Source organism: Homo sapiens, chromosome 19 (assembly GCF_000001405.40).
Source record: "Homo sapiens chromosome 19, GRCh38.p14 Primary Assembly".
Taxonomy (NCBI): domain Eukaryota; kingdom Metazoa; phylum Chordata; class Mammalia; order Primates; family Hominidae; genus Homo; species Homo sapiens.
This window is the reverse complement of record NC_000019.10, coordinates 8,793,635-9,276,043: the sequence shown is the minus strand read 5'-3', so window position 1 is coordinate 9,276,043 and position 482,409 is coordinate 8,793,635. Positions and strand designations below refer to the sequence as shown.

At 45.3% G+C, this 482,409-nt stretch overlaps 11 protein-coding genes and 11 pseudogenes across 45 annotated transcripts, besides 14 other annotated features; 12 read left to right on the top strand and 10 right to left on the bottom strand.

Annotated features, from left to right (window-relative positions):
• OR7E19P (olfactory receptor family 7 subfamily E member 19 pseudogene) lies at positions 9,675-10,651 on the top strand (annotated as a pseudogene).
• Positions 14,247-15,067, top strand: OR7E18P (olfactory receptor family 7 subfamily E member 18 pseudogene; annotated as a pseudogene).
• Positions 23,419-69,556, bottom strand: OR7E24 (olfactory receptor family 7 subfamily E member 24). 7 transcript variants are annotated; one of them, XM_047438597.1, is made up of 4 exons: positions 69,022-69,556; positions 62,851-62,874; positions 45,440-45,509; positions 23,567-24,959 (listed from the first exon to the last, which is right to left on the bottom strand). In XM_047438597.1, exon 4 carries the CDS (start codon positions 24,845-24,847, stop codon positions 23,981-23,983), a length of 867 nt encoding a protein of 288 aa, XP_047294553.1. In that variant the 5' UTR covers positions 24,848-24,959; positions 45,440-45,509; positions 62,851-62,874; positions 69,022-69,556; the 3' UTR covers positions 23,567-23,980. The 7 variants fall into 7 exon arrangements, with proteins under 7 accessions (NP_001373037.1, NP_001073404.1, XP_047294553.1 ...); XM_047438594.1 differs by lacking the exon at positions 45,440-45,509; XM_047438596.1 differs by lacking the exon at positions 69,022-69,556 and having other exon boundaries at positions 62,748-62,869.
• OR7D1P (olfactory receptor family 7 subfamily D member 1 pseudogene) lies at positions 40,052-40,700 on the bottom strand (annotated as a pseudogene).
• On the top strand, positions 56,455-65,768 carry OR7D4 (olfactory receptor family 7 subfamily D member 4). The gene is made up of 2 exons (NM_001005191.3): positions 56,455-56,844; positions 61,194-65,768. Exon 2 carries the CDS (start codon positions 61,207-61,209, stop codon positions 62,143-62,145), a length of 939 nt encoding a protein of 312 aa, NP_001005191.1. The 5' UTR covers positions 56,455-56,844; positions 61,194-61,206; the 3' UTR covers positions 62,146-65,768.
• OR7D11P (olfactory receptor family 7 subfamily D member 11 pseudogene) lies at positions 59,655-59,856 on the bottom strand (annotated as a pseudogene).
• OR7E25P (olfactory receptor family 7 subfamily E member 25 pseudogene) lies at positions 70,812-71,792 on the bottom strand (annotated as a pseudogene).
• On the bottom strand, positions 83,967-84,615 carry OR7E16P (olfactory receptor family 7 subfamily E member 16 pseudogene; annotated as a pseudogene).
• Positions 86,077-86,599: an enhancer, noted in NCBI's record as "OCT4-NANOG hESC enhancer chr19:9300121-9300643 (GRCh37/hg19 assembly coordinates)". NCBI's record gives its function as "activates a minimal SCP1, AML or CMV promoter by ChIP-STARR-seq in primed H9 embryonic stem cells {active_cell/tissue: H9 hESC(primed)}" and the evidence as "EXISTENCE:reporter gene assay evidence [ECO:0000049][PMID:30033119]".
• Positions 87,226-97,065, bottom strand: OR7D2 (olfactory receptor family 7 subfamily D member 2). 3 transcript variants are annotated; one of them, NM_175883.4, is made up of 3 exons: positions 96,921-97,065; positions 95,256-95,346; positions 87,226-90,275 (listed from the first exon to the last, which is right to left on the bottom strand). In NM_175883.4, the coding sequence occupies exon 3, from the start codon at positions 90,260-90,262 to the stop codon at positions 89,324-89,326; it is 939 nt and encodes a 312-aa protein (NP_787079.1). In that variant the 5' UTR covers positions 90,263-90,275; positions 95,256-95,346; positions 96,921-97,065; the 3' UTR covers positions 87,226-89,323. The 3 variants fall into 3 exon arrangements, with proteins under 3 accessions (NP_787079.1, NP_001373041.1, XP_047294273.1); NM_001386112.1 differs by lacking the exon at positions 95,256-95,346; XM_047438317.1 differs by lacking the exons at positions 95,256-95,346; positions 96,921-97,065 and adding an exon at positions 92,918-93,260.
• ELOCP29 (elongin C pseudogene 29) lies at positions 92,818-93,916 on the top strand (annotated as a pseudogene).
• A 15,565-nt stretch (positions 97,066-112,630) lies between the features above and the next one.
• On the bottom strand, positions 112,631-135,647 carry ZNF317 (zinc finger protein 317). Of its 6 annotated transcripts, XR_430146.5 has the most exons (8): positions 135,452-135,647; positions 120,003-120,119; positions 119,296-119,432; positions 118,650-118,776; positions 117,969-118,064; positions 117,136-117,218; positions 113,084-115,930; positions 112,631-112,989 (listed from the first exon to the last, which is right to left on the bottom strand). XR_430146.5 is itself a non-coding variant. In NM_020933.5 (7 exons), the coding sequence occupies exons 2-7, from the start codon at positions 120,025-120,027 to the stop codon at positions 114,611-114,613; spliced, it is 1,788 nt and encodes a 595-aa protein (NP_065984.3). In that variant the 5' UTR covers positions 120,028-120,119; positions 135,452-135,647; the 3' UTR covers positions 112,631-114,610. The 6 variants fall into 6 exon arrangements, 3 of the variants coding, with proteins under 3 accessions (NP_065984.3, NP_001177720.1, XP_047295095.1); NR_102435.2 differs by having other exon boundaries at positions 112,631-115,930; positions 117,969-118,210; XR_007066921.1 differs by lacking the exon at positions 117,969-118,064.
• Positions 115,708-116,208: an enhancer, noted in NCBI's record as "H3K4me1 hESC enhancer chr19:9270512-9271012 (GRCh37/hg19 assembly coordinates)". NCBI's record gives its function as "activates a minimal SCP1, AML or CMV promoter by ChIP-STARR-seq in naive H9 embryonic stem cells {active_cell/tissue: H9 hESC(naive)}" and the evidence as "EXISTENCE:reporter gene assay evidence [ECO:0000049][PMID:30033119]".
• Positions 135,625-135,834: an enhancer, noted in NCBI's record as "active region_13926". NCBI's record gives its function as "activates an Ori minimal core promoter by ATAC-STARR-seq in GM12878 lymphoblastoid cells {active_cell/tissue: GM12878}" and the evidence as "EXISTENCE:reporter gene assay evidence [ECO:0000049][PMID:35858748]".
• Positions 135,885-135,984: an enhancer, noted in NCBI's record as "active region_13925". NCBI's record gives its function as "activates an Ori minimal core promoter by ATAC-STARR-seq in GM12878 lymphoblastoid cells {active_cell/tissue: GM12878}" and the evidence as "EXISTENCE:reporter gene assay evidence [ECO:0000049][PMID:35858748]".
• Positions 149,094-150,032, top strand: OR7G3 (olfactory receptor family 7 subfamily G member 3). The gene has a single exon (NM_001001958.1). The coding sequence runs from the start codon at positions 149,094-149,096 to the stop codon at positions 150,030-150,032; it is 939 nt and encodes a 312-aa protein (NP_001001958.1).
• On the top strand, positions 153,558-153,961 carry OR7G15P (olfactory receptor family 7 subfamily G member 15 pseudogene; annotated as a pseudogene).
• OR7G1 (olfactory receptor family 7 subfamily G member 1) lies at positions 160,281-161,216 on the top strand. The gene has a single exon (NM_001005192.2). The coding sequence runs from the start codon at positions 160,281-160,283 to the stop codon at positions 161,214-161,216; it is 936 nt and encodes a 311-aa protein (NP_001005192.2).
• OR7G2 (olfactory receptor family 7 subfamily G member 2) lies at positions 168,569-175,637 on the top strand. Its single transcript, NM_001005193.2, has 2 exons — positions 168,569-168,730; positions 172,785-175,637. The coding sequence occupies exon 2, from the start codon at positions 172,801-172,803 to the stop codon at positions 173,773-173,775; it is 975 nt and encodes a 324-aa protein (NP_001005193.2). The 5' UTR covers positions 168,569-168,730; positions 172,785-172,800; the 3' UTR covers positions 173,776-175,637.
• A 4,737-nt stretch (positions 175,638-180,374) lies between these two features.
• On the bottom strand, positions 180,375-188,983 carry OR1M1 (olfactory receptor family 1 subfamily M member 1). Its single transcript, NM_001004456.2, has 2 exons — positions 188,887-188,983; positions 180,375-182,812 (listed from the first exon to the last, which is right to left on the bottom strand). The coding sequence occupies exon 2, from the start codon at positions 182,797-182,799 to the stop codon at positions 181,858-181,860; it is 942 nt and encodes a 313-aa protein (NP_001004456.1). The 5' UTR covers positions 182,800-182,812; positions 188,887-188,983; the 3' UTR covers positions 180,375-181,857.
• OR1M4P (olfactory receptor family 1 subfamily M member 4 pseudogene) lies at positions 192,646-193,108 on the top strand (annotated as a pseudogene).
• Positions 201,056-201,943: an enhancer, noted in NCBI's record as "H3K27ac-H3K4me1 hESC enhancer chr19:9184777-9185664 (GRCh37/hg19 assembly coordinates)". NCBI's record gives its function as "activates a minimal SCP1, AML or CMV promoter by ChIP-STARR-seq in primed H9 embryonic stem cells {active_cell/tissue: H9 hESC(primed)}" and the evidence as "EXISTENCE:reporter gene assay evidence [ECO:0000049][PMID:30033119]".
• Positions 204,802-205,735: an enhancer, noted in NCBI's record as "OCT4-NANOG-H3K27ac hESC enhancer chr19:9180985-9181918 (GRCh37/hg19 assembly coordinates)". NCBI's record gives its function as "activates a minimal SCP1, AML or CMV promoter by ChIP-STARR-seq in naive H9 embryonic stem cells {active_cell/tissue: H9 hESC(naive)}" and the evidence as "EXISTENCE:reporter gene assay evidence [ECO:0000049][PMID:30033119]".
• Positions 205,736-206,670: an enhancer, noted in NCBI's record as "OCT4-NANOG-H3K27ac hESC enhancer chr19:9180050-9180984 (GRCh37/hg19 assembly coordinates)". NCBI's record gives its function as "activates a minimal SCP1, AML or CMV promoter by ChIP-STARR-seq in naive H9 embryonic stem cells {active_cell/tissue: H9 hESC(naive)}" and the evidence as "EXISTENCE:reporter gene assay evidence [ECO:0000049][PMID:30033119]".
• MUC16 (mucin 16, cell surface associated) lies at positions 210,293-427,200 on the top strand (the record flags this gene model as incomplete). 4 transcript variants are annotated; one of them, NM_001414686.1, is given in 94 exon segments in its annotated part: positions 210,293-210,484; positions 239,976-240,407; positions 281,936-282,049; positions 290,395-290,493; positions 295,087-304,380; positions 306,165-306,269; positions 308,855-330,547; positions 332,372-332,485; positions 336,477-341,156; positions 343,259-343,294; positions 343,530-343,595; positions 348,305-348,340; positions 348,584-348,643; positions 352,983-353,110; positions 353,422-353,489; positions 358,324-358,496; positions 359,145-359,180; positions 359,439-359,504; positions 360,405-360,529; positions 361,062-361,129; positions 361,722-361,894; positions 362,224-362,259; positions 362,521-362,586; positions 365,536-365,666; positions 365,888-365,955; positions 366,563-366,735; positions 367,085-367,120; positions 367,380-367,445; positions 368,159-368,283; positions 368,520-368,587; positions 369,202-369,374; positions 369,704-369,739; positions 369,998-370,060; positions 370,975-371,099; positions 371,335-371,402; positions 372,016-372,188; positions 372,516-372,551; positions 372,810-372,875; positions 373,822-373,946; positions 374,185-374,252; positions 375,226-375,398; positions 375,714-375,749; positions 376,007-376,072; positions 377,008-377,132; positions 377,386-377,453; positions 378,375-378,547; positions 378,876-378,911; positions 379,168-379,235; positions 379,767-379,772; positions 379,774-379,776; positions 379,778-379,780; positions 379,800-379,808; positions 379,939-379,944; positions 379,947-380,078; positions 380,309-380,376; positions 380,989-381,161; positions 381,491-381,526; positions 381,786-381,851; positions 383,030-383,154; positions 383,360-383,427; positions 384,047-384,219; positions 384,532-384,567; positions 384,824-384,889; positions 386,154-386,278; positions 386,506-386,573; positions 387,156-387,328; positions 387,660-387,695; positions 387,957-388,022; positions 389,184-389,308; positions 389,535-389,602; positions 390,227-390,399; positions 390,731-390,766; positions 391,020-391,085; positions 392,182-392,303; positions 392,511-392,578; positions 393,175-393,347; positions 393,678-393,713; positions 399,386-399,510; positions 399,608-399,675; positions 404,391-404,563; positions 407,468-407,503; positions 409,030-409,080; positions 409,860-409,981; positions 410,072-410,139; positions 410,288-410,460; positions 412,618-412,748; positions 413,104-413,171; positions 414,896-415,044; positions 417,293-417,444; positions 417,773-417,840; positions 419,904-420,070; positions 424,325-424,366; positions 424,689-424,768; positions 427,014-427,200. In NM_001414686.1, coding segments are annotated over 94 exon segments (44,172 nt in total), but the record flags the coding sequence as incomplete, so codon positions are not given.
• Positions 220,800-221,479: an enhancer, noted in NCBI's record as "NANOG-H3K27ac hESC enhancer chr19:9165241-9165920 (GRCh37/hg19 assembly coordinates)". NCBI's record gives its function as "activates a minimal SCP1, AML or CMV promoter by ChIP-STARR-seq in primed H9 embryonic stem cells {active_cell/tissue: H9 hESC(primed)}" and the evidence as "EXISTENCE:reporter gene assay evidence [ECO:0000049][PMID:30033119]".
• Positions 225,582-226,081: an enhancer, noted in NCBI's record as "H3K4me1 hESC enhancer chr19:9160639-9161138 (GRCh37/hg19 assembly coordinates)". NCBI's record gives its function as "activates a minimal SCP1, AML or CMV promoter by ChIP-STARR-seq in naive H9 embryonic stem cells {active_cell/tissue: H9 hESC(naive)}" and the evidence as "EXISTENCE:reporter gene assay evidence [ECO:0000049][PMID:30033119]".
• Positions 235,415-236,614: an enhancer, noted in NCBI's record as "MED14-independent group 3 enhancer chr19:9150106-9151305 (GRCh37/hg19 assembly coordinates)". NCBI's record gives its function as "activates an origin of replication core promoter dependent on BRD2, BRD4, P300/CBP and CDK7 cofactors, and independent of MED14, by STARR-seq in HCT116 cells {active_cell/tissue: HCT116}" and the evidence as "EXISTENCE:reporter gene assay evidence [ECO:0000049][PMID:35650434]".
• Positions 236,292-236,364, top strand: TRQ-TTG8-1 (tRNA-Gln (anticodon TTG) 8-1; annotated as a pseudogene).
• Positions 255,888-256,714, bottom strand: BOLA3P2 (bolA family member 3 pseudogene 2; annotated as a pseudogene).
• Positions 302,264-302,464: a silencer, noted in NCBI's record as "peak3341 fragment used in MPRA reporter construct". NCBI's record gives its function as "represses an SCP1 promoter by STARR-seq MPRAs in K562 erythroleukemia cells {active_cell/tissue: K562}" and the evidence as "EXISTENCE:reporter gene assay evidence [ECO:0000049][PMID:32103011]".
• Positions 315,036-316,235: an enhancer, noted in NCBI's record as "P300/CBP strongly-dependent group 1 enhancer chr19:9070485-9071684 (GRCh37/hg19 assembly coordinates)". NCBI's record gives its function as "activates an origin of replication core promoter dependent on BRD2, BRD4, P300/CBP, MED14 and CDK7 cofactors, with strong dependence on P300/CBP, by STARR-seq in HCT116 cells {active_cell/tissue: HCT116}" and the evidence as "EXISTENCE:reporter gene assay evidence [ECO:0000049][PMID:35650434]".
• On the bottom strand, positions 432,725-443,667 carry MBD3L1 (methyl-CpG binding domain protein 3 like 1). 4 transcript variants are annotated; one of them, NM_001393532.1, is made up of 3 exons: positions 443,522-443,667; positions 435,045-435,129; positions 432,725-433,386 (listed from the first exon to the last, which is right to left on the bottom strand). In NM_001393532.1, the coding sequence occupies exon 3, from the start codon at positions 433,363-433,365 to the stop codon at positions 432,781-432,783; it is 585 nt and encodes a 194-aa protein (NP_001380461.1). In that variant the 5' UTR covers positions 433,366-433,386; positions 435,045-435,129; positions 443,522-443,667; the 3' UTR covers positions 432,725-432,780. The 4 variants fall into 4 exon arrangements, with proteins under 4 accessions (NP_001380461.1, NP_001380462.1, NP_001380463.1 ...); NM_001393533.1 differs by lacking the exon at positions 443,522-443,667 and adding an exon at positions 436,323-436,352 and having other exon boundaries at positions 435,045-435,132; NM_001393534.1 differs by lacking the exons at positions 435,045-435,129; positions 443,522-443,667 and adding an exon at positions 436,323-436,352.
• Positions 437,900-469,874, top strand: ZNF558 (zinc finger protein 558). Of its 16 annotated transcripts, none has more exons than XM_024451387.2 (11): positions 443,740-443,835; positions 444,643-444,726; positions 445,153-445,274; positions 450,936-451,042; positions 451,627-451,962; positions 453,320-453,415; positions 453,953-454,041; positions 454,738-454,864; positions 462,822-462,917; positions 463,401-463,483; positions 463,981-467,881. In XM_024451387.2, exons 6-11 carry the CDS (start codon positions 453,385-453,387, stop codon positions 464,761-464,763), a joined length of 1,209 nt encoding a protein of 402 aa, XP_024307155.1. In that variant the 5' UTR covers positions 443,740-443,835; positions 444,643-444,726; positions 445,153-445,274; positions 450,936-451,042; positions 451,627-451,962; positions 453,320-453,384; the 3' UTR covers positions 464,764-467,881. The 16 variants fall into 16 exon arrangements, with proteins under 16 accessions (XP_024307161.1, XP_024307155.1, XP_024307163.1 ...); XM_024451395.2 differs by having other exon boundaries at positions 453,185-453,415; XM_024451394.2 differs by having other exon boundaries at positions 453,158-453,415.
• Positions 442,931-443,190: a silencer, noted in NCBI's record as "silent region_10036". NCBI's record gives its function as "represses an Ori minimal core promoter by ATAC-STARR-seq in GM12878 lymphoblastoid cells {active_cell/tissue: GM12878}" and the evidence as "EXISTENCE:reporter gene assay evidence [ECO:0000049][PMID:35858748]".
• Positions 443,691-443,960: a silencer, noted in NCBI's record as "silent region_10035". NCBI's record gives its function as "represses an Ori minimal core promoter by ATAC-STARR-seq in GM12878 lymphoblastoid cells {active_cell/tissue: GM12878}" and the evidence as "EXISTENCE:reporter gene assay evidence [ECO:0000049][PMID:35858748]".
• Positions 469,875-482,409: the final 12,535 nt, after the last annotated feature.

The window sequence follows — 482,409 nt, the reverse complement described above, 5'->3', positions numbered from 1 at the left end:
AAACAAGGCACAAAAATGAAGTTTTTAAATAAAACCCAAATATGATGTTTAATGTCCTTTTTTTTTTTTTTTTTTTTTTGACGGAGTCTTACTCTGTTGCCAGGCTGGAGTGCAGTGGCGCGATCTTGGCTCACTGCAACTTCTGCCTCCTGGGTTCAAGCTATTTCCCTGCCTCAGCCTCCTGAGTAGCTGGGACTACAGGCGCCCACCACCACGCCCAGCTAATTTTTGTATTTTTAGTACAGACGAGGTTTCACCATGTTGGCCAGGATGGTCTCCATCTTTTGCCATCATGATCTGCCCGCCTCGGCCTCCCAAAGTGCTGGGATTACAGGCATAAACCACCGCGTCTGGCCTAATGTACATATTTAAAGATTAAATGTGCAGTGATCATTAAAAAACAAGAAAACTAGTAGAAGAATCATGATTTTCAATGGTGGTGGCTGACATCTGACTTCTGCTGACTTGATCATGATATTTTTGGATATGTAGGTCAAACAATACACTCGATGTCTGCTCACCTACAATCTGTTGCCATCACCACAAATCTCTGTGGGTCATGGACCCTGTTTACCATTTTAGACTTGCTGCCTGATAGCCTACCTTGCCTCTCACTTTTAGTGTTGTCATTTGAGCTTGGAACTCAAGATACTAGTAAAAAAAAATATACAACCTCTGTTTTAGGCTGGGCGCGGTGGCTTACGCCTATAATCCCAGCACTTTGGGAGGCTGAGGTAGGCAGATCACTGGAAGTCAGGAGTTCAAAACTAGGCTGGTCAATATGGTGAAACCCCATCTCTACTAAAAATACAAAAGTTAGCTAGGTGTGGTAGCGTGCACCTGTAGTTCCAGCTACTCAGGAGGCTGAGGCAGGAGAATCACTTGAACCTGGGAGGCGGTGGTTGCAGTGAATACCTTGGTGTAAGGAGAGATTATGCAGGGATGTCCCAAGAAGCAATCGGATATGTGTCTTTGGATGATGCTGCAAATCATCATCCAATGCAGTGAGATTGCGCCACTGCACCCCAGCCTGGACGACAGAGTGAGACTTCATCTCAAAACAACAACAACGACAATGACAACAACAAGAACACCTCTGTTTTACTATGACAGTTAACGGTGCTATGTTTAAATATTCAAGAGTTGGAACAACAGTTTTGAAAATTCTGATTTTCAATGGACTAAGATGGCTTTAACGTTTTCCTCAGCTTTACAAAACGAGCTAGGTTTCTTCCTGACTACAGAGCCCTGACCTTTTTTTAGAGCATTTACTTTAAAAAACTTGTGATTGCAAATTATTTATCTGCTCCCTTGAAAGGGAGATAAATCATTTTTAAGTCTCATGCCTTTTTTTTTTTTATGAGACTGTCTGTCACTCTGTCACCTAGGCTGGAGTGCAGTGGCGTGATCATAGCTCATTGCAGCCTCGAACTCCTAGGCTCAAGTGATCCTCTTGCCTCAGACTCCCAAGCAGCTGGGATTACAGGCATACAGGCCACCATGCCTGGCTAATTTTTTTTTCCTGGTAGAGATGGGGTCTTGCTACGTTGCCCAGGCTGGTCTTGAATTCCTTGGCTCAAATGATCATCCCACTTTGGCCTCCCAAAGTGCTGGGATTACAGGTGTGAGCCATCACGCCCTGCCACATCCCAGTTGTATAACCCAGGAATCTCTTTCTCAAGGACCTGGTTGCCATCCCTTTGAAATGTAATTATTAATAAAAACAACATCCCTATCTTTCAGCTTCTTTGGGAGGGTAGGAGCCTTCTGTAAGTGACAATTAGTGAACACACATGGCCAAATCACACTGGACAACCTCCTCCCTAACGTCTTCCTGGGCTTTTCCATTAGCTCACTCCAGCATTTGAAAATCCTCTCATTTTTGTTTCAGTGGAGTTGAGTTCAATCTCTTTTCCCTAATGCAATAGTCTTTTTTTTTTTTTTTTTTTTTTGAGACGGAGCATCCCTCTGTCGCCGAGCTAGAGTGCAGTGGTGCAATCTTGACTCACTGCAACCTCTGCCTCATGGGTTCAAGTGATTCTCCTGCCTCAGCCTCCTGAGTAGCTGGGACTACAGGCATCCGCCACCATGCCCAGCTAATTTTTGTATTTTTAGTAGAGACAGGGTTTCACCATGTTGGCCAGAATGGTCTCAATCTCTTGACCTTGTGATCCATCTGCCTCGGCCTCCCAAAGTGCTGGCATTACAGGCGTGAGCCACATTGCCTGGCCTCCCTAAGGCAATAGTCTTGACCCTTATTGCAATTGTCTTGAATAAAGTCTTCTTTGCCAGCTTGACCCCATGTGATGTAATTTTTCTTTGACACGATCAATGACTTTCCACACTTCATAGCAAATTTCTACCAACTGATATATGGTTTTGGCGATGGAATTACCCAATGTCTTGCTAGTTTAAATCAATAACATGACACTCTGCAAAGGACTTTGGACTGCAAAGAGATCAAAGCTCACTGTCTTGATGACTTGCATATGTTTAATTTGGAAGAGAATAGCTGAGTCTGATTGCTACAAAGACTTTCCTTTATAGTACTCAAAACGTGTGAGATCACAGAGAAGGTAATGATATTGAAAGAGGAATCAGGCCCGGAGCAGTGGCTCACACCTGTAATCCCAGTACTTTGGGAGGCCGAGGTGGGCAGATCACGAGGTCAAGAAATTGAGATCATGCTGGCCAATATGTTGAAACCCTATCTCTACTAAAAATACAAAAAAAATTACCTGGGTGTGGTGGTGGACGCCTGTAATCCCAGCTACTTGGGGGGCTGAGGCAGGAGAATCACTTGAACTTGGGAGGTGGAGGTTGCAGTGAGCCGAGATGGCGCCGCTGCACTACAAGCCTGGTGACAAAGCAAGACTCTGTCTCAAAAGCAAAACAAAACAAAACAAAACAAAACGCAAAAATACAAATAAAAAAGAAAGAGGAATCAAGACTAACTTGATAGTAGAGCCCACTACACACCTAGTTTCTACGCTATGACCTACTGCTCCTAGGCTACAAACCCACACAGCATGTCACTGTGCTGAATACTGTAGGCAATAGTAGTGCAATGGTATTTGTGTATCTAGACATAGAAAAGGTACAGTTAAAATATAGTTTAAAGGTACAGTCTAAAAGACAAAAGAAGTTCCACCTGTTTAGGGTACTTACCATGAATGGAGCTTGCAGGACTGGAAGTTGATCTGGGTGAGTCGTTGAGTAGGGGGTGAATGTGAAGGCCTAGGACATTACTGTACATCATTATAAGACTTTAGAAACACTGTACACTTAGGCTACACTAAATTTGTAAAAAATATTTTTCTGTTTTCAAGAATCAATTAACCTTGCTTACTGTAACATTTTCACTTTTTAAAAAAGGCTTTTGACTGTTTTGTAATAACACTTAGCTTAAAACACAGATTGTACAGCTGTTACAAAAGTTATTTTCTTTCTATCCTTATTCTATAACTTTTTTCTATTAAGATTTTTTTTTTTTAGTTAAAATTTTTTTCTGTTAAAAACTATGACACATAGCCAGGAGCTGTGATTCACGCCTGTAATCCCAGTACTTTTGGAGAGCCAGGAAGAGATTCACTTGTGGCCAGGAGTTTGAGACCTGCCTGGTCCACATAGCGAGACACAGTCCCTACAAAAAAAAAAGCACCAAAAAATAAAGACACGAACACACATTAGCCCAGGCATACACAGGGTCAGGAGCATGAATATAACATCTCCCACCTCCACATCTTGTCCCACTGGAAGGTCTCAATGCCACTCATGGAGCTGTCATCTATCACAACAATGCCTTCTTCCAAAATACCTCCTGAAGGACCTGCCTGAGGCTGTTTCCAGTTAATTTTTTAAAATATAAAAATAGAAGGACGACATGAATGATAGACTGGATTAAGAAAACGTGGCACATATACACCATGAAATACTATGCAGCCATAAAAAAGGATGAGTTCATGTCCTTTGTAGGAACATGAATGAAGCTGGAAACCATCATTCTGAGCAAACTATTGCAAGGACAGGAAACCAAACACTGCATGTTCTCACTCACAGGTGGAAATTGAACAATGAGAACACTTGGACACAGGATGGGGAACAGCACACACTGGGGCCTGTCATGGGATGGGGGGAGCGGGGAGGAATAGCATTAGGAGATATACCTAATGTAAATGATTAGTTAATGGGTGCAGCACACCAACATGGCACATGTATATATATGTAACAAACTTGCACATTTTGCACATGTACCCTAAAGCTTAAAAGTATAATAAAAAATAAATTAAAAAATAATAAAAAATAGAAGGACAACACTCTAAAATAATGATTAAAAGTATAGTATAGTAAATACATAAATCACTAACATGGTCATTTATGATGACTGTCAAGCATTACATACTACCTAGAATTATATGTGCTACAGTATTATGTAACTGGCAGTGCAGTAGGTTCGTTTACACAAGCATCATCACAAACGTGGGGAATACATTGTGTTATTGTTATGGGATCTTTAGGGTTTCACTTTTCTGTCTGGAAAGCTCTGTGGCCAGTGGTGCCTTTGCCTGAATTCTTGTCTTGCATCCAGGAAGAATGAGGTACGCAGGCAACTGGAGGGTGAACAAGATGAAGAGGAGCTTTATTGAGTGTTACAACAGCTTAGAGGAGACCCACAGTGGGTAACTGCTCTCTGTAGGCAGGTCTTCTGGTGAAGTGTTCAGCTCTCAGCTGAGATGGGGCCCTGGAGAGGGTGGCTCCTCCCTGCTAACAGGTCGTCTGGTCATCTCTCCATCCTCTGCCCTGCTCTGGCTGAGCCCGGGGCTTTTATGGACCTCAGAGGGGAGGAAGCACATGCTGATCGCTCCACGGGCAGCCATGGGTGGGCCAGAGGAGGCACTACAAGTCCCCACTCCATCCGTGAGACTGGCATCATGGTGTCTAGCCTTCAGGCCTTCCATGGCCTGAAGGTAGGGTCTTACTGGGGACCTGCCCCCTTTTATCCAGAACTCTGTATCCCACTGCCATTTATGGCCCCAGAGCTGGTCCCAACCCCTCTCCGAGACTGGAGGAGGCACCAGAAGGGAAAGAGGCCAGGCTGTGGGAGCAGACACTGCCAAGCCTGCAGTGATTGGAGGGTCCTTCCCAGGCCCCCGAGGGTGGAGGCTGCAGATATGCCTGGGTCCTGTGCCTGGGAGGGCAGTGGCAGCTACACCCTGGGAGCTCCTGCCATGCCAACTCGGGAGGGTTGGGGCTCCCACTTGTCCCTGGCTCCTTCCTGCTCCGTGGAGTGGGAGCCCCAGGTCTGCAGCTGTGGGTCAGTCGGCTACAGCTGCACCCGGGAGAGCAGATCCTGTCTGCTCCTGCCCGCCTCCAAGAGCACAGGGAGGCTCGGAACCACAGCCAGATGGGGCAGCTGTAGCCCCACCCAGGAGAGCACAGGCTCCTGCCTGCTCTGTGGAGCCGGAGGCCTGGGTCTGCATCCATGGATTGGGCGGCTGCAACAGCACCTGGGGAGCTCCAGCTCCAGCTCATAAGGGGTGGGCGGGGCTCCCTCTGGCTCCATGGAGTTTGCAGCCCCAGCTGCCCCTTCTCTGCTGCAGCTGGCCTGATGGCAGCAGCCACTGCTATCATTATGATGCCACAATGGCTAAGACATCACTAGGCTATAGGGATTTTTCAGCTCCCTTAAAATCTTACGGAACCACCACTGTGTATGTAGTCTGGTCATTGAAACATCCTTATGCGGTGCATTACTGAAATCTTGAAACTTGAAATACCCATAATATCTTGGGCAATGTCAGGGAAATGCACTAATGGGAAGGGCAGTCCCCAAGCTGTAAACACAAAGAAAAACAATGATGACACATTGTGGACCGGCAAGATGATCCCTTGATAACTGAGTGGAAATCGGAAGCTGCAGGGGAGATTTGTTGTTCTCAGGCATAGAGTGGCTGCTGGTTGGCCTGATGTCAATGGCAGGACTCTACAGGGGTAAGAGAATCCAGGGAGGCTTCTGTGCACTGCTTGGTCAGGTGGGTACTCAATGTAGAAGAAGTTCTGCCCAAGTGCCAGTTTTTCCTTCCAGACATTTTTTTTTTTTTGGAATTTTTTGGTTGTGATCATAGTGGTGTGATGAATTGGGAATTATGCTGGATATCTGCAGAGTGTTGCTGTGCTTAGAGTACAAAACCCTGATAGAAGATGAAGCCTGCGGGTGGCTCCTAAGACCCTTCCAAGGGTCCCTCCCTCCTAGTTTTCATGCCCGAGTGTCATCTCCTCTTCTTGAGTGTGGGCTGGACTCCATGAGTAGCTTCTGATGACAAGAATATGGGGATCTCTGTGTTCCGATTGAAGGTTGAAACAACAGTAGCTTTTTTTTTTTTTAACTGCCACTCTGTGGCCCTGTTGCTTGATGTTTTAAAATAAAAAAAAACCTATTATTTATTTTTGCATAATGAAGTATTGAACAATCCATTGCTTGATATTAATGGGAGTTAACTGCTCCATCAAGAGGACTAGAATAGACATTTCTCTAAAGAAGATAAACAAATAGACAATGAGCATACAGAATGGCCGGGTGCAGTGGCTCACGCCTGTAATGCCAGCACTTCGGGAAGCCAAGCTGGGTGGATTGCTTGCAGTCAGGAGTTTCTGTTCTGAAAGAGAAATATATTGATGCATGACGGTGGTGGTTGCACAACACTGTGGATGTACTTAATGCCAGCAAACTGTACAGTGAAAAGTGGTTAAAATGGTATTGGTTACCATTTTGAAGAGGATAAATGGTAAAATGTTACTTACCATTTTGTATAAACCTATATTTATAATTTTTATATTGAATGTGGTACATTTTGCCAGGATAAAAATATGAAAACTTAAAAAAGATGCATCCTTGAAAAAGAAAAAGAAATGAAAGAAGTGAACGATGAACACAAGCTTTCTCCTCATTAGAGGAAGAGCCCAAAAGTTCCTGGGGACGTTCATTTTTTCTGCTTTATCTTGCATTAATGAGGAAGTCCTTAAAGACTGGGGAACTTGGGCCAGTTTGGCTAATGAGGAGCTCTGTGCCTTGAGCCCCCAAGGCCATAGGACAGTAAATACTCAGCCTGTGCCTCCAGCCCTGCAGTGTGAGCTTCCAGTCCAGTGGGCTCCACACCTGTCGTCTGCATCAGGAGGCTCATGTCTGACCCTGTCTTCCTGCCAGTCCTGAGGACGGAGCCTGAGCCTCCATCGTGCACCACACAGGGAGGACGGCGGACCTGCTCTCCGTGGTCATGGCCCAGCAGAGGGGAAGCGCAGCTCAGTGAGTGCTGAGGGATGGTCGGGAGCCTTGTTTCCTCATCCTCAGGACAAACAGGACAGTGGGGTGGCAGATGGGAGGAAACCCACGTGCAAAATGTCAGCTCAGACGACCGTGGAGTTTATGTTCTGGGTTGTGATTGGTCTCAGAAATCTCATTCAAAGTTTAACTTTTCTTCCACACTGGTTCAACTTCCCAAAGACATCTCACTCGTAATAGCGTGTTCCCTAAGCATGCCAAAAGGATTATGAAGGTGATGATGAGGATGAGGAGGAAGACGATGGTCACCAGGCTATCATGAACTTTTACTGAGGACTTCTTGATGTTCTATGAAGCCTGTTCTCTTTCATCTGCTTAGTCTTCCCTGAATTATACCTGCCGCATTATTCTTAATTATAGAATAGGAAAGGAGCCGTCTAAGTCCAGACACATGGCATTGGGCCAGGCCTCTCTCTGAGTCCAACCTGCCCTCTCAAATCCCTGTCAGTCCTGGCAGATGCCCTTGCTCACTGTGCCCTTCCCTTGGGGGGTTCCTGGTAGACCACAGCTAGACTAGAGGGTGCTACATTCATAGTATCACGTATAGAAAGGGCAGCTGAGATCACATCAAAGATCCCAGAAAGAACTGGCACAGGATCATTCAGGGTGCATCTCTCCCTTTCCCCCGTTCCTGGCTTTCCTTGCAGCTCTCCACCTCCTCAAAGGAGACATAAAATCAGGGTCTTGGCTCCATTTCTATTCAGGAAGCTGGAACTCGTTTCTAAATGCACCCCAGAAGTGCCTGTAGTTAAGACCTCCCACCTCTGCTTAAGACTTTCTGAGAGCTGAACAATAATGAAGAAGGGTAGTGCCTGGGCCTCAGAGACGGACCATTTAGTTTTGAATCTGCCCATTTCCCTGAACTCTGTGACACGGGGTGAGATCTCTGTGTCTCTGAGACTCAGCACTATCATCTGAGCTGATTTCTAGTTGACCCAACTACAGTGAGTGATGATTCAACAGATCATGGGTGTTCTCTGCTGATCTCTATGTGATGGATACATAAAACCAAAGTGAATTTTGATATTCTTATTACTATTTTAAGCTTAATCTTCATACAATTGAACTGAAATGTCCTCTGGCCTGAAGTTACAGTTCCCTACATCCCTGACAGGACATTTGACATTTGCACCTATCTAAGTAAGTGCTGAGTATTATGAGAGGAATGTTTGCATCTCTTTCGTTTCTGATCCCCCAGAGCCTATATCTTGCCAGTCCCAAAGGAGGCATCAAAAATAAAGTTCCCCGTTAAATACTGGATAGGCCCTTCCTTGGATCACAAAAAATTGGCTGTGATTAGTGTGACCTCAACACAGTTGGTGGTTTCTTGTCTGTCCCCTCATCCCTTTAGGAATGTCTAATAAAATGAGATACAAGATAACACCTGTTTATGTCTATGTCACAGACACAGGGACCTTAGAATTCCATTTAATAGCATCTGCAATGTTCAAGTACCTAAATACCATCGCAGAGATTTTTGTAGCTATATCAGAATGAAGAAAGGCACAAAGAGAAGAGGGCAGGTAGACCTGATTCTCGTGCTTAGACACAATTTTGAGTTTCGCATCATTCCAGGCTAAAATAAAATAAAGAGAAAATGTTATTAAACTTCATTATTATTTAGTGATGACACATGCATTACACATTATCGATAGCTGTGTGGTTGCTGAAGGCCTATGATTATGTGCAACAAAGCTTTCTTATCAAAACCCAAAGAAAACATGAGCCAAGGACAAGAGCTATATATTAAATAAATTTGGAAACATAGCTCCTATATTTGAGTGTGCATTTACTTGTGTGAAGAAATGATGTCAGAAAACCTAAGAATGATAAAAAATATGAAAAGTAATTGGCATGTAAAAAGGTCTTCTGATTATGAACTAGCAGGTCTGTTTTAGTTTCTAGATAATGTGCTCCTAGCTCTTGTATAGTGTTTATAAATATTCTACATCCAAGGAGTTTGTAGCACAGTGTCAGAATAAAATGAATTATATTTCACTGCTTCTTAATTTCTTTTAATTAAATTGGGCTTTTTTTTTCTTAGAAAAGTACATTTCTTATTTTTTTTTTCTGAAAAGACTAGGCCATGTTTTATTGCAATCATGGATTTGTTATATATTACGTCCTTGATCTTTTAACATTCTTCAGTGGATTTTCTCTGAAGTAGGTATATACAGAAAGAGTTGAATAGCAAAAAAGTAAATCATGTAATAATTCTGAGATTTTTGGGTTTCTCACAATGGAGAAATATTGCTGAGGGTGTATGGTCTTCAAGTGTGAAAATGTTACTTGTGAATTGCTTGTATCCAAAATATGCACACAGCAGTAAGTGCTGATTTATGTCTTTTATTTTTTCAACCCTCTTTTCTTCTCAAGGTGTCCAAGTTACACAGACTCGCAGAATCTCACAGGTGTCTTAGAATTTCTCTTCCTGGGACTCTCAGAGGATCCAGAACTGCAGCCCGTCCTCGTTGGGCTGTTCCTGTCCATGTACCTGATCACGGTGCTGGGGAACCTGCTCATCATCCTGGCCGTCAGCTGTGACTCCCACCTCCACACCCCCATGTACTTCTTCCTCTCCAACTTGTCCTTGGCTGACATCGGACTCACCTCTGCCACCATCCCTAAGATGATTGTTGATATGCAATCTCACAGCAGAATCATCTCCTATGAGGGCTGCCTGATGCAGATGTCTTTATCTATTTTGTGTGTATGAATGACATGGTCCTGACTGTGATGGCCTATGACCAGTTTGTGGCCATTTGTCACCCCCTACGCTACCCAGTCATCATGAATCCCCATCTCTGTGTCTTCTTAGTTTTGGTGTCTTTTATTCTTAGCCTGTTGAACTCCCAGCTGCACAATCAGATTGTGTTACAATTCACCTGCTTCAAGAATGTGGAAATCTTTAATTTTTTCTGTGAGCCATCTCAACTTCTCAACCTTGCCTGTTCTGACAGTGTCATCAATAACATATTCATGTATTTAGATAGTGTTATATTTGGTTTTCTTCCCATCTCAGGGATCCTTTTGTCTTACTATAAAATTGTCTCCTCCATTCTAAGAATTCCATCATCAGATGGGAAGTATAAAGCCTTCTCCACATGTGGCTCTCACCTGGCAGTTGTTTGCTTATTTTATGGAACAGGACTTGGAGCCTACCTCAGTTCAGCTGCGTCCTCTTTCCCCAGGAAGGGTGCGGTCACCTCAGTGATGTACACTGTGGTCATCCCTATGCTGAACCCCTTCATCTACAGCCTGAGAAACAGGGACATTAAAAGTGCCCTGTGGAGGCTGCACAGCAGAACAGTCTAATCTCATTATCTGTTCCATCCTTTCTGTAGTGGGGGCTGAAATATATTGCAAAATCAAACATGTCTATTTGCAAATTCTGTCTCTTTGGTCACATTATTTTTGTTGCTTGTTTGCTTTCGTTTCTCTCCATGTTTCATGTATGAATATTGCTTCCTTTTTTGGGTCTTTAGTTGGAACGGGTGAGTATTCTGGTATCATTTGTTCATCATAAACATCACAAGCGGATCCCATATACCTCAACAGCGTCCTTGTGTCTAGGAGTGTCTGAGCAATGACACTGGTGTCCTGGTGATATCACAACTCACAGCTCCTTTCTGAGCCTCAGATTTCTCTGCAGCAAAGTAAGTGCAATAGCCTTTTTTTCCCCCAAGGCCATGCAATGATTGCATATCTTTTTATTATTATTATTTTATTTTATTTTTATTTTTTTTGAGATGGAGTCTTCCTCTGTCACCCAGGCTGGAGTGCAGTGGCATGATCTCGACTCACTGCAACCTCTGCCTCCCGGGTTCAAGCAACTCTCTGCCTCAGCCTCCCGAGTAGCTGGGATTACACCACCACTCCTAGTTAATTTTTTTGTATTTTTAATAGAGATGGGGTTTCACCATCCTGGCCAGGCTGGTATTGAACTCCTGACCTCATGATCCACCCGCCTTGGCCTCCCAAAGTGCTGGGATTACAGGCGTGAGGCACTGTGCCCAGCCGATTGTATATCTTGTGTCATGAACCAGTCAGAGTAGTTTCCCATCAAATGGTAGCTTCTAGTATCACATTTAAAGAATTTAATTTTATGTGCATATTTCCAGAATATATTAGTAATGATGTTATAAGCTGCATGGCTCAGGGTATGATATAAACCATATTTCTATCGAATGATTAATATTTTATCTGTAGAGCGATAATTGCTTAACTGAGAGGCTGTTTGAGGGGATATAGTCAAATGTACTGGCAAGAACAGTATTACAAGCTAGGTGCAGTGGCTCACGCCTGTAATCCCAGTACTTTAGAAGGCCAAGGTGGGTGGATCACTTGAGGCCAAGAGTTGGAGACCAGCCTGGCCATGTCGCTACTAAAAACACAAAAATTAGCTGGGCATGGGGGTACACGCCTGTAGTCCCAGCTACTCAGGAGGCTGAGGCAGGAGAATCGCTTGAACCTGGGAGGCGGAGGTTGCAGTGAGCCGGGATCGTGCCACTGCACTCCAGCCTGGGCAACAGAGAGAGACTCTATCTCAATAAAATAAATAAAAATAAATAAAAAATTAGCTGGGTGTGGTGGCACATTCCTGTAGTCCTAGCTATTCTAGAGGGTGAAGTTTGGAGGATTGCTTGAGCCCAGGAGTTCGAGGTGACACTGAGCTGTGATTGTACCATTGCACTCCAGCCTGGGTGACAGAGGAAGATTCTGTCTCAAAAAATAAGTATATTCTTTTTTCCAATGTGCTGTCATTCTATGTGTCTCAAATCATAGACTTCTTTCCCTATTTACCTCTATACACCTGCCATCTGGTCTCCCTCAAAAACACTGTCATTTATTTACACACCACAGGTCAATAACATCCTTTCATCCATATCCAATTTCATCTGGTGTATATGAAAGTGTTCTTTATGTCCACTAAAGACAAATCTCATTTCTTTTTTTTTTTTTTTCGGAGTCTCACTCTGTCGCCCAGGCTGGAGTGCAGTGGTGCGATCTCGACTTACTGCAACCTCCGCCTCCGGGGTTCAAGGGATTCTCCTGCCTCAGCCTCTCAAATAGTTGGGACTTCAGTCGACCACAATCATGCCTGGCTAATTTTTTTTTTTTTGTATATTTAGTAGAGACGGGGTTTTACTACGTTGGCCAGGCTGATCTCGAACTCCTGATCGCAGACGATCCGCCTGCCTTGGCCTCCCAAAGTGCTGGGACTACAGGCATGAGCCATCGCGCCAGGCCATAAATCTCATTTCTTTAGAGTAGATATTTCTCAGCCAGGGAGCTCCATTGATAAAATGCAGAAGATGGCAACAGACCACTCTTCACGTGCATCTCACGTGATCTATTAGAAAAAACCCAGGCAGCCAGAAAACACCTTTTATTAGAGTGCTCAAGAGCTGGGAACACACAATGATACTATAGAAGCTATATTCTGGACCGGGTGCAGTGACTCATGACTGTAATGCCAGCATTTTGGGAGGCCTAGTTGGGTGAATCACCCGAGTTAAGGAGATTGAGACCAGCCTGGCCAAGATGGTGAAACCCCATCTCTACTAAAAATACAAAAATTAGCCGGGCGTTGTGGCACATACCTGTAGTTTCAGCTATGTGGGAGGCTGAGGCAGGAGAATGGCTTGAACCCCATAGGCAGAGGTTACAGTGAGCTGAGATCATGCCTCTGCACTCCAGCCTGGGTGACAGAGTGAGACTTCATCTTAAAAAGTAAATAAATAAAAGAAACTTATATTCTGAAGCTACTTCAGCCTTTCAAGTGAGCAGAAATCAAAACCCCTGGACATTGCCTAAATTCAGCTACAGAAGGGGGCTACATTGCACTGCATGTCCAGGAGCAGTATGGTGGGGTCCACAGAAGGACCCAGCACAGAGGAAGTTCTCCGTCTCCACTGAATCATGTTGAGATATTGTGGTGTGTTGGATCCTATGCTAGAAAACAGAGGAAACTGAGGGCCGGGCGCGGTGGCTCACGCCTGTATTCCCAGCACTTTGGGAGGCCAAGGTGGGCGGATCACGAGGTCAGGAGTTCAAGATCAGCCTGTCCAACATGTGAAACCCCATTTCTACTAAAATACAAAAATTAGCTGGGCGTGGTGGTGCACACCTGTAATTCCAGTTACTGGGGAAGCTGAGGCAGGAGAATGGCTTGAACCCAGGAGGCAGAGGTTGCAGTGAGCCGATTGTGCCACTGCACTTCAGCCTGGGTGACAGAGCAAGACTCCATCTCACAAAAAGAAAAAAAGAAAGAAAAAGAAAACAGAGGAAACAGACCTGGTTCTTGATGTCCTTGGAGCCCAAAGTCCTGGCAGAAAATGGGGCCTGTGTGATGAGCAGCATCTGAGATGTTCCCAAGGACATCCCACCTCCTGGTTTTCATACCCTTGGGCAATCTGCTCCTATTTAGTGTGAGATGCACCTGGTGACTGATTCCCAACTACGAGAGTGTGGAAGAAGTGATGTGATGTCACTCTGAGAATAGAACGAAGGACCTCAGCTTTTATTTTGCTGCCCCATCTTGCTTTGCATTGATGGAAGCCAAATGCCATGTGGTCAGCTGCTTTATGCAGAGACCCTTAATGCAAGAAATTGAGGGAATTTTCTGTCTAATGTTTCAGAGCAACCGAATCCTGGTAACAACCTTGTGAGTGAGGTTGGAAGTTGATCCTCTACCTTCCAGCCTTCAGATGACTGCCACCCTGGTCAACACGTTAATTGCCACCTTCTGAGAATGTCTTGTATTTCAGTGATGTATCAGTTATCAAATAACTAAAGTTCAATAAGTAAGGAATATACCATTGTATATTCATTTGGACAAAATACTTAGACCCGGAGAGTCACTGAAACAAGCATCAAACATAAGTCTCTGGCACATTAAAGGCCAATCCAATGCAAGGGCTAATAGAAGTGAATTAAGACATTCTCTGTAACTCCAATATTAAATGGAAACCGGGAAATAGCCAGATTCCTCTCCAACCTGTCCTTGGCTGGCATCGGTTTCCCCTCCACCATAGTCTCCAAGATGATTGTGGACATCCAGTCTCACAGCAGAGTCATCTCCTATGCGGGCTGCCTGACTCAGGTATCTCTTTTTGCCGTTTTTGGATGCATGGAAGACATGCTTCTGAGTGTGATGGCTTATGACCGGTTTGTGGACATCTGTCACCCTCTGGATTATCCAGTCATCATGAACCCATGTTTCTGTGGCTTCCTAGTTTTGTTGTCTTTTTTTCTCAGTCTTTTAGACTCCCAGCTGCACAATTGGATTGCCTTACAAATTACCTGCTTCAAGGATGTGGAAATTCCCAATTTCTTCTGTGACCCTTCTCAACTCCCCCACCCTTGCCTGTTGTGACACCTTCACCAATGACATAGTCATGTATTTCCTTGCTGCCATATTTGGTTTTCTTCCCATTTCGGGGACCTTTTCTCTTACTATAAAATTGTTTCCTCCATTCTGAGGGTTTCATCATCAGGTGGGAAGTATAAAGCCTTCTCCACCTGTGGCTCTCACCTGTCAGTTGTTTGCTTATTTTATGGAACAGGCTTTGGAGGGGACCTCAGTTCAGACATGTCCTCTTATCCCAGAAAAGGTGCAGTGGCCTCAGTGATGTACACGGTGGTTACTCCCATGCTGAACCCCTTCATCTACAGCCTAACAGGGAAATTAAAAGTGCCCTGCGGCAGCTGCACTGCAGAATAGTCTAATCTCATTTTCTTATTATCTGTTCCATTCCTTCCGTAGTGTGAGTTAGAAAAGGCAGCAAGGGGCCGGGCGCAGTGGCTCACACCTGTAATCCCAGCACTTTGGGAGGCCGAAGTGGGCGGATCACGAGGTCAGGATGATCGAGACCATCCTGGCTAACACGGTGAAACCCTGTCTCTACTAAAAATACAAAAAAATTAGCCGGGTATGTTGGTGGGCGCCTGTAACCCCAGCTACTCGGGAGGCTGAGGCAGGAGAATGGCGTGAATCCGGGAGGCGGAGCTTGCAGTAAGCCAAAATCGCGCCACTGCACTCCAGCCTGTGCGATAGAGCAAGACTCCATCTCAAAAAAAAAAAAAAGAAAAGAAAAGAAAAGGCAGCAAGGTCAAATACGAATAATATAAAAGGATGTACACCTGTGTCCGGAATTGGTGGGTTCTTGGTCTCACTGACTTCAAGAATGAAGCCGCGGACCCTCGCGGTGAGTGTTACAGCTCTTAAGGCAGCGCGTCTGGAGTTGTTCGTTCCTCCCGGTGGGCTCTGGTCTCCCTGGCTTCAGGAGTGAAGCTGCAGACCTTCGCGGTGAGTGTTACAGCTCATAAAAGCAGTGTGTACCCAAAGAGCGAAAGAACAAAACTCCCACAGTTTGGAAGAGGACCGGAAAGGGTTGCTACTGCTGGCTCGGGCAGCCTGCTTTTATTCTCTCATCTGGCCCCACCCACATCTTGCTGATTGGTAGAGCCGAGTGGTCTGTTTTGACAGGGCACTGATTGGTGCCTTTACAATCCCTGAGCTAGACACAAAGTTTCTCCACGTCCCCACCAGATTAGCTAGATACAGAGTGTCAACACAAAGGTTCTCCAAGGCCCCACCAGAGTAGTCAGATATAGAGTGTCCGTTGGTGTATTCGAAAACCCTGAGCTAGACACAGTGTGCTGACTGGTGTATTTACGATCCCTGAGCTAGACATAGAGGTTCTCCACGTCCCCACCAGACTCAGGAGCCCAGCTGGCTTCACCCAGTGGATCCTGCACCGGGGCTGCAGGTGGAGCTGCCTGCCAGTCCTGCGCTGTGCGCCCGCACTCCTCAGCCCTTGGGTGGTCGATGGGACTGGGCGCCGTGGAGCAGGGGACAGCGCTCATTGGGGAGGCTCCGGCCGCACAGGAGCCCATGGAGTGGGTGGGAGGCTCAGGCATGGCGGGCTGCAGGTCCCGAGCCCTGCCCCGCGGGAAGGCAGCTAAGGCCCGGTGAGAAATCGAGCGCAGCGCCGGCGGGCTGGCACTGCTGGGGGACCCAGTACACCCTCCACAGCCGCTGGCCCGGGTGCTAAGCCCCTCATTGCCCAGGGCCGGCAGGCCGGCCTGCTGCTCCGAGTGCGGGGCCCGCCAAGGCCACGCCCACCCGGAACTCCAGCGGGCCCGCAAGCGCCGCGCGCAGCCCCGGTTCCCGCTCGCGCCTTTCCCTCCACACTTCCCACCAAGCTGAGGGAGCCGGCTCCCGCCTTGGCCAGCCCAGAAAGGGGCTCCCACAGTGCAGCGGTGGGCTGAAGGGCTCCTCAAGTGCCGCCAAAGTGGAAGCCCAGGCAGAGGAGTCGCTGAGAGCGAGCGAGGGCTGTGAGGACTGCCAGCACGCTGTAACCTCTCACACCCACTGTGATATTAGGGGTAATATCTCCCTAGGATATAAAAAATAATACCACAGAGTGTACGCACATGGGGTACACCCACTGCGATATTAGAAGCAATATCTCCAAAAATATTATGAAAAATATCACAGGATGTACACCCTCTGTGATATTAGAATGAATATTTACCCTGGATATTATGAGTAATATCAAGGGTGTACACACATGGGGTACACCCGCTATAATATTAGGAGTTATATCTGCCTAGGATATTACGAATGATATCAAAGGGTGTACATGCCCTGTGACTTTAAAAGTAACATCTTCCTAGAATATTATGAATAATATCACAGGGTGTATACCCACTGTGACCTTAGGAGTAACATCCTCCTAGGATATTACGAATAATGTCGCTGGGTGTACACCCTCTGTGATATTAGGAGTAATATCTCCCTAGGATATAAGGAATAATATCACAGAATGAACACATATGGTGTGTACCCACTGTGATATTAGAAGCAGTATCTCCCTACAATATTTTGAGAAATATCACAGGGTCCACACTCTCTGTGATATTAGATGTAATGTTTACTCTTGATATTATGAATAATATCACAGGGTGGACACACATGGGGTACACTCACTGTGATATCAGGAGTAATATCTTTCTAGGACATACGGAATAATATCAGAGAGTGTACACACATGGTGTATCCTCACAGTGATATTAGAAGCAATATCTCCCTAAAATATTATGAAAAATATCACAGGGTGTACACCCTCATTGATATTAGAAAAAATATGTACCCTGGATATTATGAATAATATCAAGGGTGTAGACACATGGTGTATGTACACCCGCTGTGATATTTAAAGTAATATCACCCTAGAATATTATGAATAATTTCAAAGGGTTACACTTCCTGTAACATTAAGAGTAACGTTTTTCTAGGATATTATGAGTAATATCACAAGGTGTACACCCTTTGTGACATTAAAAGTAACATCCCACTAGGATATTGGAAATAATAACACAAGGGGTATACACACATGGTGTACACCCCCTGTGGCATAAAGATTAACATCTTCCTAGGATATTACGAATAATATTACAGAAGGTGTAGACACATGGTGCACATTCCATGTGACATTAGGAACAATATCCCCCTAGGATATTAAAAATAATATCACAGTGGTTGTACACACATGATGTACTCACCCTGTGACAGTAGAAGTAACACCCCCCTAGGATATTACAAATAATATCACAGGAGGTGGATACACATGGTTTACACATTCTGTAAAATTAGGAGTAACATCCCCCTAAGATATTATGAATAATATCACAGGGTGTGTACACACATGGTGTTTACCCCCTGTGACATCAGGTGTAACATCCTTCTAGGATATTATGAATAATATCATAGGGGGTGTACACACATGGTGAACACCCCCTGTAATATTATGAGTAACATCCCTGTAGAATATTACAGAAGGTTTACAGACATGGTGTACACCCCCTGTGACATTAGGATTAACATCTTCCTAGGATATTACAAATAATATCACAGGGTGTACACACTCTGTGACATTCGGAGTAACATCCCCGTAGGATATTATGAATAATATTAAAGAGTGTACACCCACTATGACATTAGGAGTAACATACGCCTAGAATATTACAAATAATATCACAGGGCAAGCACAACCTGTGACATTAGGAGTAACATCCCCCTAGGATATTACAACTAATATCACAGGGTGTACATGCATTGTGACATTAGTAGTAACATTCCAATAGGATATTACAAATAATATCACAGGGCGTACACCCCCTGTGACATTAGGAGTAACATCCCCCTAGTATAAAAAGAATAATATCACAGAGTGTACAACCACTGTGATATTAATAGTAACACACTCCAAGGATATTATGAATAATATCGTGTGCAGCCACTGTGACATTTATATTCCTAAAATATAAGGAATATTATAATAGAGTGTACACACATTGTGTATACCCACTGTGATATTAGAAGCAATATGTTCCTAAAATATTATGAACAGTATCACAGAGTGTACACTCTCTGTTATATTACAAGTAATATTTACCCTGGAGATTATGAATAATATCACAGGGTATACACACATGGGGTACACCCACTGTGATATTAGGAATTATATCTCCCTAAGATATTACAAACAATTCAGAGGGTGTACCATGTACATACTTCTACTGTGATGTTGGAAGTAATATCTTCCTAGGAGATTACAAATAATACCAAGGAATTTACACCACCTGTGACATTAGGAGTAACATCCTTTTAAGATATTACAAATAATATCACAAGATGTACAGCCAGTGACATTTTGTACACCCTTTGTGTACATTAAAATTAATATCCCACTAGAATATTATGAGTAATATCACAGGTGGTTTACACACATGGTGTACACATTTTATGTCATTAGGGGTAACATCCCTATAGGATATTATGAATAATATCACAGAAGGTGTACGCAGATGCTGTACACTCCATGTGATATTAGAAGCAACATCCCCCTAGGATATTAGGAATAATATCACAGGACTTGTACATAAATGGGATACTTCCTTTGTGACATTAGGAGTAACATCCCCCTAGGCTATTATGAATAATATCACAGGGTGTGTACACATGGTGTGCACACCCTGTGAAATTAAAAGAAGCATCCCTCTAAGATATTATGTGTAATATCACAGGGTGTGTACACATATGGTGTACACACCCTGTGATGTTAGAAGTAACATCCTTCTAGAATAGTGATGGTGAATATCACATTTAATATTAGAAGTAACATCCCCATAGAATATTATGAATAATATCACAGGGAGTGTGCACACATGGTATACAGTCCCTGCGACATGGTGTACACATGGTGTACACTCCCTGTGATATTGTGTACACATGGTGTACACACCCTGTGACATTGTGTACACCGCCTGTGACAATGTACACACCCTGTGACAATTTACACCCCCTGTGACATTGTGTACACCCCCTGTGACATTAGGAGTACATTCCCTATGACATTAGGAGTACATTGCCTATGACATTAGGAGTACACCCCCTGTGACATTCTGTACACCCCAAGTGACATTAGAAGTAACATTAGGAGTACACATGGTGTACATCCCCTGTGACATTGCGTACACCCCCTAAGTGATATTAGGAGTAACATTTTCCTGGGATATTATGAGTAATATCACGGGGCGTACACCCACTGTGACAACAGGAGCAATGTCGCCCTAGGATATTATGAATAATATCATAGAGTGTATACCCCCTGTGACATGAGGAGTAACATTTTTCTAGGATATTACAAATAATATTACAAGGTATACACCCCCTGTGACATTAGCAGTAACATCCCCCTAGGATATTACAGATAATATCATAGGGTGAACATGCATTGTGACATTAGTAGTAACATCCCTTTAGGATATTGTGAATAATATTACAGTGTGTACACCCCTGTGACATTAGGAGCTGTTGACCAGGCTGGTCTCGAACTCCTGACCTCAAGTGGTCTGCCTGCCTCAGCCTCCCAAAGTGCTGGGATTACAGGCGTGAGCCACCATGCCCGGCCATTTTATTTTATTTTAGATTCAGAAAGTACATGTGCAGTTTTGTTGTGTTACAAGAAAAGCCTTAGACAAATTAAATTTAATAGAGGGGTTTTTTTGTTTTATTTTTTATTCTTTTTTTGAGACAGAGTCTGGTTTCGTCCCCCAGGCTGGAGTGCAGTGGTGTCTGTCATCTCGGCTCACTGCAAACTCCACCTCCTGAGTTCAAGCGATTCCCCTGCCTCAGCCTCCTGAGTAGCTGGGATTACAGGTGCCCACCACCACATCCGGCTAATTTTTTTTTTTTTGTATTTTTAGTAGAGACGGGGATTCACCATGTTGGCCAGGCTGGTCTTGAACTCCTGACCTCAAGTGATCCACCCGCCTTGGCCTCCCAAAGCGCTGGGATTACAGGCATGAGCCCCCACGCCGGGTCAAATTTAATAGAGTTTAATTGAGCAAATACCGATTCGCAAATCGGGTAACCCCCAACCAGAATAGGTTCAGAGAGGCTCCAGTACAGCCATTTAGGGGAAGAAAATTTATGGACAGAAAAAGAAAAGTGACGTACAAAAGAATGGAAGTGAAGTACACAAACAGCTGGATGGGTTACCTCTCGGCGTTCGACGAATTTGAATACGGTTTGAAAGGCTGGCCAGCTTTGATGGCTCAAAAACAGGTAATTGGCTCAGGCATAGGGTACAATCTGTTTAAACATCCAGGTAGGTTACAGTTCATATGCATGGAGAAACTTTCAGGCTGAACTTAAAATACGTAAGGAGGGCAGGGCGCGGTGGCTCACGCCTGTAATCCCAGCACTTTGGGAGGTCAAGGTGGGCGGATCGCGAGGTTAGGAGATCGAGACCATCCTGGCTAACACGGTGAAACCCCGTCTCTACTAAAAATACAAAAAATTAGCCGGGCGTGGTGGCAGGCGCCTGTAGTCCCAGCTACTCGGGAGGCTGAGGCAGGAGAATGGTGTGAACCGGAGAGGCGGAGCTTGCAGTGGGCGGAGATCGGGCCACTGTCCTCCAGCCTGGGCGACAGAGCGAGACTCCGTCTCAAAAAAAAAAAAAAAAAAAACGTAAGGAGACAACTTTAGGCTGAATTTAAGTTACATGGGTATATTGCGTGACTGCATGAAGTTTTTTTTGTTTTGTTTTGTTTTGTTTGAGACGGAGTCTAGCTCTGTCGCTCAGGCTGGAGTGCAGTGGCACGATCTCGGCTCACTGCAACCTCAGCCTCCCGGGTCTAAGTGATTCTCCTGCCTCAGCCTCCCGAGTAGCTGGGATTACAGGCAAGCACCACCACGTGTAGCTAATTTTTGTATTTTTAGTAGAGATTGGGTTTCACCATGTTGACCAGGATGGTCTCAATCTCTTGACCTCATGATCACCGCGCCCAGCCATGAAGTTCTTTATGCCAAAAAAAAAAACTCTATTTCTATACACTAAAACAGTTATAATTTAATTTTCAAAAGTTCCATTTAAAATAGCCATCAATTTTTTATTGATATGTAATAATTGCATATATTTATAGAGTACACGTGGTATTTTGATATAAGCATGCAATGTGTAATTATGGATATTTAGAATATCCATCACTCCAAACATTTATAATTTCTTTTTCTTGGAAATATTTCAAATCTCTTCTGGCTATTTTGAAATATGTAAGAAATGGGCAAGGTGGCTCACACCTGTAATCTCAGCACTTCGGGAGGCCAAGGCGGATGGGTCACTTGAGGTCAGGAGTTTGAGACCAGCCTGGCCAACAGGGTGAAACGTCCTCTCTACTAAAAATACAAAAATTAGCTGGGCGTGGAGGCTGGCGCCTGTAATCCCAGCTACTCAGGAGGCTGAGGCAGGAGAATCGGTTGAACCCAGGAGGTGGAGGTTGCAGTGAGCTGAGATCATGCCCCTGCATTCCAGCCTGGGTGACTAAGCAAAACTCAAAAAAAAAAGAAATATATAATAAATTATTTTTAACTATACTTACCCTACTGTGCTACCAAATATTAGAACTTATTCCTTCTATCTCATTGTATGTTTGTGTCCATTAACCAAACTCTCTTCATCCCCCACACCCACTCACACACCCTTCTCAGCCTCTGGTAACCACCACTCTTCTCTCTAATGCCATGGGACTCACATGCTAGCTCTTACACATGAGTGAGAATATGCAATACTTATTGTTCTGTGCCTGGCTTATTTCACTTTCCATTTACGCTGCTGCAAATGACAGGATGTGACGCATTTTATGGTTGAATTATATTCCATTGTGTGTATATATATATATCACATTTTGTTTATAAAAACTAAAACTATAGCAAATTTCAAAAATTAGTCTCTGAATGTGAAGCTACAGTGATACTGTTACCATGTTATTCTTTTCTATTTCCCTTTCTATGTATGCACAAGAGTGAAAGAGGAGAAAAAACTGTATGTGTATAAATATATGCTGAATAAATGTACAATAAAAATTATAGTGGTAAAAAAACAACATAATGTTAATTTCTTTCTTTCTTTTTCTTTTCCTTTTTTCCTTTTTTTTTTTTTTTTTTTGAGATGGAGTCTCCCTCTGTAGCCCAGGCTGTGGTGCAATGGCACTATCTCAGCCCACTGCAACCTCTGCCTCCTGGATTCAAGTGATTCTCCTGCCTCAGCCTCCCGAGGAGCTGGGATTATAGGCACGCACCACCATGCCTGGCTAATTTTTGTATTTTTAGTAAAGATGGGGTTTCACTATGTTGTCCAGGCTGGACTCCAACTCCTGACCTCAGGCGATCTGCCCACCTCAGCCTCCCAAAGTATTGGGATTACAGGTGTGAGCCACCGCGCCCGGCCATAATGTAAATTTCTACAGTGCTGAACAATAATGCGTTTTAAGAAGATATTTGAATGAATCACGTTGCCTGGTGCTACATTCTTTTGTAACTTACCCATTGTAGCTCCGTCCCTTTAGAAACATCATCACCTGAACTATTTCTGGTGCTTTTAAAATTCCTCAACCCACACAGGTCCAAGTAAATTTTGGTAATGACACCCAGGCCTCAGTATTTGTGAGGTCCCCAGGTGATTTCAATAAAACCAAATGTGAGGACCATTGATAGACATCATCATACGTAAGCTGCCTAAAGTGATTTCCTAGATGCGATTTGGACAGAAATTACACAGGAACTGTAGAAAGGGAGGTAAATACGAAGTACGATAAGTCCTCACTTAACATCCTCCACAGAAAATTAGAAACCACAATTCAAGCAAAACGATGAACCATGAAACCAATTTATTCATTTCTCACCAAAATTAAAACTAAACAACATTGAACAAAATGAACTTATTTCAGGACCTGCTGCGCTTTTTTTTTAAAGTTGCAGTTTCCAAAAACCTCTTGACAAAGTTAAGTGAGGATTTCAAGTCTATCAGAAAAGATTGTGATTGCACCTGGATATCAAGGTCATTGCACAGATACTAAAGGAGGCTGTCTAGGTATATTGGAATCATTCATGATGTGTATGATGAACAAAGGATACCAGAATACTCACCCATTGCAATTAAAGACAAAACAAAGCAAGCAATATTCACATACGAAACCCAGAGAGGAATGAAAGCCATCAAGCAACCAAAATAATGTGACCAAGGAGGCAGAATTTGCAGGCCTAGGTGTTAAATTTTGCTGCCATTTCTATCCCATATAACAAAAAGGATGGAGATGATGAGATTTGATGATTCTGCCATGCAGCCTGCACAGGGCACTTTGAATGTCCTTGTTCCTCAGGCTGTAGATGAAGGGGTTCAGCATGGGGGTGACCACAGTGTACATCACTGAAGCCACCATACTCTTCCTGGGGGATGGTAACACAGCTGAACTGAGGTACCCTACAAGCCCTGTTCCATAAAATAAGCAAACAACTGCCAGGTGAGAGCCACAGGTGGAGAAGGCTTTATACTTCCCATCTGATGTTGGAACTCTCAGAATGGGGGAAACAATTTTATAGTAAGAGAAAAGGATCCCTGAGATAGGGAGACAGCCAAATATGGCACCCATGAAATATATGACCATTTCATTGATGAAGGTGTCGGAACACCTAAGGTGGAGGAGTTGAGAAGGGTCACAGAAGAAATTAGAAATGTCCACATCCTTGAAGCAGGTGAGCTGTAACATAATCAAATTGTGCAACTGGGAGTCCAAAAGACTAATAAAAAAAGACAACAAGATTAAGAAGCCACAGAGGCGTGGGTTCATGATGATTCGGTAGTGCAGGGGGTGACAGATGGCCACAAACCGGTCATAGGCCATCACACTCAGGAGCATGTCATCCATACATGCAAAAAGGACAAAAAAAGACATCTGAGTCAGGCAGCCTTCATAGGAGATGACTCTGCTGTGAGTTTGCATGTCCACAATCATCTTGGGGACCGTGGTGGAGGTGAAACCGATGTCAGCCAAGGACAGGTTGGAGAGGAAGAAGTACATGGGGGTGTGGAGGTGGGAGTCAGAGCTGACAGCCAGGATGATGAGCAGGTTCCCCAGCACCGTGACCAGGTACATGGACAGGAACAGCCCAGCGAGGACCGGCTGCAGTTCTGGATCCTCTGAGAGTCCCAGGAGGAGGAATTCTGAGACACCTGTGAGATTCTGTGGCTCTGTGTAGCTCGGACACCTTTTGAGGAAAAAAAAAAAGAGAATTGGAAAATAGGACATAAGTAAACCAGCATCTAGCACTGTGTCTATATTTTGGATACAAGCAATTAAGAAATTAAGTTTTCACATAGGATTATACACCCTCAGCAATAGTTCTCAGTTGTGACAAACCCAATTTCCTTAGAGTTACTTCATAATTGATTTTGTGTTATTCACCTCTTTCTGTATACACTTAACTTAGAGACAGTCTATTGAAGAATGTTAGGAGAGCAAAAACATTAGAGATTTTAGAAATCCATGATCACGGTAAAATATAGCCTAATTTATCAGGAAAAAATATACAACAAAAATATTCTTGCCCCTTTAAGAAAAAGATTAAATCCATTGAAAGGATACTAAGAAGGAGTCAGCTATGTCTTGTTTTATTCTAATACAATTCTACAAATTCCATTGATTGAGGATATTTATCAACACTCAATGAGATCTAGGATCATGTTGTCTCAAAACTCAATGAAAGTTCATAGTTCATAGCCAGAAAACATCTTTACATACCAGTTATATTCTACGGTTTCCATCATTCTTACGTTTTCTGACTTTCATTCTTCATGGAAGTAAGTACTCACTCAAATATGTGGGCTTTCTTTTAAAATTCACTTAATTATAATTCCTGTCCTTGCCTTAGGTGGACTTGGAGTTTTGATAAGAAAGTAGCCCAGGGTGGTGGCTCACACCTGGAATCCTAGCACTTTGGGAGGCCAAGGCAGGAGGATTGCTTGAGGATGTGAGTTTAAGACCGGCCTGGAAAACACAGCAAAACCCCATCTTTACAAAAAACTAAAAAATTAGACAGGCATGGTGGCGCCGCCCTGTAGTCCCAGCTACTCAGGAGGCTGAGTCAGGAGAATCGCTTGAGCCCTGGAGTTCGAGGCTGCACTGAACCATGATCATACCACCGCACTCTAGGCAGAGTGGCAGAGTGAGACCTTGACTATTAAATCAATAAGTAATTAAAAGGAAGGTTTAGTTAAATGCACATAATTACCAGGACATCACTGATAGCAAAGATGTTGATAGTGTGCAACGTACCTGTGGATGACAGAACATTAATATAATGTTAAAATGCTTTTAATTTTTTTTTTTAAGACCTGAGTCTCGAAGTTTTGAGCCTGTCACCAGGCTGGAATGCAGTGGCATGATCTCAGCTCACTGCAGCCTCCGCCTCCTGGGTTCAAGCGATTCTTATGCCTCAGCTTCCCGAGTAGCTGGGACTACAGGCGCACGCCCCACCATGCACAGCTGATTTTTGTATTTTTAGTAGAGATGGAGTTTCACCATGTTGGCCAGGCTGGTCTCAAACTTCTGACCTCAAGTAATCTGCCCACCTCTGCCTTTCAAAGTGCTGGGATTACAGGTGTGAGCCACTGTGCCTGGCCAAGGTAATGTTAAAATACTTTGGCATTACTTTCGTTGTGGCTGGAATCATGTGAAACTCTAAAATGTATCTTGATCTAAACAATAAGGTTTACCTGCCCCCACTTCCTTCTGCATCCTTTTCTCTTTTTTTATGCCTGTAAAAATCTCTGCCATGGTCTTTAAGTAATTGAATGTTGTAGATGCTATTATTATGTGTCCATAATATAGACACAAAAAAGTGCTATTTTACCTTCTGCCTAGTTTGTGACACATTCCTGGAAGGAATGAAAGTACAGATAGGAAAGCAGTGAGTGTGTTGAAGTCACACTGATCACAGCCAGTTTTGTGAACTAAGGAAGGGTCTATTCAATATGTAACAGAGATTCTAATTTTTGGTGTCTCCTCTGTACCAAGCAAGATACAGGCTCTGGGAAATCAGAGTTGAAAGAAACTCAAATATTCCTCTCACAATCCTCAGTACTTACTTATATAAGGGCAAAAATTAAATGTCCTGTCAGAGACATTGGGAACCATAGCTAGGTTCCTGGATATTTCAGTTCAATGGTATGGAGATTAACCTTGGAATATTAATAGAAAACATGTAGAATACACTTCACTTTATGCATCCATCACATAGGGATCACACAGGAGCACACACGGTCTGTTTAATCATTGCTCACTGCAGTGGGATCTACCAGAAATCAACTCAGATGATAGTGTTGAGCCTCAGAGACACAGACATCTCACCCCTTGTCACACAGATCAGGGGCATGGGCAGGATTTGGAATTAAATGGTTGGTCTTTGAGTCTCTGGCACTAAACTTCTTCATTGTTTCCCAGCTCTCAGAAAGTTTTAAGCAATGGCCAGAGGTCTTAAGCACAGGTGCATCTGAAGCGCATTTTGAAACTATTTCCGGTTTCCTGAATAGAAATGGATTCCAAGACCCTGATTTTATTTCTCCTTTGAGGAAGTAGAGAGCTGCAAGGAAAGCCAGAAACAGGGGCAAGGGAGAGATGCGCCCTGAGTGATCCTGTGCCAGTTCTTTCTGGGATCTTTGATGTGATCTCAGCTGCCCTTTCTATACTTGACACAGTGAACGTGGCACCCACTGGTCTAGCTGTGGTCTACCAGGAAGCCCCAAAGGGAAGGGTACAGTTAGCAGGGGCACCTGCTGGGTGTGACACGGATTCGAGGGGGGGAAGGTTGGATGCAGAGAGAGGCCTGGCCAAATGCTATGTGTCTGGACTTAGACTGCCTGGTGCAAATGTGGCTTCACCTCTTTCTACCTCATGATCTGGTACGAGCTATATAAAAATGCATTGCTCCTTTCCTCCTCTGTACAATAATAATAATAATGTGTGCAGCTATAACTCAGGAAAAATTATGAAGATGAAATGAAACAAGCTATACAAAACACAGAGCTGAGATCCATGCATTTAGGAAGCCCTCAGTAAGAATTCATGATGTCATGGTGACTGGCATCTTCCTCCTCATCCTCAACATCACCTTTATAAACTTTTTGTTGTGTTTAGGGCACAGTTTAGAGGGACCCACTTTTTGCTATCCTGGGTGAGATGTCTATGGGAAGTTCAATCAGCATGGGAGGAATGTAAAATTTCATCAGAGTCAAAAGTTAACCCAGGGAATAGGAAAATATATTTGCAAATCATCTATATGCTAAGAGGCTAACAAAGAAACTACACCAAGAACTCCTACAACTCAACAACAAAACAAATACCCCATTAAAAGTGGGCAGAGGACTTCAATAATCATTTCTCTAAAGAACATATACAAACAGCCAATGAGCATACAAAGTGATATTCAACATCACTCATTGGCAGGGACATGCAAATAAAAAACACAATGAGATACCACCCAATAGGATGGCTATTAAGAGCAAATGAACAAAACAACCTGTCAAGTTTTGGTGAAACCATAGAGAAGTAGGAATGCTTGTAAGGGAGTATGGAAATGTAAAATAGTGCAGCAATATGAAATGAAAGACCACACACACAACCCTGAACATAAACCCTGAAAATAAACCCCGAACATAAACTCCACAGTCGTCTGAGCTGACATTTTGCACATTGGTGTCCTCCCATCTGCCACCCCACTGTCCTGTTTGTGCTGAGGATGAGGAAACAAGGCTCCCAACCGTCCCTCAGCACTCACTGAGCTGCGCTTCCCCTCTGCTGGGCCATGACCATGGAGAGTAGGTCCGCTGTCCTCCCTGTGTGGTGCACGATGGAGGCTCAGGCTCCGTCCTCAGGACTGGCAGGAAGACAGGGTCAGACATGAGCCTCCTGATGCAGACGACAGGTGTGGAGCCCACTGGACTGGAAGCTCACACTGCAGGGCTGGAGGCATAGGCTGAGTATTTACTATTCTAGGGCCTTGGGGGCTCAAGGCACAGAGCTCCTCATTAGCCAAACTGGTCCATGTTCCCCAGTCTCTAAGGACTGCCCCATATTAACAGAGGAAGAAGAAGAGGAAATGAATGTCCACAGAAGCTTTTGGGCTCTTCCTCCACTCAGGAGGAATCCTGAGTGTACTATTCACTTCTTTCATTTATTTTTTATTAAGATCTGTCTACTTTTTATTTTCCTTTTTATTATATAAAAGATATTGCATATAAATGTTAAAATTATACATATAAATGGTTTTATATAAAATGGTAAATACAACATTTTATCATTTTCATCATTTTAAAGTATATAGCTCAGTGGCATGAAGTAGATTCACAATGTTGTACAACCATCCTCACCATCCATCTCCAGAACTTTTCTATCCTACAAAACAAAAACTCAGCAACCATTAAACAAAATCCTTTCCTTCAACTCGCTAACCACTAGCAACCACCATTCTGATTACTGTTTCTACAAATCTAACTGCACAAAATACTTGACATAAATAGAATCAGTCTGTATTTGCCCTTTGGTGATTGGTTTCTTTCACTGAGCATAATGTTGTCTAGATTCATCCCTGTTGTATCATGTGTCAGAAGTGCCTTCCTGTTTAAAGCTGAAAAATATTCCATTGTATGGATGGATCTCATTGTGTTTCTCCAGTCATCTGTTGGTGGACGCTTGTGTCGCTTCCATATATTTAGCTATTGTGAATAACGCTGCTATAAACATGGTGTTCTGTGCAGGAAACGCACAAGGGGAGAAGAAAACACACACACACACACACACACACACACACACACACACACACACACACAATACCTTTAAGGGTAAATAAGCTTTATCCCACGTAAATGGCAATGTAGATATAATAAGCAAATGATATAATAAGCAAATTACTATAATAAGCAAATTGAGGCCCGGCGCGGTGGCTCATGCCTGTAATCCCAGCACTTTGGGAGGCCAAGGCAGGCAGATCACGAGGTCAGGAGATCGAGACCATCCTGGCTAACACGGTGAAACCCTGTCTCTACTAAAAATACAAAAATTAGAAGGGTGTGGTGGCCCGTGCCTGTAATCCCAGCTACTTGGGAGACTGAAGCGGAAGAATCGCTTGAACCTGGGAGGCGGAGGTTGCAGTGAGCTGAGATCGCGCCACTGCACTCCAGCCTGGGAGACAGAGCAAGACTCCATAAAAAAAAAAAAAAAAAAAAAAAAAAAAAAGCACATTGATATAATAAGCAAATTGCAACGGGAAGTCGCCGAAGCGAAAAAAAAATATATATATACACACTCACCAGACTATGAAGGATTCACCAGCAACAGTCTGGGCTCCAGAGTCAGCCACCAGTCCGTGCACAGACAAGGAGAGGTCTCCTGAAGCTTTGGCGCAGTCTGGGACCCTAACTCTTTTTGTAATGAGTTGTTTGGCATGAGGCCCAGTCACGAGGGCCCTTCACGACTGGGCCCAAGGAACGCAAAAAGGTCAACTCGTTTTCGTGATTGTCTATTGTTTTTCAATAACTAATGTATAGGAATAGATTGAAATAGAGATTTCTCCGAAACAGCGCTGGATGAACGCCTCAAGGGGCTCACACGACCCATTCGAGGACTTGCTGACCATTGTTTGTGTCCATGTTCAATTGAGTTCGAATTTAATATTTAACTTTTCCTCCACACATGGTTATACAAATATCTGTTCAAATCCCTGTTTTCGATCCTTTTAAGTATGCACCCAGAAGTGAACTTGCAGCATCCTATGGTAGTTCTATTTTTCATTTTATGAGGAACCATCATATGGATTTTCATACTGCTGCACCATTTTACATTTCCATAGCCCTGTGTAAGCATTCCTCCTTCCCTACAGTTTCACCAAAACTCGACAGGTTTTTTTGCTTGTTTGTTCTTAATAGCCATCCTATTGGGTGGTATCTCATTGTGATTTTTATTTGCATGCCCCTATTGATGAGTGATGCTGGGTATCATTTTGTATGCTCATTGGCCATTTGCATATGTTCTTTAGAGAAATGTCTATTCAAGTCCTCTGCCCAATTTTTTTTTTTCTTTATTGAGACGGAGTCTTGCTCTGTCACCCAGGCTGGAATGCAGTGGCATGATCTTGGCTCACTGCAAACTTCACCACCCGGGTTCAAGCGATTCTCGTGACTCAGCCTCCTGAGTAGCTGGGACTATAGGTGCAGGCCACCCGCCCGCTAATTTTTTTTGTATTTTTTTGTATTTTTACTAGAAACGGAGTTTCACCATGTTGGCCAGGCTGGTCTTGAACTCCTGACCTCAGGTGATCTGCCCGCCTTGGCCTCCCAGAGTGCTGGGATTATAGGTGTAAGCCACCACACCTGGCCTTCTGCCCATTTTTAATGGGCATTTGTTTGGTTGCTGAGTTGTAGGAGTTCTTAATATTGTTTGGTTGTTAGCCTCTAAGCATATATATATGATTTACAGATATATTTTCCTATTCCCTGGGTTAACTTTTGACTCTGATGATAGTATATCCTTTGAGTTACAAAGGTTTTTTAATTTTGATGTAGTCCAAGTTATCTATATATTGTTGTCTGTGCTTTTGGTGACATATTCAAGAAATCACTAAGAAATCCAGTGTCATGAAGGTATTGATCAAATCATTACCAAATCCAATGTCATGAAGGTATTGATCAATGTTTTCTTTAAGAATTTTATAGGTTTGGAATTTAGGTTTAGGCCTTTGATCCATTTTGTGTTAACTTTTGCATATGGTGTAAGGTAAGAACCCACCTTCATTCTTCTGCATTTTGAAATCAAGTTTTTCCTACACCGTTTGTTGAAAAGGCTGTCTTTTTCCCAATGAATGTTCTTGGCACCCATGTGGAAAATCATGTGACCATATAAGTGAGAGTTTCTTTCTGGGCTCTCTTTACTCTTCCATTTTTCTGTATATGTGTCTTTATGTATTATAGTACCACACTGTTTTAATTCCTGGATCTTTGTAGTTTATTTGGAAACCAGGAAATGTGAGACCTTCAACTTTTCTTTTTAATGGATTTATACATTTTTTCAATTTACCTTAGAATTGTACATTGAGTTGGATAATAGTAACAAAACCTGCTAGGCTTTGGAGAGTGGATTCCCAAGGTTTTTCAAATACACTGTCTCATTGGAGCCTTAGTACTCCTGATCAAATAAAGACAGACAGATTTTTTATTTTGCCAGTGAGAATCACAGTCTGGAGAGGCTGTTGAATCCCAACACAGTGGTCACTGATGGGTCTGATACTGGAATTGGGTCTGTGTCCACCAGGCTGTGGGGCCTTTTCCAGAAACCAGGCTCCTGCACAGGGACTGGGGCTGAAGGAGGGACTCTCCCGGGAGGAGGCAGCCTGGTGAGAAGGATGCCAGCAGAAGTCTCAGGCCTCTAAGGCCTCCCCTCCTTCCCTGGTCTCTGCAGCTGAAGTTGCATCAGGAAGCTGTATCTTCTAACTGCTTGAGGCAACTTCTCAGATAAACCCTCTGAGGTGAATCCATAAACTTTTACAACTTGCACTTTCAAAGGATGATGCAAGGAGCAACAATTGCACCAGCTTGAGCCATTTGAGGGTGGTGTGGAATTGGAAACTGTGTCAAAGGCAATGGAACCCTGCCTCTAGCATCAGAAAGCTAAGCCTGTATTCAAAATAGATGCCTGCCAGGTGCAGTGGTTCACACCTACAATCCCAGTGCTTCAGGAAGCCAAGGTGGCCAATCCTGGTTTGAGGCCAGGATTTCAAGACAAGCCTGAGTCACATAGAGAGACCCCCTAACTGGGTGTGATGATGCATGCCTGTAGTCCCAGCTACTTGGGAGACTGAGGAGGATCACTTGAGCCCAGGAGTTCAAGATTTCAGTGAGCCACTGTACTCCAGCCTGCACAATACTGTGAGACACTGGCTCAAAAAAAAAAAAAAAAATGCCAGAGCAACATAAAATTGTAAGCATTCATTACCTTTCTGCCACCATGCATTGGGGAAAGTGGATCCCTCAGCTGATGCTGACCATTGGCAGACAGGATGGTGTGTGTGGAGATGGCGGGAGGGTCTTAGGGATGTGGGATGAACCCTGACACCATCTACTACCCCATCCTTCACTGCAGACCCAGTTCTACCAGTTCTCATCAAAAGGGTGAACTGCATCCCAAACACAGTCCACATTCTGTGGCTTCCATTCCTGAAGACATCTCCAGAAAGTCTCAGAAGAAAATTAAACTATATGAGAGAACAAATCTTTTCTATCGTATAATTATTACATGTTCTACAATCTGGGGTTAGATCATAAAACTGCAATTATGGGAAATAAAGGTCAAATAAAGAAGGAAAGAAAGAAAGACAAGAAGGAAGGAGGGAATGAGAGAAGAAAGAGGAGGGAATGAGGGAAGAAAGAGGAGGGAATGAGGGAAGAAAGAAGAGGAAAGGAAGAAAGTAAAAAAGGAGGGAGGGAGGGAAGAAAAGGAATAATCACAAAGAAGGAAGCAACGTCTCAGTTATTCTAGGCAGTTCATTACTATGAATCATCAGAACAAACAAGCTTACAAATCTACATTCCTAATTTGATGTGAAAAATCACATCACTGTTCTTATGAAATAAAGGATAGCAAAGTTGGAGTGTGGTCTCAACGTCAAGTTGCCAGGTTATAGTTCACCTCTATCTGCTTCTTCCTTTGTGGAACAAGGTGAATGAGAAAAGACATGTCAAAGAAATGTTTTCAGGGCCAACTGTGGTGGCTCATGCCTATAATCCCAGCACTTTGGGAGGCCGAGGCAGGTGGATCACTTGAGGTCAGGAGTTTGAGATCAGCCTGGCCAACATGGCAAAACCCCATCTCTACTAAAAATACAAAAAAAATTAGCCAGGTGTGGTGGTGCACACTTATAATTCCAGCTACTTGGGAGGCTGAGACACAAGAATTGCTTGAACCCGGGAGGTGGTTGCCGTGGGCTGAGATAGCGCCATGGCACTCCAGCCTGGGTGACAGAGTGAAACTGTGTCTCAAAACAAAACAAAACAAAAACAAAAAGAAAGAAATGTTTTCAGGATTAAATAAAGCCATACATGTAAAGCAACAAGCACAATCCTAAAAGGGAAACACGTTGCCTTGACTATTGTATGATTTTCATCCAATTTCTTCCAGAGGAAACAAGAACACAACCAAGTTTAGGTGAAGGGTGCTAACATGCAAATGGGTAATTTTTGAGGAAAGCATGTCATCATATCAGCACTCGATATGATAAGTGTTTCAAACAACACGTGAGAACTCTCAAGAGTGGCTCTAAGAAAATGGACCAAAGATGGAACTTTAAAGACTGTATATAAAACGGAAAAGTTAGAAGGAAATTACCAAGGGAGTTACTGAGAGAACCTAAAGTAAAAACATGTAGCAAAAGCCAAATCACAAGTGTTTTGGGAAGAGTAAAAATGAAGCATGTGATTTTCAGGAGAAAAAGAGCCAGGATATTTATTTCTTGTTTTCTTTTAGTTTTGTAGTTGTTGTTTTTGAGACAAAGTCTCACTCTGTCGCCCAGGCTGGAATGCAATGGCGCAATCTCAGCTCACTGCAACCTCTACCTCCCAGATTCAAGCAATTCTCCTGCCTCAGTCTCCCAAGTAGCTGAGATTACAGGCACCCACCACCACACCCAGCTAATTTTGCATTTTTAGCAGAGATGGGGTTTCACCACATTGGCCAGGCTGGTCTTGAACTCGTGACCTCAAGTGATCCACCCACCTCAGCCCCCAAAGTGCTGGGATTACAAGCATGAGCCACCAAGCCTGGTCGAGCCGGGATATTTAAATTCACATTTGCCTAATGGACCTACAACATCCACTTAGTTCTGAGACCTTGATCTGTCATGGACAAGAGGCTGGTCTGCTGAGGAACTGAATGTTCATGAGCAGGGCTCTGTCAAACATAATCTTGCCTTTGTGACCTTTTTATAAACCCAATGATCTCTCTGACAACCACCACTTAGACAGATTGAACCCTAGGCTAACACATTCTGCTGCCAAGTGGATGTTATTAATAAGGTGTTTCACAGCACAACAAACTAAACCCTTCCAAGAACAAACTCGATGCAAAGGAAAGTAGATTGAACCCTACTTTCTGCCATGTACAAAAATCAAATCAAATAAAAAACAGATCAACAGGCCTGGCGCAATGGCTCATGCCTGTAATCCCAGCATTTGGGTGGCCGAGGCGGGTGGATCACTTGAGGTCAGGAGTTCAAGACCGGCCTGACTAACATGTGAAACCCCATCTCCATCAAAAATACAAAAATTAGCCAGGCGTGGTGGCGGGCACCTGTAATCCCAGCTACCTGGGAGGCTGAGGCAGGAGAATCACTTGAACCCGGGAGGCAGAGGTTGCAGAGAGCCGAGATCACACCTCTGCACTCCAGCCTGGGTGACAGAGAGAGACTGTGTCTCAAAATAAATAAATAAATAAAAAGTCAATAGCTTAAATATAATGTAGCTAAAATCATAAAACTCTTAGAAAAAAACATACAGGAATATCTTGATTACACTTTATTTGGAAGCAGATTGTTAGATACAACAGTGAAAGCATGAGTAACAAAACAAAAAAATAGATATATTGAACTTCATCAAATTTTAAAACTTTTCTCTATCAAAATGTTCTGTTAAGAAAATGGAGCATGGTACCAATAGAAACACAGATACAAAGGACAATGGAACAGAAGAGGTGGTGCAGAAATGAATCAATGAATTTATGGCAAATCATTTTTTGACAAAGATGCCGAGAACACACAGTGGGGAAAGGACAGTCTCTTCCATAAATGGTGCTGGGAAAACTGGAAAACCACATGCAGAGGAATGAAATTAGCTCCTCATCTCAGGTCTCAGTAAACCTGAAAATGCAAAACCACTAAAAGAAAACATAGGAATAATCCTCCATGAAATTACACTGGGCAATGATTTTTTGGATAAGAACCCAAAACACAAGCAACAAAGGCAAAAACAGAAAAATGAGATTGCATCAGGCTAAAAAGTTCCCACACAGCAAAAGAAACAATCTATAGAGTGAAGAGACATCCTATGGAATGGGAGAATACAATTGCAAAATTAAAGAGGGGGCCTGGTGTGGTGGCTCAGGCCTGTAAACCCAGCACTTTGGAGAGGCCAAGGCAGGAGGATCACTTGAGCCCAGGAGTTTGAGACCAGACTGGGCCACCTAGGGAGACCCCATCTCGACTAAATTTTAAAAAAGAAAAAACGACCTATTCAAGAGGGAATATTCAGGCCAGGCACAGTGGCTCATGCCTGTAATCCCAGCACTTTGGGAGGCCAAGGCGGGTGTATCACTTGAGGTCAGTTCGAGACCAGCCTGACCAATATGGTGAAACCCCATCTCTATTAAAAATACAAAAATTTGCCGGGCACTGTGGCATGTGCCTGTAATCCCAGCTACTCAGGAGGCTGAGACAGGAGAATTGCTTGAAGCTGGGAGGCGGAGGTTGCAGTGAGCCCAGATTGCACCACTGCACTCCAGCCTGGGCAACAGAGCGAGACTCCAACTCAAAAAAAAAAAAAAAAAAAGAAAAAGAAAAAGAAAGAATATTAAGACTGTATGAAATGCAACTCAATTGTGAGAAAACAACCTGATTGGAAAATAGACAAAGGATCTGAATAGACATTACTAGAAAGAAGGCATGCAAATTAACAGGTATATGAAAAAACACTCAGCTTCACAAATCTTCAGGAATGCAAATTCAAACCTCAATGACATATCACCTTGTACGTGTTAGAATGCTGTTATCAAGAAGTTGAACTGTTGGCCATGTGCGGTGGCTCAGCCTGTAATCCCAGCACTTTGGGAGGCCAAGGTGGATGGATCACGGGGTCAGGAGATCAAGACCATCCTGGCTAACACGGTGAAGCCCCGTCTCTACTAAAAAATACAAAAAATATTTGCCAGGCATGGTGGCGGGTGCCTGTAGTCCCAGCTACTCGGGAGGCTGAGGAAGGAGAATGGTGTGAACCAAGGAGGGGGAGCTTGCAGTGAGCCAAGATTGCATCACTGCACTCCAGCCTGGGCAACAGAGCAAGACTCCATCTCAAAAAAAAAAAAAGTTGAATTGTAAAAATGTTGGGTATGTGGAGAAAAGGGACATTGCATACTGTTGGTTGGAATATAAATTAGTGCTGCATTATGGAAAACAGTATGAAGGTTCCTTCTAAAATTGAAAATAGAACTACCTTAGGATCCAGCAATCCCACTACTGAGTTTATATGAAAGCAGTATGTTGAGAGATATCTGCATTTCTGTTTTCATGGCAGCATTCATCACCATAGCCAAGAAATGGAATCAACCTAAGGACTCATCATCAGAAATATAAAGAAATGTATTCTATCTGCACAATGGAATACTATTTAGCCTTTACAAAGAAGGAAAAACCTGTCACTTACTACCACATGGATGAACCTGCAGGACTTTCTGGTAAGTGAAATAAACCACGCACGGCTTGACAAATACTGCATGAACTCACATGCAGGTAGATGAAAACAAGTCAAACTCATAAAAACAGAGTAAATTGAGGTTACCAGAGGCTGTGAAGTGAGGGGATTGGGTAGATCATAGTCAAAAGACACAAAGTTTCAGTGAGACAGGGGAAGTGATTTTAAGAGATCTATTTACACTTTATGATGAATATAGTTAATAACAAATTGTATACTTCAAAAAACGGAAAGATAACATACAAATGGGTGGGGAATATTTGGCAAGCATATATCTGATAAGGGTCGAGTATTCTGAATATATGAGGAATTCTTACAGGTGAGAAACAAAAGTACAAACTGCACAATTACAAAGTGAGCAAAGATGTGAAAAGACATTGATTCATAGCAGATATACAAACTGCCAACAAGCATGTGGAAAGATGCTCAATGAATCATTAGGAAAATGGAAATCAAGAGCACAATGAGACACCACTTCATTGTTTTTTTGTTTATTTTTGTTTTTTTGAGACAGAGTCTTGCTCTGTCACCCAGGCTGTCACTTGCTCTGTCACAGTGATGCAATCTTGGCTCACTGCAACCTCTGCCTCCCAGCTTCAAGCATTCTCGTGCCTCTGCCTCCCAAGTAGCTGGGATTACAGGCGTATGCCACCATGCCTGGTTAATTTTTGTTTTATTAGAGATGGGATTTCGCCATGTTGGCCAGGCTGGTTTCAAACTCCTGGCCTCAAGTGATCCACCCACCTCAGCCTCCCAAAGTGCTGGGATTACAGGCATGAACCACCACACCTGGCTGGCTACAGTTGTTTTTTTAAAAAAGTATTGGCAAGGATGTGGAGATACTAGAACTTTATACATTGCTGGAAATGTTCAATGTGCCAGCTTCTATAAAACTCAGTTTGTCACTTGCTCAAAAAGTTAAACATATAATTACCATAGGACCCAGAAGTCCCACTGCTAGTTATCTTCCCCAACTGATGGAAACTAAGAACCAAACAAACAAATTTACATGCATGTTCATGGCAGCACTATTTACAGTAGCCCAAAGATGGAAATCACCCCTTGTCCATCAATGGATGAGTGAATAAACACTTTGCAGTCTGCACATCTAGTGGAATATTGCTCCACCATAAAAAGGAACGAAGGAAATTAACATTAACAAATAAAACAATCTAGGCCGGGCGCGGTGGCTCATGCCTGTAATCCCAGCACTTTGGGAGGCTGAGGCGGATGGATCACAAGGTCAGGAGATCGAGACCATCCTGGCTAACGTGGTGAAACCCCGTCTCTACTAAAAAAAAAATACAAAAAATTACCCAGGCGTGGTGGGGGGCGCCTGTAGTCCCAGCTACTCAGGAGGCTGAGGCAAGAGAATGGCATGAACCCGGGAGGCGGAGCTTGCAGTGAGCCGAGATCGTGCCACTGCACTCCAGCCTGGGGGACAGAGCGAGACTCCGTCTCAAAAATAAATAAATAAATAAATAAATAAATTTTAAAAAAACCTAGAGGAACAAGGAAAGGAAGGAGGGAGAGACTAAGATAAAGAAGGGAGAAAGGAGGAAGGATAGAAGGGAAAAGAGAAGTAAGAAGGACAAAAGCAAGAATCACAAGGAATGAAGCAACAGCTCAGGGTACTCCGAAGCACTAATCTCTATGAATTTTATGAATGAACCAGCCTGTGAATCTAGATCCCAGCTTTCAACTTGAAAAGCTCCTGAGTATTTTTATGAAATTCGGGTCAGCAAAGTTAGTAGTGGGGCTGCAGTGTCACACTGCCTGATATAGCCGACCTCAACTCAATCTCTTCCTCTGAGAAATAGAGTGAATGAGAGAAAATAACTCAAAGAAAGGTTTTTAGGATGAAATAGTTTATAGATGTAAACTAGTAAGCAGAGTTTTGATATGGTAAGTACTTTGCTTTGAATATTTTATGAATTTCATTTTATTTCTTCCAGGGATAACGAGCAAAATCAAATTAAGATGAAACAGTAACATTCAAATGGATCATTTTCGAGGACGCGTGTCAGCATTTGACATGAAGAGTTTTATAATGTCAAGTTAGAAATCTCAGGAATGGCACTAAAAAAATGGATCAAAGATGGAACTTTAAGGACTATGTGCAGAGAAGAAAACTTTAAAAGGAATTACTGAGAGAGCTCTTCAGCAGAAATATATTAGGTGGGTGCAAAAGTCATTGCAGTTTTGGCCATTACTTTTGATGGCAAAACTGCAATGACTTTTGCACCAACCTAATACAAAAACCTTTTTTTTCTTTTTTTTCAGACAGAGTCTCGCTCTGTCACCCAGACTGGAGTGCAGTGGTGCTACCTCGGCTCACTGAAACCTCCGCCTCCTGGGTTCAAGCGATTCTCCTGCCTCAGCCTCCAAAGCAGCTGGGACTACAGGCGTGTGCCACCACGCCCAGCTAATTTTTGTGTTTTTGGTAGAGACAGGGTTTCACCTGTTGGCCAGGATGGTCTCGATCTCTTGACCTCATGATCTGCCCGCCTCTGCCTCCCAAAGTGCTGCGATTACAGGTGTAAGCCACCGTGCCCGGCCATACAAAAACATTTTAAGCAAAGTCGTAGGTGCTTTGAAAATAGGAAACTGCAACATATATTTTAGGGGAGAGCAAGATCTAGGATATGCGCATTCACATTTGCTTAAGGGACCCATAGCATCCTCTTAGTTCTGAGGTTGTGTACCGTAAGAGACAAGAGGCTGCCCTGCTAAGGAGTCTCCCCAGGGCCCCCTTCACATCCTTGTTCCTCAGGCTGTAGATGAAGGGGTTCAGCATGGGGGTGACCATGGCGTACATCACTGAGGCCATGGAGCTGCTCTGGGAAGAATGGGTCACAGCAGAACTGAGATAGACCCCAAGTCCTGTTCCATAGAACAAGGAGACCACACAGAGGTGAGATCCACAGGTGGAAAAGGCTTTGTACTTGCCCTCGGTGGAGGACATTCTCATTAAGGAGGAGACAATCTGAGAGTAGGAGAAGAGGATCCCAGCTACAGGAAACACACCCAGCAGTGCCATGGCCACATACAAGACAATGTTAATGAGGAGAGCATCAGAGCGGGCCACCTTGAGGACCTGAGCCAGTTCACAGAAGAAATGCGGAATCTCAGTGCCTGTGGAGAAGGTCAGCCTCTTCATCAGTAGAATATGAACCAGGGAGAACCAGAAAATGATGAACCAAGATGCCAGAACCAGGAGGCCACAGAGATGGGGGTTTATGATGACCATGTACTGCAGTGGGTGGCAGATGGCCACAAACCGGTCATAGGCTATCACAGCCAGTAGGAAAGTATCCATTCCAGCAAACATCATTTAAAAATACACCTGAGTGAGGCACCCCATGTAGGAGATGTCTTTGCTCCGTGCCTGGATGTTCACTAGCATCTTGGGGACTGTGGTGCAGATGAAACAGGTGTCCACAAAGGACAAGTTGGAGAGGAAGAATTACATGGGGCTGTGGAGGTGGGAGTCAGAGCTGACGGCCAGGATGATGAGTAGGTTCCCCAGCACCATGACCAGGTACATGGACAGGAACAGCCCAAAGAGGACGGGCTGCAGTTCAGGATCATCTGAGAGTCCTAAGAGGAGGAATTCTGATAATTCTGTAAGGTTTTCTGCTTCCATGTAGCTGTTGTGTCTACTGGGGAAGGAGGAAAAAGCAACATTCAATCACTCTTCAATATCACCCTTGGATGCAACTTCTATGGAGTCCTTCCAAAGATCCTGATTCACTCAGCCATTTGGTAGCCTAATTCCATTTGAAACGTGCGGAGTTTCTCAAACTACCTTTAATTTAGCAGTAATCTTTCTCCTTTACCATATACTCCTGAGTTTTAATTATTTGATTCAAACCTATGGACAGTAATTTCTTCTTTGATAGGATCCTTCCACATAACTGCAGACTCGCCATGTCTTTTGATACATCTCCATAGTTCCTTCATGCTAATAGGTGTATAATCATGATTAAGATACGCATTTTCAACTCAGGCAATCTTTTTTTCTGTGACCTGACACAGGTGATGTGACAGTTAATTCTCAGTTCCTTAGTTTTCATGGATACCTCATGTTTTACTCATTTATGGGGGACATGTGATATTTTCTTACATGCATAGAATACATAATAATCACATCAGGGTATCTGAGGTGTCTACCACCTTCAGTATTTATCCTTTCTATGTGTTGGGAACAATTCACGTCCTCTTTTCTAGTTACTTTGAAATATGCAATACAATGTTGTTAACTATAGTAATGCTACTTTGCTCTTGATCAAAAGAACATATACCTTTTATCTAAGTGTACGTTTATTTTTTTCTTTCTAAAAATATGATTGTCAGTATCACTTTGTGAGGTTTTAAAAGTGGCTTTGTGTACAATAAGAGTCTCAGTAAATGATAGCTGTCGATATTATTAAACTCCTTCTTCTTATAAGATAGTTATTTTGGATATATCACTCTTCCAAGGTACAATACATAGGTGTAATTTAGGAAATGGAATCTTGAGGGAGATTTTCTGGAATAGAATTTTGGTCCACCAACTTACTATTGTGTGACCTTAAGAAAGACATGTGGCCAGGCACAGTGGCTCACGCCTGTAATCCCACCACCTTGGGAGGCCGAGGTGAGCGGATCACGAGGTCAGGAGTTCGAGACCAGCCTGGCCAACATGGTGAAACCCCGTCTCTACTAAATATACAAAAAATTGCCAGGCGTGGTGGTGCGCACCTGTAGTCCCAGCTACTTGGGAGGCTGAGGCAGGAGAATTGCTTGAACCTGGGAGGCGGAGGTTGCAGGGAGCTGATATCGTGCCACTGCACTCCAGCCTGGGTGACAGAGTGAGACTCTATATCAAAAAAAAAAAAAAGAAAGACATGTAAACCCTCTTAGCTGCAGATAATTCACCTCTAAATAAGAGTAGTAAATATTTTCTGCATGGACGGATTGAAGAGTGAAATTAAATGAGATGATCCATGTTGTTTTTCTGCTCTGGTTTCTGTGGCATACAACGGCCATATCATAAATGTGAGCTTCCGTTCTTAACATCACAATAATCTGCCTTGCATGAGTGTCATTTCTTAATATCCATCTCAAACTGTGCTGACCATCAAGGATGGAATTCTGGTGAAGATGAATAGAACTGTTACCTCTTTGACTGCCATACAACACTTCTAATTAATGAAGATTCCTGTGACTCCTTCCTTCAGAATGCCTGCCAGGTGATTCTTCCAAGAAGAGAAAAAAGCATGTGGACTACATATATAAGAGGAGGAAACAAAAGCACACAGCCATTAAAATAAAACACAAGTCACGTGTGAGTCTGTTCTCGTGTGTACGTGCTTTCCAGTGGGGTTGCAGTGTACTAAGGTCAGTAGAGTCGATCATCAACATATATAATTCATGGATTTGGTTCAAAATATTCAAAACTTACATAAATCATGTCATCCTAGAAAAAGAAAAGGCAAATTTAAGATTTGAAAATAAATGATTACATTTACCATGGTAGAAAAACGGCAGTGATACTGATGCCTAGAGATATTTAACTAATCAAAGACCAGAAAAACATCATAGAAGACGAATTTAGTCTAGGAAGTTGGGTTCTGAAATAGGAATCTTGGAGCTAAGAGAAGAAGATTGGGTCATGATTCAAAAGGGGAAGCAAGGAAAGAATAGACAGCGTAGGCTGGGAGGATGAAATGCCTGGTTGCACGTGACTCAGAGAGCTTAGTAATTGGGACTTGAGAGACCAGTGAGATGGAGAGTGGAGAGTGAGGGTTAGGGGGGTCAGAGCGTGAGCCCCACAAGAGACCATCCTGTGCTCTTTCTACATGAGTGCATCTCATGTAGGTAATTTTACGTTTATTTGTGGATCTGAGGTTGTGTTTTCTTTCATCATTTTTCTTTCCAGAGGTGTACATGGTACCCGTCACTTAGTGGAAGCAGTGTCATTCGTTTGGGGTAATACCTGAGGTTCGCTGCCTCACGCCAAGGAAATCAAGGACACAGACAAACAAGGATTGGGTTTAACAGCGGAGGTTTCATAGATGAGAGAAAGAGAAAAGCTCTCTCCGAGGCGCTGCCGAGTGGGTCTTCCAGTTCCATTGTGAAATGCATGGGATTTTATAGATAAGCTTGAGGAGGTGGTGTCTGATTTACACAGGGCACAAAGGACTGGTTGGACCAGGTGTGCCGTTTACAAAGTGCACGAAGAATCTTTTTTTTTTTTTTTTTTTTTTGCGACGGAGTTTCGCTCTTGCTGCCCAGGCTGCAGTGCAGTGGCGCGATCTTGGCTCACTGCAACCTCCGCCTCCCAGGTTCAAGTGATTCTCCTGCCTCAGCCTCCTGAATAGCTGGGACTACAGGCGCACACCACCACGCCTGGCTAATTTTTGTATTTTTAGTAGACACGGGGTTTCACCATGTTGGCCAGGATGGTCTCTATCTCCTGACCTCGTGATCCGTCCACCTCGGCCTCCCAAAGTGCTGGGATTACAGGCGTGAGCCACCGAGCCCGGCCATATAGCCTGCTTTTTAATGCACACAAGGTTGACAAAAGGAAGATGGAGCCTCCATGTTGAACACGCCTGGCCCCCAGGTAGCCTTTTCCCATTGGCACAGCTGCCAGCATTCACCCGTGCAAGCTTGCAGCCCGCTTTTCTATGTCTGCAGCTTGATTTTTTCAGGCTGCTCTTTGTTAAAAAAGAAATGATTTTGGGGGATGCTTTTTGTTAAAATGGAAACCCTTGCCAAGGACTCTCTTACCCTCACTAGCTGCCTAAGTAATTTCTTTTTAGCTCCTGTATCATTAGTAGGTGTTCAAGAAACACGATTTTGGATGTGTAATAAAGATTGAGATCAAAACTGACATCCATAACACAAAACAGAAATTTTTATTCATTTCATGCCTGAATATAGACACTAAATTGAACAGTAAAGTTAAATAAAATACGTTTCTGTTTATTTTAAAAGAATCATACACCGTGAACATGTAAGACTCCTATTAATAGCAAACAGGCTTAATATTAGGATGTTTGTTTACATAGTTCATCACAATAATAGGTCAATAAAAAAAAAACCTTAACCACAAACACAATGCAAAATAATATATTTCAGAAAATCAAACAGCAGCCAGTGCAGAGACTCTCAGGACATGAGGAAACCAAGGACAATTTTTGTTGTTGTTGCTTTTGTTTTTGAGACAGAGTCTTGCTCTATTGCCTAGGCTGGAGCGCAGTGGCGCAATCTCGGCTCACTGCAACCTCCACCTCGCAGGTTCAAGCGATTCTCCTGCCGCAGCCTCCCAAGTAGCTGGGACTACAGGCATGCGCCACCATGCCCAGCTAATTTTTGTATTTTTAGTAGAGATGGGGTTTCACCATGTCGGCCAGGATGGTCTCAATCTCGTGACCTCATGATCCACCCGCCTTGGCCTCCCAAAGTGCTGGGATTACAGGCATGAGCCACCATGCCCGGCCACCAAGGACAATTTAACCTAGTAAAGGAAACCACAGCCAACAGCATAGTCCATATTAAAACACTATAGCATTTCTCAGGCCGGGAGTGGTGGCTGACACCTGTAATAATCCCAGCACTTTGGGAGGCTGAGGTGGGCAGATCACTTGAGGTCAGGAGTTTGAGACAAGCCTGGCCAAGATGGTGAAACCCCATTTCTAATAAAAATACTAAAAATACAAAAATTAGCTGGTCATGGTGGTGCAAGCCTGTAATCCCAGTTACCTGGGAGGCTGAGACAAGAGAATCACTTGAAGGCGGAGGCGGAGGTTGCTGTGAGGCGAGATCATGTCATTGTACTCTAGCCTGGGCCACAGAGCAAGACTCCATCTCAATCAATCAATCAATAAATAAACACTACAGCATTCCTCTTAAATTCATGAATAGGCCAAGGCAGTCTACTCAGCATCAATCGTCTGAGAGTCTCCTGAACATTTAAAGACATTGGTAAAAATGAAATAAAGGAAATTGGCCCGAGTTTCAAATGTCAAAAATAATATTATTTTTTACATGGCACTGTGGACACTGAAGTGAAAAAATAGTAATGACAACAACAATGATATAGAATTCTTTAGTAATATTTGAAGTCAGATCTGCCAGCAACATAGTAAAATTATAAAAGAAAATCCAATCATATTAGAAACAAAATAGACAATACCTTGCGTAGGACAGATCTTCAGTGAGTCATTCAGGAAGAGGTGATTGGATTCAGGAAACCTACCAGGAACCTACAGTTTATGGCAGAGAGTGGAGAGGATTTGGAGATCATCAGAAAATCATACATTCAAGTATGGACATTCCTAACTGTTCCCGGAAAGAGGCTTCAGCTTCCAGAAGGAAAGAAAAGGAACAGAACAAGGGCTACAAAAGACTGGTATTGGTGAAAACTAAAGTACCTTTAAAATACAGGAACTTCAAGGCTGGGCGCGGTGGCTCACACCTGTAATCTCAGCACTTTGGGAGGCCAAAGCAGGGGGATCACCTGAGGTTAGGAGTTCGAGACCAGCCTGAGCAACATGGAGAAACCCCGTCTCTACTAAAAACACAAAAATTAGCCAGGCGTAGTGGCGCCTGCCTGTAATCCCAGCTACTCAGGAGGCTGAGGCAGGAGAATCGCTTGAACCCAAGAGGCGGAGGTTGTGCTGAGCCGAGATCGTGCCATTGCACTCCAGCTTGGGTAATAAGAGCAAAATTCTGTCTCAAAAAAAAAAAAAAATACAGGAACTTCAGCTTCATAGACTAAATAAATATGGGACTGTCTAGGCTTATTACTCTAAAGGTACAGCCCAGTACCCACTCTCTCTCCTCTTACCCCAGCAGCCCTTGTTGGGTCACACTGACTCTGATTGTCACTGATGCTTTCTCTTCTCCATGGTGTGTCCCTGTTAAACCCAATTGTGTTTTTTCCAAGGCTGGGATCAGAGAATTACACTTGAGGGGTGGCAGGGCCCAGTTCGAAGTTTCCATTGCCTCAAGGGTTGAACTCTCAGAGAGCCTCATTAAATAAATTGTTCTATTGTTTTTCCACCCTCCAAATAATTCAGCTCCCTTAGGATACAAAGAAGATAGCAGAATGGAAAATGTTCAGGCAATTTTGCAGCGGTAGTGGGAGATGAATTTATTTTCTCCAAGGAGAAACTCTTTCTTTAGTTGGATTTAAAAGTCACAAGGTATTCCCTAAGGAAAGTTTAATTTCTTTTTTTCTTTTCTTTCTTTCTTTTTTTTTTTGAGACAGAATCTTGCTCTGTCGCCCAGGCTGGAGTGCAGTGGTGTGATCTTGGCTCACTGCAACCTCTGCCTCCCAGGTTCAAGTGATTCTCCTGCCTCAGTCTCCTGAGTAGCTGGGATTACAGGCACCTGCCACCACGCCCGGCTAATTTTTGTAGTTTTTTTTTAGTAGAGATGGGGTTTCACCATATTGGCCAGGCTGGTCTCGAACTCCTGACCTCCGGTGATCCACCCGCCTCAGCCTCCCAAAGTGCTGGAATTACAGGCATGAGCCACCATCCCTGGCAGGAAAGTTTAATTTCTATAAGGAACCAAAACTCAGCAATCTTCTCTCTGGAATGTGCCTCCCTTGAAGAAACTTTGGAGATTTTATGGATCCCTTGGTGTCCACAAGGTTATAGAGGCAAAGGGATCTTTTTTTTAAATTTACTTTCCTTATGTTTTAACCACTTTATTGAAGTATGATTAAAATGTAAAAGCTGTAGACATTTAATGTATACACATGATGAGTTTTGAAACAGGCATACATCCTTGAAACCATCACCACCATTACGGCGAGGGACATACCCATCACCTCTTAAAGTTTCAACTGGCTTTAATATTTTAATGTGTGATAACCACACATAACATAACGTCTGCCTTTAAGCACATTTTTCTAAATAATACATTATTGATATCTACAAGCACTGTATTGTATAGGACATATCCACAACTTATTAATCTTGCATCACTAGAACCCTTTGTGGTTTAACCAGCATCTCCCCATTTTCTCCCCTTTTCAGTCCCTGGCATTCACCATCTACTCCAAAGTAGTCCTTCCTGAAGGAAAGCAAATTGGTGAGTAGGTTTTGTCCTGGTGAAAGAACCAACAAAATGAGGACTGAACAATAGTTTTTGACATTTTCTGGTGACATGGAAGCCTTTGTTGATTTTAGGAAGGGCTTCATTTATTACCTCTAAATAGAAGGGTAGGACAGTAATAGCCCATATGGAGTAGGTGAAGAGTGTGTCTAGAGGAAATATAGGTGGCAAATGTACACCAACTATGAAGTTTTTAGGGAAGCGGAGAGAAGAGAGAAAGTGTAGCCTAACGGGGGCATGGAGTATGGGAGAGTATTTTGAAAAATGTTTTTAACTGGACAATAGGGGAATGTGTTTAATTTCAAAGAGAATGAAAATAATTAATGTAGGTATTTGAATACACAGATACTGACTACAAAATTGGCAGGATGTAATATACACCATAAGACAAAGAAAAATCATAATGTGCTACATCCCCAATATATAAAATCCATGGGTCCAAAACTCAAGGGTGGACAGTGAGAATGGCTATTATTAAAAAGTCAAAAAATAACAGATGCTGGTGAGGTTGTGGAGAAAAAGGAATGCTTATACACTGTCGGTGGAGGTATAAATTAGTTCATTCGTTATGGAAGACAGTGTGATGATTCCTCACAGACCTAAAGACAGAAATACCATTCTGGCCGGGCGCTGTGGCTCACGCCTGTAATCCCAGCACTTTGGGAGGCCGAGGCGGGCGGATCACGAGGTCAGGAGATCGAGACCATCCCGGCTAAAACGGTGAAACCCCGTCTCTACTAAAAATACAAAAAATTAGCCGGGCGTAGTGGCGGGCGCCTGTAGTCCCAGCTACTTGGGAGGCTGAGGCAGGAGAATGGCATGAACCCGGGAGGCGGAGCTTGCAGTGAGCCGAGATCCCGCCACTGCACTCCAGCCTGGGCGACAGAGCGAGACTCCGTCTCAAAAAAAAAAAAAAAAAAAAAAGAAATACCATTCTACCCAGCAATCCCATTACTGGGTATATACCCAGAGGAATATATATCATTAGTATATAAAGACACATGGATGTATATGTTCACTGCAGCAATATTTACAATAGCAAAGGTATAGAACCAACCTAAATGTCCATCAGTGATAGACTGGATAAAGAAAATGTGGTACATATACACCATGGAATACTATGCAGCCATAAAAAAGAATGATATCAGGCAGGCATGGCGGCTCAAGTCTGTAATCCCAGCACTTTGGGAGCCCAAGGCGTGTGGATCACGAGGTCAAGAAATTGAGACCAGCCTGGCCAACGTGGCGAAACCCCGTCTCTACTAAAAATACAAAAATTAGCTGAGCTTGGTGGCTCATGCCTGTAGTCCCAGTTCCTCCGGAGGCTGAGGCAGGAGAATAGCTTGAACCCAGGAGGCAGAGGTTGCAGTGAGCCGAGATCGTGCCACTGCACTCCCACCTGGTGACAGAGCAGGACTCTGGAAAAAAAAAAAAAAGAGAAAGAATGAGATCAATGTCCTTTGTAGGGACATGGATGGAGCTGGAGGCCATTATCCTTAGCAAAGTAATGCAGGAACAGAAAAGCAAATACCGCATGTTCTCACTTATAGGTGAAAGCTAAATGATGGGAACACATGGACACAGAGAGGGGAACTACACACACTGAGGCCTTTCAGAGGATGGAGGGTGGGAGGAGTAAGAGGATCAGGAAAAATAACTAATGGGTACTAGGCTTAATAGCCAGGTGATCAAATAATCTGTACAACAAACCCCTATGACCCAGTTTACCTATGTGACAAACCTGCACTTGTACCCCTGAGCTTAAGATAAAGTTAAAAAAAATCAAGGGTGGAAAGTAGAAGGGTCCCTGCCTGATGTTCCTCTCAGGGAGCCACTTGGGGACTTTGTGCTTCTGTTCTCAAGTCTGACTTCTGCAGATTTAGAGGTCTTGGCTTCTAAAGGCTGTAAAAGTAAGTAGAGGTTCCTCTTCAAAGACTTTCCTCCTTGTCTAATTGGGAATAAATAGTAACTTCCCTTAGAAGCAAAATTTATTCAAAGACCTGTGCTAACATTCTTAAATATCTGCTAGCCGTAATAAAGAAATCAATGTACTTTATGTTTTTAGCTCTCACAATTTAGCCTAAATATTTGCCCTGGCATGCTTATACTGGTCCAAGCAAGCATTAGGTCATAGCCTGTTCCTCTTCCTTATTTGAAGGTGTTTTTACCTTTCTCAACATTCCACAAGTTACTTTCTCCTTCCTTTGTTCTCCTCTGCCTTTGCCTCTTTTAAAAAGTTCTAAGTTGCTAGCCAATCAGGACAAACACGGAATGTGCGGTCCCGTTCCAGCCAGTGGAAACCGGACCCAGCAGTAGGGTGGACACATCAGGTTATAAATGACCTTGTCTCCTTTGTTCAGTATACTCTCGTGGCAAAACTGCTGGCGAGTGTACCCTTTCTGCAGAAAGTATAAAAATGGCCTGGCTGAGGAAATTAAATTTATATTCAAGTGCTATTTCTTTATGGTACCAGGGAACAAGCATTTCAAACAAGGCTTAGCCCTTCTAGAGAAAGGGCAGAAGTCTCTAAGAACTTCAAGCCATGCTGCTGCCTAGCACTTCAGGGCTCTCATGCCAAGGAGAGGAGCTCCCACCTGGCAGGAGTAATTGACCCAGGTCATCAATGTCATTGTGGACACAGGAAGGAGCATGCACAGGTGCCTTGCTGTGTTCTAGCCGTGATGGGAGCAGCCCAGGAGCAAGCTTGGCACAAACATAGTAATGAATACAGATGGCTCTGGGTCAGTTATGCTCCTACAGCAAGAGAGATGAGTGTTTCCACCATGAATAAAGCAGCCTCCTTCAGCTGAGAGCAACTCTCTAAGGGGATTGAGGCTGCAGGCTGCCATATGGCTACACTCCTTATGCCCTGAAGAACAGGACCTTCATTCTGAAATGGATAAGTAAGGAATGCAACGCAGCATCCATGACCATCCACTCCTTCAGCCATTTGGATAAACTTTTTGTGTACATTCAAGGAGTGGCATTCCCCATGGTTTCCTTTGTGTCGTTTTAGGGAAGAGAGGCCAATAGGATGAAATACTTACAAAAGGAGGGTCAGTGGTTCAAACAGCAGCCTCTGCTGCTGCCTGTCATCTCAAGGTCCCACTGATATAGGTAGTGTCCCCCTCCCTTGTCACCATCCTCAATTCCCCTCTCCTTTTTGTTGTTTTTTTATTCCTTCCTTCCTTCTTTCCTTCCTTCCTTCCCTCCCTCCCTCCCTCTCTTTTCTTTCTTCCTTCGCTTCCTTCCCTTCCTTCCCCTCCTTCCCTTCCTTCCCCTCCTTCCTTCCTTCCTTCTTTCCTTCTTGAGTTTCGCTCTTGTTGCCCAGGCTGGAGAACAGTGGTGTGATCTTGGCTCACTGCAACCTCTGCCTCCCAGGTTCAAGCAGTTCTCTTGCCTCAGCCTCCCGAGTAGCTGGGATTACAGGCATGTGCCATCACATCTGGCTAATTTTTTTTAGTAGAGATGGGGTTTCCCCATGTTGGTCAGGCTGGTCTTGAACTCCTGACCTCAGGTGATCTGCCCACCTCAGTCTCCCAATGTGCTGGGATTACAGACATGGGCCACCGCACCCGACCTCCCCTCTCCTTGTATAACACTTCTGTTGTTGGGTGATTCAGGTGGTGGGGTGACCTTGACCTTCATCCCTAAGCATTCCAAGTCCTGGTTGTCATTTCTTTTTCAGGTCATGTCTGTTGCATTTGACCATTGATTGTGAAAATTGAGAGAAAGTCTACTGATAAGTGTTTAAATGGATCACCCACATACCAACATAATCTCCTCTTCTCACATCATACACCCCTATGCTTGGGCCATATTATCTGCTAGATCTATGGTGTTGAAGGTCATTGGTGAACAAAATTCAGAGTGCATCTATGGAATCTCTCTCTCTTTTTTTTTTTTGTTTTGACCAAGTCTCACTCCATTGCCCAGGCTGAAGTGCAGTGGCACGATTCTGGCTCACTGCAACCTCCACCTCCCCAGTTCAAGTGATTCTCCTGCCTCAGCCTCCCAAGTAGCTAGGATTACAGGCTTGCACCACCATGCTCAGTTAATTTTTTGTATTTTTTATTTTTTAGTAGAGACAGGGTTTCACCTTGTTGGCCATGCTGGTCTTGAACTCCTGGGCTCAAGTGATCCACTGGCCTCAGCCTCCCAAAGTGCTGGGATTACAGGTGTGAGCCACCATGCCTGGCCATATGGAATCTCTTAGTGGGAAAATCATGATCAGGTTTTAAGGATTCTAGAATGAGGCTATGCCATCCACTGGAAATATTTATATGTCTTTGAGAAATAGTTCCTGGTTTGTTACCAAGTCCTGTAGATATGGGATGCTTGATGACGGGGTACCAATGACCACATATATGAAATTTCCCACTATAACCTGATTCTATGGGCCCTACTAAGTCGTAACATTAGACAGGCCCAGCCCCAATCCATGGTGGAAATGGCACATCTGAGAATGAACCCAAACAGGACCAGAGGCATGAGAAAGCTGCACGTGTAGAAAGCCGAGACCCCGGCTGGGTGCAGTGGCTCACACCTGTAATCCCAGCACTTTGGGAGGCTGAGGCAGGTGGATCACGAGGTCAGGAGATCGAGACCATCCTGGCTAACATGGTGAAACCCTGTCTCTATTAAAAATACAAAAAATTAGCTGGGTGTGGTGGCACACACCTGTTATCCCAGCTAATCGGGAGGCGGAGGCACGATAATTGCTTGAACCCAGGAGGCAGAGGTTGCAGTGAGCCGAGATTGTGCCACTGCACTCCAGTCTATGCCACAGAGCAAGATTCAGTCTGAAAAAAAAAGCCAAGACTCCAGCAGATCCCAATGGCATTCACCATTATCGCACCAACACCACGCCTTTAGCTTGTACCTAGGGTCCATTGGGGAGCAGGAGATGTCCTGTACTATTAAAAAAAAAAAAAAAAAAGAAGAGAAAAATGCCTGAGTTTGCTTTATAGACAGATTGGCTTGGTATGTGAGTACAATAAAAAATGAGCCATGGCTTCATTATAGCCAAGTTCAGGGACACCCTGAAAAAGGGGTGTATAGAAAAAATCTCTGCAAAGGGTGGAACTGCAAGCGGCACATCTGGTCATCCACGTTGTCTGGAAGAAAAAGTCATTTGAGGTGGTGGGACCACCTGGTCATGGGCTTTGAAAGAAAATGATGAAACAGTGTAGACAGGTATGTAGATGGACATAGAGGACTGGATATGATAAATGAAAATATTTGTGTTGTATGTCACATAGGAGGCAGATAGGCATTCATTTTGCCACATAACATTTTCCAGCCTTTATCATTGGCCACCTGATGGTATGATGGCCTGATAAACAGAGTGGCCACAAGGGCTGATCCTCCCATTTGCAAAGATCCATTGAGCTGGTGCTGCTTCGGAATGTCCGAATGGTCAGCAAGAGACAATAGCAGAACACCCAGAGGGCCTTCTTTCTTGAGGAGACCAGCCAGCCAGGGGAGCAGGTTGACCACATGGGGCTCCTTCTATCTTGAAAAGACCAGCAGTTTATCCTCACAAGGATGGTGCAAATTATGCAAATTAAACAACAAGAAACATCAAACTCACAGAATGAAGAACAAAAGCCATATGACCATTTCTATAGATGCAGAAAAAAACATTTGACAAAAATTAACATCCTTTAATGATAAAGACTCAATGAGTTAGATATAGAAGGAATATACCTCAACATAGTAAAAACCACACACAAGAAACCCACAGCTAACATCACACTCAATGGGGAACAATTGAAAACATTTTATCTAGGGTCCAGAACAAGAAAGGAATGCCTGTTCTCACCACTTCTACTCAATATAGTAGTGGAAGTTCTAGCTAAATCAATTAGGTTAGAGAAAAAAAATAAAAGACATCCAAACTGGAAAGTAAGAAGTTAAGTTTTCCCTGTTTGCAGATGACATGACCTTATGTATAGAAAACTCTGAAGACTGCCAAAAACTGTTAGAACTAACAAAAAAGACTCAGTAAAGTTGGAGGATACATAATCGACATATAAAAATCAATAGTGTTTCTATATACTAACAGCAAACTACTCAAAAAAGAAATCAACAAAATAATCCTATTTATAATTGGTACCCCCAAAAATAGAATGCTTAGGAATAAATTTAACTGAGGAGGTGAAAAATTTGTACACCCAGAACTATAAAACATTGTTGAAAGAAATTAAAGAAGATACAAATAAATGGAAAGATATCCCATGTTCATGAACTGGAAGAATTGCTATATTAAAATGTCCATACTATCCAAAGCAATCTACAGATTTAATGCAAACCCTGTCAAAATTGTAAAAACATTTTTCACAGAAATAATTTTTGTGGAATCACTAAAGACACCAAATAGCTAAAGCAATGTGAGCCAAAATAACAAAGCTGGAGGCATCACACTACCTGATTTAAAACTATTTGACAAAGCTGTAATATCCAAAACAGCATGGTGCTGGCATAAAACTAGATACATAGACCAACTGAACAAAATATCAACCACAGAAATAAATCCATGTATTTATAGCCAACTGATTTTCAACAAAGGTGCCAAAGACTCACAAGGGGGAAAGGACAGTCTCTTTAATAAATGGTGTTGGGAAAACTGGATATCCAGGCAGAGAAGAATGAAATTAGGTATTTACTTCACACTATATACGAAAATCCATTCAAAATGGATTAAAGTCTTAAATGTAAAACCTAAAATAGAAAAGCTAGAAAATAACAAAAGAGGAAAACCTCATGATAGTGGTCTGAGCAGTGATTTTTTTGGATATGACCTCTGAAGCACAGACAACAAAAGCAATAGACAAATGGAATTACATTAAACTAAAAATCTCCACACAGCAAAGGAAACAGTAGAGTGAAGAGACAAACTACAGAATGGAGGAAAATATTTGCAAACTAGACATGTGATATGGGGCTAATATCCAAAATACGTAAGAAGCTCAAACAACTCAGTAGGAAGAAAACGACCCAATTTTAAAATGGGCAAAAGACAGCCTGGCGCGGTGGCTCACGCCTGTAATCCCAGCACTTTGAGAGGCAGAGGAGAGCGGATCACGGGGTCAGGAGATCGAGACCACCCTGGCTAACACGGTGATAACCCCGTCTCTACTAAAAATACAAAAAAGTAGCCGGGCGTCGTGGCAGGCGCCTGTAATCCCAGCTACTCGGGAGGCTGAGGCAGGAGAATGGCGTAAACCCGGGAGGCGGAGCTTGCAGCGAGCGGAGATCGCGCCACTGCATTCCAGCCTGGGTGACAGAGCGAGACTCCGTCTCAAAAAAAAAAAAAAAAAAAAAAAAAAAAGGGCAAAAGACCTGAAAGACATTTGTCAAAAGAAGACACACAGATGGACAACATACATTTTTTTTTTCTTGAGACGAGTCTCGCTCTGTCACCCAGGCTGGAGTGCAGTGGCGCGATCTCGGCTCACTGCAAGCTCCCCCTCCCGGGTTGAAGTCATTCTCCTGCCTCAGCCTCCCAAGTAGCTGGGACTACAGGCGCCCGCCACCACGCCCGGCTAATTTTTTGTATTTTTAGTAGGGACGGGGTTTCACCTTTAGCCAGGATGGTCTCGATCGCCTGACCCTGTGATCCGCCCGTCTAGGCCTCCCAAAGTGCTGGGATTACAGGCGTGAGCCACTGCGCCCGGCCCAACATACATTTTTAAAAGGTTTAACTTCACTAATCATCAGGGAAATGCAAATGAAAACCACAATGAGATATCACCTCACTTCATCTCAAATGGCTATTACTAAAAAGACAAAAGATAGTAAGTGCTGGCCAGGATATGAAGAAATGGAAACCCTTCTACACTGTTGGTAGGAATGTAAATTAGTACAACCATTATGGAAAAGAGTATGGAGGTTCCTCAAAAACTTAAAAATAGAACTACCATATGATCCAGCAGTCCACTACTGGGTATATATCAATAAGAAACGAAGTCAGTGTGTGGAAGGGATATCGCACTCCCATGTTTATTGGAGCATTATTCACAGTAGCCAAGACACAGAATCAACCTAGTTGTCTGCAAATAAATGAATGGATAAAGAAAATGTAGTATATATACACAATGGAATATGATTCATCCATAAAACACAAGGAAATCCTGTCATTTGCAACATGGATGAACTCAGAGAACATTGTGTTAAGTGAAATAAGGGAGGCACAGAAAGACAAATATCACATGATCTCACTCATATGTGGAATCTAACGAAGGTGATCTCAGAGAAATAGAATCCAGATTTCAAAGAAGTAGAATGTTGGTTACCAGACCCAGAGTGGTTTGGGGTTGAGGAGTAGTGTTGGTGTTGTGGAGATGTTAGTAAAAGAATACAAAATTACAGCTATATAAGAGAAGTAAGTTCAAGAGATCTATTGTACAGCAGGATGACTTTAGTTAATGATGATATATATGATATTCTTTGAAAATGCTAAGAGAGTGGATATTAAGTGTTCTCACCAGGATAACGACTCTGTGAGATAATGCGTATGTTAATTAGATACATTGAATGTCCACAATGTATATATATTTCCAAATATCAAGTTGTACATGATACATACATATAATTCTATAATTTAAAAAAATATATAAAAATAATTTGAAAAAATATTTAAAAAGAAAAGACATTTTTGTTTCCATGAATTTTCAACACCGAGGGATCCATAAAATCTCCAAAGACTCTTCAAGGGAGTCACATCGCTTGGAGATGATTCCTGAGTTTAGTTCCTTGCAGAAATTAATCTTTCCTTAGGGCAAAACTTGTGACTTTCAAATTAAACCGAAGAAAGAATTTCTTCTTGGGGGAAATAAATCCATCATGCCCTACCACTGCCTATTTCATCACAAAATTAACTGAAAAATTTCCATTCTATCATCTTCTTACTACTCAAAGGGAGCCAAACTCTTTGGAGAGTGGGAAGAAAATAGAACAATTTATTTAATAAGGTGCTCTGAGAATTCAACTCTTGAGACACTGGAAACTTAAAATGTGCCCCTGTTTAAACAACCTCACCTGTAATTCTCTGCTCCCAGCCTTTGGAAAAAACCCAGTACGGCTTCCTAGGAACAGATCGTGTAGAAGAGAAAACTTCAGTGATAACCATCAGAGTTAGTGTGACCCAGTGAGGGCTGGTGGGGTAAGAAGGAAAAGAGGAGAGAGAATAAGTACTAGCCTTCACAGTAATGAGCCTGGAAAGTCCCATACTTATTGAGTCTATGAAGGTGAAGTCCCTGTACTTTGATGGTACTTTAGTTTTCACAGAAACCAGTGTCTCCCACCTTCTGTTCTCACTCCTTGGAATCCAGGGCCCGTCTTTAATAAGTTATTTTCCGAACAGTCTCTAACTCTCCTGCACTCTTTCCTATAAACTTTAGTCTCCTGTTGAATTTCGTACATCCAGTTACTTATTCATTAACTACTCACGGAAGATCTACTATGCTCAAGGTATTGTCTATGTGTTCCTAATGTGATTGGATTTTTCTATTATATTCTATATTTTTCCTGGCAGATTATTGGTTACCAGACCCAGAGTGGTCTGGGGATTGGGGGTAGGGTTGATGTGGTGGAGATGGTGACTTATTTACAGCACTTACTAGCTGTTATGTTTTTGCTATTTCAACTTAGTATCCATGATATCATATAGAAATAATACAATTATTTCTGACATTCAACATGCAGTCCAATTTTTTTTCTCATATTAAAAATCCCTTGGCTGAACGTAGTGGCTCACATCTATAATCCCAGCACTTTGGGAGGCCGAGGCGGGCAGATCACTTGAGGCCAGGACCCTGAGACCAGCCTGGCTAACATGGCAAAACCCTGTCTCTACTAAACAATAACAAAAAAAGAAAGCCTGACACCTTAGCTTACACCTGCAATCCCAGTTACTCGGGAGACTGAGATGGGATAATTGCTTGAACCCAGGAGGCAGAGGTTGCAGTAAGCTGAGACTGCACCCCGCACTCCAGCCCAGGTGACAAAGTGACACCATGTCCCCCCCAAAAAAAAATCCATTTGCATGTTCACCAAAATATCAAAAGATTGAAATTGTAGTAGACGGCCTTTGGTGTATCCAGGAATTTAAACCCCTTACTGTTTTAACATAGCATATCTTGTTGCCTGTGGTATTAAAACAACCATTGTTTATCGGGTTAAGCAATTGTCCTTGGTTTCTTCCTTTATTGAGAGGATCTGCCCTGGTTGATAATCTTTTTCAAATGCATTTTTTCTATTGTGATTTTGTTTATGATTTCTCTTTACTGACCTGTTTTTGTGATGAATTATGCAGACATTCTTACATTAAACCTGCTTCCATTGTTAGAGCTGGTATTACTACTTCATTTATCATTATTTTAAAAGAGATATGAATATGTTATTTACTGTATTATTAAATTTATGTCTATATTCAAACATGTCTTAAACTTGAAGATTTCTATTTTGTGTTATAGTTGATGCTTTGGTCCCAGTCTTTATAGAACATTTCAATTTGTACTTGCTCAGAATCAGTAATGTGCTGGGCACCACGTAAATCCTTGTTAAATGATGAGACAAAACAATCGCAACCACTGTCTAAAACTAAATATAAGTTGACCAATGTGAAAGGGACAAGGAGGAAGAATATAGGATGTTCTATTTCTAGTCATCAAATACATATCCCGCTTTCATTCCCTGCTCCCCATCTCACTGGCATCTCAAATCCCTTCCTTTACAAGCTCAATGACCCATGGGACAATCTCGAATTCTCTTCTGTCAGCCTAGAAGATTTACCCTTTCCTTTCCTTACTTCCCCTAATTAACAATGATCCGGCCAGGTGCAGTAGCTCATGTCTGTAATCCCAGCATTTTGGGAGGCCGAGGTGGGCAGATCACTTGAGGTCAGTAGTTCGAGACCAGCCTGGCTAACAAGGTGAAACCCTGTCTCTACTAAAAATAAAAAAATTAGCTGAGCGTAGTGGCACACACCTGTAATCCCAGCTACTCAGGAGGCTGAGACAGGAGAATCGCTTGAACCTGGGAGGCAGAGGTTGCAGTGAACAGAGATAGCACCACTATACTCCAGCCTGGGCAACAGATCGAGATTCCATCTCCAAACAAACAAACAAACAAACCAATGATCCATTCTTCCTCTCTCAGCCCAAATTTTCCTATCTCAGAGAAGCCTCTTCTATCCACTTTCCAGGACTAAAGTTGGTCTTCAGTGATTATTTTTCCATCTTTAATTAATCAACATTCTCTAGGCATAAATAGTAACAACCTTTTTTCCATCATGAAAAATGCAAATTTTTTTTCAAACCTCAAAGTTGCCCTTTAGTTTTTTAGGATGATTTGATTTATAGAAATTTTTAAATTTTTATATCAAACTTATCAGTCACATTTCTTGGCAATTCATTGCCCTGATATTAGTCCAACATTCCCACTCAACTGCATGTGTACACAAGCACACATTCTCTCAGGCCTTGTCTTTGATTCTAATGGCGGTGTCCCTTTCTTTTCTCATCTTGTGTATGTAGTCCACAGGCTTTTGTTACTTCTTGGAGGAATACACTGGGCAGACATTCTCTGAAGCAGGGAAGCATAGGGATCTTCATGAGTTGAGAGTCCTGTGTGGTGGTCACAAGACGTAACAGACCTGTTGTATTCACAGTGATCAGAATTCCATCCTTGATGGCTGCCCCATGTAAGGGGGATATTGATATTGATAAATGATAGCCATGAAAGACAGATTTATTGTAATGTTAAAAACAAAAGTTCAGGCTGGGCACAGTGGCTCATGCCTGTAATCTCAGCACATTGGGAGGCCAAGGTGGGTGGATCACTTGAGCCCAGGAGTTCAAAACCAACCTGGCCAACATGGTGAAACCCCATCTCTACTAAAAATAGAAAAATTAGCTGGGCATGGTGGTGCATGCCTGTGGTCCCAGCTACTTGGGAGGCTGAGGCACAAGAATCACTTGAACCCAGGAGGCAGAGGTTGCAGTGAGCCAACATTGCACCACTGCACTCCAGCCTGGTCAACAGAGTGAGACTCTGTCTCAAAAAAAAAAGCAAAAGAACAAAAGTTCATATGTGTGAAATATCCATTGTATGACACAGAAATCATAGTAGACAAATGACATGGATAATCTCATTTAATTTCACTCTTCAATATTCCCACATAGGGAGTATTTACTACTCCTACTATGGAGGTGAGGTAGCTGCAGCTAAGACAGTTCAAATAACTTTCTCTATGGTATACAGTAGTAAGTTGGTGGATTCACATAGTTTGGCTGTGTCCCTACACAGTGAACCAGAGGCAGGTCACAGAAGAAATGTGGAATTTCAGTGCCTATAGAGAAGGTCAACCTCTTCATCAGAAGAACATGAACCAGGGAGACCCAGAAAATGATAAATCAAGATGCCAGAACAAGGAGGCCACAGAGGCAGGAGTTCATGATGACTGTGGGGTGCAGGGGGTGGCAGATCTCATCTTGAATTCCCATGTGTAATGGGAGGGACCCAGTGGGAGGAAATTGAATCATGGAGACAGGTCTTTCCCATGCTGTTCTTGAGATAGTGAGTAAGTCTCATGAGATCTTATGGTTCTATAAGGGGGAGTTTCCTTGCACAAGCTTTCTCTCTTTGCCTGCCACCATCCATGTAAGATGTGACTTGCTCCTCCTTGCCTTCCACCGTGATTATAAGGCTTCCCCAGCCACGTGGAACTGTAAGTCCATTAAACATCTTTCTGTTGTAAATTGCCCAGTCTCAGGTATGTCTTTATCAGCAGAGTGAAAACAGACTAATGCATGGATCAGAATTTTATTCTAAAAAGTCTGATTTCAGAAAATATTTTCCAAATCACAGCTCTATGCTATACCTTGGAAGAGTTATATATCTAAGTAATTATCATAAAAGGAAAAGATTAATAAGATTAATAGTAATAGTAGCAGTAATGATAGCTATCATTTGTTGATATTCCTACCGTGCATATGGCATTTTTAAACCTCAATAAGAAAGTAATATCAATAATTTAATTTTAAGGAAGGAAGAAAGCCCTGAGAGTTAACTGTCACATCACTTCCAAGCACTGGGTCACAGAATAAAGGTTGTTTGGGTTGAAAATCCACAACTTAATAACTATTGTACATCTATTAGAATGAAGGAAGCATGGGGATTATCGAGGAAAAGACATGACATACCTTTAATTATTTTGGAAGATTCACACCAAAGAAGAAATTGATTTAAGTTCATAGATACAAATGGGGGAATTAAAACTGGTGAGTAAATGAAAAAAAGAGGTTTTTTTTTTTTTTTTTTTTTTTTGAGACGGAGTCTCACTTTGTCACCAGGCTGGAGTGCAGTGCCATGATCTTGGCTCACTGCAACCTCCGCCTCCTGGGTTCAAGCGATTCTCCTGCCTCAGCCTCCTTAGTAACTGGGATTACAGGTGCACTCCACAACGCCCAGCTGATTTTTGTATTTTTAGTAGAGACAGGGTTTCACCATATTGGCCAGGATGGTCTCAATCTCTTGACCTCGTGATCTGCCCACCTTGTCCTCCCAAAGTGCTGGGATTACAGGCGTGAGCCACCATGCCCGGCCAAAGAGAGAGATTTCTAAAAATTAAAGAATGGCTGGATAACTCTACACAAATAGAATAAAAATAGATACCACTTCCTGAGAGATTCATTGTCTTTGTAAGGACTCCAGGAAGGGTGACAAATGTCCATCAAAAGGTGATATTGTAAAGTGATGACAAGCTGAGCTGCCACTTGCTGTTCATTAAACGTTGCTTTTTCCTCCTTCCCCAGCAGACACAACAGCTACATGGAAGCAGAAAACCTTACAGAATTATCAAAATTTCTCCTCCTGGGACTCTCAGATGATCCTGAACTGCAGCCCGTCCTCTTTGGGCTGTTCCTGTCCATGTACCTGGTCACGGTGCTGGGGAACCTGCTCATCATTCTGGCCGTCAGCTCTGACTCCCACCTCCACACCCCCATGTACTTCTTCCTCTCCAACCTGTCCTTTGTTGACATCTGTTTCATCTCCACCACAGTCCCCAAGATGCTAGTGAGCATCCAGGCACGGAGCAAAGACATCTCCTACATGGGGTGCCTCACTCAGGTGTATTTTTTAATGATGTTTGCTGGAATGGATACTTTCCTACTGGCCGTGATGGCCTATGACCGGTTTGTGGCCATCTGCCACCCACTGCACTACACGGTCATCATGAACCCCTGCCTCTGTGGCCTCCTGGTTCTGGCATCTTGGTTCATCATTTTCTGGTTCTCCCTGGTTCATATTCTACTGATGAAGAGGTTGACCTTCTCCACAGGCACTGAGATTCCGCATTTCTTCTGTGAACCGGCTCAGGTCCTCAAGGTGGCCTGCTCTAACACCCTCCTCAATAACATTGTCTTGTATGTGGCCACGGCACTGCTGGGTGTGTTTCCTGTAGCTGGGATCCTCTTCTCCTACTCTCAGATTGTCTCCTCCTTAATGGGAATGTCCTCCACCAAGGGCAAGTACAAAGCCTTTTCCACCTGTGGATCTCACCTCTGTGTGGTCTCCTTGTTCTATGGAACAGGACTTGGGGTCTATCTGAGTTCTGCTGTGACCCATTCTTCCCAGAGCAGCTCCACCGCCTCAGTGATGTACGCCATGGTCACCCCCATGCTGAACCCCTTCATCTACAGCCTGAGGAACAAGGATGTGAAGGGGGCCCTGGAAAGACTCCTCAGCAGGGCCGACTCTTGTCCATGACAAATCAGGGCCTCAGAACTAAGAGGACACACTGCGTACCCCTAAGGCAAATGTTGTGGGTTTAAATATCCGGCTCTTTTTCTCTTTTAAAAAATGTGCTTGATGTGGGATTTTTGGTTGTTGTTATTGGGTTGTTTGTTGTTGTTATTGTTATTGTTTTTGAGACAGAGTCTGGCTCTGTCGCCCAGGCTAGAGTGCAGTGGTGCAATCTTGGCTCACTGCAACCTCTACCTCCCAGGTTGAAGCGGTTCTCCTGCCTCAGCCTCTCAAGTAGCTGAGATTACAGGTGTGTGCCACCACAGCCAGCTAATTTTTGTATTTTTAGTAGAGACAGGGTTCCACCATACTGTTCAGGCTGGTCTGGAACTCCTGACCTCATGATCTGCCTGCCTCAGCCTCCCAAAGTGCTAGGATTACAAGCGTGAGCCACCGTGCCTGGCCAATGTGTTTCTTTCTTTTCTTTTTTTTTTTAATCAAAAACAACTATGATTTTGCTTTTGTTTTTGTGTTAGTTTCTCCTAAAAACTCCCTCTGTAAGCCCTTTTTGACTTTTCTTCCCTAGATGTTTCCCATAAAGTTCCATCTTTGATCAGTTTTCTTACCACTCTTTCTGAGACTTCTAATTTGATGTGTATGGCACTCCCAATATCAAGTGCTGACCTGGTTTCCTCAAAAATTATCCTGTTGAATGTTGATGTTCCTCACCTTAGTATAGTTTTTTCTTGTCCTCTGGATAGGAAATAAAATGAAAACCATAGATTAGTCGTATAAAATGTTTACAATATCAGGACAGTGCTTGTTGCTTTACATGTCTGATGTTATTCAATCCTGAAAACATTTCGTGAGAAATTTTGTCTCATTCACTGCATTTCTCAAAGGAGGAGACTGAGATGGAGGTAGAGTATATCCTAACAATCTGACACTTTGCCCACACTTCTAACTTTGCCATCCTACTTTCCATAAAAACAGTGATATAAAATTTTCGGGGCACAGTGGCTCACACCTGTCTTCCCAGCTACTTGGAGGGCTGAGGCAGGAGAATCACTGGAGCCTAGGAGTTTGAGGCTGTAGTGAGCTGTGATCGTGGCACTGCAATCCAGCCTGGGTGACAGAGCAAGACCCTGTCTCAAACCAAAAACAAACACAAAAGCAAAGAATGATAATGTGATTTTCAACTTCAAATTATGACTCTATATTTGAAAGCTGGTTGGGTCAAATGGTTCCTAGTAATATACTGGCCAGAATGAGTCTGACATGCTATCCCTTTGAAATACAAGCCCTATAAGCCCACAGAAATCAGAGCCGTGGAATCTGGGAGCACAAACCCCTTAGGTGTCTCACTACAGGTGATGTTAGGCAGGGCCAATCTTGTTCCAACTCTTGATTTCCGGGCCATTGTATTCTATATCATAAAGATATTATCATTTTGATGGTATCAAAAGATATTATCATTTTTCACTGATTTGGAATGCATACTAATCCTAATTTGCATCCTGCAAATTTGGTAGCCAGTATTTTCTGTTTATTCAAATACCTGCAATAAATATTTGTCTTTGAAATAAAACTCAGGTGGCAGAGGTTGCAGTGAGCTGAGATTGTGCCACTGCACTCCAGCCTGGGCGACAGAGCAAGACTCTGTCTAAAACATAAAACAAAATAAATAAATAAAACAAAATAACTTAGAAAGTATAATTGCATTGTTTGTAACTCTAAAGATAAATAGTTGAGGGATGAATACCTCATTCTCCACGATGTGGTTATTTCACATTGCATTCCTGTATCAAAACGTTTCATCTACCCCATAAATATATACAGCTACTATCTACGCACAAAAATTAAAAATGTTTTAAAACATTTTTAAAGAAAAATAAAAGTAGAAGAGGAGAAAAGTGAATGACCATTGAAGGAACAGGGCTTCCTCTTCTCATTAAAACCTCTTCTGTCCTCTGAGTTCCCACCACCAAGTTTCAGAGACAGTGACAAACCACATCAGATTTTTTTTTAATTTTAAAATGAAATGGGAGTCATATCTGCAAATCCATTGAATGAACCATGTAAATAAAGAAGAAGCAGGCCTTCCATGAGAAGAATATGTTGCACCTTTTTTTTTTTTTTTTTTTTTTTGAGATGGAGTCTTGCTCTGTCGCCCAGGCTAGAGCACAGTGGCGCTGGGATTACAGGCGCACGCCACCATGCCCGGCTAATCTTTTGTATTTTTAGTAGAGATGGGGTTTCACCATGCTGGCCAGGCTGGTCTCAAACTCCTGACCTCGTGATCCACCCGCCTCGGCCTCCCAAAGTGCTGGGATTACAGGCATGACCCACCACACCCAGCCACTACTTTCATTCTTGAAGTTCAGATTTATGTTTCTAAGGAGGACTTTCTATTTTACTTTCTATACTCCTTGCCTGTAATTTGAGATTTTATGCATTGGTAATTTATGTTTTTGCTAAGTTGGATAAGACCCTAATTCTTTCTGTCTGATTGATCTATGTTGGCATGTTAGAAACTGCTGATCTTTGCAGCCTAACTTGGTAACTTTATATATTGCTTAAGCATTTCCCCATATCTAACAAGACTGCAATCAGATGTCAGCCAGGGTTGCAGTCATCTCGTGGACTGACTGGAGAGGATCTGCTGTGAAGCTCACTCACATGGCTGTTTGTAGGGTTTAGGTTCTTGCAGGACAATGGCCTAAGGCCCCTCAGTTTGTTGCCACAAGGGACTCTCATGGGGCAGCTCACATATGCCAGCTGAGTTCTGTCAGTGCAGGGAAGCAAGGGACAGAGCAACAGAGGCCAGGCCTATCCTTCTACCAGGACATGGGTCTCTAAGCACCCAAGACCATGGAGATTTCCCTCTGCCTTCCGGTAGAGTTCCTCACCATTCAAGACATTGTACTGTCAGAAAAATTCCATGCTGTAGAACTGGCACATGGACATGTCGCCCTTTCCTCTGCACTGGATATTTCTACAGACTTAACAATGTTCTCCTGGACCTTCAGACAAAATAAGCCACCCTGGTTCTCCTTCGCCACAAGCTCTCAGCCCAACATCACAATAAGCTGCTGCAATTCTGCACCTAAATTCAGCAAGTGTTCCCAGCAGCTTCTGATTGTTGCTCATCAAGAAAGAGCTCATCTCACTTCAGGCGGAGAACTCCCTAGTGTAGACTCTGTGTTGTGTGTGTTGTGTGTGTGTGTGTGTGTGTGAGATCACCTAGTAAATTCTTTAATGAAATGTACTTTCTTTTGGCCTGTCTTTATTCAAGTAGATAAAATAGGTTGTATGGAAGTTATGGAGTTTTTGTTTTGTTTTGTTTTGAGATGTCTTGCTCTGTTGCCCAAGCTGCAGTGAAGCGGCTCAGTCATAGCTCACTGCAGCCTTGAATTCCTGGCCTCAAGTAATCCTCCTGCGCCACCATGTCCAGGTAATTTATTTTATTTTATTTTTTTGTAGAGATGGAGTCTTGCTATGTTGCCCAGGCTGGTCTTGAACTTCTGGTCTCAAGTGACCCTCCTGCTTCAGCCTCCCAAAGTGGTGAGATTGTAGGTACAGACCACCATGCCCAGCCAGATATTATGGTTCTTTATAAACTTTCACATTCCACCCATGGCTCAGAGGTGAGGTACTCAACAATATTTGTCAATGACTGATATAATAAATGTAAATATATATTCCAACAAGTTGAATGTGGAAGAAAGGATGCTATTTATCAGTGTATCAATAAATACTGAGGTAAATATGAGGGCACAAATGATAAAATGACAGGAATGTAGAGGTAGATTGGATCGGAAGATGCTGGGAGTTGGGAGCTTTTAAAATGTTTGGGTAGTAGCAAAAATAGTGTTCTAATCAGTACATTTGATATGTCTCCTCAAACAGACTCTTAGTTGTTATCACATCTCTACAGATGAACTTGTTCAATAGAAATATGTTTTGTTTTACCTGGGTGTGGTGGCTCACGCCTGTAATCCCAGCACTTTGGGAGACTGAGGCAGGCGGATCACAAGGTCAAGAGTTCGAGATTAGCCTGACCAATATGATGAAACCCTGTCTCTAATAAAAATGCAAAAATTAGCTGGGCATGGTGGCACACACCTGCAGTCCCAGCTACCCAAGAGGCTGAGGCAGGAGAATTGCTTGAACCCGGGAGGCAGAGGTTGCAGTGAGATGAGATTGTGCCACTGCACTCCAGCCTGGGCAACAGAGCGAGACTCTGTCTTTAAAAAAAAAAAAAAAAAGAAATGTTTTGTTTTATACTCAAGGTCACAGTTTGTAATATCCAGTTACTTGTATATTCTGAGAATACCCATTTAAAATTAACTTCTTTTAAATTTTTTAAAAATGTAGTGACAGGGTCTCACTATGTAGCCAAGTCTGGTCTCAAACACCTGCCTTAAACTTTCCTGCCAAATCAGCCTCCCAAAGTGCTGGGATTACAGGTATGAGCCACCATGCCAGGCCCTAAAATTAACTTCCTCAATGTAATAATAGGGGCTATCATTTCAAGGGAAACTAACATTTGACTGGTTAATGGCACCATGATATAAAATCATTGCATGGCCTTGGAAGAAAAGACTACTGCAATTAATTTGCTGCTGAGGAACATGGGGTTCAGAAAGGACCTCTGAGTTATCAAAAGTCCCACGTTTAAGAGCCCAATATATGAGTGATGAAGGGTCCATAAATCCCACATTTTTTCTACCATCTGTATATTCTATCCCGATTGAAGTTTGTCACATCGCTTTTGGTTGGCTACTGTGAACCATCCAAACAATCCAAACATTTCCCATCACAAGGTATTAATCCATCATAGCACTCTTCTAAATATTAAAATAAAAGTGCCAACAACAAAGCATTACCAGTGGGGAGAGTCCACCATGTGACATCAAAAAGCAGCATTAGGCCAGGCACAGTGCCTCACGCCTGTAGTCCTAGCACTTTGGGAGGCCGAGGTGGGTGGCTCACTTGAGGTCAGGAGTTCGAGACCAGCCTGGACAACATGGCAAAACCCCATCTCTACTAAAAATACAAAAATTAGCTGAGCATGGTGGTGTGTGCCTGTAGTCCCAGCTACTTGGGAGGCTGAGGCAGGAGAATCACTTGAGCCCAGGAGGCGGAGGTTGCAGTGAACCAAGATCATGCCATTGCATTCCAGCCTGGGCAACAGAGCAAGACTCTGTCTCAAAAAAAAAAAAAAAAAAAGGCAGCATTAATGTCCCACTTATCAAATTCTTTGACTATCATTTATGTGAAATAAAGGAGAGTTCATGTTTGCTGGTGACATGGACTTTTGGTAGCTCAGTGTAAAGTAAAAGAAGAAAACCCTGAAATTATTTATGATGAAACTGGTGATTTAACAATCCCTAGACATCACTAGAGTCACACAGCAACCGGAAATAGGGCACTGCCACTTAAACTTCAGTTGGACTCTCTTCACAAAGACATATGTTTTAAAAGCAGCTTTATTTCATCAGCACATTTTTAAAATATTCCCCTTGCAGACAACTCCAACATACTTTTGTTCCTCAGTCAAGGTTAGGTCAGGAATAGAAACCAGGGCTGGGCACGCGGCTCATGCCTGTAATCCCAGCACTTTGGGAGGCCGAGGCAGGTGGATCACCTGAGGTCGGAAGTTCCAGACGAGCCTGGCCAACATGGCAAAACCCCGTCTCCACTAAAATTACAAAAATTAGCTAGGCGTGGTGGGCGGTCCTTGTAATCCTAGCTACGCGGGAGGCTGAGTCAGGAGAATTGCTTGAACCTGGGAGGTGGAGGTTGCAGTGAGTCGGGATCATGCCACCGCACTCCAGCCTGGGTGACAGAGGGAGACTCCATCTCAAAAAAAAAAAAAAATAGAAACTAATCTAGTTATTTTGAATAACTAATCTACTTATTATGAAGAGAATTGAACAGAGGGAGTTGGCTTGATTGTTACTGCAGGACAAAGGCTAAAGGACACAATGTGGTAACAGAGACAGTAACTGAAGGCAGCAGCCTCTAAACACTGAGGCAGGCATAGGGGTATACTAGAAGGTGGTCGCAAAGTATACCGAATTTCAGTGTAGTAAAATTCAGTGTTCATGAAAGTCTGTAACAAGAACACCAGATGGAAAACAGAGCAATAACTTCAAGAGCCCCAACCTAGCATGAAAGAGCTGAGTAGAGAAAGGCGGGAAGGGAACAGAAAGACAATGGCTTAGAAACCAGAATAATGAGAACAATACAAATCTTCTCTCCTAGCTACTTTGAAATATGCAATCAATTACCACTAACTAGAATTCCCCTACTGTATTAGGAAACGCTGGAACTTATTTCTTCTATCTAACTGCATTTTTGTACCCTGTAAACATCTTTTCATGCTCCACTCCTTCCTTCCCTTACCAGCCTCTAGTAATTACCATTCTACCTTGTACCTTCACAAGATTCACTGTTTTAGCTCATAGGTATGAGTGGGAACATGCCATATTTGTCTTTTCATGCCTGGCTTATTTCACTTAAATCCATGTTGCTGCAAATGACTCACTTTCATTTCTTAAAGGCTGAATAGTATAACTTTGTGTACCTACCCCACACTTCATAAAAAAAGAAAGAAAACTAAACAAATTTTTAAAAATCAGTTATAGCATGTGAAGTTTTAGGGATGTTGTTACCATGTTATCCTTTTCTATTTTCCCTTTCAGTACGCACAAGAGTGAAATCCGAAGAAAATCTATACGTATATAAATCAACATTTTCAACAAATTCCAAGTGCTTACTAAAAATTCCCAGCATAATGACAATCTGTATATTGCTGAAGGATAATGAATTTGAAGAAGACAGTTGAAGAAAATTACATTGTCTAGTGCTGCAATCAGCTCTTTAGTAGCTTACCCATTTGAGCTTGATCCCTTGAAGAACTTCATCGTCTGAACTATCACTGGTGCTTTTAAAACCTCTCAGACCCACACAGGTTCAAGTAAATCAAAATCTCTGGGTAAGAGAGCCCAGCCATCATCATTTGTAAGCTCCCCAGGTGAGGTCAATAAAAGCCAAGGTTGAGGGCTCGTGAACAAGTTCGTCACACATAGCCTGCTTAAAGTGATTTTACAGATGTAATATGTAAATAATTTCCACACGAACTGTGAAAATTAACTTAAATTTGAAATACAGTAAGTCCTCAATTAACACCCTCAATATGTTTTTGGAAACTGTGATTTAAGTGAAATGATTTATAATGAAACCGTGTGTTTTTCCTTATCAACAATATAACTAATGGACTTTGAACAAAACAATTTTACTTGAGGACCTGCTGTATATCATTTCCTTAAGGTTGCAGTTTCCAAGATGCTATTGACTTTAAGCAAGGACTTCTTATATATAAAAACAGGGTTGTGATTTCACCTAGATACCAGGGTCATTGCTCGGAAACTAAAGGAGGCTGTCCAGGTATACTGGATTCAGCCACGAATTTTTGCAATAAACAAAGAATTCCAGAATACCTTCACATTCCAATTAAAGACAAAACAATGGAAACAATATTCACATGTAGGGACCAGCCCTACAGGGTCTGTGGGTCTTTCTCCCCGTGTGTGGAGACAAGAGATTGTAGAAATAAAGACACAAGACAAAGAGAAGAAAAGACAGCTGGGCCCGGGGGGACCACCACCACCAAGGCGCGGAGACCGGTAGTGGCCCAAATGCCTGGCTGCACTGTTATTTTTCGGATACAAGACAAGGGGGCAGGGTAAGGAGTGTGAGCCATCTCCAATGATAGGTAAGGTCACACAAGTCACGTGTCCACTGGACAGGGGGCCCTTCCCTGTTTGGCAGCCGAGGCGGAGAGAGAGAGGACAGCTTACACCATTATTTCTGCATTTCGGAGACTTTTAGTACTTTCACTAATTCTGCTACTGCTGTCTAGAAGGCAGAGCCAGTTGTACAGGGTGGAACATAAAAGTGAAACAGGAGCGTGACCGCTGAAGCACAGCATCACAGGGAAACAGGCCTCCGCATAACTGCAGGCAGGCCTGACTGATGTCAGACCCTCCACAAGAGGTGGAGGAGTAGAGTCTTCTCTAAACTCCCCCGGGAAAAGAGAGACTCCTTTTCCCGGTCAGCTGAGTAAGGAGTGCTTTTTCTAGGCACTGACCCTACTGCTAGACCAAGATCCGCAAGGTAACGGGGCTCCTTCCCAGGCACTGGCGTTACCGCTAGACCATGGAGCCCTCTAGTGGCCCTGTCCGGGCATAACAGAGGGCTCACACTTGTCTTCTGGTCAGTTCTCACCATGTCCCTTTAGCTCCTATCTCTGTATGGCCTGGTTTTTCCTAGGTTATGATTGTAGAGTGAAGATTAATATTGGACTAAAGAGTAATTGCTACAAACTAATGATTAATGATGTTCATATATAATCATATCTATGATCTATATCTAGTATAACTATTCTTATTTTATATATTTTCTTTATTATGCTGGAACAGCTCGTGCCCTCGGTCTCTTGCCTCGGCCCCTGGTGGCTTGCCGCCCACATTCACATATGAAACATGGAGAGGAATTGAACCTATCAAGCAATAAATATAATGTAACCAAGGGGGAAGGATTTAAAGGTCTTGATATTTTGTATCAAAGCTCTGCCTTTTCCAACCAATACTACAAAAAAGATGCAACAGATAAGGAGATTACATTATTCTGCCGTGCAGCCTCTGCAGGGCACTTTGAATGTCCCTGTTTCTCAGGCTGTAGATGAAGGGGTTCAGCATGGGGGTGACCACCATGTACATTACTGAGGCCACTGCACCCTTCCTGGAGGAAAGGGACACAGCTGAACTGAGGTACCCTCCAAGGGCTGTTCCATAAAGTAAGCAAACAACTGACAGGTGAGAGCTGCAGGTGGAGAAGGCTTTATACTTCCCACCTGAAGAGAGAACTCTCAGAATGGAGGAAACAATTTTATAGTAAGAGAAAAGGATCCCTAAGAGAGGGAGAAAACCAAATATGGCACCAATAAAATATACAACCATGTTATTAATGGAGGTGTCAGAACAGGCCAGCTTGAGAAGTTAAGAAGGGTCACAGAAAAAAATTAGAGATTTCCACATCGTTGAAGCAGGTAAGTTGTAACACAATCAAATTGTGCAGCTGAGAGTCCAAAAGGCTAAGAAAAAAAGACACCAAAACTAAGAAGCCACAGAGTCGTGGGCTCATGATGACTTGGTAGTGCAGGGGGTGACAGATGGCCACGAACCGGTCATAGGCCATCACAATCAGGAGCAGACTTTCCATACATGCGAAAAAGATCAAAAAAGACATCTGAGTCAGGCAGCCCACGTAAGAGATGAGTCTACTATGAGCCTGGATGTCCACAATCATCTTGGGGACAGTAGTAGAGGCAAAACCGATGTCAGCCAAGGACAGGTTGGAGAGGAAGAAGTACATGGGGCTGTGGAGATGGGAGTCAGAGCTGACGGCCAGAATGATGAGCAGGTTCCCCAGCACCATGACCAGGTACATGGACAGGAACAGCCCAAAGAGGACGGGCTGCAGTTCTGGATCATCTGGGAGTCCCAGGAGCAGGAATTCTAAGACACCTGTGAGATTCTCTGGCTCTGTGTATCTTGGACACAATTGAGAAAAAGAGAATTGGAAAAAAGGAAAGGACAAAATCAGCACCCAGCACTGTGTCTATATTTTGGATACAAGCAATTTACAATTAATGTTTTCACATTTGAGGATCATATACCCTCAGCCATATTTCTCAGTTTTGAAAACCCTAATTTTCTTTTTTTTTATTTTAGACTCACAGAATACATATGCAGGCTTGTTACATGAGTAAATAATGTGTCGGTAAAGGTTTGGTGCAGCAATGATCCCAACACCAAGGTAGTGGGCTTAGTACTGGATAGATAGACTTCCACCCCATAAACCCCCACCCTCCCCCATCAAGCAGTCCCCACTGTTTTTCCCATCTTTGTGTCCGTAAAACCCAATTTGCTACAAGTCCTTTTGTAATTGATTGGTGTGTTAGTCACCTGATTCTGTAGACACTTACCTTAGAGACCCTTGACTGAACAAAGTGAGAAGAGCAAGAACATTTGAGAAAATTCATGATCACATTAAAATACAGCGTACTCTTTTCAGTAAAAATATAAAATAAGAAATATTGGCTAGGCGCAGTGGCTCATGCCTGTCATCCCAGCACTTTGGGAAGCCAAGGCGGGAGGATCACTTAAGCTGAGGAGTTTGAGACCAGCCTGGACAACATGGCAAAACCCCGTCTCTACTAAAAATACAAAAATTAGCTGGCGTGGTGGCATGTGCCTATGGTCTCAACTACTTGGGAGGCTGAGGTGGGAGGATCACTTGAGCCCAGAGGTGGAGGTTACAGTGAGCCAAGTTCACACCATTGCACTCCAGTCTGGATGACAGAGTGAGACCTTGTCTTACACACACACACAAAAAGTAAAGAAATATCTTTCCCCATTTAAGAAAAGAAATCTTTGTAATTAAAAGAAACCAAAGACATTCAAATATGCCTTATTTCATTCTAATTCAATGCTACAAATTCCTTTGATTTACAATATTTAGAAATATTCTGTAAGACCTAGGACCACGTTATTTCAAAGATAAATTAAAGTTGACAGTTCATAAGCAGACATTTTCACATTCCAGTTCTGTTCTAGTGTTTTCATTGTCTTCATGGTTTCTGACTTCACTTTCCTGTGGAAGCAAAGTCTCCCTCAAATATGTGGGTTTTCTTTTGAAATTCATTTAATATTCAACTCCTGTCCTTGCTTAGGTGGACTCAGAGTTTTGATAAATAAGGTTTAGTTAAATGCGCATAATCAAAGCCATCAGTGACTACAAGTTGTCTGTAGTGCGCAAGGCACCTGTGGATGTTTGAGCATTAATAAAAGTGTTTTTTTTCTTGAGATAGAGTCTTGCTCTGTCGCCCAGGCTAGAGTGCAGTGGCGTAATCTTGGTTCACTGCAACCTCCGCCTCCTAGACTCAAGAGATTCTCTTGCCTCAGCCTCCTGAGTAGTTGGGATTACAGGCGGGTGCCACCATGCCCGGCTAATTTTTTGTGTTTTTAGTAGAGACGGGGTTTCATGTTGGTCAGGCTGATCTCGAACTCCTGACCTCATGATCTGCCCGCCTCGGCCTCCCAAAATTCTGGGATTACAGGCGTGAGTAATGCAATTTTAAGAACACTTTTGCATTACTTTATGTGAGGCTAGAAAGATGTGAAAGTCTAAAATGTGTTTCTGTCTAAGCAATAATGTTTACCTTCCCCTCTTCTTTCTGTCTCTTTCTCTCTTTTTTTCTCAGTATTTCCAGAGATTTTTGGCTTTAAATATTTATTTTATTCTGTGTATATAATTTTTTTGTGAAATGTTCCAAGAAATCAAGGGAATGTACATAATATGTATGTACTTAAAAAAAAAAAAGAACAATAATGAAATACCCAAGTACCTATCCCACAGTTTAACAAATGCAATAAAACCAATCTTTGGGCCGGGCGTGGTGGCTCATGCCTGTAATCGAAGGACTTTAGGAGGCTGAGGCTCAGGATCACTTGAGGTCAGGAGTTTGAGTCCAGCCTGACAAACACGGTGAAACTTCGTCTCTAATACAAAAACTAGCCAGGCGCAGTAGGGCCTGCCTGTAATGCCAGCTACCCGGGAGGCTGAGGCAAGAGAATCACTTGAACCTGGGAGGCGGAGGCTGCAGTGAGCCAAGATCGTGCCACTCCAGCCTGGGTGACACAGCGAGACTCCATCTCAAAAAACAAAACAAAACAAAAAACAATCTTTGGGCCAGGCTCGATGGCTCATGCCTGTAATCCCAGCATTTTGGGAGGCCGAGGTGGGCTGATCACTTGAGGTCAGGAGTTCGAGACCAGCCTGGCTAACATGGTGAAACCCCGCCTCTACTAAAAATACAAAGATTAGCCGGGCGTGGTGGCACACACCTGTAATCTCACCTACTTGGGAGGGTAAGGTATGAGAATCATTTGAACTCAGGAGGCAGAGGTTGGAGTGAGCCAAGATTGCACCACTGCACTCCAGCCTGGGTGACAGAGCAAGACTCACTTTCAAAAAACAAACAAACAAAAACAAAACAAAACAAACAAACAAGAAAAAAAAAGCACAATCTTCGAAGCCGTGCATCCTTCTATGGTTCCAGGCACCCCAGCCCTACGGCACAGGTAACCTCCAATGTGAAATTTGAGTTAATCTCTTCTTTCTTTATACTCTACTCATATATATATATATCCCTAAGTAATGAATCATTTAATTTTGCTTTCTTAAATTTTATGTCAACGAAAGTATAGAGCAGGTATTACTCTGTAACTTGCTTTTTCATTCAGTATTTCTGTAGAGTTATATCCACATTTACACACATAATTATACATCATTTTCTTTTTAAAAAATATTATGGGTACATAGCAGGTGTATATATTTATGAATGACATGAGATATTTTGACACAGGCATACAAGGTACAATAATCGCATCAGGGTAAATGGGGTATCCATCACCTCATGCATTTATCCTTTCCTTGTGCCAAACAATCCAATTACTCTTAGCTATTTTAAAATGTACAATAAATTATTGTTGATTACAGTCACCTAATACTAGATCTCATTCATTGTCTCTAACTATACTTTTGTGTTGCTTAACCATCCTGCACTTTTCCCCTCACCCCCACTCCCCTTCCCAGCCTCTGGTAATCATCCTTCTACTCTCTATCTCCATGATTTCCATTGTTTTAATTTTTAGATCCCACAAATAAGTGAGAACGCGTGAAGCTTATCTTTCTGTGCCTGGCTTATTTCATTTAAATTGATGGCCCCCAGTTCCATCCAAGTTGTTGCAAATGACAGGATCTCTTCCTTTTTTATGGCTGCATAATGCTCTATTGTGCACATGTACACAATTTCTTTGTCCATTCATATGTTGAATGGATGGTGAATGCTTAGCTGCTTCCAAATCATGGCTATTGTGACTAGTGCTGTAATAAACATGGGAGTGCAGATATCTCTTCAATATATGGATTCCCTTATGGGGGGGTATATACTTAGCAATGGAATTGCTGTATCTTTTGTTTGTTTGTTTGTTTTGAGATGGAATCTCGCTCTGTCGCCTAGGCTAGAGTGCAGTGGCGCGACCTTGGCTCACTGCAACCTCCGCCTCCCAGGTCAAGCGATTCTCCTTCCTCAGCCTTCCGAGTAGCTGGGACTACCGGCGCCCGCCACCACGCTCGGCTAATTTTTTGTATTTTTAGTAGAGACAGGGTTTCACCATGTTAGCCAGGATGGTCTCGATCTCCTGACCTCGTGATCCACCCGCCTTGGCCTCCTAAAGTGCTGAGAATACAGGCATGAGCCACCGCACCTGGCCCGGAATTGCTGCATCTTATGGTAGCTCTATTTGTAGTATTTTGAGGAAACTCCAACTCGTTCTCCATAATGGATGGACTAACTTGCATTCCCACCAACAGTGTGCAATTGTTCCCCTTTCTCCACATCCTTGTGAGCATTTGCTATTGCCTGACTTTTTGATAAAAGCCATTCTAAATGGGGTGAGATGATATCTCCTTGTAGTTTCGATTTGCATTTCTCTCTCTCTCTTTTTTTTTTTTTGAGATGGAGTCTTGCTCTGTCACCCAGGCTGGAGTGCAGAGGCACGATCTCAGTTCACTGCAACCTCTGTCTCCCAGGTTCAAGTGATTCTCCTGCCTCAGCCTCCTGAGTAGCTGGGATTACAGGTGCCCACCACCATGCCCAGCTAATTTTTGTATTTTCAGTAGAGATGGGGTTTCACCATGTTGGCCAGGCTGGTCTCAAACTCCTGACCTCAAGTGATCCACCCGCCTCAGCCTCCCAAAGTGCTGGGATTACAGGCATGAGCCAATGCGCCTGACCTGCATTTCTCTTAAAAGAGATTTTTATTTCTGATGCCTCCTCTGTGTCAAGCAGGTTAGAGACTCTGGAGAATTAGAGATGAAAGAGACTCAGTTGTTTCTGTCACAATAATCAGTACTTAATTATATAAGGACAAAAATAAAATGTCCTGTGGGAAGTACAGAAACAGTAACTTCAGGTCACAGGATATTTCAGTTGAGTGATATAAAGATTAATCTTAAAATATTAATAACAATTTCTAGAATACACGTTGCCTTTACTTTATGCATCCATCACAAATAGATCCCACAGGGAGCCCCCATGATCTGCTTAATCAATACTGAATGTATCTGTGTCAACTAGAAATCAACTCAGGTGGCAATGTTGAGTCTCAGAAACACTAACATCTTGCCCCCTGCCACACAGATAAGTGGAATAACAGGATTTTAAAAAAATTATAGGTTGATGCAAAAGTAATTGAGGTTTTTGCCATTACTGTTGTCACCAACCTAATAAATGATCAGTCTCTGAGTCTCAGGCATGAACCTTTTTTATGTTTCCCAGCTATCAGAAAGTTGTAAGCAGAGGTAAGAGGTCTTAACCACAGGCACATCGGAGGTGCATTTTCAAACTGTTTCCAGATTCCTGAGTAGGAATGAGGCCAAAACTCTGATTTTATTTCTCCTTTCAGGAGGTGGAGAGCTGCAAGGAAAGCCAGGAACAGGGGCAAGGGAGAGATGCACCCTGAAGGATCCTGTGCCAGTTCTTTCTGGGATCTTTGATGTGATCTCAGCTGCCCTTTCTATACTTGATACAGTGAACGTAGCACCCACTGGTCTAGCTGTGGTCTACCAGGAACCCACTGGTAAGCAGTGAGCACACCAGGGGTCCAGAGTGACAGGGATTCGAGAGGGCAGGTTGGATGCAGGAAGAGGCCTAGCCAAATGCCATGTGCAAGGATTTAGATGGCCTGATTCAAACATGGCTTTACTCCTCTCTACTTCATGAAATACTACAAGTTACATAAAAATGCACAGCTCCTTTCCTCGTGCAAAATAATAATAATGTGTGCACTTATGGATTGCAGAAGGCTATGCAGATAAAATGAAACAAACCACATAGAACACAGAACTGGGCGCCTGGCATTCAGGAAGCCCTCAGGAAAAGTTCATGATGTCATAGTGACTGTCCTCTTCCTCCTCATCCTCATCATCAGCTTCATAATCCTTTTACAGTGTTCATGGAATAGCTTAGAGAGACCTATTTTTTCCTAGCTTCAGTGAGATGTCTATAGCAAGTAGAACCAGTGGAGGGAGAAAGTAAAACTTTGAGTGAGATTTCAGAGTCCCCACCACAATCAAGAACATAAACTCCACAGTTGTCTGAGCTGATATTTTGCACATTGATGTCCTCCTATCTGCCACTCCACTGTCCTGTTTGTCCTGAGGATGAGGAAAGAAGGCTCCCGACCATCCCTCAGCACTCACTGAGCTGCGCTTCCCCTCTGCTGGGCCATGATCATGGAGAGCAGGTCCGCTGTCCTCCCTGCGTGGTGCACGATGGAGGCTCAGGCTCCGTCCTCAGGACTGGCAGGAAGACAGGGTCAGACATGAGCCTCCTGATGCAGACGACAGGTGTGGAGCCCACTGGACTGGAAGCTCACACTGCAGGGCTGGAGGCACAGGCTGAGTATTCACTATGCTATGGCCTTGGGGGCTCAAGGCACAGAGCTCCTCATTAGCCAAATTGGCCCAAGTTCCCCAATCTCTAAGGACTTCCTCATAATAATTCAGGAAGAAGAAGAGAAAAATGAGTGTCCATAGAAGCTTTTGGGCTCTTCCTCTAATCAGGAGAAAGCTTGTGTGTATTATTCACTTTTTTCTTTTCTTTGTAAAGATCCAAATGCTTCAATTTTCATCTTTTATTGTGGTAAAATATACCATGTGTAAATATTAAAAAGTATAAATATATATTATTTTATATAGAAGGGTCAATATAAACAATTTCCACTATTTTTAAGTTTACAGTTTAATGACATTAAGTACATTTGTATTGTTTAGCAACCATCACCACCATCATCTCCAGAACATTTTTATCTTTCAAAATGGAAACTGTGCCCATTCAACAAACTCTCCATTCCTCTCTCTCGCCCACTCCTTGGGGCCACCATTCTGTTTTCCAACTCTATGAGTTTAACTACTCTAGATATTTGATATCAGTGGAATCATACTGTGTTTATCTTTTTTTGAGACAGAGTCTCATTCTGTCACTCAGGCTGGAGTGCAGTGGCGTGATCTTGGCTCATTGCAACCTCTGCCTCCCAAGTTCAAGCAATTCTCCTGTCTCATTCTCCCAAGTAGCTGGGATTACAGGCATGTGCCACCATATCTGGCTAATTTTTGTATTTTTAGTAGAGACGAGCTTTCGCCATGTTCGCCGGGCTGGTCTCAAACCCTTGACCTCAAGTGATCCGCCTGCCTCAGCCTCCCAAAGTGCTGGGATTACTGGTGTGAGCCACTGAGCCCAGTTGTGTTTATCCTTCTGTGATTTATTTACTTCAGTGATGATAATGTCTTCAAGGTATGTACTTTTGTATAAAAACCAAAGAGTTGGCTGGGCGCAGTGGCTCAGGCCTGTAATCCCAGCACTTTGGAAGTCTGAGGTGGGCAGATCATGAGGTCAGGAGTTCGACACCAGCCTGGCCAATATGGTGAAACCCTGTCTCTACTAAAAATACACAAATTAGCCAGGCGTGGTGGTGCGCACCTGTAGTCCCAGCTACTCAGGAGGCTGAGGCAGGAGAATCTCTTGAACCTGGGAGGCGGAGGTTGCAGTGAGCCAAGATTGCACCAGTGCACTCCAACATAGGCGACAGAGTGAGACTCTATCTTAAAAAAAAAAAAAAAAAAGAGTTATGTTTGTGCAGTAGAATGAATCATTTTCTTTCATCTTTTCCTAATTTCCCCTCACATGAAGAGTCCACTTAATGGAAACAGGAGGATACTATTTTCTGAGTTTTTTTTTAATGTGCAACTGAAGAATGTCTACCATCACTTTTTAATGTATTAACCTTCATTATTTGCAGAATCTTTCAAAACCTTTCTTTTCTTATGTGATTTTTTTTTTATACTTTAAATTCTAGGGTACATGTACACAACGTTCAGGTTTGTTACATATGTATACACGTGCCATGTTGGTGTGCTGCACCCGTTAACTCATCATTTACATTAGGTACATCTCCTAATGCTATCCCTTCCCCTCCCCCCACCCCACAACAGGCCCCGGTGTGTGATTTTCCCCTTCCTGTGTCCAAGTGTTCTCATTGTTCAATTCCCACCTATGAGTGAGAACATGCGGTGTTTGGTTTTTTGTTCTTGCGATAGTTTGCTGAGAATGATGGTTTCCAGCTTCATCCATGTCCCTACAAAGGACATGAACTCATCCTTTTTTATGGCTGCATAGTACCATGCTGTATATGTGCCACATTTTCTTAATCCAGTCTATCATTGATGGACATTTGGGTTGGTTCCAAGTCTTATGTGATTCTTTATCTGTAAATACTGTTTAAGAAATCTAGATCCCATTCAACGGTTCTGATCAAACACTAACAAACCATACGTTTTGTTTCCAAGGAGTTCTCTGTATAAGAGGAATAGGGCTTCAGTGAGGAAAGAAAATATGGTTTGAACAGATATCAAATTGCCTTCACTCTCATAAGTCAGTGTACAATTACTTCATTGTTATATGAAGGAGAGCTGTCCTCACTGTGCAAGGTTGTGAGTATATAGATAATGATATTCATTCTCTGCCCTTGTGTAAATATAAAAAAGAGACAGTCCGTCAGCCATCCAGGATAATGAACAACAGGAGTTCAAATAATTTACTTGAAATGCATTGATCTAAGTGTAGATGATGACAATGATATCTACATTTACTAATTTCTTATCAGGTAAATACATTATCTGTTTAATCCTAGAGTTCCTCAAGCTGAACATCATTAAAAATGATGAATTAGAGGATGTGGAGCTAATAAATATGTTCTGGTCCAGTCAGCAAATGACTTAGATGAGCTAATGTTGAAAATCAAACTTCAACCCTTAAAACCCATATGTTGGGCCAGGCGCAGTGGCTCACGCCTGTAATCCCAGCACTTTGGGAGGCCGAGGTGGGCAGATCACAAGGTCAGGAGATCGAGACCATCCTGGCTAACATGGTGAAACCCTGTCTCTACTAAAAATGCAAAAAATTAGCCAGGTGCGGTGGTGGGCGCCTGTAGTCCCAGCTACTCGGGAGGCTGAGGCAAGAGAATGGCGTGAACCTGGGAGGCGGAGCTTGCAGTGAGCCAAGATCGTGCCACTGCACTCCAGCCTGGGCGACAAAGCGAGACTCCGTCTCAAAAATAAAACAAAAAATAAAACACATGTTCAACAATACACTAATCAATAATACATTGATTATGACAGTTTGGCCTTATTGTTCCATTACTACCTATTAAATAGTTATCTAATTAGAGATATATTTCATTATATCTCCCCAGCCAGCCTCTCAGATAGACCATTATCACAGTATTAGGTGAACTAGTGTAATAGAAATATGTTTTGTATTGCATACAAGGTTACACAGTTTGCAATAACAGTTTGCTTATGAATTCTGCAATAACAATTTGCTTATGAATTCTGGAAATTTTCATAAAATTGACTTCTTTTATGTAATAATATATACTAATAATATATACTAAAAATATTTGATGGAAAACTACCTTTACTGGTTCATGATACCATTATATATGATCATTGCATGATCTTGGAAGGAAAAAAAATGATTGTACTTAATTTGCTACTGAGGAATCTGAGGTTCAGAAAAGAGCTGTGAGCTGCCAAAGGTCCCAAATTCAAGAGCCAATATATGGCTGATGAAGTAGCTACAAATCTGACATTTTTTTCCATTATCTGTAATTTCCGTCCAAATCAAAGATTGTCATAGTAATCTTAGATGGCTATTCTGAAGCATCCAAACTTCTGCCATGTAAGGTATTAGTTCATCATAGCTCTCTTCTAAATCTTGACATAAAGAGCAAAGGACAGAGCATCACCTATGGGGAGCGTCTACAATGTGATTTCAACAGGCAATATTAATGTACCACTTATCATGTTCGTTGACTATTGGGTGACAAATGAAGAGCTCACTTTTATTGGTGACATATACATTTAATATCTTAGGATAAAGTTATAGAAGAACATGATTAAATTATTTATGATGAAATTGGTGGTTCAATAATCCTCAGACATCAGTAGAGCCACATAGCAACTGGAAGTAGAAAACCAGCATTTAAACCTCAGTTAGATGCCCTTCACAAAGACATGTGTTTTATAACCAGCTTTATTTCTTGAGCACATTTAAAAATATTCCAATTGTAGAGAACTACAACATACCTTTGTTCCCAAATCAAAGTTCAGGAATAGAAGTCAATCTAGTTATTTTAATGAAGAGAATTGAATATAGGGAGTTGGTTCAATTGTTACTGCAGGACAAAGGCAAAAGGAAACAATGTAGTAACAGAAACAGTAACTGAAGGTAGCCTCTAAACTCTGAGGCTTCGGGGAGTGAAGGTGTTAGTGAAGTACACTGAACTTTCAGTGTGATGAGCCTTAGTGACCAGGAGTGGAATTACATAAGAAAACTACATGGGCTGGGTACGGTGGCTCACGCCTGCAATCCCAACACTTTGGGAGGCCATGGTGGGTGGTTGGCTTGAGGTCAGGAGTTTGAGATCAGCCTGGCCAACATGGTTAAACCCCATTTCTACAAAAATACAAAAATTAGCTGGGCATGGTAGCCTGTGCCTGTTATCCCAGCTACTTGGGAGGCCGAGGCAGGAGAATTGCTTAAACTCGGGTGACAGAGGTTGCAGTGAGCTGAGATCATGCCACTGCACTCCAGCCTGGGCAACAGAGTGGGACTCCGTCTCAAAAACAAACAAACAACAACAAAAACAAAAAACCCACATGGGAAATAGAACAGGGTTTCGAGAGTCCCAACCTGGCAAAAGATGAGTACAGAAGAATGACATCAGAACAGAAATACTATAGGTTAAAGACCAACATAATAAGAACCACACAAATCGTATCTCCTTGCTATTTTGAAATATTCCACATTATTGTTAACTAAAATTTCTCTACTGTACTATTAAATACTCGAATTTAATTCTTCTGCATGGACCTTTGGACCCATATACCAACTTCTCTTCAACCCCCTCCCCATTTTTACCATGCTCTGGTAGCCAATATTCTACTGTCTGCCTTCATGAGATTAACTTTTCAGCTCCTACGTATGAATGAGAACATGCATTTTTGTGCCTTCCCTATTTCACTTAACGTAATGACCTACAGTCCCATCAAAGTTGTTGCAAATGACAAGATGCCATTTGTTTTACAGCTGAATCATATCTCATTGTATATGCATACACCACATTTTCTTTATTAGAAAGTAAAAATAACACGTATTTTTAAAGAACCAGTCTCTGAATGGGAAGTCTAGGGATATTGTTACCATGTTATTATTTCCTATTTCTCTTTTTATGTATGCACAAGAAGGAAATATGATAAAAATCTATATACATGTAAAACTACAGTTGCAGTAGATAAAATAAAAATTCTAAGGGGTGAAAATAACCCAGCATAATGACAGTCGGTTCAGTGTTGAAGGCAATGCATTTGAAGAAATCACATTGCCTGGTGGTACAAAAAACTCCTTTGTAACTTACATTGAGTTTAATCCCTTTGGGAACTTTACCATCTGAACTCTCTCTGATGTTTGTAATATCCTCATACCCACACAAGTCTAAGTAAATCAGAATCTCTGGTAATGAGACCCAGGCATCAGCACTTGTAAGCTCTCTGGGCAATTTCAATCTAACTCAAACTTGAGGACCAGTGACATGGATCCTCACATATAATCTGCCTAAATAGATTTTATAGATGCAAAGTGTAAATAAATTACAAATGAACAGTGAAAAGCAATATAAATGTGAAGTACAGTAAATTCTCATTTAAGGTCTTCAATAGATTTTTGGAAACTGCAACAATAAGAAAAATGATGTATAATGAAACCAGATTCTTTTTCTCAACAACTTTATAGCTAAACAATGTTAAAGGAAATGACATTATTTGAGGACCTCCTATAATTCATTTTCTTAAAGTCACAGTTTCCAAGAACCTATCAACATTATGTGAGGACTTAACTGTATACAAGAAGAGAGATGTGGCCAGGTGCGGTGGCTCACGCCTGTAATCCCAGCACTTTGGGAGGCTGAGGCAGGTGGATCACAAGGTCAGGAGTTTGAGACCAGCCTAGCCAACATGGTGAAACCCCGTCTCTACTAAAACTGCAAAAATTAGCCAAGCATGGTGGTGGGTGCCTGTAGTCCCAGCTACTCAGGAGGCTGAGGCAGGAGAATTGCTTGAACCCGGGAGGCAGAGGTTGTAGTGAACTGAGATCACACCACTGCACTCCAGCCTGGGCAAAAGAGCGAGAATCCATCTCAAAAAAGAAGAAGAAAAAGAAGAAGAAGAAGAACAAGGAGAAGGAGAAGGAGAAGAAGAGAAGAAAGAAGAAAGAAGTAGAATGTAATTTCACCTGGATACCAGGGTCATTGCCCAGAAACTAAAAGAGTCCGTCTAGGTATATTGAATTCAATCATGATGTTTATTAAGAACAAAGGATATCAGAATACTCAGCAATTCCAACTAGAGACATAACGAAGGAAGCGATATTCTTTGCAGGTCTAGATATTTGACCTTGCTGCCTTTTCCAACCCATGCTAAAGAATGGAACCGATAATAAGATCATGAGATTAGACTATTCTGCCATGCAGCTGCTGCAGGGCACTTTTAATGTCCCTTTTTCTCAGGCTGTAGATGAACGGGTTCAGCATGGGGGCGACCACTGTGTACATCACTGAAGCCACTGCACCCTTTCTGGGATAAGAGGACATGTCTGAACTGAGGTACCCTCCAAGGGCTGTTCCATAAAATAAGCAAACAACTGACAGGTGAGAGCCACAGGTGGAGAAGGCTTTATACTTCCCACCTGATGATGAAACCTTCAGAATGGAGGAAACAATTTTATAGTAAGAGAAAAGATCCCCGAGATGGGAAGAAAACCAAGTATGGCAGCAAGGAAATACATGACTATGTTGTTGGTGAAGGTGTCACAACAGGCAAGGTGGGGGAGTTGAGAAGGGTCACAGAAGAAACTGGGAATTTCCACATCCTTGAAGCAGGTAATTTGTAAGGCAATCCAATTGTGCAGCTGGAAGTCTAAAAGACTGAGAAAAAAAAGACAACAAAACCAGGAAGCCACAGAAACATGGGTTCATGATGACTGGATAATCCAGAGGGTGACAGATGGCCACAAACCGGTCATAAGCCATCACACTCAGAAGCATGTCTTCCATGCATCCAAAAACAGCAAAAAGAGATATCTGAGTCAGGCAGCCCGCATAGGAGATGACTCTGCTGTGAGACTGGATGTCCACAATCATCTTGGGGACAGTGGTGGAGGGGAAACCGATGTCAGCCAAGGACAGGTTGGAGAGGAAAAAGTACGTGGGGGTGTGGAGGTGGGAGTCAGAGCTGACGGCCAGGATGATGAGAAGGTTCCCCAGCACCATGACCAGGCACATGGACAGGAACAGCCCAAAGAGGATGGGCTGCAGTTCTTAATCTGTACACACCCTGTGTGTACATGCTGGGATATTATTCATAATATCTCTTCAATATTACTGCAAATAATATCTCTTTGATATTACTGCAAATAATATCTCTTTGATATTACTGCAAATATCAGAATGGGTGTACACCCTGTGATATAATTAATAATATCTCTTAGAAATTACTGCTAATATCACAGTGGGTGTACACCTAGGATATGATTCATAATATCTCTTTGATAATACTGCTAATATCACAATGGGTATACACCATGTGATATGATTCAAAATATCTCTTCGATTTTACTGCTAATATCACAGTGGGTGTACACCGTGTGATATGATTCATAACATCTCTTCGATATTACTGCTAATATAACACTGGTTGTACACCCTGTTATATGATTCATAATATCTCTTCAATATTAATGTTAATATCACAGTGGATGTACACCCTGTGACATGACTCATAATATCTCTTCGCTATTACTGCTAACAACACAGTAAGTGTACACATTGTGTGTACACTCTGTGATATGATTAGTAATATTTCTTAGATGCGGTGGCTCACGCCTGTAATCCCAGTGATGTTAGATGGAACATCCTCCTGTTTCCTGGATATTACAACTACCTAAGGCAAATGTGAATTTAAATATTCTGGCTCTTTTTTTCTCTCTCTAAAAGACATGCCTCTGTTTCCCATTCCTAAAGCACCTATAAAATTGCTTTATATGTTTTTGTATATTTCTATTCAACAACTCCTTCAGTGATTAATTACTTTTATAGTTTTCTTCTCTGTACATGGTCATCAAATCTCTGTCTTTGATCAGTTTACTTTCAGCTGTTCTTGAGATTTCTAAAGCATCATTTAAATCATTTTCATGTCATGCACTGACATGGCTTCCTCAAAAATTATCCATTTGAATGTCGTGGTTCTTTACTTTGTTGTGTTCTTGTTATCTCTGTGATAGTGACAGGAGACAGCCAAATACCCAGGCAGATGGGGTGGGTCCCCGGTAAAACCCCACCTTCAAGCCAAAAACAGTCTATAGGCTGAAAGACTGGACTACTCGTCCTGGATGAAACCTGCGACCCAGAGTGAAAACTTCTGTTCTTGTTTACTTGCCCTTTCCCAACAGATTTTTTTTTTTTTGAAAAATGCCTTTTAGCCAATCGAATGTTGCCTTTTTGAATAATACCTATGGTCTGTCCCTCCCCCATTCTGAGCCCATAACAGCCCCAGACTCAGCCATATTGATAAAGGAGATAGAAAGAAATTATTTAGGCAGAGAGTGAGGGTAAAAGAGTCCTTGGAGGAATTTCCCTAACAAAAAGCAACCCCCAAATCATTTCTTTTCTGACAAAGAGAAGCCTGAAAAATCAAGCTGCAGACATAGATAAGCAACTGCAAGCTTGCATGGGTGAATCCTAGCAGCTGCGCCAATAGGAAAGGGCTACTTGAAAGCCAGACACGTTCAGCATAGAGTCTCCATCTTTCCTTTTCTTTGTCAGCCCATGTGCAGTAAAGACACAGGCAACATGGCGCCGGCCAGATAGAGAATCCATCTGCATAATAAAAGATTAGGGTGGGGTGTTAAGTGTTAACAGCTCAGTGGGCCCTTTGCCTTTTTGCATGAAGTGGCTGCCCTCCACCAGCGAGGGCAAAGGGCCAGTATGACAGGCTTTTGTAACCGCACTTGTGGCTCCTGAGCACTTTTCCAGCATCTAGGAAAAATAAGGTTGCATGAACGAATTGAAGGATGTTAAATGCAGGAGGGATCTTATGTCTGATCAAAGTGGCTCTCAGGTAAGGGAAGCTGGAAAAGGGATGGGGCAGGCAGGTAATGAAGTCCAGTCGTCTCCTGCCAAATTCTTCTCTGAAGTTATACCATCGAGCTGTCCTTCTGAGGTCAAAGCTGCTTCTCTCTAATGTCCAGCCATAGTTTCATCTACTGGCTGAGTCTGGGGTTTTTATAGGCATAGCATGGGGTTGGGCAGGGTCAGGGGTGGTTTAGGAAAAGGTGATATCCAAGCGAGAAAACAGGGATATAAGTTCTCACTTTGGGCTGCAGTTTCAGGCTTTTTGGCTTGAGGGTGGGGTTTTGCCTGGGAACTGCCCTTTTCTGCCTAGAATTTCTCCACCCTCTGTCCCTATCACCCTCAAGGCCCCACGCTTCCTGGGGTAATAGGGCCTGGTTATTTCTACACAATGTGAGAATTCTCCAAAGAGCAGCCCTAGCTTTAGAGCTCCCCATAGAGTTGGCAGAAACTTTCTCAGATCTGCATAAACATCTCTTATGGACTAAATTGCACCCCCCAAAATTAATATAGTGAAGTCCTCACCCCCAATATGATGACTGTCTTTAGATACAGGGTCCTCAGGGAGGTAATTAAAGTTTACTGAAATCATAAGGGTCAGGCCCTGATCTAATAGGACTGATATTCTTAGAAGAAGAAGAGACACCAGAGAGATATAACCAGCTATATTTAAATACGTATTTTAATCATACTTCATCCAGTAGGAAAACAAATAAACACTGTTGATCTGTTCATGATCGAACACACAAACAACAAAAACCCACATGCAAACACATAGAAATAAAGTCAGTGAACAATCAATAGCTTAAGAACTCTGTGCCACCACTTGAGATAACAAAGCTATAGCAAATGCTTCAAACCCAAGTTCAGAACTCACTAATGGAGAATTAAGAACGATGATCAAGGACACAATTTTTGAATAGCACATAGGACAGAAGTGCCATCAAGGAAATTACTTGGAGATTAATTGTTAACTTACACCCCCATGTTTATCACGGCACTATTCACATTAGCAAAGATATGGAATCAACCTACGTGTCCATCAATGGAGGACTGGACTTTTTTTAAAGTGGTATCTTAAAGAACTAGAAGGCCAGGCACAGTGGCTCACACCTGTAATCCCAGCACTTTGGGAGGCCGAGGTGGGCGTATCACCTGAGGTCAGGAGTTCAAGACCAGCCTGGCCAACATGGTGAAACCCTGTCTCTACTAAAAATAGAAGAATTAGCTGGGTGGGGTGGCAGGTGCCTGTAGTCCCAGCTACTCAGGAGGTTGAGGCAGGAGAATCGCTTGAACCTGGGAGGTGGAGGTTGCAGTGAGATGAGATCGCGCCACTGCACTCCAGCCTGGGCAACAGAGTGAGACTCTGTCTTAAAAAAAAAACAAAAAAAAGAACTAAAAGTAGAACTACCTTTCAGTCCAGCAGTTCCACTACTGGGTATCTACCCAAAGGAAACAAAGTCATTATGTGAAAAAGACACATACACCTGCATGTTTATAGCAACATAATTAGCAATTACAAAGGCATGGAACCAACCTAAGTGCCCATCAACCAATGAGTGATAAAGATTGTGGTATATGTACAGCATGGAATACTACTTATCCATAAAAAGGAACCAAATAATGTCTTTTGTAGCAACTTGGATGGAACTGGAGGTCATTACTCTAGGTGAAGTAACTCAGGAATGAAAAACCTGGACTTGTTTGTATGTTCAACCAACATACATAAGATCCATATGAACATATCGTATGTTCTCAGTTATAAGTGGGAGCTAAGCTATGAGGACACAAAGGGATATGAACAATATAATGAACTTTGGTGACTTGAAGGGAGAAAGGTTGGGAGGGGGGTGAGGAATAAGAGACTACTACCACTTGGGTGACGGGTACACTAAAAACTCAGAAGTCACCACTAAAGAACTCATCCGTGTAATGAAAAACCACATGTACCCCAAAAACTACTGACATAAAAATAAATTTTTTTAAAAAAAGAAAACATGGTATGTATCTACATATGTCTATATCTATATAGATATCGAGGATATATACAATGGAGTACTACTCAGCCATAAAAAAGGATGAAATCATGTCTTTTGCAGCAACATCGATGGGACTGGAAGCCATTCTCTTAAGTAAGGTAGTAAAGAAACAAAGTCAAATGCTGCATGATCTCACTTATAATTGGGAGCTAAACAATGTATACGCATGGGCATTATAACAGAATAATGGACACTGGAGACTGCAAAAGGTGAGAGGGGAGTGAGAGTTTAAAAACTGCCTTGGCCGGGCGTGGTGGCTCACACCTGTAATCCCAGCACTTTGAGAGGCCAAGGCAGGTGGATCACAAGGTCAGGAGTTCGAGACCAGCCTGGCCAAGATGGTGAAACCCCGTCTCTACTAAAAGGCATGGGTGGCACACACCTGTAATCTCAGCTACTCAGGAGGCTGAGACAGAAGAATCACTTGAACCCGGGAGGCGGAGGTTGCAGTGAGCCGAGATCACTCCACTGCACTCCAGCCTGGGAGACAGAGTGAGACTCCGTCTCAAAAAAGAAAAAAAAGTGCCTTATGTTCACTATTCAGGTAATTGGTACGCCAAAAGCTCAGACTTCACCCTTATGCAAATGCATGTTAAGAAATCTGCATTTGTACTCTCAAAGTATAAAAAAATGTTTTTAATTTTAAAGAGTAAGAATTTCAAAATAAAACATTTTTGCCATTGGTGCTCACAAAACTTCTTAGTCCTGGGGCCAAGGGATCCATCACAAACAAGAGGCTGCCCTGCTGAGGAGACTCCCCAGGGCTCCCTTCACATCCTTGTTCCTCAGGCTGTAGATGAAGGGGTTCAACATGGGGGTGACCACAGTGTACATCACCGAGGCCACGGAGATTTTCTGGGAAGAGTGAGTCACCGCAGAAGTGAAGTGGACCCCAATGCCTGTCCCATAAAATAAAGAAACGACGGAGAGGTGAGACCCACAGGTGGAAAGTGCTTTTTGTTTTCCCCCAGATGAGGACATCTTCCTTATGGATGAAGCAATTCGTGAATAAGAGAAAATGATCCCAAGGAGGGGAAAAACGCCCAGCACACCCGTCATAAAGTATATCAACGTGCTGTTCAGGAAGGTATCAGAGCAGGCCAGCTGGAGGATGTACGTCAGTTCGCAGAAAAAATGTGGAATTTCAAAATCTTTACAGAAGATTAGATGCATCATCAGAGAAATATGGAGGAGGGATGTCATGACACCAATGAGCCAGGTGACAAAAACCAGGAGGCCACAGAGGTGGGGGTTCATGATGATCATATAGTGCAGAGGGTGGCAGACAGCCACAAACCGGTCATAGGCCATCACGGTCAGGAGTAGCGTGTCCAGAATAGGAAAAAACATGGAGAAATAGACCTGTGTGAGGCAGTCCATGTAGGAGATGGCTTTGTTCTCGGTCTGGATGTTCACCAGCATCTTGGGGACGATGCAAGTGCTGAAACAGATGTCAACCCAGGACAGGTTGGAGAGGAAGAAGTACATGGGGGTGTGGAGGTGGGAGTCAGAGCTGATGGCCAGGATGATGAGCAGGTTTCCCAGCACCGTCACCAGGTACATGGACAGGAACAGCCCAAATATGAACGGCTGTAGTTCTGGATCCTCAGAGAGTCCGAGAAGGATAAACTCTAAAAATCCTGTTTGGTTTCCTGCTTCCATGTAGCTGATGTATCTACAAAAGAAGAGGTCATTAGCCAGGCATGGTGGTGGACACCTGTAGTCCCAGCTACTCGGGAGGCTGAGATGGAAGGATCACTTGAGCCCAGGAATTTGCAACTGCAGGGAGCTATGTTTACACCACTGCACTCCAGCCTGGGCAATAGAGGGAGAACTGTCTCAAAAAATAAAAATAAAAAATAAAATAAAAATAAAACTATGTATATATGTATTTATTTTAAAATATACATATTTATTTAAAATTATATTTATTTATTTATTTAAAAGGAAGCGGTAAGAGAAACATCAGTTAACATCCAACGGGCATCCTTCATGTAATAGAAATGTTGTCCATACTATTTACTTGTGATTTATGGACTCATTTTGTCTAATCTTTCATACGTAAATGGAATTCTAAAAAATGAAGTCTCTCATCTCAACCACCCATATATTTAATTATTTAAAAATTAATTATATTCTGTATATTCAACGTATACTATATATGTTATGAGATACATATAGATAGTAAAATGGTTACTGTAGTGAAACAAATGAACATATCCATCGTCTTACATAGTTACCCATTTTCTTTATAGCAAGAACAGCTACAGTCTACTGATGTAGCATAAATCCGGAATACTACATACTGTTATTGACTATAATTTTCATGGGTACACTGGATCTCTAGACTCGTTTATCCTATATATCTGCTACTTTATATCCATTATCCTACATCTTCTTCATTTTCTCCCCCAGCCGCACCCCTCCTCTGGTAACCACTGTTTTATTCTCTATATTTGACTTTAAAAAAAATATTCCACATAGAAGTGAAAAAATGCAATATTTTTCTTTCTGCATCTGACTTATTCTACTTAACATAATGGCCTCCAGATTCATCCATGTTGTGGCAAATGGCAGGATCTATTCCTATTTTATCAATCAGTGGAATAATATTGATTGTAAAAATTGTGTAAAAATATATATACACACACATACACATACATATATATACACACACATACATATATATACACACAATGGAATATATATACACAAATATATACACACACACAAATGTACATATACATATATATCACATTTTCTTTAGCCATTTCTCCATCAGCAGACACTTAGGTTGTTTCCATATCTTGACTTTTGCAAGTAATGCTGCAATGAACATGAGCATGCAGATATCTTTACGAGTGGCAATTTCATTTTCTTTGGATACATATCCAGGGGAGGGATTGCTGGATCATATTTAATTTCTTTTTATTTTAAATTTCTTTTATTTTAAATTTCTTCTTTTTGATTTTATTATTTTTATTTTTTGAGAAAGAGTCTCAAAATTTTAATTTCTTTTTCCTTTTTATTTTTTGAGACAGATTCTCTGTCGCCCAGGCTGGAGTGCAGTGGCGTGATCTCAGCTCACTGCAACCTCCACCTCCCAAGTTTAAGCGATTCTTGTGCCTCAGCCTCTTGAGTAGCTGGGATTACAGGTATGTGCCACCACGCCTAGCTAATTTTTGTATTTTTTGTATTTTTTCTTTTTTTTAGTAGAGACAGGGTTTCACCTTGTTGACCAGGCTGGTCTTGAACTCCTGGCCTCAAGTGATCCACCCGCCTTGGCCTCCCAAAGTGCTGGGGATTACAGGCGTAAGCCACCACACCCGGCCTCTATTTAATTCCTTTAGGAACCCTCACACTATTTCCCATAATGTCTGCTCCAATCTACATTACCACCGACAGGGCACAAGGGGTTCCCTTTTCTTCTCACCCTTGCCAACTCTTGTCTTTTTTTTTTTTTTTTTTTTTTTTTTTTTTTTTTTTTTGAGACGGAGTCTTGCTGTCGCCCAGGCTGGAGTGCAGTGGCGCAATCTCGGCTCACTGCAGGCTCCGCCCCCTGGGGTTCACGCCATTCTCCTGCCTCAGCCTCCCGAGTAGCTGGGACTACAGGCGCCCGCCACCTCGCCCGGCTAATTTTTTGTACTTTTAGTAGAGACGGGGTTTCACCGTGTTAGCCAGGATGGTCTCGATCTCCTGACCTCGTGATCCGCCCGCCTCGGCCTCCCAAAGTGCTGGGATTACAGGCGTGAGCCACCGCGCCCGGCCAACTCTTGTCTTTTTAATAATAGTGAATAGTTAGTTAATAGTTAGCTAATAATAGAGCCAATTGTTAGCTAACCGCTAGTAATGGTTAATAATTCTAAGGTCAGGCATGGTGGCTCACGCCTGTAATACCAGCACTTTGGGAGGCTGAGATGAAAAGATTGCTTGAGGCCAGGAGTTCAAGACCAGCCCGAACAACACAGTAAGACTTGCTCTCTACAAAAAAATAAACCAAATTAGCTGGGCATGGTGGCATGTGCCTGTAGTCCCAGCCACTCAGGAGGCTGAGGCGGGAGGATCGCTTTGAGCCACAGTGTTCGAGGATGCAGTGAGCTGAGATTGTGACACTGAACTTGAGCCTAGGTGACAGGGCGAGACCATGTCTTAAAATAAAAAATTACACGGATCTCCCACCAGTCACAGAAAGCGGCTCTGACCCAGCTGAAGTAATTCTTTCCACTGCCCCGGAACCCACCCACGGGAGCAGGCAGCTGGGTTGGCGGGGCGGGGTGGGGCGGCCTTGGAATAGGGGCTGTGGCAGTACACACGGACCCTGCTGCGCTGGCTGTGGGCCTGACGAGAAACTACTAAAGTTCCTGGGGAAGCAAAGTAGAATTTCGTAAGAACAAAATGGATGGTGAGAAGAAAACCTACGGTGGCTGTGAAGGCCCTGATGCCGTGTATGTCAAATTGATATTATCTGATGGCCATGAATTTATTGTCAAAAAAGAACGTGCATTAACATCGGGCACGATAAAAGCCATGTTGAGTGGCCCAGGTCAATTTGCTGAGAACGAAGCCGATGAGGTCCATTTTAGAGAGATCCCTTCACATGTGCTATCAAAAGTATATGCATGTGGCCGGGCGCGGTGGCTCACGCCTGTAATCCCAGCACTTTGGGAGGCCGAGGAGGGCGGATCACCAGGTCAGGAGATCGAGACCATCCTGGCTAACACAGTGAAGCCCCGTCTCTACTAACAATACAAAAAAAATTAGCCAGGCGTGGTGGCGGGCGCCTATAGTCCCAGCTACTCGTGAGGCTGAGGCAGGAGAATGGCGTGAACCCGGGAGGCGGAGCTGGCAGTGAGCCGAGATCTCGCGACACTGCACTCCAGCCTGGGCGAGAGAGCGAGACTCCGTCTCAAAAATAATAATAATAATGATAATAAATAAATAAATAAATAAATAAAGTATGCATGTATTTTATGTACAAGGTTCGCTACGCTAACAGCTCCACCGAGATTCCCGAATTCCCAGTTGCGCCTGAAATTGCACTAGAACTGCTGATGGCTGCGAACTTCCTAGATTGTTAAATACAATAAATTATAATAAACTGTTAACTCATTTCAGTATTTAATACCTGTAGTTCAGTTAGTATTTTTTTCATATATAGCATGTTGCCTATATGCAGCTGAACTGTATAAAGTTCATTGCAAAGCAGATTATCTTCTGGTTTTGCATAGCAATCAAAGTTGAAATTTGTTTGCTACCTCAACAAATTAAGGACATTTTCACAAACTGATAAATAAACAAAAATGCCAATTCATAGGTAAAAGAATAATAATAATAAACAATTCTAACAGGCGTGAGGAAATATCTCATAGTTAACCACCCATATTAAATATCCATTTTATAACGTCCCAAACAAAATAGAATTCTAGAAAATGGACTCTCTAATCCCAACCATCTATCTTAACACTGATTTTATAGCACCCCTATTACATGGTCAAGGAGATTCTTAATGGGACATAATAAACATGTGCTTTCTGATAGGATTCACTGGAAACAGCGAAACATCATTTCTGTGGGATTCCTGCCAAAGACGCAGAACTTTAAAGAGTAGGGAACATCACACAAACTGAGCTTGAGGGGCACAATATCTCACTTGTGCTCTTCAAAAATGTCAGTGCCATAAAATACAAAGAAATGCCAGGCATGGAGGCTTACACTTGGGATCCCAGCACTTTGTGAGGCTGTGAGAGTATCGTTTGAGTTTAGCAGTTTGAGGCCAGCCTAGGAAACATAGTGAAACCCCTTCTCTACAAAAAATACAAAAATTAGCTGGGCATGGTGGCACATGCCTGTTGTCCCAGCTACTTGGGAGGCTGAGGCAGGAGAATTGCCTGAGCCCAGGAGGTTGAGGCTGTAGTGAGCTATGATTGCACCACTGCAACCCAGCCAGCCTTGGTGACAGAGCAAGACCCCATCTCAAAAAAAAAAAAAAAAAAAAAAAAGTCTAGGAAATGTTCCAGATTAAAGGAGGCAAAAAAGACATATCAATCAAATGTAATGGATGACTTGAGTCTTTCTTTTGCTATAGATGACATTATTGGGATAATTAAAATATAAATGAGAAGAAATAAAAAAATAAAATATAAATGAGCTCTGTAAATTTTATAGTATTATATTAATGCTATATACTAATTACTATATTACTAATATAGTATATAGCAAATAGTGTATTATATATCTATAATACTATATATAATATGGTATTAATGCCAATTTCCTGATTGTGATCATTGCACTGTAGTTATGTGAAACAATTTTTTTTTTGACAGGGTCTGGGTCTGTTGCCCAGGCTGAAGTGCAGTAGCATGATCATAGCTCACTGCAACCTCCACTTCCTGGGCTTAAGCGATCCTCCCACCTCAGCCTCCTGAGTAGCTATGACTACAGATGCTCGCCACCACACCCGGCTAATTTTTGTATTTTTAATAGAGATAGGGTTTCACTATGTTGGCCAGGCTAGTCTCAAACTCATGACCTCAGGTGATCCACCCGCCTCAGCCTCCTAAAGTGCTGGGATTACAGGCGTGAACCACTGTGCCCAGCCAGCATTATTTTTTACTTAAATATTTAGACAAATACACCATGAAGCCCGACGAACCTGAAGTTTCTTTGTGGCAAGTCCAGATCACATTCTAGAAAATTTTACTTTATCCAGATATTCCCCAAGGCTTTGTACTCATCATGGAAAGCTGAATGAAGGTAAAAAAAAAAAAAAATCACATATAAGACAAACAAGAAATCTGCAAATTAATCTCATGTTGACAACAGATGCAAAAGCCTGAAAGGGGAGTGAAATGAAGTTATCTTTTGGATAAAATAACACACTCCATTACTAATGAATATTTATCCTAAGAGTGTAAAAAATTTAATATCGGCAAGTCAGATAACAAAGTATATGCGTGAATAGAGCAAGGCAGAAAAAGAAACCATGGTTTTAACATAAGCTAAAATTCATTTAATAAAATGTAACAGCCTGGCTGGGTGCTGTGACTCCTGCCTGTAATCCCAGCACTTTGAGAGGCTAAGGCAGGAGAAATTCTTGAGGCCAGGAGTTTGAGACCAGCCTAGACAACAAAATGAGACACTTGCCTCTACAAAAATAGATTTTTAAAAAATTAGCTACTTGGGAGGCCAAGGCAGGAGGTTTGCTTGAGCCCAGAAAGACCCTGTCTCAAAAAAAAAAAAAGTCAACTTAAACACAATTAATTACAACTAATCAGTGTCATCAGCTTTCTTATGTATCTGCAAACAGCCATGAGAAAAAATAAGAGGAAAAAAAGTCCATTCACAATTGCAATGATAATATATGTAACATCTGGTGCAGAGTGAACATTTAATACATACTTGTTTTGTTTTGCTTTGCTTTGTTGATTTTTTTTTTTTTAGACGGAGTTTTGTTCTTGTTGCCCAGGCTGAAGTGCAATGGTGCAATCTCAGCTCACTGCAACCTCTGCCTCCCAGGTTCAAGAAATTCCCCTGCCTCAGCCTCCCAAATGGCTGGGACTACAGGCACACACCACCATGCCCGGCTAATTTTGTATTTTTAGTAGAGACAGGGTTTCACCATGTTGGCCAGGATGGTCTCGATCTCTTGACCTTGTGATCCACCCGCCTCGGCCTCCTAAAGTTCTGGGATTATAGGCATGAGCCACTGCACCCGGCCGAGAACTATTATATTATACTAGAGAAGAAAAAGGAAGGTGTTAGCAGGTAGACTGAAAGGAATCCACTCAAGGAAGTGCCAGTTCCTACTGACATTGAGAAAGTCACTAGTTTCCAGAATGAAAGGCCATCAGAGGTGGAGGTGACAGAAACAGTTGCAATAGAATCTTTTTTTTTTTTTGAGACAGCGTCTCACTCACTCTGTCACCCAGGCTGGAGTGCAGTGGCGTGATCTTGGCTCATGGCAACCTCTGTCTCCCGGGTTCAAGCCATTCTCCTGACTCAGGCTCCCGAGTAGCTGGGATTACAGGCATCCGCCACCATGCCCAGCTAATTTTTGTATTTTTAGATGAGATGGGGTTTCACCAAGTTGGCCAGGCTTGTCTTAGACTCCTGGCCTCAAGCGATCCGCCTGCCTCAGCCTCCCAAAAGTTGCAATGCCTTAAGACATCTATAACCAGGTAAGGGAATCCTAGAGACATTTTAAAAATCATGAGACATTATCAACCCTGTTACCTCCATCTCTGTTCCTCCCCACACTACTTTTTAAATCCTTTTCACACACGGTACTAACAAGGATAGTGTGAGTCACTCAACTGACATTGCTTGAAAAAAAAAAATGCTGGTATGACGTCTTCCTCCCCTGACTGTTGAATGCTGAAGACAGAATCTAGCAGGGAAAGGCGGGGAGATGGAACTTGTCATGAAGTCATCCTAACTCTCCTCTCTAAGATGCATGAGTGTGGCGTCAGGAAACTGTCCAGGTGAGGTGTTTTAGGGAAGTATTTATGGTTTCTCAAGCCCCAGGGAGCTGATGTCTCATCCTTCCTCATTAAATCCACTGTTCCAGTGATGTTCTACTCTCCAACCCATTCGGCTCCCTTGGGATCAAGAGCAAATGGCAGAAAGGTATGATGTGTTCTAATTCTGTTTCCAAGAAGGCAGCTCTGAAGCCAGGTGACTCTCTCTGCACCTCCCACCCTCTTGGGGCCTCTTTATTCTTGGAAGAGCTTTCATCACTATTGGTTTGGCTTTGAGATAAAGAGGTTTTCCCCTCTGGAATGTGTCGCAGAAGCTACAAAGACCCATCTCTCTGTAATCCCAGTGCCTAAGGGTCTCAAGGTAACACAGAAGAAAATAGAGATGCAACTATTTCCGTGAATCCCCTGTGATCGCGTTGGCTGCAGGGCGTTAAACAGGCTGTGGACATGTCGTAAGTCCTGTTTCAAGAGAGGGAGAGTCAACCATTGCGAGATACAGCAAGATTTCTCTTCAAACAGCCTGCTCAGCTTCTTATTCTCTAATTCCAAGTACCCCCCCCACACACTTTCTTCTCCTTTTCTTCTTTCTGATTTTGCTGCATGCCCAGATATGCCATAGCCCCAGCTCACATTTCTTTCCTTATTTAAGAATAGACTAGCTGTCTATTCCTCTGTAGAAGACCCCTTCCTCCTCTCCTCTGTCTCCCATCACACACCCACCTTATCTAAGACAGTTTAAATGTGTAACCAATCAAGTCTAGTTTAGATTGTGCTGTCCGACCCCAGCCAATGGGGAAAGGACACACAAAGTCAAGAGTCGCATTAAGAATAAAAGTTGCTACTCTCCTTTGTTCAGGGTGCTCTTGTAGCAGCCAACCCTACGAGAAGCACCCTTCTGCGCAGAAGTAAATTTGCTTTGCTGAGAAATCCTTTGTTTGAGTGCTCATTTTTCTTTATGACTCCAAGATTTATTTCTAACAACCATGTAAAACGATGCTATAAGGCTAAGCAAAATAAAGGCTGAAGAATATCCATCACATTTAATGGCATGGAAAACATTAGAAACAGCGATCTGGGTAGAGTGATGGGGAAAATTTCATTGATGGCAAGTTTGGGAGGAACTGAACAATAAGAAAAAAGTTTTTTTCAATTTTTAAAATGATGGTAAAATATACATAACATACAGTTCACCATCTTAACCATTTTAAGTGTACTATTCAGTGGCATTAAGTATATTCACAGCAGCCATCACTATCCTCCATATTCAGAATCTTCTCATCTCCCCAAGCTGAAACTCTGTCCCGTAACACTCATCCCTCATTCACCCTCCCCAGCCCCTAATGAACCACCATACCACTTTCTGTCTCTATAATTCTGACTGTGGTACCTACTTCATAGACGGAAGTATACACTGTTTGTCTTTTTGTGACTGACTTATTTCATTTAAGTGAAATATTGCCAAGGTTCATGTATGCTGTATATGTGTCCGAATGTTCTTTCTCTCTCTCTCTCCTCTCTCTTTTTTTTTCTTTCTTCTTTTTTGTCAGGGTCTTACTCTGTCACCTAGGCTGGAGTGCAGTGGCACAATCATAGCTCATTACAATCCCAAAGACCTGAGATCAAGCAATCCTCCCACATCAGTCTCCCAATTAGCTAATTTGTTTTTTATTTTTTGTTGTTTTTCTATTTATTATTATTATTATTTTTATATTATTATTTTGAGACAAAGCCTCACTCTTGTCGCCCAGGCTGGAATGCAACTTCCACCTCCGAGGTTCAAGCGATTCTCCTGCCTCAGCCTCCCGAGTAGCTGGGATTACACGTGTGCGCCACCATGTCCGGCTAATTTTTGTATTTTTAGTAGAGATGGGGTTTCACCATGTTGGCCGGGCTGGTCTCATATTCCTGGCCTTGAGTGATCCTCCCGCCTCAGCCTCCCAAAGTGTTGGGATTATAGGCATGAGGCACCATGCTCAGGAGAATGTTCTTTGTTAAAGCCACAAAATATTTCATTATATTATATGTATATACACACATTTTGTTTATCCATTCATCTGTCAATGACTGACAGATCTTTTAAAATTAAAATTAAATGTACAAAAATCTGTGTGGTTTGCAGGAATAAATTTCGAGTACTTCAAATATACAACAAAATGTGCTTGGCCGGGTACGGTGGCTCATGCCTGTAATCCCAGCACTTTGGGAGGCCAAGGTAGGTGGATCACCTGAGGTCAGGAGTTCGAGACCAGCCTGGCCAACATGGTGAAACCCTGTCTCTGCTAAAAATACAAAAAAAAAAAAAAAAAAAAATTAGCTGTGCGTGGTTGTGGGCGCCTGTAATCCCAGCTACTTGGGAAGCTAAGGCGAGAGAATTGCTTGAACCCAAGAGGTGGAGGTTGCAGTGAGCCGAGATTGCACCATTGCACTCCAGCCTGAGTAACAAAAGCGAACCCCGTCTAAAAAAAAAAGGGGTAAATATTTTTTCTGAAATATAATTTTTAATATAAAATTATTAACACATTATTTCATTTTTTTTCATTTGTTTGTTTTGGTGCAGTCTCACTCTGTCACCCAGGCTGGAGTGAGCGGCGCAATCTCAGCTCACTGTAACCTCTGCCTCTCGGGTTCAAGTGATTCTCCCACCTCAGCCTCCTGAGGCGTAGTAGCTGTGATTACAGGCATATGTGCCACCACACCCAGATAATTTTTGTATTTTTAGTAGAGATGGGGTTTCACCGTATTGGCCAGGCTAGTCTCAAACTCCTGGCCTCAAATGATCCACCCACCTTGGCCTCCCAAAGTGCTGGGATTACAGGCATGAGCCATGACGCCTGGCCATTTAGGGGTAATCTTTTTAACTGAACAGAAGCAATTGAAGTAATTTGCAACTCGACTGGACAAAAATCATTTGCAATTGATTAATTCCCTGTGGGTTGGCAATAACTTCACAGAGTCCAGGTCTCAAGCAAACAAACGAACATTGCCTTGAGAAGGAAAGAACTAGCTAGGCCTGTCAGACAATGCTTCAGCATGATACTGAACAGTAATGCGGTCATCCTTTTGCCTTATTTAAAAGGTTTAGGTAATTTGCTTCTTAATACAAAGGATGGATTAGAAGACAGGAGGGTGATGGAACAAGAGATGGAGTTGGAGCAAAAAACAGGAGTCAGATCATGGAGGACACTGGAGTTTAGGTTTCCTTCTGGAGGGAAGTAAGAGCACCGGGTGTTAAAAAAAAAATGTGTACAATGATGTTCCCCTGCAGAATGGGCAGGAAGGGTGCCAGGCTACCTACAGCCCAGATGACAGATCATGTGGACTTGAATCAAAGCAGCATTGGTGGACGTTCTAAAAAAATAAAGTCTATTAAAATGGCATCTAATTCTTGCTATATATATATATATATGTATATATATAATAATAAATATATATAAAAATAAAATATATATAATAAAAATATATAAAAATATATATATTTTTGAGATGGAGTCTCACTCTGTCATCCAGGCTGGTGTGCAGTGGCACAATCTCGGCTCACTGCAACATCTGCCTCCTGGGTTCAAGCGATTCTCCTGCCTCAGCCTCCTAAGTAGCTGGGATTATAGGCGCACGCCAGCATACTGGACTAATTTTTATATTTTTAGTAGAGACAAGTTTTCACCATGTTGGCCAGGCTGGTATTGAACTCCTGACCTCAGGTGATCCTCCCCCCTTGGCCTCCCAAAATGCTGGGATTACAGGTGTGAGCCACTGCACCCAGCCCTCATTCTCTTTTCTATCAGTTATTTATTTAGGAATTTTTAAAAAATTTTTTAATTAAAAAAAAATTTTCTAGTTTTCTAGTTTCCTAAGCACTTTTTTTTTTTACATAATTTGCCTTTTCTGACTTGACTTGTGATATGTCTGTATGATGAACTAAATTCTCATATGGATGTTGGTGAAAAGAATCAAAGTCTGTAAAATATTTGAAGAGATTTATTCTGAGCTAAATATGAGTGACCAATGGCCCATAACATAACCCCAGGAGACCCTGAGAACATGTGCCCCCAAAGTGGTCAGGCTACAGCTTGGTCTTACACATTTTAGGGAAACATCAGTCAATACGTATAAGATGTACATTGGTTCGGCCAGGCGCGGTGGCTCACGCCTGTAATCCCAGCACTTTGGGAGGCTGAGGCGGGTGGATCATGAGGTCAGGAAATCGAGACCATCCTGGCTAACACGGTGAAACCCCGTCTCTACCAGAAAAAAATACAAAAAATTAGCCGGGCATGGTGACGGGCACCTGTAGTCCCAGCTACTCAGGAGGCTGAGGCAGGAGAAGGGCATGAACCCAGAAGGCGGAGCTTGCAGGGAGCCAAGATGTGCCACTGCACTCCAGTCTGGGCAATAGAGCGAGACTCCGTCTCAAAAAAAAAAAAAAAAAGATGTACATTGGTTCAGTCCAGAAAGGTGGGACAACTGGAAGTGGGGCTTCCAGGTCATATGCAGATTCAAAGTTTTTCCAATAGGCAGTTGGTTGAGTTTTTCTATCAGACCTGGAATCAGGCCGGGCACGGTGGCTCATGCATGTAATCCCGGCACTTTGGGAGGCCGAGATGGGAGGATTGCTTGAGCTCAGGAGTTCGATACCAGCCAGGGTAGCATGGCGAAACCCCATCTCTACAAATAATACAAAAACTAGCCAGGCATGGTGGCATGTGTCTTGTAGTCCCAGCTACTCAGGAAGCTGAAGCAGGAGAATCACTTGAGCCTGAGAGGTTGAGGCTGCAGTGAGCCATGATCGTGCCACTGCACTCCAGCCTGGGCAACAGGGTGAGACTCTGTCTCAAGAAAAAAAAAAAAGTTTCCAGGGAAAGTATTATGATAAGACAGAGAGAAGGGAATTGATCAGGTTGTATACTTTAAATATGTGAATTTCGGCCGGGCACGGTGGCTCACGTCTGTAATCCCAGCACTTTGGGAGGCCGAGGCAGGCGGATCATGAGGTCAGGAGATCGAGACCATCCTGGCTAACATGGTGAAACCCCGTCTCTACTAAAAAAAATACAAAAAAAATTAGCCGGGTGTGGTGGTGGGCGCCTGTAGTCCCAGCTACTCGGGAGGCTGAGGCAGGAGAATGGCGTGAACCCAGGAGGTGGAGCTTGCAGTGAGCCGAGATCGCGCTACTGCACTCCAGCCTGGGTGACAGAGCGAGACTCTGTCTCAAAAAAAAAAAAAATAAAAAATAAATAAATAAATAAATATGTGAATTTCCCACATGTTCATCACTTCTCAATAAAGATGTTCCCCTTACTTAGACTCTTGCAATAATATACTGGCCTTGTGGCCAACTGCAGAAAAGAATGGCCACTGTGTCTTTTCTTCCCTATATCCAAGCCCCTTTTGTGTAACTGAGTGCCCTTCCACCTTGGGCTCACCCATGATTGCACTGGCTGATGGGGCATAGGCATTCCCAATACAAGCTCTGCTGGAACACTCCAGCAATGTGTGAACAGGCCTTACCTGGACGACTGGAGGAATGAGACCTTGAACGAAGAACAATAAACCCCACCCCACCTAGACAGTGACTGCAGAAGCCAGTCAAGAGAACTCTCAGGCTAAGCACAGCCCAAATTGTCAACAAACAAACCCTAAATAAAAGGTGGTGGGGTGTTGTTGTTTGAGAGACGGGGGTTCACCATGTTGCCCAGGCTGGTCTTGAACTCCTGGACTCAAGTAATCCTCCTGCCTGGCCCCCAAACTGCTGGGATTATGAGACACTGAGCCCGGCCTGGTGGTTGCTTTAAACCACCATGTTTTGGGTGGCTATGAAACAAAAGCTCATAGAAACAGGACCCTTCATTCCATTCCGCAACTGGGAACCAGTTACCTTGCTCAACTGCAAACTTCATTGAATATCAATTTGTTTCCATCGATTTCCAACTAACATTTACATTGAAACTAGTAGACTAACATATAGATATATGTGTGTGAGCCAGGCACAGTGGCTCATGACTGTAATCCCAGCACTTTGGTAGGCTGAGGCAGGAGGATTGCTTGAGCCCAGGAGTTTGAGACTAGCCTGGGCAACATAACAAGACTGTGTCTCTACAAAAATAAAAAAAATAGAATTAGTCAGGCATGGTAGTGTGTGCCTATAGTCCAGGTACTTAAGAGGCTGAGGTTGGCAGATGGCTTAAACCCAGGAGGTTGAGGCTGCAGAAAGCTATGGTCATGCCACTGCACTCCAATCTGGGTGACAGAATGAGACCGAGTCTTTAAAAAAAGAGAGAGAATAAAGGAAATGTGTGTGTTCTCCAATCTGTCCCATATTACCTTTCAAGTCTGCCTCTTACTCCAAAGATTGTCTTTTATCTACAGAATGTAATATACTGTCATTTTTTCAGTGCCTTTGCACTCAGGATTAGCATGCTTATTTGATTCTGCTCCTGAACTCTTAATGAGCCTTCTACAAGGCAGGCCTCGGTGGCTCATGCCTGTAATCCTAGCACTTTGGGAGGCCGAGGTGGGCAGATTGCCTGAGCTCAGGAGTTTGAGACTGGCCTGAGAACACGGTAAAACCTGTCTCTACTAAAATACAAAAAATTAGCCAGGCATGGCAGCGTGTGCCTGTAGTCCCTGCTACTCGGGAGGCTGAGGCAGGAGAACCGCTTGAACCCGGGAGGCGGAAGTTGCAGTGAGCTGAGATCGCGCCACTGCACTCCAGCCTGGGCAACAGAGCGAGACTCCATCTCCAAATAATCATAATCACAATCATAATCATCCTTCTACACTGAGCTTGCATCATCTCTTCTACTTAGATTTTCTTGATGGCCCCCAGTTCAACATCTTCCTCATCTGGGGCCTCCCAAATGGATTCACCTGCCATACTAGGTGTCTTATTTACTGTTAATATCGCTCTTCTCCTAGACCTTTACTTTCTTAAGGGCAGTACTTTGTCTTATTGATCTTTCTTCCCAAAACCTAATTAAAAGTGTAAGGCACTTAGCTAATATTCATTGGGTATATACAATAGGTTCCCTAGCAGGGAAGAATTCCTGAGTGGATTGGATGTTACCCAAAGGTTACACAAGACAGAGATTTTCCCTGCTGGAGAGGGTCCAAGAACTGAAAACAAGACTCAGACAAGCAGACTGTGTTCCTGTAATTAGAAGTTCCCTCCAGAGACTGTGTGACACTTTCTTTCTGAGAACTGGCAGGGAAGTGCAATGAGAGGCAACTGTCATGGGCCACTGAGGTTATCCATGGAATTCATTATCGGGATGGAGAAATTGGGCACAAAGGGACCAGTTATGCTGGTTCCCAAGGCTCATTTAAAAAATGGCCGATTTTACTCAATGCTGAGAGAAAGTACTCTCTTCCCCTTGGGCCCGGCCTCTAGGGTACACATTCTTTTTCTCAATCCTGGCAATAGCCAGTGAGTAATTGCTATTTCTTCACTAGTGAGCCTAGGAAAACTTTTGACCAAGGCTTGCTGAACGTTCAGCATTTTCACTTGGGGATGTAAACTGCCCCGACTACACACTCAAAGTCCTGCGTGGAAGCACTGCCAGGGGAAAGGAAGGGATTTCAGGAAGCCAAGTGGAACACCACAAGCCCCTTTGTCATGTGCTCTGAGCCCAGCAGATCCACTGGTTGATGCAGGCATGAAAGGGGTCAAGAGGTGAAACAAGAGCTGAATGTCAGAGTAAGCACTTGACACTAGTCCCAGTTTCCAGCTGGTAAGTTGACTCTTTGACATGTCTCTTTCTCTGCAGAAAGTAAATGACTGGCCTCCAGTGTTGTTGGGAAGACTGGTCAATCTATGAAAAAAGTGCTCCAATCCGCCATCTTCTTGGTTGAGGTAGAGAAAAATTATCACCAATGTTAGGTCAAAATAACTGTCAAGGGCCCAGCATGGTGGCTCACGCCTGTAATCCCAGCACTTTGGGAGGCCGAGGCAGGCGGATCACCTGAGGTTGGGAGTTCGAGACCAGCCTGACCAACATGGAGAGACCCCCCGTCTCTACTAAAAATACAAAATTAGCCGGGCATGGTGGCACATGCCTGTAATCCCAGCTACTCAGGAAGGCTGAGGCAGGAGAATCACTTGAACCTGGGAGGCAGAGGTTATGGTGAGCCAAGATCGCGCCAGTGCACTCCAGCCTGGGCAACAAGGGCGAAACTCCATCTTAAAAAAAAAAAAAAAAACTGTCAAGTCCCAAGGCTGGTGTAATCCCAGCACTTTGGGAGGCCGAGGTGGGCAGATCACTTGAGGCCAGGAGTTCAAGACCAACCTGGCCAACATGGCAAAATTCTGTCTAGTAAAAATACAAAAATTTGTCAGGCATGGTGGTGGGTACCTGTAACCTCAGCTACTCCTGAGGCTAAGGCAGAAGAATTGCTTGAGCCTGGGAGGCAGAGGTAACACTGAACCGAGATCGTACCATTGCACTCCAGCCTGGGTGACAGAGCAAGACTCTGTCTCAAAATAATAATAACAATAAATAATAATAATAATCAGCTTTTATTCTGAACTCAAGAAAGTAGCATTGGGCTACAGACAAATCAAGGAACTCATGTTGCTTAAATGTAAGCGTTTTCTTGGGCAAAAGATTAAGACCTTGGAGGCCAAACCAGATAGAAATGAATGGACTGGAAGAAAATGCAGATCAAACAGTCCTTGAAAACAGAAATAACCGTCGAGTTTTGACAAGTGTTCTTCAAATCTTGCAACCTGAAAACCAAATACAGTGAGAGAAGCAGGGTCTCATGGAGCAAGCTGGAATTGCTCTTGTCATGACAGAAAGAAATGCTTTGATGATTCCTCAGTAAGCATTCCCAGCCCTGTTCTGTTTTAGGAGAAACTGAAATGTACAGGAAAGCTGCCTCTTGAGGATTTCTGTGATGATTTTGTTTCCTAAAAAGGTAAAGTGGCCAAAAATGAGTGTACGCCCCTGTCTCTACTAAAATACAAAAAAATTAGCAGGGCGTGGTGGCAGGTGCCTGTAGTCCCAGCTATCTGGGAGGCTGAGACAGGCGAACCGCTTGAACCCGGGAGGCAGAGGTTGCAGTGAGCCGAGATCGCCGCCACTGCAGTCCAGCCTGGCGACAGAGCGAGACTCCATCTCAAAAAAAAAAGAGTATACGCTGTACACTGCACAGGTTGAACGGGTCAATCCCATCTGTCTGTTCCCCTCCTCAACTTTACTCTTCCTCACAGCATTTATTCTTCTCCGCATTTACTTTTCTTCCTAGTGTTTATTTATTCGCTTGTACTCTGGCTCCAAAGTTTAACGTCAAGATTACTATGAATGGGACCAGTTTTGTGTACTGCTGCCTTGCCAAAGCCTATAAATACCTGGACAAGAAAGTCATTAGTTAATTCCCAGTATTTATGAGAATGTAGTATGACATTGCTAGCATTTTAATGTAGCTGATAAAAGTCATTTCGTAAGTGATGGAGGTAAAATGAGTTATCCATTCTGACAAGATCTCTAAGTACAACATACCCTGCCACCAAACTGATGGCAACTCTTAGACCTTCTCAAGAGACACAAATACCCTCATACTCACACCTCCAAAGGGACCAGGGATCTCTGGTCTAAAAAAACCCAAATCCAAGCTGAGACACACACTTAACAGTCCCCCAAGGGCTTTTACAAAGAAGAAACTTAGCACAATACATAATATATATATATATATATATATATATAATTTTTTTTTGTTTTGTTTTTGTTTTTTTTTGAGACACAGTCTCGCTGTGTCACCAAGGCTGGAGTGCAGTGGCAAAATCTCGGCTCACTGCAACCTCCGCCTCCCTGGTTCACGTGATTCTCCTGCCTCAGCCTCCCAGGTAGCTGGGAATACAGATATGCACCACCATGCCCAGCTAATTTTTTTGTACTTTTAGTAGAGACGGGATTTCACCATGTTGTCCAGGCTGGTCTCCAACTCCTGACCTCATGTGATCCCCCAGCCTCAGCCTCCCAAACTGCTGGGATTACAAGCATGAGCCAATGTATCTGACTGATACGTAAATATTTTGCAAGTAACCTGCCTGACTGCAAACCCTTGGCCTCTCTACTCCAAACTCCAAACTCCAAACCCAGGTTTCCCAGGACACACATATTAGGAATGCATGGATGTGTTCACTCAGGTAAGGAACGATGCCCGCAATGGCCAATGTGTGCAGAATAACAATGTAAGGCCAGGCGCAGTGGCTCACGCCTGTAATCCCAGCATTTTGGGAGGCCAAAATGGGAGAGGATCACTTGCGGTCAGGAGTTCGAGATCAGTCTGGCCAACATGGTGAAGCCTTGTCTCTACTAAAAATGCAAAAAATTACCTGGGTGTGGTGGTGTGTGCCTGTAATCCCAGCTACTTTGGAGGGTGAGGCAAGAGAATCCCTTGAACCTGGGAAGTGGAGGTTGCAGTGAGCTGAGATCATGCCATTGCACTTGGCCTGGGCGACAGAGTCAGGCCCTGACTTAGAAAAAGAAAAAAAAAAAAAAAAAAAAAAAAAAAAGAGGGAAATGGAGAAATTGGAGAAAAGAGAGAGACAGAATTTTAAAAATCTAGAGAAAGAAATATAAAGAGAGAGAGAGAGATGGAAAGGGAAGAAAGTAAAACCACTTAGCTAAGGAAGCTCAAAAATGAAAATGTGGAAATGGGAGAGGGTAGAAGGCTGTTGGAGAGGGAGTCTGAGGCCCTCAGATGAACCAAGTATGTAAGGAAGAAAATTAAGGAATAAATCTGTCCCGAATGTCAAAGTCAGAGTCCACCACTCGTAGGCTCCCACCCTGGAAACACACTAGGTCCTTCCGTTGTGCTGAATGGCAGAAAGACGGCTGAGCAGACCATGTGAGAGCACAAACACTATCTCCAGCAACACAGGAGTCCAGGGTCTTCACAGCCATGAGGTCCCCGCCGGGCCTCCAGGCTTAATCTCAATCTTGCCATTTTCCTTCCTGGTAACTAAAAACAATGGCCAAAGCTCCATCATGGAGCTTGGATTCCTGTGCAATTGGGTTCTGCTTGCAACAGAAGGTGGTTTGAAAACAACCTTTTAATGGCATCAGACCCACTTGTCATCACTGCATGGCTGCTGATGGGTACCTGAGACACCTTCTTTGTAGGATTTCCTTGTTCCTTGGCAGGGTTTCTAATGAAATAACAGGAGGTGGAGGGGAGGGCATGTGTGGGGGGTGTCAGTTACTACATGTTTGTTTTTTTTTTTGACCGAGTCTCACTCTTTCGCTCAGGCTGGAGTGCAGTGGTGTGATCTCGGCTCACTGCAACCTCTGCCTCCCGGGTTCGAGCAATTGTCCTGCCTCAGCTTCCCAGTAGCCGGGACTACAGGCACGCGCCACCACGCCCGGCTAACTTTTGTATTTTTAGTAGAAATGAGGTTTCACTATGTTGGTCAGGCTGATCTCGAACTCTTGGCCTCGTGATCCTCCCTCCTTGGCCTCCCAAAGTGCTGGGATTACAGACATGAGCCACTGCACCCGTCCCAGTTACTGCATCTTGAAGAAATCAGGCTTGGGGATGGGAGCAGGAAAACACATCACCCTTTTCAGTTATTACACAAAGCTGTGCACAGCAAGGCTTATTACCACTACACCTACCTCTCCCTTCATTCCTCCCTGGGTGGCCAGGGCAGGCCAGGAGGCATTGTGTTATTGGCTTAGGGGACCACCACATTCAGAGCAAATTCAAGCTACAACAGGGAGAAGCACCTGTTTTCCTAAGGACCTCAGACATCTGGATTTTAAGGAGTCACTAAATGGATTCCACAGATGAAGAGGACAGAAGAGTTAGTGAACTTTAAGATATATCAGTAGAAGTCATACAAACTGGAAAACAAACACATTAGAAAAATGAAACAGGAACTTCAGAGTCCTGTGGCGCAGCTGGAGTCCCAAAAGGAGAAAATGAGGAAGAAAACAACTTCGGAAAATTCCTGAGAATTGAAAGCAGGAACTCACACAGACACTTGCATCCAATGTCCATATTGTAGGGGCAACAAGATTTCACCTTCATCATCTTAGGATCCTTGCTGGGCCTGATAATTACACCGACATACGATTAGGTTAACAAGATTAAAGCATACACATGTATTTGTTTAATGAAAGTTTTATGTGGCATGGGGTTCCTCATAAGGAAACAAGCCAGAAAAGCAGTTAAGAGCCAAACACTTATAAACTGAATTGGACAGACAAGTAAACTGCGCTAATGGGATAAAACCAAGGGTGTGGGCTAGGGTGGTTAATCAGGTAGAGAAGTGGCTCAGAAGCCGTAGTGTAATGAGGTTGGTTTGGATAGATCTCCTTTGCCTCAACTTTGCATCCTTCATGCTAAGAATGCTGTCTTCAGGCTGGGCGCAGTGGCTCACACCTGTAATCCCAACACTTTGGGAGGCTGAGGCGGGCATATCACCTGAGGTCAGGAGTTCAAGACCAGCCTGACCAACATGGTAAAACTCCGTTTCTACTAAAAATACAAAAATTAGCCGGGCATGGTGGCAGGCTACTCGGCGAGTACCCAGCTACTTTGGAGGCTGAGGCAGGATAATTGCTTGAATCCAGGAGGCAGAGGTTGCAGTGAGCCCAGATCGCGCCACTGCACTCCAGCCTGGGCAACAGAGCAAGACTGCATCTCAAGAAAAAAGAAAAAAAAATCATCAATATCAGTATGATTCACAATAGCCAAGAGGTAGAAACAGCCCAAATGTTCATCAATAGATGAATGAATAAAACGTGACACATACATGCAACAGAATTTATTAAGCCATAAAAGGGAATGAAATTCTGATACATGCTACAACATGGATAAGCCTTGAAAACATTACTTTTAATGAAATAAGGCAGACGCACACAAAACAACGTATTTTATTATTCTACTTCTGACAAAATTCATGGACACTACCTACAAGTTACCAGGGGCTGAAGATAGAAGTGTTGAGGAGTGATTGCTTAATGGGTACATAATTTTTTGGAATGAAGAGAAAGATCTGAAAATGGATAGTGGTGGTAGCCAATATTGTCAATGTACTTAATGCCACCGAACAGTACACCTAAAAAATGATTAAAATGGGGCTGTGCGCGGTGGCTCACACATGTAATCCTAGCACTTTGGGAGGCCGAGGCAGGTGGATCATGAGGTCAAGAGATCAAGACCATCCTGGCCAACATGGTGAAACTCCATTTCTACTAAAAATACAAATATTAGCTGGGCATGGTGGTGCGCACCTATAGTCCCAGCTACTCAGGAGGCTGAGGCAGGAGAATTGCTTGAACCCAGGATGTGGAGGTTGCAGTGAGCCAAGATTGCACCACTGGACTCCAGCTTGGGCAACAGAACGAGACTCTGCCTCAAAAAACAAAAACAAACAAACAAAAAAACCCAGTGAATTTCATGTTATGTTTATTTTACCACAATTAAAAAATTATGAAGAAATAATGGCCAAATACTTCCTTGTGAAAGACAGTGACTCACGTATCTAAGAATCTGAAGGATCCCCAAGCAGAGTAAATGCACAGGAAACTGCACCAAGACACAGAGTCAAACTGTTGAAAACCCAAGATAATTATCTGAAGAGGAGCCAGTGACAAGCAACACATTACTTACATTACTTACAGGGGAATAATGTTAAGAATAACGCTAACTTTTAGTCAGCAACAATGGAGGCCAGAAGACAAAGAAATGACCCCTTTAAAGCATATCCAGACCAGGCGCGGTGGCTCACACCTGTAATCCCAGCACCTTGGGAGGCTGAGGCAGGCAGATCACCTGAGGTCAGGAGTTCAAGACCAGCCTGGCTAACGTGATGGAACCTCAACTTTACTAAAAATACAAAAATTTGCCAGGCATGGTGGTGCAAACCTATAATCCCAGCTACTCAGGTGGCTAAGGCACAAGATCGTTTGAACCTGGGAGGTGGAGGTTGTAGTGAGCTGAGATCATGCCACTGCACTCCAGCCTGGGCGACACTCTGTCTCAAAAAATAAATTAAAATAAAATAAAATAACATATTCAGCCAAAGTATCTCCAAAAACTAAGGTGAGGAGACTTCCAGGTAACTAAAAACAATGGCCAGTGAGTGGTAAGCAACCTCCCCAAATCCCCTTTCAAATGCTGTGAAGTAACTCCACACCTATGAATCTTCTACACAAAACTATACCTTCAACACTGCCTTTAAGACATAGAGAATGCCAAAATTGCAACATAACTATGAGTAAAATGAGAAAAAGCATTAAATCTTAGCACCACGGTCCCACACATGCCCACCCCAAGGCTCTGTTAGGTAAACTGCAAGAAAGAGGGATAGCTGGTGGGGGGGCCTGAGACAGAGCTGGAGCAAGACCCTCAGAATCATCTACCCTTAATTTGAAAATGCAAAAAAACAAAACAGAATCAAAACCCTGGCCAATCATAGGAGAACTGCAGGAAACAGACTTAAAACTATGTGTCATTTATAGGCCGGAGCAACTGTGTCTCACACTGCTAATAAAGACATACCTGAGACTGCCTAATTCATAAAGAGGTTTAATGGACTCATAGTTCCACATGGCTGGGGAGGCCTCACAATCATGGTGGAAGGTGAATGAGGAGTGCTGTCTGAATAGCCCACCCCTTAATTTGCATGTAATTAAAACTGGGTATAAATACTGCTAGCCAACAGCCTATATGCTGCTACCCTGGGTATACTGCCTATGAGTCAGCCCTGCTCCACAAGGGGCAGCCACTCTGCTGTGCCCTGCTGCTTCAATAAACCCAATTTCTTTTACTGCTGGCTGCCTCTTGAATTCTTTCCTGAGCAAAGCCAAGAACCCTCCTGGGCTAACCCCCAGTTTGGGGGCTCATCTGCCCTACATCATCAGCAGAAAAATAGAGACTCAAAGAATCAGAAGGAAAGATCAGAAATCAAAGCCACCATAAAGAAACGGAAGAATGCCTTTGATAGGCTAATCAGTCATCTGAACATGGCCGGGCGCGGTGGCTCACGCCTGTAATCCCAGCACTTTGGGAGGCCAAGGTGGGCGGATCATGAGGTCAGGCCATCAAGACCATCCTGTCTCACACGGTGAAACCCCATCTCTACTAAAAATACAAAAAAATATTAGCCGGGTGTGGTGGCGGGCACCTGTAGTCCCAGCTACTCAGGAGGCTGAGGCAGGAGAATGGCATGAACTTGGGAGGCAGAGCTTGCAGTGAGCCGAGATCGCGCCATTGCACTCCAGCCTGGGTGACAGAGCAAGACTCTGTCTCAAAAAACAAACAAACAAAAAAAAAAAAACAAAAAAAAACCACACAACTGACCAATGACCAGGTGTATGGGCTCCAGGCAGCATCCAGCTGGGTGTAGAAACCCCCTCCCACCAATAAACAAATGAAATAGAAAAACAAGCTGGGTGTGGTGGCACATGCCTGTATTCTCAGCTACTTGGGAGACTGAGGCAGGAAGATTGTTTGAGCCCAGGAGTTCGAATCTAGCCTAGGCAACATAGGGAGACCCCCATCTTAAAATAAATAAATTTAAAAGAAAAACAATGAAATATCCATAGCAGCTTAAACCAATAATCAGTTTTATTTTTTCTCATGTGATAGAAGTCTGGAAGTCCAGGGCTGCTGCAGACACTCAAAGAGGCCACAGGGGAGGCCAGGGTCGCTGTGAGCTTTCTGCAGTCACTTCCTTAGACTGTGGTTTTCATATGCACGGTCGTTAAGGTGGATCTTCCAATACTAGGTACTGGATCTCTTTGCAAGGTGAAAAGTAAAGCAAAGAACAAAACATACAGGGAGGAATTCATGTTTAAGAACGATCCCCATTCAAGAGCTTTCTCAGAAGCCCATGTGGTGACATCTGCTGATCTGTCAGTGGCCAGGGCTGTGAGACATGGATGGTACCAGCTGCAAGAAAACCTGTAAGAGATTTTTTAAAATTTAGATTAGCACACCTTACTAATCTGACAGAACCTGGATTCTCTTGATATTGGAAGAAGATGAGAGTGGATACCGGGGAAGTCACTAGAAGTATCTGTCACTCTTGGCTGGACAGCAGGCTGCAAACATATTACCACTTGATGGAGGCATCATGCTCTGGTCGCAATCCGTGTGCATCAGGTACCAGTAACAAAGTGGTACTGAGAAATATCCTCATGTCACATAGATCTCAATATGCCATTGGTCAAGGAGGTTGTCCAGAAGGAAATTAGGACGTTATCAAGGATGAAGCTATAGTAAAAATACTATAAACAAACCTTTCTTGATGAGGCTTAAGGGTTATTTAGAGGAGTATAACCTTAAAAATAAAGATGAAAAATTTATGAACGGGGCTCTGTTTTCATGATGAGAGAGTACGTGCAGTCCCGTATTCACCGGAAAATCTCGTTGGGGCTTCTCTCGGGGGGTCTGTTTCCGTGATGAAAGAGTAAGTGCAATCCCGTATTCACCGGAAAATCTCGCTGGGGCTTCTCTCCGTGAGAATATTCACATGCTCAAGTGAGGGGACCATGGCTGGAATCATTTCCACATAGGAATTATCAGCACTAATTGTATTTTAAAAGTTTTGTAAAAGAAATTTCTCCTAGCGTAAGTGCTCACAAGATTCATAAAAATGGAGGAATTGCTGCAGGCAGTAATTGAGGAATGACTGCATGATTATTTTCAACCTCAGCAACAGTGACGTTTGGGGGCACTAACTCTTCGTTGTGGGGGGCTCCTGTGTGCTGGAGCCGACTTAGCAGCATCTCTGATGTCTTCTTATTACAAGTCAGGAGTATCTTCCCCCCATTCTAACTACCAAAAATGTCTCTAGACATTGCCAAATGACGCCTAGACAGCCAAATCGTCGCCCGACTGAGAACCCGTGCTGTAGACCAAGGGTCGGCCAAGTTTTTCTGGAAAGGGGCAGATGACAGGAAGTATTTCAGACTTCATTGGCCACAAATTTTCTCCATCAAACATTCTTCTTCCTTAAAGATGGAACCACTATTGTTAGCTGGCAAGCCATACAAAGACAAGCAGCTGGCCGTGGTTTGCGGCCCATTCATGACCTTCCACGTTCCTTACTTCACTGATTTCTCTCTTTAGTGTGATTTCCGTCATGAGGAATCAAGTGAGACTAGGAAGGGTTTCCCCAGCCACTGTGTTTACAGAGATGCTCCCTAGTGTGCTCATTATTACTCATGGGCCCAGAAGGCTAGAAGTGGTCTGAAGTCATTTTGACATTAAATGCCACGGCTTGGATTTTGACATTAAATGCCAAGCTGCCATTAAGTCCTCCTGTGTTTGTTAAGAGCTGAATGTACCCTGAAGGCTTCTCCATGCTACAGACGTACATTTTCACCCCCGGCGTGAGTTCTCACAAACCTCCTATGGGATGAGAACGCCTCGTCTTCCCAGTTTTTACAGGAACTGGACTTCTCCCAAGTTCCGTGGATTCTTTTGCACCCAGTAAGGTGCGAGCTCACAGAGGCTTCCTCTTACACCCACGAGGTCTGTTTCCGGTCTGAATCATCCTGTGTCTCTAAAGCAGGCGCGCTCACTGGAGCCTTTTCCACACGGATGACACAAAGAGCTTCTCTCCCCGGTGAGTTTTCACGTGGCTCCTGAGGGATGAGTGGTCGCTGAAGGCTTTCCCGCAGACAAGGCATTCGTAGGGCTTCTCCCCGGTGTGGATCCGCCTGTGCACATTCAGGTTGGAGCCTATGCTGAAGGCCTTCCCACAGTGATCGCATTCGTACGGTTTCTCCCCCGTGTGGCTTCGCATGTGCGTCTTCAGCGTTGACTGGTTCCTGAAGGCCTTGCCACACTGCCTACACTCAACTCGTTTCTTTACAAGGTGAACGCTCATGTGCCTCCGCCGGGATAAATAGTCACCGAAGACTTTCCCGCAGGCGGCGCATTCGTAGCGTCTCTCTTGCGTGTGTATCTTCCTGTGTGCGGTGAGGTTTGAACTCGCGCTGAAAGCTTTCCCGCAGAGATCGCACCCGTATGGTTTCTCTCCAGTGTGAGAGTTCATGTGAGTCTTAAGGATGGACTGGTTTCGGAAGGTCTTCCCGCACTGCCGACATTCCACGGGTTTCTTGACGATGTGAATCCTCATGTGTTTCCTCCGGGACACGAGATCGCCAAAGGATTTCCCGCATTCTTTACATTCGTAGGTCTTCTCCACCATGTGGTTCTTCTTGTGCAAATTAAAGTTGGACTTCCAGCGGAAGGCTTTGCCGCACTGCGTGCACGCGTAGGGCTTCTCCCCCGTGTGATTCCTCACGTGCTCTTTGAGGTGGGAGGGGTGCTGGAAAGCTTTCCCACAGTCGTGACACTCGTAGGGCCTCTCTCCGGTGTGCGTTCTCTTGTGTGCGATGAGGTGGCAGCTCCGGCCGTAAGCCTTCCCGCACTGATCACACTTGTAAGGCCTCTCGCCAGTGTGAACTCGCATGTGGATTTTCAGGGCCGAGAGGGTCCGGAATGCATTTCCACACTGACTGCAGTCAAAGGGCTTCTCTTTGAGGTGAGTTCTTGCGTGGCTCCTAAGGGCTGAAGGGTCGTTGAAGGCTTTCCCGCAGTCGCTGCACTCGTAAGGCTTCTCCCCGGTGTGGATTCTCCTGTGCCGTGTGAGGGACGCGCTCGTGGTGAAGGCTTTTTGGCACTGATGACATTCATGCATTTTTCTCCCGTCGTACATGCTCATGTGCTGAGTGAGGTGCGGCCTGCCCTTGAACGCTACCCCATAGTCGCGGCGGTGATAGGGCCTCTTGCCAGCGTGCCTTCCCATTGGCTGAGTGAGATGAGGGTCCATGCCAAAGACTTCGAACAAGTGAGCGTATTCAGTGGACTTCTCTCCAAGACCGGCTCTTTCCTGTTGGTTAAGACGTAAGTGCTGACAAAGGCAATTCTCATATTCATTGCAACCCTAAGCGTCATCCCCACATACACTGCTATGAACAGATAGAAGCACATTACTATGACTAGAGCTGTAACCATCTGCCGTGCAAACGTGCTGTCCCTGCCCCATTTGAGCTCCATCAAGGACAATAGGTGAATGCCAGGCCACAAGGCTCCACATGTGTTACTTTTTCAAAGCTTTTTGCATATAGCATTTCTTCACTGCTTAAAACTGAATTGAGGCTGGGCAAGGTGGCTCACGCCTGTCATCCCAGCACTCTGGAAGGCCAAGGCGGGTGGACCACCTGAGGTCAGGAGTTCGAGACCAGCCTGGCTAACATGGTGAAACGCTGTCTCTACTAAAAATACAAAAATTAGCTGGGCATGGTGGTGCACACCTGTAATCCCAGCTACTCGGGAGGGTGGGACAGGAGAATCACTTGAGCCTGAAAGGTGGAGGCTGCAGTGAGCTGAGATCGTGCCATTGCACTCCAGCCTGGGTGACAAGAGCAAGACTGTGCCTCAAAAAAAAAAACAAAAAACAAAAACAACAACAAAAACAAACAAACAAAAACCACTGAATTGAGGCTGGGCATGGTGGCTCAAGCCTATAATCCCAGCACTTTGGGAGACCGAGGCTGATGGATCTCCAGGAGTTCAAGACCAGCCTGGGCAACATGGTGAAATCCTGTCTCTGCAAAAAATAGAAAAATCAGCCAAGTGTGGTGGCACACGCCTATAGTCCCAGCTGCTCAGGAGGCTGAGGTGGGAGGATGGCTTGAGCCTGGGAGGCAGAGGTTGCAGTGAGCCAAGATGTTGCCCACTGCACTGGGCAACAAGAGCAAGACTGTCTGCCCCCCAAAAAATAAACACCACCAAAACTAAATTGATAAGTAAGTGTACAGCATAAATATAAAATAAAACAAAAACTGCATTGAGCCCCAACACTCAATATCTGAGACACAGCTATAAAAATCTTCACTCAGAGACACTCTAGGTAAAGTAGCTTGAGGTTAGCTTTAGGGTTGTCTCCATCTTGGTAATACCCAGTGTCTCTGAAACACAGTCTCCTCTGAGGGAAGCTGCTTGCCCTGGTGTTGAACTGCTTTTCTAACCTAGGCTGCCCCAGTCTCCTCAGACGTGGAAGGAAGATCCAGAATTATCCCACGGAAATCTTACCATCGTCACACCACTGGGCGTTTCCTTCCCAAAAATATCTTCCATAAGAAGTGACCACTTGGTTTTAGATGGAGTCTCCCAATCTGAAACAAATTGGAAAAGTATTAATTGTTGGAAAAGGAAAATGGTGGGATGATGGTGACAATGACAGGTGGATTTCTTGGCAGATCCTAAGGCTATGTAAGGAAAAGTGGTGCAAAAGCAATTGTTAAAAAATCTGGTCATGTGAGATATTTGGCAATGCCAGGGGTAGAAATTTAAGTCAATTCAGGCCTGGTGCAGTGGCTCACGCCTGTAATCCCAGCACTCTGGGAGGCCGAGGTGGGTGGATCACCTGAGGTCAGGTGTTCGAGACCAGCCTGGACAACATGGTGAAACCCATGTCTACTAATAATACTAAAATTAGGTAGGCATGGCGGCATCATGCCTGTAGTCCCAGCTACTTGGGAGGCAGAGGTTGCAGTGAGCCGAGATCATGCCACTGCACTCCAGCCTGGCAACAGAGTGAGACTCCGTCAAAAAAAAAAAAAAAAAAAAAAAAAAAAGAAAAAAGAAATTTAAGGCAATTCAGATGATGTTGATAATGACAGAAAGCGGATGATCAGAAACATCAAATATGAAAGAATGGGACAAAGAGCCCAATAATGGGAATGTGAAAGTCAAAGATGAAGGAGTGTGTGGACCAAAAGATTTGTCAGAGAATGGATGGGCAAAAAGAGGGAAGGAGCATCTCTCAATTTCCCTGGGTGACACTCCCTAACCTACCTCCCTCCACCCCAGTCACTGAATAGAGGTAGAGTCACAGCACCGCTCTTTGCCTGGGGCTCGCTCACCTGCACAAGCGCCCTGGTGAGCGCCCCTCTCCTCTGTCCTCGGCTCCTCCTCCTGCTCCAAGTGTGAGATGAGGCTGGGTTTGCCGACCTGATACCCTACACTCACGGGAAAGACACAGGTTGAGGGAGGGCCATGCAGAGGACAACCCCTTCCAGTAGCCTGGGCTCAACACTTGGGTCTTCAGTGTTCTGAGGGTGGACAAGTCTGACTTAGGAGCAGCAAAATGGTGGTGCCAAAATTTCTAAGGAACACAGTAAAAGTTTTTGACTGATAGAAAACAAAACCACAGGCAAAGCATGGTGGCTCGTGCCTGTAGCCAGGAGTTCAAGATCAGTCTGGGCAACATAGTGAGAACCCTTCATCACCAAAAATAAAAAAAAAAAAAAAAAAAAAGAAATAGGAAATAAGATCACAAGTACCCACACACTGACCCTCCAAAAGAATGGGGATTTCGTATTTCAGAAGCCCATGCCAAGCTCAGACACACACCGGAGAACCACCATGGTCCCTGCAATAGATGGGCCTCGATACCCAGGAGAGGCCCCATTAAGCATGGGTGCTGGGGCTGCTTGTTCACAGCTGCGTTCTGAACCGCTGCATAGTTCCTGGGTCACAGAACATACTCAAACAAAAACATCTAATTCATGGATGAATAAGTGGAGAAATGGCACTGGCCTTACCCAGTGAAGTGAGGTTGCTGTAGTTCTCCAGCATTACATCTTTGTACAGTTTTCTCTGAGAAGAATCCAGCAAGGGCCACTCCTTCTCGGTAAAGTCCACAGCGACATCTTGGAAAGTCACCGATTCCTGGAACGCCACACAAACTTGGGGTCAGCGAGGAACCAGCCTAACGATGTTCATGGTAAGATGGCTGAGGTTGAAGACCGGGCATGAGAGACCCAACACAGGATTTCCAGATGGCCTGCTACGGGGCTCAACATTTCCTCCAGGCATCAGTCCTCAGACATCCTCTCTCCCCATTGAGGCCATCTTGTCCTGTGCCGTCACTTCAGATGCAACCCTGACAAGGGACTAATCTCCCTCCAGTTCTAGCCCACTCCGAGAGCTTTGCCCTTTATTTCCCCCCGTCTCTGGGGCTGAGCAAGGGCCTGAGATTTTGCAAGCATGAGGGAAACAGATGCTACATAAATCACTTCCCCTAACTTCCCCAACACCAGGACAGCCCCAATATTCCTTGGCTCTCTCTTGGGCCCTGTTCTGGCATCCACTGGCTGAGATGAAGCTCTGCAAGAATTCCAGCATGCACTGGTGGGGTCTTCCAGGAAGTGCCTCTCCTGCTCTAGGGACCCAGAGATCTTAGTGCACCTGGGAACCAACACTGGGTGTGTGAGGCTCCAGACCACTGCACACGAACAGGTCCAAATTCTGGGGACAGGAATGGTCTTTTGAAGAAACAGGAAATTCTGAGTCCTGGAGACAGGTGGAATCCTGGGTGGACGTGGCTGGAGGAGAAAACAGGGTTCATGAGAATCAGAGCCTGCCCTGTCTCATAATACAACACTTGTAAACCAGGAAACTGCTCCACACTGATTCTGAGTGTTCACATCCTCAATCCTCTCTCTCTCTTCCTCCCCCCACCTCTCTTGCACACATCAGTTTCATAACAAGTCAGAGCAGCCCTGTTCCACCAAAAACATAAAGAGGGTGGTGGGCTACATACTCATAAGAAGTGACATAGTTCCAACCTAGGAGTGAAGAAATGCAAGTTCTGAGAGCTAGAGTTGTGACCTTGCTGAAAGTGATCAAAATAATAAATGAGATAACTCAGGGTTACCCATTACCTGCACCCTCTTCATGCATGAATGATAAGGACACTGGCCTGCTCCCAGACCCACCAAGACCCTCAGCAGACACAGTCACTGGGGTGGCTGCTGGGGCTCTGTTCCCACCCCTTTTCCACTTGCCCATCCTCTCCCAGCAGCCCTCTATGGTGTACGTATCTTTCACCCCATCAAGTGGCAGGGGCCACTTGCACTCACTTTCTCAGGGCACGCACTGACCCAAGAACTTACCAAATGTGGGGGACAGAGCTGCCATCCTCAGAGAATGGCAGTCAGTTTGCCTGAGCAGGGCACCAGGACAACCAGAAAGCTACTCTCTTGCTCTCACGTGACTCTCCAAGCTGGCATCTGTAGCAAATGAAAGAACATCGGGAGTAGTGAAAGGCTATCTGTCTCTCCTGCTCACCAAAGAAAACTCTGAGTTTTGTTTTTTGGCATTTCCTCTTTTGAGCAGCAAGATCTGCCTGATCCTGGACTTTTATCTTACTTAGGTAAACTCTCTCAGCAATGTGGTGATGTGGTGGGGGGACAGCCCCTGATCTGCTATAAGTGGGTTCAGAATTACTCTTCCTAAGTGATTTTCCACCAAGTACAACTCTGTTAAACCCCCTCACTCATTAAACACTCTGGTCCTAGACTTCTGCTCTTCCTTCACCTTCGAGGCCTGCGATCATTTAGGATGGCTCTATCCATGAAGATGGTCCACCCAGGATCAACCATGAGTTCCAAACTCCAATGCCCTTTGCACCCACACTCCACACCAACATATACACCCTTGGGCCATGGCCTGGACTGCATCATCACTAGAATCAGCCTCACCTCACAGGCAATGATTTGGAAATCTGCTCTCTGGGCAAAGTCTCCTGTGCAACCTTCTCACATCAACTCTCACTTTAGAGATTCGCGGCCACCTATGCTTCTGCCACCTCCTCCACTCACTGAATTTGAATTTAAACATCTTTTGAGATGAATCAGAAACTTAAAAATTCATAGAGAACAGCTGCAGTGAGCTACCATCATGCACTCCAGCCTGGGCAATAGAGTAAGATTCTGTCTCTAAAAACAAAAAAAGAAAAAGAAAAAAGGAAAATGAACAGTGAACCACGGATTGGGAAAAAAATATCTGCAATGCATACACCTGAAAAAGAATTCGTATTCAGATTAAAGAACTCCTAGATAGGAGTGCAAAAGGCTTATTGGAAAAAATAAAAAGAACTCCTTCAAAACAGAAAGAAAGAAAGAAAATCAACCCAACAAAAAGGGTAAAAGACTTTAATTAATAAACAGACATTTCACAAAACCAGTAAGAATCACATCGAATGGTGTTGAATATCATAGTCATTAGAGAAATGCAAATTAAAACTAGAACAGCCAAAATAAAAAAGACTACCAATACTAAATGCTGCTGAGTTTGGGGCACACTGGCACCTCTCATATCCTGATGGTAGGAGTGTGAAATAGTTCAACTACTTTGGAAAACACTTTGGCAGTTTTTAACAAGCACACTGACTATCTGATCCAACAATTCTGCTCCTAGATATTTATATAAGAGAAACTGTAAACAATTTATATCCACAAAGACTCGTACAAAAATGTCTGTAGTAGTCTGATTCCTAATAGCCAAATACTGTAAACAATCTAAACATCTATCAACCAGAGAATGGATATACAAATTGCAATGTTTACAGAATGGAATACTACTCAGCAATAAAAAGAAACTATGCAGACACACTACATGGAGAAATCCCTACGATGCTGGCCAAAAGAAACTGGACACACAAGAAACGCTCTGATTCCAACAATATAATGTCCATGAATAGGCAAAACGTAATTAAGTTGATAGAATTGAAAAAAAAAAGGGGGTTTCTTCAATGGAGGATAAGACAGGGATAGACTGAAAGAAGCAAAGGGAACTTTCTAGGATGATAGAAACTTACCTATTTTCAGATGTACAGTGTACACAATTGTCAAAAATTCAAACTGATCACCTAAGTAAGACCTATGCATTTTCTTGAACATATATTAAACCCTGCTTAAAAGAAAGAAAAAAAATGAGGCTTTCTTACCTTCTTGCTTCTAGTTATTTAAACAGTCTTCTCACAACTGATCTATGACCTCCTCCTTTCCTTCTATGACAAAGAGATGTCTGCCCTCCCTTCTCAAGGCAATCCTTTCAAATCTGCTCCAGGCCCATCCCCGTCTCTGGACCCTCGCACTACCTGGCTCTCCTTTACTTTCAGCCTCATTTCTCGCCCTGCTAGACAATTTCCTATGCATGGACACATGCTCAGGTCTATCCCATCTTGAAACCAATGCCTGCCCTGGCTCCCCTTAGTGCCCCCTTCCGAGCAAAAACTTAGGAGCAGTCTACATTCACCATCTCCCAATTCAGTACACCCAGCATCCACTACCATCATCCCCATCCTCACAGAAAATACAATTTACTCCCGTGTCAGTGAATCCAGTAAATGCACTTCAGTCTTAGAGTCTCACGAAAATGTGGTGTCTATTTTCTTTGAGAATCATTCTCTATTCTCGGCTCCTCTACAACTGTCTCCTGGTTCTTTCCCTGCTTCTCTGGATCATCTGGACCATCCAGAGGTCCTCTTTCACCACTAAAGGCTGATTCTGCTCAAGAGCCATTCTTTACCCATTCCTTCGCATGCCTCATGCTTTGCCCAGGTAATCACATCCACTCATTTAACCTGAATCCCCATCTCTAACACTTAGGTTCCAGTAGGAACTCGAGATCTTATTCCCTTTGCCTAGGAAAAGCCACCAGTAAGACATCTCATACAAAAACCAGTTCCAGCCAGGTGCAGTGGCTCCCACCTGTAATCCCAGCACTTTGGGAGACCAAGGTGGGTGGATCACCTGAGGTCGAGAGTTCGAGACCAGCCTGACCAACATGGAGAAACCCCGTCTCTACTAAAAATACAAAGAATTAGCTGGGCATGGTGGTGCATGCCTGTAATCCCAGCTACTCGGGAGGCTGAGGCAGGAGAATCGCTTGAACCCGGGAGGCGGAGGTTGAGGTAAGCTGAGATCGTGCCATCACACTCTAGCCTGGGTGAGAGAGCGAGACTCAGTCTCAAACAAACAAACAAACAAACAAACAAACAAAAACAACTACCTTGACACACTAAACCTAGGGAAAGCAAAAGTGAAGAAATAAAGATTAAAGCAGAGACAAATGAAATAGAGAATAGGAGAATTAATGAAAACAAAAGTTGGTTCTTTCAAAAAGATCAACAAAGGTGACAAAACTACAGCTAGAATTACTAACAAAAAAAGATGCAAGTAACTAAAATCATCAGTGGAAGTGGGACATTACTACCGACCTTACGGAAATTCAAAGGGCTGTAAGAGAATGCCATGAACAATTATGCACCAACACATTAGATCATCTACACTAGCAGTCCCCACCCAATTTGGCATCAGAGACTGGTGTCATGGAAGACAATTTTTCCATGGATGGTGAGGTGAGGGGGGATGGTTTTGGGATGACTTGAGTGCATTACATTTATTGTGCACTTTATTTCTATTATTATTACATTGTAATATATGGTAAAATAATTATACAACTCACCATAATATAGAATTAGTGGAAGCCCTGAGAGTGTTTTCCTGAAACTAGATGGTCCCATCTGGAGGTGATGGGAGACACTGACAGATCATCAGGCATTAGATTTTCATAAGGAGTGTGCAATCTAGATCCCTTGCATGTGCAGTGCACAATAGGGTCTGCGCCCCTATGAGAATCTAATGCTGCTGATGATCTGACAGGAGGTGGAGTTCAGGGGTAATGTGAGTGATGGGGAGCCGCTGTAAATACAGATGAAGCTTCACTCACTTGCCCTCCGCTCACCTCCTGCGGCAGGGCCTTGTTCCTAAAAGGCCAGGGACCGGTACCTGTCTGTGGCCCAGGGCTTGGGGATCAATGCTCTAGATGTATCAAATTCCTTGAAACATACCCAAACAGGCTCTAGAAGAAAAAGAAAATTGAGAGACCTATAACAAGAGACTGAGGCAGTCATCAAAAGCCATTAAATAAAAAGTCCAGGACCAGCTGGGCACGGTGGCTCACGCCTGTAATCCCAGCATTTTGGGAGGCCGAGGCGGGTGGATCAGGAGGTCAGGAGATCGAGACCATCCTGGCTAACACGGTAAAACCCCATCTCTACTAAAAATACAAAAAATTAGCCAGGCGTGGTGATGAGTGCCTGTAGTCCCAGCTACTCGGGAGGCTGAGGCAGGAGAATGGTGTGAACCTGGGAGGCGGAGCTTGCAGTGAGCCGAGATTGCGCCACTGCACTCCAGCCTGGGCGACAGAGCAAGACTCCGTCTCAAAAAAAAAAAAAAAAAGTCCAGGACCAAGGGGCTTCACTGGTGAACCCTACCAAACATTTAGAATTAACATCAAGGACATTATCAAGAAAGTGAATGAGACACAGAATGGTGGAAAATATTTGCAAATCATGTATGTGATAGGGATTTAATATCATTATAAACTCAACAACAAAGACAACCCAGTAAAAAAGTGGGCAGGAGACTTGAACAGAACAGACATTTCTCCAAATTTACAGAAATGAACTGTAAACACATGAAAAGATGATTAACAACATCAGTCATTAAGGAAATAACATCAAAACCACAATACATTGGTGAGGTATGGTGGCCCACACCTCGGGAGGGGATTTAATTTGCTTTGTATGAACATGCCTCCTCTCTCTGGCTTCCACCGCGACTCTCATGACAGCACTGATGTAAGAACCGTGACGCTGCTACTTTAACATCTGACTCAGATCAATAATCAATATTACCACTTTTAAACATTACCAGGGTTATAACAATCTTTTTCAACATCAATTAGTATTTCTGCTATTGGAATTGTTTTAGATATTCAGAAACATTTCAAAACAATAATATAGGAAGTGTGTTTTAACGTATAAACTCTGCCTTGGGGATTCATTATTCAACACCAAATTTGATCTTGGGCCAACTCAAAGATGCATGACGCTTTCATTCTTTTTACAAAGCCCTTTTCTAGTCATTGTGCCTTTGGGTTCTGACATTAAGTCACTGCTGAGGAAGGGGAGAGAGGGTGACAGAGGCTCAGTTCCTGAGGCACAGTATCTCCATCCTCACCTACCATTCATTCATTCATGCTCAACTAACAAGCTTCTGCAGGTCCCATTCCACCTTTCCCCACCAACATTAATGCCAATTCTACAAATAACGACATGTGTAGTGTTTACAAGGTATGAGACATTCTCCTGAGTCTTTCCAGGGCCACTCCTATTTAATCCTCACAACCTCCCGGAATTATTCTCAAGTACCCAGAGAATAAGGCACCAAGGGTCCGAGACACTTGGTCAAGGTCATAGGTGGAAGTTGTGAGCCCAGCTGACGTGACTGCGGAGCCACATCTTGTTGCCTCTCAAAGTGACCTATGTCACCTGTACTGTCCCCTATGTGGGAACTCCTTGACACTACATCTTGACCCTTCCTTTGCCTGACCTCCTGACACATCATCTTGCTCACTATGAATCTATCTCCCTCTTCCTGGGAATGCCACTGCTCTTGCAGCCATAGCCCACTCATCCCAGTCTGTGCTCACATCTCTGGTTGCTCTTTTGAAGACTCTGGCTTGAGATCCCTCCTCTGCCCAGCCCCTAAAGGTCAGGGTTCCCCTGGGCCCCTCTCCCCCATCTCCCACAGGTCCACATTGTGAAACACCCCCACCATTTGGAGGTGCTGACACCCAGGTTCTGATTGCACTTCTGTGAAGGTCTCCCTGTCCCTGAGGCCTCAGTAGACTCCCCTTTAATGCAAGCCCACAGTTCTGCTCATTCCCCTCCCAAGAGTCAGTTCATCAAAACTCAGTTTTCTCATCTGGAAACTGAAGACTTTAACACTGGGTTATGTATGGAACTCTATAGGCTCAGTAAACAAACATTCACTCTAAAATGCCATTATCATTAAAATAAAATGACCACTGACGATTTCACAATTACTTAACAGAATTGTTCATTTATAGTGGGTGCCACTCTCCGCTCCCTGGCACCTGCCCCACCCAGAATGACTCAGAGTGAGTGGCAGCCAGGTGGCTACTTAGTATCCCTACTGCAACAGCCAACAGGATCCCACATTAAACACCTACAACTGTGCTGCCACCAGCCTCCCCACGTTGATGGCAGCTCCAGCCTCCCAGGGGCTCAAGTCAAAAGCCTTGCTCGTCATCACCTTCAACTCTCCTCTTTCTTTTCCATAAACCACACCTGCATCACCAGCAAATCCTGCCAGCCTTAACTTTAAAACTTAATACAAAAATCTGGTTGCTTCTCACCACCTACACTGCTACTGCCTTGGCATAAGGCATCGCTTCTCTTCTAGAACATTCCAACTGCTTCCTAACTGGTCTCCCAGCTGCTGTCCCTGACTTCCCTTAGCTTCCATGACAGCCGTAACTTTATGGGTAAAATGAAGATCACACCGCTCCTCTGTTCAAGATCCTCTGATGGTGTCCCATCTCACTCAGACCAAGGGCCCAGGTCCCTGCCGCCTCACCCACAACTCGCTCTGCCACTGGTCCCTCACCCAAGCCACAGAAGCCTCACTGCTGTGCATCAGGCCCCGCCAGCCATGCTCCCACCTCAGGGTCTGTGCACCTGCTGCTCCTCTGCTTGAAATGTTTCCCCCACATTCTCAGTGTGCCTGGCCCCCTCTCATCCTTCAGATCTTTATTCAACTTTACCTGTCCTGATCTGGCATTCACTGGCCACTCTTTTCTTTTCTTTTGAGATGGAGTCTCGCTCTGTCACCCAGGCTGGAGTGCAGTAGTGTGATCTCAGCTCACTGCAACCTGCGCCTCCCGGGTTCAAGTGATTCTCCCGCCTCAGGCTCCCAAGTAGCTGGGACTATAGGTGTGCCACTGTGTCCGGCTAATTTTTGTACTTTTAGTAGAGACAGGGTTTCACCATGTTGGCCAGGCTGGTCCTGAGCTCCTGACCTCAGCTGATCCACCCGCCTTGGCCACTTTTTAAAATGCAAACCCCTGCTTCTTTCAATCCCAATTCTCCACTCCTTTTCTTTTTCCCTAAAGCACTAATTTCCAAGTAATGTTCTGTGTAAGATTAGGCTCTATTTTTTACTGCAAAAACAGACAAACCCAAATCTCAATGACTCAATAAAATGGAAAGTTTACGCCTTGCTCATGTCACTTGTTCAACCCAGGCTGATGTCAAAAGTTTTCCTGTTGTTCAAGGATGCCACTTGTCTCTGAACCAACTGATACCCTTGGCCATGTTGGTCATAGATGATGAGCAGGAAGCTGGACAACTATGCATTCTGTCGTCTATATTTTGACCCTGAAGCACTTGCAGCCCATTGGCCAGAACTAGTCACATGCCCCTGCCAGCTCCAAGGATCCTGGGAAATGTAGGACAGGACACAGAACACCGGGTAAGCATTATTATCTCTCTGCTGTCTCCTCCATGCACACTATGTAGTTTACTTGTTTTGATTTCCTGTATGCCCAACTAGAAAATACATTCCAGGTGAGTAGAGACTTTTTACTTTGATGATATTTCATTCACCATTCCAGTGCCTGATATAAATAAGACAATAAGTAGGGAATGAAAGAATGAATGGATGATGAGCAAGCTGATCTACATTTGCCTTCATACTGAGACAGCCACCCAGACCTTGGGAGACCATAAAGGAGGGGCCTATGGAATGTAGGGGGTCTGGGATCTCCTCAGAAGGTCCTGTGAAATTAAACAGTAATCCAGGTACTAGGACACAGCCCTATGGCTTAGCCCAACACCCTGGGGCCAACATCCACCACCACCCTCCATGAAGGACAAAGTGTCCAGAGGGCTGGAGCTTAGAGAGCGCACCCACATCAATTCAGTCTGTGGAACCTTGTCGATGTTTTGCAACGATGCAAACCAGAGCTCAGAGTGGAGCTTCTGGCCAAGTTCTCACCTGAGTGATTCTATCACTTTCAGGGGTTGTCAGTGCTGGGTGATGGTGTATTAGTCCATTCTCGCACTGCTATAAAGAAATACCTGAGACTGGGTAATTTATAAGAAAAGAGGTTTAATTGGCTCACAGTTCTGTAGGCTCTACAGGAAGCACAGTGCTATCTGCTTCTGGGGAGGCCTCAGGAAGCTTCCAATCATAGCAGAAGGCAAAAGGGAAGCAGGCAAAGCATATGGTGAAGCAGGAGCAAGACAGCAGGGTTGGGAGGAGGTGCCACACACGTGTAAATGACCGGATCTCAGGAGAACTCACCCGCCATCACGAGGACAGTGCCAAGGGGGATGGTGCTAAGCCATTCATGAGAAATCTGCCCCCCTGATCCAATCGCCCCCCACCAGGCCCCACCTCCAATATTGGGAATTACATTTCCATATGAGATTTGGAGGGGGGGAGGGGGCGGATACACATCCAAACTGTATCAGAGAGTCTCAAAGAACTGGTGGCCATGAATACAAATAAAGCAGGAAGATTTCAGCATCTAAGCGACCCCAGCAGGATGTGGAGCAGGGTGTCTAGAACAGCTGTAGGATCTATGAACTCAGAGACGTTCTGCCCCGTTTCTACATGATACATGAAACAAAACCAGGATCAGCCGGGCGTGGTGGCTCACGCCTGTAATCCCAGCACTTTGGGAGGCTGAGGCAGGCGGATCATGAGGTCAGGAGATTGAGACCATCCTGTGAATGGTGAAACCCCATCTCTACTAAAAATACAAAAAATTAGCCGGGCGCGGTGGCGGGCGCCTGTAGTCCCAGCTACTCAGGAGGCTGAGGCAGGAGAATGGTGTGAAACCCAGGAGGCAGAGCTTGCAGTGAGCTGAGACTGTGCCACTGCACTCCAGCCTGGGCGACAGAGCGAGACTCCATCTCAAAAAAAAAAAAAAAAAAAAAAAAAAACCAGTGTCATTGGAATGCTGTCACCATGGATGAGTTAGAACGGACAGGTTAATTTTTCAGAGCTGTTGGGGTTGCTTAATTTCTCTTTTAATTTTCTTTACAGCATGGTGAAAGCAGTTCTATTTTTCTATTTCTACACATCTTACTCTATTCTCATTGGGATCTGTTTTTCTCCTCACCAGGGCCAGGACTGGGATGAGGCAACCAAGGCTGCTAGACAAGAGTGTGGTATTTAAGGAAGCACTTCTGGTGTCAGACAAGCACAAGGTTGGCTCAGAGCGAGTGGCTCCCTGGCTCTGCACTCACAAACCTCACCCTTGCTCCAGCCCTGCTCCTCAGTTTTAGAAGATCTGCCTCCTCCATCAAGTTTGTGGTCCAAAACAAATGTTGCCCAAAACTGTTCCATTATGAGCTTTCTCAGGACCATAATTCTCCCAATATTTGATTTTATCCCCATATTCAACTTAATCACAGTATCCCAGGATATTCAGAATTTGCAGATGTAAATACTGTAGAGAGAATAATTATTTTGTTACTTTTACTGACTGGTATTTCTGCCCTTGCTAGAACCATTTCTACCACTGTTATTCACGTAAATATAGGCCCAGCATGGTGGCTCATGCCTGTAATCTCAGCACTTTGGGAGGCTGAGGCGGGCAGATCATTTGAAGTCAGGAGTTCAAGACTGGCCTGGCCAACATGGTGAAACCCCGTTTCTACTAAAAATACAAAAAAATTAGCCAGGCATGGTGGCACATGCCTGTAGTCCCAGTTACTTGGGAGGCTGAGGTGGGAAGATTGCTTGAACCTGAGAGGCGGAGGTTGCAGTAAGCCAAGATCATGCCACTGCACTTCCAGCCTGGGTGACAGAAATGAGACACTGCCTCAAAAAAAAAAAAAAGAAAAAAAGTATATAAATAATATATACAATATATATATAGCGAGAGACAGAGAAGGCAACAAAGGTTGTGAGAACATCATATGCCATTTTCTTGGTCCAGAAATGCATTACATTAGTAAATCAATATACCCTCCTTTCAACCAGCTAGATGAGATGTCCCAGGGGGTGGGGAGCAGGGTAGGAATTCTGTTTCCAACAAGCAACCTAGGTGCCCCAATTAAACCTTCCATGCATAACTATTTCAAATGCAACACAAAGTACAGACAGATGATAGGTTTCAAATTCATGTGCTGGCAAGAAATTAACATTCAGAAAATTAAAAATTTATGATTTCTAAAGGGCAATTACAATTGCTAAAAAAAAAGCAAAATGGAAACCCACAACAAAAGCCCTAAGTAAATAGCTTTTAGATTATACACAGCCAATAATAATAATAATAATAATAATTTGTTTCTTAAATATAGTCTGCTGCATAAGCGTCCCCTGGAACACTTTAAGTAACTCTGACACCCAGATCATATCTCAGTTCAATTCTCTTTGGGGTGGGCTGATGAATCAGTATTTTAATAAACTCTACATGAAATTTTTATGAAGGCTGAAGTTTCAAAGCCAGTTGTAGCAATAAATGCAAGGGAAGCACAGAAAAAGAGTTGAGGAACATAAATACAGCTAAGAACCACGTGGGGGCAGAAGATAAGGAATTGAACCATTTCTAACTGGAGTTACTGATGAGAGACAGAGAAGGAGCCTAGGCAATCACTGCAAAATATAGTGGCTGTAGATTTTTCATTTTGAAGGAAAATATAAACAGATTGAAGAGAGATAAAATCTTAAGCACAATGAACCAGATAATACCAACGGTAAAAAGAATATCTGAACAGCAGCCAGAGGAGAAAAAGACAGGTTACCTTTTAAGCAATAGTTCTCAAACTTTAAGTTACATGGGAGTCACCTGGAGGTCTTGTTAAAACACACCGTAAATATCTCTCCATTAAGAAACAAAGTAAGCCTGGGCATGGTGGCCCACACCTGTAATCCCAGCATGCTGGGAGGCCAAGGCAGGTGGATCACTTGCACGCAGGAGTTCGAGACCAGCCTGGGCAACATACCAAGACCCTGTCTCAAAACAAAACAAAACGAAAAACTCACATTTCTAGGCTCCTAAAACCGCTGCCTGGCCAACATGGTGAAACCTTGTCTTTACTAAAAATACAAAAATTAGCTGGGTGTCATGGCCCATGCCTGTAATCCCAGCGACTCAGTAGGCTGAGGCAGGAGAATTGCTGGAACCCAGGAGGCAGAAGTTGCAGTGAGACGAGATTACGCCATTGCACTCCAGCCTGGGCAACAAGAGTGAGACTCTGTCTCAGAAAACAAACAAACAAACATTAGACTGACAGCTGACTTCTCATCATTAACAGTGGAAGCCAGAAGATAATGGAACATCTTCATAGTTCTGAAATATAAAATTCTATTACCACCAAAAATGTCCACTGAGAAAGAGAGAAAGAGGTGTTTTCTGAGCACCAAAAAACAAAGTTCCTGTGGGCTTGCAACCCACAGAAAAGAGACATCATCAAAGACATACCTCAGGGAGAAAGAAGTAATTAAAGAACCAAAGCAAACAGTGGAAGAATTACACCAAAAAGTGTAAGAACCAAGTAAAGTGCTCAAAGTGATAAACATGTGAGTATAATGAAACAAGAAATGATGGTATGCAATAGCAATAATAATTTCTTCTGAGGTTTAAAAAAAGAACTCAATATGTGCAACTATGATATATCAATAAAGAAAGAATGAAAATGCATAAGAAAACCATGTAAATCAGGAGAGTAACATATGCAAATCTAGATTTAGTGAATGAGCATGGGTAAGAATTATTTAGAACAACCACTGAAATAATAGAGTAAATAAATTCAAAATGTACAGAAAATAAAAAAGGAGAATGACAAAAATACACAAAAGAAGCTAGAGAAAAAACAGAAGACAAATGTAACATTCAAATATATTAATACAGAAGATGCTAACAGAATAAATGCTTTAACTAAAATACTAATATTCACAGAATAGATTAATCCAATTATATGCTACGTACAAGAGATATCTAAAATATAAGAATACAATAAGAGCCGGGCGCGGTGGCTCATGCCTGTAATCCCAATGCTTTGGGAGGCCAAGGCAGGTGGATCACCTGAGGTTGGGAGTTCGAGACCAGCCTGACCAATATGATGAAACCCCATCTCTACTGAAAATAAAAAAATTAGCTGGGTGTGGTGCCATGCGCCTGTACTTCCAGCTACTTGGGAGGCTGAGACAGGAGAATCACTTGATTCCAGGAGGTGGAGGTTGCAGTGAGCCAAGATCGCGCCATTGCACTCCAGCCTGGGCAAAAAGAGTGAAACTCCGTCTCAAAAAAAAGAAAGAAAGAAAGAAAGAAAGAAAGAAAAAAGAGTACAATAAGAATGGAAATAAAAGGATATATAAGGCAAGTAAAAAAAAAAAAAAAGAAAGCTGGTTTGAATGTTAGTATCAGACAGAATAGATTAAGGCAAAAAGGCTCATAGAGAAAAATGAAGTATTACATAATAAAAAGTTATAAATCCAAAAAGAGGTGTGTGTGTGTGCCTGTGTGTATAAAACACAGCCTCAAAAAAAAGGAAAACACAAAAATTAAAAAAAAAAAAGGGGGGACAGAATTCTAAGGAGAAATGGATGAAGCCACCACCAGAGCTCTCACAAATCCAGTTTAAGCAGGCAGTTCAATAACTATGTGCAGATTGAACATGATGAGACAGCACTCATGGGGCCATGTTTGTCTCAGAAAATGCTTGACCACAGAGCAATGCAGTTGGCAAACAATGACCAAAAGATAACCAGAAAAAAAGTCACAGAAATGAAAATTAAAAGAAAAAAATTCTAAATCTGCATGCCAAAGAAGCCATGATATTTGATATTTATAATTAAAATACAATAAAGTATGATACTGCAATTCTTTGGGATGTGACAGGCATTCAACATAAGAAACTGGAAAGAAACATCCCAAAAAGGAAGAAAATGATAACAATCAGAAAGTTATAAAATAGAAAACATATATATCATAAAGTGGTTCAATCAAGCCAGAAGTTCTTTAAGAAGAAAACTGACAACATTCTGATGGAATTTATTTTTGTAAAAAGCAACATATAATTATTATAAATAAAAAAGTGGATAACATTACAAATGCAGCAAGCATTAAAAATTTGAGTATGTTATGAACAACCCTGACTATACGATTTAAACCTCAGATGGAATAAATAAATTCCTAAAGAAATTTTACTCATCATAACAACACAGAAAACCTGAATGCCCCACAAACCTTAAAAGAACAGAAACAATAGCTTTAAAACTTTCCACAAAGAAAACTCCAGACCCAAATGGTTTTTCCAGGTACCACTCCCGTTCTAAGGAACAAAATATTCTATTCTTATGCAAAACATTCCAGAGTTTAGAAAACAGAACACTTCTCATCCCATTTTATGAGGCTGGCATAAATCTGAAACAGAAAAGGAACATTTCACTCAAGCATAGATCCAAAAACACCAAACAAAGTATTAGCAAACCGAAGCCAAAAGTAACAAATAGTAACATGTCCTTTCCAAATTATTTACCAATACAAATTCAATGTAACAAGAGAAAATCAATTGGTTTAATTTGCCACACTACAGGATAGAAAAAAAATTATATTATTCACTCATTAATTTGTTACACAGCAGTACTGAGTGCCATAATTTAAGGTACTAGAAATGTATCAATAAACAGATACAAAACTATCAATATAGATTTTGTATCAAACAGATACAAAATGTATCAATAAACAGATACATAATGGCAAAAAAAAAAAAAAAATCACTTGTTAAAAGCCTGCAGCAATTCACAAGAAAAACTCAAGTAGGAAAAGAGGGGAGCTTCCTTGACCTAATAAAAACTATTCGACAGAAAAGCCTTCGGCAGACACAAATGACAATTCCCTTTAAGATCAGAAAACAAACAGGCTTGCCTAGAGTGTGCCATCCAAACTCCAGTCAATGACAAGGGAAGTCCCCACCCAGTCCAGCACAAAAAACAAACAAACAAACAAACAAACAAAAAAGACAATTTATCGTCTGTATAAAATAAATATTTGTATTTTCCTTTTGAATTGTACACATTTTCCTTGTCTACGAAGAACATCCAACAAACTACACAAAAGTTAGACTTTTCTGAGCACCAAAAAACAAAGTTCCCAAGAATAAATATAACAAAAACAACCTAAATCCTTTTTGCAGGTACTTATAAAACTTTACTGAGCCGGACATCGTGGCTCTCTCCTGCAATCCCAGCACTTTGGGAGGCCAAGGCCGGTGGATCACCTGAGGTCAGGAGATCGAGACCAGCCTGGCCAACATGTTGAAACCCCATCTCCACTAAAAATACAAAATTTAGCTGGGTGTGGTGGTGGGTGCCTGTATTCCCAGCTACTCGGGAGGCTGAGGCAGGAGAACCGCTTGAACCAGGGAGACAGAGGTTGCAGTGAGCCGAGATTGTCATTGCACTCCAGTCTGGGCTACAAGGGTGAGACTCCATCTCAAAAAGGAAAAAACAACAACAACAACAAAAAACACTTTATTGAAAGGCATTAAAGAAGATGTAAATAAATGATGTAAATCAATTAACTGCAACTCAATGGCATAAAAACGACAATATTCCCAAAGTTCAAATATAGATTCACCACAACTTGAAAACAAAAGTCCAGTATGTGGAATTTGGTGAACTGACTAGAATTTAAGCCATGACATTCCTGAAAAAGAATGGCTAGGTGTAAGTACTTCATCTACAAGATATTTAGAAATCTCTAAATTACAAAGGTGTGCTTGAATCAATACAGAAAAAGATTGTTTCCAAAAATACTGAAGCGCCTGAGTTCATTCACAAATAATTACCAAAATTTAGGAAATATATTTTCTGGAAAAGATGTATACGCAGTCAAATCCACGGAGACAGTATTGGTGGGAGAGGAGGATGCAGTTTAGAAGAGGCACACAGCTTTCTGAGATTTAATAATCTCTTTCTTGGCCTGGTTTGTAAATTCGCTTTACTGTTGTCCTTTTAAGTGTGTGTAAGTCTGCGTGTGTGTGTAATCATACTTTTTTTGCATGTATGTCCTATTTTCCAGTGTTAAAATATGTGCATAGGAAAGGACACACCACAAAATAAGACGGTAAAATTCAATGGAAAATATTAATAATCACGATAAGTATAACTGGACTAACTCAAGTTAATTAACAAAATGTTGAACTGAATAGTAAATATACATATAGGCTATTTACAAGAGTCCACTAAAATTAAAATAAATAAAAAAGTGCAACCAGAAGGTCTTAAATTAAAAATATAAAAGGTACTCAAGGTAAGTGCTAATAAGAACACCAATGTGCTGACATTCACGAGATAAAATTGACTACAGCGCAGAAAGAAGGTGATTTCTCCTCGCGATGTCCAAATCCTGACGCCCCCCAATCTCCTGAACTGCCCCCAAACTCTTGAATTCACTTCAGCCGGGCTTTTCCGCCCCCACCAGAGACTTAGGGCTTTTCAGGATCAGGTGACCAATGCTTCTCTCATCACTAGCTGCAATGGTCCAATTTTATCCTTCGCGTCCCCAGCTTTTCATATCGCTGATCGCGAGATCTAAACGCACCCCTCGTCTGGATGCCTAGCTCTTTAGCCCCCGACCCTCGTACCCTCTTAGTCCTCACCGCCAGATAGGCCTCCCGTGACCCCTGGAACTGAGGGGGAGAAGGGTTAAGGAAAGCAGGGCTTACACGACTGGGAATAGGATCGGGGGAGCGGAGGTGACGGAAGCCGCCGCCGATGCGAAGAGAAGTTCATACGGGAGGTCCAGTCTGGCGTGGGGACACGAGGGGTCCCCAACAGGCCGAAAGAATTCGCCGCTGACCCCTCCTTGGCCCATGTGTCTCGGGGCAATCGACTCCAGAGAGTAATGGCTTCCGCTTCACTGCCGCCTTCCAATTCTCGCGGGACTTCATTGGCGGCGTCTAATACGGAAGCGGGGCGGAGAGGATGCTGGGAATTGTAGTTTTGAAGTTTGGATTGGCATGGCGGCCGTGCCCCGGTGGAATCTGACGGTCCAGCATATTTCTCCAATTTCTACTCAAGACTCAAATTTTCAACCACAACCCACAGCATTTTGTAGCCATCGTAGTGGTAAAGGTTGAATCAGGCAAGAATTGTCATCTACATGACACAACTGGGGGACATTTGCATGACGAGCAGAATATTTGAATTGCCTTAAATGCCTCTCTATAAACTGCTCGTATGTTGGAATGGAGAAAAAGTAATAGAAATTGTACAGCGAAGAAATTGGACAACATCTGGACCAGGTGATCAAATCAATATCACCAGTGAGGGTCAGATGGAGACCACGTGCCTCTGAATGACACCTTGGGAAGGGCGTAAAATCACCATCACCTGTGTGGTGTTCATCCTGCATATCTGCTATTTTGTATTTTTTGACCCACATCTTCCCATTTTCTTCCCCAACTGCCTCATTCTTTATTTCTGTGTATTTGAGCTGTCTCTCTTGATTAAAAAAAGTTCCTCATGTAAGTGACGTCATGCAATATTTTTCTTTTTGTGTCTGGCTTATTTCACTTAGCGTAATGTCCTCCAGGTCCACCCATCTTGTGATAAATGTCAGGACCTCCTTCTATTTCAAGGTTGAATAATATTCCGTTATATATATTATATGTTTTATACAATGGAATATATATTATATCATATTTATTATAATTATGTATTATGTGTATTATTACCGTATATTATATAATATATGCTAAAATAATATATGTATGTATGTTATATATATTATGGAATATATATTATATATAATATATATTATTTTAGCAGGAGGAGTCTGCATATACAAAATTCCAGAATCAGGCTGGGTACAGTGGCTCACACCTGTAATCTCAACACTTTAGGAAACCAAGGCTTCCCATGTAACCAGTAGGGGCAGAATTATATAGGCAGGAGAGACAGATGGTTAGTATTATCCAGGGCAGGTATTATAAAAGACAGAGAGAAGGAAATTTGAGGTTTTGGAAAATATATTATTGAGGGGATGGACCATGGTGCGTATATATATATATACACACACATATAAAATGTATGTATGGAATATATATGGATATAAGATATTCATATATAATATATAATCTATATTACATAACGTAATATATATTTCATAATACATAATATATACACCATAATATATAGCATATATACATATAATAATACATATAATATATAATATGTATTTCATATAGTATATTATATACATATATTACATATAATATATTACATGATATATAACATAATGGGAATATCTATTATGTAATAGGTATATATTTATATACAACATATTATATTAATATTTAATATAATATGAAATATATATCAATATTATATGATATTAATGTTGACATCATATATAAATACAAAAGAGATAGAATATTATTCAGACTACATAGCTGCTATTTTGTATTTCGTATTCATGTGAGCATCAATGGACATTCAGGTTGTTTCCGTAACTTGGATATTGTAAATAATGCTACAATGAAAATGAAAGTGCAGACATCGTTATGAGGTGATTATTTCATCTCTTTTAGGCATATATTCAAAAGAGGAATTGCTGGGTCATATAGTAGTTCTGTTGTAGATTTCTTTAAGAGCCTGAATACTGTTTTCCACAAAGGTTGTACCAGTCTGCATTCCCACCAACAATGTACTAGGGTTCACTTTGCTTGATGCCCTCGCCAACATTCATCTCTCATCTTTTTTTTCCTTTTTTTTTTTCTTTTTGCAATGGAGTTTCGTTCTTGTTTCCCAGGCTGGGGGGCAATGGTGAGATCTCAGCTACCGCAACCTCCGCCTCCCGGGATCAAGCGATTCTCCTGCCTCGGCCTCCCGAGTAGCTGGGCTTACAGGCATGCACCACCACGCCCAACTAATTTTGTCTTTTTAGTAGAGACGGGCTTTCTCCATGTTGGTCAGGCTGGTCTCGAACTCCCGACCTCAGGTGATCCGCCCGCCACGGCTTCCCAAAGTGCTGGGATTACCGGCTTGAACCACCGCGCCCGGCCTCTCCTATCTTTTTGATGATAGTTCTCCTTAAGGATGTGAGGTGATATCTCACAGTGGTTTTAATTTGCATTTCCCTGATGATTAGTGATGTAGAGCACCTTCTCATATACCTGCTGGCCTTTTTTATGCCTTCTTTGGAAAAACGTCTGTTCAGACCCTTTGCCCATTTTAAAATCAGGTTATTTGTTTTTCTGCTATTGATTTATAAGAGTTCTTTATAAATTTTGGATATTAACCCCTTATCAGATATGTGGTTTGCAAATATTTTTTCCCAGTCCGTGGATCGCCGATTCATTCTGTTGATTGTTTCCTTTGCTATGTAGAAGCTTTTTAATTTGATGTAGTCCCATTTGTCTACTAATTTTTGCTTTTGTAGTCTGATCTTTTGGTGTAATATCAAAAAAATATATATATATATATTTGGTCTTTTATCCATTTTGAGTTGATTTTTGTGTATGGCGTAAGATAAGGGTCAAATTTCCTTCTTTTGCATGTGGAAATCTAGTTTTCCTGGCAGCATTTACGGAAGAGGCTATCCTTTTCCCATTTTGTCCTCTTGGTGCCCTTATTGAAAATTAGTTCATCATATATGTTTGGATTTATTCCCAGGCTCTCTGTTCTGTTCCTTTAGTTTCTATTTTTATGCCAGTATCATGCCTTTTTTTTTTTTTTTTTTCTTGAGACAAGTCTTGCTCTGTCACCCAGGCTGCAGTGCACGGCTCACTGCAGCCTCGATCTCCCGGGCTCAAGTGATCCTCCTGCCTCAGCCCCCCAAGTATCTGGGACTACAGGTGCATGCCACAGCGCCTGTCTAATTTTTGTATTTTTCATAGAGACAGGGTTTCCCTATGTTTGCCCAGGCTGGTCTTGAACTCCTGGGCTCAAACAATCCACCTGCCTCATCCTCCCAAAATGCTGGGATTGCAAGCGTGAGCCACCACGCTGGGTCCCTTTTTTTTTGAGACTTAGTTTCACTTTTGTCGCCCAGGCTGGAGTGCAATGGTGCGATCTCGGCTCACTGCAACCTCCGCCTCCCGGCTTCAAACAATTCTCCTGCCTCAGCCTCCCGAGTAGCTGGGATTACAGGTATGAAGCCTGTAATTAGCCATCATGGCTGGCTAATTTTGTATTTTTAGTAGAGACAGGATTTCACCATGTTGGTCAGGCTGGTCTCGAACTCCTGACCTCAAGTGATCCACCCGCCTTGGCCTCCCAAAGTGTTGGGATTACAGGCGTGAGCCACGGCGCCAGGCACGTTTTTTTTTCTTTTTTTATTATTATACTTTAAGTTTTAGGGTACATGTGCACATTGTGCAGGTTAGTTACATACGTATACATGTGCCATGCTGGTGTGCTGCACCCACTAACTTGTCATCTAGCATTAGATATATCTCCCAATGCTATCCCTCCCCCCTCCCCCCACCCTACAACAGTCCCCAGAGTGTGATGTCCTTCCTGTGTCCATGTGATCTCATTGTTCAATTCCCACCTATGAGTGAGGCACGTTTTGATTCTTAACAAGGACAATTGTGCCACCTGTGGAGACGCCTTTGGTTTTACCACTACCCGGGATACTACTGACATCTAGTGGTTAGAGTATAGAATGCCCTACTCCCTCTAACAGAAATACCAGGTCCTGAATGTCAGTCGTGCCAATGATGAGAAACCCTTGCATAGAAAAGTAGGAGATGGCCGAGCGCGGTGGCTCACGCCTGTAATCCCAGCACTTTGGCCGGGGCGGGTGGACCATGAGGTCAGGAGTTCGAGATCAGCCTGGCCAACATGGTGAAACCCCGTCTCTACTAAAAATACAAAAATTAGCCGGGCGTGGTGGTGCGTGCCTGTAGTCCCAGCTACTCAGGAGGCTGAGGCCGGAGAATCTCTTGGACCCAAGAGGTAGAGGTTGCAGTGAGCGGAGATCGTGCCACTGCACTCCAGCCTGGGTGACAGAGACTCTGTATCAAAGAAAAAAAAAAAAAAAAGCAGGAGATACTGGCTGTAGATAAGAAGGCAGACATCTCATTGCTTGCAGAGTGAAAGAAGAAAGAACTGGTGATGTTGTTACTGGACTACTTTCGCACTAGTGTCAAGAAGGTGAGAAATCTCTCGAATCTAGGATAAGAGAAAAAATAAAGAAGGTGAGAAATCTTTCTCATGGTCGTTACTATTTCTCTCTGCAGTAAGTTGTAAAATCATTTGTTATTAAACAGGGAAGTTGTGGCCGGGCGCAGTGGCTCATGCCTGTAATCCCAGCACTTTGGGAGGCCAAGGCGGGCGGATCACGAGATCAGGAAATCAAGACCATCCTGGCCAACATGGTGAAACCTCGTCTGTACTAAAAAAATACAAAAATTAGCTGAGCGTGGTGGCGCGTGCCTGTAATCCCAGCTACTCGGGAGGCTGAGGCAGGAGAATAGCTTGAACCAGGGAGTTGGAGGTTGCAGTGAGCCGAGATGGTGCCACTGAACGCTAGCCTGGGAACAGAGCAAGACTCTGTCTCAAAAAAAAAAAAAAAAAAAAAAAAAAAAGAGGGAAGTTGAGATGGTGTGAATTCAAAATCCTGCAGAAATCATGAAAAGATCTTTGCCCACTGGAAATTTCCTGAAGTGTCGAAGGCCCCTTTAGAGTAGGTGATCTCAAATTTTTTAGCGCTTCCCATATCACCGCGTGGCGGCAGAATTATGTAGGCAGGAGAGACAGATGGTTAGCGTTTTCCAGGGCAGGTATTATGATAGGACAGAGAGTAGGGAATTTGAGGTTTTGGAAAATATATGATTGAATCTCAGTTACCTAGTTAAAGAAATGAGGTTGGCCAGGCGCGGTGGCTCACGGCTGTAATCCCATAACATTGGGAGGCCAAGGTGGGTGGATCACCTGAGGTTGGGAGTTCAAGACCAGCCTGACCAACAAGGAGAAACCCCGTCTCTACTAAAAATACAAAATACCTGGGCATGGTGGCACATGCCTGTAATCGCAGCTACTCAGGAGGCTGAAGCAGGAGAATGGCTTGAACCTGGAAGCAGAGGTTGCAGTGAGCCGAGATCTTGCCATTGCACTCCAGCCTGGGCAACAAGAGCAAAACTCCATTTCAAAATAAATAAATAGAATACAAAAATTAGCTGGGCATGGTGGCGGGCACCTGTAATACCAGCTACTCAGGGAGGCTGAGGCAGGAGAATTGCTTGAACCCGGGAGGTGAGGGTTGCAGTGAGCTGAGATCACGCCATTGCACTCCAGCCAGGGCTACAGAGCAAGATTCCATCTCAAAATAAATAAAAATAAATAAATAGCAACATGGTTGAAGAATAGATGGCTTGGAGGCCTCTATGCATTAGGAGAGGAGATGCAGTAAGGCCGAAAGGGTGAAGAAGTTGGGGCCGGGTGCAGTGGCTCATGCCTGTAATCCCAGCATTTAGGGAGGCAGACAGATCACTTGAGGTCAGGAGTTCAAGTTCAGCCTGGCTAACATGGTGAAACCCCGTCTCTACTAAAACATAAAAATTAGCCAGGCATGGTGGCACACACCTGTAATCCCAGCTACTCAGGGAGGCTGAGGCAGGAGAACTGCTTGAACCCAGGAGGTAGATGTTGCAGTGAGCTGAGATTGCACTACTGCACTCCAGCCTGGGTGAAGGAGCAAAACTCTGTCTCAAAAATAAAAGAAAATAAATTATCCTGAATCATGGCATAGCTGGGTGTTTAAAGAACAGGAGTCAGGTGCCAATGACTTGAATGCATTAGGTCTCTGTGTTGATGCCAATTCAGATGAGAAGCCAGAGATGTGTCAGGGCAGCATGGGAGTTTTGATAAATGGTGAGCAATGCAGTTCAATAATGTGGATATACATTAGGGATAGAGCAGGTAAAAAAAGTTCACCATATTGCTTTGAGGTTGTACATGCCACACAAAATCAAGACCCAAGATCAAAAACACCTTGAATCCAGAAGGAGAAGATACTGGATGGGTCATGATGGAACTGCCTTTGGTGCAACAGAGAAACAGAAAACTTGTGAATTCTCTTGTTCATATGTCTTGATTTTAGGCTGGGCATGGTGGCGAAACGGTGGCTATCCCAGCTACTTAGGATCCTGAGGTGGAAAGATCAAGTGTTTGAGACCAGCCTGGGCAACATAGTGAGTTCCCATTTTTGCACACACACAAAAATAGCTGGATGTGGTGGTGCATATCTGTAGTCCCAGTCAATTGGGCGGCTGAGGCAGGAGGATTCCTTGAGTCCAGGAATTCAAGGCTGCAGTGAGCTATGATGGCATCGCTGTACTCTTGCCTGGACGACAGAGCAAGACCCTGTCTCTAAAAAAAAAATAGAAAAGAAAAAAGAAAAGCTTAAGGGGAAAGCAGAGAACATTTACTATGAGTTTCCTCATATAGCTTCAGCTTTCCCTATCTTTCACTTTTTACCTATCATTTCCTACTTAGGATCTTAAAGACCTGTCTTCTTTCTGACACCCAGGCTTGAGTGTGGTGGCACGATCTCTGTTCACTGTAACCTCCACCTCCCAGGTTCAAGTGATTCTCCTGCCTCAGCCCCCCAAGTAGCTGGGATTACAGGCACCCACCACCACACCTGGCTAATTTTTGTATTTTTAGTAGAGACGGGGTTTCACCATGTTGGCCAGGCTGGTCTCAAACTCCTGACCTCAAATGATCTGCCTCTTCGGCCTCCCAAAGTGCTGGGATTACAGGCGTGAGCCACCACGCTTGGCCTTTTTTTTGAAAGAACTGTCTTCTTAAAGACCTGTTCTCCTTAATATTTACGTTGGAAGCCATTGTCTAATTCTTTCTCATTTTTCATACATAATAGCTTTTGCCTGTCAATGTAATTTCCAATCGTAATAGAATCATTCCTTAGTAAACTACATAAAATATCAAACGATGGAAGTATCATTCCTTTGATTATGAATGCAGACATTTTTCCCCTTGTCTTCCCAAGTTTAGGGTCAATATTTAAAGAGAAACCCACACAGGCCCCATTTTTTGTCACCATCACTGCACCATTTCATACCCTATCAACTTTAGGTTTTGTTCTTCATTTGTTTCAGACTGGGTTTGGGCTTTATCTGCATTTTGTCAACATTATGTCACCATTTCTTTTCCAAAAACTTACTGTACTAGGCCATTATTGTGTTGGTATAAAGAAATACCTGATGCCAGGTGCGGTGGCTCGTGCCTATAGTTCCAGCACTTTGGGAGGCCGAGGTGTGTGGATCACTTGAAGTCAGGAGTTTGAGACCAGCATGGCCAACATGGTGAAACCTCGTCTCTACTGAAAATATAAAAATTTGCCAGGTGTCGTGTGTGCCTGTAATCCTAGCTACTCTACTCAGGAGGCTGAGGCAGGAGAATCGCTTGAACCTGGGAGGCGGAGGTTGCAGTGAGCTGAGATCACGCCACTGCACTCCAGCCAGGGCGCAGAGTGAGACTTGGTTTGAAAAAAAAAAAAAAAAAAAAAAGCAATTTCTGACTCAGAGAAAGCTGGGATTCTGTCTAAGGAGGATTCCACCAGCTCCCTAGGGGTCCGATCCTAGGATCCAAGAATGAGATACCCTCGGGATAAGAGGAAATGTGGTTGGAAGAGAATGACATACAGCTTGTCCCTTGGGGTCAGAAAGTCAACCATCCAGGAATTCCCCCTTTGTGCTCACGTCTGACCTGTGCTCATTAAGGATTTGAGCTGCCTTAGGGGAAGAAATGACAGTACTGTACACATCTAGCTAATGAGCAGCTTTGAAAATTGAGCTCCTAGGGGCCACAGAGACTGCAAATAATCTACCGGTGACCACTCCACTCAACAGCCCCGCTCATGTTAGGAAACATCACACCTGAGTCTTGCTCCAGAGATGATCCCTCTTGCCCAAGAGTGGGTTGCCTTACTTGGTTCATCTGCCCTTCTTGGGGATAGATCTTCCATTTCATCTTACAATTCTCCAAGAAAAAAAATGGAGAATTCCTTACTGATGCCTTCAAGGTAATCTGAAATGCTCCCAATAAATGCTGTGAGAAACTGAACAAGTTTTTTATTTTATTTTTTCTCCCATCTTATCTGGAGGACAACCATAAAGTAAGAGACAATTCAGCAGAATTGTTATAAGTGAGATTCCAAACTAATCGGTGACCCTTTTCATGATATATTTACTTCCCCTGTTTTCTTACAATTTATAATCAGATTTCATTATTTTCAGCTCTCATTCTGTCTTCTAAATCCTAGGGACTCCTTCCCTACCTAAGTATGAATTAGTCCCTTCAAAAAGGAATCTGGCCAAGTGCGGTGGCTCACGCATGTAGTCCCAGCACTTTGGGAACCAAGGCGGATCAATCACCTGAGGTCAGGAGTTCAAGACCAGCCTGGCCAACATGGTGAAACCCCATCTCTACTAAAAATACAAAAATTTAGCCGGGCATGGTGGCATGCACCTGTAATCCCAGCTACTCAGGAGGCTGAGGCAGGAGAATCGCTTGAACCCGGGAGGCAGAGGTTGCAGTGAGCTGAGATGGCACCACTGCATTCCAGCCTGGTGACAGAGCAAGACTCTGTCTCATAAAACAAACAAATAAACAAAAGGAATCTACAGTTCTCTGGTTTTCCACATTCTTTTTTTTATTTTTTGAGAAGGAGTCTCGCTCTGTCACCAGGCTGGAGTGCAGTGGCTCCATCTCAGTTCACTGCAACCTCCGCCTCCTGGGTTCCAGCGATTCTCCTGCCTCAGCCTTTTGAGTAGCTGGGATTACAGGCGCCCACCACCATGCCTGGCTAACTTTTGTATTTTTAGTAGAGATGGGGTTTCACCAAGTTGGCCAGGATGGTCTTGATCTCTTGACCTCGTGATCCGCCCACTTTGGCCTCCCAAAGTGCTGGAATTACAGACATGAGCCACCATGCCTGGCCCCATGGTTTTCCTCATTCTTTTGACTGCAGATGGGGCTTTGATGAGATGTGTCTGGCTTTTCAATCTTCACCATGTCTGTTGCCAGATTTCACCCTTAAATAACTTGACTCTTGTCCCCATCTCTTGACAGTGAGAAACTCCAGAAGAGGAAGTTGAGACCCACTCACTTACATTTCCAGTCTTTCGGTTTCTCTTTTAAAACCCCAAAACAGGCCAGATGTGGTGGTTCATGCCTGTAATCCTAGCACTTTGGGCTTACAGGCATGGGCAACATAGCAACATAGCCTGGGCAACATAGCAAGAGCTCATCTCTGCAAAAAAAAAAAATTTTTTTTAATTTTAAAAATAGATTTAAAATACTAAATATAATAATAATAACAATAAAGTATAACACTTAAACATGAAGTCCTCTTGATTTGTTTTTATTCCTCTCCTTCCCTTCCTGGGGACCACCACTCTCTGAAATTGGTGGGCATTCACTATGCTTAGTTTAACACTATTATTACATGTAATAATAGTGCCATAATTTGTGTATCTATCCCCATACTGATGTTTGTTTAGCTTCTTTCTTTCTTACTTTATTTTGAGACAGGATCTCACTCTGTCACCCAGACTGGAGTACAGTGGCTCAATCACGGCTCACAACAACCTCGACCTCCTGAGCTCAGGTGATCCTCCTACCTCAGCCTCCTGAGTAGCTAGGACTATAGGTGCATGCCACCATGCCTGACTAGTTTTTGTATTTTTTGTAGAGATGGGGTTTCACCATGTTGCCCAGGCTGGTCTCTAACTCCTGGGCTGAAGTGATCTGCCTGCCTCTACCTCCCAAAATGCTAGGATTACAGGCGCGAGCCACTGCGCCTGGCTTTTTCTTTTTTCTTTTTCTTTTCTCTGAGACAGCATCTTGCTCTGTCACCCAGGCTAGATAGAGTACAGACACACAACCCAGGCTGGTCTCAAACTCCTGGGCTCAAGTGATCCTCCCACCTCGGCCTTCCAAAGTGCTGGGATTACAGGCTTGAGCCACTGTGTCAAGCCCAGTTCTTTCTTTTCTGTACCTTATTACACTAGGAGAACCCTCAGTGGGATTTTGAGCACATGCCTTCTTTGCTCAGCCCTAAGACATTCTTCTTCTTTTTTTTTTTTTTTTTTTTTTTGAGATGGAGTCTCACTCTATCACCCAAGCTGGAGTGAAGTGGCGTGATCTCAGCTCACTGCAACCTGCACCTCCCAGGTTCAAGCAATCCTCTTGCCTTAGTCTCCAAGTAGCTGGGATTACAGGCATGCATCACCACACCTGGCTAATTTTTAAATTTTTTTAGTAGAGACGGGGTTTCACCATGTCAGCCAGGCTGGTCTCAAACTCCTGACCTCAGGTCATCTGCCCGCCTCGGCCTCCCAAAGTGCTGGGATTACAGGTGTGAGCCACCGCACCCGGCCTGACATTATTCTTGGGATATCTTCCCTGCTTCTTCCTTTTGCACCCCATCTCACCCCCATGTCCCTGAGGCATCAAGCATTGTCCACAGCTAGAAACAAAAATGATAGGAAAGGTCATTGCAGGCCAGGCGTGGTGGCTCACGCCTGTAATCCCAGAACTTTGGGAGGCCAAGGTGGGCAGATCACCTGGGGTCAGGAGTTTGAGACCAGCCTGGTCAACATGGTGAAATCACGTCTCTACCAAAAATACAAAAAGTAGCTGGGCATGGTGGTGCACACCTATAATCCCAGCTACTCAGGAGGCTGAGGCAGGAGAATCGCTTGAACCCGGGAGGCAGAGGTTGCAGTGAGCCAAGATCGTGCCACTGCACTCCAGCCTGAGCCACAGAGCGAGACTCCATCTCAAAATAAATAAATAAAAGGTTATTGCAGGACCCCTGAGCACTGTGCTAGGATACACCTATCCTAACATCTATTCATTTTTCATCCCTGCAACACCCCATGCACATTTTTATACCAGTTCCCATCGGAGAAGTGAGAAACTTGAGTCTGCTCAGAGAGGTTCAGGGACCTTCTCATGTCACGGATCCATGTCACAATTGAGGCATACATGACGGAACTGACAACTGTCTGAGTCCAAGTTTTATGCACCAATGGTTGAAGCTTTTATAATCATTTGTCTTTCTCCAGTAAAAGCCAGCTCCCGGTTGGGGGCCTGAATTTTGTTTTTGTTTGTGTATTTGGTTTTTTGTTTGTTTGTTTGAGACAGAGTTTCGCTCTGTCGCCCAGGCTGGAGTGCAGTGGCAGGATCTCGGATCACTGCAAGCTCCACCTCCCGGGTTCACGCCATTCTCCTGCCTCAGCCTCCTGAGTAGCTGGGGCTACAGGCACCCACCACCACGTCCGGCTAATTTTTTGTATTTTTAGTAGAGACGGGGTTTCACCATGTTAGCCAGGATGGTTTTGATCTCCTGACCTCGTGAACCGCCTGCCTCAGCCTTCCAAAGTTCTGGGATTACAGGCTTGAGCCGCCGCGCCCAGCTTGTTTGTGTATTTGTTTTAAGAGGCAGAGTCTTGCTCTGTTGCCCAGGCTGGCATGCAGTGACCCTATGAAAGCTCACTGCAGCTTCCAACTCCTGGGTTCAAGTGATCCTCCCAACTCAGCCTCCCAAGTTGCTGGGACTACAGACACGTACCACCGTGCCTGGCTAATTTTTAATTTAATTTAATTTTTAAAAAATGTTTACTATAGATGGGTCTTGCTACTTTGTTCAGGCTGGTCTCAAACTCCTGGCCTCAAGCGACCCTTCTGCCTCAGCCTCCCAAAGTGCTGGGATTATAGGTGTGAGCCGCTGTGTCTGGCCAGGAACTCAATTTGTGAAGCAAAGGGCTGAGATGGGCTCACTGCACCATTCAACTGTTCACATGCTGTGATTCTATAATATGTTTGCCCCAACTCCTGAGTCATCATTACAGAATTTCCTTAACTTATGGGTTTATGAGAACAGCAGGCTGATGTTTTGACATTGCCGGCATACATCAATTCTTTACTTCCTGCTTTGGGGGCCCCAGAATCAATTTCTCAAGAATCTGGATAAGCCAGAAGGAACAGGAAAGGTTTGGCGCTGACTCACACAGGACTCCTCCAGGAATCAGTGCCAAGGCTCAGGGGTTGCCTGAACCAGGGGCTGCACCAGTAATAATAGGAAGAGTGGGTGCAGTGGCTCAAGCCTGTAATCCCAGCACTTTAGGAGGCTGAGGCGGGTGGATCACTTCAAGTCAGGAGTTCAAGACCAGCCTGGCCAACATGGTGAAACCCTATCTCTGTTAAAAGTATAAAAATCAGCCAGGTGTGTTGGCACACACCTGTAGTTCCAGCTACTTGGGAGGCTGAGGCAGGAGGATCACTCAAACCCTGGAGGAAGAGGTTGCAGTGAGCTGAGATCCCACCACTGCACTCCAGCCTGGGTAGCAGAGCGAGACTCCATCTCAAAAAAAAAAAGAAAAGAAAAAAATAATGGAAAGAGGGTCTGATGCATGGCTTACTGTTAAAATTTTCTTTATTAACATTATCTGTGATACAAATGAAAGACAGATGAAGGCAAATAAAAATAGTGGGAGGGGCTTATGCTGCTAGATAAAGAGGGCTTAATTTTTATTTTCACAAACTGTAATGAGAAAGGGAAATTGGTGGGTGAGAAAGACACTGATAGGGTACCTAGGAAGGAAGTAAAGAACAGGCTGGGCATGGGGGTTCATGCCTGTCATCCCAGCTATTTGGGAGGCTGAGAGAGGAGGATTGCTTGAGCCCAGGGGGATGAGGCTACAGTGAGCTATGATCATGCCACTGCACTCCAGCATGGATGACAGAGAGAGAGAGACCCTGCAAAGAAGAAAGAAGGAAAGAAAGAAGGAGGGAAGGAAGGGAGGAAGGAAGGAAGGAAGGAAAGAAAGAGAGAGAGAGAGAGAAAGGAAGGAAGGAAGGAAAAGAGAGAGAAAGAAAGAGAGGGGGGAAGGAGGGAAGGAAGGAAGGAGAAAAAGAGGAGGGAGAGAGGGAGGGAAGGAGGGAGGGAGAGAGAGAAAGAAAGAGAAAGAAAGGAAAGGAAGAAAGAAAGAAAAAGGAGAAAGAAAGAAAGAAGGAAAGAGAAAAGAAAGAAAGAGAAAGAGAAAAAGAAAGAGGAGGGAGAGAGGGAGGGAGGGAAAGAAAAAGAAAGTAAGAAGAAAGAAAGAAAGAGAAAGAAAGAAAGACGGAGGGAGAGAGAGAAAGAAAGAAAGAGAGAGAAAGAGAAAGAGAGAGAGGGAGAGAGAGAAAGAAAGAAAGAAAGAAAGAAAGAAAAAGAAAGGAAGGAAGGAAGGAAGAAAGAAAGAAAGAAGGAAGGAAGGAAGGAAAAAAGGTCTATAACTTATAACTGGTTTGGTTTTGATAATATTGACAAGATCAAGACTCATCAACAACATGAAAGCAGGAAACTTCTCAGACACTCCAGAATTCTTTCTCTTGGGATTGTCAGGGGATCCGGAGCTGCAGCCCATCCTCTTCATGCTGTTCCTGTCCATGTACCTGGCCACAATGCTGGGGAACCTGCTCATCATCCTGGCCGTCAACTCTGACTCCCACCTCCACACCCCCATGTACTTCCTCCTCTCTATCCTGTCCTTGGTCGACATCTGTTTCACCTCCACCACGATGCCCAAGATGCTGGTGAACATCCAGGCACAGGCTCAATCCATCAATTACACAGGCTGCCTCACCCAAATCTGCTTTGTCCTGGTTTTTGTTGGATTGGAAAATGGAATTCTGGTCATGATGGCCTATGATCGATTTGTGGCCATCTGTCACCCACTGAGGTACAATGTCATCATGAACCCCAAACTCTGTGGGCTGCTGCTTCTGCTGTCCTTCATCGTTAGTGTCCTGGATGCTCTGCTGCACACGTTGATGGTGCTACAGCTGACCTTCTGCATAGACCTGGAAATTCCCCACTTTTTCTGTGAACTAGCTCATATTCTCAAGCTCGCCTGTTCTGATGTCCTCATCAATAACATCCTGGTGTATTTGGTGACCAGCCTGTTAGGTGTTGTTCCTCTCTCTGGGATCATTTTCTCTTACACACGAATTGTCTCCTCTGTCATGAAAATTCCATCAGCTGGTGGAAAGTATAAAGCTTTTTCCATCTGCGGGTCACATTTAATCGTTGTTTCCTTGTTTTATGGAACAGGGTTTGGGGTGTACCTTAGTTCTGGGGCTACCCACTCCTCCAGGAAGGGTGCAATAGCATCAGTGATGTATACCGTGGTCACCCCCATGCTGAACCCACTCATTTACAGCCTGAGAAACAAGGACATGTTGAAGGCTTTGAGGAAACTAATATCTAGGATACCATCTTTCCATTGATGTCTCAGCTTCTTGGGCTTACACTGCTGGGATATGTCAGGGAGAAAGAAGTAATGAGAAGTCTTGAAAGCCTGACTAATGTCTTTGGGGTTTTCTGTTTTTGTTTTTGTTTTTGTTTGTTTGTTTGTTTTTTGAGATGGAGTCTCGCTCTGTTGACCAGACTGGAGTGTAGTGACGCAATCTTGGCTCACTGCAACCTCCGCCTCCTGGGTTCAAGCGATTCTCCTGCTTCAGCCTCCGGAGTAGCTGGGATTACAGGCACGTGCCACCAAGCCCAGCTAATTTTTCTATTTTTAATAGAGACGGGGTTTCACCACATTGGCCAGGATGGTCTCGAACTCCTGACCTCAGGTGATCTGCCCGTCTCAGCCTCCCAAAGTGCTGGGATTACAGGCATGAGCCACTGTGCCCCACCTGACCAATGTCTTTGAATACATGAGACCAGAGATCAGATGGTTCAGGGTGATAGTTTTGGAATCGGACCACGTGGACTTGAGTTCTTTTTGGATTGATTGACTGACTAATTGATTTTTGAGACAGTCTCTCACTTTGTTGCCCAGGCTGGAGTGCAGTGGTGTGATCACAGCTCACTGCTGCCTCGAATTCCTGGGCTAAAGCGATCCTCTGGACTCAGCCTGACGAGTAGCTGAGACTGCAGGTGCATGCCACCACACCTGGCTTTTTTTAAATTTTTGTATCAATGCATAAGAGATGTACATTGTTTCAGGATGCATGTGATAGTGTAATACATTTGTATAATCTGCAAGGATTTGTTACTTTAGATATCCATCACCTTAAATATTTGTCTTATCTTTATGCTCCAACCATTCCAATTGTTCTCTTCTAGGTATTTTGAAATATACAATGGATTATTTTGAACTATAGTCACCCTACTGGTCTATCCAATACTAAGTCTTTTTTTAAAAAAAATTAAATTTAATTAAAAATTTAAAAACTTATTTATTTATTTATTTATTTATTTATTTATTGAGACAGAGTCTTGCTCTGTCGCCCAGTCTAGAGTGCAGTGGCTCAATTTCGGCTTACTGCAACCTCCACCTCTGGGGCTCAAGCGATTCTCCTGCCTCAGCCTCCTGAATAGCTGGGATTACAGGCGCCTGCTACTGTGCCTGGCTCATTTTTGTATTTTTAGTAGAGACAGAGTTTCACCATGTTGGCCAGGCGGGCCTTGAACTCCTGACCTCAGGTAATCTGCCCGCCTCAGCCTCCCAAAGTGCTGGGATTACAGGCATGAGCCACCATGCCCAGCTAGCTAATTTATTTTTAATTTAAAAATTAAGTAATTTATTTACAATTTAAAAATCAAGTAATTAATTTTTAATTTTAATATTAAATGATTAATTTCTTTTTTAGAGAGAGCCTTGCTCTGTTGCCGAGGTTGAACTACAGTGGTGTGATTATAACTCACTGCAGCCTCAAACTCCTGGCCTCAAACAATCCTTCTGCCTCAGCCTTCCAAAGTGCTGGGATTAAGCAGTGTGAGCCACTGTGCCCAGGTCGCCTATACTTTAAATCATTTCTAGATTACTTATATTACCTAGCATAATGTTAATCCTATGTAAATAGTTGTATTACTTAATATTGTATTTTTGTAATATTCTTATTTAATATTTTTAAAATTTTCTTTAATATTTTTAATATTTTTGATCCACAGTTGGTTGAGTCCATGAATGTGGTACTGGCAGATATGGAAGGCTGACTGTACTTGGTATATATATTGTTAAAATTGTCAGAATCAAAATGGAGTCACTTATTAAAAAAAAAAAAGGCTGGGTGTAGCGGCTATCAAAAAAGTCTGCACTTTGATAGGCTGAAGTGGGCGGATCACAAGGTCAGGAGTTCGAGACCAGCCTGGCCAACATGGTGAAACCCCATCTCTATGAAAAATACAAAAATTAGCCAGACGTTGTGGCGCATATCTGTAATCCCAGCTACTCAGGAGGCTGAGGCATGAGAATCGCTTGAACCTGGGAGGCGGAGGTTGCAGTGAGCCAAGATCGCACCACTGCATTCCAGCCTGGGCGACAGAGCAAGACTCCATCTCATGAAAAACAAACAAACAAACAAAAATGAAAAAAACAAAAACATCCTGACAAGTAAAGCTAGGGAAGGCCATGAAGAGATTTATTTCACTTGCATGCCTAATAACAAAAACTATCACAAGACTACAAAAACTATCACGAGACGACAAAAACTATCACGAGACGACAAAAACCACAACCTTGCACAAAAGGCTGTTGCAACCTTACACAAAAAATATTTCTGCAAGTACATCTGCCCAGCAACTGCCTGTCCAGCTTCAGACTGGCATCACCCTTGTTATTAGTTATTACTGTGAAGGATAATTATTTCAAAACAATTATGTAACCTTCCTCATTTTTCCATTAAAAAACTTTGTCTTCCTTTACCTCCTTGAATGCATACATAGTTTATGATGGCACGCGTATCGCTATTGCAATGCTTTCTTTGGCAATAAACATCATTTTCTTTTAGATAGCCTCTTTCTGTTATTTAGGTTGACTATCTATAGTTATATTGATTTATGTTTGTGCTGTTGAATTTCAAAGGAATTGAAATCAATATGCTGAAGAGATATCTGCACTCTCATGTTCATTGCAGTATTAGTCACAATAGCCAGGAAATGTAATCAACCTGAATGTCCATCAACATATAAGTGGATAAAGAAAATGTGGTATGGCAGGCACGGTGGCTCACGCCTGTAATCCCAGCACTTTGGGAGCCTGAGGTAGGTAGATTACTTGAGGTCAGGAGTTCAAGACTAGCCTGGCCAACATGGTGAAACCGTGTCTCCACTAAAAATACAAAAATTAGCCAGGCATGATGACGTATGCCTGTAATCCCAGCTACTCAGGAGGCTGAGGCAGGAGAATCACTTGAACCCAGGAGGCGGAGGTTGCAGTGAGCCGAGATCGCACCACTGCACTCTAGCCTGGGCAACAGAGTGAGACTTTGTCTGGAAAAGAAAAAGAAAATGTGGTATATGATAGAGTACTATGCACCCTTTAAAAAGAAGGAAATTCTGTCATTCGCCACAACATGGAGGAACCTGGAGAACATTATGCTAAGTGAAATAAGCCAGGTACAGAAAGACAAATACTGCATGATCTCAACCATGTGTAGAATCCAAAAGAGCTGATCTCATAAAATCAGAATAAAATAATGGCTACTGCAGTCAGGCACGGTGGCTGATGCCTGTAATCCCAGCACTTTGGGAGGCCGAGGCGGGTGGATCACGAGGTTAGGAGTTCAAGACCAGCCTGCCCAACATGGTGAAACACTGTCTCTACTAAAAATACAAAAATTATCCGGGTGTGGTGACGCTTGCTTGTAGTCCCAGCTACTCAGGAGGCTGAGGCAGGAGAATCACTTGAACCTGGGAGGCGGAGGTTGCAGTGAGCCGAGATCATGCCACTGCACTCCAGCTTGGGTGACAGAGGGAGACTCCGACTCAAAAAAAAAAAAAAAAAAACAATAAAAATAAATAAATAAAAATAACTTTCTGGTCTATTTTGCAACTTGCATATTTGGTGATATTCTTCTCTCTGGGGTCATGTTTTCTTATTCTCAAATAGCCTTGTCTGTTTTGAGAATGCCGTCAGCAAGTAATAAAGCTTTTTTCAGCTGTGAGTCTCACCTCCCATTTGTTTCCCGATTCTACAGGGCGGGTTGGGGGGTGTACATTAGCTCTGCCGTTTCTGACTCTTCAAGGAGGGCTGCGGTGGCTTCAGTGATGTACACAGTGGTCACACCTATTATGAACCCCTTTATCTACAGCCTGAGGAACAGAGATATGAAGAGAGCCTCGGGGAAACTCATTGGTAGGATAACTTCTCTTCCTGATTATGTTGTCCACTTTGGACTTGGGATTCAAAGTGGGTCAAAGACACAGAAATACTGGTGAGCCAGAATGCCTGACTGATCTATCACTGAGTTTTCTAAAATGATTAGATAACATAGTGGGTAAGTACATTTTAACTTGGGGTTGAAACATCACTTGTTCTTTGTGTGTAGCTCTGTGATTGTACGAAAACGAGTTCCACGGCCGGGCGCGGTGGCTCACGTCTGTAATCCCAGCACTTTGGGAGGCCGAGGCGGGAGGATCACGAGGTCAGGAGATCGAGACCATCCTGGCTAACACGGTGAAACCCCGTCTCGAATAAGAATACAAAAAATTAGCCGGGCGTGGTGGCGGGCACCCGTAGTCCCAGCTACTTGGGAGGCTGAAGCGGGTGAATGGCGTGAACCCAGGAGGCGGAGCTTGCAGTGACCTGAGATGCCGCACTGCACTCCAGCCTGGGCGACAGAGCGAGACTCCGTCTCAAAATAAATAAATAAATAAATAAAAATTAAAAATAAATAATAAAAAAAAATTAGTTCCATTCTCCAAGCTCAGTTTTTCTCTTTTTCTTTTTCTTTTTCTTTCTTTCTTTTTTTTTTTTTTTTGAGACAGAGTCTGTTCTGTCACCCAGGCTGGAGTGCAGTGGTGCAGTCTCGGCTCACTGTAGCCTCCGCCTCCTAGGTTCAAGCAATTCTCATGCTTCAGTCTCCGGAGTAACAAGGATTACAGGCAAGCATCACCACGCCCAGCTAATTTTTTTCTATTTTTAGTAGAGACGGGGTTTCGCCATGTTGGCCAGGGTGATCTCGAACTCCTGGGATCAAGAGATTCTCCCGCCTCGGCCTCCCAACGTGCTGGGATTACAGGCCTGAGTCACCAGGCCGACCACCACCACATTTCTTATCAACCCTGGGACAACACATTCTACCCTTAACGCTACTTCATTTCCTGCTCACTTTCCACAGAGTCAGCAAACTTTCCCCAAGGTGGTATCTGAACACTTGCCTCATGACTTTTCCCTTTCTGAGTCTCTGAACATTTCAATTTTTTCTTTATTTTGGTTTTAGAGACACAATCTTGCTGTGTTGCCCAGGCTGGAGAACCAGAAATAGAAATAAAACTAATTTTTGTGACTTTCAATGTGATAAAGCAATAAGATGAGAAAACTTTTATTAATTTCTGGTTCAAAGACATATTTTAGTGTGACATAATCATAAATATTCATGTAATAGTAGTGCCAGTAACAACCAAGAAAAAAACAGAGAAAATTTATCAAAAAATAGCTACAACCAAAGGCTCACATCCAAGAAGCAACTGAAGTAGCTTACACACCTCCAGAAAAAGATTTTACTCTCTTTTAAAATGATTTCTAGAAATAACTGTTTTTTAAAAATCCTGAATAGCCAAGATAACCCTATGCAAAAGGAACAAAGCTGGAGGCATCACACTATCTGACTCCAAACTACACTACAGGGCTACAGTAATCAAAACAGCATGGTTCTTGTACAAGAACAGACAAATAGACCAATGGAACGGAATAGAGAACCCAGAAATAAGACCGCACACCTTCAACTATCTGATCTTTGACAAACCTGACAAAAACAAGCAATGGGAAAAGGATTCCCTACTCAATCAATGGTGCTGGGATAACTGGCTAGCCATATGCAGAAGATTGAAACTGTACCCCTTCCTTAAATTATATACAAAAATTAACTTAAGACAGATTAAAGACTTAAATGTAAAACCCAAAACTATAAATACCCCAGAAGACAACCTAGGTAATACCATTTAGAACATAGGCACGAGCAAAGATTTCATGATGAAGACACCAAAAGCAACTGCAACAAAAGCAAAAATTGGCAAATGGGATCTAATTAAACTAGAGAGCTTCTAAACAGCGAAAGAAACTATCATCACAGTGAACAAACAACCTACAGAATGGGAGAAAATTTTTGCAATCTATCCATCTGATGAAGGTCTAATATCCAGCATCTTTAAGGAACTTAAACCAATTTACAAGAAAAAAAAACCATTTAAAAAGTGAGCAAAGAACATGAACAGACATTTTTCAAAAGAAGACATATAGGCGGCCAACAATCATATAAAAAAAAGCTCAATATCACTGATCATTAGGGAAATGCAAATCAAAACCACAGTGAGATATCATCTCACATCAATCAGAATGGCTATTACTAAAAAGCCAAAAAATAACAGATGCTGGCAAGGCTGTGGAGAAAAAGGAACACTTATACACTGTCAGTGGGAGTGTAAATTAGTTCAACCATTGTGGAAGGCAGTGTGGGAATTCCTCAGAGACCTAAAGACAGAATACCATTAGACCCAGCAATCCCATTACTGGGTATGTACCCAAAGGAATATGAATCATTGTACTATAAAGACACAAGCACACATTATGTTCATTGCAGCACTATTCACAATAGCAAAGACATGGAATCAATCTAAATGCCCATCACTGATAGAATGGATAAAGAAAATGTGGTACATACACACCATAGAATACTATGCAGCCATAAAAAAGAATGAGATCATGTTCTTTGCAGGAAAATGGATGGAGCTGGATGCCATTATCCTTAGCAAACTAGTGTAGGAACAGAAAACCAAAGACCACGTGTTCTCACTTATAAGTGGGAGCTAAATGATGAGAACATATGGACACATAGAGGGGAAAAACATACACTGTGGCCTATTGAAGGGTGAAGGGCTGGAGGAGGCAGGGATCAGGAAAAATAACTAATGGGTACCAGGCTCAATACCTGGGTAATGAAATAATTGGTACAACAAACTCCCATGACACAAGTTTGCCTATGTACAAACTTGCATATGTGCCCCTGAATTAAAATAAAAATTAAAAAAATAAAATAGACTGGGCATGGTGGCTCATGCCTATAATCCCAACACTTTGGGAGGCAGAGGTGGGTGGATCCCCTGAGGTCAGGAGTTCCAGACCAGCCTAACAAACATGGTGAAATCCCATCTCTACTAAAAATACAAAAATTAGCTGGGAGTGGTGGCAGGCGCCTGTAATCCCAGCTACTTGGGAGGCTGAGGCAGGAGAATCGCTTGAACCCAGGAGGCAGAGGTTGCAGTGAGCCGAGATTGCGCCACTGCACTCCAGGCTGGGTGAAAGAGCAAGACTCCATCTCAAAAAAAAAAAAAAAGAAAGAAAAAAAGAAAAGTGGATGATGTACACTTGGCCTCTAGGGTCAGGACAGCAGCCATCCTGAATTTCTCCCTTGTTCTGCAAGGATTTAAGCACCCTGGGATTACAGTGCCAACACAAATTCCTTGGCTAATGAGGAGCTTTGGCAATTGAGCCGCTAGGGAGGCAGAGACTACAATGTACCAGTGACCACCGCATTCATGAGCCACTGTGCCCAGCCAGAAGCTTTTATTTCTTATAAGAGAAAGAAACTCTGACTATAATTTACATGAATAAGAAACAGAGTTATTTTTTATGACAAGAACTTCAGGGGTAAGAAATGCATGGGAGCAGTAGTGTGGGGATTCATGCAAGCCTCGGGAAGATGGCTCCATGTCTGTGCTGATTTTCCTCTTGCAAACAGATGTCTGCAGAAATGTAGGCATCATATTCAGACATGGTGCTCAGAGAAAACCGACGGTCTTTCTGTAGGTCTGCTGTGAAGAGAGTCTATTTGTAATAGAAATTTTCTTTTTAAATTTTATTTTTATTTACTTGTTTATTAGAGACAGGGTCTCACTCTGTCACTCAGGCTGGAGTGCAGTGCCACGATCATGGCTCACTGCAGCCTTGAACTCCTGGGCCTCAGCGACCCTGAGTAGCTGGAACTACAAATGAGTGAGTGCCACCACACCTGGAGATATACATATATATATAATCCTCTATATGTATAATTATATGTATATTACACAAATATATTCTAATTGTATAATTTTAGGATTAGCTGTAGTCTCAGTGCTCCCGTGCAAAACTGTTTACTGTGTCTTCACTAGGAAGATTACTCTGTAGAGAAATACTTTCATTTGAGAAGGAGATGTCGAGTGTAAGACAAGACAGGAGAAAATGGAAGTTGGCAAGATTTTGGGGCATAATTTTTTTCTATAAGCACACACACACACACACACACACACACACGCAGGATCATCAGTCAGAATTATCTCTCTAAGTGTGAGGAGCAAACAATGGAGGTGTCAAAAGAGAATCAAAGGAGTGGGTGGAGAGTCTTCTGTTGCAGCTGTCTTTGGAGCTTGAGGAGCTGGCTTTATTTTCACCAAAATATCTGGGAAGCCAGGCATGGTGGCTCGTGGCTGTAGTCCCAGCTACTTGGGAGGCTGAAGCGTGAGGATTGCTTGAGGCCAGGAGTTTGAGACCAGCCTGGGCAACATGGCAAGATCCTGTCTCTAAAAAACCCCCAAAACAAAACAAAAAGCTCTTACATATCTGGAACGCAGCTCCTATTCTAGCACTCATAGAGTCTCCTAGGACTGAGATTCCTCTGTTGGTGTCCACAGAACAGACACAGAGAGGAACCACCCGAGACCTTTCCTCATAGAGAAGGTTCTTGGCCTTGCCCGAGAACTACTGGTGTTAAATCTCTGAGAAATGTGTGAGGTATGAGAATTTTTAATAAGCACTTGGAGAGATGCTGATAACCTCTGAAGCCTGACACTCCTAACTTTAATATTAGGAGAACATGAGAAAACATATTTAGGGTTAGAATATGAAGGGTCTTTCTTTAATCATACTTGTTACATTATCATATACAAAGTAATGCATAAAATCTATCTATCTGTAGGTAGTGTAGAGCACAGTGGCTCACGCCTGTAATCCCAGCACTTTGGGAGGCGGAGGTGGGCAGATCACAAGGTCAGGATATGGAGACCATCCTGGCTAACGCAGTGATACCCGTCTCTACTAAAAATACAAAAAATTAGCCGGCCGTGGTGGCGGGCGTCTGTAGTCCCAGCTACTCAGGAGGCTGAGGCAGGAGAATGGCGTGAACCTGGGAGGCGGAGCTTGCTGTGAGCCGAGATCGTGCCACTGCACTCCAACCTGGGCGACAGAACGAGACACTGTCTCAGGAAAAAAAAAAAAATCTATCTGTAATTCTGAGAGAATAGTAACATGATAAAACCGCATATACCTATCTGGCATTAAAAATAAGTTAATGTCATCACCATAGAACCTACCTGTAGGATTTTCTACTCAAATCACCTTGTTTTCTTCCAGCAACAAATACACTATCCTGAATTCTGTAGTTACCATTTTCTTTGAAAACAGGATGACTGTTATAAAATTCTCTGTAATTTACTTGCAGTCTTGTGGGGGAGAGGAGGTGAGCAGCTTGCTAAACTTCACCTTATCTTCACTTTCCTGTGGTGTTTTTTTTTTTTTTAATGGAGTTTTGCTCCGTTGCCCAGGCTGGAGTATAATGGCATGATCTCAGCTCACTGCAACCTCCGCCCCCTGGGTTCAAGCGATTCTCCTTTCCTGGTTCTTGACACAGCTTTGTATTATTTCTGTTGGCTGGCGTGAAGTCTCTGGGGGTCCAGACAGAGTCTTCCAGCCGTTTTCCTGGTATGTACTTTGTTTTATTTTATTTATTTTTTGTTTTTTCATTACCAAATATTTTTAATAATCAGAACAGCAGAGTGGTGGCACATGCCTGTAATCCCAGCTACTCAGGAGGCTGAGGAAGGAGAATCGCTTGAACCTGGGAGGCGGAGGTTGCAGTGAACCAAGTTTGTGCCACTGCACTCCAGCCTGGGCAACAAGAGCGAAACTCCATCTCAAAAAAAAAAAGATGAGGCTGGGCGTGGTGGCTCACGCCTGTAAACCCAGCATTTTGGGAAGCCAAGTTGGGCAGATCACTTGAGGCCAGGCATTTGAGAGCAGCCTGGCCAACATGGCAAAACCCCGTCTCTACTAAAAATACAAAAATTAGCCAGGTGTTGTGGCAAGCATCTTTAATCCCAGCTACTTGGGAGGCTCAGGCAGGAGAATTGCTTGAAACCAGGAGGCAGAGGTTGCAGTGAGCCAGGATCAAGCCACTGCACTCCAGCCTGGCCACAGAGCAAGACTCTGTCTCAAAAATAAATAAATAAATTTAAAAAATAAATAAATAAAAATAAAAAATGATGACCCCTTAACCATTTCCAGAATTAACAATTATTGATGCTGTGCTGTATTAGCTTCAAGTTTTGTAAAAGCAGTAAAGTAATATCAATACAAAAGGCAACACTTATTTATTTTCTTCCCTTAGAATCTACCCCTTTTCAAGATGGTGTTTGCCTCTGTTGACGTTGCTCCCGCAGTCTAGAAAACACATTTGATTGTCTAATTATCCCATTTTTTGATCATCAAAAACATGGGACCCAGAAACCAAACAGCTGTTTCAGAATTTCTTCTCATGAAAGTGACAGAGGACCCAGAACTGAAGTTAATCCCTTTCAGCCTGTTCCTGTCCATGTACCTGGTCACCATCCTGGGGAACCTGCTCATTCTCCTGGCTGTCATCTCTGACTCCCACCTCCACACCCCCATGTACTTCCTTCTCTTTAATCTCTCCTTTACTGACATCTGTTTAACCACAACCACAGTCCCAAAGATCCTAGTGAACATCCAAGCTCAGAATCAGAGTATCACTTACACAGGCTGCCTCACCCAGATCTGTCTTGTCTTGGTTTTTGCTGGCTTGGAAAGTTGCTTTCTTGCAGTCATGGCCTACGACCGCTATGTGGCCATTTGCCACCCACTGAGGTACACAGTCCTCATGAATGTCCATTTCTGGGGCTTGCTGATTCTTCTCTCCATGTTCATGAGCACTATGGATGCCCTGGTTCAGAGTCTGATGGTATTGCAGCTGTCCTTCTGCAAAAACGTTGAAATCCCTTTGTTCTTCTGTGAAGTCGTTCAGGTCATCAAGCTCGCCTGTTCTGACACCCTCATCAACAACATCCTCATATATTTTGCAAGTAGTGTATTTGGTGCAATTCCTCTCTCTGGAATAATTTTCTCTTATTCTCAAATAGTCACCTCTGTTCTGAGAATGCCATCAGCAAGAGGAAAGTATAAAGCGTTTTCCACCTGTGGCTGTCACCTCTCTGTTTTTTCCTTGTTCTATGGGACAGCTTTTGGGGTGTACATTAGTTCTGCTGTTGCTGAGTCTTCCCGAATTACTGCTGTGGCTTCAGTGATGTACACTGTGGTCCCTCAAATGATGAACCCCTTCATCTACAGCCTGAGAAATAAGGAGATGAAGAAAGCTTTGAGGAAACTTATTGGTAGGCTGTTTCCTTTTTAGCGATCTTTGTCCTCTGCTTTGAATTGGAGCTTCTAAAATAAATCATCATAACAGGATTCCTTGGTAAGCCAGAGTGCCTGACTCTTGCATCGAGATTTACTTTTTTTTTTTTTTTTCGAGGCAGAATCTCGCTCTGTCGCCCAGGCTGGAGTACAGTGGCACGATCTCGGCTCACTGCAAACTCCGCCTCCCGGGTTCATGCAATTCTCCTGCCTCGGCCTCCCGAGTAGCTGGGATTACAGGCACACACCACCACACCTGGATTTTTTTTGTATTTTTAGTAGAGATGGGGTTTCACCAGGTTGGCCAGGGTGGTCTCGAACTCCTGACTTCAGGTAATCCACCCACCTCGGCCTCCCAAAGTGCTGGGATTACAGGCATGAGCCACTATGCCTGACCTACTTTCTTTTTTGTGATCTTTGTGCTCTGCTTTGAACTGAAGCTTCTAAAAGGAATCAACATGACAGGATTCCTTGGTAAGCCAGAGTGCCTGACTCTTGCATCATGAAGATTTTCTTTTTCTTTCTTTCTTTTTTTTTTTTTTTGTGACAGAGTCTCGCTCTGTCACCCAGGCTGGAGTGCAGTGGCACGATCTCCGCTCACTGCAACCTCCGCCTCCTGGGTTCACGCCATTCCCCTGCCTCAGCCTCCTGAGTAGCTGGGACTACAGGCGCCCGCCACCATGCCAGGCTAATTTTTTGTATTTTTTTAGTAGAGATGGGGTTTCACCGTGTTGGCCAGGATGGTCTCAATCTCCTGACCTAGTGATCTGCCCACCTTGGCCTCCCAAAGTGCTGGGATTACAGGCGTGAGTCACCGCGCCCGACCTTTCAAGATTTTCTTAAAGTGACTAGTCTGCATCATGGATGTGTGTGTGTGTTTTTTGTTGTTGTTGTTGAAATCTTGCCTCTTTTGGAGCTCTGTCATGTGTCAAAAATGAATTCTATTCTCAAAGCTCAGTTTCTTTGCATGCGGTGTTTAAAAAGTTAACCTGTGGCAAGTGTTACAGTGATTTGGTTGGTAAATATTCTCAGAGGAAGAAAAGCAGGAGGCGTCTCACAGGTCAGGGCAAGAATCCAAAGAAGGCTGTGTTCGCAACACAGAATTGATACTGCCTGATTGAATATTTAGGGCCATATGAAATGCATGCCAGAGTGAAACCTATTGTGCAAAATGGGAGCTGATTGTTGATACCAGAATTCTGTAATTTTAGAGCCCGGTCACTGCTAAACTGTCTGTGCAGGTCAACATCAACGTCTACTTACTACCCTCAGTTTTATCATCAATAAAATTGCTATCATTAGATTATTTCAGTGGTGAGATTTTCTTTCTTTCTTTCTTTCTTTTTTTTTTTTTTTTTTTGAGAGACAGAGTCTCGCTCTTGTCACCCAGGCTGGAGTGCAGCGGTGCAATCTTAGCTCACTGCAAACTCCACCTCCCAGATTCAAGCTATTCTCCTGCCTCAGCCTCCTCAGTAGCTGGGACTACAGACAGCTGCCACCACACCTGGCTAATCTTTGTATTTTTAGTAGAGATGGGGTTTTGCCGTATTAGCGAGGCTAGTCTCAAACTCCTGACCTTTGGATCCGCCCACCTCAGCCTCCCAAAAGTGCTAGGATTACAGGTGTGAGCCACTGTGCCCGGCCTAGTGGTGAGATATTCTATCTTGATCAGTGAAGAAGTCGGCTTTAGTGAAAGAAATGTTGATTATAATATACTCAAATAATAAAGAGAGCTACATTTCTTTGCAAATATATCAGAGGTAGGGAATGTAGAGAATAATTCACTTACTCCTTCTTCTTTTGGCTTTCTTTTTTTTTTAGACAGCCTGGCTCTGTCACCCAGGCTGAAGTGCAGTGGCACAATCTCAGCTCACTGCAACCTCTGCCTCCTGGGTTCAAGTGATTCTCCTGCCTCAGCCTCCCAAGTAGCTGGGATTACAGGTGCACACCACCACACCTGGCTAAGTTTTGCATTTTCAGTAGAGATGGGGTTTCACCGTGTTGGCCAGGGTGCTCTTGAACTCCGGACCTCAAGTGATTTGCCCACCTCAGCCTCCTAAAGTGCTGGGATTACAGGCGTGAGCCACCGTGCCCGGCTGTGGCTTTCTTTTAGGGCTGGTTCCCCTCATGGACCCAGATGGCTGTAGCAAATACAGACGTAATACCCAGACATGATGCCCAGAGACAGAAATCTGACTCTTCTTCCCAGATCTATTGATAAATGGGATTGCATAGAGTAATCCAAAAGATATCACCTTTAATCTCACCACAGAGAGATAGATCATATATTTTTTCTTAATCTAATTCCTGGTGAGGGGGAAATGATTAGTATGAGAGCCTTAGACTGACCATATAAAGTATAATTCCTATTGGGAAGTCCACTCTGGTGTTTTTTGGTGGTTTTTTTGGTTGTTTGTTTTTTTGTTTGTTTTTGAGATGGAGCCTGTCACCTGGGCAGGAGTGCAAAGGTGCAATCTAGGCTCACTGCAACTTCCGCCTCCCTGGTTCAAGAGATTCTCCTGCTTCAGCCTCCTGAGTAGCTGGGATTACAGGCATGCGCCACCATGCCCAGCTAATTTTTGTTCTTTTTTTTTTTTTTAGTAGAGATGGGGTTTCCCCAAGTTGGCCAAGCTGGTCTCGAACTCCTGGCCACAGGTGATCTGCCCACCTCTGCTTCCCAAAGTGCTGGGATTACAGGCGTGAGCCACCACACCCGGCTGGGAACTCCACTCTGATAAGCACTACAAACACTTAATTCAATGCCCAGCACCTCCTAAGTATTCAGTATAATAATGTGGAATCATTGTGTTCCATAACCAGTCTATAATCATAAATCCTATAATGCTATTGTTCTCACATATTTTTCCCTCTTGTTTTAGAAATTAGAATTGTTCCCCTTGTTGCATTTATCATCCACTTATTAAACCTGAATTGTAGAATAAAATAAATAATTATTAGGTAGGAAGGACAAAGGTTGATCATCTTTTTTTGACATCTTACTTGGTTTAGAACAGTCCCATTGATTTATTTGTAAGAATGTTATCTAAGTTCTCGCTTTCCCCCTCAGTCATCTTCCCTTGCTATGATTCTAACCCATCTCCTTTGGAGACCAAAAGAAAAATCTTACTTGGCTGGGCACGGTGACTCACGCCTGTAATCCCAGCACTTTGAGAGGCCAAGGCAGGGGGATCACCTGAGGTCAGGAGATCGAGATCAGCCTGGCCAACATGGTGAAACCCCATCTCTACTAAAAATTTAAAAATTAGCTGGGCATGGTAGCGGGCACCTTGTGGTCCCAGCTGCTCGGGAAGCTGAGGTTGTGGTGAGCCAAGATAGTGCCACTGCACTCCAACCTGGCAACAGAGCGAGACTCCGTCTCAAAAAATAAATTAAAAAAAAAAAAAGACAAGAAAGAAAGAAAGAGAGAGAGAAAGAAAGAAAAGGAAAGAAAGAAAGGAAGAAAGAAAGAAGGAAAGAAAGAAGGAAAGAAAGGAAGAAAGAAAGAAAGAAAGAAAGAAAGAAAGAAAGAAAGAAAGAAAAAGAATCATCATTGAATAAAAGTAATTCTATCATTGCCGTGTTAGAGGACTCACTGCTGCCTTGGGGCTGTCATGAAAACCTTTCGAATGTTTCTTTACAAGGACAGTTCTACCATGGAGAAGTACTTTAGTTAGAGAAGAAGATATTGAGTGTGAAATAAGACAGGAGAAAAGAAAAGTTAGCAAGGTAGTGACATCGCTTATTTCATAACCACAAAAAAGCAGGAAGAGTATATGTATATATATGTCCTCCTTTGACTGATTTAATGGTTTTGACTTTATTCTGTCTTCTGATATTAGTGCAGCCTCCGCAGCTGTCATCTGCATACTATTTGCATGAAATACATCTGTCTATCCATACTCTTACTGTTACCCTGTTTTGTCTCGAGTCTAAAACAAGTCTCTTCTAAATATAGTTGAATCAATTTTTAGTATTTATGCTGACAAATACTGCCTTTTGTTTGGATAGTTTAATCCTTTATCTTTTTTTTTTTTTTTTTAGTCTCATTCTATCACCCAGGCTGGAGTGCAGTGGTGTGATCTCAGCTCACTGCAACCTCGGCCTCCAGGGTTCAAGCAATTCTCCTGCCTCAGCTTCCCGAGTAGCTGGGATTACAGGTGCATGCCACCACGCCTGGCTAATTTTTGTATTTTTAGTAGAGACGGGGTTTCATCATGTTAGCCAGATTGGTCTCGATCTCCTGACCTTATGATTCACCCACTTCAATCTCCCAAAGTGCTGGGATTGCAGGTGTGAGCAACCGCACCCGGCCAATCCTTTTATTTTTTAACATGATTGCTGATTAGGAGAGACTTAATTCTGCCATTGCTGTGTTCTATGTGTTTTATACGTTTCAGTTTTCTGTTTCCTCGATTACTGCCTTGTTCTGTGTCCAGTTGATTTTTCTGTCGTGAATCCTAGTTTCAGTCATTTGGAGACATTCTCCATGGTGGGATTAGTGGATCACATCGTAATTCCATTTTTAGTTTTCTGAGGAACCTCTATACTGTTTTCCATAATGGCTCTTCTTTGTGGTTCTTGTTCTATAAAGCACTGGGAGAGACCAGAGACCAGATCTCCCTGCTTCCAGTCACTGACCTTTGTTATAGATTAACTGCCTCCTTTACTGTCCTGTACCTAACTCAGACCAGATGGTACACAGGACCCCACGACTGTTATGTCATCATTGTAAAATGTTAAATACACCTTCCCTAAAAGAAAAAACCACCCAGACTAATCAGTTGCATTAAAATGCAACACAATGCAATTGTTACTGTTTAGAAGAATAATACCAAATATTGTAACTATGCATTAAGCCTTAAAGATGTTGAAATTCTGTTAAACTGGGCTTCATGCAGTAGTTCACACCTGTAATCCCAGGGCTTTAGGAGGCAGAGGCAGGTGGATCACTTGAGGTCAGGAGTTTGAGACCAGCCTGACCAACATGGCAAAACCCCATCTCTACTAAAAATACAAAAATTAGCCGGACGTGGTGGCAGGTGCCTGTAATCCCAGCTACTCAGGAGGCTGAGGCACGAGAATCACTTGAACCTGGAAGGCGGAGGCTGCAGTGAGCTGAGATCACACCACTGCACTCCAGCCCTGGGCAACAGAGCAAGACTGTGTCTCAAAAAAAAAAAAAAAAAAAATAGAAAAAAGAAATTCTGTTAAACTTCCCTGAATTTTGCCTACATAAACAATCTCAAACTTTTGCACCTTGAAACACTCACTTCCCTTCTTTGGAAGCTGTGCTTCCCTGGTGACTTGTCTCAGACATCGTGCTTGAATAAACTGTCTTTAGACTAGATTCTGGCTGGGTGTGGTGGCTCTTGTAATACCAGCACTTTGAGAGGCCGAGGTGGGAAAATCGCTTGAGCCCAGGAGTTCAAAGCCAGCTTGGGCAACATAGAGAGACCCCCATCTCTCTGAAAAAAAAAATAAAAAATTACTCAGACGTGTTGGTGCACATCTGTAGTCCCAGCTACATGGGAGGCTGAAGTGGGAGGATCGCTTGGGCTCAAGAAGTTGAGGCTGCAGTGAGCTATGATTGCACCACTGCACTCCAGCCGGGGCAACAGAGCCAGATCCTGTCTCTAAAAATAATAAAACAAACTAGATTCTGACCCTTTTGATTATTTTAGATTGACAGATCAACTGGGGGAACACAGATTATTATTACTGGCATAATGGACATAACATCTTGAAATCTCAGGTTGAATACTGTTGCTTGCCAGATACTACCTGTGTGGTCAGAGATTGAAGAACCTTAAAAGACAGGTAACGAAGCAAGGAAAATTGGGGCAGCTTACACATTTTTTTTTTTTAAGATGGAGTCTTGCTCTGTCGCCCAGGCTGGAGTGTAGTGGCACAATCTGAGCTCACTGCAACCTCTGCCTTCTGGGTTCAAGCGATTCTCCTGTCTCAGCCTCCTGAATAGCTGGGATTACAGGTGTGCGCCACCTCGGCTGGCTAATTTTTGTATTTTTAGTAGAGACGGAGTTTCACCATGTTGGTCATTGTGGTCTTGAACTCTTGACCTCGTGATCCGCCTGCCTCAGCCTCCCAAAGTGCTGGGATTACAGGCGTGAGCCACTGTGCCCAGCTAGTTTACATGTAAGACCCAAACTTGCAGATGGCTTACAGGTTAAGGGTTTTTTGTTTTTGTTTTTGTTTTTTTTTTTGAGATGGAGTCTTGCTCTGTCACCCAGGCTGGAGTGTAGGGACACGATCTCAGCTCACTGCAACCTCCACCTCCTGGGTTCAAGCGATTCTCCTGCCTCAGCCTCCCGAGTAGCTGGGACTACAGGTGCCTGTCACCACGCCTGGCTAATTTTTGTATTTTTAGTACAGACAAGGTTTCACCATATTGGCCAGGCTGGTCTCAAACTCCTGACCTCAGGTTATCCACCCACCTCAGCCTCCCAAAGTGCTGGGATTACATGCATAAGCCACCACGCCCAGCATCAAATCTCATCTCTACTAAAAATACAAAAATTAGCCAGGTGTGGTGGCACTCGCCTGTAATCCCAGCTACTCTGGAGGCTGAGGCACAAGAATCACTTGAACCCAGAGGCAGAGGTTGCAGTGAGCTGAGATGGCGCCACTGCATTCCGGCCTGGGTGATAGAGTGAGACTGTCTCAAAAAAAAAAAAAAAAAAAAAAAAAAAAGAATAAGAAAGAAAGAAAGAAGAAAAAAGAAAACCTTCATGTTGGTTATACCTGTCTTCTGGCACAGCTGCTGGCATTCACCTACGCAGGCTTTCAGCTTGCTTACCTATGCTTGCAGCTTGATTTTTCAGGCTACTTTTTGCCTGAAAAGAAATGATTTGGGGGCTGCTTTTTATTAAAAAGAAAAACCTTACCCAGGACTTCTGTACCCTCACTAACTGCCTAAATAATTTCTTTTTAATTCATATGCTATTATTAGGTTAATTTATAGCTACTTGTGGCAACAGCAAGCAGTTTTATGAGATGAATGCATAGTTCAAAGGAGGGGAGGAGGGGTGTGGTTTCTGTCTCATTTTAATGTCTTTCCGGGTCTGACAATGAAGAGAACTCACATTCTTCAGATCAAAATCCTTTTTTTTACTAGACGAATGGTATGTGTTCTGGGAGCAAGATTCGTGAAGTGGAGGTGAGCAGAAACAATGGAGAGATATGGATGGTGTACACGTGGCCTCAGGGGACAGGGACTCAGCCATCCCGAATTCCTCACTCCTCTAGTCTTGGTCTTTAAGGATGTGCACTCCTGGGATCAGAACGATGGTAAAATAGCCAGTGTAATGAGGAGCGTTGGATATTGAGGTCCCAGGGATATAGACAGTGCAACAAGTCAGGCTGTAAGCACCTCACTGAACATCTCTTACCCAGCTCGGAAGCTGCATCAGAACCTCCTTCCAGACATGATATTTTTGACCAGGACTCGAGTCTGTCTGCACTTCCTGAGGATAGATCATCCTCTGCAATATCCATGTGAGTTGTTGAGCATCATTTTTGTTGAAGCCAATCAGTTAACCCAAAGTCCTTTAGTTAATTAATGCTTTGGAAATGAGGGCAGGTGGTTTTGTTTTTTGGGGTTTTTTTAGAGACAAGGTCTCACTCTGTTGCCTGGAAGGAGTGTGGTGACTCGATCATAGCTCACTGCAGTCTTGAATTCCTGGATCAACCAATCCTTCAGCCTCAGCCTACTGAGTAACTGGGACTACAGGTGCATGCCATTACACTTTGCAAATTTTTAAATTTTTTTTGTAGACACAGGTTCTCACTACGTTGCCCAGGCTGGTCTTACACTCCTGGCCTCTTGTACTCCCGCCTCAGCCTCCCAAAGGACCCGGATTATAGATGTGAGCCACAGTGCCTGGCTATATAAAGCTTTTAAAATGCAACACAATGCCATTGTTATTATTTGGAAGAATAATATCAAATATAATGAAAGGTATAGAAGAATAATATAGATCAAGTGTGTGTACTGGTTCCCCTAGGGAAGGGAAAAAAAATCAAAAACATGAAGCGGTGGTTTTGAAATATGCACTTTTTTTTTTTTTTTTTTGAGATGGAATCTTGCTCTGTCACCCAGGCTGGAGTGCAGTGGCATGATCTCGGCTCACTGCAACCTCCGCCTCCCAGGTTCAAGCGATTCTCCTGTAGAGACGGAGTTTCACCATATTGGTCAGCTGGTCTTGAACTCCTGACCTCAGATGATCCACCTGCCTCAGCCTCCCAAAATGCTGGGATTACAGGCATGAGCCACCATGCCCAGCCTCAAATACACACTTTATTGCAATAAAAATATTTTTTACTTTTTGCAATAAAAATATCTAATCAAGGATGGTGAATTGTGTGAATTTTTTTTTTTTTTTTTGAGACACAGTCTCCCTCTGTCACCCAGGCTGGAGTGCAGTGGCACGATCTCGGCTTACTGCAACCTCTGCCTCTCAGGTGCAAGCGATTCTCCTGCCTCAGCCTCCCAAGTAGCTGGGGTTACAGGCGTGCACCACACCACCACACCCAGCTAATTTTTTTGTATTTGTAGTAAAGACGGGGTTTCGCCATATTGGCCAGGCTGATCTCAAACTCTTGATCTCAGGTGATCCACCTGCCTCAGCCTCCCAAAGTGCTGGGATTATAGGCTTGAGCCACCACGCCTGGCCTTGTGTGAATCTTATATCGTTGACTGATGGGTAGCCAGCCCTTCATTATTCTCCGTACTTTCTGAATAATTCACACATGAATAATCTATAATAAAAATGAATATATCTGTGCAGGTTCAAAAACGTTTAGAATTTTTCTCACACTGTACACTGTTTATCATACAAAAATTTTCTTCCTTTCTTCCTTTCTTTCTCCTTTTCTTTTTCTCTCTCTTTCTCTTCCCTTCTCTCTTTTTTTTGTGAATCATACATCAGTTGTTAAAAAACAAGCTAAACTTTTTTTTTTTTTAAGACAGAGTGTCACTCTGTCACCCAGGCTGGAGTGCAATGGCACAATCTTGGCACACTGCAACCTCCATTTCCTGGGTTCAAGAGATTCTCCTGCCTCAGCCTCCCAAGTAGCTGGGATTGCAGGTGCATGCCACCATGCCTGGCTAATATTTGTAATTTTAATAGACATGGGGTTTCACCATGTTGGCTAGGCTGGTCTCGAACTCCTGACCTCATGATCCGCCTGCCTTAGCCTCCCAAAGTGCTGGGATTACAGGCGTGAACCACCACGCACAGCCTGTTGAGGGTTTTTAACATAAAGCAATGTTGAATTTTATTAAAAGCCTTTTTTGCATCTATTGAGATAATAATGTGGTTTTTGGGTTTAGTTCTTTTTATGTGATGAATCACATTTATTGATTTCTGTATGTTGAACCAATCTTGCATCAGAGGGATTAAAGTCTATTTGATAGTGGTGGATAAGTTTTTTGATGTGGATAATCATGTTTTATACCTTGTTTTATTCTCAGCACGTAGAAGAAGAAATGAAATTGAGTTAGTGTCTTATAATAATTTGTTTCAATAAAGAAAATGGAGAGGCCAGGCGCAGTGGCTCACACCTGTAATCCCAGCACTTTGGGAGGCCGAGGCAGGTGGATCACAAGGTCAGGAGTTCCAGACCAGTCTGGCTAAGATAGTGAAACCCGTCTCTACTAAAAATACAAAAATTAGCCGGGTGCGGTGGCTGGCGCCTGTAATCCCAGCTACTTTGGAGGACGAGGCAGGAAAATAGCTTGAACCCGGGAGGCGGAGGTTGCAGGGAGCCGAGATCGCGCCACTGTATTCTAACCTGGGTGACAGAGCAAGACTCCATCTCGAAAAAAAGAAAAAGAAAAAGAAAAAAAGAAAAGAAAATGGAGGGAACAGGAGGAGAGAGAAAAGAAATGTAGGAAGAAAGTAAGCAAGGGGAAGGATTTGAATATTCACTTGGGTTCACAGTGCACACTAGAGAATTTAAAAATTTGTTTGTTTGTTTTTTGAGATGGAGTCTCGCTCTGTTGCCCAGGCTGGAGTGCAGTGGCGCGATCTCGGCTCACTGCAAGCTCTGCCTCCTGGGTTCACGCCATTCTCCTGCCTCAGCCTCCCGAGTAGCTGGGACCACAGGCGCCCACCACCACGCCCCGATAATTTTTTGTATTTTTAGTAGACATGGGGTTTCACCGTGTTAGCCAGGATGGTCTCGATTGCCTGACCCCGTGATCTGCCCGCCTCGGCCTCCCAAAGTGCTGGGATTACAAGCATGAGCCACCACGCCCCACCAAGAATTTTAAAATTTTTTAAATGTCAAGTTTTATCATTTTTAAAAGTTTAAGAATGACACAAACTGACAAAATGTTAGCAATGTTGCAGTATGTTTCTATATTCATTTGTTTTGGGTAACATTGAAAATTGGATGATTGTCTTAGAAAATCACATGTGAAAGATGACAAATAGGTAATATTTAGCATGCTAACTCTGACTTTCTGTCTATCTCTAGCGCTGTTTGGAGCTCTATGCTGATAAGAATCCCAAAGGTACATGTGGTCTTAGCAGGAAAGAGCACTAGACTAGACTAGAAGTGTCTGCCATGGGTAAGGGAACAGCAGAAAGAATAAAGATAAAAGATTTCCACATTCTTTGGCCGAGCGTGATGGCTCACACCTGTAATCCCAGGACTTCGGGAGCCTGAGGCAGGCGGATCACTTGAAGTCAGGAGTTCGAGACCAGCCTGACCTACATGGTGAGACCCTGTCTCTACTAAACATACGAAAAAAAAAATTTTTTTTTAATTAGCCAAATATGGTGCTGTGCACCTGTAACCCTAGCTACTTGAGAGGCTGAGGAAGGAGACTCACTTGAACCTGGGAGGTGGAGCTTGCAGTGAGCTAAGATCACACCACTGCACTCCAGCCTGGGCGACAGAGTGAGACCCTATCTCCCGAAAAAAAAAAAAAAAAAACATTTCCACATTTTTTGATTAAGAAAACTCCACTCCTGGGCCAGGCATGGTGGCTCAAGCCTGTAATCCCAGCACTTTGGGAGGCTGAGGCAGGTGGATCACTTGAGGTCAGGAGTTCGAGATCAGCCTGACCAACATGGTGAGACCCCCACCCCCGCCGTCTCTACTAAAAACACACACACACACACACAAAATTAGCCAGGAATGGTGGTGTGCACCTGTAACCACAGCTACTTGGGAGGCTGAGGCCAGAGAATCACTTGAACATGGAGGTGGAGCTTGCAATAAGCTAAGATTACACCACTGCATTCCAGCCTGGTGGACAGAGTGAGACCCTGTCTCAAAAAAAAAAAAAAAAAAAAAAAGATTTCCACATTTTTTGATTAAGAAAACTCCATTCCTAAGTAAATGTTTTGAACTGTTTCTCAAAATTCAGCATCTATCAAAAACATCTACAAGGCTTGTGAAAGAATAAACTGTCGGTTCTCATCCCCAGAGTTTATCAGCAAGAAGTCTGGGGAGGGGAGCAAGATTTTGCGTTTCTGTCATGTTCTCGAGTGATGCCGATGCAGCTGCTGCTTACAGATTTTATTATCTTTTCCATCAGATTCATCATCAACAGCATGGAAGCGAGAAACCAAACAGCTATTTCAAAATTCCTTCTCCTGGGACTGATAGAGGATCCGGAACTGCAGCCCGTCCTTTTCAGCCTGTTCCTGTCCATGTACTTGGTCACCATCCTGGGGAACCTGCTCATCCTCTTGGCTGTCATCTCTGACTCTCACCTCCACACCCCCATGTACTTCTTCCTCTCCAATCTCTCCTTTTTGGACATTTGTTTAAGCACAACCACGATCCCAAAGATGCTGGTGAACATCCAAGCTCAGAATCGGAGCATCACGTACTCAGGCTGCCTCACCCAGATCTGCTTTGTCTTGTTTTTTGCTGGCTTGGAAAATTGTCTCCTTGCAGCAATGGCCTATGACCGCTATGTGGCCATTTGTCACCCCCTTAGATACACAGTCATCATGAACCCCCGCCTCTGTGGCCTGCTGATTCTTCTCTCTCTGTTGACTAGTGTTGTGAATGCCCTTCTTCTCAGCCTGATGGTGTTGAGGCTGTCCTTCTGCACAGACCTGGAAATCCCGCTCTTCTTCTGTGAACTGGCTCAGGTCATCCAACTCACCTGTTCAGACACCCTCATCAATAACATCCTGATATATTTTGCAGCTTGCATATTTGGTGGTGTTCCTCTGTCTGGAATCATTTTGTCTTACACTCAGATCACCTCCTGTGTTTTGAGAATGCCATCAGCAAGTGGAAAGCACAAAGCAGTTTCCACCTGTGGGTCTCACCTCTCCATTGTTCTCTTGTTCTATGGGGCAGGTTTGGGGGTGTACATTAGTTCTGTGGTTACTGACTCACCTAGGAAGACTGCAGTGGCTTCAGTGATGTATTCTGTGTTCCCTCAAATGGTGAACCCCTTTATCTATAGTCTGAGGAATAAGGACATGAAAGGAACCTTGAGGAAGTTCATAGGGAGGATACCTTCTCTTCTGTGGTGTGCCATTTGCTTTGGATTCAGGTTTCTAGAGTAAGTCAAAGTGACAGGATTCCTGGTGAGCTAGAATGCCTGACTCTTTGTTTTGTTTTGTTTTTTTCTCTGAGATGGAGTCTTTCTCTGTCTCCCAGGCTGGAGTGCAATGGCACGACCTCGGCTCACTGCAACTTCCGCCTCCGGGTTCAAGCCATCCTCCTGCCTCAGCCTCCTGAGTAGTGGGGATTACAGGCGCCTGCCACCATGCCTGGCTAATTTTTGTATTTTTAGTAGAGATAGAGTTTCACCATGTTGGCCAGGCTGGTCTCAAACTCCTGACGTCAGGTGATCCACCCGCCTCGGCCTCCCAAAGTGCTGGGATTACAGGCGTGAGACAATGCGCCCAGCCTGCCTGACTCTTTCATCACCAAGTTCTTCTAAAATGTCTAGATGACATAAAAGCCAACTACATTTCCACTCCGGCTTGAAATCTGACTTTGCTTTTTATGTCTGGATCTGTGATGATGGACATGTGATTTTAATTCTCTAGACTCAATTTCTTTGCTCAGGCCATAGACTCAGAGGCTGAGCCCAAGTTATTTATTTATTTATTTAGAGACAGAGTCTCGCTCTGTCGGCCAGGCTGGAGTGCAGTGGTGTGATCTCGGCTCACTGTAATCTCTGCCTCCCAGGTTCAAGCGATTCTCCCGCCTCAGCCTACTGAGTAGCTGGGACTACAGGTGCACGACACCACACCCGGCTAATTTTTGTACTTTTAGTAGAGGTGAGGTTTCATCATGCTGGCCAGGGTGGTCTCGATCTCCTGACCTTGTGATCCATTCGCCTCGGCCTCCCAAAGTTCTGGGATTACTGGGATTAGAGGCGTGAGCCACCGCTCCTGGCTAAGTGATTTTTTTTTAATGGATTAGTCTCAGAAGAAGAAAAGTTGTGGAAGGTAGATAGTTCAGGAGGATAGGTCAGGAAAATGTATTTTTGGTTTTTTGTTTAGTTTAGGTTTTTTGTTTTTTGTTTTGCTGAGACGGAGTCTTGCTCTGTCCACCAGGCTGGAGTGCAATGGCGCAATCTCGGCTAACTGCAACCTCCGCCTTCTGGGTTCAAGCGATTCTCCTACCTCAGGCTCCCAAGTAGCTGGGCAGTTTTGTTTTTTGTTTCTTTTTTTCCATAGACAGGGTCTTGCTTTGTCACCTAGGCTGGAATGCAATGACATGATCATAGCTCCCTGCAGCCCCAAACTCCAGGACTCCAGGGCTCAAACTCCAGGGACCCTCCTACCTCAGCCTCCTAGGAAGCTAGGACTCCAGGCATGCACCACCACGTCCAGTGTGGGGTGTGGTGTAGAGATGGACTCTGGCTATGTTGCCCAGGTTGGTCTCAAAACCTAGGTTCAAGTGATCCTCCTGCCATGGCCTCCCAAAGATCTGAGATTAGTGGTGAAGTCACTGTGCGCTGCCAGGAAAAGGATTTAAGCGAGGTTGTTGTTATATCTGGAGACAAGCTTCCACCTTATTGCGTATTTAGGGTCTTGTCAATTGCACCCCAGTGTAGACCTACAGTGGGTCAAGGGAGCTAAGTTTTCATACCCAATTTAGTAACTACTGGGACCAGTCACTGGTAAACTATATTCTCCCTAGACAACATTAGCATCTATTATACTCAGTTTTATCATCAAAAAATTAGCATGATTAGATTATCTTAGTGATTTGAGATTATTGTGAGATATTTGAACTTCATAAGTGAGGATACCTTAGGTTCCAGTTTAAAGAATAGGAGCCCTGGGCTGGGCACAGTGGCTCACACCTGTAATCCCAGCACTTTGGGAGGCCAAGGTGGGTGGATCACTTGAGGTCAGGAGTTCAAAACTGGCCTGGCCCACGTGGTGAAACCCCATCTCTACTAAAAATACAAAAGTTAGCCATGTGTGGTAGCTGGAGCCTGTAATCCCAGCTACTCGGGAGGCTGAGGCAGGAGAATTGCTTGAGCCCGCGAGGCGGAGGTTGCAGTGAGCCGAGATTGCACCACTGCACTCCAGCCTGGGAGACAGAGCAAGACTCAAAAAATAAATAAATAAATAAATAAATAAATAGCACCCCTAACTCTAATATGCTCAAACAGTAAAGACAGTTCTCTTTCATTACAAGGACCTCAGAATTAAGGAATGTGCACGAATAGGAGAGGGCTTCATTCAGTCCTTCACGAGGTTCCCTCCCCCCAGCACTGGTTTTCCTCTGACTGCAACAGGTAGTTGCAGTCAATGCAAGAGACATATCTAGACCTGATTCCCAGAGACAGAAAATGGAGAACCCTTCCCTGGGTCCATTGATAATAGATAACTTTCATGGAGTCAACCAGAAGACATTTCTGTCATGAGTTGGCTCATGGCCCTCAGAAGACTATATCCACATTTTAATCCTCTCGCTTGTGAATCTGAGCTTTTATTTATTTATTTATTTATTTATTTATTTATTTATTTATCTATCTATCTGAGCTGGAGTCTTGCCCTGTCGCCCAGGCTGGAGTGCAGTGGCGTGATCTCGGCTCACTGCAACCTCCGCTTCCCGGGTTCAAGAGATCCTCCTTCCTCTGCCTCCTGAGTAGCTGGGATTACAGGTGCCTGCCACCACAGCCTGCTAATTTTTATATTTTTAGTAGAGATGGGTTTTTGCCATGTTGGCCAGGCTGGTCTTGAACTTCTGGACTCAAGTGATACAATTGCCTCAGCCTCCCAAAATGCTGGGATTACAGACGTGAGCCACCGCACCTGGCCTTAAATCATATGACAAAAGGGTGAATGTGACTTATTTGGGAAAAGGGTCTTTGCAGAGAAGCAGCTTACCCTGGATTACCTGGGCAGGCTCTAAATGTAACCACATGTTTTCTTATAAGATAGGCAGAGGTGGAGGCCAGGCGCAGTGGTTCATCCTTGTAATTCCAACACGTTGGGAGGCTGAGGCAAGAGAATTGCTTGAGGCCAGGAGTTTGAACCCAGCTGGGCAACAAAATCAGACCCTGTTACAAAAAATTTTAAAAATTAGCTTGGCACAGTGGTGTGTACCTGTAGTCCCAATTACTTGAGAGGCTGAAATGGGAGGATCGCTTGAGCCCAGGAGTTGGAGACTGCAGTGAGCTATGATTGCACCATTGCACTCCAGCCTGGGCAACAGAGTGAGATTCAGTCTCAAACAAAAAAAAAAAAAAAAGAAAAAAAAAGACAGAAGTGGAGGAAACACAAAGAAAAGGAAGAAGTAATGTAACCATGGAGACAGGAATTTTATTGATGCTGTATTTGATTAGTGATTTTTTTATTAATTAGTATTTGATTGACAGTCTTGTACATTTTTGCCCTACAAATCTGTCCTTTTAATATGCATGTTGTTTATAGCCCTAGACAATTTATTAATCAAATTTTATTCTTTTTGACATTGTAAAAGTTGAAACTTCATGAACGAATTTTGTGCCCTGATTGTTGTTTCCTTTTTTATTTTTTTTTGAGAAGGGTCTTACTCTCACCCAGGCTGGGAGGCTGAGGCAGAAGAATCGTTTGAACCCGGGAGACGGAGGTTTGCAATGAGCTAAGATCATACCACTGCACTCCAGCCTGGGCAACACAGCAAGACTCCATCTAAAAAAAAAAAAGTTGTCATGCTTTTCATCATCTGGTGGCATTCTCAGAATGAAAGAGACAATTTGAATGCAAGAGAAAGTAATACCACATATTCTTATGCAGGAATGTAAAATTTTTAAAAATACACACATCCTTATGAATTAATTTTATTTTTAAGCTGAAATGTAGTATTAATCTTTCTGATATTGTTTGCTAAAGTGAGGACACCTTTAAAGGTATGTAGAGAAAGAGGTGTTGAATCCAGTACAGAAGGAAGATGAGGCCGGGCGCTGTGGCTCATGCCTGAAATCCCAGCACTTTGGGAGGCTGAGGCAGGCGGATCACCTGAGGTCAGGAGCTCAAGACCAGCCTGGCCAACATGGTGAAACCCTGTCTCTATTAAAAATACAAAAATTAGCCGGGCATGGTGGCACATACCTGTAGTCCCAGCTACTCCGGAGGCTGAGGCAGGAGAATCGCTTGAACCTGGGAAGCGGAGGTTGCAGTGAGCTGAGATCTTGCCACTGCACTCCAGCCTGGCGACAGAGCAAGACTTTGTCTCAAAATAAATAAATAAATAAATAAATAAAATAAACAAGGATGAGAGTTTCCTACTAGGCAATTTATGTGTGTGTGTGTTTTTTTTTTGTTGTTGTTTTTTTGTTTTGTTTTTTTTTAGCAGGATCTCACTCTGTTGCCCAGGCTAGAGTGCAGTGGTGTGATCATGGCTCACTGCAGCCTCAACCACCCCAGGCTCAGGTGACGCATCCTCTCACCTCAGCCTCTGGAGTAGCTGAGACTACAGGTTCACACCACCACATCTGGCTAATTTTTGTATTTTTTGTAGAGAGGGGGTTTCACTATGTTGCACAGGGTAGTCTCAAACTCCTGAGCTCGTGCAGTCCACTCGCCTCAGCTTCCAAAGTGCCAGGATTACAGGCATGAGCCACTGCACCGGCCTTTTCTCCCTGTGGATCTCACCTCTCAGAAACCCATTTCTAGAGTGTCATCATTCCACTAACATGCCAGCTACTTCGGACTTTAAGCTGTGAAATATACAAAAGAGAAATTCATAATGAATGATCCGGAAAACCTGATTAAGGTCTTCAAATACAAGAGAAGATCATCATGGTTAAGGGTGAGAATTTGGAATCAGACCAACTGGCTTTGAATCCCACCTGTGCTTTGTAAATAACCGTATAATTGTTGACACTTTATTTCACTGTTCCAAGCTCTATTTGCTCCCCTATAAAGTTAGCATTATCGGCCAGGCGCAGTGGCTCACACCTGCAATCCCAGCACTTTGGGAGGCCGAGGCGGGTGGATCACCTGAGGTCAGGAGTGCGAGACCAGCCTGGGCAACATGGTGAAATGCTGTCTGTACTAAAAATACAAAAAAGTAGCTGGGCGTGGTGGCACACACCTGTAATCCCAGCTACTCGGGAGGCTGAGGCAGGAGAATCACTTGAACCGGGGAGGTGGAGGTTGCAATGAGCCAAGATGGCGCCATTGCACTCCAGCCTGGGTGACACAGTGAAACTCCTTCTCAAAAAAAAATTTTTTTAAGTTAGCATTATCATATTTATTTACGTATTTAGGAAGACTTCTATATCAGTGTTTGTGTTGCTACAAGGAATACCTGAGTCTGGGTTATTTATTTATTTATTTATTTTGAGACAGAGTGTCGCTCTTGTCGCCCAGGCAGGAGTGCAGTGGTGCAGTCTCAGCTCACTGCAACCTCTGCCCCCTGGGTTCAAGTGATTCTCCTGCCTCAGCCTCTCCAGAAGCTGGGATTACAGGAGTGCGCCACCACGCCCAGCTAATTTTTGTATTTTTGGTAGAGACAGGGTTTCACCATGTTGGCCAGACTGCTTTTGAGCTCCTGACCTCAGGTGATCTGCCTGCCTCAGCCTCCCAAAGTGCTGGGATTATAGGCGTGAGCCACTGAGCCCAGCCTAGAGTCTGGGTAATTTATAAAGAAAAGAGGTTTATTTGTCTCACAGTTCTGCAGACTGTACAAGAAGGGTGGTGCCATCATCTACTTCTGGTGCAGACCTCAGGAAGCTTCCAATCACGGTGGAAGGGCAAGGGGAGCTGGCAAGTCAAATGGTGAGAGAGGAAGAGAGAGAGGGGAGGAGTGCCAGGGTCTTTGTGAAGTAGTAGAGCAAGAACTTCCTCATTACTATGGGGAGGGCACTAAATTCTTCATGATGAATCTGCCCCCATAATCAAACACCTCTGCCTAGGCCTCACCTCCGACACTGGGGATCACATTTCAACATAAGATCTGGAGGAGAGAAACATCCACATTATATCAACTTGAGACACTTCAACTTATTTATTTATTTATTTATTTATTTTGAGACAGTCTCGCTCCATCCCTTAGGCTGAAGTGCAGGTTGCAGTGGTGCCATCTCGGCCCACTGCAACCTCCGCCTCCCAGGTTCAAGTGATTCTCCTGCCTCAGCCTCCCGAGTAGCTGGGATTACAGGCACGCCCCACCACACCTGACTAATTTTTATATTTTTAGTAGAGATGGGGTTTTGCCATGTTGGCCAGGCTGGTCTTGAACTCCTGACCTCAGGTGATCTGCCTGCCTTGGCCTCCCAAAGTGCTGGGATTACAGGTGTAAGCCACAGCACCCGGGACACTTCTGCTTTATTAGTGACTCATATAAAGACAAGGGGTAAAAACAATGATTGGGCCAGGCGTGGTGGCTGATGTCTGTAATCCCAACATTTTGGGAGGCCAAGGCAGGTGGATCACCTGAGGTCAGGAGTTCAAGACCAGCCTGGCCAACATGGTGAAATCCCGTCTCTACTAAAAATACAAAAAAACTAGCTGGGTGTGGTGGTGCGCTCCTGTAGTCCCAGCTACTGGGGAGGCTGAGGCGGAGAATTGCATGAACCCAGGAGGTGGAGGTTGCAGTGAGCTGAGATAGTGCCACTACACTCCAGCCTGGGCAACAGAGTGAGACTCTGTCTCAAAAAAAAAAAAAAAAAATTTTGGCCAGGTGTGGTGGCTCACACCTGTAATCCCAGCATTTTGAGAGGCTGAGATGGGAGGATGGCTTGAGCTCAGGAGTTTGAGAGCAGCCTGGACAACATAGTGAGACCCCATCTCTACCAAAAAAATATATACAAATAAAAATAAATTAGCCGGGCATGGTGCTGCATGCCTCTGGTCCCAACTACTTGGGAGGCTGAGGTGGGAGGACTGCTTGAGCCCAGGAGGTCAAGACTGCAGTGAGCTATAATCATGCCGCTGCACTCCAGCCTGGGCAACAGAGCCCCAGAATGATTATCTTTCCTAACGGAGTTTGGAGACAGAGTCGGTCCAGCCACAGAACCACATGGCGGCATTTCACTCCTTCACGTGTTGACATCTTCCTAAGACTCCTCCCCTCACAGTCACTGTGTTATTCGGCCAGGGCTGGTTATAACAAAACACCGCAGACTGCGTGGCTAAATAAGTGAAGTGGATTGTCTCATGGTTCTGAGGGTCAGAAGCCCAAGATCGACGTGCCGTTGGGATTGGTTTTTGGTGAAGTCTTTCTTCCGTGGCAGATAGACCCCCTTTCGCTGTGTCCTCAAATGGCCTTTCCAGCCAGGCTTGGTGGCTCACGCCTGTAATCCCAGCACTTTGGGAGGCCAAGGTGGGTGGATCATTTGAGGTCAGGAGGTCGAGAACAGCCTGGCCCACATGGTAAAACCCTGTCTCCACCAAAAATACAAAAATTAGCCGGGTATGGTGATGGGTGCCTGTAGTTCCAGCTAGTCTGGAGGGTGAGGCAGGAGGATCACTTGAACCCAGAGGCGGAGGTTGCAGTGAGCAGAGATCATGCCATTGCACTCCAGCCTGGGTGACAGAATGAGACTCTGTCTCAAAAACAAAAAAGAAAACAAAAAGAAAAACAGTTACCAGACCATCCTGAGACTTCCCGTGAAACTTCTGCGGCTGGGTAGTATGGCAAAACCCTGTCTGTACAAAAGATACAAAAATTAGCTGAGCATGGTGGTATGTGCCTATGGTCCTAGCTACTCGGAAGGCTGAGGTGGGAGGATTGCTTCAGCCAGGGAGGTCAAGGCTGCAATGAGCCGTGATCATGCCACTGCACTCCAGCCTGGGCAACAGAACGAGACTCTGTCTCAAAAAACAAAAACAAACAAAAAATTCAAAGTGAGGCTCGGCGTGGTAGCTCACACCTGTAATCCTAGGATGTTAGGAGGCTGAGGGGGAAGTACTGCTTGAGCCCAGGAGTTCCAGACCAGCCTGGCCAAATTAGTGAGACCCTGTCTCTAGTAAAACAATGCACACAGAGAGAGAAGTTTGAAGCTGCAGTGATCTATGATCACGCCACTGCACTCCAGCACGGGCAACATAGTGAGACCCCATCTCTAAATAATAATAATAATAATAAAATTCAAAGTGCCTACTCTTCAACTCATGCAATTCCAGATGTTAGCCCAAGACTCCCAGATGTATATATTCTACCCCCCAGAAGTTCCTGAGTCCTGGTGGTCAGGAAGATGAGGTGATCTTTCTGTTGACCAGCTTCCTGAGAGCCCCTTTCAGGTCTCTGTTCCTCAAGCTGTAGATGAAGGGATTCAGCATGGGGGTGACTGCTGTGTACATCACCGCAGAAGCTTTCTCCTTCACAGTGGTGAGGACCGAGGAGGGACACAGATAGACGCCAATGGTGGTCCCATAGAAGAGAGCAACCACAGACAGGTGGGAGCTGCAGGTGGAGAAGGCTTTCTTCCTGCCGCCTGCAGAGGGGACCTTCATGATGGCCACAAGGATGCGAGCATAGGAGGCCAGGATGCAGACAAAGGGCGTGGCTATCACCATCCCTGCCACAATGAGGATGAAGATCCTATTCACAGAGGTGTCCGTGCACGAAAGTCGGAGGATGGGAGTGAGGTCGCAGAAGTAGTGAGGCACCTCATGGCTGCCGCAGAAAACGAGACGGGCCATCAGGAGGATGTGAGTGAGTGAGATGAAGCAGGAAAACGCCCAGAGGGCGCCGACCAGCAGGCGACAGAGGCGTAGGCTCATGATCTTGGCGTAGTGCAATGGGTGGCAGATGGCCACGAACCGGTCATAAGCCATCATGGCGATTATGACGCTGTCCACGATGCCAAAGAAATGGAAGAAGTACATCTGGATCAGGCAGCAGGGATAAGAGATGGCCTTGCTCCCGGTTTGAAGGCTCACCAGCATCTTAGGGATGGTGTTGGTGGCCAGACAGAAATCAACCAGGGACAGGTTGGCCAGGAAGAAGTACATGGGGGTGTGGAGGTGGGAGTCTATGCTGATGGCCAGGATGATGAGCAGGTTCCCCACGACCATGACCAGGTACATGCAGAAGAACAGGGAAAAGAGAAGCGTCTCCTGCTCTGGCTTTTCTGAGAGTCCCAGGAGGATGAATTGAGATGCACTGGTTTGGTTTCTTGGTTCCATGGGTGTGATTCCTCTGGAAGTATGGAAAGGGGAGGTTATAGGAATGACAGGGAGATGGTTTTGGAAAGTTAGATGCGATCACATCCCAGTTCTCATTTGGGCTAATTATGAGACCAGATGTGTATATATATATATGTGTGTGTGTGTGTGTGTGTGTGTGTGTGTATATATAGAATATATATGTGTGTGTGTATATATATATATATAGAGAGAGAGAGAGAGAGAATATATGTAAATATATTCCACACATGTACGGTGTTGTAACTTTAGAGACCCTGTCTCTAAAATAGAAATATTATATATATTATTACATATTATGTATATATACATATATATATATTTTTGAGACAGAGTCTTGCTTTGTCACCCAGGTTGGAGTACAGTCGTGCAATCTCTGCTCACTGCAACCTCTGCCTCCTGGGTTCAAGTGATTCTCCTGCCTCAGCCTCATGAGTAGCTGGGACTACAGGTGCCCACCACCACGTCCGGCTAATTTTTTGTACTTTTAGTAGAAATGGGGTTTCACCATATTGGCCAGGCTGGTCTCGAACTCCTGACCTCGTGATCCGCCCACCTCGGCCTCCCAAAGTGCTGGGATTACAGGCGTGAGCCACCACGCCAGGCTAAAGATATTATTTTTTAGAGACAGGGTCTTGCTGTGTCACCCAGGAGGGAGTGCAGTGGTGCAATCATAGTTCATTGCAACCTTGAACTCCTGGGCTCAAGCCAGCCTCCTGCCACAGCCTCTCTAGTAGCGGGGTCTACAGGCACACACCATAAGTAAGCCTGGCTTATTTATCTTTTCTTGTGTGTGGTGGAGACAGGATCTTGCTATGTTGTCCAGGCTGGTCTTGAATTCCTGAGCTTGAGTGATCCTCCCATCTAGGCCTTCCAAAGTGCTACAATTGCAGGTGTGAGCTACCGCACTTGGCCTGACAACAGCTTATATATAGGTTGCACTTTAAACCATGGATGAAGTATTTATAGCAACTCTTCTTCTTTTTTGATTAATTAAAAAATGTTAGGGCCAGGCACGATGGGTCCCATCTGTAATCACAGCACTTTGGGAGGGCGAGGTGGGCAGAGAGCTTGAATGCAGGTGTTCAAGAGCAGCCTGAGCAACATGGCAAAACCCCTTCTCTACCAAAAAAAAAAAAAAAAAAAAAAAAAAAGCCAGGCATGATGGTGGACACCTATAGTTCCAAGTACTCGGGAGGCTGAGGTGGGAAGATTGCTTGACCCTTGGAGCAGAGGTTGCAGTGAGCCAAGATCACACCACGGTACTCCAGCCTGGTGACAGAGCAAGACTACATCTCAATAACAACAACAATAATAATAGGGTTATACAAAGCATTCTTTCCCTCTTTTCTTTCTTCCTGACATGGCAAACTCAACATATAAAAAAATAAAGTCTATTTTCTCCCGGAGCCACTATGTCCATGAATGGAATCACCATCCTTCCAGATACCTGTGTTTGAAATTTTCAGTCTTCCTCCTTTCTACCTCCACCGTCAAAGGCAATCCATCAATGAGTGTTACATCCTCTACAAGTCGAACTTCCTTCCTTTGTTTTTTTTTTTCCTTTTGAGACGGGGTCTTGCTCTGTTGCCTAGGCTGGAGTGCAGTGGCACGATCTTGGCTCACTGTAATCTCTGCTTCCCAGGCTCAAGCAATTCTCCTGCCTCACCCTCCCAAGTAGCTGGGATTACAGGAGCACGCCACCATGCCCAGCTCACTTTTGTATTTTTAGTAGAAATGGGGTTTAACCCAGCTGAGTATCTGGACACTAAAATAAAATAGCAACGTGCTCCTTAGTTCACATCCAACAGCTTTATTCTTAGCATGTGTGGCAATTCTTGATTAATTGGAATTAAAATAAACAATAGCACCTGTGGTGCAAATACTATTTAAAAAAAAAAAAAGAAATGGGGTTTAACCTTGTTGGCCAGGCTGGTCTCGAACGCCTGACATCAGGTGATCCGCCCACACTTGGCCTCCCAAAGTGCCGGGATTATGGGTGTAAACCATTGCTCCCAGCCTGAACTTTCCATTTTTTATTTTATCTATTTGTTTTTTTTGAGACAGAGTCTCGCTCTGTCACTCGGGCTGGAGTGCGGTGGCACGATCTCGGCTCACTGCAAGCTCCGCCTCCCAGGTTCACGCCATTCTCCTGCCTCAGACTCCCGAGTAGCTGGGACTACAGGCGCCCACCACCACGCCTGGCTAATTTTTTGTACTTTTTAGTAGAGACGGGGTTTCACCATGTTAGCCAGGATGGTCTTGATCTCCTGACCTCGTGATCTGCCCGCCTTGGCCTCTCAAAGTGCTGGGATTACAGGCATGAGCCACCGCGCCCGTCCTGAACTTTTTATTTTTATAGTCATTTCCAGTCATCTCCTCTTTCCAGACACCCTAAATGAAAGGCTCTTATTACTTCTGAGTTGCCAAGTTCACTAATCTTAAGCTAGCCTCATGCATCCAATTATCTTCCTTTGAAACAATCCTGAAGTCGGCCGGGCGCGGTGGCTCATGCCTGTCATCCTAGCACTTTGGGAGGCCGAGGCAGGCGGATCACCTGAGGTCGGGAGTTCAAGTCTAGCCTGACCAACATGGAGAAAACCCGTCTCTACTAAAAATACAAAATTAGCCGGGCATGGTGGCGCATGCCTGTAAACCCAGCTACTCAGGAGGCTGAGGCAGAGGTTGCAGTGAGCCCCGATTGCGCCACTGCACTCCTGCCTGGGCAGCAAGAGCGAAACTCCATCTCAAAAAAAAGAAACAATCCTGAAGTCACTAAATTAATCTTCCTGCATTACAGTTCTGATCATGTTACTTTTATATTTTTATTTTTTATTTTTGTGATTTCTAATGAACACCTTGCAGATGTCACTTTTATTCACTCACGCATTCGTTCATTCATTTTGTAAAAAATTATTGGTAATTGCAATATATAGTGACAGGATCTGGCCTGAGTTGTGGGGACAAATATATGAAAATACACAGACCCTGTCCTCAAGACATTTGAAATCAGGAATTGTTTGTCTTTGTTCATTTTTGTGACCAGCATCTTGTCTGGGATACAGAAGACATAAACATAATTGTTCCATATACGCATGAATCAGTGATGGTTATCCTGTATTGCCAGGCACTGATCGAAGGTCTCTGCTAATTTGCTACTCACGACAACAGAATAATGTTAGTGCTATTTCATGCAGGAAGAAATGGAAGCACAGAAGATTAATACAATCAAATGGGGTTTAACTGAGAGCAGGTGGCTGGATTAGCCCAAGCATTCTAAATCTAGAGCATGTACTCTTAATCTCTGTAATTCATGAAGCACGCATGGATTCATGAATTCACAGTTTAGTGAGGGAGATGAACTCCAGGCAGCATTTATCAGATTATGAGGAGCTTGGATTAATAGAGAATCACACCCCACACACAGCACCCCTGAGGATTGTAAGAGCACTCCGAAAACTGTTGAGGCAGCCAGGGATTTTTGGAAAATGTGTTGGCTTTAGGCAGGGCACAGTGGCTCACACCTGTAATCCCAGCACTTTGGGAGGCTGAGACAGGCGGATTGCCTGAGGTCAGGAGTTCGAGACCAGCCTGGCCGACATGGTGAAACCCCGTCTCTACTAAAAATACAAAAAATTATCCGGGCGTAGTGGTGGGCCCCTGTAATCCTGGCTACTTGGGAGGCTGAGGCAGGAGAATCGCTTGAACCCAGGAGGCGGAGGTTGCAGTGAGCTGAGATTGTGCCATTGCACTCCAGCCGGGGTGACAAGAGCGAAACTCTGTCTCAAAAAAAAAAAAAAAAAAATGTGGTAGAAATACACAATGGAAAACTATTCAGCCATAAAAATGAAGGAGATCTTGTCATTTACAGCAACATGGAAAGAATTGGAGCATATTATAAATGAAATAAGCCAGGAACAGAAAGTTAAACACTGCATGTTCTCACTCACATGTGAAAGCTAAAAGAAAAAAAATGATTTCATAGAAGTAAAAAGAACAGAGGATACTAGAGTCTGGGAAGGGTAGAGGGAGGGGGCAGATAGGAAGAGATTTGTTACAGCATACAGAACTACAGGCAAATTGGAAGAATAAGTTCTAGTGTTCTATATCCCTGTAGGATGAATACAGTTAACAATAATATGCTATATAGCTAAACAGCTAGAAGGAGGATATTGAGTGTTCCCAACACAGAGAAATGATAAATGTTTGTGATAATAGATGTGCTAATTACCCAGATCTGATCACTATACATTACATATATGGAAACATTACTATGTACCTCATAAATATATACAATTAAAACATTTTAAAAGGAGTCAGAGTATTTTTTTTTTTTTTGAGACAGAGTTTCGCTCTTGTTGCTCAGGCAGGAGTGCAATGGTGCAATCTCAGCTCACTGCAACCTCTGCCTCCCGGATATAAATGGTTCTCTGGCCTCAGCCTCCCGAGTAGCTGGGATTACAGGCACCCACCACCACACCTGGCTAATTTTTTTGTATGTTTACTAGAGATGGGGTTTCACCATGCTGGCCAGGCTGGTCTTGAACTCCTGACCACAGGTGATCCGCCCGCCTCGGCCTTCCAAAGTGCTGGGATTACAGGTGTGAGCCACCGTGCCTGGCCGAGTCAGAGTATTTTTCCATCTCAAGGAAGCCAGTGAATGCTCTGTGATTAAACTACTAATGGAATCAAGGAACTGATCTCAGACATCCTCCTGCCCTGACACCTAAGCTTTCACTGAATTACTCTGTCACTCCTCATTCTTCCACAGCTCTTGGGAAAAATTTAAGTATCAGGAACCCGAAGATTCATCCCTTAAGCTTCTTGATGAGCCTCTCTCCAAGGAAGCACCAGTCCTATCCTATCTGGACCTCTGCACTCTGTGTCTAAGATCTCTCAGCCTGGAATACTTGGGAATCTCCAAGGGCTTCCAAGACCCAACATGGGGAATAACACAAACTTCTGCCTACAGAAGTACTGAGGAGGAAGCCATCTGTTCCTTCAGGCACTCAAGTGGGCTTGGAAAAGAAAGTCCAGGCTGGGCGCAGTGGCTCATGCTTGTAATACCAGAACTTTGGGAGGCTGAGGCGGGTGGATCACCTGAGGTCAAGAGTTGGAGACCAGCGTGGCCATTATGGTGAAACCCCAGCTCCACTAAAAATACAAAAATTAGCTGGGTGTGGTGGCGGGCATCTGTAATTCCAGCTACTTGGGAGGCTGAGGCAGGAGAATCTCTTGAACCTGAGAGATGGAGGTTGCAGTGAGCCAAGATCATGCCACTGCACTGCAGCCTGGGTGACAGAGTAAGACTCCATTTCAAAAAAAAAGTCTAGTTACGAAGAAAAACAGTGCTACAAATAATCATGGTTTTTAGGTAAAGGACTGGTAGCATCACAACTAAACCAGGCTGAGCTAGTTTGGTAAGAAGAGCCATTGGATTCTGGGCTGACAAGTGGGTGCTGATTGACCAGACAGAATCTTCCAGTGTCGGCCGAGCACAGTGAATTCCAGTACTTTCGGAGGCTGAGGCGGGTGATCACCTGAGGTCAGGTGTTCGAGATCAGCCTGACCAACATGGTGAAACCTTGTCTCTACTAAAAATACAAAATTCACAAGGCATGGTGGTGTATGCCTGTAATCCCAGCTACTCGGGAGGCTGAGGTAGGAGAATTGCTCGAACCTGGGAGTCAGAGGTTGCAGTGAGCCAAGATCGTGCCATTGCACTCCAGCCTGGGCAACAAGAGCAAAACTCCATCTCGGTGGGGGAAAAATGTTCAAAAAATCAGCTGGGTGTGGTGGCACATGCCTGTAGTTCCAGCTACTCTAGAGGCTGAGGCAGGAGGATTGCTTAAGCCCAGGAGGTAGAAGCTGCAGTGAGCTGTGATTGTGCCACTGCACTCCAGCCTGAATAACAGAGCAAGGTTCTGTCTCTAAAATAAATAAATCAGTAAATCAATAAATAATAAAAAAGAATCTTCCAGTGTATCTGAGATCATTGAGCTTGGCTTCATTAATTTTACCAACATTCGTTCAGTCTCTCTCTCTCTCTCTCTCTCTCAGCTCACTCACTGGGCTATCTTTCCTCTTCTTGACACCATCACCCAGGCATGAGTTAAACTGGCTCAGTGTCCTCCCAGCAGGTACTAGATGATGAAGTTAGATGTTTGGGCCAGCAGATGCTACATAGAAATACTGGGAAGTTGTCCTCCTGGTCCAAAGAAGAAAAGCTAGGGTGGGGGATAAGTTGTAGGAACCGAGGGAATATTTACAATTTCTGGGCCAATAAGAAGTCAATTCCCCAAGCTCCTTGTTACACAAATTGTCCAATTTCATCTCTAGTCCCTGAATAGTTCTGTTTCCTATGGGGGCTGGGACGTGGCAGTAAGAAGCATTTTATGTCTTCATGAGGCAACTTAGGGGTAAGTTGCATGATTCCTAACTTTCTCTGCACCCTCTCTTCCAGGAACAAACTCTCCCTGTCTTCTAAACTCAGTCTTTCCAATGCCCAGGGCTTCTTATATCAGAAGGTTCCATTCTTATTGGAAGCCAATGTTCCTCATCACTTAAAGAATTAAGAAATGGCCGGGTGTGATGGCTCACGCCTGTAATCCCAGCACTTTGGGAGGCTGAGGCGGGTGGATCATGAGGTCAAGAGATTGAGACAATCCTGGCCAACATGGTGAAACACTGTCTCTACTAAAAATACAAAAATTAGTTGGCATGGTGGTGCACACCTGTAGTCCCAGCTACTCAGGAGGCTGAGGCAGAAGAATCGCTTGAACCCAGGAGGCAGAGGTTGTGGTGAGCCGAGATTGCACCATTGTACTCCAGCCTGGGCAACAAGAGCGAAACTCCATCTCAAAAAAAAAAAAAAAAAAAAAAAGAAAAGAACTAAGAAACACTCCAAACATTTTCCCACGTCCACCCAGTGATCTGTCACCAAGACCCAGGGCTGCCTGCTTTCATCACTCAACCTCAACAGAACAACTCTCTATAAAGGGATCATGGCTTTCATTCAGTTCTGCAAAAGGAGAAACTAGAGCCTACCCTAATGGATGTACATGGAGAGAGTGGTTGGCTGACTAAGTCTGCAGCCAGATTCTCACTGAGTATTGGGACCATGGTGGCATTACTGGGAATTTTCAGGAATTTGGTTTTATAAGGTCATGCCCAGATTATTGGGTTGTGTCTACTCAGTAAACACTCATGAAACTGATGGATACATGAAGGCTCAGTTTTTCAAAGCCTTTAGCTATGTAAAGAGCAAAATACTAGGTTGAGCCATATGCAATTGTCAATATTCTACCATTTTTGATCAACAAAACTGGCATTTTTTTTTTTGGTATGCCTCAGCTTCATATAATGAAATCCTGTGTGCCCAATCACTCAGCTTCCACACCTACCAAGTCAAGCCTCTGTTGAATCTGTGTCCTACCTACTTTGACCTCTCTCTTCCCAGAGATAATTTCAGAGCAAATTCCATATGTATAATGATTTTGGTATGTCTTCAAAAAACAAAAAGCTCTTTTTGAAAGCATAACCACAATACCATTATTATTATTATTATTTTGAGATGGAGTCTCGCTCTGTGATCCAGGCTGGAGTAGAGTGGTGCAATCTTGGCTCACCGCAACCTCCGCCTCCCGGGTTCAAGCGATTCTCCTGCCTCAGCCTCCTGAGTAGGGAGGCTCCCAAGTTGTATTTTTAGTAGAGACAGGATTTCACCATGTTGGCCAGGCTAGTCTTGGACTCCTGACCTCAAGCGATCCACCCACCTCAGCCTCCCAAAGTGCTGGGATTACCGATGTGAGCCACTGCGCCTAGCAATTATTTTGATTCAAAATATTAATAATAATTATATAACATTTTCAAATACCCAATTATTATTCAAATTACCCAAATTGCCTCATATATTTTTAGTTTTTTACATCAGAATTCATATAATGTCCATAGATTGCAGTTGGTTGATTACTGTTTTAAGTCCTTTTAATCTATAGGTTTTTCTGTTTTCCTTTCTTATTTTTGAACAGGGTGTCATTCTGTCACCCAGGGTAGAGTGCAGTGGTCTGGTCATAACCCACTGCAGCCTCCAATTCCTGGGCTTACATAATCCTCCCTCTTCAGCCTCCTGAGTAACTGGGACTACAGGTGTGTGCCATCAATCCTGGCTAATTTTTAAAAAATTTTTAATGTTTTATAGAGATGGGGTCTCGCTAGGTTTCCTAGGCTGGTCTCAAACTCTTGGCCCCAAGGGATTCTTCTGCCTCAGCCTCCTAAATTTTTAGAAATTTGGTTTTATGAGGCAATGCCCAGATTATGGGGTAATGTGCTCACTCAATAAACACTCATGAAATAAAAACCTTTCATGATAAAAATTCTGAAGTGCTGGAATTACAGGTGTCAGCCACCACACCCAGCCAAAAGCTCTTGTTTCTCTTTTACCTATTACTTCTTTAATGCTTTTCCTTTATTTACGTAGATCTGAGTTTCTGACCTCTATTATATTCTTCTCTATAAATTACTTCTTTTAACATTTTTTTTTCTTTGAGACGGAGTTTCACTCTTGTCGCCCAGGCTGGAGTGCAATGGCACGATCTTGGCTCACTGCAACCTCTGCCTCCTGGGTTCAAGCAATTCACGTGCCTCAGCCTCCTAGGTAGCTAGGATTACCTGTGTATGCCACCACGCGCAGCTAATGTTTTTGTATTTTTAGTAGAGACAGGATTTCACTATGTTGGAGAGTCTGGTCTTGAACTCCTGGCCTCTAGTGATTCGCCCATCTACCATAGTGCTGGGTTTACAGGCATGAGCCACCACACACAGTCCTGAAGCAGCTTTTCAGGTTAACTTTAGAATGCCTTTGGCCAAGAGGAGGGGTCCCTTCAGATGGATGGGGGTGGTTATTTTTGGCTTACAAGCACTTGCTGGGTTTGTTTGGAGAGTCAACAGTTGACAGTAGCATCAATATTAATGGTTATATTACTTTTTTATTTTTTTGAGATGGAGTTTCACTCTTGTTGCCCAGGCTGGAGTGCAATGGCATGATCTCAGCTCAGTGCAACCTCTGCCTCCTGGGTTCAAGTAATCCTCCTGTCTCTGCCTCCCAAGTAGCTGAAATTACAGGCGCCTGCCACCACGCCCAGCTAATTTTTGTATTTTCAGTAGAGACAGGGTTTTGCCATGTTGGCCAGGCTGGTCTCAAACTCCTGACCTCAAATGATCCGCCCGCCTTGGCCTCCCAAAGTGCTGGGATTACAGCCGTGAGCCACCACGTCCAACCTAAAATTTTTTAATTAATAAAAAAAGAAGAAGATGAGTTGCTGTAAACATTTCATCCATGGTTCAAGGTGCAACCTATATATAAGCTGTTGTCAGGCCAAGTGTGGTGGCTCACACCTGCAATCGCAGAGCTTCGGAAGTCCTAGATGGGAGGATCGCTTGAGCCCAGGAGTTCAAGGCCAGCCTGGACAAGATAGCAAAACCCTCTCTCCACCCCCAAAAAAGAAGATAAATAGGCCAGGCATGGTGATGTGTGACTGTAGACCCTGCTACTAGAGAGGCTGTGGCAGGAGGATGGCTTGAGTCCAGGAGTTCAAGGTTGCAATGAGCTATGATTGCACCACTGCACTCCATCCTGGGTGACAGAGCAAGATCTTGTCTCTGAAAAATAATATATATATTATAGCATATATAATATTTATATTTTAGAGACAGGGTCTCTAAAGTTAAAGGTTAAAATTAAAGGTTAGAGTTCATCTAACCTTCCAAAACCATCTCCCTGGCATTCCTATAACCTCCCCTTTCCATACTTCCAGAGGAATCACACCCATGGAACCAGGAAACCAAACCAGTGCATCTCAATTCATCCTCCTGGGACTGTCAGAAAAGCCGGAGCAGGAAACACTTCTCTTTTCTCTGTTCCTCTGCATGTACCTGGTACAGTCCTGGGGAACCTGCTCATCATCCTGGCCATCAGCATAGACTCCCACTTCCACACCCCCATGTACTTCTTCCTGGCCAACCTGTCCCTGATTGATTTCTGTCTGGCCACCAACACCATCCCCAAGATGCTGGTGAGCCTTCAAACCGGAAGCAAGGCCATCTCTTATCCCTGATAATGCAAACATTCCTGGGCTCTCTATGGGGAAGCTGTGGCCCTGTGCCTGACCCCAAGGCACTGGGAGAGAAAGCCTTTCCTGACCCCAAGGTGTTACAGGAAAGGGGTCCAATCCAAATCCCAAGAGAGGGCTCTTGGATCTCAGGCAAGTCCACAAAGTGAAAACAAGTTTTTAGGAAAGCAAAGGAATAAAAGAATGACTACTCCATAGACAGAGAAGCCCCGAGGGCTGCTGGTTGCCCATTTTCATGGTTATTTCTTGATGATATGCTAAACAAGGGGAGGATTATTCATGCCTCACCTTTTTAGAGCATCTGGGGTAACTTCCTGATGTCGCCATGGCATCTGTAAACTGTCATGGTGTTACTGGTAGAAGGTGTTCAGGTTCTTGGATTCCCAAACAAAGAATTGGACAAAACACACCAACAAAGCAAAAGCAAAAGCAGCCATGAGCCACAGTGCCCGGCCTCAAGCTGACATGATATTAAGCAGAATGGCTTTGAATAATCAAACCTCTGATTTATTTGTGTTACTTTTCTTCCAAGAGAATTAAATTTTAATTTCTCAGGTGAACAAACAGACCTCCAGATGTGGCCCTGCTGTAGATTTCTATAAGTAAGTACACAGGTTGGAAAGACGAAGAAAATCTGCTTTCTGGTGACTATTCTGGTGAATGAAACACAGAATTTGACCGGGGATGGTGGCTCATGCCTGCAATCCCAGAACTTTGGGAGGCCAAGGCAGGTGGATCATTTGAGATCGGGAGTTAGAGACCAGACTGGCCAACATGGTAAAACCGCATCTCTACTAAAATACAAAAATTAACTGGGTGTGGTGGTGGGCATCTGTAATCCCAGTTACTTCGGAGGCTGAGGCAAGAGAATCACTTGAACCCGGGAGTCGAAGATTGCAGTGAGCTGAGATGGTGCCACCACACTCCAGCTTGGGTGACAGAGCAGGACTCTGGCAAAAAAAAAAAAAAAAAGAATGGCCAGGTGGCACGGTGGCTCACACCTGTAATCCCAGCACTTTGGGAGGCAGAGGCAGGCGGATCACCTGAGATCAGGAGTTTCAGACCAGCCTGGCCAAGGTGGTGAAACCCGGTCTCTACTAAAAATACAAAAATTTGCCAGGCGAGGTGGTGCGCACCTATAATCCCACTTACTTGGGAGGCTGAGGCAGGAGAATCACTTGAACCCGGGAGGCGGGGGTTGCAGGGAGCCAAGATCCCACCACTGCACTCCAGCCTGGGCTACAGAGAGAGACTCCATTTCAAAAACAAAGACAAAAACAGAATTTAAGATAATTGGAAGTTGGGAGGATTGCTTGAGACCAAGTTCAAGGCTGTAGTGTGCAATGATTGTGCTTGTGAATAAACACTGTGCTCCAGCCTGGGCAACATAGCAAGACCCTTGTCTCAAAAAAAAAAAATTAAACTAAAAAAATAAAGTAAGCCTGGGCGCAATGGCTCATGCCTGTAATCCCAGCACTTTGGGAGGCTGAGGCGGCTGGATCACGAGGTCAGGAGTTCAAGAGCAGCCTGGCCAAGATGGTGAAACCTCGTCTCTACTAAAAATACAAAAAAATCAGCCAGACATGGTGGTGCACACCTGTAGTCCCAGCTACTCGGGAGGCTGAGGCAGGAGAATCGCTTGAACCTAGGAGGCAGAGGTTGCGGTGAGCCAAGATCACGTCACTACACTCCAGCCTGGGCAACAGAGCGAGACTCCATCTCAAAAAATAAAATACATAAAAAATAAAATAGGCCAGGTGCAGTGGCTCACGCCTGTAATCCCAGCAGTTTGGGAGGCCGAGGCAGGTGGATCACCTGAGGTTGGGAGTTCGAGACCAGCCATGACCAACATGGGGAAACCCCGTCTCTACTAAAAATACAAAATTAGCAGGGCATGGTGGTGCATGCTTATAGTCCCAGCTACTCGGGAGGCTGAGGCAGGAAAACTGCTTGAACCCGGGAGGTGGAGGTTGTGATGAGCCAAGATCATGCCATCGCGCTCCAGCCTGGGCAACAAGAACAAAACTCCATCTCAAAAATAAAAAAATAAATAAATAAACAAATAAATATAAAATAAGATGAGAGTTTGCCATGGAGAGTCCATGATTCTGGTCAGGGCCTTTTTGGAGTAACCAGAAACCATGGGAAAGCGAAACTACAGCTCTCTCTTCTTGCAAGTTCCCTAAACTCTCTTGCCATAGGCACGCAGGTGATTACAGTGCTAATTGACAGAAGGCTGGAATTGCCAGAGACTTGGGAAGTTATTACAACCTGGGGGCTGCTAGAAATTTGGGAAAATCCCTCCCTCTGTATCCAGCTTGAGCTGAAGCATTTATTTAGACCCCTCCCTCCCCTGTGAAATGAGAAATGCCTCAGGCACCAATAAATCTCTTAAGATTCTGTCAGCCAAACAAAAACATCTCCAACTTGCTCTGTGTTAAGAAATAAAGGTTTCCTAAAGTGCTGGCTCTACAGGCATGAGCCACCATGCCCAGCAGAGGTGGGTAGATTGCTTGAGCCCAGGAGGTTAAGACCAGCCTGGGCAACATAGTGAGATCCCATCTCTACCAAAAAAGAAAAAAAAAGTAGCCAGGCCTGGTGGTGTACACCTGTAGTCTCAACTACCTGGGAGGCTGAGGAAAGAGGATCAGCAGAGGCCGGGAGGTCCAGGCTACAATGAGCCATAATTGCACCACTGTACTCCAGCCTGGGTGACAGAGCAAGATGCTGTCTAAAATAATAATAATAATAATAAACTTAAGGCCGGGTGTGGTGGCTCACATCTGTAATCCCAGCACTTTGGGAGGCCGAGGCGGGCAGATTACCTGAGGTCAGCAGTTTGGGACCAGCCTGGCCAACATGGCAAAACTCCATCTCTACTAAAAATACAGAAATTCACCAGGCGTGGTGGCGGGCACCTGTAATCCCAGCTACTCGGCAGGTTGAGGCAGGCGAATCGCTTGAACCCAGGAGGTGGAGGTTGCAATGAGCCAAGATCACACCATTGCACTCCAGCCTGGGCGGCAGAGAGAGACTCCATCTCAAAAAACAACAAAAACCTAGACTTGGGTTACTGCAGTTCCCAATGGAGACACACGAGGGCAGAAGAAACACGCAGCGAGGACGTCTCAGGTGCTCCAGTCCCTCGGGCACTTTTCACAGACAGCATCTCCCGCCTAGCACAGACATTTTGCTTAATCCTGGTCCCTTTCCCCACCTGACCTCAGTGCCTTTTGCCACTGGGGAGCCAGAAGCCTATAGCCCAGGGGCTTCCCAAGTTAAGGCACACTGGGAAAGGGTTGAAAGTGGCCTTACGTTTTCCAAATTTCCCACCCCAGCCCCTGGGCTCGGTGAATATCTTCCCACCTAACCCAGGACTGGGGCCATCTGGTTTCTGTTGTCCACAGAGAGATACTGAAGTTATGCAAGAAAAAGAGAGAGAGAAGACCGGACCTGGTGGTTCACGCCTGTAATCCCAGCACTTTGGGAGTCTGAGGCAGGTGGATCACCTGAAGTCAGGCGTTCAAGACCAGCCTGGCCAACATGACGAAACCCCGTCTCTACTAAAAATACAAAAATTAGTCCAGGCGTGGTGGCTCAAACCTGTAATCCCAGCACTTTGGGAGGCCGAGGCGGGCAGTTCAAGAGGTCAGGAGTTCGAGACCAGCCTGACCAACATGGTGAAACCCTGTCCCTACTAAAAATACAAAAATTAGCTGGACATGGTGGTGCACGCCTGTAATCCCAGCTACTCGGCAGGCTGAGGCAGGAGAATCACTTGAACCTGGGAGGTGGAGGTTGCAGTGAGCCGAGATTGCGCCACTACACTCCAGCCTGGGCGACAGAGCGAGACTCCATCTCAAAAAAAAAAAAAAAAAAAAAAAATTAGCCAGGTATGGTGGTGTGTGACTGTAATGCCAGCTATTTGGGAGGCTGAGGCAGGAGAATTGCTTGAACCCGGGAGGTGGAGATTGTAGTGAGCCGAGATCACACCATTGCACTCCAGCCTGGGCAACAAGAGCAAAACTCCGTCTCAAAAAATAAATAAATAAATAAATAAAAAGAAAAGAAAAATGAAAGAGAGAGACAGAGGGAGCGCTACAGAGAGAGACAGAGACAGAGAGATACTGCAGTTATGCAAGAAAAAGAGAGAGGGAGGGAAAGAGAGACAGAGAGATACTGTGACAGGCCAGGTCTCACTAACACAGGCCTCTCTAACAACTGTTTCAGCACTGACTGCGTGGTTAAGTTAAATATTTAAAGATGATAGCGCCAGTGCCCTTAGACAAAGGCTGGAACGTAACAAAAGCACACCAAGAGTTTTGCCCAGGCCTTTCCTGGGCCTTGAAGCATGACAAGATAATGAAGGAATTCTTAATGGACCTGTTTAGGATTAAACAAGTTTTATTGGGAGTCTGAAGAAACTCTCTAGACTCTAAAATTTAGCAGGAGACAAGATAAGGGTAACTATCCCTGGCACCTGGACCCATCTAGATTAAGTAAATTTACTGAGGCTCAGAGGAAGGTCTTCAGGACTCAGACCTTAGTTACAGATTAGGAGAAGTTAATTGGCCTGGTGCAGTGGCTCACGCCTGTAATCCCAGCAGTTTGGGAGGCCAAGGCAGGCAGATCACTTAAGGCCAGGAGTTCAAGACCAGCTTGGCCAACATGGCGAAACCCCATCTCTACTAAAAATACAAAAATTAACCAGGCATGATGGTGCACGCCTGTAATCCCAGCTACTTGGGAGGCTGAGGCAGGGGAATCGCTTGAACCTGAGAGGTGGGGGTTGCAGTGAGCCGAGATTGTGCCACTGCACTCCAGACTGGGTGACAGAGCAAGACTTCATCTCCAAAAATAAATAAATAAATAAATAAATAAATAAATAAAAATTAAACTACAAGCCAGGCACAGTGGCTCGCACCTGTAATCCCAGCACTTTGGTAGGCCGAGGTGGGGGGATCACCTGAGGTCAGGAGTTTGATACCAGCCTGGCCAACATGGTGAAACCCTGTCTCTACTAAAAATACAATAGCTGGGCATGGTGGTGCACGCCTAGATAATCCCAGCTACTCGGGAGGTTGAGGCAGAAGAATCGCTTGAACCTGGGAGGCAGAGGTTGCGGTGAGCCGAGATAGCGCCACTGCACTCCAACCTGGGTGACAGAGTGAGACTCTGTCTCGAAAATAAATAAAACTACAGCAGCCACAAGCACTGACAGAGTCAAGTATCAGGCACCCACAGGACAAGGTGGGACACAGTGTCTACTCATCTGCAGAGTGGGGACCAGGGCAGGATTGGGAGAAGAGAGCCAGGGTAAGGGGGAAGAAACAATATTGACAGAATAATTCTGAAAGATTCTCCCCGCGGCCTGAAAACTTGGGAGGATAAACTTGGGGGGATGAATAACTCCTCCCTTCTCAGGCCCAGTCCCAAGGTGCAAGGCTACTTGCCCCAGCAGCATGCGCCAGCAAGATAGCAGAAGCAGGAAGAGAGATGGCCGGAAGACATGTACCCTGGCCGGAAGACACGTACCCTGGCCGGAAGACATCTACCCTGGCCGGAAGACATCTACCCTGGCCGGAAGACACCTACCCTGGCCGGAAGACATCTACCCTGGCCGGAAGACATCTACCCTGGCCGGAAGACAGCTACCTTGGCCGGAAGACACCTGCCCTGGCCGGAAGACACGTACCCTGGCTGGAAGACATCTACCCTGGCCGGAAGACACATGCCCCTGAAGATCAAGAGACGGGCCATCCGGGTACCATGTAGCAGTTACGTCAGACTGGGACACTTGCTGTTTACGGGAGACTATAAAACCCCTGCCCCGTCCTCACTTGGGGCTGACGCCATTTTAGGCCTCAGCCGTCTGCACCCAGGTGCACATTAAAACAGCGTGTTGCTCCACACCAGCTCATGTTGTTTGTTGGCTTGCTCTCGGGGTTCGAAACGACACAAGAGCCTTACAAATTCCATGCTTGGCTCACTCGGCATTTCCTTAACAGATGTTCATTCAGTGCCTGCATGCTTGACAAGCCCCAGGTCTGAGAATACAACGGATCAGTGAATGAACCAACATGCAAAAATCCCTGACATTCTAGTGTTAAGAGTCTACAGGTAGAATAAATAAGTAAATTTAAAAAGATGTTAGATCCCTTTTCTTTTTGAGACAGGGTCTTGCTGTGTTGACCAGGCTGGAGTGCAGGGGCACAATCATAGTAAGGGAGGACACCACCCCTCATATTATGCCCAATTTCTGCCTCCAAAGAAAGAAGAAGTAAAAACTAAATGGCAGAAATCAAATCCATAGGCAGACAGCCCGGCACCGCACCCTGGGCCTGGTTAAAGATCGACCCCTGACCTAACCGGTTATGTTATCTATATATTCCAGATACCTCAAGGAAAAGGTAATTATTTGATTCAAGACCTTCAAAACGAGGCCAGGTGTGGTGGCTCACGACTGTCATCTCAGCATTTTGGGAGGCCAATGCAGTAGGATCACTTGAGGTCAGGAGTTCGAGACCAGCCTGGGCAACACAGCAAGAACCTGTCTCTTTTGAGTTTTTTTGTTTGTTTGTTTGTTTTGTTTTTGAGATGGAGTTTTGTTCTTGTCGCCCAGGCTGGAGTGCAATGGCATAATTTCGGCTCACTGCAACCTCCACCTCCTGGGTTCAAGTGATTCTCCTGCGTCAGTCTCCTGAGTAGCTGAGACTACAAGCGTGCACCACTACGCCTGGCTAATTTTTTTGTATTTTTAATATAGACGGGGTTTCACCATTTTGGCCAGGCTGGTCTGGAACTCCGGACCTCAGGTGATCCACCCACCTCGGCCTCCTAAAGTACAGAGATTACAGGCATGAGCCACCGCACCCGGCCAAGACCCTGTCTCTGAAAATAATTTTTAAAAATTAGCCGGGTGCCTACAGTCCCAGCTACTCAGGAGGCCAAGGTTGGAGGATCGATTGGGCCCAGGAGTTGGAGGCTACAGTAAACTATGATCGCATCACTGCCCTTCACCTAGGGGCAGAGTGAGACCTTGTCTCAAAGAAGAAAGACCTTCGAAAATGAAACAGGGAACCAGAAGGAGGGCAAGGTGGCAGCCAGGGCAAAATCCCTATGATGAGGGCATGCGGCTATGTGCAAGGAATTGCTCTGAGAATAAAGATGGGGACATTCTAGCCGAGCTAAAGAATGATCCATTTACTTATCATTGTAAGAAAATTGGAGCCGTTCCCAGAGATGACTAAGACCTAGGCCTGCAAAGTGTGAAGCCTGCAGGGAGGTGGGGGAAGGAGGCGAAGAACAAAGAACGCAAGGGGGGCCGAGTGAGTCATGGGCAGTGGGAACGGCGGTGCGGTGCATGGCTGGGTGCAGATAATTACCCTCGGGTAGCAGCCAGGCCCAGGTGGGGTGGGTGTCAGCAGGAGATGGACAGAGACCTCCCTCCGCTTCAGAAAGTAAAACCGGTGTTGCCCCAGCCTGGAACTCCCCCAGGAGAGTTGGAATCCTGCCCATCCCCTCCCCTCTTCCTCCAGTCTTTTCTTCCAGCTCAGGCCTGAGCTTTAAAAATCTTGCTTCCCAGCCACGGCCAAGACACGTCCCTGCCTCCCCCAGCAGAATGCAGATTTCAGGTGTCATTCATGAACTATTTAAGGGTTTCTGGAATGTTAGATTTGCCTGCTAGTCTGGGAGTCTTGGAGGGGGAGACCAGCTGTCACACGTCCTGCCCATGGCCGTGATTGGAGCACCCGGCAAGCTTAGGAGACAATGTTCACATGGACAGACTTTCTCTCTGAATGCCTTTGTCAGAGATGTTTAAACCAGAGTGACTCCATCTTGTGTAGGGGCTGGGTAAAATAAGGCCAAGACCTGCTGGGCTGTGTTCCCAGACAATTAAGGCATTCTAAGTCACAGGATGAGATAGGAGGTCAGCACAAGATGCAGGTCATAAAGACCTTGCTGATAAAACAGGTTGCAAAAAGAAGCCAGTCAAAACCCACCAAAACCAAGATGGCCCCAATAGTGACCTCTGGTTGTCCTCACTGCTACACTCCCATCAGTGTCACTGAGTCAGGAAAACAAGGTCTGGAGGCCAAGAATATAAGGTCGATTCACACTTCACCTATGGCAGGAAGGGCGGAAGCCAAGTCAATGACTGTAACCTTACTTCATCCTCTCCATTTACATAGGGCGTACCCCAAGTAAAGGGTATTTAAACTCCGAAAAATTCTGTAATGGGGACTTTGAGCCCCTATGCTCCAGCCCACTCCCACACTGTGGAGTGTGCTTTCATTCTCAATAAATCCCTGCCTCTGGCTGGGGCGCGGTGGCTCACACCTGTAATCCCAGCACTTTGGGAGGCCGAGGCAGCCGGATCACCTGAGGTCGGGAGTTCACCTGAGGTTGGGAGTTCGAGACCAGCCTAACCAACATGGAGAAACCCCGACTCTACTAAAAAAAAATACAAAATTAGCCGGGCATGGGGGTGCATGCCTATAATCTCAGCTGCTCGGAAGGCTGAGGCACGAGAATCACTTGAACCCGGGAGGCGGAGGTTGCGGTGAGCCAAGATTGCACCATTGCACTCCAGCCTGGATGACAGAGGAAGACTCCGTCTCAAAAAAAAAAAAAAAAAAAAAAAATCCCTGCTTCTGCCTTCCTTGCTTTTGCTTTGTTGGTGTGTTTTGTCCAATTCTTTGTTTGGGATGCCAAGAACCTGGACACCTTCTACCAGTAACACCATGACAGTTTACAGATGCCATGGCGACACCAGGAAGTTACCCCAGATGCTCTAAAAAGGTGAGGCATGAATAATCCTCCCCTTCTTTAGCATATTATCAAGAAATAACCATAAAAATGGGCAACCAGCAGCCCTTGGGGCTGCTCTGTCTATGGAGTAGCCATTCTTTTATTCCTTTACTTTCCTAAAAACTTGCTTTCACTTTACAGACTTGCCTGAGATCCAAGAGCCCTCTCTTGGGGTTTGGATTGGGACCCCTTTCCTATGACACCTTGCGGCCCGGAAAGACTTTCTCTCCCAGTGCCCTGGGGTCAGGCACAGGGCCGCAGCTTTCCCATAGAGAGCCCAGGAATATTTGCATTACCAGGAGAGAGTCAGGTTTCAGCGAGAATCTGAGGAAAATCCTCCAGAGAGTATCTAAAACGAGGTGAGGAAAGGGGAAAAGGCATTTTCCTTTAGGACGAACCTGAATTCCTTAGGATACAGCTGGTGAACAATAACATCTGTAACTCCCTCCTAGGTTTTTCAAAGGGAAGGAAGGAAGGTAGAAGGCCCTCTTGAGAAATGTCTTTTTTTTTTTAAGGGACCAGGTCTCCCTCTGTTGCCCAGGTTGAAGTACAGTGGCGCTATCATAGCTGACTGCAGCCTTGAACTCCTGGGTTCAAGCAAATCCTCCCACCTCAGCCTCCCAAGTAGCTAAGACTACAGGCAAGTGATTCTCCTGCCTCAGCCTCTCAAGGATTGCAAGCACCAGCCAAAAAGCCCAGCTAATTTTTGTATTTTTTGTAGAGATGGGGTTTCACCATATTGGCCAGGCTGGTCTCGAACTCCTGACTTCAGGTGATCCACCCTCCTTGGCCTCCTAAAGTGCTGGGATTTTCCCTTAACAAGCATCTATGGGTCGGGCGCGGTGGCTCACACCTGTAATCCCAGCACTTTGGGAGGCTGAGATGGGAGGATCACTTGAGCCCAGGACTTCAAGTTCATCCTGGGGAACATATATAGTGAGATTCGGTGTCTACAGAAAACTTTTTTTTTTTTTTTTTTTTAGACAGAGTCTCACTTTGTCGTCCAGGCTGGAGTGCAGTGGCACAATCTTGGCTCATTGCAATCTCTGTCTCCCAGGTTCAAGAGATTTTCCTGTCTCAGCCTCCCAAGTAGCTGGGATTACAGGCGCGCGCCACCACCCCCAGCTAATTTTGTATTTTTGGTAGAGACGGAGTTTCACCATGTCGGCCAGGCTGGTCTCAAACTCCTGACCTCAGGTGATCCGCCCGCCTCGGCCTCCCAAAGTGCTGGGATTACAGGCATTTGCCACTGCACCCGGCTTCTACAAAAAAATTTAAAAATTAGTCAAACGTGATGGCACATACCTATATAGTCCCAGCTACTTGGGAGGCTGAGGTGGGAGGATGGCTTGAACCCAGGAGGTAGAGGCTGCAGTGAGCCACTGCACCCCAGCCTGGGCGACAGAATGAGATCCCATCTCAAACATATAACCATAAACTTTGGATGTTAAGCATTTGCTGGAAAAAAAGAAAAAAGATAAATTAAAACAAAAAAATCCCCCATAAACTAAATGCCATGATATTTAAATACAAATCAAGTAATTCTGATGAAAGTTATGGCCAAGACATTTTACATTCTTTTTTTCAAAATCAGTCTTCAAAATCTCATCTCATGTGTATTTTACATGCACCACACATCTCTTCTGGTTTTTGTTTTGTTTTGTTTTGTTTTTGAGACAGAGTCTCTCTCTGTTGCCCAGGCTGGGGTGCAGTGGCACAATCTCAGCTCACTGCAACCTCTGCCTCCCGGGTTCAAGCGATTCTCCTGCCTCAGCCTCCCAAGTAGGTGGGATTACACACATGCGACACCATGCCCAGCTAATTTTTGTATTTATAGTAGAGATGAGGTTTTGCCATGTTGGTCAGGCTGGTCTCCAACTCCTAACCTCAGGTGATCCACCCACCTTGGCCTCCCAAAGTGCTGGGATTACGGGCGTGAGCCACCGTGCCCGGCCATAATAATACTTTTTTTTTCATTAAAAAAAAAAAAACTAAAAACAAGAAGGCTGGGCACGGTGGCTCATGCCTGTAATCCCAGCACTTTGGGAAGCTGAGGTGGGCAAATCACGAGGTCAGGAGTTCGAGACCATCCTGACCAATATGGAGAAACCCCATCTGTATTAAAAATACAAAAATTAGCCAGGCGTGGTGGCACGCGCTTGTAATCCCAGCTACTCGGGAGGCTGAGGCAGGAGAATCACTTGAACCTGGGAGACGGAGCTTGCAGTGAGCTGAGATTGCGCCACTGCACTCTGGCCTGGGCGACAGAGCGAGACTCTGTCTCAAAATAAATAAATAAGAAAAAAGAAAGAAAAATGAGGCTCAGAGAGGTTAGGTGACTTCCCCAAGGTCACACAGCAGGATGGAAACCCACACCTTCCTGTCCCTTGTCCACTCCCCTAGGCTTTGTGCCTCACTGGCTTCAGGGAGAGCAGCCATGTCATAAAACAGGTTCTGCCATGGGCCCTCAGCCTGGTTGTCCATGACACCAGCACTGACTGGAGGCCTGGTTCTCTGAGCCCCAGTTTGCTTTCGTGCAAAATGACTTTGCAATAGGCTGTGCCTTCCCTCGGGTATGGTGAGAAATTAAATTGTTAAATAAATTCCCAGGAATAAGGACAGGAAGTGTAGAGTTTCTTTCTTTTCCTTCTTTTTTTTTTTTTTTTTTTTTTTTTTTTTTTCTGAGATGGGGTTTCACTCTTGTTGCCCAGGCTGGAGTGCAATGGTGCGATCTTGACTGGTCTGGTCTGATGGTCTGGGTGGTGTCAGCTGATCCATCGAGTGCAGGGTCTGCAAACTATCTCAAGCACTGATTTTAGGTTTTACAATAGTGATGCTACCTCTGGGAGCAATCTGGGGACGTTCAGACTCTTGGACCCAGAGGCTGCATGACTCCTAAACTGTAATTTCTAATCTTGTAGCTAATTTGTTAGTCCTGCAAAGGCAGACTGGTTCCCAGGCAAGAAGTGGGTCTTTTAGGGAAAGGGCTGTTATCAGTTTTGTTTCAGAGTCAAACCATCAGCTGAATTCCTTCCCAAAGTTAGTTTGGCCTAAGCCCAGGAATGAACAAGGACAGCTTAAAGGTTAGAAGCATTTTAGAACTTTAAAGAGGGCCGGGTGTGGTGGCTCACGCCTGTAATCCCAGCACTTTGGGAGGCCAAGGAGGGCTGGTCACCTGAGGTCGGGAGTTCAAGACCAGTCTGACCAACATGGTGAAACCCCGTCTCTACTAAAAATACAAAAATTATCTGGGCGTCGTGGTGCACGCCTGTAATCCCAGCTACTCCGGAGGCTGAGGCAGGAGAATCGCTTGAATCTGGGAGGTGGAGTTTGAGGTGAGCCGAGACTGTGCCATTGCAGTCTAACCTGGGTGACAAGAGCGAAACTGTCTCAAAAAAAAAAAAAAAAAAAATTAGGCCGGGCGTGGTGGTTGAAGCCTGTAATCCTAGCACTTTGGGAGGCTGAGGCGGGTGGATCACCTGAGGTCAGAAGTTCAAGACCAGCCTGGCCAACATGGTAAAACCCCGTCTCTACTAAAAATACAAAAATTAGGTGGGCACAGTGGGGGGTGCCTGTAATCCCAGCTACTAGGGAGGCTGAGGCAGGAGAATCGCTTGAACCTGGGAGGTGGAGGTTGCAGTGAGCCGAGATCGTGCCACTGCACTCCAGCCTGGGCGACAGAGTAAGACCTTGTCTCCAAAAAAAAAAAAAAAGGAGGTTTCAAACTCTGGCACCAGGCTCCAGAAACTGTACGCTTAATCACTGGGCTTATTTGGTGGGGGGGCGGCTATGATGTAGGTAGTACATGCATTAGAATTTGTGGCGACCACCCAAACCCGGGGTATCCATTTCCCTTTGGCCTGACCCTGGGGTCCCAGCTTATGGAACACAGAGCAGGTGTTTACTTCAGCAGGAGCTGAGCAGTCCCAACACCCCTCCTCCTCCTCCATTCTGAGCACCTCTCCTCCACCCTCCAGGACCTTTTCCGTGATCACTGGGGGAAGACAATGGAATGGCAGCTTAGGGACAAAGGGAGAGCTCAGTTACTAATGCCACTTCTGGGCAGGGTTCCTGCATTCCTTAGGGGGGAAGGGAGCAACCGCTGCTGGATTCCCCGTGGGTTCAAGGAGCTGGAGGACCCAGGAGCCTAAATCTCTGCTCAGATCCTCTGAGCTCTGAGTCTGGTTTTCCCAAAAAACTAGATGGTTTTCCTTAAAAAAAAAAAAAGTTACCAGACACAAGTCAGCCGTGCCCCCGGGAGCTGCCTTTGAAAAGAGGAACCTGGCCAGGAGCAGTGCCTCACATCTGTAATCCCAGCACTTTGAGAGGCCAAGGTGGGCAGACCACGAGGTCAGGAGTTCAAGACCAGCCTGCCCAACATGGTGAAACCCCGTCTCTACTAACAATACAAAAATTAGCCAGGCTTGGTGGTGTGCGGCTATAGTCCCAGCTACTCAGGTGGCTGAGGCAGGAGAATCGCTTGAACCCAGGAGACAGAGGTTGCGGTGAGCCGAGATCGCACCACTGCACTCTAGCCTGGGTGACACAGCGAGACTCCGTCTCAAAAAAAAAAAAAAAGAAAAAAGAAAAGAGGAGCCTGGTGGCCAAGGTGCTGTCTCAAGCTTTGTAATCCCAGCATTCTGGGAGGCTGAGGCAGAAGGATGGCTTGAGCCCAGGAATTCAAGATCCAGCCTGGAGCCGAACTCACACCTGTAATCCCAATACTCTGGGAGGCTAAGGCAGGCAGATCACCTGAACTCAGGAGTTTGAGACCAGCCTGGCCAACATGGTGAAACCTTGTCTCTATTAGAAATACAAAAAAAAAAATTAGCCAGGTGTGGTGGCGAGCACCTGTAGTCCCAGCTACTTGGGAGGCTAGGCATGAAAATTACTTGAACCCGGGAGGCGGAGGTTGCAGTGAGCCAAGATCACACCACTATACTCAAACCTGGGTGTCAGAGCAAGGCTCGGTCCTCACCCCCCACCCACCCACCCCCACATAAAAAAAAACAAAAACCCTGGGCAACATATCCAGACCCAGTCTCTACAAAACAAAAAAGTATAAATCAGCTGGGCACGGTGGTACATGCCTGTAGTCCCAGTTACTCAGGAGACTGAGGCAGGTGGATTGCTTGGGCCCAAGAGTTTGAGGCTGCAGAGAGCTATGATTGCACCACTGCACTCCAGCCTGAGGAACAGAGTGAGACCCTGTCTCAAAAAAAAAAAAAAAAAAAAAAAATGGAAAAGAAAAGAAAAAGAAAGAGGAACCTGGTGGACAATTGTTTATTTTTAAATTTTCTTTATTTAAAAAGTTTAATGACAAATAATAATTGTATCTATTTATGGGGTACAATCTGATATTTTGATATTTGTATGTATATCTTGTGGAATTATTTAAGAAGCTAATTAACATAGCCATCAACTCACCTACTTATCGTGTGTGTGTGTGTGTGTGTGTGTGTGTGTGTGTGTGTGTGTGGTAAGAGCATTTAAAATAAACTTTTTTTTTTCTTAATAGCGACGTCGCTATGTAAAATAAACTCTTTTTAGCAATTTTCAAATATGTGGGCCGGGCATGGTGGCTCATACCTGTAATCCCAGCACTTTGGGAGGCCGAGGCAGGTGGATCACCTGAGGTCAGGAGTTCAAGACCAGCCTGACCAACATGGTGAAACCCCCGTCTCTACTAAAAATCCAAAAATTAGCTGGGTGTAGTGGCGTGTACCTGTAATCCCAGCTACTCAGCAGGCTGAGGCGGGAGAATCGCTTGAACCTGCGAGGCGGAGGTTTCAGTGAACTGTGATCGGGCCACTGCACTTCAGCCTGGGTGACAGAGCGAGACTCTGTCTCAAAAAAAAAAAAAAGAAATATGTAATACATTATTTTGACCTATAGTTACAATAGATCACTAGAACTTATTCCTGCTAACTAAAACATGTGTCCTTTGACCAACTAACTCTCTTCAGTCTTCCCACTTCCCCAGCCCTGGTAACCATCATTCTACTCTCTAATTCCATGAGTTTAACCTTTTTATTTTACTTATTTATTTTTGAGATGTAGTCTTGCTCTCTCACCAGGCTGGAGTGCAGTGGCGTGATCATGGCTCACTGCAACCTCTGTCTCCCAGTTCAAGCAATTCTCATGCCTCAGCCTCCCAAGTAACTGGGATCACAGGTACGATAACACACCCAGCTAATTTTTTTTTTTTGTAATTTTCATAGAGACGGGGTTTCGCCATGTTGGCCAGGCTGGTCTCAAACTCCCGACCTCAAGTGATCCTCCCGCCTTGGCCTCGCGAAGTGCTGGGATTACAGGCGTGAGCCACCTCGCCCGACCAATTTGATCTTTTCAGATACCACAGTTAAGCGAAATCGCACAGTATTTGTCTCACTGTGCCTGGCTTATTTCACTTCGCACAATGTCCCCCAGGTTCGTCCGTGTGGTCAAAAATGACAGTATTTCCTTCTTCTTTAAGGCTGTATAGTATTCATCGTGTGTGTGTGTGTGTGTGTGTGTGTGTGTGTGTGTGTGTATATATATACACACATTTTCTTTATCCATTTATCCATTGATAGAGACCCCAAATAGCCAAAGCCATCTCAAGCAAAATGAACAAAGCTGGAGACATCACACTCTCTGATTCCACATTATATGGCAAAGCTGGTGGGCAAATTTTAACTGGAAGGTTTTGAATACCTCCTCTGGGTGGTCCTCCTTGATTTCTCTCCACTCAAAGCCAACTCTATTTTCATTTTTTTTTTTTTTTTGAGACGGACTCACTCTGTCTCCCAGGCTGGAATGCAGTGGCACGATCTCGGCTCACTGCAACCTCCACCTCCCTGATGCAGGCAATTCTCTGCCACAGCCTCCCAAGTAGCTGGGATTACAGGTGCCCACTACCACGCCCAGCTAATTTTTTGTATTTTTAGTACAGACAGGGTTTCACCATGTTGGTCAGGCTGGTCTTGAACTCCTGACCTCATGATCCACCTGACCCAGCCTCCCAAAGTGCTGGGATTACAAGTGTGAGCCACCATGCCCAGCCCACTTATTCTTTAATTCACATATTTATTCATTTAGCAAGCATATTCTAAGTTGATAGGTGCTGGAGATAAGCAATAAGACTTAGATGACCAAGTGCAGTGGCTCATGCCTATAATCCCAGCACATTGGGAAGTAGAGTCGGGAGGATTGCTTGAGCTCAGGAGTTCGAGACCAGACTGGGCAACATGGTGAAACCCTGTCTCTACTAAAAATACAAAAATTAGCCAGATGTGGTGGTGCACACCTGTAACCCAGCTACTCGGGAGACTGAGGTGGGAGGATCACTTGAGCCTGGGAGGTGGAGGTTGCAGTGAGCTATCGCACCAGTGCACTCCAGCCTGGCGACAGAGCAAGACTCCATCTAAAAAAAAAAAAAATTACCCAGGTGTAGTGGCGTGCACCTGTAATCCCAGCTACTTGGGAGGCTGAGGCAGAAGAATCGCTTGAATCCTCCTGAGTAGCTGGGATTACAGGTGCCCACCACCACACCCAGCTGATTTTTGTATTTTTAGTAGAGATGGGGTTTCTCCATGTTGGTCAGGTTGGTCTCGAACTCCCGACCTCAGGTGATCCACCCTCCTCGGCCTCCCAAAGTGCTGGGATTACAGGCATGAGCCACTGCGCCCAGCCTGAAAACTGTTGCTGAATGCAGTCACATCGGAAGTAAAGGCTTCAACTTGTGAATTTGAGGGGGATACAATTCAGAGCGTCACAGAGAGAGAACATGAGGCTGCTGTGGAATAGCAGAGACTACCGCTTGCAGCAGGACCAGAGGCGTGATTTGCAGGGTCCAGTGCAAAGTGAAAATGGGAGCCTCTTTGCTCAAAAATTATTACAAATTATAAGATATTTAATGTTTTATTTGCCAATCATCCTTCAATAAAGCTGGGGAGGGAGGAATGTAAGTATAGGCTGGGCGCTGTGGCTCACGCCTGTAATCTCAGCACTTTGTGAGGCCAAGGCTGGCGGATCACTTGAGATAGGGAGTTCGAGACCAGCCTGACCAACATGGTGAAACCCTGTCTCTACTAAAAAATACAAAAATTAGCTGGGCATGGTGGTGTGTGCCTGTAGTCCTAGCTACTCGGGAGGCTGAGGTACAAGAATCGCTTGAACCGGGAGGCGGAGTTTGCTGTGAGACAAGATGGCACCACTGCATTCCAGCCTGGGCAACACAATAGGACTTCCTTTCAAAAAAAAAAAAAAAAGTAATGGGTAAATTGCAAAAGTGATTGTGGCCCATGAAAGTCGCAGTGCAGCTCTGGGTCTGGGGAACATTCTAGGGAGACTTTTCCTGACACCCGCAGCTGAGCCTGGCAGCTGAAACTCCCGCTCCCCTCAATGCCCATGGAGCCCTGTCTTCCTGGGAGCCCAGACAGGCAGAACCAAGGGCCCAGGGAGCCAATCAGGGCCTGGGAATAGGCGAGGGGATCCTTCCCAGCCCCGCCCAGCCTCGCAGGGATTAGGCTGACTGGGCACATTTGATACCCGCCAGATCTTAGGCACCTGGCCGCCTGGAGCTGCTGGACATGTCTCTGGGCTTGGCTGGGGGGCTGGAACGAGGGCAAAGAGCAGCCCCCAAGTCTTCCTGAAGCCGTGAATGGCTGGCCTGTGGCAGGGTGCCCCTGGAGGCCGGCGGTGGGCCCTGGTGTTACTAATGCTGAGATACCTGCTGCCCACAGGTAAGGGGATCTCTTGCTCCTTCTGGTCCTCTGGGGAGGAGGGAAATGAGTCCACAATGTCCCAGCCCATCCTCAAATGGCCTTGCATGTCAACCCCACTCCTTCCTTCCTTTTTTTGACAGGATCTTGCTCTGTTGCCCAGGCTGGAGTATGGTGGCATGATCACGGCTCACAGCAGCCTAGACCTCCAAACTCAAGTGCTTCTCCCAATTCAGCCTCCCAAGTAGCTGGGACCACAGATGTGTGCCACCTAGCTCAGCTAATTGTTTTTAAATATTTTGCAGAGACGAGGTCTCCCTGTGTTGGCCAGGTTGGTCTAGAACTCCCAGGCACAAGTGATCCTCCCGCCTTGGCCTCCCAAAGTGCTGGGATTACAGGCATGAGCCACTGCACCCAGCTTCCACTTTGTCCCCCTTTCCAGCTTGAGTCCCTACCCAATTGTCACCTCTTCTGTGTTCCCAACCACCCTCTTCCTTTCCTTCTCCCCCTTTACTTTCTTTTTCTTTTTTTTTTTGAGACAGAGTTTTGGTCTTGTCGCCCAGGCTGGAGTGCAATGGCGCGATCTCAGCAATTCTCCTGCCTCAGCCTCCGGAGTAGCTGGGATTACGGGCGCTAATGTTTTTGTATTTTCAGTAGAGATGGGGCCTGCGGACTTGGTCTTTCTGAGCCTCACTTTTCCCCATCTGCAAAAAGGGCATCATGATAATGATAATAGCATCTTGCTTGAGGGGCCTGTTGGGGCGATGCAGCTCTTGCCTGGCACAGAGGAAGTTTCAATGAGCAAGTGACCTTTGCTTTTATGAAGTGGGACGGTCACAGATGGCTTGAGGGACACAGAAGGGATCCTCTCTGTGTGGCACCCAAGAGAAACCTTATTTTTCATGCAAGCCTGGGGTGGGGGACATGTAGGATTCACAATCCCACGGGGAGCTTAGAGATATTGGCTGATGGTCTGATGGCCCCGTTTTATGGAGGAGCAAACTGAGGTTCAAAGGGTTCAGGATTTTCCCAAGGTCCTGTAGCAGGAGACGTGGGGCCAGTTCCCAATCTCTTCTCTCTTTCTCTCTCTCTCTTTTTTTTTTTTAATAATTCTTATTTTATTTTATTTATTTTATTTATTTTTTTTCGAGACGGAGTTTTGCTCTTGTTGCCCAGGCGGGAGTGCAATGGTGCCATCTCGGCTCACTGTAACCTCCGCCTTCCTGATTCAAGCAATTCTCCTGCCTCAGCTTCCCTAGTAGCTGGGATTACAGGCGTGTGCCACCACGCCCAGCTAATTTTGTATTTTTAGTAGAGATGGGTTTTCACTATGTTGGTCAGGCTGGTTTCAAACTCCTGATCTCAGGTGATCCGCCTGCCTCAGCCTGCCAAAGTGTTGGGATTACAGGCGTAAGCCACCACACCTGGCCAAGAATTTTTTTTTTTTTTTTTTTTGGTGGTGGTGGTTGTTTTTGAGACAGAGTGGAGTGCAGTGGCTCGAACTCGGCTCACTGCAAGCTCTGCCTCCCGGGTTCACGCCATTCTCCTGCCTCAGCCTCCCAAGTAGCTGGGACTACAGGCGCCCGCCGTCATGCCCGGCTAATTTGTTTTTGTATTTTTTAGTAGAGACGGGGTTTCACCATGTTAGCCAGGATGGTCTTGATCTCCTGATCTCATGATCTGCCCACCTCAGCCTCCCAAAATGCTGGGATTACAGGCATGAGCCACTGCGCCCAGCCCAAGAATTTTTATAAAAATAGAGAAAGGAGGCTGGGCGCGGTGGCTCATGCCTGTAATCCCAGCACTTTGGAAGGCTGAGGTGGGCGGATCACCTGAGGTCAGGAGTTCGAGACCAGCCTGGCCAACATGGTGAAACCCCGTCTCTAAAAATACAAAAATTAGCTGGGTGTGGTGGCAGGCGCCTGTAATCCCAGCTACTCAGGAAGCAGAGGCAAGAGAATCGCTTGAACCCAGGAGGCGGAGGTTGCATTGAGCCGAGATCATGCCATCGCACCCCAGCCTGGGGGACAGGAGCAAGACTTCGTCTCCAAAAAAATAAAAAATAAAAATAAATAAAAGTAGAGAAAAAGGGTCTCCCTATGTTGCCCAAGCTGGTCCTGAACTCCTGGACTCAAGCAATCCTCCTGCTTCATCTTCCCAAAGTGCTGGGATTACAGGCATGAGCCATCGCACCCGACCCCAGTCTCTCTTCTTTAACTGGCTCATGTTTCTCCTACCTCTCCTGGGAGGATCATGTAGTCAGTGAATGGGCATTTGTACATTGAGCCCCTGCTATGTGCCCCTGCAGGCTTTGAGGACTTACAGGACACTGGAGAAAAAGTAGACAAGACACTCAGAGGGAGCGATGAGGGATTTGGAGGTTGCATTAGTTTTCTGAGGCTGATATAACCAAGTACCATAGACTGGAGGCCTCAACAACAGAAATGTATCATCTCTCCGTTCTGCAGGCCGGAAGTTGGAGATGAAGGTGTCTGCAGGTTACCATGGTGGTTACCAGAGGCTGGGAAGGGTGTTGAGGAAGATGGATGAGGAGAGGTGGTAAAAAGATACATAATTACAGTTAGATGGGAGGAAAAAATTCAAGACATCTATTGTATAGCAGGGTGACGATAGTTAATGACAGTTTATTGTAGTCTTGAAAAATGCAGGCCGGGCTAGGTGGCTTATGCCTGTAATCCCGGCACTTTGGGAGGCCGAGATGGGCAGATCACCTGAGGTCAGGAGTTCGAGACCAGCCTGGCCAACATGGTGAAACCTCATCTGTATTAAAAATACAAAAAAAAAAATTAGCCAGGTGTGGTGGCTCACGCCTATAGTCCCAGCTACTTGGGTTGCTGAGGCACAATAATCGCTTGAACCTGGGAGGTGGAGGTTGCAATGAGCCAAGATCACGCCACTGCACTCCAGCCTGGGCAACAGAGTGAGACTTGATCTCAAAAAAGAGAAGGGAGAGAGAGAGAGAGAGAGAGGGAGAGGAAAGAAAGGAAGAAAAGAAAAGAAAAATGCAAAGAGAGGCCAGGCGCAGTGGCTCTTGCCTGTAATCCCAGTACTTTGGGATGCCGAGGTGGGAGAATTGCTTGAGCCCAGGAGTTCAGGACGAGCCTGGGCAACATTGTGAGACCCCCATCTCTGCAAAAAAATTTTTTTTTAATTAGCCAGGCCTGCAGTCCCAACATTTTGGGAGGCCAAGATGGGAGGATCACTTGAGCTCAGTAGTTTGAGAACAGCCTGGGCAATACAGCAAAACCTTCTCTACTAAAAATAAAATAAAAATTAGCCAGGCATGATGTTACGTGCCTGTAGTCCCAGCTACTCAGGAGGCTGAGGTCGGAGGATCATTTGGGTCCAGGAGGTTGAGGCTACAGTGAGGTATGATTGTTCGGCTGCACTCCAGCTTGGGCAACAGATTGAGACTCTGTCTCAAAGCAAAAAAAAAAAAAAAAAAAAAAAGGACAGAAAGAAAGTAAAGGCAGACAGCCAGGCACGGTGACTCACGCCTGTAATTCCACACTTTGGGAGGCCAAGGCAGGCGGATCACTTTAGCTCAAGAGTTCAAGACTAGCCTGGCCAACATGGCGAAACCCTGTCTCTACAAAAAATACAAAAATTAGCCAGGTGTGGTGGTGCACCCTTGTAGTCCCAGCTACTCAGGAGGCTGCGGTGGGAGGGTGACTTGAGCCCAGGAAGCAGAGGTTGCAGTGAGCTGAGATCATGCCACTGCACTCCAGCCTGGGTGACAGAGCCAGATCCTGTCTCTAAAAAATTTAAAAAACTAAAAAGGAATTAGCCCAGTGCCTGCCACATGGCCAACAGGATATGTTAGCTTTTATTGTAAAGGTAGGCCTCATTTCATTGTTACTAAGATAGGAGCTTGGCATGGTGCTGGCCCAGTGAGTCTCAGCTATCCTAAAAGCAAGGTGGTTATTACTATTAACTAAAATTGTTTGATCTGGGCTAGGATCTGTATTAAGCTCTTTGTCACCATTAGTCCTAGCAATGACTCTCCAAAATAGATGCTGTCAGACGTAACCCTAATTTACTAGAGAGGAAACAGGCAGAATTTGAGTGGCCTATCCAGGACCACACAGGATTTGAACCCAGGACTAATGATAGAGCCCACTGTGTTTCTCTAAAATTATAGCAACAGGCCAGGCGCCGTGGCTCACACCTGTAATCCCAGCGCTTTGGGAGGCCGAGGCGGGCAGATCAACTCAGGTTGGGAGTTCGAGACCAGCCTGGCCAACATGGCGAAACCCTATCTCTACTAAAAATACAAAAAAATTAGCTGGGTGTGGTGGTCAGTGCCTGTAATCCGAGCTCCTCGGGAGGCTGAAGCACGAGAATCACTTGAATCCACGAGGCAGAGGTTGGAGTGAGCGGAGATTTCCATCACTGCACTCCAGCTTGGGGCAACAGAGTGAGACTGTGTCTCTAAGTAAATAAATAAGAGCAACCAACTAGGGCCTCTCTGGCTTCCTGAAATTCAGGCTGGCTGGGCAGATTTAAAAAATGTAGGACGTGCTGATGTTGTGGAAATACAACTAAATGCAAGAATCTTCTCTCAACTCAGGAAACCTCTCCACAAAAGTAGAAGGGAAAGGAAAAAAATACCCCTTAATGTTATCACTGAATAAGCATTCATCCAGAGTGTGGTGCACGTCGTAGATAAGGCCTAGGACATTGCAAAGGCAGAAAGAAATCTTGCCCTTTTTCATTTATTTTATTTATTTATTTTTTTGAGACAGAGTCTCGCTCTGTCGCCCAAACTGGAGTGCAGTTCAGTGATCTCAGCTCACTGTAAGGTCCGCCTCCTGGGCTCAAGCGATTCTCCTGCCTCAGCCTCTTGAGTAGCTAGGATTACAGGCAAGAGACACCATACCCAGCTAATGTTTTGTTTTGTTTTTGAGAGAGTCTTGCTCAGTCGCCCAGGCTGGAGTGCAGTGGCACAATCTCGGCTCACTGCAAGTTCTGCCTCCCGGGTTCATGCCATTCTCAGGCCTCAGCCTCCCGAGTAGCTGGGACTACAGGCGCCCACCACCACGCCCGGCTAATTTTTTTGTATTTTTAGTAGAGATGGGGTTTCACCGTGTTAGCCAGGATGGTCTCGATCTCCTGACCTTGTGATCCACCCATCTCAGCCTCCCAAAGTGCTGGGATTACAGGCATGCGCCACTGCACCCGGCCTTGTTTTGTTTTTGAGACGGAGTCTCGCTTTGTCGCCCAGGCTGGATTGTAGTGGTGTGAACTTGGCTCACTGCAACCTTCCCCTCCCCGGTTCAAATGATCCTTCCACCTCAGCCTCCGGAGTAGCTGGGATTACAGGCGCCCGCCACCATGTCTGGCTAATTTTTTTTGGGATTACAGGCGCCCGCCACCATGTCTGGCTAATTTTTTTATTTTTAGTAGAGACGGGGTTTTGCCATGTTGGCCAGGCTGATCTCAAACTCCTGAACTCAAGCGATCCACCCACCTTGGCCTTCCAATATGCTGGGATTACAGGCATTTGAGCCACCATGCCCAGCCCTCATTTTTGTATTTTTAGTAGAAATGGGGTCTTACCATGGCTGGTCTCAGACTCCTAGCCTCAAGTGATCCGCCTGCCTCATCCTCCCTAAGTGCTGGGATTACAGATATGAGCCACCGTGTCCAGCCTGCCTCTCACCCTCTTTCTTTTTCTTTTTTTTTTTTTGAGACAGAGTCTTGCTCTGTCGCCCAGGCTGGAGTGCAGTGACGCAATCTCGGCTCACTGCAACCTCCGCCTCCCAGGTTCACACCATTCTCCTGCCTCAGCCTCCCGAGTAGCTGGGACTACAGGCGCCCACCATCTCACCCGGCTAATTTTTTGTATATTTAGTAGAGACGGGGTTTCAACGTGTTGCCAGGATGGTCTCGAGCTCCTGACCTTGTGATCTGCCCACCTCGGCCTCCCAAAGTGCTGGGATTACAGACATGAGCCATCGTGTCCAGCCTACATCTCACCCTTTTTCTATAGCCAAGCAGATAAACCTGTCACCTTCATGCCTCATGATAAATAATCATTAGTTCTCCAGTAACAGAACTTGACAGCACCGTTTATCAAACGCATAGTTCATCCTGGAGCCACCTAGTCATTGTGACGACGGTGTGAGCTAATTGGCTTTATCCAGGGGAAAAACACATCTTTCATCATGACAGGAGGGAGTTTTGCAATTTGGAGCAAGGCATCCACTGAAGTTATATTTTGACCCTTCCCCGAAACCAGAATACAGGAAGAATTAAGCCTCTTGTTTCTCGTTTTTCTTTGTCTTTACACAGACTAGTCCAGGATATAAAGTCAAAGGGGAGGTGCTTAAATATACAGCAGAGGGGAAAGAGTTGGGGTAATCTGCCTTGTTGTTGTCATTCAGGGGCAGCAAAGACATCATAGAATTAGATCTTGCAGGACAGGGGTGATAAACATCCTAGAGGGAGGACAGCTGGGACGTGACGCTTTTACCAACCCCACCCCTGGAGTGCTTGTAAAATGGCCACCCCATCCCTGCTGTGCTCCTAGAATCCTGTCCTACTGGGGATAAAACCCAAACCAGCCTAGGCAACATAGCAAGACCATGCCCCTACAAACAATACAAATATTAACGGCTGGGCACGGTGGCTCATGCCTGTAATCCCAGCACTTTGGGAGGCCGAGGCGGGCGGATCACCTGAGGTCAGGAGTTCGAGACCAGCCTGGCCAACATGGTGAAACCCCGTCTCTACTAAAAATACAAAAAATTAGCCAGGCATGGTGGCAGGCGCCTGTAATCCCAGCTACTCGGGAAGCGGAGGCAAGAGAATCGCTTGAACCCGGGAGGCGGAGGTTGCAGTGAGCCGAGATCACGCCATTGCACTCCAGCATGGACAACAAGAGCAAAACTCCATCTCCAAAAAAAAAAAAAATTAAAGCCTGGCACGGTGGTTCACACCTGTAATCCCAGCACTTTGGGAGGCTGAGGCGGGTGGACCACCTGAGGTCGAGAGTTCAAGACCAGCCTGACCAACAAGGAGAAACCCCGTCTCTACTAAAAATACAAAATTAGCTGGGCATGGTGGCACATGCCTGTAATCCCAGCTACTCAGGAGGCTGAGGCAGGAGAATCGCTTGAACCTGAGAGACGGAGGTTGCAGTGAGCCGAGATCGCATCGTTGCACTCCAGCCTGGGCAACAAGAGCAAAACTCTGTCTCAAAAAAAAAAAAAAAATTAGCCAGGCGTGATGGCACATGCCTGTAATCCCAGCTACTTGAGAGGCTGAGGCGGGAGGATGGCTTGACCCGGGAGGTGAAGATAGGCAGTGAGCTGAAACTGCACCACTGCACTCCAGCCCGGGAAACAGAGCCAGAACCTATCTCAAAAAAGAAACAACGAAACCCAAACTCCCCCTGTGGCCTGAAATCATCATATCCTGCTCTGTTGCCTCTTGTCTCTTCCTTCCTGCTACTCTGACCTCTGCTGCTTCCAAATCTTTTTAAGTGGTTTGGACCACAGGGCCTTTGCACTTGCTTTTTACTCTGTCTGGGTGTTCTCTCTGCAGCTCTTCTGAAGGTTGGTTCCTTCTCATCCTTCCAGGGATGACCAGGAAAATAATACTGGAAATAACCTGATGTAGAATCTTTAGAGCATTTAAATATCTGAATTACCTTGTTTGTGTAGTTATCATGTGTGCCGCACCAGACTGTATGTTTTTCATGAGAGTGGCAAGCTGCAAGGTGGTGAAGAGCACCCATCATTGTGGGTTCAAATCCCAGCTCAGCCATACGACTTGGGGGCCTCTCTGAACCTCTGTATCCTCCTCTATAAAATGGGAGATGTAGAAGGGTTTTTATTTATTTATTTATTTATTTATTTATTTATTTATTTATTTATTTCTGAGGCAGGGTCTTGCTGTGTCACCCAGGCTGGAATGCAGTGGCAAGGTGATCTCAGCTCACTGAAGCCTCAACCTCCTGGGTTCAAGCAATGCTCTCACCTCAGCCACCCAAGTAGCTGGAACCATAGAGGTGCATCACTATGCCTGACTAATTTTTTGATTTTTTTTTTCTTGCAGAGATAGGGTCTTGCTACATTGCTCAGCCTGGCCTCAAACTCTTGGGTTCAAGCGATTCTCCTGCCTCAGCCTCTCAAAGTGTTGGGGTTACAGGCGTGAGCCACCACATCAGGTTTGAAATGTTTCTAGAAGGACTAAATAAACAACTCCTAGAATACGTAGTGGGTACAGAATAGGGGCTATGTGTCTCCCAAAGTACTGGGATTACAGGCATGGGATACCATGTCTGGCCAGCAAACACTTAAATAGTCCCTATTCTGCGCCCACTACGTATTCTAGAAGTAGCAGCAGATAGAAGAGAGAGATGGAGCTGGGCATAGTGGCTCATGCCTGTAATCCCACCACTTTGGGAAGCCGAGGCAGGAGGATCACTTGAGGCCAGGAGTTCGAGACCAGCCGGGAAAACACAGTGAAATCATGTCTCTATCAAAAAATACAAAAATTAGCCAGGCATGATGGTGCACGCCTGTAATCCCAGCCAAAGTCCCAGCACTTTGAGAGCCTGAGGCGAGAGAATCGCTTGAGCCCAGGAGCTCGAGGCCAGCCTGGGCAATGCAGCAAGACCCTACCTCTACAAGAAAAAAAAATCAAAACTAGCCCTGGCAACATAGCTAGACCCCATCTCTACAAAAATTAAAGAACTAGCTAGGCATAGTGGCACACACCTGTGGTCTCAGCTACTCAGGAGGCTGAGGCAGAAAGATAGCTTCAGCCTGGGAGGTTGCGGCTGCAGTGAGCCGTGATCTGCCACTGCACTCCAGCCTGGGCAACAGTGTAAGACTCTGTCTTGCAATAAATAAATAAATAAATTGCTGTTTTTATTGTTATAGTAGTAATAGTAATAATAGGGCCGGGCGCGATGGCTCACACCTGTAATCACAGCACTTTGGGAGGCTGAGGCAGGTGGATCACGAGGTCAGGAGTTCGAGACCAGCCTGGCCAACATGGTGAAACCCCATCTGTACTAAAAATACAAAAATTAGTTGGGCATGGTGGGGCACGCCTGTAATCCCAGCTACTCGGGAGGCCGAGGCAGAAGAATTGCTTGAACCCGGGAGGTGGAGGTTGCAGTGAGCCGACATCACGCCATTGCACTCCGGTCTGGGTGACAGAGAGAGACTCCGTCTCAAAATAAATAAATAAATAAATAAATAAATAAATAATACCATAATCCTTAGCTTTTAGCACAGAATTCAGCCTCTATTAGATCACTAGATATTTATTGCATGGACAGACAGATAGATGGATGGCAAATTTTTGAGCAAAGAAAGGTAGTGTAAAGCCGCTTCCAAGCTTTGGGCATGACTTAGATCAAAACCAGAGAGGCTGGGCCAGGTGCAGGAGCTCATGCCTGTAATCCCAGCATTTTGGGAGACCGAGGTGGGCGGACCACCTGAGGTCAGTAGTTCGAGACCAGCCTGGCCATCATGGTGAAACGCCATCGCTACTTTAAAAAATAAATAAATAAAAATAAAAAAATAGCCTGGCATCATGGCGCGTGCCCGTAATCCCAGCTACCTGGGAGGCTGAGGCAGAAGAATCACTTGAGTCTGGGAGGCAGAGGTCGCAGTGAGCTGAGATCGGGCCACTACACTCCAGCCTGGGTGACAGAGCAAGCCTCCATCTCAAAAAAAAAAAAGAAAAAGAGAAAGAAAAAGAAAATCAGAGAGGCTGGCTGGGGATGGGGAAGCCGGGAGGGAGCTGTTCTGCCCACTTCGTCTCAGTTTATACTTCCAGCCTCCACATCTCCCGACTTCAGAACTCAAAAGTCAGATAAAACCGAGAAATGCTATTAGTAAACACAGTTGTGTTTGTCTGTGAGGAGTTACAATGTTGAAAATTGAGTTTAATTTTAAACCATCCTGGGTGACTTAGCTCTCAGCGCTGCCCCCTGGGGAGGGTGCAGTCCTTGGCTCAAAGCCAGAGAATTACCATAGTAAAGCCTGTATTTGTCCCAACTGACAGTTTTGATCCCCTTCCTTGTTTTTTTTTTTTTTTTTTGCTTGTTTGTTTGTTTGAGACTCACTCTGTCACCCAGGCTGGAGGGCAATGGCACGATCTCGGCTCACTGCCACCTAACTCTCGGGTTCAAGCAATTCTTCTGTTTCAGCCTCCTGAGTAGCTCGGACTACAGCCTCCCACCACCACACCTGGCTAATTTTTGTATTTTTAGTATAGATGGGGTTTCACCATATTGGTCTGGTTGATCTCCAACTCCTGACTTCAGATGATCCGCCCGCCTCGGCCTCCCAAAGTGCTGGGATTACAGGCGTGAGCCACCGCGCCAGGCCTCCCCTCCAATTTTTGAAGGAGGAAAAAAAAAGAAACGTTCCCTGCCAGGCATGCTCCCACCCTCATCCCCCAGCCCTCCACACTGTTTTATTGTTTGCCCCTAGGGCTGCCTCTGTGGTTTCGCAGGAGGAAAAGGACCCGAGGCGTCCTCTGCACGCTGAGCCTAGTGACAGATCCTGTTTGGTTAGGATTAAGGAGGGTGAGGACTGCTGAGCTCAAGTCTCAGCAAGGCCTGCCAGGAAGGCATTTATACACTGCAGGCCTGGGGCGCCTCAGGGTTCCAGGGTTAGTGGAGGTGGAAACAGAGAAGCTTGAGAGTAAATAGAGGGAGTTTGTAATCCCTCTCCCACTTCCCCGCCCTGGTTTCATCCCTCTCCCACCTCCCCGCCCTGGTTTCATCCCTCTCCCACCTCCCCGTCCTGGTTTCATCCCCCTCCCTCTCCCGCCCTGGTTGGGTGGAAGGGATGAGAAGCGGCAGACAGAAGAGAGAGAAGGAACTGGGGGCAGTGGCTCACACCTGTAATCCCAGCACTTTGGGAGGCGGAGGCGGGAGGATCACTTGCACCCAGGAGTTCGATACCAGCTTGGAAAACAGTGAAACCCCATCTCCATCAAAAAAAAGAACAAAACAAAAATTATCCAGGTGCGTGCCTATAATCGCAGCTACTTGAGAAGCTGAGGCAGAAGAATTGCTTGAACTCGGGAGGCAGCCGTTGCAGTGAGCCAAGGTCATGCCATTAGCCTCCAGACTGGGCAACAGAGTGAGACTCCAACTCAACAACCACCACCACAACAACAAAAAAGGAGACAGATGGAGAGAGAATCAGATGAGGGAAGAGTGAGGAGAAAGGGGAGAGAGACAAAGGAAGTGAGGAGGAGAAAGAAGGAAGAGGGAGGGGACTGTGAAGGGAAAGTAAATTTCGGGGTCCCCAGATTGTGTCCGGAATTGGTTCCTTCCGGTGGGTTCTTGGTCTTGCTGACTTCAAGAATGAAACCGCAGACCGTTGCAGTGAGTGTTACAGTTCTTAAAGATGGTGTGTCCCGAGTTCGTTCCTTCAGATGTTCAGATGTGTCCGGAGTTTCTTCCTTCCAGTGGGTTCCTGGTCTGGCTGACTTCAGGAGTGAAGCTGTAGACCTTCACAGTGAGTGTTAACAGCTCATAAAAGTAGTGTGGGCTCAAAGAGTGAGCAGCAGGAAGATTTATTATGAAGAACAAAAGAACAAAACTTCCACAATGTGGAAGGGGACATGAGCAGGTTGGCACTGCTGGTTCAGATGGCCAGCTTTTATTACCTTATTTGGCCCCAACCACTTCCTGCTGATTGGTCCATTTTACAGATCGCTGATTGGTCCATTTTACAGAGGGCTGATTGGTCCGTTTTTACAGAGCGCGGATAGGTATGTTTTTACAGAGGGCTGATTGGTGCGTTTACAAACCTTTAGCTAGACACAGAGCGCTGATTGGTGTGTTTTTACAGAGTCCTGATTGGTGCATTTACAAACCTTTAGCTAGACACAGAATGCTGATTGGTGCGTTTACAATCCTTTAGCTAAATAGAAAAGTTCTCCAAGTCCCCACCTGACCCAGAAGCCCAGCGGGCTTCACCTCTCAAAATCATTAAGCTAGAGCGAAAAGTCAAGCTGGGAACTGCTCAGGGCCAACCTGCCTCTCATTCTATTCAGAGTCCCTCCTGTGCTCACTTAGATACATTCATATCTGATTGGCTCCTTTGGAGAGGCTCATCAGAAACTCAAAAGAAGGCAACCTTTTGTCTCTTTATCTACCTATGACCTGGTTTTTGTTTTGAGATGGGATCTCATTGTGTCACCCGGGCTGGAGTGCAATGGCACAAATACAGCTCACTGCAGCCTCCACCTCCTAGGCTCAAGCGATCTTCCCATCTCAGCCTCCCGAGTAGCTGGAACTACAGGTGCACATCACCATGCTTGGCTAATACAAATTAAAAAAAAAAAATTAAGTTCCTCACCCATAGTACATAGCATTATGGCTACAACTGTGGTAGCCCCAGTAGCTGCATTGCAAGAGCTCACTAGCTGTGCATGGCTAGTGAATGATGTAAAACACACCCAAGGCTTAGGAAATGTCCAACGGTCCATTAAACAGTGACACTCTCTAGCGAGACTTCCAGGAGCTGCTTAGCCAATTAGTAGCTCCACGACGACCTTAGGCAGATTATTGTACTTCTCCTTACCTCTCTCAGGTTCCTCATCTGTGAAATGAGCTTAATAATAGTACTATCAAAATGTTGTTGTGAGGGCCTGGTGCAGTAGATAATGCCTGTAATCCCAGCACTTTGGGAGGCCAAGGCAGGTAGATCACTTGAGGTCAGGAGTTCGAGACCAGCCTGGCCAATATGGTGAAACCCCATCGCTACTAAAAATGCAAAAACGAGCTGGGCACGGTGCCAGGTGCCTGTAATCTCAGCACGTTGGGAGGTCGAGGCGGGCAGATCACTTGAGATCAGGAGTTTGAGACCAGCCTGGCCAACATGGTGAAACCCTGTCTCTACTTAAAACACAAAAACTAGCTGGGCATGGTAGTGCACTCCTGTAGTCCCAGCTACTCAGGGGGCTGAGGTAGGAGAATCGCTTGAACTCAGGAGTTAGTGGTTGCAGTGAACCAAGATCGCACCACTGTACTCCAGCCTGGGTGACAGAGTGAGACCCCGTTTGAAAAAAAAAAAAGTTGTTGTGAGAATTCTATGATTTAATATATTAAGAGTTTTTGGAAAGATGCCTGACATGGTAAATCCTTACTATCATTATACTAAGTTGTTAATATTTATATCATGTTATTAATATTATTATGTATTGTAAGTATATATGTGTGTGTGTATATATATATATAAATATATATATATATTTTTTTTTGAGACAGAGTCTCACTTTGTCGCCAAAGCTGGAGTGCAGTGGCACAATCTCGGCTCACTGCAACCTCCACCTACTGGGTTCAAGTAATTCTCTGCCTCAGCCTCCTGGGTAGCTGGGATTACAGGCACCTGCCACCATGTCCGGCTAATTTTTGTATTTTTAGTACAGATGGGGTTTCACCATCTTGGCCAGACGGGTCTTGAACTCCTAACCTCGTGATCCACCCACCTTGGCCTCCCAAGGTGCTGTGATTACAGGCGTAAGCCACCTCGCCCGACTTATTTATTTATTTATTTATTTCTGAGACAGCATCTCACTCTATTGCCCAGGCTGGATTACAGTGGTGCTATCTCTGCTCACTGCAACCTCTGCTTCCTGAGTTCAACTGATTCTCCTGCCTCAGCCTCCCGAGTAGTTGGCGCCTGCCACAACGCCCGGCTAATTTTTGTATTTTTAGTAGAGACAGGGGTTTCAACATGTTGTCCAGGCTGGCCTCGAACTCCTGACCTCAGGTGATCTGCTCACCTCGGCCTCCCAAGTGCTGGGATTACAGGCGTGAGCCACTGCACCTGGCTAAATGTCCCATTAGCTTTAATCCTCATTCAGTACAATTATGTGCTGTATAACAACATTTCAGTCAATGACAGACTGCATATATGACAGTGGTCCCAAGAGATTGTAATACTGTATTTTTACTGTCCTTTCTCTATGTTTAAATACATGTAGATACACAAACGCTTATCATTGGCCTGGTGCAGTGGCTCATATCCATAATCCCAGGACTTTGGGAGGCCAAGGTGAGAGGATCACTTGAGCCCAGGACTTCAAGACTAGCCTGGGCAACATAGTGAGACCCATCTCTAGTTGTAAATATATTTTAAGTTAAAATATAAATTTTAAGGCTGGGCGCAGTGGCTCACACCTATAATCCTAGCAATTTGGGAGGCTGAGGCGGGTGGATCACCTGAGATCAGGAGTTCGAGACCAGCCTGGCCAACGTGGTGAAACGCCATCTCTACTAAAAGTACAAAATTAGCCGGGTGAGGTGCCAGGTGCCTGTAATCCCAGCTACTGGGGAGACTGAGGCAGGAGAATCACTTGAACCTGGGGGCAGCAGTTGCAGTGAGCTGAGATTGTGCCACTTCACTGCAGCCTGGGCGAAAGAGCAAAACTCCATCTGGAAAAAAAAAATATATATATTTATATATATATATATATATATATATATATATATATATATATATATATATATGTAAAATCTAGAGGTCATACCCTACAGCCTGGGTGTGTAGTTGCTATACCATGTAGGTTTGTATAAGTACACTCTATGGTATTTGCACAATGACAAAATTGCCTAGTGATGCATTTCTCAGGATATATCCCCGTTGCTGAGTGAGGCATGACTTGTACCTAGAAGGTACACATTTTTTCAGTCCATGCTATATCTGGGCAAACTGAAGTTCAGAGAGGTTTTGTCAGTCCCCAAAGGTCAATAGCATTGAAGAGGTGAAACTGGGAGGTGATCTGGGCTTGTGAGATTCCAATGCCCACGCCTGTCCACTGGATCATGAGCTCTCTTGAGGCAGAAGCCTGTGCAAGGGTCCTGGGGTAGACATCACAGGGTGTGTCTGGCATGTGATGCATTGGTCAGTTTTGCTGGAATGCAGGGTATGTGGAAGGGAGGGGTGTGGTGGAGACAGATGAGAAATAAAGTCAGAAATAAAGTAGAAGCTAGTCAGACATTGAGCAGCAACCTGTGGATTTGCAGCTCCATTTAAGGAACTACAGAGTGCTCTAAAAAGCATCTAATCTGAGACAGCCTGCCCCTTAGCTCCTGCTGGTGAAAACAGCAGTTCACATCTAGGGAGCAAGAACGATTGTGCTGGCCAGGTGCACTGGCTTACTTCTGTAATCCTAGCCCTTTGGGAGGCCGAGGTGGGCGGATCACTTGAGGTCAGGAGTTGGAGACCAGCCCGGGAAACATGGCAAAACCCTGTCTCTACTAAAAAAACAAAAATTAGCCGGGCGTGGTGGTGGGTGTCTGTAATCCCAGCTACTTGGGAGGCTGAGGCAGGAGAAACACTTGAACCCGGGAGGCAGAGGTGGCAGAGAGCCGAGATCGTACCACTGCACTCCAGCCTGGGGGGTAAAGCGAGACTCCGTAACAAACAAACAAACAAACAAACAAACAAACAAACAGATTGTGCCGAGACCCATGCCTGTGGTCCATCTCACAGAGTCCTTACAAGAACCTTTTTCTTTTTTTTTTGAGACAGAGTCTAGCTCTTTCACCCAAGCTGGAGTGCAGTGGCACGATCTCAGCTCCCTGCAACCTCCACCTCCCGGGTTCAAGGAATTCTCCTGCCTCAGCTTCCCAAGTAGCTGGGATTACAGGCACGCACCACCACGCCTGGCTATTTTTTGCATTTTTTTAGTAGAGATGGGGTTTTGCCATGTTGGCCAGGCTGGTCTCTGACTCCTGACCTCAGATGATCCGATCCACCTGCTTTGGCCTCTCAAAGTGTTGGGATTTCAGGCGTGAGCCACCACGCCAGGCCAATAACTCTTTTGTTTTTATTTTTGAGACAGAGTCTCTCTCTTAGCCAGGCTGGAGTGTAGTGGCACGATCTTGGCTCACTGCAACCTCCTCCTCCTGGGTTCCAGCGATTCTCGTGCCTTAACCTCCCAAGGAGCTGAGACTATGGGCACGCACCACCATGCCCAGCTAATTTTTTTTTTTTTTGAGATGGAATCTCACTCTGTCACCCAGGCTGGAGGGCAGTGGCGTGATCTCGGCTCACTGCAAACTCCACCTCCCGGGTTCAAGCAATTCTCCTGCCTCAGCCTCCCGAGTAGCTGGGATTACAGGCGCCCGCCAACACGTCCAACTAATTTTTGTATTTTTAGTAGAGATGGGATTTCACCGTGTTGGCCAGGCTGGTCCCAAACACCTGATCTTGTGATCTGCCTGCCTTGGCCTCCCAAAGTGCTGGGATTACAGGCGTGAGCCACTGTGCCCTGCCACCTGGCTAATTTTTTTTTTTTTTTTGAGATGGAGTTTCGCTCTTGTTGCCCAGCCTGGAGTGCAATGGCGCGATCTCGGCTCACTGCAACCTCCACCTCCCGGGTTCAAGTGATTCTCCTGTCTCAGTCTCCCAAGTAGCTGGGATTACAGGCGAGTGCCACCACGCCCGGCTAATTTTTGTATTTATAGTAGAATCAGGGTTTCATCATTTTGGTCAGGCTGGTCTCGAATTCATGACCTCAGGTGACCTGCCCACCTTGGCCTCCCAAAGTGCTGGGATTATAAGCATGAGCCACTGTGCCCGGCACTAATTTTTATACTTTTAGTAGAAATTGGGGTCTCACCATGTTGCCCAGGTGGGTCTCAAACTCCTGGCCTCAAGCAATCCTCCCATCTCAGCCTCCCAAAGTGCTGGGATTATAGGTGTGAGCCACCTTGCCTGACCCAGTTGTGTTTGTTTCTTTTTTCTTTTTGAGACAGAGTCTCACTCTGTCCTCCAGGCTGGAGTGCAGTGGTGTGATCTCAGCTCATACAACCTCTGCATCCTGGGTTCAAACGACTCTCTTGCCTCAGCCTCCCTAGTAGCTGGGATTACAAGCACATACCACCATGCCTGGCTAATTTTTCTTTTTTTTTTGAGACGAAGTCTTGTTCTGTCACCAGGCTGGAGTGCAAGTGGTGTGATCTCGGCTCACTGCAACCTCCGCCTCCTGGGTTCAAGCCATTCTCCTGCCTCAGCCTCCCACGTAGCTGGGACTACAGGCGCGCCACCACACCCAGCTAATTTTTGTATTTTTAGGAGAGACAGGGTTTCACCATGTTGGCCAGGATTGTCTCCATCTCTTGAGCTCGTGACCTCGTGATCTACCTGCCTCGGCCCCAAAAAGTGCTGGGATTACAGGCACGAGCCACCAAGCCTGGCCTAATTTTTTGTATTTTTAGTAGAGATAGGGTTTCACCGTGTTGGCCAGGCTGGTCTCAAACTCCTCACCTCAAGTTATCTGCCCGCCTTGGCCTCTGAAAGTCTTGGGATTACAGGTGTTGAGCCATTGTGCCTGGCCACAGACCTGGCTTTTATACTTTTCTTTTTCTTTTTTTTTGAGACGGAGTTTCACTCTGTTGCCCAGGCTGGAGTGCAGTGGCATGATCTCGGCTCACTGCAACCTCTGCCTCCTGGGTTCAAGTGATTCTCCTGCCCCAGCCTCCCGAGTAGCTGGGATTACAGGTGCACACCACCACACCTGGCTAATTTTTTTTTTGGTAGAGATAGGGTTTCACCATGTTGGCCAGGCTGGTCTCGAACTCCTGACCTTAAGTGATCAGCCCACCTCGGCCTCCCAAAGTGCTGGATTACAGGCATGAGCCATCGCATCTGGACTGACTTTTATATTTTTTATAAGAAGTCCGTGATCTTTTCCTCCTTACAAAAATTCAATAACCATTCATTCAATCGTTCATTCAATAAATATTTATTGATGATCTATAATATGGTAAGGAGAGACTAAGAGGTTAATATAAGAGGAAATACAACTATGGTTAGTAATAATCACATTAAGCATTGTTATTATTGGTCGTATTTAGATAAGAATTGATTACAACAGCTCGTTCCACCGTTAATTTGATATTTACACTATGACATCACAAATGGAGAGCTTTACATGAATAATCCCATTTAATCCTCTTAACAGATCTGTGAGATCAGATCGTCTTTTTTTCTTTTTAATAATTTTTGTTGTTTGCTACATGACATTGTGGGATACATGCAGATGGTGCAATGGTTACTACAATGAAGCAGTCATGTATCACTTTCTATTTGTATATGTTTTGTAGTTGAGGAAACTGAGGCTTGGAGAGATTAAGCAACTTGCTCAAGGAAATATAGCTGTGGGTGATAGAGGTGGGGCTTGGGGGTTTGATCCAGGGGTGGGGTGGTCCACACCCTTCATCCACCAGTAGCTTGAGGGTGGTTTTTCAACGGAAGGAGACAGGAGTGAGGAGAACATCTGGGAGTGGCTAAGGTGGAGAGAAAAATCTGAGATGAGAGAGAGAGGGCCAGGCGCAGTGGCTCTCACCTGTAACCCTAGCACTTTTGGAGGCAGAGGTGGGAAGAGTACTTGAGTCCAGGAGTCCAGGAGCTCAAGACCAGCCTGGGCAACATGGGAAAACCCCATTTCTACTAAAAATACAAAACATTAGCTAGGCATGGTTGTACGTGCCTATAGTCTTAGCTACTTGGGAGGCTGAGCTGGGAGGATCCCTTGAGCCCAGAAGTTCAAGAGCAGCCTGGGCAACATGGCAAAACAAGGAAGAAAGAAAGAGAGAAAGAGAGAGAAAAAGAGGGAGGGAGGGAGGCAGGGAGGAAGGAAGGAAGGAAGGAGAAAGAGAAAAAGAAAGAGAAGGAAGGACGGAAAAGAAGGAAGGAAGCAGAAAGGGAGAAAGAAAGAGAAGGAAGGAAGATGAAAGAAAGAGAAAGAAAGAAGGAAGGGAGGGAGGAAGGAAGGAATGAAGGAAGGAAGGGCCAGGCGTGGTGGCTCATGCCTGCAATCCCAGCACTTTGGGAGGCCGAGGAGGATGAATCACCTGAGGTCAGGAGTTTGAGACCAGCCTGACCAACATGGTGAAACCCCGTCTCTACTAAAAATACAACAAATTAGCCGGGCATGGTGGCGGGCACCTGCAATCCCAGCTACTCAGGAGGCTGAGGCACGAGAATCGCTTGAACCCAGGAGGCGGAGGTTGCAGTGAGCCAAGATCGCGCCGTTGCACTCCAGCCTAGGTGACAGAGCGAGACTATGTATCAAAAAAAAAAAAAGAAAAAGAAAAAAAAAAAACAGGAAGGAAGGAAAGAAGGAAGGAAGGAGAGAAAGAAAAAAGGAGAAAAAGCTTTGAGCAGAAGCTCTTTTCCATCATGTTTTCATCCCACAAACATTACTGAGCACCTACAATGTCAAGAGAGGTAGTGGGTGTCAGGGTTCAGGGGTGAGGTAGCACAGTCTTTGAAGAGGTGACATCTGAGCAGAGGACTTAATGAAGTGAGGATGGAACTATTTAGGTATTTGGGTAGGTGGAAGGATGTTCCAGGAAATGCAAGGGACTTGAGGCAGGAGTGAGTTTGAGAAACAGCAAGTAAACCAGAGCAGCTGAAACAGAGTGAACGAGGTGGGAGAGAAGGAATCTGGGGAGGGACATAAGGGCAGGGACAAACCAATAGGTCCTTGGAGGGAATTTAGTTTTGACTCTGACATATATGCAGAACCATGGAAAGACATTAAGCTCTGGTCTATCATTTTCTTTTTCTTTTTTTTTGGACAGGGTCTTGCTCTGTGCCCCAGGCTGCAGTGCAGTGGCTGATCACAGCTCACTGCAACCTCAACCTCCTGGGCTCAAGTGATCCTCCTGCCTCAGTTTCCCAAGTACCTGGGACTACAGGTGTGCACTACCATACCTGGCTCATTTTTTATTTTATTTTATTTTTGAGATGGAGTCTTGCTCTGTTGCCCAGGCTAGAGTTCAATGGCATGATCTCAGCTCACTGCAACCTCCACCTCTTGGGTTTAAGTGATTTTCCTGCCTCAGCCTCCTGAGTAGCTGGGATTACAGGCACCCGTCATCATGCCCAGCTAATTTTTGTATTTTTGTAGAGACAAAGTTTCACCATGGTGGCCAGGCTGGTCTTGAACTCCTGAACTCAGGTGATCTGCCTGCCTCTGCTTCCCATAGTGCTAGGATTATAGGCATGAGCCACTGCGCCTGGCCTATTTTAATTTTTTTTTTTTTTGTAGAGACAGGGTCTCGCTATGTTGCCTAAGTTTATCTTGAACTCCTGGGCCTAAGCAGTCCTCTTGCCATGGCCTCCCAAAGTGCTGGGATTACAGGCATGAGCCACCACGCCCAGCCCATGCTTTGACTCTTATTTTTCACAGCCTCCTTCTGGCTGCTGTACAAAGAGCAGACTGTTAGGGCACAAGGTGGAAAGAAATCAGAGAGGCTATCAGGAGGCAATAATCCAGGAGGAAGACGTGGATACATTTTAAAGACCTTGAAGGATTAGCTGATTCGTGAAACACTGGGAGAGGAGGTGGGTGCAGGGGATTCCGGAGATTCAGGTGGTTGAGAATGGAAGTCTTTGGTGTTCCGGTGGATCTCTGGAAGCCACAGCATTCAAGGGGTGGGTACGAATATAACTGAGGGATCTGCCAGGGAGACTTGCAGACAGAGAGCAAAACAGTTTTTGAATTTGCCAGGGGCTCCGTTAGAAAGGCAAAAAGGCATGGTGGCTCACACATGTAATCCCAGCACTTTGGGAGGCCAAGGTGGGTGGATCACGTGAGGTCAGGAGTTTGAGACCAGCCTGGCCAACATGGTGAAACCCCGTCTCTACTAAAAATACAAAATTAGCCGGGCGTGGTGGTGCGTGCCTGTGATTCCAGCTACTTGGGAGGCTGAAGCAGGAGAATCACTTGCATCTGGGAGGTGGAGGTTGCAGTGAGCTGAGATCGCATCACTGCACTTCAGCCTGGGCAACAAGAGCGAAACTCTGTCTCAAAAACAAACAAACAAAAAGACAATATATTGGCCAACTCTCTGGGCCTCTGTTTTAATGTTAATGCTAGTCAGTTGTGCTTAAACTCCAAAGGGAGGGGTACAATGAGGGATGTCCAAATCCTCTCCTTATCATGGGCTGAACTAGTTTTTCAGGTTCCTTTGGGATCCTCTTGGCCAAAAGAGGGGTCTATGAAGTCGGTTAGGGGGCTTAGAATTTTATTTTTGGTTTATAAGATGAGCTTTCTGGAATTAGAATTTTCAGAAGGGTCTGGAAGAGAGGAAACAGTGAGTGTTACTTTCTCTCGGTCACTTCCGTAGAGGAAGGAAGAAGGGGATTTTCCTCTGGAGTTGTAGGAAATGTCCTGTATCTGGGTCAGGTGGTCCAAGAGGCCTGTAAGAAAAAGTTCTGGGCCGGGCGTGGTGGCTCACGTCTGTATTCCCAACACTTTGGGAGGCCAAGGCGGGCAGATCACTTGAGGTCAGGAGTTCCAGACCAGCCTGGCCAACATGGTGAAACCCTGTCTCTACTAAAATACAAAAATTAGCCAGGCGTGGTGGTGCTCGCCTGTAATCCCAGCTACCTGGGAGGCTGAGGCAGGTGAATCTCTTGAACCCGGGAGGCAGACGTTGCAGTGAGCCGAGATTGCGCCACTGCACTCCAGCCTGGGCGACAGAGTGAGACTCTGTCTCAAAAAAAAAAGGAAGGGAAAAAAAAAGCTCAGTTTCGGAGGTCAAGGTGGGCCAATCACTTGAGGTCAGGAGTTCGAGACCAGCCTGGCCAACATGGTAAAACTCTGTCTCTACTAAAAATACAAAAATTAGCCAGGCGTGCTGGTGTGCATCTGTAATCCCAGCTGTTCTGGAGGCTGAGATAGGAGAATTGCTTGAACCTGGGAGGCGGAGGTTGCAGTGAGCAGAGATGACACCACCGCACTCCAGCTTGGGTGACAGAGCAAGACTCCATCTCAAGAAAAAAAGAAAAAGAAAAAGCTCTGAGGTGGGGTGAGTCATAGGTAAAGAACTGGGAAATCTTGGGTCACCAGAATGAGTGGAAGAGGGGAGGAGGGAAAAAAGAAGAATGACCACAGCTACCCTTTACGGAATCTGATTACGGTTGGGCCATTCACAGAGAGATTTCAGGGAGAGATTAACTCATTTAAGGCCCTCTACAGCTCAGCAGTGTGGGAGCACATTCACCCCCATTTTCCAGATGAGTACACTAAGTCAGAGAGCAGAAGAAATGTACTCAAGTTAACAGCCTGTTGGTGGCTCAACAAAACAGACACAGACAGCAGGCATGGTGGCTCTGCCTGTAATCCCCACACTTTTTTTTTTTTTTTTTTTTTTGAGATGGAGTCTCACTGTCGCCCAGGCTGGAGTGCAGTGGTGCGATCTCAGCTCACTGCAACCTCTGCCTCCCAGGTTCAAGTGATTCTCCTGCCTCAGCTTCCAGAATAGCTGGGATTACAGGCACCTGCCACCACGCCCAGCTAATTTTTGTATTTTTAGTAGAGACGGGGTTTCACCAGGTTGGCCAGGCTAGTCTGGAACTCCTGACCTCAGGTGATCCACCGGCCGTGGCCTCCCAAAGTGCTGGGATTACAGGCATGCACCACCATGCCCAGTTAATTTTATATTTTTAGTAGAGATGGGGTTTCTCCATGTTGGTCAGGCTCTTCTTGAACTCCCGACCTCAGGCGATCTGCCTACCTTGGCATCCCAAAGTGTTGGGATTACAGGCGTGAGCCACTGCGCCTGTCCCAGTTATCTATTGTTATAGAAGAAACGACCCCAAAATGCAGAGGCTTGAATTAATAACGCAGTACATGTCCGTAGTTTCAGCTATTTGGGTAGCTGAGATAGGAGGATCGCTTGAGCCCAAGAGTTTGAGTCCAGCCTGGGCAACATAGCGAGACCCCATCTCTTAAAAAAAAGAAAAACACCAAACACCAAACACCCTCTAGCAAACAATGATTTGAATGACTGGATTTCTCACTGGAAACCATGGACTCTAGAACACAATGGAACAATGTTTCTAAAATGCTGAGAGAACATGACGATTCACTAAGAATTCTATACCAGTGAAAATATCTAGGAGGAACAATAGTAAAATAAATAGGTAAAAGAAAATGAAAAGAAGTCATCATCAACAGAATTGCTCTAAAAGAAACAGTAAAGAGAGTTATTGAGGCTGAAGGGAAATGATATCAAAGAGAAGCCCGGAACTTCAAAAAGAAAGAAGAGTGAGTGAAGGCAAATTTATTGGTCTTTAGATCAAGAGAAGTCGTACTCAAGGTGTTTAAGGTATAATACCTGAGGACCATCGTCCACACCTGTACCTAATTTATTTATTGATCGATTGAGATGAAGTCTCCCTCTGTCACCCAGGCTGGAGTGTAGTGCTGGGATCTTGGCTCACTGCAACCTCCGCCTCCCAGGTTCCCAGGTAATCCTCCTGCCTCAGCCTCCAGAGTAGCTGGGACTACAGGTGCACGCCACCAAGCCTGGCTAATGTTTGTATCTTTTGTAGGGGTGGGGTTTCGCCATGTTGCCCAAGCTTGTCTCCAACTCAAGCAATCTGCCCGCCTCGGTTTCCCAAAGTGCTGGGATTACAGGAGTGAGCCACCGTGCCCAGCTCCTGGCACTAATTTACATCATAAAAGACATGACTGCTTCCATATTGTCACCAGGATACTCAAGCAGCTCTATAGAGAGGCCTACATGGCAATGAACTGAGGTTTTCTGCCCACAACCAGCACTAATTTGCCAAGCAAATGAATGAGCCACCTTGGAACTGGATCCTCCAGCCCACATCAAGCCTTCAGATGACTGCAGCCCCAGAGGACATTTGACTTCAACCTCTTGAAAGCCACTAAGCACCCATCTAAGCTGCCCTTCAACTCCTGGCTCACACGAATTATGTGAGAAAATAAATGTTTCTTGTTTTTTGTTTTGTTTTTATTTTTGAGACGGAGTCTTGCTCTGTTGCCCAGGCTGGAGTGCATGGCACTAACTCGGCTCACTGCAACCTCCGCCTCCCGGGTTCAAGCGATTCTCCTGCCTTAGCCTCCTGAGTAGCTGGGACTACAGGTGTGTGCCACCATGCCTGCCTAAGTTTTTTATTTTTAATAGAGGTGGGGTTTCATCATGTTGGCTAGGCTGGTCTCAAACTCCTGACCTCAGGTGATCCACCCACCTTGACCTCCCTAAGTGCTGGGATTTCAGGTGTGAGCCACCGCGCCCGGTCATGTTTCCTTAAAGCTTTTATCCTATAAAGGGGTGACTTGCAATGTGGAGGGTAGATTTAATCATTGCAAGGGAGGTTTGGAGGTCTGTTTCTAGTCATGTATTCCCTTGATGCCATCCTCAGACCTGTAATCCCAGCACTTTGGGAGGCCAAGGAGAGTGGATTGCTTGAACCCAGGAGTTCAAGACCAGCCTGGGCAACATGGGGAGACCCCGTCTCTACAAAAATAGAAAAATTAGCTGGGTGTGGTGTTACGCAACTGTAGTCCCAGCTACTCGAGAGGCTGTCACTCAAGCTAGAGTGCGGTGGTGTGATCTCAGCTCACTGCAGCCTGGACCTCCTGACCTCAAGCGATCCTCCTGCCTCAGCCTCTTGAGTAGCTGGGACTACAGGCACGCGACACCACCCCCAGATAATTTTTGTATTTTTGTATAGACAAGGTCTCCATATGTTGCCTGGGCTGGTCTCGAACCCCTGTGCTCAAGCGATCCACCCGCCTCGACCTCTCAAAGTGCAGGGTTACAGGCATGACGACAGCATGATTTTCTTTCTCCTTTTCTTTTTCTTTTTTCTTTCTTTCTTTCTTTTTTTTTTTTTTGAGACAGTTTCACTCTTGTTGCCCAGGCTGGAATGCGGTGGCACAATCTCAGCTCACTGCAACCTCTGCCATCCAGGTTCAAGCGATTCTCCTTCCTCAGCCTCCTGAGTAGCTGGGATTACAGGCACCTGCCACCGCACCCAGCTAATTTTTTTGTAGTTTTTAGTAGAGACGGGGTTTCACCTTGTTGGCCAGGCTGGTCTTGAACTCCTGACCTCGTGATCCACCTGCCTCAGCCTCCCAAAATGCTGGGATTACAGGCGTGAGCCACCGCACCCAGCCTTTATGGCATGATTTGCAAGGGAATATGTGACCAGAAACAGAACTACGAAGCTCCCTTGCAATTATTAAATTAAAAGAAAAGGAAAGAAAAGAAAATGATGCTGTTGTAGGGCCAAATAACTGGTTGTATGTTTGTAAGCAGGTGGGTCTCAGAGGGTCGGGGGGTTGTGTGAAGATGCTGTTGAAGTATATCTCTGAGGCTGCACGTCCCTGAGGGAGCATACCAGCGGTGGGTAAGGGCTTGGGAATGGCTGCATCTGGGCGTGTAGGATAGGTTTAGGGTGAGTCTGACCATGAGTAACTCTGACTGTGGGTCGGTGTGGCGTTAGTGACAGGGGCGTGTGGCTCCAGATAGAAGTGTTCTAAAAAAAGACAAAGAAAAGAGCTCACCTTCCTCTTCTATCTTCTCCCTGGGAGGCCAGCCCCTAAAGTCCTAGGAAGGGGCCAGGTCTTGAATCCCAGTGACCCTGATCCGTTGAGGGCGCTTCTGCTGGAAATAGGTGTTTCTGGAAGCCGGGTGGTGACCCTGGTTCTGTCCCTCGGGCCACACTCACAGAGAGTGAGTTTCGTTTATTTGAAACGCAACCATCCAGAAATACAATTGTTTTTTGTTCCACACCTTACTTTTTCTTCCACCTGACACTCACAAATAGTTTCCTTTTGCTTGTGTGATGTGAATGAAGAAGATTGACATCAGCCCTGGTTGAGAATCTGCAGGGGAGAGGCAGACAAGTCCAAACATGTTGCTCAACTCCTGTCCAGGGTGGACAATCGAGGTGAAAGGGCTTCCTTGGGGAGCAGGTATCTGATCCTCAGTTACCCCTTCCCACAATAATGGATGAAGCATATGGAGGCAACAGCATTCAGCAGTGTAGCCTAGTGGCTAGGTCCTCTGACTTTGAAACCACGTGGTCTGGGTTTAAGTCTCAGCTGTGCTACTAATCAGCTGTGTTACACTGGGAGCTTAGCCTCTCTGTGTCTTCAATCTTATTCTTTGTAAAATGTGGATACTTACAAGATAGCAGTACCCAGTGTGGAAATATGTGAGCCAGGTGTGTAATTTTGAATTTTGTATTTATTTATTATTTTTTAAGATGGAGTCTCGCTCTGTCGCCCAGGTTGGAGTGCATTGAGTTAGGGTTTCGTTGGTTTCTTTTGTGTTCGTTTTGTTATTGTTGTTGTTTTAGTTTTGAGACAAAGTCTTGCTCTATCGCCTATGCTGGAGTGCGGTGGCATGATCTGGGCTCACTGCAGCCTCCGCTTCCTGGGTTCAAGCAATTCTCCTGCCTCAGCCTCCCGAGTAGCTGGGATTACAGGCGCTCACCACCATGCCTGGCTAATTTTTATATTTTTAGTAGAGACGGGGTTTCACTATGTTGGCCATGCTGGTCTCCAACTCCTGACCTCAAACGGTCTGCTCGCCTTGGCCTCCCAAAGTGCTGGGATTACAGGCGTGAGCCACTGTGCCCGGCACTTTTTCATTTTTTACATTGACAAAGCATTGTATATATTTATGATATACAAGATGATGTTTTGAAATTTGTATACATTGTGGACTGAGTAAATTGAGCTAATTAACATACATATTACTGGCTGGGCACGGTGGCTTACGCCTGTAATCCCAGCACTTTGGGAAGCCAAGACGGATAGATCACAAGGTCGGGAGATTGAGACCAGCTTGGCCAACATGATGAAACCTTGTCTCTACTAAAAATACAAAAATTAGCCGGGCATGGTGGCGGGTGCCTATAATCCCAGCTACTCAGGAGGCTGAGGCAGGAGAATCGTTTGAACCCAGGAGACGGAGGTTGCAGTGAGCCGAGATCGTGCCACTGCACTCCAGCCTGGGCAACAGGGTGAGACTCCATCTCAAAAACAAAACAAAACAAAACAAAACATATATATTACTTCCCATACTTTTTTTTGAGAACCCCCAAAATCTACTCTCTTAGCAATTTCCAAGTACAGTCAGCTCTCTGTCCTGTGTCTCTATTTGCTTTTGGGCAAATGGAAAGAGGATAGAGAGCCTTTCTGCACCCACTTTTTTTTTTCTCTTGAGAAAGAGTCTCACTCTAGCCTGGAGTGCCATGGTGCAGTCTTGGCTCACTACAACTCCCACCTCCCGGGTTTAAGGAATTCTTGTGCCTCAACCTCCCGAGTAGCTGGGATTATAGGAGCCTACCACCATGCCTGGCTAATTTTTATATTATTAGTAGAGACGGGGTTTCACCATGTTGGCCAGGCTGGTCTCGAACTCCTGACCTCAAGTGATCCACCCTCTTGGCTTCCCAAAGTGCTGGGATTACAGGCATGAGCCACTGCGTCCAGCCCATGCCCACTTCTTAATTGCCTTCAGTTCAACAGTCCTTATGCTAAAGGGGCATATTTTGGGGTGGCGTAGTCTGGTTCCCCACATCTGTTTGTTTGCAGAGCTCTAAGGTTATTGGGGGGTAGGGGCTCCAGTTAGTGATTACCGTAAATGACAGCAGGTGTTATATGAAGGAAATATAGTATTTGGGGCTGAGGATGAGGGAAGAAGATGGAGTAATCTCTAGGAGTTTGGGGCAAATAAGTGGATGTTGGAATCATTCAGCAAGAGAGGAAAAGCGGCACCTAGAGCAGTGATCGGCTCTGTCACACCCATATTAGGCTTGGAGTCGGTCAGCTATCTCCACAGGGTAGCTGAGTATTTGATTCTGGAGCGGGGCTGGAGTTATAGGTTTGGATGTTACAAGTGCGTGGGAGGTTATTGAAACCATGCAGTGGCCAGGGAGGATGCTTGGTGAGCATGATCTAAAAGGGCTGAGATGCCTGTAATCACTGACTAATTTGTGTATTTTTAGTAGAGATGGGGTTTCACCATGTTGGCCAGGCTGGTCTCAAACTCCTGACCTCAAATGATCCACCTGCCTTGGCCTCCCAAAATGCTGGAATTACAGGTGAGTCACCGCGCCTGGCCAACCTGTGTAATTTTTTATGCTAGGTCTGATAAAGAGGTGGATAGTCATAGAGAAGTAGGATTGGGTTAAACAAAAAAAAAAAAAAAAAGAAAGGATCTTCTGCCAGTAAACTGGGGGAACTTAGCCAGGCCTGTTTGTTCAGATTCTTCTCTGTGTCCTGTGTCTTCAGAGATAAGATGTTCCTCTCCTCCCGGGATAGGGAGGGCTGCTCTCACATGAGAGTCTTACAACTTGCTTTAGGAGAGAAGAGAAAAATGTGAGAATAACCTTCATGCCTTGGACATTTTTTTCAAGTGCCAAGGTGCTTGTTTATTTCTAAGAACCTATGATGTGCCTGGCCCTGAGCTGGCTTCCAGGACACAATTATTTTCTAATAACCACATTTCAGAGGCTTATGGGGGAACTTGCCTCTTTCATTCATCCGATATTTAATAAAGATGACTATCTTTCATTCATCTATCCATCTTCTATTCATCTATTCACCCACTCATTCCTGCATCCACCCACCCACCCATTCATCCATTCACCGATCCATTCATTCATCCACTCATCCATGCATTCATCCACTCATCCATCTATCCATTCATGCACTCACCCACCAACCCCTTCTTCCATCCATGCAGCCATCTTTCATTAATCCATCCATCTTCTATTCATCCATCTATTCACCCATTCATTCCTCCACCCATCCACCCACCCACCCATCCATCCACTCATCAATCCATCTATCTGCTCATACATCCATCTATCGTCTGTCCACTCATCCACCCATCCATTCATTCATCCAGCAAATAGTCACTAAATGCTCAGTTTGCCCAAATACATCCACTTGAACTCTCTGCGAGGTCTGTGAAGTGAAGCAGAATGGTCACCTGGGGTCTTGTTAGACATGAAGAATCTCCGCAGGATCTTCCGTATCAGAAACTGCATTTTAACAAATGATTCCTATGTGAATCAAACCTTGAGGGATACTGCTATAAACTTTACCAATATTGACAAGAGTTGTCAAAAAGATTGGGAGGAAGCATGGTCAATGCTGGCATACACTGGTGACTCCATAAATAGTAGGACTGCTATTTTCAATTTTTATTATTGTAGCTTCCAGAATTGGACAGATTAGCACTAGACTAGCTCTTTTTTTTGTTTGGGATGGAGTTTTGCTCTTGTCACCCAGGCTGGAATGCAATGGCACGATCTCAGCTCACTGCAACTTCCTTCTCCCGAGTTCAAGTCATTCTCTTGCCTCAACCTCCTGAGTAGCTGAGATTACAGGTACCCACTACCATGCCCAGCTAATTTTTGTATTTTTAGTAGAAGGGGGGTTTCACCATGTTGGCCAGGCTGGTCTCGAGCTCCTGACCTCAGGTGATCCACCCGCCTCGGCCTCCCAAAGTGCTGGGATTACAGGGGTGAGCCACCGCGCCCGGCCTAGACTAGCTCTTTGTTTGCAAGGTTTGTTTGCAATTTGGGGTCTTATTCAGGGAGCACTTATAGAGGATTGCCTCTTCTGAAGTATACTTATGGCTCTGAGTTTTCTAAATCACTGAAGAGGTAACACTGATCCTGTCTCCTCTCTCTCCTCTCCCCAGGAGGAATTACTCATCTGGACACCAGAGCCCTGCTAAGCCTGGTTGCAGCCACAGAAATCCTGGGTGGTCACCATGTACCCACATCTCAGCCTTCTGCAGAAGACCTGTGCCCTGATATGCCCATCTCCTGTGGGAGAACCCTGGGGACACGCTCACTGTCCAGAGTCAGGAACATGAATGATGCTTCTGTGGACACCAAGAGGCAGCCAAACAAGAGAAAGCTGATCAGAAGGGCAGCATTCAGCCCAGTTCCTTCAAGGTCACCTGCGAGGCCAGAGGGTCCTATGACTTCCTGGAGGCTGGACGCCAGAGGCCAGGGATGGGACCCTGGAGGCCCCAGGATCCCAGTGTATCCCGTGCCCACTGAGCAGTCACATCCTGCACACTCAGGGCTGAGGCACCAGCCACATTCCCACACCAGGACCGGAGACAGTAAGTCCTTGCCTTTTTAATCTTCTAACTAGACATTGGCCCTGCCAGTGTTTAAATGTCTTTGATTCTTTATTGGTCTAGTAGACGTTGAAACTGTGCCTGATGCCAGAGGATGGGCAAATTGGTTGCAGCTTCACGCAGTTTAGAGTCAACTAGTGAAGACAAGTTTGAAACAAAGTATCACAATAAAACAGGATGATGTGGAGGATGGGGGAAGTATGTAGCATTCAGGCAGGTAGGGTGAACCTAGGGGAGGGAATCAGGAGTTTCTCTGCTAGTGAAATTTAAGCTGCAGTGAGGAGTTACCCAGCAAAGATGGCGTCCACATGATGTAAGGGTTTAGTAGATGTTTCTTCTCCCTCCTTCCAACCTCTTTTTGTTTTTTTGGTTTTTTTTGAGACAGAGTCTTGCTCTGTTGCTAGGCTGGAGTGCAGTGGCAGGATCTCAGTTCACTGCAACCCCTGCCTTCCAGGTTCAAGCGATTCTCCTGTCTCAGCCTCCTGAGTAGCTGGGACTACAGGCATGCACCATCATGCCCAGCTAATGATTGTATTTTTAGTAGAGACGGGGTTTCACCATATTGGCCAGGATGGTCTTGATCTCTTGACCTCATGATCTTCCTGCATCGGCCTCCGAAAGTGCTGGGATTACAGGCGTGAGCCACTGCACCCGGCCCCAACCTCCTCTTTCTTTCTTCCTCCTTTTCTTCTCCTCCTGCTTCCCTCTCCTTTTCTCCCTGACCCTCCGCCTCCTTTCTTCCCCTCGTTCTTTTCTCTTCTTCCCCTTTCTCCTCCCCCTTCTTCTCCTCCTTCAATTATTTTATTTATTTATTTACTTATTTATTTTTCGAGACCAGATCTTGCTCTGTCTTGCTCCACCCAGGCTGGAGCACAGTGGCATGATCTGGGCTCACTGCAACCTCCGCCTCCCAGGTTCCAGCGATTCTCCAGCCTCAGCCTCCCAAGTAGCTAAGATTACAGGCACCTGCCAACACGCCCGGCTAATTTTTGTATTTTTAGTAAAGATGAAGTTTCACCATATTGGCCAGGAAGGTCTCGAACTCCTGACCTTAGGTGATCTGCCCACCTCAGCCTCCCAAAGTGCTGGGATTACAGGCGTGAGCTGCCACACCTGGCCCTCCTTCAATTATTTTTAAAATGAATTACTATTTGTTTCTTGAGTCCTTCCAGTCATGGACAAAGCCTGTAGTTCTTTTTTGTCCAGATCTCAAGCTAAGGATGGTTTTTACTGGCCGGGTGCAGTGGCTCACGCCTGTAATCCCAGCACTTTGGGAGGCTGAGGCAGGTGGATCACTTGAGGTCAGGAGTTTGAGACCAGCCTGGCCAACATAGTGAAACCCCATCTCTACTAAAATACAAAAAATTAGCTGGGCTTGGTGGCGGGCGCTTGTAATCCCAGCTACTCAGGAGGCTGAGACAGGAGAATCACTCGAACCTGCGAGGCAGAGATTGCAGTGAGCTGAGATCACGCCACTGCACTCCAGCCTGGGTGACAGAGTGAGACTCTGTCTTAGAAAAAAAAAAATAGGATGGTTTTTACATGTTTGAAGGATTGGGGAAATCAACAACAACAAAAGAGGAAGACAGAGCAGGGTTCTCATGGCCTGTGAAAACTAAGATACTCACTCTGGGCCCTTACTGAAAGTTTGCCAAGACCTGGAATATATTATTTTTTATTTTATTTTATTTATTTATTTTTTGAGACAGAGTCTCTCTGTGTTGCCCAGGCTGGAGTGCAGTGGCGCCATCTCGGCTCACTGCAACCTCCGCCTCCCAGGTTCAAGTGATTCTCCTGCCTCAGCTTCCCAAGTAGCTGGGATGACAGGTGTGTACCATCACACTTGGCCAGGAATATATTATTAACGTGATTTTCATTTGTTTCTTTTTATGTGTGTGTGTGGGGAGGGGCTGCTAGAAAGTTTTAAAACACATATATGGCTTGCGTTGCATTTCCACCATAAGAGCTGCTTTAGAGCGTTTCCAGGGTCTGTCCCAGAGCAAGGCACATGTAAGGTAGGGAGGGACAGGGAGGCCAGTGGTTATTCTTGTACATCTCTGACTTCAGAGTTCTGGATTTGAACCCTTGGTTGTGAACACATTGCTGAACCCATTGGTTCTCAGCAGCTCATCTGTTCAATGTGGCTCTAAGAGCATTTAATGATATAGCACATTGGCCAGGTATGGTGGCTCACACCTGTAATCCCAGTGCTTTGGGAGGCCAAGGCAGATTGCCTGAGCCCAGGAGTTCAAGACCACCCTGGGCAAAATGGTAAAACCCCATCTCTACAAAAAAATTAGCCAGGCTTGGTGGAGGGTTCCTGTAGTTCCAGCTACTTGGGAGGATGGGTTGAGCCTGGGAGGCAGAGGTTGCAGTGAGCCAAGATCGCGTCACTACACTCCACTCCAGCCTGGGTGACAGAGCAAGACCCTGTTTCAAAAAAAAAAAAAAAAGAGGCCGGGCGCGGTGGCTCATGCCTATAATCCCAGCACTTTGGGAGGCCGAAGTGGGCGGATCACCTGAGGTCAGGAGTTCGAGACCAGCCTGACCAACACGGAGAAACTCCATCTCTACTAAAAATGCAAAAATTAGCAGGGCGTGGTGGCACACGCCTGTAATCCTAGCTACTCAGGAGGCTGAGGCAGGAGAATCGCTTGACCCCAGGAGGCAGAGGTTGCAGTGAGCCAAGATCATACCATTGTACTCCAGCCTGGGCAACAAGAGCGAAACTCCATCTAAAAAAAGGAGACAGAGAGATAGCACAAAGCAAACACTTAACACAATGCCTGGCTCACTGAAAGCATCAGGTAGAGGATGCCTCTTTTAAGTCATTTGCTGAAGACCCTCTAAGTCACTACCTCCTAGAGCCAAATGTGCTCTTTACATATTTCAGGAGAGCTCAGTGCACCTCAGCCTTCTGGGCTTTCCCAGTCTGGCCTCACGGGAACGCTTCCTTGCTGTCCTTCTCAGCTGCTTCTGTGAACACTTGAGATTAGCAGCTGGTCATGATGTTACCTGAGCTGGCTAACACCACAGGTGTGCCCAGGAGACCATGAAGAGCAGTAGGGCGAGGCTGTCATGAGGCCAACTGTGCAATGAGAAGGGGTCCTCCCAGCAGCTGGGAAGTGCCATACAGCTTCTGCTGGGGAGCTGGAGGAAGTACGAGTCAGCTCCCACCTGGCCAGCCAGTAAGAGCAGGGCAAGGTGTTGGCACTGGACATTTGGGAGTGTACGTGCCACCAGCTCCTGTCATCTGCTTTGTTTCCGAACTCAAAGAGTGAAGCAGACCTGTCTTGTGGACACTAACTTCCTTCATTCATTCCTTCGCTTGTTTGGCAAATATTTATTGAGCACCTGCTGGGTGGTAACACCTGTGTCAAACACCATGGGATGTACAGTAAACAATGTGGTCAGGGCTTCTGCCCTTGCCAAGGCAGAAAATCAAGAAGATAAAGGTTGTAAAAAAGTCTATGCAGCTGCAGGTCGTGGCATGTGCCTGTAGTCTTAGCTACTTTGGAAGCTGAGGTGGGAGAATCACTTGAGCTCAGAAGTTAGAGGCTGTAGTTTGTGATGATTGCTTGTGGATAGCCACTGCACTCCAGCCTGGGCAACATAGCAAGACCCCATCTCTTTTTTTTTTTTTTTTTGAGACAGAGTTTCACTCTTGTTGCCTAGGCTGGAGTACAATGGTGAGATCTTGGCTCACCGCAACCTCTGCCTTCCGGGTTGAAGCGTTTCTCCTGCCTCAGCCTCCCAAGTAGCTGGGATTACAGGCATGCATGACCATGCCTGGCTAATTTTGTATTTTTAGTAGAAATGGAGTTTCTCCATGTTGGTCAGGCTGGTCCCGAACGCCCAACCTCAGGTGATCTGCTCCCCTTGGCCTCCCAAAGTGCTAGGATTACAGGTGGAGGTTGCAGTGAGCCAAGATCATGCCATTGCACTCCAGCCTGGGCAAGGAGAGTGAAACTCTGTCTCAATAAGTAAATACATAAATAAATCTAGAGAGGGTATGTAATTTTGTTACATGCATAAATTGTATAGTGGTGAAGTCAGGGCTTTTGGGGTATCCATCACCCCAATAAGGTACATCATAGCCATTAAGTAATTTCTCATCACCCTACCACATCTGCTCTGTCATTCCACTCTCTACATCCACATGAACACATTTTTTAGCACCCATGTATGAGTAAGAACATGCAATATTTGACTGTGTGTCTGACCTGTTTCACTTAAGATAATGACCTCCAGTTCCATCCCTGTTGCAGCAAAAGACATGATTTCACGGCTCAAAGATTTTTTTTTATGGCTGTGTGGTATTGCGCTGTGTATATGTACCACATTTTCTTTAGCCAGTCCTCTGTGGATGGACATTTAGGCTGATTTCTTATCTTTGCTATTGCGAGTAGTGCTGTGATAAACCTACAAGTGCAGGTATCTGTTTGTTTGTTTGTTTGTTTGTCTGTTTTGAGACAGAGTCTTGCTCTATTACCCAGGCTGGAGTGCATGGCGTGATCTCAGCTCACTGCAACCTCCATCTCCCGGGTTCAAGCAATTCTTGTGCCTCTGTCTTCTGAGTAGCTGGGATTACAGGCACCTGCCACCACGCCTGGCTAATTTTTGTATTTTATATTAGAGATGGGATTTCACCATGTTGGCCAGGCTAGTCTCAAACTCCTGACCTCAAATGATCTGTCCACCTTGGCCTCTCAAAGTGCTGGGATTACATGCTTAGCCACCATGCCCAGCCAGGAGTCTTTTTGATATATTGATTTCTTTTTTTTTTTTTTTTTTGAGTATATGCCCAGTAGTAGGATTGCTGGATCAAATGATAGTTCTATTGTTTAGTTATTTGAGAATTTTTTTTTTTTTTTGAGACAGAATCTTACTCTGTCGCCCAGGCTTGAGTGCAGTGGCGCGATCTCGGCTCACTGCAAGCTCCGCCTCCCAGGTTCACGCCATTCTCCTGCCTCAGCCTCCCGAGTAGCTGGGACTACAGGTGCCCACCACCATGCCTGGCTAATTTTTTGTATTCTTAGTAGAGACAGGGTTTCACTGTATTAGCCAGGATGGTCTCAATCTCCTGACCTCATGATCTGCCCGCCTCGGCTTCCCAAAGTGCTGGGATTACAGGCGTGAGCCACCGCGCCCGGCCTATTTGAGAAATGTTCATACTGTTTTCCATAGAGGTCGAACTAATTTACACTCTGACCAGCAGTGTACAAGCGTTCCCTTTTCTCAGCATTTTCATCAACATCTGTTATTAAATATTTTTTTGTCTTTTTTTTTTTTTTGAGACGGAGTCTCTCTGTCACCCCGGCTGGAGTGCAGTGGTGCGATCTCGGCTCACTGCAAGGTCCGCCTCCCGGGTTCACGCCATTCTCCTGCCTCAGCTTCCGGAGTAGCTGGGACTACAGGCGCCTGCCACCACGCCCAGCTAATTTTTTGTATTTTTAGTAGAGGTGGGGTTTCACCGTGTTAGCCAGGATGGTCTTGATCTCCTGACCTCGTGATCCGCCCGCCTCAGCCTCCCAAAGTGCTGGGATTACAGGCGTGAGCCACTGTGCCCGGCGTATCTTTTAAATAATAGTCAATAGGAACACACTTTAATGATCTACTGCATGGGATGATGGCCATAGTTAGCAATCATGTATATTTAAATATTGCTAACAAAGCCTTTTTTTTTTTGAGACAGGGTCTCACTCTGTCCCCCAAGCTGGTGTGCAGTGGTGTGATCATAGCTCACTGCTACCTCTCCCTCCCTGGTTCAGGTGATCCTCCTGCCTCAGCCTCCTGAGTAGCTGGGACTACAGGTGCATGCCACCAGACCTGGCTAATTTTTGTATTTTTTTTTTTTTTGAGTTTGAGTTTCATTCTTATTGCCCAGGCTGGAGTGCAATGGCGCAATCTCGGTCACCGCAACCTTTGCCTCCTGGGTTCAAGCGATTCTCCTGCCTCAGCCTCCTGAGTAGCTGGAATTAACAGGTATGCACCACCACACCTGGCTAATTTTGTATTTTTAGTAGAGACAGGGTTTCTCCATGTTGGTCAGGCTGTTCTTGAACTCCCGACCTCAGGTGATCCACCCGCCTTGGCCTCCCAAAGTGCTGGGATTACAGGTGTGAGCTACCATGCTGGGCTAATTTTTGTATTTTTTGTAGAGTTGGGGTTTTACTGTGTTTCCCTAGCTTGTCTCAAACTCCTGGGCTCAAGCTATCCACCCACCTCAGCCCCACAAAGCGCTAGGATTACAGGCATGAGCCACCTCGTCCAGCCTAATAGAGCCTATTTTAAACATTCTCGTCTCCCCAAAAAGTGCTAAGTAGGTGATGTGATAGATATGTTAATTAGCTTGATTTATGGCTGGGCACGATGGCTTACGCCTGTAATCTCAGCACTTTGGGAGGCCAAGGTGGGCGGATCATCTGGGGTCAGGAGTTTGAGACCAGACAGGCCAACATGGCAAAATCCCGTCTCTACCAAAAGTACAAAAAAATTAGCCAGGCATGGTAGCGCATGCCTGTAATCCCAGCTACTCAGGAGGCTAAAGGAGGAGAATCTCTTGAACCCGGGAGGTGGAGGTTGCAGTGAGCCGAGATCGTGGCACTGCACTCCAGCCTGGGTGACAGAGCGGAGCTCCTTCTCAAACAAAAACAAAAACAAAAATTAGCTTGATTTAATCTGTCTACAATGTGTTCACGGATCAAAATATCACATTGTACTCTGTAAATATATACAATATGTGTCAGTTAACCTTTTTTTTTAAGTAGATTAGAAATGTTTTAATTAAATTGTCAACATCTTAGGGAATTTTTGTTAACTCTGAAGATTTCACATGACTAGCTAGATATTTGGTTATTGCAGTGTCTGCAGCACTGGGGAGAGTGTGTCCACCGGGGTCATTTTTTGGGGCTCAGATTTTCCTGAAATGCCCTCATCCAGGGTCCAGCTCAGCTCCATCCTCACCTTCTTCCTCTACCCACTCAGAACATCTTGGTTTCCCCTCTCCTTGAAATAGTTTGTGGATTTTTGCCAGGCGCACTGGCTCATGCCTGTAATCCCAGCACTTTGGGAGGCCTAGGCAGGCAGATCACCTGAGGTCAGGCGTTCGAGACCAGCCTGGCCAACATGGTGAAACTCCGTCTCTACTAAAAATACAAAAATTAGCCGGGTGTGGTGGTGTGCGCCTGTAGTCCCAGCTATTCAGGAGGCTGAGGCAGGAGAATCGCTTGAACCTGGGAGGCGGAGGTTGCAGTGAGCCAAGATCGCACCACTGCACTTCAGCCTAGGTGACAGAGCGAGACTCTGCCTCAAAAAAAAAAAAAAAAAAAAAAGCTTGAGGGTTTTTTCCGAAGTAACAGCTCTCTTCTAGATATTAGTTAAGAAGTCCAGGTGGAGTGTGGTGGCTCACACCCATAATCCCAGCACTTCAGGAGGGCGAGGCAGGAGGATTTGCTTCAGCCCAGGAGTTGGAGACCAGCCTAGCCAACATGGCAAAACTCCATCTCTTCAAAAAATACAAAAATTAGCCAGGCATGGTGGGGTGCACCTGTAGTCCCAGCTACTCATGAGGCTGAGGTGGGAGGATGGCTTAAGCCTGGGAGGTCGAGGTTGCATAGAGCTATGATAACACCACTGCACTCCAGCCTGGGTGACAGAGGGAGACCCTGTCTCAAAAAACAAAAACAAAAGGAATGCCCAGTGGCAGGTTCACTTACTATTATGAAATCCAAACAGAAAAGTCCAACTTCTTTGATTCTGCAGAGGTCAATAAGAGCCTCTTTGAAGTGACTTCACATAAGCAACAAAAATTCATTTGGAGTTCGGGCGCAGTGGTGCACGCCTGTAATCCTACACTTTGGGAGGCCGAGGTGGGAGGATTGCTTGAGGCCAAGAGTTCAAGACCAGCCTGGCCAACACAGCAAGACCTCACCTCTATAAAAGAAAAAACAATTGAAAAAAAAAAGAAGGCCGGGCGCGGTGACTCACGCCTGTAATCGCAGCACTTTGAGAGGCTGAGGTGGGTGGATCATGAGGTAAGGAGTTCGAGACCAGCCTGGCCAACGTGGTGAAACCCCATCTCTACTAAAAATACAAAAATTAGCCAGGTGTGTTGGCACACACCTGTAATCCCAGCTACTCAGGAGGCTGAGGCAAGAGAATCACTTGAACCTAGGAGGCGGAGGTTGCAGTGAGCCGAGATTGCGCCCGTGCGTTCTAGCCCGGGTGACAGTGCGAGACTCCATCTCAAAATAATAATAATAATAAGTAAAAATAAAAAAAATTTATTTGGAAAAGTGAAGGCCTCCATCCTCCACAAAAACAGGGAAGTCAATGAAGTGGACATGAGTCAGTTGGTGTGTGGCATTTGTATCAGCTATCATCGTGTAACAAATTACTCCAAAATGAATGGGCTCAAAACAACATTTATTATCTACAGTTCCAGTGGGCCTGGACTCTGGGCTGGGTTTTCTGCCTCAAGGTCTCTCCTAGGCTGGTATCCAGATGTCATCCAAGGCTGTCCTCACTGTAAGGATCAGCTAGGGGAGGACTGACATCTAAGCTCCCTGTTGGCAGGATTTAGTCCCAGTGGCTATTAGATTAAGGCCCTCAGTGTCAGCCGGGTGTGATGGCTCAGGCCTGTAATCCCAGCACTTTGGGAGGCGAGGCGGGTGGATCACCTGAGGTTGGGAGTTTGAGACCAGCCTGACCAACATGGAGAAACCCCACCTCTACTAGAAATACAAAATTACTGAGCGTGGTGGTGCATGCCTGTAATCCCAGCTACTCGGGAGGCTGAGGCAGGAGAATGGCTTGAACCCAGGACGGGGAGGTTGCAGTGAGCTGAGATCAAGCCATTGCACTCCAGTCTGGGCAACAAGAGCAAAACTCCGTCTCAAAAACAAACAAACATACAAACAAAAAGAAAAAATTAGCCGGATGTGGTGGCACGTGCCTGTGGTCTCAGCTGTTCGGGAGCTGGGGCAGAAGAATCACTTGAACCTGGGAGGTGGAGGTTGCAGTGAGCGGAGATCGCACCACTGCACTCCAGCCTGGGCGACAGAGCGAGACTCTGTCTCAAACAAAACAAAACAAAACAAAACAAAACCAAACAAAACCCTCAGTGTCATTGCCACGCGGCTTTCTCCCAGGAGGCCACTTGTTTTTTCAAAGCATGCAAGCCAAGAAGGAGCTAGATGGAGTGCAGTGAGATGGAAATCGCAGTCTTTTGTAACCTAATCACAAAAGTGACACACCATTGCTTTTGCCGGTTTCTGTTCCTTAGAACGGAGTCATTAGGTTCAGCCCACACTGGAGGCAAGGCATATTAGGCCATTCTCGCATTGCTGTAAAGAAATACCTGAGACTGGGTAATTTATTTCTTTATTTCTTATTTTTATGTATTTATTTTTTTTGAGACGGAGTTTCGCTCTTGTTGCCCAGGCTGGAGTGCAATGGCATGATCTCAGCTCACTGCAACCTCCGCCTCCCGGGGCTCAAGCGATTTTCCTGCCTCAGACTCCAGAGTAGCTGGGATTACAGGCATGCACCACCATGCCTGGCTAATTTTGTATTTTTAGTAGAGACAGGCTTTCTCCATGTTGGTCAGGCTGGTCTCAAACTCCTGACCTCAAGTGATCTGCCCGCCTCAGCCTCCCAAAGTGTTGGGATTACAGGCGTGAGCCACCAGGCCCGGCCTATTTTTTTAATTTTGTGAGACAGAGTCTTGCTCTGTTGCCCAGGCAGGAGTGCAGTGGCGAGACCTCAGCTCACTGCAAGCTTCACCTCCTGGGCTCAAGTGATTCTCCTGCCTCAGCCTTCTGAGTAGCTGGGATTACAGGCACGCGCCACCACGCCTGGCTAATTTTTGTATTTTTAGTAGAGACGGAGTTTCACCGTGTTGGCCAGGCTGGTCTCAAACTCCTGAGCTCAAGTGATGTCCTCTCCTTGGCCTCCCAAAGTGCTGAGATTACAGGCATGAGCCACTCCACCTGGCCAACACTACCCATCTTTTAGGCATCCAACCTCAGGTTGCATGGAGCCCCAGATTAGAGTCAACTCCCTCCTTGTGGGTCCAACCCACTGTTGTCACCTAAGGGGCATGGACCTATTTCTTATTCATCACCCACCTCGGCAATGTCACTCTGAGCCCCCTGGGGGCAGGGGCTGTAACCCTCAGTCACTGTCACGTCCTCATACCTGACACTTTCCCTGGTACCTGTCAGCCCCTGGCAAAAATCTGACAGTGTGAACTGAGTCATTGCCCCCTCTTCTCCCGCCCCACTACCAGCTCCTTTACTGCTATTTACAGCGTGTTTTAATTTCCTAGGGCTGCAGTGACAAAGTACCACAGACTAGGTGACTTCAACAACAGAAATTTAGTGTCTCACTGTTCTGGAAGCCAGAAGTCCGGGATCAAGGTGTGGACAGGGTTGGTTCCTTCTGGGGCTGTGGAGGGAAGGATCTGTCCTATGTCTCTCTCCCAGCGTCTGGTTGTTTGCTAACTTTATTTTTTTTTTGAGACAGAATCTCACTCTGTTGCCCAGCTGGAGTGCAGTGGAGCGATCTTGGCTCACTGCAACCTCTGCCTCCCAGGTTCAATGATTCTCCTGCCTCAGCCTCCTCAGTAGGTGGAATTGCAGGTGCCCACCACGATGCCCAGCTAATTTTTGTATTTTTAGTAGAGATGGGGTATTGCCATGTCAGCCAGGCTGGCCTCCTGGCCTCGAGCCATCCTCCCACCTCGGCCTCCCAAAATGCTGAGATTACAGGTGTGATCCACCACGCCCGGCCTTATTTGCTGACAATCTTCAAGTTTCCTTGGCTTGTGGATACCTCACTCCAATCTTTGCCGTCATCTTCATATGGGCTTATCTCTGTGTATGTCTGTCTTGGTGCCCAAATTTCCTCCCCAACCTTTTTTTTTTTTTGAGATGGAGTCTCACTCTGTCACCCAGGCTGGAGTGCAATGGCATGGTCTTGGCTCACTGCAACCTCCGCCTCCCGGGTTCAAGCGATTCTCCTGCCTCAGCCCCCTCCCCAAGTAGCTGGGACTATAGGCACGTACCACCACGCCTGGCTAATTTTTGTATTTTTAGTAGATATGGGGTTTCACCATGTTGGCCAGGCTGGTCTCTAACTCCTGACCTCGTGATCCACCCACCTCGGCCTCCTAAAGTGCTGGGATTACAGGCGGGAGCCACCACACCCGGCCTCAAATTTCCCCTTTTTAAGGGGACACCAGTCCTATTGGATTAGAGCCCACCCTGGTAGCCTCGTTTCCAATATTTCTAAATAAGGTCACATTCTGAGAGGTACTGGGCATTAGGACATCAACGTCTATTTTTCAGGGGGACACAATTCAAACCATGGGGCTTCTGGCTTCAGAGTCACCCATACTTGAGACCATAATTATCTTTGCCTCTACCCTTTACATAATTCAGTAAATATGGAGAGATGGACTTAATAAGTATAATAGGGGATTGAGCTGAGGGCTGGAGACCCCACAGCAAGTCCTGGCGGGCATCTTAATCCTGCTTTTAAGATTTACAATCAGGAAAGAGCAGGTGTGCTTTTTAAAAAGAAAAATTATTTTTGGACAAGATCTTGCCCCGTCACCCGGGCTGAAGTGAGGCATGGTAATGGCTCACTGCAGCCTTGAACTCTTAGGCTCAAACAATCTTCCCACCTCAGCCTCATGAGTAGCTGATAGTACAGGTGTGCACCAACATGCTTGGCTAATTTTTTTTTTTTCTTTGAGACAGAGTCTCACTCTGTCGCCCAGGCTGGAATGCAGTGGCATGATCTTGGCTCACTGCAACTTCCACCTCCTGGGTTCAAGTGATTCTCCTGCCTCAGCCTCCCGAGAAGCTGGGTTTACAGGTGCATACCACCACACTCAGCTAATTTTTGTATTTTTAGTAGAGACAGGGTTTTGCCATGTTGGCCAGGCTGGTCTCGAACTCCTGACCTTGTGATCCATCCACCTTGGCCTCCCAAAGTGCTGAAATTACAGGTGTGAGCCACCGCACCCGGCCGCCCGGCTAATTTTTTAACTTTCTGTAGAGATGGGGGTCTTGCTATGTTGCCCAGGCTGGTCTCAAACTTCTGGGTTCTACTGATCCTCCCACCTCGGCTCTCCAAAGTGCTGGGATTACAGGCATGAGCCACCGTGCCAGCCCAGATGTGCCTTTGAAACCTCTGTTTTTCAGGTTCCATTGCCTGGGGAGGATAAAAGCAAACAGATTTAGTAATTGCAAATAATTGCAAGAAAATATTTCCTTGGCCCTGCCCCACTCCTGCTTTTCTGAAGTCTCTCAAAGTCTCCCCCAGGGTGACTGCAGGTGTCTCGCACCCTCTCACAGATAAACATGCTTGATGCCACTTCACCAGCTTTGCTGGAAGGGCACCGGGAGTCCTCATTTCAGCCTCACAGCAATGCTGCAAAGTAGGTGCTGTCATTACCCATTTCAAATGCACAAAACACTGAAGTCACTGCCCAAGACGGCACACCTGGGAACTGGTGGAGTTGTCATTTTTTTTTCTTTCTTTTCTTTTTTTTTTTTGAGACGGAGTCTCCTCTGTCGCCCAGGCTGGAGTGCAGTGTGCGATCTCGGCTCACTGCAAGCTCCACCTCCCGAGTTCAAGCAATTCTCCTGCCTCAGCCTCCTGAGTAGCTGGGATTACAGGCACCCGCCACCACAACCAGCTAAGTTTTGTATTTTTAGTAGAGACGGTGTTTCACCATGTTGGCCAGGCTGGTCTCAAACTCCTGACTTTGTGATCCACTGGCCTTGGCCTCCCAAAGTGCTGGGATTACAGGTGTGAGCCACTGCGCCCGGCCTATCATTCCCATCTTTATGTCTGTGTGTACTCAGTGTTTAGCTCCTTAGAGGTGAAAACACGTGGTATTTGGTCTTCTGTTTTGCATTAATTCACTTAGAATAATGGTCTTTGATTTAAACCCAGTGTGTCTGGTTCCCTAGCTTGTGCTTAAAACCCCACCTCAATAAATCATTAGCCCAGGTTGATGGGACAGAAAGCAGGTCAGAAGAAGGAAGGGCATAGCCATGTGAGAAGTGAAGCCCTTTGGGGATTTGAACTCAGGTGAATCTGACTTCAAAGCCATGTATACTCTTATTTTCCCCCTTTTGAAGGTGAAATTAGAATTTGTATGCAGTAACATGCAAAAATGCAAGGGATTTCCCCCAAAATCTTATCATAAAAAATTCAAACATAGAAATAATTTTGCAGGCCAGGTGCAGTGGCTCATGCCTGTAATCCCAGCACTTTGGGTGGGGGTCAAGGTGGGAGGATCACTTGAGCCCAGGAGGTCAAGGATGCAGTGAACTATGATTGTGTCACTGCACTCAGAGCCCGGGTGACAGAGTGAGACCCTGTCTCACAAAAGAAGAAAGAAGAAGGAGGAGGACGAGGAAGGAAGGAAGAAGGAAGAAGAGGAAGAGGTTTCAGAAAGAGAAAGAGAGAAAGAAAGAAAGAAAAAGAAAGAGAGAGACAGAAAGAAAGAAAGAAGAAAGAAAGAGAAAGAAAGAAGAAAGAAAAGAAGGAAGAGGAGAAGGAGAAGAAGAAGGAGAAGAAGGAGAAGGAGGAGGAGGAAGAGGCGGCGGCGGTGAAGCAGGAGGAGAGTAGTTCCAGATTAGGCTGGGCAATGGAGCGAGACCTTATTTCTACAAAAAAGTAAAAAATTAGCTGGGCGTGGTAGTGCATGCTTGTAGTCCCAGCTACTTAGGAGGCTGAGATGGGAGGATTGCTTGAGCCCAGGAGGTCAAGGGTGCAGTGAACTATGATTGTGCCACTGCACGCCACAGACTGGGCAACATAGCAAGACCTTGTCTCTAAAAGTAAATAAATAAATAAATATAAAAGTAAACAAAAAGTTCTTCACGCAGAGCATTAACTAGAGGTCAGTATTCACGTATAGAATTTTATCTTTTGAGGTCAAGTTTATACTCAATTAAATGCACAGACCTCAAGTGTACGTTGGCTAAGTTTGGACAAATGCAAACATCTGTCTAACCCAAATCCCTACTAAGATATAGAACATCAGCATCACCACAGAAAGATATAGAATACTATCCTCCTCTATTTTTCCCTTTATATGGAGGTATAATTTATACTCACGAAAATCCACACATCTTAAGTGCTCAATAAACTGTTCTGAGAGCCATAGCTTTTAGCCACCGGACTATACTTGAAGTCATGTCTCTTCTTGATAACCGGACTTTTCTTTAGTCTAGACTCTTTTGGCCGGGCACAGCGGCTCATGCTTGTAATCCCAGCACTTTGGGAGGCCGAAGAGGGCAGACCACCTGAGGTCAGGAGTTTGAGACCAGCCTGGCCAACATGGTGAAACCCTGTCTCTACTAAACACACAAAAAATTACCTGGGCATGGTGGCGGGTGCCTGTAATCCCAGCTACTCAGGAGGCTGAGGCAGGAGAATTGCTTGAACCCGGGAGGCGGAGGTTGCAGTGAGCCGAGATCATGCCACTGCACTGTAGCTTGGAGGGCAGAGTGAGACCCTGTCTCAAAAAAAAAAAAAAAAAAAGACTCTTTGGTATTGACATCAATCAGTGGTTCTCAATTAGGAGAGATTTTGCCCCCAGGGGACAGTTGGCAATATCTGGAGACATTCTGGTTGTCATACCTGGGAAGTGGAGTGAGGCTGAGGCAGGAGAATAGCTTGAACCCAGGAGCTGGAGGTTGCAGTGAGCTGCAATCGCACCACTGCACTCCAGCCTGGGTGACGGAGCGAGACTCCATCTCAAAACAAAAATGAAAACAAAACAAAGGGGTACAGAAAATACAAGGCATCTGCTTTGTTCATCTCTCTTTTTTTGTTTGTTTTGTTTTAAGAGATGGGGTCTCGCCCTGTCACCCAGGCTGGAGTGCAGTGGTGTGATCATAGCTCACTGCAGCTTCCAACTCCTGGGCACAAGCGATCCTCCTTTCTCAGCCTCTCAAGTAGCTGGGACTACAGGTAACACTGTGCCTGTCTAAATTTTTTATTTTTTTATTTTGTAGAGACAGGATCTCACTATGTTGCCCAGGCTGGTCTTGAACTCCTGGGCTCAAATAATTCTCCTGTCTCAGCCTCCCAAATAGCTAGGACTTCAGGCTGGTGCCACCACACCTGGCTAAGTTTTTTATTTGTTTAGAGATGGGGTCTCACGATGCTACCCAGTCTGGTCTTGAACTCCTGGCCTCAAAGAGATCCTCTAGCATCAGCCTCCTGAATCTTGTTCTCCTCTCTCTCTCTCTCCTTTTCTCTTTTTTTCCTTTGAGACAAGGTCTTGCTCTGTTGCCCAGGCTGGCGTGCAGTGGTGCGATCTCGGATCACTGCAACCTTCATTTCCTGGACTCAAGCAATCCTCCCACCTCAGCCTTCCGAGTAGCTGGGACTACAGGCACACACCACAAAACCTGGCTAATTTTTTTTTCGTTGTTTCCTTTAATTAACATCTAAATAGATTACACATCTTCTATAATTATAATATGGAAATGTATACGAGCAAAATATACAAATTTTTTGGTAAATGCCTAGGGAAGAATGGTGTCAGTCAAGTTCATCCAAGGTCTTAAGCAGCAGCATCTATGCAGCCAGGGTGTGCTGAGCGTTTGGGGACAGAGGTAAATATCCGCAATCCATGCATCACTTTGATTTCTTCTTGTAGTGACTGATTCACTATTTGGTGCTGCTGAATAGTTCTCTCCTCCTTAACTTCTTCTGATTCAATTTTAATTTCATACATGACCCCACAACCTCTTGAAATGTCAGTGACTTTGATAGCTGTAGCTCGAGGAAACTTTTCTTTTTTCTTTTTTTCCTTTTTTTTTTTTTTTTTGACGTTGTCTCACTCTGTCACCCAGGCTGGAGTGCAGTGGCACCATCTCGGCTCACTGCAACCTCTGCCTCCCAAGCTCAAGCGATTCTGTCTCACCCTCCCGAGTAGCTGGGATTACAGGTGCCCGCCACCATGCCTGGCTAATTTTTGTATTTTTAGTAAAGACGGGGTTTCACCATGTTGGCCAGGCTGGTCTTGAACTCCTGACCTCGTGATTCACCCGACTTCGCCTCCCAAAGTGCTGGAATTACAGGCGTGAGCCACCGCGCCCGGTGAGGAAACTTGTTTTGAGAATTTGGGTCATTCTGAGCTCCCCCTCAGTCTGGGAGGCAAACATCCAATGGACACAGTGAAGAGGATGCCCACGGATCGCGGAGCAGAGGTGCTGCGGCGGCCGGGCTCCATGCTGCTATGCCCGGCCCACCTAATTAAAAAAAAAATTTTTTTTTGTAGAAACGGGGTCTCACTATGTTGCCCACGCTGGTCTTGAACTCCTCCCAGGCTCAAGCAATCCTCCAGTCTCAACCTCCCAAAGGGTTGGGATTACAAGCATGAGCCGCCACACCCGGCCTTGTTCTTCTCTTCTCTTTTTTTTTTTTTTGAGATCCTTGCTCTGTCACCCAGTCTGGAGTGCAGTGGGCCGATCTCGGCTCACTGCAACCTCTGCCTTCCAGGTTCAAGTGATTCTCCTGCCTCAGCCTCCCAAGTAGCTGGGATTACAGGCATGCGCCACCACGCCCGGCTAATTTTTTGTGTCTTTAGTAGAGACGGGGTTTCACCATGCTGGCCAGGCTGGTCTCGATCTGCTGACCTCAGGTGATCTGCTCCCCTTGGCCGTCCAAAGTGTTGGGATTACAGGCGTGAGCCACTGCGCCCGGCCTTGTTCCTTCTCTTTATCCCCAGCGCTTGGTCCCTGGTGAATGGTCAATATATGAATAAATCATTCAACAAACTTTTTTTTTTTTGTCTGTGTGACACACCTATCATAGTCAGGTACCCTCTTCATATTCACACACTAGAGAGAGTTATAAGAGATGAAAACACAGATACGCGATCCTGTGGTCAAACGATTTTACAAGGAAGTTACAAGGTGCTTTGGGAACAGGGCGGGGAGCTCTGCTTTCTGTCTGGGGAGGGAGGTAGGGGAGGCCTGGAGAGAATTAGGGGACACAGAATCAGGTAAAGGGAAGGAGGGTAATTCCGGCACAGGGAACGGCCGAGGCAAAGGCTTCGGGGTGAGAAGCGAAGTCATACGTTAGTCCAATGCAGGCCGGGTCCCGGCTCAAGGTGGGCCTTCAACGCCAGGCTGCAGCGTTTGGACTTGGTCCCGAGGGCGGTGAGAAGGCACTGAAGAATTCGGACCGGGGCGGGGCATGGCCGGTGTTGCATTTTTGAAAGGTCACTCTGTTGGCTGGGCGGGCGGAGGGGAACTGGAGGAGGGTGGAGCTGGTGGTAGAAGATGAATATGAGTAAAGAAGCTATTTCGGGAAGGCAGGCAGAGAGAGAGGATGAGGGCATGAACAGAGGTGAGGCAGTGGGCCGAGTCATTACTTAGAAGGGGTCGAGCACTGTGGCTCACGCCTGTAATCCCAGCACTCTGGGAGGCTGAGTCGGGTGGATCACTTAAGGTCAGGAGTTCAAGACCAGCCTGGCCAACGTGGTGAAACCCCATCTCTACTAAACACACACACACACACACACACACACACACACACACACACACTAGCCAGGCATAGTGGCGCACGCTTGTAATCCCAGCTACTCAGGAGGTTGAGACAGGAGAATCACTTAAACCTGGGAGGCAGAGGTTGCAGTGAGCCGAGATTGGCCCACTGCACTCCAGCCTGGGTGACAGAGCAAGACTTCGTCTCAAAAAAAAAAAAAAAACAACTTTTTGTTGCAATGTAACAGACACAAGTAAAGTGTGCACAAAATGCCTGAATCTTAAGTGCGTGTCAATGAATTTTTACATATGTGTAACCATTGCACACCACGATGTAAAATGTTCCCTTCCTCTATTATTTTTTTTAATTTTAATTTTATTTTTTGAAACGGAGTCTCATACTAGCACCCAGGCTGGAGTACAGCGAGGCAGTCATGGCTTACTTCAGCCTCAACCTCCTGGGCTCAAGCAGTCCTCATGTCTCAGCCTCCAGGGTAGCTGGCACGACAGATGTGCACCACCACTCCTGGCTAATTTTTTTTTTTATTATTTTTAGTGGGGCCATCTCACTATGTTGCCCAGGCTGGTCTCGAACTCCTGAGCTCAAGTGATCCTCTTGCCTCAGCCTCCCAAAGTCCTGGGATTACAGACATAAGCCACCTGCGGCCCATTTTTTCTAGAACAGGATTTCTCAGCCTTGGCGCTTTTGACATTAGAAGCTGGGTAATACTTTGTTGTAAGGGGCTGTCCTGTGTGTTGTAGGATGTTTAGCAGCATCTCTGGCCTCCACCTATTAGACACCAGTAGCACCCCTTCTCTCTCAGTTAAAACAACATCTTTAGACGTTGCCAAATGGCAGCTGGGAGGCACAATTGCCCTCACTTGAAAACCACTGCTGGCCGGGTGCGGTGGCTTACGCCTGTAATCCCAGGACTTTGGGAGGCCGAGGCGGGCAGATCACGAGGTCAGGACATCAAGACCATCCTGGCTAACACGGTGAAACCCTGTCTCTACTAAAAATACAAAAAATTAGCCAGGTGTGGTGGCAGGCGCCAGTAGTCCCAGCTACTGGGGAGGCTGAGGCAGGAGAATCACTTGAACCCGGGAGGCAGAGCTTGCAGTGAGCTGCGATCACGCCACTGCCTCCAGCCTGAGCGACAGAGTGAGACTCCGTCGCAAAAAAAAAAAAGAAAAGAAAACCACTGCTGTAGAAAGCTCCTTCAAACCCCTTTTCCAGACAGACAGTGCCCCCATCCTCAGAACACCCTTTTTTTTTTTTTTTTTTTTTTTTGAGGTGGAGTCTTGCACTGTTTCCCAGGCTGGAGTGCAATGGTGCAATCTTGGCTCACTGCAGCCTCCGCCTCCCGGGTTCGAGCAATTCTCCTGCCTCAGCCTCCTGAGTAGCTGGGATTACAGGTGCACGCCATCATGCCCAGCTAATTTTTTTTTTTTTTGTATTTTTAGTAGGGATGGGGTTTCACTATGTTGGCCAGGCTGGTGTCGAACTCCTGACCTCGTGATCTGCCCGCCTTAGCCTTCCAAAGTGCTGGGATTACAGGCATGAGACATCACGCTCCACCTCAGAACACTCTTTTGGCTTCTTTCCCCTCAATTCCTCTTGCCTGTCCTTGAACACATTGCAAATGGAAACATACAGGGCCCAGCTGTGCAATCTTGTGTGAGTTATGTAATTTCTTTGTGCCTCAGTTTCCACCACTGTAAAATGGGTCAATGAAACGCACCACTTCACAGAGAAACCTCGAGAATGAAGAGCCATTCACTTCTGGGAAGGGCGTGGCTCAGAGAAAATATTGAACTCACGTCATTTGTGGATGCTGTGATTTAATGTCAGTGTCCTTTCTTCTGGTTTCGCGGATGGATGCCTGGGAAACACTAAGTTCTCGGTAAACACTTTTAGGGTCATGTTCATTTCTTCTACTGTGGGGATTTGAACCTAGACTACCTCCAGCTCCCCTGTCATTCCCTTGTGATTTTTTTTTTTTTTTTTTTAGAGAGATGGGGTCTCACTATATTGCCCAGACTGGTCTCGAACTCCTTGCCTCAAGCAATCCTCCCATCTCGGCCTCCCAAAGTGCTGGGATTACAGGCATGAGCCACCATGCCTGGCTTTTTTTTTTTTTTTTTTTTTTTTTGAGACAAGGTCTCACTCTGTCACCCAGGCTGGATGGAGTGCAGAGGTGTGATCTTGGCTCACTGCAGTCTCCACCTCCCAGGCTCAGGCCATCCTGCCACCTCAGGCTCCTGAGTAGCTGAGACTACAGGTGAGCACCACCATGCCTGGCTAATTTTTGTATTTTATTTTTTGTAGATATGGAGTCTCATTATGTTGCCCAGGCTGGTCTCAAACTCTTGGGCTCAAGCAATCCTCTAGGCTCGGCTTCCCAAGGTGCTGGGATTACAGGCATAAGCCACCATGCCCAGTGTCCCCTGTGACTTCTAAGCCTGACAATCCAGGCTGGTCTGTTCTCCTACGTGGAAACCCCCATCTTATTAAGAAATGCCAACAGCTTTTCTGAGTTTCCTCTAGTTCCACCTTTTCCATGATGTTTGCCCTGGGAGACTCTCCCGTGCCATTGAAATCCACTCCCTGGCCGGGTGCGGTGGCTCACGCCTGTAATCCCAACACTTTGGGAGGCTGAGGCAGGTGGATCACTTGAGGACGGGAGTTCGAGACCAGCCTGGCCAACATGGGGAAACCCCGTCTCTACCAAAAATACAAAAGTGAGCCGGACATGGTGGCAGGTGCCTGTAACCCCAGCTACTCGGGAGGCTGAGGCAGGAGAATCGCTTGAACCCAGGAGGCAGAGGTTGCAGTGAGCCGAGATGACACCACTGCACTCCAGCCTGGGTGACAGAGCAAGGCTCCGTCTCAAAAAAAGAAAAAAAAAAAAGCTCAGACAAACAAACCCCACTGCACCTTGCTGTTTAGTGATAACTGTGGGTTTCTCCTCCTGCTCTCTGACCCTGCCTCCTCTGTCTCCGCCACTTATCTCTCTCCCTTTTCTCTACTCAGCAGCGTCCCTCAGCCCTCTGTCTCACTCGGCCAGCACCACCCAGCCCTGACGTCTCTTCTTTGCCCCTAGCGATGTTATCACATAAGCAAAGCTGGCTCAGGCCGGGTCAGTCTGGGGATAGCAGGAGACAGAGGTTGCCTTGCTTCGTCTTTGATTCTGCTGTGGTCCTCTCCATTTTCCCACAAGGGGCAGGCAGACCTTTGAGAAGAGAGCACCCAGAAATCTGTACACTTCTCCCCCAGTTCCTTTTTTAAAAAACTTTTAGGTTCAAGGGTACATGGGAAGGTTTGTTACAAAGGTGAACTCATGTCACGGGGGTGTGTTGTACAAATTATTTCATCATCCAAGTTTTTTTTTAATTTTTAAAAAAATTTTTTTGAGACAGAGTTTTGCTCTTGTTGCCCAGGCTGGAGTGCAATGGTGTGATCTCGGCTCACTGCAACCTCCGTCTCCCGGGTTCAAGCGATTCTCCTGCGTCAGTCTCCCGAGTTCTGCGACTACAGGAATGCGCCACCATGCCTGGCTAATTTTAGTAGTTTTAGTAGAGATGGGGTTTCACCATGTTGGCCAGGCTGGTATCGAACTCCTGACTTCAGGTGATCCACCTGCCTTGGCCTCCCAAAGTACTGGGATTACAGGCATGAGCCACCGCACCCGGCCAATAGGTAATTTTTCAACCCTCACTCTTCCTCCTACCCTCCCTTTTTTTGGAGTTCCCAGTGCCTATTATTTCCATCTTTGTGTCCATGTATACTCATTGTTTAGCTCCCACTTTTAAGTGAGAACACATGGTATTTTACATCCTGTTTCTGAGTTATTTCACTTAGGATAATGACCTCCATCTCCACCATGTTGCTGCAAAGGACATGATTTCATTCTTTTTTATGGGTGTATAGTATTCCATGGCGTATACTTACCACATTTACTTTATTCATTCATCCACTGATGGACACTTATTCCACAACTTTGCTTTTGTGTATAGTACTGCAATAAACATACAGGTGCAAGTGTATTTTAGATAAGACAATTTCTTTTCCTTTGGGCAGATTTTTTTCCCTTTGAGCAGTAGTGGGATTGCTGGGTTGAATGGTAGTTCTATGTTTCATTCTTTGGGAAATCTTCATACTGTTTTCCATAGGGGCTGAACTAATTTACATTACCACCAACAGTCAGAGGCTATTTTATTTTATTTTTTTTGAGAGAGAGTCTTACTCTGTTGCCCAGGCTGGATCTCGCTCACTGCAACCTCCCCCTCCTAGGTTCAAGTGATTCTTCTGCCTCAGCCTCCTGAGTAGCTGGGATTACAGGCGTGCACCACCATGCCTGGCTAATTTTTTTGCATTTTTAGTAGAGATGAGGTTTCACCCTGATGGCCAGGCTGGTCTCGAGCTCCTGGCCTCAAGCAATCCACTTGCCTTGGCCTCCCAAAGTGCTGTGATTATAGGCGTGAGCCATTGCACCCGGCCTAATTTTTTAAAACATACTTTAAAAACATTTATTTATTTATTTATTTATAATTTCCACTTTTATTTTAGATTCAGGAGGTACAAATTATGTTCAGGTTTGTTACATGGGTATATTCTATGACGCTGAGGTTTGGGGTACGAATGCACCTGTCTCCCAGATACTATGCATAGTACTCAATAGGTGGGTTTTCAGCCCTAGCCCCGCCTCCTGCCTCCCACCTGTAGTACCCTCCAGTGTCTCTTGTTCCCATCTTCACATCCATACATATCCGTTGTTTACCTCACACTTATAAGTGAGAACGTGATTTTCTGTCCCTGGGTTATTCATTTAGGATAACAGGGCCAGGCACAGTGGCTCATGCTGGTAATCCCAGCACTTTGGGAGGCCGAGGTGGGTGGATCACTTGAGGTCAGGAGTTCAAGACCAGCCTGGCCAACATGGTGAAAGCCTGTCTCTACTAAAAAAAAAAATACAAAATTAGCCAGGCATGGTGATGCATGCCTGTAATCCTAGCTACTTGGGAGGCTGAGGCAGGAGAATCGCTTGAACCCGGGAGGTGGAGGTTGCAGTGAGCCGAGATCATGCCATTGCACTTTAGCCTGGGTGACAGAGCGAGACTCCATCCCCAAAAAACAAAACAAAATGAAACAAAAACCAAAACAAACAAAACAAAACAAAACAAAAACCAGGAGCTCTAATGACCTATCTGGAATCTAAACCCATTTTCCCAGATGCACTCCTTATAAGAATGGGCGACCCCTGGACCTAAGGCATGATGTACTATGGTGCTTAGGGATACTTGCTGCTGTGTGCTAGAGAAAGAGGATTTGCACTGCTTACTCGGGAAGAGCACTGGTTGTGGACTCCAGAGTCCTGGGGCCTGTTTCCAGTTCTGTCGCTGATCTTGCAGATTCTGGTGCTCTGTGTTTTTTTTTTTTTTTTTTGAAATGGAGTTTTGCTATTGTCTCCCAGGCTGGAGTGCAATGGCACGATCTCCGCTCACTGCAACCTCCACCTCCTGGGTTCAAGCAATTCTCCTGCCTCAGCCTCCCAAGTAGCTGGGATCGCAGGCGTGCACCACCATGCCCAGCTAATTTTGTATTTTTAGTGGAGACGGGGTTTCATCATGTTGACCAGGCTGGTCTCGAACTCCTGACCTCAGGTAATCCACCCGCCTCTGCCTCACAAAGTGCTGGGATTACAGGTGATACTCTTTTTAGGGGCCCAGTTTTCCCATCTCTGAGGTAGGCGAAATTGAATACAGTGATTGCCCAGAAAACTCACTGGCTTGCCTTCTGTTTCTCTGCGATGATTTTTCTTAAGTGAGGGACGGGTACCTTGAGAGAGAACTAGGGTGGGAGTTTGGACAAAACTTAGGCTCAACTTTCCCCTTCCAGCTTTCCTTTCTGTTGCTTCCAGCCACTGTCTCCTCCTTGGGAAACTCCCTTCCCTTCCCTTCTCTCCATCTCCCCTGGTCTGGAGGACTCCAGCCTATCTTTCCATCTTGATGCACGTGCCACCTCCTCCAGGAAGACTTCCCTGATTCCCTGCCCCCTCCCAGTCTGGGTTTGGCATCTCCCACCTACCTCTCATTTCCAGCTTGATCACCTGTACTTGTTCATTTATCTGTTTTGGCCAGATTGCCTGCCCAGGGTGTTTCCTGGGGCTCAAGGTATGTCTATGCTGAGAGGAAGGGCTACAGAGCAAGGAGAGAAGAGAAACGGTTAATAGGAAATTGAACAGAGCATAAGCCCCCAGGGGTTGCTGACAGACTTCCCTGGGCCATGAGCCCAGCCACAGGGCCATGGAGTTTGGCTCCAGGTACAAGACCCAGGAGAAGTGGTTGGCCCTGTGGGGGTGTCTGGCACGCTGAGGTCCAAATCCACTGCCTGCCTCCTTCACACTGGGCACCTGCAGGTGTCTCCTTATCTTGAAGATGGGTGATGACAGGCCGGGCACGGTGGCTCATGCCTGTAATCCCAGAGCTTTGGGAGGCCGAGGTGGGTGGATCTTAAGGTTAGGAGTTCGAAACCAGACTGGCCAACATGGCAAAAACCCATCTCTACTAAAAACACAAAAATTAGCTGGGCGTGGTGGCGCACACCTATAATCCCAGCTACTCGGGAGACTGAGGCAGGAGAATCTCTTGAACCCGGGAGGTGGCGGTTGCAGTGAGCCGAGATCACGTCATTGCACTCCAGCCTGGGTGACAGAGCGAGACTCTATCTCAAAAAAAAAAAAAAAAAAAGATGGGTGATATGGGTGATGATAAACCCACTTCCTCTGACTGTTAGAGGCTAGAGGGGTGGGGGGTCTCTTGAGTGCCTGGACAAAGGGGGACAGCAGGGGGGTGTCTTGAGGGGCATGGTACTTAAAAAACATCACCCTGCAATCTGTGCTGGGCCGATTTGAGGGGGAAGAGCCTACTTCTGAAATGACTATTGTCATCACCCAGGCCTGGGGTGAGAAGAAGCTGGTGGAGATTGCAGGGCTGGTGAGGAGGAGGAAGAACCCCCAATCCCCTCCCTGTACCCCACACCAGCCCCTTCCTTGCCTCTCTGCTGCTGTCAAGGGCAGCTGAAGAGCTTGACCGGGGAGTGAGGGACTGCAGCCCCGAGGTGGTTTTGTAGGACTCAGAGCGCGGCAGGAGTATAGCGGGTGTGGCTCTGTGGGGCTTTGGAAGGGTACGAGAAGGCCGGCCCTCAGCTCCCCTGGCAGCCAGGGAGTTCCTATGTGGGAATGCAGCCTCGCGTACACTCCTGAACATTCCAAAACCCTCCAGAGGCAGCTGTGCCTCCCCCAAGGAGGGTCCACCCAGCTCCAGTCTGGCGGTGCCAGTCCCTGCGCAGGAGGGGGTCAGGTAGAACCTGGGGACTTTGGAGAACGGGACAGGTCTATGCCTGGGTCCCTGTTTTCCTTCAAGCCCAGAGGGACCCCCAGTTTGGCAACAGACTCTGGAGTCAGGCTCTGTCCGCGGTGGGGGCTCCCTCGGGCCGCTGCTCTCGGAAGGTATCAGCCTGCAGGTGTCAGTCACTGAGTGCACTGAATCATGCCAGCTGACCTTTGCCAGGAAGGCACCCACTGCTTCCCTCTAGGGCAAGCCCTGCCCCTCTTGAGAAGCTCAGCAAGGTGTGTCCTCACCACCCTCCCTGCAGCCGGGGCCAGACTGGGCTGGGTTCAGTCTCAGGGACTCTCTCGGGGGGTGAGGAGCACAGCCTGGGCAGGCAGTAGGATGGGCCGGGAGGGCCCTGCACACCCAGGGCACCGACGCAGGCCCCTGCTAGCGCTGGCCGTGAGCCTCCTCCTCACCTGCTGGCCAGGTAAGTGGGACTGGGCTGGGGCTCACTGAGGAGCTGGACGGATTCATATAGGAGAGAGGCTGGTATGACAGGTGATTTGTGCTTCCTAAGCCCCAGCAGGGACAGCCAGGAGGTCTTTTGCTTTTGCTTTTGCTTTTCTGTAAATGCCTCCTCCAGCCCGACCCAATGAATCTGCATTTACCAGACTGACGTGGGCGAGTTCACAAAACCGCTGTATTGTGAATTGAGTATCTGCCGAGATGAGTGTGGAAACACCCAAGGATTCCTTCCATCACCGACTCACTCACACACTCACTCCCTGAGGGGGTTTTAGCGGCACCTCCAGTCCCAGTATCTGTGCCCAGCTCTCAGGGACAGAAATGAGCAAGTCGCCGCCGCAGGGTTCCAGGAGCTCCGATCTGGTGGGCGAGAGAGACTGGGGCGTCCAGTCAGTCGGGGTACAGGGCTGAGCAGGAACTTTGCTAAGAGGCATTGATGGGGTAAGGGTGGTGGCGGTGGGGGCAGGGGTCTTAAACTGCAGGGTGGCATCTGAATTGCACAGGGTTGGAATTTTACAGGCACACTTAGGAGCAAAAGAGAAGGGCGTTCCCGGCAGCGGGGACGGAGTAGGCATGGACTAGGAGGCAGGGAGCCATCAGGCGTATCTGGGTCCTTTCCTGTGAGCTGCATGTATCTGGGCTGCGTGATGGGGAGATACCGAGGGAAGGACTGGAAGCAGAAACGCAGCGTGGGAGGGCTGTGGGAGGCATGTTCCTGGGTCCAAAGGGGTCTTTCAAGAACTGTTGGTCATTTTAGGAGATTAGCCTGGACATTACTGCCCAGAGAAAAGACCCTGGGCTCAGGGAAGGGCTGGCATCCAGCTTGGTGTTTCTGTGTGTTGTTGCGGGCTTAAGGGAGCCAGCCTCTCTTCCCTACAGGGAAGTTTCAAGATTGTTCATACCTGAACCCAGGACTGCCCAAACCCACCCAGAACTTATTTTACTCCGGTTGCCTCCGAGGGCAGGAAGTTGGGGCTTTTTCACCAAACAGCCCTCGTGTGCAAGATGAACTGAGGCTTGCAGAAGAGGAGATCTATAATGAGCTGGGTGCTCAGATGTCTGTTCATTTACTCAGAGGAGGAGGAAGGACTGTTTCTCACAGCTTGGCCTGGAAACGGAGGCCACGAGGGGCCTCAAGGGGTTGGGGTTGGGGGAGGCCCATCCACCTCCTCCATCCGGGGAGGGGGGGTGCCCTGGATGCAGACAGACTGTGATTCACCTGCCCCCATGCCCTTCCCTACTCGGGCCCCGGATCTAGCCTGAGAAGCAGGTGAGGAAGGCACCCCAGTCCCCCAGCCCTGAGTCACCGAGGCCGGGCAGTCGGGGACGGAGGGAGAGCTTTGTGGTTGGACACCATTGTGAGGCCTCCACACAATGGCCTGAATGGTGGGCGGGTTTGTATAGGACAACCCCACCACCTCCAGTGGGGCGTGTCCCCCTGACCTGTACTCAAAGCAGGTCACCACCAACAGAGGCTGTTTACTGCATTTGTCCCCAAGGTTCACTCAGGGTCTGATGCCGGGGGCTGTTTGCATTGGGCAGACCCTGCTCCTGTTTCAGGGAGGACTGGGCTTTGGGCTGACACCCCTCCCCATCCCCATCACCCCTCTGGCCACATCAGTCCCTTCCCAAGGGATTCCCCTGGAGTCAGTCCAGACACCATGCGGGATTTTTGACATAAAACACTGGAGAAGACTCTCTTAATCCCTGGCCGTAAATCTGAGCCCACTGCTGGCAAGCTGTGAGTCCTTGAGCCAGACATCTAACCTCTCTGAATTTCCATCTCCCCAAAGAGCAATTTTTAGAAGAATTCCAGAGCTGGAGAAATCCATCTCCCAGTTGCCTCTCCCTCCACCCTGTGGCTGAGAAACTCCAAGAGCCCAAAGGACCTCTGTGACCATCATTTTATTTTATTTATTTATTTGAGACAGAGTCCCACTCTGTCGCCCAGTCTGGAGTACAGTGGCGCAATCTTGGCTCACTGCAACCTCTGCCTCCCCAGTTCAAGCAATTCTCCTGTCTCAGCCTCCTGAGTTGCAGAGATTACAGGTGCCTGCCACCATGCCCAGCTAATTTTTTTTTTCTATTTTTAGTAGAGATGGGGGTTTCACCATGTTGGTCAGGCTGGTTTTGAACTCCTGACCTCAGGTGATCCACCCGCCTCAGCCTCTCAAAGTACTGGGATTACAGGCGTGAGGCACTGCGCCCGGCCCACCATCATTTTATAGGATCCACCTTCTATGTAATATGTTCCTGCACTTTACATGTGTTGTCTCCGTTGAACCTGCCTGACGGGTGAACACAGGGGCACCGTTATCCCCCATTTTGCAGAAGAGAAAACAGGCTCAGAGAGCTTAAGCCTTTTGTTTAAAGTCACACGGCCAGGATTCCAACTCCAGTTTCTGGATGATTCCTAAATGCTGGTTTTTATCCTTTGCCTGGGAAGAGACTGAAGGTTGAGGATTTCTCCTCTCCTGGCAGTTTCTGGGTACGTGAGTCCCCCCACACCGCCGAGGAAATGAGTTCTGTACTGCCCGTCCCAGGAGAAGGGCTGTGAAGACACAGAACATAGGCAGATCTCATTGTGCGCTGCTGAGCCCCTTCCTGGGTCCCTGAACAGTGGTCATTGTCCCAGCCCAGGCCTGGCCAGGGGGATATGAAGTTAAGGGAGTTGGATTATGAAGGGAAGGGGGCATTGGTGGGAGTGGGTGTGTGTAGTGGGCATGGGTGGAACTGTGAGGTGGGTTCCTGGTCTAACCTGCCCTTGCCAGAGTTACAGTTTATCTTTCACCACTTTTGGTTCACCAAAAAGCAGAAAGGTTTGCTTACTGTTTCCTCCAATCCTGGAGAGAGAGTTACCTTTCTTCCCAGTTGCTGGGTAGCAAAGGAAGACAATGGGTCCAAGAGGGGCAGGCCTGGCTGGGTGTACTCTCTCTCTCTCTCTCTCTCTCTCTCTCTCTCTCTCTCTCTCTCTCTCTCTCTGTGTGTGTGTGTGTGTGTATGTGTGTGTGTGTTGTGAGACGGTGTCTTACTCTGTCGCCCAGGCTGAAGTGTAGTGGCGTGATCTCGGCTCACTGCAGCCTCCGCCTCCCGGGTTCAAGTGATTCTGCTGCCTCAGCCTCCCTAGTAGCTGGGATTACAGGCGTGTGCCACCACACCCAGGTAATTTTTGTGTTTTTAGTAAAGATGGGGTTTCAACATGTTGGCCAGGCTGGTCTTGAACTCCTGGCCTCAAGTGATCGGCCTGCCTCAGCCTCCCAAAATGCTGGGAGTACAGGCCTGAGCCATGGTGCCCGGCCGGCCTGGGCATTCTTTATGCTCAGTGGATTCGTCTGGTCACTTGGTTCTCCCAGGGTGGATTGAGCAAGTGAAGGAGACTCTTCCTACCTCTCTGGAGCCTCAAGGGCCAGAAGGCCAGACATAGCAGATTATCCAAGCATGCACTCATGCTGATTGTAGATTCAGTGGTCCAGATGACCATCCCCGTTTTATAGATGAGAGAACAGAAGCTCAAAGAGGAAGGGCTGGGTGCGGTGGCTCACGCCTGTAATCCCAGCACTTTGGGAGGCCGAGGTAGGTGGATCACCTGAGGTCAGGAGTTCGAGACCAGCCTGGCCTACAGGGTGAAACCCTGTCTCTACCAAAAAATACAAAAATTAGTCAGGCATGGTGACACACGCCTGTAGCCTCAGCTACTCGGGAGGCTGAGGCACGAGAATCGCTTGAACCCTGGAGGCAGAGGCTGCTGTGAGCTGAGATCGCACCACTGCACTCCAGCCTGGGCAACAGAGTGAGACCTTGTCTCAGGAAAAAAAAAAAAAAAAAAAAAGCTCAAAGAGAAGACCCCCAGGTAGCCAGGGTAGAACTGAACCCATTCTCTTGATCTTCCTGCCATTATCCAGGCCCGACTTCTAATCCAGGTACCAGCCTCTTCTTCTCCACCTTGGAGGTGCTCCCAAAAGCTCCTCACTCCTGCAGCTCAGAGCTGTGCCCAGGGACCTAAACTGATCACAGTCCCAGAGCCGCAGGGACAAATGCCAGGTCAGGAGGACACAGATCGCAGTAGGATGACCAGTAGGATATCCCAGTTTGCTTGAGCCTGAGGCAGTTCCTTCGATGAGGGACTTTAGTAAAACTAAGAAAGCCCTGGGTAGACCAGGACATGAGGGTCACTCTTCCATCCCAGATGCTCTCCTATACGGATTTCCTTCCTGACACTTCCTCTCTTCAGCCTGTTCCAGTACCTGGCACATAGTAAGTGTACAAGACATATTTGTTACATGAATGAATGAATGAATTAACAAGGTAATAGACTACTTCCCCCCCACCCCCCACTGTATTGAGTTATACTCGAAAAATAAATATTGCATGTATTTATATAAAAGTAGAACTACCATATGATCCAGCAATCCCACCATATACATATACAACATGTACAATACACTGCTTTGATATATGTACATCTTGTGAAATGATTACCACAATCAAGCTAATTAACATACCCATCATCACCTCACATGATTACCTTTTTTTATGTTGTGAGAACATTTAAGATAAACTCTTTTTAGCATGTTTCTTTCTTTCTTTCTTTTTTCTTTGAGATGGAGCAACTCTTGTTGCCCAGGCTGGAGTGCAGTGGTGCAATCTCGGCTCACTGCAACCTCTGCCTCCTGGGTTCAAGCAATTATCCTGCCTCAGCCTCCTGAGTAGCTGGGATTACAGGCTAATTTTGTATTTTTAGTAGAGACGGGGTTTCCCCATGTTGGTCAGGCTGGTCTTGAACTCCTGACTTCAGGTGATCTGCTTGCCTTGGCCTCCCAAAGTACTGGGATTACAGTCGTGAGCCACTGCTCCCAGCCTTCTTTTACCATATTTCAAGTATATAATACAGTGTTACTACCTATAGTCACCATGCTGTACATTAGGTCTCCAGAACTTGTTCATCCTGCATAACTAAAACTTTATACCTGCCTGCTGCTGGGAGTTGCTTGGAGGTTGGCAGCTTGGGGCTGAAGGCTCGCAGATGGAGCGGTCATGTCCCACAAACAAATTTACTATTCCGACAAATACGACAACGAGGAGTTTGAGTCTCAGTTAGTGCCGGCGCAGGGGCAATAGTGAGATTGTGAGAACATTTAAGACCAACTCTTTTAGCATTTTTTCTTTCTTTCCTTTTTTTTTTTTTTTGAGATGGATTTTCACTCTTGTTGCCCAGGCTGGAGTGCAATGGCATGATCTTGGCTAACTGCAACCTCCGCCTCCCGGGTTCAAGCGATTTCCCTGCCTCAGCCTTCCAAGTAGCTGGGGTTACAGGCGTGCACCACCATGCCTGGCTAATTTTGTATTTTTAGTAGAGATAGGGTTTCACTGTGTTGGTCAGGCTGGTCTCGAACTCCTGACCTCAGGTGATCTGCCTGCCTCAGCCTCCCAGAGTGCTGGGATTACAGGCATGAGGCACCGCACCTGTCCACGAGGTTGACTTTTTTAGATTCCACACGTGAGTGAGATCATGCAGTAATTGTCTTTTTGTGACTGGCTTATTTCACTTCGCATAATGTCCTCCAATTCATCCATGATGTCATATATGGCAGAATGTCTTTCTTTTTAAAGACCGAATAATATTCCACTGTAGATAAACCACAATTTTTTTGTCTGTTCATCCATTGGTGGACACTTAAATTGTTTCCATATCTTGGCTACTCTGAATAATGCTACAATGAACGTGGGGGGTGCAGATGTCTCTTGGAGATACTGATTTGATTTTGTTTGGATTGTGAACTCAAAGTATTTGAGATAGGTCTCCATCCATTTAGAAAGTTTATTTTGCCAAGGTTGAGAACACGCCTGTGACAGCCTTAGGAGGTCCTGATGACATTTGCCGAAGGTGGTCAGGGTGCAGCTTGTTTTTATACACTTTAGGGAGACATGAGACATCAATCAAGATGTGTAAGATACAATGGCTTGGTCTGGAAAGGCAGGGCAACTTGAAGTGGCAGCGGCGTGGGCGGGGGGGTGGGGAGGGGGCCGGTTTCCAGGTTATAGGTAGGTAAGAGACAAATGGTTGCATACTTTTCAGTCTTTTTTTTTTTTTTTTTTTTTTTTTTTGAGATTAAGTCTCGCTCTGTCGCCCAGGTTGGAGTGCAGTGGTGCGATCTCGGCTCACTGCAAGCTCCGCCTCCAGGGCTCATGCCATTCTCCTGCCTCAGCCTCCTGAGTAGCTGGGACTACAGGCACCCGCCACCACGCCTGGCTAATTTTTTGTATTTTTACTAGAGACGGGGTTTCACCGTGTTAGCCAGGATGGTCTCGATCTCCTGATCTTGTGATCCGCGCACCTCAGCCTCCCAAAGTGCTGGGATTACAGGCGTGAGCCACTGCACCCGGCTACTTTTGAGTCTTTGATTAGCCTTTCACTGAATACACAGTTTACACGTGAGAGGGAGGTAGAGGAATAGTCACTTAAACCTTAGTCTGGGTCCATAAATCTGCATTTTTACATGAACAATAGGGCAGAGGAAGCAATCAGATATGCATTTCTCTCAGGCGAGCGGAGGGATGACTTTCTGTCCCGCATCTGTAAAGATAAGCTGTCCATTTACATTGCCAAGGTGAAATTCAACAGAACTGTTTTAGGGTAAATATCTTGAGTCCCACAAAGAATTTCCTTGTGGGCAAATTTTGAGGGAGGTATGTTGCTTTTTAAATCTTGGTAGCTATTGGCCGGGTGCGGTGGCTCACGCCTGTAATCCCAGCACTTTGGGAGGCCAAGGCAGGCAGATCACGAGGTCAGGAGTTCGAGACCAGCCTGACCAGCATGCTGAAACCCCATCTCTACTAAAAACAAAAAAAATTAGCCAGGCGTGGTGGTGCGCGCCTGTAATCCCAGCTACTCAGGAGGCTGAGGCAGGAGAATCACTTGAACCTGGGAGGTGGAGGTTGCAGTGAGCCGAGACTGAGCCACTGCACTCCAGCCTGGGCGACAGAGGGAGACCCCGTCTAAAACAAACAAACAAACAAACAAACAAACAATTTGGTAGCTATCTTATTTGGGAATGAAATGGGAGGCTGGTTTGCCTGATGTAGTTCTCAACCTGACTTTTCCCTTTGGCTTTGTGATTTTGGGGTCTCGAGATTTATTTTCCTTTCACAGTATATGTTCCAAGAAGTGGGATTGCTGGATCATATGGTAGTTCTACTTTTATTTATTTATTTATTTTAGAGACAAGATCTTGCTCTGTCACCCAGGCTGGAGTGCAGTGGCACAATCATAGCTCACTGCAGCCTCCAATTCCTGGGCTCAAGCCATCCTCCTGCCTCAGCCTGTCAAGTCACTGGGACTACAGGCATCAATCACCATGCTCAGCTCACAGGTTTTTTTTTTTTGTTTCTTTTTTTGTTTTTTGTGACGGAGTCTTCCTCTGTTGCCCAGACTGCAGTGCAGTGGAGTGATCTCAGCTCACTGCAACCTCCACCTCCCGGGTTCAAGTGATTCTCCTGCCTCAGCCTCCTGAGTAGCGGGGATTACAGGCACCTGCCACCATGCCTGGCTAATTTTTCTACTTTTAGTAGAGACGGGGAGTTTCACCATGTTGGCCAGGCTGGTCTCAATCTCCTGACCTCAAGTGATCCGCCCGCCTCGGCCTCCCAAAGTGCTGGGATTACAGGTGTAAGCCACCGTGCCCGGCTCATAGTTCTATTTTTAATTTTTTGAGGAACCACAGGAAGTGAGTAGGGTCTCTGCCTCAATCCACACCGGATGGAGTTTTCATTCTCTTCTTTCATGCCTGGCTTCTAGAGATGTCGTCACTCTTCCCAGGAGAGGAGACATCCCCTCCTTTCTCAACCTGGAAAAGAAGGACTCTTTATTATTCTTTTTTTGTGGAGGGGAGGTCCCTTGATGTGAGATTTTGCACACTGATATCAAGGAAGGGTCCTCTTTGCAGTTTTACTCTATCAAGAAGGGCCCTTTACCTCTTTAGTCAATACTTTTGAAGAGATTCATTCATTCAATTTGTTCAATGAGTATTTATTGAGCACCTACTGTGTGCAGGCACTGTTCTAGGCAATGAGGGGATGGCTGTGAGCAAATCAAAAGATCCCTGCTGAGCTGACACTTTCAGCAAAGGGGGATGACCTTAAACCAAAACCAGAGTAAGTACGTGATGCATTGTTAAGAAGGGAATAAGGGGGCCGGGTGCAGTGGCTCACACCTGTAATCCCAGCACTTTGGGAGGCTGAGGCGGGTGAATCCCCTGAGGTTGGGAGTTTGAGACCAGCCTGACCAACATGGAGAAACCCCATCTCTACTAAAAATACAAAATCAGCAGGGTGTGGTGGCGCATGCCTGTAATCCCAGCTGCTCGGGAGGCTGAGGCAGGAGAATCGCTTGAACATGGGAGATGGAGGTTTCAGTGAGCCAAGATTGAGCCATTGCACTCCAGAAAAGAAGGGAATAAGGAGAAAAGAAACAGGATGGAGACTCGGGGGTGCTGGAGTGTGTTGTGGGGGCACATTGCTCTTTCCAATAAAGTGGGTTCAAGGAAAGGCCCTCACTGAGAAGCTAAGACTTGAGGGGTGGGGTTCTTGTTACAGATTCACGACTAGCTCATCTCAGGTTGACCTTGTTGCAATGCCTGGGGAGGTGTATGCTGCTATTTCTGCTTTAACTGTAGGGAAACTGGGGCTCAGTGAAGCGAGTTGGGGCAGAACCAGGATGAAACCCAGAACTCTAGGACTTGAGTTCCTGCCCAGTGAGTATGCGTGTGGATAAGTGTGTGATTATGTGTCTGTGTGTGCCTTGTGTGTGTCTGCATGAGCATGTGTGTGTTAGAGTGAATGTGCATAAGTGTGTGCACGTGTCCATGTGTGAGTGTGCAACTTAGTGCTTGCGTGCATACTTGTGTGTGCATCCACCTATGTGTCTACAAGTGTGTGCGATGAGTGTCTGAGTGTGCACAGGTGTGACTGAGCGTGTGTGCATAAGCATGTGTGAATATGTGTGCGAGTGTGAATATGTGTGTGCATGTGTGTATGCATGTGTGCATAGGTGTGTGGGTGTGCATGAATGAGGGTGTGCTTGTTTTTCAGCATGTGTGTCCATGTGTGGGTGTGTTTGAATGCTTACATGTGAGTGTGTAGCTGTGTGTGTGTGCATATGTATTTTGCATACATATGTATGTGCATTTGTGTGTGTATTAGCGTGTGCATGAGTGACTGAGTCTGCACATGTGTGAGACTGTGTGAGTATGTACATAAGTTTAAGTGTGTGCATGAGTGTTTGTATTCGTGCATGTGTGTCCGTGTGTAAGAGTGTGTGTGCATGCATGCAAATGAGTTTTTGTGTGTGCATAAGTGTGAGAGAGTGTGCATGAGTGTTTGTGTGTGTGCATGTGTGGGTAAATATGTTTTCCCTCCTCTTCCTCTGGGGCAGCAGGGGTCCTCCTTTGCCGCTCGTGGCAAAATATCCTGCTTTCCTCAGTTGGGGAGGAGAGCCCTTAGCTTGTTCTTTCTAGGGTAAGTAGCAAGACAAAGGAGCAGTTGGTGCCAACATCCCCCCAAGGACCTCCAGCAGTCCCTGTGGGGACAGGCCAGGCCAGTGGGGCTGAATGGGGCCAGGGGACTCAGCCCATTGTCCAAAGTGGCTCAGCCCTTCCTGGGTGGGAGAGAGGAGGTGGGCCGGGGCCATCCTGGGCTGGAGGGCCCCACCCTGTCCCTCTCCTCATCTCTGCCTGGGATGAGAGGTCCAGGGGGCTGCCCTGGCTGGTCTGGCCACATACCTGAGTGGAGCTGGGCCTCCCACCTGTCAAGGAAACAAACACTGCGGTGCAGGGAGGCAGCCTGCCTGATTGTCCCCACCCTCCCTGGACCTTTCATCCCACCCTGAACAATCCCATCTGCTTCATTTAACCCTTTGTCAGACCTGTTTTGGTGCACTTGTCCTAGCACTTGCAGCTCTGCCAACCCTGTCCCCAACACACAGTGAATCTGAGCCGGGCTTCTCATCCTTATCCTGGCTCTGATCCACCCCCTCTCAGTGACTCTGAACCCACATTGCCCCCTTCCCCTAATAATAAAAAGAATTACACTCTGGGGTAAGTGCTATTCTAGAGCAAGTCATGATAATGATAATAGCTAACAGGGAACACTAACATGTACCAGGCACTCTTTTAAGCTCTTTACAGATATGAATTCATTAAATCCTCATAACAACTTGGAGGACAATAGGAGGTACGTCCTATTATCATTTCCATTTTGCAGAAAAGGAAACCAAGGCGCAGTTAGTTATGCAACCTGTCCAAGGGCACATAGCTGCTATGTGGTAGGGCTGGGCTTTGACCCTGGGCAGACTGGGTCTGTAAGACCCTAGTGATTCTGACCCAGCTCCCCTGTGATCTGAGACATCCTCTTTCTCAGTGACTCCCAGTATTGAGAGAACGAGGCAAAGAGATGAGGTAGGGAGGAAGGCAGGTGCTGCCTATCAGACGATGAGCTGATGCAGGAGCTAACATTAATTATTAGCTATTAGCTAAAAAGTCTAATAGTCTTTTTAGACTGGGATCCATGGTAAGAAATACATTGCACATTGTGTACCAGTGTGCAATGTATTGTGTACCAGTGTACCAGTACCATCCTACCATTGTGACCAGTTTTGCTTATAGATGCATGATGAAAATACTTTTTTCTTTTTTCTTTTCTTTTTTTTTTTTTTTGAGAAGATGTTTCACTCTTGTTGCCCAGGCTGGAGCGCAATGGCGCGATCTCGGCTCACTGTAACCTCTGCCTCCTGGGTTCAAGCAATTCTCCTGCCTCAGCCTCCCGAGTAGCTGGGATTACCGGTGCCCACCACCATGCCTGGCTAATTTTTTGTATTTTTAGTAGAAATGGGGTTTCACCATGTTGGCCAGGCTGGTCTTAAACTCCTGACCTCAGGTAATCCACCCACCTCAGCGTCCCAAACTGTTGGGATTACAGGCGTGAGCCACCGTGCCCAGCCCCTGATGCCTTTTAATTCTATTATATTCTCTTATTTATTTATTTATTTTGGATGCTGCTCTCAACCCACTGAACAGGTTCGTTATCTGCCTGTCTCCATGGCAACAACCCTGTATGCTACAACCTGGACCAATCCCACTGAAGCGAGGTTTCTCAATCCCAGCACAAATGTCAATGGATTTGGGTCTCATAATCCTTTGGGGAGGTAGGGTGGGCTGTCCCATATATTGGTCAAGTGCTAAACAGTATCCCAGGTTCCCTACAACGGGATGGCAGCAGCACTCCCACCAACCAAAAATGTCTTCAGACATTGCCAAATGCAGCCTGTTGCAGTACCTGGCACATAGTAGTTGTGCAATAAATATGTGTTGCATGAATGAAGGGGGCAAATAGAGTCACGGAGGGCCATGAAAGGAGGGTTCTCATGCTGGTATGCCTGATAACAACTATCACAAAAGATTCCAAAAGCCACAACCTTGCACAAAGGCCACCTCAACCTTACGCAAAAAATACTCCTGCAGGCCGGGCACGGTGGCTCACACCTGTAATCCCAGCAGTGTGGGAGGCTGAGGCAGGAGGATCCCTTGAACCCAAGACGCTGTCTGTCTTTTTTTTTTTCCTTGAGATGGAGTCTTGCTCTGTTGCCCAGTCTGGAACTGGAGTGCAATGGCGTGATCTCCGCTCACAGCAACCTCCGCCTCCTGGGTTCACCGCCATTCTCCTGCCTCAGCCTCCCGAGTAGCTGGGATTACAGACACGCACCACCACACCCGGCTAATTTTTTGTATTTTTAGTAGAGATGGGGTTTCCCCATGTTGGCCAGGCTGGTCTTGAACTCCTGATCTCGTGATCCATCCGCCTCAGCCTCCCAAAGTGCTGGGATTACAGGCCTGAGCCACCGCACCCAGCCTGCTCTCTCTCTCTTTTTTTTTTTTTTGAAATGGAGTCTTGCTCTGTCACCCAGGCTGGAGTACAGTGGCATGATCTCAGCTCACTGTAACCTCCACCTCCCGGGTTCAAGTGGTTCTCCTGCCTCAGCCTCCTGAATAGCTGGGACTACAGGCTCCCGCCACCATGCCTGGCTAATTTTTGTGTTTTCAGTAGAGACAGTGTTTCACCATATTGGCCAGGCTGGTCTCAAACTCTGACCTTGTGATCTGCCCGCCTCAGCCTCCCAAAGTGCTGGGATTAAGGCATGAGCCACCGTGCCCAGCCTTCCAAGACGCTGTCTCTACAGAAAAGGTGTTATCCTTGTTATCGATCTTTGTAGCCAAGGACAAATATTTCAAAACTATTATGCAATTCTCCTCAATTTTTCCTCTAAAAAGCTTTGTCTTCCTGAATAGGCACGTATATTACAGTGGCATGCATATTCCCACTGCAATGTTCTATTCCCAAATGAACATATTTTCCTTTAGAGAGTCTGTCTCTGTTTGCTATTTAGGTTGACAGGGGTTTGGCTAGTTAGTCTAAGAAACTGGGATTGCTCTATCTTATCATAAATTCCTCTCCTCCCTGGAGCCCTAGGAAGCTGGCTTCTTCCATCTCAGAAGTTTGTAGGGAGTGAAATAATCTATCAGGAGTATGTGGATAATTTAGTGCCATTCAGTAGGACCGTGTGTGTGTGTGTTTGTGTGTATTTTCTTGGTGAGGGCTGTAGGTATGAAAATACACATCCAATAAAAGTTTCCCCAAAATTTCAGTCATTCACATTTTTACATCCCATGGTCTTTTTCCTTTTTTGTTTTTTTTTTTCTCTCTTCTACATATGGGTAGCCCAGTTATCTCAGCACCACTTATTGAATAGGGAGTCCTTTCCCCATTGCTTGTTTTTGTCAGTTTTGTTGAAGATCAGATGGTTGTAGGTATGTGGCATTATTTCTGGGCTCTCTATTGTGTTCTATTGGTCTATATGTCTATTTTTGTACCAGTACCATGCTGTTTTGGTTACTATAGCCTTGTAGTATAGTTTGAAGTCATAGCCTCTGATCTTGAGGACTTTATTTGCTTATTTATTCATCCATTTTTGAGATGGAGCCTGGCTCTCTCACCCAGGCTGGAGTGCAGTGGCATGATCTCGGCTCACTGCAACCTCTGCCTCCCAGGTTCAAGTGATTCTTCTGCCTCAGCCTCCCAAGTAGCTGGGATTACCCAGCTAATTTTTGTATTTTTATGGAGATGGGGTTTCACGTTGGCCAGGCTGGTCTGGAACTTCTGACCTCACGTGATCCACCCACCTTAGCCTCCCAAAATGCTGGGATTACAGGCATCAGCCACGGTGCCTGGCCAATCTTGAGGACTTTATAGCCTCTTCTTTGTCCTTGTAACATCATCTCCTTAGTCTTTGAGCACTTCCTTGCTTTCTGGCAGAATTATCTCTTAATAATGCTAACCTGGTCACAACCCTCACCCGTTGCTTCAAATCCTCCGTGACTTTCCATTGCACTTCCAAGAAAATCTAAACTTCATACATCACTGGTTTACAACCCTTCCTCCTCTTTCTCCTCATTAGATCTGACCTCTGCTTACCCAGCTGGTTTCGCCTTACACTCCAGCCAGAAAGCACTCCAGTGCTTTCTCAATGCACTCTGGCCACCCTGGCCTTCTTGAAATTTCTCGAGTGGGTCAGGTTTATTCCAGCCTCTGGGCTTTTGCATATATAGTTCCCTCCATCACAAGCACATTTCCCCTGTGATAAGTACCTTCTCATCTCTCAGGGCCCTCCTTAAATATTACCTCCTATGAGAAGTCTTCCCTGATGACTCTATGGAAAATTATGCTTCTCTCCCATTGGTAGAGTGACTTCAAAATTCCCTTCACTCTCTGCAAGGACATTAATTATTTATCTGTTGGATGAATCGTTGTCTGCTTTCTCCACTAGGATGTAAACTTTTTTTTTTATACTTTAAGTTCTGGGGTACATGTGCAGAACGTGCAGGTTAACAAACATACGTATACATGTGCCATGGTGGTTTGCTGCACCCATCAACCCATCATCTACATTAGGTATTTCTCCTAATGTTATACCTCCCCTATAGCCCCCCAACCCCCAACAGGCCCCAGTGTGTGATGTTCCCCTACCTGTGTCCATGTGTTCTCATTGTTCAACTCCCACTTATGAGTGAGAACATGCAGTATTTGGTTTTCTGTTCTGGACATAAACTTTTTGAGGGAGTAAAGACTTGTCTTGTTCCTCACTCTGTGCCCCAAACTTGGAATTGTTGCCAAAACACCAGGGGTCCAGGCTAGGTCCTGCTGCTCACCACACAGAAAGTCAATCACTGAGACAACGATTATTACCAAGGAAGAAGACTTTAATCTCCTTGGCTGCAGTGAGAAAATGGGAGCTCAGTCTTAAATCCATCTCCCTGACCAACTAAAATTACAGGTTTATATAGCAGGGAAGAAATGTGACTACGTGTAGTAAAACAGGAAATCAAGAGGGGTCAGGAAGCAATCATGAGGAATGAGGGGTCTGACATCTCATTGTCTGGATATGATGATCTGCTGAGTTTCTTTTCTTTGATACTTTTTGAGAGGACTGGGGGTCCTTTAATGAGGAAGGAACTCAGATAAAACAAATGTAAGTTTCCCACAGAATGGGAGAAAATATTTGTAAACTATGCACCTGACAAAAGTCTAATATCCAGCATCTATAGAGAACTTAAGTAAATTTACAAGAGAAAAACAAACAACACCATTAAAAAGTGGGCAAAGGCCGGGCACGGTGGCTCACAACTGCAATCCCAGCACTTTGGGAGGCCAAGGCGGGCAGATCACTATGTCAGGAGTTCGAGACCAGCCTGACCAACATGGTGAAACCCTGTCTCTACTAAAAATACAAAAATTAGCCGGGCACGGTGGTGCACGCCTGTAATCCCAGCTACTCAGGAGGCTGAGGCAGGAGAATCACTTGAACCTGGGAGGCGGAGGTTGCTGTGAGGCGCGATCACTACTGCACTCCAGCCTGGTCGACAGAGTGAGACACTGTATCAAAAAAAAAAAACCAAAAAACAAAAAAAACAGACACTTTTTGAAAGAAGAGATACATGTAGCCAAGAAGCATATGAAAAAAATGCTCACTATCACTGATCATTAAAGAAATGCAAATCAAAACCACAATGAGATAGCATCTCACCATAGTCAGAATGGCTATTATTAAAAAGTCAAAAAATAACAGATGCTGGCAAGGTTGTGGAGAAAATTGAACATTTATACACTGTTGGTGGGAGTGTAAATTAGTTCAACTATTGTGGAAAGCAGTGTGGCAATTCCTCAAAGAGCTAAAAGTAGAACTACCATTTGACCCAGCAATCTCATTATTGGGTATATACCCAGAGAAATATAAATCATTCTACCATAAAGACATATACACGTGAATGTTCATTGCAGCACTATTCCCAATAGCAAAGACAATGGAATCAACCTAAACGCCCATCAATGACAGATTGGATAAAGCAAATGTGATACATATACACCATGGAATACTATGCAGCCATAAAAAAGAACAAGATCATTGCTTTTGCGGGAACATGGATGGGGCTGGAGGCCATTATCCTTAGCAAACTAACCCAGGAACAGAAAACCAAATATTGCATGTTCTCACTTAGAAGTGGGAGCTAAATGATGATAACTCATGAACACAAAGAAGGGAATAAAAAACACTGGGGTCTACTTCATGGTAAGCGTTAGGAGGAGAGAGAGGAGCAGAAAAAATAACTATTGGGTACTAGGCTTCATACCTGGGTGATAAAATCATTTGTACAACAAACCCCGTGACATGAGATTACCTATATAACAAACCTTCACACGTAGCCCCAAACCTAAAATAGTTAAACAATAACAAATGTCAGTTTCAAGTATTTAAATAGGTATATAAATACTGTCTATGAGACTATCGGGTTGGTTTCAGAATCAGCTGTCGTATAAAAGGTGCTCAAGACATATTTGCTGGTTGGATGAATGAGTGACTGAGGGTCTGGAATAAATATTAAATAAATGAAATGGTAAATGAACGAGTCACTATGCAGAGATTCCTATGGAAAGAAGAGCAAGTCCAGAAGAAATTTTTTTTTTATGTTTTTCGTTCTACTTCCTGCTGGGATAACCAACTTGGTTCTTCCTCCACAGGGCTGCCTTTCGACGCAGTGGTCTTTGCCCAAACCACAGACCAAGGAACACTTGGAGCCACCAGGCAGTTGACCCACGACCCTTCCTCCCCGGCGTCACTCATCAGCTCCGTGGGTAGGTAATAATAAAATAAATAATAATAATAATAATAATTAAATAATAATAAATAATAAAAACCAGTAACAGGCTGGGCGGTGGCTCACGCCTGTAATCCCAGCACTTTGGGAGGCTGAGGCAGGCGGATCACGAGGTCAAGAGATCAAGACCATTCTGGCTAACACAGTGAAACCCCATCTCTACTCAAAATACAAAAATTAGCCAGGCGTAGTGGCGCACACCTGTAGTCCCAGCTGCTTGGGAGGCTGAGGCAGGAGAATTGCTTGAACCCAGGAGGCAGAGGTTGCAGTGAGCCGAGATCACGCCATTGCACTCCAGCTTGGCGACAGTGCAAGACTCCGTCTCAAAACAAACAAACAAAAAACAAAAATAAAAAAACAAAATGACAACAAAAAACCGCCCCACCGCCCCAAAAAAAAACAGTAACAGGAGTTTATTAAGTCCTAATTCCTTCACCCTGCATGGTGGATCACATCACTGCATCATCTCAACAGCCCTCTGCTGTTATCCCCGTTGGGCATATGAGGAGACAAGGCTCAGAGAGGTTAAGTGACTTGCCCCAGATCACACAGTGAGTAATTGGGACTTGAGTCCCACTGAGTCCACTTCTTTCATTTTCCTCCCACTGTGCATTTTGTTTCCTGCTCTGGGAAGATTGCAATTGGCTTGATTTTAGGAAGGAAAGAAAATGAGTCTTCAAGAGATGATTTGGGCTGGGCACAGTGGCTCACACCTTGTAATCCCAGCACTTTGGTAGGCCAAGGCGGGTGGATCACTTGAGGTCAGGAGTTCAAGAACAGCCTGGCCAACATGGTGAAACCCCATGTTCTCTACTAAAAATACAAAAACTAGCCAGATGTAGTGGTGCCAGCCTGTAATCCCAGCTACTCAGGAGGCTGAGGCAGGAGAATCGTTTGAACCCAGGAGGTGGAGGTTGCAGTGAGCCAAGATCGCATCACTGCACTCCAGCTTGGGTGACAGAGTGAGACTCCGTCTCCCCACCACCCCAAAAAAAGAGAAAGGTGATTTGAATCTGAGGACTGTGTAAGTAAACTCTGTGTCTTCTGCCTTACTCACAAATATTGGCAGGCTGGCATGGCGGTGAGTGCCTGTAGTCCCAGCTACTCAGGAGGCTGAGTCAGGAGGATTGGTTGAGCCCAGAAGTTGGAGAGTGCAGTGAACTATGATTGCACCATTGCATTACAGCCTGGTTGACAGAGAAAGACCCTGTCTCAAAAACAAAAAACAAAAAACAGGCCAAGCACAGTGGCTCACACCTGTAATCCCAGCACTTTGGGAAGCTGAGGGATGAGGATCACTTGATCCCAGGAATTTGAAATTAGTCTGGGTACCATGGTGAAATCCCATCTCCATAAAAAAATATATATATATACACACACACACACACACACATATATATATACACACACACATATATATATATATATTAGGTGGGTATGGTGGCATGCACCTATACTTCCAGCTACTAGGGAGGCTGAGGCGGACAGATTGCTTGAGCCTAGAAGTTGGAGGCTGTAGTGAGCCATGATTGAACCACTGCACTGCAGCCTGGGCAGCAGAGCAAAACTGTCTCAAAAGAGGGGAAAAAAAAAATGAACAAACACTGGCTTCCTCAGGAGCAGGCAGGAGAGACAGCCCGGTCCTCATCCTCCCCCTGACCCTCTCATCTACCCGCTCACCTTCTCTCTCCATATCCACAGTGTCCTAGAGGCAGATGGCGTTGATGGGGCTGCTGTGAGTGTGGCCACCAACCCTGTCACATAAACAGGCAGGTTTCCCATTGCTGGGAGATGATTCCCCAGGTGTCTCCTTGGAGGGAACCAGCCCAGGCAGGCAGAAGGGGTTCAAGGCAGGAGCCCTGCTGAGGTTCTTCCTGCTGCCTCCTGCTCCTTGCCTCTGGGTGTTAGGTCCTCCCTTTCCTAGGAGTCTAGTTCTGTTCCCTTTATTTGTTGAGACAGAATCTTGCTCTGTCGCCCAGGCTGCAGTGCAGTGGTGCGATCTCGACTCTCTTGCAACTTCCGCCTCCCGGGCTCAAGCGATTCTCCTGCCTCAGCCTCTTGAGCAGCTGGGATTACAGGCGTGCACTACCGCACTAGGTTAATTTTTGTATTTTTAGTAGCGACAGGGTTTCACCATGTTGTCCAGGGTGGTCTTGAACTTCTGACTCTGCCTGCCTTGGCCTCCCAAAGTGCTGGGATTACAGGCGTGAACCGCTGCGCCCGACCTTGTATTGGGATGATGACTTTATAAGCAGCACAACAGAGCAGTTAACAGAGGAGACACTGATATTGGACAGCTTGGGTTCAAATCCCACCTCTGCTACTTTCTGGACAAATAAGGAAACCTCTCTGAACCTCCAGTGTCTTGGGAATAAACGCCCTATGTGACCGAGTAACTGTAAAATCTGAATTAAATTACATGCTGCCTCCAAACAGTGGTTATCAACTGAATGTGATTTTTGTCTCCCAGGAGACATTTGTCATATCTGGAGACATTTTTGGTTGTCAGAAATAGGAGGGTGGGTGCCAGTGACACAAAGCAAAGCCCCTCTTCCTAACCCTGGTGAAAGCTGGAATTGTTTTAATGTGCATCCTATGAGGATGCAACTTACATTAATTAGTTAAGTGTGACTGCTGAAGGAGGGAGAGATTATTCACCATGTGAGCACTGTAAGCTTCACATCCGTTTAGGTGGCTGCTACAAAAACAAACAAAACAACACAGGAAAACATAAAAATATTATAACAAATGAGGCTGAGGATGTGCAGAAATTAGAACACTTGTGCACCGCGGGTGGGAGTCTAAATGGTGCCCCAACTGTGGAAAAGAGTATGATGCTTCCTAAAAAAAAAATTAGAAATAGAATTACCAGATAATCCAGCAACACCACTTCTGGGTATATATTGAAAAGAATTGAAAGCAGAACAGAGACTCAAGCAGGTATTTATACACCGGTGCTCATAGCAGCATTATTTACAATGCCCCAAATGTAGAAACCATCCAAATGTCCTTTGGCAGATTAATGGATTAAAAAAATATATTCCATCCCCACAATGGAATTTTTTTTTCTTTCTTTTTTTTTTTTTTTGAGATGGAGTCTCACTCTGTCGCCCAGGCTGGAGTACAATGGCGTGATCTCAGTTCACTGCAACCTCCGCCTCCTGGCTTCAAGCAATCCTCCCATCTTAGCCTCCTGAGTAGCTGGGATTATAGGGCACCACCACGCCCAGCTAGTTTTTGCATATATATATATAACATATATATGTATTTTTTTCTTTTTTGAGACAGAGTCTCGCTCTGTTGCCCAGGCTAGGGTGCAATGGCGAGATCTTGGCTCACTGCAATCTCCACCTCCTGGGTTCAAGCAATTCTCCTGTCTCAGCCTTCTGAGTAGCTGGGGTTACAGGTGCCTGCCACCATGCTCGGCTTATTTTTGTATTTTTATAGAGACAGAGTTTCACCATGTTGGCCAGGCTGGTCTTGAACTCCTGACCTCAGGTGATCCGCCGGCATTGGCCTCCCAAAATGCTGGGATTACAGGCGTGAGCCACCGTGCCCAGCCTAATTTTTGTATTTTTAGGAGAGACGGGCTTTCACCATGTTGGCCAGGCTGGTATCGAACTGCTGACCTCAAGTGATCCGCCTGCCTTGGCTTCCCAAAGTGCTGGGATTACAGGCGTGAGCCACCACTCCTGGCCCCCACAATGGAATATTATTCAGCCTTAAAAAGGAAGGACATTGTGACACATGCTACAATGTGGGTGAACGTTGAGGACAGTGTGCTAAGTGAAATAAGGCAGTCACAAAAGGACACATTCTGTATGATCCCACTTATGTGAGGTTCCTAGAGTCATCACATTCATAAAGACAGAAAGCAGAATAATGGGTGCTGGGGGCTGGGGAGGGGCAATGGGGAGCATAGTCCTTCCTATCTCCCATTCAGTTCCTCGAACTAGAGAACAACAATCCTGACTCCATACACACACAGCCCACCTACCCACAGGAACTGGGGCAGAGACATCTACCACTGTGGTGCTGATTGACAGAAGTGCCCCATTCTCTGCCTCTCCAGGGGTTCAGCTGCCCTTTTCTTTTCTTTTCGTTTCTTTTCTTTTCTTTTTTTTTTTTGGAGACTGACTGAGTCTCGCTCTGTCGCCCAGGCTGGAGTGCAGTGGCGCAGTCTTGGCTCACTGCAAGCTCTGCCTCCAGAGTTCACGCCATTCTCCTGCCTCAGCCTCCTGAGCAGCTGGGACTACAGGCGCCCGCCACCGCGCCCAGCTAATTTTTTGTATTTGTAGTGAAGACGGGGTTTCACCGTGGTCTCGATCTCCTGACCTCGTGATCCGCCCGCCTCGGCCTCCCAAAGTGCTGGGATTATAGGCTTGAGCCACCGCGCCCAGCCTCAGCTGCCCTTTCAAGCTCTACTTGTTCCTAGTCAATGCTAAGGTTACAAATTGACTAACTGTCTTCGTAAGTATTGCTTTTCAGACTCCCTGGAAAATCATCTAGGGCTACATGCCCTTGGGAATGGCTTTCCAAATTTATTTTTTAATTTTTATTTATTTATTTTTTTGAGACGGAGTTTCACTCTTGTTGCCCAGGCTGGAGTGCAATGGCTTGATCTCGGCTCACCGCAAACTCCACCTCCCGGGTTCAAGCGATTCTCCTGCCTCAGCCTCCAGAGTAGCTGGGATTACAGGCATGTGCCACCACATCCGGCTAATTTTGTATTTTTAGTAGAGATGGGGTTTCTCCATGTTGGTCAGGCTGGTCTTGAACTCCTGACCTCAGGTGATCCACCCACCTCGGCCCCCCAAAGTGCTGGGATTACAGGTGTGGGCCACCACGCCCGGCCATAAATTTCAAGACCCGCCCCCCCCGCCAACTAAGTATTACTACTAGTCTTGTTCAGCAATGCGTCATGCCTTCACCCTTTTCCCCTCCTGCACGAGATGTCCCTATGACACAGCTTGCCATCTAAATTCTAGGAAACATCGGGTACTGTAGCATTTTCAAAGATAGAAAAGATTTAGCTGAGGTCTGGCGTGGTGGCTGACACCCGTAATCCCAACACTTTGGGAAGCTGAGGAGGGAGGATTGCTTGAGCCCAGGAGTTGGAGATCACTTTAGGCAACATGACAAGACTGCATCTCTACAATTAAAAAAAGAAAAAATTAGCCAGGCATGGTGGTGCATGCCTGTAGTCCCAGCTACTCAGGAGGCCGAGGCGGGAGGATTGCTTGAGCCCAAGAGATCGGGGCTGCAGTGAGCTACGATCACACCTCTGCCCTCCAGCCTGGGTGACAGAGCAAGACCCTGTTTCAAAAATAGAAGATTCAGCTAAGAACTAAGAATGTGTGAGGACCCAAGGTAAGAAAGCACCCGAACTACTTGACATGGACAAGGCTATGACTAGGTAGTGAAATATCACTGTCTGTAGAACCTTTGGAATGCCTCTAAACAAACAGGAAACATCCTTTTCTATTTCCAAATAGGTCAAGTATTAGGTAACCAAAGTAACCAAATAGACCCGAGATTCTTTTAGCTACGTAAATAATAACTAAATCTGATACATACAAGAAGATAAACTAAAAGGATTGGCCAGCAGGGGGCACTTGTGTCTTCCTCGCGGGGTGTAGCATCTACAAAAACTACTGGTTAAATTCTAATTCTGGGCCAAGCGCAGTGGCCCAGGCCTGTAATCCCAGCACTTTGGGAGGCCGAAGCGGGCGGATCACCTGAGGTCAGGAATTCGAGACCAGCCTGGCTAACGTGGCGAAACCCCGTCTCTATTAAAAATACAAAAATTAGGCTGGGCGCAGTGGCTCACGCCTGTAATCCCAGCACTTTGGGAGGCTGAGGCGGGCGGATCACGAGGTCAGGAGATCGAGACCACCCTGGCTAACACGGTGAAACCCTGTCTCTACTAAAAATACCAAAAAAAAAAAAAAAAAAAAAAAAAAAATAGCCGGGCGTGGTGGCAGGCACCTGTAGTCCCAGCTACTTGGGAGGCTGAGGCAGGAGAATGGCGTGAAGCCGGGAGGTGGAGCTTGCAGTGAGCCGAGATCCCGCCACTGCATTCCAGCCTAGGCGACAGAGTGAGAGTCCATCTCAAACAAAACAAAACAAAACAAAACAAAACAAAACAAAACAAAACAAAACAATTAGCCAGGTATGGTTGTGCGTGCCTGTAATCCCAGCTACTTGGGAGGCTGAGGCAAGAGAATTACTTGAACCCAGGAGGCGGAGGTTGCAGTGAGCCGAGATCATGCCACTGCACTCCTGCCTGGGCGACAGAAAAGGACTCCATGTCAAAATAAATAAATAAATAAATAAATAAAATAAAATAATAAATCCTAACTCTGGCTGTGTGTGGTGTGTGGTGGCTAGTGCCTGTAATCCCAGTGCTTTGGGAGGCTGAGGCAGAAGGATCACTTGAGGCCAGGAGTTTGAGACCAGTCTGGACAACATAGTGAAACTTCAACTCTACTAAAAATTAAAAAAAAATTCTCTGGGCATAGTGGCACCCACCTGTAGTCCCAGCTACTTGAGAGGCTGAGGCAGAAGGATTACTTGAGCCCAGGAGTTCGAGGCTACAGTGAGCTAAGATCGTACCACTGCACTCCAGTCTGGGCAACAGAGCAAGACCCCATCTCTAAAGCAACATATTAACTTTATATCATGGTGTTTAAATATTGTTAACTTTACTTTAAAAACATTGTTAACTCTCTAAAGAAAATACTGTTAACTCGGCCAGGTGCAATGGCTCATGCTTGTAATCCAAGGAGGCCGAGGCAGCAGATCACCTGAGGTCAGGAGTTTGAGACCAGCCTGGCCAGCATGGTGAAACCCCGTCTTTACTAAAAATACGAAAATTAGCCAGGCATAGTGGCACATGCCTGTAGTTCCAGCTACTCGGGAGGCTGAGGCAGGAGAATTGCTTGAACCCAAAAGGCAGAGGTTGCAGTGAGCTGAGATCACACCACTGCACTTCAGCCTGAGCAACAGAGCAAGACTCCGTCTCAAAAAAAAAAAAAAAATATATATATATATTGTTAACTCTCTAAAGAAAATCCTAACTCTGCCACTTCCTGGTTCTGGGACCTGAGGCTTGTCATTTCACCTCCTTAGACTTCAGTTTCTTCAGCTGTAAAATGGGAAGGATAGCACTTGTCTCCCCAGGTTGTGGTGAGGACCAAGGCACTCCACATAACACCTGCATGTAGCATCTTCTCTGCTAATGTTTTGACCCAGTAGACAAGAGAGCGATGCAACAGGGAAAGATCAGAGCACATTCTGTACTCAAAGGAACATCCCAAAGGTGTGACATCAGTGACAGCCTGGCTGCCCAAAGCACCAGAAAGCCTGTCGTCACCAGAGGAACCAATGAGCCCAGCATTGCCCAACAAATAGCATCACTGAGGCGACCTTTGCAAGGTAGATGTCAACAGCAATCATCACCATGGGGACAACAGCCACCTCCACTGCCCTCCAGGCCACGTCTACCCAGAGCAGAATTTGCAAAATCCACAACAGCCACACCACATAGTGGATCCAGATGATTCACAACAGCAGCCTCCTAAAGTCATGAATACAGCCATGAGTATGGATTCTCCCAGCTGAGACCACAGCTACTCCTGGCTCAGTGATTCAGTCATTGAGGACAGTCTCCTGTGCCATTCCTGAGTCAATGCAATGTAGACGGTGTAGCTACTTCCACCCATGCTGATGCTCTACTTGCAAAACAATCTGTGAAGATGGTAGAAGGACTCCCATTGTATCATGTTCTCATGTCTTACTTGGGTCAAAGCCATTATTTAACCTGGAATGCCTCACCTACTGTCATCCCCAATTCCCCAATTCCTTTTTGGTCTACAAATCATGCTTTCTTTCTTTCTTTCTTTTTTTTTTTTTGAGGCCGAGTCTCGCTCTGTCGCCCAGGCTGGAGTGCAGTGGCATGACCTCGGCTCACTGCAACCTCCGCCTTCTGGGTTCAAGCAATTATCCTACCTCAGCCTCCCAAGTAGCTGGGATTACAGGAACGTGCCACCACTCCTGGCTAATTTTTGGTTCAAGTGGTCCTCCAACATCAGCCTCGCGAGTAGCTGGAACTACAGGCAAGCACCACCACGCCTGGTTAATTTTCTAAATTGTTTTGTAAAGATGGGGTCTTTCTATATTGCCCAGGCTGGATTTGAACCCCTGGCCTCAAGTGATCCTACTGCTCAGCATCCCAAAGTGCTGGGATTACAGGTGTGAACCATCATGCCCTGTTCTGAGCTTCCTTACTTAGGTGCTCTTTCCATCCTTTTCTCCTCACAGGAACTCACGAGCCTGGGGAGAATTCGTCATCCCCACATGGAACCTCAGTATGGCCAACAGGCAGCCCTCTGGTAGAAAAATCAACAATCAGTCCTGCAGGTATGCTCCAATCTCATCTCCTCCACATTGTTATGGTCTCCCGGAGCTTTGTTAATCTCTTTGAAGACGAACATTTTTGATCTTTTCCATAGGGGAAGTGCAAGGGACGCCTGTGTTGGAGTTTGCTCCCCAGCTACAGGGCTCCCTAACTTTTTATTTAACCTCCAGCTTTATGACCATGTACAAGTATGCAATTCTAATCTTTATCTTGTTTTGAGATTCTAATCCAGAGTAGTTGGGGGACAGGAAGCCCAGCCTATAACCCCTGATTTTTTTTTTTTTTTTTGAGACAGAGTCTCATTCTGTCACCCAGGCTGGAGTGCAGTGGCACAATCTCAGCTGACTGCAACCCCTGCCTCCCGAGTTTAAGCAATTTTGGTGTCTCAGCCTCCTGAGTAGCTGGGATTACAGGCGCCTGCCACCACCCCCGGCTAATTTTTGTATTTTTTGGTAGAGACGGAGTTTCACCATGTTGGTCAGGCTGGTCTTGAACTCCTGACCTCAAGTAATCTGCTCTCCTCAGGACTCTCTTGGAAGGATTTTTTTTTTTTTTTTTTTTTTTAGATGGAATTCTGCTCTTTGTCTCCCAGGCTGGAGTGCAATGGTGCGATCTTGGCTCACTGTAACCTCCGCCTCCCAGGTTCAAGTGATTCTCCTGTCTCAGCCTCCGGAGTAGCTGGAATTACAGCCACCCGCCACCACGCCCAGCTAGTTTTTGTATTTTTAGTAGAGACGGGGTTTAACCATGTTGGCCAGGCTGGTCTTGAACTCCTGACCTCAGGTGATCCGCCCGCTTTGGCCTCCCAAAGTGCTGGGATTACAGGCGTGAGCCACTGCGCCCAGCAGGAACTCTTAGTTCAGAAGAAGAGTGAGCTAATAATGTATATGTCTTATAGCACTTTTTTGCATCTAAGTTGTTTTATTTGGGATCAGAAGACTTTTATTTTCTTTTTTAAAATTTAGCTTTTATTTTAAGTTTAGGGGTACATGTGCAGGCTTGTTATATAGGTAAACTTTTGCCATTGGGGTTGGTTTTACAGATTATTTCATCACCCAGGTATTAAGCCTAGTATCCATTAGTTATTTTTCCTGATCTTCTCCCTCCTCCCACCCTCCACCCTCCAATAGGCCCTTAATTAAACTAAAGAGCTTCCGCACAGTAAAGGAAACTATCAACAGAGTAAACAGACAATCTACAGAATGGGAGAAAAGCTTTACAAACTTTGCATCTGACAAAGGTCTAATATCCAGCATCTAAAAGAAACGTGCCGGGTGTGGTGGCTCACACCTGTAATCCCAGCACTTTGGCGGATCACCTGAGGTTGGGAGTTCGAGACCAGCCTGCCCAACATGGAGAAAGCCAATCTCTACTAAAAATACAAAAATTAGCCGGGCATGGTGGCACATGCCTGTAATTCCAGCTACTCCAGGGGCTGAGGCAGAAGAATCGCTTGAACCCGGAAGGTGGAGGTTGCAGTGAGCCGAGATTGCACCACTGCACTCCAGCCTGGGTGACAGAGTGAGACTCCATCTCAAAAAAAATAAAAAATAAAAAATAAACGAATTTATAATTTAAAAAACCAGCAAAAAACAAAACAAACAAACAAAAGAAACATTACACAGTGGGCAAAGGACGTGGTTCTTCAATCATTTTGACCTGGATAAAATTGGTAGCTCCTGAGTAGAAAAGAAGATTGGGAAAGCATGAGGAATGAATTATAGTTTCACTTACCCCACCGGCCTAGGGAAAAACTCAATTCCTAGGAGACGCAGCTTAGAACCAAGGTGGGCCTCATCTTGAGAGAAATCCATGAGCCATGCCTATCTTAGTCTGTATTGCATTGCTTATAGCAGAACAGCTGAAACTGGGTAATTTACAAAGAAAAATAATGTATCTATTACAGATATGGAGGCTGGAAAGTTGAAATCCAGAGGGGCACACCTGGTGAGAGCCCTGTTGCTGGTGGGGACTCTGTGGCATCCAGAGGTAGACAGGGCATCACACGTCAAGACAGCTGAGTGCGCTAATGTGATAGCACAGGTCTCACTTCCTATTTTAAAGCTTTTCTTTTCTTTTTTTGTTTGAGATGGAGTCTCAATCTGTCACCCAGGATGGAGTGCAGTGCTGCGATCTTGGCTCACTGCAACCTCCACCTCCTGGGTTCAAGTGATTTTCCTCTCTTAGCCTCCTGAGTAGCTGGGACCACAGGTGCGCACCACTATGTCTGGCTAATTTTTGTATTTTTTTGTAGAGACATGGTTTCACCATGTTGGCCAGGCTGGTCTCGAATTCCTGACTTCAAGTAATCCACCCACCTCAGCCTCCCAAAGTGCTGGGATTACAAGCATGAGCCACCATGCATGGCCTAAAGCTTCTTTTAAAGCCACCAAGTCCCTTCCCATGTTAGCCCACTAATCCATGGGTTAGTCATGAATGGATTAATCTATTCATACGGACAGAGCCCTCATCACCCAATCACCTCTTAAAGGCCCCACCTCTCAATACTGCCACACTGGGGATTAAGTTTCAACAGAGTTTTGGAGGGGACATTCAAATCATAGTAATGCCCAAAGTGAAAAATCTTCCCTGCACTTTTCCCTCAACAAAAACAGCCAGAGATAGTGAGCTGCCAGGAAATTCTTTTTTTTTTCCTCTTCTGTCCTAAATCAGCATCGCTAGACCTTTACATGATTCAACCTCATCTTCTTCACCCTCTGGGTCATGAAATTTTATTTATTTATTTATTATTTTCTTGGGACAGACTCTGGCTCTGTCGCCCAGGCTGAAGTGCAGTGGTGTGATCTTGGCTCACTGCAACCTCCGCCTCCCGGGTTCAAGCGATTCTCCTGCCTCAGCCTCCTGAGTAGCTGGGATTACAGGTGGGCGCCACCACACCCAGCTAATTTTTTGTATTTTTAGTAGAGATGGGGTTTCACCATATTAGCCAGGATGGTCTCCATCTCTTGACCTCGTGATCTGCCCACCTCAGCCTCCCAAAATGCTGGGATTACAGGCATGAGACACCACGCCCAGCAGGCCAGGGTCATGAGATTTTAATCAAGAGCAACTTCCACTGATTCCTGAGAGTGCATCTGTGGGCCCCTGCTCTGATCTGAACAGAAGTGCCGTGTCTTCTCTGACCTCCACTTCTCAATTCAAGAGCCTTAGTATCTGCCAGTATCACACACTGAGCATTAGCTCCATCTCATGGGGGTGTAGGTAGGGGCTCTATCTGCATCTTTCTTTCTTTTTTTCTTTCTTTCCCTTCCTCCCTTCCTCACTCCCTCGGTCCTCTCTTTCTTTCCTTTTCTTTCTTCCTTCCTCCCTTCCTCCCTCCCTCCCTCTCTCTTTCTCTCTTTCTTTCTTTCCTTCTTTCTTTCTTTCTCTCTTCCTTCCCTCCCTCCCTCCTTCCTTCCTTTCTCTTTCTTTCTCTTTCTTTCTTTTTTTCCTTCCTTCCTTCCTTCTTTCTCTTTCTCTCCCTCCCTTCCTTCCTTCCTTCCTTCCTTCCTTCCTTTCTTTCTTTCTTTCTTTCTTTCTTTCTTTCTTTCTTTCTTTCTTTCTTTCTTCCTTCCTTCCTTCCTTCCTTCCTTCCTTCCTTCCTTCCTTTCTTTTCTTTCTTTCTCTTTCTTTTTGAGACAGAGCTCTTATTACCCATGCTGGAGTGCAGTGGTGTGACCTTGGCTTACTGCAACATCTGCCTCCTAGGGTCAAGTGATTCTCCTGCCTCAGCCTCCTAAGTAGCTGGGATTACAGACACATGCCACCACACCCAATATTTATTTTTATTAAAATTTTTTTTAAAATTATTTTTAAAAAATTAAAAATAATTTTGTATTTTTAGTAGAGACGGGGTTTCTCCATGTTGGTCAGGCTGATCTCAAACTCCCAACCTCAGGTGATCCTCCCACCTCACCTCCCAAAGTGCTGGGATTACAGGCATGAGCCACCGTGCCCAGCCTGGTTCCTGGTTTCTAAGACATCACACACACACACACACACACACACACACACTCACACACTCAGAGAGAGAGAGAGAGAGAGGATCATTAAGACATGATACACTAAGAAATTCTATTCTGCAGACACTGAGAATCCGTTAAAAAGTTTGAAGGGAAGAATTGAGATCATCAGGTGTTTATTTGAGGAAATTGTCTGTGGTTGAACTATCCTTTCCTTTCTCTCCCTGAGATTTGGTCTTCTCAATTAGAAGCGTTGCACAATTCCCCCAACCTCCATACATACGGCAGCTCTTCTAGACACAGGTTTTCCCAGGTCAAATGCGGGGACCCCAGCCATATCTCCCACCCTGAGAAATTTTGGAGTTTCAGGGAGCTCAGAAGCTCTGCAGAGGCCACCCTCTCTGAGGGGATTCTTCTTAGACCTCCATCCAGAGGCAAATGTTGACCTGTCCATGCTGAAACCCTCAGGCCTTCCTGGGTCATCTTCTCCCACCCGCTCCTTGATGACAGGGAGCAGGAGCACTAAAGCCACACCAGAAATGGATTCAGGACTGACAGGAGCCACCTTGTCACCTAAGACATCTACAGGTGCAATCGTGGTGACAGAACATACTCTGCCCTTTACTTCCCCAGATAAGACCTTGGCCAGTCCTACATCTTCGGTTGTGGGAAGAACCACCCAGTCTTTGGGGGTGATGTCCTCTGCTCTCCCTGAGTCAACCTCTAGAGGAATGACACACTCCGAGCAAAGAACCAGCCCATCGCTGAGTCCCCAGGTCAATGGAACTCCCTCTAGGAACTACCCTGCTACAAGCATGGTTTCAGGATTGAGTTCCCCAAGGACCAGGACCAGTTCCACAGAAGGAAATTTTACCAAAGAAGCATCTACATACACACTCACTGTAGAGACCACAAGTGGCCCAGTCACTGAGAAGTACACAGTCCCCACTGAGACCTCAACAACTGAAGGTGACAGCACAGAGACCCCCTGGGACACAAGATATATTCCTGTAAAAATCACATCTCCAATGAAAACATTTGCAGATTCAACTGCATCCAAGGAAAATGCCCCAGTGTCTATGACTCCAGCTGAGACCACAGTTACTGACTCACATACTCCAGGAAGGACAAACCCATCATTTGGGACACTTTATTCTTCCTTCCTTGACCTATCACCTAAAGGGACCCCAAATTCCAGAGGTGAAACAAGCCTGGAACTGATTCTATCAACCACTGGATATCCCTTCTCCTCTCCTGAACCTGGCTCTGCAGGACACAGCAGAATAAGTACCAGTGCGCCTTTGTCATCATCTGCTTCAGTTCTCGATAATAAAATATCAGAGACCAGCATATTCTCAGGCCAGAGTCTCACCTCCCCTCTGTCTCCTGGGGTGCCCGAGGCCAGAGCCAGCACAATGCCCAACTCAGCTATCCCTTTTTCCATGACACTAAGCAATGCAGAAACAAGTGCCGAAAGGGTCAGAAGCACAATTTCCTCTCTGGGGACTCCATCAATATCCACAAAGCAGACAGCAGAGACTATCCTTACCTTCCATGCCTTCGCTGAGACCATGGATATACCCAGCACCCACATAGCCAAGACTTTGGCTTCAGAATGGTTGGGAAGTCCAGGTACCCTTGGTGGCACCAGCACTTCAGCGCTGACAACCACATCTCCATCTACCACTTTAGTCTCAGAGGAGACCAACACCCATCACTCCACGAGTGGAAAGGAAACAGAAGGAACTTTGAATACATCTATGACTCCACTTGAGACCTCTGCTCCTGGAGAAGAGTCCGAAATGACTGCCACCTTGGTCCCCACTCTAGGTTTTACAACTCTTGACAGCAAGATCAGAAGTCCATCTCAGGTCTCTTCATCCCACCCAACAAGAGAGCTCAGAACCACAGGCAGCACCTCTGGGAGGCAGAGTTCCAGCACAGCTGCCCACGGGAGCTCTGACATCCTGAGGGCAACCACTTCCAGCACCTCAAAAGCATCATCATGGACCAGTGAAAGCACAGCTCAGCAATTTAGTGAACCCCAGCACACACAGTGGGTGGAGACAAGTCCTAGCATGAAAACAGAGAGACCCCCAGCATCAACCAGTGTGGCAGCCCCTATCACCACTTCTGTTCCCTCAGTGGTCTCTGGCTTCACCACCCTGAAGACCAGCTCCACAAAAGGGATTTGGCTTGAAGAAACATCTGCAGACACACTCATCGGAGAATCCACAGCTGGCCCAACCACCCATCAGTTTGCTGTTCCCACTGGGATTTCAATGACAGGAGGCAGCAGCACCAGGGGAAGCCAGGGCACAACCCACCTACTCACCAGAGCCACAGCATCATCTGAGACATCCGCAGATTTGACTCTGGCCACGAACGGTGTCCCAGTCTCCGTGTCTCCAGCAGTGAGCAAGACGGCTGCTGGCTCAAGTCCTCCAGGAGGGACAAAGCCATCATATACAATGGTTTCTTCTGTCATCCCTGAGACATCATCTCTACAGTCCTCAGCTTTCAGGGAAGGAACCAGCCTGGGACTGACTCCATTAAACACTAGACATCCCTTCTCTTCCCCTGAACCAGACTCTGCAGGACACACCAAGATAAGCACCAGCATTCCTCTGTTGTCATCTGCTTCAGTTCTTGAGGATAAAGTGTCAGCGACCAGCACATTCTCACACCACAAAGCCACCTCATCTATTACCACAGGGACTCCTGAAATCTCAACAAAGACAAAGCCCAGCTCAGCCGTTCTTTCCTCCATGACCCTAAGCAATGCAGCAACAAGTCCTGAAAGAGTCAGAAATGCAACTTCCCCTCTGACTCATCCATCTCCATCAGGGGAAGAGACAGCAGGGAGTGTCCTCACTCTCAGCACCTCTGCTGAGACTACAGACTCACCTAACATCCACCCAACTGGGACACTGACTTCAGAATCGTCAGAGAGTCCTAGCACTCTCAGCCTCCCAAGTGTCTCTGGAGTCAAAACCACATTTTCTTCATCTACTCCTTCCACTCATCTATTTACTAGTGGAGAAGAAACAGAGGAAACTTCGAATCCATCTGTGTCTCAACCTGAGACTTCTGTTTCCAGAGTAAGGACCACCTTGGCCAGCACCTCTGTCCCTACCCCAGTATTCCCCACCATGGACACCTGGCCTACACGTTCAGCTCAGTTCTCTTCATCCCACCTAGTGAGTGAGCTCAGAGCTACGAGCAGTACCTCAGTTACAAACTCAACTGGTTCAGCTCTTCCTAAAATATCTCACCTCACTGGGACGGCAACAATGTCACAGACCAATAGAGACACGTTTAATGACTCTGCTGCACCCCAAAGCACAACTTGGCCAGAGACTAGTCCCAGATTCAAGACAGGGTTACCTTCAGCAACAACCACTGTTTCAACCTCTGCCACTTCTCTCTCTGCTACTGTAATGGTCTCTAAATTCACTTCTCCAGCAACTAGTTCCATGGAAGCAACTTCTATCAGGGAACCATCAACAACCATCCTCACAACAGAGACCACGAATGGCCCAGGCTCTATGGCTGTGGCTTCTACCAACATCCCAATTGGAAAGGGCTACATTACTGAAGGAAGATTGGACACAAGCCATCTGCCCATTGGAACCACAGCTTCCTCTGAGACATCTATGGATTTTACCATGGCCAAAGAAAGTGTCTCAATGTCAGTATCTCCATCTCAGTCCATGGATGCTGCTGGCTCAAGCACTCCAGGAAGGACAAGCCAATTCGTTGACACATTTTCTGATGATGTCTATCATTTAACATCCAGAGAAATTACAATACCTAGAGATGGAACAAGCTCAGCTCTGACTCCACAAATGACTGCAACTCACCCTCCATCTCCTGATCCTGGCTCTGCTAGAAGCACCTGGCTTGGCATCTTGTCCTCATCTCCTTCTTCTCCTACTCCCAAAGTCACAATGAGCTCCACATTTTCAACTCAGAGAGTCACCACAAGCATGATAATGGACACAGTTGAAACTAGTCGGTGGAACATGCCCAACTTACCTTCCACGACTTCCTTGACACCAAGTAATATTCCAACAAGTGGTGCCATAGGAAAAAGCACCCTGGTTCCCTTGGACACTCCATCTCCAGCCACATCATTGGAGGCATCAGAAGGGGGACTTCCAACCCTCAGCACCTACCCTGAATCAACAAACACACCCAGCATCCACCTCGGAGCACACGCTAGTTCAGAAAGTCCAAGCACCATCAAACTTACCATGGCTTCAGTAGTAAAACCTGGCTCTTACACACCTCTCACCTTCCCCTCAATAGAGACCCACATTCATGTATCAACAGCCAGAATGGCTTACTCTTCTGGGTCTTCACCTGAGATGACAGCTCCTGGAGAGACTAACACTGGTAGTACCTGGGACCCCACCACCTACATCACCACTACGGATCCTAAGGATACAAGTTCAGCTCAGGTCTCTACACCCCACTCAGTGAGGACACTCAGAACCACAGAAAACCATCCAAAGACAGAGTCCGCCACCCCAGCTGCTTACTCTGGAAGTCCTAAAATCTCAAGTTCACCCAATCTCACCAGTCCGGCCACAAAAGCATGGACCATCACAGACACAACTGAACACTCCACTCAATTACATTACACAAAATTGGCAGAAAAATCATCTGGATTTGAGACACAGTCAGCTCCAGGACCTGTCTCTGTAGTAATCCCTACCTCCCCTACCATTGGAAGCAGCACATTGGAACTAACTTCTGATGTCCCAGGGGAACCCCTGGTCCTTGCTCCCAGTGAGCAGACCACAATCACTCTCCCCATGGCAACATGGCTGAGTACCAGTTTGACAGAGGAAATGGCTTCAACAGACCTTGATATTTCAAGTCCAAGTTCACCCATGAGTACATTTGCTATTTTTCCACCTATGTCCACACCTTCTCATGAACTTTCAAAGTCAGAGGCAGATACCAGTGCCATTAGAAATACAGATTCAACAACGTTGGATCAGCACCTAGGAATCAGGAGTTTGGGCAGAACTGGGGACTTAACAACTGTTCCTATCACCCCACTGACAACCACGTGGACCAGTGTGATTGAACACTCAACACAAGCACAGGACACCCTTTCTGCAACGATGAGTCCTACTCACGTGACACAGTCACTCAAAGATCAAACATCTATACCAGCCTCAGCATCCCCTTCCCATCTTACTGAAGTCTACCCTGAGCTCGGGACACAAGGGAGAAGCTCCTCTGAGGCAACCACTTTTTGGAAACCATCTACAGACACACTGTCCAGAGAGATTGAGACTGGCCCAACAAACATTCAATCCACTCCACCCATGGACAACACAACAACAGGGAGCAGTAGTAGTGGAGTCACCCTGGGCATAGCCCACCTTCCCATAGGAACATCCTCCCCAGCTGAGACATCCACAAACATGGCACTGGAAAGAAGAAGTTCTACAGCCACTGTCTCTATGGCTGGGACAATGGGACTCCTTGTTACTAGTGCTCCAGGAAGAAGCATCAGCCAGTCATTAGGAAGAGTTTCCTCTGTCCTTTCTGAGTCAACTACTGAAGGAGTCACAGATTCTAGTAAGGGAAGCAGCCCAAGGCTGAACACACAGGGAAATACAGCTCTCTCCTCCTCTCTTGAACCCAGCTATGCTGAAGGAAGCCAGATGAGCACAAGCATCCCTCTAACCTCATCTCCTACAACTCCTGATGTGGAATTCATAGGGGGCAGCACATTTTGGACCAAGGAGGTCACCACAGTTATGACCTCAGACATCTCCAAGTCTTCAGCAAGGACAGAGTCCAGCTCAGCTACCCTTATGTCCACAGCTTTGGGAAGCACTGAAAATACAGGAAAAGAAAAACTCAGAACTGCCTCTATGGATCTTCCATCTCCAACTCCATCAATGGAGGTGACACCATGGATTTCTCTCACTCTCAGTAATGCCCCCAATACCACAGATTCACTTGACCTCAGCCATGGGGTGCACACCAGCTCTGCAGGGACTTTGGCCACTGACAGGTCATTGAATACTGGTGTCACTAGAGCCTCCAGATTGGAAAACGGCTCTGATACCTCTTCTAAGTCCCTGTCTATGGGAAACAGCACTCACACTTCCATGACTTACACAGAGAAGAGTGAAGTGTCTTCTTCAATCCATCCCCGACCTGAGACCTCAGCTCCTGGAGCAGAGACCACTTTGACTTCCACTCCTGGAAACAGGGCCATAAGCTTAACATTGCCTTTTTCATCCATTCCAGTGGAAGAAGTCATTTCTACAGGCATAACCTCAGGACCAGACATCAACTCAGCACCCATGACACATTCTCCCATCACCCCACCAACAATTGTATGGACCAGTACAGGCACAATTGAACAGTCCACTCAACCACTACATGCAGTTTCTTCAGAAAAAGTTTCTGTGCAGACACAGTCAACTCCATATGTCAACTCTGTGGCAGTGTCTGCTTCCCCTACCCATGAGAATTCAGTCTCTTCTGGAAGCAGCACATCCTCTCCATATTCCTCAGCCTCACTTGAATCCTTGGATTCCACAATCAGTAGGAGGAATGCAATCACTTCCTGGCTATGGGACCTCACTACATCTCTCCCCACTACAACTTGGCCAAGTACTAGTTTATCTGAGGCACTGTCCTCAGGCCATTCTGGGGTTTCAAACCCAAGTTCAACTACGACTGAATTTCCACTCTTTTCAGCTGCATCCACATCTGCTGCTAAGCAAAGAAATCCAGAAACAGAGACCCATGGTCCCCAGAATACAGCCGCGAGTACTTTGAACACTGATGCATCCTCGGTCACAGGTCTTTCTGAGACTCCTGTGGGGGCAAGTATCAGCTCTGAAGTCCCTCTTCCAATGGCCATAACTTCTAGATCAGATGTTTCTGGCCTTACATCTGAGAGTACTGCTAACCCGAGTTTAGGCACAGCCTCTTCAGCAGGGACCAAATTAACTAGGACAATATCCCTGCCCACTTCAGAGTCTTTGGTTTCCTTTAGAATGAACAAGGATCCATGGACAGTGTCAATCCCTTTGGGGTCCCATCCAACTACTAATACAGAAACAAGCATCCCAGTAAACAGCGCAGGTCCACCTGGCTTGTCCACAGTAGCATCAGATGTAATTGACACACCTTCAGATGGGGCTGAGAGTATTCCCACTGTCTCCTTTTCCCCCTCCCCTGATACTGAAGTGACAACTATCTCACATTTCCCAGAAAAGACAACTCATTCATTTAGAACCATTTCATCTCTCACTCATGAGTTGACTTCAAGAGTGACACCTATTCCTGGGGATTGGATGAGTTCAGCTATGTCTACAAAGCCCACAGGAGCCAGTCCCTCCATTACACTGGGAGAGAGAAGGACAATCACCTCTGCTGCTCCAACCACTTCCCCCATAGTTCTCACTGCTAGTTTCACAGAGACCAGCACAGTTTCACTGGATAATGAAACTACAGTAAAAACCTCAGATATCCTTGACGCACGGAAAACAAATGAGCTCCCCTCAGATAGCAGTTCTTCTTCTGATCTGATCAACACCTCCATAGCTTCTTCAACTATGGATGTCACTAAAACAGCCTCCATCAGTCCCACTAGCATCTCAGGAATGACAGCAAGTTCCTCCCCATCTCTCTTCTCTTCAGATAGACCCCAGGTTCCCACATCTACAACAGAGACAAATACAGCCACCTCTCCATCTGTTTCCAGTAACACCTATTCTCTTGATGGGGGCTCCAATGTGGGTGGCACTCCATCCACTTTACCACCCTTTACAATCACCCACCCTGTCGAGACAAGCTCGGCCCTATTAGCCTGGTCTAGACCAGTAAGAACTTTCAGCACCATGGTCAGCACTGACACTGCCTCCGGAGAAAATCCTACCTCTAGCAATTCTGTGGTGACTTCTGTTCCAGCACCAGGTACATGGACCAGTGTAGGCAGTACTACTGACTTACCTGCCATGGGCTTTCTCAAGACAAGTCCTGCAGGAGAGGCACACTCACTTCTAGCATCAACTATTGAACCAGCCACTGCCTTCACTCCCCATCTCTCAGCAGCAGTGGTCACTGGATCCAGTGCTACATCAGAAGCCAGTCTTCTCACTACGAGTGAAAGCAAAGCCATTCATTCTTCACCACAGACCCCAACTACACCCACCTCTGGAGCAAACTGGGAAACTTCAGCTACTCCTGAGAGCCTTTTGGTAGTCACTGAGACTTCAGACACAACACTTACCTCAAAGATTTTGGTCACAGATACCATCTTGTTTTCAACTGTGTCCACGCCACCTTCTAAATTTCCAAGTACGGGGACTCTGTCTGGAGCTTCCTTCCCTACTTTACTCCCGGACACTCCAGCCATCCCTCTCACTGCCACTGAGCCAACAAGTTCATTAGCTACATCCTTTGATTCCACCCCACTGGTGACTATAGCTTCGGATAGTCTTGGCACAGTCCCAGAGACTACCCTGACCATGTCAGAGACCTCAAATGGTGATGCACTGGTTCTTAAGACAGTAAGTAACCCAGATAGGAGCATCCCTGGAATCACTATCCAAGGAGTAACAGAAAGTCCACTCCATCCTTCTTCCACTTCCCCCTCTAAGATTGTTGCTCCACGGAATACAACCTATGAAGGTTCGATCACAGTGGCACTTTCTACTTTGCCTGCGGGAACTACTGGTTCCCTTGTATTCAGTCAGAGTTCTGAAAACTCAGAGACAACGGCTTTGGTAGACTCATCAGCTGGGCTTGAGAGGGCATCTGTGATGCCACTAACCACAGGAAGCCAGGGTATGGCTAGCTCTGGAGGAATCAGAAGTGGGTCCACTCACTCAACTGGAACCAAAACATTTTCTTCTCTCCCTCTGACCATGAACCCAGGTGAGGTTACAGCCATGTCTGAAATCACCACGAACAGACTGACAGCTACTCAATCAACAGCACCCAAAGGGATACCTGTGAAGCCCACCAGTGCTGAGTCAGGCCTCCTAACACCTGTCTCTGCCTCCTCAAGCCCATCAAAGGCCTTTGCCTCACTGACTACAGCTCCCCCAACTTGGGGGATCCCACAGTCTACCTTGACATTTGAGTTTTCTGAGGTCCCAAGTTTGGATACTAAGTCCGCTTCTTTACCAACTCCTGGACAGTCCCTGAACACCATTCCAGACTCAGATGCAAGCACAGCATCTTCCTCACTGTCCAAGTCTCCAGAAAAAAACCCAAGGGCAAGGATGATGACTTCCACAAAGGCCATAAGTGCAAGCTCATTTCAATCAACAGGTTTTACTGAAACCCCTGAGGGATCTGCCTCCCCTTCTATGGCAGGGCATGAACCCAGAGTCCCCACTTCAGGAACAGGGGACCCTAGATATGCCTCAGAGAGCATGTCTTATCCAGACCCAAGCAAGGCATCATCAGCTATGACATCGACCTCTCTTGCATCAAAACTCACAACTCTCTTCAGCACAGGTCAAGCAGCAAGGTCTGGTTCTAGTTCCTCTCCCATAAGCCTATCCACTGAGAAAGAAACAAGCTTCCTTTCCCCCACTGCATCCACCTCCAGAAAGACTTCACTATTTCTTGGGCCTTCCATGGCAAGGCAGCCCAACATATTGGTGCATCTTCAGACTTCAGCTCTGACACTTTCTCCAACATCCACTCTAAATATGTCCCAGGAGGAGCCTCCTGAGTTAACCTCAAGCCAGACCATTGCAGAAGAAGAGGGAACAACAGCTGAAACACAGACGTTAACCTTCACACCATCTGAGACCCCAACATCCTTGTTACCTGTCTCTTCTCCCACAGAACCCACAGCCAGAAGAAAGAGTTCTCCAGAAACATGGGCAAGCTCTATTTCAGTTCCTGCCAAGACCTCCTTGGTTGAAAGTAAGAATGCCCTGCTCCTTCCCCAAGTGTGCTGGGGATGAATCTGGAAATAAACTACATCTTTTTTATTTTTTAAACTTTTATATTTGAAAATATAAATATTTTAGGTTCAGGGAACATGTGCAGGTTTGTTATATAGGTAAATTGCATGTCATGGGGGCTTGGGGTACAGATTACATCATCAGCCAGGTAATAAGCCTAGTACCTGATCAGTAGATTTTTTTTAATCCTCTCCCTCCTCCCAGCCTCCACCCTCAATTCACATGTCTCCATGTGTACTCAAGGTTTAATTCCCACTTATGAGTGAGAACATGCGGTATTTGTAAACTACATCTTTATTTTTGCTAACCTCGAACTGAAATTTAGCATTTGTTTTATTGATGAATAGAGGTAACAAAACAAACCACATTAATCCTAGCAGTGCCTGTGCCTTTGCCAACAACAGAAATTCCGGACACTTTCATATCCTATGACAATTGTTGCAAGCACTTTTAAAAATCATGTACGACTTTATTCATAATTATAGTGGTTATTAGGCTTTTCAATAGATCTTATTTAATGAGTTAGTAAAATAAGTGCCTGTATTATTGTATTACATTTGTTTATTAAGATCTTGATAACAACATTTCAATATAATCATTTCCTTTGTTTTTTAAATTTTAGATTCAGGGGTATATGTGCAGGTTTGTTACGTGGATATACTGCATAATGATGAGGTTTGGCTTCTAGTGAACCCATCAGCCAAATAGTGAATGTTGTGCCCAATAAGTAGTTTTTCAATCCTCACTTCACTCCCAGCCTCCTCTATTTTGGAGTCCCAGTGTCTATTATTTCTATCTTTATGTCCACATGTACCCATTGGTTAGCTCCCACTTATAAGTGAGAATGTGCAGTATTTAATTTTCTGTTTTTGAGTTATTTTGCTTAGGTTGATGGCCTTCAGCTCCAGCCACGTTGCTTTAAAGAACATGATTTCATTCTTTTTTATGGCTGCATAGTACTCCGAGGTGTATGTGTACCAGATTTTCTTTATCCACAATGATTTCCTTTGTAATCTAATATTTTATATTGTTATTTTATGTTTTATTCTATATTTTTATTTTAATTTATAAAGGAATTCATATGGTTCACAAGCCTGTCAAAGGGACCTATAATAAAAAGAGGTTAAGAATCCATGCTCTAAACAGAATATTACTCCATTTTATTTCATTTATTTTTAAAGAGACAGTCTCACTCTGTCATCCAGGCTGGAGTACAGTGGAGTGATCATAGCTCATTGCAACCCTGAACTCTTGGGCACAAGCAATTCTCCTGCTTCATCCTCCAGAGGAGCTGGGACTACAGGTGCACATCACCATGCCCAGCTAGTTTTAAAAATTATTTTGTAGAGATGGTGTCTCACTATCCTACCCAGGCTGGTCTCAAACTCCTGGGCTCAGGCAATCCTCCCACTTTGACCTCCCAAAGTGTTGAGATTACAGGGGCAAGCCACTGTGCCTGGCCACTTGTCACATTTTAATTTGTGATTACTTATAAAATGAACCCCTTCCCATCTGAGATCTGTCAGTCTTTCTGGTGACGGTGCCTGGTGTCTGCTTTCTACCATGTCCTGTTAGACTAGTGTTTGATGGGAGGTCACCTGGGCAGCTGTCCAGCTCACTCACTGGGCTCTAGAGCCTCTGAGTTGAAGCAAAATAGAAAGATCAGTCAATGTAAAGAAAGCTCAAAAACTGACATTCTGAAGTAATGGATAGCTAAACCTTCCTATTGCCCTTTTCTTTCAGCAACTGATGGAACGCTAGTGACCACCATAAAGATGTCAAGCCAGGCAGCACAAGGAAATTCCACGTGGCCTGCCCCAGCAGAGGAGACGGGGAGCAGTCCAGCAGGTAAATATAGACCTTGTTTCCATTTCTGCTCTGCTAATGCCACCCAAGCCTTTCTTTTCTTTTCTTTTCTTTTCTTTTCTTTTCTTTTCTTTTCTTTTCTTTTCTTTCTCTCCCTTTCTTTCTTTCTTTCTTTCTTTCTTTCTTTCTTTCTTTCTTTCTTTCTTTCTCTTTCTTTCTTTCTTTCTTTCTTTCTTTCTTTCTCTTTCTTTCTTCTTTCTCTCTCTCTCTTTCTTTCTTTCTCTTGTTCTTTTTAAATTTTTTATTTTTTTACTTAATTTTTTTCACCCAAGCCTTAAGGCCAATTTGGACCAGATAGTGAGACCCCACCTCTATAAAAAAATTTTTTTTAAAAAAAATAAGTTGGGCATCGTGCAGGCCTGTAGTCCCTGCTACTCGAGAGGCCAAGGTGGGAGGACAGCTTGCTGCTGACTAAAAGTGCTGCTTATTGATTCTGGGAAGAAAAAATATACAAGGCTTCAGTTTCATTATTTTATAAGTAAATGCTAGCAACTTTTCCTTTCTTTCTCTCTTTCTCTCTTCCTCTCTTTCTCTCCTCTCCTTCTCTTCTCTCTCTCTCTCTCTCTCTTTCTCTCTCCTCTCCTTCTCTTCTCTTCTTTCTCTCTCTCTCTCTTTCATTTATTTTTGAGACATGGTCTCATTCTGTCACCCAGGCTGGAGTACAGTGGTGTATATTTACTGCAGTACTCACTGTACTCACTGCAGCCTCAAATTCCTGGGCTCAAGCTATCCTCTCACCTCAGCCTCCTGAGTAGCTGGGCAGCAGTCCAGCTCACTCACTGGGCTCTAGAGCCTCTGTGCTATGCCCAGCTTATTGTTGTTGTTTTTTTAAATTTTTTTTTTTGTACAGATGGGGTCTCACTATGTGGCCCAAGGTGGTCTTAAACTCCTGGCTCCAAGAGATCCTCCCACCTCAGCCTCCCAAAGTGCAGGGATTACAGGTGTGAGCCACTGTGCCCAGCCTAGACCGCATTTTTTTTTTGAAACAGGGTCTCCCTCTGTTGCCCAGGCTGGAGTGCAATGGCGTGTTCATGGTTCACTGCAGCCTCAGCCTCCTCAGTCTCAAGCAATCCTCCAACTTCAGCCTCCCCCAACAGCTAGAACTGCAGGTGATCATCACCAATTAGCCTGGTTAATTGTGTGTGTATTTCTTAAATTTTTTGTAGAGATAGTTCTCACTATATTGCTTGGGCTGGTCTCAAACTCCTGGACTCAAGTGATTCACCTACCTCGGCCTCCCTAAGCACTGGGATTACAGGCTTGAGCCACCACACCCAGCAAGGACTAGGTTTTAAAATAGGTTCCTAGGCTGGGTGTGGTGGCTTACGCCCGTAATCCCAGCACTTTGGGAGGCTAAGGTGGGCGGATCACGAGGTCAGGAGTTTGAGACCAGCCTGGCCAACATAGTGAAACCCTGTCTCTACTAAAAATACAAAAAATTAGCTGGGCATAGTGGCACACACCTGTAATCCCAGCTACTTGGGAGGCTGAGGAAGGAGAATCACTTGAACCTGGGAGGCGGAGGTTGCAGTGAGCCGAGATCACGCCATTGCTCTCCAGCCTGGGTGACAGAGCAAGACTCCATCTAAAAAAAAAAAAAGTTCCTTTGACTTCTTGACACTCTTCTCTGAGGATATTGATCATTTTTCCCCAATAGATGTTACTAATTGAACACTTCTGTTGCTTCAACTTACTAATTTACATGATCAATAGCCAATTAATTCAGCAGGAGAGAATGCTACAGAGTCGATTCTTTCTGTACTTTCTTCTGCTCCAGAGTGAAGGATCTTTCTAAATCAGAGACCATCACTGTGTTCACAGGGAGGGCCTAGGTGAACCTGAGATGGCAAATGTTGCGTTTGTTACTACGGAAGAAGGGATTATGGGCTGAAGTCCTTGGCAGTGCCAAATTGCTTAGAAAAATGTGAAATATGGTCCCTAGGAGTGCTCTTGGGATGTCACATTTTTCTCACTCCTTTGACAGGTAGATGTTATTTTCCTGAAGGACAGGGAAAGGATTCAGAGGGAGGAATGAATTTGAAAGAAAATGAAGGTGACGAGAAAGAATGAGCTCATCTCCCTTATCCTCTTTCTTCTCAAATCCTTAAGTAGCTTTGCAGTGAACTAAGATTTGGGGGAACCTAGAGGAGGCTGAAAGTTGGAAGCTGAAATTGGTTTGGCAAGGGCAAGCTCCAAAGACAAAAGTGGAAATAGTTTGGGGGTAGCCTCTTGCATGGGTGAAGTCCTGGTTCATCACATCCTCCCTTATGCAAAGAGCCCTTTTATATGGGGCATGGGGAAAAACTGAGCTAAAGGTGATAATTTCTCCTGAGCAAGCCAGATGGTCAAAGCTCTAACTTCACCATCTCCCTTGGAATGTTTAATGTGTTCCCTGGTGTCCAGAGGCTTAAAGTGTGAGAATTAAAAGCTCAACATTTTCTTTCCCAGAGAAGGAGGAAATAGTTTTAATTGAAATCCCGGGAGGAAATGAATGATAGTGTCAAACCAAAAAACTTCATCTTCTGTACCATTTGCATATACTCCACTGACTTACTTTCTAATCACAGGCACATCCCCAGGAAGCCCAGAAATGTCTACCACTCTCAAAATCATGAGCTCCAAGGAACCCAGCATCAGCCCAGAGATCAGGTCCACTGTGAGAAATTCTCCTTGGAAGACTCCAGAAACAACTGTTCCCATGGAGACCACAGTGGAACCAGTCACCCTTCAGTCCACAGCCCTAGGAAGTGGCAGCACCAGCATCTCTCACCTGCCCACAGGAACCACATCACCAACCAAGTCACCAACAGAAAATATGTTGGCTACAGAAAGGGTCTCCCTCTCCCCATCCCCACCTGAGGCTTGGACCAACCTTTATTCTGGAACTCCAGGAGGGACCAGGCAGTCACTGGCCACAATGTCCTCTGTCTCCCTAGAGTCACCAACTGCTAGAAGCATCACAGGGACTGGTCAGCAAAGCAGTCCAGAACTGGTTTCAAAGACAACTGGAATGGAATTCTCTATGTGGCATGGCTCTACTGGAGGGACCACAGGGGACACACATGTCTCTCTGAGCACATCTTCCAATATCCTTGAAGACCCTGTAACCAGCCCAAACTCTGTGAGCTCATTGACAGATAAATCCAAACATAAAACCGAGACATGGGTAAGCACCACAGCCATTCCCTCCACTGTCCTGAATAATAAGATAATGGCAGCTGAACAACAGACAAGTCGATCTGTGGATGAGGCTTATTCATCAACTAGTTCTTGGTCAGATCAGACATCTGGGAGTGACATCACCCTTGGTGCATCTCCTGATGTCACAAACACATTATACATCACCTCCACAGCACAAACCACCTCACTAGTGTCTCTGCCCTCTGGAGACCAAGGCATTACAAGCCTCACCAATCCCTCAGGAGGAAAAACAAGCTCTGCGTCATCTGTCACATCTCCTTCAATAGGGCTTGAGACTCTGAGGGCCAATGTAAGTGCAGTGAAAAGTGACATTGCCCCTACTGCTGGGCATCTATCTCAGACTTCATCTCCTGCGGAAGTGAGCATCCTGGACGTAACCACAGCTCCTACTCCAGGTATCTCCACCACCATCACCACCATGGGAACCAACTCAATCTCAACTACCACACCCAACCCAGAAGTGGGTATGAGTACCATGGACAGCACCCCGGCCACAGAGAGGCGCACAACTTCTACAGAACACCCTTCCACCTGGTCTTCCACAGCTGCATCAGATTCCTGGACTGTCACAGACATGACTTCAAACTTGAAAGTTGCAAGATCTCCTGGAACAATTTCCACAATGCATACAACTTCATTCTTAGCCTCAAGCACTGAATTAGACTCCATGTCTACTCCCCATGGCCGTATAACTGTCATTGGAACCAGCCTGGTCACTCCATCCTCTGATGCTTCAGCTGTAAAGACAGAGACCAGTACAAGTGAAAGAACATTGAGTCCTTCAGACACAACTGCATCTACTCCCATCTCAACTTTTTCTCGTGTCCAGAGGATGAGCATCTCAGTTCCTGACATTTTAAGTACAAGTTGGACTCCCAGTAGTACAGAAGCAGAAGATGTGCCTGTTTCAATGGTTTCTACAGATCATGCTAGTACAAAGACTGACCCAAATACGCCCCTGTCCACTTTTCTGTTTGATTCTCTGTCCACTCTTGACTGGGACACTGGGAGATCTCTGTCATCAGCCACAGCCACTACCTCAGCTCCTCAGGGGGCCACAACTCCCCAGGAACTCACTTTGGAAACCATGATCAGCCCAGCTACCTCACAGTTGCCCTTCTCTATAGGGCACATTACAAGTGCAGTCACACCAGCTGCAATGGCAAGGAGCTCTGGAGTTACTTTTTCAAGACCAGATCCCACAAGCAAAAAGGCAGAGCAGACTTCCACTCAGCTTCCCACCACCACTTCTGCACATCCAGGGCAGGTGCCCAGATCAGCAGCAACAACTCTGGATGTGATCCCACACACAGCAAAAACTCCAGATGCAACTTTTCAGAGACAAGGGCAGACAGCTCTTACAACAGAGGCAAGAGCTACATCTGACTCCTGGAATGAGAAAGAAAAATCAACCCCAAGTGCACCTTGGATCACTGAGATGATGAATTCTGTCTCAGAAGATACCATCAAGGAGGTTACCAGCTCCTCCAGTGTATTAAGGACCCTGAATACGCTGGACATAAACTTGGAATCTGGGACGACTTCATCCCCAAGTTGGAAAAGCAGCCCATATGAGAGAATTGCCCCTTCTGAGTCCACCACAGACAAAGAGGCAATTCACCCTTCTACAAACACAGTAGAGACCACAGGCTGGGTCACAAGTTCCGAACATGCTTCTCATTCCACTATCCCAGCCCACTCAGCGTCATCCAAACTCACATCTCCAGTGGTTACAACCTCCACCAGGGAACAAGCAATAGTTTCTATGTCAACAACCACATGGCCAGAGTCTACAAGGGCTAGAACAGAGCCTAATTCCTTCTTGACTATTGAACTGAGGGACGTCAGCCCTTACATGGACACCAGCTCAACCACACAAACAAGTATTATCTCTTCCCCAGGTTCCACTGCGATCACCAAGGGGCCTAGAACAGAAATTACCTCCTCTAAGAGAATATCCAGCTCATTCCTTGCCCAGTCTATGAGGTCGTCAGACAGCCCCTCAGAAGCCATCACCAGGCTGTCTAACTTTCCTGCCATGACAGAATCTGGAGGAATGATCCTTGCTATGCAAACAAGTCCACCTGGCGCTACATCACTAAGTGCACCTACTTTGGATACATCAGCCACAGCCTCCTGGACAGGGACTCCACTGGCTACGACTCAGAGATTTACATACTCAGAGAAGACCACTCTCTTTAGCAAAGGTCCTGAGGATACATCACAGCCAAGCCCTCCCTCTGTGGAAGAAACCAGCTCTTCCTCTTCCCTGGTACCTATCCATGCTACAACCTCGCCTTCCAATATTTTGTTGACATCACAAGGGCACAGTCCCTCCTCTACTCCACCTGTGACCTCAGTTTTCTTGTCTGAGACCTCTGGCCTGGGGAAGACCACAGACATGTCGAGGATAAGCTTGGAACCTGGCACAAGTTTACCTCCCAATTTGAGCAGTACAGCAGGTGAGGCGTTATCCACTTATGAAGCCTCCAGAGATACAAAGGCAATTCATCATTCTGCAGACACAGCAGTGACGAATATGGAGGCAACCAGTTCTGAATATTCTCCTATCCCAGGCCATACAAAGCCATCCAAAGCCACATCTCCATTGGTTACCTCCCACATCATGGGGGACATCACTTCTTCCACATCAGTATTTGGCTCCTCCGAGACCACAGAGATTGAGACAGTGTCCTCTGTGAACCAGGGACTTCAGGAGAGAAGCACATCCCAGGTGGCCAGCTCTGCTACAGAGACAAGCACTGTCATTACCCATGTGTCTAGTGGTGATGCTACTACTCATGTCACCAAGACACAAGCCACTTTCTCTAGCGGAACATCCATCTCAAGCCCTCATCAGTTTATAACTTCTACCAACACATTTACAGATGTGAGCACCAACCCCTCCACCTCTCTGATAATGACAGAATCTTCAGGAGTGACCATCACCACCCAAACAGGTCCTACTGGAGCTGCAACACAGGGTCCATATCTCTTGGACACATCAACCATGCCTTACTTGACAGAGACTCCATTAGCTGTGACTCCAGATTTTATGCAATCAGAGAAGACCACTCTCATAAGCAAAGGTCCCAAGGATGTGTCCTGGACAAGCCCTCCCTCTGTGGCAGAAACCAGCTATCCCTCTTCCCTGACACCTTTCTTGGTCACAACCATACCTCCTGCCACTTCCACGTTACAAGGGCAACATACATCCTCTCCTGTTTCTGCGACTTCAGTTCTTACCTCTGGACTGGTGAAGACCACAGATATGTTGAACACAAGCATGGAACCTGTGACCAATTCACCTCAAAATTTGAACAATCCATCAAATGAGATACTGGCCACTTTGGCAGCCACCACAGATATAGAGACTATTCATCCTTCCATAAACAAAGCAGTGACCAATATGGGGACTGCCAGTTCAGCACATGTACTGCATTCCACTCTCCCAGTCAGCTCAGAACCATCTACAGCCACATCTCCAATGGTTCCTGCCTCCAGCATGGGGGACGCTCTTGCTTCTATATCAATACCTGGTTCTGAGACCACAGACATTGAGGGAGAGCCAACATCCTCCCTGACTGCTGGACGAAAAGAGAACAGCACCCTCCAGGAGATGAACTCAACTACAGAGTCAAACATCATCCTCTCCAATGTGTCTGTGGGGGCTATTACTGAAGCCACAAAAATGGAAGTCCCCTCTTTTGATGCAACATTCATACCAACTCCTGCTCAGTCAACAAAGTTCCCAGATATTTTCTCAGTAGCCAGCAGTAGACTTTCAAACTCTCCTCCCATGACAATATCTACCCACATGACCACCACCCAGACAGGGTCTTCTGGAGCTACATCAAAGATTCCACTTGCCTTAGACACATCAACCTTGGAAACCTCAGCAGGGACTCCATCAGTGGTGACTGAGGGGTTTGCCCACTCAAAAATAACCACTGCAATGAACAATGATGTCAAGGACGTGTCACAGACAAACCCTCCCTTTCAGGATGAAGCCAGCTCTCCCTCTTCTCAAGCACCTGTCCTTGTCACAACCTTACCTTCTTCTGTTGCTTTCACACCGCAATGGCACAGTACCTCCTCTCCTGTTTCTATGTCCTCAGTTCTTACTTCTTCACTGGTAAAGACCGCAGGCAAGGTGGATACAAGCTTAGAAACAGTGACCAGTTCACCTCAAAGTATGAGCAACACTTTGGATGACATATCGGTCACTTCAGCAGCCACCACAGATATAGAGACAACGCATCCTTCCATAAACACAGTAGTTACCAATGTGGGGACCACCGGTTCAGCATTTGAATCACATTCTACTGTCTCAGCTTACCCAGAGCCATCTAAAGTCACATCTCCAAATGTTACCACCTCCACCATGGAAGACACCACAATTTCCAGATCAATACCTAAATCCTCTAAGACTACAAGAACTGAGACTGAGACAACTTCCTCCCTGACTCCTAAACTGAGGGAGACCAGCATCTCCCAGGAGATCACCTCGTCCACAGAGACAAGCACTGTTCCTTACAAAGAGCTCACTGGTGCCACTACCGAGGTATCCAGGACAGATGTCACTTCCTCTAGCAGTACATCCTTCCCTGGCCCTGATCAGTCCACAGTGTCACTAGACATCTCCACAGAAACCAACACCAGGCTGTCTACCTCCCCAATAATGACAGAATCTGCAGAAATAACCATCACCACCCAAACAGGTCCTCATGGGGCTACATCACAGGATACTTTTACCATGGACCCATCAAATACAACCCCCCAGGCAGGGATCCACTCAGCTATGACTCATGGATTTTCACAATTGGATGTGACCACTCTTATGAGCAGAATTCCACAGGATGTATCATGGACAAGTCCTCCCTCTGTGGATAAAACCAGCTCCCCCTCTTCCTTTCTGTCCTCACCTGCAATGACCACACCTTCCCTGATTTCTTCTACCTTACCAGAGGATAAGCTCTCCTCTCCTATGACTTCACTTCTCACCTCTGGCCTAGTGAAGATTACAGACATATTACGTACACGCTTGGAACCTGTGACCAGCTCACTTCCAAATTTCAGCAGCACCTCAGATAAGATACTGGCCACTTCTAAAGACAGTAAAGACACAAAGGAAATTTTTCCTTCTATAAACACAGAAGAGACCAATGTGAAAGCCAACAACTCTGGACATGAATCCCATTCCCCTGCACTGGCTGACTCAGAGACACCCAAAGCCACAACTCAAATGGTTATCACCACCACTGTGGGAGATCCAGCTCCTTCCACATCAATGCCAGTGCATGGTTCCTCTGAGACTACAAACATTAAGAGAGAGCCAACATATTTCTTGACTCCTAGACTGAGAGAGACCAGTACCTCTCAGGAGTCCAGCTTTCCCACGGACACAAGTTTTCTACTTTCCAAAGTCCCCACTGGTACTATTACTGAGGTCTCCAGTACAGGGGTCAACTCTTCTAGCAAAATTTCCACCCCAGACCATGATAAGTCCACAGTGCCACCTGACACCTTCACAGGAGAGATCCCCAGGGTCTTCACCTCCTCTATTAAGACAAAATCTGCAGAAATGACGATCACCACCCAAGCAAGTCCTCCTGAGTCTGCATCGCACAGTACCCTTCCCTTGGACACATCAACCACACTTTCCCAGGGAGGGACTCATTCAACTGTGACTCAGGGATTCCCATACTCAGAGGTGACCACTCTCATGGGCATGGGTCCTGGGAATGTGTCATGGATGACAACTCCCCCTGTGGAAGAAACCAGCTCTGTGTCTTCCCTGATGTCTTCACCTGCCATGACATCCCCTTCTCCTGTTTCCTCCACATCACCACAGAGCATCCCCTCCTCTCCTCTTCCTGTGACTGCACTTCCTACTTCTGTTCTGGTGACAACCACAGATGTGTTGGGCACAACAAGCCCAGAGTCTGTAACCAGTTCACCTCCAAATTTGAGCAGCATCACTCATGAGAGACCGGCCACTTACAAAGACACTGCACACACAGAAGCCGCCATGCATCATTCCACAAACACCGCAGTGACCAATGTAGGGACTTCCGGGTCTGGACATAAATCACAATCCTCTGTCCTAGCTGACTCAGAGACATCGAAAGCCACACCTCTGATGAGTACCACCTCCACCCTGGGGGACACAAGTGTTTCCACATCAACTCCTAATATCTCTCAGACTAACCAAATTCAAACAGAGCCAACAGCATCCCTGAGCCCTAGACTGAGGGAGAGCAGCACGTCTGAGAAGACCAGCTCAACAACAGAGACAAATACTGCCTTTTCTTATGTGCCCACAGGTGCTATTACTCAGGCCTCCAGAACAGAAATCTCCTCTAGCAGAACATCCATCTCAGACCTTGATCGGCCCACAATAGCACCCGACATCTCCACAGGAATGATCACCAGGCTCTTCACCTCCCCCATCATGACAAAATCTGCAGAAATGACCGTCACCACTCAAACAACTACTCCTGGGGCTACATCACAGGGTATCCTTCCCTGGGACACATCAACCACACTTTTCCAGGGAGGGACTCATTCAACCGTGTCTCAGGGATTCCCACACTCAGAGATAACCACTCTTCGGAGCAGAACCCCTGGAGATGTGTCATGGATGACAACTCCCCCTGTGGAAGAAACCAGCTCTGGGTTTTCCCTGATGTCACCTTCCATGACATCCCCTTCTCCTGTTTCCTCCACATCACCAGAGAGCATCCCCTCCTCTCCTCTCCCTGTGACTGCACTTCTTACTTCTGTTCTGGTGACAACCACAAATGTATTGGGCACAACAAGCCCAGAGCCCGTAACGAGTTCACCTCCAAATTTAAGCAGCCCCACACAGGAGAGACTGACCACTTACAAAGACACTGCGCACACAGAAGCCATGCATGCTTCCATGCATACAAACACTGCAGTGGCCAACGTGGGGACCTCCATTTCTGGACATGAATCACAATCTTCTGTCCCAGCTGATTCACACACATCCAAAGCCACATCTCCAATGGGTATCACCTTCGCCATGGGGGATACAAGTGTTTCTACATCAACTCCTGCCTTCTTTGAGACTAGAATTCAGACTGAATCAACATCCTCTTTGATTCCTGGATTAAGGGACACCAGGACGTCTGAGGAGATCAACACTGTGACAGAGACCAGCACTGTCCTTTCAGAAGTGCCCACTACTACTACTACTGAGGTCTCCAGGACAGAAGTTATCACTTCCAGCAGAACAACCATCTCAGGGCCTGATCATTCCAAAATGTCACCCTACATCTCCACAGAAACCATCACCAGGCTCTCCACTTTTCCTTTTGTAACAGGATCCACAGAAATGGCCATCACCAACCAAACAGGTCCTATAGGGACTATCTCACAGGCTACCCTTACCCTGGACACATCAAGCACAGCTTCCTGGGAAGGGACTCACTCACCTGTGACTCAGAGATTTCCACACTCAGAGGAGACCACTACTATGAGCAGAAGTACTAAGGGCGTGTCATGGCAAAGCCCTCCCTCTGTGGAAGAAACCAGTTCTCCTTCTTCCCCAGTGCCTTTACCTGCAATAACCTCACATTCATCTCTTTATTCCGCAGTATCAGGAAGTAGCCCCACTTCTGCTCTCCCTGTGACTTCCCTTCTCACCTCTGGCAGGAGGAAGACCATAGACATGTTGGACACACACTCAGAACTTGTGACCAGCTCCTTACCAAGTGCAAGTAGCTTCTCAGGTGAGATACTCACTTCTGAAGCCTCCACAAATACAGAGACAATTCACTTTTCAGAGAACACAGCAGAAACCAATATGGGGACCACCAATTCTATGCATAAACTACATTCCTCTGTCTCAATCCACTCCCAGCCATCCGGACACACACCTCCAAAGGTTACTGGATCTATGATGGAGGACGCTATTGTTTCCACATCAACACCTGGTTCTCCTGAGACTAAAAATGTTGACAGAGACTCAACATCCCCTCTGACTCCTGAACTGAAAGAGGACAGCACCGCCCTGGTGATGAACTCAACTACAGAGTCAAACACTGTTTTCTCCAGTGTGTCCCTGGATGCTGCTACTGAGGTCTCCAGGGCAGAAGTCACCTACTATGATCCTACATTCATGCCAGCTTCTGCTCAGTCAACAAAGTCCCCAGACATTTCACCTGAAGCCAGCAGCAGTCATTCTAACTCTCCTCCCTTGACAATATCTACACACAAGACCATCGCCACACAAACAGGTCCTTCTGGGGTGACATCTCTTGGCCAACTGACCCTGGACACATCAACCATAGCCACCTCAGCAGGAACTCCATCAGCCAGAACTCAGGATTTTGTAGATTCAGAAACAACCAGTGTCATGAACAATGATCTCAATGATGTGTTGAAGACAAGCCCTTTCTCTGCAGAAGAAGCCAACTCTCTCTCTTCTCAGGCACCTCTCCTTGTGACAACCTCACCTTCTCCTGTAACTTCCACATTGCAAGAGCACAGTACCTCCTCTCTTGTTTCTGTGACCTCAGTACCCACCCCTACACTGGCGAAGATCACAGACATGGACACAAACTTAGAACCTGTGACTCGTTCACCTCAAAATTTAAGGAACACCTTGGCCACTTCAGAAGCCACCACAGATACACACACAATGCATCCTTCTATAAACACAGCAGTGGCCAATGTGGGGACCACCAGTTCACCAAATGAATTCTATTTTACTGTCTCACCTGACTCAGACCCATATAAAGCCACATCCGCAGTAGTTATCACTTCCACCTCGGGGGACTCAATAGTTTCCACATCAATGCCTAGATCCTCTGCGATGAAAAAGATTGAGTCTGAGACAACTTTCTCCCTGATATTTAGACTGAGGGAGACTAGCACCTCCCAGAAAATTGGCTCATCCTCAGACACAAGCACGGTCTTTGACAAAGCATTCACTGCTGCTACTACTGAGGTCTCCAGAACAGAACTCACCTCCTCTAGCAGAACATCCATCCAAGGCACTGAAAAGCCCACAATGTCACCGGACACCTCCACAAGATCTGTCACCATGCTTTCTACTTTTGCTGGCCTGACAAAATCCGAAGAAAGGACCATTGCCACCCAAACAGGTCCTCATAGGGCGACATCACAGGGTACCCTTACCTGGGACACATCAATCACAACCTCACAGGCAGGGACCCACTCAGCTATGACTCATGGATTTTCACAATTAGATTTGTCCACTCTTACGAGTAGAGTTCCTGAGTACATATCAGGGACAAGCCCACCCTCTGTGGAAAAAACCAGCTCTTCCTCTTCCCTTCTGTCTTTACCAGCAATAACCTCACCGTCCCCTGTACCTACTACATTACCAGAAAGTAGGCCGTCTTCTCCTGTTCATCTGACTTCACTCCCCACCTCTGGCCTAGTGAAGACCACAGATATGCTGGCATCTGTGGCCAGTTTACCTCCAAACTTGGGCAGCACCTCACATAAGATACCGACTACTTCAGAAGACATTAAAGATACAGAGAAAATGTATCCTTCCACAAACATAGCAGTAACCAATGTGGGGACCACCACTTCTGAAAAGGAATCTTATTCGTCTGTCCCAGCCTACTCAGAACCACCCAAAGTCACCTCTCCAATGGTTACCTCTTTCAACATAAGGGACACCATTGTTTCCACATCCATGCCTGGCTCCTCTGAGATTACAAGGATTGAGATGGAGTCAACATTCTCCCTGGCTCATGGGCTGAAGGGAACCAGCACCTCCCAGGACCCCATCGTATCCACAGAGAAAAGTGCTGTCCTTCACAAGTTGACCACTGGTGCTACTGAGACCTCTAGGACAGAAGTTGCCTCTTCTAGAAGAACATCCATTCCAGGCCCTGATCATTCCACAGAGTCACCAGACATCTCCACTGAAGTGATCCCCAGCCTGCCTATCTCCCTTGGCATTACAGAATCTTCAAATATGACCATCATCACTCGAACAGGTCCTCCTCTTGGCTCTACATCACAGGGCACATTTACCTTGGACACACCAACTACATCCTCCAGGGCAGGAACACACTCGATGGCGACTCAGGAATTTCCACACTCAGAAATGACCACTGTCATGAACAAGGACCCTGAGATTCTATCATGGACAATCCCTCCTTCTATAGAGAAAACCAGCTTCTCCTCTTCCCTGATGCCTTCACCAGCCATGACTTCACCTCCTGTTTCCTCAACATTACCAAAGACCATTCACACCACTCCTTCTCCTATGACCTCACTGCTCACCCCTAGCCTAGTGATGACCACAGACACATTGGGCACAAGCCCAGAACCTACAACCAGTTCACCTCCAAATTTGAGCAGTACCTCACATGAGATACTGACAACAGATGAAGACACCACAGCTATAGAAGCCATGCATCCTTCCACAAGCACAGCAGCGACTAATGTGGAAACCACCAGTTCTGGACATGGGTCACAATCCTCTGTCCTAGCTGACTCAGAAAAAACCAAGGCCACAGCTCCAATGGATACCACCTCCACCATGGGGCATACAACTGTTTCCACATCAATGTCTGTTTCCTCTGAGACTACAAAAATTAAGAGAGAGTCAACATATTCCTTGACTCCTGGACTGAGAGAGACCAGCATTTCCCAAAATGCCAGCTTTTCCACTGACACAAGTATTGTTCTTTCAGAAGTCCCCACTGGTACTACTGCTGAGGTCTCCAGGACAGAAGTCACCTCCTCTGGTAGAACATCCATCCCTGGCCCTTCTCAGTCCACAGTTTTGCCAGAAATATCCACAAGAACAATGACAAGGCTCTTTGCCTCGCCCACCATGACAGAATCAGCAGAAATGACCATCCCCACTCAAACAGGTCCTTCTGGGTCTACCTCACAGGATACCCTTACCTTGGACACATCCACCACAAAGTCCCAGGCAAAGACTCATTCAACTTTGACTCAGAGATTTCCACACTCAGAGATGACCACTCTCATGAGCAGAGGTCCTGGAGATATGTCATGGCAAAGCTCTCCCTCTCTGGAAAATCCCAGCTCTCTCCCTTCCCTGCTGTCTTTACCTGCCACAACCTCACCTCCTCCCATTTCCTCCACATTACCAGTGACTATCTCCTCCTCTCCTCTTCCTGTGACTTCACTTCTCACCTCTAGCCCGGTAACGACCACAGACATGTTACACACAAGCCCAGAACTTGTAACCAGTTCACCTCCAAAGCTGAGCCACACTTCAGATGAGAGACTGACCACTGGCAAGGACACCACAAATACAGAAGCTGTGCATCCTTCCACAAACACAGCAGCGTCCAATGTGGAGATTCCCAGCTCTGGACATGAATCCCCTTCCTCTGCCTTAGCTGACTCAGAGACATCCAAAGCCACATCACCAATGTTTATTACCTCCACCCAGGAGGATACAACTGTTGCCATATCAACCCCTCACTTCTTGGAGACTAGCAGAATTCAGAAAGAGTCAATTTCCTCCCTGAGCCCTAAATTGAGGGAGACAGGCAGTTCTGTGGAGACAAGCTCAGCCATAGAGACAAGTGCTGTCCTTTCTGAAGTGTCCATTGGTGCTACTACTGAGATCTCCAGGACAGAAGTCACCTCCTCTAGCAGAACATCCATCTCTGGTTCTGCTGAGTCCACAATGTTGCCAGAAATATCCACCACAAGAAAAATCATTAAGTTCCCTACTTCCCCCATCCTGGCAGAATCATCAGAAATGACCATCAAGACCCAAACAAGTCCTCCTGGGTCTACATCAGAGAGTACCTTTACATTAGACACATCAACCACTCCCTCCTTGGTAATAACCCATTCGACTATGACTCAGAGATTGCCACACTCAGAGATAACCACTCTTGTGAGTAGAGGTGCTGGGGATGTGCCACGGCCCAGCTCTCTCCCTGTGGAAGAAACAAGCCCTCCATCTTCCCAGCTGTCTTTATCTGCCATGATCTCACCTTCTCCTGTTTCTTCCACATTACCAGCAAGTAGCCACTCCTCTTCTGCTTCTGTGACTTCACTTCTCACACCAGGCCAAGTGAAGACTACTGAGGTGTTGGACGCAAGTGCAGAACCTGAAACCAGTTCACCTCCAAGTTTGAGCAGCACCTCAGTTGAAATACTGGCCACCTCTGAAGTCACCACAGATACGGAGAAAATTCATCCTTTCTCAAACACGGCAGTAACCAAAGTTGGAACTTCCAGTTCTGGACATGAATCCCCTTCCTCTGTCCTACCTGACTCAGAGACAACCAAAGCCACATCGGCAATGGGTACCATCTCCATTATGGGGGATACAAGTGTTTCTACATTAACTCCTGCCTTATCTAACACTAGGAAAATTCAGTCAGAGCCAGCTTCCTCACTGACCACCAGATTGAGGGAGACCAGCACCTCTGAAGAGACCAGCTTAGCCACAGAAGCAAACACTGTTCTTTCTAAAGTGTCCACTGGTGCTACTACTGAGGTCTCCAGGACAGAAGCCATCTCCTTTAGCAGAACATCCATGTCAGGCCCTGAGCAGTCCACAATGTCACAAGACATCTCCATAGGAACCATCCCCAGGATTTCTGCCTCCTCTGTCCTGACAGAATCTGCAAAAATGACCATCACAACCCAAACAGGTCCTTCGGAGTCTACACTAGAAAGTACCCTTAATTTGAACACAGCAACCACACCCTCTTGGGTGGAAACCCACTCTATAGTAATTCAGGGATTTCCACACCCAGAGATGACCACTTCCATGGGCAGAGGTCCTGGAGGTGTGTCATGGCCTAGCCCTCCCTTTGTGAAAGAAACCAGCCCTCCATCCTCCCCGCTGTCTTTACCTGCCGTGACCTCACCTCATCCTGTTTCCACCACATTCCTAGCACATATCCCCCCCTCTCCCCTTCCTGTGACTTCACTTCTCACCTCTGGCCCGGCGACAACCACAGATATCTTGGGTACAAGCACAGAACCTGGAACCAGTTCATCTTCAAGTTTGAGCACCACCTCCCATGAGAGACTGACCACTTACAAAGACACTGCACATACAGAAGCCGTGCATCCTTCCACAAACACAGGAGGGACCAATGTGGCAACCACCAGCTCTGGATATAAATCACAGTCCTCTGTCCTAGCTGACTCATCTCCAATGTGTACCACCTCCACCATGGGGGATACAAGTGTTCTCACATCAACTCCTGCCTTCCTTGAGACTAGGAGGATTCAGACAGAGCTAGCTTCCTCCCTGACCCCTGGATTGAGGGAGTCCAGCGGCTCTGAAGGGACCAGCTCAGGCACCAAGATGAGCACTGTCCTCTCTAAAGTGCCCACTGGTGCTACTACTGAGATCTCCAAGGAAGACGTCACCTCCATCCCAGGTCCCGCTCAATCCACAATATCACCAGACATCTCCACAAGAACCGTCAGCTGGTTCTCTACATCCCCTGTCATGACAGAATCAGCAGAAATAACCATGAACACCCATACAAGTCCTTTAGGGGCCACAACACAAGGCACCAGTACTTTGGACACGTCAAGCACAACCTCTTTGACAATGACACACTCAACTATATCTCAAGGATTTTCACACTCACAGATGAGCACTCTTATGAGGAGGGGTCCTGAGGATGTATCATGGATGAGCCCTCCCCTTCTGGAAAAAACTAGACCTTCCTTTTCTCTGATGTCTTCACCAGCCACAACTTCACCTTCTCCTGTTTCCTCCACATTACCAGAGAGCATCTCTTCCTCTCCTCTTCCTGTGACTTCACTCCTCACGTCTGGCTTGGCAAAAACTACAGATATGTTGCACAAAAGCTCAGAACCTGTAACCAACTCACCTGCAAATTTGAGCAGCACCTCAGTTGAAATACTGGCCACCTCTGAAGTCACCACAGATACAGAGAAAACTCATCCTTCTTCAAACAGAACAGTGACCGATGTGGGGACCTCCAGTTCTGGACATGAATCCACTTCCTTTGTCCTAGCTGACTCACAGACATCCAAAGTCACATCTCCAATGGTTATTACCTCCACCATGGAGGATACGAGTGTCTCCACATCAACTCCTGGCTTTTTTGAGACTAGCAGAATTCAGACAGAACCAACATCCTCCCTGACCCTTGGACTGAGAAAGACCAGCAGCTCTGAGGGGACCAGCTTAGCCACAGAGATGAGCACTGTCCTTTCTGGAGTGCCCACTGGTGCCACTGCTGAAGTCTCCAGGACAGAAGTCACCTCCTCTAGCAGAACATCCATCTCAGGCTTTGCTCAGCTCACAGTGTCACCAGAGACTTCCACAGAAACCATCACCAGACTCCCTACCTCCAGCATAATGACAGAATCAGCAGAAATGATGATCAAGACACAAACAGATCCTCCTGGGTCTACACCAGAGAGTACTCATACTGTGGACATATCAACAACACCCAACTGGGTAGAAACCCACTCGACTGTGACTCAGAGATTTTCACACTCAGAGATGACCACTCTTGTGAGCAGAAGCCCTGGTGATATGTTATGGCCTAGTCAATCCTCTGTGGAAGAAACCAGCTCTGCCTCTTCCCTGCTGTCTCTGCCTGCCACGACCTCACCTTCTCCTGTTTCCTCTACATTAGTAGAGGATTTCCCTTCCGCTTCTCTTCCTGTGACTTCTCTTCTCAACCCTGGCCTGGTGATAACCACAGACAGGATGGGCATAAGCAGAGAACCTGGAACCAGTTCCACTTCAAATTTGAGCAGCACCTCCCATGAGAGACTGACCACTTTGGAAGACACTGTAGATACAGAAGACATGCAGCCTTCCACACACACAGCAGTGACCAACGTGAGGACCTCCATTTCTGGACATGAATCACAATCTTCTGTCCTATCTGACTCAGAGACACCCAAAGCCACATCTCCAATGGGTACCACCTACACCATGGGGGAAACGAGTGTTTCCATATCCACTTCTGACTTCTTTGAGACCAGCAGAATTCAGATAGAACCAACATCCTCCCTGACTTCTGGATTGAGGGAGACCAGCAGCTCTGAGAGGATCAGCTCAGCCACAGAGGGAAGCACTGTCCTTTCTGAAGTGCCCAGTGGTGCTACCACTGAGGTCTCCAGGACAGAAGTGATATCCTCTAGGGGAACATCCATGTCAGGGCCTGATCAGTTCACCATATCACCAGACATCTCTACTGAAGCGATCACCAGGCTTTCTACTTCCCCCATTATGACAGAATCAGCAGAAAGTGCCATCACTATTGAGACAGGTTCTCCTGGGGCTACATCAGAGGGTACCCTCACCTTGGACACCTCAACAACAACCTTTTGGTCAGGGACCCACTCAACTGCATCTCCAGGATTTTCACACTCAGAGATGACCACTCTTATGAGTAGAACTCCTGGAGATGTGCCATGGCCGAGCCTTCCCTCTGTGGAAGAAGCCAGCTCTGTCTCTTCCTCACTGTCTTCACCTGCCATGACCTCAACTTCTTTTTTCTCCACATTACCAGAGAGCATCTCCTCCTCTCCTCATCCTGTGACTGCACTTCTCACCCTTGGCCCAGTGAAGACCACAGACATGTTGCGCACAAGCTCAGAACCTGAAACCAGTTCACCTCCAAATTTGAGCAGCACCTCAGCTGAAATATTAGCCACGTCTGAAGTCACCAAAGATAGAGAGAAAATTCATCCCTCCTCAAACACACCTGTAGTCAATGTAGGGACTGTGATTTATAAACATCTATCCCCTTCCTCTGTTTTGGCTGACTTAGTGACAACAAAACCCACATCTCCAATGGCTACCACCTCCACTCTGGGGAATACAAGTGTTTCCACATCAACTCCTGCCTTCCCAGAAACTATGATGACACAGCCAACTTCCTCCCTGACTTCTGGATTAAGGGAGATCAGTACCTCTCAAGAGACCAGCTCAGCAACAGAGAGAAGTGCTTCTCTTTCTGGAATGCCCACTGGTGCTACTACTAAGGTCTCCAGAACAGAAGCCCTCTCCTTAGGCAGAACATCCACCCCAGGTCCTGCTCAATCCACAATATCACCAGAAATCTCCACGGAAACCATCACTAGAATTTCTACTCCCCTCACCACGACAGGATCAGCAGAAATGACCATCACCCCCAAAACAGGTCATTCTGGGGCATCCTCACAAGGTACCTTTACCTTGGACACATCAAGCAGAGCCTCCTGGCCAGGAACTCACTCAGCTGCAACTCACAGATCTCCACACTCAGGGATGACCACTCCTATGAGCAGAGGTCCTGAGGATGTGTCATGGCCAAGCCGCCCATCAGTGGAAAAAACTAGCCCTCCATCTTCCCTGGTGTCTTTATCTGCAGTAACCTCACCTTCGCCACTTTATTCCACACCATCTGAGAGTAGCCACTCATCTCCTCTCCGGGTGACTTCTCTTTTCACCCCTGTCATGATGAAGACCACAGACATGTTGGACACAAGCTTGGAACCTGTGACCACTTCACCTCCCAGTATGAATATCACCTCAGATGAGAGTCTGGCCACTTCTAAAGCCACCATGGAGACAGAGGCAATTCAGCTTTCAGAAAACACAGCTGTGACTCAGATGGGCACCATCAGCGCTAGACAAGAATTCTATTCCTCTTATCCAGGCCTCCCAGAGCCATCCAAAGTGACATCTCCAGTGGTCACCTCTTCCACCATAAAAGACATTGTTTCTACAACCATACCTGCTTCCTCTGAGATAACAAGAATTGAGATGGAGTCAACATCCACCCTGACCCCCACACCAAGGGAGACCAGCACCTCCCAGGAGATCCACTCAGCCACAAAGCCAAGCACTGTTCCTTACAAGGCACTCACTAGTGCCACGATTGAGGACTCCATGACACAAGTCATGTCCTCTAGCAGAGGACCTAGCCCTGATCAGTCCACAATGTCACAAGACATATCCACTGAAGTGATCACCAGGCTCTCTACCTCCCCCATCAAGACAGAATCTACAGAAATGACCATTACCACCCAAACAGGTTCTCCTGGGGCTACATCAAGGGGTACCCTTACCTTGGACACTTCAACAACTTTTATGTCAGGGACCCACTCAACTGCATCTCAAGGATTTTCACACTCACAGATGACCGCTCTTATGAGTAGAACTCCTGGAGATGTGCCATGGCTAAGCCATCCCTCTGTGGAAGAAGCCAGCTCTGCCTCTTTCTCACTGTCTTCACCTGTCATGACCTCATCTTCTCCCGTTTCTTCCACATTACCAGACAGCATCCACTCTTCTTCGCTTCCTGTGACATCACTTCTCACCTCAGGGCTGGTGAAGACCACAGAGCTGTTGGGCACAAGCTCAGAACCTGAAACCAGTTCACCCCCAAATTTGAGCAGCACCTCAGCTGAAATACTGGCCATCACTGAAGTCACTACAGATACAGAGAAACTGGAGATGACCAATGTGGTAACCTCAGGTTATACACATGAATCTCCTTCCTCTGTCCTAGCTGACTCAGTGACAACAAAGGCCACATCTTCAATGGGTATCACCTACCCCACAGGAGATACAAATGTTCTCACATCAACCCCTGCCTTCTCTGACACCAGTAGGATTCAAACAAAGTCAAAGCTCTCACTGACTCCTGGGTTGATGGAGACCAGCATCTCTGAAGAGACCAGCTCTGCCACAGAAAAAAGCACTGTCCTTTCTAGTGTGCCCACTGGTGCTACTACTGAGGTCTCCAGGACAGAAGCCATCTCTTCTAGCAGAACATCCATCCCAGGCCCTGCTCAATCCACAATGTCATCAGACACCTCCATGGAAACCATCACTAGAATTTCTACCCCCCTCACAAGGAAAGAATCAACAGACATGGCCATCACCCCCAAAACAGGTCCTTCTGGGGCTACCTCGCAGGGTACCTTTACCTTGGACTCATCAAGCACAGCCTCCTGGCCAGGAACTCACTCAGCTACAACTCAGAGATTTCCACAGTCAGTGGTGACAACTCCTATGAGCAGAGGTCCTGAGGATGTGTCATGGCCAAGCCCGCTGTCTGTGGAAAAAAACAGCCCTCCATCTTCCCTGGTATCTTCATCTTCAGTAACCTCACCTTCGCCACTTTATTCCACACCATCTGGGAGTAGCCACTCCTCTCCTGTCCCTGTCACTTCTCTTTTCACCTCTATCATGATGAAGGCCACAGACATGTTGGATGCAAGTTTGGAACCTGAGACCACTTCAGCTCCCAATATGAATATCACCTCAGATGAGAGTCTGGCCGCTTCTAAAGCCACCACGGAGACAGAGGCAATTCACGTTTTTGAAAATACAGCAGCGTCCCATGTGGAAACCACCAGTGCTACAGAGGAACTCTATTCCTCTTCCCCAGGCTTCTCAGAGCCAACAAAAGTGATATCTCCAGTGGTCACCTCTTCCTCTATAAGAGACAACATGGTTTCCACAACAATGCCTGGCTCCTCTGGCATTACAAGGATTGAGATAGAGTCAATGTCATCTCTGACCCCTGGACTGAGGGAGACCAGAACCTCCCAGGACATCACCTCATCCACAGAGACAAGCACTGTCCTTTACAAGATGCCCTCTGGTGCCACTCCTGAGGTCTCCAGGACAGAAGTTATGCCCTCTAGCAGAACATCCATTCCTGGCCCTGCTCAGTCCACAATGTCACTAGACATCTCCGATGAAGTTGTCACCAGGCTGTCTACCTCTCCCATCATGACAGAATCTGCAGAAATAACCATCACCACCCAAACAGGTTATTCTCTGGCTACATCCCAGGTTACCCTTCCCTTGGGCACCTCAATGACCTTTTTGTCAGGGACCCACTCAACTATGTCTCAAGGACTTTCACACTCAGAGATGACCAATCTTATGAGCAGGGGTCCTGAAAGTCTGTCATGGACGAGCCCTCGCTTTGTGGAAACAACTAGATCTTCCTCTTCTCTGACATCATTACCTCTCACGACCTCACTTTCTCCTGTGTCCTCCACATTACTAGACAGTAGCCCCTCCTCTCCTCTTCCTGTGACTTCACTTATCCTCCCAGGCCTGGTGAAGACTACAGAAGTGTTGGATACAAGCTCAGAGCCTAAAACCAGTTCATCTCCAAATTTGAGCAGCACCTCAGTTGAAATACCGGCCACCTCTGAAATCATGACAGATACAGAGAAAATTCATCCTTCCTCAAACACAGCGGTGGCCAAAGTGAGGACCTCCAGTTCTGTTCATGAATCTCATTCCTCTGTCCTAGCTGACTCAGAAACAACCATAACCATACCTTCAATGGGTATCACCTCCGCTGTGGACGATACCACTGTTTTCACATCAAATCCTGCCTTCTCTGAGACTAGGAGGATTCCGACAGAGCCAACATTCTCATTGACTCCTGGATTCAGGGAGACTAGCACCTCTGAAGAGACCACCTCAATCACAGAAACAAGTGCAGTCCTTTATGGAGTGCCCACTAGTGCTACTACTGAAGTCTCCATGACAGAAATCATGTCCTCTAATAGAATACACATCCCTGACTCTGATCAGTCCACGATGTCTCCAGACATCATCACTGAAGTGATCACCAGGCTCTCTTCCTCATCCATGATGTCAGAATCAACACAAATGACCATCACCACCCAAAAAAGTTCTCCTGGGGCTACAGCACAGAGTACTCTTACCTTGGCCACAACAACAGCCCCCTTGGCAAGGACCCACTCAACTGTTCCTCCTAGATTTTTACACTCAGAGATGACAACTCTTATGAGTAGGAGTCCTGAAAATCCATCATGGAAGAGCTCTCTCTTTGTGGAAAAAACTAGCTCTTCATCTTCTCTGTTGTCCTTACCTGTCACGACCTCACCTTCTGTTTCTTCCACATTACCGCAGAGTATCCCTTCCTCCTCTTTTTCTGTGACTTCACTCCTCACCCCAGGCATGGTGAAGACTACAGACACAAGCACAGAACCTGGAACCAGTTTATCTCCAAATCTGAGTGGCACCTCAGTTGAAATACTGGCTGCCTCTGAAGTCACCACAGATACAGAGAAAATTCATCCTTCTTCAAGCATGGCAGTGACCAATGTGGGAACCACCAGTTCTGGACATGAACTATATTCCTCTGTTTCAATCCACTCGGAGCCATCCAAGGCTACATACCCAGTGGGTACTCCCTCTTCCATGGCTGAAACCTCTATTTCCACATCAATGCCTGCTAATTTTGAGACCACAGGATTTGAGGCTGAGCCATTTTCTCATTTGACTTCTGGATTTAGGAAGACAAACATGTCCCTGGACACCAGCTCAGTCACACCAACAAATACACCTTCTTCTCCTGGGTCCACTCACCTTTTACAGAGTTCCAAGACTGATTTCACCTCTTCTGCAAAAACATCATCCCCAGACTGGCCTCCAGCCTCACAGTATACTGAAATTCCAGTGGACATAATCACCCCCTTTAATGCTTCTCCATCTATTACGGAGTCCACTGGGATAACCTCCTTCCCAGAATCCAGGTTTACTATGTCTGTAACAGAAAGTACTCATCATCTGAGTACAGATTTGCTGCCTTCAGCTGAGACTATTTCCACTGGCACAGTGATGCCTTCTCTATCAGAGGCCATGACTTCATTTGCCACCACTGGAGTTCCACGAGCCATCTCAGGTTCAGGTAGTCCATTCTCTAGGACAGAGTCAGGCCCTGGGGATGCTACTCTGTCCACCATTGCAGAGAGCCTGCCTTCATCCACTCCTGTGCCATTCTCCTCTTCAACCTTCACTACCACTGATTCTTCAACCATCCCAGCCCTCCATGAGATAACTTCCTCTTCAGCTACCCCATATAGAGTGGACACCAGTCTTGGGACAGAGAGCAGCACTACTGAAGGACGCTTGGTTATGGTCAGTACTTTGGACACTTCAAGCCAACCAGGCAGGACATCTTCATCACCCATTTTGGATACCAGAATGACAGAGAGCGTTGAGCTGGGAACAGTGACAAGTGCTTATCAAGTTCCTTCACTCTCAACACGGTTGACAAGTAAGGACCCACAGCCCCTACAATCCCATTATTGGGGGCTCATAGGAAATGACCCCTTCCTAAGAAGCAAAAAAAGAGTTAACTAGTTTATTCCTGTACCAGAAATTCTCTTAGCAAACATGTGTTTATCTAATTTCACTCCTAGGCACTGGGTTAAGGAATTGGAGAAACAAAAATAAGCAAATAATTGAATCATTACAGTATCGTGATAGGTGCTCTAATATTACTACTAGTAATGATGATGATGACAATAAGAATGACAACAGAAAATATTTATAACAGTACTTACTCTGTTTCAAGTGCAGTTTTATTAAGCTATTTGATCCTCAATTGTAACACTAATTGAAGTAGAGATTATTAGAAGCCTATTTTGGAGATGAAGACATTTAGGCACAGGGAGATTAAGTAACTTTCTTAAGTCCATATAGCTAGAAAGCAATAGAACTAGGATAAGAACTCAAATTGTGTGTCACTAGGAACTCATGCTCCTAACTGCTGGGCTAAACAGGAGTGGTCAGAGAGGTAACAGAAAAGGCAAGAAGTTCTGGCATCACAGAAGCCACAGGAGGGGAGGGTTTTAGGAAGGAGAAATGGTAAGTTCTGTTAAATACCACAGAATTGCCAAGTTGAAATGAGGTGAGAAGTGCTTTGGCAACATGGGGGTTCTCAGGGATTCTAATGAAGGGAGCATCAGTGAGGTATAGGGCATTAGAAGAACAGCTAAAATACTACGTAGACGTAAGGGAGGGTTTCTCCCTTTGAGTTGAGCAAGAGACAAAAGGGATAAGTGAAAGGAAAAAGTGAATTAATGAAAATAGAGGGAACAAAGTACCTAAGAAGGTAGAAGACACCCAGAGCCTAGAAGGAGGAAACACTACTTCCAAGAGGTCAGTAGATAAAGGAAGGAACTTCTTGGGGATTCCATTCCTCTGAAAGGGTTGAGCTTGGCACCAACTTTTGTTCTGGACACAAATCCAAAGAGGCCCTCCAACGACTCGAGTTTCTGCCTCACTGGACAATATCTCCAGGAGAATGATTTGCTCCCTCTCCTTCTTCACATTATTTTGTAATTCACACTAAATTTAGACACATTGGTGGCTATTGACCCATATGTTACTATGTGACTCAGTAGTTGAGTCACGGGTGTTCAGTAAGCAAGTGATGAATGGCATGGCGAGAAGGGAGAAGTGTAGTTGGATGGATAAAAGGAAGAATGGAGAGAAGAGTGAATGGAAGGAAGCAAAGATGAAGCGGAGGAAGGATAGATGCACAGAAGGAAGGATGAAAAGAAAGAAAGATGATGGAAGACAGGATTGAAGGGGATATAGATTGAAGGAAAGAAAGGTAGAAGGATGAAATGAAGTAAAGATTGAAGAAAAGATGGATGGAAAGAAGAAAGGAGGGTGCACAAAAAATCTCACACTTCACCACATATGATTCATCCATATAAGAAAAAACCACTTGTACCCTCAAAGCTATTGAAATACAAACTTTTAAATTAAAATTTTAAAAAGCAAGAGAAAGGAAAGAAGGGAGGAAAGACAAAAGGAAGAATGGGTGATAGAAGGAAAGAATAAAAGGAAGAAAAAATGGAAGAATAGATGATCAGATCTAGGGATGAATGAAAGGAAGGATGGACAAATCTATAGGTAGGTGGATGGATCTATGGACAGGTGTGGCCACTTATGGCACATAGTCCCAGCTCCAGTTCATACTGATGGACTTGAGGAGTGTTTGTGGCCAATGAAGTGGATCCATTTAGACAGTGCTCTTCTTCTGAATGAGATGAGTTACCCCAGTTTTTCTCCCCACCTTCATCTTCAGGAACTGATGGCATTATGGAACACATCACAAAAATACCCAATGAAGCAGCACACAGAGGTACCATAAGACCAGTCAAAGGCCCTCAGACATCCACTTCGCCTGCCAGTCCTAAAGGTAGGTTTAACTTTGCTTACCTCCCAGTAATGCCACTCGTGACCATATTTCCTCCTCCAGAGAGACAAAATGTTTGTATTCTTTAGAGAGAGAATTGTGTGTGGTTGTCATAGGTTTCCCTGTCTGAACTGAGTCTTTATCTAATGGTTACCAGGCAGATGTTACCACTTCTCTTTCTCCTCATGGCATGCTGAGTGAGTTTTGTCCAACATCAAATATTCACAAATTTGTCCATATTAACCAAATTTTAAAAATGCTCATTAAAAACTTACTATGAGCTGGGCGCAGTGGCTCATGCCTGTAATCCCAATACTTTGGGAGGCTGAGGTGGGTGGATCACCTGAGGTCAAAAATTCGAGACCAGTCTGACCAAAATGGTGAAACTCCATCTCTACTGAAAATATAAAAATTAGCCGGGCATGGTGGCACACACCTGTAATCACAGCTACTCAGGAGGCTGAGGCAAGAGAGTCACTTGAACCCAGGAGGTAGAGGCTGCAGTGAGCTGAGATTGTGCCAATGCACTCCAGCCTGGGTGGCAGAGCAAGACTCCAGCTCAAAAATAAATAAATAAATTATATATATATATATATATTTTATTTAAATAAAATATACTATATATATATGTATATATATATGTATGTATATATATATATGTATGTATATATATATATATATATATATATATATATATAGAGAGAGAGAGAGAGAGAGAGAGAGAGAGAGACAGAGTATGTCTGAAAATGCATCCCAATAGTTCTAGCAAATGTAGGAAAAGGAAGTATAAATTAACAGCCTTTATGTATGCCCTGGTTGAAAAACAGACATAACTCTCTTGTAAGAGAAACTTCACAAAAATATCTAGGATTATATCTCCCATGATGAAAAATTTGGAACTGTACATTTTTTTTAACTGTCACTTAAATAAAGAAGATGGGTGAGCTCCTGGGTTATTTTTGTTTGTCATCACTGGAGAGCTAAATCACAATATGTAAGTACAATGGGGGGAATAAAAACACGATATAAATGTAAGATGGTTTATGACATCACTGTTATATGTTTTCTTTGTCACAATATTTAGTAATTCCTCCTTCTGTTTTGAATAAAGTCTGAAACAAAATTTTCACTTTAAAAGGCAGTAATATGAAATACATAAATAAATAAAAATCTGGGTTTCTCAACTTTGACACTATTGTCATTTGGGGCAGATACTTCTCTGCGATGGGGGCTGTGCTGTGCGTTGTAGGATGTTTACCAGCCTCTCTGGCCTCTGTTCTAGATGCCATACCTTCTGCCCACACACAGTTGTGACAACCAAAAATATCTCCAGACATTGTTAAGTGTCCCCTGGAAGCAAAACTGCCCCTGGTTGAGAACCACTGAACTGGAGAATGCATCCTAAGATCCATCTTACTAGATGGGCGTTTTCACCTCACTTCATTCTCTTTCCATTCTGGTCCCCACAAGATCCAGAAGTTCCTTTAGTGAATTAATATAATGCAATGGTTAATAATATGGGTTTAGGATTTAGATACGATGATGTTCAAGTTTTTGCCCTGTCAATAGCTGTGTGTGACCTTGGTAAATTGTGGTCTCTGGATTTCTCTTTCTCTCCTGTAAAATGACAAGAATTATACAATGTGCATTTTATTTTATTTTATCTCACTTTATTTATTTATTTATTTGAGGTGGAGTCTTGCTCTGTCACCCAAGCTGGAGTGCAGAGGTGCAATCTCGGCTCCCTGCAACCTCCATCCCCTGAGTTTGAGTCATTCTCCTGCCTCAGCCTCCCGAGTAGCTGGGATTACAGATGCACGCCACTAAGCCTGGCTAATTTTTGTATTTTTAGTAGAGATGGGGTTTGACCATGTTGACCAGGCTGGTCTAGAACTCCTGACCTCAGGTGATCCGCCCACCTCGTCCTCCCAAAATGCTGGGATTACAGGCATGAGCCACCGCGCCTGGCCAGAATGTGCCATTTAATGTTCTTGTGAGGTTTAAAAAGACAGTGCATGTCAAGTGCTTTGCAATTGCTCCTCCTCCTCCTTCCCATCAACATAATCACCATCATGGTCACCATTATTGTTAGATACACATGAAGCACTTGAGAGTGCATTCTCAGACATATTGTTTTTAGAGGATATCCAGCAACACAGGGACACTGCTCCATAATCAGAGTCAAAATCCCTTTCATTTTACCCCCTTTCTCTACCAAGCTCCAGTAGGCTTTGTGGGCTTTATAGAGAAGCCTCCAGTTAGTTCTTCCTCTTCCCTAGGAACCATTTTCTAAAGCCTGGTCAGCAGCTGCTGTCTCATCAATGCTACTGGAATCTTGTTCAAAGGTATTCCAGTCACCTTGGTCAGCTCTGGTAGTGTCTAGTGTGGTTGGTGGAGAATTCTATTTAGCAAATGTTTATTTTGTAGTAGAATTATTAGTAGTGACAGTAGTAATGGTAAGTAGTAGTGGTAGTAACAATAGCAGCAATAGCACTAGTAAGTAGTAGTAACTGTAGCAATAACCATAGCAATAAGCAGTAATACTAGTAGTAATAGTAGTGATAATGGCAGTAATGGTATGTAGAGTTGTGTTGGTAGTAACAGTAGTAGCAGTAGGTAGTAGCAGTGGTAGTAGTGACAGTAGAAATCATAAGTAATAGTGCTAGCAACAATAGTATTAATAGTAGTAACCATAGTAATAACATAGTAATAACCATAGCAATAGGCAGTAATATTAGTAGTAACAGTAGTAATAACAGCAGTAATGACAGAGCACTACCATTACTGCTGTTACTCTACTGTAGGTAGAGTAGTAATATTAAGTGGTAGTGATAGTAATAATAGTAATAGCAACAGCAGTAGTAATAGTAAGTAGCAGTAACCATAGTAATAACCATAGTGATAGGTAGTAATAGTTGTGGTAACAGTAGTAATAACTGCAGTAATGGTAGGTAGAGTGGTGGTAGTAGTAACAGTAGTAGTAGCAGTGGTAGCAGTAACAGTAGCAATAGTAATAGTGGTAGTAACAGTAGTAGCAGTACTAGTAGTAGTAATCATAGTAATAACCATTGCAATAGGTAGTAGTAACAGTAGCAATAACAGCAGTAATGGTAGGTGGAGAAGTGATAGTAATAACAGTAGCAATAGCAGGTCATAGTCGTGGTAATAGTAGTAATGTCTTATCGTGACCCAGGAGGCACTGTGCTTGGCGCCTTTTTACCAACACTTTGAGATGGCCATTGTACTTATCCCCACTTTATAGACGGGAAAATGGAGGTCCAGCAATATTTTTTAACTTAAAGAGCCACCCATCTCTTTAGAGAAAGAGCCAGAATCCCAGGCAGGGCTATCTTATTCCAGAGCCCAAGCTCTCAAACACATGATACACAATACTTAATCTCTCTCAAGTCAGAGGAGATCCACTTAAGTATACATCCATCCACATATTCATTCATTCAATCATTCAACAAATATTAGTTGAGCACTTACCGTATGCCAAACAGTCAAACGTGAATAGCTGTTACAAATGAGACTGTGAAGGATGGTACAACGCAGATTCAGACAGTGTGATAAGGAAATATTGAGAAGCAAAGATGAGTTCTGGAGTGAATTTGTAAAGGTGGATGTGGGCTTGGATTTCAATAATGGCAGAACTTAAGGAATCTGATGAGAAGTGGGCACTTCAGGCAGAGAGAAGAGCTTGAACAAGGCTCAGAGGCTGACAGTGCAGGAAACACATGGGAAGAGGGAATAGAGTAGCGGTCAAGAATTCACAGAGGAGTTATAGGTGAAGATGCAACCAAGTTACAGACCAAGGTAAGATAGGGGAATACCAATCACAATCTCTTTTCCCATTCCAGAAGCATCCCAGACACATCCTAGTAACCGAGAGACATTTCTCTCCCTTTCCTCCTGTGGAGAATAAATAAGCTATTGCAAGTCCAGTAAGTGTAATCATTTTGTTCAAATTGTGTGCCCATTCCCCAATTTACAGGACTACACACAGGAGGGACAAAAAGAATGGAGACCACCACCACAGCTCTGAAGACCACCACCACAGCTCTGAAGACCACTTCCAGAGCCACCTTGACCACCAGTGTCTATACTCCCACTTTGGGAACACTGACTCCCCTCAATGCATCAATGCAAATGGCCAGCACAATCCCCACAGAAATGATGATCACAACCCCATATGTTTTCCCTGATGTTCCAGAAACGACATCCTCATTGGCTACCAGCCTGGGAGCAGAAACCAGCACAGCTCTTCCCAGGACAACCCCATCTGTTTTCAATAGAGAATCAGAGACCACAGCCTCACTGGTCTCTCGTTCTGGGGCAGAGAGAAGTCCGGTTATTCAAACTCTAGATGTTTCTTCTAGTGAGCCAGATACAACAGCTTCATGGGTTATCCATCCTGCAGAGACCATCCCAACTGTTTCCAAGACAACCCCCAATTTTTTCCACAGTGAATTAGACACTGTATCTTCCACAGCCACCAGTCATGGGGCAGACGTCAGCTCAGCCATTCCAACAAATATCTCACCTAGTGAACTAGATGCACTGACCCCACTGGTCACTATTTCGGGGACAGATACTAGTACAACATTCCCAACACTGACTAAGTCCCCACATGAAACAGAGACAAGAACCACATGGCTCACTCATCCTGCAGAGACCAGCTCAACTATTCCCAGAACAATCCCCAATTTTTCTCATCATGAATCAGATGCCACACCTTCAATAGCCACCAGTCCTGGGGCAGAAACCAGTTCAGCTATTCCAATTATGACTGTCTCACCTGGTGCAGAAGATCTGGTGACCTCACAGGTCACTAGTTCTGGGACAGACAGAAATATGACTATTCCAACTTTGACTCTTTCTCCTGGTGAACCAAAGACGATAGCCTCATTAGTCACCCATCCTGAAGCACAGACAAGTTCGGCCATTCCAACTTCAACTATCTCGCCTGCTGTATCACGGTTGGTGACCTCAATGGTCACCAGTTTGGCGGCAAAGACAAGTACAACTAATCGAGCTCTGACAAACTCCCCTGGTGAACCAGCTACAACAGTTTCATTGGTCACGCATCCTGCACAGACCAGCCCAACAGTTCCCTGGACAACTTCCATTTTTTTCCATAGTAAATCAGACACCACACCTTCAATGACCACCAGTCATGGGGCAGAATCCAGTTCAGCTGTTCCAACTCCAACTGTTTCAACTGAGGTACCAGGAGTAGTGACCCCTTTGGTCACCAGTTCTAGGGCAGTGATCAGTACAACTATTCCAATTCTGACTCTTTCTCCTGGTGAACCAGAGACCACACCTTCAATGGCCACCAGTCATGGGGAAGAAGCCAGTTCTGCTATTCCAACTCCAACTGTTTCACCTGGGGTACCAGGAGTGGTGACCTCTCTGGTCACTAGTTCTAGGGCAGTGACTAGTACAACTATTCCAATTCTGACTTTTTCTCTTGGTGAACCAGAGACCACACCTTCAATGGCCACCAGTCATGGGACAGAAGCTGGCTCAGCTGTTCCAACTGTTTTACCTGAGGTACCAGGAATGGTGACCTCTCTGGTTGCTAGTTCTAGGGCAGTAACCAGTACAACTCTTCCAACTCTGACTCTTTCTCCTGGTGAACCAGAGACCACACCTTCAATGGCCACCAGTCATGGGGCAGAAGCCAGCTCAACTGTTCCAACTGTTTCACCTGAGGTACCAGGAGTGGTGACCTCTCTGGTCACTAGTTCTAGTGGAGTAAACAGTACAAGTATTCCAACTCTGATTCTTTCTCCTGGTGAACTAGAAACCACACCTTCAATGGCCACCAGTCATGGGGCAGAAGCCAGCTCAGCTGTTCCAACTCCAACTGTTTCACCTGGGGTATCAGGAGTGGTGACCCCTCTGGTCACTAGTTCCAGGGCAGTGACCAGTACAACTATTCCAATTCTAACTCTTTCTTCTAGTGAGCCAGAGACCACACCTTCAATGGCCACCAGTCATGGGGTAGAAGCCAGCTCAGCTGTTCTAACTGTTTCACCTGAGGTACCAGGAATGGTGACCTCTCTGGTCACTAGTTCTAGAGCAGTAACCAGTACAACTATTCCAACTCTGACTATTTCTTCTGATGAACCAGAGACCACAACTTCATTGGTCACCCATTCTGAGGCAAAGATGATTTCAGCCATTCCAACTTTAGCTGTCTCCCCTACTGTACAAGGGCTGGTGACTTCACTGGTCACTAGTTCTGGGTCAGAGACCAGTGCGTTTTCAAATCTAACTGTTGCCTCAAGTCAACCAGAGACCATAGACTCATGGGTCGCTCATCCTGGGACAGAAGCAAGTTCTGTTGTTCCAACTTTGACTGTCTCCACTGGTGAGCCGTTTACAAATATCTCATTGGTCACCCATCCTGCAGAGAGTAGCTCAACTCTTCCCAGGACAACCTCAAGGTTTTCCCACAGTGAATTAGACACTATGCCTTCTACAGTCACCAGTCCTGAGGCAGAATCCAGCTCAGCCATTTCAACAACTATTTCACCTGGTATACCAGGTGTGCTGACATCACTGGTCACTAGCTCTGGGAGAGACATCAGTGCAACTTTTCCAACAGTGCCTGAGTCCCCACATGAATCAGAGGCAACAGCCTCATGGGTTACTCATCCTGCAGTCACCAGCACAACAGTTCCCAGGACAACCCCTAATTATTCTCATAGTGAACCAGACACCACACCATCAATAGCCACCAGTCCTGGGGCAGAAGCCACTTCAGATTTTCCAACAATAACTGTCTCACCTGATGTACCAGATATGGTAACCTCACAGGTCACTAGTTCTGGGACAGACACCAGTATAACTATTCCAACTCTGACTCTTTCTTCTGGTGAGCCAGAGACCACAACCTCATTTATCACCTATTCTGAGACACACACAAGTTCAGCCATTCCAACTCTCCCTGTCTCCCCTGGTGCATCAAAGATGCTGACCTCACTGGTCATCAGTTCTGGGACAGACAGCACTACAACTTTCCCAACACTGACGGAGACCCCATATGAACCAGAGACAACAGCCATACAGCTCATTCATCCTGCAGAGACCAACACAATGGTTCCCAGGACAACTCCCAAGTTTTCCCATAGTAAGTCAGACACCACACTCCCAGTAGCCATCACCAGTCCTGGGCCAGAAGCCAGTTCAGCTGTTTCAACGACAACTATCTCACCTGATATGTCAGATCTGGTGACCTCACTGGTCCCTAGTTCTGGGACAGACACCAGTACAACCTTCCCAACATTGAGTGAGACCCCATATGAACCAGAGACTACAGCCACGTGGCTCACTCATCCTGCAGAAACCAGCACAACGGTTTCTGGGACAATTCCCAACTTTTCCCATAGGGGATCAGACACTGCACCCTCAATGGTCACCAGTCCTGGAGTAGACACGAGGTCAGGTGTTCCAACTACAACCATCCCACCCAGTATACCAGGGGTAGTGACCTCACAGGTCACTAGTTCTGCAACAGACACTAGTACAGCTATTCCAACTTTGACTCCTTCTCCTGGTGAACCAGAGACCACAGCCTCATCAGCTACCCATCCTGGGACACAGACTGGCTTCACTGTTCCAATTCGGACTGTTCCCTCTAGTGAGCCAGATACAATGGCTTCCTGGGTCACTCATCCTCCACAGACCAGCACACCTGTTTCCAGAACAACCTCCAGTTTTTCCCATAGTAGTCCAGATGCCACACCTGTAATGGCCACCAGTCCTAGGACAGAAGCCAGTTCAGCTGTACTGACAACAATCTCACCTGGTGCACCAGAGATGGTGACTTCACAGATCACTAGTTCTGGGGCAGCAACCAGTACAACTGTTCCAACTTTGACTCATTCTCCTGGTATGCCAGAGACCACAGCCTTATTGAGCACCCATCCCAGAACAGAGACAAGTAAAACATTTCCTGCTTCAACTGTGTTTCCTCAAGTATCAGAGACCACAGCCTCACTCACCATTAGACCTGGTGCAGAGACTAGCACAGCTCTCCCAACTCAGACAACATCCTCTCTCTTCACCCTACTTGTAACTGGAACCAGCAGAGTTGATCTAAGTCCAACTGCTTCACCTGGTGTTTCTGCAAAAACAGCCCCACTTTCCACCCATCCAGGGACAGAAACCAGCACAATGATTCCAACTTCAACTCTTTCCCTTGGTTTACTAGAGACTACAGGCTTACTGGCCACCAGCTCTTCAGCAGAGACCAGCACGAGTACTCTAACTCTGACTGTTTCCCCTGCTGTCTCTGGGCTTTCCAGTGCCTCTATAACAACTGATAAGCCCCAAACTGTGACCTCCTGGAACACAGAAACCTCACCATCTGTAACTTCAGTTGGACCCCCAGAATTTTCCAGGACTGTCACAGGCACCACTATGACCTTGATACCATCAGAGATGCCAACACCACCTAAAACCAGTCATGGAGAAGGAGTGAGTCCAACCACTATCTTGAGAACTACAATGGTTGAAGCCACTAATTTAGCTACCACAGGTTCCAGTCCCACTGTGGCCAAGACAACAACCACCTTCAATACACTGGCTGGAAGCCTCTTTACTCCTCTGACCACACCTGGGATGTCCACCTTGGCCTCTGAGAGTGTGACCTCAAGAACAAGTAAGAATAACTTTTTTATTGTGGTAAAATATAAATACTATAAAAATTGCCATTCTAAACATTTTAATTGTACAACTCAGCAGTACTAATACATTCACATTGTTGTGCAACCCTCACCACTATCTGTTTTCAAAACTTTTTTTATCACCCCAAACAGGACTGAAGGAATAATTTCCCATTCCCCATTCTCCCTAGTGCAGTGGTGCAATCTCGGCTCACCACAACCTCTGAACCTCTGTCTCCTGGGTTCAAGCAATTCTCCTGCATCAGCCTCCTGAGTAGTTGGGACTACAGGTGCACGCCACCGTGCCTGGCTAATTTTTGTATTTTTAGTACAGACAGGGTTTTACCATGTTGGTCAGGCTGGTCTCAAACTCCTGACCTCAGGTGGTCCACACGCCTTGGCCTCCCAAAGTGCTGGGATTACAAGTGTGAGACACTGTGCCCGGCCATATCTGTTAGATCTTACTAATCCTGTCAAGAGGATTCAGTGTCCTTTTTTTTTTTTCTTTCTTTTTTTTGATAGAGTCTCCCTCTGGCACCCAGGCTGGAGTGCAGTGGTACGGTCTTGGCTCACTGCAGCCTCCACCTCCCAGACTGAAGCGATTCTCCTGCCTCAGCCTCCCGAATAGCTGGGACTACAGGCGCGTGCCACCACGCCCAGCTAATTTTTGCATTTTTAGTAGAGATGGGATTTCACTATGTTGGCCAGGCTGGTCTCAAACTCCTGATCTCAAGTGATCCGCCCAAGGGCCTCCCAAAGTACTGGGATTACAGGTAGGAGCCACCTCACCTGGCCCTATTTTCGGAATGGATTTTTTTTTAATGTTTAAAATGTCACCTAAGATTATTGTGAAGATCAAATAAGATAAAATCCTAATAACCCAAGTAAACCACAGGGCTCCACTTGGACCAGTCTCAGAAGTTTCAAGAAAATCAGTCAGACCATCAAATGTAAAATAAGTCTAAATTTTCTTTGCACTATTCACAGAGTGCCAAAGAGGATCTAATTCATGTTTCAGAACATACCCTACTTACTAAAATCCCCTTTTCCTCATTTCTTCTCATTCTGCAACTTTATCATCTCCTGCGGACCCCCTAGCCTCTCCCCTCCCCATAGTCAGTCTCTCTCTCTCTCTTTCCCTCCCCTCTTATTATCTCAATTTCACACGAAAGAATTCCAGAAACTATACTGCCAAAAGTCTTTCCTGTCTTTGAAAAGTTGGGAAAGAGGAGAAACTCAGACAGCAATGACAAAATTATACGTAATGGATGAAGGAAACACAAATAAGGCTGGAAACAGAAAATTTTGTCCCCATCATTTATTTAATGAAGGTGGCAGTATTCCAGCCACATAGTGAACCCCCACAATAAGAAGGGGCCTCTGGCGATTGATTATTGTCATTGTTGTTAATGATAATGAGGGTGAGGATATCATGAGCATCAGTGTAGGAGGCAGTTAACTAATAAGACCAAGCTGTTGGCTGGGCGTGCTGGTTCACACCTGCAGTCCCAGCACTTTGGGAGGCCAAAGTGGGTGGATCACTTGAGGTCAGGAGTTCAAGACTAGCCTGGCCAACATGGTGAAACCTGGTCTCTACCAAAAATACAAAAATTAGTCAGGTGTGGTGGCGTGTGCCTGTAATGACAACTACTTGGGAGGCTGAGGCAGGAGAATCACTTGAACCTGGGAGGCGGAGGCTGCAGTGAGATGAGCTTGAACCACTGCACTCCAGCCCGGGCAACAGAGAGAGACTCTTGTCTCAAAAAACAAAACAAACAAACAAAAACTAAACCAAACAAAAAAAGACTAGCTGTTATTCATTTATTTATTTATTTATTTAGAGACGGAGTCTCGCTCTGTCACCCAGGCTGGAGTGCAGCGGCACAATCTTGGCTCACTGCAACCTCTGCCTCCCAGGTTCATGTGATTCTCCCGCCTCAGCCTCCCCAGCTGTTGTTATTCATGAATGAACCTCAGAGAAAGCACACAGGAGGGTTGGTGCACCTGTGTTTTGAGTTCTACCCCTCCTTCCTCTCTTAACTTCCTCCTGTCTTCTCACTCTGATTCGTTCTTCCTTCCTCTCCCTCTCTCTCTGCAGGTTATAACCATCGGTCCTGGATCTCCACCACCAGCAGTGAGTAAACATGGCCCTGAAGTCCCTATGCCCTGGGAATTCTTCCTCCCTAAGCCTGCCTTCCAGGAGGAAAGTATCCCCCATTCCCTAGGTTCTCATCCCCACAGAAACTCCAGAATAGCAAAAGTCTCAGGCTGAGCCAAGGCACAGATGCCAGTGCTCACCAAGAGTCCTATTCTCCCCTCGCTAAATGATAGGACCCAACAAACCCGATTCACGCTGCGTTTTCTTTCAGCTCCGATGACCTCCATGTTCTCTCCAAGGCCTCTCGTATCTGTGAGCCCCACCCCCAGCGCTACAGGTAGGAATCTGGCTTCCAGCTCCCATGAAACGTCGGCTGCCATTCAGTGGCTGATTAATTGCTGTGTGGTCTGAGTCCTGATGCCCACCAAGTCTCAGCGTGTTCCCCTCTGTCCAATCTCATCCAACAATTTAAGCTAATGCTTGTTTAATGATGTCCTCACTATACCACCTTGGACACTTTCTTTTTGCCTGGATTTAAAGCTTCCATTTCTTTCCTTCCTTCCTTCTTTTCTTCCTTCCTTCCTTCCTTCCTTCCTTCCTTCCTTCCTTCCTTCCTTCCTTCCTTCCTTCCTCCTTCCTTCCTTCCTTTCTTCCTTTCTTCCTGTCTTTTTCTTTCTTTCCTTCTTTTGGCAGAGTCTCACTCTGTCGCCCAGGCTGGAGTGCAATGGTGCAATCTCGGTTCACTGCAACCTCTGCCTCCCAGGTTCAAGCGATTCTCATGCCACATGCCACTATGCCTGGCTAATTTTTGTTTTTTTGTTTTTTGGGGGGTTTTTTGAGACAGAGTCTCAGTCTGTTGCCCAAGCTGGAGTGCAGTGGCATGATCTCGGGTCACTGCAACCTCCTTCTCCCAGGTTCAAGCGATTTTCCTGCCTCAGCCTCCTGAGTAGCTGGAACTACAGGCACGCACCATCACACCGGCTAATTTTTTGTGTTTTTAGTAGAGACGACGGTTTTGCAATGTGGGCCAGGCTTGTCTCGAACTCCTGACCTCAAGTGATCCTCCAGCCTCGGCCTCTCAAAGTGCTGGGATTACAAGTGTGAGCCACTGCACCAGGCCAAAAACTTGTATTTCAATAGTCATTGAGGCTGGGTGCAGTGGCTCACGCCTGTAATCCCAGCACTTTGGGAGGCTGAGGCCAGTGGATCATGAGGTCAGGAGATCAAGACCACCCTGGCTAACACAGTGAAACCCCATCTCTACTAAAAATACACAAAAAAATTAGCCGGGCATGGTGGCAGATGCCTGTAGTCCCAGCTACTCAGGAGGCTGAGGCAGGAGAATGGCGTGAACCTGGGAGGCAGAGCTTGCAGTGAGCGGAGATCGCACCGCTGCACTCCAGCCTGGGCAACAGAGAGCGACTCTGTCTCAAAAAAAAAAATATATATATATATATATATATATTCATTGAGACCGACTCTGACTTAAAAGCAGTAATGAATGGTGTAGGTTTTGGTAAATTACAGGTCTTGCTTTAAGTCCTGGTCCTCTCTTTTGCTCACTGTGTGGCCCCGGAAGAGCCATGTAACCTCTCCAGGCTTCAGTGTCCATTTTTAGAACGGAGTAAGTGAATAAGCTGTGTCCAATCATCTCTGGCCATATCAGCTTCATTTTTTTTTTCCTCCAGGGTCCAAACATCCCTCCACCCTCAGAGTCTTTGCACCTGGTGTTCTTGTCCTTCAAATCTCAGCTTGGATCACCCTTTATAAAGTAGCATTTCCCCCGTATACGCATCTTGCACACAGCCAATCTCTATTCTACCTCTATGCTCACTTCCTTCCTGGCAATTATTACTACAGCTGGGCCCTTGAACAGCATGAGGGTTCAGGGTGCTGACCCCTATGCATTCAAAAATCCACATATAACTTTTTTTTTTTTGAGATGGAGTTTCACACTTGTTGCCCAGGCTGGAGTGCAGTGGCGCCATCTTGGCTCACTGCAAACTCTGCCTCCTGGGTTCAAGTGATTCTCCTGCCTCAGCCTCCTGAGTAGCTGGGATTACAGGCATGTGCCACCATGCCCAGCTAATTTTGTATTTTTAGTAGAGATGAGGTTTCTCCATGTTCGCCAGGCTGCTCTTGAACTCCTGACTTCAGGTGATCCGCCTGCCTTGGCCTCCCAAAGTGCTGGGATTACAGGCATGAGCCATGATGCCCGGCCATTTGCTAATGGCATCTAGTAAGTAGAGGCCAGAGATGTTGCAAAACATCCAACAATGCACAAAGCAGCCTCCTATCAAAACACATTATCCAGACCAAAATGTCAATAGGGCTGAGGTTGAGCATCTGCTGTACACAGATTCCAAGTTCTGGTACAAATCTCGTAGTTCTCTGAGGGCTCATCTTTCAATGCCTAGCACATCAAAGGAGGCCAATTTCCTCTTCCCTTTCACCTCCTGGTATGAAATGTTTCCTCCTCCACCTTGATCCTGTAAGAGCCCAGCTGGAGTTTGCAGACGACGGGGAAAGAAATGGGTGAGGGAGGGTCCTATGGTTGAGTCTCCGCAGTGGGCCCTGGGTGCCCAGTTCACCCTCCTCCCCTTCATTTTCTCCATCATGACAACTCAAGGCAAATTCTCAGTTTCCATGGGCCAGTGGAATCCACTGACTTCATGAAATAACCCCACCCTGAGCAAATACCCCTCAAATAATAACTGTTTACACAACATCAGTGGCAACAATGACCCAAGCAGCAATGCCACCACCAGAATAGCAACCATAACAGCAGCTCATTTTCATCAAAAGGAAACTGTAGGGCCAGGCACAGTGGCTCACACCTATATTCCCAGCATTTTGGGAGGCTGAGGCAGGCAGATCACCTGAGGTCAGGAGTTCAAGACCAGCCCAGCCAACATGGTGAAACCCCATCTCTACTAAAAATACAAAAACTAGCCAGGCTTGGTGGCATGTGCCTGTAATCCTAGCTACTCGGGAGGCTGAGGCAGGAGAATTGCTTGAACCTGGGAGGCAGAGGTTGCAGTGAGCTGAGATTGTGCCACTGCACTCCAGCCTGGGCGACAGAGCAAGACTCCGTCTGAAAAAAAAAAAAAAAGGAATTGTGCCAGGAATTGTGATGAGAACTTTATATGCATTATCTCCTATTAATATTACCCAAACCTCCGTGAGTTACTATACTCATTTCTACAGAGAGCATTTATGCATCCAGGGAGGAAGTAATTAGCCCAGAATTACTCAGTTATGACACAGGACAGTATGAAAACTCCAACCGAAGATTGGAGACTCATGAAAACTCCAGGCTCCTAACTACAAGACATCACTGTGGATCGTCCAAATAGAGCAAGCCCCAATCTCAGGACAGGAATGAGGCATGAATGGCCTCTATGCTAATGATCTAACCTAATGCTGAATTTGTTACTTCCCTTCTGAATCCACTTGGAGATTTCCTTTATATCTGACTTGAAATAGAGGATATATACTCCTCTATCCTTGACATAGGAGATAATACACAGAAAGTATTTCATTGTAGTATCAAGTACACATCCTGTTCTGTGTCCATAGGATTATGACTAATTTAGGGCATGGCTTAACAGTGTGGTACTATTGAATGACAGACAGATGTCTGTTTTGTTGGATGCAGGACAAGCCATGTAACCTCCCCAGACTTTAGTGTCCCCTCTGTGGAATGGAATAAAAATACTACGTGGGATTGTTCTGATAATCAAATGAGATAATTCAGGAACAACCCAGATAAATAACAGGGCTGCCCTGGGTTCTGTCTTTCCTTGTATCTCTCACAGAGCCTCAAAGGAGATGCAATCCATGACCTAGAGAAACACTCAGGACAAATTCTCTTTTCCCCAGTTCCTTTCTTGCTCCAATGGCAACACCACCCCTCTCATCCTGAAGTCTCTTGTTTTTACCACCACACCTATTTTGCCAAATTTTCTCCAATATTCCAAACCATATGAAACCTTTCTTTCTTTCTTTTCTTTCCTTCCTTTCCTTCTTTCTTTCTTTTTTCTCTTCTTTTCTTTTCTTTTTGAGACATGGTCTCACTCTGTTGCACAGGCTGGAGTGCAATGGCACGATCTTTGCTCACTGCAACCTCCGCCTCCCAGGTTCAAGAGATTCTCTTGCCTCAGCCTCCTGAGTAGCTGGGATTACAGGCGCCCACCGCCACGCCACGCTAATTTTTGTGTTCTTAGTGGAGACGGGGTTTCGCCATGTTGGCCAGGCTGGTCTTGAACTCCTGACCTCAAGTGATTTGCCCATCTCGGTCTCCCAAAGTGCTAGGATTACAGGCGTGAGCCACCAAGCCCGGCCCCATATGAACCGTTTCTATCCCTCATTTCTCTGTACTTTTACCTAAAAACACCACTCCCTTCACCCATCACATTTTTGTCAATTCTACATCACACACACACACACACACACACACACACACACAGAGAAAGTAAGTTGGAAAAAAATTATACTATCATGAAATTTTGTGAAAGGAGGTAAGCTGAGAGAGTAAGAATCAAACTAAATTATCTTTATGGGTAGAAAGCACACTCATCCATACATGTGTCTTTCCACCCTTGTAATGTATTTATTATTATTGTTTGTATATACTAGATTCCCAATAAATAGGGACAGCTATTATGGTATTTTTATTTCAGGAATAATAATAGTGATGATTTCCACCATTATTGTCAAAGGACAAAGCACAAAATATGTACCAAATAAAATATAGCCATTATCCTTTATTCACAAAAGATCTTGGCCCCACCTCTTCTCAATGAAATGTCCATGACTTGTTCAACTTTGGCCACTCTGGGCTGAGAGATGGAGGTTCCCTTGCGAGCTGAAGTCACACATCGAAGGTGGAAGCCCCTCCCCTCCCTCTGGCTGGCTGAGGGATAGCCCAGATGGGCTCATCATGAAAGTTTCCCATTATTTCCATTTCTGGATCTACCATCTTCCCCTCCCCTACCTCTCACCCATCATAATTGTCCTTCTTTACTCTTTCCTCCCTATCTGCAGGTTATAACCGTCGGTACTGGACCCCTGCCACCAGCAGTGAGTATTCAAACCTGTGATATTCCAATGCCCTTGGGACCCTTCCTCCCCAAGGTGCATTCCTCAGAAGAGAAACTGATCATTCTCCCTCCCTACGTGCCCAGCCACAGCCTCAGAGCAGCCCCTAACCCGTCAAGGTCTTGGTGTGAGTCAAGATAGAAGTCCAAATTCCAATGAGCAGTTCCTGTCCCATATTCCTTTAGGAAGACACCCAATCATTTCTCCATGTTCTTTTTTTCTCAGCTCCAGTGACTTCTACATTCTCCCCAGGGATTTCCACATCCTCCATCCCCAGCTCCACAGGTAGGAAGCTCCTCTCTGGCATCTATGAAATTTAACACTGCATGGTCTGTTCCCTGCTGACCACCCAGACTCAGCCTGTTCCACTCGCCCTCTCACTCTCTCTCTCTCTCTTTTTTTTTTTTTTTTTTTTTTTTTTTTACGGAGTCTTGCTCTGTCACCCAGGCTGGAGTGGAATGGTGTGATCTCGGCTCACTGCAACCTTCGCCTCCCAGGTTCACGTGATTCTCCTGCCTCAGCCTCCGGAGTAGCTGGGATTACAGGTGCACACCACCATGCCTGGCTAATTTTTTGTATTTTTAGTAGAGACGGGGTTTCACCATGTTGGCCAGGCTGGTCTTGAACTCCTGACCTCAAGTGATCTACCCACCTTGGCCTCCCAAAGTGCTGGGATTATAGGCATGAGCCACCACGCCAGGCCCACTCTCTAAATTTTGACCACCCTGCCTTGAGTGGTCTTCTAGCACCCTAACCTCTGTCTAACCTCGAGAGCTTTGCACTAGCGATTCCTGGGGACCAGCTATGGTTGGTATCTTCTCAACTTTCTAATTTTTTTAAAATTATTATTATTATTATTATTATTTTAAATGGAGTCTCGCTCTGTCACCCAGGCTGGAGTGCAGTGGCACCATCTCGGCTCATTGCAACCTCTACCTCCCGGGTTCATGCAATTTTCCTGCCTCAGCCAGAAATTTTCTCAGTGGTCGAGATTGTGCCACTGCACTCCAGCCTGGGCAATGGAGCTAGGCTCCATCTCAAAAAAAAAAAAAAAAAGACGGAGGTCGGGCATTCCTAACCCTTAACCCTGCCTTGTGATTCTGGAGTTATGAGATAGAACCTGGTGTCCCGTAATTAAAATTCCGCCTTCAGGCCTTATGTTTTGTGAGTCACAACACTGCAAACTTTTTACATGCTGTAGACAGGATGTTCACTCTCCACTTCCTCACTGCTCTGCTCTAATCAATTCAACCATTTATGTGACATGCCTAACCCCTCTGGGCTTGTACGTATGTAACATGTATTACAAAGCAAGTCATTCCATGATCAATGCTGTCACTTTTTCTAGGTGCTTTCAAAATTTGTTCTTCATCATTGATTTTCAGTAGTTTGATTACGATGTGTCTGGGCATGGTTTTCTTTGAGTTTATCCTGCTTAAAGTGTTCTCAGCTTCTTGAGTCTCAAAGTGTTTATTTTCTGCTCTGATTCTTTCTCCCCTTCGGACCTCCAATGAAATGATGTTGCCCGAAGAGACCCTGAGGTTCTGTTCATTTTGTTATTTATCAATCTTTTTTCCTCTCCGAATTTCAGGTTTAATAATTTTTTTTTTTTTTTTGAGACGGAGTCTCGCTCTGTCGCCCAGGCTGGAGTGCAGTGGCGCGATCTCGGCTCACCGCAAGCTCCGCCCCCTGGGTTCACGCCATTCTCCTGCCTCAGCCTCCGGAGTAGCTGGGATTACAGGCACCCGCCACCATGCCCGGCTAATTTTTTGTATTTTTTAGTAGAGACGGGGTTTCACCGTATTAGCCAGGATGGTCTCAATCTCCTGACCTCGTGATCCGCCCGCCTCAGCCTCCTAAAGAGCTGGGATTACAGGCGTGAGCCACTGCGCCCGGCCCAGGTTTAATAATTTTTATAGAATATTTTCACAATCACCAAGCCTTTTCTCTACCAGCTCCATTCTGCCCATCCATTGAATTCTTTTTATCTCAGTTACTTTATGTTTCAGTTCGAAAGTTTCTACTTGGTTAGATAGATAGATGTTATATCATATATTATATGTTATATAAAAATATATTTATGGTTATACATATAACATATATGTTATATATAGTTATTTATATAGCCATAACTATATATAGCCATATATATAGTTATATATAACCATATATATAGTTACCATATAGTAACCACATATATAAAACATATATATATAGTGTCTCTCTATATATAGTTATATATATAGTTTCTATATCTGTAACTATATATAGTTATATATGTATGTTTCTCTGTATATAAATATATATATTTCTATATATATAGTTATACACATTATATATATAACTGGGAGATGTTGGTAAAGGATGGCGTGAGGAAACCTGGAGCAGTCATGGTAATCCTCGCTCTGCTCCGAACTCCTCAAGAGCAGGAGAAGGGTCCTCCTCATTCTCCAGCCATGTTGACTTTGAGCAATTTACTCATCCTCTCAGTACCTCAGTTTCCTCACCTGCCAATTGAGGATAATAATATTTCATAAATTGTTTGCAAATGTTATATGCAACTCTACGTAAGAACACCTAGCACAGGGGCTACCAGGGAATTTGGTTTAACAAATATTTATCAGGCACCTATTCTGGGCTGGGCAGGGGGGATAAGATGTTGACTAAGTCAAATGCAGTCCCTCCCCTCACCAAGTTTACAGTGTATTGGGCAAGACTGAAATGGAACAAGCAATTACAATTGACAATAAAAGACAACCAAGTTATTGAGCACTTACTATATGGCATGCCATATGCTATGTATTTTTTTTATTTTTAACTTTTCATTTTGAAATAAATAATAAATATAAAGTAAATAATAATATAAATAAATAATAAATAACTTTTCATTTTGAAATAAATAATAAATAAATTCAGGAGATGTTGCGAAAATAGTGTAGCATTCCCCTGTATCCTTCACCCAGTTTCTCCCCAATGGCTACATCTTACATAACTCTAATACAATATCAAAAGCAGGAAACTGACATTGTTAAAATCCATTTTACTGGTTTTACACGCGTGTGTGCATATGTGAGCTTGTGTATGTGCGTGTGTGTGCAGGCATGTGTGTGCATGCACGCCTGTGTGTGCATATGTGCATGTGTGCATGCGTGTGTGCATGTGTGCATGTGTGTGTGCATGCGTGCGTGCGTGCGTGCATCTGTGTGCATGTATGCACATGTGTGTGTGTCTGTGCACGTGTGTGCATGCATGTGTGTGTGCGTGTGTGTTGGTAGCCCTATGCAATTTTTATCACATGGGCATAGCCCTATAATCACCACCACCATCAAGATTCAGAACTGTTCCATTCCCCCAAAGATTCCCCTCATGCTAGCCTTCGTAATCATGCCCACTGAGCCCAACACTATTGCATAGAATAGCTATTCTACTCTCCATCTCCATCTCTGTCTCTACAATTTTCTTTTGAAGATGTTATATAAATGGAAATGTACAACATGTCACCTTTGAAATTGGCTTCTTTTCCACTCAGTGTAATGCCCTGGAGATGTGCTCTTTTTAACAGTCATGTAACCTTCCTAATTTCCCTCCAAAATATCATTATGCCCCTCGCCGCCTTTTTTTTTTTTTTTTTTTTTTGAGACAGAGTCTCGCTCTGTTGCCCAGGCTGGAGTGCAGTGGTATAATCTCAGCTCACTGCAGCCTCCGTCTCCCGGGTTCAAGGGATTCCCCTGCCTCAGCCTCCCAAGTAGCCAGGATTACAAGTGCATGCCACCACGCCTGGCTAATTTTTGTATTTTTAGTCGAGACGGGGTTTCATTGTGTTGGCCAGGCTGGTCTCGAATTCCTGACCTCAAGTGATCTGCCCGCCTTGGCCTCCCAAAGTGCTGGGATTACAGGTGTGAGCCACCGCGCCCGACCCATATTGCCCATTGTATTACAGCGGAAGAAACTGAGGTATGGACAGGTAACATGTCCATGGTCACTTGGCTGGTGAGGGGCAGAGAGGAGATTTGAAACCAAATCTGACTCACTAGTGTGGCCGTAACCATGGTAACTATGTCTCTCTACCATGTGGTCTCCTCTTTATTAAAGGAAGGGCAAGTTCTGGGAGTTTTGGGAGTTTTGGGCTTGAGTGGGGAAGGGTAGCCAAGTAAAGCAGGTGAGAGAAGGTCTGCTTTAAGGACTGCTGTTTGATTTTTATTGTTGTTGTTCAGTGTTCAATGGGATTGAGTTGACTCTTTTTTCCCTTCTTGTTCCCCAAAGCATGAGACTGTTCCGGTCCTTTTCCCTTTTAACTTCTCAGCTAGAGTTTGTTAGGGCGGGTATGGGCACCTGGCAGAGTCTGAGACCTCAGCTTCCAGTAGGCACACGTTCTGACCCAATACACCTACCCTGGTCCCCTAACCTGCTTCTGGTCCCCTAACCTGCTTCTGGGCCCAGGTAATGCATTTTAGGAACATCCCACTTTTCTCCTTACCTGGCTTTCCATTATCCGTCCAAACTAAAGCACCCACCTGTCTGCTTCAGACTCTTGCTTCAAGCACTCCGTCTGGGTCCTCAGAAATTGACTTACAGTCAGTTCAGATCTGACTCAGGCGTGGCCTTCTTTTCTCCTTCCTTGCAGCAGCCACAGTCCCATTCATGGTGCCATTCACCCTCAACTTCACCATCACCAACCTGCAGTACGAGGAGGACATGCGGCACCCTGGTTCCAGGAAGTTCAACGCCACAGAGAGAGAACTGCAGGGTCTGGTGAGAGCCCCGCCCACCGTACTCCTCCCTCGCCCACTTAGACAAACCAGCCCACCTCACACTGCCTCGCCCACTGATGCCAGCCACGCCCACCTCATCCAACCCCAGACACCTTTCCCTGCCCCACCCACTGATTTTAGCCAAGCCCACCTCACCCCACCCAGCCTACTGATGCCAGCCACGCCCACCTTTCCCTGCCCCGCCCACTGATTTCAGCCACGCCCACCTCACCCTGGTCCACCCCTCCAATGCCCCACTCTTCCTGGCTTCCCGCAGCTGTTGTTTCTCACCTCCCCTCTCCTTCCTTGCAGCTCAAACCCTTGTTCAGGAATAGCAGTCTGGAATACCTCTATTCAGGCTGCAGACTAGCCTCACTCAGGTGAGACGCTCCTTAAGAAAAACACAGCCCAACAGGTGAATATGACCCTAGTCTCTGGGCTCCCTGACTCTGTTCATACTTGGAACAACTATTGCCCATGGATACTAAGCATCACCACCAGCAGCAGCAGATAACTATTCCTAAGACCCAAGGCACTGCATTATGTACTTTATATTTAATGCCTCATCAGTGCTTGCAACAGCCTCATGAAGCAGGAGCAGAAGGGGAAACTGAGGCCCAGATTAAGTGGCTTGTGCCAGGACACACAAAGCAACTGCAGCACTTCAGGTTCTATATCCAAACTCCTATCCCTTAGGTGGCACTTCCTCCTCTGCCCCCATTATGAACTTGCAGCATGTGGAAAACCCCAATCTGACTTCCCTCTAAGGGAACTTGCCCAGAGAATCTAAGAGGGGAGGAAAGGAAGGCGTTCAGCCCTTACAGGCAGGAGGTCAGCTCCTGAGTGGCTCAGATGCAGCCACAGAGGGCCTGGCCGGTCTGAGGGTGACTGAGAGGCACCGAGGGCACTGTCCCTGAGTGCTGGAAAGGGCAGGTCTTTTAGGGTAGACAGCGGTTGATATCATTTCCTGCCTGGCATTCTCACCTTCCACACCTCTCTCACAGAATCTCCAAGTGTGGCTCTCCCAAGAGAGAGTGTCAGTCATCTACCTCCAGCTTCCTTTCCTTCCCAGGGGGAAGAGGGGACAGGGGGGCCCTAGTGGCTAAGAGCATTGGTGAACTCAGGCAGACCTCAGTTCTGAACCAACCCAGCTCTGCCATTTACTATCTGTGACTCTGAGCAAGTGCCTGAAGCCTTCTGTGCCCTATTTCCTGACATATTATATATATAAAATACATATATTATATATAGACATATTTTATATACATATTGAGGCATATTTTATAAACATGTTTATAGACACATTTTTATATGCATATGTTATATACGTATATAACATATGTTATATATAATGTATATATTATACATATTGTTATATTGTATACATGTTATATATGTTATAGCATATATAGTACAAGTTATATATAACACATACATTATGTTACATATAATGTATATGTTATATATGATATATTATATATAATTATATATTATATAAAACTGTTATATATAATTATATATAATATATAGTTGTTATATATAATTATATAATTGTTATATATTATATACAACATATAACATACATTATATATTGTTATATATAATATAATATATACATATATAACATATGTATAACTTTTATGTTATACATAATGTATATAACATATATGTGTATGTGTGATGTACATAACATATCTGACATTAACATATAACATATGATATAACAATATTATATGTTATAACATAATATATGTTATAATATAACAATATTATATGTTATAACTTATACTGTCATATGTAACATATACATAATATTTTATAAATCAGTTTAATATACATTATGTTACATATAATGTATGTTATATATGATATATTATATATAATTATATTATACATAATTGTTATATATAATGCATACATTGTATTTGTTACGTATTATATGCAACATATAACATATACATTATGTATTGTTATATATAATGTAATATATACATACATAACATATGTATAACTTATATGTTATATATAATGTATATAACATATATGTGTATGTGATGTATATAACATATCTGACATTAACATATAACATATGTTATAATATGACATATTATATATATTACATATAACGTATATCATGTATAATATAATGTGTATATATAATATATTAAAGTATATAAGTATAAATACATGTAATATTTAAATATATATTATATATAGTATACATGTGGATACATACAACTTCTACATATACCTAGTATATATTCTATATATAAACAGTCCATGAATTACAATGATTCAACTTATGATTTTTCAAACTTTGTGATAATGCCATAGCAATATGCATTCAGTAGAAAGCATACCTTCAACACCCATGCAACCATTCTGTCATTCACTTTCAGTACAATATTCAATAAATTATATGAGATATTCAACAGTTTATTATAAAATAGGCTTTGTGTTAGGTGATTTTGCCCACATGTAGGCTAATGTAAGGGTTCAGAGCATGTTTAAGGTAGGATAGGCTAACCTATCATGTTCTGTAGGTTAGGTATAGTCGATTTTTATTTTTATTTTTATTTTTGAGACAGAGTCTTGCTCTGTCACCCAGACTGGAATGCACTGGTGCGATCATAGCTCACTGCAGCCTTGAACTCCTGGGCTCAAGTGATCCTCCTACCTCAGCCTCCTGAGTAGCTGGGACTACAGGTGTGTGCCACCACACCTGGCTATTTTTTTTTTAATTTTTTTTTTTTTGTGGAGAGGAGGGTCTTGCCATGTTGCCCAGGTGGCCTTGAACTCCTGGGCTCAAGGAATCCTCCCACCTTGGCCTCCCAAAATCCTGGGATTACAGGTGTGAGCCATCACGCCCGGCTACAGGGCATTTTTGACTTATGACATTTTCAGTTCACAATGGATTTGTCAGGGCTGGGCATGATGGCTCACACCTGTCATCCCAGCACTTTGGGAGGCTGAGGCAGGTGGATCACTTGAGGCCAGGAGTTTGAGACCAGGCTGTCCAAATGGCAAAATCTTGTCTCTACTAAAAATACAAAAATTAGCCAGGCGTGGTGTGACAACTGTAGTTCCAGCTACTCGGGAGACTGAAGCGTGAGAATCACTTGAACTTAGGAGATGGAAGTTACAGTGAGTCAAGATCACACCACCGCACTCCAGCCTGGATGACAGAGCAAGACTCTTGTCTCCAAAAAACAAAAAACAGGCTGGGTGCATGGCTCATGCCTGTAATCCCAGCAGTTTGGGAAGCTGAGGCAGGTTTATCACCTGAGGTCAGTAGTTCACGATCAGCTTGGCAAACATGGAGAAAACCCATCTCTACTAAAAATACAAAAATTAGCTGGATGTGGTGGTGGGTACCTGTAGTCCCAGCTACTCGGGAGGCTGAGGCAGGAGAATGGATTGAACCTGGGAGGCAGAGGTTGCAGTGAGCCAAGATCACACCATTGAACTCCAGCCTGGGCAACAGAGTGAGACTCCATCTCCAAAAACAAAAGAAAGCAAAAACAAAAAAATAAAATAAAAAACCTGTGTTTATCAGGACATAATACCATCATGAGTCAAGAAGCATCTAAATGTACATGGTAGTTATATAAAAATAGTTATATAGTTATATACAATAGTTATATATAAACCAGTTTAATATATGTTAAGTAGAGGTATATGGTAGTTATATAAAAAATAGTTATATAATAGTTATAGAGTTATATAATTATATAAAATAGTTATATATAAACCAGTTTAATATATGTTAGGTAGAGGTATAATAATATATATTGTATATACTATATAATATAGTAATGTATAAAATGCAAAACGATATCATATATTTCTATATTAAGTTTATATTTACAGATCTACATTTTATATATTTTATGTTATATACAATTGTGTTATACATAATATAATTAGTATAGTACTGACTTGGGGAATTGAGCAGTACCAACCCATAGGGATGTTTGAGGATGAAAATATGTGATTATGAATACAAAATGCTGGGCCTGCTGCATAGGAAGTATTTAATAAATGGTAGTTGTTACTATAAAGTCGTTCCTACTATAGAGCTACTCACAACCCTGGGACATAGGGAAAGAGCCCGTTTCCCTCTAATCACTCAATAGTGGGTGGCTAGGTAGGTGAGTCCACATCCTGTGGCCGGGAACAGGTGCTGAGACATGAAGACCTTCTGACTGCATGTTGGACCAGCCACAGTTTCAGACGGACCAGCCAAAAAGGGCATTTTCCCCAAGCCATTTAGCTCCCTTGAGTCTCATAACAAATCTCCTAGCCCTGCTGGTCCATAGGATCTAGAGAGGATGACTTGAACCTTCTGATCCCACCATTTGAAAACGCCATGCCATGGGCACCAGTAGGAGGGCCACTGCTACGTGCACCAGTACAAGGGCCACTGCCATGGATTACAGATTAACCCTAAGTATAGCTGTCGCACACCTAGTACTTCAGGAGGCTTATTCGGGGCCATGCAGATCCCTGGCATTATTATCCTAGGATCCTACACCAAGCAAAGCAGGAGCTGCCCCTCCTCATAAACCCATAAGCCCTCCTCTTGAGCAAAGCAGCTGGGAAGGCCAGAAGTTATTCAAGCTCCCCTCTGCCCCGGTTCCAAAGACAGACAGCTCAAGCCTACATGCAGCAAACCCTATAAAAGTGTCACCTCTTGGCATTTCTGCCATGGTAATGCTTTCTGCTTCCACTAATAATCCTAGTAATTTGTTTATGGTGGGCATCTCTCTGATGAGAACCACATTCTTTTTTTTTTTTTTTTTTTTTTTTGAGATAGAGTCTCACTCTGTTGCCCAGACTGGAGTGCAGTGGCGCGATCTCGGCTCACTGTAACCTTTGGCTCCTAGGTTCAAGCAATTCTCCTGCCTCAGCCTCCCAAGTAGCTGGGACTGCAGGCACGTACCACCATGCCCAGCTAATTTTTGTATTTTTAGTTGAGACGGGGTTTCACCATGTTAGCCAGGATGGTCTCAATCTCTTGACCTCATGATCCACCTGCCTTGGCCTCCCAAAGTGTTGGGATTACAGGCATGAGCCACCATGCCTAGCCTGAGAGCCACATTCTTGTTAACCACAATTTTCTCAGAGTCTGCATTAGGGGTTGACAAAGAGTGGAAAGGAAGGACAAAAGGATGGAGAGGTGGATGGACTAAGCATATGTAGGTTCTTACCCAGGCCAGAGAAGGATAGCTCAGCCACGGCAGTGGATGCCATCTGCACACATCGCCCTGACCCTGAAGACCTCGGACTGGACAGAGAGCGACTGTACTGGGAGCTGAGCAATCTGACAAATGGCATCCAGGAGCTGGGCCCCTACACCCTGGACCGGAACAGTCTCTATGTCAATGGTGAGCAGCTGTGATGTGGTTGGAGGCTCTTCCTCCTTGCTGAGCAGCCTGTAATCACTGGCTTGAGGTCACACTCACTGTCAGGCAATTGAAAATTTGGTCCTGTGCTCTACATGGGATGACTAATTTCCGGACTTCATGGTATCTTTTTTTTTTTTTTTTTTTTTTTGAGATGGAGTCTCGCTCTGTCACCAGGCTGAGGTGCAGTGGCATGATCTCAGCTCACTGCAACCTCCGCCTCCCGGATTCAAGCAATTCTCCTGCCTCAGCCTCCTGAGTAGCTGGGACTACAGGTGCATGCCACCACACCCAGCTAATTTTTGTATTTTTAGTAGAGACAGGGTTTCACCATGTTGGTCAGGATGGTCTCAATCTCTTGACCTTCTACTCCACCTTGCCTTGGCCTCCCAAAGTACTGGGATTACAGGCTTGAGCCACCACACCTGGCCAGGACTTCATGGTTTCTTCATCATCATGGAATGAATTCCATCAGGGCATTCTTCCCTGATGTGAGGGCACTGATAGGAAATCTTTAATGGTCCCTGCTGCATGAAACTGCTTCCATTGCACCAGGGTAGCCCTGACCCCTATTTGGTCCCCCACATCTCCTTGTAACTTACCCACACTCCTCCCTCCTTCTCTGTGCAGGTTTCACCCATCGAAGCTCTATGCCCACCACCAGCAGTGAGTATTCAACTCATGTCCACATGCCCATGATCCTACACCAAGCAAAGCAGGAGCTGCCCCTCCTCATAAACCCATAAGTCCTCCTCTTGAGCAAAGTAGCTGGGAAGGCAGAAGTTATTCAAGCTCCCCTCTGCCCCAGTTTCAAAGACAGACTCAGCTCAAGCCCACATGCAGCAAACCCTATAAAAGTCTCACCTCTTGGCATTTCTGCCATGGTAATGCTTTCTGCTCTCACTAATGAGGACTTCTCCTCAGCTCCTGGGACCTCCACAGTGGATGTGGGAACCTCAGGGACTCCATCCTCCAGCCCCAGCCCCACGAGTAAGTACCAGTCAATGGCATCTCTATTAGAGCATGCTATCTCTGTCATTTTTACTCAGATGAAGATGGAAAATCATAGCAAATCTACTGATAGTGAGTGGACCAACGAAATTTGTTGGCCACCTAGTGTGTACCAGATCCTAGAGATACAGGAGGGAAAACAAAACCAATACAAAATTTCTGCTCTCAGTGAGCTTGTATTCTTGTCATGATGATGATGTTGGTGGTGGTGCTGTTGATGACGATGATGATGATGATGATGATGATGATGCTGGTGATACTGTTGATGGTGATAGTGATGTTGATGACAATGATGATGATGATGATGTTGAAGAAAATGATGCTGGTGATGGTGGTGGGGGTTATTATGGTAATAATGATATGTTGAGTGTGACGATGATGGTGGTGGTGTTGATGATGATGATGATTATTATGCTAGTGACATTGATGATGGTAATGGTGATATCAACGACAGTGACAATGATGGTGATGAGGATGATGTCGGTGATGGTGGTGGGGTTATGATGGTAATGATATGTTGAATGTGATGATGGTGATGATGATATTTGTGGTTCATGATGGGGATTGTCATGGTGGTGCTGGTGGTACTTGTGATGACAATAATGATAATAATGATGACAATGATAGTGATGATGGTGATGGTGATAATAAAGATAACAGATATCACCTTACAATATTGAGCACTAAATATGTACCAAGAGCTATGCTCAGTATCTAACTACTATTATATAATCTACTTTAGAAAATGAATTGTATCATAGATAAGAAAGGCGTGGAAAATATTTATTATGTCACTCAATTTAATTGCTGCATATGGTTATTACAAAGTGCTATTCTCTCTACTTTGAACATAATGTTTATTTCACACTCCCACTATAGCTGCTGGCCCTCTCCTGATGCCGTTCACCCTCAACTTCACCATCACCAACCTGCAGTACGAGGAGGACATGCGTCGCACTGGCTCCAGGAAGTTCAACACCATGGAGAGTGTCCTGCAGGGTCTGGTTAGTGTCCTGCCCTCCACACTCTGCCCTGCTCATGATACCCAGTCCCTCTTACATCATCCATGCCAGGGCAATGGAAGAATATCAAACCCAACTCACTTTTGCCCCAAGAGATGCAAGCCTCAGCCAGGAGCGGTGGCTCACGCCTGTAATACCAGCATTTGGGAGGCCAAGGCGGGTGGATCACCTGAGGTCAGGAGTTTGTGACCAGCCTGGCCAACATAGTGAAACCTCATCCCTACTAAAATACAAAAATTAGCCAAGCATGGTGGTGCATGCCTGTAATCCCAGCTACTTGGGAGGGTGAGGCAAGAGAATCACTTGAATCAAGGAGGCAGAGGTTGCAGTGAGTCAAGATCATGCCACTTTACTCCAGCCTAGGCAAAAAAGCGAAACTCCATCTCACAAAAAAAAGAAAAAAAGAGAGAGATGCAAGCCTCCCCCACCAAGGCCAGCCCTGCCCACCTCACTTCTGCCTGGCTCTTACATAAAACTTAGCCCTCCTACTCACTGCCCTCTCCCTCCTCCACAGCTCAAGCCCTTGTTCAAGAACACCAGTGTTGGCCCTCTGTACTCTGGCTGCAGATTGACCTTGCTCAGGTGAGAACTTAGAATTTCCAGCCTGGCTGCCCCACTTGTACTCACTCCAAAAGACTTTGCACTGCTTCCTTGCTGCACTTCCTAGGGATATCCTCACCAAAGGTGGAATTCAGGAGTCACAGGCTTCAGGATCAGTGTGTTTCCTGACAGTAACACCCCTACACTCCACCTCAACAGAGAGAATCTGCATGGCCCATCATCAGGATTGAGCCTCTCCCTTTATCATCCCTCTGAATTCCCTCCATTCCCTGTGCCTCCCTTTCCTTTACATGTTAAATTCTGTCCCCAGGATTTCTTTCAGGACAATCATGCCTTATCCACGTGATTTCATCCTCATTTCGAGCTCTTCACTGGGCTCAAGTCCGGCTCCCCGTCCCGTCCATGAAAGTGTCAGTTTCATCTTGTCACTGTATCCGTGACTCCACTCACAGTCCTCAGCAAGCCAATAGTCCATGCACTAAGAGTCGATGTGGCTTCTCACCTCTTTCCCAGGTTTCTCATTTCTCTGGTCCTTGCTGTCCTTCCCTCAGCAATCGCAAGACCCTTCCTAGATAAACTTTTCATTGTGATTTTTCCCACTGACCCTCCCCAGGCCCGAGAAAGATGGGGCAGCCACTGGAGTGGATGCCATCTGCACCCACCGCCTTGACCCCAAAAGCCCTGGACTCAACAGGGAGCAGCTGTACTGGGAGCTAAGCAAACTGACCAATGACATTGAAGAGCTGGGCCCCTACACCCTGGACAGGAACAGTCTCTATGTCAATGGTGAGTGGCTGTGATGTGGTTGAAATCTCTTCCCCCTTGCTGGGCAGCCTCTAATCTCTAACTAGAGATCACACTCCCTGCCTGGCCTTTGAAAATTCTGTCATGTGCTCTACATGGGATGACTAAGGTCTGGACTTCATGGTTTCCTTACCATCATGGACTGTGTTCCCTCAGGGCATTCTTTCCTGATGTGAGGATGCTGATAGAAAATCTTCAATTGTCCCTGTACCATGAAACTCGGTTCATTGCACCAGGGTAGCATTGACCTCCATTTGGTCCCCCACCTCTCCTTGTCTCTTACCCACTCTCCTCCCTCCTTCTCTATGCAGGTTTCACCCATCAGAGCTCTGTGTCCACCACCAGCAGTGAGTATTCAACTCATATCCACATGCCTCGGTTCCTACACCAAGAGGAGCAGGAGCTGGCCCCTCCTCATAAACCCATTAAGTCCTCTTCATAAGCAAAGGATTTAGGAGGGCAGAAGTTATTTAAGTGTCCCTCTGCCCAGCTCAAGAGACCGACCCAGCTCAAGCTACACATGCAACAAACCCCATAAATAGTCTCCCCTCTTGCCATTTCTGCCAAGAGAGTGCTTTATGCTTTCACTGATGAGAACTTTTCCTCAGCTCCTGGGACCTCCACAGTGGATCTCAGAACCTCAGGGACTCCATCCTCCCTCTCCAGCCCCACAAGTAAGTATCAGTCAATGACATCTCTATGAGAGCATACCTGATTAGTGTAAACATCTCTGTCATTTTCACTCAAATAAAGATGGAAAATCATAGTAAATCTAGTGATACTGAGTGGACAAATTTGTTTGTTTGTTTTTTCTCATCCTTTTCACTTTTTTTATTATACTTTAAGTTTTAGGGTACATGTGCACAATGTGCAGTTTAGTTACACATGTATACATGTGCCATGCTGGTGTGCTGCACCCATTTGCTCGTCATTTAGCATTAAGTATATGTCCTAATGCTATCCCTCCCCCCTCCCCCCACCCTGCAACAGTCCCCAGAGTGTGATGTTCCCCTTCCTGTGTCCACATGTTCTCATTGTTCAATTCCCACCTATGAGTGAGAACATGCGGTATTTGGTTTTTTGTCCTTGCGATAGTTTACTGAGAATGATGATTTCCAATTTCATCCATGTCCCTACAGAGACATGAACTCATCATTTTTTATGGCTGCATAGTATTCCATGGTGTGTATGTGCCACATTTTCTTAATCCAGTCTATCATTGTTGGACATTTGGGTTGGTTCCAAGTCTTTGCTATTGTGAATAGTGCCACAATAAACATACGTGTGCATGTGTCTTTATAGCGGCATGATTTATAATCCTTTGGGTATATACCCAGTAATGGGATGGCTGGGTCAAATGGTATTTCTAGTTCTAGATCCCTGAGGAATCGCCACACTGACTTCCACAATGGTTGAACTAGTTTACAGTCCCACCAACAGTGTAAAAGTGTTCCTATTTCTCCACATCCTCTCCAGCACCTGTTGTTTCCTGACTTTTTAATGATTGCCATTCTAACTGGTGTGAGATGGTATCTCATTGTGGTTTTGATTTGCATTTCTCTGATAGCCAGTGATGGTGAGCATTTTTTCATGTGTTTTTTGGCTGCATAAATGTCTTCTTTTGAGAAGTGTCTGTTCATGTCCTTCTCCCACTTTTTGTTGGGGTTGTTTGCTTTTTCCTTGTAAATGTGTTTGAGTTCATTGTAGATTCTGGATATTAGCCCTTTGTCAGATGAGTAGGTTGTGAAAATTTTCTCCCATTTTATAGGTTGCCTGTTCACTCCAATGGTAGTTTCTTTTGCTGTGCAGAAGCTCTTTAGTTTAATTAGATCCCATTTGTCAATTTTGGCTTTTGTTGCCATTGTTTTTGGTGTTTTAGACATGAAGTCCTTGCTCATGCCTATGTCCTAAATGGTAATGCCTAGGTTTTCTTCTAGGGTTTTTATGGTTTTAGGTCTAACGTTTAAGTCTTTAATCCATCTTGAATTAATTTTTGTATAAGGTGTAAGGAAGGGATCCAGTTTCAGCTTTCTACATATGGCTAGCCAGTTTTCCCAGCACCATTTATTAAATAGGGAATCCTTTCCCCATTGCTCAGATTTGTCAAAGATCAGATAGTTGTAGATATGTGGCGTTATTTCTGAGGGCTCTGTTCTGTTCCATTGATCTATATCTCTGTTTTGGTACCAGTACCATGCTGTTTTGGTTGCTGTAGCCTTGTAGTATAGTTTGAAGTCAGGTAGCATGATGCCTCCAGCTTTGTTCTTTTGGCTTAGGATTGACTTGGCGATGCGGGCTCTTTTTTGGTTCCATGTGAACTTTAAAGTAGTTTTTTCCAATTTTGTGAAGAAAGTCATCGGTATCTTGATGGGGATGGCATTGAATCTATAAATTACCCTGGGCAGTATGGCCATTTTCCCGATATTGATTCTTCCTACCCATGAGCATGGAATGTTTTTCCATTTGTTTGTATCCTCTTTTATTTCATTGAGCAGTGGTTTGTAGTTCTCCTTGAAGAGGTCCTTCACGTCCCTTGTAAGTTGCATTCCTAGGTATTTTATTCTCTTTGAAGCAATTATGAATGGGAGTTCACTTATGATTTGGCTCTGTGTTTGTCTATTATTGGTGTATAAGAATGCTTGTGACAAATTTGTTTTGGCCACCTACTGTGTACCAGACCCCAGGAATACAGTAAGAAAAAGAAAATCAATTTAAAAAAAATCTGTGCCCTCAGTGAGCTTGTATTCTTGTGATGATGATGATGGTGGTGGTAGTTACAATGGTAATGATGATGTGTTGAGTGGGATGATGATGATGGTGGTGGTGACATTGTTTATGATGATGATGATGATGATGGTCATACTGTTGATGATGGCAGTAGTGATGTTGATGATGATGGTGATGGTGATGAGGATGATGCTGGTGATGTTAGAGGAGGTTATGATGGTAATTATGATGTATTGAGTGTGATGATAATAGTGATAGTGTTGCTGTTTATAATGATGATAGTGGTGATCTTGATGATGGTGGTGGTGATGATGACAATGATGATGGTGATGAGGATGATGCAGGTGATGGTGGTGGAGGTTGTGATGGTAATGATGTCGTATTGAGTGTGATGGTGATGATGATGGTGGTAGTGTTGCTGTTTATAATGATCATGATAATGATAGTGTTGATGTTGATGTTGATGGTGGTGGTGATGTCGATGACAATGATGATGATGGTGATAAGGATGATTCAAGTGATGGTGGTGGGGTTATGATGGTAATGATGATGTGTTGAGAGTGATGATGTTTGTGGTGGTCATGATGGGGATTATCATGGTGGTGATGATGATAATAATGATGGTGACGTGACAATGATGGTGATGGTGATGATGATGATAATAAAGTTAACAGAAAATGTCAGACAGTATTGAGCAATAAATATTCACCAACAGCTATGCTCAGCATCTACTATTATATAATATACTTTTACAAAAATAAATTATATTATTATAGGCAAGGGAGGCATGGAAAATATTTTGTCACTCAATTTAAATTCTGCATATATTGAAAGATAAGTCTATTGCAAACTCCTATTTTCTCTGCTTTGAACATAGTGTTTATTTCCCATTCCAGTTATGGCTGCTGGCCCTCTCCTGGTACCATTCACCCTCAACTTCACCATCACCAACCTGCAGTATGGGGAGGACATGGGTCACCCTGGCTCCAGGAAGTTCAACACCACAGAGAGGGTCCTGCAGGGTCTGGTGAGAGCCCCACCCACTTTACTCCTGCCCCATCCCAGATACATCATCTATGCCAGGGCTATGGAAGAAGATTGTATCCATCTCACCCTTGCCCACAAAAGATGCAAGCCCTGCTCACTGAGGCCAGCCATGCCCACTGGTGCCTGCTCCACCCACCTGACTTCTGCCCCACACACATGCACCTTAGCCCTCCTACTCACTTTCCTCTCGCTCCTCCACAGCTTGGTCCCATATTCAAGAACACCAGTGTTGGCCCTCTGTACTCTGGCTGCAGACTGACCTCTCTCAGGTGAGACCTTAGAAGATCCAGCCTGGCTGCCCCAGTTGTTCCCACTCCAGTAGATTTTGCTCTGCTTCCTTGCTGCACCTCCTAGGGATATCCTCACCCAAAGGGGAATTCAGGAGTCACTGGCTTCTGGACCAATGTGTTTCCTGATAGTAACACTCCCACACCTCACCTCAACAGGGAGAATCTGCATGGTCCATCATCAGGATTGAGCCTCTATCCTGATCATCCCTCGGAATTCCCTGCCCCTCCCTTTCATTTAGGTGTTAAATTCTGTCCCCAGAATTTCTCTCAAGACAATCATGCCTCATCCAAGTGCTTTCATCCCTGTTTCTAGCTCTTCACTGGTCTCAAGTCTGGGCTCTCCTGTCCCCATGCTATGAGAATGCAGGTTTCACCTTGCACTTTTATAAGCATGGTTGTATCTGTGACTCTGTGCACAGTCCCAAGCAAGCCAGTAGTCCATGCACTCAGAGAATCTAAGTGTAGCTTCTCACCTCTTTCCCAGGTTTCTCATTTCCTCTGGTTCTTTACTGTCTTTCCATCAGCAGTCTCAGGACACAACCTAAGTAATCTTTTCATAGTCATTCTCCCCACCTACCTTCCCCAGGTCTGAGAAGGATGGAGCAGCCACTGGAGTGGATGCCATCTGCATCCATCATCTTGACCCCAAAAGCCCTGGACTCAACAGAGAGCGGCTGTACTGGGAGCTGAGCCAACTGACCAATGGCATCAAAGAGCTGGGCCCCTACACCCTGGACAGGAACAGTCTCTATGTCAATGGTGAGCAGCTGTGATGTGGTTGGAGTCTTTTCCTTCTAGAGTCTGGAAAGAATCTAATCTGTGGCTTGAAGTCACACTCCCTGCCTGGCCATTGAATATTCTGTCATGTGGTGTAGATGGGATGACAAAGTTCTGGACTTCACAGTTTCTTCATTGTCGTGAACTGTGTTCCCTCAGGGCACTCTTCCCTGTTGTGAGGATACTGATAGGAATTCTTTAATGGCCCCAGTCCCATGAAACTCATTGTCCCATGAAACTCATTTAATTGCATTGGGATTGCCATGACCCTTATTGTGTCCCTCATATCTCCTTAACGCTTACCAAGTCTCCTCCCTCCTTCTCTATGCAGGTTTCACCCATCGGACCTCTGTGCCCACCAGCAGCAGTGAGTATTCAACTCATGTCCACATGCCCCTGATCCTACATTAAGTGGAGCAGGAGCTGGCCCCTCCTCTTAAACCCATAAGTCCTCCTCTTGAGCAAAGGAGCTGGGAAGGCAGAAGTTATTGAAGCTCCCTTCCACCCTAGCTCCAAAGACAGGCCCAGCTCATGCCCATATGCAGCAGACCTCATAATAGTCTACCTTCTTGCCATTTCTGCCATGAGATTATTTTCTGCTTTCACTGATGAGCACTTTTTCTCAGCTCCTGGGACCTCCACAGTGGACCTTGGAACCTCAGGGACTCCATTCTCCCTCCCAAGCCCCGCAAGTAAGTACTAGTCAATGGCATCTCCCTTAGATTATGCCTGATGAGTGTGAACATCTGTGCCATTTTCACTCAAATGAAAATAGAAAATCATAGTAAATCTAGTGATACTGAGTGAACCAAAAAAATTTATTGGCCACTTACAGTGTACCAGACCTTAGAGATACAAGGAAAAGAAAACTAATAAAAGCACCTCTGCCCTCAGTGAGCTTGTGTTCATGTGATGATGGTGGTGGTGGTTATGATAGTAATAATGACATGTTGAGTGTGATGATGATTGATGATGATGGTGATGCTGTTGATGATGATGGTGGTGATGTTACTGGCAATGATGATGATGGACATAAGGATGTTGTCAGTGATGGCTGTGAAGGTTATGATGGTAATGATGGTGTGTGGAGTGTGATGATGATGATGATGTTGCTGTTTATGATGGTGAAAGTGATAGCAACAATCATGATGGCCAGTCATCATAAATATAACAGATAACATCAGACAATATTGAGCACTGAATATGCATGATTAGCTATGCTCAGCATCTAACTACTATTATATAACATACTTTCATAAAAATAAATTGTATTATTATAGGCAAGGGAGACATGGTAAATATTTTGTTTCTCAATTTAAATTTTGCACATGTTTAAAGATAAGTCTATTCTAAACCCCTATTTCTTGACTTTGAACATAGTGTTTATTTTCAATTCCCACTACAGCTGCTGGCCCTCTCCTGGTGCTGTTCACCCTCAACTTCACCATCACCAACCTGAAGTATGAGGAGGACATGCATCGCCCTGGCTCCAGGAAGTTCAACACCACTGAGAGGGTCCTGCAGACTCTGGTTAGTGCCCTTCCCTCCTCACTCTGCCCAGCCCCAGATATCCAGTCCCTTCTACATCATCCATGCCAGGGTGATGAAAGAAGATAGCAACAACTTCCCCCCTTCCCCCCAAGAGATGCAAGCCCCACCCACAGAGACCAGTCCTGCTTATTGGTGCCTGCTCCACCCACCTCACATCTGCCCCGACACACACACACCTTAGCCCCACTACTCACCTCCCTCTCCCTCCTCTACAGCTTGGTCCTATGTTCAAGAACACCAGTGTTGGCCTTCTGTACTCTGGCTGCAGACTGACCTTGCTCAGGTGAGACTTTAGAAGAGCCAGCCTGGGTGCCCAACTTGTTCCCACTCTAAAAGACTTTGCACTGCTTCCTTGCTGCACTTCCTAGGTATATCTTCACCAAAAGGGGAATTCAGGAGTCATTGGCTTGAGAACCAGTTGTTTCCTGATAGTAACACCCCCATGCCCCAACTCAACATGCAAAATCTTCATGGTTCATCATCAGGATTGAGACACTACCCTGATTACCCATCTGAATTCCCTCCTTTCCCTGCCCCTCCCTTTCATTTAGGTGTTAAATTCTGTCCCCAGGATTTCTCTCAAGATAACCATGCCTCATCCACATACATGCATCCGCCTTTCAAGCTCATCACTAGTCTGAAGTCTGGGTTCTCCTGTTCCCATGCCATGAGAATGCAGGTTTCACCTTGCACTTTTATAAAAATTATTATATCCATGACTCTGCTTGCAGTCCCAACCAAGATAGTGGTCTATGTACTCAGATAATCTAAGTGCAGATTCTCACCTCTTTCCCAGATTTCTCATTTCCTCTGGTTCCTTGATATGTTTCCCTCAGCAATCTCAAGACAAGTCCTAGGCAATCTTTTCATTGTCATTCCCCCTCCTACCTTCCTCAGGTCCGAGAAGGATGGAGCAGCCACTGGAGTGGATGCCATCTGCACCCACCGTCTTGACCCCAAAAGCCCTGGAGTGGACAGGGAGCAGCTATACTGGGAGCTGAGCCAGCTGACCAATGGCATCAAAGAGCTGGGCCCCTACACCCTGGACAGGAACAGTCTCTATGTCAATGGTGAGCAGCTGTGATATGGTAGGGGTCTCTTCCTCCTGGCTGTGCAACCTCTAATCTCTGGCTTGGGGGCACACTCCCTGCCTGGCCATTGAAAATTCTGTCACGTGCTCTACATGGGATGACTAAGTTCTGGACTTCATGGTTTCTTTGTTATCATGAGAGGCATTCCCTCTGGGCACTCTTCCCTGTTGTGAGGATGCTGATAGGAAATCTTTAATGACCCCTGTCCCATGAAACTCATTTAATTGCACCAGGGTAGTCCTGAACTCTATCGCGTCCCCCACATCTCCTTAACCCTTACCCAGTCTCCTCCCTCCTTCTCTATGCAGGTTTCACCCATTGGATCCCTGTGCCCACCAGCAGCAGTGAGTATTCAACTCATGTCCAGATGCCCCTGATCCTACATCAAGTGGAGCAAGAGCTGGCCCCTCCTCTTTAACCCATAAGTCCTCCTCTTGAGCAAATGAGCTGGGAAGGCAGAAGTTACTCAAGCTCCCCTCTGCCCCAGCTCCAAAGACAGACCCAGCTCAAGCCCACATGCAGCAGACCTCATAATAGTCTATCTTCTTGCCATTTCTGCCATGAGAGTGCTTTCTGCTTTCACTGATGAGGACTTTTTTCAGCTCCTGGGACCTCCACAGTGGACCTTGGGTCAGGGACTCCATCCTCCCTCCCCAGCCCCACAAGTAAGTACCAGCCAATGGTATCTGTATTAGATCATGCCTGATGAATGCAAACATCTGTGCCATTTTCAGTCAAATGAAAATGGAAAATCATAATAAATCTAGTGATACTGAGTGAACCAAAAAAAATGTATTGGCCACCTACAGTGTACCAGACCCTAGGGATATAGCAAGGAAAATAGAACCAATAAAAACATCTCTGCCCTCAGTGAGCTTGTGTTCATGTGATGATATGATGGTGGTGGTGGTGGTAATAGTAATAATGACATATTCAGTTTGATGATAATTTATGATTATGGTGTTGCTGTTGATGATGGTGGTGGTGATGTTACTGACAATGATGATGACGGACATGAGGATGTTGTCAGTGATGGTTGTGAAGGTTATGATGGTAATGATGTGTTGAGTGTGATGATGATGATGATGGTGGTGGTGCTGTTGATGATGGTGACCATGGTACTGATGGTGTTGATGATGGTAGTGGTGACGTTGATGACAATAACAATAATGGTGATGAGGATGATGCCAGTGATGGTCATGTGGTTATTATGATAATGATGATGTGTTGAGTGTGGTGATGATTATGTTTGTGGTGATCATGATGGGGATTATCATGGTGATGATGATAATAATGATGGTGATGGTGACAATGATAGCAACAATGATTATGGCCATAATAAAGATAACAGATAACATCAGACAATATTGAGCACTGAATATGCACAACTAGCTATGCTCAGCATCTAACTACTATTATATAATATATTTTTATAAAAATAAATTGTATTATTATAGGCAAGGGAGACATAAATATTTTTCTCTCAATTTAAATTTTGTATATGTTTAAAGATAAGTCTATTCCAAACCCCTATTTTCTCTACTTTGAACATAGTGTTTATTTTCAATTCCCACTACAGCTGCTGGCCCTCTCCTGGTGCCGTTCACCCTCAACTTCACCATCACCAACCTGAAGTACGAGGAGGACATGCATTGCCCTGGCTCCAGGAAGTTCAACACCACAGAGAGAGTCCTGCAGAGTCTGGTTAGTGCCCTTCCCTCCTCACTCTGCCAGCCCCAGATATCCAGTCCCTTCTACATCATAGATGCCAAGGTGATGAAAGAAGATAGCACCAACCTCACCCCTGCCCCTGAGAGATGGAAGTCCCGCCCACAGAGACCAGCCCTGCTCATTGGTGCCTACTCCTCCCACCTCACATCTGCCCCTAACACACACACTCCTTAGCCCTCCTACTCACCTCTCTCTCCCTCCTCCACAGCTTGGTCCCATGTTCAAGAACACCAGTGTTGGCCCTCTGTACTCTGGCTGCAGACTGACCTTGCTCAGGTGAGACTTTAGAAGAGCCAGCTTGGCTGCCACAATTGTTCTCACTTTAAAAGACTTTGCACTGTCTCCTTGCTGCACTTCCTAGGGATATCATCACCAAAAAGGGAATTCAGGAGTCACTGGCTTGAGAACCAGTTGTTTCCTGATAGTAACACCACCATTCCCCACCTCAACAGGCAGAATTTTCGTGATCCATCATCAGGATTGAGGCACTACCCTGATCACTCCTCTGTATTCCCTCCTTTGCCTGCCCCTCCCTTTCATTTAGTGTTAAATTCTGTCCCCAGGACTGCTCTTAAGACAATCATACCTCATCCACATACATCCATCCCCCTTTCAAGCTCTTCACTAGTCTGAAGTCTGGGTTCTCCTGTCCCCATGCCATGAGAATGCAGGTTTCACCTTGCACTTTTATAAAAATTATTATATCCATGACTCTGCTTGCAGTCCCAACCAAGATAGTGGTCTATGTACTCAGATAATCTAAGTGCAGATTCTCACCTCTTTCCCAGATTTCTCATTTCCTCTGGTTCCTTGATATGTTTCCCTCAGCAATCTCAAGACAAGTCCTAGGCAATCTTTTCATTGTCATTCCCCCTCCTACCTTCCTCAGGTCCGAGAAGGATGGAGCAGCCACTGGAGTGGATGCCATCTGCACCCACCGTCTTGACCCCAAAAGCCCTGGAGTGGACAGGGAGCAGCTATACTGGGAGCTGAGCCAGCTGACCAATGGCATCAAAGAGCTGGGTCCCTACACCCTGGACAGAAACAGTCTCTATGTCAATGGTGAGGAGCTGCAATATGGTAGGAATCTCTTCCTCCTTGCTGGGCAGCCTCTAATCTCTGGCTTGGGGGCACACTCCCTGCCTGGCCATTGAAAATTTTGTCATGTGCTCTACATGGGGTGACTAAGTTCTGGACTTCATGGTTTCTTCATCATCATGAACTGCATTCCCTTGGGGCACTCTTCCCTTTTGGGAGAATGCTGATAGGAAATCTTAATGGCCCCATCCCATGAAACTCATTTAATTGCACCAGGGTAGCCCTGAACCCTATTGCATCTCCCACATCTCCTTAACCCTTACCCAGTCTCCTCCCTCCTTCTCTACGCAGGTTTCACCCATCAGACCTCTGCGCCCAACACCAGCAGTGAGTATTCAACTCATGTCCACATGCCCCTGATCCTATATTAAGTGGAGCAGGAGCTGGCCCCTCCTCTTAAGCCCATAAGAACTCCTCTTGAGCAAAGGAGCTAGGAAGGCAGAAGTTACTCAAGCTCCCCTCTGCCCCTACTCCAAAGACAGTCCTAGCTCAAGCCCACATGCAGCAGACCTTATAATAGTCTACCCTCTTTCCATTTCTGCCATGAGAGTGCTTTCTGCTTTCACTGATGAGGACTCTTTTCAGCTCCTGGGACCTCCACAGTGGACCTTGGGACCTCAGGGACTCCATCCTCCCTCCCCAGCCCTACATGTAAGTACCAGTCAATGACATGTCTATTAGATCATGCCTGATGAATATGAACATCTGTGCCGTTTTCACTCAAATGAAGATGGAAAATCATAGTAAATCTAGTGATACTGAGTGAACCAAAAAAATGTATTGGCCACCTACATTGTACCAGACCCTAGGGATACAGCAAGGAAAATAAAACCAATAAAAACATCTCTGCCCTCAGTGAGCTTGTGTTCATGTGACGATGATAGTGATGGTGGTTATGATAGTAATAATGACATGTTGAGTGGGATGCTGTTGATGATGGTGATGCTGTTGATGATGGTGATGCTGTTGATGATGGTGATGCTGTTGATGATGGCGGTGGTGATATTACTGATGATGATGGTGATGGACTTGAGGATATTGTCCGTGATGGTCGTGAAGATTATGATGATAATGATGATGTGTTAAGTGTGATGATGATGATGACTGTGGTGATGCTGTTTAGGATGCTGACCGTGGTACCGATGATATTGATGTTGGTCGTGGTTATGTTGATGACAATGACAATGATGGTGATGAGGATAATGCCAGTGATGGTGTGGGGTTATGATGATGATGATGTGTTGAATGTGGTGATGATAATGTTCGTGGTGGTCGTGATGGGCATTACTATGGCAGTGATGGTCATAATAATGATGGTGATGGTGACAATGATAGCAAGGATGATGATGGCAATAAAGATAGTACATAACATCAGACAATATTGAGCTCTGAATATGCACCACGAGGAGTGCTCAGCATCTAAATACTATTATATAATATATTTTTGTAAAAATAAATTGTATTGTTTTAGGCAAGGGAAGCATGGTAAATATTTTGTCACTCAATTTAAATTCTGCATATGTTTAAAGATAAGTCTATTGCAAACTCCTATTTTCTCTACTTTGGACATAGTGTTTGTTTCCCACCTCCACTACAGCTGCTGGCCCTCTCCTGGTGCCATTCACCCTCAACTTCACCATCACCAACCTGCAGTACGAGGAGGACATGCATCACCCAGGCTCCAGGAAGTTCAACACCACGGAGCGGGTCCTGCAGGGTCTGGTTAGTGCTCCACCCTCCTCACTCCGCCCCACCCCAGAGAGTCAGTACCTCCTACATCATCCATGCCAGGTGATGGAACAAGATCATACCCACCTCACCCTTGCCCCAAGAGATGCAAGCCATGCCCATTGAAACCAGCCCCACTCACTGATGCCTGTTCTGCCCACCTGACTTCTGCCCTACACACCCACACACGCAACTTAGCCCTCCTACTCATCTCCTTCTCCCTCCTCCACAGCTTGGTCCCATGTTCAAGAACACCAGTGTCGGCCTTCTGTACTCTGGCTGCAGACTGACCTTGCTCAGGTGAGACCTTAGAAGATCAAGCTTGGCTGCCCCACTTGTTCTCACTCCAATCGACTTTGCACTGCTTCCTTGCTGCACTTCCTAGGGATATCCTCACCAAAGGTGGAATTCAGGAGTCACTGGCTTCATGACCAATGTGTTTTCTGATAGTAACACCCCCAAACCCCACCTCAACAGGGAGAATCTGAATGGCCCATCATCAGGATTGAGCCTCTACCCTGATCATCCCTCTGAATTCCCTCCTGTCCCTGCACCTCCCTTTCCTTTAGGTCTTAAATTCTGTCCCCAGGATTTCTCTCAAGATGATCGTGCCTCATCCACAGGCTTTCATGCCCATTTCCAGCTCTTCATTGGTCTCACGTCTGGTGTCTCTGTCCCCATGCCATGAGAATGCAGGTTTTAACTTGCACTTTTTTATTTTATTTTATTTTATTTTATTTTATTTTATTTTATTTTATTTTATTTTATTTTATTTTATTTTATTATTTCATTGTTGAAACATAGTCTTACTGCACACCAGGCTGGTCTCAGCTCAGTGCAACCTCCGCCTTCCATGTTCAAGTGATTCTCCTGCCTCAGCCTCCCAAGTAGCTGGGATTACAGGCACCCACCACTATACTCAGCAAATTTTTGTATTTTTTGTAGAGACTGGGTTTCACCATGTTGACCAGGCTAGTCTTGAACTCCTGACCTCAAGTGATCTGCCCGCCTTGGCCTCCCAAAGTGCTGGGATTACAGACATGAGGCACTGTGCCAAGCCACTTTGCACTTTCATAAAAATTCTTGTATTCATTACCCTGCTTGCAGTTCAAAGCAAGCCAGTAGTCGGTGCATTCAGAGAATCTAAGTGTGATTTCTCACCTCTTTCCCAGACTTCTCATTTCCTCTGGTTCCTTGCAGTCCTTCCCTCAGCAATCTCAAAACCCTTCCTAGTTAATCTTTTGATTGCATTCCTCCCACCTTCCTTCCCCAGGCCTGAGAAGAATGGGGCAGCCACTGGAATGGATGCCATCTGCAGCCACCGTCTTGACCCCAAAAGCCCTGGACTCAACAGAGAGCAGCTGTACTGGGAGCTGAGCCAGCTGACCCATGGCATCAAAGAGCTGGGCCCCTACACCCTGGACAGGAACAGTCTCTATGTCAATGGTGAACAGATGTGATGTGGTTGGAGTCTCTTCCTCCCTGCTGAGCAGACTCTAATCTCTGGCTTGGGGGCATACTCTCTGCCTGGCCATTGAAAATTCTGTTATGTGCTCTACATGGGATGACTAAGTTCTGGACTTCATGGTTTCTTCGTCATCGTGAACTGCATTCCCTCAGGGCATTCTTCTCTGTTGTGAGGATGCCGATAGGAAACTTTTAATGGTCCCTGTCCCATGGCACCAGGATAGCCATGACCCCTATTGCATCCCCCACATCTCCTTAATCCTTACACAATTTTCTCCCTCCTTCTCTATGCAGGTTTCACCCATCGGAGCTCTGTGGCCCCCACCAGCAGTGAGTATTCAACTCAAGTCCACATGCCCCTGATCCTACACCAAGCACAGCAGAAGCTGCCCCTCCTCATAAACCCATAAGTCCTCCTCATGAGCAAAGGAGCTGGGAAGGCTGAAGTTATTGAAGCTCCCTTCCACCCCAGCTCCAAAGACAGGCCCAGCTCATGCCCACATGCAGCAGACCTCATAATAGTCCCCTGTTTGGCCATTTCTGCCATGAGAGTGCTTCTGCTTTCACTGATGAGGACTTTTCCTCAGCTCCTGGGACCTCCACAGTGGACCTTGGGACCTCAGGGACTCCATCCTCCCTCCCCAGCCCCACAAGTAAGTACCAGTCAATGACATCTCTATTACAGCATGCCTGATGAGTGTGAACATCTCTGCCATTTTCACTCAAATAAAGATGTAAAATTATAGTAAATCTGGTAATAGTGAGTGAACCAAAAATATTTGTTGGCCACCTACTGTGTACCAGACCCAAGGGATACAGCAAGGAAAACAAAACCAATAAAAATGTCTCTGCCCTCAGTGAGCTTTTTTATTCATGTGATGATGATAGTGGTGGTGGTGCTAGTTGTTGATGATGATGATGATCATGATCATGGTAATGATCATGATGGTAATGCTGTTGATGATGGTGGTGGTGCTGTTGATGATGATGATGATGATGATGATAGTGATGCTGTTGATGATAATGGTGTTGATGTTGCCGACCATGATGATGATGGATATGAAGATGATGTCAGTGACGGTTATGATGTTAGTGATGATGATGGTGGTGGTGGTGGTGCTATTTATGATGATGATGATGAAACTGGTGATGTTGATGACAATAACTGGTGATGGTGGTGAGGATGATGCCAGAGATGGTCATGGGGTTATGATGATAATAGTGATGTGTTGAGTGTGGTGATGATGATGCTTGTGGTGGTCATGGTGGGGATTATTATGATGGTGGTGATAATAAAGATTGTGATTGTGACAATGATAGCAATGATGATGATGGCAATAATAAAGATAACAGGTAACATCAGAGAATATTGAGCACTGAATATGAACCAAGAGCTATGCTCAGCATCTAACTACTATTTTATATAATATCCTTTAAAAAATAAATTCTGTCATTGAAGGCAAGGGATGCATGGTAAATATTTATTTTGTCAGTCAATTAAATACTGCCTATATTTAAAGATAACTATATTGCAAACTCCTATTTTCTCTCCTTTGAACATAGTGTTTATTTCCCCCTCCCACTACAGCAGCTGTTCCTCTCCTGGTGCCGTTCACCCTCAACTTTACCATCACCAATCTGCAGTATGGGGAGGACATGCGTCACCCTGGCTCCAGGAAGTTCAACACCACAGAGAGGGTCCTGCAGGGTCTGGTTAGTGCCCTGCCCTCCTCACTCTGCCCTGACCAAGATACTCAGTCCCTCCTACAACATCCAAGCCAGGGTAATGGGAGAAGAATGTACCCACTTCGTCCTTGCCCCCAGAGATGCAAGACTCACCCACTGAGGCCAGCCACGCCCACTGAAGCTAGCCTCACCCACTAGGCCCTGCCTCACTCACCTTATTTCTGCACCCACACACAGGGACCTTAGCCCTCCTACTCATCTCTCTGTCCCTTTTCCACAGCTTGGTCCCTTGTTCAAGAACTCCAGTGTCGGCCCTCTGTACTCTGGCTGCAGACTGATCTCTCTCAGGTGAGGCTAGAATAGCCAGCCTAGCTGTCCCAATTATTCTCACTCCAAAAGGCTTTGCACTGCTTCCTTGCTGCACTTCCTAGAGATATCCTCACCAAAGGTGGGTTTCAGCAGTCACTGGCTTCAGGACCAGTGTGTCTCCTGATAGTAACACCCCCACACTCCACCTCAACAGAGAGAATCTGCATTGTCCATCATCAGAATTGAGCCCCTACCCTGGTCATCACTCTGAATTCCCTCCTTTCCCTGCCCCTCCCTTTCATTTAGGTGTTAAATTCTGTCCCCAGGATTTCTCTCAAGACAATCATGCCTCAGCCACGTGCTTTCATCCTCATTTCCAGCTCTTCACTGGCCTCAAGTCTGGGCTCTCCTGTCCCCATGCCATGAGAATGCAGAATTCACTTTGCACTTTTTTTTTTTTTTGAGACAGAGTTTCACTCTTGTTGCCCAGGCTGGAGTGCAATCGCACAATCTCGGCTCACTGCAACCTCTGCCTCCCAGGTTCAAGCGATTCTCCTGCCTCAGCCTCCCGAGTAGCCGGGATTACAGGCATGGGCCACCACACCCGGCTAATTTTGTATTTTTAGTAGAGACAGGGTTTCTCCATGTTGGTCAGGCTGGTCTTGAACTCCTGACCTCAGGTGATCCACCTGCCTCGGCCTCCCAAAGTGCTGGGATTACAGGCGTGAGACACCATACCCAGCCTCACCTTGCACTTTTATCAAAACTGTTGTATTCATGACTCTGCTCACAGTCTCTAACAAGCCAGTAGTCTGCGCACTCAGAGAATCTAAGTGTGGCTTCTCACCTCTTTCCCAGGTTTCTCATATCCTCTGGTTCCTTGCCGTCCTTCTCTCAGCAATCTCAAGACCCATCCTAGGTAATCTTTTCATTGTCATTCTCCCCACCTACCTTCCCCAGGTCTGAGAAGGATGGGGCAGCCACTGGAGTGGATGCCATCTGCACCCACCACCTTAACCCTCAAAGCCCTGGACTGGACAGGGAGCAGCTGTACTGGCAGCTGAGCCAGATGACCAATGGCATCAAAGAGCTGGGCCCCTACACCCTGGACCGGAACAGTCTCTACGTCAATGGTGAGTGGCTGTGATGTGGTTGAAGTCTCTTCCTCCTTGCTGAGCAGCAGCTAATCTCTAACTAGAGGTCACACTTCCTGCCTGGCAATTGAAAATTCTGTCACTTGTTTTACATGGGATGACTAAGTTCTGGACTTCATAGTTTCTTTATCACCGTAGATTGTGTTCCCTCAGGGCATTCTTTGCTGATATGAGGATGCTGATAGGAAATCTTCAAATGCCCCGTACCATGAAATTCATTCCTTTGCACCAGGGTAGCCTTGACCCCTATTTGGTTGCCAATGTCTCCTTAACCCTTACGCACTCTCCTGCCTCCTTCCCTATGCAGGTTTCACCCATCGGAGCTCTGGGCTCACCACCAGCAGTGAGTATTCAACTCATGTCCACATGCCCCTGATTCTACACCAAGCGGAACAGGAGCTACTCCTCCTCATAAACCCATAGGTCCTCTTCTTCAGCAAAGGAGATAAGAGGGCAGCAGTTACTCAAGCTCTGCTCTGCCCCAGCTCCAAAGACTGACCCATCTCTAGCCACACAGGCAGCGGACCCCATAGTCTCCCCTCTTGCCATTTCTGTCATGAGAGTGCTTCCTGCTTTCACTGATGAGGACTTTTTCTCAGCTCCTTGGACTTCCACAGTTGACCTTGGAACCTCAGGGACTCCATCCCCCGTCCCCAGCCCCACAAGTAAGTACCAGTCAATGGCATCTCTGTTAGAGCATGCCTGATGTAAACGTCTGTGCCATTTTCATTCAAATAAAGATAGAAAATCATAATAAGTCTAGTGATAGTGAGTGAACCAAAAAAATTAATTGGCCACCTACAGTGTACCAGACCCTAGGGATACAGCAAGGAAAATAAAACCAGTAAAAACATCTCTGCCCTCAGTGAGCTTCTGTTTATGTGATGATGATGATGATGATGGTGGTGGTGATGATGACAATAATACTACTGATGGTGGCAATCATGGTGATATTGACAGTGATGATGGTGATGATGATAATGGTGATGGAGGTGATGATTGGGATGATGATGGTTGTGGTGTTAATGGTGATAATGATGATGGTGGTGGTGGTGTTGGGGTTGGTGCTGATGGTGGTGATGATAATAATACTCATGGAGACAATCATGGTGATGTTGAAAATGAAGGTGGTGTTAACAACGGCACTAGATAGTATCTGGCACTATGGAACACTGAATATGCACCAAGACCTATGCTCAGCCTCTAACTACTATTTAATGTGCTCTCTCAAGAACAGCTATCATAATAGTCAAAGGAGGCATGAAAACATTATGTTTTATCACTCACTTTAAATCCTGTTGCATATGTTTAGAAATAAGTCTATTGCAAACTCTTAAATTTTCTCTACTTTTGAACATAGTGTTTATTTCCCACCTTCACTATAGCCACCGGCCCTCTCCTGGTGCCATTCACACTCAACTTCACCATCACTAACCTACAGTATGAGGAGAACATGGGTCACCCTGGCTCCAGGAAGTTCAACATCACGGAGAGTGTTCTGCAGGGTCTGGTAAGAGCCCCACCTATCTCACTCTGCCCTATCCACCTTACCTAGTCCCACCTATGTCACCTATATGGCCATGGAAGATCTCACCCACCTCCCCTCACCCCAAGAGATAAAAGCCCCATACAACCTACTGATGTCAGCTCCACCAACTACAGCCAGCCCCACCCACCTCACTTCTGCCGTGCCTCTACTTCTTCAGCCCTGCCACTCACCTCCCTCTCCCTCCCCAACAGCTCAAGCCCTTGTTCAAGAGCACCAGTGTTGGCCCTCTGTATTCTGGCTGCAGACTGACCTTGCTCAGGTGAGACCTTAGAATTTCCAGTGTGGCTGCCCCGATTATTCCTAGTCTCAATGAGTTTGGACTTCTTTTTTCCTGTCCTCTTTGTGATTATTCTTATCAAAGATGGAATCCAGGAAACTGGCTCCAGGACTAACCTGTCTCCTGGTATTAGCAGTGCCCCCGCCCCCACTTCCAAACTGACTGAGAGATTCCAGAGTCCATCAACAGGACTGGACTTCTGCCCTGGCCATTCCTCAGAATTCCCTGTTTTCCCCCCACCTCCCTTGACTTTAGGTGTTAAACTCTGTAACCAGGATTTCTCTCAAGACAAACATGCCTCAACCACTTGTTTTCATCCCCAATTCCAGCTCTTCAGCTATCTCAAGTCTGAGCTCTCCTGTTTCCATGCTTTAAGAATGCAGGATCCACCCTGCCATTTTGGGAAAACTGTTATATCCACAACTATGCTCACAGTCCCAAGCAGTCCAGTACACTCAGGGAATCTAAGTATTGCTTCCCACCTCTGTATTAGACTTTTTACTTCCTCTGTCCTTCTTGTCCTACACTCTGCCATCTCAAGACCTCTCCTTAGGCAATTCATTTATTGCCATTCCCCTCACCACCTCTCCCCAGGCCTGAGAAGGATGGAGTAGCCACCAGAGTGGACGCCATCTGCACCCACCGCCCTGACCCCAAAATCCCTGGGCTAGACAGACAGCAGCTATACTGGGAGCTGAGCCAGCTGACCCACAGCATCACTGAGCTGGGACCCTACACCCTGGATAGGGACAGTCTCTATGTCAATGGTAAGCAGCTCTGATGTGATTAGAGTCTCTTTCTCCTGCCTGGGCAGCCTCTACTCTCTTACTTGAGGTCACATGCCCTGCTTGGACACTGAAGGCTAGGACACGTCTGTATGTGGTGATTGATGTCAGAATTTCATGATTTCTTCTTTATCTTGAACTGATTTCATCCTTAGTAGCTTCTTCCCTGATACTCAGATTCTGACAGAGAATCTCCAAAGGCCCCTGTTCCATGAAACTCCTTTCATTCCACCAGGGTAGCCCTGACTTTTTTTTGACCCCCTACCTCCCCCTTGACTCTTATCCACACTCCTCCCTCCCTCTCTATGCAGGTTTCACCCAGCGGAGCTCTGTGCCCACCACCAGCAGTGAGTATTCTACTGATGTTCCCATGGCCCCAATCTTACAACAAACTTAGCAGGAGCTGACCCCTATTCATAAGCCCTTATGTCCTTTCCATAAGGGAAGGAACATAGAGGACACAAATTATTCCCCTTCCCCACTGCCCCAGCTAATCAGAATCCCAGCTGAAGCCCCACAGGCAAAAATCCCCATGAATAGTCCCTCCTGCTGGCATTACTTCCATGAGAGCACTTGCTCCTTTCACTGTTGAGGGCTTCTCCTCAGCTCCTGGGACTTTCACAGTACAGCCGGAAACCTCTGAGACTCCATCATCCCTCCCTGGCCCCACAGGTAAATACCAGTCAATGGTATTTGGAGCATGGTTGATGAGTGTAAACATCTCTGTTTATACTCTGTTAGAGCATGGTTGATGAGTGTAAACATCTCTGTCATTATTCACTCAACTAAAGATGGAAATTCATAGTAAATGTAGTAACCATAGGTCAACCAACCCAGTTCATTGAGCACTGCCTCTGTATCAGGACCTGGATATACATCAGGGAACAAAAAAAGAAAAAACACTGCCCTCAGTGAGCTTATATTATTGTGATGATGATGATGATGGGGGTGGCGGTGATGATGATTGCAGTGGTGGTGGTGGTGGTGGTGATGGTAAGGATAATGATGATTATGCTGGTGGTAATCATGGGAAGAATGATGGTGGTGGTGGGGATTACAATTGACAATAATTATGGGGATTTTGACAATAATGATAATAATAATGATGATGATGACGGTTGTGTTGATTGTGGTGATGATGTTGGAGTGGTGATGATAACAATGGTGACAATGATGGTAAAGATGATGATGGTTGTTTGGATGATGACAGTAATGTTGCTGGTTATGATGCTAATGATGATGTGATTATGGTGATGATGATGATGTTTGTGGTGGTGTTGATGTGGATTGTGACATTCGTGATGGTGAGGATGACAATAGTGATGGCGATAGTGATTATGATGACAATGATCGTGATGATGATTATTCAGATAATGACAGTGATGATGATTATGATGGTAATGATGATATGACTATGGTGATAATGATGTTTGTGGTAGTATTGATGGGGATTATCGTTGTGGTGATGGTCTTGGTGCTGATGCTGACAATAATGGTGATGATGATGATGATGATGATGATAATGGTGATGACAAAGGTAACAGGTAATATCTGATATTTTTCAGCACTGAATATGCACCAAAAGCTGGGCTCAGAATCTAACAAATATTATGTAATATGCTTTTTAAAAAAATAATTTCTATCAAGAAGGGCATGGAAACCTTTAATTTTGTCATTCATTTTAAATTCTGTTGCATATGATTAAAAATAAACTTATTGCAAACTCTTCAAGTCTATTGCAAAAGTCGAGAAACTTGAGGAGTTTGCAATAGACTTATTTTTAACTATATGCAACAGATTAAAAATACAAACAAACACAATAGTGTTTGTTTCCACACCTTTTACTACAGCCACTGGCCCTGTCCTGCTGCCATTCACCCTCAATTTTACCATCACTAACCTGCAGTATGAGGAGGACATGCGTCGCCCTGGCTCCAGGAAGTTCAACACCACGGAGAGGGTCCTTCAGGGTCTGGTGAGACCCCTGTCCAACTTACTCTGCCCCTCCCACGTTACCTGGTCCCAACAACATCACCCATGCCAGGGCCATGGAAGAAAATCTCATCCATCTCCCCTAGAGACACAAGCCCTGCCCACTGGTGCCAGCTGCACTCGCCACACTTGTGCCCCACCACTATATCCCCAGCCCTCCTAGTCACCTCCCTCTCCCTCTTCCACAGCTTATGCCCTTGTTCAAGAACACCAGTGTCAGCTCTCTGTACTCTGGTTGCAGACTGACCTTGCTCAGGTGAGACTTTAGAAGAGCTAGCCTAGCTGCCCCAATTGTTCCTAGTCGCAAAGAGTTTGGATTGTTTTTTTTTTTCCTGCCATCCCTGTGAATGTCCTCACAACAGATGGAATTCGGGAAGCATTGGCTTCAAAACTAATCTGTCTCCTGATACCATCAGCACCACCCCAATCAACTGCGAGATTCTGCAGAGTCCATGAGGAGAATTGTGCTTCTACCTTGGTCATCCCTCTGAATTCCCTCCTTTCCACCCACCTCCCTTTCCTCCAGTTGTTAAATTCTGTCCCCAGGATTTCTCACAAGACAAGCATGCCTCATCCACTTGCTTTCATCCCCAATTCCAGCTCTTCATCTGTCTCATGTCTGAGTACTCTTGTCTCCATGCCATGAGAATGCAGGCTTTACTTTGCAATTTTATAAAAAGTTCTTGCATCTATGACTCTGTTCACAGTCCTGGGCTGGCTGGCAGCCGGGACACTCAGAGAATCTAAATGTGACTTATTACCTCTTTCCCAGGCTTCTCATTTCCTCTGGCCCCTTCCTGTCTGGCCCCAGGAAATCTCAGAACTCCTCCTGAGGCAATTTTTAAATTGTTATTTGCTTCATCTGCCCTCCCTAGGCCTGAGAAGGATGGGGCAGCCACCAGAGTGGATGCTGTCTGCACCCATCGTCCTGACCCCAAAAGCCCTGGACTGGACAGAGAGCGGCTGTACTGGAAGCTGAGCCAGCTGACCCACGGCATCACTGAGCTGGGCCCCTACACCCTGGACAGGCACAGTCTCTATGTCAATGGTGAGCAACTTTGATGTGGTTGGAGTCTCTTCCTCCTTGCTGGACAGCCTCTATTCTCTGGCCTGAGGTCACACTTCCCGTCTGGCTATTGAAGGCTCAACCATGTTGTCTGTATGTGGTGGCTAAGGTCAAAACTTCGTGGTTTCTTCTTCATCTCAAACTGAATTTACCCTCAGGATCTGCTTTCTAAATCTGAGGGTGCTGATAGAGAATCTTCAATGGCCCGTGTTCTGGGAAATTCCTTCTGTTGCACCAGGGTACCCCACCACTCCCTTAACACTTACCCACTCTCGTCCCTCCATCTCAATGCAGGTTTCACCCATCAGAGCTCTATGACGACCACCAGAAGTGAGTATTAACTGATGTTCCAGTGCTCCTGATCCTACATCATAAAGGGCAGGAGCTTACCTCTCCTTCTATGCCCCTATATCCTCTTCATGAGGGAAGGAAGAGAGAGCACAAGTTATTCCCCTTTCCCTCTGGCCCAGCTCCAGATGGAGATACTGCCCCACATGCAGCAAGGGCCATAAATACTCCTACCTGCTGGTGTTTCTGCCATGAGAGGGTTTGCTGCTTTCACTAATACAGCAAACCTTCTCCTCAGCTCCTGATACCTCCACAATGCACCTGGCAACCTCGAGAACTCCAGCCTCCCTGTCTGGACCCATGAGTGAGTACTATTCAGTGTCATCTCTATTACAGCATGCCTGAGGAGTGTCAACATCTCTGCCATTTTCTTTTCTTTCTTTTTTTTCTTTTTTGAGACATAGTCTTGCTCTGTCACCCAGGCTAGAATGCAATGGCGTGATCTCAGCCCACTGCAACCTCTGCCTCCTAGGTTCAAGCGATTCTCCTGCCTCCACCTCCTGAGTAGCTGGGATTACAGGTGCATGCCACCATGCCCAGCTAATTTTTATATTTTTAGTAGAGGTGGAGCTTCACCATATTGGTCAAACTGATCTCGAACTCCTGACCTCGTGATCTGTCTGCCTTGGCCCCCCAAAGTGCTGGGATTACAGGCGTGAGCCACCGCACCTGGCCTACAACTCCACCATTTTCACTCAAATAAAAATGAAAAGTCCTAGTGAATCTAGTGATGACAAGTCAACCGACAAATTTTGTTGAGCGTCTGGCTTCTTCGGGGCCCTAGGGATAAGGCAGGGAACACAAAAGAAATAAAAATCTCTATCCTCAGGAAGGTTATATTGTTGTGATGATGATGATAATGATAGGGATGATGGACATGATGACAACAATGATGGTGTTGCTGATGATGGTGATGATGATGATGATGGTGGTAGTGGTTTTGATGGTGATGATGATGATAGTGGTGGTGATGATTATGGGAAGGATGATAGTGGTGGTGGTGATGTGATGGTTCTGATGGCAATTGACAATGTGATCATGATGTTGACAATGAGGATAATGATGGTGGTGATGATGATAATGATGTTGGTGGTGATGGTGGTTATGATAGTAAGAATGATATGATAATGGTGTTAGTGACCATGTGCTAGTGGTGATTATATGGATGATGATGGTTGTGGTGCTGGTGGTGTAATGATGATGATGGGTGGGGATCATAGGGATTATGATGGTCATGGTTTTGGTGCTGATGCTGGTGGTGATGACAATAATGATAGCGATGGTCACAGTGTTGCTGATGTTGATGATGATCGTGGTGTTGGCAAAGGTAGTAGATAATGTCTAGTAGTATGGAATACTGAATATGCACCAAGAGCTGTGCTTAGCATCTAACTACTATTATTTAGTATGCTCTATGAGAACTATGTACCATTACAGTGAAGGGAGGCGTGAAAACCTTTTATTTTGTCACTTTAAATCATGTTGCATATGTTTAGAAACAATTCTATCACAAATTCTTAAGTGTTAGTCTACTTTTGAACACTGTTTATTTCCCATCTTCACTATAGCCGCCAGCCCTCTCCTGGTGCTATTCACAATTAACTTCACCATCACTAACCTGCGGTATGAGGAGAACATGCATCACCCTGGCTCTAGAAAGTTTAACACCACGGAGAGAGTCCTTCAGGGTCTGGTAAGAGCCCCACATACCTCATTCTACCCCACTCACCATGTTTAGTCCTGCCCACCTCACCTATTGCAGAGCATGGAAGATCTCATCTACCTCATCTTGCCCCCAGATATGCATACCCCAACCACTGATGCCAGCCCCACCAACTGTTGCCAGCCCTGCCCACCTCCCTTCTACCACACCCCTATGACTTCAGTCCTCCCACTCACCTCCCTCTCCCTCCTCCACAGCTCAGGCCTGTGTTCAAGAACACCAGTGTTGGCCCTCTGTACTCTGGCTGCAGACTGACCTTGCTCAGGTGAGAACTGAGAACAGCCAGTCTGACTGATCTGAGCAGTTTGACCTGCTTCCCTTCTGCACTCCCTGGAGATGTCCGCAGCCAGGTGGAATCCAGGAGGCAGTGGCTCTAAGACCAATGTGCTTCCTGTTCCCACCACCTCCCACCTCAACTGAGAGATGCAGAGCCCATCAGCAGGACTGAGCTTCTACCTTGGTCATCCCTCTGAATTCCCTCCTTTCCCCTACCTGCCTTTCCACAAGTGGTTCAATTCTGTTCCCAGGATTTCTCCCAAGAAAAACATGCCTCGTCCACTTGCTTTCATCCCCAAACCTAGCTCTTCACCTGTCTCAAGTATGAGTTCTCCTTACCCCATGCTACAAGAATGCAGTTTCCACTTTGCAATTTTATAAAAATCCTTGCATCCATGATTCTGCTCATAGTTGCTAAGAGTCAGTGCACTCAGAGAATGGAAGTATGGCTTCTCACTTCTCTACCAGGCTTCTCATTTCCTCTGGCCCCCTCCTGTCCTGCCCTGTGGGATCTCAGAACCCCTCCCTAGGCAATCCGTGTATTGTCTTTCCCCAATCTTGCCCTCCCCAGGCCCAAGAAGGATGGGGCAGCCACCAAAGTGGATGCCATCTGCACCTACCGCCCTGATCCCAAAAGCCCTGGACTGGACAGAGAGCAGCTATACTGGGAGCTGAGCCAGCTGACCCACAGCATCACTGAGCTGGGCCCCTACACCCTGGACAGGGACAGTCTCTATGTCAATGGTGAGTAGTTGTGATGTGGTTGGAGTCTCTTCCTCCTTGCTGGGCAGCCTCTACTCTCTGCCTTGAGGTCACGCTCCCTGCCTGGCTATTGAATGCTCATCCATGTTGTCTGTATGTGATGGCTGAGGTTGGAACTTCATGGTTTCTATTTCATCTTGGACTGAGTTCATCCTCAGGATCTGCTTTCTGGATCTGAGGGTGCTGATAGAGAATCTTCAATGGTTCGTGTTCTGGGAAATTCCTTCCATTGCACCAGGGTACCCTGACCCCTATATAGTTCCCCACCACTCCCTTAACCCTTACCCACCCTCTTCCCTCCCTCTCTATGCAGGTTTCACACAGCGGAGCTCTGTGCCCACCACTAGCAGTGAGTATCCACTGATTTCCAGTGCTCCTGATCCTACATCATGCAGGGCAAGAACTGACCCCTCCTCACATGCCCCTATGTCCTCTATGAGCAAAGGAGCTGGGACAGCACAAGTTACTCCCTTTCCCTTCTGGCCCAAGTCTCTTCAGAGAGAGACCCAGCTCAAGCCCCACATGCAGCAAGGTCCATAAATACTCCTACCTGCTGGCATTTCTGCCATGAGAGGGTTCAACACTTTCACTAATGAGGCCTTCTCCTCAGTTCCTGGGACCCCCACAGTGGACCTGGGAACATCTGGGACTCCAGTTTCTAAACCTGGTCCCTCGGGTAAGTACAAATCAATCGCATCTCTGTTAGAGCATGCCTGATGACTGTCAACATCTCTGCCATTTTCACTTAAATAAAGATAAAAAATCCTAGTGAATCTACGGATGAGGAGTCATCCAGCAAACTTAATTGAGTGCCTAGTTTCTGCAGGGCTCTAGGGATAAGGAAGGGGACACAAAACAGTTAAAAATATCTGCTGCAAGAAAGCTTATTTTATTGTGAGGGTGATGGGAGTTGGTGGTGGTGAAGTTACTGGAGATGATGACAATAAGAATGGTGATGCTAGTGATGATGATGGTGATAAGGATGATAATTATGAAGATGGTGGTGGTGATGATGATGATGGTGGTGGCAGGGGTTATGATGGTGATGCTGTGATGATGATTACAATGGTGGTGGTGATTATGGGAAGGATGATAGTGGTGTTGGTGATGGTGGTAGTCTTGGTAGTGATTGACAATAGTAATGACGATGTTGACAATGAGAATAATGATGATGATGGTAGTGGTGGTGGTTATGATGGTAATCATGTGATGATGATCAGGACAGTTGTGGGGGTGATTATGGGAAGAATGATGGTGGTAAGGATGGTGGCGGTTGTGGTAGTGATTGACAATAGTGATTGTGATGGTTACAATGAAGATAATGATGATTATAATGATGATGGTTGTGATGGTGGTTGTGGTGATGAGAATAATGATGATACGACAATGGTGTTGGTAATCATGGTGCTGGTGATCATGATGCAAATGATGATGATTGTGGTGGTGGTGATGATGATGATGATGGTAGTGGGGATGCTACCACACTGTTGGTCATGATTTTGGTGCTGATGTGGGTGGTGCTGATGCTGGTGGTGATGACAATAATAGTGAGGGTCACAGTGTTGGTGACATTGATGATGACAATGGTAATAATAAAGGTAACAGATAATATTTAGTATTATAGAACTCTGAATATGCACCAAGAGGTATGCTAACTACTACTATTATTTAGTAGGCTTTGTTAGAAACTTCTGTTGTTATAGTCAAGGGACGCATGGAAACTTTTTATATTATTCTCTCTTTAAATCCTGTTGCATATGTTTAGAAGTAGGCCTTTTGGAAATATATAAAGTTCTCCACTTTTGAACATGTTGTTTCTTTCCCACCTCCACGACAGCTGCCAGCCCTCTCCTGGTGCTATTCACTCTCAACTTCACCATCACCAACCTGCGGTATGAGGAGAACATGCAGCACCCTGGCTCCAGGAAGTTCAACACCACGGAGAGGGTCCTTCAGGGCCTGGTAAGAGCCCCGCCCATCTCACTCTGCCCAGTTCACCTTGTCTAGTTCCACCTGTCTCACTCATGACAGGGCATGGAAGAAGATCTCACCCACCTCCTCTCACACCCAGAGCCGTGAGCCCCCATCCACTGATGCCAGGCCCGCCTACTGGTGCCAGCCCCAATGACTAGTCCCCTGACGCTACCCCCTCAGCCATCCTACTCACCTCCCTCTCCCTCTCCCACAGCTCAGGTCCCTGTTCAAGAGCACCAGTGTTGGCCCTCTGTACTCTGGCTGCAGACTGACTTTGCTCAGGTGAGACCTTAGAATTGCCAACCTGTCTGCCCCAATTGTTCCCAGTCTCCATGAGTGTGGACTTCTTTTTTCTTGCCCTCTCTGTGGTTATTCTGATCAAAGATGGAACTCAAGGAACAGTGGCTCCAAGACTAACCTGTCTCCCAATATTACCACTGCCCCCTGCCATCACACCCAAATTGACTGAGAGTTTCCACAGGGTCCATCAGCAGGATTGGACTTCCACCCTGGCCATCCCTCTGAATTCCCTCTTTTCTCCCCACCTCCCTTGCCCTTAGGTGTTAAATTCTCTAACTAAGATTTCTCTCAAGACAAATGTGCCTCATTCACTTGTTTAATTCCCAATTCCAGCTTGTCACCTGTCTCAAGTCTAGGCTGTCCTGTCCCCATGCCATGAGAATGCAAGAACCACACTGAAATGTTAGAAAAATTCTTTTATCCACAAGTATGCTCACCGTCCCAAGCTGGACAGTAGTCAGTGCACTCAGAGAATCTAAGTGTGGCTTCTCATCTGTGTACCAGGCTTCTCATTTCCTGTGGCCCCTTCTTGTCCTTCCCTCAGCAATCTTGGGACTCCTCCCTAGACAAAACTTTATTATTATTCCCCTCACCTGCCCTCTCCAGGCCTGAAAAGGATGGGACAGCCACTGGAGTGGATGCCATCTGCACCCACCACCCTGACCCCAAAAGCCCTAGGCTGGACAGAGAGCAGCTGTATTGGGAGCTGAGCCAGCTGACCCACAATATCACTGAGCTGGGCCCCTATGCCCTGGACAACGACAGCCTCTTTGTCAATGGTGAGCAATTGTGATGTGGTTGGAGTTTCTTCTTCCTTGCTGAGCAGGCCTCTACTCTCTGTCTTGAGGTCACTCTCCCTGCCTGGCCACTGGTCTTGGCCATGTTGTCTGTATTTGATGATTGATATGAACTTCACCGTTTCTTCTTCATCTTGTACTGGAGACCTTCATCCTCAGGACCTTCTTCCCTGATCTGAGTGTACTTGTATAGAATCCTCAAAGCCCATGTTCCCTGAAACTCCTTCAATTGCACCATGGTAGCACTGACCCCTTTTGGTCCCCCACCTTTCCCTTAACCCTTTCCCACTCTCCTCCCTCCCTCTCTATGCAGGTTTCACTCATCGGAGCTCTGTGTCCACCACCAGCAGTGAGTATTCTACTAATGTTCCAGTAACCCCAGTCCTACTCCAAGCAGGACAGGAGCTGACCCCCTTCTCCTATGCCCCTATATCTTCTTCATGAGGGAAAGATCTGAGAGGGCACAAGTGATTCCCTTTCCCTCTGGCCCAGCTCCAGAGAGACACTAATCTCAAGCCCCACATGCAGAAATATTCCTATCTGCTGGCATTTCTGCCATGAAAGAGCTTATGCTGCTTTAACCAATGCGGGCTTCTCCTCAGCTCCTGGGACCCCCACAGTGTATCTGGGAGCATCTAAGACTCCAGCCTCGATATTTGGCCCTTCAGGTAAGTACCAGTCAATGGCACCTCTATTAGAGTATGCATGATGAGTGTCAACATCTCTGTCCTTTTCACTCAAATAAGATTAAAAATCATAGCAAATTTACTGATGATGAGTCACCCAACAAACTTCTTTGAGTACCCACTCTCTGCCAGGCCCTAGAGATAAGGCAGGGAACACAAAAGAGGTAAAAATCTCTGCCCTCAGAGAGCTTCTTTTATTTTGAGGATGATGTGGGATAGTGGTGATGATGATGTTGCTGGAGATGATTACAATAATGATGGTGATGCTTATGACCATGATGTGATGATGATGGTGATTATGAAGATGATGATGATGATATTGATGATGGTAGTGGTTTTGACAGTAATGATGATGTGATGATGATGATGATAGTGGTGGTGGTGATTATGGGAAGGATGACAGTGGTGGTGGTGATGGTGGTGGTTGTGGTGGTGATTGACAATGTGGTGGTGATATTGACAATGAGGATGATGATGATAGTGGTGGTGGTTATGATGGTTAAGGATGATGTGATGATGGTGTTGGTGATCACGGTACTAGTGGTGGTGATGTGGACCGTCATGGTTGTGGTTGTGGTGGTGATGGTGGTGATCATGATGATAATGAGGATGATGGTGGTGATTGTCATGATGGTAAGGATGAAACAGTGATGGTGTTGGTGACCATGTTCCTGGTGGTGATGGTGCAGGTGATGATGTGGATGATGATGGTGATGGTGGTGGAGATGATAGGGATTATGAAGATCATGGTTTTTGTCCTGATGGTGGTGGTGATGACAATAATGAAAATGATGGTCACAGTGTTGGTGATGATGATGGTGGTGATAACAAAGGTAATAGATAGTGTCTAGTATTATGGAACACAGAACATCACCAAAGGTTATGCTCAGCATCTAACTATTATTATTTAGCATGCTCTATGAAAAACTTTGATCGTTATAGTCAAGGGAGGCATGAAAACCTTCTATTTTATCACTCTCTTTAAATCTGGTTGCATATGTTTAGAAATAAATCTATTACAAACTCTTAAATGTTCTCTACTTTTGAACATAGTGTTTATTTCCCACCTCCACTACAGCTGCCAGCCATCTCCTGATACTATTCACCCTCAACTTCACCATCACTAACCTGCGGTATGAGGAGAACATGTGGCCTGGCTCCAGGAAGTTCAACACTACAGAGAGGGTCCTTCAGGGCCTGGTGAGAGCCCTGCCCACCTCACTCTGCCCTGCCCACCTTGTCTTGTTCCACCTACGTCACCCATTCCAAGGCATGGAAGAAGATCTCACCCACCTCCCCTCACCTGAGAGATAGCCCCGCCCCCTGATTACAGCCCCTTCCACCTTACATCTTCCTCACTTCTATGTCCTCAGCCATCTTACTCACCTCCCTCTTCCTCCTCCACAGCTAAGGCCCTTGTTCAAGAACACCAGTGTTGGCCCTCTGTACTCTGGCTGCAGGCTGACCTTGCTCAGGTGAGAACTGAGAATAACCAGTCTGGCTACCCCAAGTGTTCCCAGGCCCAAGGAGTTTCATCAGCTTTCTTCCTTCCCTCCCTATGGAAGTCCTCAGCACAAGTGGAATTCAGGCGTTGGTGGCTCCAGGATGAACATATCTGCTGATCCTACCACCTCCCCCATCAATCGAGAGAATTTGCAGGGCCCATCAGCCAGATCAGGCTTCTACTTTGGTCATCCTTCTGAATTTCTTACTTCTCCCTACCTCCCTCTCCTTCAGGTGTTAAATTCTCTTCCAAGGTTTCTCTCAAGATAAACATCCCCCATCCACTTGCTTTCATCCCCAATTCCAGCTCTTAATATTTCTCAAGTCTGGGCTCTCCTGTCCCCATACCATGAGAATGCAATTTTATAAAATTCTTGTATTCCTGACTCTACTCACATTCCCAGGCTGCCTGGAAGTTGGTGCATTCAGAGAATCTTAGTATGGCTTCTCACCTGTCTACCAGGATTCTCATTTCCTCTGTCCCCTTCCTGTCCTGCCCCCAGGAATCTCAGGATGCCTCCCCATAGGCAATCTATTTAATGTCATCCCCCTTATCTGCCCTCCCTAGGCCAGAGAAAGATGGGGAAGCCACCGGAGTGGATGCCATCTGCACCCACCGCCCTGACCCCACAGGCCCTGGGCTGGACAGAGAGCAGCTGTATTTGGAGCTGAGCCAGCTGACCCACAGCATCACTGAGCTGGGCCCCTACACACTGGACAGGGACAGTCTCTATGTCAATGGTGAGCGGCTGTGATGTGGTTGGAGATTCTTCCTCTTTGCTGGACAGCTTCTTACTCTCTGACTTGAGGTCACACTCCCTGACTGGCCATTGACGTCTTGGCTATGTTGTCTGTATGTGATGACTGATGTCTGAACTTCATAGTTTCTTCATCTTGGACTGAGTTCATCCTCAGTACCTTCTTCCCTGATCTGAGGGTACTGATAGAGAATCTTCAAAGGCCCCTGTTCCTTGAAACTTCTTCCATTCCACTAGGGTATCTGTGACCCCTATTTGATTCCCCACCTCTCCCTTAACCCTTACCCACTCTCCTCCCTCCTTCTCTGTGCAGGTTTCACCCATCGGAGCTCTGTACCCACCACCAGCAGTGAGTATTCAACCGATGCTCCAGTAGCCCCAATTATACACCAAGCAGGGCAGGAGCTGTCCTGTCTTCCTATGCCCCTATGTCCTCTTCATAAAGGAAGGGGCTGGGAGGGCACAAGTTATTCCCTTTCCCTTCTGGCCAGCTCCAGAGAGAGACCCAGCTCAGGCCCGATATGCAGCAAGGCCTGTAAATAGTTTTATTTGCTGACCTTTCTGCCATGAGAGGCTTGGATGCTTCCCCTGAAGAGGGTTTCTCTGTAGCTCTTGGGACTACCACAGTGGACCTGGGAAACTCTGGGGATCCACCCCTTCTACTGGTCCCTTGAATAAGTACCAGCCAATGGCACCTCTGTTAGAGCATGGCTGATGAGTGTAAACATCTCTTCCATTATTCAGTCAAATAAAGATGGAAATTCTTTATAAATCTAGTGATGATGAGCCAACCAACAAACTTTATTGAGCATTGTGACAAGCCCTGGGGCTCTGCCAAATCCTGGGGATATGGCATGGATCATGAAACAATTAATAATCTCTCCTCTCAGAGAGCTATTTTTATGATGATACTGATGGTGGCAATGATGATGATGTTGATGGTGATTATGACCATGATGACAATGGTGATGGTGGTGGTGATGATGGTAATGATGATGATGGTGATGTTGGTAATGATGGTGGTGATTATGACAATAATGATGGTGATGGTGACAGGGATGGTGATGATTATGATGGTGGTGGTGATAACAAAGTTAATGGATAATATATGAACTTATTGGCTACTGAATATGCACCAAAGTGCTATGCTCAGTGTTTAACTAGTACTATTTAATATGATTTCTAAAAAAAATCTTGAATTATTATAGGCAGAAGAATCATGGGAACCTTTTATTTTGTCACTCACTTTAAGTCCTATTGCATATTTTTTAAGTCAATTGCAAACACAGTTTCTCTGCTTTGAACATTGTGTTTATATCCAGTCACCCCAATAGTGCATAAACCTGCTGATTGGAGCAACTGTGTCTTACTCCCTTGTGCTTCCCTAGTATCTGCTTCAGGACCTTGTACATGGTAGATCGACAGATTTAGATCTACAGGAAAATATGGATTTTCCCAGGGAAGGAAGGAATGAAGTATGCTTTCTTATAATGTATGGAAACTTTCCTCTTCTGCCTTGGTTCAACTTTAGTGTCTGCCAGAGTTTACACTGGAAAACTATATGGCATCTGCTCCACTCCCTCATCCATGACAGACATCATTAATTGATTGCAGCATTCATGGCAGACATCACCAATTGATAATAGCATTCATTTTCTCTCAGTTCAAAACAGCTTCAGAATGGTTACCAAAAAAAAAAAATTCAGTCGCTACCAATTCAATTGGAGCTGACTCAGGATTATGGGACAGAATTCAAGAGAGTTAGGTTCCTTGATGATGTGTAGTTGGCTCTTTGGTTTTCCTAGAAGGCTCAGCTCAGGCTCAGCTTGGTCATTGCTGATATCCTTTCTTCCACTTGGTCGATTTGGCTGTTGATACTTATGTATGCTTCACGAAGTTTTTGTGCTGTGTTTTTCAGCTCCATCGGTTGGTTTATGTTCCTCTCTAAACTGGTTATTCTAGTTAGCAATTCCTTTAACCTTTCATCAAGGTGCTTAGCTTTGCATTGCATTAGAACATGCTCCTTTAGCTCATCGTACTTTTTTATTGCCCATCTTCTGAAGCCTACTTCTGTCAATTCATCCATCTGATCCTCCATCCAGTTCTGCACCCTTAATGGAGAGATGTTGCGGTCATTTGGAGGAAAAGAGGCACTCTGGCCTTTTGGGTTTTCAGCATTTTTTTGTTGATTATTTCCCATCTTCAGGAGTTTTAGTTTCAGGCTTTGAGGCTGCTGATCCTTGGATGGGGTTTTTATGGGGGTCTTTTGGTTGTTGTTGTTGATGATGATGATGTTATTGTCACTTTCTGCTTGTTTTTCTTTCAATAGTCAGGTCCCTCTTCTGTAGGGCTGCTGCAGTTTGCTAGGGGTTCACTTCAGGCCCTATTCATCTGATTCGCTCCCATGTCTGGAGGTGTCACTCAAGGAGGCTTGGAGAGCAGCGAACATAGGTGCCTGCTTCTTCTGGGACCTCTGACCTCGAGGGACACCAACCTGATGCCAGTAGGATCGCTCCTGTGTAGGGTGTCTGACAACTATTGTTGGAGGGTTTCGCCCAGTTGACTGGCATGGAGAGCAGGACCCATTTAATGAAGCACTTTGTCCCCTGGTGGAGAGGGGGTTCTTCACTGGGGGGAAACCACATGTCTGGGCTGCTTGGATTCCTCAGAACTACCAGAGGAGAGGCTAAGTCTGCTGGTCCACAGAGACTACAGCCATCCCTCCCACTAGGGGCCCAAGCCCAGGGAGTCCAAATTCTGTCTCTGAGCCTCTGGCTGGAGTCTTTGGAGATCCTGCAAGGAAGCTCTGCCCACTGAGGAAGGATGGGTCAGGGTTAGCCCTGAAGAGGCACTCTGGCTGCAGACTGCCACAGCCGGTGTGTTGGGCTGTGGGGACAAGTCTTGGGACCAAGCCGTCCAGCCTACCCGGCTCTAGCAGGGGAAAAGTACAGCCTGGAGCTATTGAAAGGGGTGCCGCCCTTCCCCCGCCCAGGGAGCTTAGCGTGTTAGGCAGTTGTGAGTCCAGTGCTGGCTGTCGCCCCTTCCCCAAGGAACAAAAAAGACTTAGCAGGCAGCCGCAGCCAGTGCTGGTCGCCCCTCCCCCGGGGAGTTCCGTAGGCTTAGGCAGATTCCAGCTGTAAGAATCTGCGTGTTCTGGGGTTGGGACACTAGGTCCCAGTGGCATGGGTTCGCGAGTGAGATCTTCCAATCTGTGAGTTGCACAGTTCCGTGGAAAAAGCACAGTTTCCCCCTCTTGGGTAGCCCGCTCACTCACCACCTCCCTTGGCTGGAAGGAGGGGGTTCCCCTTCCCCGTGTGTCTCTCAGGTGGGCCACCACACCACACTGCTCTTCCTTCTCTCTGTGGGTCACTGCCAGCCTTCTAGTCAATTTTGATGAGGGAACCTGGACATTTTGGTTGCCAGGAAGGATCACACACTTATTACAGTTTTTTTCAATGTGAGCCTCTGAGCGCTGCTGCTTATAGTCGACCATCTTGGCCCCCAGAGTCACACATCTGTTATTTTTTGATGTTTTGATTGTGGCAATTCTTGCAGAAGTAAGGTGGTATCACCTTATGGTTTTGATTTCCCTGGTCATTAGTGATGTTGAACATTTTTTTCATATGTTCATTAGCCATTTGTATATATTCTTTCAACAACTGTCTATTTATGTCCTTAGCCCACTTTTTGATGGGATTGTTTTTTTCTTGCCAATTTGTTTGAGTTCGTTGTAGATTCTAGATATTAGTCCTTTGTTGGATATATAGATTGTGAAGATTTTCTCCCACTCTGTGGGTTGTCTGTTTACTCTACTGACTGTGAAGGAAAAGTCAATTTCTTATACGAATTTGTCTCACTCCTACTTCCAAATGAGATCCTGGGGTTTTTTTTTTCTGTTAATCCTTCACAATACTTCTCCCACTTTTTTGAACTCATTTGTTTATATTCTGTTGTCTGCTTCTCTTTTATAGGAATGTGACTTCTTATGGGCTTTCTCTATTATACCACATATGGGTTTTTGTTTTGTTTTGTTTTGTTTTGTTTTGTTTTTGTCCTCGGATCCATTCTCCAACCTCCTCCAGCCTTCCCGTGCTCTGTGGGATAGACGTCTGACTCATGAAAACTACATTTCCCAGGCTCCCATGCTAACTAGCTTCCTGTTAGGTTCAGCCAATAGGAGGCATTGGTGGGACAATGGTGGGCGGGGCTATGGAAGGGCCAGAGTATTTCTGTACCCCGCCCCCCTGCTCCCCTTCCAATGTTCCTGGAGCGGTGTAGGACCAATACTGTATATATGGAAGGAAGGCAAGGTGGATAGATGGAAGGAAGAAGTGACAGATGGAAAGAAGAAGTGATAAATGGAAGGAGGAAGGGAGAGAGGATGGATGAGTGGATTGAAGAAAGAAAAAAATGGATGAAAGAAAAAAGGAGGAGGAAAGATGGATAAGTAGATGGAAGGAAGAAAAGAGAGGTGTAAGAAAGGAAAGATTGATGATGGATGGATGAATGGATCAGTGGGTGAGTGGGTGAAGGGATGAATGGATGGATGGACAGATGGATGAACAGATGGGTGGGTGGATAGATGGATGGATGGATAAATGGGTAGGTGGATGGATGGATGGATGGACAGATGGGTGGGTAGGTGGATGGATGGATAGATGGATGGATAAGTGAATGGATGGATGGATGGATGGATGGATAAATGGATGGATGGGTGAAAGGAAGGAAAGAAGTGAGAGAAGGAAGAGGAAGGATAGACAGATGTTAGAAGGTACAATGAAAGGAAGGAAGCCAGCAAGAAAGAAAGGATGCATTAATAGAATGAAAGATGGAAGGGAAGAAGAAAGGATGGAAAGAGAGAAGGAAGAATGAACAGAAGGAAGTTCAAGAGTGGTGAAAAGAAGAAAGGCAGGGAGAGAAGGAGAAGTAAACTTTTCTTCTAGAGATTTGTCTTAAACCTTAGCTTGGCTGGACACTGTGGTTCACGCCTGTAATCCCAGCACTTTGGGAGGCCGAGGCGGGTGGATCATGAGGTCAGGAGATCAAGACCATCCTGGCTAACACGGTGAAACCCTGTCTCTACTAAAAATACAAAAAAAATTTAGTCAGGTGTGGTGGTGCATGCCTGTGGTCCCAGCTACTCAGGAGGCTGAGGCAGGAGAATGGCATAAAACCTGGGAGGCAGAGCTTGCAGTGAGCCAAGATCACACCACTGCACTCTAGCCTGGGCGACAAAGTGAGACTCTGTCTCAAACAAAAACAAAACAAAAAAACAAAAACAAAAAACAAAACCAAACCAAAACAAAAAAAAAAACCTTAACTCATACTTTCATAAAGTTCCACACACAGGGAGTGATTAGAAAGCATTTGCTGATATATTTTATATAATAAACATGTACACCATATTGACCTGTGTGCCCAGCAGTGCTTACATGATTTACAATGATTAACTTGTTTAAGCTTCATAACAACGGTTGAGGCAGGAAACATCATTGTGAACCATTGTCATCTCATTTTACAGATGAGTAAACTGAAGTGCTGAGAGGTTGGTTATGGCTGCAAAGATTGTTGGCCATGTTAACCAATGCATAGAAGATTAGCATACCTGGTTGTGAGTGCAGGAGAGAGAGAGAAATGGGAGAAAGGCAGAGAAGGATCGATGGGGAGAGAGGAAGAGAGAGAGAGAGAATAAATTTTTTAAAAATGTCTAGAGTCATGACTTCCGCATCAGTGTGGTAATATGCAGCCTTTACCCTGGGAAAGATCAGAACCATTGGTACTTTTTACAGAATCTTCCCTTCCTGCATTTGGGTAGAAGGACCCCATCTGGACATCCCAAATCATTAAGCACACCCTTACTGGCTGCTGGAGTTGTCTCCATTAAAAGTCACCGTTGGGTTTATTAAGAGGCGGACACAGGGTCCTTAGAACACACTGCCCCCACCCTGTCCCACACCACCCCCCACCCACCCATCATCCTCCCCAAGAGCTTCATCTCTCTCTCTCTTCCCCCTGCCCTAGCCGGGGTGGTCAGCGAGGAGCCATTCACACTGAACTTCACCATCAACAACCTGCGCTACATGGCGGACATGGGCCAACCCGGCTCCCTCAAGTTCAACATCACAGACAACGTCATGCAGCACCTGGTGAGAGGCCTGCCTCCCGCTGCAGCCCTGCCATGCCCATCCTAGGGCTGTTGCCTGCCTGCCTCTGACCAACCCAAGCTCCCTTCTCCCTCTGCAGCTCAGTCCTTTGTTCCAGAGGAGCAGCCTGGGTGCACGGTACACAGGCTGCAGGGTCATCGCACTAAGGTGAGAAACTCCCCCACCCACAGCGCACCACCAAGAACTTAGAGTTCTGACTGGGAGGTCCCTCTTGGGTTGGGGTGGGCTACATATTTTTTTAAATCTTTTTATCTTTCCTTTTTTTTTTTTTGAGATGAAGTTTCGCTCTCGTTGCCCAGGCTAGAGTGCAATGGCACGATCTTGGCTCACTGCAACCTCTGCCTCCCGGGTTCAAGTGATTATCCTGCCTCAGCCTCCCCAGTAGCTGGGATTACAGGCAGGCACCACCATGCCTGGCTAATTGTTTTGTATTTTTAGTAGAGATGGGGTGTCTCCATGTTGATCAGGCTGGTCTTGAACTCCTGACTTCAGGTGATCCACCCTCCTCAGCCTCCCAAAGTGCTGGGATTACAGGCGTGAGCCACCATATCTGGCCCCATTCTTTTTTTTTAAATGAATTTAAGGAGTGCAAATGCAGTTTTTGTTACATGCATATATTCCATAGTGAAGTCTGCAGACAGTAGACTTCCAGACAGTAGCTTCTGGTGTATCACCCGAATAGTGTACATTGTACTTATTAAGTGAGGTTCCCCACCCTTCTCCCACTCTCCCACCTTTCTGAGTATCCAGTGTCTATTATTCCACACTCCAGGTCCATGCTCTCACGTATAAGTGAGAACGTATGGTATTCCACCATGAGCTAATGGACATGGAGTCCATTGGCTCCCACTTATAAGTGAGAGCATGCGGTATTTGACTATTTCTGAGTTTCACTTAAGATAATGGACTCCCATTCCATCCATGTTGCTGCAAAATACATGATTTCACTCTTTTTATGGCTGAATAGTATTTCGTGGTATATATATATACCACATTTTCTTTATCCAGTCTTCTACTGATGGACACTTAGGTTGGGTCCATACCTTTGCTGTGAATAGTGCTGCAATAAACATACACGTGCAGGTGTCTTTTTTATATAATGATTTCTTTTTTTCTTTCTTTTTTTTTGATATAACGATTTCTTTTATTGGGTAGATCCCCAATAGTGGGATTGCTGGGTCAAATGGTAGTTCTACATTTTTGTTCTTTGAGAAATCCTCATACCATTTTCCATAGATTGTACTAATTTGGATTCCCACCAACAGTGTATAAGAGTTCCCTTTTCTTTTATTCTTGCCAGCATCTGGTTGTTTGTTGTTTGTTTGGTTGGTTGGTTGGTTTTTGTCTTTTTAGTAATAGTTATTCTGACTGGTATTAATAACTTTTTTATTTATTCATGACAGTTTGATTTTTGACATATAAAAATTGCTTGCATTTAAAGTGTACAACTTGATATTTTGGTATACATTGTTAAATCATGGCCACATTTCAGCTAATTAATATATCTATTATCTCTACATAGTTATCATGTTTGTACCCTTTGACCAGCATCACCCCATTTGCTCCTCCTCCCAGCCCCTGGCAACCACCATCCTACTCTCTGCTTCTATGAGTCTGACAATTTTAGATTCCACCTATAAGTTAGATTATGCGGTATTTGTCTTTCTGTGCCTGGCTTATTTCACTTAGCCTAATGTCCTCCAGCTCCATCTATGTTATCCCAAGTGGCAGGATTTTCATCTTTCTTATATATTTCATTGTATATGTGTATGCCACATTTTCTTTACCCATTCATCCATTGAAGGTCATTTAGCTTGTTTCCATATCTTGGCTATTTTGAATAGTGCTGCAATGAACATAGGAGTGCAGATATCTCTTTAAGATACTGGTTTCATTTCTTTCTTTCTTCTCTTTTTTTTTTTTCTGAGACAGAGTCTGACTCTGTCGCTCAAGCTGGAGTACAGTGGTGCAATCTTGGCTCACTGCAAACTCTGCCTCCTGAGTTCAAGCGATTCTCGTGCCTCAACCTCCCAGGGAGTTTTGCTCTTGCTGCCCAGGCTGAAGTGCAGTGGTGCAATCTTCACTCACCACAACCTGTGCCTCCCGGGTTCAAGCGATTCTCGTGCCTCAGCCTCCCAGGTAGCAAGGATTACAGGCGCCCAACACCACACCAGGCTAAATTTTTTTGCATTTTTAGTAGAGACGGGGTTTTGCCATGTTGGCCAGGCTGGTCTCAAATTCCTGGCCTCAAGTGATCCACCTGCCTCAGCCTCCTGAAGTGCTGGGATTTTACAGGCATGAACCACCACACATGGCCTCATTTCTTTTAGATATATATGGGTTGAGCTATTCTCAGAGGGTCCTTTTCTGCATCTATTTAAGATCACATTTTTTTTATATTGTGGCAAAAATACATGTAACATAAAATCTGCCATTTTAACCATTTTTAAATGTACAATTCAGTGACATTGATTATATTCACAATGTCATACAGCCATCACCACTATTTATTTCTAATACTTTTCCATTGGGTAGATCCCCAACAGTGGGATTGCTGGGTCAAATGGTAGTTCTGATTTTTTTTTTTTGTTTTTTGAGAAATCTCCATACTGTTTTTCATTTGAGGTTGTACTAATTTACATTCCCACCAACAGTGTATAAGAGTTTCCTAGGCCGGGCATGGTGGCTTATGCCTGTAATCCCAGCACTTTGCGAGGCCCAGGTGGGTGGATCATGAGGTCAGGAGATCGAGACCACCCTGGCTAACATGGTGAAACCCCGTCTCTACTAAAAATGCAAAAAATTAGCCGGGCGTGGTGGCGGGTGCCTGTAGTCCCAGCTACTGGAGAGGCTGAGGCAGGAGAATGGCATGAACCCTGAAGGCGGGGCTTGCAGTGAGCTGAGATCGCACCACTGCACACTTCAACCTAGGCGACAGAGCGAGACTCCATCTCAAAAAAAAAAAAAAAAAAAAAGGTTTCCTTTCAGTGCATCCTTGCCAACTTGAGTTTTCTGGGTTGGTTTGCACTCTCATGGTATTTACTAGATACTTCTCCATTTATATTTTTACTCAACCCATGCCCATAACACCACTCCTCTACCATTCCCACCAACCATGTATAAGAGTTCCTTTTCTTGCATCCTTGCCAACTTGACTTCTTTGGGTCAGTTTGCACTCTCTTGGTATTTACTATTTACTTCTCCATTTATATTTTTAGTCAACTGATGCCCATGGCACCGCTCCTCTGAGGCAGGTGCTGGGTACTAGAGTGATAAGACAGATGCTGTCCCTGCCCTCACCCAGTGGAGAAGAACAGATGCTAAACAGGAACATAAATATCTAAGTAAAATGGCTTCAAATGGAGTAAAGTGATATGAAACATAAATAAATAGCAAGTGATGGGTAGAGCAACTTTACCCAGGATGAATCTTGGGCTGTGTCCCAAATGGCCATGAAAACTGTTCCAGGCAGGGAGAACAGCATGAGAAAAGGTCTTGAGGTGCAAATGAGCTTGGCATGTTCTATGAACAGCAAAGAGGCCAGTGTGGCTGGAGCAGAGAGAGAGCAAGAAGAAAAGAGAGAAAGGATGAGACTCAAGACATCAGCAAGTTTGAAGGGCCTTGGAGGACTTGGATTTTTTTTTTTAAGACAGCTTTGTTCTTGTTGCCCAGGCATGATCTCGGCTCACCACAACCTCCGCCTCCTGGGTTCAAACGATTCCTCTGCCTCAGCCTCCCGAGTAGCTGGGGTTACAGGCATGTGCCACCACACCTGGCTAATTTTGTATTTTTAGTAGAAATGGGGCTTCTCCATGTTGGTCAGGCTGGTCTCGAACTCCCGACCTCAGGTGATCCGACCGCCTCGGCCTCCCAAAGTGCTGGGATTATAGGTGTGAGCCACTGCACCTGGCTTGGATTTTTTTTTTCTATATTGTGGTAACATACACATCACATTAAATTGATCATTTTAGCTATATTTCCCGTTCAGTGGCATCAAGCACATTCACATTATTGTGCAACCATCACCACTATCATCCATCTCCAGAACTTTCTCATCTTCCCAAACTGAAACTCCATCCCCATGAAACACTCATTCCTCATCCCCCTCCTCAAGCCTCTGGCACCCACCATTCTACTTTCTGTCTCTGTGAATCTGATGATTCTGAGGACCTCCTATGAATGGAGGAATCATATGGTATATGTCCTGGTTTATACTGTATGGCTGGCTTATTTCACCAAGCATAATGTCCTCAAAGTTCATCCATGTTGTAGCATGTGTCAGAATTCCCTTCCTTTTCCACTTGTATGTAAATGCTGTATTGTGTTTCTCCATTCATTAGGACTTTGATTTTTGCAGGGAGTTGTCAAGGGGTGCTGGGTTCTGGGGCTTCAATATAATAAGAGTAAGCTAAACTGGTTCATTTCCTCCTTCGTGGAGACCATGTTCTGGTAGGAACAGGAACAAATAATTTATGATTACATAGAGGGTGACCAGGGCAGTGACAGGGGAAGAGTGGAGGATTGTGGGACCCAGAGGAGGCTCCTGACCTTGCCTAGGAAGATAGGAGGAGGAAGAGGAGGAGGAAGAGGAGGAGGAAGAGGAGGAGGAGGAGGAGGAGGGAGTCCTCTAAGCTGAGACCTGGAGGATGACCAGGAAGTTATCCAGGTAAGGAGAAATGGGGAGAAGCTTCCAGACAAAAGTAACAGCAATTGCAAAGATCCTGAGATGATAGATAAGGTCAGGTGGAGAAAGTGCAAACTGTCAATGAGACCAAAATATGGACTGTGAGTTGTGCAGTGACCACAAGTGGAGAGGTGCTAGGTGGCCTTCATCCCCCAAAGCTGCACCTCTCCCTCCTCAGGTCTGTGAAGAACGGTGCTGAGACACGGGTGGACCTCCTCTGCACCTACCTGCAGCCCCTCAGCGGCCCAGGTCTGCCTATCAAGCAGGTGTTCCATGAGCTGAGCCAGCAGACCCATGGCATCACCCGGCTGGGCCCCTACTCTCTGGACAAAGACAGCCTCTACCTTAACGGTGAGCAGCTATCAGCCCCATCTCCCTGCCCCACCCCCCAGCCCCCACTGCAGTCCAGGAGGGTGTCTGTTTGCCGGTTCTCTAGGGAAAGACTTGGGGTTCAAGTCTTGGCATTACCACTGGCCCTCCCATAACCACAATGCAAGGTTGGACTTTGATTAATCCCATTTTACAGATGAAGAAACTGAGGCTTAGACAGGCTAAGCAATTTACCTTGACAGTGGTGGAACCAGGATATGAACTCCACTTGTCAGCATTCGGTGCTATGATCCACTCCACATGTTTAACTCACAGAAGAGTCTTCCTGGTGGGGGCACTTGGGGGACAAAAAACACATTTCCGGCTGTGAGCAGTGGCTCACACCTGTAATCCCAGCACTTTGGGAGGCCAAGGCGGGCGGATCACAAGGTCAAGAGATTGAGACCACCCTGGACAACATAGTGAAACCCTGTCTCTACTAAAAATACAAAAATTAGCTGGGTGTGGTGGCGCACGCCTGTAGTCCCACCTACTCGGGAGGCTGAGGCAGGAGAATCGCTTGAACCCAGAAGGCAGAGGTTGCAGTGAGCCAAAATTGTGCCATTGCACTCCAGCCTGGTGACAGAGCAAGACTCTGTCTCAAAACAAAACAAAACAATTTCCCCTCCCTGCTTTCTTCTCACCATTGACGAGGGATGGGCTTCTCTCCTACCTGAGGCCCCCTATACCAGGAAGATCTATGGGATCTAATCTTCAGGCACACTGGGCCTCAGCATTGGTCTAGAACTCAGGATAAGATAGCATTTAAGAAGGCATCCCCTAAATGGGGTTCTGAGAGGCAAAGCATGACCGTGGAGAATTGACAAAATAGCTCGCCTTTCATCCCCTCCACCGCCAACCCAAGAACAGTGCTTATCATCATGACCCCATGAGGTGGGCACCCCATATCACTTATATGAGGTACCTTTAGGTAGGTACCGGGATGTGGAGAGACATCCTGGGCTTTCATTACTCTTATTTTAGCAAAGAGGGAAACTGAGGCACAGAGAAGGGAAGGGACTTGCCCATGCCCACAGCGAGTTTTTGGCTAGTCTGGGTCTTGATGTTCTTTATTATTATTATTACTATCCTCCTCATGATCATCGTTGTATGTATACAGTTATGGGGTACAAGTGCAATTTTGTTACATGCATAGATGGCACAGTAGTGAAGTCAGAGCTTTCAGAGTATCCACCACTCCAATAACATACATTGTATCCATTTAGTCCTTTCTCATCATCCACCTTGCTCCTACCCCCTCACCCTTCCAAGCCCCCTTTATCTATCATTCCCCTCTCTGAGTTCTTGTCTACACATTGTTTAGCTCCCACTTATGATTGAGAACATGTGATATTTGTCTGTCTGTGTCTGACTTGTTTCACTTAAGGTAACTTCAGTTTCATCCATGTTGCTGCAAAAGACATGGATTCATTCTTTTTTTCTAACTTTTAAGTTCAGACATACACGTGCAGATTTTCTATATGGTTAAACTCATGTCACAGGGGTTTGTTGTACAGATTATTTCATCACCACCCAAGTATTAAGCCTAGTACCCATTAGTTATTTTTTCTGATCCTCTCCCTCCTCCCACCCTCCACCCGCCACCCGCCACCCTCCAACCTCAGGCAGGCCCCAGTGTGTGTTGTTCCCCTCTATGTGTCCATGTGTTCTCATCATTTAGCTCCCACTTATAAGTGAGAAGAGGCAGTATTTGGTTTTCTGTTCCTGCATTAGTTTGGTAAGGATAATGACCTCCAGCTCCAACCATGTTCCTGCAACGGACATGATCTCATTCTTTTTTATAGCTGCATAGTATTCCATGGTGTATATGTTCCTCATTTTCTTTATCCAGTCTATCCTTGATGGGCATTTAAGTAGATTCCATGTCTTTGCTATTGTGAATAGTGCTTCAGTGAACAGGTGTCTTTATGATAGAAAAATTTATATGCCTTTGGGCATATATGCAGTGATGAGATTGCTGGGTCAGACGGTAGTTCTGTTTTTAGCTCTTTGAGGAATCATCCTGCTGCTTTCTACAGTGGATGAACTAATTTACACTCCCACCAACAGTGTATAAACACTCCTTTTTATCTGCAACCTCAGCAGCATGGTTTTATTTCTCTTTATGGCTGAATAGTGTTCCATTGTGCATATATACCACACTTTCTTTATGGATTCATCTGCTGATGGACATATAGGTTGATTCCACATCTCTGCTATTGTGAATAGTGCTGTGATAAACACACAGGTGCGGGTTGGGTCTTGATGATCTCAGTTAACATCCAGTCCCTTCAACTTGGCTATTGCAGGGAGCTGTTCCCCCTTGTAAACTGCACAGCTTATGTGCTTCATTTTGTTCCTTCATTTAGATTTACCAAGCAGCTACTATTAACCAGGCCACAATGTGCCTCGCCCCAGGAACAGAGATAGGTTACATGTGCATCCTGTCCTAATGTAATCTCCAGGGGGGCGGAGACTGTTTTGTTCTACCCTATATTCCCCAAATGTAAAGGGAGCCTTGCACATACTAAGCCCTTAATAAACATTCATTGGGTGGAGGAATAGATTGGAGGAGGCCTGGAAGGGGAGGCGGGGGTTATGGATGGATAGGAGGATAGACTTGTGAACACAAAGGTAGTGAGAGCCTCTCATTGGAGGCATGCTGGAGACGTGAGTAGGGAAGGGTCAGTGCTAATTGAAATATCAGGAAATTCTTTCTAGTGGTGAACACATTTAAGTCAAATATTAGATGATACATAAATGTATCCATAATCTCTAGATACACAAAGGGAAAGGCATCCAGGCAGGGGCCCCATATGGACAAAGGCATGGAGTATCTGGGACGGTTCCACCACCTCCTCTTACGTGTGACTTCTTTGTTTCAAGGTTACAATGAACCTGGTCCAGATGAGCCTCCTACAAGTACGTGTCTTTGAATCTAGTGCCCATTTCAATCTCCATGGGTCTTGGTTCAAGCTTTTCTCCTCATTCATGAAGGAAGGTTGCCCCAAATTCGGGCTGGTCCCCTGAGGTGGTGAGGGGCATTGTCTCAGTGGGAGGAAGAATGCTGAGTCCTTGGCCTGTTTTTAGACCTGCAGCCATAGTCTTGGCTTTGTGAATTTTCCATGTCCCTCTGGGTTGGAGGAAGAAGTTTGAACAAGCATTCCCTACAGGGATAGAGGTTGAGGTCAGATGATGACCTTGTTAGTCTGTACCTCCTGATAAGAAAATCTCCTCCAAGTGCCCCAGCAGAGGCTTCATGGTCAAGCTGCAGACTCTGCTGGCTACTGGTTTTGGCTAAATTTGCCCATTGCCTCATCCAGTGATCCACTCGTCTATCTTTCCAGCCATCCATTTTTCTATCCTTCCAGTCATCTCTCAGACACCACCTGTCCTTCCATCCATCCATCCGTCCATCCATTTACCCATCCATCCATCCACCCCATTTTCCTGACCATTTACCTCCTCGTCCTTCCTTCCATCTGTCCTTTTATCCATCTATTCATCCATCACCCATCCTCCTGCCCATTCACCTGCTTGTCCCTCCTTTCTTCTGTCCTTCTATACATCCATCCATCCATCCATCCATCCATCCACCCATCCACTCATCCACCACCCACCCATCCTTCTGCCCACTCACTCGCTAGCCCCTCCTTCCTTCTGTCCTTCCATCCATCCATCCACCCATCTTCCTGCCCATTCACCTGCTTGTCCTTCCTTCTATCTGTCTTTTATCCATCTCTCCATCCATCCACCATCCATCCATCCATCCTTCTCCCTATTCACTGGTTTGTCTTTCCTTCTGTCCTTCCAACCATCCACCCATCTCTCCATTCATTCTCCTCTTCATTCACCTGTTTCCTTATTTCTGTCTTTCCATCCATCCATCTATCCAGCCAGCCATCTCTCCCCCCATTCTCCTCCCCATTCACTCAATTGTCCTTCCTTCCATCTGTCCTTTTATCCATCCATCCACCCATCCATCCATCCATCTATCCTTCTCCCCATTCACCTGTTTGTCCTTCTTTCTGTCCTTCCAACCATCCATCCATCCATCATCCATCCATCTATCCTTTTCCCCATTCACCTGTTTGTCCTTCCTTCTGTCCTTCCAACCATCCCTCCATCTCTCCATCCATCCTCCTGCCTATTCATCTGCTTGTCTTTCCTTCCTTCTGTCCTTCCATCCATTCATCCATCTGCCCATCCACCCACTCATCCTCTTGCCCATTCACCTGCTTGTCCTTCCTTCCACCTGTCCTTTTATCCATCCATCCATCCATCCATCTTGCTCACTCCTCCACTCACACAATCACTCCTTCCCTCAGTCTCATTTATGGCCCACCTGTGAATGGTTGTCCTGGCTTGGACCACTGATGAAGCCCAGGGGAGCTTCTCCCACTAGGTGGTGGGCTTTTGTCCTCTCTGATGGACTGTTCCTTCCACAGCTCCCAAGCCAGCCACCACATTCCTGCCTCCTCTGTCAGAAGCCACAACAGGTATTTGGGGCCATTTTTCCTCCTCGAAGATTAGAATAGCATTTCAATCAGACACCTGCCCTCGTGGAGTCCCAGATTTTATGAAATAAATAGACCATCATAATGTCAGATGTTTTGGGGTGAGATACCTGGCATAGTTGGGAAGGAGGAGGGCTTTCTGGAGAAAGTTTCACCTGAACTGAGTCTTTAAGGATGACTAAGAGTGATTCAGGCAAATAGGGCATGAATAGTATAACTGAAAGAGGGGAATCTGTGAGCAAAGCCTCAGTGGCCAGAAACAGCATAGAGTATAGGGAGAAGTGAGAGAAATTTGGTTTGCATGAAACATAAAGCTTAACCCAGAGTGGATGGATAAGTGAGACTGAAAGGTCAGCAGGAGCCAGATTGGGAAGGGCCTTGAATGCCAAGTCAAGAAATTTGAACTTAACACTGAAGGCCATAGGGAGCTGTGGATGGTACTAGAGCAGGGGCAGCCATAGTGAGATTGTCATTTCAGAAAGATTCTTCTTGTGTTCAGTATAGAGAATGTCCTTTAGACAGGGCATCCAGTGAGTCTGCCAGGTGCTAATCAGGGTGAGAGAAAATAAGACCTGAACTGGGATAGGGGAGGAGAGAGAGGATATATGTGATGAATATTCAGTAAAGAGAATTGGTGTTACTTGGAGGGGAGAAGACACATAGCTTCTGACTTGGATGGCCACACTAGTTAATAATGAGCGCAGTCTGATCTAGTCTCAGACCAGCCCTCAGTTGCAGACGTCTCTCCTCCCCTCCTGCAGCCATGGGGTACCACCTGAAGACCCTCACACTCAACTTCACCATCTCCAATCTCCAGTATTCACCAGATATGGGCAAGGGCTCAGCTACATTCAACTCCACCGAGGGGGTCCTTCAGCACCTGGTGAGACCCTGGTCCCAGCAGCTCCTGGTGGGATAAATCCTACCCCCAACCTCTGTTCCTCGGCTTACCCTCTTCCTCCTTCCTCTCAAGCTCAGACCCTTGTTCCAGAAGAGCAGCATGGGCCCCTTCTACTTGGGTTGCCAACTGATCTCCCTCAGGTGAGACCACTTCCTGGCCATTTGCCAGTAACAACCACCCCTTTTGTGACCACCCCTTCCTCAGCTTTCCCCTGCTCCTCCCTCCACTGCTCTTTACCTGCAGAGGTCTCGGGACCTCTCTAGAGTCCTCAAATGCCTCTCTCCCCAGGCCTGAGAAGGATGGGGCAGCCACTGGTGTGGACACCACCTGCACCTACCACCCTGACCCTGTGGGCCCCGGGCTGGACATACAGCAGCTTTACTGGGAGCTGAGTCAGCTGACCCATGGTGTCACCCAACTGGGCTTCTATGTCCTGGACAGGGATAGCCTCTTCATCAATGGTGAGTGTCAGGCTGAACTTGGATTTACAGTGACTTTTGGGGAGTTGGTTTCTTTGTTTTTGAGATGGAGTCTCACTCTATCACCCAGGCTGGAGTGCAATGGTGCAATCTTGGCTCTGCAACAGTGATTCTCCTGCCTCAGCCTCCCAAGTAGCTGGGATTTACAGGTGCATGCCACCACGCTCAGCTAATTTTTGTATTTTTAGTAGAGATGGGGTTTCACCATGTTGCCCAGGCTGGTCTCGAACTCCTGACCTCAGGTGATCCACCTGCCTTGGCCTCCCAAAGTGCCAGGATTACAGGCATGAGCCACCATGCCCGGCCCACCATGACTATTATTTGTCCCTGTTGTATGCCCTTTCCTCTCTAAAAAAAATAGCCCAAGGCCTGGCTGGGGGACACCCTTCCCCAAACCACCAAGGGGAGGGTCTTTCCCATTATTTTGAGTAAATAGCATGAAATTCTTTGACCAAATTAATGTCATAAATTGTTTGTCTCTTTCTCCTTCACTTTTGTTTCCAACTTGGTTGCGGTATAACTATCAAATACAATTGTATGTATTTAAGATGTATAATGCAGTGATTTAATATATGTGTAGCTTATGAAATGATTACCATGATCAAATTAGTTAACACTGCTTTCATGTCACATAGTTACCGTGTGTCTGTGTGCGTCTGTGTGAGTTAGAGAGAAAGAGAACATTTAAGGTCTACCCTCATAGAAAATTTCAGGTTTACAATACAGTATTATTAACTATAATCATCAAGCTTTATACTCGATCCCCAGAACTTATTCATCTTGTAACTAAAAGTTTGTATTTTGTGACCAACATCTCCCCATTTTCTCTATCACCACCCCCATGCCCCCAGCCCCTGATAACCATCATGCTACTCTCTGCTTCTGTAAGTTTGACTTCTGATCCCACATATAAGTGAGATCATGCAGTATTTGTTTCTCTCTATCTGGTATATTTCACTTAGCATAATGAACCCCCCCCAGGTACATCCATAATGAATTTCAATTCAAAACCCAAGTGGCTGAGTCGTGGCATCCTTTGGGACAGGATAGCAGGTCCCTTCTATATAAGGATCCTCTGTGTCAGTGGTTATTACCAGGGGACAATTCTGCACTTCTGCCCCACCCCACCCCCCAACTGGGAGACTCTAGGCAATATCCGAAATCATTTTTGGGTATCACAACTCAGGGAGGGAAGGAGGGTGCAACTGGCACCTAGTGGGTCGGTAGCCCATTTTCCAGTGCACAGGAGACAACCACCCCAGGGAATGATCCAGCCCCAAATGCCAATAATTTCAAGGGTGAGAAATCCTGTTGTACATGGTCTCAAAGTTCTTAGGTGGGCACAAGGCTGACATTTATCACACTTTACTGTAATTACTTGTTAAATTATCTGATTCCCCCTTACCCTGTGAACTCAACAAAATTACGGTCTATTATGAGTGCCACTGTACCCTCGGTTCGCAGTACATCAGCACATCATAGTATGGAAAGAATCATTGAATGAGTGAGCAAATTAAAGATTTGTGTCTCTGCTGTAACTCACATTCATTAATTCATTCATTCAGCAAACATATATGGGTGGCTGTTCTGCCCCAAGCCTTGTACTGGGTCTGGAGATAGAAGACACATTTTTCTGTCTCTGAAAAACTCATACTCAAGTTAACAACAAATTACGGGCACAACAAAGACCCCACTGCTGTTATTAACAGGGTACTATGGGAGCTGAGAGGAGGAGTAAATTAAGGAGGGCTTCCTGGAGGAGGGTGTTATATACCCGGCCCTGTGCCGGGACACAATAATGAATAAGACAGACTTGGGCCTCTGCTGTCCTGGAGCTCCCTCTCACTGGGCTCTTGAAGCGTGAGCAGGAGTTTTGCAGGAAATGAAAAGGATGCATTCCTAGAAGTGGGAACTGCATAGCACATGCAGGAAAGCTCAGCTCAGAAGAATCTGTGTAATATTCCATTTTTCCCTCTCTTTGGGGCAACTTTCTGTCTAAGAGCTCCTGCAATGCCCAGCGTGTGGACCTGAAATTGATTCTGACAGTAGGCAGGGGACTGCTGGGCAACTTTGGCTCTGCATTTTGTGATCAACATTTCCCCACCATATGTTGCCTTTTCTTCTTCTCTGTGGCTCCAGGCTATGCACCCCAGAATTTATCAATCCGGGGCGAGTACCAGATAAATTTCCACATTGTCAACTGGAACCTCAGTAATCCAGACCCCACATCCTCAGAGTACATCACCCTGCTGAGGGACATCCAGGACAAGGTGGGGCATCTCTCACCCCTCCCGTCTTCTCTGTCCTGTGTGCTTCTCTCCCTCTTCTACCTGATTTCTCTGTTAAGTGATCACTTTAAATGCTTCACTTCACTATGTATTCTGGGTTCTCTCTCAGTTTCCAAAAGTACTCTCTTGACTACCATTCCCATTTCACAGATGGGCAAACTGAGGCTCAGAAAGGGGCGTGGTGTGCCTAGGGTCATACAGTGCTTTAGGAACAGAGTTAGGATTTGAACTCTGGTCCCCTTTGCTCCAAGTCCTGTGTTTTTTTCCACTGGCATCAGCGGCCCCTCCACCCCCAAGAGGCCTCCATCTCACCCACTCTCCCTACCCATCTTTCTAGGTCACCACACTCTACAAAGGCAGTCAACTACATGACACATTCCGCTTCTGCCTGGTCACCAACTTGACGTAAGTTCTGAAGGTCATAAGCAGTGACCAAGCTTGTGGCTGTGTCTCTGAGCACCCTTGAGCTAGACGTCCCCAGTGGGGTACCCATTCTCCCCTACATCCCTGTCTAGCTAATCCTACCATCTCCTCCCATAAATCCTCAAGGTAGGGAGTGAGGATTAACCTCATGGGGCCACCAACTCCCAGCATACACCTTCTTTTTTTTCTGGACACTTGGGAAAATATAACTTTTTGATGTAGAACTCAAAATATTAGCCCAATAATAATATTTAACATCAACCAGCCTCCTCTCATTTAATTCTCACAACAGAATCTATGAGTTGAGTGCAAAAATCATCCCTATTGTGCAGATGGGAAAACTGAGGGTCAGAAAAGTGAACTTCCCAAGAACTGTCAAAGTTGGGATTTGAACCCAGGTCTCTGATGACTGGATGAAGGAATGAAGATACCTATACTTGGGAAGAGGAGGGTCACAGGACACAGGGCTGACTTTGTATATTTCTAAACTTCAAAGATTTTTGTATTTCAGCTGGGAATATGGAGAAGGTTAATTGGAACAAAAAAATGCAAAGAATGAATAAGACCTAGTATTTGCTAGCACAACAGGGTGACTGTAGTCAAAAATAACTTCACTGTACATTTTAAAATATAACTAAAGGTGTATGCTTGGATTGTTTGCAACACAAAGGATATATGCTTGAGGGGATGGATACCCCATTTACCCTGATGATTATTATGCATTACATGCTTGTATCAAAACATCTCATATACCCCATAAATATAAAAACACCTACTATGTACCCCAAAAAATTAAAAACAAATAAAATCAAAAGTAGGCTGGGCACAGTGGCTCATGCCTGTAATCCCAGCACTTTGGGAGGCCAGGGCAGGTGGATCTCTTGAGCCCAGAAGTTCAAGACCAGCGAGGGCAACATAGGGAGTCCTAGTCTCTACAAAAAATACAAAAATTAGCCAGGCATGGTGGCACACACCTGTAGTCCCAGCCACTCAGGAAGCTGAGGTGGGAGGATCGCCTGAGCCTAGGAGGCTGTACTCCAGCCTGGGTGACAGAGCGAGACTCTATCTCAAAAAATAAAATAAAATAATAAAAAGTAGAAATCAAGAGGGAAAATGTGGGAGAAATTGGGATAATTTTAACAATACCTTCCACCAGAGTGATGATGAAGAATGCATAAGTCACTTCTTAGTGGTCTTGATCTATAAAAAGTGTTCAATAAATATCGATTATTGTTACTGTTATTGCTTCTAGACGTAATTCCTGGAAGCATTTTTTTTTTTTTTTTTTTTGAGATGGAGTCATGCTCTGTTGCTCAGGCTGGAGTGCAGTGGTATGATCTCGGCTCACTACAACTGCCTCCTGGGTTCAAGCAATTCTCCTGCCTCAGCCCCCCATGTAGCAGGGACTACAGGCATGCGCCACCACACCCGGTGAAGTTTTGTATTTTTATTAGAGACAGGGTTTTGCCATGTTGGTCAGGCTGGTCTCGAACTCCTGACCTCAGGCAATTTGCCTGCCTCGGCCTCCCAAAGTGCTGAGATTACAGGCTTGGGCCACTGCATCCAGCCGAAGGCCTCCCATTTTGATCAGAACCCTTCTCTAGACTGAGGGTGGGTGCCTCTAGATCTTTTGCTCTTTAAAGACAGCAACCGATGACCCTGCTGATGCTGAGTACTGGCTGAATTCCTGTGGTCTCTGTCCCTAGGATGGACTCCGTGTTGGTCACTGTCAAGGCATTGTTCTCCTCCAATTTGGACCCCAGCCTGGTGGAGCAAGTCTTTCTAGATAAGACCCTGAATGCCTCATTCCATTGGCTGGGCTCCACCTACCAGTTGGTGGACATCCATGTGACAGGTACAAGGTGGGGTGGCTGGTTTCCTAACTGGAAGAGGTGGGGTTATGAGGAAAGATGGGGCTTCTCGGTACCAGTGGAATTGGTGGAGGCTCTAGAGAGGGAAAGGGAGGCTTTCTGGAGACCCATGTAGGTGACCTCTGGCAGTAGATCATCCAACGAGGCAGGAACAGAACACCAGCCATTGCATCTAAGAGAATAGCTATTTTTACATGTAAAAAGAATTGTGTTGAATGAATGAATCAATAGATCATTTATTTTGAATCAATTTATTGATTCATTCATTTAATTAATGAATAATAAATGATTCAGTACATAATTGATTAATTGATGTAATTGAGAATTGATTTAATTGATTAATTGATCAATTAAAATGATCAATTAAATGAATGAATCAGTAAATGAATAATTCATTCATTCAATAAACAATGGAAGTAGGCCGGGCATGGTGGCTCACGCCTGTAATACCAGTACTTTGGGAGGCCCAGGCAGGCAGATCACGAGGTCAGGAGATTGAGACCATCCTGGCTAACACGGTGAAACCCTGTCTCTACTAAAAATACAAAAAAAATTAGCCAGGCATGGTGGTGGCCACCTGTAGTCGCAGCTACTCGGGAGGCTGAGGCAGGAGAATGGCGTGAACCCGGGAGGCAGAGCTTGCAGTGAGCCGAGATCGCGCCACTGCACTCCAGCCTGGGCGACAGATGGAGACTCTGTCTCAAAAATAAATAAATAAATAAAAATAAAAAATAAATAAACAATGGAAGTAAACACGTACTGATAACACAGTGTGATCATTGCTATGATAAGGGAATTTCAGGGGCCTGTGGGAGCCCCAAGGAGGAACACACAACCTTGTCTTGGAAAGTTTTATGTAGGAAGGGGTGAAGAAGCTGAGATCTGACAGAGAATGGGACCTAGCCAGGGGTAATAGATGGAGAATTGTGCTCCATGCATCTATAACCTAGAAGATAGAAAGAATATGGCATCTGGCCGGGTGCGGTGGCTCACGCCTGTAGTCCCAGCACTTTCAGAGGCTGAGATGGGTGGATCACCTGAGGTCAGGAGTTCAAGACCAGCCTGACCAATATGATGAAACCCCATCTCTGCTAAAAATACAAAAATTAGCCAGGCATGGTGGTGCGTGCCTGTAATCCCAGCCACTTGGGAGGCTGAGAGAGGAGAACTGCTTGAACTCGGGAGGCGGAGGTTGCAGTGAGCCGAGATTGTGCCATTGCACTCAAGCCTGGGCAAAAAGAGCAAAACTGCATTTCAAAAAAAAAAAAAGTGGCATTTTGGGGCAAGTTTAAGAAGATTGGTGTAGCTGGAGCATCCACTTTGATACTGGAGAGGTGACAGTTGAAGCCAAAGATGTGGGCAGAGACTTTGTTGGGCACTGGAATGGCTTGGGGAGGAACATGACACACTCATGAGTTCTGCTTTAGAAAGAAAATGAAATGAATTCTGCTCATCCTCTGGGTGCTGTGTGCAGAATGGAGGGTGGGGGGAGAGAAGAGCAAAGGCAAGAAGACCCTTTAGGAACAATGATCATTAGTTAGAAGACTCTGGGTTTCTCAGCACCTGCAATTGCTGACTACACCCCCAGAGAAACCCAGTCTCTTTTCCCCCATGTTGTAGAGAATTCTTACAATGCTTGGTAGAAAGAGAATTGAACAGGTAGATGGGTGGATGGATACAAGCTGGACAGATGGATGGAGGAAGATCCTCCATCCAATATAGAGCTGTTACCTAAAACCCTCCATCCCACCTTTAAAATCCTAGCTCAGCCAGGCGCGGTGGCTCACACCTGTAATCCCAGCACTTTGGGAGGCCAAGGCGGGTGGATCACCTGAGGTCGGGGGTTCGAGACCAGTCTGACCAACATGGAGAAACCCTGTCTCTATTAAAAATACAAAAAAAAAAAAAAGTTAGCCAGGCAGGGTGGCGCATGCCTGTAATCCCGCTACTCGGGAGGCTGAGGCAGGAGAATGGCTTGCACCCAGGAGGTGGAGGTTGTGGTGAGCCAAGATCACGCCATTACACTCCAGCCTGGGCAAAGAGAGTGAAACTGTCTCAAAAAACAAAACAAATGACCCCCCTGCCAAAAAAAAAAAAAAAAAAAAAGAAAAGAAAAAAAGAAAAGCCTAGCTCAGCTCACACTGTCAGGAATAAGTAAGCTAGCTGGAATCATCTCTTTCTTAAAACCCTGCCTTGATAGTGGATTTTTACATACTTTTTTTTTAATTCTAGAAATGGAGTCATCAGTTTATCAACCAACAAGCAGCTCCAGCACCCAGCACTTCTACCTGAATTTCACCATCACCAACCTACCATATTCCCAGGACAAAGCCCAGCCAGGCACCACCAATTACCAGAGGAACAAAAGGAATATTGAGGATGCGGTGAGAAGGGGGTGGTATGTCCACTCTGTTGCCATGCAGAAACTGACTTATGCATACTGGGTAGCCACAGGGTGACTTTTTATAACAATCCACAAAGACAGGTTCTTATTCCCATTTAATACACAAGCACAGAGAGGTTCAGTAGCTGACCCAAGGTCACACAGCTAAGTCATACCCTAGAAGAGCATGTCCTTTGATATACATACCTGGGCAAGTGGTTGTCATGACAAGAAGCAAAATAGACGGAGAAGTGTGCTCAGTGGCTGAAAATTCTCTGATGCTACTGGGGCCAGGATTCTGACCTAAGAAACATCGCCCTGTCTTTCAGCTCAACCAACTCTTCCGAAACAGCAGCATCAAGAGTTATTTTTCTGACTGTCAAGTTTCAACATTCAGGTAAGTTCTAACTCAGGACCTAATGACTCTAGGAACTTCTGCTGTCCTTTAAATAGAAGTGTCCCCAAGCCATAGCTTTGATGGAAGAGAGCCCTAGAAATAGAGAGCTGTTAACTAAAAACTAGCTTTTTCCTAAAGCTGGAGCCCAACTGGCTTCAACACTCAAGAGAGCTGGTGTAAATCTCAGCAGACATAAAGGTACCTGGTGCTGAGGCCATGGAGTCTAGAGTGTAGAATCTACTACATTAAGACATCAGCTACTGAAATCAGGACCCATGGAAGACGGGGGAAGGAGGGGACTAAAACCAGATTACTTAGAATCTAGCAGCCTAACTGTGCTTTTCAATGAGAGGTATCATTTCCAATGGTGGGGGGTACCAATGATTTTTTTTTTTTGACAACTGCCTTGAGAACAGGCTTTCCTCACTAAACAAATTCTGAATCAGAACAAATAAAGATAAGCCCTGAGAATAGGGCTTTTTCAAGGAGCTGCCAAACAGATCAAATAGTGACTATGTTCTGCAGATTGATGTCTGGAGAACTCTACAGCTATTTTGACTGCTAGGCAGCTGGTTTTCACAGATATCATGATTCTGAGGCTGCCAGTTTTCAAAGTTACCGAGGATCTTGCTGGATGCAGTGGCTTGCGACTGTAATCCCAGCCCTTTGGGAGGCCAAGGTGGGTAGATCGCTTGAGCTCAGGAGTTTGAGACCAGCCTGGGCAATATGGTGAAAACCCATCTCTACAAAAAATACAAAAATCAGCTGAGCATAGTGGCATGTGCTGTAGTCCCAGTTACTTAGGAGGCTGAGGTGGGAGGATGGCTTGAGCCCAGGAGGCAGAGGTTGCAGTGAGCTGACATTGTGCCATGCACTCTAGCCTGGGCAACAGAGCCAAAGCCTGTCTCAAAAAAAAAAAAACAAATAATAATAATAATAAAATACTGAGGATCTTGAAAGAGCACTGTGGAAATAATGCAAGTTAAAATGCCACAAAGCTTGCTCTTTTTACTGAGATTTAACACTTTCCTTAACTAAACACCCCTCGAATTTTTGCAAGCCTTTGGTTCACTTCTAGACTTCTGGAAAAATTGATTTGGACTATTTTGGCCAATGTTCTCATTGATTTTATGGGTATTCAGAAGTTGTTACCCCAACATTCCAGAAATGTTCTCCCTGTGGCTATTACTTTATTTATTTATTTATTTATTTATTTATTTATTTATTTGAGACGGAGTCTCCCTCTGTTGCCCAGGCTGGAGTGCAGTGGCGCAATCTCAGCTCACTGCAACCTCCGCTTCCCAGGTTCAAGCGATTCTCCTGCCTCAGCCTCCCAAGTAGCTGGGATTATGGATGTGCACCACCACACCGGCTAATTTTTGTGTTTTTAGTAGAGATGGGGTTTCACTGTGTTGGCCAGGCTGGTCTCGAACTCCTGATCTCAAGTGATCCACCCGCCTTGGCCTCCCAAAGTGCTGGGATAACAGGCATGAGCCACTGTGCCTGACCTCCCTGTGGCTATTTTTAAATGAATTAAGTGGAATAAAATTAGAAATTCAGTTCTTCTCCCACGCTAGCTGCATTTTAAGCATTTAATAACAACATGAAGCTACTAATGGCTGCATTGTGTAGTGCAGATGTAGAATTTTTTTTTTGTTTTTTGTTTTGTTTTTGAGATGGAGTCTCGCTCTGTCACCAGGCTAGAGTGCAGTGGCGTGATCTCGTCTCACTGCAATCTCTACTCCCCGATTCAAGTGATTCTCCTGCCTCAGCCTCCCAAGTAGCTGGGATTACAGGCACGTGCCACCACACCCAGCTAATATTTGTATGGATGGTCTCAATCTCCTGACCTCGTGATTTGTATGGATGGTCTCGATCTGACCTCATGATCCGCCTGCCTGGGCCTCCCAAAGTGCTGGGATTACAGGCGTGAGCCACTGTGCCCGGCCGACATAGAATGTTTACATCATTGCAGAAAGTTTCTGCAGGAAGAGCCTAGAAGGAGAAAGCCTAGAATCATGATAAAATTGCAGATATCTTTGCTTATCCCTGTCCCCTTCCAGGTCTGTCCCCAACAGGCACCACACCGGGGTGGACTCCCTGTGTAACTTCTCGCCACTGGCTCGGAGAGTAGACAGAGTTGCCATCTATGAGGAATTTCTGCGGATGACCCGGAATGGTACCCAGCTGCAGAACTTCACCCTGGACAGGAGCAGTGTCCTTGTGGATGGTAAAGCTCCCTGGGTCATTGGGACTGAGGTGGAAGCTCCCACTTCCTCACCTGGGTCCTTCCCTGGGAATCTGAAGGCTTGGGGTTGATTCGTCATCGAGCTTTCTCAGACTGGGAGAAAGTGGCTTAGTTCTCCTAAGCTTTACCCATCATTGAAGGAAAGAAAAGGACGCCCGAGGGATATGGGAGGCATTTGCCCTCTTCTGGCCAGCTCTGTGACCTCAGGCTAGTCACATCTCCTTTCTGGACTTCTTATCTCTCTGTACTTAGCAAGCCACTTGGTTTTTGGTTCCCATCTTGCCTGCCCTAGATGGTATTGCTCCTCCACCCCCAGGCAGCTGCAGTGTTAAACAATTACCCTGATTAGTTATTGTTGTTGTGTTGTTTGTTTGTTTTTGAGACAGGGTCTCACTCTGTCACCTAGGCTGGAGTGCAGTGACATGATCTCAGCTCACTGCAACCTCAACCCCTGGACTCAAGCAATCCACCCACTTCAGCCTCCCAAGTAACTGGGACTACAGCCATGCGCCACCACACCCGGATAATTTTTGTATTTTTTCTAGAGATGGGGTTTTGCAACATTGCCCAGGCTGGTCTTGAACTCCTGAGCTCAAGCATGCCACCTGCTTCAGCCTCCCAAAGTGCTGGGATTACAGGCAGGCAGGCACCACTGCAGCTGGTTCTGGTTTTTTGTGTTTGTTTTTTTCTTTTAGAGGCAGGGTCTCGCTCTGTTAACCAGAATGGAGTACAGTGGTGCAATCATAGCTCACTGCAGTCTTGAACTCCTGGGCTCAAGCGATCCTCCCACCTCAGCCTCCTGAGTACCTGGAACTACAGGCACGTGTCACCACGCCTTGCTAATTTCTAAATTTTTTGTAGAGACAGGGTCTCACTATGTTGCCCAGACTGGTCTCTAATTCCTGGCCACAAGTGATCCTCCTGCCTCAGCAGGTCAATGAGGGCTTCCAGTTTCAAGTTGTATGTGATTCATCCTCAACAAATGTGGTAGGATGGACCTATTTTCCAACTCCAGAGATGGCTTCAAGGTGGCTCAACTTTGCATATCCAATTTTACCCATTCAAAGAATAGTTATATACATTGTACCATGTATCAGGAATATAACAGAGAGTAACTGTTTGCTCTTTCACCACTATATTCCAAGAACCCCATATTCTGCCTGGCACATAATAAACACTCAAGTCATATTTGCAGAAGGAATAACTAGATTTCATACAAGGTTCTTTTCAAGTCAAATGCGAATAACGTTTTAGACGGGACCTTCCAATGCCTGTGTGCACTGTCCTTGATTCCGAATTATTGTTGTGCAAGAGAGCACTGTTGATCCTTCAGAATCAACAAGCCTTTCACATGCCTGTCACAGGTTTTTCTTTTTCTTGTTTTACCAATTTTGTTTGTTGTTTGTTTGTTGTTATTGTTTTGTTTTGTTTTTGTTTTTTATTTGTTTTTATTTTTTCTTTTTTTTTGAGACAGAGTCTCGCTCTGTCACCCAGGCTGGAGTGCAGTGGCACGATCTCCGCCCACTGCAAGCTCCGCCTCCTGGGTTCATGCCATTTTCCTGCCTCAGCCTCCTGAGTAGCTGGGACTACAGGCGCCTGCCACCATGTCTGGCTAATTTTTTTTGTATTTTTAGTAGAAACAGGGTTTCACCATGTTGACCAGGATGGTCTCGATCTCCTGACCTCGTGATCTGCCCACCTGGGCCTCCCAAAGTGCTGGGATTACAGGCGTGAGCCACCACACCCAGCCCCAATTTTTTTTTTAATTAAAATTGTTGTCAGCTCACAAGCTTTCTAAAAACAGGCCATGGACCCAGCATCGCTGTAGTTTGCCAAACCTTGCCTTGAATCAGTACCATCCAATAGAACTTTCTGCAGTGATAGAAAATGTTTCTATCTGTGCTATTCAGCACAAAGCCATGTGTGATTACTAAGCTTGAAGTGTGGTTAATGTAACTGAGATACCGAAGTTTTAATTTTATTTAATTTTAATTTAAAAAGCCACTTGTGGCTGCTCCATATTGCACACTACTTTTTAAAATTATTATTTGTATATATTTAAGGGGCACAAGTACAATTTTGTTGCATGGATTTATAGCCCAGTGGGGAAGTCTGGGCTTTTAGGGTATCTATTACCTGAATAATGTACATTGTACCCATTGAGTAATTTCTCATCATCCACTCTCCTCCACTCCCCAACCCTTCCAAGTTTCCACTGTCTATTATTCCACTCTCTATGTCCATGCCTATGCATTATTTAGCATTGACATGTCTATGCATTATTTAGTCAAATACATGTGCTATTTGACTTCCTGTATCTGAGTTGTTTGACTTAAGATAATGACCTTCACTTGCATCCATGTTGCTGCAAAAGACATGATTTCATTCTTTTTTATGCCTGGGTGGTATTGCATTGTGTGTGTGTGTGTGTGTGTGTGTGTAGAGAGAGAGAGAGATCACATTTTCTTTATACAGTCCTCCATTGATGGGCACTTAGGTTGATTCCATATCTTTGCTATTGTGAATAGTTTTGTGATAAACACACAGGTTCAGGTGTCTTTTTGACAAAATTATTTATTTTCCTTTGTGTAGATACCCAGTCGTGGGATTCCTGGATCAAATGGTAGTTTCATTTTTAGTTATTTGAGAAATCTCCACGTTTTTCATAGAGATTATACTAAATTACATTCCCACCAACAGTGTGTAACGGTTCACTTTTCTTGCATCCTTTTTAACATCTGTTATTTTTTGTCTTTTTAGTAACAGCCATTCTGACTGGCGTAAGGTGGTATCTCATCATGGTTTTAATCTGTATTTCTCTGATTATTAGTAATGTCGAGCATTTTTTCATATGCTTGTTAGCCATTGGTATGTCTTCTACATCTTTAAGAAGCTGGCTATGGGCTGGGCGCAGTGGCTCACACCTGTAATCCCAGCACTTTGGGAGGCCGAGGCAGGCGGATCACGAGGTCAGGAGTTAAAAACCAGCCTGGCCAACATGGTAAAACCCTGCCTCTACTAAAAATACAAAAAATTACCCAGGCATGGTGGTGCGCCTGTAATCCCAGCTACTCAGGAAGCTGAGGCAGGAGAATCACTTGAACCCAGGAGGCGGAGGTTGCAGTGAGACGAGATCACATCATTGCACTCCAGCCTGGGTGACAGAGTGAGACTCTATCTTGAGAAAAAAAAAAAGTTGGCTATAACAGGGTTGTAGAAGTAGAGGAACCAGTAACCCTTCTCGCCATGCCTGATGATGGCTTTACATCCCTGTCTTCATGGAGTTTATGCTGTCGTGAGGAATAACAAGAACAGGCAGTTGTCAATTATAAATTATTTGATGTGAACCTATTCATACATGGGTGTGGTCATCAGGGAAGGCTTCCTGGAGGAAATGACATTGAAGGTGAATTCTAAAAGATGACGATAAAACCACCAAGTGAAGGAGAGCTTAAATGTGTTTTTAGGCAGAAGAAAAACCTTTTGGGTGAAAATTTTAAAACTTAGAGAGGTCCCATCAGTTTCCAACTGCGATGATCCATTCTCTCCACCACTGCCCTTGGGCCCAGCCCAATTTAGGTCCACCATGCCCAGAGGCATGAATTTAACTTATGACACTCTTGTGGTGGAATAATGGCTTTGGGCTTATGTAGCCATGTGTCATTTTTTTAGAGATACAAATTGAAATATTTGGGGTGAGATGTCATGGTGTCTACTGGCCTCTAAAACTTCAGTGAAAACATTTACTTTCACTGAAATGTCAATAAATCATAAATTGGATGTATATGTTTTAGTTGGAGGAAATATAAACCACTAAATCTAGGTGATGCATATTTATTATACTCTTCTCTCTGCTTTTTTGTACGCTTGTAAAATTGTATTTAAAAGAATAAGACACACTTGGCCGGGCGCGGTGGCTCACGCCTGTAATCCCAGCACTTTGGGAGACCGAGGTGGGTGGATCATGAGGTCAGGAGTTCAAGACCAGCCTGGCCAACATGGTAAAACTCCATCACTACATACAAAAATTAGCCAGGCATTTTGGCGGGCACCTGTAATCTCAGCTACTTGGGAGGCTGAAGCAGGAGAATTGCTTGAACCCGGGAAGCAGAGGTTGCAGTGAGCCAAGATCACGCCACTGCACTCTAGCCTGGGCAACAGAGCAAGACTCCATCTCCAGAAAAAAAAAAAAAAAAAGACACACTCACATGCACCCTCCATTTCTTTCATTTCTAGGGTATTCTCCCAACAGAAATGAGCCCTTAACTGGGAATTCTGGTAAGTCTCAAAGAAGCCCCAGCCCAGGGTAGGGAGGGGGTAGCCTGATGGTGCTTTGCCTTGTCCAAGAGCACCAGGCACACAGAGTCTTGGATGAGGATCAAAATTGCCAACCCATGGCAAAGACTATTGAGGCATAGTAAAGGGATAGCAGGGATCCTGGCTTTCTGGGGGCCCAGTTTTTGGGGGCATCAGAGGCATGAGGTGTTGAGCCACTAAGCTCTCTTCCCCAGGGCTGTGCCCATCCTCAGGCCACATAGGGTCCAAGAAGGAGCCCTGGGACGTGGCAGGAGGTGGCTCACCCCAGCCCTTGTCTCCCCAGACCTTCCCTTCTGGGCTGTCATCCTCATCGGCTTGGCAGGACTCCTGGGAGTCATCACATGCCTGATCTGCGGTGTCCTGGTGAGCAAGGAAGGGTTGCTTGTCTTCTTAACAATTGGGTTGTAAGAGTTCTTAATATATTATAAAACCATACTATACTATACACAAGTCCTTTGCTGGATATATGTTTTGCAAATATTTTCTCCCAGTTCACGGAGTGGCTTTCCTATTTTCTTTTTATAATTTTATTTTTAATTAATTGACAAATAATGAATGCATATATTTAGGGGATACAATGTGATGCTTTGGTATATGTACAATTATGGAATGACTCAATCAAGCTAATTAATATGTCCCTCACCTCTCATACTTATTATTTCTTTGTGGTGTGAACATTGGCAACCTATACTCTTAGCAATTTTGAAATCTACATTATTATTAACTATAGTTACTATGTTATGCAGATCTCAAAAACTTCACAACCTATATGCTGATTACAAGATATTGAGAGAAAAAGTGATTGCAAAGAGTGTAAATAAAATAATGTAAGAGGGAAAAATGTAACAAAATTAGTCGTTAGGGAAATGTACACGGAAGTCACAATGAGAGGCCACTTTTCACAAGAATGGATAAAATTGAAAAGATTGACTATAACAAGTGTTGGTGAAAATGTGACAGAACTGGAACTCTCATAAAGTGAAAGTGGAAAATAGCTTGGCCATTTCTTTGAAAATTACACACACCTACCGTAAGACCCTACCATCCCACTACTAGTAATTTATCTAAGAGAAATAAAAACATATGTCTATATGAAGACTTGTACACAAGTAAATGTTCATAACAGCTTTGTTTGTAATAGCCAAACTCTGAAAACAACCCTAATGTCCATTAACAAATATATCCTGACAATGGAATATTATTCAGCAACAAAAAGGAATTATTAATACATTAATAAATTATACAGCAACATGTATAAATTGCAAAATAGTTATGCCTAGTGAAAGAATCCAGATGAAGAAAAGAGTACATGCCATATGATTCCCTTAATAGACAAATTCTAGAAAATACAAACTAATCTGTAAGGACAGGAATCAGATCAGCGGTTGCCTGGGAATGAAAATGTGTTTGCAGTGGCAGGGAAAAAGGAATTGTAAAAGAGCAGGAAGAAAGTTTTTTTGTTGTTTTTTTTTTGTTTTTTCTTGAGACAGAGTCTTAGTCTATCGCCCAAGCTGGAGTGCAATGGCACGATCTCAGCTCATTGCAACCTCTGCCTCTCGGGTTCAAGCGTTTTTCCTGCCCCAGCCTCCCAAGTAGCTGGGATTACACATGCGCACCACCACACTCAGCTAATTTTTGTATTTTTAGTAGAGACGGGGTTTTACCATGTTGGCCAGGCTGGTCTCGAACTCCTGACCTCAGGTGATCCACCCGCCTTGGCCTCCCAAAGTGCTGGGATTACAGGAGTGAGCCACCATGCCTGGCCAGGACGAAAGTTTTGGGGATGATGGATGGATGTTCCTTATGTTGATTGTGGTGACGATTCAATAAGTTATGATCAGAACTTATCAAAACATTCACTTTAAATGTGTGCAGTTTATTTTATGTCAGTTATGCCTCAGTTAAGCTGGACAGATGTAGAGGAGGAAGGGAGGGAGAGAGGGGGCTGAGATCAGGACCAAAAGCCAGAGAGAAAGAGACTGAGAATGAGATGAGAGAGAAATGGTATTTAGACAGAAGACAGGCGATAGATGATTGATAGTTGACAGATGATTGGTGGATAGCTGATAGGTAGATGATAAATAGATTATTTTGATAGATAATTGGTAGATAATAAATTGATAGGTAACAGATAGTTGATAGATATTGATAAGTAGATGATAAATACATGATTGATGGATGACAGGTGATTGATAGATGATTGATGGATTATAAATAGGAGATGATTGAGAGGTGAGAGATAATTGATGGTTATTGATTGGTAGATAATTGATTGACAGGTTGATAAATATTGATAGCTAGATGATAGATAAATAGATCATTGGTAGATATGTGATATATTGATAAAGAAATTCAGAGGCAAAAGGAGAGAGAAATGAAGGGGATATCGGAGGGGGAAAAATTTTTTTAAACCGAGAGTGAAACAAGGAGACAGAAGAAAAGAAAGTGGTGAAAAGAGGAAAAGAACTGAGGGAGAAATTAAATGAAACAATGAAGGGAGACAGAGGAAGCATAAGGCCTCTGGCTTTGGCCATATTCTCACCCCTGTGGTCTCCTCTCCCTGGACGGCTGACCAGTCCATTCTCACGCCTCCTCCTCACCCTCATAGGTGACCACCCGCCGGCGGAAGAAGGAAGGAGAATACAACGTCCAGCAACAGTGCCCAGGCTACTACCAGTCACACCTAGACCTGGAGGATCTGCAATGACTGGAACTTGCCGGTGCCTGGGGTGCCTTTCCCCCAGCCAGGGTCCAAAGAAGCTTGGCTGGGGCAGAAATAAACCATATTGGTCGGACACAGTCTCTGAGCCTTCCTTGACGTGACCCCTGACTGGTTCATGTTGGACTAAGAGAACAGTCTTCCACCTTCGTGAAGTCCCAAAGGCAACTCTCAGTTGTGTGTTGTGGTTTCGCACCATGTCATCCCTTGGGAACACCAGAATTGGTGAAAATGATTGTATTAGGCTGTTCTTGCACTGTGATAAAGAAATACCTGGCCGGGCGCAGTGGCTCACACCTATAATCCCAGCACTTTGGGAGGCCCAGGCGGGTGGATCACTTGAGGTCAGGAGTTCAAGACCGGAGCCTGGCCAACTTGGTGAAACCCTGTCTCTACTAAAAATACAATAATTAGCCAGGCATGGTGGTCCACGCCTGTAATGCCAGCTACTTGGGAGGCTGAGACAGGAGAATCACTTGAACCCAGGAAGCAGAGGTTGCAGTGAGCCAAGATCACGCCACTGCACTCCAGCCTGAGTGACAGAGCGAGACTCTGTCTCAAAAAAAGAACAAGAGAAAAAAAAAAAATACCTGGCCAGGCTCGGTGGCTCACGCCTGTAATCCTAGCACTATGGGAGGCCTAGGCAGGCAGGTTGCTTGAGTCCAAGAGCTCGAGACCAGCCTGGGAAACATGGCAAAATGCTGTCTCTACAAAGATTTTTAAAAATAGCCAGGCATGGTGGTGCGTGCCTGTAGTCCCAGCTACCCAGGAGGCAGAGGTGGGAGTATCACCTGAGCCTGGGAGGTTGAGGCTGCAGTGAACTGTGATTGTACCACTGCACTCCACCCTGAATGACAGAGTGAGATCCTGTCTCAAAAAAAAAAAAAAAAAAAAAAAAAAAAAAAACAAAGAAAAAAGAAATACCTGAGACTGGGTAATTTTTAAAGAAAAGAGGTTTAATTGGCTCACAGTTCTGCAGGCTGTACAGGAAGCATGATGTCAGCATCTGATCAGCTTCTGGAGAGGTCTCAGGAAGCTTCCAATCATGGTGAAGGCCAAGGGAGGGCCAGCATGTCACAAGAGAGGGCCAGCATGTCACATGGCCAGAGCAGGAGCAAGGGAGAGTTGGGGGGAGCAAAGGTGCCACACACTTAACCAGATCTCACAAGTACAGACTCCCTGTTGCAAAGGCAGCATCAAACCATGAAGGATCTGCCCCTATGACCCAAGCACCGCCTACCAGGCTCCACCTCCAACACTGGGGATTACAATTCAACATCAGATTTGGTGGGGACACATATCCAAACTACATTACTGATGATATGGACAGGAGACAGGGAAATACTGGGTAGAAGAGGGAGGTTCCCCAGCAAAGGCCCCACCCTCAAGCCTGGAGACCTGTGGCCCTAAATGGGAACAGACAATCCTGTTTTCATGCCCCAAAGTCACCTTTTGGCCCACCATGCTCCCCTATCCTATACCCATATAAACCTCAAACCCCAGGCTCCACAAGCAGAAGAATGGCAGAACGACACAGCAGAGAGAAGAGAAGGAGCATCTGAATGCCGAAAGGAGTTCAACTGGGGACAGTCAGAGAGGAGACTAGCCACTGGACAGCCAAACTCCAGGGGAAGATCATCTTCCCACTCCATCCCCCTTCTAGCTCCCCATCCATCCCACTGAGAACCACCTCCCCCATTCAACAAAACCCTGGCATTCATCCTTCAAGTCTATGTGTGACCTGATTCTTCCTGGATGCTGGACAAGGACTTGGGTACCAAGAGGGCACTGAGCTGGTTAACACTTGAGCCATCCACAGACAGCAAGGCTAAGGAGCACACTGTAACACACAGCCACTTGGGCTTTGGGAGTTGCAGTCTCCCACCTGTGGATGCTGCCATGGGGCCAGAGCCCAGGGACACTGGCCCCGGCTCCTGCACCTGCCTGTCTGTGTGCTCCCCGTCCCATAAGGGGTTTGAGTGCACCCAGCAGCCAAACAGATGAGCCACACCCCTGTCACATGTCCTGCAAGGGAGCTCAGGGAATCCTCCTGTTTCACTGATACAGAAATTGCCATCATGGAGGCTGGGCACGGTGGCTCACACCTGTAATCCCAGCACTTTGGGAGACCAAGACAGGTGGATCACCTGAAGTCAGGAGTTCAAGAACAGCCTGACCAACATAATGAAACCCAACTCCACTAAAAATACAAAAAAATTAGCTGGGTTTAGTGGTGGGTGCCTGTAATCCCAGCTACTCGGGAGGCTGAGGCAGGAGAATCACTTGAATCTGAGAGGTGGAGGTTGCAGTGAGCTAAGATCGCGCCATTGCACTCCAGCCTGGGCGACAGAGCAAGACTCCATCTCAAAAAAAGAAAAAAGAAATTGCCATGGTGGAAAATCAACATTCCACTTCAGTGTAAGGTCTCCCACCTTTGTCACTCAGTACACACCCACCCTTGACTCCTATACCAGCCATCACACCCATCCTGTTCCTTTATATTCCCACATCCCTGCCCCCAAGAAACCCTGGCAGTTGCAAGTTTCTCTTCCACTATTTCATTCTCTGAAACTCAAATGCACCAGAATTTCCAGATTAGTGTTCCCTGGGTGGCATATTATCCATCTCACGGGTCCTCTACAATGGGAAGTAGACCAAGAAGACATAAACGGGTCAGAAATGGTTCTATGGGCCAGGCACAGTAGCTCAAACCTGTAATCCCAGCATGTTGGGAGACCACGGTAGGAGGATCGCTTGAGGCCAGGAGTTAGAGACCAGCCTTGGCAACATAATGAGACCCCCATCTCTACTAAAAGAAAAAAATAGCTGGATGTGGTGGCACACACCTATAGTCCCAGCTACTAGGGAGGCGGAGGCAGGAAGATCCCTTGAGCCCAGGAGGTTGAGGCTGCAGTATGATTGCACCACTGCACTCCAAGTCTGGGCAACACAGTGAGACCCCATCTCTAAAAAAAAAAAATAGAGTGCAATATCTATATTATTTATAGCTTCCCTAAAAATTTGTTATTTTAAAATTTCATCTTTTCTGCTCTGTGCTTCCACGTGGTAATCATGTGTGTCCTAGAATGTGGGGATTTTTTTGGTTTTGTTTTCTTTTGTGTTTTGAGATGGAGTCTCACTCTGTTGCCCAGGCTGGAGTGCAATGGCACGATCTCAGCTCACTGCAACCACCGCCTCCCAGGTTCAAGCGATTCTCCTGCCTCAGCCTCCTGAGTAGCTGAGATTACAGGTGGGTGCCACCATACCCAGCTAATTTTTGTATTTTTAGTAGAGACAGGGTTTCGCCATGTTGGCCAGACTGGTCTTGAATGCCTGACCTCAGGTGACCTACCCACGTTAGCCTCCCAAAGTGCTGGGATTACAGGTGTGAGCCACTGCGTGCAGCCTTAGAATGTGTTTTAATGTTTTGTTTGCTTGAAAAAAAATACCAATAGCCTACATCCAGTCTATATGACTTTTTTTAGATTCCACACAGAAGTGAGGTCAATGCATCATTTTCTATCTGTGTCTGACTTAATTCACTTATCTTAAAGTCAGTAGGCAGTACTCAAGATTATAAAATTATTCAGTGCTTTGTCCTCATCATCACAGGATAAAGCCTACCCAATCAGAATTGATTATTATTTTTGTGAAATATCCCAGTGGATTCCAAAATAATATTTAAGGAAAGAGTTTTTTATATCTACGTTCTCAAATAAGCTATCTAACTCTAGTTATTTTTCTGTTCTTGATTGCCCATTAATTCAGAGTTGCATTTAATGAACTACCAGACTTTCCCTGATTCTCTAAGTCTATATGTGTTTGAAATTTGAATCAGGAAAGTCGACACAATTTGAGGGATAATAATATCAAGAAAAACTTTTCAGGCCGAGCGTGGTGGCTCACGCCTGTAATCCCAGCACTTTGGGAGGCTGAGGTGGGCCAATCACTAGAGGTCAAGAGTTCGAGACCAACCTGACCAACATGATGAAATCTCATCTCTACTAAAAATACAAAAATTAGCTGGGTGTGGTGGTGGGCACCTGTAATCCCAGCCACTTGGGAGGCTGAGGCATGAGAATCGCTTGAACCCAGGAGGCAGAGGTTGCAGTGAGCCAAGATCGCACCACTGTACTCCAGCCTGGGAGACAGAGTAAGACCCCTGTCTCAAAAAAAGAAAAGAGAGAGAGACTTTTCAGTGTTAAGAATCTAACGATGCACCATCGTTCTGCTTGTTGGGAATACGAGTTAAAGTCTATTTGTCTACTTGCCTGATCAAGCTTATTGAATTATTCCAGTCCTCTTTATCATTAATTTGCTTTTGTTTGATGGATTTACCAGTTTCTGAGATTGATGTGTTAAAAATGATAGAATACTGGCCAGGCATGGTGGCCCACACCTGTAACCCCAGCATTTTGGGAGGCTGAGGTGGGAGGTTTGCTTAAGTCTAGGAGTTTGAAACCAGCCTGGGCAACAGAGTGAGACCTTGTCTCTGCAAAAAATAGAAAAAATTAGCCAGATGTAATGGCATGTGCCTGTAGTCCCAGCTACTCAGGAGGCTGAGGCAGGAGGATCACCTGAGTCCAAGAGTTCAAGACTGCAGTGAGGTTTTGTTTGTTTGTTTGGGTTTTTTGGTTTGTTTGTTTTGGGGTTTTTTGTTTGTTTTGTTTTTTGGTTTTTGTTGTTGTTGTTGTTGTTTTGTGAGATGGAGTCTTGCTCTGTTGCCCAGGGTGGAGTGCAGTGGGGTGATCTCGGCTCACTGCAACCTCTGCCTCCTGGGTTCAAGCGATTCCCCTGCCTCAGCCTCCCGAATAGCTGGGACTACAGGTATACATCACCACACCCAGCTAAGTTTTGTATTTTTTGTAGAGACAGGTTTCACCATGTTGGCCAGGTTGGTCTTGAACTCCTGATCTCAAGCAATCCACCCACCTCGGCCTCCCAAAGTGCTGGGATTACAGGCATGAGGCACCGCACCTGGCCTGCAGTGAGTCATGATGGCACCACCGCACTCCAGCCTGGACTACATACATACATACATAGTAAATAAAAATGAGAGTATAACATGAAAAAGAAAAAATCTCCTTTCCCTGCCCACCTGAAACCCAATCTCTCACCTCAAAAAGAAATTATTGTCTTTATTCCCTTGTGTCACACAAAGGAGTGTAATTTTTTGTTTTGTTTTGTTTTGTTTTTGAAACAGAGTCTCAATCTGTCACCCAGGCTGGAGTGGAGTGGTGCAATCTCGGCTCACTGCAGCCTCTGCCTCTGGGTTCAAGCGATTCTCCTGCCTCAGCCTCCCGAGTAGCTGGCATTATAGGTGCCTGCCACCATGCCCAGCTAATTTTTGTATTTTTAATATAGATGGGGTTTCACCATGTTGGCCAGGCTGGTCTTGAACTCCTGGCCACAAGTGATCACCCGCCTCAGCCTCCCAAAGTGCTAGGATTACAGGCATGAGCCACCGCACCCTGTTCTGAGCTTACTTACTTAGGTGCTCTTAGGTGCTCACCCAGCCTAATTTTTTTTTTTTTAAGTATTGGCATATTTTAAAGTTTCAAGAGCTTAAAGCAAAAAAACCTCATTGGGGACACTGCAAAGAGATGTTAATAAAGGATTACACTTTATTTCATCTGCACTATCTTCCCTTTTTTTCTTAGCGTTTTTCAGGACGGCCTTCTTGGTCTCTCACTTTCTCTGCCTCATTAGCGAGTCCATCCGCAATCAGTGCTATTGCGAGTCTCTCTCTGACTGTCTTCACTTTCCCTTCCTGTTTCCTGATATCTTCCTCAGTAACCAGAAATTGTTTGCAGAGGAGCTGCGAGATACCCACTCCCTCTGCAGGAATTATCTCCACCGCATCTGAAGAGCAGGCAAGGTGGGGCATGGGGCAGGAGTGCTCCAGACCACTGGCAAGATCCTCCAGCAGAGATCCACCTGTGTAACTAGGGACAAGTTTTTGCAAGGTATTGGCAAGATCCAAAGTGCTTGAAAGTTCTCCTGCACTGCTGTAAGCCTGGAGTCCCTGCAGTCTCCTCTGCCAGCAGACCTGCTGAGGCTTCTCCAAGCTCTCCTCCCATTGATGGTATCTGACCTCATTGCCAGGATGGGGTGTAATTCTCGTTACTGGCCTCTTGAATGTGTAACTGGACATTCTCAAAGGGATTGAGGTGCTCAAGCCAGGCTTTGATTTGCATTGGTTTACACAGTCACGTTGCTTCCTCTGTGAACTCTTGGCCATCACACTTCTTTTCCTCTTACACTATTAAAATAAATCATGAAATGGGGTCAAATTGATCAATGAAGCCTGCCTTCTCAGGACAAGGATCTCAGCTGTTCTGGACTTTCATCCTTCCTCTCTCCCTCTGGGGATAGGTCTGACCTGCTTCCTGGGACATCATCAGGCAGATTTGAGTCAAGCACAGAAAGTTCAAGGTCAAAATCTCCTTCATCATCCTGCAAACCCCCTCCTTGTTTGAGTACTATTTTATTCTCTTTCTGCCCTTGTCACTCTTAAATGCTCAAGTCCTGATACTCCCTCTCATGACAAATATGACAGTCTTTTTCTAAATCTCAAATCTTGCCTTTTTTTTTTTTTTTTGTCCCACTCCGTCACTCAGGCTGGAGTGCAGTGGTGCAATCACAGCTCACTGCAGCCTTTACCTCCCCAGGCTCAAGTGATCCACCCACCTGAACCTCCCGCGTAGCTGGGACTACAGGCGTGCATCACCATGCCTGGCTGTTTGTGGTTTTTGTAGAGACGAGGTTTCACCATATTGTCCAGGCTGGTCTGGAACTCCTGAACTCAAGTGATCCACCCCCCCTCGACCTCCCAAAGTGCTGGGATTACAGGCATGGGCGACCGTGCCCAGCCCAAATCCTGCCATTCTTATGCATTACTTGACTATTCATCTGTTTAACACATTGACCTCTTGGTTTGCACAGTTCCTGCAGCTTGTAAGTCAATAATGAAATTATCAACTGCTCTGCTCTTTGAGCCTTAATCCCACACCCCAGACATTTTCAGCAACCCAAACAGCCATGCTCAAAAATAAATAATTCTGACCCAGCACAGTGGCTTACATCTGTAATCCCAGCACTTTGGGAGGCCAAGGCAGGCGAATCGCTTGAGGTCAGGAGTTCAAGACCAGCCTGGCCAACATGGCGAAACCCCATCTCTACAAAAAATACAAAAATTAGCTAGGCATGGTGGCGGGCACCTGTAATCCCAGCTACTCGGGAGGCTGAGGCAGGAGAATAGCTTGAACCCGGGAGCTGGAGGTGGCAGTGAGCCGAGATCGCACCACTGCACTCCAGTCTGGGCAACAGAGCGAGACTGTCTCAAAACAAATAAATAAATAAATCGGAAAACTTATTCACCCACTATAAATTTCTGATTTCCAGGTTTTTTAATTCAAATGCCCATACCATAGATACCTGTTCTTGATGAACATACCTTGAGGAGCAAGTATCTGTGATTTGGGTATTTGAATTACTCCGGACCTCCGTATCTTCACCTTCCTCTCTCTCCTCTGATTCCTAGCACTCTTGGATTCTGTGGTCTGCGACCTCAATATTTCCCTTAGAGGCCGGGCACGGTGGCTCCACGCCTGTAATCTCAGCACTTTGGGAGGCCGAGGTGGGTGGATCACTTGAGGCCAGGAGTTCAAGACCAGGCTGGCCAACATGGTGAAACCCCATCTCTACCAAAAAAAAAAAAAAAGAATTAGCTGGGTGTGGTGGCGCACACCTGTAGTCCCAGCTACTCGGAAGGCTGAGGTGGGAGAATCACTTGAACCCAGGAGGTGGAGGTTGCAGTGAGCAGAGATCACATCATTGCACTCCAGCCTGAGCAACAGAATGAGACCCTGTCTAAAAAAAAAAAAAAAAATTCATTTAGATTAATCCAAAATTCCTTACCACTTATCACACCTGCCTTGTAAAACTTCAAACTTGGAAGGTCCCTGTTCTCTGTGACGCCATGGCTACCACCGTCATATGATCACTGCTGAAAAAAGAATCACGTGACATGACGTCTTAGTGCCACTATAAATACAAAATATTCTCCATCAACTGGGAAGAATCCATCATGCGTAGAAACTTTATTTTCTGTGTATGCACTGTCATGTTTACTCCTTGATTTTCCCCAAAACCTGTTGCAAAATTTTCTCCAGCTTTCTTTTTTCCTCATAGATATTTAATTCTCCTTAACTTACCTGATGGTTCCCAAAGACGTTAGTTGCCAAATCTGCAAATATCCCTGATAAGCATTGAATGTTTCCAAATTTCCTTTAATTGTATTTAAAGAGATTTCCTGCCAGGCATGGTGGCTCACACATCTAATCCCAGCACTTTGGTAGGCTGAGGCGGGAGGGCCACTTGAACACAGGAGTTTGAGACCAGTCAGGGCAACGTAGGGGGACCCCCATCTCTACTAAAAATTAAAAAGTTAGCTGGGGGTGATGATACATGTCTGAGGTCCCAGCTGAGTGAGGGAGGCCGAGTGAAGAGGATAGCTTGAGCCCAGGAGGTCGAGGTTGCAGTGAGCGGCAATCAGGCCACTGTACTCTAGCCTTGGCAACAGAGCAAGACCTTGTCTCATAAATACATAAATATGTTTCCTTTATCCACCAAGAGTGATCTGAGCCTCATTCCTTCTTCCTTTTTGTTAATTTTATGCTTCCAATATTGCAATGTAACCTTTGTATCATCTGTTTTTGTTTTTTTTTTTTTTTTGAGACGGAGTCCCGCTCTATAGCCCAGACTGGAGTACAGTGGGATGATCTGGGCTCACTGCAACCTCCACTGCCCGGGTTCAAGCAATTATCTTGCCTCAGCCTCCCAAGTAGCTGGGATTACAGGCACATACCTCTATGTCCAGCTAATTTTTTGGTATTTTTAGTAGCGATGGGGTTTCGCCATGTTGGCCAGAGTGGCCTCGAACTCCTGACCTCATGATCTGCCCGCCTCAACCTCCCAAAGTGCTGGGATTACAGATGCCCCCATATCTTTAACTTCTGTTTTTCTACTGAATCCCTTCTTCGGCATTTAAACATGTTCAAGTTTCTCCGAGCTACACAGACACTCCTCTCCTAAACTTCCTGGGACCCCCTCCTTCACCACTACTGCCTATCCCTTCCCCTTAGCTATGAACCACTGAGAAAAGATCATCTACATCTATGTCTCCTATCTCCTCACCTCCAGCAACTCCTCAGGCCACCCCAAACTTCTGTTTTCCTTCACCGTTCTCAGCTGCTTCTGTTGCTAAGGCCACAATGACCCCTTTGTTGTTAGATCCCAAAGGAATTCTCATTATTCATCTGACATGACTCTTGAAGTGGAAAGCTTTGAAGTATGCTTGGAACAACCTGGACATGTGAATCTTACTTTACAGCTGTGAACCCTAGAAAATCTAAATATGGCCAGGCACGGTGGCTCACACCTGTAATCCCAGCACTTTGGGAGGCCGAGGCGGGCAGATCATGAGGTCAGGAGATTGAGACCATCCTAGCTAACACAGTGAAACCCCATCTCTACTAAAAATACAAAATATTAGCCATAATATTAATACAGGTGGGTGTGGTGGCACACACCTGTATCCCAGCTACTCAGGAGGCTGAGGCAGGAGAATGGCGTGAACCTGGGAGGCGGAGCTTGCAGTGAGCCGAGATGGCGCCACTGCACTCCAGCCTGGGCGACAGTGCGAGACTCTGTCTCAAAAAAAAAAAAAAAAAGAAAAGAAAAGAAAAAAAAGAAAATCTAAATACGGGGCAAGTACATCTGATAACATTCAACTCGCAAATTGAGATGTGCCATCAGTGGAAAGTACGAACTGGATTTCTGGAACTCATTACAAAAAACAAAAATCATTTAAAAGGTCTCATGTGGAGTCCTAATAAGATAAGTAACCAACAACAAGGAAAGGGCCCCTGGTTGGGGGAGAACAATTGTTCTGAGAGATGGCTAACTGCAAACAACCCACTGGCATGACATTCTGTTCCAAAAGACCTCGGTCTGCACATAGTCCCAGGAACACGACCTTATCTGCACACCTCACGTGCACATAGCCGCCTCCAGCACGACCCTATAAAATCCCCTCCAACCTCTGCCTCTTTGCAAATGGCCCCTTCTCTTCTGTGCTGCCTGTTGCATCCTTGCAACCTATCTTCATATCTTCTCTAATAAATCTGTCTTTCTTTACCTACGACTGTCTTGGGAAATTATTTTACCACCAACAATGCCAGCCCCAGCCAGTCGCACCTAAAACGTCTCAATAATTTTTACATTGATTGCATGCACACATGAGAATATGTTGGCCATCGCAGGTTAAAATAGACTTTTAGAATTCATTGTGTGTGGCATGCCATCTGTGGCTGAGGTGCTATATTGGTGCTTATCTAGGAGTTATCACCAGACAGCCTGTGTTCTGTGCATGCTTGGTTGTTTGCAGAGTTGCATAGCCTTCAAAACATTTACTATCTCAATATATCCATGTCCTCGGGAGAGGGTTAGGCAATATGCAGTTTGTTTCCATGGGACATCTCCATCCTTAGCAATTCCTTTGGGGATTATTTGACATCTGTCATTTCCACAGGTGGCCTTGCCCTGGAGGAAGGTGATAGTGGGGCTGCTGATCTTTTTTTTTTTTTTTTTTTTTTTTTTTTTTTGAGATGGAGTCTTGCTCTGTCGTCCAGGCTGGAGTGCAGTGCAGTGATGCGATCTCGGCTCACTGCAACCTCTGCCTCCTGGGTTCAAGCGATTCTCCTGCCTCAGCCTCCTGAGTAGCTGGGACTACAGGTGTGCACCACCACGCCCAGCTTATTTTTTGTATTTTTAGTAGAGACGGGGTTTCACCATGTTATCCAGGATGGTCTCAATCTCTTGATGTCATGATCCGCCCGCCTCGGCCTCCCAAAGTGCTGGGATTACAGGCGTGAGCCACCGTGCCTGGCCAGGGCTGCTGATCTTCTGGGTAGAATTTCAGCCTTGCTGTCTCCTGTGTATAAGGAACTCTGCCTGCTCCATCTTGGTCCCTTCCAGTTGTTTCACTTCAAGTTTCTTTACCTCCTTCTCTTCCTTACTAACCAAAATATGGAATGAAATATTTAGTAGCAATTATTTTATGCGTCATCTGGTTAGGTGGAAGCTACTAGTTGTTTTTACTCTAGCAGAATTAAGGTAGCCGGAAGTGACTATCAGAGTATAAAGTATCCTCAGATCTCAGGTACTCTGTGGGAAAGCAAGAACTTGTCTTGTCCATGAGGCCAGTGTGAAGGGTGAGGGTCTTTATCCCTGTCACAAGGCTTGAGGCAAAACTTTGCACTCTGCCTTCTGCCCTCCAGCCAGAGAAGTTTCTAGCCACCCCCATTCGAGGCAGAAAGGGTCCAGGCATTAAGTGGTTGTCGAGCCCTGGAATTTTATATTCCTAGACTTTGTGGGTTACAACATGGATACACACTGCCGACTTCATTCTGCAGCCAGCTTCTCACATCTAACAATATATCCCGATTGTAATTTAATATAACTAAATGTACATTGACATTGTTGTTTTAAGGCCCATGAATGTCATTTCATACGGCTACACCAGTACTTATTTTGCCATTGTTACTAATCTTCTGTCATATTAAATAGGAGGTAGATGATCAATCCTTTTTAACAAGGTTCAAACATTTCTCTGATTTAGATCACTGTAAAATTGCTGGGTTGATAAATATGCACATTCGTACAGCTTTGGGTATATGTTACCAAGTACCTGCTGAGAAACTGGTACTTATCAATGCTGCTAGCAGAGGGCGAGGTCATTCATTTCTTCATGTCTTGACAAACTGGCCATTTAAAATGTTTTGCATTACTTGAGAGGCACAAACATAATGCCATTATTTTAATTTATGCCTCTTTGCTAATTAGAGTATTGGGCAGTTGTATGTATTTGTAAAGGAGTGTGTGGTTCATAGCCTTTGTCTTTGATGATGTTTTTACTGGCTTGTTCATCTTTTGCTTATTTATCCAAAATATTCTTTATGTAATAATGATATGAGCCCACATGTCATAGATTTTTACAATTATTTATCCCCAGTTTGTTTTGCCATTTAATAATGTGATGGTGTGGAAAATTAAGATACACTTAAGCTGGATACGATGGGGTCATGCCTAAAATCCCAGCACTTTGGGCAGCCAAGGCAAAGGGATTGCTTGCGCTCAGGAGTTCGAGACTAGCCTCTGTGGTGTGGCGAGTCCCTGTCTCTATAAAAAATACAAAAACTAGCTGGGCGTGGTGGTGCACGCCTGCAGTCCCAGCTACTCGGGAAGCTGAGGAGGGAGAATGACTTGAGCCCAGGAGGTCGAGGCTGCAATGAGCCATGTTTGCACCACTGCACTCCAGCCTGGGTGACAAAGCAAGATCCTGTCTCCAAAAAAAAAGAAAAAAGAAGAAAGAAGGAGGAGGAGAGGGGGGGAGGAGGAGGAAAAGGAAGAGAAGAAGGAGGAGGAGGAAAGAAGAAAGAAGAAGGAGGAGGACAAGGAGGAGGAGGAAGGGGAGGAGTAAGGAAGAAGGAAGAAAGGAGGAGGAGGAAGAGGAAGAAGAGAAGAACTCACATTTTTGTAGTATTTTACTTTTTCCACTTTTCTTCTATTATTTTGAGGAAGAAGCACTCATATTTATGTAGTATTTTATTTTTCCACTTTTATTCTCTTATTATGCCTAACTGAAGAATTTATGTGTATAATTCTACATTTTTTAAATAAAAACTTTATTGAGCTACCATAATATTCAACCTTTTAAAGTGTACAGTTTTTACACTTTTGTGTAAAATGGTTTTTAGTACATTCACACAGTTGCGCAATCGTCACCACTATCTAATCTTATTTTCATCTAAAATGAAATCCATACCATTACCCACTTCCCCTCATTTCCCTTTTCCCCAACATTTGCCACTAATCTATTGTCTCTTTGGATTTTCTTATTCTGGAAATTTTATTTAAATTGAATTATACAAAATGTGGGTTTTTTATGAGTGGCTTCTTTTACTTACCGTAATGTTTTCAAGGTTCATCCATGGAATATGTATTCTGTTTAATGGATGAATAATAATCCGTTGTGTGGATATACCACATTTTATTTATCCATTCATCAGTTGACTGATATTTGGGACATACAAAATTTTGGGCTATTATGTATAATGCTGCTATGAACATTCATGTACAAGCTGTCATGTGAACACATGTTTTCATTTCTCTTGGGCATATACTGGAAATAAAATTGCTGGGTCACGTGGCAACTCTATGACTTTTTGAGGAACTGCCAAACTATTTTGCAAAGTGGGTGCACCATTTTACAATCCTGACAGCAATGTATAAGAATTCCAATTTCTCCTTGTCTTTGCCAATCTTTGTTATTGGCTATCTTTTTAATTTTAATTATCCCAATGGGTGTGAAGTAGTATTTTATTGAAGTTTTGATATTAACTTCCCTAATGATTAATGGGGCCGAGCATCTTTTCATGTATATATTTGCCATTTGTGTATCTTCTTTGTAGAAATGACGATTCGAACTCTTTGTTCATTTTTCAGGCTGGGTGCAGTGGCTCACACCTGTAATCCCAGCACTTAGGGAGGCCAAGGTGGGCAGATCACTTGAGGTCAGGAGTTCAAGACCAGCCTGGCCAACATGGCAAAACCCTCTCTCTGCTAAAAATACAAAAATTAGCCAGGCGTGGTGGTGAACGCCTGTGGTCCCAGCTACTTGGGAGGCTGAGGCAGGAGAATCGCTTGAATCCAGGAGGCAGAGGATGCAGTGAGCCAAAATGGTGCCACAGCACTCCAGCCTAGGTGACAGAAGGAGACTCCACCTCAAAAAGAAAAAAAAAAAAAAACTCTTTGTTCACTTTTAATTGGGTATCTTTTTATTGCTGAGTCGCAAGCCTTTATATATTTTGAATACAAGTCATGTATCAGATAAATCATTTGTAAATGTCTTCACCCAGTCCATGTTTGTCTTTTTTCTTGATGGTGTCCTTTGAAGCATCAATGTTTTTTAATGTTAAGTCCAATTTATATATTTTTTCTTTCGCCACCTGTTTTTGATGTCATATCTAAGAAACAATTGCCTAACCCAAGATCACAAAGTTTGACACCTATGTTTTCTTCCAAGAAGTTTATAGTTTTAGCTCTTACCTTTAGGTCTATGATCTATTTTGAGCTCACTTTTGTACATGGTGTGAAGTAGAGGTCCAATTTCATTCTCTGTTTTTTGTTTGTTTCTTGGTTGGTTGGTTTTTTTTTTGTTTTTTTTTGGTTTTGGTTTGTTTTTTTTTTTTGATGGAGTCTCGCTCTGTTCTCAGGCTGGAGTGCAGTGGGGTGATCTCGGCTCACTGCAATCTCCACCTCCTGGGTTCAAACGATTCTTCTGCCTCAGTCTCCCGAGTAGCTGGGACTATAGGCGCCCGCCACCACGCCCAGCTAATTTTGGTATTTTTAGTAGAGACGGGGTTTCACCATGTTAGCCAGGATGGTCTCGATATCTTGACCTCGTGATCTGCCTGCCTCAGCCTCCCAAAGTGCTGGGGTTACAGGCGTGAGCCACCACGCCCAGCCCAATTTCATTCTTTTGTATATTGGCATCTAGTTGTCCCAGCACAATTTGTTGAAGAGAACAGTCTTTCCACAGTGAACTTTCCTAGTATATTGAATTTTGAACTTGTTCATTTTTGCTTAAACTTCCTTCAGCCACCTGAAAATGGATATTTTTGGGAAGCAGAGATCTAACTATTTTTTTCTGAAAGGACGGGTGCATGAAACAATATCATTCATTGAAAGTATTTCTTCCTGGCTGATTTTAAATGTTACCACTCTCTTACATAAAATTTTTTCCCTTTGCACTTACCAGTATCTTTTTTTGTTTATGGTTTTTGGTTTTTGTTTTGTTTTGTTTTTTGAGATGGAGTCTTGCTCGTCACCCGGGCTGGAGTGCACCGGCTGCAATCTCGGCTCACTTCAACCTCCACCTCCCGAGTTCAAGCTATTCTCCTGCCTCAGCCTCCCAAGTACCTGGGATTACAAGGCATCCGCCACCACGCCCGGCTAATTTTGTATTTTTAGTAGAGACGGGGTTTCACCATGTTGGCAGGCTGGTCTCGAACTCCTGACCTCAGGTGATCTGCCTGCCTCGGCCTCCCAAAGTGTTGGGATTACAAGCGTAAGCCACCAGGTCCAACCAGCACTTAGTGGTATCTAACGCACCAACCCACCATGTATTCTATTTATCACATTCACTGTCCATTTCTCCTGCCCAACTCACAACTAAAATGCACGTTCTCTGAGGGCAAGGACGTTTACCTATTTTGTTCAGTCTATATCCATGGTGTATAAAACAGAGACTTGTTGGGGGGGAGGTAATAGCATTTATTCCATGAATATGACTACGGCATACACACATACACACACATACATGTCCACACTATATCTGGAAAGATAGAGGAGAAAATTATTTTTGCCTCTGAGCAAAAGAACTGAAAGACCGTGGTGGGAGAATATTTGACTGACTTTGTACCATTCTTAAGTTTTCCTATATGTGTATCTATGACCCAGTCCTCTCCTGCTCCCCTAAACTCTTAGTGTTAAATCACTATGTTCTGCCTTGGGAAAGCAAGTTATAGACAAATGTGCATACATAATCTGATCCTATTGGGTTGTATGAACATGGGGCAGTAACTGTATCAACAATCTAGGGATCCAAGGAAGGCCCTACCCCTGAATCTGATCTCCCACAATCCTGGCTCCTGGGCCTATCCCAACCCACCCACATCATACACCCTTTTATTCATACCCAGATCCCTGCCCCTGGAACTGGTCTCCACCCACTGCCCCCTCCCCAGGCCTGGTGCAGCCCACAGTCCCGCCCCCAGAACTGGTCTCCGCCCACAGTCAGCCCCGCCCCCAGGCTTGCTGCCACCCCATAGCTCCGCCCCTAGAACTGCTCTCTGCCAATCACCACTGCCCTCCAAGACCGGTACACCCACAGCCTAGTCCCCGCCCTCCGCCCGGCCCGGAGCTTATCTCCGCCCACAGCCAGCCCCAACCTCCAGGGCTGTCACAACCACAGCCTGGTTCCCGCTCAGCCCCGCCCCGGAAATGGAGGTCTCCACCCCTGTAACTGGTCTCTGCTCAGTCATCCCCGCTCTAGAAGCCTTATACCATCCGCCCCGAGAACTGGGCCCCACCCACAGCCCCGACCCTGGAACTGGTCTCTGCCCAATCAGCCTCGCCCTCCAGGCCTGGTACGGCCTCAGCCGGTTCCCCGCCTTCAGCCCCGCCCCGGAACTGATCTCCGCCCACAACCAGCCCCGCCCCCAGGCCTCGTGCGGCTCACAGCCTGGCCCCGCCCCCAGGGCCAACCTTACCCCCGCTACTGCCCCAGGCCAGGGCCCAACTTTGTGCCCACTAAGCAAACTAGAACACCTCTGCCCAAGGCTGGGGTTCGCGGCCGCCGCTCCCGCCCGCCGCGCCTGTCGCCTAAGCGCCGAACCCCCAACACGCTCGACTCTGCGAGGCTGCCCGCGCGAGCCGGAAGGGGACGTGCAGCGCACCTCTCCCCAGACCGGAAGCGGAAGCGCGGGGCGGTACCGTGGGAGGGGCCGCGCGTGGGGCAGCGGGGAGCGAGTCCCTCCGTCCCCGCGAGTCGGCGCTTTTGGCCCCGCGGGAGGGGCCGGGCTCGGTGAGCGACTGGCGGGGGCTCGGGTCCGAGTCCAGGGGGCGACGTGGGCCGCGGACACCGCCAGCCACGGGCCCTGCGTCCCTCCAGGGAGCCGTGTTTCGGTTCATGAGGCCTCGGGCTGTGAGCTTAGGTCAGCACGAAGCTGCTGCTTGCTCCTGGGTCGGGGCCCCGCGCCGCTGTTGCCTCCTCAGGGAACCCCAGTCGCCCTCACCCGGGGCGATTCCGCACCCCAGGGGACTTTTGGCTGTAGCTGGAGACGACTGTGGTTTTCACAAATTGTGGGGAGGGGAGGCTGCTACTGTCACCTAGAGGGTGGAGGCCGGGGAAGAGGGACGCTGCTTGCTCTTAAAGATCCTACGTTGTACAGGACAGTCCCCCACAACAAAGAATTATCAGTAGTGCCAGGTTGGGAAACCCTGCTCTAGGGCCTTAAAAAAAAAATCTCTGCAGTTCTGAATAAACTACATAAATTGTTAAAAATTCAGTTTAGTCACTTAATAGGGCCTCTAAGTGACAAGATATTTTTAAAGCCTGTGGAGTCACCATAGAATCTCTCTCCAGCGTAGTAAGTTGAGCAAGTCAAATGCACACAGCGTTAAGCTGCTTTCTCCCCTCTTACGGAGCAGATGGCCAGATGGGAATCAGGTAAAGCCAGTCATGGCCCACAGGCTGGGCCCTTATTACACATTTAATCATTGAGTACCCAAAAAAAGTGAATGGGATGGTGTTTCCGGCAGCCGTATCCAACAACTGTACAACCTATACAAAGCCTCGAAAGAAATCTTTGTGTCTTTTTTTTTTTTTCAGATGAGAAAAGCATCATTCAAGCTCAGATTCGTGTTGAAGCCTGCCACAAGGTCCACCTGTTGTTGTGGGTTTTTGGGTGACCAGGTGAGTACAGTGTGGAACCTACAACAAGGTTTCAGCAGGCTCTGCTGTGTAGAAGAACTCCTCGTGGGCTTTTCCTGTGCTGGGGTTGTAACCACATTGAAGTCACTAAGAGTGAAGGTATCTTAAGGAAAGTTCAAGGTAAAAAGACAGAGGTGTTTATGGTTACATGTGTGTAAATAAGTAAATACAGTTACATGCAAATAAGTATCCACAAAACAAACATACAAATAACGTAAAGATGTGTAACTGTAGCTAAAGACAGATTTTCTGGTATGCCGTAATGCTAAAAGTTTCTGAATTTTATATAAGTATAGAAAATATTTACATGTATATGTAGTGTTACAAGTCTTCCCACTAACAACTAGCAGGACTACTTAGCAACATTTTTCAGGCCTGTTTGATTTGACTTTTTTTTTTTTTCTTGAGACCAAGTCTCACTCTGTTGGCCAGGTTGGAGTGCAGTGGCGCGATCTTGGCTCATGTCAACCTCCACCTCCCAGACTCAAGCAAATCTCCTGCCTCAGTTTCCTGAGTAGCTGGGACTACAGGCAAGTGCCACCACGCCCAGCTAATTTTGTTTGTATTTTTAGTAGAGACAGGTTTTTGCCATGTTGGCCAGGCTGGTCTTTAACTCCTGACCTCAAGTGGTCCGCCCACCTCAGCCTCCCAAAGTGCTGGGATTACAGGCAAGAGCCACCGCACCCAGCTGTTGATTTGATTTCTAAAGGCATATTGGCCCTCCACCAAACTTCAAAATATAAGGGCATTTGTAAAAAGGATGATTTATTAGTAACAAATTTAAAATTAAATTGACCGGCGACCAGATGTGTTTTGAGTAATGGGATTTTTTTTTTCCTAATGAGATTTGAAAACATTTGGAAGAATATTAAGCAACAACTTATAGATTGAAGGGTAGGGAACTGGTTTCCAAAAAGATTGTCCTCTGCACCTTGCCTCCTGTATTAGTCCTTTTTCACACTGCTATAAAGAACTACCTGAGAGTTTTCACACTGCTATAAATAACTCCCTGAGACTGAGTGACTTACAAAGGAAAGAAGTTTAATTGACTCAGTTCTGCATGGCGGGGGAGGCCTCAGGAAACTTACGATCATGGCAGAAAGCAAAGGGAAAGCAAGGCACGTCTTACATGGCAGCAGGAGAGAGAGAGAAGACATAAACGCCAAACTTCTAAACCATCAGATCTTGTGGGAACTTACTATCAGGAGAACAGCAAGGGGGAAGTCCGCCCCCATGATTCAGTCACCTCCTACCAGGACCCTCCTCTGACACATAGGGATTATTACAACTCGAGATGAGATTTGGGTGGGGGGACACAGAGCCAACGATATCACCTCCTAATAGGAATTAACTTTGTTTCTTAAAACTTCTCTGAAATAACAGTATGGTGATTCATATTGCAGAGAATCATGTTAAGTAATCTAGTATTAAATTGTGGGGTTTCTACTAATTGTGTGTGTGTTCACCTTTTCCATTCTAGCTTTCCTACAGCATTCTTGAAGGAATGTTTACTTATCATGCAATAGATATTATTTGAGTGCACAGTTAATGGTGACCAACCATCCTCATTTTTTCAGGACCAAGGGGTTTGCTAGGGCACAGGGCATCCAGTGTTCAAACCGGGACAATCCTTGGCAAACCAGGTCGCCTCCATGAGTCAGGTCCTAGGTCAGATGCACAGGGACCCTGGAGGACCTGAAATGGCCCCTGTCCTACATAAAGTTTACCTTCTAACAGGGAAGATAAATTTTAAACCATGAATGACAGGAGTGATGTGGGAGCTTGGCACTAGTGAACTTGATCAGAGGGAACAGGGAAGCTTTCTTGGGAAGGATATTTAGCTTGAGAGCTTAAGTTGTTACAGAACCAAACTGGGGTCTGCTCACCTGGTGGTGCAGTGAAACCAGATGTCTATATTGAGGGTTGCTACGATAGATAGAAAGGCTTTTATTGCACAGCACTAAGCAAGGAGGACCAGACATTAAATGTTCAAATCCTGGCCTCCCCAGTGGCTTTTAGGCAAGGAATTTTTTTTTTTTTGAGATGGAGTCTCACTCTGTTACCCAGGCTGGAGTACTGTGTTGCAATCTCAGCTCACTGCAACCCCCGGCCTCCCGGGTTCAAGCAGTTCTGCCGCAGCCTCCTGAGTAGCTGGGATTACAGGCGCCTACCACCATGCCCGGTTAATTTTTGTATTTTCAGTAGAGACGGGGTTTCACCATGTTGGCCCGGCTGGTCTTAATCTCCTGACTTCGTGATCCACCCGCCTCAGCCTCCCAAAGTGCTGAGATGATACAGGCATGAGCCACCACACCCGGCCTTTTTTTTTTTTTTAATGAGACAGAATCTCACTTGGTCACCCAGGCTGGAGTGCAATGGCACGATCTCAGCTCACTGCAACGTCTGCCTCCCAGGTTCAAGTGATTTTCCTGCCTCAGCCTCCCCAGTCCCTAGGATTACAGGCACATACCACCACACCTGGCAAATTTTTTGTATTTTGAGTAGAGACAGAGTTTCACCATGTTAGCCAGGTTGGCCTCAAACTCCTGACCTCAGGTGATCCGCCTGCCTAGGCCTCCCAAAGTGCTGGGATTACAGACATGAGCCACCGTGCCCGGCTAGGCAAGGATTTCTGAAGGCAATGGTAAGTTACAGAAAAGCAGAAGCTACAGGCAAAATCATAAAGCAATACATGGAGGTTACACACTGGTTTAGACTTAAAAGGGCAAGGATGTCTTGAAGCAGGAGCTTGTCATAGGTAGATTCAAAGATTTTTCTGATTTGTAATTGGTTAAAGAAAAGAAGCTTTGTTTAAAAATTTAGAGTCAGTAGGAAAATGTTAACTGGCTGGGAGAAGTGACTTTCTCCAAGCCCCTCAAGAAGAAACTTAGCACAAAGAACGCTGAAGCTCAGCCTTCATGTCCCGCTTATCTGGGGTCTCTGAGCCAGCAGCTCCATTTGGTGGGGTCCTCAGTGGGAGTCCCAGCCTCTGAAAGGCAACTCAGGGACGCATGTTAAGATGTTATCTTTAGTTTCCATGGGGAAAGCGAACATCTCTGGAGCCTTAACTTCTTTGGCTGTTGTTTTAGGTTACTATTACCTTCCTGTTTAACAAGTTCCATATTTACTTTTGGGGCTAGCTGGATGCTCGGAATTTCCCTTAAAGGAACTTCAGGATTTTCCTTTATTTTCCCACTTGGGGTTCACAGGCCCCTGAAAAAGGGAATTGCTGCTCCATCTCCAAGTTGGGGTCAGATGTAGCTAGTCATAGGGCTCGACTAGAGTGAGGGGACAGGGTTATGTCCAAGAGAGCACTGCCGTCGAAGAAGCTGTGTAAGGAAAGGCCCTGCAGCAGGAGAGAGGCTGCCACGCTCCCTGCACTGGGAACACAGGGATGGCTGAAGCCGAGACAAGAACAGGGAAAGAAGCTGGGCGCAGTGGCTCACACCTGTAATCCCAGCACTTTAGGAGACCAAGGTGGGCTGATCACCTGATGTCAGAAGTTCAAGACCAGCCTGGCCAACATGGTGAAACCCCGTCTCTACTAAAAATACGAAAATTAGCTGGGTGTGGTGGTGCACACCTGTAGTCCCAGCTGCTCGGGAGGCTGAGACAAGAGAATTGCTTGAACCTGGGAGGCTGAGGTTGCAGTGAGCAGAGATTGCACCACTGCATTCAGCCTGGGTGTAAGAGTGAGACTCCTCAAAAAAAAAAAAAAAAAAAAAAAAGAATAGGGAAAGAAGTGTGACCAAGACCAAGATCAAGAGGGAGGCAGAACCATACTAGGCCTCACTTCAGACTCTGTTCTCAGGCCAGTGGGAAGACACTAAAGAGTTGTGGGCCAGAGGGTGATGCAATTTGCATGTAGTGTAAGCATGCAGATAACAAGGACTTCAGGATTCAGAAGGAAGACATTTAAGAGGCAAAAGAGGGGGTGTTTGGAGGTAGTTTAGGAATCAGATGATTGCTCCCAAAAAAAATAAAATTTATTTTCTCAGCCATACTAGTCACATTTCAAGTATTAGAGCAGAATTATAGAACATTTCCATCATCACCAGAAGTTGTGTTGGGCAGCTGACATAGAGTGGCCCATCTGCTGTGACCATCCTCCAGCACTGTATCCAGGGCAGGGCAGGTGTCACAGGATCTGTAAACTGAAGAGACCCCTCCTGTCCTAGTGGGAAATTTCTGCTTCCAGACAGCCTTGAATAGGGACTTGGGGCCTGAAAATGTCCCAGGTACCTTCTCTACTTGTTTTTTTCTTGGAGGCCCAGTGAGCTGGCTGGAGGCCAACCCCCCCTCACTCCCCAGCTCAGTGACTGGAACTACTGTGTGCCTACCTGCACATTAGGTCTGTTACGGGGAAAAAGGAGATACTTCCCCCTGTAGAGGGTAGGGAAGTTCTGCAGCAGTTGCCTGGGTCTGCTGAACTCACCCAAAGGGAAGGTGTGATGTGAAAGGCATGTTAGTTTCCTATTGATGCTATAACAAACTACCACAAATTCAGGGACTTAAAACAACACACATTTATCCTCTTGCCTTGCTGGAGGTCAGAAATCCTCAATAAGCTGGAAGGCCTGCATTCCCTCTAGAGCAGGAGTCCCCAGCCCCTGGGCCACGGACCAGTGCTTATAAACAGGGCTGCACAGCAAGATGTGAGTGGCAGGTGAGCGAAGCTTCATCTGTATTTACAGCCACTCCTCATTGCTCGCATTACCACCTGAGCTCCACCTCCTGGCCGATCAGTGGCAGCATTCGATTCTCATAGGAGCCCAAACCCTATTGTGAACTTTGCATGTGAGGGATCTGGATTGCACACTCCTTAGGAGAATCTAATTCCTGATGATCTGTTGCTGTCTCCCATCACCCCCAGATGGGACCATCTAGTTGCAGGAAAACAAGCTCAGGGCTCCCACTGACTCTATATTATGGTGAGTCGTATAATTATTTCATTATATATTACTGTGTAATATAATAGAAATAAAGTGCAGAATAAATGTAATGTGCTTATAAAACATCATCCTGAAACCATTCCCTGCCCAGCCCCACTGCCGCCCCGTGCTCCATGGAAAAATTGTCTTCCACGAAACCAGTCCCTGGTACCAGAAAGGTTGGGGACCACTGCTCTAGAGGCTCTAGGGGAGAACCCATTTCCTGCGTTTTTCATCTTGTAGAGGCCACCAGCCTTCCCTGACTGTGGCTTGTTCCTCCATCATCAACACCAGCAGGGCAGCATCTTCCAGTCTCTCTGTATGTTATCTCCTCCCTGCTACACACACGCTCCCTTCTTCTCTCATCTCATCCCATCCTTCTTTGAACTGACCCTCCTGTTTCCCTTTTATAAGGACCCCTGTAATCACAGTGGGCCCACCCAGCATCATCCCCCATGTCAGGATCCTTGCCTTCCTCACAGCTGCAGAATCCCTTTTGCCATGTAAGGGAGTAGATCCAGAGGTTCTGGGGATTAGAACACAGACCCCTTTCTTGGGAGAGCAGGAAGTTAATCATCTGTCTACCACAGAGGCCCAAGAGCCAAAGACTCCCTCCAACTTGATTTTTTGACGGAACCCGAACTCACCCTGAATGTCCAGTGCCCCCATCCCTGCCCATTCACACCCTTCACTCCTTTTATCTTTTGGGTTCATGTCATGGAGGTCACACATGGAAACCTCCAGAAGCTGGCTTTATGGAGTTACGTTTTATTCTATAAATCTGGAGAAAGGAGGCTTTCTCGTCTTATAAAAAGGACACATGACATTGCTTTGTACCTTGATTTTTTTTTCACTTAAATTTATTGGAGATAATCTCTCTGAATACCTAGAAATCTTTTCAGGGGTTCTTTGTTTTGGTTTTGGTTTGGGGTTTTTTTTTCCTGGCTACATGTTTCTTTGTTATTTATTAAGTTGCTGCAAAAGTAATTGCAGGTTTTGCCATCGAAAGTAATGGCAAAAACCGCAATCACTTTTGCACCAACCTTAAAGCTATCACATAGTTTATTCACCCAATCCCCTACTGATGGTCACTTGTGGTGTTTTCAATCCTCTGCGATTATATGAAGTGCCACAGCGAATCATCTTACACGTGTCTTTCAGTATTTGTGTACCTTTGAGATAGATTTCTAGAAGTGGGTTCTAGGAAAGAACAAATGTTTTTTGCAGGTTTGCTTGACATCAGCACGTTTCCTTCCCTAGGGGTTACCCCCAGCAGTGTGTGAGAATGAAGAGTGTGGGCCACTGTGTCTCTGTTGACCTGCCAGATAGGAAATAGCGCCAGAGTTGCTGCAATCCACGTCTCCCTGGTGAGTAAGGTCATTGTCGATTCCATCAAGGGTATTGTCCTTGGGATGATAGTAGGGAAGCCAGATTGCACCGTGTGAGGACTCAGGAAAGGGGACAGAGTGAAGAGCTGTGGCTGGGATGGGGGATACAGACGGGGCAGTAACCGGAAAGAAAGCTGTACCCCAAGGATGGGCTCATCGCACTACAGAAGATGCCACATCAGGCTTGAGGGGCATGAGGAAGGGTCTAGCAGCACGGGAGAGCTAGAAGGGAAAGGGCGGAGGAGAGAGCTTCGAGCACAGACAGCTCCTCAAAAGCAGGAGGGTGGACCCCAGGCCAGAACTGCCCAGCAAGCCCTGCGGAGAAGGCAGGCAGCTCCTTGTCTGCGATGGGAGGAGGCAGAAGGGTGGGGCACAGGTTGCAGTGCTGGCAGCAACACAGGAAAGTAGATTCCTCCTCATGATCTTTACCCTGAGAAGCAGGATCGGGATTGTCTGCTGAAAATGAGATGATTTGTCATCTCTTGCTGCCTAACAAATGATCTCAAACCTTAGTCACTTGAAACAATGACCATGTATCGTCTCTCACTGTTTTTGTGTTTCAGGAATTCAGGAGCAGCTTGGCTGGAAGGCTCTGGCTGGAAACTTGCAGAAGGCTGTCAGCTGGGTCTGCATCATCTGAAGGCTCAACGGGTACCGGGGGCCACTCCATGGCCTGCGAGTCAGAGCTGGCCGTCGGTGGGAGGCCTCAGTTCCTCTCCACATAGGCCTCTCCACAGGGCCACTTGAGCGTCTTCCCACCATGGCAACTGGTGTCCTCTAGAGCAACATCCAGGAGACCAAGGCGGAAGCAGCTGTAGTGCCTTCCAAGACCTGGTCCTGAAAGTCACCCCTGCACCCACCCCCGCTGTCTCCTCAGCCATATTCTGCTGGTCACACAGGTCAGCTCTAATTCCGTGTGTGCGTCGGGCCTACACAGGGTGTGAGCACCGGGAGGCTGGGATCGTCAAGGGCTCGTTAGGAAGCAGTTACCACAGAGGGGACAGGGGAGGAGGTGTGAAGTTTAAAGAGAGGAGAGGAGGTTTGACGAGTGGGAAGCCATGCTGACCTGTGGGATCGCCCTGCAGGCTGAGGGTTCTCTACACGTTGGTGACCGTGTTATTCCAGAGTGGCAACGTCACAGCCTTTGCACAGGGTGGTCTGCCCGAATGTCCCCTGGAGCAGGTGGATGATTGAAGTCACGCCTGGCTGGAGTTCTGCTGGGCTGGCATGACAGTGGGGGGTAGGGAGGAGGAAATCAGCTGAAATGAGGGACAGTGACATCCAAGCTGGGTGAGGATGAAATCAAGAGAGGGGGTGGCTGAGGCAGGAGAGGGGGTGACCAAGGCAGAGCATAGGTAGGAGAGGGGCTGACTGAGGCAGGAGGGGGGTGACTGAGGCCGAGCACAGGCAGGAGCAGGGTGACCAAGGGCAGGAGTTGGGGTAACAGGCAGAACATGGGCAGGAGAGGGGGTAACTGAGGCAGAGCACAGGCAGGAGGGGGGTGACCAAGGCAGGAGGGGGGTGACCGAGGCAGGAGGGGGGTGACCGAGGCAGGAGGGGGGCTGACTGAGGCAGGATGGGGGTGACCGAGGCAGGAGAGGGGTTGACTGAGGCAGGAGGGGGGTGACCGAGGCAGGAGGAGGTGACTGAGGCCTGCGTGTGGTCGGAGGACATGCGGTGAGAGAAAAAAGGAGTGAACGCCGTGGAAGTTGAGGAGGGAGGTTGGGTTCAGAGAGAGGGGAGTTTCTGAACGTTGTTCTGGGTGGTGGGACAGTGCCCGGTGATGACCAAGGCTGAGGGGACCTGTGGAAACATGTGGCTGATGAGAGAAGGAACAAAGGGCCCTGGAGCTGAGGAACTCCTGAGACTCTGGGGGTCTCTGACATCCTCCAGGAGCTGGGACTGGAGGTGGGAGGAGTTATGGAGGCGCCGGAGTCCCCGGGGAAGGAGGGAGTAGCCGGGAATGCGTTTGTGGTGCGCTTGGATGGGAAGAACATGCCGTGAGACTGCGTGAAGCCGAGGTTCTCAAAGCGGGTGGGTCAGGGAGGTACTGGTCGTTGTGTTGGGGACAGAGGAAGGCAAGTTTTCCATCAGGTGGCCCTGAATTCATTGCCTGCTCAGCAAAATAAAGGCCCAGTGTGGAAGCCGGAACTTGCATTTGAAGAAGGATGGGAAGGATGGGTTGAGGAGGGCCCATCCCCAGCAGCCCGAGAGGGAGGAGGCCACGGAGACTTGGAGCATTCCCGTTTCTTCCAGAGCGCTGCGGGATAAAGGAGGAGCGTCCTGCTTCCCGGCTGCCCTGTTGCTGTCGGAGTCACAGGATGGCGGCTGTCATCCTGCCCTCGACTGCTGGTGAGTCGTGGGGTCCTGACATTTCTCAGAGTCCAGCCTTGAAAGGTTCTGACCCACAGCATGGGACACGAGCGGGGTTGGGCAGAGCAGGTGAGGCAGGAGTGGAGCCCCAGGGGCCCAGAGGTCCTCCGTGTCTGATCGGGCAGCTCTCGGGATTTGGGACTTAGGCATTTGGGTGTCTGTGGATGTCACCTGTGTGGTGAATGTGCTGGAGCTTTTGAATTCTCCCTTTAGTTCTTTCTGTGAATCTGATAAAAACACAGTGACGCCCTTGGAACTTGTTTCCTCATCTGTGAAGTGGGAATAATCCCTTCCCCAAGTGCAGTCAGACCTTGAGCCCTATTGTCTTTGGTTGGTGAGACAGGGCTGTGTTTGGGTATCTTAGGAGAGCTGTGGGTAGGTGTTTGCATGGAGCGTAGGTGGGCACTGTGTGGTGCCTCATCCGTGTGGGTGTGGGAGGTGGGTGTGGTCAATCAGGGGCAGATCTGTGGGTGTCAGACAAGCCTGAATCCATGGGACTCATTTCTCCTCCTCCAGCTCCGTCTTCCCTGTTCCCAGCCTCTCAGCAAAAAGGACACACACAGGGCGGAGAGCTGGTTAATGAGCTCCTGACAAGCTGGCTACGGGTGAGTCAGATGTTCCTTTTCCCAAATCATTATTCCTTTGGCCAGAAGGTTGGACTTGATACCTTCCAGCAGCCTGGAGCCTCATGGCCAAACCAGGTCCTCAGGCATCCCAGGATTTCCAGGCATCAGATGGAGGGTGAGGGCTGCCCAGAAAATGTCAGTGTGTGTCAACATTTACTGCAGGTTCAGAGCTCCCTCCAGGGTCCCTGAGTACATCATGTGCTCCTGAGAGTTTTAAGGGAAAGCCAAGTAAAGACGTGATGATGTTCTAAACCCAAGCAATTAATAAACGCCACGGAAATCAGTCATTCACTTACCAAGTATTTCTCTGCTTTCTGCCATGTCACGGGCCCATGATCCCCTGGAGATTGAGGGAAATAAGATCACAGGAGCTCCCAGTCTGAGTGAGAAAAGGCAGCTGCTCTGTGGTACTGTGCACTGGACCTGGGAATGGCCTAAGGAGACAAGCATTGAGGGCTGAGCTCAGAAGCCAGGGAGAAGAGCTCAGAACCCCAGGAGAGGAGCTCAGAACCCTGGGAGAGGAGCTCAGAACCCTGGGAGGTGAGCTCAGAACCACCCCCCCCAACATCTCGTGCTCAGGTTTCCCCAGCCCTGGCTCTGTTCTCCTGGCCCCTCTTCCTGTGCACGTTGGTGGGGGTGGTCCTTGGCTAAGCCGTGATGTTTGCAATGCTTTAGGGCTTGGTAACCTTCGAGGATGTGGCCGTGGAGTTCACCCAGGAGGAGTGGGCGTTGCTGGACCCTGCCCAAAGGACACTGTACAGGGATGTGATGCTGGAGAACTGCAGGAACCTGGCCTCACTAGGTAAGCCTAATGTCATTCCTGCATTTATTTAATGACTCCAGTGGCAACACTTGCCTGCTTTGCTTACTTTTTTTATTGTGGTAAAATCCATACAACATAAAATTCACCATTTTTAACCATTCTAAGATATCCAGTCCAGTGGTTTTTCATACATTCATGGTATTGTGCAACCATCAACACTATCTAATATCACCATATTTTCATCACCCTGAAGGAAACCCCGTCCCTATGAAGCAGCCAATACCCGTTACTTTCCCTACCCACTGCTGCTGGTAACCACTCATCTGGTGTCTGTCTTTAGGAATTTACCTATCCAGAACATATCATATAAATGTAATTACAAAATACATTACCTTTTGTGTCTGACTTTTCATGTAGCACAGTGTTTTAAAAACTTAGCTATGGGCCAGGTGTGGTGGCTCACACCTGTAATCCCAGCACTTTGGGAGGCCGAGGCGGGCGGATCACGAGGGCAGGAGTTCGAGACCAGCCTGACCAACATGGTGAAACCCCATCTCCACTAAAAATACAAATTAGCCGGACGTGGTGGCACACACCTATCCCCAGCTAGTCAGGAGGCTGAGGCAGGAGAATCGCTTGAACCAGGAGGCAGAGGTTGCAGTGAGCTGAGATTGTGCCATTGCACTGCAGCCTGGGCAACAGAGCACAACTGTGTCTCAAAAAAAACAAAACAAAAAAACTTAGCTATGTTGTATGTTGTACCAGCGCTTCATTCCTTATGACTGAATGATATTCCATTGTATGGACATACCACATTTTGCCAATCCATTTTTCTATTGAGAAACATTTGAGTTGTTTCCACTCTTTGACTATCAAGAATAATGCTATAATACTATGAATTTTTGTGTACGAGCTTTTGTTTAAATGCCCACTTTCCATTTTCTTGGGCATATACTAGGAGTGGAAGGCTAGGTCTGTGTTTAGCTTCTTGAGGAACTGCCAGACTTTTCCACAGCAGCTGCACCATTGCACGTTCCCGCCAATGCAGGAGGGTTCCAGCTTCTCTGCATCTTCCCAGCACTTGCCTTTTTGATTATACTCATACCAGTAGGTATGAAGTGCTATCTCGTTCTTGTTTTGATTTGCATTTTTCTAATGACAAATGACATGGAGCATCTTTTCATGTACTTGTTGAGTATTTTTCTTTGGAAAAATGTCTATTCAAGTCCTTTGCCCATTTTTGTTATTGTTGTTATTTGTTTGTTTGCTTGTTTTGACACAGTCTCCCTCTGTCGCCCAGGCTGGAGTGCAGTGGCGCAGCACGATCTCGGCTCACTGCAACCTCTGCCTTCCGGGTTCAAGTGATTCTCATACCTCAGCCTCTCAAGTAGCTGGAATTACAGGCATGTGCCACCATGCCTGGCTAAATTGTTTTGTATTTTTTATAGAGACAGGGTTTCGCTGTGTTGGCCAGGCTGGTCTCAAACTCCTGGCCTCAAATGATCCGCCTGCCTTGGCCTCCCAAAGTGCTGGCATTACAAGTGTGAGCCACCGCTCCCAGTCCTCTGCCCATGTTTTACTTGGGTTGTTTATTTTTGTTGTCGGATTTTAAAAGTTCATTTTATATTCTGGGTACCAAATCCTTATTCAAAATATAATACATAAATGATTTCTCTATTCTTTGGGTGTCTTTTCATTTTCTTGATAGTGTCCTTTGATGCACAAAAGTTTTAATTGTGACCAGGCAGAGTGGCTCACGCCTGTAATCCCAGCACTTTGGGAGGCTGAGATGGATGGATCACTTAAGGTCAGGAGTTCAAGACCAGCCTGGCCAACTTAGTGAAGCCCCATCTCTACTAAAAATGCAAAAATTAGCCAGGCGTGGTGGCAGGTGCCTGTAATCCCACCTACTCGGGAGGCTGAGGCAAGAGAATCACTTGAACCTGGGAGGCAGAGGTTGTAGTGAGCCGAGATCCACTATATTCCAGCCTAGGCGACAGAACGAGACTCCGTCTCAGAAGACAAAAAAAATTTTAATTGTGATGAAGTCTGTTGTATCTAGTTTTTCTTTTTTGCTTGTGCTCTTGGTGTGATACCTAAGAAACCATTGCTCAAGTCAAGGTCATGAAGATCTACCCCTATGTTTTCTTCCAAGAATTTTCTAGTGTTAACAATTCCACTCAGCTGTGTGATAGATTTTGAGTGAATTTTGCTTATGGTGTGGAGAAAGGGTCAACTTCATTCTTTTGCATGTGTGTATATCCAGTTGTCTCACCACCTTTATTCTTTCCCCATCAAATGACCTTGGTACCCTTATTGAAAATTATGTGGCCATACACACTGGAGTTTATTTACATACTCTCAATTCTGTTCCATTGGTCTGTATATCTCGAACTCCTGACCTCAAGTGATCCGCCTACCTGGGCCTCCCAAAGTGCAGGGATTACAGGCATGAGCCACTGCTCCTGGCTCCATTGGTCTATGTATCTGTCCTTGGGTCAGTACCACAATGCCTTGATTATTGTTACATTGTAGTAAGTTTTGATAACAGTAAGTGTAAATCTTTCTACTTTATTCTTCTTTTTCACTTCTTGTCTGTTCAAGATCCCTCGCAATGCCATGAATTTTCAGATCAGTTTGTGTATTTCTGAAAGGAAAAAAAACTCAGAATTTTGATAGTGATTGTTTTATCTCTGTAGATAATTTTGGGTAGTATTGTCACCTTAACAATATTAAGGCTTCCAATACATAACTTTATTATTTTTTTTGAGACAGAGTCTCACTCTGTCACCAGGCTGGAGTGCAGTGGTGCGATCTCGGCTCACTGCAACCTCCGCCTCCCAGGCTCAAGTGATTCTCCTGCGTCAGCCTCCCGAGTAGCTCGGACTACAGGTGCGCACCACCACGCCCAGCTAATTTTTGTATTTTTAGTAGAGATAGGGTTCCACCATGTTGGCCGGGATGGTCTCAATCTCTTGACCTCGTGATCCACCCACCTCGACCTCCCAAAGTGCTGGGATTTCAGGCGTGAGCCACTGCGCCTGGCCCTGTTACTCATTTTTAATTTCATTCCATTGTGGTTAAGGAAGATACTTTGTATGAGTTCATTGTTTTTTAATTTAGTCAGACTTTTTTTATAGCCTAACATATAATCTATCCTGGAGAATGTTCCATGTGCATTTGAGATGAATATGGATTCTCTTGTTGGGTGGTGTGTTCTTTATATATTTGTTAGGTCTAGTTAGTTTATTGTTTAATCCTTCTGTTTCCTTTTTGATCTTCTAATATGTTGTTTTATCCATTATTGAAAGTGGAGTATTGAAGTCTCAAACGATTATTATAGAACACTCTATATCTTCCTTCAATTATGCCAGTTTTTACTTCATACATTTTGGAGTTCTTATTAGGCACATATATGTTTATAATCGTTACATTTTCTCCATAAATTGATGCTTTATACAACTATAATGTCTTTCTCTGTTTTATAACAATTTTTATTGTATGAAATATCTTTTTCCATTCTTTCACTATTGGCCATATTTGTGTCTTTGAATATAAAGCAAGTGTCTTATAGACAGTATGTACACATGCTCCGCAACTTTGATGGGGCTATGTCCCAATAAAGCCATTGTAAGTTAAAAATACCATAAGTCAAAAATGCAAAACAATGAAAAAAAAAAAAGTCAAAAATGCATTTAATTCACCTAACCCACTGAACATCATAAGTTAGCCTAGCCTAAACATGCTCAGAACACTTACATTAGCCTACAGTTGGGCAGTGGGCTAACATAGCAGTGTATTTTAAATAAAGTATTGAATATCTCAACAATTATAAATTATATATTTAATATGGTACTGAAAGTGAAAAATAGAATGGTTGTAGGGTACTTGAAGTGTGCTTTCTACTGAATGCGTATGATCTTTGTACCATCATAAAGTTAAAAAATCATACCATGGTAAGCTGGGGACCATCTGTAATTGGGTTATTTTTTAAATCCATTCTGCCAAAATCCACCTTGTAATGATGTAATTACTGATAAGGAAGGAGCTACTTCTGCCTATTTACTATTTGCTCTATAACTATTTACTTTTTTCTACGTGTCATATCATTTTTGTTCCTAAGTTCTTTCATTGTTGTTTTGTGTTAGATATTTTCTAGTGGACCATTTTGATTCCCTTCTCATTTCTTTTTAATCTTTTTAGTTATTTTCTTAGTGGTTGCCCTGAGAATTTTAATAAGCATTTTAATTTATAACAATCTAGTTTAATAGCAACTTAGTTTCAATAGTATATAAAAACTTTGTTTCACTGTAGCTGTTCTGTTTAGTAATTTTGTCACAAATTGCATCTGTATGCATTGTGTGCCCATTAATGTAGATGTGTAATCATTTATGCTTTTGTCTTTAAATTATGTAGTAATAAAAGAGAAGTTATAAACCAAAAACACATTGTCAGTGACTTTTATATTCACCTCTGTATTTACCTTTACCTGTGTTCTTCACTTCCTTCTGTGGATTCAAGTTACTCTCCATTATCTTTTCATTTTGTCCTGAAGTCACCCTTGATCATTTTTTGTAGGGTAGATGTAATAGTGACAAACACTCAGTCTTTGTTTATGGGAAGGTCTTCATTTCTTTATTTTTGAAGGGGAGTTTTGCCAGATATAGAATTCTTGGTTGCCATTTTTTCTCAGCTCTTTGAATGTACCACTCCAGCGCTTGGTGGTTTCCATGGTTTCTATTGAGAAATTGACTGTAATCTTACCGAGGATCCTGTTTACGTCATAAGTCATCTCCGTCTTGCTGTTTTTAGGATGCTGCCTTTGTCTTTCAACAGTTTGATTAATATGTGTTTGATGCCGGCTGCAATGGTTCACGCCTATAATCCCAACACTTTGGGAGGCTGAGGCAGAAGGACCCCTTGAGGTCAGGAGTATGAGACCAGCCTGGGCAACTTGGACCCTGTCTCTACAAAAAATTAAAAAATTAGTCAGACGTGCTGGTGCACACCTATGGTCCCAGCTTCTTGGAAGGCTGAGGTGGAAGGATTGCTTGACCCCAGGAGATTAAGGCTGCAGTGAGCCATGATCACACCACTGCACTCCAGCGTGGGTGACAGAATAAAACCCTGGCTCAAAAAATGTGTGTGTGTGTGTGTGTGTGTTTCAGTATGAATCTCTATTTTTTCAAATTTATTCTACTTGAGTTTGTTGAGCTTCTTGGATTTGTACATTTGTGCCTTTCATCAAATTTTGGGAAGTTTTTAGCCATTATTTCTTCAACCTTCTCACCCTTTTCTCTCTTTACATCTCTCTGGTTCTCCACATCCTATATATGTTGGTAGGTTCGATGGTATCCCAAAGGTCTCAGGCTCTGTTCATCTTTTTTAAAACTCACATTCTCTCTCTCTCTCTCTCTCTCTTTATCTTTGAGACAGGTTCTCACTCACTCTGTCACCTAGGCCGGAGTGCAGCAGAGTGATTGTGGCTTACTGCAGCCTTGACCTCCTGGGCTCAAGTGATCCTCCCACCTCAGCCTCCCAAATAGGGAGGCATGGCTAGAGACGTGCATCACCATGCCCAGCTAATTTTTTTAATTTTTTGTAGAGTCAGGATCTCACCATGTTTCCCAGGCTGGTCTTGAACTCCTGGTTGCAAGCAGTCCTCCTGCCTCAGCCTCCCAAAATGCTGGGATTATACATGAGCCATTGCACCTGGCATCTCTCTTTTTTCTGCTCCTCAGACTGGATAATATCGATTGTCCTATCTTCATGGTCACCAATTTTGTCTTCTGCCTGCTCAGATATGTTCTGAATGTTTCATTTCAGCTATTGTACTTTTCAACTCAAATTTTTTTATTTGCCTTCCTAAAGTTTCTGTCTCTTAATGTTTTCCATTTTTTGTATTTTTTTGATATGCCATAGTTGTACCTATTTTGCTGTTTTTCATTTGATGAAAATTTGTATTCATGGTTTCCTTTAGTTCTTTATACATATTTCTTTTACATCTTTTAGCAGATTTTAAATAGTTGACTTATTTTACTTGTCTAGTTAAGTCCAGTGTTTGAACTTCTGAAGGGACAATTTCTACCAGCTTCATTTTTCTTGTAATGGGCCCAACGTTTGTTTCCTTGCCTCCCTCATAATTATTTTGTTGAAACTAGGGTATTTGGAATATTATAATATAGCAATTTGGGAATCAGACTTTTCCCCATCTCCAGAGTTTGTTTTACTTGTTGTAGTTGGTATTGTATCTATAGAACATACAACAGTTCTAAAGTTAGTTGTGAAATAGAACTATTGTGTGTTCTAAAGTTGTAGAATATCATATATTGTAAACTCCTGTTAGAATATACAATAGTTCTATTTCAGAACTAACTTTGTAATGTCTGTATTTGTCATGTGTGGCCACCGAAGTCTCTTTTCTGATAGCGTAATGGTCATATAGTGATTTGAAGGCCTGGAACAAAAAAGGAAAAAACTTCTAGTCTCTTTACGTGGGCTCTGTGTGTACATAGGGACATGCCTTTAATACTTAGGTAGGCATTTAACTGTGCCTTGACCTTCATTTCTGGCTTGTGCAGAGCCTGAAGGTCACCAAAAGATGAGGGTTTTGTGCCTTCTCAGGTATTTTCTGGGCATGCTCCCAGCCCTGAGTATGTGCTTGGAATTACAGGTTCTTAAGAATATGAGGAAGATTTTCAAAGTCCTACTCCCCAAACATCTTTTTCCCCATTTTTCCTTTCAGGCTTTTCGGTTAGTCTTTTGTTTGCTTCTACTGTTTTCTCTTGCCTCAAGCAGTACTGACTAATACATTTACCTTTACATCTGTCGATCACGTGTGTTCCAGGTAACCAGCTCAGTCCTGAAAGAATTTGGAGTTAGATAAATAAAGACAACCCTTTGAGCCAGTCCTTCAGGGAACCACCAGACAGGTCAGGAAGAGCAACCACAGAGTAAGGTCTGTTCTGCTCCCTGCAAGTACTAGGAATGCAGGCTGTTGTCTTCAAGGTTGTAGAAAAAGCAGGGGAAAGAGGTCCATTTAAAGTATCATAAAGCTCTCTTACCCAGATTCAGCTGGGTTTTCTGAGAAGGCATTCTCCTGATTGCTGTGGACTTTTGATACATTTCAAGAATTCCGATAAAGTTGATTCGGACCGCTTTTGCCAGTTTACTCACTGTTTTTGTGGAGGGATGAACGTTTGGAATTCCGTCCTCCACCACTGTCACTGTCATCACTTCTTTCAAGTTTTCTTGAGCACCTCTGTGTTCCTAGGTCTGTGCAGTGACTTGGGAGTACAGTGATGAATGGGACCATATGGTCCCACCCTCATGGGCAGTCTCTAATTCCTGCCTTATGAACTGAAGATCTATTTCTTGTCCTGACTTTATATTCTTCATGGTTAAAAGTTTTGGGGCCTCTGAAGTGTGCATTTGAACTCAGGCATGGCCTTCTGGGGCTGTTTATGCCCTATCACCCTGAATATCTAGTTGAATATGCTTGTTGCATTTTTGTTCAGTGAGAGTTACCATATGCACTAGAATTAAGGTATAATTGGCAGGGCGTGGTGGCTCATGCCTGTAATCCCAGCACTTTGGGAGGCCAAGGTGGGTGGATCACGAGGCCAGGAGATCAAGAGATCAAGACCTGCCTGGCCAATATGGTGAAACCCCGTCTCTACTAAAAATACAAAAATTAGCCGGGCGTGGTTGTGTGCACCTGTAGTCCCAACTACTTGGGAGGCTGAGGCAGGAGAATCGCTTGAACCTGGAAGGCAGAGGTTGCAGTGAGCCGAGATCATGCCACTGCACTTCAACCCGGGCGACAGAGCAAGACTCCATCTCAAAATAAATAAAAAAAAGAAAAGAATTAAGGCATAATTTATTTCACTGCTCCTAAAGTCACACTTTTCCATCTTCATAAATGTTGGCTTTCTTTCATGGACTTGGTTGTCCCCAGCACTGTTACCTATATCATGTGTATTGTTTCCATAAATAGGGTGTCGTGTTAATAAACCCAGTCTGATATCCCAGTTGGAACAAGACAAGAAGGTGGTGACAGAGGAAAGAGGAATTCTACCAAGCACCTGTCCAGGTGAGCACCAGGTGGATATGAGCCCTTGTGAGGAATAGCTCTGGCCAGTGACTTGGGGGTTGGGAGTATTACATTAGTTCATGTCAATCAGGGAACTTTGTAAAATACCCTGTTCCTGACAAACATGCACGAGAACATTTGGTGTGAGCTTCCTCATGTCCTTTCTTTTCTCTCTAACTCCCTTGTCATCATCTCATACTTCACTTTGGGCTCAGGGAAGAAACAAAGATGCAACTCTTTTGAAAATTTCAGTCAAGTTCCTTTCCACTTTGCATTCCTGATCACTCCTCTTGTCAATCTGTGATCAATCTCAATTTGTCTAGAATCCTTTTTTAAAATTAATACCTAAAATTTTCATAACCAAATCCTCTTTGTTGCAAACATCCTCAAAAACCCTGATCCCTCAGAATCTGCCTTTACTCATGTGTACACTTTTCCATTTCTTTTCTCCATCAACCTAAATTTCTTTTCAATTTGTTTCAGATTTGGAGACTCTACTTAAAGCCAAATGGTTAACTCCTAAGAAGAATGTTTTCAGAAAAGAACAGTCTAAAGGTGTAAAAACGGTAAGACTAACATGGGTGATTTCTGGTTTTCTACAGTAGGAGAATGCCTTAAGTTTAGAAAGGGCACAAAATAACCAGGAGAGGCATTAAAGGAAAGTGTCATTTATAATTGAGAATGCTGTGTTCCTGGAGAGACACTGTGAAAATTATAAATATTTAGAGAAGTGTGAGTTAGCTCCAAACTTATTTCTTCACGGAGAGTTCCCACAAGTAAATATTTCCTATCTGTGGCTCAGATATTGACTGTTGGAACAAAACTTCATCCACACGTTATCAGAAAATGTTTTGTGCATCTGATAAGGACTTGTGGCAAAGCATCTATGTTTTTTAACTTTCTTAGAGCTAAAACTGGGCAGAAATCACATACAACCACTGAAAGTAGCCAAAATATCAATTATAATAATGTAACAGAATTCCTGGGAGAGAAGATTCCTAGGAGAACATTAAGTATTTCAAATATTATAAATTATAGTTATCATTCATCTCTTAATCCACAGGAAAGAAGTCATCGTGGAGTGAAACTCAATGAATGTAATCAGTGTTTTAAAGTCTTCAGCACGAAATCTAACCTAACTCAGCACAAGAGAATTCATACTGGAGAAAAACCCTATGACTGTAGTCAATGTGGGAAGTCCTTCAGTAGCAGATCTTACCTTACTATTCATAAGAGAATCCATAATGGGGAGAAACCCTATGAATGCAATCACTGTGGGAAAGCATTTAGTGATCCCTCATCCCTTAGACTGCATTTGAGAATTCACACTGGAGAAAAACCCTATGAATGTAACCAGTGTTTTCACGTTTTCCGCACCAGTTGTAACCTCAAAAGCCACAAGAGGATTCACACGGGGGAGAATCACCATGAATGTAATCAGTGTGGAAAAGCTTTCAGCACAAGGTCCTCTCTCACTGGGCACAATAGCATTCATACAGGGGAGAAACCTTATGAATGTCACGATTGTGGGAAAACCTTCAGGAAGAGCTCCTATCTGACACAGCACGTAAGAACTCATACTGGAGAAAAACCCTATGAATGTAACGAGTGTGGGAAATCCTTCAGCAGTAGCTTTTCTCTTACTGTGCACAAGAGAATACATACCGGAGAGAAACCCTACGAGTGCAGTGACTGTGGAAAAGCCTTTAATAATCTCTCAGCTGTGAAGAAACACTTAAGAACTCACACTGGAGAAAAACCCTATGAATGTAATCATTGTGGGAAATCCTTCACAAGTAACTCCTATCTTTCTGTGCACAAGAGAATACATAATAGATGGATATGAATTACTGCAGGAACTTCTGGAGGAAAGCACTCATTGATCTTTCATCCCTAAGATAGTTTGAGAGAGCTCACACTGGATATATAAGTTATTTGTTGCAGCATAACAAATGATCCCCGCAAATTTTGTGGCTTCAAACACGAAATGTTTATTCTCTAACAATTTCTACAGATCAGGAATTCAAGAACAGCTTATCTCTGTAGTTACACTGCAGGATCTCTCATGCCTTTACTTACAATCAAGATGTCAGCCAAAGCTATAGTCATCTAACATCTTTACTGATGAACAGTCCACTTCCAAGATGACTTATTCACATGCCTGGAAAGTTGATGTTGGTTGTTGTCAGGGGACCTTCAGTCATTACCATGTAGGCCTCTTTACAAGGCCCAGCTCCTTGACAATTTGGCAATAAGTTCTCGCCAAGGTTAGTGATCCAAGAGAGGACCAATACAGAGGCCAAAATGGCTTTTATGACCTATCCTCAGGAGGACTGCTAAGCTTTCACTTATTTCCTATTGTGTTGGTCTCACAACACACCAATCCTGATACAATGTGAGAGACTGCAGAAGGTATGAATACCAGGAAACAGATAACTCAGAAGCATCTGGGAAATTTGCCATGGAATTAATGAAGAAAAGCCCTCAGCACATCATCCTTCTACTCTAATCAATATGAAATAGCATTCAGTAACTCCTATTAATTCACTCTGAAGAGAAACCTTTTGAGGACAATCTGTATGGTAAAGCTCTCAGCTCGAATTCTCACCTTCATGGGCCCAGAAGATTATGTACTGAGAGAATCCTGAAGAATGGAACAGCTGTAGAAAGCCTTCAGTGCTATCAGCAGGGATTCATGTGACAGCTCACACTAAGGGAGAAAACCTGTGAAGGTCTCAGAAGGCTTCAGTGACAGTCATCCCTTAAGACGCACTGGAAATCACACAATGGAACAACACTCAGAAATGCGGAATACCCTACAGCAAAAGTGTTCACATTACTGAGCAAACTATAGTGTGGTATTCTGCAGTGACTATGGGAAAGCCTTGAATGTTCTATCGGTTTTTAAGGGACTTGAGAATTAATTCTGGAGAGAATGCCCCATTGAACATCATCAATATTGGAGAGCTTTCTGTTTTTCTACATTTGTTAGGAAACTTGTGAGCATTCACACTACAGAGAAACTTGAAATATAAAGAAGAAGAGAAAGCCTTCAGTGATGCCTCTGTGTTAGGGAAAATATGGAACTTCTCCCTGGATGCAAAACCTATGAGTATATTAATATTGGAAAATTTTTCAGTGATTCTTCTCTTTCTTGTATATGAGAGAACTTATATGGAGAAACCCCTAGGAATGTAATCAGTGTTAGGATGCCTCAGCCTGAACTCTTCACTGAGTGGCCACAATTTTCACTGGGAACAAAAAGTATAATCACTGTTTTGAGTGTGGGATATCCTTTATCAGTGTCTCATCTGTAGATTGGACTGCTGGCTCATTAATTTTTTTAGTCTTTTTTTCTTTTAATATAAACATTTGTGTATAGCTGTTCCCTAAAATAAACATTAACATATTTCATAATTTTAATGCAATGTATTTATTATAATTAATTTGCTTGTTAAAGACATCCACACATTGCATATTCAAAAAGTTATTTCCAAATACCTTCTGAGTGATTCAGTTTATCATAATGGAAATTAGTATTTATAAACACATTTTTCTAATGTAGTGGTATTTTTGGCAGAGTACATGAGCTTTATGATACTGATTATTTTCTCTCTATCTTGGTATGCCAAATACTGTTGGTTTCTTTCCCAGTGTCCGTTCTCTTCAGTTTATTCGTTTAAAGAAACAAACATGTTGTTCAAGTTGTCTGTGAACAATATCGAAAGTTCTCAATCTTATAGTTTTTCCTGAAGCCCAGGCGGGTTTTTTCGCACTCCCCTGGCAATGAGAAGTAAGTCGAAGTCACTGTGTGGAACATCTCCTGGCTTGTTCTCCTCACATATTTTCCATTCACCTCACCCATTCTGTCTCTTGGAAAGTGGCCTCAAGGTCTAGAGTTTGAAGAGCTTCTTTTTGACCACAATGACAGAAACCAAAGTGCAGCCAAAAATCACAATGCTTTGGGCTCTCCAGGAGCCTCCGATTGGCTGCATCTGCTCTGGACTCCTTATTCTTATACTTCTTATGTGACTAAAAGAAACCCCTAGGCTGGGTGTGGTGGCTCACGCCTTTAATCCCAGCACTTTTGAGAGGCTGAGGTGGGTGGATCATGAGGTCAACAGATTGAGACCATCCTGGCCAACGTGGTGAAACCCTATCTCTACTAAAAGTATAAAGATTAGCTGGGTGTGGTGGTGCACACCTGTATTCCCAGCTACTCGGGAAACTGAGACAGGAGAATTGCCTGAACCTGGGAGGTAGAGGTTGCAGTGAGCCAAGATGGCGCCAGTGCACTCCAGCCTGGCAACAGAGCGAGACTCCATCTCAAAATAAACAAATAAATATTTTTAAAAAAAGAAACCCCTAACTGATTGAAGCCAACATGATCTGTTGTTTGTTTTTGAGGTGGTGTTCTGTTAACTTCCAGCAGGATGCAGAATCTAACTGGTAAACCTATAAATTGGTCAAGTTTTACCCATGTTGTTTCTTTGAAAACAATGTATATTCTCTAATATTTGGATATAGGGTATATGAACATTAATGCAACTTAATTGTATTTCCAAGTACAGTACGTATGTTCAGATTTCTTTTTCTAACCTTATTTAGTGATAGAGGTGTGGTAAACTCTTCCATTATGTTTATGTATTAACACTGTAATTTTGTCATTTTTATATATTTTGACATTATGTAACTAGATGCATACAGGATTAGGTATTCTGTATTCCTTTTTATGTGGAGATGATATTTTTACATAGCAAAGTATTGTAATGCATTAATAATAAATGGTCAAACATTTATTTATTTATTTATTTATTTTAGATGGAGTTTCACTCTTGTCATCAAGGGTGGAGTGCAATGGTGCGATCTCGGCTCACTGCAACCTTGGCCTCCCAGGTTCCAGCAATTCTCCTGCCTCAGCCTCCTGAGTAGCTGGGATTACAGGCACCTGCCACCACGCCCAGGTAATTTTTTTATATTTTTAGTAGAGATGGGGTTTCACCATGTTGGCCAGGCTAGTCTCGAACTCCTGATGGTCAGACATTTATATTGCACTTCCCATAGATCAGGCCCCCTTCTAAATGACATATAAGTATTAACTCAGTATGCATTATAAACTTAAGTATGTAATGTTATTATCCCCAGTTTACAGATGAGAAAACTGGTATGATACACTTAAGTTACTTGCCTGCATTCACTGACTGGTAAATGGTAGAGCCAAGATCTGAACCCAGACAGTCCATGCACTTAACCACTACCCTATTAACGGAGTATGTTCTGTGTGCCAGGCAAAGTTTTGCCATTGAAATACTTCACCTAATGGAGGAGGAACAGATTATAGAAAAATCAAGAAAATATGGTATTATAGAGTTATAGGAAAAAAAAGCATTTTAGGAGAGTTAAGGGGGGTTGGGAATAATAATTTTATATAACTAGGAAAAGAAAGCCTCTTGGTAAGGAGCATTTGAGCGGAGATCTCAACAAGTTGGGACAGTGAGTCATATGAATTTGTCTTGCAAGAGTAGTGTTGGCATGCAAAGGCCCACAACAAGGAGGCCAATACAGCTGGAGTGGAACAAAGGGGTGATGAGGGAGCAGTAAAAGATGATGTGGTCAGAGACATGGTAGATCCTGATCTTGTTGGGTTTTCTGAGACATTGTTAGGACTTTTCCTTATTTCAGTGAGTTGGCACATCAGTCAGGGTCCCAGCAGGAACTCAGGTTGACACCCACAGACTAGGACAATTCAAGTAGAGTTTTCATAAAGGGTCTACTCAGTCCTGTGGACAGGATCCAGGGAAACCACAAAAAGTTGTAAAGCACCCAGCAGCTTAGCAGGGCAGAGCTCTAACACCTCACAGCCTGAAGGGACGAAGGGAGGGAGCAACTGAATCTGGAGACGAGAGGAGAGGGCTGCATTCCAGGAGCTGAGAGAGGTCAGTCAGCGATAGCATCCAGCCCCAGGTCCTCCTGCAGGAAATAGCCAGGGTCAGACCTCACTCTCCTTCATCCATTGAGACAGGAAAATATCCCCATTTATGAATATATAAATCAATAGCAGATCCAGAGACAATTTGGGTATTGGAGTTAGCAGACAAAGACTTTAAAATAACCAAGAATAATATGTTAAGGGAAATGGAGGAAACATGGACAAACCATAGAAAATGAGAGACAAACTGCAAATCTACCAAACAACCAAAGAAGAAGGACACATTGCTTTCAAAGCAGCATCAGTAAGACTAATGATGACTTTTCAAAAGAAACTATGGAAGCAAGAAGACAATGAATGACATCTGACATATAAAGGGTTAAATGGGTTGGAGGAGGGGGAAATTGTCAATCAAAAGTTCTGTAACCTAAGAAAATATTCTTCAAAACTGAAGGCAACAATGTTTTCCAATGGGAGGGAATATTTTTTTTTTTTTTTTTGAGATGGAGTCTCACTCTGTCGCCATGCTGGAGTGCAGTGGCATGATCTCGGCTCACTGCAACCTCCTCCTCCTGGGTTCAAGTGATTCTCCTGCCTCAGCCTCCTGAGTAGCTGGGACTACAGGTGTGTGCTACCACGCCCAGCTAATTTTTGTATTTTTAGTGGAGACAGGGTTTCACCATGTTGGCCAGGATGGTCTCGATCCTTTGACCTCACATGATTTGCCCACCTCGGTCTCCCAAAGTGCTGGGATTACAGGCGTGAGCCACCACGCCCGGCCTGGGAGGGATTTTTTTAAGCTGAGAGAATTAACAGCATAACCGTATTTTCAGAAACACTGAAGAGATTTCTTCAGGCTTCAGGAAAATGATTCCATAGAGACATACATAATTCCAGGAATTAAGATCAACAGGAAACATAAGATGCAAGTAAATATAAATCAGTACTGACTGTATAAAACAACCCTGTATAGTTTTACAACTTTTATGTATATCTAAACTTTCCAAAATAAAATGCTTTTAAAAACACATTGCATTGATCTCCCCAAACTAGAGGTGGTGGAAAGCACTGCAGGAGATTTCTCCCCCAACACACACAAACACACAAGACTAGTGATTATGGAAGGCCCAACAAGTGGTGCGTATAGTCTGCATCCAACAATAGAGATGATAGAAGTCCTAGTAAGGGGTCATCAGGCCCCTCCAAAACTAGAGGCAACAAGACCTCAGTTAGCAGGTGTCATCCCCAAACACAAAAGATACTGAGAAAGCAAGACATCCATCCTCCCAAAACTAGAACTGATGGAAATTTCAATAAGCACCTCCAGTTATGTCTGATACTTGAAATGACAGCAATCCCACAAGTGACTTCCTCAGCTGCCCCTCAGCACTAAAGAATGAGGATCCCAAGCCCAGTGACCTACCTCATCTATACCAATAATAAGGAAGACCCAGAAAGTGACTCTAGTAACCCCCTCAACACTAGATAAAATAGGTTAAAAGAGACCCTTCCAAACCCACTGGACAGAGATAAGTGGACCCCCACAGAATAACAACCCATCTTCTTCCCAAACTAAGACAATGGGACCTCCATCCAGGTACACTTCCCTGACTCCCCAATATTTAAAAAATGGGAGTCAAAGGTAGTGATCCTCCAGGCCCTAAAAAACAGGAGCTCGTACCTCCAGCCTCTTAGTTACACCCCTCAACACAATGAGGATTCCATCAGATGAGAACTTCAAGTGACCCCCCTATATTCCTCTAACATTAGATGAAGGAAACCCAAAAAGGCAATTTCCAATCCCCTACATACTAAAGAAAGCTCCAAATTCCACAACACTCTCACTCAACACAAACCCTAGCTTGCCTCCCTTGTCTCCCCAAGAGCAGACACAAATATCCCCAGCAAGGATACCACAGCCTTCCCCCAATACAATCATGAGAATCTCAACAGGCAACCCGCCAGGTTCTACCTCTCATTCGATTATTACAAAATAAGAGTTGACAGAAGCATCAGGAAGCAACACTCTCAACATAAATGAGGAGAGCCCACAGTGTGAGTCCCTCAAGTCTTCCCTAACATAAGATGACTGCCCCTTCAGTGAGCCCTCTTTATTCCAAACACAAGAAACCAGCTGAGCCCTAGTAGGCAACTCTTCAGCTTGCTCTTGCAATGCAGATGTCTGTCCCCACCTGATAGCAGATACGTAGAGCCCCATCAAACCAAGTGTCTCCTTTCCCAGGGAATGTTAGAACATGGAAGACAACAGTAGTCCCAACATGCCAGCATATGCCCCCAAGCTCCCATAATACAGGAGGTGACAGGAGCCCAGGAAGCAAACCTTCCCCCAACATTTTCTGCACCCAGCAGACCGCTCTTATAGGCTGCATTCCCAGCTGACCCTCAGAGCATCAACTGCTCAGAAAGGCCCTGAGAGGAAAAGGAAGGGTGAAGCTGGGGGTGAGGCTGAGAAGAACAGAGAGGGGAGAAAGGGGAAAGGAAACCTTGCAACTTATCCCAAACACAGCCATAAAAATGCCAGAGGCCCCAGACAGCTACAATGAAACCAGGCTCTACAGCAGAAAAAAAAGATAACAGGGGGTGGGGATTTCTGGGCTGATGAGGTGGTCTGGAGGAAAGGTGGATGTGTTCGCTAGCCTTCAAGATGCTCACCAAGGATCCTTGCCACCTGAGATTCCTGTCCTGTGTAGCACCCCACACACACCCCAATATTTAATCAGATGACCCATATAATCAATACAGTGCTGCTGCTGAAGTGACCATGTGTGGCATCTCAGGCCAGGTCATAAGACACACTGAAGCTTCCTCGGTTTCTTCAATTGCTCCCTCCCTGGAGAAAGCCATCCACCATGCCATGAGGACACTCAAGCAGCGCCGTGGCAAAGGACCAACTTTCCAGCACCACATTGCTAGGCAGAAGATGAGCCACCTTGGAAAGAGATCTTCCAGCCCCAAATTTTGAACTCTAATTAATGATATGTATGTTAAAAATGTTTAGGGGAGAAATCTATTGCTGTCTGCAAACTACTTCAAAATGCAAAAAAAAAATAAAAATAAAGATGGGTTGATGAATGATACAGAGATCAATGTGGTCAGGCAAGTATAATAAAGTATCACTGATGGAATCTAGATGGTAGATTATATTAGTTTGGTAGGGCTACTATAAAATACCACAGACTTGCTGGTGAAAAGTAGAAATTTGGGCCAGGCCCAGTGGCTCACACCTGTAATCCAGCACTTTGGGAGGCCGAGGGTGGTGGATCATTTGAGGTCAGGAGTTCTAGACCAGCGTGGCCAACATAGCAAAACCCCGTCTTTACTAAAAATACAAAAATCGTGTGGGCATGGTGGTGCATGCCTGTAGTCCCACCTACTTGGGAGTCTGAGGCAAGAGAATCACTTGAACCTGGGAGGCAGAAGTTGCGGTAAGCCAAGATCGCACCATTGCACTCCAGCCTGGGCAACAGAGTGAGACTCCATTTCAAAGAAAATAAATAAATAAAAAGTAGAAATTTATTTTCCCACAGTCCTGGAGGCTGGAAGTCCAAGATCAAGGGGCTGGCAAGGTTGGTTTCTCCTGAGGTCTCTGCATGGCTTGCAGATGGCTACCCCCTTGCTGCCCCTTCTGTCTGTGCACCACAATGCTTCTTGGTCTATTATGTCCTAATTTCCTTATAAAAACACCAGCCAAACTGGATTAGGGCACACCCTAAAAGCCTCATTTTAACTTACTTAATTGCCTCTTTAAAAGCCTGATCTTGGCCGGGTACGGTGGTTCATGCCTGTAATCCCAGCACTTTGGGAGGCCAACGTGGGCGGATCATGAGGTCAAGAGATTGAGACCATCCTGGCCAACATGGTGAAACCCTGTCTGTACTAAAAATACAAAAATTACCTGGGGATGGTGGCACGTTCCTGTAGTCACAGCTACTCAGAGGCTAAGGCAGGAGATCGCTTGAACCTGGGAGGCGGAGGTTGCAGTGAGCTAAGATCGCACCACTGCACTCCAGCCTGGTGACAGAGTGAGACTCCATCTCAAAAAAAAAAAAAAAAAAAAAAAAAAAAAAAAAAAAGCCTGATCTTACACATAGAGTCCCATTCTGAGGTACTGGGGTTAGGGCTCCAGCATATTAATTTGGGGGGTGAGGGGATGGGGACAATTCAGTCTATAAGTGGATGCTCACTTGTAAAATTATTTCAAATTATCTCCCTGTTTGAAAATATTTAATAATAGGATGGGAACTGTAGCTCACACCTTAAGGCCAGTGCTTTGGGAGGCCAAGGCAGGAGGATCACTTGAGATCAGGAGTTCAAGACAAGCCTGGGCAACATAGTAAGACCCCATCTCTACCAAAAAAAAATTAGCTGGGCATGGTGGCATGTGCCTGTAGTTTCAGCTACTCAAAAAGCTGAGGCAGGAGATTGCTTGAGCCCAGGAAGTCAAGGCTGCATTGAGCTGTGATTTGTTCTGTGGAGCAAGATCCTGTCTCAAAAAAAAAAAAAAAAAAAAAAAAGACAGGTAACTGATCTGAAGGTGAAGCTTGGACCAGCAAAAAATGGACCAGAACAACCCAAATGCCCATCAATTTATAAATGAGTGTTTTTAATGTGATATATTCATACATTGTGTATTATTCAGCCACAGAGGTGGGAAGGATGTGTCTACATGAATGAAAACCTTGTGCTAAGGGAAAGACGCTACTCACAAAAGACCAACTATATGTAATTCCATTTCTATGAAATGTCAAAAATAGATAAATCTATACAGATGGAAAGTAGATTAGTGGTTGCTTAGGGGGAGTTGGACAGGGAAAATACAGGGATATGGTTCAAGTTCTATTCAGTTCCTTTTCGTAATTTCTATCTCTTTATTGATACTCTTGATGTTCTCTATATGTTGAGTGTAAGAGTTGAAGAAAGAAACAGGAAAAGCAGCTCAACAGTCAAAGACAGGTTTATTTTGGGAATAAACCTGAGAGGGGCTTCTGGCCAATTTAGGTCAGGAGTATTCTCTCTTACAGACTAAAACTATTTAAGAGTTTAGGGGCTGGGCACGGTGGCTCATGCCTGTAATCCCAGCACTTTGGGAGGCCGAGGCAGGTGAATCACGAGGTCAGGAGTTCGAGACTAGCCTGACCAACATGGTGAAACCCTGTCTCTACTAAAAATAGAAAAATTAGGAGGGAGGAGCCAAGATGGCCAAATAGGAACAGCTCCAGTCTACAGCTCCCAGAGTGAGCGACACAGAAGATGGGTGATTTCTGCATTTCCATCTGAGGTACTGGGTGCATCTCACTAGGGAGTGCCAGACAGTGGGCGCAGGACAGTGGGTGCAGTGCGCCGTGTGCGAGCTGAAGCAGGGCAAGGCATTGCCTCACTCGGGAAGTGCAAGGGGTCAGGGAGTTCCCTTTCCTGGTCAAGGAAAGGGTGACAGACAGCACCTGGAAAATTGGGTCACTCCCACCCAAATACTGCGCTTTTCCGATGGGCTTAGGAAACGGCACACCAGGAGATTGTATCCCGCACCTGGCTCGGAGGGTCCTATGCCCATGGAGTCTTGCTGATTGCTAGCACAGCAGTCTGAGATTAAACTGCAAGGCAGCAGCGAGGCTGGGGGAAGGGTGCCCGCATTGCTCAGGCTCACTTAGGTAAACAAAGCAGCCAGGAAGCTCGAACTGGGTGGAGCCCACCACAGCTCAAGTAGGCCTGCCTGCCTCTGTAGGCTCCACCTCTGGGGGCAGGGCACAGACAAACAAAAAGACAGCAGTAACCTCTGCAGACTTAAATGTCCCTGTCTGACAGCTCTGAAGGAGCAGTGGTTCTCCCAGCATGCAGCTGGAGATCTGAGAACAGGCAGACTGCCTCCTCAAGTGGGTCCCTGACCCCTGACCCCTGAGCAGCCTAACTGGGAGGCACCCCCCAGTAGGGGCAGACTGACACCTCACACGGCCGGGTACTTATCTGAGACAAAACTTCCAGAGGAACGATCAGACAGCAGCATTCGTGGTTCATGAAAATCCGCGGTTCTGCAGACACGGCTGCTGATACCCAGGCAAACAGGGTCTGGAGTGGACCTCGAGCAAACTCCAACAGACCTGCAGCTGAGGGTCCTGTCTGTTAGAAGGAAAACTAACAAACAGAAAGGACATCCACACCAAAAACCCATCTGCACATCACCATCATCAAAGACCAAAAGTAGATAAAACCACAAAGATGGGGAAAAAACAGAGCAGAAAAACTGAAACTCTAAAAAGCAGAGCGCCTCTCCTCCAAAGGAATGCAGTTCGTCACCAGCAACGGAACAAAGCTGGACGGAGAATGACTTTGACGAGTTGAGAGAAGAAGTCTTCAGACGATCAAACTACTCCGAGCTACAGGAGGAAATTCAAACCAAAGGCAAAGAAGTTGAAAACTTTGAAAAAAATTTAGACGAATGTATAACTAGAATAACCAATACAGAGAAGTGCTTAAAGGAGCTGATGGAGTTGAAAGCCAAGGCTCAAGAACTACGTGAAGAATGCAGAAGCCTCAGGAGCCGATGCAATCAACTGGAAGAAAGGGTAGCAGTGATGGAAGATGAAATGAATGAAATGAAGTGAGAAGGGAAGTTTAGAGAAAAAAGAATAAAAAGAAATGAACAAAGCCTCCAAGAAATATGGGACTATGTGAAAAGACCAAATCTGCATCTGATCAGTGTACCTGAAAGTGACAGGGAGAATGGAACCAAGTTGGAAAACACTCTGCAGGATATTATCCAGGAGAACTTCCCCAATCTAGCAAGGCAGGCCAACATTCAGATTCAGGAAATGCAGAGAATGCCACAAAGATATTCCTCAAGAAGAGCAACTCCAAGACACATAATTGTCAGATTGACCAAAGTTGAAATGAAGGAAAAAATGTTAAGGGCAGCCAGAGAGAAAGGTCGGGTTACTCACAAAGGGAAGCCCATCAGACTAACAGCGGATCTCTCAGCAGAAACTCTACAAGCCAGAAGAGAGTGGGGGCCAATATTCAACATTCTTAAAGAAAAGAATTTTCAACCCAGAATTTCATATCCAGCCAAACTAAACTTCATAAGTGAAGGAGAAATAAAATACTTTACAAGCAAGCAAATGCTGAGAGATTTTGTCACCACCAGGCCTGCCCTAAAAAAGTCCCTGAAGGAAGCACTAAACGTGGAAAGGAACAACTGGAACCAGCCCCTGCAAAATCATGCCAAAATGTAAAGACCATCAAGACTAGGAAGAAACTGCATCAACTAACGAGCAAAATAACCAGCTAACATCATAATGACAGGATCAAATTCACATATAACAATATTAACTTTAAATGTAAATGGACTAAATGCTCCAATTAAAAGACACAGACTGGCAAATTGGATAAAGAGTCAAGACCCATCAGTGTGCTGTATTCAGGAAACCCATCTCACGTGCAGAGACACACATAGGCTCAAAATAAAAGGATGGAGGAAGATCTACCAAGCAAATGGAAAACAAAAAAAGGCAGGGGTTGTAATCCTAGTCTCTGATAAAACAGACTTTAAACCAACAAAGATCGAAAGAGACAAAGAAGGCCATTACATAATGGTAAAGGGATCAATTCAACAAGAAGAGCTAACTATCCTAAATATATATGCCCCCAATACAGGAGCACCCAGATTCATAAAGCAAGTCCTGAGTGACCTACAAAAAGACTTAGACTCCCACACAATAATAATGGGAGACTTTAACACCCCACTGTCAACATTAGACAGATCAATGAGACAGAAAGTTAACAAGGATACCCAGGAATTGAACTCAGCTCTACACCAAGCAGACCTAATAGACATCTACAGAACTCTCCACCCCAAATCAACAGAATGTACATTTTTTTCAGCACCACACAACACCTATTCCAAAATTGACCACATAGTTGGAAGTAAAGCTCTCCTCAGCAAATGTAAAAGAACAGAAATTATAACAAACTGTCTCTCAGACCACAGTGCAATCAAACTAGAACTCAGGATTAAGAAACCCACTCAAAACTGCTCAACTACATGGAAACTGAACAACCTGCTCCTGAATGACTACTGGGTACATAATGAAATGAAGGCAGAAATAAAGATGTTCTTTGAAACCAATGAGAACAAAGACACAATATACCAGAATCTCTGGGACACATTCAAAGCAGTGTGTAGAGGGAAATTTATAGCACTAAATGCCCACAAGAGAAAGCAGGAAAGATCCAAAATGGACACCCTAACATCACAATTAAAAGAACTAGAAAAGCAAGAGCAAACACATTCAAAAGCTAGCAGAAGGCAAGAAATAACTAAAATCAGATCAGAACTGAAGGAAATAGAGACCAAAAAAACCCTTCAAAAAATTAGTGAATCCAGGAGCTGGTTTTTTGAAAGGATCAACAAAATTGATAGACCACTAGCAAGACTAATAAAGAAAAAAAGAGAGAAGAATCAAATAGACACAATAAAAAATGATAAAGGGGATATCACCACCGATCCCACAGAAATACAAACTACCATGAGAGAATACTACAAACACCTCTATGCAAATAAACTAGAAAATCTAGAAGAAATGGATAAATTCCTCGACACATACACTCTCCCAAGACTAAACCAGGAAGAAGTTGAATCTCTGAATAGACCAATAACAGGAGCTGAAACTGTGGCAATAATCAATAGCTTACCAACCAAAAAGATTCCAGGACCAGATGGATTCACAGCCGAATTCTACCAGAGGTACAAGGAGGAACTGGTACCATTCCTTCTGAAACTATTCCAATCAATAGAAAAAGAGGGAATCCTCCCTAACTCGTTTTATGAGGCCAGCATCATCCTGATACCAAAGCCGGGCAGAGACACAACCAAAAAAGAGAATTTTAGACCAATATCCTTGATGAACATTGATGCGAAAATCCTCAATAAAATACTGGCAAACCGAATCCAGCAGCACATCAAAAAGCTTATCCACCATGATCAAGTGGGCTTCATCCCTGGGATGCAAGGCTGGTTCAATATACACAAATCAATAAATGTAATCCAGCATATAAACAGAACCAAAGACAAAAACCACATGATTATCTCAATAGATGCAGAAAAGGCCTTTGACAAAATTCAACAACCCTTCATGCTAAAAACTCTCAATAAATTAGGTATTGATGGGACATATCTCAAAATACTAAGAGCTATCTATGACAAACCCACAGCCAATATCATACTGAATGGGCAAAAACTGGAAACATTCCCTTTGAAAACTGGCACAAGACAGGGATGCCCTCTCTCACCACTCCTATTCAACATAGTGTTGGAAGTTCTGGCCAGGGCAATTAGGCAGGAGAAGGAAATAAAGGGTATTCAGTTAGGAAAACAGGAAGTCAAATTGTCCCTGTTTGCAGACGACATGATTGTATATCTAGAAAACCCCATTGTCTCAGCCCAAAATCTCCTTAAGCTGATAAGCAACTTCAGCAAAGTCTCAGGATACAAAATCAATGTACAAAAATCACAAGCATTCTTATACACCAATAACAGACAAACACAGAGCCAAATCATAAGTGAACTCCCATTCATAATTGCTTCAAAGAGAATAAAATACCTAGGAATGCAACTTACAAGGGACGTGAAGGACCTCTTCAAGGAGAACTACAAACCACTGCTCAATGAAATAAAAGAGGATACAAACAAATGGAAGAACATTCCATGCTCATGGGTAGGAAGAATCAATATCGTGAAAATGGCCATACTGCCCAGGGTAATTTATAGATTCAATGCCATCCCCATCAAGATACTGATGACTTTCTTCACAAAATTGGAAAAAACTACTTTAAAGTTCACATGGAACCAAAAAAGAGCCCACATCGCCAAGTCAATCCTAAGCCAAAAGAACAAAGCTGGAGGCATCATGCTACCTGACTTCAAACTATACTACAAGGCTACAGCAACCAAAACAGCATGGTACTGGTACCAAAACAGAGATATAGATCAATGGAACAGAACAGAGCCCTCAGAAATAACACCACATATCTACAACTATCTGATCTTTGACAAATCTGAGAAAAACAAGCAATGGGGAAAGGATTCCCTGTTTAATAAATGGTGCTGGGAAAACTGGCTAGCCATATGTAGAAAGCTGAAACTGGATCCCTTCCTTACACCTTATACAAAAATTAATTCAAGATGGATTAAAGACTTAAACGTTAGACCTAAAACCATAAAAACCCTAGAAGAAAACCTAGGCATTACCATTTAGGACATAGGCATGAGCAAGGACTTCATGTCTAAAACACCAAAAGCAATGGCAACAAAAGCCAAAATTGACAAATGGGATCTAATTAAACTAAAGAGCTTCTGCACAGCAAAAGAAACTACCATTGGAGTGAACAGGCAACCTATAAAATGGGAGAAAATTTTCACAACCTACTCATCTGACAAAGGGCTAATATCCAGAATCTACAATGAACTCAAACACATTTACAAGGAAAAAGCAAACAACCCCAACAAAAAGTGGGAGAAGGACATGAACAGACACTTCTCAAAAGAAGACATTTATGCAGCCAAAAAACACATGAAAAAATGCTCACCATCACTGGCTATCAGAGAAATGCAAATCAAAACCACAATGAGATACCATCTCACACTAGTTAGAATGGCAATCATTAAAAAGTCAGGAAACAACAGGTGCTGGAGAGGATGTGGAGAAATAGGAACACTTTCACACTGTTGGTGGGACTGTAAACTAGTTCAACCATTGTGGAAGTCAGTGTGGCAGTTCCTCAGGGATCTAGAACTAGAAATACCATTTGACCCAGCCATCCCATTACTGAGTATATACCCAAAGGACTATAAATCATGCTGCTATAAAGACACATGCACACGTATGTTTATTGGGGCACTATTCACAATAGCAAAGACTTGGAACCAACCCAAATGTCCAACAATGATAGACTGGATTAAGAAAATGTGGCACATATACACCATGGAATACTATGCAGCCATAAAAAATGATGAGTTCATGTCCTTTGTAGGGACATGGATGAAATTGGAAATCATCATTCTCAGTAAACTATCACAAGGACAAAAAACCAAACACCGCATGTTCTCACTCATAGATGGGAATTGAACAATGAGAACACATGGACACAGGAAGGGGAATATCACACTCTGGGGACTGTTGCGGGATGGGGGGAGTGGGGAGGGATAGCATTAGGAGATATACCTAATGCTAAATGACGAGTTAATGGGTGCAGCACACCAGCATGGCACATGTACACATATGTAACTAACCTGCACATTGTGCACATGTACCCTAAAACTTAAAGTATAATAATAAAAAAATTTATTTGAAAAAATAATAATAATTAAATAAATAAATAAAAATAAACATAGAAAAATTAGCCAGGCATGGTGGCACGTGCCTGTAATCCCATCTACTCAGGAGGCTGAGGCAGGAGAATCGCTTGAACCTGGGAAGCGGAGGTTGCAGTGATGCGAGATCACGCCACTGCACTCCAGCCTGGGCAGCAGAGCAAGATTCCATCTCAAAAAGAAAAGTTTAGTGAGGGAGAGCTTATCACAGGTTCAGAATGTTTTCTGAGTGGAGGAGAGTTTATCTCAGCATTGGAATGTTTCTGGTCAAAGGTGTCATTTATGGTTTATGGTCAAGCTGAGATTAGCCATTAGACTCATGTTTTAGGGGCTGGATTTAGGCGATTTTTAATCAAAGGGAACTTAAAATAGTGGTGTTTGTCCAAGATGGCAATGCACCTGCTCTGTCATTGAGACATCTTTGTCAAGGGTTTTCTTTCAAGCTTGTCTGACCTGCCTTATTTTGGTGATGGTGTTCTCTTTCGTTTTTGGCTTTTAGCAGCCTGAATCCATGGTTTCTAGTTTCTGTCTCTAGTGATAAGCAGAAAAGAGGGATGAGGATGGGGCTTTACTGGCCCAACCAGAAACAGAAACAAAAACACATGACTATGTTCTCTCCCTTGGACATGCCTGCTTAGCTCTTTGAACATATTTAAGATAGTTGTGTTAAAGTATTTGTAGGGGGATTCTCCCCCTTCCCCAGGTTTTGTTGTTGTGGCTTGCTTTGGGCTCCCCTTTTCCATTTGTTCAGTGACTTTTCCAACTATTTTTAGAAAGACTATATTCCTTGTTGTGTGTGGTCAGTAAAATCCCTTTTTCCATTATCTCAAATAGAACATAGATCTCTTTTTGGTTTTTTGTTTTTGTTTTTGTTTTTTGAGACAGAGTCTCACTCTTGTCACTCAGGCCACAGTGCAGTGGCATGATCTCGGTTCACTGCAACCTCCACCTCCCAGGTTCAAGTGATTCACCTGCCTCAGCTTCCCAAGTAGCTGGGATTACAGGTGTGTGCCACCACACCCGGCTAATTTTTGTATTTTTAGTAGAGATGAGGTTTCACTATGCTGGTCAGGCTGGTCTCGAACTCCTGGTGGCCTCAAGTGATCTGCCTGCCTTGACCTCCCAAAGTGCTGGGATTACAGGTGTGAGCTGCCATGCCTGGCTAGTAATGTAACAATTAGTTTTAAAGTTAACTCTAGCATGACTTTCCAGGCAAGGATAGTGTCTACTGAAGGATTGAAAGACACAAACTACCAGCATCTGCCTGGGGCTAGGGGATATTGGGTTAGGCAAGAAGCAGACAGACCCAAAAGCCTCACAAAGGAGACAGCTGAGAAGGAAGTTTGTTGAAAATAATGAGGACTTGGAAGGGTCACCACATATCCCAGGGAAGGGACTGTAGTGTGCGGGACACTAGAAAGTAACACACTGGATCCAAGCTCAGAAAAACCTGAGATGGTTGGGCACGGTGGCTCATACCTGTAATCCCAGCTACTCGGGAGGCTGAGGCAGGAGAATCGCTTGAACCCAGGAGGCGCAGGTTGCAGTGAGCCGAGATCGCGCCACTGCACTCCAGCCTGGGCAACTAGAGTGAAACTCCGTCTCAAAAAAAAAAAAAAAAACAGTAAATCGATGGAGGAACATTTGTTTTTAGAACCATTTCTCTCCTGAAAACCTAATGTGTGATAAAGATAGAATTTCAAAACAGTTTAACAATGACGATTTAATTAGAGGCCTGTGAACAATAGATTATACATGCGTAAGAGAATTTTGCTCGACTAACTTTTGAATTAGGAAAACTCCTCAATATATTAGAAATATTAATATATCATCAAGCTAATATTTAAACATTATAAAGCTAACAAAACTCTGAGGAAGCAAGAAGAAAACAGAAACTAAATCATGTGCAACTTAGATATTTGATCAAAATATGCACATTTAGCGTGTCTATCAGGTGATAAGTAAAATATAGAAATTGATTCAAAATACAAAAGGAGCTCAAACATCTCAATAGCACACAACCTTTTTTTTTTTTTTTCTGAGACAGAGTCTATTGCCCAGTCTGGAGTGCAGTGGAACAATCTCAGCTCACCCCAACCTCCACCTCTCAGGTTCAAGCAATTCTCCGGCCTCAGCCTCCTGAGGAGCTGGCAGTACAGGTGCCTGCCACCACGCCTGAC

Coding starts and splice junctions, on each gene's coding strand:
- MBD3L1 (NM_001393532.1), bottom strand. CDS start 433,365: ATGGCCAAGAGTTCACAGAGGAAGCAACGTGACTGTGTAAACCAATGC.
- OR7D2 (NM_175883.4), bottom strand. CDS start 90,262: ATGGAAGCAGGAAACCAAACAGGATTTTTAGAGTTTATCCTTCTCGGA.
- OR1M1 (NM_001004456.2), bottom strand. CDS start 182,799: ATGGAACCAAGAAACCAAACCAGTGCATCTCAATTCATCCTCCTGGGA.
- ZNF558 (NM_144693.3), top strand. CDS start 453,385: ATGGCGGCTGTCATCCTGCCCTCGACTGCTG. Junction 453,416..453,952: donor CATCCTGCCCTCGACTGCTG/GTGAGTCGTGGG, acceptor CTCCTCCTCCAG/CTCCGTCTTCCCTGTTCCCA. Junction 462,918..463,400: donor TCTACCAAGCACCTGTCCAG/GTGAGCACCAGG, acceptor AATTTGTTTCAG/ATTTGGAGACTCTACTTAAA.
- OR7E24 (XM_047438594.1), bottom strand. CDS start 69,053: ATGAAGTTCTTCAAGGGATCAAGCTCAAATGG. Junction 62,875..69,021: donor AAGGGATCAAGCTCAAATGG/GTAAGCTACTAA, acceptor TTTCCTATCCAG/AGGACAAGAAAAAACTATAC. Junction 24,960..62,850: donor CAAGAAAAAACTATACTAAG/GTGAGGAACATC, acceptor TTTCCTCAAAAG/GTGTCCGAGCTACACAGAGC.
- OR7G1 (NM_001005192.2), top strand. CDS start 160,281: ATGGGACCCAGAAACCAAACAGCTGTTTCAGAATTTCTTCTCATGAAA.
- OR7G2 (NM_001005193.2), top strand. CDS start 172,801: ATGGAAGCGAGAAACCAAACAGCTATTTCAAAATTCCTTCTCCTGGGA.
- OR7G3 (NM_001001958.1), top strand. CDS start 149,094: ATGAAAGCAGGAAACTTCTCAGACACTCCAGAATTCTTTCTCTTGGGA.
- OR7D4 (NM_001005191.3), top strand. CDS start 61,207: ATGGAAGCAGAAAACCTTACAGAATTATCAAAATTTCTCCTCCTGGGA.
- ZNF317 (NM_020933.5), bottom strand. CDS start 120,027: ATGGCAGCTCTGTCCCCCACATTTG. Junction 118,065..118,649: donor CAGCAACCTCACTTCACTGG/GTAAGGCCAGTG, acceptor CCGTGAGTGTAG/GGTATCAGGTCGGCAAACCC. Junction 117,219..117,968: donor TCACCAGGGCGCTTGTGCAG/GTGAGCGAGCCC, acceptor AATTTGTTTCAG/ATTGGGAGACTCCATCTAAA.